Here is a 576,716-nt window from a genome sequence, read left to right as displayed (position 1 = left end):
ATCGCCCCTTCAATTTATCCCATTTTTTGGTTGAATTCCACAGAGAATCTGGGGCCCCTAGTACCGAGTCTAACTTGATTTATTCTTAATATTACAGCAAAATTCTATACTTCACTCCATTTTGTAAATTACATTGACATAAGAAACACAACAGACAGGATACACAAATAGTTATCTTTATAAAGATTTCTACAAAGACATGAGGGGTATTATGAGATATGCAGTGATTGACAAAAACCTGACTAGACAAGACACAGGATAAATCAAAAGAAGCAATATAAAATATGCTTCTGACTCTCAGGGGTTAATGGATCATATTTCTGGTGCTACCTTGTTTGCTGTAACTACATTTTCACTCTGGATTACAAATAATCCCATAATTTATCTTGTTCTGGACAGCTAAAATATTTATTTCTTTTTGACCTCCCAGTAGGTGCATTCAAGGGAAAACAAATGGATTCTACTTGGGGCATGCACATTTTTTGTGCCTGTATCCCAGAAACCTGAAACCAATCCAGCTCTCTTGTGATTGAAGAAAGCTGAGTTGGCTTGGTTAAATCTGTTGTCAATATGCCCGGTTTATATAGTGAAATAGGTTCTTTGAGCAAGAGAAAGATTTACTGTAGGCAAGATATGGACTTCAGATACATAAGGATAGATCATGGGGGGGATGGAGGGAAGGAAATGAATGATCTTTAAAAAAAAAAAAAAAAAAAAGTACTGACTACTTTACTAGGAAGTTCTTGCCCTATGAATAATCAAGTTCCTGAGTCAACAGACTTTTCCTACTTAAACTATCACCCACATCAGAATCCAATTATAGCAAAGCCTACAGAAAACAGGTTTGGCACACTTTAATATTTTGGTATTAATCTAATTTAGCACTGGTTTCAATTACAATGAGGCACGTTTTATCAAGAGAAAAATGTTGTTTGTTAGAGTTTTAATCACATTTTTTCATATTATCTCTGATCTAGTTTTTGGGCACTTTTGCCATGCACACTGCTGTACATTTAGAGGTTTTCTCCATTTTACTATGAGAAATCAAATCCAGCTTCTCTGAGGAAAATGAGTGAACACAATACATCTAAAAACTGGGCTGGAGTTTCTGTAGCAATGATTCTACAGTGATGCAATTCAAATTGACATCAAAGAACAAATGTATCAGGGTCATTCAAACAACTGGACTATTTGCTGTAAAAAGAATGCAGGCGTGTATCTGGAATAAAAAGTGCTTATCCTAAGTAAAATGAGCATTTTCTTTAGTATTAAATGCACAACGTCACTTATATATCAGCCTTTTCTCCCATCAATATGCGTATAACTGCCATTGAAATTGGTTGAAGTAATACAAAAACAGAGACTAGATCTCTTATTTAGTTTTCATACGTACTGCAGAGTTATCTCATTTTCCATTTTAATAACATACAGAAGAGAGGTGGAAATAATTTTCTCATTTTTCCTGCTGAATTTGGCTGAAGCCTGCAGCTTTCTTTCTTATATTCATTGAGGAGAATGTCATCTGCACAATCCTAAATACTTACAGGTATTTACAAGCCTTTGCTAAGAAACCACTCCCAGTTAGAAATGTGCATCTTATATCTAAAGACCCTAATCTCCATGAACTGGAAAAATTTGCTTCAATGTGCATTCCTAAAATGTAAATATAACTCCATATGCTGAGAATCTTGAGGGTTTGCTGGATTAAAGTAGGATCATGAAATTATAGTAGTGATTAGAATCATATTGCTGAAGAGAGATAGCAGGAGTGTTGGAAATATTAAAAAGCAGGCTGCCAAATATTAGGAAGCTGTTTGCAATGATCCACAGCTGCATCAGTAAAATTACAAACTGCATACACTCCAGGCAGGTCCAAGAAGTGACAGGATTTGAACTAAGATTTTAAAATTCCAAAGAACTCGGAGTTTGGAATTTTAAAGACACAGCCCATTTCTTGGTAAGGCAAAGGAGTAACAATGTCTGTAGGAAAATGTTATATATTGTGGAATAGCACAAACACATTCAAGGGGAAAATGGGAAGTTAGCATTTTCTCAAATCATATGAAGTTTGAATTCTGATATATAAGTGATATTGCTCTGGGAGACTCAAATTCTTGATACTGCTAGATACAGATCAAAATGTTCTATGCAAAACACAAATGTGCAGCCTGATCACACCTCCAATCTTTACTACTCACAGAAACATTTCACTTTTAGTTGAGACAGCCTTTGGGCCTCACAATAAAGCCTGCATCTGCCACTCTCCTCTCACATGGGAGAACTAGAAAAATGCAAAGGAAGATAAATATATAATGCAAGCTGAGATTTATTTTTAAGAGTGTGTTTCAAGCCATTTCCTTGTCAAAATAACCTTTTATGTTTTTTTGACTAAGGGTTAAAGAGAAAAAGCAACAGGAATTCACTTTTGCAGACACTAGGCCAGGTCTAAATGTCTCTGTGCCACTCTGTACCCCTATGTTTGCCTCTTTTAGAGGATTATGGTCAAACTTGTACAAATATGCCTTGTGAGCTATCATTTGAAAACTCGTGATTTGCTGATCATTATTGTCTTGGTAGAATATGTGTGGCAACATTGTATGAAGAGTTATAAGATTCCACGGTGTGATAGTGCTGTGACATGTTTCAACATGTTCTGGAGGTCAGTCACAGACCAGTTCCCCAGAGATAAAAGGCTAGCCAAAGCCTCAGCCAGGTGTCAACAAGATCATATGCACTATCACCTGATTAAGTGGCCATTCTTCTGCAGGAGAGATGGTACGGGCAAAGAATCTACATTTTAACAAAGAAGCAGTTTGAAGTTCCTGTCCATGTCTCCTGAACCTCAGCTGGAGAGGATTCTTGTGCAAGAGAAATTACTATAAGAAAAGAAAGCAAATGCCCCAAATCATCTCTCCCTTTCCAATGGCGTCAACAACTCTTGAAGAACAAAGGAACAGCATTGGACTGGGGAGAGTTCCTGACTGAAAGATTTATCCAGTAAGATTGTTGGAACTTGTGGTGAGAGAGACCTTTACTTTGAATTCACTTAGCTTCTTAAATTAGGTATTAGTTGCGCTTTACCTTTTATTTCTTTTTAACCAATTCTGACTGTTATGCCTCATTCTTTGTAATCACTTAAAATCTTTCTGTAATTAATAAATTTGTTTTATTGTTTTATCTAAAACACCATGACCCTGGCCTGATAATTATGCAGCTCCCCCCACAGACGCACTTAGTGTAAAAACAACCACCCTTGGACGTTGTCAACATTCAGGAATAGCTCCAATTCTACAGTCACTGCAGCTGCACTGGGGCCGACCCCAACACTCATTTGTTCAATCCATGCAAACTCTAGCATGAAGTTTATACTTAGGGGTCAGCTCCAGCATGGCTACTCCAGTGCTGGTAACTGAGTGCTGAATCAGGGCTATTACCAAGTATAGACATGGGCTGGTTATCTGTGCTATGTCTGGACCTGATTCTGCTGTCATTGACGTCAGAGGGGCATTAACCCTACTTTGGGCAAGGGCCATTAAGGGCTGGATTCTGCAAGATGTGGGGTACTCTTGATTTCCATTGAAATCAGGAGGAACGCAGCCCCTTGAAGGATCAGCCTGTAAGAGCATAGTTCTACATGTACAAAAGGAAAGAGACTACAAAGCTTCTATTTTGTTCCTGTTTGTTGCTTTTGCGTCCCAGCTCATGCAAATGTAATTCAAACGCTTCTATCCTTATTAGTTTATGTTCCATATGACTTCCTTTTCACAGCTGATTTCATGGGTAGCTGATTTCATATGGTCTACATAGAGATTCTGCAGCGGTAGAACTGTTCCACTTCGGGCTGTCATTTTTTAACCAAAATAATTATACCAGCACAACCCCTGCAGTGGCCACAGCTATCCCAGTACAAAGGTGCTTTATAGCAGTATAGCTTATTCCTCTTCCTATACAGGAAAACACCTCCAGGACAAAGCATGCCAGTATAACTAGTCCACCCCAGTAGGGTTGTCCTGCTTTTACTATACTAGCATTGTTAAAGGGGTACAACTTTTGTGTGTCAACAAGTGCTTAAAGCCCAACCCTCTAACACTGGAACCCAAATATGTTTGCGACATTTCCTTGTACAAACATTTCCTTTTGTTCTGCTGGGGAAATCCTGTTGTGCATTGCGAGGTGAGAGAAATTGATTTTGAAAAGGCTAATCTATTGGAGCCGTCCTGAGCTCAACTATCTGGGGCTCAGTGTTTTTCAAACCACTGCAGCTGCTGCAGAGAGGGTCTATTTACAAATGAAAGGGAAATTCACAGTTCATTCGGATGACTCATTCCAAGTTTACTGGGTGGTTCACACGCCTGCCGGAACAGGAAGGCTCTTATTGTGCTCAATTGTTTTCCTGAATGCCTTTATGAACAACAGCAAAAGGAAATATTACAGTTTGGCATTAGGCCATCAAGCTGCTTGGTACTATATAGTGCTTAGAATGCAAAGCAGAAATCAGCAAAGGCAAACATATCTTTAGTGCTGCAGTTATTTTTGCCTGTGTTTCAGATGAACTGCTGCCTTTCAGAGCACGCTCTGCAGTGAGTTAAGACAACAGTAACTTTTTTTTTTAGTTTAGTCATTTATTTTCAATACCATTTCATGTTCAATAGCCCCATAGGAGGTGCTCTCGACATCACCACCCACAGAGATGCTACAATGAAAAGACTCTCACAACCAACGCCTTCTGGATTTGTTTACTCTGGAGAGTCACACACTCAGGGCTAGTCTACACTTAAAACTTACAGCGGCACTGCTGCATCAGTACAGTTGTGCCACTGTAAGACTGCTTGTGTGTCCACATTATGTCAATGGAAGAGAGCTCTCCTGCCAACATAATAAAACCACCTAAACAAGCGGCGGTAGCTATGGCGGCCGGAGAGCAGCTGCCTCTGACACAGCGCTGTCCATACAAGTGTTTATGCCAGCAAAACTTGTCACTCAGGGGGGTGTTTTTTTCACTCCCCTGAGCGACAAAAGTTTTGCCAGAATAAGTGCTAGTGTAGACAAGGCCTAAAACAACAGAAACAGCCAGGCCACCTAATTTCTTAGGCATCGATGAATCCTATAAACCTACTCCGTCAAATGTGACCCTGGCTCCTGACCTCTATCAGATGAAGTGGGATATGGGCCAAATACTCCTCTCTGTCTGCATCTGTTAAAGATGGATGCGGTGTGAACACACGTGCAGGTAGTTAACTGCACAGTTATTTGGTTCCAGGACATGCTCAGCAGCTAAAGCCAGAGATTGTCTGGGTAACTGCAGGGGTTCAATAGCTTTAAAGCAATGAATGGTGGAACTTGCAAGGGCAGCAAACTGCTTAACTCTAGAGACAACCATGTTGTCTCTCTACAGGCTCCGGAGCAAGGAACTTAGCCAGTGCAGAGGGCCAGTTCGAGGCTCATGCACCACATAAATTCTTCTAAACTCTCAAAATAGGATGTAAATGGGATTGGACTGGTGTCCGGTGTGAAAGACATTGTGACCCCATGCACCGCTATATTTCATTTATGAATGGTTTATGTACGACTGTGTTTTACGCCATGGGGGTGGGCTGCCACAGCTCCTGCAGGAACTAAAAACAATGGAGGGAGAAGGTGGTGATTAAAGTGAGTTGCTAAGACTGGAAACAACGTCAGAAGTGGTTTGCATATATTGGTTCAAACTCAGTTTTCCAGAGACCAAAAGACAAGGAGAGAACTTGGGATATAAAGGCTGAATAGAACTAACACAGGGTCTTCCTTTTGAGTCAGCAAATGGATAGGACCTTTGGTCCTGAGGACCCCCTCCCCCGGCCCTTGCTGAAGAGTTGGAAAGGACGTCAGCCTATGACTCATGAGGTTCCCCAAAGTGGAAGATTTCTGAAATGGTTTAGTGTGTAGGAATTTGCATTGTTTTTTGTGTTTTCGCTGCGATGTTCTTCTCCTAAGAATAAATACACTCTGCTGAGAAAGAGCTGCATAGTAACGTGTAACTGCTATCACACACACTGGTCATAGCCCACAGTGAGAAATCTGAGCCATCAGGCCGAGTGGCTTGCTGGGGATATCACAGTGTATAGCAAGGGGCTGTGTCACCTTAAAATTCCGAGTCAGAAGTGAGTGGGACATGGGTCCCTGCTCAGAGACAAGTGACAGCTGGAGGCCTCAAACCTGACTGGACACTCCTGGAATGTACTCTGGAGATGGAATGCAGGTGCAGTTACCTTGAAAACAATACACATGACACTTGTGCTGGCCCTCTGCATGAGGATGAATTTCACCTTTATTAGACAAATTACACTGGCAAAGTCTGGGAAACCTGTAAGTTGCACAAGCCTAAATATCTGTGGTTCAAGAAATGTACCAAGCTCCACTACAAAACCTCTAGCGCTTGCAAGACAACCAATCCAAAGGACTGTGGAGTGGTCCTTTAAAAATTAAAAACTACAAAAATTAAAATAGAAAAAATACAGTGGATGCAACATTAAGGTTGCACAACCATATGCTCAAAAGTCAGGAATTTCCAAACGTTTTTTGTTATTTCCAAAATACTTTTCTGGAGACACAGGAGAACTGGATTCTAGTCCCAGCTCTGCCACTGGTGTACTGGGTGATTTAGGGCAAGTGACTTTACCACTCTGTGCCTCAATTTCCCCATATATAAAATGGGAATAATGATACTGGCCTCCTTTGCAAAGCACTGAGATCTACTGATGAAGAGCATTAGATATGGGCTAGGTATTATAATTATTGTCATCCAACCGTGCTAAATCTATAACTATGTCATAGGGATAATTTCGAATCTAGTTCTCCTTTCCTGTACTGTTTATGATCCTAATCCTACAAAGGGATCTGAATGGATGAACTCTTATGCCTGTTTGGTTCCCTTTGACGGCTCAGGGCCATAAAGGGATTTGTACAGGCACATTCATATGCCTGCATGGGCTTCTTTGTAGGATTGATGTCTATATTATTGATACATACTACACTATAAAATAGATACATAGCCCAGTGAACAAGCTTACACTGTAAGCTCTGTGGGGCATGGACCTTGCCACCCATATCTCAAAAGTGCCACACACAACTAAGGTGCTGTAGAAATAAATAATAATGATAATTAATAACAGATTCTATGGATGCATTATACAATTGCAGATGTAAGAGCCAGTCAAATCTTTATATTACCACAAATACCATCCTGTATTTTATGCCACTTTTTAGAGAAAGGGTAATTGTACCCCTGTGGCTGTAAAGCCAGTTTGCCTTAGTTCTCATGTAAAAGCCTTAGAGAGACAAAATAAGAAAGAAAAAGGCCCCTATCCTGCCGTGTGGTGCATGCAGAAGGACCCGTGTCTGTGCCACCTTCAAGTCTTTGCAGGCATAGGGATCCGCCCATATGCACCACAGTGTAGGGCTGAGGTCTAAACTTTTAAAATGTCTAAAAATGATGTAAAGCGTTTTTTTTATACATCAGGGTGTCATTAGCTTAAGCTATGGTATCTTGTGAATGTGCAGGGATACAAACACATGATCTATCAGTTTGAAAGGTTGGATGTTCTCCCATCCCACCTATGGGACAGAGCCTCTGATAGGTCACAAGATTTTTTTTTTTTAAATCTTATTTTACATTTTCTATAGCACCCATCACCACATTCTCCAGGTATTGGGCTCTAAAATTATCACTTCCCCAGGTCAGAATATTACCAGTCTAAGATTCTAGATGAGAGTAATTTAAAATCCCTTCTGATCTATATTTGATGGAAATAATAAAACTCTTTATGACAGGGTTTTGGGGCTTTTTTTTTTTTTTCTTTTTTCAGTTGTGGCTCTTCCACATTTTTTGTCAGGTTTGGAATGTCAGAAATAGTCCCAGCTGTGGTGGATTAATAGCAATGAGAAGATCATATAGACATATTGCACCATTTATCACGTTTGCATTAAAACATTTATTGCCTGAATACCATCATCATATATGTGGTGGATCTGAACAAATAATTTCTTTGACAAATTTCATCTTTGTTCCTGTTTGGAAATTGTCCACAAACAGATCACAAAATTCTATAATATATTTAATAATCAAAATTATTCAAAATATTGTGTATGAACAATACTTGGTCTGCAAATCCTCTGTGAGCTGTTTATTGCAAATATTTGCAAACTGTGTTGGTGAGTTACAAAATCCACCTGTTCAAAACAACATCCTAAGATTTATAGCGTTAACCAACATAATGCAAATTTAAATGGTATATTCATTTAATATTCTAAATCACCATTTCTCTTTTTGTATCTGAGCTAGTAAAGTTTGAAAGTTTAAAGAAAGTGAACACAAAGGGGCATGAACATAGATGAATTGAAATTTGGTTGTTAATTTGAATGGATATTCTTAGAAAATTGTTTCCACTAGGTGCTCAGCTTTGCTTAGGATAATTCCACAGATGGAAAAGTTATTTTAGGCCATTTTTAGGGATTCCAAAATATATTATTTATGATTTTCCTCCCCCTCGGAAGCCTCTGCTGTTGGGGTTTGAAAATCTGCACCAGGAAACAATTTTATAACTCTTTAAAAGATTCCTAAAACAGCTTTCTGTGGCACTCGGTGTGGTATAAAGAGTTTATTGGCACTTTTTTGGGATAACTCCTACTTGGTTTTACCACTTATGAGTAGTATGGTCATCCCAAATCCATAACAATAAATCTCTAGAATTCACCATATCAGACACACATGATAGAGAGAGAGAGAGCACACATGAAAGAGCAGTGATGTCTAGAGGTTTTATCAGCATGACTGAGATGGTTGCATCACTTGTAAGTGATGGAATCATGAACAAATTACACAGGTCATACCAGTTTATAGTGTATATGTATGCGTATTATGAAGATATGAGAAGGAAAGAAGGCCCTGACCAAAAGTGTATGATTTTATACTGGATTATTATTTACAGAAACAGTGAAATAAAATAAGAAACAGACAAAGGGCCTGATCCTGAAAGGTGCTGAGCAGCTTCACTTTCCATCAAAATCAACAGGTGTGGTGGGTGCTTAGTGCCACTGAAGACCGGCACCAAAACAGACACCCAAAAGTCTTTACCTTAAACTGAGGATACAGATCAGTGCTCAAGTCCAATTCAATTCAAGTCAGCTCTTAGCTACCAAGATAAGGAGCATCTTGGAGATACTGTAGACTGACAGAAGTTTCTCTGGGTGTATCATGCCATTTGTGGACTCTATCCTGAAATCTTTCTTTCCAGAACAGTTCCATTGGTCCAAAGGCTTTGATTCTCCAATTCCTTGTGCAGCATACAGCAGGTTACCAGACAGAGATCAGTGGTGCTAGTCCTGGTTTCTATTGGTGTAACTGAGAACAGAATCTGGCCAAAAATTCAATAAGAGGTAGAGCTGAGTTATGAAAACAAGGTTTAAAAGATCATTAAATAATTGTCCCCCTCATTTCCTGGGGGGAAAAGCACTAAATGTTAAATTGCAGCTAATAATTCATCTAATAATAAAAAGCTTTACAAATATGTCCACAAGTACACAGAATGTAATGGAGAAACTTGGTTCACTAGACTTGGTAGTGGGGAATTGGAGATGGGAGGTAAGGAAATGGCAGATTTCTTAAACAGTTGCTTTGCTTCTGTCATTACAGGAAGGGAAGGGTTGCCTAAGTCAGGGATATTTCATGGTATGTGGAGTTTGATAGTCAGTTGGTAATACATTTACCATCCGTCTAATTTTCCCAGAGAAGTCCTGACCTGAGCTGACACTGTGCTGAATCCCCAGGGGATGGCTAATGATCCTGAATTGTTAACTAAAATGGGTAGGCCATGCAGTTTGTCCACAGTTGGACCTGCATACAATTGTGTTCTGTGATAGGTTCACTGTGGCAAAACTAGAAAATCCCTCATTGCCAAATGCCCACAAAATGAAGGAATTAAAAAGTAAAGGCCGCTCTGGGCATCATTATTTAAAGACTGGAGACATCGAAGTGCAGGCAAAGGTCTAGACCCAGGAAACCTCCATGAGTTTAAAAGAAATGAAGACCAATAGGATCAAAATCAGTTATTAACTGTAGGCATTCTCTAATGAAATATAAGATTCCTGAACATTGTGCCCTGGCAAATCAAACACAATTATTTTTAAAAGGGAGAGAAAAGGCAGTGTTTTATACTAAACAACCACAGCCCACTTAGATTAACAGCAGTCGGGGATGAATGTGGAATTTAGCAAGGCAGCAGTTAAAATAAGCCAGCATGCAATTTGATTCAAGCCAGCCCATGTCAATTTATTTGGACCAAAATCTTGCTTAAGGTGCAGCTCTGCTCTGAAAAATGATTCTGTAACATGGCCTCATTGCATAATGCTTTGGCATCATGTAATAATTTGTTTGCTTCTGTGGCAGCAGCTCCATGCTTAAGAAACAGCCCAAGCAGTGAGAGACTGAAGTAGAGAAATTCAAGCCAAGACAGAGCTTTTACTGTTTCAGCAAAGCATCCAAAAGGAACTACAGAATCGATGGCAAAAGTCATTTTCCTCCCGGTCTGACTGGCTATGCATTCAGCTACACAGAACCACCTATACTACCTGCAACAGCCCTGGAGTCTGGTGAAACTCAATAATGTTACACATGTGGTTCCATATTTATTCTCTCTTATTGATTTGCATATCAAATGCCCTAAGCCTCCTATGCTAGCCCTGGAAACTCAATCTGGGATCTGGGAATCAAGTTGGAATCTTTACTTCTCGTGCATCACAACCAGTATTACAGGTTTTGTAGAGCAAATCACAACAGCAATTATAGCTGTGCATGTTTAAGGTATGGGCTCAGTGACATCTGTGCAATTCAGGGCTGTGCATGTGACTGACTGAATTTAGCAAACAATTCTATTGAAGATTCACAAAACAGAATAGATACAACTTCCTTTCTCTACACCAGGCTCTAAAGGCTTAAACAGGATTAATGACGAGTGAAAACCTCTTTGTCACTAATATCAAGAAGTAGATGCATACGAAAAACAGACCCACTGGGTGGAGGGCATCTTTTATCTTAACTATGTTTCAGAATAGAACCATAACTTCAACCAACTGGCTGAAATTCCTCAGTTAGTGATGGCTATGGAGACAAGTACTACAGATGTTCTAGGCAGAGAGAACTGAGGTTTTCAAAGCTGACAATGCGAATTAAACCCGACATTCCCATTCAAGCTAATGGAAGTTGTGGGGATAAATCCACCTATTCATCTTGGAAAATACCAACTATTACCTCAAAATTACCTGAAAGGTGACCTTGAAGTTTACTATCTAAACTCACCTTTCAAAAGGAAACATTAGCTTCTCACAAAAGAAACTTATTTCAAAAACTGGAACAATAAATAGTAAACTTTTAAAAGAAAGAGCCAAACCTTTACCCCAAAAACTCAATTATAATTTGTGGTGGTGGTTTGTGTGGTGTGCTGTTGGTGGCATGTTTGGTTTGGTTGGTTGGTTGAAGATCTGCAAAGATTTGCTTAACTTTTTTTACTTCAATTTTGTGTGCCTCCAGACTTTCTGGTTCTGGCTGAAAGCAATCAAGATACTTCAAGAGAGGCTTTTTTCCCTTGCATTTCTCTTCAGTCCAGAAGCAGCAATTTCCAGAACCAACAAGAATTAAAAACATTAAAAATATCAGAATTTTTGGGTGCTTATCCAACCAAACCTCTCATACCAGGCTCATTGCTAATTATATGGACAGAAAAATAACCAGTGATTTCTGTTAGGAGGTTTCTTGTTTATAACGTATAAATTATTTAAAGAGAATAACAAGTGGTATATTTTAAAAGTTTACACAATACAGCAAGACATAAATAATAATGTAGCTGTATCTTAAAGAATTTGGCACTCCTAAGGTCACTCATCGTGACTTTTATATGGAAAGTCCCAGTTGATGCAAACAAATGTCTGGCAACAATGCTTACAACTAGAGCTGAGAGGAAAATTGTTCTCCTGTCCCACAAATTTTTCAAGATTAAAAAAAAAAATTTCTGTTGCACTTTGAGATGAAACAGACATTTTGAAGCATTCCCCCACCCCCAAAACAACAACAACAAGGCGACAGAGAGGGGCCTCCAAATAGCCTGATATTAGGGAACTCAACTGGAATGTGTAAGACTCAGGTTTGAATCGCCACTCTGGTTGATTTGGAGCAAGGACTTGAACACAAGTCTCCCTATCCCAGGTGTATGCCCTGATCCCCAAGCTGTTCTGGTGTCTGTCTCCCTCTGTAACCAGATATTCCATCTTGTACCTCAGAAACTCCCACTTGAAAGCTTTGTTGAACCTGGTACATTCCTGCAAAAAGTTTTGGTTTTGACAAACTGGCATATTCCAAGAACGAAAAAAACCAAAACATTCTGTCAAGAAATTCCTGTCCAGCTCTAATTAAAATGAAATCTTTCATTAAAGAAAACAGTTTAATATCAGTGACTTTTCTAAGCTTTCGTGAATGGGATGAAATGTTATATTTTCTCTCTCAAATCATTATTATATAATGGTCTTTTCAAGTAGAGCTGTAGCAGTTTCCTGGATTTCCTCAGCCTCTTTGGGATGCTTGTGAATTCCCAGGGCAGATAGTAAGCTAAGAAAGGAAATAAAAAATAGTAAATACCACTTGAGTGGTGTAAGCCCTTTTCTCCTCTTATTTTTGGCTCACAGTGCGAAGTAGAAGATTATCATCAGCTTTTGCACTAACTTCAAAACAGCTCCAGCTGGGAACTGGACATCCATGTCTCCATTTTGCACCCTGTTATACTCTTATGACGACTCAGTATTCACTAAACTAGATGCATTTTGTTAGACTAAATGGTTGGAGATATTAAATGGATCTGAACTAAGTTTATTCTACAGAAGTACTTGGAGAAGTCAGTCTAGTAAATGGATGTAGTAAAGGGGTGCTGGAGTGAAATCACTCTTTAGTGTCTTATTACCTGCTATAACTATAGAGAATAGAAGGTAAATCCATTATAGCATTTGTATGGGCAGTAATTGCATATTTAATATCTGCCATTTATTTTTATTCATGGATGTTTTATAAAAATTATTAATCGAAAAATACTTGGAAAAGGAAAATAAGATACATATAAAAAGGAATATAGATATGTTAGAAGAATGATTTGACATCAGAACATCAAACCCCTGATTCTGACCACAGTTATGTTAGGTTTCACATCCACACAATATACTGAAGACAGTAGAGTTCCTCCTGATTTATACTGCATGTTTGGATATTATTGTCCTGGAGTGAGTAGAATATATGACAATCCTGATTATTATTTATTATCAGCCCAGTTCTCCTCCCTTTATACACACTGAGTTGTACATTATTCCACAAATGGTCCTATTACTTATAAGGTGGGATAGTACTTAATGTGAACAGTGTGAATCAGTCCCTGCTTGCACAGGGCAAACAGATGATCCCAGGTTTATATCATGCTTCTAAGAGAATATTTGTTATGAAGAAATTCTGACTAATCTATTGCCACCAGAGAAATGACGACTTTAAGATGACCCATTAACAGTACTAAAAGCTTATAAAGGGATTTGATAAAGTGTAAGGATTCAAATTGCTCACAGCAGTTTACTGAGGGGTTCAAAAGTCAGGAGTCGCATCCAAAAATAATTAAGAAAATAAGTGTATACAGGAAATTCTGAACTTTTCACTTAAAGTCAGAGTAATACACTTACTGAATTAGTTGCCAAATACGACCATGGAAACAAGTACTGTAGTATAAGTGGGTTGAAGAGACATCTTGGCACTTTTATGGAGAGAGAAGGGATTAAAGGATACTGTGACAGAGCAGAGAACTGGGGGCTAAGATAAACTTGAAGGGGGACAGGCCTTTTAGGTCAAGTGGCTTTTTCCTTTCCAGCAGTTCCTTTTATGTCCTTATTCCCCCAGACACCATGTCAGCTTGAATAAACAATGACTAGAGCTTAGATGAGGAACGGACCTCTTCTGTACTATAAAGGGGTGGAAGAGACGCTATCTTTTCCTTCATTCCACAATGAAAGTAACTGCTAATAAACAGGAACAGCCATATTTTTTTATATAATACTGTACATTTGCCCTGCTCCAATTGATTTCAGGTATGAGTGTATCTCATATCAGCTCCTTCCTGTAACCTTATCTTCTTCAGTCCCATTTACTGCCATCATTCAGCTATCAGGGTGACACAAATAATCAAATAAAAATAATCAAAGACAAAGTACAACATTACAAACCACAACAGCGGTCCTAAATTATACTTCACCAGTGACACCAGTGTTAAAGATGACTTTTTAAATATATATATACACGCCCTCAACACTCTCCCAGTATTATCATGGGTTTATCATGTATCCACACTGAAAGAATGTGGAGTTATCAAATTTTCCTTCAAGTTGAAAAAAGACTTCACTTCAGAGAATCATGCCTTATCCTATCATTGCAAAACTGTTTTCTGTCAAATCGGTTGCAGAAGATGTCAATGGATCTTAATTAGCAGCTATAGCTCTCTATCCAATAGATGTTTAAAGGAAGTACATTTGACAAGTATTAATGTAAGTTTGTTACAGAAATTCATTACATTTGCTAAGGAAAGTGTACTTCGGGAACACACACTTTCACTCTGCAATACGTTACACACTTTCCTTTGCTCCTGTGCATGGGTTGGCATGGATTGGAACAGTCTATGCAGCTACCTCCTGAACTGGCACTGGACTGCCCTAACCTCAGGATATCTACATTTTCCATTACAGGGACTCGCTGCGTTGTTGCATTATGTACATTGTTGTTGCTGAAGCGTTCTAATCTCTTGATCTGATACAATCCAAAAGATCTGGAAGCGCTAAGAAGGGAATGTGCCCCACAGACAGGTTTATCAAGACCCAAGAAAGGGTATAATTAGGTTGCCCCAGAAGTCACACTTACCATACTGGATATGAGTACATTGATAGAAGTATCTTGATCTGATCTCTTCTCACAAAGATTGAACAGAACCAAACCTTATTGAAGACTCAGATCAATTTGGTGCATCTCCACCCTATCTGGATGACCAGATGTCTTTATTTTATAGGGACAGTCCCGATATTCAGTGCTTTTTCATATATAGGTGTATATTACCCCTAACCCTGTCTTGATTTTTCACACTTGCTGTCTGGTCACCCTAACCCCACCCAATCTGTTCCCAAAGGGCCTTCTCATGTTTGCTGATATCCTGCAAAGTCCTGACATTCTTTCTTGGGTTGACTGTTGTCTCACTTCTTGCATGCTTGGGGTCTTCCCTCAGAGTCAAAGGCACTTAATACATTTTGCATCTATCTAATACTAGGGACGTCCAGGAGTACACAAGCTACGAAGTTGGTAGCCAATCCAGGAAGATGTGCCAAATCTCTTAAATAATGCAGAAGAACAGAGGCAGGTGGTCCAGATCAGGGTCACAACCAAAGTGGGAAACAGCGGGGTTTGTATTCAGGTTAGGAAGTCTGGCTGAGGAAAAGGAATAATTATTTGGATTTTGGGGAATTATGGAGAGCAAATCTCTGAACCTTTTGAGCATCACCCACCACTATAACTTTGCTCTTATGCTTAAAAATAAAAAAAATAATAAAAAAATTAGTAAACAAGTCTCTTGTGCTTCTTGCAGAAATCAGAGTTGGATAAGTTCAGCTTTAGAATTTGTCACTAATGAACATTTATTGGACACTCTTTTGAGAGTTGATTCTGGAAGATAAGAGTTTCCCTAACCCCTTCAGCTTTCAGTTGCCCCTTACAACTGATACCATAAACTTGGTATATTACTTCATCCATAAAAAACAGATATTCAATTTTTTTCCATCTATTACCTTCTTAAAAATATAGTTGAGTCACACACCCTTTCACCACATCTGAAATTGTCCCTGATTTCAACCGAATTACACTTGCTTCCTACAGATCTGACCTCCAATTTCTTATGGTGTCACACACACCACATTGATACACTATACCAAACCTCTCTAAAACTTTTAGTATACTGTGCATTATATATGTCTTATCAAGAAAGTTTATTACATTTTTCAAATACGAAGATGTATAAAATAACCACCCTCCAACCTAACAGAATACAGAAGGGATGATGAAAAGCCAATTATCTCAAGATGTAGGCTATATACCAAGAGTACTGTGGTCCTGATTCTGCAAACACACAGATGTAACTTTGTCTTCAGCAAGACTACTCATATCAGCACTTACACATGTGTGTTTTCAATATTAGTGCCTATGCTGGTAACTTAGTTATTCTTTCAAGTATAATTTCCTCTGACTCCTTCCACACAGTATTTCTATGTTCAGATAATTTGTATCATCAAAAGATTTGAAGCCCATTAGTCAACAAAGAGAGTCATTTGGATTTAGAGCTCTAACTGGTTGTGTTATTTGTCTGTTCATCCAATTACACACAAAGGCTAATCAAGTTTTTTATGCTTCCCTTTGCAGCAGATAAATGAGATGTTGCTACTGGCAATCTTGCTGAATAGTAAAAAATGGTAGGACAGTAATGTTGATGGATCTGAGTTGACGCAATTGATATAAAACTAAGAACAATTGCTGGAGGTTTCCTGACAACTTGCCATGACAGGGAAACTTCAGAAAGACCTCCAGCTTCCTGGTTCAATGGTTCCTTTCAGTTCAATGAAAAAAAAAAAAACTAGAAGGATTCTATAAAGACCAAGTGTTAATTACTTCAGGCAGGTGAGGGAATCCACTGGGACCACATCCAGAAATTCTGTTCTTACAAGGTACATCTCTAAATATTTGAAGGTAGGTTGGGTTTAGCTATGACAGTCAAGGACAGGGACCAGGATGGCTATGGTCTCATTCCTCAGTTAATCCACACACCCATTGTGAGACTTTGGGCAAGTCATTTGGCCCTGTAACACCCCATCAACCCACCTGTAAATTGTGGGTGTAAAATAGGACCTCACTGATAACTAGTTGCACTTTCTTATTTATATTTTTTTTCTTGAAGATTTCAGACCACTGTTCTCTCAGCACCTGATTGTGTATGAATACATTTCAAAAACAGTCATGATTCTGCAGTGGCTAGCTAAACACTATGCTGGGTTTGCTATTTATTTATTTATTTACTCCTTCTAGGGCTGCTTCTACAAGGTTACTCCTTCAAGAGCTGCTGATGGATGCTGCCCCTGTTATGACTCCTGTCATCCCTGCTGCATCTGAGTGAGAGAGCAGGCAGAAAAAAACCCTGAATGTGAATGAGAAGAAAGATTATGGATACTGTGTAGTGATGGGTGACTAGGCTGATATGTGGAAGGTTTTCATATTCAGAGGTCTAAATGAACAGATGTTATTTGGCCCTCCACAACTGAATATCATCCAGCTTCCACGTACCAGAGAGAACCTCCCACAATCCAGAAATCTCATTCAATATTGCAGTGCACTCTGGAGCATCTCTCAGTCCAGCATTAACAGTAGTGGGACCTGGAGTGCTACGTGGAGGCCATCCACTCCTTATATTTGCTTATCTTTTTTGCCATCTCTTTCATCTGAAGATAGGGAAAACATGCCAATTGGGGTGGGCCAGTTGACTACCCCTGAGGAGCCTAAGAGAAAGGATCAGCCAACTACTGCCCCAAAGACATCAGTCATGAGGAGGGGCTGAAGGCTTCCAAGATTTCCCCTAGAAGATGCTCCCCAAGTAGATGTGGGAAGATGGGAAACCTGGACCTTTTGAAGGGTTGGGATCCAAAGGGTGAGATGTGGGAACATATGCAGGGATGTGAACACTCCACACCTCTTCTTCACTCCCTTCCACGAAGGCTTAAGGGAGCAGAGTGACCATAAGGATAGAGGTACGTGATGTGGCTCTTCAGCTCCCAGGAAAAGAGAGATCCAGGAAGAGATGACATTCACTCTCCCTTTCTCTAGAGGAGGCTAAGCAGAGAGTTTTTTAATTCCACCTCCCTCCGTCTTACCTTCCCTAGCCTTCAGGGCTTGGGAGCAAAATAAAAATCCTCACCCATCCAGGTCCAGAGAGCATGAAAGGAGTGGGATTTGCATTCTCTTTCCCATAATGTTAGGAGGTAAATGGGATCAGGCACTGGAAAAGAAACTAATCCTCTCATCCAGCTGAACTTAATCTGCACAGGTCCTGTTACCCGCTCCTGAAGGCAACAGATATTGGGCTTTAAGGACTGATAACACACATAATAAACCACATATAGACTAAATTATAAATGGACCAGATTTGCCTTGCTGAATACAATCGATATTCATGTCATTAAGTCAATTTACGTTTTGGATCACTCATTCCTAATAGTGTTGCATATAGTCCAGCAGAGACCTTTAAAGGAGTGGCTCTGTAAATCACCACAAGGAGTGAAATTAATGTTAAAATAGATTAACCAATGTCCTGGAAGAAAGAATTAGCTTCATAAGATCTCCCATCATATAGGTAGAAGTGACTATTACATAGGTGGGAAAAGTTTTTTAAACATTCAAGGAACATCCCTTCTAGTCACTTTTACATTTTACTATTTTTTCCCCCCCTTTCTATTTCTCTCTCTTTAAATTCACCCTTTTTTGTCTTCCTTCTTGTTTTTCAGTTCTCCAGTCATACCTTAAGAGGTTTATGTTCCTATCATTAGGCTGTCACACCAAACTGGCTTTTCAAAAGGAACTGCCTTTAGACAATTCAGTGCAGAGGAACTCCCTAGATGACATGAGCAACAAGAGAGGTTCAACTTAAGTCAGTGCTGAAAATATATTTCAAGTATGAGCTCTGTCTTATTACTCCAATGACATATTATACTACTGATGGAACTAATCATTCATACAAATCACAGTGACATCAAGAGGAAGGGATCTCTGCGCAGACTGTCTATGAGCCTTGCCACTGATTATCCTTTGAATGGTACACTTATGTTTCATACTAGTGCCTTCCCTCTGCTAACAGGCATTTCCAGGCTCCAAGCCACTGCATCAACCTACTTCTGTTCACATGCAAGGGATCTCTCTCAACTTTAACTATATCACACAAAAGCAGTGACTCACAGTATGAAGTGCAGAACCAATGGGTAATGATCTCTCCCTTTTGTCTCCCTAATGCACCTTTTGATTTCTCCCCACTTGGATGGTGAATCTATACTCTTTTGCCCCCATGAATCAAAAATATTTACACAGAGGTAGTTGTTTTAGCCATAATGGGCAAACCCTGTTGAATATCTTCCAGTTATGAAATCTTTGAACACACACACACACACACACACACACACACACACACACACACACAAAATTATACTTCCCACACTTGAAATGAGTTCTTAATTTGTTTTGTTTAGACAACCATAAAGTCCCACAATCCCCAGGTCCTGTCTTTCTTCACTATACAGCTTTTTACTTTTTATATGCACAAGAATAATCAGTACAATCAAGAAGAATGAGGCATGGAAGACCAATGTGGCATTGCTGGCCCAGAGGAGAGAGTTCCTGTAAAAGGCAATGGTATTTGTTTATACCATGATGCAGGATTTCCAGCTAAACCCAAGCCTTAATGAAGTTTTGCAGAGGAAACAAGGTAGTCTCTGCAGCCCAGATGTAGACTAGTGCTGAGGGATTTTCAAAGGGAAAGTCTTGGGTGTACAACAGGAAAGCCTTGCTCTCTCTTTTAGCTGCCAAGCAAAATAAAAGGATTTTCAGAGCTGAGGATGGGTGGTACTAGATATTCTTAAAAATGTGTATGTCTTAAGACTCTCTCTCTAGCTGTGAGCCCAGCCATCAGGATTCTCAGAAGGCAGTTGTCATATGGGATTGCAGTATCTAGTCAGTTCTCTGTCCACTTGTTAAATACCAGTGGTTCCCACTGCTATCCCAACAGTATGAGCCACATCCTGGGTGATAGGAAGCACTCATGGAGATAAAAGAAACAAGTAAGACAGCACAAAAGGAAGTACTGACTAGGATGTGGGAAAACTTGTCTCTTGGTTTAAATTTGCCTGCTTGGACTGACGGAGACATCTTGCAGGAAAGGAATAAACTCCTGCCAAGTGGCTACTGCAGAATCCTTTCACCCCAAACTGATGCATTCCTCATACAAATTTCTCATTAGGAAATGTCCTATGCCAGCAGCACCTCTTCACTGAACATCACAGACTCTGGAGACTCAGTTACCCACAAGATGGGGAACATAGGTAAGGTTGACTGTGAAATGGCTGGGAAGTGAAGACACTGTCTTGATATTTCAGAGACACAGAGACAGAAACAACAACGGCCATACAACCTTCACAGGATTATACTCAGTATTACCTGGGCCTCCAAAAATCAACTGTATATCACACTCAACCAAAATTGCATTCAAGTTGTTTTCAAGAATGACAGAATGCACCCTGGAAGGATTTAAGCAGAGTGCCAGCTTCAGCAGCAGTGAAAGAAGGCTCTGTCCAATGGCTTAACTTGTGCCTGTTGATCGAGCATATGTCTACACTGCAGAGTGAAGTAGATTTATTTTAAATTGACTTTCACCCGCTGAATTTTAGAAGTTGGAGGAGCGTGATCACACCACGTTCATTGCGTTGAGGAATAGTGTCCCCACTAGCTGTGCTTGGGTCGACAAGCAAAGCAATGCACTGTGGGTAGCTATCCCACAGTGCAACTAGCCGCAGAGGCTTTTGGGAAGGATGTCATCCTCCCATGTTGCAACATATTCCCCCCTCCCTTCTCACCCCCATCCAAAACAAACAGACAATCTCCTTTTCGTGCCATTTTTTCAAACCCTTCAGTCTCTGCCGCGCACATGCCATTGCCTAAGAGAAATGGAGCCTGCTCAACTCTGCACTATTATTGTGAGCATCACAAATGCCTCGACTTATTCTGCAGTATTTTCAGGGGCGAGACAGGAGCCGCAGTACTGAAAATTGCAATGTTACAGAGGCCACCGTGCTACAAGTCATAGAACAAAACAATTCATGTTTGCTGTAGGCTGTCACACACCATCTGCAATCGGTAGAGCGCCACTTCTGGTCCCGGGAAACAATCAGTGACTGGTGGGATGGCATTGTTATGAAGGTTTGGGATGATGAGCACTAGCTGCAGAACTTTTGAATACAAAAGGCCACTTTCTTTGAACTTTGCAGAGAGTTCTCCCTAGCCCTGAAACATATGACCAGCAAAGATAGTGGCCATCGTTCTGTGGAAGTTAGCAACACCAGACTGCTACCAGTCAGCTGGGAATCAATTTGGAGTTGGTAAATCCATCGTGGGAGCAGCTGTGATTCAAATGTGCTGTGCCATTAATAGACTTCTGCTAAGAAGGGTAGTGACTTTGGGAAATGTGGAGGACATAGTGGAAGGCTTTTCCGCAATGGGGATCCTAAACTGCGGCAGGGTGATAGATGGCAAGGACATCCCTATCTTAGTCCCAGACCATCTTGCCATAGAGTACATAAACTGAAAGGGATATTTCTCAGTGGTGTTGCAGGCCCTTTGTGGATCACAGGAGATGCTTCACCGACATCAGTGTGGGATGGTCTGGAAAGGTGCATGACACACGCATCTTTAGAAACTCAGGTCTGTTCAATAAGATGCAGGCAGGCACTTTCTTCCCTGACCATAAAATAAATATTGGCGATGTTGAAATGCCAGTAGTGATCCTGGGTGATCCAGCCTACCCCTTGTTTCCCTGGCTAATGAAGCCCTACACCGGGCACCTGGTCGAGAAGGAGCGTTTTAATAATAGGTTCAGCAAGTGCAGAATGGTGGTGGAATGTGCATTTGGACATTTAAAAGCACGCTGGTGAAATCTGCTCACTAAGTTAGGCCTCTGTGAAAAAACATCTCTGCCTGCTGTGTGCTCCATAATGTCTGTGAGACAAAGGCGGAGAAGTTCCCATTGGGTTGGGCTGGGAATTTTACATATGCAGTTTGTGGGGCCTGGAGTACAGAGCCCATTTTCGCTCTGCACACCAGAAAGAATCTCACATCTCCACTCCCTTAAAAGGGCTGTTGCCTTTCTGCTTGCCTCAACCGGCAAGGAGTGCAGCACTTACTGCACCCTGCTCAGCCTCCTCCTAGAACACTTTGTGGTAGGGGGCTAGGAAACACTGCGTTAGCTCAGAGTTTTGCAATAGCTGCAGAGGGAGTCTCTCTTGCTTTCTGAAGTTCAACCAGATGCCTCAATATGTATGACTGATCCCACATTATACACAGAATCTCTTCTTGTTTTGCATGCTCATACTCCGGTGCTGCCTTCCTGTTGTCCATGTCCATGTTCACTTTGTCAGATAATGAAATTCCCCACGCTCTTAGATCTGTGTCAGCAGCAGCAGAGGCATTCATTATCTCATTAAACATGTCATCCTGAGGGGTTTTTTTCCCGCTTTCTTATCTGTGACAGGCGGTCTGTAGGAGTATGAGATGGTGGTGTGTTGAAGGCCACATTGTCCACTGTGAGGAAAGCAAAGCACAAGGTACCCATTGTTAACTCATGCCATCGATGAAAAGCAATGTTACAATGTAAAAATAAGTCCCCTGAACATTCCCAAGGGAAGGCAACAACCGCATTCCATTGTCTGATTATGGCAGGGGTTGGAGTGCTGTTTCAGCCATGGTAAGCAAGGGGCAAGCGCATCTGTGTTAGTGAAATTCCCAGAGCCCATGCTGCACAGGTCCATGTTCCCTAGAGCAGCAAAGATGTGGGGCTCCCAACTGATCAGACTTTTAACAGGCAGAAGAAAGGGTGAGGGGTGAGTATGGATTAACCACCTCTGGAGTAAAAAAATAGGAACCCATTTGCAGATGACCAAGGGCCACAACAACAACATCCTACTTAGGGATTTGTGGTGTGCTGAACCAAGGAACCATCCCCAGCTGTGCAATAACACACACTTTAAAAAACTTTCTTGGTTGCCTACTGTAAATGTGTGCCATCTTCCCTAGGCAACCTTGAGTGATATTAGCTTGCTGAGGGTCACAGAAGCGGAAAGGGAGGATTTACTGCAAGCATCTGGCTACAGGCCTGGCCCTTACGCTGCTATGCTTTGTTCCATGATGATGCTTGCACAATTAATAACAGAGTGGGGAAAGTGTCCTATCACAGTAAAAGAAATAAGGCTGCCCTCCCAAGAAACACTCTCCAAAGGATTGCAGGATACTTCCATGAAAGCTTCCTGGAGATATGCATGGAGGATTCTCGGAGCATCCCTGTGCACATAAATAATCTTTTCTGGGGTGAACCCAGTGCTTAAACACACCAAGTACAAGGAAGCACAGCCCCACCGCCACACACATCACTTTTTCCCGCTGGTACAAGATTCTGGACAGGGGATATAATCAAAGACATGCAATTTCCAGTACATACTCACCAGATGTGCTTTCCCCGGTGTCCCGGCCAGTCACGGTTTCTTGTGTCTGGGTGGGCTGCTCCTGTGTTGCAAACAGCTCCTGGCTTTCAGAGAGAAGGGATACCACACTCACCTGCCCCATTAACCTCATCATCCTCCTCTTGCTTGTCCATGGACTCATCCTCATTCATCCTGGACTCAGATTCCCCAGAGGTATCAACCCTGCATGGGGGCATAGTGGTGGGGTCTCTGCCGAGAATCGCATGCAGCTCCTCATAAAAGCATCATGTTTTGGGTGAGGAGCCAGAACGGTTGTTAGTTTCCCTAGTTTTCGGATAAGCCTGCCTCAGCTCTTTAATCTTAACGTGGCACTGTTGTGCATCCCTGTTGTGCCCCTTCTCCAACATGCTGCAAGATAGCTTCTTGTAGATATCCAAATTTATTTTGGTGGTTCGGAGATGATCCAGAACAGACTCTTTGCCCCGCAGATCGATGAGATCCAAGACCTCAGGTTGGCTCCAGACTGGAGTGTGTTTGGGGCATGCAGTCACCATGATCAGCTGTGCTGGCAAGCTCTCTCCATACTGACCAAATAGGAAATGGGAATTCAAAATTTCCTAGGGCTTGCAGGGAGGAGCTATTTCCTGTTTACATGACCACAATGCAGCAGAGTGCGAATGTGCAGAGCGGACAGAACAGAGCATTATGGGATACCTCCCAGAGGCTAATGACGTCGATTTATGTTGCAGTCTGCCTACACTCACTCTCATTCAACCCACTGAAGTTGACTTGAGCGCTAAGCTACTTGCGGAAGTGGTTTTATTAAGTTGAATTTTACTGTGGTTTAGGTCGGGGGAACTGACGTACCAGTGGAGACGCACACTTTAGGGGGTCGATGTAAGCACTGTGACACTGACACAACTAAGTCAAGACGCACATAGCTGAATGCCTGGGGGTTCTGAGTGCTGTTGGAAATCCTCGTCAAGCAGCCCACCTCTTAGCTACATCCCTATCCCAGAACCCACTTGCAGTCTTCCAGCGTGCTCAGAGGACTTAACTGCAACTAACTGCCTGATCCAAACTGCCCCCGAGGGCCAATCCTGTTCAGCCAGAGCATGACAAAAACCCCACGCACTCATGAAAGTTTTGAAAATTCTGGCATAAATCCAAGTTGGCACAATCCAAGTTGTGATTGATTTTTTGGATCTGCAGGAAACTGTGAGGTTTCTGTCTTAGGGAAATATAGAGTTAATTTATTATTTAATCCATTCACTTAGTGCTGGATTTTGACCCCCTTGCTCCAGTTGAGTTGTCCCTTACTTCATGGGAAATCCCATTGAAGCCAGTGGGAGAATTATTTGCAGAGTAAGGTATTACTGCTATGGTAGCAGAATCATGCAATTAATCATTCTTGCTCTAGCTAGCACAGATGCATCTAAAAAGACTTGATACAAAAGTATCTACTGAACTACATCTAAAAACAAAACAGACACATTCTACTTACAGACATTACAAGATTTTAAATTATGCACGTAAGCAACAGTCTCAGCTCAGAGTGAGACAGTGCTGGAGTGACTGATTCAGATCTTGACTTTGACGCCCAGAAAGGCATTGTTTCTTGAAAAGTAACAAATATTCTTTATCCTAAGAAGAGGCAAGATCTAATGTAGCCTGACCACTGTCCACAGAACCAGACACAACAAAGCTCCAGTCCTAGTTTTAACATTGTCCCCTTAACCTTGGCCTTGATACTTGTACAGGCGTAAATACCTGCCCTTTCCTGGTTACTATGCGGCGAGTCCGCCGTCCAATCTAGTATTCAGTAGCTAAGATAATCTAAAATCAAGATCTAACCTATAAGTAATATTTATTATTCAATTAATTTTAAAATTAAATTAAATTACATGAAAGGACAGTTAAACATAGTCAACAGGTCAATAGTATGAAAACTAAAGCCCATTGATAAAATTTAAAATATGGAGAATAAATATATCTATATCTAAAATATATCTAAAATCCACAGGATACACGAAATGAATGTTCGGGTTCACTGTTTATCGCTAAAAAGAGCCAACATATTCGTCGTAGCATACATAGCAAGTCTGCACACACTTTCTTTAAAACTTTTAAATTTATCAATACCTAAAATTTTAAAAATTTAATCATTTCTTTCACTCCATTTACCTCTCGCCCCAACCACAAATCCAAAGAAGTGGATGATCTTCCCACCAGTGAGCTGCAGCACCTCCTTCTCCAACTCAGAGTAGTATGCCTCCTTCTCAATGTGGGCTGCCTCCACACTGTCAGCGTTGTCTTCCCATCTAACTGTGACATCCACAACGGCTACCACTCCTTCCTTTTCAATAACGAGGTCGGGTTTTCTCAACTTCCCTTCTTTATTATGAAGGTAAGGTTCAATCCAAATTTTACATCCTTTATTTCCTACTTTATCAATTAGTGCTTTAACTATCCTATTATGTCTTTTAATTCTTGCTTCTTTCATTTTTATGCACAGACCAGAGATATGAGGAATTGTCTCTTTGACCTTACCACCTTACCTTACTTAATTAAAGTAACCAAACACTGTCCAAACCCCCTCTACCAGCATGGAGGATATATTTCCAGAGCTTAGTGCAGGGCCCCCACATGGGGGGAAAAAAGGGTACACTTTACCAGGGCCCGGAGGCCCAGCCCAGGCTGCAACCCCCATTACCGTGAGGAAAAAATTGAGGCTAAATTGTAGATCATGCCCGAGGCTATTTATAGAAACAAAAATAGCAGGGGGGGGAGCCTTTTTCAGAAATGTAGAATATGTAACAATTTCAGAATTCAAACCGTTTTCATGGCTCAGGAGATTGTATATATGGGATGAGGGATTGTGGTATGTGTGTGGGACGGGCCCATGTTACAAGTTAGCACTGGGCCCGAAATAATTATGCTTGGGCCATGGCTGGGCAGAGAATTTTGAAATCCGTTTGCTTTCCAAATCAGGATGAAACATGAAGATTTCAAAATCCTTCACAAAAGAAAATGTTAAAAAAAGAGCTCTGGCTCAATCGAAACATTCCATTTTGACTTATTTTATATATTGTATAATATAATACAAAATAAAGATCTGAAGGGAAAAGCTGTTTGAAAAGAAAAATGGACACATTTAGCTCCAAAAGTGCCAAAATAGATATGGTCCAAACACTTTTTCCCTTTTTTCCTCTGAAATGAAATTTTGGCAAAACTGACATGTTTTCGCAAAGCATTTCAATTTTGATGGAGCTGTGTTTTCACACAAAAAACTATTCTGTCAAAGTTCTTCCAATCAGCCTAATATTTTTTTTTATTGCTAACATGCCATCTCAGGATTCAACCCGTGGCCAGTAACACATAGGGAATCACTTCATTTCAGTGCCATCAGCCCTGACTAGAACCCAGCCCCTTTAGAAATTCCCCGATCGATAGGATCAGTCAGTTCTGAACAGCAGGGAGGGGGAGAACCAGAAGTGAGTAAGTTGTGCTTGCAGCCCATGAGTTACTCTCACAGAAGTGACTCTACACATGCACGTTTGTGTGTTTGTACTAGAGACAGCTTCTAGTGCAGACTTTCCACATGCTAACATATTAACTGCCCTATAATAAAGTTACATAAAAAGAAAAGTAATCAGGCATATGTCTTAACTCTGTAATTAGTGTTTTATATGGCCTAAACCTGATATCAGTGGTGTGTGGGGGGATGGTTCCCACTGACTTCAATAGGAGCTGGCTGGGGCCTATAATGAAATCTTGCCTTGTCAAACTTGCAGGAAAAAATAACTCTAGATAACGTGGCAATAGGCATCTGACAAATGCATGCAATAAATAAGTAATTAAAAAACACTTATCATGAATGACTAGCACTCACATATAATAGCATTTTAGCTCCGGTGTAGAAAAAAACTACTGATACTGTACAAACAGAAGCAGTTGTTCCACTGACCAGAGGGAGAGGACAGTACTATAAGACTGGTTTTCAATCTCCATATTTGGAATTACATTTAGAAGACGACTAGCAATGAATTCAGAAAATCCAGGTTACCATACCCTCTGCTTTCTTGTAATTTTGGGCCTGACTGAGTATATTCCTATGGAAGACATGGAAAAACTCCTCTTAATTTGAATGGGATCAGGCCCTTTATTTATGTGCATGTATAATTCTTCCAGAAGACAGTCAAGCATTTGCAGTATAGTTTTGAACTCAGGGAGGAGTTACCTGATAAATCAAACATTTCCTTTAGATGGTGTCCTATTTTCCCCCTACAGGAAGCACTGGTCTATATAAGTCACTCAAGAAGCTAACATCAAAGTACTTTTTATCACTTAGTTAGGGTAATAGACTGCACTTGAACTCTACTCAGTAAAGTGAAACTTCTTAAGCTAAGAGTTGAAGCTAAATTTGTTATTTCTGGCAAACTGCCCAAGAGGAAATGGATCTAGGGCAGAAGTTTGTTAAATAGCAATGAGATATGGATACTTTTTATAATAGGTGACAAAGCAGGGTGAACAGATGAAGTTTCTGAAACTACTGGTTATCCTAAGGAAATACTTTTGCTTGCTCTAGTAATTATTAACTCTGCCTTTTATAATATTTAGTAATTGGCAGATAATGGAAAACAAAAGACATGAAAAGTCAATATGAAGGGTTTTTGAGCAATGATTCAGTACTTGAGGCTGACTCTACTAGCTGATAGAAGGAAGAGGACATTATTCTTCAGAGAAAGCATCACAGATAGAGTTTTTTAATGTCAAATATTACTTTACAGCCACATTGCTACTGATCAAGGTCAAAGATGGTACCTGGTTAAGAACATGCAGGACTATTTGTCAGTTGATGATGTTAACAACAGGATATTTAGGTCTGTCAGTGATGCCAGCAGGGAAAGGAGGTGTAAAGGTAGGGAAAGAAGTTGGGGAAGTAGGGAAAGGACCCCTGTTTGAACACATGCACAGGGGCAGTCATGATCCCAGTCCTGAGTGCAAAGATTGGCGAAAGCTGGCATTGCTCTCAATACTAGACAAGCCAAGGAGATAGAGTCATGGCCCCACCTCCTTCTGAAGAAGTTGCTGCAGTGAGAGAGTACATGACACCTCCAAGATGAAGGAGTAAGATGTGAATTCTCAGTGTGCTACCTCATAACTCCAAGATGCATTCTGCTTACCCATGTGCTGCCAAGGAAAAATACCTAGGATAGAGACTCATCTGTATAATGTCTCTCTGAAGACTCTATTTCCACCAAAGCTGAGCCCATAAAGACATCAAAGAGATCAAAGAGCCCCTAGTTTAAGGAGCATCTGCTGAAAATCTACCAAAAGTGTATCCAATACACTGAACATCTCTACTACACTTCTGTCCACTGGAAGGATTTTTAAAAAGAAATTACTGCAACTAATCATTCAGTTGTGAAATTAACATGAAAAAAAATCATACAAATGATGTTTACTCAGTGATCTCTCAGAAGTTCAATTAACAGGTCAATGTTCTGACACTTCCTAACTATAAAAAGCAGTGCTAAAATAAAGCTGCAGTTTGAAATCTTACATATTTTGGACTATTGAGAGTTAACAAATGGCAGCAAAATTCTTCATGAAAATTGTTTCCCACCATGTGACAAACTCTGCAGCTCGGATCTAACTAAACTGACCTGCAAAAAGACACGAGCATTCAAAATTAACACGAGACAAGGCAGTAGGGACTACGTTTTCAAAACAGTGCCCAAGAAATTGATCTCTCCAAGCATTTATTTAAAAGTTGTTCCCACTTTGCTATTCCGGTAGTTTAGAGAACTAGTTGAGTGTATAGATTAATGTACATATTTGGTGCTGTTTCATATATTGTGTGGAATTTATAGTGTGAAGAAAAGGACTATATGTATATAGTCTCAATACCTTTTTGCTAAGGTGTTTTGTGTAGAAACAGCACACTGTCCCATTAAGAAATAAGGACACCACTCAGATCCCAAGTTAGGAAGAAGGAACTGAGAGATGAGTTAATATAACACTTGTTATATTCAGTTCAAGTGAAAGCAGCTCCACTGAACTCAAGGGAGTTCATCCCATTTATCCAATGACTATATTTGGTCCACAGAATCTATGGATTAGAGGAAAATTGTTTCTGCACCACATTCTACCAGAGGCCCCAAGGAGAGAGATAGAGCTTGAAGACTCAATCTATTTTAGCAGATTTTCCTTAGCTCTTGCCTGGCTTTTAGAGAGATTGTCTCCCAAGAAGGAAAGGTTATTCTGAAAGCATTTACCAATAAATAAAGTAAACAGGCAATAGAACAGATTTAATTAGGTAGTGACTAGTTGCTTAAGGATTTATATATACAAAAAAGAAAAAAGAAAAAAAGTAAAAGCATCCTAAAGAGAAGGCAGGAAAGTGCAGCCTGGCTTCCTACACAAGAAATACAGAATAAATCTTCTGTTGTTAATATAGTGCCCTCTGCATTCTCCCACCTATAGCCATTATGATCAATTCTACAGCAACTCTGAATGTAAACCTGGAGGGACTGTGCTGGTAGAAACTGTCTGAATGTGCCTCCAAAACTGAGATGTGCCTGTAATTAAGTAATATTTTTACCATTTATTTAAAACTGTTTTTAGCTGAGCGTGCTGTTACTCTTCCAGCTGCAAACCAGCACACCACTCTCCTCTTAAGCTCAGGGGGAAAAATCCCCCAGAGACAGTGAATGAGTCAGTGAAAATTGTTTTGGGTCCCATGGCAGAGGAAGTACTCTGCATTCAAAAATAGATACATTTCTTACAGGGGGAGAAAACAGCCCAACTCCTTCCTCTCCCATAGTTAACATAAAATGTCAGGCTCCTTTCACCCTTAGTTCCTTAGTGATTAATAGGGATATGATGATTCCATATTTTTAGTGAATATCTTATACCAAACAGTGACCATCCGTGTTCTACAGCAGACACACACAGATATGGCTGATTAGCACCGTGCAGGGGGTTCAGGCATGGGCAATGGGGCTGAGGAAGGGAAAGAGACTTTGTACTGGAGTTGAGTTGCCATAGTTTAATGGAGAAGCAGGTGGACTCAGGCACTAAGGACGTAATGAAGAAAGGCTGTCAGGTCAATAGAATGAGCGAGGGGACTCAGGCACTGGGGACAGAGTGGGATGTTGTTAGGCATAGTAGAGAAAAGGGAACCTTAACCCCCTGACATATCAGAAGAAAGCTACAATGCACCCATTCCCATCTTACAGGCGGTACTCCTCATCTGTGCGGATGTGTGTGGCAGATCAGGGACCTAGGACACTCCCATGAAGCTATCTTTTTCCAGTTTCCTCATTAGCATTTTACTGAATGATTCCTACATCAAACATCAAGACTAAATCTTAGACGAACAGTCGAACTGAGTTCAGAATTGAGAGCTACTGTGACAGGCTTTGCAATGCTCTCACAATTAAGGGAGATTTGGGAAAAGGGGGAAAGAAATATCACAAGAGATGACTATGCTTACTCTCATTATTTGGCATAGACAAACTTGTTTAGGTTAGACTGGCCTCATCTAAGCTTTGACCGTAATATTTACAGGCTAAGAGAACAATTATGTAGCTGAGAACAGCTAAATGGAACAGAACAAAACCCAGAGAGGCAGAAATCACGTAGTTTGCAAAAGTCAAAAACAAACTGACCCATTAGCCCACCCATCTTTCCCACTTCATGTAAATTAACATTGTTGTACTATTTGTTCTACTTTACAGGAGTACAGATGTTCTCTTGAGTTTATAAACATTTAGGCCCTTAAATTCTCCATGTACTGATATATAAAATACAGACTTTATGAAAGGAAATATTCTATGTATCATCTGTTTGCTTACAGAATCTATCTTTTAGAGACCAATGTTCTCTCCTTTGGGGCTGGTTCACAGTCTGCACCTGTGATGCTTTCTTCACTTCGAAGCTCATGGGCTGTACTTATTACATAATTGTTTTCCTTCTTTTAAACACCATTAATCTTCTCTCCGCAAAGATCTTCTTTCCACTCTAGGCCTTACTGTACATTCCTTGCATTTTCACAAAATGATGTCAGTCCGAAGTAGAACAAAGATAAGATCAGCTCAAAATTTCCATTTAAAATTATTCCTTTTCTTCAAAGCTATAAATAAACTAACAATCACCTTGGGATTGAAACGAATACCTGGTCCCTCTGTTTATGACCCTATCATATTCCATCTCTCCGTTTACAGTGAGAGAGAGAGAGAGAGAGAGAGATTTCTGGAAAATAATTGTGTTAACAGAGCCCAAAAGAGTATAATGCAGCAAAAAAAATAAATAAATAAAAAATAAAGAGATAATACAGAGCCTTCCAGCTATAGGTAAATCATGTACACAGCCACATAAATCATGTACACAAACAACTTTGAGATAGAAAACATTATCAATAATGATCCAGTCTTTTAATATATTTCCAAGAAATTACCGTTTTTACATTTCATGCTGTTTCTTGGGTTTCTTGTTTTTTATATTTTAAAATGTTAAGAAAAAACAAAATTAAAACACAGCTTCCATTTCCTTAGCAACCCATCCTTAGACAAGATCTGAGCATTCTGAATTTTTTATTTGTTGATCTCTATTTTGTGAAAAAAACTTCAAATGATAAATCACTTCCAGCCCACGAGATTGCCCATTCTCTTGTTAAAGGGTCTACCCATTCCTCAGGTTTGCAAGACTATACAGAAGACACATCTTGCTATGTTTTTTATTATTATTATTTGATCCAAATACCTATAACAGATGACTTTTAACTGAATAATGATCTCTTGCTTATTTTTGTTATAATATTAAAAATAAATGTAAAGGTTAAAGACTCCAAATAATATGATATGGTCATGTAAACAGAGAGGTGCTGTAACATGTCTGTTTGTCAAACATCACCCCATAAAACTGCCTAGACAGCTCTGTTCTCCTCTATGAGTAAAAATCGGAGCTGTTCAAGCAAAACAATATTTGTTTTATTGACAGATTTTAGTATTATGTTGCCTACCGATAGGTTCCATTTGCAGTTTACATCCCAGAGTAACTGCTTGTTAGAGACATTGTTTATTTGAAAACTACAGTGCTAATAAGAAGCGCTCTTATTATTAAGGTCTGATCTTTATAACTTTGGGGTTTTTTTATCCTAAGGGACTGAACTTCTGAAACCTCAATCCTTGCTCGGTTATTTACTGAAAAGATTCCCAACAAAGCTTATGTTCTTTTTGTTTCATGAATGAGAAATATGTCCAATAATAAACAGCAGCTATATTGCTATCGTAAATAACTAACTACTGTAACTGCCTACGACAGAAAGTTACTTTCAACATTGGATGCCATTTCATGCATAACTAGTTATTCTCTAATTATCCTGCAAAAAATTGTACTTTTTCTATATCTGCATATTTTCTTGTTATAAATTTTGCCATAACTATGGTATCATAGCATTAATATATTAAGCCCAAAGGGAAGGAAGAAACAAATTCTAATGTAACGTGCAGTGGTCCAGAAACGCACCTGTTTCTCTTATCCTCTGAGGATTTCTGACCTTGGACTTCTCAACAAATTCACATTAGCATAACCTAAATGGAATTAGTTACATTTACACATCCCCAAATGTGTAACAGACAGAGCAGTGCTTAAAGTAGATAATAGGAAAGGGATAGATAATAAGACAGAAAATATCATATTGCCTCTTTATAAATCCATGGTACACCCACATCTTGAATACTGCGTGCAGACTTAGTCGCTTCATCTCAAAAAAGATATATCAGAACTGGAAAAGGTATAGAAAAGGGCAGCAAAAACTATCAGGGGCATGGAAAAGCCTCCACATGAGGAGAAATTAATAGACTGGGACTTTTCAGCTTGGAAAAGAGATGACTAAGTGGGGGGATATAATAGAGGTCTATAAAATCAAGACTGGTGTGGAGAAAATAAATAAGGAAGTGTTATTTACTCCTTCTCATAACACAAGAACTAGGGGTCACCAAATGAAATTAATAGGCAGCAGGTTTGAAACGAACAAAAGGAAGTATTTCTTCACACAACGCACAGTCAACCTGTGGAACTCCTTGCCAGAGGATGTTGTGACGGCCAAGACTATAACGGGGTTCATAAGTTATGGAGGATAGGTCCATCAGTGGCTATTAGCCAGATGGGCAGGGATTGCGATTTGCCAGAAGCTGGGTCTGGGCAGCAGGGGATGGATCACTTGATGATAACCTGTTCTATTCATTCCTTCTGAAGCACCTGGCATTGGCCACTGTTGGATGGCAGAATACTGGGCTAGATGGACCATTGGGATGACCCAGTATGGCCGTTCTTATGTTTTTAAAGTGCAGTGGTTGTATTGCAAAGAAATGCGTTAATTATTGGTGTGGTTTAAAGTACTTGTGAATGGTTGTTTTAAGTACAGTGTGGAGAGTCTCCTTGGTCACAAATTAACAGACCAATTTTGCAAACAGTTGAACTCACAAATATAGGTATTGCCAGGCAGAGTTGCATTGGTTCCATTGAGACTGCATGTGAGAGAAACTATGCTTATGATTATTTACATTACAGCTGCACACAGGCTCAAATCCAGGATCAGAGCCCACTAGTCCTAGGCATGTCACAAAAGCATGTAGCAAAAAGATCTTCTGCCCTAAAAAGGTAACAACCTAAAATAAGGACAACATGCAACTTGTGCATGAAATCAAACAAACAGGCAAGGGTGGAAGAGATGAGGATGAGGTACCAATAATATGAGATCAAATTTATATAGACTAGATGTGTGCACAATTTAGCCTGCCCCTGGTATTAATTGTGTTAAGGATTGGACCCAACTTTAGTACAGAGACATACTTGTGAAAAAGTGGAAATAGAAGCAACTGCATTTTGTTACAGTAACGTATATCTATCAGTCATAACTATCGCAGACAACTTAGTTCTTATCTGCCTGTGTATATCCAGGCACACATACAGAGCATACTATGGTAAGGCTTGTTTATATCTTATTCTGAAATATACAAAAGTGAAAAGAACCCTGAAGGCAGCATATACATGAATGAAGCAATACAGTTGCACTGGACATGCTTCATCAGAATCATTTGTACCTGTGGAATGGAGTCCAATATTGCCGTTCTATTTCGGAGCCTCTCAGATTGGAAATTGTCTGGGCAAGTTCATCTTACATCTCCGGATTTTGACATTGTTCATTTCAAATGAGGAATAAGTAACAAAAGCAGATGAACTCTTAGAAAAAACAAAACTACTCTTTTCGTAAAATCCTTATATTAGTAACAGCTGAAAAAAGAGAAATGCACAAAATGGAGGATAATACATTCTCCATTTTTTTCTGAGGCCTCAGCAACTTCACCAATTAATATTTGTATCAAAGCTTCTATCTAGTTAGACAGGTAAACTGAAAGAGCATCAGATGTAAAACTGATTAGAACATCATAAAGAAGATTTCTGTATAATAAATCTGTTCTCCTCTCCCTGGATTTAATGTAACAGTACAGCCCACTGTGCAGCTCCAAACAGCCACCATTTATTAAAATCAAATCAAAACGCCAATGGAGTTTTCCCCCTTCTGACCCAGTATGACCATTCTTATGTTATGTTCCACACAAATGTAGAATTCTCCCCACAATTCCATTCATGTCCATGGCGTAATATAGACCAAGATTCAATCCCGCAACAGTAGCAACTTGTATACGTCTATACATATTACTGCTTGAAAATCTGATATATCATGGTCCTGTAAGGCTAGGAAGAGAAACCGTATACCTCTGGACAGGGGAGAGTCCCAGCTTTTATCCCAGGAAGCTCCGAAGAGAACAGATACATTTTTAGGTATAAAAAGTTACTTAGAACCAATGTAATGGGATTTTATGGCTCCCTGAAATTCTTGTACCATTGCACTTATAATAACTTAGGCACTTGGCTTACTGGAAGAAGAAATGAAAAATAATCCCAGTGAAAATGGTTTACCACTTTCTAAAATAATTTTCTGCAATGTGCTATATATAAAGAATATACTTGTTAACCTGCAAAACTCACGTGTGCTTTACCACTCATATTACATCCCTCCCAGAACTTCTATATTGAACCAAACAGTCTTATTCCATTGATGTGATTTATGAAAATGGAGCAGCTTCAGTTTCTTATAAATTTGTCAAACTTGAATCATTTGGACTGAAATTTCCCATGCCTCAAGCTGAGTATTTTTGAAAAATGTCAGCAAAAACAGTTCAGCCATTTCTCAGAATGAGGTTTGGAAACAGGACATTGTTCTGTCCGTGTTAAAAAAAGTTCTACAACTATTTCATTGAGAAGCTCTAATGCCTTCGGGCTTTGGAGCTGCGACTTGGCAGGGGCATTGCCCTGAAGTCAGAGATATGCCATCCCTGGGAAAATTCACCCCAACTTGGCCACATTAGAAGCCTCTGAAAAGTCTCAATTTGCACTTGCTTAATAGAGACTTGTTAACAGTTTGGCAGCTTAATTCTTTGACAAGTGCATCTGCACCATGCTCCACCTCCTCACAGCTCCTGTGTGCCATCCAGACTGCACATGCCATCCTCAGAGTATGAGTGAGCATGCTGCCTCCTGGTGCTGCAGGAACAGGACTTGCCCTCTAATTGCTCCTCCTGGTTGCCACTGCCAGGGGCCCCTGTAGCACTGAACACAGGAACTGACAGCAGGAAGCAGGTGCCCAGGCAGAGGAGGAGGAGGAAATAGACAAACAGAAATGCAGAGGGATGAGAAGCCAGGCTGTAGGATGGCAAGACACAGACTGAGACAAAGAGCTGGGGAGAGACTGGGACAAGTACAGGCTGGAGGGGCCAGGAAAAGGAGTGAAGCAAGGGGTGGGGGGCTAGGGGCTGAAGAGTCTGTAATCACTAGAGAACACTCCCCTCAGACTCTGGAATCCAGCATTGCTGAGTCCCACCTTTCCTCTGCTGTAATTTAAGAGTGAAACCGACTGGCGAAATGTGTGCTTCATCTCCCTTTAGTGACTGGTCCACATAGAGCATGACAACCGTCTACTGCTATCAGTTACTCTGTTAGTTCAGATGGCAGATGTCTGTACTGTGCAGCTAAAGGATCTCACCCCACTGAAGAGCAAACCGTGTGTGCGTGACAGAGAGAAAGAGATGTTCAGAAAAGCCTACCGAGGGGAACCAAAACTAAGATAATAAATTCCCAACGATAAAAACACCACCACAAGAAAATGTGCAAATCTGGCATTCTTCCAGTCCTGGTGTTGCCTCTGTGCCAGGCACGTGTCCCTAGGGAAAGGCTGCTCTAATTTATACTGGGTGAAATGCCACACAGGGCCAAAAGTATAGCAGAGGGTCAGCATGGTAGAGTGGCAACATGCTTCACGCCCCTCCTCTCTTCCAGCCATTCAGCCTTCCCTTACTAGACTAGAATGCTAGAGTGACTCTCCAGGGGTGTGTTACATTAGCATCAGAGTCAGTTTATGCCAGGAGGGAGACAGAAATCAGCTGAACACACCAGACAATCCGGCCCATATGTCTGGTCTTCTACGACAGATGGCTGCTATTAAGTGGGGTCTCTTTGGCATCTTTACTGTAAATTGTGTATCAAGGCACCTATATTAAACATACTGTCATATGAAGTATGGTGCTTCAGAGGGTTAGCACGGAATGACCCCTAACCAGTTGAGAGAAGAAAATACCTCACCCCAAGCACTCACTGGGCTACTCCATTTCCACCTTGAGCTGTACAAGAATTAGGGCCAAAGGGCTGAGAAATTCTCAGAACTCCTCTCTTGAATTCTTAGGTAATTCAACATAAATGTTCATGAGGAGATGGAAATCGGGATTATATATATATGCCATGATGTTTATTTCCCCCCTTTGCAGTGAGCTGTATGTTATTGCTATTGAAAAGCCTCCATAGTCTGCATAGTCCTGAACTGGGTTTGTGTCTCGTCTCCTAGATCATTTACAAAATAACAGAACACACTGCTGCTTTACTGTGTGCTCTTACAAGCACAACGCTATTTATTTGTTAGCACTTAGTGGGAGTGCGGGATGGCTTTGTGCAGAACTATCTGTTCCAGCAGGTTTATATTTGAAGGTGACAGGAATGGAGCAGCTCAGCGTGTTCCCTGCTATCGAGGTGTGAGTCTCAGACTGAGAAGTACACTGTGCTGAGGCACATTTGTACCCATTTGTGTTCCCGTATAAGAGCTTTTAAGAGATTCTCTTACACCACTGGTTCTTAAACTGGGCATCGCAAGCCCTCAGGGGGGTCACAATGTGTTTATGTGGAGGTCGTGAGCTGTGAGCCCCAACCCCGGCCAGGAACAGGATTGTGAGCCTCCCTGCTTCCTCCTAGCAGCGGAACACGGAGGGGGATGAGAGAGGGGGCAAGTGGTGACACACAGATACCCACACCAACGTTCCTCCCCATTCCCTCTAGGGGACTGTGGGGCGGGAAGGAGTCTCCCTGCATCCAAGTCACTTTCCCCACGTGGGCTGTGCTGTGAGGCGAGTATCAGGAGCTGCTGCTCGCTGCCCTCTCCTTACACAGCCCACATGAGGAAAGTGACCTGAATGCAGGGAGCCAGGTAGGCTCAGGGTGTGTGTGTGTGTGTGTGTGTGTACGTGCAGGGGTTAGGGAAAAAGAGGGCACAGGGATCTGCGTGAAGGAGTGGGGAGCCCACGGGGGCCAGGGGCAGGCACCCTCAGGGGTGAGGGGGGTCACACTCAGAAGCTTGCTGTGTGAAAGGGGTCACCAATACAAAAAGTTAGAGAACCACTATCTTACACTACCCCTCACTCTAGGTTGTTAATAAGGGAACTAGGTGGGTTTGGGGATTTTTTGGAGGCAAAGGGTTATCAAATGTAATGACTGTAGTTTAGGTCATAAGCTATCTGGGAGAGAAAGCCGAGGTGGCTTCATGCACAAAATGACAATAAGAGAAAAAAATCATTGATGCCACAATAGCTGGGAACAGAGGAACTGAGACCTTGTGACATATTCAGAAATGCATAACGAGGGGAGCTAAAACTAGGATCATGTAGTCCCAGCAGTGAAACCACCACCCACATGCACCAGACAAAAACGTATGTCAGCCAGCTTTACTGGGGTCAAAATGTGACCTTTCTTATCCAGGACACAATGGACTGAAAAATGTGGTACCTCTCCAGGGGCCGCAACTGTGACCACACTGCTCTTCACTTTCACACCTCTCACAGTCATTACTCTTCAAGACGGAAGGCAGTGCGTCATCGCTGTCCTATGGCTGCAGTGCATCATGGGAGATGGAATGCAGTCTGGGGAGCCCAGCCCACAGAGAATGAGAGCAAGAGACAACTGACTGACAACTTCCATGAGGCAGGGATTTCAGAATTTAAATATCATTGGATTAGTTTCACCAGAAGTTCTAAATTTTCCATAGAACATTTCTCTGAAAAAGTGTTCATTTTAGAAAAAAATTTTCCATGGAAAAAAAATTCAATTTTCTGACCAGCTCTAGCATTAATCAAGGTTCCTCTGGCTATGTTCCAATAAGAGGGTGGCACTGGCATATGTGAGGTGTAGGGTGGGATGAATATCCACAGGAGTCTGTTTGGCAAACACACACTATGGGCCAAACTGTGCTTTTCATTTTACCTTTGCTGTTTCCCAGCATTGTGACACATGCACAGATGGGCAACTCCTGTCCTTACCTCTGTGACCACGGGGAGCCAGATGGTAGCAGAGCAGGTTTTGCTGTCCAAGAGAAGAGGGAGGCAGGACGTGCAAGGGAGAATCGGGGAGTTTGCAAACCCAATGAAGCATGGAACTGGACCTCCATGCAAGTTCCTTGTGAGGCCACATGCAGGGAAATTTGGGGCTGGGTAGGAGTGGCTGGGGAAGGTGCAGAGGGTCCACCACTTCATGGATTCCCCGGTTCCCTGTTTATACAGATGGGGTCCAGGGGGGATGTGGAGGCTACTCTACTTCTAGTTGCCAGACTGTGGAACATTTCCACAACTGCTCCCTGGTTTTGCTTTATTCCGTGCTTTCCTCCTTCAAATCTACGCAGAGCCCATAAAACTTGGGTTACCAGGGGCAGGATTTGGCCATTGTTCAGTCTGTTGTTTCTGTAACTTTGTTGCATTGCCACCATGTATTTGAAAATAAATAAAAACACAACCATAGCAGAACTCTTAAACAGTCCATGCCTGGATAGAAGCCCGTGTTCATTTATTTAAACTGAGAGTGACTTCTGACTTATGAAGTAGGTCATGTATCTGAGTAACAGCAGTGGAAATTTGTCTTTGAATGCTTCCTCTATCACTCATCAAGGGTCTGGAGTATATTCACATCTCTCCATAAGAGCCCTGAAGAAGCTGTATTGAAAAGCCTTGTTCCCATTAGTTAATCTGTGAAACTGTCTGAGAGACTGACATATGGGAATACAAACATATGCATCATGTAGGTTGATCTTTGCTACCCAGCATCCTAGCTGCAAAATATGGATCACAGACAGCAGCGTTGGATGTGAAAGTCTTGATATTTTTTCACTGTTTAACTTCCCTCAATCTAAACTGGGGTTGCAGTGTCCTAATTTTTTTTGTGTTTGTATGTGGAGGTGTGGGGAATGAAGAGAATTATGACATAGGAAGACGAAGTGCCAAATATTTAAGGGATGCCCTTAATTTTGGATGCCTGGCCTGATTTTTTTGAGCAGCTGAGAACCCACAATTCCAATAGAAGTGAACAGGTGCTGCCAGGGCATAGGAACAGGCTTCTGCAGTCAACTACCCCATCTATGTAAACACTTAGAAGTTACAGTTTGTAGCAATATCATCCGCAATATAAATCTGGTGACTAAATAGCCTGCTGTGCCTACAGCTTCCCACACACCTTTTCACAGGCATTAAAAACAGTCTCCCTGAGAGTGAGGAAGGAATTCTTATGTAGTAATATGTCTGGAAGACCAAGAATGCAATCACTGTAGCTGCTCCTCCCCTCCTCCTCCCACAAAAAAAAAAGAAAAGAAAGGCACCTTTTTCCCTCCTGGAGAGATTATGGCTAATCAAAAAATGATTTATGTAATTAACTGAAGTAAATGTAAGATAATTGGCAGCTCTAAAGTTTCTGAGTGGATCAAATAAGAAATGGGCCTGAGCTACAAAATTCAGAACCAGGTCAAAATTTCTCTGACGTATCAGGAAGATTCAGAAGGGCACCTAAATCTTAGTTTTTCAGATAACTGATCTGTATACCAGGGAAAGATACTCAAAAGATATCTAATAAGACTTTGCAAGGACCTGAGGAAGAGACAGAGTAATACCTGGTCAGGTACAGTCTCCTGCAAAGAACTCCCTTACTGAGCGCATCAAGAACAAATGACAGGAACATTCAAAAGGCAGCCTTTAAATTCAGTAGCTGCTGGCATGCAATGGAGCTTGGTTTGAGCCCTACTCTACTATCACTGCTTTCCAAGGTCATACAACCTGAGGAGTTAATGGAGATCCACCAGCGACATGCTAAGGAACTAAGACCCAGGAGAGGGAATTCTGCACAGATGGTATGTGTAGAGAATAACGCTTTTTAAATGTATCTGGACAATTGTTCTAGCTTTTCCAGGAGTAAACGGGGTCACTTTGGATGGAGCTTTATACAGTTTTTTTCTTTCTGGTCCATCACAGACCAGTTGTTAAATCAGGTGCAACAAGTTGATATATTTAGTTTAAATGCTCCAAAATCTACAAGAGCTAGTTTGCTGCTGCCAACGGATGACAAGAAAAGTCTGCTTGGAACTTGAGATTAGGGTATCTGCAATTTAGCACTATGGAAGAAAGTTTCTGCAAAGCAGCTAGGAAACCCTCTCAGTCTAAAAATCTCGCCATGATGGTAGGTGAAAGGATGGGAGATATTTTTTCTGGATTAACAGCCTCAGACTAGGAAATCTGAGAAAATATGCTTTTCTCATCATTAGCCAGGCCAATCTGACCTACTGCAGCAGCACATTGCAGACTAGATTAGGAATCCCTACTATGCCAGATCATTGCTACGGGACTTGCAACTTACTATTGGTTTTGATTGACTGCTAATGCTTAGGGCTCTTGTTTTTTCACCTTAGTTTAACCATGTTATATGTCACTACCATGTTGGAGTAACGTCTACCATATATCTAATGACGGTATAAATGGGTTCCTTGGATGCACGTCTCCGTGGCTAACTCTGGGAATTAGCTCTCGTCCTGTTTGGCACCCCCTTCTGTCAATTGCTCATGCGGTGTGTCCCCCCCCTTTCTCTCTATGCCTTAACGCAGTCCTCCACCCAGGTCATGACAAAGTCCTCCTCTTTTGAGGTAACAAAGTCCCACCAGACAAGCACTTCAGCTGCTGTCTCAGAGTCTTTTGTTCCAAGTCTCTAGGACTTGTGCCACTTTACTGGGGGTCGTAGGGGAACCTGGGCCTGCCCGCAACTCTGGGTACAAGCCCAGGGACCCAATGACTAGCATTCCAGATCTGCTCACTCTCAGACTCTGTTGCTCTTTCCCTGGGCTCCTTCCTACCCCACCTCTCCATCTCCATGCCTCTGTCTCCTCTGCTCTCTGTGGCTACTTCACCCTTCTTGGCCTCTTGCTGAACTCCTCAGTCCAAGGCAGGGCCCCAGGGCTTACTCCCCCTGGATCTCCTCCTTGTCCCTGGCCAATTCCCTTTCCCTCTAAAGAATGACTGCAGACCTCTTTCCTACAGCGTCTTCCTGGCTTATAACGCTAGCCCAGCTCCTTACCCAACTGGACTTGTCTGCCCTTAGGCCTCATCAATCCCTGGTTCCCCTTCAGGTGCAACATGTAAGGTGAATTGGCCCCTTCTGGTCCACAGTAACCTGCTCAGAGGCTTCTGTGGAGTGGACATCCCATCACACACAGGTCTGATGATCAGGCACTGTCTAGTGTACAGAAAACAAGTCCTACATGACCCAGAGTAAACACAGATGACTCCAAGAGAGGTTTCTGTCCAGAGCTCTGCAAGACTTCAGCTTGCGGGCCCATAGCAGTATGTGAAAGTCATACAATAAAGCAGCTGTTTATAACTGTGCAAAAGGGTGATGTGGTCTATTGCGCCATCACCAACCCTCCAGACTGAGGTAACATGCACTGAACCTCCCACTGGTCTAGTCCCCTCCTCCACAACACTGCATGGTTTGATGCAGTGGAACTTCAGTCACAGTCTACAACTAAACCAGTGGTCAGAGAAAGAGGGATGAAAAGGAACCAGGATAACTGGGGCCTTAGCTTGCAATGTCACTGTACGTAGATGACATGCATGTCATCAGGATGGATGCTCCAACGGTTAGTGTGCTAGCCTAGGATTCGGGGGAGGCAGATTCAATTTCTTGCTCCTACACAGACTTCCTACAGGACACTGAACAACTCACTTAGGCTCACCGTTGTAAAGGTATTTAGGCACTGCTCCATTCAGTACTGCAAGGTTACGGCCACACTGGCGGCGGCAAATTCGCCACCGTCAGATCGATTTCTCTGGATCAACTGAGTGGTCAGTGCAGACCCGCTCAGTTGATCCAGAAATCGACATACTAAGACCAGCTACACAAGTAGCATAGCGCTGCATCGAAGGGAATGCTGTTCCCGTCGGCACAGTGCAGTGAAGACGGAGCGCAGAAAAGCTCAGTAGTTGCTGGGAGTTACACAAGTTTTTTGTGTACTTTGTGTAATTTCTGTTAACTGCCACTGAATCTCACAGGTAAGTGTAGACAGGATCCTAGACTTAAGTGGCATAGGAACCTAAGTCTCATTTTTAAATACGAGAGGCATTTGGGAGCCTACACCTCACCGAAGGGCAATGCGACTTAGGCCTTGCACTGCTGAATGGAGCAACATCTAAATACTTTTTAAAATCTGGGCCTTAGCCTCTCCATGCCTTAATTCCTTATCTGTAAAACTGGAATAATAGCACTTCCCTACATCACAGCGTTTTCATGAGGATAAATACCTTAAAGGTTGTGAGACGCTCAGAAACTATAGCAATGAGGTCCATATAAGTACTGTACTTTTGATAGATAGATCTTAAATACAAGGACAGGACAAGCATAGAGGTGTTGGTAGGTTTGGCATTTGCTGGGTATTTTGTTCAGCTTCTCCATAGTGGATGCTGTACATTAATTTATAAACCTGATTATGTCTCTTAAGATACACTATGAGCAAGGAGAGCAGTACCACAGTTAAAATTCCCTATGAATTTTCTAATTCTTGTGACAATGCCGTACCAAGCTAACTGTTCCGTTGCATCCAATGCACTGCCTAATTCCTGTGCATTTATCTAAGCAGTCTTGTGTTCTGCCCAGCTATGAATAACATTCTGTTCATGCCGTATGCCTGTCTGACTCACAGGCTTGCTGTCCCACTTTTCTGATGATCAGTGCCATACATATGATTAGATTTCTATGCAAGGTGACCCTGGTTCTGACTGTTACCATTCTTTGCTCTGTAAACAGATGTATGTTATGAAGGCTCTGGGATGTCCACATGCAACTTGCTGCCCAGTGTGAGGACATCACAAATTCTGTGGCTGCATGGTTAAATACATGGTTTTTCCCTTCTGCTAGTGCATTGCTGGCTATTTATTCCATGCTGGGTAGCACCACTCTTTCAAAGTCACAGTCCTTATTGTGTGCGACACGCTAAATTCATTGTATCAGGTTTTATACCACTATTATTTCTGTTGCACAGAGATCTGCAAGGCCTATTCAGTTGTTAGAAATGTAGGACAACAGCTCAAAACAGGCAATACCTCAGTTAGGAGGCATACACTCTGAGGCACTATCTGACACCAGTCGATACCAGTTCTTATTTACTAATATGCAGCATGCACCGTTTTAGGCTGTCCTCTGTGTTGACGTTTTGGCCCCAGCAATGACAGCTGATCCCAGGGATGTGTTACTCCCTTATCTCTTCTGCCCAACCTGTGCTGCTCGACTTTGGTACTGTTACTTTCTTCACCGGGGCAGTGAGAAGGGGCTCCTGAGTCAGACTCAGCATAGCAAGGAGTTAAACTTCACCTGACAGAGAGCAGAACCTTTTATGACCTGCCATTCCCATTCTGGATGTGGTCCTTTATTCCAACTGTCTCACACCCTAGCCTAGCGCCATTTTTTTTTAAAAAGCCCAGGCAACAGCAATCTCGGCTGTATGAGGCGTAAGTAGTTCTGCAGAGCTCCGCCTGTGTCCTTTCACACCCACCTCCCCTGACTCCATCTGCACTGACATCCATAACCGATCATTTAAAAGTCTGCCAATTTTGCAAGTTTTCGATCTGACAATGCAAGGGTCCTTCATGCATCCATGCTGCCTCCTCCTTGCAGACCTGCAGGCACCCACAGGAAAATATAACCCCAAAGCTCTTGGCCCTGCAAGCCATTACAATCTCTTACACAGAGAGGGCTTGCAACTGAGCACATTTTAAAAACAGTAAACAAACATTGAAATGTTCTCTTCTGATCAGAACAACATTGCTCTCAAGTGAATTAATTTCCAGGGTTAATTGTATGGTTTGTATGTAAAGACCACATGACTGGGACTGCAAGAGAGAAGTCACTTGCTGAAAGCTTGCATTTGCCCTTTATCACACTGTTTTGCTTAGTAGTCTATAAATAGATTGTGTGCAGTGTTTTTCCTTTTAGCCTCATAACTATTAACTGGTTTCTGATTGGCTTTTGGGAATCTGAAGAAAATCTCCAGAGAATGTTGTAAGCGTATTTGATAGAAGCTCAGAAGTGGATTAATTTCAAAACTGGGCTCAGTTGGCACATTTTAAAAATATATATTAATCAGAGCTGTTTGTAATAGCTTCATCTCCTCCGCATTAGAAATCAGGAGTCTGAATAGCTTGGTTTCTGCAATCTGAGGTTAGTTACAGTTAGGCTGGGGATCTATTTTTAGCAACAAACTGTTTCCCCAGACAGATTCAGCTGCTCATTAACAGTGGAAGTCATCTCTCAAAAAATGTATTGTAAGACTCCCTGGGAGCTCTGACAAGACCTATCGGTTAAAACACAAAACTGTGTTCTACAGAGAAAGAAATATTTTACTATTCATCTTGTCATTTCTTGGAGATGATGGCTATCATAAATGCACCACAAATAAGCTGTTTCTTTTCCCTTAACTATCTTAGTTATCACCACAAACTATCCCCTTAAAGAGACAGGAGAGTCTATTAATCTGTTTCATAAATTGACAGAATAAATGAGAGGCAGAAATCAATGGATTTGCTGAGTTGAATGACCGTAAAATAGAAGGTCTATGGAATTTTTTAAAGGGAGTGTTTTAACACTCTTTGTCTATCTTCTCAGTAAAGAAGCTGAGAAAATCCTCAGCAAAGACCCCTCCTTTTGATGATGTATGTTACTAGAGTGCTGGTGTCCAAACTGGTGTCATCAGTTGGGTGATCTTTCAAACAGGGGTTTAATATACTTGGCCTGCCATGTCATCTGCTGGTTCAAGTCCCTGATGTTCCAATTCAGCTGTCTAGCTTATGAGAATCCTTATCAACACTTCTCTTTGACTCTTTTCCATGGTAACCTGCCAAGCTGCTTTTCCTCTATATGTACTCAAAGTAACTTCATGTAACTTTCGTGAGAAACAAGACATTATGTATATATAAGAAGGTGGATAAACAATGTGGGAAGTGGATGCTGTTATGGTCAAGGCACAAGACTGTAGACAAGGAGACATGAACTCTCTGTGCTACCATAGACTTCCTGGGTGACCTTGTGCAAGTCTTTTGTCCTCTGTGCCCGTGTTTTCTCACTTCTAAAATGGGAATCCTACTACTTGCCTCTCACAGGAGTCTTCTGGTGCGTAAGATGCTCCTATAATTTTTTTAACCCTTCGTTTTCATAAAATTGAAGTTCATGATAAAGGGACTATTTTCCACTGCCAAAAGGGCCTTGACCCAGCAGACCTGGTGCAGTTACAGATGCAGAAAGGGTGGAGATTTCAGGACCCTGCACTGGGGGGGATTTTGCCTGCACAAAAATGCCGTTCCTATCCCTCATTCTCTTCCCAAAAAGCAAGTCAGAGAGAAGCTGTGGGCAAGGATGGTTGCAGTTCCTGTGTTTTGACAGCACTGCCAGGAGGAGAGCAGAGGTAGCCCAAAAAAGTCTGCCCGGATAGCAGGAAGGAGATCAGTGGCAAAAGCAGCTTCACTGGCTACCATCTTCCCTTTCCTCAGCTTCCACTTGCTTCTGCCCCCCATTATCAGACCCGCTGTTCCTGACAGTGTAGCCTTCCATTTATATTAGGTAACCACAGTGCTTCCCATTCCCTCCTCACCTTTTCCCTACTTAGCAGATACCTCGGAATGGGAACACAGGGGTTCCTTCCTCCAATCCATCCCTGATTTTCTGCAGACTGTTGATATTGTTTGCTGCAGCAGCTGCCTGTTATCCAGAGGCAGGTGTTGCTGTTCCTACTTCCCAGCTGATGAACAGAACTAGGTAAGCTGCAAAAGGGAAGGGGGGAAAAAAAGGGATTTATTAGTTTGCTTTGGCTTTTTTGGGGTGGGGGGAGAGGTGACTACAAATCCAAATGATAGTTCTAAAGAAAAGAGGGTGTGTGTATTTTTTAACTCCGTTTTAACCCACCGTAACATTTTAAATATTGCTGAGAAATTGTCCTTATAGATCAAAGCAGAGGAGCATGGCAAGGCTGGCACTGCTGCATGTGCGCTATGGATTAACAGATTTCAGTATCCAGAGATTTTAGTTCAACCCCTTTCAGAAGCATCAAAATCACTGGCCAAACAATAGGTACTTCCTTGCAAAGGAAGCTGTTCATTTAGTGTTATTATTTCTATTTATAAATACTTATGTGGCACTCATATATTAGTGTCATCTCAGTGCATAGGTCCCAATTGCATAATAAGATTTACACAAAACACAGGACAAAAATATTAAATTTACAAACCCCTAAGCATTAAGAAGAGAAGAGACTGGTTAAGGTAATTTACCCAAATACTCTATTACCTTTATAGGTCTTAAATTGGGCAATCACATTAACACATGAAAATTCAGCTTACACACTCCAACTACAACTTTAGCTCTGACGCACAAGTCAGGCTTATGAACTCTTTCCATGCATGCTGTACTGAACTATTACATGTGTATCCTTATCTATGGGAAGTATATCTATGGGAAGCCAATATGGCACAAGAAACATTCTGCACCAGGAGCATAGGAAGCCTTTACGTTCTAGCTGCACAGGGTTTTCTAGGATTCCAAGCTAACCTCTTAAACTGCACATGTATCTTAGGAGGTGCACTGGAGAAGAGCTCATTAGGAAGCCCACATTAGCAGGGCTGCTGCACTGTAACGCACCTTCTAATTGTAAGGAGCTGGTGATTCTCTCCTGTGGTCCTAAAAGGATCCACAGCAGCAGGAGAGGAGCTTCACTTCCTAGAAGTGCTCAAGAGGCAACACCCACTACTGCAAATCTTGTATGACGGCAAGAGTGTAACTCCTCCACAATGCACCTTGTAAGATGTGCCACTGGGAAAGTAACTACTCCACTGTGTTGCTGACCTCTGTGGTAGCAGGTAACCTCCTTCCACAGGACTTTGTGCTCTACTGGCTAAAAACCTTCTCCTTTCTTTCAAAAGAGCTAACATCCAAAATTATAAAACACTAGTGAGATTTGATAATTTTTTTTTGTAATTTTTCAGCTATTGTGATGTAAACAGAAACACGAATGATACATAATGCTAATAAATTTGTTCATTTACAATGTTTTCAAAGAACCCAATGTATTAGAGTGTTTGATCTATATCTGCCAAAAGTTTCAAGCATTAAAACCTTCTGAAAGTTAAAGTGTTAGCTGCTCTCAATTTTTTTTTAAGTTACTTTTAGCCTCTTTGAATTCCCAGACTACTGAATGATTTTGAACCTTTACCCTGAGATGAAGCAGTGTAATTTGGGTTATGCTCAACAGCTGCTTTCCTGTCTAACAAAAAGAATTAAATCCCACTTTAATAGAAAATAGGAATGCAACCTTAAATGCTCATTATGATATTGCCACAAACACCTCCGGTGTGTATAAGAAAATGGCACACACAATTTCATTACATTACATATACGCGCACCTCTGTTTGACTTAGTATTTCTCCACTTGACAATGTTTCCTATTACTTGATATAAAGGAGCCTTCAGAACTCCCCTTCACTGAAATCACACTGGTTGGCTCTAAATTCTTAAACCACTGTCTGTGATTCTGACTCCTTGATGCTGAGCGATTTAAAAACTAGCACTCTGAGCCACTGAACTGGCATAAGCAAAAAGTCTCAAGACTGATGGCTCAGAGTTAAAGGGAGATCATTTCATTTCAAACTTCTGTAGACTTGCATGACAGCAGAAATCCTTCCTTGGCATTTGCCTTGCTTTTGTTGATTTTTGTCTCAACAGTAATGTTGTTTTAACATGGATTTGGGTGTTTAGTTTCATTACAACGATATCTATAGCATTGCACCACAAACGGCACAACATTCCTTGAATATTTTATAGAACGTATCAGCTCAATTTGGAACAAAAGCAGTTGTTTTGGATGCATCACTGCAGACTATTGTCTGATCCAAGTTGTCTGCTTCTTAGTGCCATTCCTAAACCAAGTTGGCTAGATTTTTCCCCGCCCTCCTCTTCTACCAGGGTTGGCATCAGAAAGCTCCATACTCATCTGACACAAATTTGAAAATTATACCCTGTGGGCCAAATTCTGCCCCGTTACAGCGGCATATGCATCCCCCAGCCAGGAGCAACTAAATGTGTGTGTGTATTCTTATATTTATTATTAATAAAAAAAGTCTCCTGCATATACAGTGTCTTTCAGACCAAAGGATCCCAAAACATAATAGAAACTTAATCTGATACACTAACTATATATAGGGATGACTTCACCCACCACTGAATCTGACTGTGTTGAGTTACTACAACTCTGGGTGTTGCCAGAGTACTTGTGAATGCTAATTAGGGATGCAAATATGTGCAGATTGTCTGTGTACAACTCCATGCAGCTCTGAAATTCTATGCCTCACAGTTTTCAAAACTCCAGTCTGGGTATTCAATATGGGGTAGAGGGTCACAACTCTCACTCTGCGATGTAGGAGAGTGATGTCCCCCATGCACGCCTCCCCTGCTCCAGTTGTGACACTGGCTGAACTGGGTAGAGGAAGGGCTACCCTTCAGATACTGCTCACTGCAAGCAAGTGGGCAGGGTGGAGTGAGAGGACAAGGGAGGAATGGCAGTAGTCTTAGCTCCACCCTCCTTATTCACGGGTCCGAGGAGCTGCATGGGCACACAGAGGGGAGAATAAATTGTTCCACAGAGAAAGGTGAAACAACTTACACTGTCCCCAAGCAACATGGAAGCAGGGGAGGAATGATGACTCTGAGCCAGAGTGAGGCTATGTTCGCATTGATGGCAGCAAAGTCGCCACCGTCACATCGATCTTTCTGGATCGACCGAGCGGTCAGTAAAGACCCGCTCAATCAATCTGGAAGTCAACGCACTAAAGCCACCCCTTCAAGTGGCGTAGTGCTGCGTCGACAGGAATGCATTTCCCATCGGTGCAGCGCAGTGAAGACGCCGCACACAACAGAAGTTAAGAAGTCGACAGGAGTTACGCAAGCTACTCTGCGTAGCTTGCATAACTCCCATCGACTGCCGCTGAATTCTCAGGTACATGTAGACCTGGCCTCAGTCTTCTGGTGTCTTCCTGTGTCTTCAGTGCATAGTTAACTCAAGTCATTCACACCTGATTTAATTCTTCTTGAGTTAGCCTAGCTCAAGGGAAAGCGGCCGCACTGCGGAACAATGCTCAGCTGCACAGAGTGACTGGAGTACTACTCAGAGTGGTCACGTTAGCAGCTAACAAACTGTACTCACTGGTGGGCCAGCAAATTTGAATTAAAAAAAAACCCTGTTACTAACCTTTCCAAAACTGGTGTTCTTCGAGATGTGTTGCTCATGTCCATTCTTACGTACATGTGCGCGTCGCATCATGTGCACCATCACCGGGAGCTTTTTCCTAGTGGTATGTGCCGGGTTGACACCCTCATGGAGTGCACACTTACAAAGGAAAGGACATGAGCATGTACTTGAAGAAGCACCGTCCCCCTCTTGAATTTAAAGGGATTTGTGGGTGGATGTGACTCAAGTTACAGACAATTCTCAAGTTATAACTCGAAATTAACTCTGCAGTGAAGACAAGCAACATACAATCAAAGTGCCTTTTCTAGCCTACTGTAAAATAAAACAAAAAACTATCCAATTGTGGAAGATAGACAAAAATACTCCTCATCTCCTTCCTGAAGTTTGGCTTTGACAACACAAAAGTTTGGCTTAAGCCTTCTTCTGAGGCTTGGTTGCTACTGAGGTTCTTCCCTCTATGCTGTCCAGCTCACTCCACAAAACTCCTTTCTCCATCACTTCCATTTCCCCCATATCCCATTGAGGTAACAAGTGAGAGCCCCGGAGTCAGCACAACCCATTTACTCCTTTCCACGAAGAGCCAACACCTGCTGACTGGATGAGGGGTTTCAAGCAAACATTTCTAGACTGTTGCACAGCAGAGTAATTGGGGGGAGGGAGTTGTTTTGCTTTTTGAAGATGACAAACTATTAATACACTGCACTGATAAAAACAGAGGGAAGGTCTTACAACCCACCAAAAGATTTAATATCTAAGTGATTTAACAAAGCATGGATTTTGGCTGTTTTGTATTTCATTTAACTTCACAGCCCTAGGATTCTAAAAGTTTCAATGGAAAATAGAAGAAAAAAATCCTTTGAACCTTTGGAAAAAGTCACAGTTTATCTCTAGGAAAGCATGAAGCCACAAATCTGAAAATATGCTAAAATTGACAAGTACCCACCACATTTTATTGAAGCCTTCCCCCTGCTCACCCCCCTGGACTTTTTCTTCCAATTCCCAGGCCAGACTTGAGCTTGGAAGTCACTAAATGAATTCCACAAGTACTGCAGTTTGTACTTTCACAGACTGCTTAAAAGCTGAAGTATCAGATTTCACAGCACCATGAAGAGGCTGGAACAACTTCAAAGCACTTCTGAAACATCTATTACTTTATTACAGAGACAATAGTCTCCATAGTTCAGGTTGAAACAATCCTATTTGCAGGCTGATTTAGACGTATACAGCCTTAACTTCATAAAAATGAAACCAATCCATCTGAAACAGGCAAGAGCTTACGCCAAGGTAGAATTTATCTGGAAAGTTTAAAACAAGTGTTTGGAGATATCAATATTTTAAAAAAGATGTGATCTTTGGCATGTCATAACTCAAAAATGGCTTCGACTAGGAATTCCAAGTTTGATTTAACATGTTGGTCCTGGCAAGGAGTGGGTGCCTTGGACTAGTTTGGGGAGAGGTTTTTTAGTTATTAGAAGTGGTTTCCCATTACATTATCAACTCCATATAGCTTTTAACTCTGCCTTGTCACCAATACCTAATGCAGAATTTATTATTTATGAATTTATTATTTATGATTTAATAAAATCTGCATAATTTGATTTAACAGATTTTTTTTAAAAGATGAAATTTCCCCATCATACCTGCCACTGATGTTATGCAAATGGTCAATCATAATCTGTATACCCTATATTCAACATTGGCATTATCAATTTCTATACATATGATAATATAAAGCATGCTGGACTCTATGTGTTGTACTTTTCCTTGACTGCTTCACAAGTCCTACAGGCTAAAATCACAGCAGCAAATCTTGAGAACCTGATCTCCTTTACGGGCAAGGGCAACATAAAAACTACATTTATTAGGAACAGCAAACAGAAAAGAGGAATTGGCATCAACACCAAATGTAAGTAAATTAAGATCAGCAAAACTGACTAAGCAAATATTAAACTGAGAAAGCATCAGGTCAGCTCTAATTTACAACTGAACTCTAATACAGCTTTTACTGTTTTAAATATAAGTGAGTGATAAAAGTATTTCCCATGTTTTTATGTACTATAAGTATTGCCTGACAAGCTCAGACACAGCAATATACAGGCTAGTGAGAATAGAACTATTGAAAAAATATTCAAGGTTTGTTATACAGGAACTATAGCAAGAAAGAAAAAGAACAGGCTGCACTACTGCTTGGAAAAACAGCGCTGCAAGACAGATTCTGACATAAGATAAGAATGCATCCAGTTTCATTTTAAGTAGAATCAACATGGATTTGGGAGATCCTGGACGCAAGAGTGTATGTGAAAGAAATGGGAAAGATACACCGAGTGAAAGAAAATGATGGAGTCACTAACACAGAGTCAGGCTATTACACTCTTAGGGCCTATTCTCCATAGGAGTTATTCATGTAGGAAGGGAAAACTCAGTTCCAACTTCATCAGGGTATGGGGAGTGAAGCATGACTCTTTTTGACCCAGAACTGAGCGTGAAATCCTGGCCGCGCTGAAGTAAATGGCAAAACTCCCACTGATTTCAGCAAGGCTAGGATATCACACGGAGCATTTAAGTCCCATATCCTGTGGATCCAGTCCCTTGCATCTACTCCATTGCCCACTCACAGTGACTCCTTCTGGTCCCAGGAGGAAGCCACTGTGAACAGTGTCAATCAACCACTGCTTCTCTCAGAGTCACTCTCTAGAAGAGGGCTCCACACAATGAAGCAATTGATTGTATTAATGTATGCTGGTTTTCTCTATGGATTCGAGAGGGGGAAGCGAGGTGAGTGCTACAGAGGAGTAATGATCCATTCTCGTGGGCACAGCCAAGGTCCATTCACAGATGGGAGCAGGGGACCCACAGTTCTTTAGCTGCTCTTGAAGTTTAGAATGTACCTACATTTTTAAAAGGCTCGCTCCCAAGGCTGGTAGACCCCACATTAACCTACTTACCACCTTTCCTCCTCCCCTAACAGCATCTTCATGTAATAGTTTGTATATGTCATTTTTCTTTCTAATACTTTAAATGATTTAATGTTCCTTAAAAATAAACCCCAATATAATCACAATGCCAACAGGCAGCTGAAATCTCACTATATATACACTACAGCAACCAACGTGCATGATGGAGGGATAGTCTTCTGCCAGGAAATAGATTTCCATCTCAAGCCTTTATGGAGGTTTTGTTTTAAATAGCAATGAGGGGGAAATATTTTACAGATTATGAGAATTACTTTGAGATAATCCTTTAAAAATAATCTAGAAATGGTGGGAGTGTGATAAATCACTGGTAGATAGCAGGGATTAGCAAACTAGAAATGTGGAAGTTCAGCTGTAGATCAGCGCTTGCCCAAAGTTTGAATTTGCAAAACTGAAAATCAGCCTTCTATTGCTCCAGGAATGGGATCTCGTCTGTCTTCTTGAGCAGCCTCGTCTCCCTGGAGCCAGTCCTATCCTATCAGAGACAGATTTAAAGGCTGAGCCAAATTTCCAATGATCATGCTTGGCTTGGCAAACTTAAGTATGGTTAGCTTGGCAGGTTGGTATTTCAATACATACCATTGATTTAATCCTAGTACATTCCAAATTCTTTTGATGAAGGACAGAATGTGTCATTGAGGGAAAAGCCAAAGCTGATATGTCACTCAGAGTGGCACATAAAGCTAGGCACTGAAGGACTTGCTGTGCCAGAGTGTCAAAATTGGACTGCCACGCTGCTACAGATCCTAAAGGAGAAACAGGTAGCACTTAGAGAGAATGCAACAGTTCGAGTAGGAAATATTATACCAGGCACGAAGTGTAATAATTGGCCTAGAAGCTATCATGCTAGGGAATAGAAGCTTAAATGATCATATCTCAAGGATAGTCAACAGGACCTCCACCATTTCATAAAGTTATTGGCTCAGTCCTGACTCTATACAAATCATTTTTTTTTTTAAATCTCTTCATAACTTAAAAGATACCAGTTCATACCAAGCAATAAACTGTACCTCTTTGGTGGGGGGAACCATTTGATTATCAGCACCATCTTCTTTAAAAGAAAAAATGCAGCATTATAATATGCAATCTATAATCAAAAATAAATTACAAAACAATTCACCATACTTCACTCAAACAGCACTATTTTTCAAAGGATGGTTGCATATGTAGACAGTATTATTATAGTAATTTACTGAGCACCCAGAAGTGTGCTAAATATCTCATAAGAACAGGAAAGCATATCACCAATTTCAAACCTGGGTACCTAAAGATGGGCTGATTTGCAGAGATGCTGTCCAACTAAAGGTCCCAGTGAAATTGCATTACTCAGCACCTTTGAAAATCTTACTTCTAAAAGTGTGCAACAAATAACCAAGTTACTTTGTATCCTATTGTAAGTAATTCACAACCCTAAAAAAACCCCAAATGCTTCTGTTTGTGTTCATGTGCTCATGAAGTGATACTCTATAGATATTGGCAATGTTCAAACAGGAAGAGAAAGGGATGTGAAGCCATGCTCTAATTTTTTCATCATGCATCATTGAGAAGTGTGGATGTGAAATATCTATAAATTTATTTCCCTCCAGTCCACATATTAGCTGCTAAAGAGCAAAACATGTATAGGCTCATGCTGGAAGAGAACTAGAAGAAGGGCAGAATTTAGAACCCACATGCAGAGATCTATCAGAATTAGGGTGACCAGATTTGTCCCCCGTCCCCGTCAAAGTACTGTCACGGCATTATTTGTCCTGATTTTTCACAGAGCTGAAGGAGCCCAAGACCAAGCTGCGTCAGAGTGGCCACTCAGATGGGCTCAAGCTCCTTCAGCCCAGCTTGGACTCCTTCAAGGAGCCCTACAGTACAAAGTAGGCCTATGTGCATGTTCCATTTTCAATTTAAAAAAAAAAATCTTATATACGCATCTCTCCCTCCCCATCGCACCCCACTCTGGGGAAAAAAAAAGTGTCCCAATTTCTCACACTTGGTATCTGGTCATCAGAATGTCCTAATATAAGGTTATTGAAACCTGATGCATTTCAGTGTAAACTTCATTATAATCCTTTTCATTATGCTTGGTATTATGAATATGTGATAAGAATTAAAAATAAATGCCTACAGTTAATGTAAACACTTGGTTTATTAATGTAGTATTTCTGTGCAAATCTTGTGTCATAAATGTACTTGAAATACAGTATTAAGGATTTTTTTCACAGAAATACTTCAAACATGATACAACGAGGTAGGCAGATTTATCTGTACATTTGTCTTCTTCAGAATTAGATATCCATCATTTCAGACAGAAGTGCAAGGGAATTATCTACTTGGCAGCTTTCTCTGGGAAGGAAGGCAGATTCTGATCTCACTTGTACTGGCGTAAATCCAGAATAACTATTTCAGCGGAGTTTGTTCCAAATTTACACTGGTGTATCAAAGATATGAATCTACCTAATCTTCACATAAATAGTTTCATTACACAAAAAGCTGTTCTGGGTGAAACTGTTTAACACTTTAACCTCCAAGCATCCCTGTCAGAGGGTCGCTGGCCCATTTAAGGGTGTCTAGACCCAGGTGACCCTCGATAAACTAATTTAAGGAGGTCATCAGGGCTCAGCTGATGCTCATAGAGAGAGAGCTCTCCTAAGAGAGAAAAATCCCAGAGATCATAGTCCCCAAGAAAGAGGGTTGTGCAACCCCTGAGCCCAAAGAAAGAGCCTTTATTTCAAGTTTATTTTGGGATTTAATAGTAGAACTTCAGCAGGGGAATTCCATCAGAAACCCTGGTGTTCTTAAGGAGAGGTGTTCAGACTCTGGCCATGTGGCGGTAAGAGGGAACTGTGGGGATGTCGACCCGGGCAGCCTCATAAGTCCTCGGATGCAACCACATGGACCACACATGGGTCGACGGAGACTACTACAAAGAGTTCTAGCTCCGGCGCATAGCACGCCTGTGCACCCACATACAGAATCCACAAAGGCACCAGCATTTGAAAAAACAGCTAACTTTCCTGAGGTATCATCACAGTAGAGGCAGTCCTTCAGGAAGTATTTGAACAAGGAAAGCATTCCAGCAGAGCAGCTTGGCTAGGGTGTTCCATGTGCATGAATATTTTATTACGCACACCCAACATTGAATTATACAAACTTCTTATCATCAGGACTTGGCCCTCCTTACTTATTCGGTTATCATCTTTTCTCCTACCCTTCATCTCTTTGACTGTTTTTTCCCCCTTTTTAAAGCTCTTGAAAACACCTAGTACATTATGAATAGAAATAAATGAAATGAAAACAAATGAAATAAAAAATAACAGGTACCTATCTACCCGTGGATAAACTACATCACAATTGGCTTAATCTCGTCTTTCAAAACAGGTCAATTTCTTTACATAAATTGAACTGTACTAGAAAACTGAGCAGATGTGTCCTAGAAACAAAATCAATTTCCTAGAAGTTACAGTTTGTCATATTTGTAGGGAGACTGTATCCTTACAGCTTCCTTTCTAGCTTTTTTCTTCATCGTTTCAGCAATGCAACTGATCAAAGTCAACTGACTGTTCACTGGACACTAATTCACCGATGCTTTTGACACAGCACACTCACTATTTATTATTTGACATGATAGATTACAGCAGCAAAGCTACAGACTTATACAGCCACAAAATTATTTGAAAAATATCTGCACAATGGGTTCCAAGATGCCTAAATGTCAAGTTGTCCACTGTTTACAACAAAGCTGTTTGGTACATTGGTAGTTCACATGGATCTATACTGGTGTTTATATGTAAACTTTTCATGGCTCTTTGTACAAGGCACGGGCACATTTCAGTATGTGCACCAAGATTACTATATACGACCACAGAAATGGTCACTGGGAGTAGTTCAAAATGTTTTACAAGAATGCTTTGATGATATCAAGAGCGGTGCTACTGGCCAGTAGCACAACTATAATTATGTTAGCTGGATCTGAAACTAAGGATTGAATTGCCAGAATTCCTCTCTCATCTTACTCCCAAATCCAGAACTTTCCCAAAAGTACATTGGCCTTGATAAAGTTCAGTTCCAACGCAAATGAGAGCATGCAGCTGGAAATGCTTTTACTTGTTTTTCTGTTTGTTTGTTTTGTTTTAAATTAAGGTCACATCATTCCAATTATAAAGGTAGGATTTGCTGTGCAGGTGCAGACTAATGTTGGGCTTTTGCAGCAGAAACGGAACAAAAATGAAGAAATCATTGTGAACATTTACAAAAGTGCAATTATATTTGAAAAACTATGCATTCTTGCTTCCTTATCAGGTTCATGGCTGGCTACATTAAGGCCTGATTCTGCCCCATTAAAAGCAATGGGAATGTTGTCATTTACTGGAATGGGCACAGGATCTGGCCCTAAATGCTGTATAGCTTGGGGTTCTCAAACTGGGGATCGTGACTCCATTATTATGGGGGGGGGGGTCGTGAGCTGTCAGCCCCCAAGCATGCCGGTGAGGGTGGCATGACATGGGGGAGGGTCATCACTTTGGGTTGTGGGTGTCATCACAGCCTGAAATGTTTGCAAAGGGGGTCCCAGCAAAAACAGTTTGAGAACCCCTGCTTGTACAAGCTCAGTGTCTGACTACCTCATAACAACGTATGGCCAACCCTTAGTGGGTTGCTCCCTTATTTGCAGCTTCTTCACTCAGTAGTTCAATTACTTAATGGCTTGAGTGATCATTACATCAGCCTTCCATTTTTTAAACTGACTAGAAAATCTTTTCTAAAACCCCTCTTCTAGCCTTCAAACAACCCCCCAACCTCTCCAAGCTCATTATCAGAAGCAAGCTTCCCAGATACCAGGACCCACCAACTCAAAGCAGCACCAGCCCCCACCAGAACAAGATACAAAACCTGCAGACATATATCCAGTGCTATAATGATCAACACCCCCCCCCAACACATCTTTCAAGATTCATGGGTCCTACACACGCATATGACAACATGTGGTGTACCTCATCCAGTGCATTAAATGCTCCACTAGCAACCATGTGGGTGAAACCAAACAATCACTATGCTCTCCAATGAACTTACACAGGAAAATGATAAAAAACAAAAACACCACATCACCAGGAGGTGAACACTTTCCACAAAGCGATCACTCTATATCTGACCGATCAGTCCTCAACCTCAATGGAATCCTGCACAACACTTTCAAAATACGAGCCTAGAGGCTTAAGTTCATAACTGTGCCAGACACAAAAATCATGAACTGAACAGAGACACTGGATTTGTGGCTTATTACAACAATCTATAACCCACTAACAACCCTCCCCAGTTGCTTTCTCCTCCTTCCTTTCTTCCCTGTGATTGGAGGGGTGTTAATGGGCCCCTTCAGCTTAAATGGCCTCTTTAAATACATGTTAACTAACATTAAACAATCTTGTATTTAGCTGTGACACGCTGAGACCTTGTCACACCACAGGTTACTTCAATATAACTTACAATCGCTCTGAGGTGTGAATAATCCACACCCCTGAGCGAGGTAAATTATACCAACCTAAGCGCCGATATAGACCGCACTATGTCAGCAGGAGAGCTTCTCCACTGACATAGCTACCGCCTCTCGCAAAGGCAGGAGTTATTAAGCTGATGGGAAACCTCGCGCCCATAGGCTTAGAGCGACTCCACCACAAGCATTGCAGTTGCACCACCGTAAGTGCTGCAATGTAGATGTAGCCTAAGTAAGTTTCCCAGACCTGAACAACAGATGTTGGTCCAATAAAAGGTATTACTTCACCCACCTTGTGTCTCTGACTCTAAAATGGCAGACTGATTTCAGTTCTGATTATTTTATTTAAAACCTTAAGGGGTGTTAAGACCTCATGCACCTGCTCCTTTAGCCCATCGTGTTTCTGGGTTTGCATATAACCCATCATTTAAGGCTCCCATCATTGCATCTGAAGTTGGCAGATGACTGCAGTTATTGTGTGAAGGACTTTTTGACATGGAATTCGCTCTCACTTGTAGTCAGCCTCATTCTGAGTATCCCCATTTAAAAAAAGACTAAACATCTTAAAGCTTATGTTTCTGCTGTTAAAAATATTTTCAAAATGATATCTATGACCCCTCCCTTTCAATTCCTTTTTTAAATTAGACCCACTCACTAGTATTTTAAGACAATGTGACATATGTTACTGTATTTGGATTCTTTCTGTTGTACATTGTCCAGAACGCTTTGGCGGTGGCAGAGTTGAAAGAATGAATTATTGAAATTCTGATCATATGAAAATATTGAATTTTGCTGCACCAAAATCAGAGTTCATATTTTTAACTCTCCTGACATTTCATTTTTCTGCACAAGATTCAAGTGTTAATGGATGTTAAGATCTTTTTCTCAAAGCATGGCCTTAAAGATTTTCAACAATTTTGTTCTAGAGCATTTGCCAGTGTAATACATAAGGATGCATAGAGTGATATGACTAAGGAGACATAATATAGTTGAGGAAGCCGATAGTCCCACACTAGCACTTTATTCCCATCATATCTATCAGATAGGTATAGTAAGTGTTATATCACAATGCTATATTCAGATTTATAGATAATGGAAAGACCGTCAGAAGCTTTCTCCCTATTCTCCTTAGATGTAATGAGAAAGGAACCGAAGGGTGTAAATTATCTACTACATTAAGCCAATTCCTGCTCCCTGGGTAAATTCTGGCTTTGAGAAAGACCTGTGAGGAAATACTGCAAGCCTTTCGATGACTACCAAAGATGATAAAGGAAAGGTTAGTGCAGGTAAGGCTTTTAATTGAATTTTTAATGGAGACTCAATTCTCGTATCCTTCTTATTATAGTACAGCCATTGAAACAATTTTTTTTAGAAAACATCACTATTTGATTGAAGTTATGCACTGTATTTGGGAACTGATCATGGATTTTTTTTTAATTTTAACTCAACTACATATTCACTGCATTTTTCAAACGGAGCATCTCATCACCCTAATCAACAATCATTCTAGATTGGGCTGTAATAATTGCTTTCCTGACACCCATTAGCAATGTCTACCCAAAAGTCATATATGAATGTAGTAAAAAGTCAACCTAATCAACTATCTATTACAACGTGAGTAGCCATCGATCCTTCATTGACAATAAGAGTTTTTCTAAAAGATTATCCACCCGAACAAGAAGAAACATATTAAGTGGCTAAAAAGCCAAAAACAAATGCTGAAATAGGCAGATCATGGCACTTCTTAAAAGATTTTAGTCTATTCACCATAAGCTTATATTAATGTTAAATGTGAGAAACATCTTGCTTAAATACACTTAAGACAATGGATTACCACCACAGCTGTTATGATGTTATTTACTTAACAAGGATTTGTGACTATTTTACAGATTGATGGGGGTTTTATCAAGAAACAATTACAGGGCACTATAAGCTAGCAAGATGTTTAACAAAACAGAATCTGAGAGAATCCCTACTCCACAGAATTTACAACAAAGGGCTCAGTTCAGGTCCCTCCCACTGAAGACTGTGGGAAACTCCCTTTGCTTTTAGTCATGCAGCTTTTTTTCCAAAGGTCCTTATGCTACAAAGCCCCCAAACATCTTCCACTCTTGTTAAAGTCAATGAGAGAGTTCTGAGGTGCGTCACAGAATGGGATCATAACATACAAGACAAAACATGGGAAAAAACAGTCCCAATAGAGGAAGACGTGGCGAGATGACTGATAAGGCATCGAACGTAAGGTTCCATGGAGGGAGTGGATTTGTAAAGTGGGAGGGTGCTAGATTAGTTTAAGTGGAACTTGCCTCTGTTTTGGCTGCATACGTCAAGACATGAAGACTAAGAACAATGCCACCTTTTCAAGGAAGTTTCGAAGACTGAAAGTTTGAAGCTCTTTAGCCGACAGAACACTCAGCTCACATATTCCCCTAGCTTAGGTAATTGCTAAAAGGGAGGAAAAGAAAAATAGAAGACATCATTCAGGAAAGCACTTAAGAATGTGCTTAAATCTATATATGTTCAGAACAGGCCTTTAAGCACTTGCTCAAAATCTCTTGACTTTGTTTCCCTTACAAGGATAAAAAAAATGGTGCTGTAGAGATGGCCTGTAGAGCCAGATTGAATTGTTACCGTCCTGCTGGCAGTCTCACTTCTGCTATGAAGAAACAGAAGAGGTGAGAAGGGAGATACCAACAATTTTGGATTAATATTGGATTAATTAATCCCCAAGGGCAGAGGATTGAATTTTCAGGTAACTGAGGCTGCTGGCCCAGGACAAAACCACATTAAAAGGGGCAGAAATCATGGGAAACTAGAACAGCACTGTTAAAGAAACTTGTTTTATATCTTTTTTGTTTATAGGTTTTTCTACATCACTTATTACTGCTGTATCTGAGCCCCTCACACAACTAAATTAATTTATCCTCATAACGCCAATCCTCATGGGGTGGAAAAGTATTATCTTTTCAGTTAGAGAACGAGGCAGAGAGAGTCAGTGAACAGACCAAGATCACAAAGAAGTTTATGGCCAAGTCAGAAGTAAAACACAGAGTTATCGAGTCCCAATCTGGGGCCTTAATGTAAAATGCATTGCATGCAGGTAGCTGTTAAAAGGCATTGGATCAGGGTCTATGTCACTTCTGAGGTACTTTTCTCCTTAATACTGATCTCCTACCACAGATTACAGCCATTTGGTTTGTCTACAGGGACTGGAAAGTTGGTGGTATGAGCTACCAGACCACACCATTCTGCGTTGCTCTTTGGAGAACTGCTGATGGGTTCAACAAGGCAGCAGCCTAAGCTAGGCTCCTCTGATATACACGGAGGAACTGAGGAGAAATGAAATTTCATCTTACCTGTTCCTGCAGGACCCCGCTATGTGGGTGGCAGAAAGGCTGCTGATAGGGGTAGACAGCTGTATTACTGAGAGAAGACAGTATAAGGCATAGTGAAACGGCAGACCGGATGAGGACACTAGCACTCTCTGAGGGAGCTAGAATGAATGCAGGTTGTCCACCGGCACAGATAGGCTGGCAGTCTGAGCTAGACAGTTCTGCTGTGCAGCTGAGGGAAGCCAGAAGATGATGTAGTAAAGGACAGGCTGGGCTGAGCTGCACTGATCCACCCACTCTGAGGGAGCTGGAAGGAACACAAATTCAGCAGTCTTCGGGCTGGCCTAAAAGGAAAACAACAGATTCGTTACTGAAAATCTAACACACCTGATACCCCCCAAAGTTTCTGAGAAGAAATTCTCATACTCTGCAGTGCTGTGTTACGGAGAACAGTCAGCCTAACATCAGAATTCAAAGAGGGAAAGAAGGAAATTCTAACTGTCTTGCACTGGAGTGAGGTTCCATGTCAAACACTCACATACACCAGTGGATGCCCGGGTATAAGAAACTGAGGTGGCAAAGGAACAAGCTGACAATATAATTACTGCCAGGAGAATCTTTTGATTTTAAGGAATTTAATATAATATTAAATACGAAGCGAGAAACCGAGCTAGAAATGCTGAAAATCTGCAATCCATTTTAAATATATTCAATATAATCTCCCCTGCTAACCCCAGGAAACATTCACTCACACGTATATTCAAAGGGCTTAATATTTAAACCCAACACTACTGTACGTGCACATGCATAATGACTAGAAAATATTGGCTCATGATGGGATTAAGGCAATGTAAGGCTCTATGCACACCACACCTGGACCACACCATCACCTTGCCCTGTGCCTTGGGAGCACAACCCCTCACCTTTAGACGGCTCTGCTCACTTGCACAGGAGCTGTCTGTTGCACAGGGGGCGCCCATCACCACTCCTTTGGGAAAGCTGTGCCGCCTCCTTCCTTCAATGGACAAGGGTCTGCCCTATATACAGGAGGGAGGGCTCAAAGGAAACTCTGCTGTGTGGGAATCTCTGCTTGACAGCAGCCCAGAAAAGCTAGAATGGCAGCAGGAGCCCACACCCAAGCATCCTGTACTGGGGCAATAGTAGCAGGATCTCCCTCAGAACACAGATTTCAAAGTTAACAATCCATTTAAGATGGATGAAGCAACTCATACCTCTCAGGGTCATTGCTTCATGTTGCCTGCAGACTCAGGCAGGCATCACTGTGTTGATCACACTCTGGACCTGTTTTCAAGGTTTTTTCCATAACCGTGAGAGCTAGATACTTGCCTTGGGTTTTGGGCTTTTTTAAATGAAAGCTGAAATCCTAACCTGACCACGGAACTCCGAGAGCTGGGGCCTGAGGCACAGGTTTATAGGTATATCCTTTAATCTGGCCCTGTATGGATTTCAAAATGAAGAATCAGGCACAATGAGACATTTTGTTGGCCATCTCCACCTTCTTCTTTCCCAAGATTCCCAGAATGAGAAATCAAAATGTTAAACTGAAATGATCAAAATTCAGTCACATATGATAAAATGGTATATTGATGTTAGCTTATACACACTGTGCCTTTTTCCTTCAGTTTTTACTGTTCAAAACAAAATGACAGGTGGACAAAGAGGAGAGCAGTTTTGCTTAGGAAACGCCACCAGCACAAGATAAAACTGGGGGAATAAGATGTTACCAATATTTCACCTTTTATATTATTGCATTATATAACATTAACCGTAAATCATTCTGGATTTTATTGATATTGGATCCGTAGTGTAAATAATTTTTTTTTTTTTAAATAAGTCCTGAAAAGAATGTAGAAGTAGAACCACTGATTCCTGGATAAACACTGATGTTAGGAAGGCCCCAAAGAGGAACTTTCACATCCAGCTTTAGTGTATCATGTGATGTACTATATACATTCATCTGTCATCACTGTTTCCTTATCAAATATGCTTCAAATACAACGCCTGTCTTCACATACCTACAGTGAAGTCAAAACACAGAATTTGTGACATCAGTATATTGCAATAGATTGTGAGGTCACAAAATTATAGCTTCCACTCATTGCAAACTCAAGCAGAATCTGGGTTGTAAGGGAACTTCATAGTCAAAGATAAATATATGCAAAAATAGCAAGTATTTGTCGTTTTTAATATAAAGGTTTACTACTTTAAGTTTTTTGCTTGGAAAAGAGTCAACTCTCCCCATACATCATAAATCAGTTACAAGTCAATTCTATATAAATAAAACTAGATTTAAAAAATATATGCAGCATTGTGCAAGAAACCAGTTGAAAATACATCATTTTCCACAGGTCATGACACTGGGTAACTCCTGTTCCTTCATTTTTGATGCAACACCTTTTATCTACCTACAAATAATTTAGTTTCTTTTAGATGACTTGTTCCAGCCGTCTAATCCTAGAGGGCCAAAAGCGTTTTGCTTTTTATTTCAGATAATATAACATTAGAGATGACAGGTGCTGGAGTATTCATGGTGCAAGAAGCATTTTCAGGCAGCAAACTCTTTATGGTGTTTGTGCAGTATTATGGGAATCTTCCCAAGCAGTAATACCCAGAGGTCATGGAAAAGTCCAATTGTTTGTGTGCTTCAAATACCACTTTTAAAACAAACAGTATAACATCAGTTCAAACAAAGAGTTGAGAATGGGACAGGCTTACTTATAGAAAGACATTCCCTAGTCAGAACCTTGAAGCAAAATGTAATATTTATTTTTATTTTTTTTGTGTGGTCAAGCTAGGTTACTTCAATCTCTCTAAAAAAACCACACATTTGATTGGTTATGGTTATTGGATTGGTATTCTTTTGGAGCCTGAACAGTCTGATTCTGCTCCCATTGAAACCCAAGGGAGAGTTTTGTCATTTACTTCAGTAATTGCCGAATCAAGTCCATGTTTAGGAAGTAGCTAGCTGTGACGTTTTTCTTTCTGAATACATTGCAATAGCATGTAAGAAGATCATTTTTGGGCTCTCATACTTTTAACATGCTGAGAATGTGGCTGTATTTATCTTTGTGCACACATTTTTTGAATGGATGGACAGGGTGAAGCAAATATAAAACTGGAAGAGCTATTTAAATTAAAATTCAGACCAGCCTGCTAAATCAATAGGGAGTTTAAATTGTATGAGACCACCTCATACCTTAAAGAGGTGGAAAGACGAGAGAAAATCCAGTAAGATAAAGTTCACATAAACAGAATTAAAGAGAAGTAATTTTCCAAAGATCTCATTTGGGCAGGATTCTAACTTCTGAAGAGTAAGTTTGAGGAACTTCACTAAAGAAAATGAGAGAACAGCTGCAATGAACACCAATAATAAGGCCAATATCAGTGGTACAAGGATTATAAATCTCAGAATAGAACATCAAGAAAGAAGTGCAAGACTGAAGAATGAGCCCAAAAGGAGAGAAGCAAATTCCATAGAAAAAAGTGGTGGCCAGTCATCTGAAACATGAAACTAATAAACCAGGAGTAGGAGAGGTTGGCTTCCTCTACCTTGGGGACAAGTTTCAGACTAGGAAGGGACTAAAACAGGATTCTCTCTGGGAGGTTAACCCCAAACAACAACACTTTATAAAAAATTGTAGAGAAGCAGTAGCTACTTTGTAGACATCCACTATGGAATGAAAAACAAACAGCCATGAAGCCAGCCATAGTGGCAGCCTTGCCTTGTTCAATCAAGCCTTGACATAAGCTTCTAGTTTCAGGCCTGCCTACTAACAACAATGCAAAATGAAACCAGACATCCACTTAAGCCAAGGTCCTCTTAGCAGCAGCGTTGTCAAATGAATTGGTTTCAACAGAAACAAAAAAAGGAATTGACTTTTAAGGCATTTAGTCCACTCAAAGTAGAACCTCAAAGAATATTTTAACATCCATGTTAAGGAGAAGGGCATCCCTGGGATGGGCGTGAAGGTATGGGAAGAATGTCAGCAAGTTGACAGGCTAATTAAAGGTGGAATTCGAGTACCACTCTGGAGAGGAATCATGGAGATAGAGATGCTGCACATTTATCTTTGTAAAACCTGATGTAAAACCTTTGTAAAACCTGATCACTAAAGTTTGAAGTTCATTCACTCTGAACTGAAGTCACTGCCAAGAGGAAAACGGCTTTTCGTGTAAGACAATTAAGCTGACAAGAACCAGTTGGTTCAAATGAGCATTCGTCATTTTTGTTGCCACATTAATCTCATGACACAACAGATTTTTTAAAATACGAGTGGACCTGGTTAAAGTGTGAAGTACTGCATGAACCTGATAACACAGGGATCCTGGTTTATTCTCCATTAGCTCATGACAGGCCAAACCTAACTGCTAAATGTATCTAGGTGGAGTTAGCCTAAGTTAGGTAAGTGAAGGAGGAGATATGCAGCTATTGTACACAGGCACAGTGTAGACTTTTTCCACGTGAAATTGTCTTTCTGGCAGATGGCTTATAAAATGGCACGGGGACAAGAGGCAGCTGCTCAGAGATCCTATCCTAGAAACTGGGTTCAAGTGCTGAGCTAAGGTTAGATTTTCAGCCTGATATCAGCAGCTTTGCTCAACAGAACTCGGCTGAGAACCATGCTTGTCTGGATCAATACTGGGCAGTTCGGATTACTGAACATTTGTCAATCCTGAGCTTTGCCAGGACCTTTGCTACCAGAAGGGCTAGTAGAAAGGCATACAGAAGTTTCCCTCACTAGCTGGAGAAGGCAGTCCTGGCTACCACAACACCCTCTAGGTAGCTTTCTTTTTAAGTGAGATGGGAGCAGTGTCTCATACTGGAGGAAAATCTAGTCCCTCATTTTCTGATCCAGAAACTTCTTACAAAGATTGGTCACAAATCAATTGTCTGCAACTGTGTTCCTCCTACCAGGCACATTCCTTGCTAGATGGTCCAGGGAGTGGGTTCATGATCACCAAAAATCAAAATAATCTGTTACCTAACAGCAACTTGAGAGTCTCTGCATTACTTGCTTCCATGATCTTAGTCCACAAGACTGCCTCAAATGCAAACATTTCATGCAAACTAGAAATACAACATAGAAATGAGTTTCAAAACAGACAAAAAACAAGACAGGCACTAAAGCCTTGCAGAGACGCACTGAAAGCAAAGATCGAAGATTTAGAACTGCTGAAACATACCTGGACTGAAAGACAGGACTGGAACCAGGAAAGGATACTTAACGAGTATTGCTGCGATGTGAAGAAGAGCTGGAACAACAGCCTACTGTAGCACTCATTCCTGCAGGAACCTCCTTTGATGACCATAGTAATGAAGGAACCAACAAACACTTGGGAAAAGTAGCAAGCATTTATATGAAAATGATGTGTCCAGTAGGGGACTTGGTCTGTGCTTTATCTCACTACTATTATCCTCAGGAATCAAAAAGCCTTGACAGCTAAGGAAGCTTCACCAGTCTCTAGCTAAGGAGATAAGACCAAGGAGTGAATATTCTGTATATATTGTGGTGTCAGAGAACACAGTGCCCCCCTTGTTGCATTACATAAAATCACTGGCTTCAATACCATTTCTCTGTAGGAAGTGTTTAATACACCTGTGGCACTTTACAGTAAATTGCTAATGCCTAAATAAATTGAATGTAAATATTTTATTAGGTTTCTCTGATTTTAAATCAGTTCATTGAAAAAACTAAACGTCAAAAAGTAAATGCATTAAAAATTGTTCATACCTAGGTGTCCGTTAATCGTGTTACTTCTACACTGAATAACTAAAATATAGCATACATTTAAAGGTACTAACAGTAACTTTAAAGCATACACTGCTAATTATAAAACCATCTTCTAAAGGATGTCAATCAGGAGAAAGACTGAACTGTCTTCAGGTAAAACCGAGCTGAAAGCAAGACTGATATTCTACTATTTAAATACGTCACAGACAGAAGGCAGCATTAGATGCTGTCTGTAACATGGACATATCTTCCTTCCTGTTCTTGAGTGTGCCTTTATTGGAAAATGTTTAACATTTGAGACATGAACACTATTTGAGACATCTGACATTTAAAATGCTAGCAAATCAGGTTAATGTCAAAGACTAAAAGGATCGGGATTTGTTTACAGTTCCATGGTATATGAGCCAGCTTAGTGGCAAATTGAGCTTGACTACAGCAATCCTTAGAACACAAGGTGTAAATGCTGCTAATACCACTGGAGACTGCTTCAATCTTTCTCTATCTTTCTCTAACATTCTCTAATGGTAGCGTAAAACTATTGCTAAATCCACATATGAACTGACTTCTCAATTGGAATGGTCTCAGTCAGATAAAACTTTAGATATAGGTAGCTTTCCTTTGAAAAAGACTGAAGGCAAAACTAAACTAAAATGAATTTATTTTCCCTAGCTGAGTAAAATTGATCCCATTTGTTCAGTTTAGTAACTTAGAAATGAGAAAAATCTGTTTTGCAATGGACAGAACAGAATATATAATCAAACAAAATAATACCATTTCCTAAAAAAGTTTATAAGCTTTAATATAACAGGGTTTGCTTCATGTTGTCTGAATTTTCTTTTTAAGTAAGTTGTGGAATTTACACAGAACAAGGAGAAAAAGATTAAGAGGCTTATATTTGTTATGAATGCATTTTGCTTCATGAGACTTCAATAAATATATGCTGAAATAGGCATTTTACTAAGAAAAATAAGCACGGACATAAAAACAGGGCTAACTGTTAATTTACTGTATGTAAGGAATGGAAAGACTGCTCTCACACAACACACTCCCTTCTACCCAATATGTTGGCAAATACTGATTTTCAAATTAAATCGATTAAATAAAAAGTCAATACTCTTATGGCAGCTTTATTCATCGATATATGTTGAAAAATACTTCTCCCATATGTATTCGAAAGGGTATTCAATACTATAGTTCATTTTAAGAAACACTTAATTGTAGCTTACCGTAACAACTTATTTATTTTAATTACTGCCTGAGCATGCAAATTATTTGAAATAATGCAGAGTAAACTGGCCACAAAATACTATAGCATCAAGGTTAATTTAATAGCAGCACTGGCTAATATTCAGCCACTGAACGAAGCACAGTGAATACTCATGTTAATTTATTAAACACACACAAAGCTGCGTGCAAGATAGTTACTTTAAAACACATGCAAGGTTTTTATTGCAATTTAAACCTGTAAAGAAAAGCTGAAGGATTTCAAGGTGCAACACAAATGAAGAAAGGTAACAGGTTTGTAAGTGTTGGTCTGATATTTATGTGGCTTATTATGAAGCCATTAATGTATTTTTAGTAAAAACCAGGTCAATGCTTTTCAAGAATAATGGTCCAAATACAATGGTCTAGATTGCCCCTGTCCTATAGAAACCACCACAGAAGAGGGTTCATGCCTTTTTCCAGCACCAACTTCTTTGGAGAAAGGCTTTCTGTGGGCAAAGGCAAGATTTCAGAGATGGCATCCTCTTCTAACCCTGCCTATATTGAAGAACGATGAGGAAAGGAACCCATTCTTTGTGGGCTCAAGACCCATTCTGCAGGGATAGCGACTGCTTCAATGGCCTGCCTCTCCTCCATTATGCAGATCATGCTGTAACTGCACTGACAGTGGCCTAGAGCTGCTTAACAGAAGCAGCAGAAAGGACATAGGAGGAACCAATGCAGCTTCAAGTTATATTAGCTCTTGACCATATTTTCACATGGAAATCCAGGAACAAAGCCTGACCTCTGTTGCTCTACCCCACCACAAAATAGTGAACCCTACAGGTACTATTCATGGAAATTCATGGGACCAGAGGACATAGGACAGTGTCACAGAAGCAGCACACAGTGATCTCCAGCAAATTGTCTAGACTCTAGGCCATTCTTTTTAAACTCAACACAGAAGACCTGACAGTGCTCCCAATGAAGTCTGTGTGAATTTTTTCACTGATTTCAATGGAACGAGCACTTGAGAATTTCCTAGAAACATGAAAAGAGTATTAGTGAAGTAATGCAGAGATGTGTGCTTCCTATTAAGATACTATATTACCTAATTATACATGAAATTTTAATTCTGAAGTAGCAAGCACTACGGTAACCTGCCGCCATTTGTGGTAACACAAAAAGAACATGTCAATAGAATGTCTGTGAATAGATGTATATACAGTTGAGACAATTTACCAGGAAAAAAATAAGCAGATAAAACAGTATCTAGTTTATTACGTATAGAAAGATTTCCAGAATTTACAAACACCCACATTTTTCATTCCAGGAAGAGTTTTGATTTGAAGACTTCACCCATGTATCTTTTTTCTATATACAATGGAAGACTTTGATTTCTTTTTTCTGATTTTCTGTAAGTTTCTGTGCAATAGATGATTTCAAGTTGACACTTGTAAATACCATGTACAGTAAGTTTGTCTTCATTTTAGTTAATACAGCCTATTTTACAAGAGGAGTACAAAATTATTTTTTCTTTTGGAAAGAATTTAGCTCAATAACAGGGTTATCTTACAACTGATAGTATCAGTAAATATGACTGTACAATCAAGACCCAGGGGCCAATGATTCATATTATATTATTTTCTGAATTACAATCTTAAAACAAGAATAGTACCCTACTCTATTCTTATTAGCCTTGTTTTAAGCAGGTTCCCCACTCTGTTTACAACAGAATATAGTATACCCCAGTTCCACATCAAAAAAGATGTGCTGTAGGAAAAGTTACATTTTAATTAAAAAAGTACATGTATAAATCAAAACCTATGTTAAATATTTAATACTCTTCAACCAACATTAACAGTTTTGTATGTAATAATTTACAATGATGATTTGTCATACAGGTTTTCAGCAGCAAATGAAATGTAATGTATCATGTAAATGTGCTAGTACAATACCCATTCTCACCATGACATAGTGGTGGGCACATCAGTTCATCGTGTCCAGCTAAGTCCTTATGGTAGAGGATGAAGTAAGAGAGACTCATTATCCAGGTGTCACAGTGCTTTTGCTTGGCACAACATAGAATGTGCAGTTCAGTCAACTAACTCCTGAGGTTTGTGTAAAGTAAACAAACTGAACTGGATGCATCATACCCATCTATAGACGAAGAGGAGGAGGAGGATGTGAGGTCCTAGTTGTGATTCATGTAACATTTATAGTCTGGATACCCATGAGTTAAAAGAAGGATTTGCTGAGGTTGTATAGGTCATCATTCTGAAATTGAAAGAGAAAAAAAGTAACCATCATAGGCTTGTAAACACACTGCTCATAATTACTGCTTTGAACAAAAAAATGACGTGCAATTCAAACTTCAATCTTTAGCACCTTTTCTTTAGAAAAGGACTAGCATACATAGTTATTTAAACTGTATTCTAACAAGTAAGACTCACTAAAGCGTCAAAGATGTTGAAACAATCAGAAATATATTTTAAAAACGTATTTGAGAGATTCACCTGTGGAAAAAGAAAACAATTAAGAGTGTTTATACTGATTAGATTTCTTGACACTAATTTCTATACCAAAAAAGAAAGCCCAGATCATTAACTTTCTGGGGTGTTTTGTATTCTCTACAAGGAAGTTTTTGGCTATATTTTTGGCCCCACTTTCCTGCCTATCTAGGTGCACAATTTCTTGTGTGAGAAGGTGCCAGGCATCACTCAACATGAACACCACTAACCATTAATGAGTAATGAAAAACTATAAAAATATAAAAGTTGGCCATTCCTATGGAGCCAGAAGTCAGGAAATTCTGGTGACATCTTTTAAAAAGTATAGCTCATATCACTGACCAAAAGACTGATGCCTCGTCAGTGTGGTGCATTGCTCCATACCAGTAGGGTATAAATTCTAGTCTAACCCAGTACTTCACGCACCAACGGCCCATGTGGACCCTGGTGGCATGCACTAGAAGTTCCCTAGGGCATTGGGACTACTAGACTTGAATTTACATCCAACTGATGTGGACTAATGCAGCATACAGACAATCTAACTCCTCACCAGATGTTACAACCATAATTCTGCTTCTGAACCCACCCTTAGTAGGGAAGTTATGACATCATTAAAACTAGGACACAACTGGAGATTTGTAGTGGCAGTGCCCGGTGGGGATGCACATGTGCTGTCCTGTCTCATGCCGCCTCAGGCACATAGCACCTTGCAACCAACCCCCACTTGGTTCCTTCTCTACCGTAGAGTATCTACGTGATAACTCCTAAGTAGAAGGGAAGAGGGAGGGTAGTAGAGCAGCCACAGGTACAAAAATCTCAAAGAACCCCAGTTACTGCACAGGGTGAATAGTCTTTTCTTCTTTGTGGAGTGTCCCTGTGGGTGCTCCACTTTAGGTGAGTGTACAGCAGTACCCTACAGTGGAAGGAAGGGGCTTCGGCGTTGTCGTCCACAATGACTATAAAAGATGGTACATTCGAATAGAGCATCTGATCATGAATACTGCTCTAGTGCATAATGTTGTGTGAATGTATGGACTGACGCCCAGGTTGCTGCTTTGCAGATGTCCATAATGGGGACATTATTAAAGAAGGCTATCGAAGCAGATAGAGCTCTGGTGGAGTGTGTGCTTCTCATTTATTCCCATGGGGTTTCTGGAAGAATGATGGGAGATGAATGGGCTGATTCAGATGGAATGAGAAGGCAACCTTAGGTAAGACTTGGGATATAGTCTTAAACTAACTTTATTTTTAAAGAATGTTGTGTATGGAGGGTGTGCCATAAGGGTTCTTAGTTCCCCCACCTGTCTGGCAGATGCGATAGCAACAAGGAAGGCCACCTTCATTGAAAGGTGGAGTAGTGAACATGTTGCTAATACTTCAAATGGTGGTCTGGTAAGGCCCTGTAACACTGGATTAAGGTCCCATGATGGAGTAAGGATTTGTATTTCAGGGTAGATGTTACGAAGGCCCTTAGGAAAATGCTTGGAGATTGGGTGAGCGAAAAAAATCGATAACTTATCCACCTTATGGTGGAATCCTGTGATAGCTGAGAGATGCATTCTGATCAAGCTCATGGAGAGACTCAATATTCTAAGTTCCAATATATAATCCAATACCAGAAATAGGGGAGAAGAGACTGCTTGATTTGTTGATTTTGGCACCATATAGTGAATCGCCTCCATTTGTGTTGGTATGTATGTCAAGTAGTCAGTTTAAGACTATTTTACAGATCGTTCCTTACTTCCTCCAAGCAGGACATTTCGGCTTCTTGGAGCCATGGAATAGCCACGCCTTGAGGTGGAGTGTTGTCAGGCTCGGGTGGTGAATCTGGCCTGCATTTTGTGAGAGGAGATGAGGCTGAAGAGGAAGAGTACGTGGTGGGCATGCAGCCATCTTTAGGAGGTAAGGTAACTACATTTGCCGGGGCCACATAGGGGCTATCAAGATGACTTTGGAATTGTCTGTTCTTATCTTGTGTAATACCCAAAATAGAAGAGGGGTTGGAGGGAAAGGGTACCATATTTGATGAGAAGAGCATTGCTTAGGGAACAGGGACCCACATCTGCTCCGGAGCAAACTGGACATATGGCATTTTAGGTGATCACAAAGAGGTCTATAGTCGGGAACCTCCACTGTTTGAATATATTCCATAGTACACAGGGAGCAATTTCCCACTCATGGTCCTGGGAGAATTTTCTGCTTCATGCATCTGAGATGGTGTTCTGGCATCCTGATAGATAGGAGACAGATGTTGAGGTTGTGACTGATGCAGCATATCCAAAGTAGCATGACTTCCATGCATAGGGAATGTGAACGTCCCCCTCCTTATCAGTTTATAAACATGCAAGTGACATTGTCTGTGAGGATCTTTATGGTTGTGTTCTTGATCATTAGGTAGGAAATGGTAGTACGCATTGCGAACCACCCATAGCTCCAGGAGGTTTATATGTACCAGGGATGCTGACTTGAATCAATGACCTTGGACAATCTGAGTGTGCAGGCATGCCCCCCAACCTAGAAGGGAAGCATCCATAGTAAATATCATCGTTGGGGGGTTCTGTACAAAGGGGACTCCTGCACAAACATTGTTTGATAGTGTCCACCACTGTAGGGAGTCTTACTTTGCTTGGCAGCATAAGGCATTTGTTTATGCCATGTCTGTGCGGAATGTAGACTGTCTGAAACCAGACTTGCAGGCATCGCATGTGCAGTCTTGTGTATTTGATGATGAACATTCTTGCGGACATGTGGCCCAATAGTTGTAAGCAAGTCCAGGGTGATGTCTGTGGACTTTCTAACATTATGGAGATAAGACTGAGTAAAGTCATGAACCGTTGTCAGGGAAGAGAGGCTTGTAGCCTCTGGAGAATTGAGTAGGCACCGATGAACTCCAATTTCTGCACAGGTATATATGTTGATTTTTGTGCATTTATTTGTAGGCCTAGGCTTGTGGGAAGAGCGACTGTGTTTTGTGTAGCTTCTAGTGCCCCTTGTTGTGTCGATGCTTTTGGTAGAAAACTGTCCAACCAGGGGAATATTATGATCCCTTGTCAGTGGAGGGATCCCCTGCAACCATCATGAGGACCTTCGAAAATACCTGGGGGGCAGTGGATAGTCCAAAGGAAAGTACTTTGTACTGAAAGTGGTCTGCTCCCAGAACAAATCTGAGGACCCTCTTTTGTGAAGTATGCATTGTTATATGAAAATGTGGGCCCTGGACTCAAGACAAAGGTGGTAGAGAAGGAGCTGAAGGGGGCTTGTTCACACAGCACTATGTAATCACCTGAAGCAATGCAAGACGGGGACGGTGCATGTGCTACCCAACCAGGCACTGCTACTACTAATCTCCGATTACAAGCACAGGGATGCACAATCAGCTAAAAGTGGAGCCCCCACAGGGACACTCCTCAAAGAAGAACCCGTATATATTTTTCATAACATATATATTAACTATGCTCCTAAAAGGTAGAATAACAGTGTATTTTCCTGTAGCGAATAAAGACTTCCCATAGGGCCACTGAAGTAAAAACAGAAAAGGCATCCTTGTCCTATATTCTTTAATTTCCCAAGAAACAGAATTTACTTTGTGTGGTCTATCCTGGTAAATGACGTGTGGTATGCTAGGAAAACTCCCGAGAGAATTATCTCACAGATCTCTTATTTACTTTCAACTGTCTCCTGAACTCCTATTCCAATCTTCTGGAATGTTCTTACCAGAATATCTATATTCAGCTTAACATAGCTTCACAGCTTTCAACTATCTTGGATCTAAAAGTAAGACAGTAATCCCACACTTTAATAAAGGACGAGTGACAAAGAAAGAAATCACCTAATTTAAACTGAGAAGCAGTGAAATGCACATTGTTTGTTTTTCATTTCATATCTGGCTCTTATCCAGCATAGTTGAATGAACAACTTAGTGAAAGAACAAACTACCCAGTAGTATGGTCACATGCTCCAACCTGCACAGTGGAAGAAACTGGGAGGGAAATGTAGTTTCTCTACTTATGTCAAGCTTATTGTTTTGAGATTTTTTCAATAAATAAAAACAATTTTCAGTATCAAATCCATATATCATATTTATTACCTAATTTTTCTGTAATCTACCTCAACTCCCAAATCTGTGATGCATTACTTATACAAATCCCCTCACTTCCCCAACACAACCAGTACTGTCAAGATTCTTTTGTAAAGAGACCTAGTATAACCTGTGGGTGTTAATCTCCCGACTTCTGTACACAGAAATACAAGAGAAAAAGCATTTAATAGAGATAGGGAAATATCTAGTAAAATCATTTGGAAACTTCAACAGCCCTGAAGAAAACAGTAATTATGAAAGACTAGGTGTGTCAGTTAACAAAATCTTTGGAAAAGTGAAATGGGGTGAAGACTGGAGTAGATTGTATATCTAGGAATTTCAGTGACTCAGGATGACCGTCCAAAAATATATGGAGCAGTAACTGTAATACGCTTTCATTGAATGTAAACGGTCTCTTGGCAGTTCCTTAGAAAAGCACCATGAAAAGGATACTTATAGTACATGGGTCAGTTTTAGACCCATTACCACACCTTCAATGTCTGCTGGGTTACTGTAGGGCACAGTACACTTGTAAGGATGTCCTGACAAAAAATTAACTTGCAACACTACTGTGAAGCCATATAAGCAACTTCAGTTTGCCAGTAAAATGGTTTGGAGCAGAACCACCACCATTTAACTGGAGAATCCTTCAATATCTCAGAACTCCATCCATTTGAATTAAGCTTTTGATTGTATCATTGTTTTTGAAACAGGAATGAAGAGATGCTCTATACCAGGGGTGTCAAACTCTATGATGGTGACAGGCCAAATTCACATACACTGACTTTCACAGGGGCCATGCAATTCCCTCTGCCAAAAAATTGGGGTCATCTTCCCCTTTTCGGCGGCGCAGCATCACCCCTTTTCGGCAGCGGGATTTCACGGGGGACCCTGTTGCCGGCTGACTGCACTGCCGCATTAAGAAATTTTTAGGAGCGATACCCACCGCCAAAGAATTCAAAGCATCTTCCGCTTTTCAGCAGCGGGGTTCTGCGGAGGAAGGTATTGCCGCTTTAAGTCTCTCTTAAAGTGGCAATGCCCTCCGCCGACAAATCTCTTAAAGTGGCAATGCCATACGCAGAGAAATGTGTCAGAACGCGGGCCGGCTCAAACAGGTTTGCAGGCCAGATGCGGCCCGCAGGCCTTATGTTTGACACCCCTGCTCCAAACCATATCCTTTGAAACATTTTTACTTAGATCTATAAAAAGAGCTATCCCCTTTAAGTGAAGTCATTCTACTTATGAACAATTTCGATTGTTCAGTTAGATCTAAAATTAGGCAAACAGTCCATATTATTTTGGCCTAAATCTTCAAAGTTTCTCTTAAACAAAAGCAAAACTGTATGAGTGACTAGGATTCTAAAGTAAGCATCTGAAACCTGTTACACATATCCTACATTACAAAAACATAACACACACAAGTGACAAAAACATTTAGAAATATCTGATTCTCTGATAAGGAAAGTTTTAGCTTAGACTGCTGATTTTAAAATGACCTATTTATCAACTCCTTACCCTTCTCTCCCAAAAAATGTTTAATGGAAAGACTGACAGCCCATACTATAACTACACAACTGTGGTGCACAGTCTCATTGATTGAACGCACACAAACACAAAGATAACGTTCATACTGACAGCAGATCTGCGTCCTCAAGGTCACTGTAATATCGCCATAACTAGGGCCTTAGATCTGTGGAATCTTTATGTGCGTACATAAATTAGAACTTACGGATCCACAGGGTATGAAAGTGCTTCAACACTAGGCTTTAAAACTTTAGAGTATTTCTTGACTTCTGTGACAAAACAACAGAATTTACTGTGGGAATAATTCCTATCTTGTGGGGATGACCTTGTCTGAATTAAATGGACAATACTGGGTCTCATCAGAAAGAGCTCCCAACATCAACACCTCGCCTGGTGAAGGCAGTAGCTATTGAGAAGACCACTTTGATAGACAGAAAATATAACACTTCTCATAGGTGTTCAATCAAGTTAGTGCCATAAGAACCTGAATGGAGGTTGAGAATTGTGCACTACAACCTTGAATGGTGGAATCAAGATAGTCCTCTTAGGGAACCACTTACCCTTGGGATACGCAGAAAATCTCCCTTTACTTAATGTGGAGAACAGACCTTTTTTCTTGGACACTTACCTATCCTATTTAAAAGGTCCTCCTAGAGGAACTCCAGGCTGCCTCTCACCGACTAACACCACAGTTAACCCATGGACTTTTCATCAGTAAGTAAGTTCATTTTATAGACTTCTTTGAAGGGGCTATTACTGTTGATAACATCAGTGTTAATTTTTGTTTAAGTGACCACTTTCAAAACACAAGACAGTTAGGATGAGCCTCTCTGGTCTGGATGGCGGACTGGCCCTTGTGATAGCAGATCTCTGAGTCAGAGGCATCAGGAGATACTATACTAGGCTGATTTAAATAAAAAAAAAAAAAAAAAAAAAAAAAAAAGGATTCCTTGTGTTCCTCAGTTGAGAGAGCAAAAAAGAAAGCCATGGGACCCCCAGCTCGGCCAATGGACATAACATGGTGAAATATGGAAGGGATTAAAATGAATTAATGGATCTCTCACATGAGCTCCGATCAGTGAAACTCACCTGTGCACGAAACCAGCATTCCCAATAGGTTTTAATAGGGACTGAACTTTTGTTTTTTACGGCACAACTTGTTGTTCCTTTATGGGTGCTTTCATTTTTGTTTAACATGCCTCCAAGGTAAGACTTTGTACTTCATAGTACCCTAATATATCCAAAGATGCTTCTGAAACTGTATCAAGCTGTATCTGATATCTCTACATACAGAGACCTGATTAGCAGAACTGTCCAGGAAGTGATGAGAGATAATTGCCTCCTTCTTAATTCATTATAAACTACCATGATCCTGGAAAAGATCTTGAGCACTTCATCGGATCAAACACTAACGAGTAGAGTGGAAAAAGCTGGCATCTATAGGACTATTGTCTGTAAAATCATACAATGAGAATACAAAGACAAGTCTCCTTCAGATCCATGGAAAACAGGAAACCTCTTTAAATAGCTGTCAAATGGACTTGAGAATGTTCATCTTGAACTTTGGCTCCTGTAGGCACTTATTCACATGTTCAGATGGAGTCTTGTTCTCTGTCCCCAATTCTCCCAGACTAGAAATATACTAGGATGAGAAACTGCCCTTGAGTTCCCTCTGTCAGGGAATGGGTTGTATTAATCCAATTGGTAGTAAATTATGGATGACTGCCTTCATGTCCTGCCATTTCCATAATTTGCTTGAGACAAAAAACAAAAACAAAACAAAAAAAACCTGTGATTCTTTCACAGCTCAACTCCCCCTCCCTCCCCGCCCCGGACAATGTTTAAGAACTTAATTTTGACCATTGGGGAGTACCTATTTGTTCCCAAATTCAAAGAGCCTGGCACCAATCAGGGGAGTCTACTCAAGACACTTGCTCTGAAAAGATCTATTAATATCCTTAGATCTTTTCACCCCAAACTTGTTCCAGCCACCAATGCAAAATGGTATTTTCTCCTGTTGTACTTCAGGGACTACTTCAATTTGCCATATAATCTATATTCCTTTGCATTGCACTTGGCAGGGACCAGGATTATAACTTGACTTTTCTGATGACTCCATGACTACCTTGTTCCTCGACTTCCATAAAATTTTCCACTAATTTAATAAGAGAGCAAGGAGCAGATTTGTACAGGAATCCATTCTCAATGACCAAAGACTCACGCCTTCAAGAAATTGAGTTGTATCTGGTATATCTGGCATATGGTATATCTAGATGTGATCACAGAGCAAGTGGCTGTCAAAAAAAAAAAACACTTTCCAGAGAGAAGCTCTTATGCACTGAAATTTTTAGTTTTGAAAGGAACTACAAATGCAATAGTATCCACCAATGTTATCACTGCTCATGCAAGGTACATGGAGGTTGCAGAACTCCTTACAGTGTCAGACAACCCCTCATAATTCCTTCTGAGCAAGACGACCACTTTTTCAGGTAAAAAGAGCCTTCAGCTGGAAATTCTGAGTCTTTAATCACCAGGAAAGATGCTTGTTCACTTTCAGTAGTGTCACCAGGCTGGATTTAGACTGCTACACACAGAGAAACTGTATGGGTTTAAAATGAAGACAAGAGGACTGGAAAGAAGTAAATGATGGGACAAGAGGCCACTTGACATCTGCTTGTTGTTCTGCATCTTGGGCTACTCTCATCCTTCCACATGCAGTTTTGAGGAGGCAAGTATGACGTAAAAGGTGGTGGGGTATAATGATCCACAGTGAAAACGGAGCATTACAGCATGGTTGGAATAGCACAGCAACTTTCAGCAGCAGCTAGGTACAATAGCCCAGACAGAGGACCATGGTGACACAGCATGGAACATTAACCTGGTATTTTCCTAGTCTATTAGATTTTTTGATGATATCTCCCCACAGAGCATGAGGAGGAGAACTATAATTTTATTTTAGCCAAAGTATCTAATTTCTATCTTTTGTGGGTTTTTTATTATGGGTTTTTCTTATTTGTTATTTTTATTGGGTTATGGGTTATGTTATTCTCACTCTGATTCAGACAGCTACTTTCCTCCCCTAAGAAGGAAGAAGTTATTCACCTTGTGCAGTAACAATGGTTCTTCAAGATGTGTCCCCCTATGTGTGCTCCACTGTAGGTAACTCCTGAGCAGCACGCCCCTGGGAGGGCTAGGACTTGGGAGTCGGGTTAGTCACAGATGATATGCTGTGGAGCCAAAGATGGCATCAGAGGCAAAGTCCCTGATGATCACATAATGTTATGCAAAGGTGTGGACTGACGCTCACGTCACAGCTCTGCAGATCTCTGAGATGGGGACATTCTTAAAGAAGGCAACAGATAATGAGAATGATCTCTTGGAATGTGTACGGATTGAGTCCGGAGAGATCATGTTGCAAATTTGGTGCCTGATGCAATTCGAGACTTATTTGGAAAGAGTCTTTGGGCTGATATCGCTGAGCCCTTAGATCTTTCAGCCACAGAGAGGAATAGTCTAGGTTACTCCTGAAGGCCTTTGTCCTATCAAGATAGAATGGAACGGCTCTCCTAACATCTAGGATATGCAGTATGGCCTCCCTATTGACTCAGTAAGACTTGGTGTACACAAGGTTGGAAAGTGAATAGACTGATTCATGTGAAATGAGGTCGTCACTTTAGGTATGAACACTGGATTCAGCCTAAGTGTAACCTTGTAGGGGAGAATACTGTGTAGGGGGGATGCTCCATCACAGTTGGTATTTCCCCTATTCTTCTAGTGAAGGTAACTGCGATCAGAAAAACCATTTTCATTGATAAGTATATGCTAGTGAACAGGTGGCTATGGGTTCGAAGGGGGGAGGGGTGGTCTAGTCGGCCCTTTCAATACTAGATACTACACGAGGCAGTAGGAAGTCAAAGTTGAAGGAAGAGGTTTGTTATTCCCTTAAGAACCCTCTTAGCAGTCGGGTCTGATAGTACTGAGTACCCTTCTATGGGTTGGTGAAATGCTGCAATAGCTGCTAGGGGACCCTGAGAAAAAGCTCAGGCATAACCCCAATTTTTTAAGGATCTGGGCATATTCCAGAAGATGTGGAACAGTTGCTGACACTGGAGAGATTTGGTGGGACAGGCACCAAATCTGAAACCTGGACCATTTCTACAGGTAAGTGCATTGTGTGGAGGACTTTCTACTGTGGAACAGAACCTCTGGCATATCTTTTGAGCATGAGCTCTTTAGGTGCTGGAACCATGTAGAAGCCATGATTTGAGGTGGAGCATCCCCCAGCTGGGATGTGTGGTACGCCCTTTATCCTGAAAGAGAAGGTGCAGAGTAGCCAGAAGAGAGATCAGTGGGGCACATTGTGAGTTGCATCAGGTAAGGTTACCAGGTCTGTCTCGGCCACGTGGGAGCAATCAGAATCACCTGAGTTTCGTCTATCTTCAGCAGGAGAGAAAACAGAGAGAAGGCATAAAGAAGGTGCTTGTTCCACGGGAGGAAGTGGGCATCACCCAGAGAGTGCTGTCCAATCCCTGCCCGGAACAGTGTCGCAGACACCTCTTGTTCTAGTGAGTGGCAAACAGATCTGTGGACAGTGTTCCCCACCGTGTGACTAAGTTGTGAAGTACTGATGGGTGCCTCTCCCACTCGTGGCCGTGCAAGAATGTGCAACTGAGCTAGTCTGCTATCGCATTTTGCATGCCCGGAAGGTAAACAATGGACAAAGGCAACATTGTGAGAGATGCACCAGTGCCACAGTTTCATTGCCTCTGTGCAAAGAGAGGGCAATCTGTTTCCCCCGACATTGGTCAATGTAATACATGCGGGCTATTTTGTACATTAGGATCTTTATATGTGATCCTGTTATCAGTGGGAGAATGTGGGGTGCAGGCGTTCCTGACCACTCAACTCAAGGAGACTAATATGCAAGGATCTCTCTGCAGGTGACCACTGTGAGGCTGTTTAAATGCATGTCCCACCCTATAAGTGATGCGTCAGTGGTAAGGAGCAACAAAGCTGGTGCCTGAAGAAAGTGGATTCCTTTGCCTGCATTGGCTGGGTTCTTCTACCACACTCCAGGGAGATCCTGATCCTGGTGGGTAGTGACGGGTTTGTCCAGACTGTTCCTATTCGGTCTGTAAACCGAGCCGAACCACAGCAATAGGCATCGCATGTGCAGACTGGTGTGCAGAATCACCATCGTGCTGGCTGCCATATGCCCCAGGAGCTGGAGGCAGATTCTGGCTGGTACTTGAGGACTGCATTGAGCCATGTCTATAAGCGATACCAGGGATAGAAATCTGTGTTGCAGCAGGAAGGCTTTGGCCTATAGCGTGTCTAAATCGACCCCTATGAATTTTAGGCATTACACTGGTGTGAGGATACACTTCTGAGAACTGATCTGTAAGCCCAGTTCTGTGAACTAGCATATCGTGTCCTCAGGGGCTCAACAATCCTCCTGAAATGACTAGGCACTGAGGAAACAATCGTCCAGGTAAGGTTAGATCATTATCCTCTGTGATCACAGATGGGCATCCACCACTAAGAGAACTTTGGACAACACTCTTGGGGCGGATAAAAATCCAAAGGGGAGGACTCTGTATTGGTAATGGTCACGCCCCAGGGCAACCTGAGGAAATGTCTGTGAGCCAGTAGTATTGAAATGTGAAAAGTACGCATCTTGTAGGTCAGGGGCCGAAAATCAGTCTCTCTGTTCCAGTGATGGAATGATTATCAATAAGGTGACCATCTTGAACTTCTGAGCTTTGACAAACTTGTTGAGAGTTCTGAGGTCCATGATGGGTCTCCAACCTCCCTTCATTTTGGGTATTAGGAAATAGCGAAAGTAGAACCTTTGCCTCAGAGATGTTGAGGTACTGGTTATATGGCTCCTAACTGCAGGAGGCAGTCTATTTCCTGCTCTAGTGGACTTTCATGAGAAGGGTCCCTGAAGAGGGATGAGGAAGGCTGTTGTAAAGGAGGTAGGGAGGTGAAATAGATGGAATAGCAGGATAGGACTCTATCTCTAGAACCCATCTGTCCCGAAGTTACGTGCTCCCAGGCACTGCAGAATGCTGCCAAACAGGTGCACAGTCACAGATAGTAATGGGGAGTGGTCTCACAGCTCCTCAACCTCCTTGTCAACAATGGTGCTTCAGGGTGGGTGGTTGGTCGAGGACTGGCAGCCCAAAGGCTTTTGCTTTGAGAACTTTCCCTTTTTCCTCTGTGATTCATAGTTCCATTCTGATGGAAATGGGATGAATGAGATCGCTGTTGGTAGTGAGGGCTACAGCATGCTCTTTTGCCCTAGTGTGTAGAGTCCCAGTGACCTGGGAATAGCCTTGGAGTCCTTCAAGGAGTGGAGAGGGGCATTGGTCTTCTCGCCAAAGAGCTTCAAACCCTCAAAGGGGAAATCCTCCACCGTGGTCTGCACCTCCTTTGGGAAGTCTGAGAGGTGGAGCCATGATGCCCACCTCATTACCACAGCCACAGAGATGGTCCTGGCAGCTGTATCAGCGGCATCAAGGGCCGATTGTAAAGACGTTTTTGCCACCAGTTGCCCATCCTGGATGATAGCCTTGAAGGAATCCCGGGAATTCTCTGACAACTTATCAACAAAATCATGTAAATTTATTGTAATTCGTGTAATTTTACTTTGCCATGAATGCTTGGTAGTTGGCAATTTGATACTGTAAGGTCGCCAAGGAATATGCCCTCCTACCAAAGAGATCCAAGTGCTTCCAGTCTCTGTCACAAGGTGTTGTCCTAGAGTGGTGCTGTGAGCCACGAAAGTTCACAGCGTCCACCATGATGGAATTGGTTGGTGGGTGGGTGAACAGGAACTTGGACTCCTTCGCAGGGATATAATATATTTTGTCTGCCTGCTTGCACATCGGGGCCACCGAAGCCAGGGTTTGCCACACTGTCTTATCTGGGTCTAGGATGGCCTCATTGATTAAGAAGGCCATTTTGGAAGTAGATGAAGCATAGAGGATGTCGATAAGTGTGGTGCATACCTTTAACCACCTCCAATGGTATGTGGAGGATGCCCACCACTCTCTTCGCCAGCTCTTGGAACAAGTGGAAATTGTCCGCCATGGAAGGTGGTGATGGCATGACCTCTTCATCTGGTGAAAGAGAGGATATGGCTTTGAGTGTGACCTCTTCCTTTGTGTCCACCTCTTGCTCCTCCACTTCTTGGGGTCTGTAAGGGGCGGAAGAATATTGTAACGCGAGGATAGCATGAGTGGCAAGACTAGGCCTGAGTTAGCATAAATAACAAGAGCTAGGCCCAAAATGACTTAGACATAAACACAGGAGGAAAGCAGAAGTAGGCTGACTGCAGAACCAATTTAAACCAGCTAAGGGCTAGCTATAGCAATAAACAACTAACATCAACTTATTATAGATTGGCCCCTAGCTAACTGCCAATAAACTAATAGAAAACAAGTATTAAGGCCCAATCCCTAAGTGGATTGAGATACATGTCACCTATTGTTAGGTGAAGCTTATTGCAGGGGTTAAGGGAAAAGGGGTATATTAGAGACCCCCGGGCACTGCCCTGTTGAGGCTCTCCGTGGATCCGTCGAGGCACTAGCGGATGCCCCGGGCAAGTCGGTTCCCTGGTTGCAACTCGCTTCATAGGGTGAAGATTTTGGCCTCCTCACCCTCTTGCTGGTAAGCTCCTGTTTCCCAACTGTTAACAGCTTGCAGTAGTCTAAGAATTGTAACTCTCATAGTTTAAAGTGCTGATTAAATAAACTGCTTGTGCAGGCACTTCCTCGTCCAGCTGCTCTTTCCTCACCACCAAGATCTAAAAATACGAACCCTCTGTCTCGGCGGAGCACAGGGTCCCGAGGCCCGCGATGCTGTAGCTGAGGGGGCAGGCGATGTTCAATTCCCCCAAGGCAGGCTGTCAGTGTGCCCCCCAAAGGTCCCAGTATGGCCACTGTGGTGGCATAGGGCCTGGTGGCGGTGCCACCACAGTGGCCATACTGGACTGTGCCATCTGGTGGTACATTTCTGGACCCTGTTGATATTGGGTCCCCCTTATGGAGCTTGGGAGGAGTACAGAGAAACCCCGTCTGGCTCACCATCTGATTCCTTACTTGACATCGGAGGAGCATGGCATGATTATGGGGAAATACCCCTTGGTTGGCCATGGCTTGGTTCCCAGGGGCAGAGAGTCAGGAGTTTCCAACATAGCCCTGTTATCAGCCTGATGGAATTCTGCCAGTACCAAGTGTCCTGGCATCGGTGGTAGTGGAGATGGGGACCTTGCCCGTACCAATCTCTCAGGTGCTGGATGGGCTGATGCTGCTGGCGGTATTGACGACAGCTCGTGTACTGGGAGCATCTTAGAGCATTTGCCCTTGTCTCTGTACTGAAGATTCAGTGCCCATGCCCAAACGGTCTGTGGGCCTATCAACAGTACCTGATATTGACGGTTGCTGTGAGGCTTGGGTGCCAGATAATCTCAGCACCAGTCGTACCAAGGATACTGAGCAAGATGATGATTGCTTTCAGCTGTACCTGGGCTTGCTGAAGGGACTTCCTGCTTTCTTTTTCTATTTGTGAAAGGAGTCCCTGGATCGTTTCTTGGACCCACTATCCTTTGAAGTCAAAGGCTGAAGGGAAGACTCACGCCCGCCGGAGGCCTTTGGCCACAGAGCCACCTCTATAACGATGATTTTCTGGTGGAGCTTTCTGTCCTTGCATGATCTGCTGGCAAAGGAACAACTTGCTGCATGTGGTCCTCACTGAGGCAGCGAATGCAGTGGGAGTGCTTGTCCGCGACTGGGATCACCTTGCTCTAAGCACAACACTTCTTGAAGCCCGGAGAGTGGGACATACCCTTGTCCAGATGGGTCCCTGTCCACCTGGGGCCAACACAAGGACAAAGTCTTTTCTTCTTTTTTTTTTTGGTAAGGCCAAATAAAAGTTCAAGAAGGCTAAAGGGTTTCTAAAAACTAAAGATTAACAACTGAAAAAGAGAGTTAATGATCCTCTAACGGACAGCTAAAGGCTTCAGGATCTCTAGCCAGGAACAGTTGAGAAGGAACTGAGGACAGTTAGCCCGCATGTGCTGGCTAGCCTCATGGCATGACACAAGGAAAGACAGCACACGTGTGGGCCCAATGGACTCTGTTATCGAAGTTCTCCAATCAGCAGTGCAGGGATGCAGACAGACTGAGTGGAGCACCCTTAGGGACACTACTTGAATAATTTTTTTATTATTTCCTTTCCCGATGGTGTTTGGCCCTGTGGTCCTGATTAAAAGGGTGAAGTGAAACTGAGCTCGGTGATCACTCTAACAATATTTCAGGCGATTGTGACCCTCCCAGAAGTTGTGCTGTCTGTCTACTCTGAGGCTTGCTTCAAGGTCTCTAGCACTGTGAATCACAAGAAGATAGTGAGGGAGACACCTGTCACTAGAGTCAGCTTTACTAGACTTGCTTGCCTCTTTTTTCCTACGGGTGAGAGGCAGAGGTGACCCTGCCTAGACTGGAACATGAGGGAGAAACTGCATTCTGTGCACAGAGAAAGCAAAGTTCCCCTACAGGGCACTTGGGGTGGGGGTGTTGTATAAATATCAGATGCAGATCTTTCCTTGTGCCTTTGGCTTTCCAACCTAGCTTTCTGCATGAAATCTGCAGGGGCACCAGCCACTTCAGAACCTCAGGTGCAGAAGCAGAGTCATGGAGAAAGAGTCCCCAAAAGGTAAGAACAGCCCGGGGACCGAAATGATATTAAGACAGCCAAATTATTAAGCCAAACTGTTACCCAGGAATTTGAATTAAAATTTTGGAATTTTCCTCAGGAAATCTCCGTAACAATGGATCCCCATCTGTGAAAGAGGAAAATACACCCAAAATAGAATATAGCTAGGGGCAGTTTATTACAAAATGATTTAATAGATTATCCCAGCAGGCTGAACGTTAAGAGGGTTTTATTTGTACATTAATTTACTGTATTCTGAATTTCAATCTCAGTGTTAATATACAAATTTAAAAGCAATATACCATCTCTCCTTGAACAGGCTGTTTATTATTCCCTAGTTTTTACCTTTGTCAAATAAATACCCAATCTTTCCTTAATTTTGGCCATTTGGGGATCAAAATTAAATTTTGACTTCATTGTTTTGTCAGGTAAATTAAACTGCAAAATAGGTTTCAGAATAAACCTCTCAAATTAAGGGAGTACCAGAGCACTAGGAATATCTGATACCACCAACACTCCATACTGAGATTTAACACAATACTTCAGGTGTGAATGCAGAAAACAAAAGGGGAGAGGGCATTTTTCATTAAAGTAATGACCTTTAAATATGTATGGCACAATTAAATATGAAACTATCATTTTATACATATATTTTACAGGAGGTTCCTGAATCACACCATAAATTAAATAGTGCCCAATTATACTATATATCCTGACAAAGATAAACCTGTTCCACTAATTTGAAAGTATTAGACTGTGCAACCCTGATTCACACTGGCGAATGTTACATGACATGTAGCATGCTATTCAATGGCAAAAGCGGTCATGTCTACTTCAAAATTATTCAATGGCAAATGCAGAAATTACTTTTTTTATCATGGTGTTTTTTGCATTATGTTCTAATTTTAGGTACTGTACTTGCTGTCCAGAGTTTATACTGTATGTTTTATTTGAGCTTTTCTCAACAGTGAAACAGCAAGGATAATACACTATAATTCAAGTACCACATTTTCAACACCTGGTTTACAGACTCAAAACAGCCTAAGCAAATGTAACACGTTAATTTGTAACCCACTGGTAGTATATTGAAAAATATATATGTTTAATATTTTCTAAAATGTTACTAAATTAAAAAGGACTAAAAATGTTTCTTTTAAATAAGTATTTAAGTTTTTCTCTTAAACAGTAAGAGTATTTTATTTGTCCGCGCCCCCATGTGCTATTACAAAAATGTTTCAAGGGAGAATGCGCCTTATATAGATTTAAGTCATCATCTGGGGATCCTATTGTTTCTTATCAACAAACATCAGTGTTTCCCTTAACATATAAAACAGCACACACAAGACAAGTGTTTTAATTGATAGTGTTAGGACTAGAGTGAGCTGAGGTAAGGATCATTAACATTACTGACATCACTGTTGGCAGCTTAGCAAAAGGGAAAACCTGTGTTTAATCTATTTCCTACTCACCACAGGCTGCAGCTCTGTCCCCAATAATATGGTTTGTGGTTAACTTTATGGAAGAAGTTGGTAATGGAAGAAAAATGTACTGAAACAAAACCAGCATCTTTATAAGTTACTACATGGTATGTTTGACAAGTAGGCTCTTCTCATCTGTAAAAAGATACAGATAACACTAATGTATGATCCAGTTGGCAGAACGTTTTTTTCACAAGGTTATTAGGCCAGACTGGATACAAAACAACTCAACTGTAGTTCCCACTACTACTGAAGTCTATTTTATTAGCAACATGTAATTTACATCTCCTGGAGAAAGCAACCTTCAAAGCAGAAACTGAAGAGTTTCCCAAGCTCACATATTTCCTTTTAGGAGTTTAAAAAAAAAAAAAAAGGGGGGGGGGAGGGGGAGAAGGGAGGCTGGCTCTGGAGGGGAGAGCATGCGTTTAGGACTTCAGCTATCTTAAAAGACCAAATAGTCTAGACAAGTGGTTCTTAACCTTTCCAAACTACTGTACCCCTGAAGCCTGAGTCCCACCCCCACGGGGCGGAGGCATGTAAACTTAGTTTCATGGCGCCCCTGTGGCTCCAGGCAATTACCTTTCTTGCCACCCCCAATACCAGCTCTGCACTTGCGACCCCTCTAAAACTCCAGGTTAAGAAACACTAGTCTAGACAAAGAAAGATTTTTTCCCCCTAAAGTCAACTGAAACCTCATGCATACAAGGGAAGTGTGCTTAAAATTTATTCAATTTATCATCCTCATTCTTTCCTCCCCAAGCAATTCTCTTTGAAAGAAACTCAAGACTAAACTATTTCCAAGCTATGAAAATGAAAAATAGGGCTATGTTAAAACAAAAGTAGTATTCCAGCCTCCCACTTAAATTTCTTATTGTGATTTGTTAGGTTTCAACACTGTGTTTGGTGCTGTACAAGGCATAAGTAAAACAGTTCCATGCAAATCACAGAATTATTCTGTTTAAAAGAAATGAAATTATGGACTTTTCTCCACAGTAATTTGGCTCTGCTGAATCTGTTCTCAGTTAGCAAATAGATGCAACTAGTTCACTACTGCTTAACATGCCAGGCAAGTAGGGCAAAACATATCTCCGGTAATACCGGATCTACTTGGTACACTGTGACATTACATTGTCATTTCAACTACACAGCAATACAATACAAAAGCACAGACAGAAATGGAGGAACAGCTATGAGGTGATTAAGATAGGGATTTCTCTCTCCCTCCTCTCCACAAAGGCAGCTACAAGGAAATGGTTAATAAGCTGCCAACATCATTTTTTTTGCTTTGTTTTTGAGAGAGGGAGGGGGAGCGGATCACCACACATGGAAAAATTCCTGGATAAAACCAGAAAACTGTCTATTATGGGATAGTGATAGAATACTGAATACTGTAACAATTGACTGGGCTACCATTCCAACCTCCTGTATTTTAAACAGGAAAAAACACCACAAACTTTGGATGAGCTTTGGTCTAAGCAAAATAGTGCCTGTTTAATGCACATCCTGCATTTTTCAGACTGCTCTCATAGTTTTTCGCTGCCCCGTAATTCAGAATCCTGCTTTGCAGGACATGGACCTTCATCTTTGCTGAACATGGGGTGGTCTGCTCTGCAACTGCTAAGTTCTTGGTCAGGCAGCCATCCTGGAGGTTTTGGAAAGGGAAAACACTCAAAATCCCTATTCAATACAGACAGTGTTTTTAACTGGGAATTGTGTGAAGAACTTCATTTTATTCCAAGCCCCACGTTTTCCTTTGCCCTCTCCCTACAACAGTTATGCAGAAATTAAGTTCTTTCCAGCTTCAAGCCTCTATTCATATTTTTACATACTTTATTCCAAGTTCCCCACAGACCAGGACCCTATTATAACAACAGATGCAAAACCTGCAATCTATCTCCACTGGTACAAGGGTCACTACCACTCAGAACACACCCTTCAAGATCCATGCCAGTCACAACATGTGATGTACCTCATCCAGTGCACTAAATGCCCCAACAATAACAACGTGGGTGAAACCAGGCAATCACTGTGCTCCTGAATGAACTCAGAGAAAAAGAAGAGACAAGAACACTACAAACAATCACTCCCTATCTGACTTCTCAGCCTTCATCCTGAAAGGGAATCTGCACAACACCTTCAAGAGACAAGCCTGAGAGCTTACATTCATAGCTTTGCTAGTCAATAAAAATCATGGTCTGAGGCTGTGTCTTCACCACAGTTTATATCAGGAGAATTTATGTCACTCAGGGTGAATAAATCACCCTCCTGAGCGATGTAAATTACATCGACGTAAGTGCCAGTACGGACAGTGCTATTGTCGGTCAGAGAGCTCTCTCCCCCATCAGCATAGAGCGTCTGCGCTGCAGTGATGAACATGTAGACATGCCCTTAATAAAGACACTGGATTTACAGTTTATTACAACAGTTTGTAACCCACCCTTTCTGCGGAGGTGTTAACAGGCCACTTCACCTTGAATAGTCTCTTACAGTATGTGTGAGCTACTTACTCTAGTCTAAACAATCTGTTCCACTTGGTATTTGATCTTTCCCATACCTGAAGAGCTCTGTCTAGCTCGAAAGCTTGTCTCTTTCACGAGCACAAGCTGGCCTAATAAAACATATTACATCACCAACCCTGTATCTAATATCCTGGGACCAACATAGCCACACCACCACTGCAAAGGAACAATTGTAAGAATTAATCAGTTTTAATTCAGCCTTAGACCCTGTCTACTCAGTGAAAAACCAGCACAAAACCCAAATCAATCAGTTCAGTCAGCAAGAGAAGGTGCTTGGACATGCAAGCAATAGGAAACTGAGGGGTGACAGCCAACAAACACTGAGTATAGGAGGAACTCTCATAATTATAGCCCATGAACCTATAAGAACTATAAAACAGGCCAATTTTCTGAAGACAAGACAGACAAGAGTAAGACAAGTAATAAAGAGAAGAAAAGTAATAAACATTACCATAAAGTCAGTGAATTCAGACGGACTATATTTGGTTCATCCAATTCACCTTTAAACCTTTAATAATGCTGCTCTAACACTCTTGGCACCTTAAACTTCTTCTGATGTTCCTTACATAAGAATAGTACTGGTACCCATCCTCTTTTTCCCTCCCCAAAATCTCAACTTGCTGCACAAAGTATCAGTTACCAGATGTGTATCATCATCTTAATAGCTTCAATATTCATTACACAAAGTGTTTGCTGCTGTTTTGAAACAGAAGCTGATGAAGTCAGGCAAAGCAGTAACTAATTATTGTAGGAAGTTGCACTGTCTGCTGAATCTGAAGGAACTAAGAGACACTGGACACTCTCAGTTCCCACAGAAGATCAAGATAACTCCCAAACTGATGGAAGTTAAGGATGCTGAGCGCCTCCCAGGATTGGGCCCACAATCAAAAGAATCTGAGAAGTAGAAAACCCGACAGTAACAACTCCTTTTTACTCTTCCTTTTAAACTGAATGCTGAATTTGAACTTAGAAGAACAAACACAGAATCAGTGTTCATTTTCATCATCCTGTTCAATATAAACTACTCACCCCAATCGCCTTATTATTATTATTTTTAAACCATATACATTGAGTGGGATTTTCAAAAGCACTTAGCAATGTCCTAACTGTTCCCAATAAAATCAACGTTAAAATTGCCATTAACTTTAATGAGAGCACAGTTAGCCAAGCACTGAGCTTTTCTGAAATATCCTAGCCTTTATTTTTATGCCAAAGGCTTGTAAAAAAATCTTAGTCAAAATTACATATTATAAAAATATTTGTTTTGGGAACTACTATAAATCTGACCTTACTGTACATCTACAAACTTAGGGAACAGAAAAGTGTATTTTTAAAAAAATACATTATCAACCCAAACATATTTTGCATCCAGATTTTGAAGGGGGGGCGGGGGGGGGACCCACAAGGATGCCAAAAATCTTTTCTTAAAGACTCTTAGTTGGTGGCTTTTAAAAAAACTACACAATCTAATGGTTAAAATACTGCAGTTATGTTTGAAATAGTCTATCAAAACAAGTGCCGTTTACAGCTGAGAGTTTAAGATTACTAATAATTGGAAGTCCCACGCAAACTAACATCCTCATTATGCAATTCATTTCTCAAAAGGAATTTCTTACAAAAGGATATTGCATTATTTCTTTTAACGTAGTTAGGTGTTGAACAATCCCACAAACACTAGTAACAACTAGAACTGCTGTCTCTCCAGGGGAAAAAGTAGGTAACCTACCTGTCTCTCGGTATATTAACAGCCTCAAAATTATAGCCAGTTTGAATACATACACAATTAAACCAGACTGAACTTACAAGGATGCGCTGAGGCTTCACATATATTGGTATGTCCACCACAGCAAAAGATAGAAGTTTTTCTAGCATCCAACGTCACTATCACAGAGCTCAATTTTCAAGGCGGTCACTTGTGCCATCTTTCTGCAACCCTGCTAACAACTCTCATGTTGTTTTCAAAGTGAAGGCATTCTCTTCACTGGTTTAAACAAAAAAGTGTGGGATCTATATACAAAAACTGTTCTCTCATCACCAAAGCTTTTCGTATGAAGCACCTCTAGGGCCAGAGTAAGGGAGACAGGCAAAATTCGAGATACCAAAGACAACTTTTATTAAAGAAATATTATTGTTTCCTAATATAAAATGAATGCTAGACAGCTTAAGAGAAATGTTAAACACAAAAAGTGCAGGTACACTTAGCAAGACTTATTTGTCCAAGGATAAGTGAACTCACAGGCAGTACAGCGAGACGAACTACAAAAGCCTTGCGGTGGCCTTTTTTTTATGTATAGCAGTTCATGTGTCTCCACCATGAAGATCAGCCTTGCAAAATTCTGCTTAGCTGGGGCCATTTCTTTTTATGGACATGTATGAGGAGTGCAGAACCTGACTGTGGTGGGAGGAGACTTTGGGTATGTCTACACAGACAAGAAAAACAGACAGCTCGCCCACTGCCAGCTGACTCAGGCTAGCAGGGCTTGGGCTGCAGGGCTGTTTCCATGATTGTGTAGACTTCTGGGCTCGAGCCTGGGCTCTAGGACCCTGTGAGGCGGCAGGCTCCAGCCCACGTCCGGAAGTCTACATAGCAGTGAAAGAGCCCTGCAGCCTGAGTTGGTTGTGGGTTTCTCTTTGATGCGTAGACATATCCTTGGTAAAAGAAAGGAGATATACAACAGCCTCTGAAGTGGGTAACCCGGCCAGCTGACCACAGCACCATTCTTCCTGCTCACCCTGAAGTTTTGCCTGTCCAAATGAAGTGGTTAGCCTACACAGCATCATTTGCAGTGCTGAAGGAACAAGCGCTTTTCTGACTGTAGAAGGAACGCTTTCGCTGGTGTCTAGCAAAGGGACACGAAGGAACAATAAGGATAACGAACGAGGAACTGGGAGGCAGGAACAGAAGAATGAAGAGACACATCCAAGAAAGCAGAAAAATAGCACAGAATAGATTAGAACAAACCAGAAAAAACATAAAAGTTGCCAAACAAAGGGGATGGGGGAGGGCGGCGAGGGAAGAAGCAGCAGACAAAATATCCATTCAGCCAATTACCACATTATGCTGCGTATCTAGTAAACCCGCACCTTACATTTCTGGTGCCTTACAGCAAGTGACACTGCCCAGCAGGGGGGAAAAAAAGTGTAATTCAAGCAAGCACTGAATTGAACAGGAGAGGGAGAGGTCCTGCATGAAACAACTACAATATAAAGAGAGATGAGGTACTAGTTCTCACTAACCTATAAGAAAATAAAGCAGTCATTTAACCACAAACAAGTGTTTTACTAGAATTCCACAGTCCTCCTAACAGTAACTGCATTAAAGAGATGTGTTTGGCTGATTATTTTCTTGTCATCAAGATATTTTAAGTTACAGATTAGACACAAATAATGTATTTGGAGCAGGTAAAATAAATCTTTGCCACTTAAACCCATAAAATTGTTTTTATAAGAATATTCTTGCAGTACTCCTTACATGTATTTCCAGTAATTTGCACTCAGTTTGGCCTTTCCTGGAGACCTAGTAGCACTTAGTGCTGGTATTTCTCATGTAGTCAATCATAAATGTAGTCAAGATCCACATACATTTTGCACAATTTGTACAATAAGAAATTGCTATTTTGCACATGGAAGAATATTGAAACAGTTTTTTCCACTGGTGGCCATGCATGTATTTCCCATTTCTGAATGCCCAACTTGACACCTGGGACCTGATTCTCAAAAGTGCTGGACACTCACAACTGCAAAGGAAGTCAATGGAAGTTATGGAAATGTTGATAAGGCAGTGTAGTTTGGAGGAATAAGCACAGTATTCAAAGTCAGGAGGTCCTGAAATCTAATCTTGGATCTTTTACTGATTTCCTGTTAGTCTTAGACATGTCACTTAGCCTTTCTGTCTCAGGCTCCCCATCTGTAAAATAGTTATACTACTTTACACATCTATCTTCTAAGGGTGTAGTGAGGCCAACATCTGAACAGGGCTTTGAACATATGAAGTATTATAAAAAGCTAGGTGTCTCAAGTTAGGGCACAATCATCATAATACCTCTAATTAGCAGAGACTTTTTCAAGTTTTGACCTTAATTTCCCTATGCCTCAGTTAAGAGGATAATACTCTGCTATCTTACAGGGATGTTTGAAGATAAATTCATTAATATTTGTGAGGATCAGATACTACAGTGATGAGTGCCATGGAAATGTCTATGTGGCAATTAATCCCATATTCAGTGCAGGCTTTGGATGGTGTGCATAAATAAGTCAGGCATAAAATGAACATTGTGGATAAAAGAGAAATATTTAATAACTACTTCATTCTCTGAACACCATCCGTCCTGCACACTGGACAAAGCAGAGGTTCTGTGGAAAAATTATGTGACCATGCAGTTAGAGACTATCACAATGTATATGCACAAAGGGGCAGAATTAAGGTTGTTCAGACAACCTTAAATTTGATTTTCCTAACTTTTGATGCTTAACTTTGCAACCTAAATAATGCTCTTGTAACAGCATTTTTTAAAATGTTTTAAAAAAAAGGCAGCATAGAGACACACACACCCTTCCAAAACCTACTTTTTCTTTATGAAGCATATAGGGGTAAGGAAGAAGGTAACCATAGCACAAATTCCTGAAAAAAATAATTTTTACAGGGCTCTTCAAAGCCTCTTTTTCATAATAGAGGGGAAACACTTTGGTCAATACTTAAAATAGGATTTCTAGTTAAAAAAAAAAAAGTTCAACAAGTTGACATCATCAGTAAACTGAATCTTTATGCTAAATGCAAGACCTTGGAAGGGCAGATGTATGGTCCCTCCCCTAGATTTAACTATCAAGATATTCTGGGTTTCAATTGGGATTAACCTAAAAAGCAGCACTGAGCAATTTAATCAGATCTTAGTGCAAGGGCTGAACTAGCTGGTGAATTTGTTAGAAGTGCAATACTTATTTGTAGCTAGATTATGTTTTCAAAACAATTTTTGTCATTCCAGTTATGTTCTGAAGACAGTACAGGAAAAGAAGAGCTAGACAGTGATGGGGAAGTTTGCACTAGGTGGACACAGGAAGTACCTAGCAGGATCTAGGGTGCTGATTTGGATACAGCTGTGAATAAAACTAAGACTAATAATTATGAAAGACAGATTAAATAAACACAGCCCTGTTTCAGCTTCTTTACAGTTTCATTCAGTGAAAATCTGAAATTACTGCTAGTGCTATAATTTAAAAGAACTAAGATTTTAAGAGGAAAATTGTTGAACAGCTATATTAATAAACTTTAACAAATCGGATGCTGTGACATTTAACATTTTACTTGCATAACTATACCTAAAATAAACTAAAACTCATTTTTAAAATCCACAGTTTGAGTGAGACATTTTAATTCACTCATTAAGAGATTTTGTAATTTTTAATTTATGGTAAAATAGATACAAAACAGAAATGGCTTACAACAACTTCCCTACACGTGTAACTAAATAATCAATACCATGTTGTAGTAGCCAATTATGTAAGACACTGATCTTTTCAGTCACACTTCATATTAAGGGTATATTAATAGTTTAGAGGCTTAATAAATGGGTTAGCAGGGGTTATCAGCATGTTACAGACATGCTTATAAATGATTATAAGCACTTCAGTAGAAAGTGTTATAGATGACTAAATCATGAATATAAGCAACCCAATTTCTTGTCAGATTCTATATCAATTACAATTGCTAACCATTTATTAATACCTATTAAACATTTATTAACATTTTATAATCTATTTATAAAAGCACCCCTACTATTAAGTGTAGCCATACTTTTTAATCTCATAACATAAAAAGGTACTAGTTTCAAGTTATGAGGACACTGAGTAGATGTGCATGTGTCAGCCGGTCTTCTGAAGCAAGACCTGAGATTTTTAACTATCCTGGACGGTTTACGCAATCCCAGGTCTTGTCTACACAGACACTTAGTGCATAACAAGCAAGGGTGTAAAGCTAGAGCATATTAGCTTGCCATATTACCCCTGCTACTGAGCTAGCAACTAGAAGTTCTATAGTGCGCTCTGACATACTACTGTTTCAAATGGTAGCAGGGTCTGAAAAGCAAGTCAGTGCGCGGTAAGCTAGTGCATTGCAGATGTATACAGGGACGCTTAGTGCACAGAAAGCCAGGGTATATAAAAGACCACAGTGATTACAGGTATCATTGATGCCATACGTAAGCCTCTGCAAAAAGCAATTCATTTAAATTAATCATTATCCTTGATATATCAACTTAATTAAAAATTATTCAAAATAAACACTGTAGCAGAAACAAAGATAACCCTTCTGCAATGTTTACATTTTTAAATATTTGCTCGACTAGCATAAGAATATCAACTGTTTCCCAAAGCAAGGTGACAAAATAATTTGATAAAACTACTACTAACTCCTATCAGTATTAAAAAGTAAATACTATTTACAGTTATCAGTATGTACTTATAAAGAACAAGGAGGGAGACGTATGCAATTCAGGTCACAAAAAAAAGGCCACAAAAGTAGCTTATTAGTTTACTAGATAACAGATTCTGCAACTCAGATTCATATTTATGGACTTAAGTGCTACTCAACACAGGAGAATTAGTTACATGGCAGCAGAAGCCAAACCAGGTCAAGACTTCAATTTAGTCAGATTATTTAAATTCTTTTTAATACTTTTTTACATAAGAATTTTACCTAGGTGCAAAAGGAGAACAGTAGGGACCTGCAAATCATACTGAGAATATGACAAGAAAGCTCAAGTATAGTCTGAAAACTGGTGAGACTCCAGATTGAGCCAACCCTCTGAAAACATATGACATTCAAAGAAACCCCATCAATCTGGACATTTTATCTATAGTAGTGCACAAAGAGTGAGGGGAATACGTTTCATTTTAACACACACACAAACATACATTTGCCAAAAAGAGTTGCATCGACAGGTTGTTTACATTTAATATAGCGTGGCCAATGCTGGCCACAGTGAAATGAATGTCTGAACTTTCATTAACTTCAGGAGGAGGATTTAGTTCACAGAGTAAAAGTCAGTGAAGTTGCAGATTGGTTTCTAAATGGGAGCACTACAAATTATTCACTGAAAAATGCACTTCCTCACTCCCTCCAAGAAGACAGCTTGTGCGTTTTTGAGGAGGGTGGGGGGAGAAGCAGAGGGGAGGAGAAATCAGCCTTGACCTTCCATCTAGGTATTTATACCAGGGGATGAGCATGGAATTTGACCTTGAGAGAGCAAAAGATTTCTTAAGCCCTATTGTAATAATTAGTTTCATTCTGTTCTCGTCACTCACTGTAGTGCCCTGGTCAGAGATACAGCAAGAAACTACCAACTCATCTCTACAGTTTTGTTGGTCATCCTTGGTTTCCCTACCAACTATAGATGTGTACTCCACTACGAGTGAAAGACTGGCTCCAGTGACGTTTGCGAGACCATAATTTCACCCAATATATCTAAATAGAAATTACATGTATGTTGCATTTTACACCTTCAAAACACTGTGCAGACGTTAGCTATTAATCCTAACTACAATCCCATGAGGTACATAGGCATTATCACCAGGTTACTTTAGGGAAAACTGTGGCAGAAATGTGCAGTAACCTGCCCAAAACCACACATCATGTCAGTGGCAAGACTGTGACTAGAATTTAGGATTTTGTGATTCCCAACTCCACACTAACTCTCCAGCCGATGGGCCCCCACTTTGAGTTAAAATTTTTGGTTGCACCACCTCCCAAGTTATGAGGGGCACTCATGGCTTCCAAGGACTCTTATTAAAAGACGAGACTACGTAAACTTTAAGCAGGCCTCCTGAAAGCCACACTGAATGTGAATAGACACAATTTAGAGTACTCCAGACACAGGTACCAATGAAAGCAACATACTCTAATACAGGCAGATTAAATGCATAGACATGAGTTCAAGTTAGTAATCACACTTCATGTGTATTCTAAGAACGATGATGCCTACCATAAACCTTTGCCTTTGTTAATCTAAATGGATTATTTCTTGTGTATTATGTGGATTGGAATGTTGACTACATTAAAAATTAAACTGTCCTCAGTTAATTTAATTTTGAAATGATCTGTTGGACTGAATAACACCTATAATAGGAGCATCAATCAGGCAGGGCCTGAGAGTACTTTAGAGGAGGCATGCACAGCCTCTGAAGGGAGGGTTCATTTTGCATTACTTTGCAGTGATCTCTGTGGCTGAGCTAAGTAGAGGCATAATGGGTTCTGACGTGAGTCCATGCAGCCCTCAATAGACAAAGATCACAGCAGTGTGTGTGAACCCTTGAAGAGGAAGTGAGTGTGTGGGAAGGGGAGGCAATATTAAGTCCTCTGAGTATCAGAGGCGATAGAAGGAATTGGGTTGTTTCTGGTATGGTTTCTGTTTCTGTAGGAGTGAGGCTAGCACCCAAATTGACAGAGTAGGTATGTTAAAGAGCTCCCTCCCTGAGCCCCACCATGCGGGGCTGCTCACCCCACCCCATCCCTCCAAACGTTCCTTCATGCTATATGGGGTCTCAACCCACACCCAAATGTTCCGACGGGTACACCCCATAGCTCGAAAATCTCTGTACTACATAAAAAGCATTTCTACCATTACAGGATTTTTCTCATGTACTCCTGATGGGAGGTCGCATACTAGTAAGCCAGTTTGAATGCCAATGCTACGGACTATACAGTACAATTAGTTCTTTGAAAAGGTTTTCAGTCTGGCAGTCTCCTCTATCCTTTTAAAATAATGATTAATGCAAATATGTGTAGTCTTTTGTATATTCCATCTCATAGAAGGTCAATGTAACTCATGTTAATTACAATCTAAGGTAACTTTTTACACAAGTGCGTTCAGCACACTCTTGATTCGTTATTCTTAATGCATTTCCTGGCATCCCCAAATCCCATCTAACTCCTTCCAGTCCTAAGAACTCAAAAGTGAGAATGATCTTCACTACTTTGTGCTGAGATAATGAATTCCTCTACAGATTGCTCCAATGACTTCCTCTCACAAGCTATGTTAAATTCAAGTTTCTCATCCTCACACTCAAGGCTCTTCAGAAAAAAAGGTGTAGGCAAAGCTTGTAGTCTTGCTTATCATATTCCCTGCTCTATTCTATCTAGGAGATGCTCATTCATCTCCATGTTTCTTTCTCTGTGCCCTTCTTCTATGATGCACCATATGCTTGGGGCATCCTCTCTACTCTTATATGTCATCTCCTCATTCAAATTCTTCTTCCAAACTCACTTTTTCTGAAAGACCCATAAATGTGAACTTATCTCAAAATTCCTCAATGAGTACATCTAGATGATTAAAAGATCCTAGGGTAAACAAAGCAAGCTGTATTAATACGTTATAGCTGTTTGAACAGCTATAGCTAAGGGAACATCTCAACCAGCTAACATTTTACTATACAGCTTGCCCTGTCTTTTAATGTTTTGAAACATATTTTAAACAAAATAAAAACAAAACCTTTTATCTTAGTATGGACATACCCTACATTAACACCATTCTCTGAATCTATTAGTCTTGTGAATGTCTACATTTCAATTATAAATTCTTTTGGGCATGGGCCATGGTTTCCTTGATGTCCAGGATAAGGAACAGTTGGATTTTAACAAGCCAAAAATACTCTTTTGTTCTATAACAGCTACATATGTGTAAATAGTGGATGCGGGAATAAAAAGGATAAAGATTAGAAACAGATAATGGTTTTTAAGAAAACTTTTCTCAAGTCTGTTAGAAAATCTTTTTACCTTGTGCTTCAAGACACCCATGCATTGTCTAATAAAAAAACTCCTGTTTTAGATTTCCTTTTTATCTACAATTTAAAACAAGTATTAACATTTGTAATATATTTGAAGACTCAAAATTCCTGTTGGCTAATATACCCAAGACAGTTGTTTTCAGAACACATCACTTTTTTTTCTTCCAATATTTATCCAATGGATTACCCAACTGGCAGCTGACAGTGTATTAGTCAACAGGAAAGGATGGCTGTTGGCACAAAAGCAGAGCTGCAGTAGGCCAGCACTTTTTTATATCTTTTCTTAAAAAATAAGAGTTTATGCAGAGAAGGAGCACGGACAAGGGGGAGAGAAGGGGGAGACAAGGGGGACACATTGCTGAATTCAGTAAATTTTAAAGACTTTTCATATAAATGATTAAAGCAATTTTTCTTAATATCATTACTATGCAGCTACTATTACTACTGTAATACTTCTCTATGAAGAGCATATTAAACTCTTAAATACAGGGTAACCTTCTATGGCCTGTGTTATGGTGGAGGTCCCACTAGATGGTCACAATGGCCCATTCCAGACTTAAAAAAAAAAAAAAAAAAACAAACTATTACTCTGTAATATACTTCAAAAGAATGCAAGGAGCAAATAGTTCATTGTACGTTTGAGATAGGAGGAGAGGCTGGGGGCGGGAGGGAATTATGGGACAGACCAATATCTTCAACAAAACACACAAACCATGCAGTCACCAGTGGCAATAGCCAGTTAAAAAGTTTTTTTTTTTTTTTTAATGTGAACAACATTAGTAAGATCAGCATCTCTCTCAATCCTATTTATTAGGAAGCTAGTTACAAAGCTCAGTTTTACCCTCAATAAAATTTTACTGAAAGGCATATCCCTTAAATATCTGACACTTGATTACATAAGGACCCCTTCTGTCATTACCACCCTAGACCTATTATTTCATTGTGATAGAAAAGTGACAAGAACAAAAATGTATTACTTTAGAAAGGGAATAATGAGGAGATCAACCACCATGAATGGGTATGTAACTCAAGTAGTGGGCATTTTACACAAAGTAAAATACCATATTAAAAGGCATTTTAAAATGAATTAATTTCAAACTGTGTTGTATCTTCAAAAAAATGCATACTCTACTAGGCACTACTTCTAGACTACATAGTAAGATTCTTCACAAACAAAGTCGGAGACCACTTGTGTCATCCCAACAAAAATCCTACACGATGTCTCAACACCAAAGTCAAGTTTACTGGTTACCCCATAACCAATGACATGAAGTGAAGTGTACTACTACACTGCTGAAAGGCAAAACAATATTATTTAAATAGCACCTGCAACTTTCAAAATTCATGTTCCAATTCATGTACCAATTTATGTTCTTTAAGGCCACCAAATTAACCTTACATTATTTATTAACAGCCAACAGTTTTAAATGAATTTGCTGCTTTCTCAGATGTTTTTTCCTTTTTTAATCTTCTGGTGCAAGGAACCATGTTGTCTTTTTTCAATACATTGAATACTTTTGGTTGGTTTTGCACTTCACGGAGCAGTCCCTGATGTTCACCTGAGCGCAAGTACTACAAATGTCCCCCCCCAAAGCCGTTATGGGATATATGATGGAGGATGGCAGAAGGTACACTGCACCTCCCCTCCATCTGTACGCTCATGCAAGGGCTCCAAGTGGTCTCTCATAACAATACTACTGTTAAGGAAAATCAGCACTTACCTTACAAACCCTCATTTTCTCAGTTTTTGTAACACCACCCTCTGGGCCACCAAAAAATAATATGCCGAATCCAAGTGTGTCTCACTCCATCTTATTTATGGGGTGTAGGTTTTACAAAAATAGGTGTGTGGGCATTTTTAAGTTATAAAGCAATGGAGGGGGGAATTGAACAAATAGTTAAATGTGATTGTTTTAATGTGTGATAATTCATATATAGGTGGGGAAGGGAAAGACCTTGAGATTGAACTATCATAATGAAAATATACATACCCTCTAGAAAGTTTGGAATTTTTGCCAGGAAGAATGATAAGCAACAAGAATCTGCTATTTATCTATACAGTATAAACTGTGTAAAGCAGGCGGCTATAACAAATTAAAATAAACATACTTTAGAAGTATACATGTACCTTCAGATGAGCTAATTATGGGAGTCAAAGTATGCTGCAGTTGTTGAAAGAAGGGGTCAGCTGTATTACTACCCACAACAAGATCGTTTATTCTTTAGTTCAGTTAAATAACCATACTACTTTCAGAAACAAAAATCCCAGGTAAACTACTTATTAGAGTACATTTTTCAAAAATATGAATAATCTGGTGATATTAATTTATTAGGGTTACCATCCTGTGCTCTATAATTCGGGTTCGAAAACTGCGACAAGCGTTCTAGCATATTAGCCAACTTTTAAAAAAAATTATTCCTAGTTTAATCTTTACTCATCATTTTACCAGTTAGTAAGAATGGTGGTTGTTCCTTGAAAAACATGATTAATATCAAACACCATGATGAGCAAAAATTGTAAACTCTACAGATGACTCCACTGTGACAAGAGTTAGAACTTTCAGAACTAACGATGAGGATTATAACAAATTCTACTGCATATGCACAAGGGACCATTTTCAGTGGTTTAGACCTCTAACACAACTGGGCAGATTTCCACTGGGACAGTGTAAAGCAGTGGTTCTCAACTTTTCCTGACTGCTGTAGCACTTACAGGAGTCAGACGTCCAACCCCTGGCGCCCGGGGCTAAAGCGTGTAACTTAGTTTTGTGGATCCCCATAAGGCGTGGGGCAAAAGGCAACTGCAACCTCCTAACGCATGCCCTGAACTTGCAACTCCCCTAAATTCATCCTGTGACCACCCCCGGGGATGGTGACCCTCAGGTTGAGAAACACTGATATAGATGAGTTGATATACTCCCCTGGAAAACCCCTGCATATCCCCACGGGCATGTGTACCGCTGGTTAAGAAGCACTGGCGTAAAGCCTCTCTCAAATTTTAGGACTATCTTCCTGCCAAAATTCATGTTCTTATTAAAAAACCCCAAGATACTAGAAATGTTCAAAATATTGTTTGGGTAAAAAAAAAAAAGTACATTAGTTAAAACTACCCATTTTCCCCATTGACCATATTCTTGAAATTGGCTGGATTCTTCTGGATCAAACTTTCCAATTAACTTCAACATCAGGTAGACGACAAATCACAGAAAATTTCACTCTGACAGGTTAAAATCAGTCAAACAGAGTCCCAAAGGAAGGTAAGGAGGATGAAAGTTAATTAACTCCATAACATACAAAACCCTTCTACTTCCATCTTCTCATTCAATACTACACTGGCTTGTTGCTGTGATTTCAAAGACTGAAATCCTCACAAGCACATCTTTATTATTTTCCCTTTATTTAGAAAGCCAAAATGCAGCCATAAACAGTATATTTATAAAAATCCAAACACTATAATAAGTCAACAAGTACCCCATTACATTAGAGGCCACAGAAGGGCACAAGATTAAAAATTAATATAAAACAGCTGCACTTTCTTTTCCAACTGTTTACATTTCTAAGGCATTCACTCTTTAACATATTCCCTATGCAGATCAAAATACACTATGCCTGAATAAGAGCTAAACAATGACACTAGTTTTAAAACACGGCACAGTTTATGGTAACAAACTAATGCATACAATCTCTCAACACTGGCATATATCAAGGATAAAACAATAATTAAAACGACTGCAGAAAATCAAAAAACCATAAAGTTAAAAAGAAATAATTCATGTCATTGGAATGTCCCACAAACACACATTCTCCTATTTAAGTAATAACTAAAAAAGTAACCCGAGTAACCTGGGTTTTACAATTGCAAATGACCAAAGAACATGACACATTCCTATTCTGCTGATATAGGTAAGCCTAAAGGTCAGAGTTATTTTATTATTTCCTTCAAGTGGCACAAAAGCAAGACTTATCCAGGTCAGTATTAACTATAGGGATGTTTAATAGACACACATTTATTTGCAATTAGACAGAAAACAAACCAGAGCCATAAGCTCCCAAAGTTCAGGCTGACACCTGTCCTTAAAATATGTGAGTTTATGTTAATTTTTGGCTTTTTTTTTTTTTTTTTTTTTTTTTTTTTTTAAAACAAGTACAACTGTATCACTTATAAAAAAGAATAAACCCATAACTTTCAATTCCATCTTTATCTTTATATTAGACAAAATACTTTCACACTCCCGATATTTTTAACACATTTCTTTTTTCAAAAAACCCAAGCACATAAGATCAACTGTAAAGCATACATTACAATGGTGTCCAAGAGATGCTGGTTGTGGTCCAAGGTAAATATGCACTATGGCCCCAATCCCACAAATTATTCAATATTGGTGGACCTCTCCTATACATGCAGAGCCCCACAAAGAAAAATTCAGAATCGGGGCTTGAGAGAACTTTTTAAACCCCTAAGCCATGCATATGATTTTAGAAACAACGAATTCCCATATTTTATAGCCAATAAAACAGACTTTGGTCATGAACATGATCATACTAAACTTCTGGGAATAGAAACCCTAGAAAGCATGGTTTCAGTCACTGCAATATTTTTCCAAATTTTAATATTTTGAGCAGTATCGACTACACAGGATGCAAACCTAACTGTGTGTATAGAGGGTGGATATTTACATCTGTATCTATTTAAGGGTATATATCTGTATCTATATTTAAGGGTGGATTTTTTAAAAGCACTGATTGCTGGGCTAACTCTGCTCCCATACCACCCTAAAGTATATGAGATTATATGTAAACCACAAAATTACTGTTAGGTTATTTTGTTACAGGAGAAAGTGTTGCTAATGAAAGTAGTGTTAGTACTACATTTGTAACAAAATACTTTCTTAGCACATTTCTCTTGATCCCAAATTATTTTTGGGTATTTTTCATTTATTTTTAGTTTGTACCAAACTGAAGCTTGTACAGAAGCTTAATGAGGGGAAAAATGTAATGAGAATTTTAGCCATTTCATTTTAACCTTTACTTGGGAACGAAGTGATTTCTTTGTATTTATAAGAGTACCTGTTGCACAACATTAAAAAGCATCAAGGCGTATTTTATCAAGCAATATTTATCCTCTTAGTCATTTTCAAATATCTTTTATAGTTGGTGGCTGTTATGCCTGTTATGAATAGTGAATAATTTTAAGAAATATTTTTGCTATATAGAAGGAGTGGAGTTGGGGGAACGATTGAAGGCCAATTAGGAAATAAACTACTTTCTGATTCATGTACAAGGTATGTTTAAAATAAAATGTGCTGAAATCTTAAAATTCTAGTTCTATTTTCTCACAGATAGCGCTCAAATGCAATACAAACAAAAGCAAAAAGTATGACAAATATCCAAGAATCATTCGAGGTCAATAAAACTGTACTATGAAAGCATTTTATTATAAAAGCAAACCTAATACTGCTAGCATTTAGTGATACCATATCTCAAAATTCTACACATGCTCAGTTCCAACACTGTTTACAGAAGTCTCCTTCCTTGAGTACAATGAACTGCAAAGAAAATGGTGATTTGAAATGCTGTTAACAGGGCTAATACATTTATGAGTACTTTTGCTTTAGAACTCTATCCCCAACAATCCTCCACTGAATAAAGTATTAGTACTCATATGTATAACAAAGCCTAACATGATAGGCAAAATAAAAATTAATGCAAGTATCTAGACATGTGAAACTTATTTTTTTTTTAAAGCAACTATGTTTATCCTTCCTCTCTTGTACCTCTAACACCTTTTGCACCCAATAAGGAAGCCATAAACATCACATCAGCCATTTATAACTCAGTATAACATTTGTGTATCAGGAGAGAACTCGTTACTTGCTTTGACTCTGAAAAGAATGTATCTGTTCTTTGGATAGAGTTACACTGCAGAGGCCCAGCCAGAACCTCCTCAAGTTCTGTGGATTTGGCCCCTTGCCAACTTGGTAAACTGACTCATACACTCCCAACTCCATAACATACAGCTCTGTGTGTGACAACTACTTTATATTTAAACTGCTGTGTTGGGTGGTGAAAGTCAGAAATATTGAAATGGATTACTGTACAAATCATTTTTAATTATACTTTAGAACTTGAGACATTGTTTATACTGAACAGCAACAATAGCACATATTTCTTTAATACCTACAAAACATAAAAGCTGCTATAAAATGGAATACTTGCAGCAAAGGCAAGTTTTTCTGAGATTTTGAAAGATTTCTCATGTTATCTTTTAACTTGAATACTTTCAGAAAAGAGCTTTGTAATATATCTAAGAAAATTATATACATTTATGAACATTTAGATGTAAGCACTTGCAAACTACTAGGTTTTATACACCATCTGGTAAGTAAAAAGCATGCAATGGAATATGGTCTTGATTTTTTTCAGTATAATCAAGAGGCTATATTGGCCCCACCTCTATCCCCAATACCAAAAAGCAGTTCTACTTCAGACAAACATGAAAAATAAGGGCAAATTGGAATCACGAAGTGTCATTTAATAACAGATATGGTATCGATCAGTCAGATTCTGACTTGATGTCAGTGGCTCTGCAACACAGGCACAGGTACCATATTCTATTTAAGATTAAATGACTAAGGAACATATACAAAGCTGTTCGAAAGAAAAAACCACCATGTGTGTGAATTTGACATGATTAACAGAAAATCAATTAAAAAAAAAAAAGATATTCGATACCTAAAATTACATTGTACAACAGACATTACAGATTAAAAAGATTCAGACTATTCTTTAAACTGCTCTAAATCATTATTCTTGCAGCATGTTACAAAAAATAAATTAATGAGGAGAAAGCTACATTCTGTGCCTGTATTGTATTTTGATGGAGAATACAAGCAATTATTTTAAAACAAGGCGTTACAAGAAGAGTGACTATAGCATTTCTTCCTTTCTGGGTTTTGTTTTGTTCCTGTTTTTTGTAGGGGGGGAAAAGATATTGTTGATATGGACCACAAGATAAGCACTAAGCCTGAAGTTACAATATAAAGTTTAAAAAACAAAAAAAAACAAAAAAGTGCACACACCCTCCTATAATTTTAGGAGTTTGTTAACAATGGCATCCTGAAACACCTGCACCTCCTGTATTATTTAATTTGGTACATACTGACATTGAATGAAAATCACATGTACAGAGACCAATTAAGCTAGATACGTCTTTCAAAGACATGTAAGAGATCAATTACTAAATGAATGGAAAAATAAGAACAGAACAACTTTTTTTTCCAATGTAGTGCACACATAACCAATCAGAACTATTTTCTATCACTACAGGAGAAACATCGTGTTATAAGCTTTTTGTTTGGCTAAACATTTACACTAACAGGAATATCATAAAAAGCAAGTATATAAAAGTGCCACATCATACTAAAACATGACATTTTACAGTTTTTAGTGACTACAAAAATACTGGAACATCTGCATGAACTAGACAGTGATTTAACAGTCATGCTAAGAATGAAATAAAATGATTTAATGTTACTAAGAAGTAATTAATCAAAATAACACTACTCGTATCTGATGAAAACTTGATACTCATTTCTCAATTTTCTAAATGTTAAAAAATACTGTGTAAGGAAGACTGCTTCTAAACATAACACCATGCAGAGAACGTCATTAAATAAGAATTACCATTCAAGTTTTATATGATTTACAAATTTAAATTAAAACTTTCACTGTATGTTGATTTTACACAGTTCATAAGTGAGTTTTAAAATATTAATTAACACTACGTTCTTTCTAATTACAACACAGAGGTGCTTATCAGGATTGGGGCCCCAACTGCACTGGTTACTGTAAATACACAGGTTAAGTGTCAATAAAAAAAGATAATTAAACATGACATCCTACTTACATTTCACTCACAAATAGCTATAGCCATTTAAGAAAAATATATTCAACATAGATTTAATAAATAAAGCCTGCATGCGTAACTTGTTTTCAATACTCCTATCCATCTGGAATGTCTTTACGTCAGAGACAGAAGCCTTCAACAAGCTTCTGTAAGAGCACAAGTACAGCTGGTTCAGATTTTATTCACCACATGTATTTGCACTAAACAAAGAATTAATCACTAAAACAAAAGAAACCAACAGAATTTCTGAAAATGTACCAGATTAATAAAATTTTCATTGGACAGTGTTTTAAACCAAGTGTTAGCAGCAAGACTACTACTGACTTCAACAAGCGAAGGACTAAAATTGCTGTTAAATATGAATGCTGCTGCATAACAACCAACTTTAGAAATAAATCAGGTACTTACTGTCCAATATCTCAATCATTTAAACTGCTTTTAAGAAGTCAAAACCAAGCAACAATGTACAAAGTTCTTTTATAGTTCTAAAAAGACCAGTACTCAACATGCATATACAGAGGAAAATCTTTTAAAGTCATCACAGTGCAACATAATACTGTTATGCTACACTCACCATAGTTATAGGAGTCCATTTCAGCAGAATTTCAAGAGTTGCTGAGGTTTCCCTCACTGCTTCAATGAAAACCTAGACATCTAGGTTTCACTGGCTGTTTATGTGAAACTAAAGTTAGAAGCCAAACTGAGCATCAAGAAAAACCAAGGCAAATGTGTAAGTATGTATGAATATACTTAGAGACCCCAATCTTGTATTAAATGAGGAAAGATTTCCACTGAAGGAAATGGGAGTTCTGCCTGAGTAACGACAACAGGAATGGGCTTATAATTTTATGTTGCAAAGAAAATTTTCTGAAAATAAAATAGCTGACGCATGTTTATTAATAATAAGAAATAATGCTATGAAAACATGAAAATGTTTCTGCATTTGCCTGAAAATTTTCTCTTCTAGTAAAAGATCCACATAATCTTTACAACTGGACTTTTCACTGTTCCCAACTTGAGGGGCAGACCACATGTTGGTCAGTGGCAAGGAGGGCATCATCCAGTCCCTGAAGACCCAGCCAGTTTGCTTCTATAAATAATGTAGTTCTATGGCAGCAGCTAACTTTGAAACTAATGACTTCAGTCCTCTTATAATACAGTATGGTACTATAGAACATCTACTGCAGTCAGGGAGGATTAACCATATACACCAAACAAGTTTCTGATCCCTGTGACAGCTGGAAGCGGAGACTGAAGAGATTTCCACATCTAGTTTGTATAATTGTGGTAAACAAGTATGAACAGAAGACCAAGGCTTTCATATTTCTTCATTTGAAACAAAGGACTCTTCTGGCCATTTAGTTGCCATTACACTTAAGGAACAAGCTTTAGGGTGAAAATCATGGCTACCACTGACTTCAGCAAGCCCAAGATTTCATCCCTAAAACGCAAAGGAGTAGCAAATCTCCACTGTACTTTGTACCTCCACATATGTAGATAAATCTTTGAAGTAGTCCAGGCTATTGTAGCTAGATAGGAGAGGGTGAAGGGATCACGACTGTCTGCAAGCCTTTGAACAGCCTATGCAGATTTTAAATGCTCTTCCAACACATAGTGCCTGTCACAGATTTCGTTACGGGTGCTTGGGATATCACTTTTGATCTGTAGATCATAGTATTCAACTTGGAAATAAAGATCAAGTTTGTTCACAGTATTACATTACCCTTATGAAAAGTACAACTTATTAGCATCAAGGTTGTCTGAACTCTGAGCATAAAGTAGTGGCAATAAGGAAGGCCTAGACACAGCAGGCAGAACATAGGAAGCCAGGTGGCAATCGAAGTCTACAGCTCTATGTGCACTGACAATGTTTGCTAAAGCAACTCCAGGATGTTCTCAGTTTTGGCCTTGATTGGTATGGTGGTGTTGCTGCATGAAAGCCTTGACCATGTTTTGGAATATGACTTACTGGACAACCTTTGGTTGTTATGAGCTTAGAATATTTTTCCCTCTTTAATTATTTCCTTTAAAATACCATACAGCTAAGCTAACCTTGTTTGGCTCTTGGTTGGGCATGGTAACCTGCATCAGCAGCTGGGAATGGTAGCCCTGTTAGCTTTCTTCAGTTAACTTGGAGCTACATATCTTCTACTGGCTCTCTTATGTCCTTGGGGATGCAGCTGCCTGAGAAACTTTCCCAGACATGCTGTAAAGGGAGCTGCCATGGTCAGTTACTTTTTATTAGGTGTTTCCAGAAACTTATCTTCCAAGCTCCCAAATCCAAAATAATAACCCAGTAAAGCCTAGAATCCAATGGCTAAATAATAGAAACTTTAAAAAAAACAAAAAAAAAAAATCCCTTTTAGGGGTTTCAGTTTCTGCCCTGCAGCAACAAGGGCCTGAAAAAGCTTGTCTGCAACAGAAATAGCAGGCTAGGTCTTCAGGTAAGAAACCTCTTCTTCACTGTCAGAGACTGACAGTTCTAGTTCTGCCTCCTGAGCTGAGAACAGATTGAAGATCCACTGTAAAGTAAAGATCCACTGTAAAGATTTGCAGTAACACAGAAAACAGGTTTTGGGTATACTGAATTGGGTATACTCAATACAAAATTTCAGATTTTAAGATTTACATTGTCAGCAGGAGACTCTAGGCATCATCTTATGTGCCTATATGCCCCTTCTTCCCTAAAATCTCAAATAAAATTAGAATAAAATAGTTATAGAAAGAAAAACAAAGGGCATGTTCGTTATTACATTTTAGATTACCATTTGTTTTTCCACCCCTTTGCTTACTAGACAGTAAACTTCACCCACATATGGAAGGCTATCCCATTGCTATTACATGTTTGTATGCATGGAAAGGGACATGGGAGATCACAAGCAAAGCAGCTACCCAAGGGGGCTTCCACACCTCCTAATCCTACAGAAGGTGCCTCCATGTCAGCTCCATACAAAGCAACAAGAGGAAAGCCATGAACCAGGCAAGGAGCAAGACCAAGTGATCTACTTTTACTCAGACCAAGTTGTACTAATGTGCTACTCAAACAGGAGAGGGGGACTGCTGCCACTAATCCAACCCACAGGCTGGAGTAGCAGCTACTGGGGAACTGCACTGTACTCTCCTGTTCTGAGACCAGATTTGGGAAAGACTTCACTTCCCTAGCCCCCACCCACATAAAGCTGAATTATTTATGCAGGTGAACTGAATTTCACTTAATAAATGGTCTCCTGATCTGCTACAATAGTAATCTATTCCAAAACCAGCCATAAGGGCCTTGTCTAATGAGTCATTAACAAACACAACACTGTCTAGTCCTACTATGAAGAAGCTTAGAAAACACTGCAATAAAAACACTTGTGGCCAATCTACACTAACATTCTTACCATTGCTAGTGCCACAGTAGGAAATTAGATTTAAAAGGAAATTTTAATTTAAAAGATATGGAGGAGAAAAGAAAAAAAAAAAAGAGGGACAAGCTTTCATGCAGATTGCCTTATATTCCATGTTCACCCACGACAACTGTGCTCCATAAGGAAAATGCAAATGGATAGATCCAAGAAGCGTATTAAACACTGAGAATGTAGTCTTCTTTGTGATGGGACCTGGGCCCTAAAGCTACTTGTCAGAGATTAAATTTAGACCAAACCTAACTGTTTCAATTCAGTCATAAATCACCTCTTTTTAAGCATTCCTTCACAACTGATGTTCAATGAAAACACACACAGACACACTAATTTACACTCCTCTCTTGAAAAAAAGCTATGAGAAAAAAAAACAACACACAAATACACCCTGATTTCTACTCTAAATTGCCCATCACCTAGAGGGAGGCTAGATAAAAAACAAATCAAGTTATCAGACAACAGATATGTTCACTGTCAATTAAAAATATTTTCTCTACTTTTCTGAAGTTCCCTTTAAAAAATTTCCTCTTGCCATTTTCAAACTTTTCCCATATTGTCTTATTTTTAGTTTCTTTTTATTCAAGTTCCTGCATTTTCTTTTTTATATCATCATGTGGTTTCTCCAGTCCTGAAATTATGGGGAGCGAGGGAGGAAAAAAGCTCGGGGGGTGGGGGGGGGGGGGGGGGGGGGGGGATATTTGTTTTGGAAGATTTCTACCCAAATTCACTCCAAACTCATTACAAACAAATCAACTAAGAGCACCAGCCATACTACCTACCACAAACCAGCAGTTATAACTCTACAAGCCATGATACTGAAGTTTACAAAATACAAGTCTTAAATTTTAAAAGGATTAAAAAAAAAAAAAAAAAAAAAGATTGTATCTGAATATTTGAAAAATTTGAAAAATGAAAGGCAGCTTGGGTGAAAGTGATCATGAAATGGTCAGAGTCCATGATTCTAAGGAATGGTAGGAGGAAAAACGGCACAATAAAGATAATGGATTTCAAGAAGGCAGACTTTAGCAAACTCAGGGAGCTGGTAGGCAAGATCCCCTGGAAGCAAGTCAAAGAGGAAATATAATTCAAGAGAGTTGGCAGTTTTTCAAAGAGAAATTAAGGGCAGAAGAGCAAACTATCCAATGTGTAGGAAAGATAGGAAGTATGGCAAGAGACCACCATGGCTTAACCAGGAGATCTTCAATGATCTGAAACTCAAAAAAGAGCCCTACAAAAAGTGGAAAGGAAACAATGTCAAATTACAAAGGATGAATATAAACAAACATACACAAGTATGTTGGTACAAAATTAGAAAGGCCAAGGCACAAAATGAGACTAAATTAGCTAGAGACATGAAGAGTAACAAGAAACATTCTATAATTACATTAGAAGCAAGAGGAAGACCAAGGATAAGGTAGGCCCATTACTCAATTGAGGGGTGAGGGTGGGGGAAGACAACAGAAAATGAAGCAATTGGACACACAACTTAATGAATGCCAGAGAAAATAAGATAGGATCAGAGGCCAAAATAGGGAGAGAACAAGTTAAAAATTACTTGGACAACTTAGATGTCCTTCTGATGAAATATATCCTAGAATACTCAAGGAGATGACTCAGGAGATATCCGAGTCATTAGTGATTATCTTTGAGATGGAAGATGGGAAAGATTCCAGAGGACTGGAAAAGGACACATATAATGTCAACCTACAAAAAGGATAACCTGGGGAATTACAGCCCAGTCAGCTTAACTTCAGTACCTGTAAAGAAAATGGAGCAAATAAAAAACAGTTACTAACCTTCTGTAACTGCTGTTCTTCAAGATGTGTTGCTCATGTCCATTCCAAGTAGGTGTGTGTGCACTGCATGCACTGTTGTTGGAAGGTTTTTCCCCTAGTGGTACCCATACAGTCATCTCTGGAGTCCCCTGGAGTCGCACTTTCATGGAGCCATATATAGGGCCCTACTGACCCCCTACTTCTTCAGTTCCTTCTTGCCAGCTAGCGCCGAGAGAGGGGTAAGTGGATGGGTCTTGGAATGGACATGAGCAACACATCTCAAAGAACAGCAGTTTTGGAAGATTAGTAATAGTTCTTTGACTGCTTGCTCATGTCGATTCCAAATAGGTGACTCCCAAGCAGATCCATTGGAGGAGGTGTCAGAGTTCAATGACCTGTGGATTGCAGTACTGCTCTACCAAATGCAGCATCATCTTTGGCTTGCTGTGTAATAGCCTAATGTCCTGCAGTGGTGTGAATACATTATCATGTTGAGACTCTACAAAAGTCTTGGATCAGCATCTGAGCGAGGACTGCTGCCGAGGATGCCTGTGCCCTTGTGGAGTGAGCGGTCAGCACTGAGGCCAGTATTTTTGCCAAGTCATAACATGTCCTGATACACGACATGATCCATGAAGAGATTCTTTGTGATGATACTGGAAGGCTTTTCATCCTGTCTGCTATTACTGTAAAGAGCTGCGTTGTTTTTCTGAAGGGTTTAGTCCTCTCCAGATGAGCTTCAGCTTTTTATATCATGTCCAGAGTATGCAGTCTCTGCTCATGGCGTGTGTCTTTGGGTAGAAAACCGGAAGGAATGAATCCTGGTTTGAGTGGAATTGTGACACCCCCTTTGTAAGGAAAGCCGAGTGAGGGCGCAGCTGAACTTTGTCTTTGAATAAAAACCATAAGGAGGCTCAGACGTGAGGGCTCTCAGTTCGAGACTCTCTTGGCCAAAAGTTATGGCCACTAGAAAGGCTACATTCCAGGAAAGATAGAGAAGTGAGCATTTCGCTAGAGATTCAAATGGAGGACCCATCAGTCTTGACAATAAAAGGTTGAGATCACACTGGGAATCAGCTGCCATGTTTGAGAGTATACCCTTGTCCAGATCTTTAAGAAAACACCCCACCATGAGGTTGGTGAAGTCCGAATGGCCTGCAACCCAGGGATGAAACACTGAGATTGTGGCCAGGTGGACCTTGACTGATGACTCCAACAGTTCCTGCTGTTTGAGATGTAATAGATAGTCCAAGATGAAAGGTACTGATGACAACGTGGGCTGAATACTCTCAGCCTTGACCAGATGAAGAACCTCTTCCACTTAGCTAGGTAAGTGGCTCTGATGGAAGGCTTTCTGTTGCCAAGAAGGACCTCTCTGACTGGTTCTGAGCACACTCATTCCAGAGGATTCACTGTCGGAGCTTCCAGGCCATTAGATGGAGAGACTCTAGATTGGAGTGATGAAGGCAGCCATGATCCTGAGTGATCAAGTCCAGAACCAGAGGCACACTGATAGGAGTTTCCACTTAGGAGGTTGAGGAGCATGGTGCTACCAGAATTACAGAGGACCTTGTAAGTGAGCGGTATAGGCAGAAACATGTAGAACAGAGGGCCTATCCAAGGGATGAGGAATGCATCCAGAACCGATCCCAGGCTGTGATTCTGGAAGGCGCAGAACTGTATATAATTCCCCTTGAGTTTCATTGCAAACAAGTCTATGTGGGGAACTCCCCACGGTTGGAAGATGTTGTTTACATCTGGGCAGAAAGACCACTCGTGGTTGGAGAAATACCTGCTAAGGTGATCCGTCAACTCGTTCTGAGAGCTGCGCAGGTAGGATGCCTTGAGATCAATCAAGTGAGCTATGCAGAAGTCCCACAGTTTGAGGGCTTCCTGGCACTGGAGAGAGCAGCATGCTATATATAAACAGGGTGGAACATAGCTGTTGTATTGTCCATCATGACTGATATATACATTTACTTTCCAGGTGGGCTTTAAAGGTCTGATAGGTCAAGCATACCACCCTCAGTTCTCTTACACTGATGAAGAGTGAGAGTTGTGTGTGGGACCAGAGGCCTGGATCCTGAGCCCCCAGGCTCATCTCTGAGGTGTTGGTGACCAGAAACAGTGAAAGGTAAAAGTGTGGAGAAGAGGACTCCAGTGTAGACCAACTGCGGACTCAGCCACCAGTGGAGGGTTTCTAACACAGAGGGAGGAAGCAAGACTACCTTGTATGTAGTCTTGGGACTGATGAGACGCTGAAGCTAGCCAAGCCTGGAGTGGTCTAAGATGTAGTCTGAACGCTGAATGACGTGCATGCTGCTAATGCCCCAACAGTTTCGGGACATGGTGTGGGGTACCGTTTTAACTCTATGACGGAGCACATAGTACAGAATCGAGATTCTGAAAGAAAAGCCCTAGCCTTGTTTGAATCTAGCACTGCCCCTATGAACTCTATCCTCTGAATGGGAGTCCAGGTCTACTTCTGCACATTGACCAGGAGACCTAACTTGGCAAAGGTTGACCTTAGCAATTGTACATCTGCTTCCACCTGCTCCTTGGTTTGACCTTTGACCAATCAGTCATCAAGGTACGGATAGACTTGCACCTTCCGCTTCCTCAGGAATGCAGTGATGACCGCCATACACTTGGTAAACAATCGAGGGGCTGCAGAAAGGCTGAACGGAAGTACTGTGAACTGTTAGTGGGTCTGACTGACTACAAACCGGAGAAATCTTTTGTTACCTGGAATGATCAAGACATGAAAGTACGAGTCCTTCAAGTTGAAGGCGGCATACCAATCCCCCGGATCCAAAGAGGGAATAATCAAGGCCAAAGAGACCATGCAGAACTTCAACTTCTTCATGAATCTGTTGAGGTTTTGCAGGTCCAGAATGGGTCTGAGATGGCCTGTGGCTTTTGGGATTAGGAAGTAGTAGGAGTAGAACTCTTTGCCCCTTAGCTCCTCCACCACTCCTATCTTTAGGAGGGCCTGCACCTCTTGGATTAGAAGTTGCTCATAAGACGGGTTCTGCACCATTCTCCTCAAGAGCTCCTGATGAGCCCTGCTGTCATCCGCAATTGGTGTCGCTGAAGATCCCGCTACTGCTTCATGCGGGGATGCAGACGACGCTTTGATCGGGGCAGCCTCTTGACCTTTTGCTCCCAGAGGGTCCCGCAGCGCCGGTTCCTTGAACTCAATGCCGGGGTCAACATCGAACTTGGTGCCAGTTCCAGTACCATGTGGAAGCACATCACTCGACTGAGGCATATGATGTCTGCTCCCGAAGGCAAGCGATAGCGACCCCTGAGCCTGGTGGAATGCCCAAGAGGCCAAAAAGGCCGCTGAACTCACATTTTCCACTGTAGCATCCAAGGCACGGGGAATGGCTGACCAACCTCAAGCCTATGGTGCTGCCTCTCGCTGCTGCGTTCTTCTAGAGAAGTAGGTCTCCACTTCAGAGTCAAAACCGGACAACTCGCTTTGGGGGGACCAGGACGGTACGGTTCCCAATGGTGCCAGAGAGACGGTGACCATGGCATCACAGCCAGCTTTCCCCTGGATGGCACCAGGGAATCATGATCATTCTTATTTAAAAACAACACAATGCTTGCGATTCCTGCTGTACTGAGCATGTATACCACTTCAGGAGACAAAGTGATGAAAAAGAAGTCAATAAGGATTGCCAATGATTTTCATATACGGAACACAATTATATAATGAAGTAATTGAGAATTTAGTCACTCCCCAGCAGTTCTGAAAAGAGAAGCATGAGTAAGGTGATATGAACCTCAGCTATGGTAATCTACTCCCGCCTGTTTTGCTAAGGACACACTGGGCGCAATCCTACCCCACTCAATTTAATGGGAGTTTTGTCACTGACTTTAATGGGGACAGAATTTCACCCACAATGTGCAGGTCTATAGGCAATGTCATCTCTTCATGCAAAAGTGGGCATGGAGGGGTGCAAGTGGCAAGCTGGCTTAGAAATATACTGGTGGTAGCAGAGAGCTCAAAGCTTAGTTCCCTGAGATGCTGAGGCTCCAGCAGAATTCTGTGCTCCAGAAGAAAGAAAGGGGAGGAAGGAAGGAACATCCTGAACACTCCAACTCTTCTTGTGGTGTTGTAAGTCTCCTCTAGTCCTAAAGGATTCTGAATTGGATACCAACTGAAAGGAGATTCCACCAAGCAGTACAAATGGGCTGAGCTTGCAATGGCTGACTGAAGCAGTATGTGGAGCATTTTGGTTCTGCTTTTCTTATTTCTGGCTTCCATAGCATCACTAATAATAAACTGCCAGATGGCAAATGAAAGGAAGAGTGTGCTGTGTGACCTTCATTTGCTGCGACAGAATGAACTTGGAGAGAGGGAGGAAGGGGGAGAGAGAGAGAGAGAGAGACATACACACACACACACAAAGATGCCAAAATATCTGACGCTTCCAGAGTCACTGAAGATAGAAGAAAACTATACATCAATATGGCCTGGTGGATTCATTTAAGTGTCTTTTATCCCACTATAAGACAAAGTGTATAACCTAAACTAGTAAGTCAGGTTAGTTTTAAATTTAATTTTCACAATGTCCTCGTAAAGACCAGGTTCCTTCTAAATACTTCTGTCCCTCTCCTAGTCTCTGCAGACACCCATGGAATTCCTTAAAAAAAAAAAAAAAGGGTAAAGAACTTCAGTTATTACTTGCACTTCCTCAATGAGAAGAAACACCCATTGTTTGGATAAGCATTTCAGTTGTCATTTCAGTTGATAAGAAAATTGCTATTTAAAAAATAAAGCATTCAGCTTTAACAGGGGGACAATGCTATCATTTTCCACCCCCACAAAAAAGAAGTTATGCAGAAAATTAATTAAAACACACAAAATGCAAACAACTTTAAATGCACGCAATGGAAAAAGAACTGGAAGTCGGGATGGTGGGGGGGATCAAACTACAGATTCCTAGTGGTTCCCAGAACATCTTGATCCCCCTAACTTTAATCAGGACACTGCTGAAGCACACCCACATTTGCAGAGTGGAGCTGTCTACTAAGCGTGACTTTCAGAATTTGGCCACAGTTTCTTCTACATTCAAAATGTAGTCCTTGTTCTTCCATTTCCATACCACTTGATGTAAATGCTCACGGCAAATTACCCATCAGATGAGGGTCAGTATTCCACAGAATGTAATCTTGGTACAAAAACAGGTTCAAAATGTATCTACCACCAACTGACATCTGATCTATTGCTATCTTGCCACGTGGAAAGAAACATGCTTGAGGGATGCAGAGGTTTGTAAATGGTGGACTGGAACAGCTGAATCAGCTGAGATTTTCTATGGTCACTCTAAAATCTGAGTTGGAATTGGGGATTAGTAGATACGGGAACTCTCATTTTTAACCTCATCTCCTAGGTGTCCACATCTGGAGATGTGGAAGACTGTCTATTCCATTAGAATTGTGCTGTTTTGAATCTGAAAAGGATTTTACAGGCAAGATGTCGGACTTCGAGGATTCTCCCAAATGTGAGGTCTGCTCTACACTAGAGAAGTTACACCAGTACAGTATTGTCTGAGTATGTTGGTTAAGCTAAAAACAAAACAAAAAAAACAAAACAAAGTCAGTCCTAGTGTGGATGCAGTTACAACTGTGTGAAGATGCCTTATACCAGTGTAGCTTATTTTGCTTCCTGGACCAGGATAAGATCAAGTCTAAACAGGAAATTTTGCCACTATAGCAGCTTCTATTAGGTGTGATTTTTTTATTACATTCCTAAACCAACAAAAGCCCTAGTGTAGATGCAGTTATACTAGCAAAAAAGTGCTTTTGCCAATTCAGCAGTCACCTTACCGAGTCTGGCTGCTGCCTCAGCTTCCCCGAAGTTTTAGGGGCCAATCACTTGCTTGTGTTCCCCATGTGCGAGGAGCTCTGGCCCTTCTCCTCAGCACAGAAAGAACTCACTGCCACACCCAGAGTCTTTTTCCATCTTTTTTCTAAACATAAAACTCAGGCTAACATAAAACACAAGAACTGGGCTACAGCTCCCAGATCCTTTTCCTCTTGCCTCTGGCAGTCCCTCCTGTTTCTAGGCCTACTGCAGAAACTGATCTTCCTCCTGCAGTTCCTCCAGCTGAGCTCTCAGTCCTCTATTGAGGACACCTGACCCCTTCCCAGCTGTGTCTGATAAACTGAACAGGGCTGGCTGACCCAGCCCCTAGCCTTTAAAGGGGCACACCACCATTTCAGCACCCAGTATAGCTTACTTTGTTTAAGGAACTAGTATAAAATATACTGGCAAAAGCACTCTTGCTAATATAAGCTGCATCTACTTTACCAATAAACCTTTCCTAGTGTAGACAGGACTTAAGCTATACTGGTATAAACACTTTTTTTTTTTAAACCAGTATAACTGCTTCACACTTGGGAGGTGATGAGGGCATGGCAAACTGCTGCATTAACCACACCAGTATAGTTAAAGTGGCAAAGTAATGTACACAAGCCCTTCGTAAAGTTAGGAGTTAAGAACTCTGGTGAGTGAGCTCAGGGGGAAATCAGTGTGGGGGAAATCAGCTCTTCAGAGGTACCGTCAAACTGAAGAAACACAGTACAAACTGAGTTTTGGCTGTAGCCATCTCTCTACAAGCAACTCAAGGTCACTTCTGGCGAAAGGTAAATTCTTCTGGAAACAGGGAGCTTGATGCAGGGGTGTCTCTGGCATTGGCAAGAAGAGGCACTCAGATCAGAAGAAAGTAATAGATAAATGGTAGAAAATAATATACCTGAACTCAAGGAAAGCATGGGATAAGATGTTTGTTCCTTTAAAAAGTGAGACTTAAATGTTCAGCAAGATCCTGACCCAGGAAAACAAACCCATTCAGAACAACACTTAAAATATGTGCTTAACTGTGGGAATTACTCAGTGATGTTCTACAGCCTACGTTAATCATAAAACCAACCTAGACTATCATAATCCGTCTGGCCTTAAAATCTATGACATGCCATCCTGAAATGAGATAAACATGCTAAGAATGTTTTCTTGAACCAGGATCAGAGACAGCAGTCAGTCATACAAAATTAGGCTAAACGGTAAAAGTTTCTAAATATATTTAGAAACCATATAGACTGTATTTGTAGAGTTAAAATAAGAGATATATAGACCTGGAAATAGAGTCCAGAGAGTGAACTCTACTACTACTGTGCTTGTAAAAGCTTAGAAAAAAAGACTTTAAATAGATCTTAATGATGAACCACCAAAAAGGAAAATCTGATGGCAAAGCTATCAAAAGCAAAAAATGAGTTTAAACACAAAAGCTATTAGTGAATTAGTGTTTTAACAGTTACTGCTAAACAATAAGTATACAGCACTACTACTAATAATCTTTTGCTCTTGATTTCTTAAACCTAAATGCAAATGCTAAGATATGACCTGAATCAGTAAAAGGCAATTAACATCATAAGATCTACTTGCTAGTAGACTAAAAAGCTGATGCACTACTGTAGCAAGCACAGAAGTGAACAAACTTACATCAAAACAAAGCAGATGTCTTGTCAATGTTCAATAGAACAGTTCTGAAAATATGAAATATCCAAGGCTATGAGATAAATTTAACACTGAATCAGATCATTTTGTTACATTAATGATATAGTTGCAATTAAATTTAACTGGGAATTAATCTTAATTCAAACAGAATGCTTCTAGTAATGGCTTATTGAAAATAAATGGTGGAAAACAGTAAGTTTAAGGGGCCAGATTCTTGGCTGGTGAAAGTTGTCCTAGATCCACTGACTTCAGTTGGACTATGATAAGTCGTACAAGTTCAACATCTGGCCCAAGATGAGCAATTTTTATTTTATAGCATTAAAGGCCTATATAGAGAGGAAATGGTTTATGGCTCTCTCCAAAGAAATGTTTTCACAGAAAGGGTAAGCTTTAAGGACCACTGGTATTTTTGATTTTGTAACTGCAGTACAGTTTTCTTCTTTAACCATTCTTTGCACAATAATACCTCTCATTATTCTACTTCCTAAAATATTATCTCTAAGTAGCTCAATTTTTTAAAACGCTATTTCTAAATGTTGTTTAACTGAATGTTAATGTTTAATCTAAACCATTAAAACCATTTGCATCCACTGAGAGACCACAAATTCCTCTCTGCTAGGATTCCTCTTAGCTTGTCTTCTGTCCTCTCCTCTCCTGACAAACCACTCTCACAGTAATTTCTAACAACCTCGGCCTGGCCAAGTCACAGGATCTTTTTTCTATTCTCATCCTTCAGTTTGCCAGCAGCCCTTAATAAATCTGATCACTCCTCCTGTACACCCATCCTCCCTTGGCTTTCACAGCCTGTCCCATCTTTGTTCCTCTATTTTCCTTTCCAACCATTTTTGGCATTTCTCATAGTAGCGCCTCCCGATTCCCATCGCCTTTTTCTCCTGGGTTTCCAAAGAGCTATATCCTTGACCAGCACCTGTTTGCTTTCTTACCGTATCCCTAGATAGCTGAATCCATGTGAACTAGCTGCAGTTCTCTCTCTGCAATGACTCCCAAATCTACTTCTCCCCACCTGACCTGCCCCCACCAAAACCATCTTGTACAGGTGGATCAGACATATCCGAGATGGGCTATAGCCATCTCAACCTAAAAGAGCCAAGAAAGTGTCGTATTTTTCCTCTTAAACCTTATCCTCCTCCTCTGGAAGTGACCCAGTAACCCAGAAAGACATTTACTCCTGTTTATGAGCATCCACACAGGCTCACAGGAACTACATCTGTATAGTTATAGGAGTATAATTATCCTGGTAAATGTTTCCATGTAGACAAGCCCTTAGTTCTGAAGAGGTTTTCTAATAAATAGATTAACTGAAATCCATTTTACTGCTGTACCCCACCTTGCAGGGCCCTTAAACGCATGAAATTTCTGAACATCGCCAACCAATCACGTGAGATTGGGTGGTCTGATGTTTTTTGTTGTGTCCTTAATACAAGAACTCTATCTAAGACCCTGCTTGTGTGAAACTGGCTTTGAAGGCACAATAATATGTCTCTTGTGAGTTTCAACCCTTGAGGCTAAAGGCACCAAACAACTATTCATTCTTCCATCTTGAAACACGTTCCTTGTTCAAATAACTGAAAAACTACATGCCCTAGCTACTTGTCTGCACACCTTCTGAAAAGCTTTTCCCTTGTAACAACTTGCTAGGTGATCAAGTTTCATGCTGAAAAATATTTAAGGTGTTTTGGGGTTCTTGGGGGTTTTTTTTTGTTTGTTTTTTTTGTTTTTGTTTTTTTAAAAGGACTGTTAAATTGCTTGAACCTATAATCAAAATGAAATGTTTTAAGAATAACTCTAACAGCAATGTTAACCCATTTAAGATTTATATATTTAATCATCCACGTCTGTAAGTCACAACTTAGTACAGAATATGCTGATTAGAAGAGGATGTGGTCAACTTTTGTTCGTTAATGGCGAGGTCTGGGGGAGCAGCTGTAAGAGGAAAAGAGAAAAAAGAGTTGAGTGTGTTTTCATCTCTTCCTTGTCTTTTTCCTCCTCAGTTTTCAGTTCATATACAATTAATAAAGTATTATTAATAATAATTAATTGTCCATTACTAATCTACAAACCTAAACAATGAAAAGTTAAAAAATACTATTTTTTCATAAATATTGACAAATGTTCGAACAAACACACTTTAAAATGTTGCTCATTAAAGTTTTCAACCAGCTGTTTGTTAAAGTAAGTTTCTCTGTATAGCCTTGTTCAATTTGCTTTTCTGCTAAGTTTGAATATTGTTGTGAACTAAGGGGGAAAACAAACAACTGCATTAAAAAGAAAATAAGCCTACTCAAAATAACCTTTGCAGTTATGGAGCAAGACTGCTTAAGACACTTGACTACTGGAGATGGTAAAATGTGCTTGATGTTTTTGAGGTTCTTGAACTGTAATAACAGAAGTAATAAATTTCTCTAGTCAGAAGTGGGGGGAGGTAATTTTTTTCCCCCTACAACATATGCTTTTAAAAGTTAGAAAGTGTCCTTCCCTATATTTTAAAAATTGTATTGCTTTGATGTATACATGTGCTAGCAATTATATACACACATCCTCTGCACTATCATTTCTAACAAGAAAAGCAGATATTCATCAGCCCACAATTTAGTTAATAGTTGTAGAATTATAACTCAGCCTTGTTAATTATCCACATCACTGAAACAATAAATGGAGCATTCGATAAAATATGTAATAAAGCATAGCAGAAAACAAGAAAGGAAAGAATTCAAACTCTGCCCACACTTCATTAGGGGGAAAAGTGAACAAGTCAGAGAGAAAAAGTTTTATTTTATATATAAAAGATAAAATTCTCAATTTCAACAAAGCAGTTCCTAATCAAAATGAAAATCAAGATATAGAGAATGAAAATGCAAGTCAGTTGTGCCTTCACCAGATAGTTCCATTTCAGAGTCTGTGGCTATGTCTTCACAACAAAAAAAGTGTATATTTTTACATCAAGTTAGCTATCTCTATATAAAATCTTAGTGGAGACGAGGTTCAGGCAGCAAACCCATACCTCCTCCCCACAAAGAACCCCACCGAACTGTACGATTTGTTTTCTCCTAATGACAAGCTGAAGAACACTTCTATCCTATTCAACTATAAAAACAACTGGGCCAATCACTCTTGGCTACTTCCATAAATTCTGACCAGACTATGAAAGGAAACCCTCAAAGTTAAATTCCAAAACCAAAAACAAGAAAAAGATTAAACAATCAATTTAAGGTAACCTAAGATAGGTTGTTCAAGACTGGTAGCTAAAATAGAAAAAAAGTTCAGATAAGAAAATACTTCATTTTTCCATAAAATGCCACCCTATCAGTCCAAAGGACATTGCTGTGAAGTAGCGAACAAATAATCCATGCTTTAAAGACTAGATAAATACATACATAGAAAGGGTAGAATTAAGATTATCAAATCATTCAAACCTTGTTTTCATTTTCTTTTTTTTCAAAACCCTATAGTATATTCTAGAGACCATGCATCCTGTAAAATCTTAATGCCAAAGCCTGCACTGGAAGATAAAATCATTCATCTCTATGGTGATAGGTAGAGGCATGAATGGACTAGGAGAATGGCCTCTATTTCAGGGGATGGTTTAGGTCTCCCAGGTGATTTGTCAGTTGCTTCTACTGGAGCAGTGAGAGTTGAATGAAAACAGCTGCACCGAAGTATTTCTGCGTACCTGAAAAGGTAACCTTCAGGACCCACTAACTGGCATTACCGTGCCTAGACATGACTGACATTTCTTGGCCTTCCTCCGAATATGCTGCTCTGCACATGGACCTTCTCACCTTCAGGCATCCACTTAAAACCTGAAATGGCTCCCTGTGGCTTATTTTTTGTTGTCTTGGGATGAGAGGAACTAAAAATAAGTGACATTTATTCTCTCATTGGGCTGGTTTTGATCCCTTTTGCAAGGGCAGTAGACCAGAGACTCCATGAACCCATTCCTAATCAATGGGCTTCCCTTAGAGCAGGTTCTGGTTTGAGTCATTTAAGTAAATAGAACTGGTAAGTCTCTTCTCCACAGACTAGCCTCTTTTAAAGGAAAGGCAACCATCCAGGCTTTAAAAGATTGGTCTTTTGTGTATCGTTTTAGCCATAAGAATCTCCTCACTGACACAGCTGAGGCCATGGCTCTGGACGTCATTTGTATTATTCTGAATGTAGCGTCAGAGATGAACAAAAGAGTATGCCCCAGAAAAGAGAGCACTGCAGATGGGTCGCAGCCCTCATCCTTGGCCTCTGAAGATCATTTCTATTTCTGTAGACATCTACTCATAGCACAAGAGATATGAGTGGCATAAACTGAAGCTTGAACCAACAGGATCAAGCACTCAAATCTCTTCAGGAATGCCTCAAGTTTTCTATTGAGAAGGCTTTTTGGTCCCCCCGTCTACCAGGATGGTTGTCCTTTCTGCAATTCCTGAGATGGCACGATGCACCCTTGAATGCTTCATGAATATCTGTAAGCTCAATAGATTGTGAAGGAATGTGGGAAGGGAATCTCTTAAAGAAATAAAAATCTATGATTTGGTGAAAAAGGGCCAGGAGAGACAGTTATAACAAATCTAGTCTGACCTTCTATGTAACAGTGCATACTGTGCTCTGCGTGACAAAGCCATGGTCTTTTTTTTGTTTGTTTGTTTTTAAACAGAATTATTTTTAATCGATTATAAAAATGTTAGCATAGCAAACGGTTAGAAAAACATATTTAAACATGAAAAATTGAAATGTAAACAGGACACCTTAATTTTATTAATGGTGACTAAAAATCATGTTTTCTATCAAAATCAGGTTTTTAAAATTTAATTGAATCAGCTTTTTCTTTTTAAGAATAAAAATATTGAAAAATAAATTTGAAATTGAAATGGACAACCTATGTTAAGGCCTAATCATACCATATTTTGTTAAAACCATTAACTAACACATATTCAAGCGGTATGTGTTTGCCAAAGTTGTAAAGAAAGTCAGACCACTAAACTGATGGAAATGACTAGTTAAACATCTGAACCCAGAGTTTTTTAAAGTCCTAAATCAGCTTTAGGCCACTTCTTCTGCAGGCGCAGAGGGTATTTTCTTCATTTCACTTTATTCAGCAAGTGCAGTTCAATGACCAGTTCATTCAATATTTGAAAAACCGACTGAGAGCTGAAAAAGCAGGAAAGCTTGTTTTCAGCTTCCAAGCTATGAATAAAAATTGAGAGCGAGGGAATGAGATCTACTAGTACTAAAATCTTAAAGGACATGATAACCAGAAACCATCAATTGAATTCCCTAATTACAGACAGTACTTCCTTTAAGGAATCAGTTTTAAATGCAAATATATGTTTTGATAAACTTACTAATTTTAAATGTATCCAGTACATATGAGACATAAGGTGGGTGAGATAATATCTTTTATTGGACCAAATTCATTTGGTGAGAAAGACAAGTTTCCAAGTCACAAAGAGCTTCCGCTTCCATTAATAATTAATTGTAATAAGCAATAATAATTATTATCTGTAACCCACTAACCTCCTCTTTTTGTCCTATGACTGCAGAGATGTTAACAGGATACTCTGTAGTGAAAGGTGCATTATAGCATGCGCTAACAACTTATGCTAAACAATCTGTTCCATCTTGCATTTTGCTGTGACACTAGGAGTACCTTTCCCAGACCTAAGGAAGAGCTCTTTGTGGCTTGAGAGCTCATCTCTCTGACCAACAGAAGTTGGTCCATTAAAAAGATATAACCTCACCCACCTCGTCTCTAATATTTCCTGGAACCAACAGGTACAACTACCCTGTATCCAATACATTTAACTTTGTTTACTAGTTAACAAAGGCTATTTTAAAATGCTGTTTTAATGTATTTTAATAGAGTTCAAATTTCCATCCAAATGCAACTTGATGCTAATCAAAAATAAAAAGTGCACCATTCTCCATTTCTAGCATAATAAAAAAAGTAAAAGTCACAAATCTATACAATCGCTTAAATGCATATTTATATATATTTATAATGCTTCTGGTTAGCAAGAAATACCATAATTAGTATGGAGATAATGCTTAGTCACAAATCAGTATGTTTAATGATTACCAATCAATGAGAAGCAATCGCTCATAAGGAAAAATGACAAATATAAATGCAAAACACAATTAAAATTCATTATTTAAATCAAGATTCCCTGGCTGCTGATTTAAAGTCATGATTAAAAAAAAATCAGTGATCAATTCATCCTGATTCTATAAAGGTACAAAAAATATCATCATTCCCTAGACATTGCTTAACTTGAGAATTATTACTGATGAATATTTCATTTGCATGAATAATGCAGTTATTGCATTCCTTTGAAACAAATAAAACCTAGATAAGTATTAGGTGGAATGCTTACCCACAACCATTAAGATCTCCCCTATCAGATTTCACTTCTAAAAGAGCAGAGGCAGGGGGAGAGAGAGTGTACATGCAAAATCTTTTTCGAAGTGACACCAACTGTCATTAAGGGCAGAATCCAACTTCCACTGACTTCAGCGGAAAGATTCCAAGAGACTTCAAAGTAAGTAAGATCAGGTCCTAGCAGAACTACAAAATATCAAGAACTTTTTTACTGAAGAAAAAAACCACACACACACACACAGGGCAGAGAACTGTTTCATTCACTGAATAACCAAGGTCACAGAGGTTAAGTTTGCTTTGAAACAGAACATGGATCTTAACAAAAGGCTCAATAGCATGCAGGACCCCTTTTTATTATTGACTAAAAAAGGACTCTCCAAAAATGCATGCCATAGATGCTAAAATTGCTAATCCGGAAAGCTGTTTCTAGACATGTCTCTTACAGAGATCTAGACACAAAAATAAATCTGTCAGAGACTTCATAGAATTTAAAAACAAAGTGTAAGTTAATAAAAGTATTTCTGATGACACAGCCTGGTGTCTCTCTCAATTCCTTTCCCCATTCTTTTGGAAGAATGAATTGTTAGAGCTTTTAATTCCTGCCTCATTTTTGATCCATTTTTTCTCCCATGCTGCAAGAAGCAGTTGAGTTAAACAGAGAAGCTCTCTTGTTGAGTATGTGTGATCAGGCTTTTAACACATCAAGCAGAAGTCTGAAGTTAAGACACAGAAACATTGAATTCAAAGAGAAGAATGGAAGCTAAGAAACCTTTGGTGATGCTGATGGTTGATTTCAGAATTCCTATTGATTTAGAAACATCCACCCACATAGCAATTTAAAAACACACACGCACACGCAAATAAAACATCATTCAAAATGGGTTGCAATTCTAAGAGCTCCCAGATTGCATCTTTCCAGATTCTAACACATGCTCAGATCCAAGTCATCAGGAATAAATTTCTACAGCTGAACCCCAAATATTTCTATTGGTTGCAAAGACAGACTCTCTACAACATTTCTACATGAATGGAAACATATCTTATTTGCAAAGTCATGAAACAGGTCAGTTTCTGAATGCACAATTTATGTACCTAATTTTCAAATAAGGGAAATTTTAAGAGGCAAGGTGGGTGAAGTAATATATTTTACTGGACCAACTTCTGTTGGTGAGAGAGACAAAAGTTGGTCAAATAAAAAGATACTACCTCACTCACCTTGCATCTCTAGTATCCTGGGACTGACACAGTTACAACTACACTACAAATTTTAAAAGGCAGCTGACAGAATACATGCAGGCAAATCTATTATGCACCAGCAAGACAATTAAATTAATTAACCAATCTTACAATTCAGATATTAAAATATTAGGTTTTTAGTCAGTCTCATATTATGATTAACAACGCAATATATACAAACACACAAACTTTTCACTGTCTTCCCACCCCAAAGTGAATTACTGTGAAGAAAACAGCACTTTCCAATTACTCAAGTTTAAATCTCTAATGACAGTTTTCAGAGAATATGACCTAGATATATCAAGCATGATCAGAGAGAATACATATCAAGTCATCTTTTAGTTAAGAGTGCCAGGCGTATTCAAAACTCCTTCATCTATTCACACCTCTGTTTTTGTTAAGTTCCCATCATATAAATAGATCATAAAAGGTTTAATACAAGACTCTCCTCTTCACCATTGCTAATTTTGTAATAATCAAACTACTGTAGTTGTTTATCATCGTAACCATTAATTTACCAAAACAAGAAACAACAAAAAACAGAATTAGCACTATTCAGTTTAGTGAAGATGTACATTCCCCGACTATATTTCAGAGACCAAGTTCCAGTTTTCAGCATTCCGACAATCTGGAATTGTAGCCATAGTTATTTGTATTTCAACTCTTGGCATAAAATGTAAGTAGATTTATTGTAATAGCAAGTCACAATAATTTTGCAATTTGAGATTTTCTTTTTATGAGATACCCTTTAAACTATTTGATTTAAAGGGTATTTAATTATAAATGCAGGATATGAATAATTAAATGAGCATGCATCAAGATTTTTCATTTAGAAGGTTTGTTATAGTAGTCCCAGTACCACAGTGTAAAGAAGATTAAAAAAAAAAAAAAAAGAAAAGAAAAACGGGAAGAAAAAAGTGCAATTTAAAAATCTGTATGAATATTCTCTTTTTACTATGAGGATGTTTACATGAAAACAAGATCCTTATTGCTTAAGGATTCATTCTTTCATGCTTATTCTGTACTTTATTAACAAACTGGGTTCTGTGCTATAATCACAGCATTCAATGCAATGACAAAAAGCAAGGGGAAAAATCCTGCTCACCTCACTCATACAAGTAGCCCTGTTAAGGACAATAGGATGCATAATAGCGTGAACAGGATTTTGTGAGGAGTAGGCAGTAGGAACTCTAAGTAAGAGAGCCCATTTTCAAAAAGAAGTTATCCTAAATAATGAAGAGGAAAGAAAAATAAATAAATGAATATACAAAAAGGATAATGATTTCTACTGTGAACATTTTTCAAAATTATCCAAGGCACCTAAAAACCTTACCAACTGCTAGTTTTTTCCATTTTGAGTCCCACTTTTCTTGACTTTGAAATTCAGATACAAAGATCTGCTCTGGGATGAAATTTGGCACACAAAATCTAAGTCCAAAAGCTAATTACCTTTAAAAAAATTATTTTCACCTGAATGTCATGAAAAACGGAAATTTGAATTTAAGATTTTTAAAAAATAGTTTCTACAAACAATTAGTACTGAATTCATTCATTTTGTCTATTTTGAAAAGTACGGAATAAATCTCTTCCTTTCCAACACACACACACTTTATTCAAAAGGCTATTCAATTAGCCTCAGTAGCTTTATTCAAATTTTGCACAATTATAAACTGTATGTTCCTAATTGAAATTTTCAAGTTCAGCTGTTCAACATGCTGCATCCTTTAAATTAAACAAGTAACAGAATATACTGAAGATCTTGGTCAGATGACATTCCAACTCCACAGGTGTTGGACACATATGTTCTTTAGAGCTCTATCTCTCAGCTGTTAAGTGTTTAATACCAATCCAGAATACATATGTTCTTTTTACAGTAACCAGCTAAAAATGGAGTGTCATCCTTAACTTTGGTTTTTTCGTTTGCTCTTCTAATTTAAACCTGATCCCAAATGAGATTTTAATATTGACTGAATACCAAATGTGTGTGTCACTGGATGCTTATTGTATTGCCAGCTTGGTCTCTGATTATATAGCCCCAATTTATAGGGCTCTATAAACCGGAGAGAAAAATCTTGAAAGCAATTTTCCTGAAACTACCATGTAAGTGAGAAGTCCAAGATAACAGTTGCAAGTATTGACGGTAATTAATTAATTAGGAATATCTCTGAAGTTTGAATTATGAAAAATATTGAAATGATTAGTGTACTTTGCACTAACAAACTGCAAGCACATACTGACACATAGATTAGGGTTTAGTAGATTAGTTGAGGGGAAAAACAATATGTACTTACAGTAGGAAATACCTTATTTAGACTAGAATAATACTGCCTGCATATCTTGCTGAAATTAAAGTTACTGCTGCCCCACAGCTAGCGATTTCTGAACCTTTGTCTTTGGAACGTCTTCAGTTTTTAATTGCGTGTAGATGAATGCAGTAAGTTTTTTAAATGATTCCTCCTTAAGTCCACAAAGTTTTTTAAACTATGAATTAACAAATTTAGAAAAAACTATAAAGCTATTTTAATTGCATGTTAGAGAAAAAGATGCATTTGAAAATGTTCTTAGTATATTACACAATAATTGCAAGATAGCTTCATACTTCAAATGTTTTGTGACTCTGTACTCAGAACTTCAACTATCAATTGCTCATTTTACTGTTGCCACCTGTGAGAGGCTCCTCAACACAACACCAGAAGCACAGGAAGAAGAAATAGTTCCCTTGCTAATTCTGCACAGAGGAATCTCAGTAGAAGTCAAGTGAAACTTACAAGAATGTTGTCAGTTTTACTATGCTAGTGCTCTTTGCAGCTACCAGAAGAGGCAGGACATAGAGAAGAGGAAACCTAAGAGGGGTACATACACAAATAGATTACTGCTCCTTACCAAGAGCAGAGAGAGAAAACTCTCCTTTCTCATTACCCAGGAAGAGAAAAGACTAGGGGAGAAAATGCAGTTGTCTGGCAGGGGTCTCAAAAAATTGCATGTCATCTCACCAGGTTGCTGGTGAGTGGAACCAGAGAGCTACTGGCTCCTTTTCTGGAAATAATTGAGGCAAAAAAAGTAGCCAAAAAAAACCACCAGAAGTTCTCAGGAAGGATTACAACAGCTGGAACCAAAGTAAAAGAGTAGCATTTAACTGCTGATCTTTTAACAGGCTGGGAGAGGAACAAGAAGCAGAGGATCCTAGTGTTGAGGGACAGCTAAGAGTTTGAGTCCCCCTGTAAACCCAGGAAAGCAGTGGGATTTGGGACAGCAGCAGCAAAGATGTACAGGAGCAAGAATATGAAGGGAGGTGGGGGATTGGAAGGGAGAGAGAAAGAAACAGAATAGATTTGGAAATAAATGATTTCTTTAGGGGAAAATCTATTAAGGTGGGCAGAACTGATTTTTGAGGGAAATGCAAAATGGAAGATGTTTCAGTATAATAAATGTGTGTAACATACATGGCTTGGGGGCGGAGAGACAGGAGCTGTGTCACAAGTTTTTTCACCTGTTAATGAGAAGCTAGAAAACACTCAGAATCCTGATCTGACAGCCTGGGGACAACAAAATATTTCAGTCTGGATAAATAAAAGCTGTCCAACTAGTTTAAGCCTTTTGAGGGTGAAAGCTGTGCGGTGGGAAAAAAATAGCATGTGATCATGTGTATAGCTCCTTGTCAATTTTGGGTTTAAAGATTTATCATAATGCATATGCACAAGGGAGCCAAATTAAGGTTGCACAAGCCTGTCTCTATCCTCCTCTGCTCCTATTATCTCTATCCCCTGCCCTGACCCCAGTCCCTTTCCTCCTCTGATTCAAGCCACACCCAGCTCACATCTCCTGCAGTCTAGCTCCCATCTCTCCTCACCCATCTGCTCCTCTCTCTGCATTCTGCTTAGGTTGCTTCCTCCTTCTCATTCACAGTGCCTGGGGGCACTAGCAAAAAGCGCAATGAAAGCATAGGGGAGAGAACCAGAGCAGCCCCAGCAGCCAGGAGGAGGAATTTCAGGGAAAGTCCTGCTCAGTCCCAGGATGGAGCATGCTCCCTTGGTTCTGTGGAAATGGTGCATGCACAACCAGGTCAGCCCACAGAATCTGTTTGGGAATGGAGTACGCTCTGTGCAAATGGCATCTGCAGAGAAGTTATTTAGCTGTCAGCCTCTAACAATTTTACTACGTGTATGCAAACAGGTTTTCAGAGGCCTATAATATAACCAATACTGAGCAGATTTTTTTCAGGAAAGTCAAAAGGCACACCCCTTGACACTACAGCATTACCCTTGCCAAATTTTAAGTCCTGCTCATGAAAATGTGAGATCTTCTCAATGCAATGGCTGTTAGAATTATTTTAACATGGGCACACCACCATTTTTCCTAGATCTCATCCTCAGAAATGGCTGAACCATTTTAGCTGAAATTCCACCCTCCCCTGTCCCATATGCCCCCAAAAAACACATTCAGCCTGAGGCAAACACCTGTATGGAAAACTTCAGCCAGGACGGTTTAAGTTTGGCAAAGTTATAAGCAACTGAACGTAAGACTTTACAATGGAAAGGAATAGGCAACTTTAACTATAGCACATGGCTGCCCACTCCACCTACAATTAAGAATCTACTACTTTTTTCCCCTGGGAAATGTTATACCTGTCTAACTCAGATCCAGTTTTGGGAAACAATGGAACCTAATTTCAGACCGCAAGTCCTTTACAAGATATTACTTTAAAGACAATCTACATACCTTTTGCACATCCAACATCCTATGCCCAGATCCTACACTGAACTCCAGTCATAGGAAGGCACTAGTTACTACCACATCACCACATCTTATAACTGCATTGCTGAGTCATAGGTTGTTTTGTTTTGTTTTTAATCAATCATACACACAACAAAAGAGCCTTTTTTGCAAGAACCACAATAGCAGTACTTAGAGCCATCTATAAATGGGAGAAACTGTGAGTGCTCCCACACTCCCTCTCTCACTCTTGTACTTGTTTATCTATGTCCGAGCCTGCATTCTCCCACATTTGCTTCAACAAGTTTTAATATGGGATGTAAAGAAGAGACGCTATTATACCTGATGGTTTTAGTACTCCTAGCACTGCAGTGGTTGGGGAAAATCCCATATGTGGGGAACAAACGTGGGCAGAAAAAGGAATAGATTGTCCTACGCAGATAGGAACTCAGGATAATGCCAGACATCAGCAAGATCACTTAAACTGACTCTTGCAGGTAATATCCCGGACAGGAAAAGGGTATGGCAACATAGGACTGTTCATAGCTCATACACAAGACACTGTGACAGCAGTTGTCAGAGTATTATCCACAAAAATCATTACCTCCAAGAAGTTAACCTTCTGAAACTGACATTATTTATATCTCTTTGTTCATCTTACCTCTCATTTTAAATTTAGGACTAGTCTAGCATATCCTGATAAGATAAGACTACCTTACTATTACATTGTTCAAATAAGTGATAATTGCGAATACTGAAGTAGCAGATATGGAAAAAGGTATTTTGGTTTTGTTCCACATATCTGCAATTCCCATTCCTACATTAGGCTCACCAGTTCGGGTAAAAGGAAAATCCTACATTTGATTGTTAAATCTTTAACCACATGCAACTTCCAGTGCTGTTAGTACTTGCACCAAGCAATAAAAGTATTCATTGAATAAGTGTGTTACTACTGTTGGTATGAATTTGTCCAACTATGTTGTAAATGTTCACCATGATAAATAACCATTCACTATACAGTGATTGCTGTAAGTCAAATATTTGAGAAACTGTAGAAATCAGGAAGAGTGTTAAAATTTAAATTGTAGTTATCTATTGATAATAAAAAGTTTGGAGCAAAACTCTGAATTGTACAAGAAATCAGTATTAAATGGAAATACATATTTAGTGCAGAAAATGTTTGATTAAACACTGAAAAAATCTCAGGCAATGTTTTCTTTTTTTTTTTTTACTGTATTCAGTTTCTGTGTAGCATATCAATGACACAGACTGCAAAAATACTCTGTCCTAGCCACACCTTGTAATGCCAATCTTAATATAATAGGCTGAAGGCCTCACAAGTTTTCCCCTAATTATTTTTAATACATTCATTTTTTAACATAGTAAGGATAATGAGACAGTGTCCACTCTATACCATTTACTTCTTCTGCAGTTTGCAGCTACTAATAAAGTTGTCCTTAGCTGAATTATATTTAGTATTTATATCAAACTAAACACAAGTTTACACACACACACACACACACACACACACACCTACTATAGTCACTTTAAAGCATTTTGAAAATATTACCTAATTAATCCTCACAGCAGCCCTGTGAGATAGGTATACTCATTTTACACATGTGAAAAATGCATTAGAAAGATTAATTAGCTTGCCCAGGGGTACAGGAGTCATCACTGGCAGAACTAAATTTAGAATGAATCCAATCCCCACATCTATCCCATGCTCAACATAGACCACACCTCTTTCTTTTACACACTTCCCCTCCCCAACACTTACTGGGTCTTTTAAGCTTTAGAAATATGTATTTTAAATAAGTGAGATAACAGAGTATCACTAAAAAGCACTTCAGTCTCAGCAAGAATATTCAAGCAGATTTCAGGGCATGAACAACCTTACCATAACTCAAATCATGAGATCCAGTTGCTTGGACAAGCTTACAGTGTGTGACATCTGAAAAGCATCCATGCTTCAAGGATGCTGTATCAAATGCTAATTTTGCTTCTGAAGCAATAGCACATTTTAAATCAAAATGAATCAGAAAAATCTAGTTAAGTCTTAACTCAGAAGTGTTAATGTGGCTGCAACATTCTCCAAAGCACTTCCCACTTAGAAAAGAATATTTTAAATTATAAAACATAGCATATTACCAAAATTTGCGAACAAGATGCTAGGTACTTGAGATATTACACAACCAACACAAAAATCATCACACCAATCTAATTACAGAGAGTTCCTCTATAAGAAATAAGCTTCAAACAATCACAGTTCCAGATTTTATCCAACCTACTTTTGTAATCAGTTAGTGACCATGCTTAAGTCTATTTTTGTGGGGTCTATTTCCCCCTCACAGAACCTTAGCTGCAGTTTTAAATATTGCATCATTATCAAAAGGTTAACTCAGCTGAGTGAACCTGAATCTTCTCTTCTCCTCCACCCCCCAAATAAACACTCCACACATTTAAAGGGTTATATCTGAAAGAGGAGGATTGAACCTGCAAAGAAAGAAGAAAACAACGTGCCAATAAAACAAGAGAACAGTAGATACCCCACCTTATACTATCCCTTTAGTATATAGTTCAGTGGTCTGAACGGTCTCCAACTAGGTGCCTGACTTTTGCTGATTCTTTGGGCTCAGTTTTAAGCGGGCGTTTCTACTCGTTTAAAACACATTTTCCCCTCCCCGTGGCCGGGCGCTTATACACTCACCTTCTCTCTGCTCTTGCCCAGCTATTAGATGTCCTCCCGATTCTGGAAGCTGATGCTGGCATATGCACTCAAATCGTCGCTGGAGTGGCTACTTCCACAAGGCTGATTCGGGGCTTTGGGCGGCGGCTGCCTCCCCCCCAGCACAGAGGTGCCCTCCTGGGGATGCTGGCGACGATGATTAAAATCCTTCACTAAGTCCAGGTCGATGTAGTTGAGCCCGTTCTCAAAGCCGCCCCCAGTCCCAGTTTGGTGGGGCTGCTGCTCCCTCCTGGCGGCGCCGGCAGCCGCCCCCGGCTCCCCCGCGGCAGGCCGGAGCCAGACGTTCTCGAAGGAGGCCGAGCTGTGGCGCTTCACCTCCTCGGCGCCTCCCGCTCCGCAGAGCAGGGGCGCGTTGAGGCCGCCGCTGGCCGCCGCGCCGCGGGCGGCGCTGGGGGTGGAAGAGAAGGTCTCGGAGCTGTGTCGCCGGCGGCCCCCCTGCGGGTCGGCCCGGATCACTTTGGCGCTCTGGTTGCGGCCGGGGCTGAGGCTGACGCGGGTGAAGGCGCTGCTCACTCCCGGGCCCCCCATCAGGGAGGAGCGCGGTGGCGCCGCGGCCACCTCGGCCAGCGGCTGCGCCGGGGCGGGGGCAGGCGCGGCGGGGGGGTTCTCGGGGCCTGGGCGGCCCGTCCGCATGTCGGCGTAGTTAAGCAGGAGGGCTGGGGACGGGGAGTCGGCGCAGCCCGGGCAGGACACCCTGGCACCACCTCCCTGCTCAATAGTCACATAGTCCCGGCTGCTAAGGGCCGCAGCTGCTGCCCGCACGGCCGCGAAGCCGGCTCGGCAGGCAGCCCGCGGTGGCCCTAGCTCCATGTTCATGTACTCGGAGCCTTCGTCCCCGCGGGGCCGGGCGCCCGACGGGAAGGCCGGTTTGTCACTGGCCACGAACTCAATGTTCACGTACTCGCCGGGGCTCTTGGGCTCCGGTGGCAGCAGCAGCGGGGGCTGTTCCCGCGCCCGCGGCAGAGTGCTGGCCTTGGGGCAGTCCAGAGACAAGCAGGTGGGTCTGGTCAGGCGGCTCCTGCTGCTCTGCGCGGCCGCCAAGCGGAGAGGCTGTTGCTGTTGCTGCTGCCGCTGCGCTTGATGGGGGCCGCCGCCCTCATGGCCCCCGCCACCCCCGAGGCTGTCACTGCTGGTGGAGGAGGACGAATCCTCGCCCGAGTAGAGCAGGCGGCCGGAGCTGAGAGAGATGCGCAGCTGGGGGCCGTTCACCTCGGCTGCCGCCGCAGCCCTGCGCTGCAGGTGTTTGAAGGAGCGCGGCAGGGAAAAGTAGGAGTAGATCGGCTTGTGGGGGGGCTGGGCCGGGCCCTGTGCCGAGGCCTCCTCCGAGCCCGGTGGCCCTGAGCTGGTGAAATAGCAGTCCGGTGGGGTGCTGGTGGCTGAGCCGCTAGCCGGGGACATGTTGATGTAGTCACTGCCGCCGCAGGGGACCTTCCCTTCTACTGAGAGCTTTGGGTGGTGGCCAGCCCCATTCGTCCAGATCTTGCCATAGCCAGCAGGGCCACTCTCAGGCGAACAGCTACCACTAGGGGACATCATCATGTAGCCATTGGAGTCCACCATGGCTTGGGCGTGGCGTCCTCCCCTGCCAGGGTTGATGATCTGCTGTGGGGCTGACACACTCTTGGGGCTCATGGGCATATAATCGCCGCCTTTGGGAGCGCCACCGCTGCTGGGCACAGGGGCCACCCCAGGCGACATCGGCATGTAGCCATCATCGGTGTGTGGGGTGGTGTTGGTCCGGTGGTGGCTGCCCTCCAGGCGGTGCATCTCCAAACACTCCTCAGGATAGGAATGAGTGGGCACAAAGGCCGAGTGCCGGTAGGAGGGCAGCCGGCTGCCACCACAAGCATAAGAAGGCAGCATTTCCGTATACTCCTCAATGGAGGCCACTGAAGACTGTGAGGGTGTCTTCTGGTGAGAGATGGTGGGTGAGGTGCCTGCAGAGTGAGTCCGCTTCCTGAAGCCCTTCTCGAGGTCAGTTACCTCCTCTCCACCACTCCGGGAGCAACATGGGGTGCCAGGATAGCGGCACTGCTGCTGTGCATGGCAACTCCGAGGGATGAAGTGGCCATTGGGAGCCGCCAAACTGCAGCAGGATGAGGCAGGCTTGCCCCCCATACAGATGTAATTGTTGAGCTCCTCATCGCCCCGAGCTGGGGGGGTGTGACCCAGGGAGTCCGGGGTCACACTGCGAAAGGAGCTGCGGAAATCACAGGGACTGGAGCCATACTCGTCAGAGGAGATGAAGCCGCCGTCACTGGGGGAGCCTGAGACGGAAGCACTGGACCTGCGTGGGAAGAGGCAGTCAGAGGTGGAGCCATGGCCACTGGTGCTGCTGGATGACAGGCTGACTGGGCTGGTGGCTGAAGGGGAGCAGCGTGAAGAAGGCATCGGGATGGAGCGACTATGGTTGAGTGGAGGGTGAAGCCTGGAGCTGCCGCGGTGCCGGTGTGAGTGAGTCCGGTTGGCACTGGGACTTACTGGGCTGCCATCCACTGAGGCTGGCCTGGACATAGTTCCTTCTCCATCACTAGAGGCTCGGACTCTAAAAGAGCTGGGTTTGCCCCCCGTCCCTCCACCACAACCACCACCAGCAGGGGAAGTAGCAGTGACACTCTCAGTCCTGGACCTGCGACTGAGCCCCACCTGGCTGGGTGGGGGGTTGTTGACATGGTGTCTGCTGCGAAGGGGCACAGAGATGGGATTGGAGCAGTTGGAGGAGGACTGGCTCTTGCTGCGGGGCCGGAATTCCTCACTCATGGCCCGCATGGCCTCCAGGATAGTCTCATGCATGTTCTGGGCCACCACCGAATCATCCACCTGCATCCAGAACTCACCAGGCCCAGTCACTGCTGAGCGCCCCACCTCGATGAAGAAGAAGTTCTCTGAGTGACCACAGCGACGGATGTTGAGCAACTGGAGTACCACAGCAGCTGCATCTGAATTCAGCTTCACAAAGCTGATGGTTTTGTTGGTCAGGCACAGGCGGTAGATGCCAATCAGATTCTTGGTCTGGCCCAGACCTTTAGGTTTCAGGATCACTTGCCAAACCTCCTTGAAAGCTGGGCCAGGGACCACCTCGCCGTAGCTATCATCACCTGCCTCCCCCAGACCTGCACTGCCACCCCCAAAGGAGACGTCACTGTGATGGTGGTGACGGTGATGATGGAGGTGGTGGTGGCCCTTGGCCCTATTGTGCAGCTGCAACAAGGCTTGGTACCAGCTCTCCTGCTCCGGTTCACTGTCAGCTGCAATGGCAAAGTGTTCATCCTTGGTATAGAGGGCCACCAGGTGCTTGTTCTTGGAGTCCGCCCGTTTGTTGATGTTGAAGCAGCTCTCCAGTGGGATGGATCGCTTAGGGGCTCCTGACTTATGTCTCCATTTCTTCTCATTCTCATAGTACTCCAGCCGGGCGGGTCCCGATTCGCTGGCTGCCCTCAGCACGAAGAAGCGTTTGTGCATGCTCTTGGGTTTGCGCAAGTAACCCACCTTCCTGACATCTGAGAAGAAGCCCTCGTTATTATCCGTGGGGCTAGCCATGGTGGAAGGAGAGGTGATGGTGCTTTTACTGCAGCTATCAGCCCACAGGCCCACAAAACTGCCAAGAAAGGCAGAAAAAAACCTCTTAAAATACAATTCATGCAACAACAATCATAATTTTAAAAAAGCAAACTAGCTAGGAATCGTCTCTCCAAAACGGGATGTGGGGGGGGGGGGGGATACTGGTAGGGGGAGAGCAGCTGTTCAGTGGCAGGGGCAGCTTCCAGCACCCCAGCAGCGTTTGTATTGCTGTTTATGCCCAAATCAAATATGCCCTACGGAGGGTAAATATATCCTTAAAAAGTCGTGTCTCAGTCAGTCCAGACGAAAGTCTAGTTGTCCCAGCAGCCGCCGCCGGGGAAGAGGAGAAACGCATCTTTCAGTCGTATGGATCGGATTCCTCTGTAGAGGAGCAGGAAGGGGATCCCCTTGCTTCGCTCCCAAACAAACACTCCTTCCCCCCTTCGCCTCAGTCAGCAGCAATCTCTGTAGTAGATTAAAGATTCGCGTGGGGTAGCGGTTTGTTTTGCAAAGTCCGGGGCTTGCACCCCAAAACACACTCTTCCCCCCCAAAAAACACAGCCCAACCCAAAAATCAGCGCTGAGGCTGCTGCTTCTGCTTGTGCGTGAGCAGGAGGCTGGCGACCCCATTCAGTCCCATCTCGTTAGGCAGAGAAAGTGCCATTTCAACACAAAATGCAACCAGGCAGCAGCAGGAGGGGACGCAGCCCAAGTAGGGAAGGAACATCCTCTCTTCCTCCTCCTCCTCCTCATTCCAGTCGGGAAAGGCGCCGACCCGAGGCCAGCAGCAAAGCCCCCGCCCGTGCCCCAGGCTGAAGGCGGGTCTGGGGCTGCCTTGGCTGATTTCTCCTCCTCCGGCTGCTTCTCAGAGTTTCGGAGCGCTCCAAACCCAAACAAGCGGCGGACGGTGTCTGTGTTTATGAGTCCGGCCCCCTCCAGCCGCCGCCGAGACTCAGTCTCACTCCAAGGAGAGAAACACGTGACGGCGCCAGTGCGTGGTGGACCATCCCAGCAGCGGCCGAGGGAGGCTCCAACCTAGCCTGGTGCCGCGGCATTCCAATCCGCCCCCTCCCCGCCCGCCGCTCCTTTCATTCAGCGCCGCCGCGGCTGCAATTACCTTCAGGCTCTGATCCGCTCGGCGCCCTGGGGGGCCGCCTTCCTATTGGCAGCGCGGCCTGTCCCTCAACCCCTCCACGGGGGGAGGTGCCCAGGCTAGGTTGAGGAGCGGAGCGTAGTAAAAAGGCGTAGACGCCATTCACTGGCGTGTTATTTATAAACTAGGCGCTTGTGAGAGCGAATCTCTGCAGTGTGGCAACTTTGCTGCGTTGTGACCACGAGGCTCCCCCTCCCTCCTTCTCCCCCCACCTTCCACATTCAAGCTGCGTTTAAGCACCAGTGCCTCCTGATCTGCAATATAGGCATAGGGGTGCTTAAAATAATCTCTCCCTCTTCATCCCAGCTCTCCAACACATGAATGCAGCTGAGGCTTCCCTTCCAAAGAGGGTAAAGATCGAAAGCAGTGAATGCAACCACTGAATTTTAAACAGAAACGTCCCCCTTTCCCCAGCCCCCTCCCACTCAAACAAACAAAATCCATCTGCAAACCGTTCATGAATGTCTATAGAATTGGATATTTCTGTAACATAATACAGAGTGACGCGCCTGTGCCGAAGATTGTCATCCTCTGGGCTACTCAGAACGTTGAATTGAGACTATCCCCGTGAGCAAAATTTTAAAATAAATAATACAACTTCATGTTGCATAATATCTTCCATATAAATTGGATCCCAAAATTCTGTACAAATTTAAAAAATATAAACCCAAAGACAAAAGTGTATGAGAAATTGAGAGGCATGTTTGGGGCTAGCCCTTGAAAATAGAATATGCATATAGGATGCATAGTTTTGAGACAGATTTTGACCGAAACATTGACAATTGAATATTTTTGTTTCGGTGGGGAGGGCATATTTGTAGTTCAAACGCAGCAGTGGCTGATTTTGTAATCTTTGTTTCCTATTAGTATGGAGCCAAAAAATCCCATTTTTTATCTATTGTCCACGCAGATGTGCCCTGAATAAAGACTTTTATTGATTGGTGGAGATTTATTATTGCTGGAAATGCAAATCTGTGCTATCATTATGTTTTACAGCAGAATTGTGGAGTAGATTCCCTGTAGAATTTCTCTAATGTAGTGTCAAGCAGTTAACTATATTTCCTGAAATCATTAAATGCTAAATTAAACTGAATATTCAACATGATTTGCAGTTTTCAGATCTGAAATGTGCTGTATGCGTAACTTTTATTTCACTGTAAGGGAAAGACAACACTGGAAGTGTTGCAATCCCATTCTCAAAAAAATTACTCAATACTGCCATCTCCAGGACAGTAATTAAAACATCTTTGGACATTTCTTTTTTCTACTCCAAAAATAGAATGCATATTTATAAGTTCCAGATTGATTTTTTAAAAATCGTCTAAGTTTATTGGAACATGAATAAATCTGCATATTCTATCTGGTATAACAGTTCTTTAAAATGCACGTTGCTGGCAATATATTTAGTTAACTGATATACTTTTAATTTGATAAGTTATTCTCCATCAGATGCTACTCCCAGCCCTCCTGTAGTCTTTCAGTTCCAACTCTCTGTCCCTTCTCCTGTTGAAGAAACTTACAAAAGTCTAGCCCTAAATGGCACCACTGAAAAAAATAGATCAGGAACACCAGTTTCTGGGCATTTTTTTCATATATCCTAATGGCTTGTTCCAACCCCCATTGAAGTCATATATGAACATGGTTACCAATCAATTGCCCCCCCCATCCCCCACTCATAGCAAGTCTGATGACAAGGGCTATACAAACCATGAGTTTTCGCACGTGTATAATATTTAATCATGAAAAGTCTGATGAAGAGAAGTGCATAACAAACATGGTTTTAAAACTGGAAGCCATAATACGTTTGCCACTGACATCCCACTTTTGTGGCACAGACTCCAGCTGCATTCTGTGACATTTTCATTCTTGGATGAAGACCTTAAATGTATTTTGGGAAGCATGTTTAAATTGTTTTCCTATTATCTTCTAAAAATTAGATTTTTAAATATTTTTGACAGAATAGGTAAATTTCCATGTTAAGTATATTTTTATACTAAATACATTTTAGTCTCAGATTCATTAACATGATGTGGTGGTATGCACAGAACCAGCCCCATTCATATGGACACCTTCTCTGGTGTCCTCCTGTTCTTTACTAACTCTCCTCAGTATAAGGTTGTCCTAGGAAACCTTTTACCAACATGCCTTTTTGGAGCTGGCCTTTTACAGTTGGTAGAGCTAAGCAGTGATTATTTTTTGATCTGGTTGCTGCATCTTCCTCTTTTCCAACTTGTAAGTATTCTTAGCTCCATTATGCTTCCCCCTAATATTCCCTTTCCTACTCCTGAGAATGGCTCAGGCTCACAATTATACGTTTGTAAAACAATTTCACCATAAAACCACTACATGCTATATATTATTTGATGGCATATGTACCCATTATTATAGTCACTATTTCAAAGTTGATTTGATTACATCTTTTATTTGTTCTAAGTTGACTGATGGTATTGAGTAATCCATGTCTTACAGCATGGAGAAGGGGCTGGGCAAGTTTCATCTAAAATCAGAATGGTTGCATTCCCAGATTAGCTTTATTTCTGCATGATGAATTAGTAATTACATCTTTAAGCAGACAGGTTGTTTTATTTTCTTATCAGAGGAATGCTAGAAATGTAACGATTATAGCACAAATACAAAACACAGAAAATTGTGCTGGATTCTACATTCCTTGTACACCCACAACTTCAACTAACATCTTTGAGGCAGAAAAATATTGTATATGAGGAACATGTATAGAATGATTAATGAGAATCTTCAGACCTATTACATTCAAAACAGTAAGCTTTAATGCTTTATCCAGTTGTTAGCAGTTATAATTCACAGAATCATAAATTAGAATTGTGAGAGTCCTATTAAATTATCTTGTCCATGCCCCTGCTTATTCAGATGGTTTCTGCAGTATATTCTCTTGTGTTTTGTCCAGTTAATTTGTAAAGCAATTTTTTGGTGTATGCACGATGCAAAAGATAAATTATGTAGGAGTAATCAGTTAATCCCTCTCCTTTTCAAAACTGTGTGCTTACTAACATTGCATATGTATAGTGATTTTTGTATTTTTTCCACCTCACTCTCTAAAGATAGAAAGAGATGGAGCCCCTTTCTCACGTCTTCCTATTGAGGAAGAAGAAATTTCCAGTGTTGCACAATTAATCTAACAGCAAACTAAAGAATATGATGGGATAATTCCCAAATTAGACTATTCAACCTGGAATCTATTATCTTTAGATTTCTCTGTAATAAGTTTAAAAAAAAAAGGCCTCCACACTTCATAGAAGCTTTTTCATTTTTAATTCTTCGTGGATGTTACTGGGTTGCCTTCGCTGGCCCGGTTGCTGGGGTCCTCCCTCGGGCTCGGGCTCCGGGGGAGGCCACAGCGCCTTCCTACACAGGGGAGACAGTCTCCTTCGGCAAGCCAGCAGTCAATTGCTGTAACCCTTAGGCAGGGTGAGCAAGCAGTTCAGCACTCTGGCCCTCAGGCAGGGCAGCGAGCACGTCAGCAGTGGGTTCGCTCTCTGGAGCAGAAGGGAGCAGAAGGCTCTCTTCAGGCTGGCTAGGAAAAGGGGGAGGGAAGAGGAACACAGGCCCACCCATCTCCACTGCATCCCAGCCCAGGGCCCTAGCAGTGGCAAAAACAGTTGCCACTGTGTCAGCGGGGCTCCACCACAACACACCAACTAGGCCTCAGACTCAGCCACAAGCTATGGCGGTCCCTGGGCTACTTCCTCCCTGCTGGCCCCAGTACCTGTCTCCTCAGTATCACGGGCATATTCCATCTGGGGTTGGTCCGTCAGTCCCTCCTCATCCACAGGCAGCAATACAGGGAGCTCCTCTTCGAGGGTCAACTCCTCTAGGTCATTTGGCACAGGGACGGGCTCAGCTTCCAGCAGCTCCTCCAGGTCCTGTCCTGTCCTACCTCATGGGACTCGGCGGCCAGCAGCTCCTCCAGGTCCTGTCCGGCCTCAGGGAGGTATCCTCCACTCAGGTTGCTCCAGGGCCCCTGCCCAGTCCCAGGGCTCCAGTGACTCAGTCCAGTCCCAGGGTCTGGGTACCTTAGCCCAGTCTCTCTGGCCAGGTTGCCTGGTCCAGCTCCGAGAAGGCCCTACCCAGTCTCCAGGCCCGGGGTCAGTCAGCAGCTCTGCTCCAGCCTAAGCCTCTGCCAGCAGGACAGCACATCTGTCTCCAGCAGCAATCTCTGCCTGACTGAAATCCTCCCCTTCCTGTGGAGGCTCCGCCCCACTGCCACTGACTGGGCTGGCTGGGCGGTCCTATTACAGCCCGGTTCCCTTGTTGCCGGGCAGACCTAGATGCTGGGCCTGATTGGGTCCATTCAGGCTGCTCACGCCCTCCCTTGGGCTCTTTCTTCGGGATAGGCCACAGCGCCTTCCTACAGTGGGTTTTTTTTCCCTCCATGGACAATATTGCCAGGAGCACTAGTTTCCAAAGTGATATTGATGGTGCAGTTTTTATCCAGTTTTATCCAGTTTTTAGAAAGAGTGACATTCTCAATCAGTTCTTGATTGAGGAAGGGAATCTCATATGTACAAAGATGTTTTATAATAAAAGTATGGTAAAATCGATAGGGACATGAAAATCAAAGCGGCTCAGATGGTCTTGCCCCAGGGTGGTTGCATACAGGAAAGATATCTTGCCATGGAATAGGCATCCATAAAAACCTGAAAGGTATTAATGCCAGGAAGAAAGAGTAGCTAGGAGTAATGGGATGAAATAAAATAAAGGATAATTTAATATGAATATCGGGGGATAATTTCGTAACAATAAGATGTATTAGTTTGTGCAATAAATATGCTTCCATCACTTCTTCTGGAAGACACAGCAGTTGAAACAATTAAACCTAGACTGGACAAAGTATAAGAAAAATCCTGCACTGGGAGGGGGATGAGTAGGATGATTTGGACAGGCCATTTCCATATCAAATTTTTATGATCTGAATTCTGATTATCTATAGACCTATTTTCGTTTCCACTGATATAGTTGTAAGACACCATTTTCAATTTCAGAATGGCTTTAGTATCATAAACAGTTCCAAAATAAATCTTCAAAGTCCAAGTATTTCCAGGTCTATATAATCATCTTTCCCCACTCTTCAACAAGCCATTCCCAGGCCTTCCTACCTGGAGTATTCCTTGCCTTGCCAGGCCATTTTCCATCCAATCTTACTAACATCTTTTCTCCCCAAGTGACTCAGGGTCCCCTACACTGCCTTCAAATTCTCTATAGCAACGGTTCCGAACCTGGGATGCAGGACCCCCTTGAGCCCCACGCTGGCTGGAATGGAGGAGCAGCCCCGAGCTCCGCACCGGCAGGAGTGGAAGAGCAGCCCCTCCGAGTCTCAAACTGTCCAGGCGCCCGGCCAGAGCGGAGAAGCAGACCCCACAAGCCCTATGTCGGCCAGAGTGGAGGAGTAGCACCTCCAGCCCCAAGTCAGCTGGGCGCCTGGCCGGAGCAGAGCAGCCTTGCGCTGGTGGGGGCCTGGAGCAGCCACGGCCAGCCTGTCGGTGCCCACCGCCTCCATTACTCTCAGTACATGGGGAAGAGGAGGGGCCACACGGGGTGTGCAGTGGCAGCTATGCCAGGGAAGGCTTAGCTTCTTACTCAGGTAAGAGTAATTTATTATTATTATTTATGTAATGTAATGGTGGTATTATTATCATTATATGTGTTTATAGGGGTTATATGTGTTGATGGCCGGGTCAGAGGGAGGAGGAGGGTGGGGGGTGGGGGGGTGTTTTTTACCTAGTGTTAATTAGTGGGGCTTTCACTCAAAAAGGTTGGGAACCACTGCTATACAGCTCTTCTCATCCCTACTTCCAGGCCTTCCTACCTTGAATCTTTCCACAGACCTCTTCTGTATCTACCTGTCAGACATCTCATATCCAGGCCTGTAAGGTTGCTAAGCAACAACCTTACCTGCTGCACCACAACATTGCAAGGTCAGATGAGGGAACTGCAGCTAACACCCCAGCACCAGAGGCGAAACCTACTGACTGAGCTGGGCCCAGTGACTAGCAGCTGACTGTAGACTGGACACCACTGGGCATTAAGCTTCCTGTTCCTATGCCACCCCTTATCTGAGAAACTAATTGCTAGTTCTACTGATGACCAGACTCCTTGAGACCAAGTTCCTGTGCTCCTGTTACCTGCTTCCTTGCCCTAATTCCAGTGACTAATTCTGGTTTAACCCTTCGGGTGACTCTAACTCTAATTCTGGATTAATCCTTGGTGTGGCTACTGACTCCAACACTGGCACTGACCCTTGGTGTGGCTCCTAACTCTGACTCTAGATTGACCTTTTGTGTGGCCTTGAACTCTGACTTTGATCCTCGATGTGACTTCTGACTGTGACCTTGACATTTCCCCCTGGCTCTGACCACTAGGTCAGACTGCCCTATTGGGGGCCCTGAGGCCTGATTGGGTCCTATGACCCACTGGTCAAATGACCTTCATTTTCTCCTATCTTCCACAGAGAAGAATTGTCTGTGTCACAGATGGGTCTGAGACCTTCCTCTCTTTAAAGGGACAGTCACCTTAGCATTGCATAATTCTGCTTTTTATTTTTCTATATTGTTTCTGTTTTCTATTATTTTATTTTTATATATGTTATCATTGTATCTGTCTTCCTTTTTACCTAGTGTTCATCACCACCTTATATGAATGCCACCCTTTGATGCTATCTGGTTATCGAGGCTTAGTGAAGCACCATTGAGGACCCTGAGGCTCTGCACCCCCTTTGACAAGGGGGGTGGTACATCTTCTTGGACAGTATATTGGTCAATAATTTCTTTCTTCCAAGCAACATCACTTCCATCTTGCTTGGGTTCAGCATGAGCCAACTGCTGTTCATTCAAGAGCGGATTTCTTGTAGGCATTCTGACATCTTAGCAGTGCCAGTGATGTATCATTTGTGAATGAGATATATAACAGAGTATTATCTTCCAACTGGTGTCTCATTATCTCTCCCAGTGGTCTCTCGTGAATATTGAAGAGGAAGAATGGTATGGATCCCTGTGGAAACTCACAGGCCTTTGGAGAGGAGGAGCAGTTATCCATCACCACTCTGAGTTTTGCTGGAGAGGAATGATTAGAGCCATTGTAGTGCAGTGCTATTCCTCCTATGTCATTTAGGTGGGTTAGTAGTAACTGGAGGCCTACTGTACTAAAAAGAGTTCCAGAGGGGTAGCCGTGTTAGTCTGTATACAGCAAAAACAACGAGAGTTCCGTGGCACTTTAAAGACTAACAAATTTAATTGTAGCAGGCATAAGCTTTCGTGAGGCTCAGCTCACTTCGTCAGATGCAGAGGTAGAAATGAGAAACATAGGATCATCATATACATATACAAATGCATAGAGAACAATGGGGGAGGTGGATCCTATGTTTCTCATTTCTACCTCTGCATCTGACCAAGTGAGCTGAGCCTCATGAAAGCTTATGCCTGCTACAATTAAATTTGTTAGTCTTTAAAGTGCCAGAGAACTCTCGTTGTTTGTACTAAAAAGAGATTCAGCATATAAGCACGGAGAACTTCTCTGTGTCCATGGCTATAAGGAAGCTGTCTTTCAGTGCCACTAGGGTTTGTGCTGTGTATCTCAACCCTGATTGTGATGACTCCAGTGTGATAGCTGATGAAGCATGTTGTTGGAGCTTGGTGGTTACTACTTTCTCAATTATTATGCCTAGGAGTGGGAAGTTGGAGATGGGATGGTATTTAGAGAGGGCATCAGGGCTGAGTGATGGCTCCTTGAGGACAGGGTGGATTAAGAATTTTGACAGGTGTGCTTCTCTGAAGCAGGTATTGACTATTTCCATTATTAGTGGGTGTGGCTGTACTTCAGTGAGTCTCATCAGCCAGGAACATTGATCCATTTCACAGGCTTTGGCTCTAATATACTGCAGGGCTTCTTGACCTTCAGCATGTGTGTTGAGGCCAAAATCAATCATGGGTGGCAGGATGGATAGTAGTACAATCTGGCCAAGAATGGAATTTTATTTCCAAGTTAGTTTAATATGTATTTGATTGATCTTATTAATAAAGTATGCTGACAACTTTTCACAACGGTCAGTGCTTGGGTCCAACACCTAGGCTATGCAGCCTTGGTTGATTAGTCAGTTTACTAGGTGGGATAGCTCTGCCAGTTGTGTTCTTGCTGCCTTGAATGTAGAGTAGAAGGCTTTTGGCCTCCTTTTACAGTGGTGGCCTAGCTCTGTAAGGATTGTTTCTACTGTTTTCTAAACCTGGTGGGTATATTTTGGGGCTTGAGCATCTGGGGGGAAGATTGGGGGGGAATATAAATGGCCAGGTTTGGGGATCAGATTTCAGGAGCAAGGGGGAATAGGGGCAGGTTTGGAGGAGCTGAGAGGCAGAACTGAAGGTAGGTTTCGGGGAAGGGGGATTGACTGGAGGGATCAGACTGGGGGAGTCATTTGCACCCACAATTATTTGTATCAGCTAACTTATGCCCACACTCGATTAAGTTGGTTTAAGGTTCCTTTTAAAAATTCAGAGAGATATGTAGTTAAATGAAATTCCTATTTACTGGATATTAGATGGGGATTAGAAAACTAAGTGTGTTGTATTCTTTTTAATTACATCATGCCAAACACCTCAGCCTCCCTTCACTGAAAAGGACAATCTATTAGCCGTTAGGTTCTAGTCAATATGGATCATAATAAACATGCCAACTTAATACTGAAAATGTAGCAACTTTAAAAGAGTTAATTACAATGTTAAATCATGTGTGACATCCTATTAATTTTTTGAAATCACGCTAATCATCTAGGTTTGCTTCTTTTGTATCTGCATTTGGAACCAACTTTTTGTTTACTTCATATATTGTTTTTATGTATTCTGCTTATTGATTTTACCTCTGATAATTAGAATCCAACCCTCAGAAGATTTTGACAAACTAAAGAAATGTTAAGATTGCAAAATGCAAACTCAACGATATTGCAATAATCCTCTAGACACCCTGTAGCATGGAATGCAAGCAGAATCAAATCCAGTCTCTATAAGCACAGTCTCCAGTGGTAAGAGCATAACTAATGATGAAAGATGACAACATCTCCCTCAGTCTTTTAGCAGTTACTGCATGGTCATACATCTAACACAACAGAACAGAAATGAAAAACACTGTTTCCTAGATTCAAGAGAACTCATATATACATTTATTATACAGTAATATTAATCCTATACAGTTAAAACAGAAAACATGGACAAAGCTTCCAAGAAATTTTTTTAAATTGTCAATGCAGTAAAGAATCTAATAAATGCCTTCTAAAAAGAGCCACTGAAAGGGAAATACTTCAAACCACTAGTTAAGTAATCCATTTAGAGTCCTATACCTCTCCTAAACCCTACTCTCTGAACAGTTTCTGAGATGAGGCACAGTCCTAGAAAATATCCTTGTGAATAGGCTGTAGCTTAAGTGTGATCCAGGCAGTATTAGTATAGCAATTTCACTTCTTTAGAAAAACACTATTCCTGCCAACAAAACCTCTCTCTTTGTATAGTGAAGTTCAGTCCAAGAAAATAAAACTTTGCTGCTTTCCAACATTAAACTAACTTTCTGGGATATTCTTAAAATCCATTTGCAGTCATCTTGATTGGACAAAGTAGCTATTAGAATACATCCATTATCTCTTTCCACATCTAGGTTCCTGGTAAGTATTTTGAACTATATCTCCATATAAGTGGGCTCTACTTCTAGGATCAAGGAGTTCAGCAATAAATTTTTCAACTAAAGTGATGTTCTAAGAAACTTTTTTCCCTTGGGTATTCTAAGTGCACAGTTATTCCTGTTCTCTAGTTGATTCTCAAATAGCAGATTGTTATCTAGGGGTTGTTTCAGTGAAAATACTTTTCAAAGTTGTATAAGAAGGATGTGATATAACCATGCTTTATCTCACTTACTATTATGTTTAGCCCTCATTTTAGTTCTGTCCATCTTCCCATAAAGGTAACTTAGATACTTTTGCTAAGGATTTCCATTTGTCTTCCAGCATTGAGAGAAGTTATTGGAATATGCCTGGTTTTGAGGGTCGCTCTTCTGTAAATTCATATGGAGGAATTCACATAAATTCACAGGAGGAATGGTAGTGAGAGCAACTGGTATTGTTGAGCTTAAAATTTAACTTCCCTTTTAGCCCCATGCTTCACAACTTTCTTAAACGCTTTTTGGGCTCAAATTCCATGACTGATCTCAGGCAAATTATTTTGAGAATGTATAAGCAAAATGTGTTCAGCTGTGTTTGAGTTCCACATGTGTGGAAAAAATAAATGTACACCCTTTTTCATTGATACATTTGCACAAACTTTTCCCTTCCTTGACTGTTTTGAAGCATCATACTCATAGTCTAGTAGCTTTCCTCCACTCTCTGGTCTTCTGTAAAGTGTTTTAGAATGAAAGGTGCCATATACATTAAAATTTTACTATGGTAGGTGATACTTAAACGGGACATGTCAAACTGGGACAGTCACTTTACTAGGCCACATCCCTGGAAACTGATTTAGCTAAATAATAGTGAATGACAAGGACTGCAGCTTAATTGGGACAATGTTAGCAAACATTTTCTTTTGATACGGTCAGTTTTAATTAATGCCAAGTAGTTTTCAAAGTGTCTACTAAACCTGGATGCCTCAAATTTTGTATATACAACTTGAGAAACATAGGTGTCTAAAACTGACCTACCAAAATTAGGAATTTTGACCAAAGTGGTGTTCAACCAGTTGTTAAATTGGTGTGAAATTCTAAACTTTGTTTTTTTCAGTGTTTGAACTATGGAAGTGCCAAATAAACATTAAGGGTTACATTTTCCAGTTTGCCCAGGAGGCCTCAATCAATGGAGGCTGAGTTCTGTTGGCCTTGGTAAAGGGCAGTTGGGTTCAGAAGATATTCAGTAAAAAACTCCAGATTATGTAATCTATAAAGTCTAACGGCAATTTTTATTCATTAAAACACTAGCACTAATGCAAAAATCTAGTTTAGGAATCCAAGACTCAAAAGTCAAGAAATTCAGAAATAATGTTGAAAGCCCAGCCCTAGTATGGTCTCTTTTAATATCATTGACATTTATTTGTGTAGTGTCAGCAGTGTGCTAGATGTTTTACAAACGAGATAGAAAATCAGATGTTTGCCTCTAGAAGCCCAAAATCTCATTATGCCTTATAAATAAGACTTCTGTTTTTCAGAGTATATTAATTTCATTTTTCTGAGTTTATTTTTAGCAGTTTTTTATTTTTGTGTAGATATAAAAAAATTGGAGGTTTTGGGGGATTTCTCCTCATATATACTGTAATAAGTAAACTCTTTGTTACGTTCTCTATTGCATTTTAACGTACTACTGTTTCAAACAGCAGTATGTTAAAGCACAATAAGGAAGCTTTAGTGCAAACCAGCAGGCTCTTTGTGGACCAATTAAAGCCCAACAAATTAGTGCACTTTAGAAATCACACCCCCATAGTTTGCATTACTGTTCCATGTAGACAACTAGATTGCAAGTAACCATTTCCAGGGTTTATTGGATAAACATTGATTTATTTTTTTCTTTTGTATTGGGGGTATTTTATCAGTATTTATCAGTTAAAATCTAAAATCAGAAGCCCTACTTATAAATCGTTAGTTAGCTAACAATTCATTACGGTATTCTGGAATTTCTTTAAATCTTACTACAGTAAGTTTCCATAATGTACAGAGTCTTCAGACTTGTGTTGATCTTTAAGTCTCCAGATGACCTATGAAACAAGCCAATCTTGAAGATTATTCAGTAATATTAATGTTATGGAAATCTAAATTTGAATGTCCCAGAGTTTCAAACACTACTAATTTTGAGGTAGTTTCAGACTACTTTCCATCTGAGATTGACGAAACTCTGAATTTTATGATTTGTAGGATGAAGGAATGGGACAATCGCATGAAAAATAAGGGACATTTTAGGAAAACACCATTTTGCTTAGCATATCATGGATTCTTCTCAAGTGTACATTTCTACTGCCCTCAAATATACAAAACAATTATCATAAGCTTCAATTAATGTTAAAACAGTATTTAATATCAGTTTTAATGCATTTCAATACATCTCAAATTAAGGGACAGGTGATCCCCTATTTGTGAGTAATGCCATCAACCTAATCTTATGCCAATAAAATCTTTATATCACACAATGCCATCAAGTATTTTGTGTCTACCATGTATGTTAAAGAAAAACTATTTCAGAAATATTATGTTTTCTAAAAAATTCACTGATACTCACTTTTATTTTGCTTATAGGAAGGAAACATGGAAATGGAACATGGTCTGCATTTCTCCCCGATTGTTTCAAGAAGAAAAAGTAAAAGGTGAGTTACTGTGAGCACTCCAACCTGAAGTGAAAACTCTATTTGCTAAAAATAATAGACAAATCTGATTAGTTAATTCTGTTTACCAATTGAAGTACATAGACAGGTTTTAATGCAGCTAGGAAAGTGCTAAAAAAAAGGGGGGGGGGGGCTTTTAAAAAAGTAGAAATTTCCTTTTTTGTGAGAAAGACAAACACTCTTTGTTATATGTTATTTACTGCTTATAATATTAACTGCTTATCACAGTAATATTTGGGCACTCTACATAATCTTTTCATGTATAAGGAATGCTCCCAATAGGATATAACTCTCCCTCTTTTCTCCTCCTTACTTCAAGCGGAGCAGCTCCACCTAGCCTCTAAATCAATTTCTCTCCAAGTTCCAGACACTTTGAGTTTATCTCCAGTAGAAGCTATTTGAATAATTGTGTATTTATTGGTAGTTCAGTCGTTGCAAGCATGAATTTACTATTGATGTTACACAATAAAATAGAATTTGGTTTGATCCAATGCATTTTGAAATCTAGAAATTGCGATGCAGTGATTGTGTCATTAAATGCAGCAGCTATATCCAAAAGGCCTGGTAATACGTCATTTGCAATTTCTATGCTCAGTCTGCACAGAGATGACATATTAAGGATCAAATTACTTTTTGATTTGAATACTTTTTACAAAAAATAAAATCTGAACATCAGTCTAAGAAAATTCTGATTTATGCAGATGAGTGCAATTGCTTCTCTTCCTTTCTCTCTCATAGGATTAAATGATAAACATGACTATAGCTGCAAGAGTAATGTATCTGCTTACTCTATTACTTTTAAAAATTGCACCAGATATATATGAACAAATTAATTCTGAATTTCATCTAGGAATACTACCTTCTCCCCCACTTTTTTAAAATCCTTTTTTAGAGAGAATTGAATACTCCTTCAAGGTGCTAGACTGACAGCCCTGTAATCTGAAGCCCTCAATTTGTCAATAATGTCAACAGGGTCCCACGTATTCCACAATTCCATGGTTATGGAGTTTGTCATTGAATTCATCCCTTCCTGCAGAGCTATGCTCAAGAATCTCAGCTTTCAGTTAAAAAAAAGTTTCTAGCCCTCATCATCATAGAGGTCACCTTCAAAACATGATTTGAATGTAAACCAATGCAGTAATGTCTTTCGGAGTCTGCAGACAGTCTGAAATAATATATCTGAGGAGTATGACCCGCCCCATTCATCTCAATAGGTTGCCAAGACTGGAACCTAAAGTCTAAATGTCAATATTAGTAACTATTTCACTGCTGATCATTTTAGCAGAAATATCCAGCTAATGTTTTTAAACCATAGTCTAAAGCCACCGGTGGAGAATTTTTAACAAAATAAACATTCAGGGGACTCACACTGAGTGTAGCATTCTTTTTCATATTTAAAAAAATGCAGGTTGTAATTAGGCTACAGCAGCTTAATTTAAATTATCCAGCATCTTAAATTATCTGCCATCTCAGAGTGCTGCAGAATCCAGGGAACTTGCTGTAGAATTTAGGTTGACCTTGCCATGCATGAGGCTGACAGTCGCAGCCATCGCGTGTGCAGGGGCTGACAGCTTGCGACCCCTTCCCTCCTCCCCACCCCCCAAATAACCTCACAATCCCTTGAGGGGTCCCAACCCCCAATTTGACAACCCCATCACTACATGTCCCTTCAGTCCTTGTTATCTGCTGAAATTGTCAGTTGTGATGTAGACACCCTAGGAACTAGAATGCAACCACCAGGTTATTTCACAAGTTTTCTCCAAATGGGAATTGCATTGTTGCAATCTACACTAGTGTAGTTGAACTGGTGAATGTTGCAATGTCCACACTAGCCATCCTGTTGCAGATTTACATAATGCAGTCTGTACCAACACCATAGCAATTCAGTCTGGATACCTAACCCGCAATTTCCAGCACAGTTCCCCATCCAAACCTATGTCCTGTTTTCTACTAATAAAATGTAAATTCTTATATTTTATATCTATAATTTTCATATGAATATTCTGCACTCATATAAAAGTTAAACAAATTATACTTGTAACATTTAAGATGTTATAATTTAGAGATGAAACCTATCCGGTTGGAGGTGCAAAGCCTTGACCAAAGCAGTCAGTGGAGGCAGCTCAAGGTAATTATGGGACTGTGTTAGATGCCTGTTACACTGATGCACCTGACATGCTAATATTTTCTGTCCACACTGGCATGGCAAGAGTGCAAAGAGACCCAGTACAGGATGAAATTATTTGTATACCTTTACAAATAAAGTGTGCATAGCATAGGCTTGATAATATTTATGTAAATAGCAATTCATATTATGAGCTACCTAGTCTTAATATAAAGAAATTATTCTCTAGCTTTTATTGATTCCATATAGTACATTATTTTTATATTTAATTTTAATATCACACTATGACTTATAAAAGCATTTTACCTAGACAATGAAGACATGGACCATATCCCAAGGAATTTACAGTCTAGTTAGATACTATATGACATGACAAAGAGAGAGATGAAATAATGCAAAAAGGAGGACATTTTTGCAAATAAGGTTTTGTAAATGTACTGTGTTTGGTTTTACACAGTACATATGTCCATGGGAGTATCAGTCATTGTTGGAGATATTGTAGAAAGAAGTGGGATATAAGGAGGAATGTTAAGGAGATGGTGTTGTGTGCAAGATCATGGACAAATGTTCAATGTACAAAACCTGTAAGTTTTCATAAAATAAATGACAAAGAGCTGACTTCTGAATGGCATCCCTGGAAACAAATCCTACATTTCAAGCACTTAAATTGTCTTGAATACATCTGAGAGAAATTATTAATGTCGGATATTAAAGTACATTCCATACAAAAAGCTATATTAAGGCTACAAAGTTTAATCACTCAAAAGGCAAGAAATGCCAAAGGTAAGATTGCTTGCACAACCTCAATTCTGCCAGCCTGGAGACTGTCACCATTATTTATTGATATCATACTCTGGCCTTTTCCCAAGAAACTTTCTCTTGAGCCAGTGGCCCTCACAAATTGCCACTGACATCCAACCACTCATCTCTGAGATAAGTAATCAAGAAATTAGCTAAATGTCATCACTGAAGGCACCTATCCACTGTCAGTATTTTGGACCTTTCACAGTTAAGTTTCATACCTGGTCCTGGAATAGAGACTGTGCTGATGACACTGACAGCTGACTTCCTACTGTTGACAGAAGCAAGAGGATGTTAATATCATGTGCTTGGATCAACCATGGTGTAATACTGTCCTTTTTTAGACATTAGTGGGAGACAATGGGAAAATGCTAAAACACCTGCAATTTTTTCTTTCAGGACATGAAAGAATGGTGATGAGTAACTCTTCTTTCACCCCCTACGATGCTCACCTATGACCACAGGACTCAGTTCTCCCTCACCCTTTTTAGCAACTACATGCTGTTAGAGTAGGATGAAGCAGGAGATACTCTTAAGAACTAGCTATCACCACACCACCCTCTATTGAGGAAGTCTGCCCACCCCAGATCTTCAAGTCAGTTTGCAGCTTTTGGGTTTTTCCCTGTTTCTTATTACTTCTGGAGTCTAACATAGCTAGAACTGTGAAAAATGACTCTTAACTAAGCTTAGGTAGAAGAAGACCGTCCGTTCCAGTGGAATGATAATTTGACCAGAGTGATCCATGCCTTTGTGACCTTTCTGTAACTCAATTCACCTAGGCATGATCAAAATAGATCTTTTAAAACATTTTGATTAGTTCAGAAGGCAGCATCCTATCTTCTCAACACCAGCTGCCAAGAGCATATCACTCTAGTGCTCTGTGTAGTACACTGGCTACCAATATGATAGTGGCTTACTTCAAAATCTCAGTTCTAATCTTCAAGGTCCTCCATGGAATTGTTCCAGTGTAGCTAAAAGAGACCCTTTCTGTCTGTGATGACAATCTCCCTTGGCAGCTATGTTCCTCAGGAATGATGAAGCTGTCAACCCCCAGAATGAAGCTCATGGCAAGCAGGTGGTATCAAGGTCAAGGCTTTGGGACTCATTACCAGAGGAGATTAGATGACTACAAGTTTTATTGCCTTCAGAGCTAGGTGTAAAAATAATTTTTTCAACTGAGCTTTTCTACAGTTACATAAATAACAGTGGAGAAGAAGGAAGAGGATATGGAAGAGGTAAGTCAATAATGAAAAGCAATATGACTGGTGAGAAGAGAGAGAAGAAGGAAATAAAGATTTAACAAACAAAACAAACCCACATACACACTCGTATAGCCCTGACTTCCTTGGGAAAAGAAGGGAGAAAACCAGATCATTGGGCTTTTGTGGTTTGTATTTTTAATTCTCTGGGATGTATTGAAACACTGATAATGGGTATAACTATAAATACCCAGTTGGTTTGGTAGGTTGGTATATAGCCTCTCTTTATGGACCTGATCTAACTCCCATTAAAATCATGGGAGAGATTTCCATTTATTTCAGTGGAAGGTGGATCAGGCTCTATATGATCACAAAATACTATTTCTGTAAGTACCTCTATCTCATGTACTCAATGAATGAGGCAGGGGCCATAACGATCCCTGACATGTTCTTTTCCAGATTCTGTTCTCACTTACAACAGTGTAAAATCAGAGTATCTCCAGTGACATCAGCAGAGTCACTCTGAATTTACATTGGTGCAACTTGGAGCAAAATGTGTCCCTCAGTTCCTGGGTTGGTGGTGCACAGTAAATAAGATAGGACTGGCTACCAGTCACTCATAACCATACAGTTTGCAGTTTAAACAATATGCAGTAAATAAATCAAAAGCATACTCATTGAACAAAGATTATAACAATACATTTTAAAAATATATCATTTAATTTCCATAAAGTAAATATTTTAACATTTGATAAACTTACTGAAATTGTGTTGTGTGAAGCCATCCTCTTCACTTCTGTTTTAATATTGGGATTTAATGGAAATAATTATATGTGATCACCTAATTAAAGACTGCATAGTAATACATAAGGACAAAGAGGGAGATTTACAGCTGTGTATGTAACCATAACTTTGGCATTTCCTGACTTTTGAGTGATTAACTTGCAACATTAATGATCTCTTTACAGAGGCCCAATCTTTCAAACACTTAGACACATGTTTAGTTTTACTCCCTTGAGTAGTCTCAGTCTTTGTTCCTGATTTTTTAAAATGTCTCTCTCTCACTATGATTGTTCTCAAGTGTTAATTTGTACACATATAACTACACTGGGAATGTCACTTCGTTGAATATGCAAACAATTAAGACCTTAAAGAAGTCTCTCAGTTGCAGAGGTCGCCTCACTGGTCTATTATCAAAACTTGCATAATTAAGTAGATGACACAGCCATTAACTTGCACATGGGGTTGTATATGTCAAAGCAGACCAGTTTAATCGAAAGGTGAATTCAATAATGTTATGCTGAATTGCAGTCTATAAAGCCTATGATTAAGGGTCAGCACATCTGACTTCTGATTTGATGTCAGCAACTGACCTTTCTTTGACCTTCTCCCTGGCAGACTTTCTAACTGAATAGTGCTAAGGATATTATATACTGTCATCTTGCTGACTCTCACTATGTGGTGACAAATTTAATGTAGCTTCACCTTTTGCTAACACAAATTCAGGATCTGTAATTGTGCCTGGAGACATTTTATTTGAATTTTCTGAATTAGGAATCTAGTCCGATTCAGTTAAAAATATATACAAATGGGAGGAAAGTACAACCATTTTCTTTCCTTTTCAAAATAATCAAACTGCTCACTCCGTAAACCAGCCTGATCTACCCGTGGAATTGAGTGGTTTTCGTAACAAAATTGTTTACTAAATGTATTAGCCCTCAGTGTAGCAATGTGAAACTGAAGGAGCAGAACCTTTTGCTTATATAGGAAATAATTGCCTTATTGCTTGAAGTTTCCTACTTCAGTGACTTTTATTGTCCCTTAGTTTATTAATTTCCTTACATTTGGCAGGTCATTGTCCTATTTCTATTGTTGATAGGTGAAGAGGCTTCTTTATGCTCTTGAGTGGGCAGTCCAAATCTGCCACACACACACAAACACAAAGAGAGAGAGAGAGACAGAACAAAGTCTTAGATACTGTATCTTTCTTTGTGGGGAAAAAAGGGAAATCTGCCAAACTGGCTTTCCATTTGCAACAGAAAAAAGCTAATCCCCTCACTAGAAACAGTTACTGATCTTAAGTAGTTGTCTAAACTTCACACCAACTGAAGTTATATGGATACAAATCTGATTTTTTTTTTACAACAGCATACACTAAAATCAAAAAGTTTAATTAAAAATAATTCAGGTTGATAATTATACCAATGTACCAACTTATATCATTTACAAGCACTTGAAAGGAAAGAAATAGTTCAAACCATAATAAATAATATTTACCTCTTATATAATGCTTTTAATCAGTAGACCTGATAGTGTTTTACAAAGGTCAGTAACATTTTCCCCATTTTATAGATGATGAAGGGAAACTAAGGCAAAGAGAGAAAGTTACTTTTCTAAGGTCACCCTGCAGACCCAGAGTAGAGCTGGAACTAGAACGCGCATGTCCTGAGTCCTACTCCAGTGCTCTAGCAACTAGGTGACACACATTTTTCTTATCACAACTAAATACATGCATATTATGTCACAACAAGCAACCTTGGTTTATTATTTTTTAAAGATACATTTATTGTCTACAATTTGGTATCTAGATATTTTAGGGATAGTGATAAGTGGGAATTATGATCAGTTATCACTTATCAATCAACACTGGGATATTTTGTCAAAACACTCAATTGTTTCCTGAGAATAATGTATTACAAGTAGTTTTACAGGAGAAATGCACAATATTGTCAATTGGTAAAGTTATTTATGTATGGGGTTTTCATTTTAGGTTATCAATATTTATTTAATTTAAATTTATATAAGCCTGAATAGACAACCATTCTATGTTTGGGATGCCCATTAAATATATGAAAATATACAATACAATAGAAAATGACTACTCATTCCATTTGAGGACTTAAATATCCATCAGCAAATATAATTATAATAATAAAACCCAAACTCTTCCTATCTTCATCCCATCACATTTCAAAAGCCTGGGGAAAATAGGGCTTATTAATGGAAGCTGGTTGCTCTTGCTTCTCCATAATCCACACACAAGTAGTGAACACACAGACTGTGGAGCCCATTTTAGACACTAGGCTAATTATAATGAATCCCATATATAGTGAAGTACAATAGTATAAAAGTCTTGGGTTTTTTCAATGCTTTGCAATGTACATATTATAATACTGTTTTGCAATAAACTTCAACGTATAAACTAGAAGGTTGCACACTTTCTTGCTTCTGTAGGCCCAGCACATTGCACACACCAGGGTCTCCTTGCATTCCTCCATTCCCCCAACTCTATTCAGTGATTCCCCCCATGCTCTCCCTCATGCAGGGGCTCTGTGTGACCTCCATCATCAGGCCTCCATCCCTCTCCCCCCAATGCCAGAGCATCCATTCTCCCACCCATGCAAGGGTCTTTGTGTATCCATTCATTATCTTCCCCCTTCCTTCCTCCCCACCACCCCCGGCCACCAGGGTACCCATTCTCTTCCCCTACCCAAATCAAGGGGTCTGTGTACCACCCATTCCTCTACCTCCCACCATTCTTATTTTTTTTTATTTCTGTCTGGGAGAGAAGTCATTTAAGGTGTCAACATTTTTAAACTGTATTGGGAGGATAAGCAGGGCGGAGATGGGGTTATTGTTATGCAGGAAGGTGTTAATGGCTCCCTTCAGCCCATTCTTTGATCTATAAACAATGACAGAGATGGTTGAAGCTTCTAGTTCTGCTCAGGAGGGCTAGTGGCTCCATGTGTCCCCAATTACCTTTTATTTTTTTCTGAATTTTCTCCAAAATCATAAGGTTCTTTATGCCCACTGATGCCTATAACATTCCATGAAATTCTGGAGTGGATCAGCTGTGGCATTCAAAAGTTACCATGTTACAGAGAAATGCAATTGAGTTGAGGGTAAGGTCTCGCTTCACTCAGACAATGAACTTGTTCCATAGGAAAAATACTTCATTACAATAGGGCTTCTTTGTCTGCAGATGTTTCTGCTGTAAACAATATTTTAGTGAGAAAAAAGAGTTGCACACACACACACACACACACGTATTACCCACCTCAGAAAGTTTTCAGGTATTTAAGTAGAGCTTGTGATGGAGTACACAAATATCACACCACCAGAAAAGTGGTTAAATCAAGCTTCTGGTCCTAGCTCCGCTCTGCTATACCTGTACCCAATGCCAGGCTTGGACAGGAAGGAGAGATCCTTGCTCATTTCAGAGCTGACTGGCAAAGAGGTAGTAGGTAGTGCTGTCTCTCTACATAAAGAAAGTGTTCCAACAAGCTTGACAGCTGCTGAGGGAGGATAACTGTGTCCCTGGCTGAGAGAGATGGTTGAGGAGACTGGGGAGCACCTGACAGTGAATGAACAACACTATTTGATCTTAAGGCCATTGTGGGGCTAGGCCCCTCCAATCTTACTTCTGCACCTGCCCAGACAGACCAGAGGTTGAGGCAGAATGCTGCAAAAGACCCACAAGAGGATGCTCTTCCAGGTGAGCCACTACAGATTGTTTGGATTATTGGGACTATGCCCCAAATTCAAGAGACATAGATAGGAAGTATCTTAGGGCAGTGGACTTACACTGTCTGCTGAGGGGATCTTGCTTCTATAAATAGGAAAAAAAAGTCTTCCAGGACAGTCAAAGTCACCCCAACCCATCTGTCTGTCTCATCCAACCTCCTTTGTCTTGTCTTTTAGACTATATATTCTCTGGAGCTGGCTCTGTTATTTTCTATAGGTTTGTGCAGTGCCCTGTAAAATGAGCCTTGACCTGGTTGACTTCTAAGTGCAATAGTAATGTAAATGGTACAAAATAATAATAAATACTAAGAAAATTATAAACCCATATGGGACTAGCATTGATGGCCATATCACCTTTTTCCCTTGTGCCTTCATCCAAAAAGTGAGATTCTTGGGTAACATGTTAAATAAATGATATTAAATCTAACATTTATAACAATGCCAAAAATGTCATGTGTTGCTAATGTTATAGCAATCATTTTCACTAATCCAGTGCAATATTAATTAATACCTGATTTGTCCTTTATAGAAAGAAACATATAACTCCCCTCCCCCCAAATAGAGGCATGGTAATAAAACAAAAAAACTTAAATTACAGCATCATTTAGGATTATCACAAAGAACTCAAAGAAGAGTCAAATCTGCTCTGTATCCAATGAGCATTAAAAAAAATCACTTTCACTATTTAAACAATACAGGTGGGATTTCCAAAAGTGTGTGTTCTGTTGAGGGGATCTGGCTACAGAACAATCTTCCCACAGAAATCAGGAGAATTCAATCAGAGACTCTAGGAAACACTGTGTGCACCACCTCTTAGAAAAAGACTTTCAACCAAAAGAATGATACCCATCTTGACACCTGCTACTCAGTTAGCTCCCAGCCAAACAAAACCAAAATAATTCACAACCTTCCCTAAAACAGATGAACTCCCCCGCCCTCAAAAAATCGTAACAACCCACAACCAAATATACTCTTCAACCAGCGTTTTGACCCCAAAAAGGAAGAAGCACCAGAGACTCCACCAGGAGCAGTAGGCACTTTGCTATTTCTATCTGTTTCAGGTGGAAGATGCTCAGATGCTCCAGTAAAGGACAGCAAAATAAACGTTTAACCAATACCACCTAGACCAGCCAGGAAAGCCTCCAGATCTAAAGAAAAGCCCCAATAAAGGGAAGCAACTTTGCTGGCATGGTAGAGACAGGGAAGTATGTTGTTATCTACATCTGTTGAACTGGAAGTCTGTGGGAGAATAAGAAATTGAACCTATGTCTTCCAACTCGTACACTAGTTCCCTAATCACTCGACCATCTTTCTTCTATACTAATTGCCTACTCCTGCCAGGACCATACTCTGCTCTGCAAACTACCAGTCCACATCTCAAAATGCCACCATATACAGAAATACAAAATAGTATAATAATTTTACAAAGAGAAGTTTAACTAAAAACATCCCTCATATTACACATTTACGATCTAATTTTGCAAATGCTTATGCGCCTACCTTTCTGTCCATGAGTAATCCCACTGGGATTATGTGTGCTTGATTAGGCTTTTAGGATAAAATTAACCCCTGTGCAGAGAGCCAGCATAAAGTATCTGCATTACTTAAATTCTACTTAATCTTAACTGGACTTACATTAGATTTATACTGCATAAACCTTGTGCTGGCATTCTGGAAAGGGGTGATTTGAATCTCTATTTCATAGCTATTTTTGCTGGATCCTATATGACACTACCACTTTCCAACTGCCTATCCAGTTCAGCTACCTCACTTGTTAGCAACAGGTGGCTACCTCATAGCCTCAGTTGTTTGTATGAAAAGTATTTTTCATGTAAGAAACAGGGAGGGTAAAGATGGTTGAATTTTTTGCTATTAAAGTGTGGTATTCAATATCCATATAATTAGTGCAAGCCTTCCATAAGCATTTGTTACAACTGGGTATGCACTAAACACGTTTCACATGTTCTTTGTATACAGCTCTGGCTGGCACATGCAGCAGTCTAATTTTGGTTATGTGAAAGTTTCGTATTTTTCCCCATTATGAGTCCCCACAGTGTAAGTTAATATTGGACCCAGCTGTCCCTTACAATTACATTTTAATGATTTAAGATGGTTGTTTACATTTTGGCTACTTGTTTAATAATGAAGACATTTAGATTGTCACAACTAGGCTTTGAAGTTATCAATTTATTGAGATGATCAGGGAACTTCACACCTTTGATGGTGCTATTGTTTGGCTGCAAACTCAAAAAGACATCAGCGCATTGATTTATATAATGAAGGTTATCTTAATAGGGATATATCTTAGCTAATTCAGTTGTGAATGGGATTACCTTTCAAAAATTAAACAAGACTTGTTTATTTGTTGTTTATTACTTTAAATTTATTGACACTTTGAAAACACACATGGTGATGCGCTTCTCATTTCTTGCTTTTTTCTTTCTTTCACTTGGTATGCTGATATTTTGGTTTTAGTCTCTTTTATTCTCTTTTCCTCCTGCAAATGAACCTGGAGATTGCAAAATCACATACTATTCATTTAGGGGGATATTTTCCCTTGATACACACATGTAACTTTCAGAACTACTGATGGATGTTAAGCACACATCTCACGTAGATTATATACTTATTTATTTGTATTACTGAAGGGCCTAGGAGCCCTAGTCATTGACCAAGACTCCATTGTGCTAGATGCTGTACAGACACAGAAGAAAAAGACAGTTCCTGCCCCCAGGAGTTTATAAAGTTAGTAGACAAAGTAAGAGACAACAGATGGATATAGAGAGATGGGGGAATACAAGTGAACAATGAGACAATGTTGGTCAGCATGCTGGGTGGTGGTTTCTACACACCAGCAGCCTAAACTTTGTCAAGTTTTTTGTAGGCATCTCAGGAAAGGACAGTGTTGAGAAGGGATTTGAAAGTGCATAATGAGATAGCTTTGTGGATGTTTACGGGGAGCTCCTCCCAAGAATGTAGGGAAGCATGGGAGAAAGGTGCTTGTTTGAAAATATAACAAGTGGCAATGAAACTGCCATCATGGCCTGGTTGGAGATGAGCATCACCCACTCAATAGCAAATGAGAGGTAACTGGGAGAGTGGAGATTGACTATGAAGGGCCTTGAAAATGAACACAAACAGCTTATGTTTGGTGCAATAAAAAAGGGGGAGTCAGTGGAGGGACTTAAAGAGGGGGTGAAATGGTCAAAGCCACAAGCTAGGAAAATGATCTCTGCAGCAGCATTCTGAATGCAGATCAGTGGGGCAAAATTGCATTTGTCGAGGCCAGAAAGAAAGATGTTGCAGTTATCAAGATATGAGATGATGAGAGCTTGGATAAGAGTTTTAGCTATGTAGATGGATAAGAAAGGCTGTATCTTAAAGATATTATGCTAAAATATATTATGCTAAAAGAATCAGCAAAAGAATCAGCAAAATTAGGCAACGTGGATGTGAAGACCTAGAGGGAGATCTGAGTCAAAGATGATGCCCAGGTTACAGTCTGAGTGACAGGCAAGATGGTGATATTGTCCACAGTGATTGGGAAAGAAGGTAGTGGAGAAGACGTGGGAAGAAGGCTTAAATAGAAATACTAATCTATGTTCAGCTTGAATTGAAGACTAATTATCCACAAGGAGATGTCAAAGAGACTGGCCAAAATTTTTAGATTGGACAGAAGGCAAAAGGTCTGGAGTAGGTATATCTGTGGATCCTCTGCACAGAGAAGGTAGTTGAATTTTTATTTGCTGGCCTAGTATTTTGCTAGATATTTCAGCTCTCTTTAGCCACCAGTGTGGCATCAAAACTTGCTTGCAGTTTTCATACAAAAATATTATTTTGATGTACTTGCCTGGTGACCAAGGTGTGTGTGGATACTTCACACTTTAGAAGCATGCAACATTTTTTTGTTGTTGTTTCCATAGCACTACTTGCTTACTGCTCCTCCCAACCCCTTTTGGGGTGGCTGGTGTCCCAGATGACAATAACAAGAAGTAATCAGAAAAGTATAAAATGGGGAGATACTACTTGTAAACTGTCCCCCTCATATACACCTGTGCAAGCTAGAGTCAGGCAGTAGCCAGATCTTTGAATGCAATGGGAATTCCTATCGACTTCAAAGGAGTAGGTGCAGTGTTGGGTGTCTCACATAATCTCTAATTTGAGAAATGATTGCTTTCAATTTGTGGAAAATTCTCATGAACTAATTTCCTTTTAGGTTTTTGACTGGCTCTTTCCCCTTATCATTGGCATTATCTTCAAGCAAGCTGCCTTTAGAGTAATTAGATCTCAAAGAAAAGTCCCTGGGGTGCCTATGCTGTAACCCTTGGGCCAAATCCAGTGTGAATTCATCTGAAGAATAGGCCAGTGTTCATTAATCAGGGGAAAGCTTTGCTGAAGTCTCTACAAGTGGCTGCACAGAATACTTAGTCTCCTTGTTGTAACCAATCTAGATACTTTATTATGCCAAAAGCCAAAAACCTGCCAAAGACCATTATTTTACAAAAGGAAAGCTGTTTATGGGAACCAAAGAAAGTAACTGATTAATTAAAATAATACAAATGCATTTTCAAAGCTCATTGAACACAAATCAAAATGAAAACAAATTCCAAAATAAATAAATCTGAAAGTTGCAGCAAGATCCTGTATACTATTTGACACTTGAATCTGAGAACTGCAAATATGTCCATATATATAGTTCAGACTGAAAGAGAATTATGGGCTGCATCACCCCCTCCTATTGTAAAGGGGAAGGACTTCTCTATAGTAATCCCTCAAGGAGCTTTCCCTTATTATTTTGGGAAAAGAGAGGGCCTGTCCCATTGGAAGCCGCTTGACAACCTGCTTCCATAGCTGAAATATCTCCAGAGATCTGCACAGATACTGGAGATTTGCACAAGGCCAACATGATCCACGCAGAATCCCTGATGCTGTTTCTGTGCCCTCAGTAACACTCCCTCTGTTTCAGTGTCACCACTCTACCATGGGCTTCCCTTTGTCCCAACTGCTCCAATGACACCCCTTAAAGAGGGATTCCCACTATGGAGGGGGCTGAATGGAACAGGTAATTCAGCTCAGTGCTGTATTATCTTTTATAAGAAAGCTCCATGTGACCCTGAGCAACACTTCCACCTAGTTCTGGACTGCTCAATCATTCCCTCTCCATAGCCACATCCCGTCCTATAAATCTCAGTCCCATAAAAGGCTCTTCATGAGGTCCTAGGAATCAGGGACTGTGTTGCAAAACAGACTTATCCACTCTTCTGTGCAGGATGAGTGGGTTCCACATGGGGAGAGACTCCGCCACCTGAAGATCTGGAGAGGAACAATCTGGCCTTATATTTGTACATCTTTTTAGAAGACTGTACTGTTGTTAAGCTATAAATGGACAGTATTGGTAGAAGTCTTGATTTTATTTGCTAACAGTATGAAGCAGTAAACCTTAAAAGTCTGCTTAATATTCATTTTTTTAAAAAATAAATAACCAAACATTCTTTTTAAAAAATGGTGTAAATTTGTTGACACCTCCTCAAGTCTCCTAATGTTTCTTGTCCTAGACTTTGTCTGCCTTTTAGGGTATATCTGCACTATATGCACTTTTTGACTCTGATGTTACAAGTTGCTCCATTCAGGCAGGTCATTGCACCTGCACATAACCCAAGTGAAATCAGTGGCACTTTGTGTCGGTGCAGGGATCTACCCCCATAGAGCAATTTGCAAGATTGGCACCAGAGTTTGTAAACTCCTTGGAGAAATGGCAGTGTCTATTAATATTATGCAATGCCAAGAACATTACTGGCTCTTAACAAATAATATCATCCACTCATTTTGCAGAATGAAATTAATAAACTGTTCTAAAATTACAAGGGAACATTTCTTAAACTCCACTTAGATGCCTCTCAGAACTGCAGCTCTTCAGCTTTGGCATGGATTTTGGCTAACCCACTAATATATATATATCATATGAAGAATGAAACTTTTCATAACAGTTGTATAGAACCCTATTATGAAAAAATAAATGTGCAAGAAGTAACTAGGAAATACTTTATTCTTTTAGACAAAGGCAAAGAAGAAAACAGGGTTACTTACCAGTAACTGTTGTTCTTCGAGATGTGTTGCTCATATCCATTCCAATTAGGTGTGTGCGCGCCCCGTGCACAGATTCCCGGAACCTTTTTCCTTAGCACACCCGCAGGGCCGGGTACGGCGCCCCCTGGAGTGCCGCGCTCATGTCGCGGTATATAGGGCACCGCCGGCCCCGCGGGTCCCCAGTCCCTTCTTTCTGCCAACTCCGACAGTGGGGACGGGGGGTGGGTTTGGAATGGATATGAGCAACAAATCTCGAAGAACAACAGTTACTGGTAAGTAACCCTGTTTTCTCTCTTCGAGTGATTGCTCATATGCATTCCAATTAGGTGACTAATTTAGCAATACTGTAGGCGGCGGGTAGGAGTCACTGGCGAGCAGCTCTATTCAGCACAGCCCTGCCCACTGCTGCATCATCCCTCGCCTGTTCGACAATGGCATAATGTGTCGTAAAGGTATGTACCGACGACCAGGTCGCCGCTCTGCATATGTCTTGCAGAGGTACACTCTCTAGAAAGGCCGCGGAGGATGCTTGAGCTCTGGTCGAATGTGCCATCACCGGGCCGGGGAGGGGCATCCCTGCCCTGTCGTAGCAAGTCTTAATACAGGCTACAATCCATGAAGAAATTCTTTGGGTGGATACGGGAGAGCCTTTCATACGGTCTGCTACCGCTACAAATAGTTGTGTAGATTTTCGGAAGGGCCTGGTTCTCTCTAAGTAGTGTGCTAGGGCCCGTCTGACATCTAGGGAATGCCACCTGCGCTCATTAGCCGACCCATGGGGCTTCGGGAAGAACACAGGGAGGAAGATTTCCTGATTACAATGGAATTGTGATACCATCTTGGGCAGGAAAGCTGGGTGAGGTCGTAATCTGACCTTGTCTTTAAAGAAGACCGTGTAAGGGGGCTCCGATGTCAATGCCCTCAATTCAGAAACCCTCCTGGCTGAAGTAATGGCCACCAGGAAGGATACCTTCCAGGAAAGGACCAATAGAGAGCATGTAGCCATAGGCTCAAAGGGGGGACCTGTTAGCATGGAGAGTACTAGGTTTAAATCCCAAGGAGGAGTAGGATCTCTCACTTGTGGGAATACTCTTTCGATACCCTTAAGGAATCTGACTGACATGGGGTGGGAAAAAAGAGAGCGCCCCTCCCATGGCTGATGGAAAGCCGAGATGGCTGCCAGATGTACCTTGAGGGAGGCCAGGGCTAGGCCCTGGGTTTTAAGGTGTAAAAGGTACTCTAAGACCATCTGTATGGGCGAACTACCTGGGAAGAATCCTTTGTCTCTCGCCCAACCAGTAAATCGCCTCCACTTAGCCTTGTATGTAATTTGCGTGGAGGGTTTTCTACTACCTAGTAAAATGTGCTGAACCTGTAGGGAGCATGCTCTCTCTCCCTCTGTCAGCCAGAGAGCCTCCAGGCTGTCAGGTGGAGGGGGTCCAGGTCCGGGTGCAACAAGCGCCCTTGGTCCTGGGAGAGCAGGTCGCACCTCTTGGGAAGTGGGATCGGAGGAGCAATAGAGAGGTCGATCAGAGTACTGTACCAGTACTGCCTTGGCCACGCTGGGGCAATGAGAATGACGTTCGCTTTGTCCCTCTTGATTTTGAGCAGGACTTGAGGGAGAAGCGGAATGGGGGGAAATGCATACATCAGACCCCCTACCCATTGAATCAGAAAGGCGTCTGATAAGGAACCCTGCTCTCGCCCCCGGAGAGAGCAGAACCTCGGGCATTTCCTGTTCGCGGATGAAGCGAACAGGTCCAGTTGGGGAGTACCCCACTGCTGGAAGATTGAAGTCACTACGTCTTGATGCAGTGACCATTCGTGTCGGGGTAAGAACGATCTGCTGAGGCGATCCGCCTCGTCGTTCCTGCTCCCCGGGAGGTGAGAGGCGACTAGATGAAAGTCGTGCCTCACTGCAAAGTCCCATAGGCGTACAGCCTCTTGGCATAAGGTCAAGGAACGTGCCCCTCCCTGCCTGTTCATGTAGAACATGGCTGCGGTGTTGTCTGTGAGGACTTGCACTACTTTGCCCTTGAGGAACTGGAGGAAGGTCCTGCAAGCCAGCCGGACCGCTCTTAGCTCTCGGACATTGATATGTAGAGCTCTCTCCGCTGGAGACCACAATCCCTGGGTACCTAGGTCTTTGCTGATGTGGGCTCCCCATCCCAAATCCGAAGCGTCCGTGATAAGGACCACTGACGGGGTCAGGTCTGTGAACGGGACTCCCTTGAGCACCTCCCTCGGAGACCTCCACCACTCCAGGGAGGACAGCACCTGTGGGGGAACCGTGACCACCTTGGTCAGTACATGCCTGGAAGGAGTATAGACTGAAGCCAGCCAAGCTTGCATGGGTCTTAGTTTAAGACGAGCTAGCTTAACCACATAAGTGGAAGCTGCCATATGGCCCAACAGCTGGAGGCAATGTCTGGCCGTTGTCGTGGGAGACCTATAGAGGTCTGCAATGATGGAACCCATAGCTTGGAAACGGGGCTGTGGGAGGAAGGCTCTTGCACATCGAGCGTCTAAGGTGGCTCCAATAAATTCTATGCGCTGCACCGGGGTGAGAGTGGACTTCTGCTCATTAATGAGCAATCCAAGTCTGGTGCACGTGGCGCAAGTTAGTTCAAGGCTGTTCTGGACGTGTGTCCTGGACCTGCCCTTGATGAGCCAGTCGTCCAGGTAGGGAAAAATTTGTACCCCTTTACGACGGAGGTGTGCAGCCACCGCCGCCATGCATTTGGTAAAGACCCTGGGAGCCGAGGATAGGCCGAATGGGAGAGCCGTAAATTGATAATGATCTCCCTTAATACAAAACCTTAGGAATTTCCTATGACCTGAGAAGATAGATATATGAAAGTATGCATCCTTTAGATCTAGGGCTGCATACCAGTCCCCGGGATCTAAGGCGGGAATTATGGACGCCAGTGAGAGCATACGGAATTTAATTCGCCTTATAAACTTATTCAGGCGACGGAGGTCCAGTATAGGTCTCAGCCCACCCTTGGCCTTTGGAATTAAGAAATATCTGGAGTAAAAACCTTTTCCTTTTTCACCCGGGGGCACAACCTCTACCGCGCCTAAGCGCAATAGGGAGTGAGCCTCCTGCACTAGCCGCTCCTCATGACCCGGAACCCCTATGGGGGACAGGGCCGGAGGAGTGTTAGGGGGAAAGGCCGTGAGCTGGAGAGCATAGCCATTAAGAATCACTCCTAGGACCCATCGGTCAGTCGTGATTGCTTCCCAGGCCGGATAATATGGTCGAAGCCGATTGTCAAAGGGCCGGTCCCCCTCCCCGATAGAAGGAAGAGTGCCAGCCTCAAAATCGCTGTCAAAAGCGTTTATTACCGTTTCCAGATCCGGTTTTTCCACCCTGCTGCGCCCGCACCGAAGAGCCCCGCCGGTCCCGGCGATTGGGGCCTCTGAAACGCTCCCGGCCCCTCCTTGGCTGGGAAGGCCTGGGCGGTGGTCTGGGTGGGGGGGTGGGCGACGTTGCGGTTGGCCCCGAAACTGCCTGCCCGTTGACTGGGGGGTATAAAGCCCCAGCAATCTAAGGGTTGCCCTGGAATCCTTTAGGGCATGTAATTTATCGTCAGTCCTCTCCGAAAAGAGGCCTGATCCTTCAAAAGGCAGGTCCTGTATAGTTTGCTGGACCTCATTAGAGAGACCCGAAGCCTGCAACCAGGAGCAGCGGCGCATAACTACTGCCGAAGCCATAGCTCTGCCCGCAGTGTCCGCGGCATCACTGGCCGACTGTAAGGCCGCTCTGGCCACAACCTCTCCCTCCTGAGCCACCGTGGCAAGGTCTGTAGCCTGGTCTGGGGGAAGCGCCGCTACTAAGCGGTGCAGGGAGGCCCACAAATTCTGGTTATACTTTCCCAGAAGCGCCTGGTGGTTAGCCACCCTTAGCTGTAAAGCAGCGGTGGAGTAAACCCTACGTCCAAAGAGGTCTAATTTCTTCCCTTCTTTGTCCTTGGGAGTACTTCCCTGCCCCCCCTGCCGGTCCCTTTGGTTGGCCGCATCGACCACAAGAGTACCTGGAGCAGGGTGGGTATAAAGGAACTCAAAATGTTCCTTGGGGACGTAATATTTTCTCTCCGTACCCTTGGATGTAGGGGGAGCGGAGGAAGGCGTCTGCCAGACAGATCTCACTATTTTCATGAGACTCTCATGAATTGGCAGTGCCACCTAGAAGGACCCGATGACCCTGAAGGCCCAAAGAGGGGGTCATCCTCCTCTGACATCTCCTTAAGGGCTAGGCCTAGATTATTGGCCACTCTCTTAAGGAGGTCTTGATGCGCCCTAAAATCAAAAAGGGGTGCTTTGTGATCCCTTGAGGTCCCTTCATCTGGGGACGAAGAAGAGGACAAGGGGGTAGGCCCTGTAGATGGGCCCTCCTCCTCGGGGTCAGACTCCGCTTCTGAAGGGACATGCGGAGCTGGTTGAGACGGAGGTGGCTGAACCGCCCCAGAGTGTAGCGATTCTCCCCCGTGAACAGGGCGGGGGCCCCATGGACCCCAATATGGCCCTTGCCAAGGTCCTTGGGCCCAGCCTGGCATGGGATACTGCAGGGCCTCCCCTTGCATGTCCCTGTGGCCTGAGCCCGCTGAATGCCTCTTACGGGCCTTAGGCGGGGAACGGCTTTGAGAGGAAGACGAGGTGGAAATATGTCTACGCCTATGACGGCGTCTAGAGGAGGACCAGCTAGAAGAGCTGGATCTCCTACGTCTATGAGATGACCTCTTGTAGTGCCGCTTGCCACCTCTGGAGCGGGAGCGACGATGCCTGCGGCCAGACACCCGGGAAGGTGATCGGGAGCGCGGCTTTCCCGTCAACGCTGCACCGGCAGGTACCGTGCCCGGAGCTAACGTGTGGAAGGCGGGAATCATCGGCGCCGAGGGACACGATGTCGGTATCAGCGGTGCCGAGGGTAGCGGTGCCGGTATCTGCAGTACCGAAGGAAGCGGTGCCGGCATCGGCGGTGCCGCAGGGAGCGGTGCCTGCATCAGTGGCGCCGAAGGAAGCGGTGCCGGTATCGGCGGTGCTGAGTGAAGCGGTGCCGGCATCGGCGGTGCCGAGGGGAGCGGTGCCGGTATCGGCGGTGCCGAGGGGAGCGGTGCCGGTATCGGCGGTGCCGAGGGGAGCGGTGCCGGAATGGTCTGCGCTGCGGAAAGCGGTGCCGGCATCATCTGCTCTGCTAGGGTCGGTGCCGGTGCCATCAGCGGCACCGCTGCCTCAGGTGCCGCTGCCCCCGATGTCGGCATGGCCTTCGGTGCCTGACGAGCGGCGTTACCCGCCTGAGAGTCAGCACGGTGCCGGGGTACCTCCCGCACCGGGGTGCCCGAGCCCGAGCTGTGGTCGGTGCCGGAACCGGCGCTAGAGCTGCTGCGTCGGTTCTTGGGGCCTCTTGACCGCCCACGGTGCCGCGGTGCCGAGGCGCTCGACGACCGAGAGTCGGAGCTCGGAGGGGAGCGACTCTCCACCCTCTTTGACCGTCTGGGTGAGGATCGGGAGCGGTGTTTCCTCCACCCACCGGGGCCACCCAGCGCGGGTTTGCCCCGAGACGCAAGTCCCTGGTCCCTCGGCCGAGGGGGGGACGGAGGTGTAGGCAAGGCCATGAGGGCCCTTGCCGCATCAAACGCCTCCGGCGTCGACGGCCCTTGTAGGGGCGCACCCCCACTCATCCGAGTCGGGGGAGGCTCCCTACGAGGAGACACCGGTGCCGGAGGAGCCTCCACGGCACGTGGCTGGGGTGTCTCCTTAGGAGGAGGCAGGGAGGAGTCCGTCAACGGGATCTCTGGCCGCTTTGACTTCTTTTTAGCCGGCACCGAGATCTTCAGCGGTGCCGGTGGTGCGCTCTGCACCGAAGAGACGCTCGGTGCGGGGGACCGCGATGGCTCGGAGGCCGGGCGCAGAGCGGACTCCATCAGTAGAGCCTTCAGCCTCGCGTCCCGTTCTTTCTGGGTGCGAGGTTTGAACGATTTACAGATTCTGCACTTATCTTTCCGGTGCTGCTCCCCGAGGCAACGGAGGCAGCGGTCGTGAGGGTCGCTCACGGGAAACTGCTTAGAGCACAGAGTGCAGCTTTTGAAACCTGTGGAGCCAGGCATGACCCCACAGGGGCCCTGAAAGGGCAGATGACTACTATAGATGTTTCTTTTTGAATAACAAAAAGTACTAATTCGACTAGATTGGTAGGTAAGCTAAGGACTGCGACTTGCACTAGCAAGGGGCAGAAGTTCCAGCAACCGTCAGAGGCGGAAAGAAGGAACTGGGGACCCGCGGGGCCGGCGGTGCCCTATATACCGCGACATGAGCGCGGCACTCCAGGGGGCGCCGTACCCGGCCCTGCGGGTGTGCTAAGGAAAAAGGTTCCGGGAATCTGTGCACGGGGCGCGCACACACCTAATTGGAATGCATAGGAAAGTCCATCCCAGGAAAGCCCCAGACTGTGAAAGCCAAAGGCATAAGCAAGCACCAGAGCCCTGCAGAAACCTGAGAGAGGTCAGAATCATAAGGGTTACATGCACCGAGGAGACCAGATACCCTGAAGACATGTGGACTATGGCTTCAGGAGACAGGGTAGGAAGTGACTTAGGAGGACACTAGCTGTTGCACAGTGAGGCATCAATGTGTTGTAGTTGGATCCCCGCTGACGCAGTGGCGGAACTGTCCGCAACTGTAAGACCCCTGGACTGGGACCTGGTGGAGTAGGGAGCGTCCTGGGTCCCACTACACTGGCTGCCATGCACCCCTACGTGGCAGCCTACCCCATTCGGCCACACAGCCCTGAAGATAAGGGCTGCCATATTGACTTTGACCAGTAGCCTCCACTGCCTGGGGGCTGAAGGTAGCCCAGCAGACCCAATGATAGGGCTACTGCATCCTTGGGGGTGGGCTATGTTTGCCCCATGACAAGGGGAAAAGGTAAGCCATGTTTATCCTTAAATCTAAAACTAAATATGATGTGTAAAAGCAGCACAAGAAACTATATTTAAAACAGGGCATGGCTTATATACATACTACACACAAATGTTTTTATACAAAGCAAAAATACTTAAAAGAAAATTTATTTTCCAAAAATTATCACCAGTCCTTATCTAATCCTTAGTATCTCTATAGATCCTTTGAGGAATTTCCAGTTCCCACCCCTTTATTCTCTCAGGCAGTCTCTGGGTGGAGAGGTTTCAAGATTCCAATTTTATTAGACTATTCAAGATGTCCCAGTTTAACCCTAATTTTCCTTCCATCACCCGTGAGTCAGAGCAACCAGACAGGAGCCTCTCAGCCTGTCTTGGAACTCCAGATTGAAATTTGGGCACAGCCCCTCAATTCCTGCAACAACCCCTAGGCTTAGAATAGCCTCCTTATCTTAGTATACCAGGCATCCATCCTTCACTTCAACTTAGTTTTCCCACAATAATTCTTTTCATAATTTGCTGCCCCCCTTCTTCCCACCTCGTCTGTGTGTGCATTATCTGCTTTTTGTCAAGCTATTCCTGCAGGCAGAGAAGGGAGTTTTGTTTGTTATCCTTTTTATTAAATTGTGAGGCACTCAGATACTAACATCATGGTGATCATTCAAGTACCTAGATAGACTTAAATTCCTCTTGAAAACTGACTTCCCTCTCCATCACACCAATTTATAAAACAAATTTCTAAAGCATTCAGAGCTGAGGTTTTGGTTCTGTCCCACCTCTAGTAAGAACTTGTTGCTCATTTCAAGGGAACTGCATGTTATTCAGGCTGAACACCCTCAAGCAGAACTGGCCCGCCTTTTCAAAGGTAGACGCCCGTCTGAGTCAAGATCAACCCCCCCTCAGCAAAGTTTTGTAATCCAAAAATTTCTATTAACCAGTCAGCAAAAATAAATTTCTGGGCCTCCCTTCTTTACGCTCTGAAGGACCAAAGGATTTCTTACCTGTTACTTCTCTTTATCTATGTCATCTAATTGTGGTATTTTAGTCTTCTCAGCTGAAGCTTACCTTTTCAGACTTCTGCTAAATGGAAAGGCTATTTCAATTCTTTAATTATCAACTAACTAACAATATTCATATTTTGTAGAAGTTTTTATTATTTTAACATGCCAAAGCATGTGTGGGAAAATAATTTATCATCAAATTTGAAGGTTAGGACCATGAACATTAGAATAATATATAAAACAACATGACTCTCCTATTTACTCAGTGACAATGTTAAGCAATCAGAGTAAAGATAGGATTGTCAAAAGCACCAAAGTCCCATTTTCAAAAGTGACATCAGGTATGTCTACACTGGCAAAGGATGAGTTACAGCTGGCAAGAAATCTTAGAGACAACAATAACAGGTTCTCCAAATATGTCAGACAAAAAAGAAAGATCAGGGACGGTGTGGGTCCACTGCTCAATGGAGAAGGTGAACCGTTAATAGAACATAGGCAGGCAGAGCTGCTTAGTCTACTTTGCTTCAGTATTCTCACAAAAAACAACACGTGACCGGATGACTAGTGAAGTTATGATAGACAATAAAGGGGAAGGGATGCAGATTGGGATAAGTAAAGAACACCTCTGATTTTTTGGCCAACTTGAATGAAATTCAAATCAGCAGGGCCTGATGTTGTTCACCCTAGGGTACTGAAGGAATTAGCTGATGAAATCTCAGGGCCACTAGCAATAATATTTACAAACTCATGGATGACAGGAGAGATCCTGGAAGACTGGAGAAGACCTAACATAGTACCCAGCTTGAAAAAGAGGAAAAAGGAGGAGCTGGGGAACTATAGATCATTCTGGCTGACTTCAATACCTGGGAAGCTATGTATAAAATGTATAAAAATTCAATTTGTGAATACTTGGCAGATGAAAGAATAATCACTAGCAGCCAGCATGGATTCACTAACAAATCATGCCAAACTAGCTTGATTTCCTTCTTTGACAGGGTAACTAGTTTGGTGGATGGGGGAGTGCGGTGCACATAATATACCTGTGTAGGGGCCAGGAGGTGTGGCCTCCCTCGGAGATTGATGGTGAGGGAGGGCCAAACCCCGTCTTGGGGGCGGAACCCAGAAGTCCACCCCCACCAAACTGGAAGCGGAGAGGCAGGACAGGAAGAGAAAGTATAAAGGGCGGGCCTTCCAGCTTACTTAGGAGAAGGCAGTCGAGGGAGAAGGACATCTCTCTCTTGGTGATGGGGCCTGGGCCTGATGAGCCATCTCTCTCTTGGCTGGGGCCCTGAGGACCTGCCAGAGCTACCTGGGCCCTGTGAGCCAGAGAAGACCCCTGGGCCTTGCAACCTGGAGGAGCTGCCCGAACTCCCTATCCCCTGAAAACCCGAGGAGGTACCTGGGCCTTGCAACCTGGAAGAGCTGCCTCTGCAGATGGCCCCGAGGAGCTGCCGGACCTGCTGCCGATCATCGAGGTCGAAGGGTTCTGAACCTCTCCCTGCAGAGTATCCTGAGGGTGACTCGGGGGACAAGGTACTCCAGGGAAAGGGGGAAAGGAAGGAGCCTAGGGAAGCCAAACACCCATCCGGCTGTGTTATGGCCTATAGTTGAGTCAGTGCGTTTTGGCTGGATCCCCGCTGACTCAGTAACAGGACAGCCTGTCACTGCTAGGACCCTGGGCTAGGACACTGGAGTCCGGTGGGCCTGCGTCTCCTTCCTACTCTGACCTTGGGGTGATTGCCCCACCTAGTGCTAGAGACTCGTGGCTCTGCCTGCTTGCCTGTCTGAGGGATGTGGCTATAAACTGTTTGTGTGACCTGCCAAGGGCTATAGACTACTGGCTTTATCTGTCTGCCCTGCCTAAGGGCCAGGCTTTAGATTATTTGTTTGCCCTTCCTAGGGCTACCGCCTATTTATCCCGTTGGGCTCTGACCCGCTGGAGAGCCTGGGCTGTGAACTGTTGACTCACCCTGCTGAGGGTTAGAGGTGGCTCCCCTTTGCCAGCCCAGCCCTGCCTAAGGGCCTGGGTCAGGAACTGTTTGCTCGTCCTGCCGAGGGCTTGGAACTGCCCTCCTTTGTCTGCCTGCCCTGCTTAAGGGCCTGGGCTTTGAACTGTGTGCTCACCCGGTTGAGGGTGAGAGACTGCTCCACTTTGCCTCCCTGCCCTGCCTGAGCGCCTGGGGCTTTGAACTGTGCGCTCACCCTGCAGAGGGCTAGAAGCCTCCTATCTGGCCTGCCCAGCCCCAACTGTGGGTCTGGGCCCCAATTTACTGGATTGCCCCGCCTGAGGGTTGGTGGGGGTCCCAGGATGGTGGGATTGCCCAGCGGGGCCGAAGAGGCCCAGAACTGCTAACTTCCCCCCTTTTAGCTAGAACTCCCCACAGGGCATAGAGGCTGAGGGGTGGCCTCCCTCTGAGGCTGACAGCAAGGGAGAGCCACCATCCCCATCCATGCTGGGGAACACTTACAACCTGAAATTCTACAGTCTCCACATAACATTCTGATCAATAAGCTGTAGAAATGCGGCCTCAGCGGAGGTACCATTAAGTGGATACATATTTGGTTAAACAACTGCAGACAAAGAGTAACTATTAATGGGATGATGTCAGATTGGAGGGAGGTTTCGAGTGGGGTTCCACAGGGATCTGTTCTGGGCCCAGTGTTTAACATCTTTATTAATTACCTGGATATAGGAGTAAAGAGCATACTGATCAAATTTGCAGATGAGACAAAGCCACAGGGAGTTACCAACACTCTGGAGGATAGAGTTAAAATTCAGAGGGAGCTTGATAAATTGGAAAACTGGGCTATAGTCAACAAACTGAATTTCATTAAAACAAATGTAAGGAGCTATACCTAAGGAGGAAAAACCAAATGCACAAATACAGAATGGGGGATAACTGGCTTGGCAGCAACATTGCTGAGAAGGATCTGATTTGTGGTGGATGACAACCTCAAAATGAGTCAGCAATGTGATGCTGTTGCAAAAAAAGCAAATGCAATTTTAGGTGGCATTAACAGAGGCATAGCATGCATATCCCAGGAGGTAATAGTGCTGCTCTACTTGGCGCTGGTTAAGCCTCAGCTGGAGAACTGTCCAGTTTTGGTCACCAATGTATAGAAAGGATGTGGAGAAACTGGAAAAGATTCAGGGAAAAGTGACAAAGATGATCAAAGGGACAGAATGAAAGCCATATGAGCAAAGGCTCAAGGAACTGAGTACATTTAGTTGGGAAAAGAGAAGATTAAGGGGGGACATGATAGAGGTCTTCAAATATTTGAAAGGCTGCCATAAAAAAGATAGAGTAACTTTTCTCCATCTTGCCACAAAGGGCAGGACAAGAGGCTATAGGTTCAAACTACAGCATAGCAGATTTAGATTTAATCTCAGGAAAATCTTCCTAACTGTAAGAACAGTAGCACAATGAAACAGATTGTCTATGGAGGTTATGGAAGCTTGTTCACTGGAGGTTTTCAAAAGGAGGCTGGATAGCCATGTGTCTTTTATGGTTTAGACACAACAAATCCTGCATCTTGGCAGGGGGTTAGATTAGATGACCCTTGCAGTCCCTTCTAACCCTATGATTCTACTTAGATTCCTAAAACATGTTGACTTTTTAACCCTAAAACAAAAGATGAAGAGGCAGTAAAAATCAACCAAATTGTACTAAAGGTCTGACACACATGGGTGCGAGTAAGAAACTGATCTATTTCATGGCCCCAGTCATGTGATATGGGTCACAGTTATAACATTTAAATGTACAGATTAACGGGTGGATTCAAATTGATGAGCAGAGTTAGAGCTGTGTAATGGCCATAAAATCTCTGTGGATGTAGTCCAACATATTGAGTTAAGAATGTTCATCCTTCAGGTAATATTGCATGGTCTGATTGTAATTCATACAATGCATATATAGAATATATTTGTAGGTATGGCTTGATGTAAATAATTTGAACATGGATGAGGCCTTATTTCTTGAAAGACAGGATTAGGGAGGTAAATGGATCAGAAGGCTGGAAAGAGTACGTCTATGCTAGTGAAGATAAGAGGGAATTATTTACAATGGACAAGGGAACCATGAAAAAGTAAAAAAAACATAAAAATGAGATAAAAAGTAAGTCATGCATAGATAGAGCATGCTGTACCAGGACTAGTTTGTACAGAGTAACTAAGCCAATCCCAAAATGTTTAGTGTAATGTAACGAGTAAATGTATACAAAGGAAGAGGTTAGCTGTGTAACTTTGGATGTGTGGTACACCCTTTACCCACTCCTTACAGTTGAATCTGATCAACTCAGCATAAAAGAACTTGAGTGACAAGACTGGAGTCAAACTGAGTTCTTGGGGAACCAAGTGGAAGAGGTCTCAGGGCAACCCAACAATGTTAAAAATGCTTACCTCCATAAAGACAGTTTGATGTTCATTCATTTACTATCTCCTTCCATAGCTGGTCCATATTCTTTGCCTATGTATCTTAAAAAGACTACGACTAATTTATGGAGAGAGAAACCAGTATTCTTCCTAATATTGATACTACTTAATAATTTTGAAGTGCCATTTGAAGGCTTAACAGTGGTTAGAGCTCTTGAAAAAATCATACTTTCAATGTTCCCACATTGGACCAATCTTTATGCAAAAAAGACCCCTTTCTTCTTTTGGGCTTTTCTTCACTAATAATTTAGGTTGTATTCTAATAGGACACTGAGGAGTTGCGGCACCATGTTAAGCAATTTTAGTAATCCATGTAGATAGGGACTATAATTTAACATTAATTTCTGTGGCTACCTTGATTTACACACATGCCACTTGCACTATAATCTTTGGGAGCTGTATCTGTGGGAGTGGAACTGAGTCTCTAGTTTTCAGGATTGTGTAGCACAACTTGAGGCAACTTCATTAGGTGTTATAGGGTTACCATGGCTACCTGATAGGATGTTAAACAGAATGATCCCTGTCTACACTAAGTACTAAATTGTATTTAATACCATGTTAGTTACTGCAACTCCTTGAAATCATGATCTAACTTGCTATTGTAGGCAAGGCCACTAAGATTAAAAAAACTGACACTGGTACTATAATCAGGATTTATGAGTGACTTAGGTTTACTGAGACTAAATGTAGTTCAGTACATTCTATATACATATACGACGTATCAGCTAAAGAATGTTCATTTCACACCTTGACAACACAATTCTTTTCCAAAAAACTAAAATTCAAATTTCATATAACAAAAGAGAAATTTTTCAGGTAGGAAACTGTTGACGTGAAAAACAACTATTTTTATGCATGACTTTTGTTAAGTGCTACAATAAAATATCAAAACATGCATATTATCTGAAATATTACAAGTGTTAAACACACAGGAAAGTGCAGCTTGTTGTCCTCTTTTGATTGTCTTGAATACCTGGTATGCTGATAGTAGAACTTCATTTATCATGACTCGTAATTCCAATTTTTTTATTCCTTCATACAGCAGACTTATACCAACACACCCATAGTACAAAAATGACCTGCAGCATTACCCTGGGCAAACTATGCCTTCTCACTTAGAATTTTTGATTAACCTATAAAACAGGGTTTAAAACTCAAAAGAAAAATGTTGCTTCCTTAGCATACAAAAAACACAAATAAAAAAATTGAAACATAAAGCAAAACAACTGTAGGATCTGTCTTGAACTGACCAAAAGGAAAGACAGTCACAACAGAGACTGAAGTCTGGTCACACTTAAAAATTAGATCTATCTATGCTGCTTAGGGTTATGAAAACTTTTGTGCCCTGAGTGCTATGGTAGGTCAACCTAACCCCTGGTATACATGCAGCTAGGTCAACAGAATTCTTTCCTGGACTTTGCTACTGCTTCTCACAGAGATGTATTAACTACATGAAGGGAAAACTCCTTCTGTCGATATAGGAAGTGTCTACATTACAGCGCTACAGTGCCGTAGATGCAGCCATTGCATCACTTGTAGTGTAGACAGAACTGACACTCTGGCCTGGATTCTTTTCTGCCTTACATACTGTATAGTCACTTGTGCCTGTGCTATGTGGGATGCTATCATTCTGATCTGGCAGCATTTTAAATTTACTTTATACAAAGTTCAAGGCTTACATATAGAGAATCAAGACTAATGTGTAGTGAAAGATGTATGCACAAGTGAGTCAGTAAAAGGTGAAATGGTATCCTTATTTCTTGTATTTTAGTTATATTGTGGTTTTTGTTAATAAAAGTATTCCAGAAAAGAAAGCTACAAATGCAAAATATTTTAGTTGTCATACTAAAGTTCACTGATATTTTTATCTATAATAATGCCATTTTTTTAATAATTATGACATGTCCACTGCACCTTTTCACCTGCACTTGCACAACAACGAGAGTTCTGTGGCACTTTAAAGACTAACAAATTTAATATTTGCAGGCATAAGCTTTCGAGAGACTTCAGCTCTCTTCTTCAGATGCAGTAATACAGAAAATAGGTAACACAGAGGCATCTTATAGATATCCAGGTGCACTGAGAACAGTGGGGGTGGTGGAGTCCGGTACTTAAGACCTAATGACGACCATTGAGTAGGAGGTGAGAATGGGTGAGCAAAGTAATTTACCTTCGGAAATCTGAGATTGTCGACAAACAACACCGCTTATCCCATAACCTCAGCCTTGCTGAACGCAACACCATCCACAGCCTCAAAAACAACTCTGACATCGTAATCAAAGAGGCAGACAAAGGAAGTGCCGTTGTCATCATGAATAGATTGGATTATGAACAGGAGGCTGCCAAACAACTCTCAAACACCACATTCTACAAGCCACTACTGTCCGATCCCATTGAAGAATACCAAAAGAAACTAAAACATCTACTTAATAAACTCCCTAAAGAAACACAGGAACAAATCTACACAGACACATACCCCGAGCCCCGACCAAGGTTATTCTATCTGCTACCCAAGATCCACAAACCTGGGAATCCTGGATGCCCTATCATCTCAGGCATTGGAACTCTCACCACAGGTCTATCAGGCTACATGGACTCTCTCCTCAGGCCCTATGCCACCAGCACTCCTAGCTATCTTTGTGATACCACTGACTTCCTGAGAGAACTACAACCCATCAGTGATCTCCCAGAAAATACAATCATAGCCACTATGGATGTAAAAGCTCTCTACATTAACATTCCACATAAAGATGGACTTCAAGCCATCAAAAACACTCTCCCAGATGATCATATGTCACACCTCACAGCTGAACCTTGTGACTTTGTCTTGACCCACAACTACTTCAGATTTGGAACCAATCTGAACCTCCAAATCAGTGGCACAGCTATGGGCACCCGCATGGCCCCACAGTATGCCAACATTTTTATAGCTGACCTCAAACAACGCTTCCTCAAAACTCGTCCCCTAACACCTCTTCTTTACCTACGCTACATTGATGACATTTTCATCATCTGGATCCACAGGAAAGAGTCCCTCGAAGATTTTCACTGGGATTTTAATAATTTCCATCCCACTATCAACCTCAGCCTGGACCAATCCACACAAGAAATCCACTTCCTGGACACTACAATAAAAATAAAGGATGGGCACATTAATACCACCCTATAACGAAAACCAACTGACCGCAATGCATATCTTCATGCCTCCAGCTTCCAGCCTGGACACATTACACGATCCATTGTCTACAGCCAAGCCTTAAGATACAACCGGATTTGCTCTGATCCCTTAGACAGAGACAAACACCTACAAGATCTCTATGAAACATTCCTAAAACTACAATACCCACCTGGAGAAGTAAAGAAACAAACTGACAGAGCCAGACGGGTACCTAGAAGTCACCTATTACAGGACAGACCCAACAAAGAAAACAGAACCCCACTGACCACCCCCTACAGTCCCCAGCTAAAATCTCTCCAACACATCATTAAAGATCTACAACCTATCCTAGCAGATGATCCATCTCTTGCTCAGGCAGTGGGCGGCAGACCCATCCTGGCTTACAGACAGCCCCCCAACCTGAAGCAAATTTCTCACCAGCAACCATACACCCTACAAAAAATCCTACCCAGTAACCTCTCCCTGCAACAAACTCGCTTGCCAGCTCTGCCCACACATCATCTCTAATGACATCACTGGTCCTAACCACATCAATCACACCATAAGGGGCTCATTCACCTGCATATCCACTAATGTTATATATGCCATCATGTGCCAGCAATGTTCCTCTGTCATGTACATTGGTCAAACTGGACTATCACTATGCACAAGGATAAATGGACACAAATCAGACATAAAAAATAACATCCATAAACCAGTGGGAGAACACTTTAATTCCCCAGGACATTCCGTCTCTGAGCTGAAAATTGCTGTACTTCTCCAAAAACAGACTTCAAAGAGAAACTGCTGAGTTAGAAATGATCTGCAAACTTGACACATTCAAACTGGGTTTAAACAGAGACTTGGAGAGGCTGTCTCACTACCGAAGGTAAATTACTTTGCTCACCCATTCTTACCTCCTACTCAATGGTCGTCATTAGGTCTTAAGTACCGGACTCCACCTCCCCCATTGTTCTCAATGCACCTGGATATCTATAAGATGCCTCTGTGTTACCTATTTTCTGTATTACTGCATCTGAAGAAGAGAGCTGAAGTCTCTCGATAGCTTATGCCTGCAAATATTAAATTTGTTAGTCTTTTTAAAGTGCCACAGAACTCTCGTTGTTTTTGCTATATACAGACTAACACGGCTACCCCTCTGGAACTATTGCACTTGCACAGTCTTCCTTCCCACTATCACCTTCTTTCATCCACAATAACATCAGATCTGATTAAATATTTAACTATACACAACAGAACTATCCTAAAAGAAAGTTATTTAGGCTGTGAAGTCAAGCACTCATATAAGGTAATGCCAGATTTGTGGTTGCCCCTGCAACCTACATTCTGCCACCTAGTGCATCCACCTGTGTACTGAGCAATTTGATTCTATTCCCATTCAGATCAGTGGAAAAAGTCCTCAATGAAGAAAAAGAGTAAGTGATCATGAAATTAAAGACTATGCATATGCACAAGGGGCCCAAATTAATTTTACAGGAGCAACTGTAAATCTGGAATCTCAACTTTTGAGTGCTTAACTTTGCAGCCTAAATAACTTTAACATTAGGCTGTAACTTCCTATCCTACTCTTTTTAAACATATGCTGTTATGGGCAAATCCCATCATGAATTATCCGTATTTGAACCCTGAGCCTTTAGTATTGACATTTACTGTTTGAACTACAGGACTAACTACATTAGTTAAAGGAGGAAGAAGATAGCTGTTATCCCAAGGGAAGAATGGCCCTTGGCACCATATGCCAGTTCCAGGGTTGTTCATAAGGAGCCCAACCAGTTCTCTCTCTTTCCTTTACTGAGAGGAGAGTGAGGATTCCTGCCCCATGTGGTGCCCTCAAGGGTGGGGATGGGCAGTGGAGGCTATGTTACTGGTCCAAGAATTGCAATTAGATACAAATATTATTAACTAAACTTGATTACAACCCAATTTCCTTAAATATAGTTTAGGCATAGATTTTAATTTTAACTGTGAACAGTTTGTATCTCATTCCATTATTAAGATAATAAAGAACAAAAATGGATACAGATGCTACATCTGTAAAGAACCTAGTTTTTAATTTTTTTAATTCAAACTAACAGATTTGTAAATTTACTTCTGTACTCAGTAAGTGGTGTAAGTGTGGGAAGGACATGCTGTATTTTACATACAAAACAACCCTGTTTTAAGTGCAAAATGGAATTCCACCTAACTATGGTGTGGCCACCAGCACGTCCATAACTGGGATATGTAGCTCTTGAATTCAAATGATAGGGCCAGATGCTACTACCTCTGCTCACACAAACAGTTCTACTGACTTCATTGGTTTATTGGCATCAGAAAGGAGACTCATGATTAAGGGCAGAAGGATGGCGCTGATGCAGGATGCACAAGGATTGCAATCATACACATTGCTATGCAGGTTGTGACCTGGTCTACACTTAAGTTATATCGGCACAGTGATGGCAGTCAAGGTTGTGAAAAATAAAACACCCATGACCAACATAACTATGCCAACAAAACCCTCAGATAAACACAGCTATGTTGAAGGAAGAGTGGTTCTGTCAAAGTAGCTAACCTCATTCAGAAAGGTGCTGTGCCTACACAAACTGAAACTTCTGTCAGCATAGGCTGCATCTACACGGGGAGGTATTCATAACCTCATTGTTCATGTGCTTCTACTCTCTTGCCTATGTGTGGAGCAGCAGGGTACGATTGCCTGCATACTTATCTTTAGTATTAACGTAAACCTTAGATCTGGATTTAACTCAGCATTTTGTTCACAAATATTTAGCATAAATATAGACTATTATTCTAACGTGTCCCAGTAGTGCCGCCATAATAGCACTATGTAAAATGCAGTGAAGGAAGTGTGTGCATTTCCTTAACCTGTTTGTCAGGAGTTTTTAACTTGGCTGTTAAATTGCACATTTGTTAGTGCAAACATTATCCGCCTAAATGCAACAATTTTTTTATAATATGGGTCATAGCTGGACTATTCTGGAGCTGAACAAAAGAAATGTTTAATATTTTCACAAACAGCAAAAATGGATGCGAGTTAGAAACCGAACTGCTTAAAGTGAAATGTCTTTGTGCATTTTACAAGCAGCCCTCATTCTTTAGCCCTTAGTCATGAATCTCCTTTCTGATGCCAGCAGAACCAATGAAGTCATTAGACAGCCTGCCTTCCCCCCCCCAACCCCTCTTTTGATATGTGGTTTATATTGCAGGGGAGAGAAGTATGATCACTTCGGAAGAGATGAAGCAACACGCACCTTCCTCCTGCACCCCAGGAAGCCTGTCTGACTCCCAGATTTTCTGCAGGAGCAGTGTGGCTCTGCAGTACCTCAATCAAGGCTAGTGCCTCAATGCACAACTGAGCCATGAACTGGCAATTCAAATCCTGCCCTGTCTTTTACATCTGCAAATGGACCCAACCGAGCACAAATGATGCAGTTCTGCTCAAAAGGGGAGTAGGAGTTGGAGGCCTTGTACATCGTACAAAACATGGAGCTGTTCAACCCTTTAGGAATAGGGGGCAGTGGAGAAGGAACCACTATGGAAGTTTCAACAGCAGCTAGAAACCATCTTAGCATTCATGTGCAGCCTGCATGAGAGGAATCCAGTCTCACCCTGCTGCTCAGAAGTTCCCCTGTGCATAGTCCAACCACTGGGCTGTAGGCTGAGCTCTAAGATACACCCCTTAAAGCATAGGATATTTGAGAAGATACTTTATAGAATAGAAAGACAAATATTTTAAGATGAATGTAGTGAACTAATTTATCCATAGTCCACCAAGAGAAGATCATGTGAACTGAATGCTGTTAAAGGTTTTAGCTTTATATGTACAGCAGATGAATAAATAATGATTCATAATATCAAGCCAGGGCTATGCCTTAAAACTCAGTCTTTCAATATTTTCAAAAGATAATTTGGCCAAATGGGGTGATACAAATAATGGTGCAAGTTACACATCAATAAATTAGTGTCATTGAAAGATAGTATAACTTACATAGTGAGGGTTAGATCATCCCTTCCTGTTGTAAAACCTATGAGATGAAAACGCCACAAGACTCTTCTTTCAGTGATTCCTTTACATTGTTTAGGAGGGATAGCTGGCTGGGTTTGCCCCTTGTGGAATAGGATGCTGGGCCTACCTAGAAGCCCTGAAGATTTGAGGATGCAAAAGCCATGCCTCCTCAACATCTGTCCCCTAGTGTCCCCCAGCTGGTGATGCACTAGCCAGTCTGTGCTTGGTCATAGCTGTCCTTGGACTCCCCTTAAAGGAGGATCCATCCTGCAAAAAAATCTCCATGGAAAAGAGAATACAATCCCAGGTTGTATTTTTTTCTGGGTCAACACCGCAGAGTTAGAAGTGGAGCGATGTGCATCCCCATTCTGCCTACAACCTCCCACTCAAACTTCATAGATGCTTGATCTCTGGAGCACCTTCAGAAAGCAGGACAGTGCTAGAAAGGCAGCTGACTTCCCCCCACCTTTATACCCACTAGTGGAAGGGAAATCTATACACAAAGATTCACTGCTGTGAATGGATCTAGGGAGGTACGATCCTCTGAAAGGGAGGAGGGGTATAGCAGGAAAAGTATACTCAGAGGAAGGTGAAAAATAAGATACCGCCTGCTTTATTTTACACCTACTTACACCATTTTATTACTTCCATCTTACACCCTTGCTCTTCTACCTGCTAACTTACAGTCACACTCATTTACACTGACTTACCTGTATAAGACTTACACCATTAACATCTTTTCTTAATTCAGACCACTGTTTCAAGGATATGTTTTAAAGGTGAAATTGGCCAACTAGATTCAGTTTTTCAACGAATGGTAATAAGGTGTGTTTTTTAAAAAACACCCAAAATAGTGAGGGTAATTAACCCTTGGAATGATTTACCAAGAGTTGAGATGGATTCGCTAACACTGACAATTTTTAATCAAGATTTCATGTTTCTAAAAGATATGCTCTAGGAATTATTTTGGGGAAGTTCTAGGCCTATGTTATACAGGGGATCAGACTCGATCACAAAGGTCCCTTCTCACCTTGGAATCTATGAACTAGGTTCATTTTGCTACACACAAATATTCCTGTTCTTGGGAGGGATATATTCCTTACCTTTAAAAATAAGGACCTTTATGCCCCACTTTATTGATCTGATTCTGCAGTCTTTATACATATAAACCCCCCAATGATACAAGGTAATGAATACATGTGATCTAGAACCAGGGTATGAGGGGATGATATAAGGTGAAAGAAGTCCTACATCAAGGAGTAAGGAAGGATTGAGTAAAGACTGCAGAAATAGGGATTTGTGGGGGAGAGTCATCCAAGATATTTATTTGGGCTGATGCATCCTTCAGGGCAGGGAAAGCTGGAAATGCCGCACCTTCCTTAAAGCCACATGGGAGTTCTGAGAATGCTGCAAATCATCCTTTCACCACCACCATGCTGCCAGCGTCTGGTGGCCTGTGACTGAGTGCTTTGGACCACTGTAAATCCAATTAACTCCCTCTTCTCCCTTCCAAACCCTTTCCTGGAAAGGGCCAAATTGAGGGAAGGAGTGGCTAATTGCTACATCCGCCTGGACTGGGGGAGCTAATTATCCCACTAAATGCAAGAATAGAAAAGTAGCACAGAAGAAAGTGCAAGTGAGGAGGGGGAATCTCTCTGTAGAGAGATCTCTTCCCTTTCTTATGATTGTAGAACACTGTAAATAAGAATTACCGTAGGGGACTGTAGGAGGGTGATGACATAAAACACAAAGCACGCAGCAGTAGTTACAAACTAGAGGTGTCAATGCCATTTATATGAGAAGACAGGAGTGAAAGGTCATACCCTGTCACAAGGCCAATGGAGCAAAAAGCAATATCACTTGGCTGTTGGTCTAGCCAATTCTATTATATTATAATTTTAATTTCATATGGATTTGAATTAAAATAATTTTAATACAAAGAAGATTCTCTGGATGCTATATAAGAGCAATACAGTCACCACAAACATTTCAATGCTATAATATCAAGGAAAATATGTGGTCGGTAACACTGAGCATATCTTAACTTACTTCATGAAAGTTTGTCGCTTGTGAATAGAAGGATTTTATTCATAAGAACACTCTATGCATTTAATGGTCTTACAGCTAAGAAATTTCCACTCAACTTCAATGATGTTTAGTAGCGATGTGGCCAATCCATAAGAAATGTGAATGCCTGCACATGCATTATACATTTTAAAATTACTTTCAGGCAGTAGCAGATGACATTACATTATTAATATTGTTCCAAAACCAACAATGAAACCTGCATTTACACTGTGCTTTGATTTGGCCAGTGATTTCAAGTGACAGTTAGCCAGTGCACTCCTTTGATAATGTATGGTTTGGTTTTTTGTTTTTGTTTTTTTTGTTTTTAGCTGAATTCATGTTGCAAATGAACTGACATCGTATGACATGAACATTCACTTTCTAATGTCACTCCACAGAGTCTGTCAACTCACCTGCCATTTCCCCTAACTCACCTTCCTTAGACCCACATTCATTCATGCCTTTCCTTACATTTGCTCTTTTGCTCACTTCTTCACTCTCCTGCCTCAGCTTATTCTTTTTGAGGGTGGTAGCAGAAGGCTGTTAGTTGGATTTTTTTCAGGGTCACTCCAAGATAGCAGATTCTTATTCTTCACCAGTCCTCACACAGGATTTTCTTCTTTTCATTTCTACAGACCATGTGAGGGGATCAAGAGCCACAGGGATATTTATCTTCTATCTCTATAGGCCAAGAAAAGGACAGCCACATTTTTTTCTCCTTTTTTCTCCACTAAAGAGAGAAGTGGTGGTGGTGACTTTATGTAGGACCAGCTACAGGTGGGTATATGACTTCAGCTAGGGGAAAGAGCTGTTGTATGAGTTATATCGATGAGAGGCAGAGCCAACTAACAAATAAAGTGCTTCTTGTCTGGTTGTCAGATTAGAAGGTTGCAAGGCTCCAGAATACAGAGCCCTGAATTTGATTCATTTACTAGTCTGAGAATGCAAATAACTGAATAGTTTTTAAGTGGTATCAAATATTTTCTCATTTTGCAATCTGCATATAAGGTTTAAGGTCTGTGTGTGTATATGGCTATAATATACAAATCTGTATCACTTGCTATGACCTTATATTTTTCTCACTAGGGGGTTGTCTACACAGTTTTTGTACCACTCTGTCAGGTTCTAAGCCAAAATGGTTACAGTGGCATAAAAACTATGTATAAACAAACCCTAGATCCAGATTGATTCTTTTAACTATCTCTAGACACACGCTTTGTTAATCATCTGACAATCACGAAGTTTGTATCTTGCGTATCAAATTTTGGGTTAATACACCTCATTTGTATATTATTTTATTCTATAATGTCTTCATTTGCTGGTAGCCTTAGAAAGTATGTCCAAGGTCACTTTGCTACAACGTCTTCAATTTACTTCTATCACTTTTAGGCTAGTCCTAACTAGTTTTTTCAGAGTTAATATAGTTTAGTAAGTTAATATGTGGCATTTGGACTTCATTAATATCAGGTCTGCATCACTAGTTAACCAATATCCTTCATACCTGGATTAAATCCTCATCTGTATATTAATTAACAAATTCTTCTCTTCCCAATTATTTCAGATATCTAGCAAAGTCAGAGTTAAAAATTTAAGAAAAACATGTATATCCTGAGGTTTCATATGACTCCAATCTCAGTTGTCTCAATAATCTATCTAAAACTGGTGCTACTAAAACTAGGAATTATCTGAACCTCACTTTGTCATTCTGGATGCACATATGACTAAAACATAAGACTAAGATGTACGTTTATTGTGATAGATGCATAATACATATACATGAATTATGTAGTTAGCAATATAAAGGCAGGTCATTCTAAATGTATGCTTAAGTGATCATGCTATGTACACATGTATAAAAATGATAATTTTATTGTATGTATGTCTTCCTTCTCATTCTCTTTCAGAATACTGAATTTTTTTCCTATCGTTAGCTATATAAGTAGCTATCTTTTTATAAGGTACTCAGTTGGAAAAGGAGACAGTTCTGTTAGAACTTGAATAACATTTTAATGAAATGTTCTGTGCCAGATCCTTGCTGGTATAAAGTGTCATAGCTGTCAACTGACATCAACAGATCTGTGATGATTTACACATGTTGAGAATCTGGGCTGTGTCCATATGTGAAAATGCAAATGTATTTTCCTCTCTGGTTTTGTCCATCCCATTATCATTCGGTATTAGTAAAAATTCTTACCTAAAAATGATGATAAGGATGACTGGATGCCATCACATATTGAGCTTTAGTACATATGTATAGGGCTGGTTAAAATTTTTCTATCAAAACTTTTTTAAATGGAAACTGGATTTTTGAGCAAATGAACATTTTTGTGAAAGTTGTCTGCTTTCCTTGAAAACTCTAATTTTTTTTTTTATCAAAAAACAGAAAGTCAAAACAATTTTTAGCCAAAACTTTTCGCTCCCCAGTTTTTGGCTGAAAATTTCAATTCTCTGCTATTTTCATCTTTTCTGAGACAAATCAACATTTCCACAAAAACACCCTGCTGCCATCTTCTCATTAGCTCTCTCTATGTGAGCACAAAATAATCAAATCACCTTCCACAAAAGCAAGCATGATTTGAGGAGGCAGGTTGTGTTTGAAAAGATAAGAGATTGTAAATAGGATAAAATAACAATGGTGAAGTCTATGTTGACTGCTGCATATTTTTAAAAATTAACTTCTCTGCATGCCAAGGAAGAACCCAATTCTTACTCCTTAATAGGAAGCTGAATCTTGCATTTGGACATGGTCCTTAGGCTTAAGAATACTCATCTATTTATTATATGGCCCCATTGTCAAACTATCTCAACACCTCACAATCGCTAATGTATCCTTCCAACATCCCTGTGAAGTAGGAAAGTACTAATATTCCTAGTATACAATGAGGAATTGAAGAACAGAGAGATTATGACTAGCTTAATATTACACAAGAAGTCTGTGGTAGAACTAGGAATTAAACCCAGATCTCCTGGGTCCTAGTCCAAAATCTTAACCACCCTTTCTCCTTAAGTACAACTTGAGCATCCAGCAATGGGGTCTGGAATGGACCCTCAGTCTGCAGCAAAGCATTGTATCATTAGGAATGAGTTACTTGCGGTCCTTTTAAATAAAACTTGCATTTGAAGTATGGCGGCAAGGAAGTAGATGATGTTATTATAGAAATGGATAGCAATTATTAAAAATCAGGCTGCATATTAGAAATTTTATCTAGCTATCCATACATTTATCTCTTTCTCATCACTGCAGTTTCTGAGAATGGATAGGATTAGCATTAATTGAGATGACAAATATAAATGTGCCAAAATTCAAGAGTTTAAGATAATGAGCTTAAGTGAAGCTGAAGCTGCCCTGCTCTTTTGGCATTTGTTTGCTTTTAGAAGAGGAAAATATGCCAAATGTGCTTGTTTTGGCAAATTCAATGCCTTTTACTCAATCTCTGCCCCATTTCTAGGAATTCAGCCCCTTTTGTTCCTGCTAGTCTTCTGAGCTATGGGATGTTTTTGGAAGGGCAGAATACAATTTTCATATAATTTCTTTGACATACTTTTATAATTTGCCAAAATTTCCTACGGAAATCCAATTTAAGTGCCACACAAATTATGGAAAAACAGGATTGTTTGCATGCAATTTTGTCTTGATTTTATGATTTTTACTCAGATATTTGAACCATCAGATTGAAGGGATTATCAACATTTCAACACATCACTGCTAAGAGACCTGGCATTCCCTAGTAGCCCCCACAACTCCTATCTAATAACGAAAGATATAAAACAAAATTGTACTGATAGAAAAAAAATACATATTCTGTAACTGCAGAATGTAGAAACACTTTTGCTTCAGGCTCCCCCAAATGAGAAAAAATAATCTCCACAATCTGCATTATGGGGTAATAGTTTTCCTGAAACAAGAACATGGAAGTTATAAAGGAAGAACTTTTGCATGGAGTTTGCAATGTGTGTCAATACCAACAACTGTGCCAGGCATTTTAGGATGGGGTTTATAACTCATGTGGCTGTGTGTGTGCGCAACCTACATTTTTCCCCAGAACGCACATGAAATCACAAGCATTGCTGCAGCAACAATTCAGGCCCATTTTAAGTTCATCTCACAGTGCAGTGCCTCATATATGGCAATTATCCATAAACCCCTGCTAAGAGCAATAGTACTAGCATCTTCAGTCATTTTCTTTACTTAGTTTAACTGTAGACATAGTTCTAGTAACTGCCCTGAAAATTTCCTGAGTAAGAACTGAGCTACCAGTGGCTACTGGACGGCAACATTCCTGCCTAAACTTGCCTTATCGTGGTGAAGTACCTTACTGCAACTCAGAACAGAATCAATTCTATTCCACCATGTCTCATTGGAAGGGTATGGGCTGTACTGCTCTGATGAGGCTAAGTAGATATGAGAGAAACAGCGTATGAGGAAGAATGAATGACTTGGCATGCCTATATTGTAACTGCAGCCTTGTACTTTTGAGGCTCACAACTATCCTAGCACTAAAAAGCATGTTATTTGAACTTGCCTTCAACACCAACCTCACCCTGAACTAACTTCACAGGTGGTTCGCTGCTCTTCCATCCGCTGGGCAGCTAAACCACTTGGAACAGACGGGATAGGGTGAAGTCATCTGTTGTTGCTCCCCACCTGATATCTGCTAATGCCTCCTCATGGTGGCAGGTGCAGCTCATCATATGGCAATATCTGAGGTAGAAGGGACCCCTCCCCTCACAGGGATCTAGGGCCTGAGGCTGAGCAGCGCTAAGGGATTAACCCTAGCAACACATAAGCTGGGGAGGAGGCTCGAACTGACGTTGAATGTGTGAGAAGTGGTAAATAAACAAACCCTGAGAAGGGAACGCCTCCTTCGCGTCCCAGAATCACCCCACGGGTGGCTGCACGACTTACACAGCAAATCTGTCCACACGAGTTACTGCCCCTTGCGTCTCCACTACGGGCCTTTGGGCGCAACGCGGCGCAGCCAGCCCCTCCCCCTCATGCGCACCCTCGCGTAGTGACCACAACCACCCCCCGGCGTTCCCCTACCGCGTCCCACTCCAACACCCCCTCTCCCCGTCAGCAGACAGGGACTGACAAGAGGGGAAGGGGCGAATCCTACCCGACGCACACCGCGGCGCCGGTGACAGATGGAGGGGGCTGGGCCTATTGCCACGCATGCGTGTTTGGGATCGGGCGTGAGGATTGGGTGGGCGAACCCCGCTGCCTGCGGTTAAGCCGCATCAGGGTCACGTGCTGAGTCTGTTGGGGCCACTGTGCGCCGTTGGGCCGCGGCGGACAACGTGAGTGTGGGGGAGAGGGGCTCGGGCGGTTCCCGGATGTAGCCGTCGAGTCCCGACTCCCGCGCGCGGAGCCCCTCCCGCCCCTTTCCTTGGGACTCTTAGTAGTCGAGGCCCGCTGTTTCCTGCCCGCCTGGTGGGCAGTGTGCCCCGCCCTGCCCCGCCCCGCCCCGCGGTTACTCGGGGGCGTTGCTGGGGGCCTGCCTGGTTTACAGCAGTGTCCGGGCCTCGGGCCCGGCCTCTCATCTATTGTTGGCCCAGAATACATAAACCTCAGCCGGCGGCGGCGGCCGGGCAGGTGTCTGTCGTGCTTCCGGGCGCTGCCGGTGCCCCCGAGGGGCCAGGCTAGGCTCTGCGCTCAGTGGGTAGAGCAGGTTCGGTAGGGCCGCACTGCCGAGCCCCAGGTAACCGGGGGCTGCCAGCAGCCAGCCGAGCCTGCTCCCTCTGCACTCGGGGGCCAGCACGCCTGCAGCTTTCAGCTCCGAATCTGCGAGCTGCCACAGTGCCAGAAAATAGAGGGGAAGAGCTGTGAGCAGTCCCCACCCAAGGGAAGGTTTCTCCTCGAGTTATAAGCACTTGAAAACAGGCTTCTAATGAAAGCTCTTCCTAAATCCAATCCTGCTCCAAGCGTAATGATGACAGCATAGCGCTGATGTTTTAGTAAGGTTGTGATGGCATCAGAGGGTCCGAAATCACATGTAGCTTGGTGCCCTGGAATTATGCGTGCATGCGCGCGCACACACACACGCAAGTCACGCATGGAAATCCGGGCAGTTTGCATAGCCAAGATAATACTTTTAATTTACATAGTATTTTGCTATTTCCATCCTTTTGGTGATAAGTATTTTCCCAACATTACTAATAGGGAAACTGAGGAAGAGAGATTGTAATTTGTACAAGGTGTTTAGCAAGTCCGTGGCAGATGTGAAACAAGAAAGCAGGAAACATACATGTGAGCCTTCAAATATTAAATAATTTACCAACATTTGGTACAAAAATTGACCCTTGAGTTTTAGGTCCCCTTCATTCTGGTTGTGTGATGATCTTCATCATGCTTGTGTAGCTACAAATTTCTGCTCCTAGTGGGTGTACCACCTTAGTGAAATACAAGGATGCTTACAAATTATTTAAACAGTTTATGTGGAAGATTTTTTTTTCATACTGCATTTTTGTACCACAAGTTATGACATGTATCATTCTTAAAAGTGAATTAATATTTTTAACAGCCATATTTTTTCTGTTTCATGCAAATAGATGATTAATGTAGTTCCCATGTTTTAAAATGTTTTTAATATTTGAGTCAAGCTTGTCTTCCCCAGTTGTACATAAATGTTGAGTCACTTATACTGAAACAACTGGATATATAGGGTTATACTATTTTAATTGTCTTGGTATTAGTAGCAAAGTGGTACAAATTTTGTGTGAAAACAAGCCGCAAGAGGCCTGACCAAATCTGGATGCAGCCCTAAAAGGTGGTGTCTGAGGGCTTATCAACACACAAAAGTAATTTAACTATCTTCCATGGTGAAAAGTTCCACTTATTTGCAAACTAGGGTGGGTGGGCGTGTTAGTCTGTATACAGCAAAAACGAGAGTCCTGTAGCACTTTAAAGACTAACAAATTTAATTTCTGCAGGCATAAACTTTTGTAGGCTGTAACCCACTTTGCAGCCCACTTAAGCTTATGCCTGCAGAAATTAAATTTGTTAGTCTTTAAAGTGCTACAGGACTCTCGTTGGTTTTTAAAAAAAATTTAACTATACAATCCTCGTAGAGTAGATGCAGTTATACTGATATTCTGTTTCTTGTATGCAAATAAGAAATATTGGTTTAAGCACATTTGTCCTAATATAACTATGCCCACTCTAGTGGGACGGTAGCACTTTAACTGTACTAGTACATTTGTAGACATGCTCTAAACCTTTGAAAAGTGTCCATTAATCATTGTTACAGGTTTTCTCTTTCTCAGTGGACCACCTTTTGGGAGGTGGATACTGAAACTATTTATCAAACTCTGTTGTGCTGCCTTGTCTTCAGAAAACTTTGGGAAAACTGGGCTTAATATTCTCATTGCGGGATTAAGTTTTGTGTCTGTCTATATGTATGTAAAGTGATAACTTTCACACATGGCATCCAATCAATTCCAAAATGTCAGGGAATGTTCAGGGCATCGATGGCCAGAACGCAACTGATTTGAGGGGCAGTCAGAAACCGAAAATGAGGGAAACATAGTGCTTCTGATTAGCACAGTCACAGCTTCAGGCACTCCTTCAGTTGTCTATAGATGAAACAACTGTTTGATGGAACCCATTAATACCTCGAGCATAACAATACCCCATTTCATCTCTGCTCATTCTTCTAATACAATATAACATGTTGACAACCCAAATTATTTATCTCCAAACAAAAAGAATAATAAGGTTGGGGGGAGGGGGCGTGCACACAAGTGCTGGCATAGGGAAGGAGTCTGAGAGGCATACAGAGTTCCTAATATGAGGGGAAGGGGGTAATGGGGAGCAGATAGAAACCCGTAGTATGGGGAGAGGGACAGAAGGGGATAATAGGGATACACACAGAGATCCTGGTATGAGGGGAGGGAAGAATGGAAGCACACAGAACCTGTGACTTGGGGGGGAAGGGGAATTAAGGACCCTGGAATAGGGGAGTGGGAAATGGAGGGCACACAATGCCATTACTGTGGGGGAAAGATGGGACTGGGAACATAGCTGGTGGGCGTGGGAGGGGATAAAATAGTATGGAAACGGGGGGAACGGGACACACAACCCACAATAGCTGGGGAGATTAGAGGATCCTGGAGCATATAGAGATCCAGGCCTGAGGGTGATGCGAGGGAAAGTTGTAGGCACTATCTGAAAAAAAGGGGGTGTGGGAGAGTGGCACAAATGGAGCTTGTGGGGTGAAAGATGGAATGCAAGGAGCCCCTGGTGTGTGAAATAAGCTCAGCCTACACACTTGAGCCCTAATATAGTTAACGTGGCAAAACTGGTTGGTATGAAAACAGTTGGGTTGGTATAAAAGTGCTGCTTCTGTATAACTTGTGCAGTTTTCTGACTGGCATAAGCTAAACTTCAGGGCCTACTTGAATTTTGTATGATTTTGAATGATTGTCAAATAATTGTGGCTGAGTTGCAGGCAAGACAAGGAAAATTGTGGAAAAGTAATAAAGTATCATTATTAATTGCGGTAATTTGGAAAAGCCAGAGCAGACCTATTTGTTTAAAAAATTTTGCAGGAACAATATAAACACTCAAGTATTATGTTATGCCTGCTAATTTTTTTGATAACCAGACTTTTTGCTGCAACTATATTATGATCATTAATGACTGGGGCTGAGACACGGAGCCCCGCTTCTGCTCAAATAAATTGGGTTCTACTGTACTAATGGGGAAAAATGTGTGTTGTAAACCCCAAAATGTATGCAAAATAGTGGACTGTGCAAAGTAATTAAAATAAAAATTTTGCAGGATGTGCAATTTCCTAAATATTGCGGGATTTGCAATTTCCACGATATTGTGAATTAAGTAGGGCCATAGCTATACTGATATAAGCACAGTTATAATGTTATAACTGCATCTACTGTAGGGGCTATGCTACAGACCTGTATCGATATAACTGTGTTGCTTAAGGATGTGAAAAATCCACACCCCATAGCGACATTGTTATACCAACCTAATTCCCCATTTAGACAGTGCTATGTTGGTGGGAGAGCTTCCTTTGCCAACATAACTACAACCTTTTGCGGTGCTGGATTAATAACGCCAACGAGAGAGAGCTCTCTCATTGGCATAGGGCATCTTCATTAAAGCAGTATAATGGTGCATCTGTGCCCATGCAGCATTTTAAGTGTAGACGGACCCTGCGGCTTTTACCGCCATAACTATGTTGGTAAAAAAATCACACCCATAACCAACATGTCTATGCAGGTAAACTTTTTAAGTGTAGACTTGGTCCCAGGGTATTCTACACTAGAAATTATACAGCAGCAAAGCTGCAATGTAGACACTACAGCAGTGGAAGGGATTCTCCTGTTGTTGTAGTAAATCCACCTCCCCGAGCGAGGACAGTAGCTAGATTGACAGAAGTACTCCATGACTTAGGTCAGTTTAACTATGTCTTTCAGGGCTGTGAATTTTTCGCACCCCTGAGGGGCACAGTTGGGTTGTCCTAAGTTTCTAATGTAGACCAGCCCCACGTGTCCATGGAGAGCCAAAGAAGGGGTATCTAGAGAGCAAGTGATTCTGGCAGTCTGACCAAAAAGTGGTCATAGAGAGGAGATACTACTTTCAAGATATGTAAGCTATTCACTTTTCTTGTTTTTCGGTGTAACCAAAGCTGAAAATCTAACTTACATTGTTGTTTGTAGTGTCGTTGTAGATGTTGGTCCCAGGATGTTAGAGAGACAAGTTGGGTGAAATGATAGCTTTTATTGGACCAACTTCTGTTGGTGAAAGAGACAAGTTTATGAGCTATGCAGAGCTCTGTTTCTGGTCCTTCATCAAGAGAAAAGCTCTGTATAGTTCAAAAGCTTCTCTCTTTCAACAACAGCAGTTGATCCAATAGAAGATATTGCCTCACCCACCTTGTCTATCTAATATCTAACTTAGTTTATGTGAAGCATAAATTTAGATGTTAAGCAAACTATTCCTTGTGTTTTAGTTTTTTTCTCTGTTCTTAATAAATCTTGTTTTTGTTGAGATTGCTGTTGTCTGGGCAGTTTCACACAGATGTCTCCAAAGTAAAGAGAACCAAAGAGTTTCTGCAGCTTGCACCTGCCTCTCAGTCTTGGTCAAAGGGGATAGACAAGGGTTTCTGCCCACAGTGAGTTGTACTGCCCTCAGACTATGGCAGACAGGCACAGGGGGGAAGTTGAAAGACCAAGCAAAAGGTGAGAGTTGGTGTTGGTCATGCTGTATAACAAGATGAAAATTATGACTTAGGTGGTCAAAATAAATTAAGGGTATTTGCACTGATGTTTGTATAGCTGCTGTGATCTTTGTAAATGGATACATGGGTTTGGAAAAGAAAAATATGCTATCACAAATCTTGACTAGGATATGAGTAAGAAGTTTTACCGTATATCATTCCTTTTCAAGCTATTAGAAGGGGTGTGTGTGTGTGTGTGTGTGTGTGTGTGTGTGAGAGAGAGAGAGAGAGAGAGAGAGAGAGTGAGAGAGAGAGAGAGAGAGAGAGAGAGAGCATGTTGGCCATTGCCTGCTCCTCATAAAATAGAGCAGTGTGTGCCAGAGGAGACTGCTAGTTGAATATGGGGCCTTTCCTTTTGCAGTCATTAGTTTGCTGGCCCAGATTGTTAATGAATTAATGTCACTACTGTATAACAACTGGTCACTGGCTTGTGAGTTGGTATTGTCAATCAGGTTCTTGGTAGAGAGGTGTCCACATCGCATGCTGTTTTCACAGGGCCTAATCCTATATTCCATGCTCTGAAAACTCCTGTTGAAGGCAAAGCGAGTTTTGATTGAGTATGCTCATATGGCTTAACCATATTTAGCATCCTTGTTGGCAGTATCTGAGAATTGAAGGACTGAATGCATATGGAAACTAAATTGTCCTCTCTCCTGTAGAACTAATCCCTCTAGGGCCTTGTCTACACTATGGAATTAAGTCAACCTATGTTAGGTTAACGTACAGCCACTGCAGTACTGCAGTTTTTCATGTCCACACTACCCTCCTTCTGCTGGTGGTGTGTCCCCTCACCAGGAGAGCTTGCACTGACTTAATTGGGCTGTCAGGCCCCCCCCCCACTGCCCCAAGTATCAGCCCGGTGTGGGGCTCACAGCTGGACTCCCTCCTCCTTGCTGCCCGGCCCTGACAGCTGGAGCTGTCAACCCATACAGGGCTCCTAGCTGTAGCCCCCACTCCCACTGTCAGCTCTGCATGGGACTCACAGCTGGGCTCCCCCACCCCAGGGCTGTCAGCCCGAGCTGTTAGCCTGGCACAGGGCTCACAGCTGGAACCCCTTCTGCCTGGTGCTGACACTCCTGGGCAAGGGGGGTCCAACTGTGAGCCCCACATGGGGTTGACAGCTTGGGCTGTCAGCTCTGGGGCAGAGGGCTCCAGCGATGAGCCCCATGTGGGGCTGACTGCCAACAGGTAATGTAAGTAATGCAATATCTACACTGACACTGCATCGCCCTAACTACAGGTATGTCTTCACCGACGGCAGCAAATTCTATCTGGATCGAATGAGCAGTCAATGAAGACCCTCTCAATCGATCCAGAAGTCGACGCAATAAAACCACCCCCTCAAATGGTGCAGTGCAGTGAAGACGCTGATTAGAAAAGGAGTTATGAAGTTGAGAGAAGTTACACAAGCTACTCTGCATAGCTTGCATAACTCCCGTCGACTGCTGCCGAATTTCCAGGCAAGTGTAGACCTGGCCAACATTGACCTATGTTGTCATAGCTACATCGACCTAAACACTACACCTCTCGCTGAGTTGGAGTTATTAAATTAATGTAATGGGCAACTTACATCGGTTTGAACTACATGTAGTGTAGGAGCTTATAGAGCTAGGTCAACTTAAATTGCCTTACGTCGACCTAACTGAATTGTAGACCAGTATTGGATTGAATCATGTTGACATAGTCAATATGTTGGCTCTGTGCATGCTGTGTACTTGTTCTGTGGATTAATGAGACATCACTTGCTAAGGCTGTTTGTCAGGTAACTTTCATTACCACTGAATACATTTTAAATCATTGTGTCAGATATAAATCCAGTAATTTTTCAATACAGGAAATCAAAGGGATAAGGGATAAAAATGTGCATTTTAGTGGTGTAAAAATCAGTTAGACTTCAGTAGTTTCAGTTAATAATGATTGAAAATTTATCTCAGGTCTTTGCCATGATTTCTTAAAATATTTTTTAAATTAAATCCTTATTTGCAACGGATACTTTATTTTTGAAGTACAGGTTTATGTATAGATTCTGATTAAATTCCCAGTTATAACAGAAATGTGGTTTTCAAGTTGTTCCTTTTAAAAAAAAATACTTGCCTACAGAGTTTGACAGGGCTTCTATTGCCATTGCTAGCTGGTAAGTTATTGGTACTGATACTGATTTTGCTATATTATGTATAGGATAGACTGGATTAAGTCTTGGAATGTTTTTCTTTTAGACTAATTAGTTGGTGGCAACAGATAGGGGGTAGTTCTGTATGAGTGCTCAACATCTCTGTTATTCAGACCAAAGTGGTTGTCAACCAAAAATTGAAGTACACAGTATTATCGAGGTAATGTCTAAACACTTTTGTCTTAATTTTGCCTCATAAATAGGCTTGGTGTAGAATTAGATTTTTATTTTTTTAAATAATTTGGTAGATAATATTGATTGATTTTAAGCATTTTTTAGTTTTAAATTTTAATAGTTGCACAAAATTATGGGTATTAAGCTTTTTGTGCTATTAGCATTTTAAGTTTTCACAGTTGTGGGATATTATCAGATAATAGAGGGTCAGACAATAATTATTTAATGACTACACATGAAATTAAAAAAATTAAAGTTTTATAACCATTAAAATACAAGTTGTCAACATCACGTCAAAATAACAAAAAAAAACAAAAAACAAACAAAAAAAATCCTTAAATCAAAGTCTAATAATGCTCAAGCAGCACTTTTCTTACTTTGTATATCTGTAAATTTTGATTTTGATTATTCTTGATGGAAATCTTTACTGATAAAAATCTATTCTTCCAAGCCTATTCATAAGTCATTTGCTCTAGACCCTAATCATTTGTTGTTGTTGCTCTTCTATGAAGCCCAGCTAATCTTTTTGGAAACAAGATGTCCATAACTGAACACACTGTTCCTCACTTGATTACACCAGAGCCATAACTCTTAGCATTGCTGCTTTTCGTTAAATAAGGAATTTTTCATCTCCATATTTCAGACCACTGTTTTCTGTTTTAAAGAGGTACTAAATTTCATAGGTCTTATAAAATTAAAGAATTTTAAACATTTAATTTTTCAAAATGTTTGCTATTTTAAAATATTTATTAAGCTAGGACAGTGAAATTGGACTGGTATGTTTCAAATACTTTTCAGAAGAAAGTTTAAAATAAACTACTGTGAAAATGTTCTAAAAATATAATTACAAAATTTCTATTACATTTTATACAGATATATTTTTCAGAATTATCACTGTTTTTAATGAAACCTAAATTTAGGGCCTAACCTATTTGAAAAGAGTCTTTATTATTTATACTAATATTTGTATTCATTTTGTGTTGTCATTCCTGCCTGTCTTGTTTCTTGTGAACAAGATAGAAGCAGCTGTATTATAAGAGTGAGTTGATTTTTTTAGAAATATATTCATTAAATATCCTTTCATAACAGCCTTTCATATTAAATTAAAAAACTTTGTTTCTTCAGTTAACAAAACTGGGTATTGCTTTACAAATGAAAAATTATTAAACCCTTTAAAGCAGGGGTTCTCAAACTGAGAGGGGGGAGGGTTGGGACCCCTCAAGGGGTCACAAGGTTATTATGGGGGGGCGGTTGTGAGCTATCTGCCCCCGTGCATGCCAGCCAGCCAGCCAGAGCCCTTCAGAGGTAGGTGGCCAGAGATCAGCGCCTACTAGCTGGGTGCTCTGAAAACAGTGCCATCCCCAGCAGCAGTGCAGAAGTAATGGTGGCATGACATTGGGGGGGAGGAGGAGACATCACAGCCTGAAATATTTTCAGAGGGGGTCCTAGCAAAAAAAGTTTGAGAACCCCTGCTTTAAAGAGCCATTTGATTAACCGGAAGTCACTCTGTGTAAATTAATTGCAGCTATAATGATGTCACAACATTGTCTTTTGTTATTTATCAGGAAATTGACTATACGTTTCAAAGCTTATAGTAACTTGCAGCTAGAGGCTTGACCTTCTGTTTCCATTGTAATGATGCATATACACTGAATATATATAGGGGGTTCATTCTATTTCAAATTTTGTAAATGCTTTTCATGCTGGTTCAGTTTTCTCCACTTGCATTCTTATTTCTAATTCACTAGTAGATGATTTTCCAGAGATTGAAGATGATGCTAAAGGAAGTGGCCTAATTGATTGCTTTGACCTGGTCTACAGTTAACATTTGGATCAGTGTGCGAAAAATCCACATACCTATGTAGCTATGCCGCCCTGACCCCAGTATAGACACAGTTAGGTCGATAGAAGAATACTTCCGTTCACCTAGCTACTATTATTTATGAAGATGGTGTTCCTATCACGACAGGAAAAACTCTTTCCATTGATGTAGGCTGCATCTGTGTTATGAGATTATGCCACCTACTTTAATTCTTTACAAACGAATTGTTTGTCATTCAAATTGTTTGTCCATTGATGTTACTACAAATGGATGCTGCAGGAGTTCTAACTGGGAATTCTCATTACAGATCAACTTTCTTGGCTGTAGGTTGCTCTTACTGCTGTACCATGTAGCTTTTTGAGAGAAGATTGATGAACAGCTCTTCCGAGGTTCAAGTTTGCCCACTCCTGTAACTACTGAAGCAGTTTCAAAGCCTCAAATGTGGCTGCACTGAGACTGTCTCCTACATCTAACCTGGTGGATGATAAAGGGAAAGGATGCTCCACCAATGTCTTATTTCTCTACTTACTTGCAGAATGTAGATGCCAGGCTAGAGTTGTGTTTTTGCCTCCTTAAAAAGTATCTTTCACTTAAGCAGGGTCCTAGTCCTTGTTGTTAGACATTTGTAGGTCAGTCTTTTCTCCAGAAACTGGGGTCTTAATGTGGAATGTCATCCACTCTACTGCTGTAGGTAAAGTCAATAACATAGCAGTAACAGAATTAATTCTTAGTTGTTATCTACAAAAATATTTTAAGGAATGTTACCGACAGGCAATTTAATAATGGTAATCAGTTAATCACAGTATAATATCCTGTGGCTGCCAAACAACTTTTCTGAAGCAAAAGGGGTCCTATTGTTCAAATTAAAACTAAATCCTTAAATGCTTTTCACTGGATTAGTGCAAAACAAACAAACAAAAACAAATTCTTAGAATGTTTAGTTCATACATTTATCTTGAGTAGGTGACAAAAAATGCAGACACGTGGCAGCCTATGCTAAAGACAAAGGTCCAGTTAAAGCCTATTCTGAAAATTTGTACATTTTGGAGGCTGTGGCATGTTTTGGAAATCGTTGGAGAAAAACAGAATAAGTCCTTCATTGTTTCAAGTCTCATTAGCCTTTTAATAAACACAGTAGAGGCTGGAGGAAGAATGTTTCAAACAGTTGAAAGCACTATGTGTGTTAAATTAATTACATTCCAAAAGCACCAGAAAGCTCTCTAGAATCTGTTTGCTATCTTTTTTCTGTGTTTCACTTGTAGGAGCCAAATATAAAGCTACTTGGCTGACATGTTTTTGGGGATACCTTACCATTATTATTATTTATTCATATTATAGTAGCGTTTAGAGGTGTCAGTGATATTGGGACCCTGTTGTGGTGCTCATTGTACAAACTCAGAGAAAAGGATGGTTCCTGCCTCAAATTGCTTACAAGCTGATCTGTAGCTTAAATGGGAATCAAAGAAACAAATAAGATAAAAGAAACCTCCTTAAATTAAAGTGAGATGCTTTGCACTCTGTGGTAAGCTGGACCTAAATTCTGTGCCAAGAATCTTGGATTCCATAGCATTTTGGTGTAGTAGACTGGAAATTAAGTGGCAACTGCCTTTACTTGTAAAATGGGTTTTTGATCTGCCAGTGATTTTTGTAGTGATAGTGCATTGCTGCATCATAAAAGTGGTCAGGAGGAAAGCTGAAGGTTTTGACGGGGTAGGTGCAACAGTGAAATAATTAAAAATGCCGACATTGAATTTGTCATCCTTTGTTTCAGAGTTAACTCATTGAGATGGATAGGGAAGTTTACACCTCTCAGAAGCCTGACAGGCCTTCCTTGTTCTTAGGTTTCGTCCACACTAGCAACTTATGTAGGTATAACTATGTTGCTCAGGGGCATGGGAAATCCACACCCCTGTGTGATGGAGTTATACTGATCTAACTCCCGGTGTAATGTATACAACACTATGTTGACAGGAGGGCTTCTTCTGTAGATATAGCCTACCACCTCTTGGGGAGGTGGAGTACCTACATTGACAGGAGGAGCTCTCCTGTTGGTGTAGGTAGCATCTTCACTGAAGCGCTATAGCTGATGCAGCTGCACTGCATCTGAAGCCAAAGCAGAGGCAGGGCTCAGGTTACAGCCCCCCATCCCTGGGTCTGAAGCCCTCCGGCTTTGGCCGCCACCCCCCCCGCCCCAGGACAGTGGGGCTCAGGCTCAGGTTCAGGCTTTGGTCCTCCCGTCCTGGGGTCATGTAGTAATTTTTGTTCTCCGGAGTGGGTCGTGGTGTAATGAAGTTTGTGAACCACTTCTCTAGTACCTTACAGCACAGATTATTTAGGAAGCTGTCTTGTCTATCCCACTTCTGACCCGTTATTTTCAAAGCTTAATTGTTTCTTATAGCTATTTTCTAAAACACTCTAATTTGTTGTTAATGGTGGCATTTTGCTTTAAAGACAAAAAGCCAACATTTCTGAATCAAGGACCTTACAGTGATGATAATAGTAAGGACCTTAGATTGATATCATTATCAGAAATGATGAAAGCCAGAGGAAACAGGGATGAATAAAGTAGGCAAAATGGAATGCTGTGGTAAAGAGGAAAATTTGAGAATTCAGGTAATTTAATCAGTTGCTGTTCCATATTCCTTTCTTTGTTCTGTTAAGAACAGGCAAGAATGATGAAACTGAGATTAAGGATGTAAAGCCAGATGAAAGAAGTTTGTTTTGAAAGAGGAGGGAAGAGTCTTTGACACAAAGGAAGGTGTCTGTCTGTTCCAGGCATAAAGGGCTGATGTAAAAAAGATATAGAATTAGAAATGAGAGGAAGATACAAAGGGAACATTAGTTGAAAGGAGTAAACAGAGCATAAGAGATGTGGAGGAAAAAGAAATAACCATCTTATTGCAATACAATGTTCCCAAGTATTGCCCCAATTAATGAAAGCCCCCTAGGCACATGCTTAAGTGCTGTACTAAATAGAGATGCTTTTCTGAATTGGGGCCTAAATGAGCTGCTGTTTTGTAGGTGCTGAAGTGTAGGGAATGATTATTCTGCTTCCTTTTCTCTGCAGTAGCAGGAAGAGTCTTTATGTTCTCATCCAGAGATACTGCTGTGAAAGTGAGCACTCTTCTGTCTTGTGTATTTTCACGGGGGAAAGAAAAATTCCTCAGAAACTAAGGCACTGTGACAGGGTAGCTGATTCCTGTGAGTAGACCAAGCCCAGTTCTCTGTGTCAGAGCAGGTGAGTCCAGTTGAGCCAGTTAAAGGGGGCAGGGCTGCTACACCTGTGGCTACAGAGGCCTGTGGAGTGCAGGAAGAGGAGTGAGTGGGGCACGGTATGCCTTGGGAGAGGAACTGCAGAGGAGTGGAGCTAAATCCGGTGTTGGGTCTCTGCAGCAAGAGGCTAGGTGCTCCGGGGGTAGTCCTGGGGCTGATGCTCCAGAAAGGAAATGAGAGATGGCTGTGACTGGGAAGCTGCAAGAAGCAGAATTACAAGAGACCCTTGGGAGGGCAGGCTGTGAAACCCTAGGACAAAGGATCAGATGAGGAACTGTTTTTGTGTTATGTGCTTGTGTTTGGACAAATGAAGGAAACTGGGCATGGCAATAAGTGCTCATTAAGCTGTGGAGAAGCCTGCAGTGTCACATATGATTAGGCATGGAAGAACTTGATTTTTATTTTATTTTTTTCTAATTTTGGCAATTTTTATTTTTATAGTTGTAGGAAGTTGAAGGGGATGTATGGTTGGGGGATATGGTTGGGGCAGTGCTATCAGCAGGGCTGCAGGGGGCTCCCTGCACAGCTGAGGAGCCCAAGATATAGGGCGTGAGATATAGGGGAGGCTGCAGTTGCCCTGGCCTAGCGGAGCTGAGACTCCCCAGCCAGTACTGCAAGGAAGTGGATTATTCCCTGGCATAAGGGGAGGCCACTCCACTGCTGAATGGTTCCTGGCTCGGGATGGGTCCCACAGTCCTGGCTGGTGAGTGTGGCAAGGTGTGGGGAAGCATGAAATTCTGTTCAGGCTTAGTTGAATTATGAATTTTTGAAAATTGCTCTTTTCTTTCTGTTGCTTATATTATCAGCAAAATTTTAGCAGCATGCAAAAAAATAACAGCATTCTAAAGAGCTGGGCCCATTCTGCCACCAAAAAATCAACACCACCAGCACACACTGCATTGGGACTCCCACTGTCAGGTACACCCCTTAGACCCAGCAAATGCCCAGTGGCTCACCCTCCCCCACCCTTTGGGAACACCATGTGGGGTAGGGGCTTCCCACATCTCTAGATGTGAGACAGGAGAGAGCTGAGCTGGGCTGGTCTCTCCTCAAACAGCCTCCAAATCCAGCACATAGTTCCAACAGCCTATTCACCCTCTGAGGCTACGGCTACACTGATGGTGGCAACTTTGCCGCCATCAGATCGATTTCTCTGGATTGACTGAGCGGTCAGTGAAGACCCACTCAGTCGATCCAGAAATCGACGTACTAAAACCACTTTGAAAAGTGGCGTAGCGCTGTGTCAATGGGAACGCGGTTCCCGTCAGCGCAGTGCAGTGAAGATGGCACGCAGAAGAGGAGCAGAGAAGTCAACGGGAGTTATGCAAGTTTTTTGCATAGCTTGCGTAACTCCCGTCGACTGCCGCCTAATCCCGGAGGTAAGTGTAGACAGGGTCTGAGATAATAGCCTTCTCCTGTTGCAAGCTAATTAGCTATTCCTATAAAAAAAGCGGTAGAAGTCTGTGCTGCAGTGCTAATGCATCAGGATTCAAACCCTACCACTGATGCATGGCAGAGGTGGTGATTGTTACAATTACACATAATATTATTTGTTTTTACCTTTTCCCTTTTTTTAACACTATCACCTCAGGAAATTATCTACAAAAATACTACATTAAAATAATATTAAGATTGAAAATGCCAGAGTTTAGATTGACCATGCAATCTTAATTTGGTTTTCTTGAGCATACGTGTTATGGTATAATTTTAATTACCTGATCACATTCTATATCGACATGACCTCTGTCTCATTCAGTGTGCAGGGTGGCCGGTGTTCAGGGTTCAGACTTCTGTGTGAATGAGGCTGTTGTCTGTAGGACTCCTCCATTACTTGTTGCAGAAGTTGAAATGTGCGTAGAGAAAGGGTGTTTTCATGGTTAAGGCAGGTGAATGGCACACAGAGCTGTGTTCTGTTTCTACTTCTATCACAGATTTTGTGGTGCTAGGCATGTCATTTTAACCAAAATTTTGGCAGGTGGTCTCTGATTGTGTGTTCTTCATCTTCTGCTCAGCATCTTTGGTAAGAAGGCATTATGGTCTTGAGTTTATGAATCAAGAGGTCCCAAGTTTCCTATCCTGGCATGGCAACTATAGTGAATAAGTGGCATCAGGCAAATTATTTGCCTCAGTCTCCCTGTCTATAGAAACAGGAGAATAATAAACTCATCTCACAGAGGACATAAATTCATTAATATTTATGAAACACTGTGATAGAGCACTGTAGAAGAGACCAAGAAGAAATTAATAATTCTTTATTCAGTGTAGGGTTTGGATGATGTGCAGTAAATAAAGCAGATGCCAAAGACTGAATGATGAGGATAAAAAATAATTTGAGCATCTGCATTATTCCCTGAGTGCTGTTCATCATGTGCTCTGAATGAATCAGGGGTTTTGTGGAAAAAAAAATTGTATGTGGTCATATAACTAAAGAAGGTATAATGCATACACCAAAGTGGACCAAATTAAGGTTGCATCGGCAACCTTCAGCATTTCTAAACTTTCAGGAGGTTGAGTTTGCAATGTAAATAAGTCTTATAACAGTTTTTGTAATTATATTTTCCTACTGAAAAGTTCAGTTTATTTTACATATACAAAACCGAATACATGAAAGGAAAATGAATAGCACCGAGTTCTGAACAAACTCCATTGTCAACAATATGCTGGTAGTCAGAAATTATTATTCACAAAGCAAGCATAGACACTTTGGAATGGGGAACCACATGATTGTAAGATGCATGAATTGTACATTTACATGGAACATCTTGGGCATAAGACCATTATGTCACACTTATATGTCCAGTAGACTCATTGGTCCTATTGCTGGGATTCACACTGAATTACAGTAGTGCCTAGAGAACCAATCTGAATGGGGTCCCTTTCATTATGGTTGAGATATGCTTTAATTTTCCAGATAATGGAATTCAGTAGAACTGTTTATATACTAACACTCTCATGTCTAAGTGTATGCAGGATTGAGGTCACAATCTAGAAATCTAGAGCAAATGTGTTCGTAATCATGCATCATCCTTTCTTATCACATTTAAGAAAAATAAGCCTGTGAATGGTGTCTAGTTCATAAATATATAGATATTCTTGGATTATTTTAAAAAAATATTCATGAATGGTAACACGTGGTTGTTTGAAAGGATAAGGAGGGAGCAGGAATGTTGGTTAGAAAATGTTACCCGTTGTTGGTATTATGCTAGTGCATAATACAGTCATGATTAGGTCTCCATTGTGTTACTGTATGAACAAAATAAGAGGATCTGTGCTCTAAACAACTTGCAATTAAATCTGTAGACATTCACATCCAAATTGAGCTTCTCAGACCAAAAAATCCACTAGTGAAAATAGTTCCTAACAAACTAGCCACAAGCATTGTTGCTGTTAAATTTTACAGTTCACTAAGAATATAAAATAAACGTTCACATACTCGAGTAGCTGTCATATTTGTACTAATTCAAATGCGCACCTTCTAAATAAAGATCTGTTTTGGAAAAAAGGCTGCTTGTTTGCTTTATACAAGCAAAATACTGTGTTCAAATATAGACAGGAAATATGTTATCATGTAATAAACAGATTGTGAATTTTAATTAAACATTAGGTTTTATTTTCAGTAAGCTGAAATTAAACTATATAAACTCGTGGTTTTGCCTGGAGTTTATATACATGCACCCAGTGGTATTGGAACAGTTTTTATAGGGGGGTGCTGAAAGCCATTGAACAAAACTGTAAACCCTATATGTGATGGAAACCACTTCAAGCCAGGAGGTGCTTCCGCACCCCTAAACCCTCTAGTTCTAGCACCCTTGAATGCACCCTGCATCCCACTGAATATGTATGTTACCTTTATAGTCCTGTTTGCCTCAAAACCATTTATAGAAGTGATTCTAATTCTTTTTTTTTTTCATTGCAATTTCTGGATTAGTAGCTACCTCTAGCTACTTCACATATTTACCCCTTCATGTAACAATAACTGAGGGTCACGCAATGAAATTAATAGGCAGCAGGTTTAAAAAAGCAAAAGGAAGTACTTCTTCACACAATGCACAGTCAACCGGTGGAACTCATTGCCAGGGGGTGTTAGAATCATAGGGTTAGAAGGGACCACAAAGATCGTCTAGTCTAATTCCCTGTCAAGATACAGGACTTATGTCTAAATCATCCAGGACAAATAGCTAACCAGCTTTTTTTGAAAACTTCCAGTGAAGGAATTTCCACAGCCTCTCTAGGCAATCTGTTCCATTGTCCTACTGTTCTTACAGTTAGGAAGTTTTTTCTGAGATTTAATCTAAATCTGCTATGCTGTAGTTTGAACCTGTTGCCTCTTGTCTTGCTCTCTGTGGCAAGAGAGAACAACTTTTCTCCATCTTTTTTATGGCTGCCTTTCAAATATTTGAAGACCACTGTCATGTCCTCCCCAATCTTCTCTTTTCCCAAATAAACATAACCAGTTTCTTCAGCCTTTGCTCATCTGGCTTTCATTTCATCCCTTTGATAATCTGTGTCGCTCACCTCTGAATCCCTTCCAGCTGAAGCCTAATGAGCAGTAGAGCGGCTTTATCATCTGTGATTTGCATGCTGTGCCCCTGTTAATGCAACCTAAAATTACATTTGCTTTTTTTGCAACAGCACTGCATTGCTGGCTCGTTGAGGTTGTAATCCACCACAGCTCCCAGGTACTTTGCAACAGTGCTGCTGCCAAGCCAGTTATCCCCTGTTTTGTATTTGTGCATTTGTTTTTTCTTTCCTAGGTGTAGCACCTTACATTTGTCTTTGTTGAATTTCATTTTGTTGTCTATAGTCCAGTTCTCCAATTTATCAAGATCCCTCTAAATTTTAGCTCTATCCTCCAAAGCATTGGCAACCCCCCAGCTTGTGTCATCTGCAAATTTGATCAGTATACTCTTTTTCCTACATCCAAGTCATTAATAAAGATGTTAAACAACACCAGGCCAAGAACAGATCCCTGTGGAAATCCCCTTGAAACCTCCCTCCAATCTGACATCATTCTATCAATAGCTTTTTTGTTTGTGATTGTTTAACCATTTATGCCTTCAGTTAATATAAACAAACCCCTCTTGTGAAGACCAAAAGTATAACTGGGTTCAAAAAAGGATTAGTTAAATTAATGAAGGATAGATCCATTAATGCCTATTAGCCAAGATGGTCAGGGACATAATCCCATGCTCTGCGTGTCCCTAAATCTCTGACTACCAGAAACTGGGACTGGATGACAGGAGATGGATCACTGGATAGTTGCCCAGTACTGTTCATTCCTTTTGAAGCATTTGTCATAGGATATAGGGCTAGATGGACCATTGGTCTTTCCCAGGATGGCCATTCTCCTGTTCATAGAATTTCTAAGAGCAGTGTTCAAGTTGCTATTCTCATGGGAGGTCAGGTCAAATCTTTTTTCAGACCTACTTTTAAGCTAGAAAAAACTTGAAAGTACCACTTAGGCATTTTACTTTTTCCTTGAATACTTGATGGCCTGTAACTGCTGTGCCCAAGTGTATGCAGGTTCTGAGCTGGTGTTCTAATGCCATTTACTTGTATCACTTTAAGTCTCTTCTGAACACTCAGGCTGCTATTTGCAAATTATGTCTTTTTTTTACTGTTGGGGCTTGTTTATATGTGAACACTGGAAAGTTAAGGTAAATCAGCTAAAGGTGTGACGTCAATGTGCATAAATTCAAGTCTGTTTATTCCTTTCTTCCCATACTTTCATTAGTTTGCTGTAAAAAAGCATATCTGCACTGTGCGTGATACAGCAGCATAGCTGCAGTTACGCCATCGTAATGCCCATAGTGTAGACACTTTCTGCATCGACAGAAGGGGGTTTTCTGTTGATGTAGGTAAGGTCTTTACCCGAGCTGCAGTAGCTAGGTCAGTGGAAAAATTCTTCCATCAACCTAGATGCTTCTAAACCAGGAATTAGGTCAGATTAATTTTTCACTTTTTTTACAGAGGAAAGAAAAACCAGTTCTTTTTCTCTGTTTTTCAGCTTGTTTATATTATGCATTTGACAATACTTGAAGTATAGTCAGTTTCAGTGTTTTGTTGTGGTGCAAGCCCATTTCCAGACTCTGCAAAAGAGCATATTTGACAGCTTTGATGTTGCAACTGTTAACAAAACCAAAGAGGTAGCAAGTAGGATTGTGCACAGAGATAAAGGGGAAGTAGAAATAAGCTTGAGCATATTCCAGGGATAATGCTTGAGCCTGCCCAAAGAGCCTTCTAACATCAACAAGTGAGCAGAAAAATACTCTGACTTTTAAAAAAGATTTAAAATCTATCCAGTTGACAGTATCTCTTATGACAAAGAGACATTTCTGTAAATATATAGTTTTGATTATATTCCTACTATTTAGTCTGAGGCTGGTTCATGACAGGGATGAACTACTCTAGCTCAAATATACATATGGCTCTTTGGGGCACAGGTGGGAAGACAATCCTCTTTCTATGATGTTGGCAGTTGGTCTGGTGCCCTCTAGAACATTATATTTCAGTTTCTTCTGACCTTCACCTGCTTAGGTAGGTTCCACTTCTCTATTGCCGCTATGAACTTCAGCTCTGATTTGTACTGTGCTTCTGTAGCCTTTAATTTTCTTTTTCCTTTTGTTCCCTGGTGGCTTTGAGTGGCTTCTTGCCACTGGTTTTCTTTATCGGTTTTAGCTGTGTCATTGAAATTGTCTTTGAGCTCACCTGCTTCAGAAGGGTGTAACCAACTGTGGTTACCACAGTTTTTGCAAAATTAGACTTATCTAAAAAGGAAAGAAATCCAGTAGTATTAGTGGCTATATGTTGAAATTCAACTCAGGAATTTTGAAAACTTTCTATTAAGATTGCTACATCTTGAGAATCCTGGGAGAAATTACTGTAAACTCTGCTCTGTAATAAATTATGAGTAGTGTGTATTGTTGGTAATCGAGTGTATTAACTGTATGAGTATATTGGTTTAGCTTAATGTGTAACTGTAAGGAAACAAGCAGGAAGAAAAGAAGAATGGTTCAAGATAAGCCACTTCTCAGCTAACACTTAAAGGTTATTAAAACACTATGCAAAACTGTTAACTTTTAAGATTCTAAGTCCTCATTCCAGCAAATTTACAAAATTGTTTTTGTTGATCAAGGCCAGGGTTTGGCAACCTGAAGATCAAAAGTATTTTAAAAAGGGACTTTTCCTCAAAGGGGGTTGGCTGTTCATCAGGAACTAGGCTGACACACAGAGCATCCCTTGGGGTTGTCTGAAGAAGTCAGGTCTGCCTAGGTTACCGTTAGGGGGTAGATGATAGTAAGACTTTAGTTAAGACTGTTGTAAACTGTGTTGTTGTTTTGAAAGCCTTTTCTGTCTTATTCTTTGTTCCTACTGTTAAAATAAACAGTATTTTTGGCTTAAAAAGGCTGTTTGGTCATATAGTCACAGGTTCCCAAAGAGAAGAATCACAGGTGCTGAGCCCAATTGGACTTGCTGGATAAGCATAATTGATACATAGGGTACTGCAGCTCAGAGCCTGGTCTAAAAGTAGAATTGCAGAATTCCACCTCAGGAAAGGTAAAGGCACAAGACATAACACTAGAGACAGCAGGAAGATGCATGTGTTATGGTGACATTATTGATTTAGGCCTTTGTGGACTTTTTGCCCCCATAAGTATTGATACCTCATTGTGGTGAATGACTTTATCAAGTGAATAATGCAGACCATTCAAATTTATCAGGTAGTTAATTGAAATCTTGTTCATAGGCTATATTTGAAGAAATTAGGTTAAATCAAATTATTGATGATTGCATCTAATACAGGCTACAGGCAGGCTTAGTCAACATCTCCAATAACTCTCTTAAAGGAGCCATTGTGACTCCTCAAGTAACTATTCAATCCCTATCATTTCTCTGCAGCTAATTTGTATGCAATAATTCTAGTAATTGTAATGTTTCAATGGTATGAAGGAGACTGAACCTGTGTCAAAAGTTCTCACTGGTTAGCTTGCATGGCTCAGTTACCACTGTTTAAAGATTTTATTTATTTATTTTTTGGCTGCATACTAGCTAGAGCATCAGTGCTTGGCAGACTCTCCATAGTACTGCTACCTTAGTTCCACTGCACACTGAGGCAGTACTGGCAGGCGAATTTAAGCAGGAGTATAGGGGAGCCCTTAAAGTACATGGACATTGGACTCAGGGACTGGGTTCTCCCCATATCTCTTTCATGTAGTGCCACTAAAACAGCCTTCTAAACCAGTGTCAATTACAGAATAAGGGCTGGGTTTGCCAGTACACTTTGGCTTTTTTTTTTTTTTTTGCACTTTTGGTGGTGAAAAGCAGCTTTAAACCCAGTGTAACAGTCTGGTGGAATCTAGCTGCTCTGGTGTACTGCTTGTAAAAGTTAAACTTTTTTTTTTTTAATTAAGGTTCAAACTTACATATCTTCAGATCATTAGAAATAGTGCATGGTTGCTTTCTCTTTGGGTTTCTTGTATTGTGTTCATGTATGACATTTTAATAATTTAAAACAATTCAGTAAATACCAGACAAAAATCTATGCTAAAGAGAGAGTACGTATTAGTAACTAATGGGTTTAAAAAAAATAAAGTTGTATTTATATCCAGGTCCAAGTGTTATAAACCCAGGAAATTCAAAATTGAGATTGCACTTAAGAGAAATCCAAACATATTAAGGTAATAAATGGATAACTAAGAAACCGCAACAGCTTTAACTCTTCCATTTAGTGATGCCGGGAGGGAAAATACATCTAATATGTCTTGTAAAATGTCTAATCTGGAACCACAAACATTTAAATGTCTTAATGATAATGCTATGATTATTGCATGAGGTCACTACATCATGAATCCAAATATATAGGGATCAGAGGGAGTCGTAAACTCTCAAATGACCTCAGATAACTTCTTTGAAAATAAAAATATCACATTTTAAACAGGGCTTATCTCTGGCCATTCCAAGTGTATTAGTTAGTGCTGTGTCCCATGAGGAAGCTGAAATTCCCCCCATCGCAGTGGTTTTAAGGCTCCTGATTTTAATAGTACAAAGCTGTGAAATACAGACTTATGCTAAACCAAAGTAAGCCACTGCTACTTTTATATCATATATAAATATTCATTTTTCTAAAATAATGGATTTTTATCTGGAAAACTTTTTGAATATTGTTATGTTGAGGTAAGAACTTTGGAAAACATGGAAATGATTCATGGTGTTTTGAAAGATAAGAATGGCTTTGATTAATTTGATCTTTGTTCCTGGTTCTGTACGATTAATACATATATTGTGTGAAATTATGTGCTACACCTCTTAGAGGTACAGCACAGAACACACATCCCAGGAGGTGGGGGGAAAGGATGGCTTTAAACCATTCTTATGCCCTTTTGATTCTGGAATGCTCCAGGGGCTGGAACAACCCTTAGTGTAATTTAGACAGCCCTGAGGAGCTGTCTGAATTATAGCAGTCTGCCCTTGCCTGCCTAAAGGCAGCTTTGTTTTCCAGGATATCTGCCGCTTACCCCTCAACACTCCTTTCTCACCTCAGGTATACCAGGGCTTACAAAGATCCTCAAAGGACAGCCTTATTGTCTTCCTCAGTTTCCATGTTAGAAGAATTTTTCTCCCACTTTGCCCCCTGCTACACCCAGGGCTTTTAGAGTCTCTTTACATCTCTGGGATCATTTTACCTGGCATAAATGGGGCAGAGAGGGAGTAAGAATCTCTCTCATTGAGTATACGTATGTGGAATTTTTATTTCTAGTTGTTTGTACTATTTTCTTTTATGCTAATTTATCCTATATCTTTTTAAAAGAAGGATGGTATTAAGGAAAATGTAAAGTATGTATTCTCACCACTCAAAAAGATTATTCCAAGAAGTACATAAATAGTCACAGTCTTTAAAGTAAGTTCTTATGTGGGACACTTATCTATATGAGTAGTTTTTTTTTTTTACATTACAACCTGATGTAGTCATTAGATTATCATTCTTAGTGTCTCTTGATTATCTGTAAAATTTAGGAAGAAAAAGGAGTGGGGGATTTCAGATAGAATGAGAGTCAAATACTGTGACTGCCTGTGGGACCATGGAAAGCTAAAAAATGGAATGCCAGAAAGTTGAGAGCCCACAGAGTGGAACTTTCCAACTCCCTTCATGACAGTTTGTGGTCACAAGCTAGTTGTGAGTGGATCAAGGTGGTAGTGGAAACATGGCTAGCATATTCATGAATAGCTTAGATCAACTACACAGCCCTACACAGGGATGTGAGATGCAAATTTCAGCTGTTCTCACAGTCTCCTCTCTCTCCTTCATGCCTTTATAAATTTGCTGTGCAAAGTCCTTTAACTCAGGCCTTATAAAGGGATGCAGAACACCATCCTGTATTTATGGTAAACTTATGTGCTTGAACTTTGTTCATGTAAATTGTATTTTTGTCTTCAACTGTGTTGGCTGCAGCTGCTATACTTGATAATTTTCTGCAGAACTTGTGAAATATTCCATATAGCAGAGGTATCCAAACCATGGCTCGCGAGCCACAAGCGGCTCTTTGACAGTTAAAGTGGGGCTCTGAGCCCTCTGCTTCCCCCCATTCTCTGCTTACCAGACTGGGGTGGAGAGCTCTGAACTTCCACCCTGTGGCAGGGTGATGGGGCTAAAGGATTCTGCCCACCCGGGAAGGGTATCTCAGCGGGGTCAATAAGTTTGGCCACCCCTGCCATATAGTTTTAGAAAACACCCAATGAGTTTGAAAATGTCCCTTTTGTCTTTGATTAGTTATTGATAAAGTAATTCTATGTCAGTTAATATAGATTTATTTTTCTTTCAGAATTTCCTAAACTTGTGTGTTGCTGGATTCCTACAATAGACTGGAAATTAGAACACTCCTATAATTTCTCTGAATAAGAAGTGATTATGCAGCGAAGACAGAGAGGAGTAAATGTAGGACTATTCTTGCTACTTTCTCAAGTATTTCAAGTTGGGCTTGCAAACATTCCACCTGTAACACTTGCGACCCTCGCACTGAACATTTTTCTTTTTTTGAAACCTCTGAAACCACTGCTGAAAGTGTGCATTAGTGTAGATCAAAGTTATTACCAGAAAGACTGGCAGCGTTTGGTGCTTGCTCCAGTTCACCATGCAGATGATTGGCATTTATATTTTAACATGGTCTCCTTGCTTTGGAAGGGGATAAAGTTGGAACATAAGCTTGGAAGCATATTGTTTGGCTATATAATTGCAGTATTTTCGGTGCTGATTGGCATTGTGTATATGGTGTTGGAATTTGCGCTTGCAGGACTTCTGAATGACCCTTCATACAAAATGAATTGTGCTGTAGGCTTTTCAGGTAAGGCATGCAGTAAGTACACGTTAATTTATTGAAGTGCATATTTATAGATGCTGTATAGTAATATTTTATAATATAGAAAATGCAGATATTTTCTCTGAGGAACAGATTAGAAAAGGTAATATCTGTTTATACTTCTTTGAGTGCTTGTTCAACTATATGTATTCCATTCTTGATGCACGTGTACCACATGCACTTGAGTTCAGATCTTTTGGGCGGAGGCATGAGGACTCTCAATACAGAGGTACAGCCTCAATGGATACAGCTGGCCAAAAGAATCTGAACTTAAATGCATGTAGTGCATGCATATGAAGAGTGAACTATATATAGGCAATATGTTTAGAAGAATCACAGTTACTGTAAAGTGAGTAACTTTTTTTTTTCTGTTATATTTAAGTTCACAGTTTCTGCACAATCAAAGTCAGCAGCAAATACTATAAAATGTTTTTGTTAAGAATACTATACTCTTAAGATTCCCACTCTTGGGTCTTGTGTTTTCAGCACAGGGCAGAAAGAGAACTCCACTAGCTTTTAGATTATTGGACCTCAAAGGTACTGGCTGTGGAGGAAAAACTCCACTCTTTTTATTCAAAAAGCCAGTGTCTCAGCTCTCTCTAGAACCCTTCTTTCTTGTTTTCTGTTCAGAGCTTCACTTTCTATCCTCCGATGCTGCTCTGATTTTTCTATCAGCCCTGGCTACTTGACATTCTGTAATATCTTTGGTTATTCTTATCCCTAATCAGACCCAATGATTTATTTTGGCTTTTGGCCAGTTTCATTTCTCAGTGCACTGAGTATATATGTCCCCAAGTTCAGGGATTCCTCAAAACATCTAAGTTGTTATCAACCATTTTTGTTTATTTTGCAGTTGAGTTTTTCACATTATTTGAACTCAATTATTTATTTCTTAGTGTAATTTTTTTTGTTTTTAGGAGTATTATTTGCTTTGAAAGTTCTTAACAATCATCATCACCCAGGAGGGACCAGCAACATCATGGGAATTCGTGTATCCAGCAAATATGCTTGTTGGCTGGAGCTTGTGGCCATTCATTTATGTTCCCCAGGGTAAGTTCATTAAATCATTCTCAGTTCACATAAAAAATTTAGATCTGTTTAGGATGTGACCTGTCCATGCCTAGGGTGGCTCACCTGAAAATGCTAAGGTCAGGGCAGGCTCTAAAAAGGAGAGCAGATTCTCCCAGACTAGTGTCTAACATTGCAGTTAGATTCCCTGGCCAGTCACAATCAGTGCGCCTGATTTCCCACACTGGTTATCAAGAAGCTACAAGAAGAAATACACATTTATTGCATTTCAGTCTGTGGCTCCCAATCAGCAACTGGGTCCAGTAAAGAGGTAAGTTATTTAAACTCTGTTCCCTTTACCAAAATGTTCTCCTGATCTCCAAAGGGTCAGACACATTGCCAAATCAATATAAGTTTGGATCTTACCCAAAATATCACACTGCCAACCAATCTGTTAGTAACTAAAACTAAAGGTTTATTATAAAAGGAAAGAAACAAATGAAAAGATAAATGTTAAAAGGTCAAAGCAATCAGATATGCACAAATGACGTTGAAGTCCGTATATATCAGATTCTCAGCAGAATTATGGAGTTTGCAGACTTGTACAGTTCTTCTGGTGTACATCCAGTACCTGGATGGGTCTCAGTCCTTTGTTTCACAGATTCAGTTATAGATGAGTTGATCCAGAGGTAGGATAGAAGCAGGAATGAAGACCAGATGGGGATGGTGCAGCTCCCTTTTATGTCTTGTTGTCATGTGGCTTGTCCTTGTGTCACAGCACATGGCATGGAAAAACCTCAGAGTCCTCAGGCATGTTCTTACATGCCCTGGTGACGCATAAGGTAGCCTCTTTAAAGTGCATGTTTGGAATTGGGGTACAGATGGTTTTGGGGCATCTGTTGGAGATGGAATTGAAAGTCTCATGCAGTGTATGCAATATGGAGATGGAAAAGAATGCACCGGTCTTTCTCATTAATTTCTTATTTCCATGCTCTTAAGGCATTGGATGGATGGGATGTCTCCCGGCACAATTTTACTGTCACTGAATGTAGTTATTGTGTGCTAATTAAATTGTAAAGCTACCATACCACTTCTTTGAGTGACATTATTGCAAAAGCCTTCCTACTTCTTTCACAAGTCAATGTCTAGATTGTTCAGCCATCTAACGGCTGCATCATTGATGATAGCAAAGCATTGCAGTTCACCTTTCTATACCAACATCCGTAAGGCTGATGTCATCGGCATACATGTACTTGTTGGCCTTAGTTGTTGGTATGTTGTAAGTATATATGTTGAAAAGGAGAGGAACCTGTCAGAACAGATACTTGCAGGAGTCTGTTATAGAGATACCTAAGCTGGCTGATTTTTGTCTCCAGCTTGTGGGATGAAACTCCAATTAGTTATTTCCATTATGAACCGGACCAGGGGCTAACAGGGAATAGTCAGCAACATCTGTCTCCTTTGTGTCACATAAAAGCTTATGGAGACCCTGGTTCTGATGCCCATCAGCAAGGTTACTGAACTAAAACTTCCCTTTGTTTAGGCTGTGTTCAGACAATTCAAGTTTAAGTTATTCACCTAACACAAGACGTTGAAGATGGCTTTAAGAAGGGTAAGAAAGTTGGTACTGCTCTTGTGGATCTGTCAGCTGCATATGATACTGGCTGGCACCAAGATGTAGCAGACTCTAAGACCATGGTGCAGTCTGCCCATTATCATCATGGAAACGATAATGAATCGGAGAACCTTTCCTGATTAATTAGAAATCACATTCAAATTAATGAATATAAATCATTTTTCCGTTTGTCAAAAATTGTGTCTGTCAGTTTACCTTCATGCCATACCCAAGGAATCTGCAAGCTTTTTGTTTAATTACAAATCAATAGAACATAACAAAACCCCTTTCATATTAACAACTGTTCTCTGTTTCATTTTATAAAATATCAGTCGAAAGCCCGACAAATATCTCTTACACTGTCTCCTGAAGCTTTTCCATCTTGGAATATGAAGAAATTCCAAGGGAGGAAAGTTCAAGAAATATGGATATCTGATAACATTGGCACTGGCTGTGAAAATTAAAAACCAGAACTCAACAGCAAGCGCAGCTAAGCAGCTTTTGACCCCTATTATGAGACATAGAAAGTGGGGTGACCTCTCAGGTCCTGCAAGGTCACATAGAGATTTTAAATTATAACTAACATCTCGAGTTGCATTCAAATGAACAGATAACTAGTGCAGATCTCAGAACACTGGTGTTATGGGGTCACAGTGGCCTTCCCCTCTCAAGACATTTTGTAGCTGAAGTTTGAGTCTTTGTTAGAGTATGTTACAGTCGTCTAGTCTTGAAGCTACAAAGTTTTAGATCACTGGGGCAATGTCCATCTCAGAGAGACATGGACTCAAACTAGGCTACTCTAGTTGAAAAAGGGACTGTATGCCACAGCATCACCTGAGAATCTAGGAGGAGTGATGGATCCAGAAATAACACTCAAATTGCAGAATATTGGGAAGGATGGACAACAATCCTTCCCAACAATATTGGGCAGGATGGACACACTTTGAGAGGCAGAAGGGGAGTGCAGTTTTTATCATCATTACTTTTTTCTCTTCTTCAAATTGAAACCTATCCTACTCGTTCACCTCTACTCTTCCATTTCATTGTGTTACTGGAAAGCTGCAGACACTGGGTTTAATTTAAAAAAAAAGGAGATGAAGGCCTAACATGGGATGGAAAGTTTCTTTAAACGTTTGCCTTTTGGAAATGTGCAGACAGCAGTGAGCACACCTACTGAAGAGTTATTCTATCCTCTTCAAAAACCCTTATCGTCAATTATATCCAAGATTATTTATCAACAAAACCGCATGGATACTTAACCTATGCTTATCGCCAGTACCATAAGAGATAATGGTACTATCTCTGAAATAAACCCAAACTTTTGTCAGACTGGTAGAGGAAAAAAGTATATATTAGGGGATGAGTGCTCTACTGTTTCACACTGCTTCTCAGTTAAGATATAAGTAACAGAGGTCTGAGAAAGATGAAAAAGGAAAGATGGATGACCCCAAAAATACTTGGAGAGGGGGAGAGGAGGAATGAGGAAGAGAGTGGCAACCTTGCTTTTCAGCAGCCAGGAAGTTGTTGAGGACAGTGTGAAAGGATTCACCGCTGATTCCTTGTGGCCGAGAGCAGCTGCTCCCTCTTTGCTGGAGGTCTGCTGACAGCTGCTCTGCCTCTTCAGTGTCCTGCCTCTTCCTGTGACTTGGCCCTTTGGCCAGGTCAATTTAAGTCTCTCCACTTCTGGGGCAGTCCATGAACAAAAAGCAAGAGGGAATTAATGCAAATAAACGTACGTAATAAGAAATAGAGGGGAATGAATCCCCCTCAGGGTGCATCAGAATTTGGTCCTTCCTTCCCTCAGGGAGGGGCTGTCAGGCAGTGCTTGTCTGGGAAGCTCTTGCCTTCAGTTATCCCTTTGCTCAGGAGCTGATGGCTGAAGGTCTGTCCTCTTCCCTGGACTGCCAACAAGAGAACTCCTCTGCTCTCCTTTTAAATTCCTCCTCTAGCCTGTGCATACCTTGCAGATGTGGCAGGTTGGAGCTGCCTGAGCCCAGAGCAGCTCCTTAACTCCTTGTTGTCCAGTGTGTGGTTTGTATATCCCATCACAGCAGGTGTAGACTCTTTCCAACCTTCACTCCTTTCAGGATGGCATGGGTAGAGAAATGCTCCCCCTTTCAATAGTTAGTTCAGGGAGAGAGGCACAGAAAGAAAGTGGAACCCTGCATCTTTTTGAGGACTAGAAGAGGAAGAGGCAATCTAAGGTTATATCTATAGATACAGTGCTGAAGCGGTGCAGCTGTGCCACTGCAGTGCGTCCGGTGAACACACTATGCTGATGGGAGGAAGAAAAGTCCGCATAAAAAAACCACCTCTGTGAGTAGCATAAGCTATATTGGTGGGAAAAATTCTCCCACCGACATAGCGCTGTGCACATGATCACTTATGTAGGTGTAACTTATGTTGCTCAAGGGAATGGAATATTCACATCCCTGAGCGGCATACGTTTTGTCGACATGAGCAGTAGTGTAGATATAGCCTAAATTTAATCACCAGTCTACATGCAAGGCTGTTATTAAAGATGGATAATCCTCGTTGGTGTCCAGCACTTCTGAGGGAAGCATTCTGTAGGTCTGTTGCAAGGGCTGGACCGGGCTTCTCTCCAGGCTTCTGCCCTTGTTATCTGTCAGCCACTGTATTTTAGGTGTCTGTGCCATCCTGTTGACTTCAGTGAGGTTGTACACTGACTCATGACATGGATCCCCACTCTCAGCTTTGAGCTTCCAGTTTTGAGGCTTCTGTCACTTTCCTGAAATATGTCAATGTTTCTTAGAAGGGTTGGTGTAAGCACTGTTGAAATTGTTTTTTACTGAAAGGAGGGAATTTTTGAGCTGAGCCCTTCTTAGGGTTAGTTTTTTGGTTGCCGCCCCCCCCCCCCCAGATAAAAATAGACACACGCAAAAGTATGCTTGATCGCTTACTCATAAATCTAACAGAGACCTTAACACAAGTAATTACATTACCTACACCTGTAAATTTCAAATAAAAGATACTTAGCAATGGCATGTCCAAGTTTTCCTCAGCAGCAGGCTGCTGCTACCTTGCAGCCAGGCTGCACTGTTAGGGCAGGGCCAATACCAGCCCTCTGCCCCTCTTCCCTGGGGTTTTCAGGGTGTGGGAAGGCACATGTGACAGTCTCTGGGGATGGAGCCAATGCTGGGCACAGAGGCTGTTGGGAATGGAAATTGGCGCGGCTGCAGTGGATTTTGACGGTGACCCACAGGCTGAGTGGCCTACTGAAGTGAGTGGAGGTAGAGGTGGTGCTCCCCACCTGCTCCCAGGGGGTTCTGGCTCGGAGCCCCGCTGCGTGGGATTGGCCCAAGCTGCCTTGTGTCGCTGCTTGCCCCCCAAACATTCCTCCATGCACCCATAGGGGGGTGCACCCCACAGTTTGAAAACCTCTGTTTTAGAAACATACAGTATGCTGCGTGAATGTCTAGTTTATTTGGAGCCCCTCAACCTGCTAACGTTCAGTTATACAAGGAAATACATTTCCTAAGAGTCTGGAGAAGTGATGTTAACCAGTGAGAACCTGTTTCCTGGCTTCTGTTTTTTGCCAGACTTGGCTGGTAAGATTTAATTCAAAATTCCAGATTTATTAAAAAATAACCTGAAATGGGAAAGGTTGTTAATAATAATTAAAAAAGTAAAGAAAAGAAACAATAGTGTGTTTCTATGCAGTGCTGCCATCTGTAGTTGATTCCTACTTGTGTGATGATTTAATTTTGTCTAATTTGCATTCAAATAGTTTGTTCAGCACTCTTAAATTAGCTACATGGCCTACTTGTTAAGCATGTTTTAATTTAGCAAAGAAGAACAAAAACTGTCTTGTATATTTGGCTGTACCTGCTATGGTTTATATTATGCAAACTTAAAACTGTCTGTTCTGTGAAACAATAATTGTTTTATCAATTATTCTATGCTAACCAGCTGCAAAAAAGCTGTAGATTATCATGCTACCATAATCAAAAGAGGATTTCTCATTACCAATTTAACTGAAACATAACAATCAGGTTTCAGTTTCTGTCTGTCTTTTTGTTTTTTTTAACTGAAGTAGGTAAATATACATTCAGTGTAAATATCTTAAGACAAACATTTTGTAAAATATTCTTTGTAAGACCTTTTATATAAGAGACATTTTTTTAGATGTGTAATTAAAACTTTTTATCTAGGATGATCTTCCTGTAAGTAGGAGATAGAAAACAGGAACATTTTAACAAGCTGTTATGCTGGATAAAATAGGAATGAACAGCTGAACCTAAAATAAAAGTGCAAATATAAAGGTAACACTAAAGCAAACAGTGAATTATTTTATTAATAATATGTAGTTCTGCAAAAGTTTCTGTTTCTTGTTCTCTCTGAAATTTTTATTCTGTGCCCAGTTCTTTAATTCCAGTGCAGTAGATAATAAAGTGTGTTGATAGATTTAACTTTGACAAAAATCAATGCCCATTATCTGTAGAATTTGAGTATCATCCTATACAATGAAGTTCACTGGAGTTTTGCCATTCACTTCAAGAGTAGATGGATTAGGGTCTATACAAGCTGGTAGGCAAGAAATATACTTTATTTTAAAATTAATATTTGTTAAGTCTACTACTAAAGTAACTGAAAATTGAAATTTATTATAGGTTTAAATACAAAGGAAATGTTTGTAAAATGTCCAGAAGGCAGGCAATGAGGAAATGTAGATTCTGAAACAGAATAATTTATTCTAAAAAAGATTTAGGAAGTTGATGACCTACACTTCTGGTAACTTTAAATGATAAAATAATAGTAATGTTACAGCAACAAATCCTAATTATATGATATAGTTCTGAAAATATACAGCATGTTGTATTTTATGATTGAATACGTGTTTAGATATTAACTATTGTCACTTTAGAAAAAAATATGAAAAGTTATGAAAGGTTTTTCATGTGCAGTGATTACATTATGTCTTTTCGGATATGTGCTAAAATTATTTGGGTGCCAAAATAGAGCTTTAAACCTATAAAACAAAGCAATTTACACGGAAGTGCTGACCCAACTGCTGTGAATGCCACTGTAGTTGATCAGTACATGCAGGTGAATGAATGACAGACTATGCACCCCACCTCCTGCTCTCTCATTCCAAGCATTTAACTGGGTCCAGAGCAGTGTTTAGACTCCCAACACACAACCAGTAAGTTGGAGTCGTCCCACTTTGCCCCACCCCTATGACTAAGCTAGCTTCTTAATTCTTCCTATCTCCTCTGCAAAGGGATTGCGGGGGTAGAGATTCCCAAGGGAGGAGCTCAGTCTACCAAGACTTTAGGTCTTCTCTAACACAGTTAGAGTTGGGCATTGTTACAGTTATTAACATTTTTTCTAATGTTTGATCTACACTAGACCACTATGTTGATGGGAGGGCTTCTCCTGTCAACATAGCTAACGCTACTTAGGAAGATGGGGTACCTACGCCAACAGGAGAAGCCCTCTCATCGCTATAGGTAGCATCTTCACTGAAGCGCTACATGGTGCAGCTGCATCCATGCATCTAAAGTATGGGAAAGGTCAGATGAGGTAAACACAGCAGTGAGCATGCGTGGAATGTTTGGAATGTTGACGTGTTCAAGAGATGAGGTAATGTTGTCCAGAAGATGAAGTAATGTTGGTATGCGCCAGGAATGTTTGGTACTGAGCACATGCGAGCGTGTATAGTAAAGATCTAATGAGTTAATGCATCTAGAAACGGTTCTGAAAGGATAGTATAAAAGTCAGCGTGTCAGAGGGTACTTAGGAGCAGAGCAGCTGAAGGACTAGGAGCTGAGGAGAGCGGAGCAGATCAGAGGAGACCTGCAGAAGCAAATGAGAAGGCAGCAGCAGCAACGCGCAACAGCACCAGGAGAAGTCCTGTGTCAAGACAGAGTAAGCTTTAAATATTATAAGTATAGTATAGTATAGCATAGTACAGTGTTAGTGAGTACGTGTATATGTCTGGATTGATAAAGATGTATGTATGTGTGTTATAGTGAAAGAAATGCCTAAGATTTAAAGTGTTTAGAACTTGCTGTCAGCAGCTTGTGACAGACGTGTCCTCCAAATATTTTCTTAGCAACTCTGGAAACCCATACTTTAGGGAAGACAGATTAAGGAGGCAGTAGGTGGGCTATTCTGGGAGTGCCCCAAAACCTGTTTTTCAGGGAAACAGCAAATTGCAGGATCAGGGCCGTGGTTTGTATTTTACTGTATTATTTCTCCAATAAAACATTTTGAAGTATCTAATAGTCTTTATTATGTGAATTTTACATTTTTTTCATATTGCCCAAAAGTAATCTGTTTTGCACAACAAAATCTGGCATAGTTTATTATGAATATCTTATTTTATCACCTGTGACAGATGTAATGCTACTGTGAAAATTGGTAGATAAGGTGTAACTTTAAAATTACCTGTTTCTGTTGGGAGAAGACTTTGACATTGCATATTTGCTTTTGGTTCATTAAGCAGCCAAAGAAACTTAGATCTGATCTTTTATCTCTCTCTCTAGTGAAAATTTACAAGTTCATGTATACGTATGCCAAAGAAACCTATACGTTGTCTTAACATGTCTACATGTGATGTAAATACAGTATTTGTCAATATACTGTAGTATAGAGAAATAAATAAATGTAATTTTTTTAAAAAGGATCCAAATGCTTTATTTCAGAAAAAGCACAAGCTGGGAATGTTTTCCCTGCCACTGCATTCACAAAAATCATCTAACTCCTTGAATAACAGAAATTCTAATGGAGAGGATTATCCATTAACTCTCCAAGTGTGCAGGTGAAACTTAATGAATAAAATATGCATATTTATCTAATATATTAAATATTTTTAAATTATTTGGTCTAATATAAAGTTAGAAAAATCCAAAATTTTACCTGAATAACTAATACATTTTCCTTTTCAGTTGATTCTGTTAATATGAATGCCAGACATGGAATAACAAACCCCTCACATAGATGATAATGCTTTTAGCAGGTCTTCTGCTAATCATGACTTACTGAAATATATGCTGACATGTTGAGGGCTTTGTGAAAGTCTTTGTGTAATATAAAACAGTCCTAAACCTGCAATGATTTTTGCTGAGAAAAGGAATGTCAGTATATCGTTTAGAAGAAGATTCTTAGAATTATGTTTAGGTTTTTTTTCTTTATCTTTGGAGAAACTGTAATATGACAATGTTGCAGATAAGGGATCTGTGCTAATAGTTGCATCAAGTCATAGTAAAAAAGGATGAGATAAATATTGATAGTACATTAGTAAGATCATTTGCATCTGAAAGCACCACTAACTTGGATGGTAGCTTCTCTTTTAAGCATTTAATTGAATAGTTCTGCTAACAGGGTTGTGGACTTTTAGACTTAATAAACTGCTAAAGTAAAACTTCAGTTTAATTGATTTTCAGGTTTATTTTTAGGAGACATTGCAGAAACTGAGAAAATGCTTTGACTTTCAGTAGTTTTTACCTACGTCATCTCAAGCTGGGGTCTCTGTTCCAGGAAGCTCTCACAAGCATCTTGAAAGTTCATACCTATTATTGTAATTACCTGCTAGTGTAAATGAAAGTAGGAGGGAAAAGAAACCTGCCTTTTAATTCAGATCCTTCCAAAAACTGTATTTCTATCTGGACCCTATAAAATGATTCTAGGAATTATGGAATGTGACAAGGGCATTTGTAGTTGAAATTCATATTTATATCTCTCTTTACCTTTTTAAAGAACCCTGATTCAAAACAAATATCAGAGAAACTGCTGGCTCAGTCACTGAAGCAGAACTAAGTTGCAGTGTAAGCAATACAAATAACACAAATTCAGTCTTTCAGAGAGAAATTTAAAGTAAAAGTATGATCTTACATCAGAATTTAAGACACTAACTAGTTGCTGGTCATCTGAAGATGTGTCCAAATAAAGAAACACTGATGATAAATTTCAAATACTTTAATTTTTTTCGTTTGATAGATTTTGAATGAAAAATTAAGAATGGCTATAAATAGTTTTGGGGTTTTTTTAAATTATTACTTTAGTAGATTCTCTTGTAAAAGCATAGACGCCAGGCTGAAGAGGGGCTTCATCCTATCACTTTTGAGAAATGGTGAACTAAATCTATAGTTCTTGATAATGTGATCTTGACCTTCAGTTTATGCATGATTTGAGATCTCTTTGGGGAGAAAAATGACAGCTTTCTCTATGGAATTGCACAATTCCTAAAACAAGTATTCCAATTTTAATTATTATTACTTGTTCTTGTTATAAATTTGTTTTATTTGGACTCTCACAAACAATCCAATATAAAATAGTTATCTCAAATTGTACATATGCTCATCTGTATAAATACATTAGCTGCTGTGTTAACCAAATGTGGCTTAGCAATTTTATTAGCTAGAAGTAGGCATTCAATTAGCAAATGGAACCTTTATTAGTTTAGCTTTAGGAGAGATGTACACGTTTTCCCTTAAGAGGAAGGGTCATGATTCCCTTTTTCTTTTCATTTTTCTTCACTATAAAGGTTTAAACATAGTGAAGTCTGTGGGTGAAATCTTAGCCCTATTGAAATCAGTGAGGATTTTGTTGTTGACTTCAGGAGGGCCAAGATTGCATTCTCTCCCTTTGTTATTCATCACCCTTTGGCGGCTGTGTGTCATCTCTCCCCCCCCCCCCCCTTTTTTTTTTAAGACAGGAATGGACTCACCGAATATGATCAAATCTTTCCTGCAGATGTCATCAGTGTTTTTAATATAAAATGGTGTTGGGGACATGGAGGATATATTTTATTAGCATGTGTTCATAACTCTCAAAACTAGAACTTGTTAGTGGCAGAATTGCTCACCTTGGCTTTTTATAGCATTTGGAAACATTCTTTGATAGAAGTCTAGGTGAATGAATCATGGAATGAACATTTTGGCATTGTGGGCCCTCACTGTTCACAGTCTTTACAACGGTGCATTCTCCTTCATATATTAACTGGAAGTAGACCAACACTAAATCAGGGTTTAGTATCTACGTTTCAGGAAGAATTCTTCAAAATAGTAGCTCACAAAGCTGAAAAATATTATATAAAAGTTTATAATAAGCATTACTTAACTCAAACCACTTGCAGTACAGCCTTGACAGGAATGTAGGGATTTTCCTGAAGAAAAGAAATTCCTTGTTCAAATTAAATAACAAATCAGTAATTGCTAGAAAAATCATGGGCAAAGAATTATAGAAATATAGAGTTAGATGGGAACTTGAGAGGTTCTTTTAGTAAATCCCCCCACGCTAAGGCAGGACCAAGTAAATCTAGACCATCCCTGGCAGGTGTTTGTCCAACCTGTTCATAAACACCTCCAGTGATGGGGATTCCACAACATCCCTTGGTAACCTATTCAAGTACTTATCTTTATAGTTAGAAACCTTAATATCTAAGGTTTCGTTGGCTCATTTACAAATTGTGATCCACTATATTAATCCTGAGATCTTTTTCTGCAGTACTACTCATTACTTAGTACTATTACATAATGGAATTTTTCCAGTGGGGGTTAGACTGGAGGGTCTTAAAAAGAAAATTAAAGTGTAAGACCACTTTTTCCCCGTATGTGGTTTTAAAGAAGCCTATCTAATAGGAAATGGCAGGATTTTAACTGGTTTATCAAATCTTACGATTTTGTAAAAGATCCTATGTATTCTTTCCATCAACTGACAGAGCTAAACTGATAGAATACCTGTTCTAAGCTAATGTGTGGGAACAGTAGCTTGATATTTCGGGAGAAAAGTCTTCTTTCTTCACTGTTACAAAATGGAAGAAGAGGTTTTCATGATCAGATGGACGCAGAATTTTACAACCTTGCACCTCTAGCCAGAGTTTATAGACAGTTCATGGGAAAGAGAACCTCATTATCCAAACCTCATCACCCAAATTAAAGTTATTAAAAATATTAATTATATAAAGCTCTTGTTTAGAAACAAAGTCAGATTTGTTTACTTACCAAAGCTATTGTATCCTGAATTATTTTATAAACACACTATGGTATTTTACCTCTTACAATGACCTGATTAACAATGGATTTTTATTCCAGTTTTATGATTTTGTAGCTTCACTGATTCCGTAGAGTTTCACTGATGTAAAACTGGAGCAGCCTAGTGCTGAATTGGGAATTCAAAAGCAGAAAGAGAACTAATTTTAGATGGTGCTTTTGTACAACAGAAATGAACTAAGGCTGAATGAAATCTAAATGATTTGTCCAACTCCTCTTCTTTTCTTTGAGGCATATTAATTCTTGTACATCAACCATTTTTAGCTCTTCATTTGGTCAGAGATGTTTTTTTAAAACGTATTGTGGTTGTTACACATTTCAGCATTTAAAGAAGGTGGAAAATGTTGTTTTTTCGGATGTATTAAACTCAGTATAAAAGACATCATGTGGAACAAAGACTGCAAACTGTGACCAATTGACATACATTAGAATAATGGGAATACAGAACGTATCTAATTGGCAGTCATACTAACTCTCACAAATAATTTCTGTTCCTCCTAGGACTTCTTTTGCTGGGCATCTGGCAGGTATTCTTGTTGGATTGATGTACACTCTGGGGCCTCTGAAGATGATCATAAAAGCAACTGCAGGTACCTAGTGAACACTCTTGGCATGACAAGAAGTTAATAGTCTAGCTATTATAATCCAACTATGATTTGTATCTTTATAACTGAATTGATCTTTAAATTTAAGATTTGAGTTGTTGGAAATAAGTCGATGATGCTTTTTCATTAAATGGAGCTAACAACAGGATAAGATATTTTTCAAATATTTACTTTCTAAGACAATAAATTATAAAAATTCAAGGGTAAAATTAAAATGCCATTTAAAAACATTTAAACCCAGAGAAATGTTATGATGTTATATTATGCTAAGTATGTGCATTTCTCTCTTTTTATTACCTGTATTCATTATATTGGAAATACCCAAATTTTGAAAGTGAGCTTTTGGTATTTAGACAGTGGTCTAAAGAATTCCCAATAATGCTGATTTTGGTATTATGTTGGTACAGGTTTACACATGGTGTTGGTTATATGGGAAAAAGATGCAAATAGTGCACATCTCTGTATTTAGAAGTACAGACCATGGACTCAGTCCTATAACTCATTATGTGAATAGTCTCACTGACTTCACTGTTTCAGCCAGTTAAAAATCCAAGAATCACATCATTAAAAGTTTGCAGGACTAGGGCTGATGACAGTGTGTGTTTTATATGTTCATACAAAAATGTAAATAGCTGAAAAGTAGTGCTTTGGATTTTCTATAATAGCTGATATTCTCAACGTAACAAAAGATTTTCACAATAAATATTTGTATACACTAAAAGTAATAAAAAATGAATATTTTAGCTTATTTACTATGATAAGCTTGACTAATGTGATATTTTTATTCATAATATCTTGTTAAATCTGAATGTAGCTACTATATAATGAGAACTACAATATCAGTTCAGAGATCTGTGGTCTTTCTACTTTTAACCAAAGCTGTTGCATTACATTATTTGTTTTAGCTCTATTTTTAAATTCTAAAATCAATCCTTAACAAATAATCCAGTAGGTTATTAGCCTGAAGATTTATCCTACTTGCTGCCAATGCTTGAAGCCTCCATAAGTTCTAGATATATAGATATATAGGAGTTTAAAGTGGTAAAACTGAGAGAGATTTTACAATCCACTTGGTTGATTAGAGACAGTTCACACATTTCTTAAGTGTTAATCTTTCACCCATCTGTAGCAATGCTCTCTGGGAGGTGAACCAGTGTAGTTCAGTGGGTGAGGCAGGATTCAGAGACAGTTCTTTGCTGTGGAAAGTTATCACCTGGGCACTGCTGTGCAGCCAGAATTTGGGGGTAGGTCAAGAGATTTTTTCCTAAGTAGATCCACCAGTCTTTTCTTCCTCCTCTTATGTAGCAGGGCAGAAACAGAACAGTGGCTACTGTAGCCCAAAGTTTTCTGTGGAGTGGCCTGATGCTGAACAATTCCTTTCTCAGATCCAGAGTAACTCCCCACTGCACGGTTTAGCTCCATAAATTTCTCAACCCCTAGTTCTACAGAATGTTTAAAAGCATTAAAATTATAAACATTAAGTACTTTCATTATTGCTGGACAAAGTTTTATAGAAAACCCACTGTTCCTGAGCTGCATCATACAGGACCAAGATTCTGTAGATGGTACTACTGTAAACTCAGTTTTTAATTTTTTTAAAACAATAAAATTATTTATGTAATCCAGTGAATATTAAGTGTATCATATTTCTTCCTGGTAGGTGGCTTTTCTTACTTTAATGATTCTGTAAGACAGAGAGACTATTACTCAGGTGAGCACTTTCACTTAATTGTCTAAAAAAGTCTTTCACTTTTCCTTTCAACTTTGTATTTTTTTTTTTAAATAATAAAAATAAAGGTACCATTTAATGAACTGTAGAATATTTGGTTAAGTGGGGGAAAATATATATATGTACACAAGAATGTATCTTGGCCTCAAAGTGTACAAATAAAATAACCAATTTTAATTAAAAATAGCAACATTGAACACTCTTCTTATCAAATTATATGAAATTCAAAACATTCAGGATGGAAGACTATATGTTGCTGATACTGTACCATATTTTTCCTTACTATTTAGATGACTGTATAGGTAATTCAACAGCAGTTTCTCTACAAAGAGGCTGAAAACCTCAGTAGAGGAATTGGTTAGATTGCAGTCTTTTGTTCCATGTCGCATTATGTGAATACCAGAAGTGTGAGAAGTACATAGACATTGGTAGATGTGTTGAGACAAGTGCTTATAGGCGGTGGTTTCTGCTTCACATAGCCAATACCTCACAAGGTATGCATACTGTATATAAGGATAATATTAGTCATGATGAAAACGTACATAAGATGACAACCCTTAGTGGAATTAACTCTGTAACTCTTCCATTTCCTGCGTGTTGAGCATGCACTGGTATAGCAAAAGAAATGGTCTGTGCAACCTGAACCTAGTTAGTATACTTCACCTATTCTGTTCAGATTGAGTATTAATTACAAATCACCATTTTAGTGGTTTGGAATGATACTTGACACTGTCTCTATCACTTCCTATCATCCTGGCACTGCTGCTAAGAGTGTTTCTCCTCTTTCTCTGCTCTTATGTAGTAGTAATAGCAGTAGCATTAACAATACAGCCCTTACATTCTCTGTTCTTTCCTCTGGGATGGCTCCTATTGGAAAAAGAAAAAGCGGTCAGATCAGCAATAGCAGCAGGGGCATTAGCACTTACTGCAACTCTTGTCATGCAATCATTTTGTGATGCCAATGGACAATGACCGTTATTTTAACGCTACAATACAGCAGATCAGGTAGCTAACTAGGGAAACAATTTTTAACAGCTGAGATAATTTTGAGATACTTCTTTTCTGGACTATTTCTTCCATGTATTTATCGAAGGGCCCAAAGAAAGTTTCTCAGGGGAATTGCTGGGGATGTCATTTACTAGGCTACTAATATCTAGATCATCAGGAAATTTTTCATTCATGCCTTTCCTATTTTTGAAAACTTAGCAGCTTAATTATTACTTTCTTCCTTCCTACTAAGGCTCTTTTAATTCTCCAGCCAATGCCTGTCCCAGAACACCTACACATTATCTCTGCTTCACATGACCCTCCTCAACAAAGATGTTTTCCTAAATACAGTGGACAATCTACAGGGAAACCTGGATATGTGGCTAGATGGGAAGTCTAATTAGCTGCTTTATCACTGACAATGAGACCAATAAGGTAAAAGCAATTCATATTGGATGCTATTGCATTATCCCTGAGTCTGTGTAGAGGGTGGCAGGCTATCCATTACTTTGTTCAAATCCTCAATCCTTATGAGGGACTACTGCTGCAGCACACAGCTTCTATCGCTTAGTAAGTCTGCGGTGGGGTGGTGGGACTACTGGTAGTTGAGAAAAATTAAGACATTCTGCAGAATAGCCTTATTGCCAATATAACTTTACAAGACAAGAGCATCCATTGGAACCCCATGATACATGTTGTATTACTTGATAGAGAAAAAGTGATCTCTGTCAGAGGACTGTGAAGTTAGGACATAGAGGAACTGTAGGCCAACACCAGTGTGTCTGGATGGAGGCACTAGTTGGAGAATTAGAACCCTTTGAACACAGCACGTGTGACTTCATTTGTAGTGCAGTACATTGACCCATGTCCTCCTTCAGTGTGTATAATTGTAGGTCTCCATAGCCTACTTTGGAGCTGCAGACAAAGGAGGAACTAGGACACATTCTATCATCATCCCCAAAGTGAGCCCAGCCAAAGACTTGCTTGAGGCTATCCAAGTGTTGCACTTTCCTCCTCTCCCCATTCCCCGCTGACTTCTCCGGAAAGAGCTGTCACTTACAATAAGTAAAAGTCTGTGTCCATTTTCTTTGCCTCTCTGCTTGCTCTTCCAGTGCTGATACTTTCCACAATCTTTTGTCCGCCATGATTTTTATTTTGTCCTTGATTCCATTAATATTTTTTCTGAGTATTTCTAATATTGTGAATGTTTTCCATATCCAAATATCTGTTTGGTAATCCCTGGCACTTGTGGCAATTAAAAATCGCATAGGATTTTTTGCAAGAGTAACAGGTCTAGTTTCCTGACCAAATTTTTCCTGCTGAATGGTAATGGGAGCCATTTAAAGACATATTTTCTTTGTTATTTCAGTTAAGAGAACACCATAAATTTAAAAACTCTTGAATCTATGCATTTTTGTCTATGGTTGTTAGAAGTAATACCTAAGATTACCTCAGAGGATCCACATGATACCTCACAAGTTAAGAATAGTTTATGGCACAAAGACTGCAAATTTATTAAATAAATAACAAGAATATTTAAAAAATGGAGGGAAATGAACAAAGCCTTTGCAGCAAAGGGTAGCTCTAGCCACTCAGCATGAGCATGAGTCACCCCTTTTCATGGTTGGCAGCCTGCAAAGTAAAAATGGCTAACCTGGCAGAGATACTGTCTGACCCATCCGGGCCTAGACACTTAGCTTGTACCAAGCCATGCTCTACCGCTGTAGAGATGATTCAAGCCAACACAGGACAGACTCCATGCAGCCTTTTCTATGAGTGTCAATCCCAGCTACGTACGAACCACAATTCTGGGAGTTTTATACATCTCCCCCTTCTTGCCATCCTGGCTCAAAGAGCAGGACATCTGTGCTCCTTGCAAAGAATACATCTGCCAACAAATTTGCAACATAAAGTTGTAAAACGTGGAAACCTCAACGCAATTCTGGATCACTCAATATAATAACTTACATTTAGCAATTAGGTACCAGTACAGTCTCCCAAGGATAGGGACCAACTCCTTGTCCTAAGCTCTGCCCCCCAGCATATGAGTGTTTGTGAGGACAAACCTTGCTTTAGCAGAAGGAGCATTGTATGTCCCTTTGGTTCCTGCACTGAAACTCTGTAATACAAATAATAATAATTAACTGCCATGTTCTCATGTTTTTCATCTTTTGTTTTTAGTGCTGCTATAGCTGTATTGATACCAGGATATTAGAAAGACAGGGTGGGAGAGGTGATATCTTTTACTGCTGGTGAGAGAAACTTTTACTTCTGCTGGTGAGAGAGACAAGTGTTCGCACTACACAGCACTTTGCCAGATCTGTGTAGCACGAAAGCTTGTCTCTTTCACCAACAGAAGTTGGTCCACCCACTTTGTCTCTCACATTTTCATCTTGCAGTCTGTACTCATTTACCAACCATATGTCAAAAAATCCACATGAACCCCAATGTAAAGGCTAATTTTGTTTTGTGTTTTAAATTAATTAATATAACTGTTAGTTATACTAAGTCCGAAGATAAAGGGAAATGGTATGCTCCGCATATGCATGAATATTCTAAATCTTATTTTTCAAATTGAGAGGAAATCCAATGTATTTTTGATTGGATGGGAGAAACTGGGCTTTAATGCTTCTGAGTTAACTTGTATCCTTTGAAATCAGATATATGGTAGGATAGAATAGTAGAGAAAATGTAAACCAATACTTGGTGTTCTGGAAAGGCAAAATGTGAAAGATTTTAAGATGTTTTTTTTCTGACAGTCCACTTTTTGCATCTCCATACATTACCTTACTGTAATTCTCAACCATTTTTCATACTGGGGAGCATCAAGGCAAATACCCGGCTTGAGGATTTCTGGAGCCACCAAAATTATAAGTCTGTTTTACTCTCATGCCTGTCTACTCACCCTCCAAATTCCTTTCCTCTTTTTCTGCTTTCATGTGGTTAGTTGGGCAGTGAACTGTTGATCTTATGTCTTGAGCTAAGCTCTGAGTAGTCCGGTGAGGATTGGTGATTGATGGTAAAAACAGACAAGTGGTGGCTGGGATGTTAAAGAAGATCTGGATCCTGGCAATGGGTATAATGCTAATTTTCACTCATACGCTGTACAAGTAGCGCAGTACTATCAATACGCATGTACAGCTGCAGTTAGATATTAAATTCTGGATTGTCCTGCAAATTGTAAGGTTTTCTGGCAGGAATAGCTTGAGCCATGGATTTTCCAGATCTAAAAGACAACTCTGAAAAGTGCTGATGGTTGCAGACAATGTGGTCGGGTACAGTGCAGAGAGGTGAAATGAAGTACAAGTCAAAAGATGCATGAAAAGTAACTGAAAATTCAGTTTAGTTCTGGTTTTTAACTTAATCATATTAATATGGTCTCTATTCTTGGAATTTAAATGTGAAAAGGAGCTCATTAAAACTCAGCCTTTAAATTTTAGTGTATGTCTTTCATTAATATGGAGCATTTTATTACATTTATAGATCATAAAATAATTTTTAGAAATCAAATACATTTTTCTTTAAATATTAATTATCTGAGGCCTTGCCTGCCACCATAGCTATTGTTTATAACATACAGAAGTGGGAAATAGTCTTTTCACTGCATATAGGCTTGTAGCAGATTCTTTGTAAATCATGGCTTTTTCCTCTTAAAACTTGTTTTCTAATTCAAAACGAAAACCTGCTTGAGGCGATGATAGTTAGTAAAATCAAATATATTATTCAATGCCAGCGTTTTATTAATGCTTTTTTGTTTTTGTTCTATAGGGTATTCTAGACACCCAAGTTATCCATACAACACACCAGGGAACTATGATATGTACACTGCTGGGCTTAATGAAGAGGAGCAGTTTGAAAGGGCACTGAGAAACAGTCTTAATGACAGAGGTAGGATTTCTAGACACTGGATATTTTAAGCTACCATTTATCTTAACAGAGAGTGAATCATTCAGAGTTCATAGTTTTCAAAGTATAGGAAGTAAACAATCCTTTTACCTTGGAGGTAATCTGAATAGGTTGATGTGGATAACATTCTTCTTTTTCCTCATCTTCAGAGACGGGAATGTTAGACTCAAGAAAGCATTCAGTTTAATCAAATTCAATCTTATACTGAATAGCCACAGTTATAACAAAAATGTTGAAGAGCATAACATGGAATCCTTAATCTCAATTTAAAAAATCAATTTTTAAACTTTCAAGTTTGCATCTTTGTGTAATGGAGCTATCTGAGAAATGTCTTGCGAAATAAAAGTACAGTTACTGTGATAAATCACTATTACTTTCATTTTCACAATTTACACGGTCCTTTTCTTGTCATGGAGAGAAAACATAGTAAAGGTTCCTGGACCAGTAGGTATTTCAGGTCCCTTCAGCTATAGAATTACAACAAAAGAACTATAATTCAGAAGTCCTTTTCACCTAGATAAGACACTATTCACTCTGACCTTTCCAAAACAACAAACAAAATAAAATCTACCAGAATCACCACGGCCCATGGTTTAAAAAATAACAAAACTTATTTCTCAAGTAAGAAGCAATGCCTGGCCCAAATTAATTAACATGACTGTTGAGCAGCTATTATTAGTTGATTCATCACTGTAAAATCAGCAACATTAGTATGGTAAACTTTAATTTGGTATGTTTCAGAGTTGACAGTGGTCTTTGCAGATAATGTTGGCAATGCTGCTACATGATCAGAGATGAACTGCAAATCTAGAAATTACCTTAAGTAATCGTGGTAGGCTTTATGATATTCAGCCAAGATTTTTAGCTTGACATCCAAAAAAACAATGCAGGAAACAGTGATGGAAAATTCATCAGCATATTTAGTTTAATTGAATTCAGGCATAGAACTCTGAGATGTTCACCCAGGATTTCATAACTTAATTGTCAAATCATAACACAAAAGGATTTCTTGATGAGATTAAGAAAAAGGCAAAGTACGTATTTGGTATGAGTTGACCTTAATCATTAGAGTGCATGCAGTAGCAGCAAATCATATCCACCTGTCCCCTGTTCTCCCCAAACACACACACACAGCATTTTGTTTCATAAATACATACATTCATAAATACATGATGCTATAAATTGAGGAGAAATTGAACTTAAAATATATTATAGTATATTGTTCTTCCTTGCTGCATATAATCTGTTCAGTTAAACATCCCTTCTGGCATATTATCAAATTTTTGTTCCTGTGTAGGTACTTATATTCTGTGATCAAGTCACCCTGTAACCTGTCTTTTGTTAAGCTAAAGAGATTGAACTTCTGGAGTCTGTTGCTATGAGGCATTTTTTCAGATCTTTTAATCATTCTCATGGCTCTTCTCTGAACCCTTTCTAATCTGTCAGCATCCTTGAATCGTGGACACCAGGAGTGGACACAGTATTCCAGAAGCAGTCAAATCAGTGCCAAATACAGAGGTAATATAACCTCTCTTCTACTCGGTATTCCCCCTGAAATTCATCCAAGGATCGTATTAGCCCTTTTGGCCACAGCATCATACTGGAAGCTCATGTTCAGCTGAATATTCACTATGTTTGCCAAGTCTTTTCTTAGAGTCGCTGCTTCCCAGGATTAAGTCCCCCATTCTGTAAATATGGCCTACATTCATTGTTCCTAGATGCATGACCTTATACTTGGCCATATTAAAAAATATATTATTGGCTTATGTCCAGTTTATCAAGCGATTCAGATCACTCTGTATCAGTTATCTGTCCTCTTCTTGATTTACTACTCCTGCAATTTTTGTGTCACCTACAAACTTTTGTCAGTGATGGTTTTGTTTTCTGTAAAGTCATAGATAAAAGTGTTGGATACCATAGGGCTGAGATCTAATCCCTGAAGGACGCCACTAGAAACACAGCCACTTGATGATTCCCCATTAAAATGACATTTTGAGACTTATCAGTTAGCCAATCTTTAATCCATATAGCATGTGCCATGCTAATTTTGTATTGTTCTGGTTTCTTAATCAAAATGTCATGCAGTACCAAATTTAATGCTTTACAGAAGTCTAAATATCAACACAATTATCTTTATCTACCCAATTTGTAGTCTTACCCAAAAAAAATATAGGATTAGTTTGACAAGGTGTATTTTCCCTAAACCCATGCTGACTGGCATTAATAATATTCTTCTCCTTTAATTTTTTATTAATCAAGTCTCATATCAGCCATTCCATTGTTTTCCCCAGAGTTCATGTCAAGCTGACAGCCCTATAATTAGCTGGGTTGTCCCTTTTACCCCCTATAAATATAGGAAAAGCACAGCTTTCTTCCAGTCTGTGGAACGTCCCCAGTGTTCCAAGATTTATTGAAAAGTTCCCCAGTGTGACTTTTTTCTCAGTTCTGGGACTATGGCATTTTGGACATCTAGTAAAATATTCTTAAAAGGTTTCCAGTTACCATTCATTATTTTCTGTTTAAATTCTTTCTCTCAATAATTGTTTTCAGCTTTATAAAATTGGCCCTTTTAGAGCACCAAGTATACTTTCTAGAGCCAGATTATTATTGTAAGTACTATATTTGATCCAGTGTCTGGAAAAATGTTTATAATCGGAACAGTTCTGGTCCAAGCAGTTTTTACTTGCGGATGACATTGAGGGCCTCGAATTGCAAGTATTCTGGATGCATTTCTGTTAATTTATCCTGTCTTGTCAGCAGCTTCGGGCTTTTATGTGTATGCTACACAGGCCTTGGAGGAACTGAACCCAAAGTAAAAGACTTGAGAGGAAAAGGATTGGATAAATGTCCTATCCATCTTTGAACCTCTTGGTGATGTTAGGTCAGTGCCTTCTTTCTGCCTACTAATGAATAATTAACCCTTTATGGTCTGACACAATCTCCAGCTGGATTATTCATAAAGTTTTGCCCTTCTAATCTTATGCCTGCAAAACTAAGTTTATATTTTTACTCAGTCCAGAAACATTTGACATGTGTTGCAACTTGTGATTGTGCTTTGATTCGCCTAGTATGATAGTCATAAATTCAGATTTTGTGTGACTCTTCAGTGAATTTATCTTTTTACAGACATTTACCTACACCACTGATTACTTGTTTTAATGATTTGATTGAAATTATCAGACAAATTTGTCTGAAAAAATAACCACATCGGTTGATAACTTTTCTTTCTGTGTCATGAAGTGTGAAGACATTCATAGTTCATCTTCCAGAAGCAGAATTTGAGGACCATCATAATCTGATATCTAATTTGGGGATTTTTCATGAGCTACAGATAGAAGTAGTTACTTAATGTGTGGTGGGGAGAAATGTTATTTTTCCTATAAGCTCTTTTTTTTCTTTCCTTCCATGAGCAAGGATCACTTTTCTAGTGAACTGCTGTACCACACTGTTTCCCCCAGCCATGACATCTCATCAGTTCTTTCCTTCGGTACATATCTCCTCCTCACATGGAATTATCCTTTTTTTCCTGACTCTGGAGCCTTTATTCAAGGCGCTTTTCATTGCAATTTGGGGATCCTACCATGAGTTCAAATGACAGGGTTGCCTTTCCAGTAGGGAACTAAGTGTGACCTGCCACCCTGCCATTTTCCTGCTCCAGAGGAAAGTAATGGCTCTTTGCTATACACTGCTTCTCAGTGGTTTGAACATCTTTTCTTGAAGAGCAATTGTAGCTTTTTCCTACCCACCAGAAGTTTAGTAAGAAGCACCCAGCTAGTCTGCTGTACCTTTCCAAGATGGTTAAGAAAACCACAGTGGATAATGTTGGTACAAGGGGTGTGAAATGTACAGTCTGTGATTTTATTTTATTTTTTAAACACAATCCCTTTCAGTTGTTGGCTTCCTTTTGTCTTCCAGTATCTACTTACATCTCAAGGTTAGATTGCAGGAAGCTCCTCTACTTCTCATTCAGCTCTCCAATTTACAGAAGCAGCTCTGTGATACAAAACAGGATTCCATTACCCACTCCTTCCCTACTCCAGCCAGCTTCACTGGTAGCCTTTACCTTCCCCTTTATGTTCAGCTAAAACATGAGGTAAATTTTTCACCTCAAATAGCAGTTTTGAGTTGACATACATTTTAATCCCTCCTTGAGCCCATTCTCCAAGGCATATCTTCTTCCAAAGCAGATCCTCTTTATCTTCCATGTTCTCAACTAGGTGGAAGAGGCAGAGTTTTTCAGGAATCTTCCTTGGATGCCTCTTTGGTCCCACCTGTATCTCTGCAAACTACAGAAGACCAATCTTTCCTTTTTATTGGCATGCTTCTTTACCACAAGAGAATTCTCTAAAAAAACAAAGAAAAACACCACCTATCTCCCTCGCCACTGAATCCTTTGCTCCTTGGTGTCAGATTTGAAGTGCTGTTTTCAATCTAATTCCTGCTTCACCAGGGGCAGCTACTTTCCAAAGTACAACCAAATGTCCTTCCTTCTTTGCCCGCACTTCAGAAGTCTCTGAATTTGAAGACAATGACTTTTTCTTATGCCCAAGTGAGAACATTAATGACCAGAATGATTTCAAGAGAAGTAAAGATAAGATCAGAGTTTTCTTCTTGTCAAACTAGTAACCTCTCAAAATGAAATGTAAAAAGGAAATATCAACCCTGAACCCATGGAGAAGATTGTGGACTCTGAATGGAAACACCTATGGTAAAAATCTGGCCCCATTGAAGTCAATGGGAGTTCTGCAGTTGCTTTCATTGAGGCCAGGATTTTACTCCTGAAGTGTGAAAGCTCAATTTTAGAGCTAGTCTACACCTAAAACTTACAGCGGCACAGCTGTATTGATACAGCTGTGCCGCTGTAAGAGCGCTTGTGTAGCTGCATTGTTAACTGACATAATAAAACCACTTAAATGAGCAGCGATAGCTATGTTGGCAGAGAGCATCTCCCACCGACATAGTGCTGTTCACACAAGCGCTTATGTGGGCAACATTTATGTTGCTCAGGGGGTGTTTTTTTCACCTGAGCAACAAATGTTTAGCCAGAATACGTACTAGTGTAGACAAGGCCTTAGGAATATAGGCATTGCCATACTGGAGTATACCTGTGGTCCATCTAGAACCAATATCCTGTCTATGACAGTTGCCAACTCCAGATTCTTCAAAAGAGGGTGGAAGAAATCTCTCCCTGGACAGATATTTTATGTTAATCTCCCACCCCACGTTAGGTTTTATCTTAATCCCTAATAGTTAGATTGTTTTAAAAACTGAAGCATGAGGTTTATTGGCATAAAACTACTAAAACTCTGGTTATATTTTTATTTATATAAATTGTCCAATTCCTTTTTGAATCTTGCTCAGTCTTTGGACTCTTCAAACCTTTTATCCTCTCTCAGGAAAAAGAATAGGGATGGTCTTGTGGTTGAGACTCTAGACTGGTATCAGCAAACCTAGTTTCAATTCTCAGCTTTTTTACAGACTTTCTGTGTTACCTTAGGCAAGTCATTCAAGCTCTCTGTGTCTTAATTGCCCATATGTAAAATGGGGATAATAATACTCTGTCTTGTCTGTATAGATAGTAAATCTAACTCAGGCTCCATTTGATGTCATCAAAGTCTTTGGAGTATTTTGGAAAAATATTTGAGTGTTCCAAATTTATCAAAACAATTCTGTCTTATTCCTCAAGACTAAATCATAACACATATTCCCAAGAAGGCAAAGTTGACTACTATACACAAATGCCCATGTGCTGTATTATAAATTACACATAAAGGACCAGAGTCTCCGTATATTAAGTAACATCTTACTCTGCAAGTAGCTCTATTAAAATCAGAGGCTATTCCCAAAGGAAGGTATTATTTAATATGAGTAAATGTGGCAGTATCTGGTCATAAATCTTTAATTTAAAAAAGAGGGGTCTATAATTACGCTTGACAGAATTCAATTCTTTTTGCAATTTCAACATCAATTTTTATTTTTTATATCTGATTTTGACTATTGTTACAGTGCAGGAAATTAAGGGAGGGAAAGGGTAGATGTTAGGATTAAGGCAGTGCTGACAGTGGGGATGCAGGGAGCTCCCTGTGCAGCTGAGGGGCCCAAGACACCCCCTTGCAAGGTGTAGGGGAAGCTGTAGTCTTGGCCAGGTGCCATAGAAACCCCTGGCCAGGACTCCAAGGGGAGGACAAGCCCCTGGCTGCAGGGAAGGACACCCCATTGCCTGGAGACAGCCCCCAGTCTCCTGGCTGGTGAGTAAGAGATGAGGGCTGGGCTGTGACAGCAGACTTGTGGAGGGCTCCTTGTAAGCGCAGAGGACTGGTAACATTGACATCAATGCAGGCCCAAGTTGTGGGGAAGGCTGCTGTCCTGGCAGGACAAAGCAGAGGAGGCCACCTCACTGCTGAATGGCTCCTGGCTGGGGATGGAGCTATTCAGCAGTGGAGTGATCTCCCTCTGCATCCAGGGGTTCGTTGTTTTCTTTGCAGTCCTGACCAGGGGTCTCTCCTTTGTCCGCCAAGACCACTGTTTTTTCCACACCTTGTGCTTGCAGGGATCAAGTGTCATAGCAGTGGAGTGAGCCCTCTGCAACTCTGTTTTCAGAACCCTGCTCTCTCACTCCCATGGACAGCAGGGCTACAGAGGGCTCCCTGTGCTGCTTCTGGGCCAGGGACACCCAGTCCCTGTAGACGCAAGGTGTGGGAGGAGGCTAAACACGCTTACTGTTAGCATCCAATTTTTTTGATGGCAATTTCAGTGTGTCAGTTGAAATTCACGTTTACCAATATATATACATTTAAATGGAATCCTGCCGAAAGTGTATATATAAAATGTTGTAGCCATGTTGGTCCCAGGATATTAGAGAGGTGAGGTGGGTGAGTTAATATCTTTTATTGGCCAGGTCAGGACCTGAAGAAGAGCTCTGTGTAAGCTCGAAAGACCCACAGAAGTTGGTCCAGTAAAAGATACCACCGCATAAACCTTTATATGTTACTATTGTTTGTTTTTTGATCTGATATTTTATTACAGCACTGATACTCAGCTAATCAATATAATCTAATGACCAGAAAATCACAAAATCAGCTACTGCGCACGTGTTTCTGGAGTTTAAAATAAGTTAAAGTAAGTAATACACAGCACTAAATTGTGGCATTAAACATTATTTGTATTTTTGGGGTGTTTGACAATGGTGGTGGGTATTCTGTGTTTCGTTGTAAAGGCGTGTCTAAAGTAAATATTAAAATTCACTTTGACTATTTTAGTTTTAAATCTGTTGAAATAAGCTGTGTAACTAATAATGGCATATATGCTCTCACATCAGTTTTATTTTGTTGTCTTATTAGTAAGATGAAACTAAAACTGCTGTTTCTATTAAATGAAAAACAAATTGCTGTTCTTAAAATAGTCTTGTTTCTCCACATGATATCTCTAAGGATTCAAAATTATAAATAATTTTATTGCTATTGGACCATTATTATAAATAGAAAGCTGTAGACAGCTAACAGATGAATGGTGTTTTAGGAGATCTGGAGTTTAATTTGTATGTTCTCATACTGTGGTGGTCTTATAAATCATGTGTAAAAATGAAACTGGCAAATATGAGATCTTTATAAATTATTATAAATATCTCTGGACACATTAATTTTCATCTCACTATAGAAGAGATGTATGGTCTGAGATATCATTTTATTAAAACATTTGTTTGTATTTGTACGATTACAAAGTTCAATCCATAATAACCAAGACAAAACTAAGGTAATACAAATAAATAATAATTTAATATGTACTTCAGAAAGGAGTTAATATATTGGTGTAGAACACCTTCAACCAGCTTTAAATAACCTGCATCATTGCAAGCTAACAGCCTCTCTCCCCACCACCACCACCATTTTGTTATACTATGTCATGTTTTGACCAAGATAAATTTTCAGCTCTAAGAGGTAATTTATTCCTATTTGGAGAATGCCCTTTGGTGAGACATGAGAGAGAATTCAGATAGTATCTGAGGCATGAGGGTGTCTGTCTGGTAGATAGCTTTGGCACAGAAAGGCACATTTTTAACTTTAATTTGAGACAGCAACATTTATCAGACTATGGCAGTGTCCGTTTTTCAGTTGTGAATCATTATAGATGTTGTGCAAAACAGGGAAACACATAGTACTTCTCTGTATTGCCTCCAATACAGTTCTATCCTGCAGAAGTTATTTGGGTATTGTTTTGTCTTTGTGTGATTTTTGCAATATTATTTTCATTGTCCAGCCAGGCTGGAAGAAAGACAGGTGGCAATGGATGTGGTGTAATTAGGCTACAACTTTATATCTTAAAATGTTAACTGAAATATCTGGGCATACCCATCAATAAATTATACAGTGCAGGTCATGATCATTTCCACCTATTTGGGGGGCTTCTGTCAGCCCTCCCCCTTCCTGACCTTGTCCCATCCATCCTGTTGCTGGGACCCCGTCACTCTCCCCCCATATGAGTGTTAAGAGATCTCGAAAAGAAGGGGGTTGGCTCCCCACTGAACCCCCCTCCACCCTATGAGGGATGCTTTCCTTTGAATCTTTTTCCAGTCCATTTTATCTGATAACCGTATCCCTTCCATAACCATTACCTGTGCTGGACATCTGCCACATGGGGGTGTCAGTAATTTAACGTGGCTGCCTCCTCCCCACTCTCTCCTATTCAGGTAAAAGAGGGCTTCTCTGGGACTGCATAGGGTTTTAATACACACCTCCTTTCCAGTCAGTTGGAAGGGCAGGGCGTCTCCCCACCCCCACTTGGGTGCCCTACTCCCTGCTCCAACCAAATACATTTTCCTTTTCCTCTAACTCTGCTACCAGCTGCAGAGAGAGCCTTTAAAAGGACAACCACCCCTTTTCTTCCAGCCACCTGGACAAAGACCCACTGCACACAGTTGCAGTAAACAGATTTTCTTCATTTTTATTATTTAATCTACTGTTAAATTTGAAGAGCTCAGAACTTTAGTTTTCTTAAAATGTAAGCATTCCTGTTACCTGCCTATGTAAGTGCAGTGATTTCTATTCCAAAAAACAGTAATATGCGGCTGCGTGCTCTGTATGTCTCCTTACACCCTGATACTAGACATTGAGTACATTTATAGTGCTAATGAGCAATTAGAATGTTCTTCTCTGTCAATTAACTTGAAGAATAATGAACCTGAACGAGCACTGCCCTTTCCAAAGGATGTGTGTTTCCTAAAAGCATGTTGTTTACAATTACATGGATGGTGAAACAGCCACTTACATGAGTGAAAATTAAATAATATAATTTAAAACAGATGGATAGATAGATGTAAAGACAGGTACCACTTAATCTAAATGTAGAGTTTCCTTAATTTCTTCCCTTATATCTCTTTTTGCCGCTGCAATTGTGACACCTCAGTTTCTGCTACTATTATAGTTGCTCTGTGGTTTGGTTGAAAGGTGGTGTTGCAGTTAATGTCCTATCAAATGGAGAAATAAGTTTATCAGAATTTTAGGTCCTGGAATACAGAATAAAGATCTAGAATTTTGGTCCCTTTTTATAGCTCTCTGTTGGTATCCCACCAACCTATACAAGGAGTTCAGTTACATAGTATTTTCGAGGTCTAAAGTATTAGGAATTTCTAAAGCAAAAATAAGTGGTGTTTAATGCTACAAAAGGAATGTTAGGTTCAGTTATCTGAGATTTTAAAAGGGTATCCTCTTTTTGTATGCATCTGTTTTAATTTGCATTATCAAACTGACGTGCAATGCTTAGGCATATTCCATAATAGAAGCCACTGTGTAGATTGGTCATATTAGTAATTTTAGAATGGCCATAGTCTCAATAAATTTAAAGTTAAAATGGTATCAGTAGTATATATTTTTTAAAGATTATCAGATTATTATACATGTTGTTTTCAGTGATTTATTCTTACATTTTATTTCCATTTATGATTATCTTTTTTGTAACTTTATATTGGTCATAAAAGTAAATCATAGATTTCTTTAAACACAATATAGAAAAGGATTGGTATGTAATAAGTCCTCATAAACAGAAGTCTGAATCTTCTGTAACATTTTAAAATAACAATTTGTGATGACAGCAACATCCTCTATTTTGAAATTTTATATTGTGAAATTAAAATATTATGGCTATTCATTTCTGTCTTGTGCTGATTTTGTGGCCAGCTCATTGTACAATTTTTCTGCAGCCTCATCTCCCTAGAGAATGTTTGTGACCTGAACGTCTCCATTCCTGTTTTTCTCAATGTTTCACTAAAAACAAAAATTCCTTGCATTTTCAGATGTTCAAACAAAAAGTCCAGTGGTTTTCAACCTGTGGTCTGCAAATCTCTGGAGGTCCGCAGACTATTTCTAAGATTTCTGAACGGGTCTGCACCTCCCTTTGAAATTTTTTAGGAGTCTGTAAATGAAAAAAGGTTGAAAACCACTGTCCTACACTGATGTTGCTTTTTGTCTGACTAACAATAACTAGGCTTTTTAACAACCTGGTCTTCTAGTGTGGTGAACAAATATCAACCGATATCAATCAGTCGATCTTTGGTGCTGAGAAAGAAGCACAAAAGATAGGACCTTTCGTTGAAAGAGCTGAGACTTGGCTCTGCTAGGGAAGGCAAAGGCAAAAGGAAGTATCAGATCCATCCTGGGCTTGTGAAATTTGAACAAATATATAAAGAAAATGGTTTTGCATGGTCACTCTAGCCTCCAGAATCCAGGGGACTGATACTGTCCTCAACTTGACAGACACATATTTCCATGTGGCAATCCAGGAAAGCCACAGGAGATTCCTAAGATTTCTGGTCAACAACATCCATTATCAGTTTATGGTCGTGCCCTTTGACCTGTCTGTCTGACCCTTGAGTATTTATAAAATGTATGGTGGTTGCGGCTGCATTCCTAAAGAAGGTATGAGTGCACGTATTTTCTTATATGGATAGCTGGCTGGTATGAGGTTGATCCAAGCTTTAAGTAGAACTCAGTCTATGCAGGATCTGATCCCTTTTCAGTATTCTTGGTCTGTTTATGAATGAGGAAAAGTCAGTCTTCTCTCCAGTTCAGATAATAGAATTTATAGGGGTAGTCCTGGATTCTACAGTAGCCAGAGTGGTCCTGCCTCAAGTCAGATTCCAGACAACGCTAAATACTTTTATAGATCTCAAAACCCATCTGCTCACAACAATAAGAAACTTGCCTCAGACTATTGAGACAACTTGGACTCCTGCACTTATGTGGTTCAGCATGCCAGACGTCATCTTAGGAAGTTGGAGAGCTGGTTAAAGTCAGTATGCTTTGGCTCATCACCCACTGGGCATGCTGATTAGAGCTCCTGCAATAGTAATAGCTCCATTGGATCCAGACAATATATGTATGGGAGGTCCCATTACCCCTCCTTTACCCACACTGACTCTAGTTATGGGTGCTTCTTCTCTAATTTGGGGAGCTGACCTAGGAAACCTACAAACTCAAGATCAGTTGTCTCAACAAGATTTGGATCTTCACATAAACATATGAGGAGTTGCAGGCTATTCATCTGGTCCTTCACCTCAAAGGAGAGACTCTACAAGTCCTCTCAGACAATTATGTGGAAATGTTCTATGTGAACAGGCAGGGAGGGGCCAGATCAGATCATCTCTGTCAAGCGGCAATACGTCTTTAGGAGTTTTATATCTTCAATGGAATACAGCTCAGTCTTCCACTTTCCTGATATTCAGAACAGCTGGGGAGTCCATCATATAGAAGATACGTTTTAATGAGACTGTGCTGCGAAAAGCTGCACTCACCAATCAAGACTGTGACCAGCAGTGTGAGCAGAATCCTCAAAGCTATCACACATTAGGAAAAGTGTCTTTCAGCTCTTCATCATGAATGAATTGGAGAACTTGGAGTGGAGAGTGCTTCCCGTGTTGCAAAATGTGACTGATGTTGTCCAATTTGACATAGAGGTCTTTATCATTGACATACGAACATTCCCCATGGGTCAGTGTCCAGTGAAGGTTCATACAATTGTTCAAGAGTATTTTCCTGTCTGCCAGGAGCTTACTAAGGTTATACAAAAATCCCCAGGTCTTTTTGTGGTGCTTCATTTCTCCAAATCTTTCTTCAATGGATACTCAAGCACTGTCCGAGAGTGAGGAAATGAATCCACATATATAATGCCTGAAACATTTTACTTCAAACATTCTATTTTCCCTTTAGTTACTAACAACGAAAACAGCACCCCAAGTCCAGTGCTCCCCAAGTCCAAGTGCCCCCCAAGTCGTCTGCCCCTAAATCTAGCCTTGGTTACAACTACTTACTTTGCCCTCTCTCCCCTCAGTACATGGTCAGTGCTGTGTTATTTAGTATGCTGCTGGTTTGACTGCTCACCCATTTTGGGATCAGGAAGGAATTGTCCCACTGGACACAGTTGGCAAGAGATGTGGTGGTTTTTTCACCTTCCTTGCAGCATCATGGAGGCACAATTAGCTTACAGCAGTATGACTTTAAAAGTTTAATGTTAGGAAAGTAAGATTGTTTAGCTTGTCACAAGTTTTGCCTGGTGTCCAGTGCAGATAAGGATAAAAGGGACTGGCTCCTAGAGGTAAATGAGATCTGGGATTGTGCTGATGGTTGTTTTGTCTATGTAAAAAGGAGAGACCTGAAATCTTTGTGGGCTGAGGTCCTCCCTTGGGACCCTCCCCTCCCCACTACAACCTACAGCAGAGATGGAGGGGATTCTGACGTGAGCTGAGTCCTAGGGTTGCACCTAGGCAGGTCTATCTCAAATTATTGATTGTACGGTGCGAGTCCTGAACACCATACCAGACCCAATTAAATATTTGTTATTTGGTAATGGGACAAGGTAAATAGAGCTACTTCCCACTGTTGAATAAATAAAGATGTGCCTTGCTGCTTAAAATCCTGTGGACCTGTCAGATTTATCTTGGATTAATAAAGATCACAACTGATACCATGCACTTTCTTTAGGCCAGCGTCTTAATTAAAATAGTTGCAGTGGCAGCTGTAGACCTTTCACTGTAGATTTTTTGTGCTATATTTGTTGCTGAAGTGAACAAGTTAGTTGACTCAGTAAAAAAAAAGTTGAAAAAAGTTGGAAACCCTTTTTCCTAATGTTCAGTACAATACATATTCTATAACAAAGATCAAACAACTTCTTATACTGTGCAGAGGGAATTTGTTCTGACCATAAAAATTTTAATTGAGGATATAGTGGAGCTAGTCTTGATGATGTAATTTCATTTTGGGATCCTACTAAATTTTTTTCTTGTGTATGGTCAAGTGTAAGTTCATGTGGGGACAAACAACCTAGGACTCAGTCAACACCTTCTTAACTCGATGTGAGACCAAGAAATAGTTAAGATATAGTCCTTTTTGAAACCACAACAGTTATATTTCCTGAATAACAATCTGAGCAAGCAGGCATAGTGGGACCAAAAACTGCAGAGAAATCTGGTAGAGTGAAGAACAGTGATTGTGTTTTACTAAACAGATGAACTGGTTTCTCAATGACTTATACCCAGTGCAAACCTAGGTAGCCTGCTTCATTAAAATATGCTGTTATGTAGTTATATAACTCACCGGGAAGGGGACAATCTGAGATGTTAGTCTACCAAAGATCTTAGTTAATATTGAACAAAGTGAGAAAAAAAAATCAAATAGTTCTTCTTTGAGTAGTGTCCTTGTGGGTGCTCCACTCCAGGTGTTGGTGTGTCCTTGCGTCCTCGATCGGAGATTTCACCAGCAGTGCCTGTCTGGGTCACACATATGCCATTCCTGTCTCATGGTGCCATTGGCGCCTTTTTCGGCAAGCGCAACATGGACCCCTCAGTTCCTTCTCAACCATCAGCGATCCAAGACAGAGCTCCCAGCAGTTCTTTATAGCCCGCTAGAAATCTTCAATAAGTCTTTTCTTTTTTCTTTTTGCAAAGTTATTCAGTTTATCCGTAGTTTAGTGTACTTTACCTTAATCCTTCCCCATTGAAGGAAAAAAAATTTCCCTCAGACTTACCCTTTAATTATAGATAGCATTATGCCAGGTTCCCCCGGCTTCAAACGCTGCACCTCATGCAGGGATGCTATGCCCACTTCAGATGGACACTCCGAGTCTGTCAGATGCCTGGGTGAAGGACATGTTGCCCAGCAATGTGTCCATTGCTCAAACCTAAAAGCCAGAGCCCGGCGTGACAGGAACCTCCGCCTGAAACTAATTCTCATGGAGTGGTTGCTAAGACCTTCCTCAGACCTTGGGCAAAATAATGTCTCCCCACAGGAAAACATCAGAAAAAGGCATTCTACTCCACCCACAACGGAGCATGCCAAAAAAAGGAGGTCACCTGAAAAGGACAAAGATTTCAGTACCAAAGAGGCAGTAGGTTCCTCTGGTACTATGACCTCATTGACAAGGAGAGACTCTCATCACTCCTCTAAGGAGCTGAGAGATAAAAACAAACAGCCCTGTGCCAAGATGGCACCGTCTGAAGCAACGGTTCGCACAATGGCTGGAACCGCCTCGACAGCAGCACCGCCTCGGTCCTCGGCACCAAGAAGCAGCACGGTACTGTCTAAGGAAACCGGTCGCACAGGGGCACCAACTCACTTCTTGGCGCTGATAAGTTCTACAGCACCGATACATTCCGATCACTCTACATCAGCACCAAAATACCCCATGGCACCAATGGCACCTATACAGCCTGGGCAACAGACGGCCCCAAGGGTACGGACGGCACCAACAATGCCGATGAGCACATCCGTACCAGGAAACGATACGGAGTTCACCTCAGCACAGTCACTTACAATGGAGCCTACCTCTCCCGCTCTGAGAAAACATGCTCAGAAGACCAAACACCATGATAATGAGGAGGAATTTCTAACATCTTCCCCATCATCACTTTCTACAGCACCAACACATCTCCAGTGCACTTTACCCATAAGCAGCCCATGTCTCCCATCCTCCTTTCCAGTGATGAAGAGGATGTGGGCGAACAGCCCACCTTCTCTCCCTAGCTATCATCACCCAGAGCCCACCCATCCAGACATCGGGCACATCATAGACAACCATCATATCCATGATTTCCGCCTCCTTGATTTGACCCACAATACTGTATGCATTGGCCTGCCTGGGACACCTGGTCTACTTACTCTCCCCCCACATAGTAGACCCTCAACTTCATATAGCTACAGAGACAGATCATCTATTAGACCTACTCAGACAAGACCCAAACTAACTAGCCCTGCCGATGAACAGGATGTAAGAGTAGAGCAAGAAATGCCGCATACCACACATCGCCTTGCTTTCAAATTACAACCACGAAAATTATTCAAAACTATCCGAATTTATTGATTTTCTCCCAGATGACAAAACCCAGCAATTTCATTCCTTGATCAAAGGAGGGCAACTGGTCACAAGAACAGCACTGCAGGCTTCCCTTGACATGGCTGACACTGCGGCTAGAACTGTAGTAACTGCAGTCATCATTCATAGGGCATCATGGCTTCACTCTGCAGCCCTGCCTAAACAACTGCAAGCAACCATCGACGATCTTCCTTGTGATAAAGTGAAGTTCTTTGCAGAGAAAATGAATGAAGTTGTGCACACCATGAAGGACTCCAGAGCTACGCTACACACCCTCGGAATGTATACACCTGCAACAAGAAGACGGACCATTCAGGTATCAACGCTATAACTTCAGATACCAACATCAGTCGCAGAACAGATGATATGAACAGTCATGCTCCCGTCAAAGGCCAAAGCAACGTCGACAAAATAACCAGCAGCCGTCAACATCTCAGGCTGCCCCTCCAAAGCAGCAGTTTTGAGGTCTTGGTTGAGGATCTGTATGACCTCCTGCACCTTCTACAGCCAGACTTCATCTTGTTCAACCATTGCCTACACCCTTTTTACCAACGCTGGGCGAACATAACGTCAGACAAATGGGTACTAGAAATTATCCGATCTGGATATACTACCCCCTTTATCTCCATATCCACAACCCTACCTCCTTCCCTGTCCATCTTCAGGGACCCTCTCATGAACAACTATTACAACAGGAGGTTGATCATTTACTCCAGACAGAGCATGTTCTCTCCCAACACAGAGGAAAGGGTTTTTATTCCCATTATTTCCTCACCCAAAAGAAAACTGGAAGTTGGAGACCCATTTTAGACCTAAGAAAATTGAACAAGTTCATAAAGATACAAAAATTCAGGATGGTTACTCTGGCTACTATATTGCCAGTCTTTGCACTTCCTATCGCTTTAGCCTTTGCACTGCTCCAAGATTTTTTTCCAAGGTCCTTGCTGTACTACAAGCTTACCTTCGCAGACTGGGTGTCACCATGTTTCCCTATCCTGAGGATTGTTTAATAAGCTCTTACATGGAAGCTGTACACGCAGTTCACACTACAAAGTCAGTATTTCACACACTAGGCTTTATGATAAATGACACAAAATCCACCCTGAAACCTGCGCAGCAACTAGAATTTATAGGGGCGCACCTGAATTCCATTACCGCCAGGGCGTTCCTACCAAACAACAGATTTCAGATTATTGTAAATCTGGAATCTATAATACAAAGCAGCCCAATGCTGGATGTTTGTACATGCCTTCAAACGTTGGGTCATATAGCAGCTACTACCTTTGTAGTGCAAAATGCACGACTGGACATGAGGCCACTTCAAATGTGGCTCGCGACAGTGTACAAACCACACAGACGACTCTTTATACAAAACAGTATAAATTCCAAAAAACATGAAACAATCATTGAAATGGTGGACACAGCCCAGTAACCTTCTAACAGGAACTCCATTCATAACAGAAACACCCTCAATCATGATCACAACAGGTGCATCACTAATTGGATGGGGAGCGCACCTACAACACCATACCATTCAAAGCAAATGGTCACCACAGGAAATGAAATTACACATAAATCTACTGGAGTTACGAGCTGTCTGCAATGCATGTATACATTTCCTACCTTTAATAGCAGGGAAAACGATAAAGATAATGACAGACAATATCACCTGTATGTTCTACATCAGTCACCAAGGACGTGCAAGGTCTGGCTCTCTATGCTCAGAGGCAATGAGACTGTGGAATTGGTGCATATCCCACAATATCCACATCTCAGCAGCATATCTACCCAGTACCCAAAATACCACTACAGACAACCTAAGCAGAAAGTTCGGCAACAATCATGAGTGGGAATTACACAACACAGTCCTGCAAAGCATTTTTCGTCAGTAGGATTACCCCTCAATCGATCTATTTGCAACAACGAAGAATCGCAAATGCCGTTACTTCTGCTCGAGAGCAGGTCTAGGTGCACACTCACTGGGGGATGCATTCCTCATCAACTGGAACACTGGTCTCCTGTACACATTCCCGCTTATCCCCATGATAGCAAAAACCATACAGAAAATATGCAGGGACAATGTGAGTGTAATAATGATAGCTCCAGCATGGCTCCGGCAATCATGGTTCACTTAACTCACACAGATGTCGATCCATGCACCAATCCTTCTCCCACTATTAGACAATCTCCTTTCCCAGAACAATGGAACCATACGTCATCTGCACCTGGAGAATTTACACCTCACAGCATGGTTTCTAACTTGGTTCTGACAAGCTGAATTACAGTGTTTGGAACAAGTAAGGAATGTTTTACTGAACAGTAGAAAACCTGCCACAAGAAAAACTTACCTTCAGAAATGGCGTATATTCTCCTTATGGTGTCAACGAAAGCAGGTCAGCACACTCACAGCATCAATCCCCACTATACTAGACTATCTGGATTAGCAGTTTAGCTCAATCAAAGTACATCTGGCAGCTATCACTACTTCCACGATCTCATTGACGATACCACGATTTCACGCATCCAATCATCAAACGCTTCATGACTGGTATACAAAATGTGTACCCAGACATACATCCTCCCATAATACCGTGGGACCTCAATTTGGCCCTCCAGGTGATTATCAAGCCACCGTTGGAGCCTTTAGCGACTTGTTCACTACTATACATGTCCATGAAGCTAGGATTTCTAGTCACTATCACATCAGTACACTGTGTGAGTGGACTCGGAGCACTTATTGCCCACCCACCATATACGATATTTCACAAAGAAAAGGTGACGCTATGACCTCATCCAAAGTTCCTCCCCAAGTTTACATCAGCATTCCACCTTAACCAATACATCCATTTACTTACCTTTTATCCGAAAGCACACTCCAGGATGTGACCTTCCACATGCTGGACATCAGACAAGCCATCGCGTTTTACCTAGAAAGAATGAAAAGCCATACCCACCCAAAGGTAATGCCATACCCACCCAAAGACTTTCCAATTGGATTTCTGCATACGCGACCCGGACAGGCCTTGCTGGTGAAATCTCCAATTTAAGGACATGAGGACGCACTAACACCTGGAGGGGAGCACCCACAGAGACACACATCTCAAAGAACCTCCGTTATTGCACAAGGTGAGTAACCTTCTCTTCTTACAGTTTCGCAACTGTCTGAGAATTAAAATCTGATAACAGAATAGCTAAACAAATGGATAGATTGTTTTTCCTTGGAGAAGTAAAATTGTGTTGGTTACTTTTCAGGAAGGTGCCATGTGCATGGTAGGGTAACTTGGGCATGTGTCTACTTTAGACATTTTTACTACTCAGTAAAACCAAAAGGGGCATTCTACTCTCTATTGTATCCTTTCACCTGACACTTCCATTGTATGTTGAGAAGTATTCCAAATTCCTTGATTCTAACCACCTAGACTAGATTAAAGTAAATAGTAGCTCAGAGGAAATGCCTTCGGACCCTGCCAGGGGCTTAAAATCTATATCAGCAATTGATTTCTGTTGTTGTTACTGAGAGTCTTATTGACTTGACAGAGCAGGTAGATGAGCTCAGAACAAAAACCCTCCTATACTGTTACGAGCAGTCTGTATCAAAGGAGTTATGTCCTGTTTGATCTTTTCAGAACTGTAGGTTATTAAAAGAATTGCTGGAAAACTCCTACCAAATGTTCTTTGTGGTTTGGAATCCTTCCAACAGGACTGAGGTTTGTCCTTTCTGCAAGTTTTCTCTAAGGGAGAATATGCTCTCACAATTGGGCTTCTCAGAACAACAACCAAAATTTATATAAATAGTGACTTTTCACAATTTTTGAAGCTTTAATTTGGCTCTTCAGTGCTTTTTGTGTCCTTTAGAGCATTAGAGGTTTTCTCTTTGAAAGTTAACATTGTAACAATTTCTGCTACAAAGGTTGCAGAACTGACTTAATTGTAGTTCCTTTTTAGTATTCCAGAAGGGTAAGAAAATACTTAATTAAGAGTCCAGTTTTTCTCTCAAGATGGACTGAGTTAGGAGAATTTAGATCTTCAGTAGAAACTACTATTTCTGTATTTCTGTGTGCAGGCCAAGAAGTGTAAGGTAGTTGTTAGCCAACTATCCAGGACTCTAAAGATTGCAAGCTGGCTGTAGGATATCTGTCAATACCACCTTTCGGTATTTAGTTTTTGTTCATGCTATTGGACAAGGGTTAATTATAGAGATGTTTTAGTTCGACTGTTTAGAAAATGTTTTATCACAATAATACAGAAGCTTTCAAACTGAAGTCTATAATTATATAAATCATTGTTGCCAAAAGAATGTCCACTGAAATAAATTTGTTATAGCTAAAACAAAACCTTTTAATTGAAGTTAAAAATAAATAAATAAATAAAAACAAACGAAACCACACACCCAAAAACCCTAGAACTATTCACAGCCCTAAAAAACTGGCATGAAAATTACTACCTGAGGCACAAATATCTTTAACATGCTTATCACAATGAGAATGTTAACGAAAAACTGTTAACTTTTTAAGGAAAGGAAAAAACACATCAGGCAAGAAGAATTTTGCAAAGTTTCTTATCATATTCAGTGACTTTCACAATTTCAGTGGCATGACTTTCTTTAAAACTTCAGCAAACATACTGCTGGAATATTATTTTTTGTATTAGTTTAAATGATTCTAATAAATTATAGTGTTTGATCTTTATATACGTTGTCATAATGTTACATTTAAACAGGTTTATTTTTTAAACCTGTATTTAATGTAAATAAAAAAAATCTGATTTAAAAAAAAAATTAAAATGGATTTTTTTATTTAAAATCAAATTTTGTCCACACTGACAGTGCCTAGCACAGTGGGACCTCTGGGCCCTGCCACAATACAAATACAAATAATAATTCCAACTTTTAATATTTGGCATGCTCAGTAATTTGTACAACAAATATTAAGGATAAATTTGTGCCAAGAAGTAAATTTTAAAGATAAAGTAAGTTATCTAATAGATATATAGGATACATATGATAGTATTAATCATTAATAGTGATTAAATCACTATGGAGATGTTGGCATTAGAGATAAAATTGTAATGATGATGTTTTAAGACTGCTCTAAAATGCAGCTAACAACAGTCAGGACTTTCAATTTGTACTTTTGCAATTAAATCTATTTTTCTTGTTTACAAAGATTCTATTTAAATAATCAAAACAATTTGTTAGCTGCAGATGGGTATTTAATAACTAGAGGCTTGCATGCTTTGTTGCTTCTATAGACCAAGATCACTGCATGCATCAGATGGTTCTTGCATGCCTCCACCCCCCTTCATTGCTTATGTAGGCTGACTTCTGTGTGGTGTTCAAAATTTTAAGTGCAAATACCTTTCAGGTTTTTTAAAAAAAAACATAAACAGAGAGAGTCTGTGGATTCTATGGATAGACTGTAATACCTAGCAACATTGCAGGATATTGTTTCTAAATCTAATGTTGATTAATTTGTCTAAGCCACTCATCTTCTTTTCTTTGTTTATCGCTTTCATATTTTTTATATTTTGTATCTTTTGATAATTGAACCCAGGGTCTAACATAATCCCCCCTCAAATGCTTGGACCCTAGAAAGGTCTACATATGTGTAACCTGCTGAGAGTTCATGTTGGCTGACATCAACAACAACATTTTGGTAATGTAAGACCTGCCTGTGACTTCACTGCTTATTCTTATCTGTCTCCAACCAGCCACATAGAATGCTGCCATGACCTGCTGTCTCTGATTATTATGAACCACCAGGTCTTCTCTCTGACTTCATATCTCTTCTATGGCTTGGTGTCCAACTCCATTCTTCCTTGAACCTGAGGTACTGGTGTTTCCCAAACCTGGCAGTCTAGGAACTCCTTAGCGTCTCAATAGTATTTCTATTTGCACCTTCAGTTCAGTCCAAGAATCTTTTCCTCTAGTACAGCCATCAACTTGTACTACCTGCACATGAAATCCCGTCTGTCTTCAGGCAGGAAAGAAAACATGGCAGATCCATTGTACATCACCACCACTATTGAATCACTGGCCATCTTGATATCACATGTATTGCTGAGCCTGGAAGGAAAGCCTCTCACACTCCCTCCGAAACTCCTGATAGCTGCCTCTGTTTGTGGTTCTCGAGTTCTCCTAGCAAGTGACTTTTTATATCAAGTCTTCCCTGCTTAGCTGAGTCCCTCACCACCAGGGAGCGATTAACCACTTAGAGACTTCAAATAACAAGGTTGATCAAAGAGCCAAGGGCTAGAGCCTCATAGTCTTCAGAAGGGCACCCTGCTTATTTAGAGGCCTACAGCCCAGCTGTGCAGCCCATATACAGAGAAATAAACAAACAGTCAGACAACCCACAGAGAGACCAAATGCACTACTTACCAAGTCCTCCTACCTCCAAGCACAGAGTCTGCAGCTACTCCTTCTGAGATTCCCGTTAGGAGTCTCTGTTCACCAAGAAGATCCACACAACATTAGAAAATCTCCCCTTTGAGAGCAACAACCTTTTCGGCAAGGAAATGATGAGTCACTCTACTCTCTTAAGGATTCTTGCACAGCTCTCCACTTCTTGGGATGTATACCCCGACACACTGGAGAAAATATTGAAAGCCGCCTCCTCATATATCATCAAAAAGCCTGTGAGCCCCCTATGAATAATCAGTGGGCACAACACAGCAGGCACAATGCACCACCACCATCCTTTCTTTAGTCTGAGCCTCCTGCCAAGAAGGCCTTTTGATGGGACGTTTAAGAGCCATCAACCACTCTCTGCACTATCAGTTACCCCCACCCCTCTGGTGGCTGCCTGGCCTGTTTCCTCCCATTGTGGCAGCATATCACATTGGGCAAATGGGTCCTAGACATTATCTTGACTGTCTATACCATAGAATTCCTTTCTACTCCTTTTCAAAATCCCTTTCCTCATCCCTCTTCAGGGACCCCTCAGACAGGTGGTAGAGCACCTAAATCAGCTAGAGATAATAGAGCCTGCAGCTACTTAACATGGAATGGGGTTTTTACTCAAGATATTTCTTTGTCCCCAAAAAGAAATGGGGGGCTGGAGACCCAGCCTGAAGCTCAGACAGCTTAACATCTTCATACATCAGTCAAGATTCAGGATGATCACCTTGGCCTCAATAATCCTCTCCCTACACAGGGTTGTAGCCTTCGCTTTGAGGGATGCCTACTTTAATATAGACATTCATTTAGCGCATAAGAGATTCCTGCTCTTTAAGAGCATTTTCAGTATAAAATTCTCACCTTCAGCCTCTTGATGGCAATGAATCTTCACAAAGATTATTGCTGTAGTAGTGGCGTATCTGCATCACCAAGGAAACCTGGTATTTCCTTACCTCAGTGATTGGCTGTTCAGGGGATGATCATATCAGAAGGTTCAGATGGTGGTCCTCTCCATACTTGACGTTTTTCACTCTTTGGGTATTCAGATAAATCTAGAAAAGTCCACTTTAAGTATCCCTGTGCCCCCCATTCCCTCCCCCCCAAATTATACAGTTTATCAAATTGAATCAACTCAGTTTTGGCCAAAGCATGCTTACCGCTAGACAGCTTCCTCACACAGAGACTCATTGCTCAACTTCACCCCTGATGACAGTGCAGTTCTGCCTGGTCCTATTAGGCTTTGTGAGGCTCCATCTCCTGTATTTCCAGGCACGGTTACAGATGGTCTACGCCGCAACCAGACATCTTAGGCAAATGAGTTTCACTTCTTCTGAGCATCCTCATGTCCCTCACCTGGTGGGAAATCAAAGAGATTGTCTGAGTAGGAGTTCCCTTCATTCCCTCTCCATCATAAACCCACCACATAAAGACGTTCATTATGAAACTTCCCTACTGGGCTTGAGAACTCACTTGGATGACCAGAGAGCTCAGGGCTCCTGGACTCTGAAGGGATCCAAACTGCACATCACCTTCTCAAGCTTCAGGAAGTGCATTAAACTTGAAGGAAGTTCTTACCCTTCATCTATTCTTCACATGTCCAAGTATGTGAACCAACATGACTACAGTATTTTATATAACAAACTGGGAGAAGCAAAGTCTGCCCCATTCTGCATTGAAGCAATCAAGCTCTGGAATTGGTGCATCTGGCATCAGATCACTATTTCAGCAATGTATCTACTGAGAATAACAAATACCTTATCTGACAGCCTAAACAGACATTTCCACCAGGATGTGAGTGGGAGCTTCAGTCATCAATGATGCAGAACATTTTCCAGCAGTGGGGTTTCCCACCCTGGACCTCTTTACAACCCAAGCAAACAAGAACTGCACAGCCTACTGCTCCCAAGCTGCCTGGGGGCACAACTCCAGTGGGCATTTCTTCCTGGTGCAGCGGTCTGATCCACTAATATGCATTCCTTTCTATTACCCCATTGTCCTCAGGAAGGTCAAGCAGGACAAGGCAGCAGTAATCCTGTAGCAAATTGGTGACAGAGACAATTCCATGCAGACATCCACAACTGTTCCCAAACTGACTGTCTCAGAACGGTGACAGAACCAGCCATCCCAATCCATCTGGCTCCATCCATCTGACTTTTGGATGGGCAACATACTTGGAGAGATCTTGCTCTGAACAGGTCCAGTCCTTCCTTAACAACAGCACAAAGTCTTTTACAAGAAAGTTCTATGATACCAAATGGAAGCATTTCTCCATCTGGTGTCAACTGTGTAACTAACCTCCAGAAGATCTTATCTTGGACTATCTTCTCTCCTTAAAGATGTTTTCCTGTCAGTGAGTTCACTGCACATGCATCTGGCAGCTATCAATGTCTTCCATTCTTTAGTGAGGAACTCCTCCTATCTCATAGCTGTGAAGTTCCTAAAAGGCATCATCAAAACTTTTACACCAGTACTACAACCCACACCTGCCTGGGTCCTAAACTTGGTACCTTTGGTACATATGAACCCACAATTCGACCCTTTGGCTTCCTCTTTCTCTTGCACCTCTCTATGAAGGTGGCCTTCCTAATGGCAATCACCTCTGCTAGGAGAGTGGGTGAGCTCAGCACCCTCCTGGCAGACTCTCCCCACGTGGTGTTCCACAGGGAGAAAGTGTCCTTGAAACTGCATCCCACATTCATCCCAAAGGTCTCCTATGAGTTTCACTGGAGTTAGACTGTTCACTTGCCCATCTTCTGCTCAAAACCTCACAATAACAGGGATGATAGGAAGCCACACTTCTTAGTTTTATGCAGGGCTTTAGCCATATACTGGCAAGGGACAAAGCCCTTTAGGAAGTCCCTTAGATTATTTGTTTCCATCATCAAGAGAATGAAAAGAGAAGCAATCTCATTGCAAAGTTTCTTGGAATGCAAAAAGGGATGTGTTCTCCTCTGCTGTGAACTTATGGAAACCTCTTCCCCTGAGTGTAAGGGAATACTCAAACAGAGTACCAGCTGTCTCGGTGGCTTCCCTGCAGGAAATTCCCCTCTCAGATATCTGTAGAGCAGTGATTTGAGGCTCCATCAGGGCTGGCCCTAGACCAAAAGGTGCCCCAAGTGAGGAGTGTTGTTGGTGCCCTTCCCCCCATTTGTTAAACTTTTGAGTACCTTATTTTTTATTGCATTTGTAGCCCATTTCACAACTTTGCATGCATGATTTCTCCCTGTCACATAAGACATACATTTGCACCCTAGGATCTGTAAATCTGTATTTATTTATGCCATATACAAGAAAATAAAAATTGTTTCCTCTAAACTTTTGAACTGTGTACCAACACTGAGTGGACCAGTATTAAATAGTGTTACAGTAGGTGACAGCCTTAGAACGTCCTTTAGTTCAAAAGATTGCTTTTCTCGCCTTTGCCGTCGCAAATTGAAGCACAGTACCAGAGAAATCCAAAGACTGACCAGTAGCATTTTCAAGCAGTAAAATAGCGAGCGGTGTCAGTCTCTCGTCGGCCATCATCAAACAAAGATATGTTTTATTGAGACTGAGACTGGAAAAGCTATGCTCACCACTTGCGACTATGACAGGCAGTGTGAGCAGAATCCTAAAAGCTATCCACACATTAGGAAAAGTGTCTTTCAGCTCTGCATCATGAATGAATTGGAGAAATTGGAATAGAGAGTGCTTCCCATGTGGCACAATGTGATGGACGTTGTCCAATTTGACATAGAGGTCTTTATCATTGATGTCTGAACATTCCGCATGTGTCAGCATCCATTGAAGGTCCATACAATTGTTCAGCAGTGTTTTCCTGTCCGCCAGCAGCTTACTAAGGTCATACAAAAACCCCGAGATCTTTTCAGGGTGCTTAATTTGTCCGAACCTTTTTTTAATGGACACTCGAGCAGTATCAACAAGTGAGCAAAAAAAACTCCCTCTTGAATTTTTCTTCTGAGCTTCCATTTTGTTGCTAATAAAAAAAACCCGCACCTACCACCTCCTAAACCCAGCACCCCAGGTGGTCACCTGAGTTGCCTGCCCCTAAATCTAGCCCTGGGCTCCATTCATACCTTACTAGGCATCATGCCCTTGTTCAGGCTTTATCCATGGGTGCTTTCTTTGGTTTGGAAATCCTGTGATCTATGGTGCAGCATTCTTCCTCGCACTTTCCTCCATGAGCCAAGAGTATTGCTTGGGAGTCACCCCCAGTGAATAGCCTTAGGGATCAGCGCTCTAAGAGTATGTCTACACTGCAATGTAAGCCCAGAGTTAGTGGGCCTCGAGTTCAGCTGACCATTATTAAAGAATTCTGGGCTTGAGTGTCTACATTGTATTTTAACCATAGGTTATGAATTTTCTGACCCATGCGCAAACCTAGGGCTCTGACATGCAGACTGCAGTGTGCAGACCCGAGTCAAAGTAACCATATCCCACCTTTCCAACTTCCCTGGAATGTGGACACTCTAGCCCTAGGATCATGGTGCAGTGTGGAAAAACTTTAGTACTTACCCTGCACATTACCAGGAAGCAGTTTGCTTTGCAAAAGGCTTGTTTGGTTTGCTCTCCATTGTAAACCCAGCAAGCTCCCTGATAGTGTGTTTGAAGATCAGAACAGAATGTTTTAATGCTGACCTGAGATGATGCTGTTTGCAAAGGGGGTGTGGCTTCCATTTTCAGTAGAGTGGATTGCAGATTATTGAGATTGAGAGGACCAAGGGAATAGTCCCATGGAGTTGTGAGATACTTCCGTACGACTCTAGGGACCTGAATCAGGCGGGGCTGCATCTATGCTGGATCCCAGTTTGACTTGAGCTCAGACCCTGGATCCAAGACCTGGATTAACACACTTGCAGTGTAGACACAAGGGGGAGGAGGGGTCAGTTTTGAGCTAAGTCAAGGATGGGCTTATGTTGCAATGCAGACATACTCGAAGAAGAAATGGAGTTTATAACTTTATAGTAACTGGAATTCTTCAAGATTTTCCACAACCTGCCCTCCTTCCCCTCTGCTCATATCCTTGCTTGATTCACGGAAGAGTAAAAACTGGAGAGGTGGTCCAACTGCAATGCCCCTTGTGCTCTCACCTCAGGGCATGAGGAGGCGTACGGCATGGGTGTGGATCAACAGACACTGCTATTAAAAACATTTCGGTCTTGGGTGCATGGAGAACGTGCACACCCACAGTGAATACCCATAGGGACTACACATCTCAAAGAACTCCAGTTATTTTAAGGTAAGTAATTTCAGTTTCCTCACTTGGCCATGATAGTAATGTGCTCTGATTTTAAACTTGTTTTACTTTTGACCTTTTTTAGTTATTTTTCCTGAAGACAGTTTGATTCTCATTGGTTGGTATAATTTGATACGTTTTGATAACCAGGCATTTAGATCTGTACACATTTATATAAGCAACTATATAGCTTACCATAAATTTATTCAGATTTTTAATTATTACAGGTTTGTAATGTTAAAAATGGCAATCAACATATTTCTTATTTACTAGATGATTGACTTGTAATTGTGATAGGCGTTAAGTTGCATTTGAATGAAAACTGAAATTCAGTTACAAATACATAAACAGCATTCTAAAATTTGTTTATTGTTCATTCTGCAAAGCAAGTCAAATCTTTTTTCATCAGTATTTATCATAAAACAAAATATATTAATCTGGGGAAACAGTTATTCTACAACAAATACAATAGCTCAGAATTGTAAGAAAAATGGATTTGTTTTGTGCTCGTTAAATGGAAGTTCTCATAACTAAATACAAAGCACATGGGTAATAGAACAAATCGTGGAAGATACAGAATCAGTTGTCTAGGCAATTATATATTCTAGTAGCCCACAAAAATACATAACTTTCCAGATTTGCAGCAGTCATGAGGATAGCTATTGATTGATAGAAGGAACTTTTAATCTATTCTAATATTTATAGGAGATGATTGTTCATCATAATTTCATTCTGCATAACGCCTTAGTAAATTGCCAATTTCCAAAGGTATATAGCACTCATTTTGTCTGCTTGCATGATCTATCTGTATGAACTAGTTTAAACTAGGTATTTCTTTCTTTTCTTTAAATGTTGCATGGAATTCCTAAATCTTGTTGAGAAAATGCAGAAAATAATGTCTATGACCCTAGCCTCTTCTAAAGAGTGTTATGCTTTTTTGGAATCGGAAGCTGACTGCTCTGGTTTGGACTTCATCCCAGAGTTCTGCTGTTAGTTCTGTGTACTTTGGCAGATGCAGGGGAAGACATCAGCTACATTAGACAGCTTCCTCTGCACCTTCTGCCCTAATTACAACATCCACTGCAAGGCAGGATGTTTGAGGAGCTGCACAAGACCCTTCTACCAATTCTTCTGGCAGATCTCTATGTCTTACTGTTCTTTTGGGAAACCATATTTCATTTATTTCCTCAAATTGGAGGGTCCTAAGAATGATGGCAAGAGCCTATTCCATTCAATTCCATTACTGTACTGCCTCCCAAAACCCTTCAATATCCCTTCTCAGGGATTCCTCTCATGGGAACATACAGAAAAAACAGGTCCCCTCTATCAAATTGGGAGCAATAGTAAGCCTTCAGTACTATTGAGAGAAGAGTTTCTGTTCTATTTTTCTGTTACTTTCTGTACATTTTGTTATCTCATCGTTCAACTCTTCCCCACCCATTTTGGGTGTGTTTTCCACCTGTTGCACCCTGTCTGATGCCTAGGCTGTGTCTTCACTACCAAAAAAAAAATGTATATTGAGGTACCTGTAGCTATCTCTATGTAAAACTCTAGTAGAGACAAGACACTCAAAACACTTTTTCCTCAATGTAGCTAGAGAAGATAAACCTTGTAACTCCAACCTGGGGTTTACCTTGACAAGCCACATTGACATAAAAATCTACAGTGCCTTGTCTCCGTTAGGATTTTACATATATATATAGCTTGGACTCTTTCCCCTCAAGGAATTCAGCTCTCCTCCAGAAACTGTTCTCTCTTCCAGAAAAGTCTACTTTCACATTAACTCATATATTTATTACATTCCTAAGGGTGTTCTAGATTTCTTGTCTGCAGTGCTCTACTATTGCTATTGCCATGTCAATTTAACAAAGCAATATTCAGTCCCGGCTGTCCATACCTCATGGTGTCTTGAGTTCCAAGTTATGATGGTTAATTCCCCAAATCTTTCAGGAGGCACCACCACCTCCTTTTCCTGCATCTGTAATTGATATGAATGCATTTTGCCTTAGATGGTGCTCTTATTTAGATGAGTTACAGTGTAGGGTCTATAGAAGTCCGAAGAGACCAACTTCACATAAATGTACTGTAATGTACAGTGACCCAGCTTTCATTCAAATCTTACTGCTTTTGGATAAAGAAGAGCAGGTCATTATAGCTCTTAACAATATTGCTGTAAGGTATTATGTCAGCTCTGAGAGAAATGCTTGGTCTGTTCTTCTGTGCTATGATGTTTTCAGCTGGTATATTTGATATCAACCTACACTCTCAGCTCTGAATGTATTGGGGACGGACATTGGTCTAGTGGCTTGCTTGAGCTACAGGCCATGAATAGCGCAAAGGGTCTCTAAATTACTCTCTAGTTAATACAATTTTCTAGATGTAGTAGAAACCCTGCATAGATCTTTTCCTAAAAGAGACAGTATCGATTTAAATTGAGATGTTTCCTCCTGGGTTTTGACCTATCATCTTTAAGGGCACAAACATTGCAAGAACAGGGATCCACACAACCAGAATTCTCAAATAACGTTCTAGATGAACTGTTTTCTTCATTTTTATGTAAGTAAAACTCCAAAAACCTAGCTTTTCGCAAAACCCTAATTTGTAAGGGGTTGTAGGGGGAGAAATATTCATCTTCATGTACCCCCTTTCCCCCAAATTAATAGTCATTCAGATATTTACTTACTACCTTCAGAGAAAATGTTTTGCATGTTCCTGATTTTATCTGTCGTCTTCTTTTTAAAATCTGTTCTTGTTGAGTATTTCTCACTTGTTCGCATAAGAATCTAGCTGTATCTGAACTCATTACATGTTACTTTTTCTACCTGCTTCCTTAGGTTATGATTGATTTCCTGCCAACTTGAATTGTCAGCTATCAGCCATTCCAAAGTATGGTCCACTGTCTAGCTAGGCTTTCTTTTCTCCTTTGTACCAGCCCCTATCATCTTCCAATCTTTAGAGTATGTCTGTAGCCATTGTTGTCAGGAAGAAGAATTTGTGAGTGTGTGGATGTATGCAAGTGTGGCCACAGCATGAAAAAGCTGTTTCACATTGCTGAATTGCAGAAGTTTCATGTAGAATGTTGGAAATGATAGCATAGATTGCTAGAGGCGATACTATGTGGGCTAGGTAGAAGCAACGTCAGGTAGGCAAGGTAATATGATTTTAAGGGCCAGATCATTTGGTCTGGCTGAGATTAACAGCACACGGATGGAGGTGAGAAGAAAAAGATAGTTTTATGCCACCTTTGGGACTTTCCAATTCTTGGGCCATTTGGCTCCCAGTGCATCTTAGGTGCAACTCACAGAAGCCCTAGGGCTGCACTATCTGGCTATTGTTCCACGTGATATTCTGTTGAACATGGGTCACTAGTGTACAGCAGTGCCTCCTACCCCCTCAGACGTGTCCCCAATGTTGGGGAGTTCAGAAAAGGGAAAATATAGAGCCTGTATGTCCCCTGGGCATTCTCCCCACACTGGAGGAATCTTCAGGTAGCTAGTTAAACTGGCCTCGTGACTTCTCTGCACTTGCCTGAATGGCAAGAAGGGGCTGGAGATCTTAATTTGTATACTTTGTTTTCAACGTTCCTATTTGTACTTTGTGTGCCAGAAATGGATAGATTTTCATGAGAAAGTTATGTTTTCAGATGTTTATAATCTGAGAGAATCCCTTATGGTTATTATAATAAAACTACTTAAATATTGGTATTTTATGTTTGAAAAGCAAGCCAAACCAAGGATATGTTACTGAGACTGCTGTGTAATGCATTATGTATAATCTGTACCATGCCCAGGAGCAATTTGTGAACTTTGAAACACATGAAATAATGCCCTGACATTAGAGCATAATTAACAGGATCAAATTATATTGTTATGGAAGAAATACAATGTATGTCATCTAAGGTAAACGAAAGCCAAGTATGAGTTAAAAGTTTTGATGACAGTTTATCAAATATTTCTCTTAAGAAAGCATTCTCTTTGTAGATCATTTTCTGCAGGTTTCTTGTCTTGTTAAGGATATTTGTATGAAAACAGGATATTTGTCTCTTATGGGTTGCCTGCTCCTGCTGCTTATTCCTTGCCTAAAGTCATAACCTTATGTTCCTTATGTCAAGCACATTCCAAAGCAATCAACTGAAATGTCATAATCCTGGTTGAAACTCCATAAATGGTAGCTGAAAATAGTTGTTATGCCACAAATGTTGAATTAGGTCTTTAGGCAAGGAATTAAACAGCAGGAAAAGAGGAACTCTTTAAGACTCAAATCTCTTCAAGCCGAACCCAAATTCCTTTTTCAGCAATATGCCAGGGCTCTCTTGGACATGCTGTTGTCTCCCTGTCACATATTGCTATACCATATCCACAGCAAGGACTTTCTGTAGGCTGTCCTTACTCTTCAGAATTCATGGAAAGAGTTCTGAAGCTAAGACTAATGGTGAAATCCTGGCCCTGTTGAAGACAGGGTCAAAACTCTCATTGATTTCAGTAGGGCCAGGAATTCAGCCAGGCTTCTCAACAGGAAACAAGATTCTTCTCAGATTTCTTCTTGGAATCAGTTCTTCTGTCTTCCTCTTTGGATGCTTTTCTTTCCCACCCAAATACTTTAATGAAATATAAAATTGCTGTTGTTGGTGCTGTTAATTTTTGCAGTTGCTTCCTGTCCAGCATTCTCCTTTTCTTTCCAGGCAGGCTATGGAGCTGTATTTTTAAAACTATTTTGTTGTGTTGTAGAAGGGACAGCAATGTAAAATGCAAATGAGTGAAAAAAGACACTGGTGAAAAGTTATGAAGTGAACACAACAAAAAGATAGACTAAGACTGACACTGAGAGATGTAGTTATTCTGAATCATGCATTGTGTTAAATAAGGAACCGACCCTTCTCCCTCATGCAATCTGCCTCCCCACAAAAACATGTTAACCTTTCCGACTTATAGTATGTCACTACTAGAACCCTATGACAAAGTATTCTGGATATAATTTCTTCTTTTCTTTTTTTTAAGTATGTGTTTCTTTAGATTTTTCAGTTGTATTATTTGCAGTTGATACTCTGTTACTCTGAGCCTTGCTATTTTGTTCATGCTTGTAATATGCAGCAGTGATGTGCAATAATTGCAGGTTTAAGATTTTTAACAGAATGGCTCATCATTGCCTATATCCCACCTGCAATAGATGGATGTTAAGTGGCTTCCGGCTTTACTAAATCCTTTGAAACATGATGTTCCTGTAAAGTCCTTAAGTGTAGTGCACAAGAGTTCCAAGGACAGCACTTTATGCTGAAGATATTTATTTTGTTAAACTGGAAAAGACGTTGGATGTACATACATTTTTCATTGAATAGCCGGATTTAAAAATACAAAATAAAACAGGGCTCCTAAATTTTAATCCAGTGGATTGGGTCTGTTAACTCACTACTCTACATTAGCGTTAGAATATCGGTTATGATGCTGATCTTTCCAGAAACATTGGGTTACAAAGTACAGTGCACAATGGCAAGTTTAAATTCTGAATTCAGGACTGGATTAGTATGTGTGTATGTGTATACGTAATGTATTCCAGTGGGTTTTAACTTTACACTGCTTCACATGAAACCTGATGTGACACAGAAACTACTAGATGCTTGTGAATAATCCCTGGGTTTCAAACCAGCCAGACAATAAACAACGCTATAATATTCAGTGCAGCAGCTTCTGCAGAGCCCATCTGTTTCAAAATAACCCGAATTCTGCTTACTATGCGGAATGCTTTGTTGACTAGGGTTTGTCCTAGTTTCCTTGAATGTGTTGACTGTGTGATTTTGGTGCCATCTGCTGGATAAATATGAAGTATGCTATCAAGATAATATTTCAAATCAAACAGCATCAGCACTTCGTTTACTTCAGCAATCACCCACTCTACTCTTAGAGGTGATGGAAAGATCCCAAATCTAATTATTTTCTAAACACCCCACTTATTTGCATATGGAACATCACACAATGAAAAGTGTTCTTCCCCAAATTATAATAGTTCTGATGTGATGTACTGGTTTGGAGACAGTGGGCTGACTGCTACCCTTATATATTTCCCCTACAATCCTACTGAGATCAGTGGGATTGCATGGGGTTTAAGTGATATTATCTATTACCAAGTCCAGAATATAGCTTCATCACTCTCCAGGAAGCCAGCTTTACATAAAGATAATCAGCTTTATCAAAGGCCATTCAGAGTGCTTGGAAGAAACTATAGTTTTTATTAGCTTTTAGGTTTTGCATTACAGTATGATTAACCATTTTCTGATAGATCCTCCAAAATACAGTTTCACATGATTGTGGAACTCTTTGCAAAAGATGAAGATAGATAGGTCAAACTGCTCTTGGCCCATTGGTAGCGGATCTTTTGTAGTTATGTCTGACTGGAATTTGATGTTCATGAACAAGGCATTTCTGGAGTTAGGTGTTGTGGTTGGATCAGGGTAACTGTTGTGAGCCAAATTTCTGATTTTAGATGCCCACAGTAGATGCTCCTGTTAGTTGTCTTAGGGTGCCTACATTTAGCTCCTGTGGTAAGAGCTGCCTTTTGTTCTTAGTGTTGATACTCAGTATCTGATGAAAACAGCAGGATTTTTAATAACTTCAAACTTTATGTTGCCATGGTTACCTAGGTCCATATATTTTTTTATACAAACTAGAAAGCTGTATATAATAGAATAATGAAAGTGTATTTAAAATCAATGCATGGGGCTTCTGTTGTCATATCTCTTATTCCAGGTTTTTCGTTTAATTGTCCTTTGTTGACAAGGTAATAGTGATTTGAATGCAGAGAGAAAGTAAACAATGAAGAAATATCTATTCCTTCATTGATAGTAATTGCTCTTTGTAGGCAAATGATAGTGCCAAACTGTGAAATCTTTCCTTAACTTTAAATGATCTGTTTCAAATAATGTGAACAGTTCAGTGTGATTGAACGGCTTTCCATTACTGAACTCTGAGTGCTTCATAAGTGATCATTTGTGCCTTTTGCATTCATATTTGAGACACATTTCATACTTTTTTTTTTTTTAAAGGATTTGTTATGCTATCGTAGATGTTGTTTTGGGCAATATCAAGTACTACAGTGAACAGTTTTAGAAAGTGCCCAAAACATAAATGAGAGCAATTAACAGTTTCAGATAGACAAACAAACAAACCTTTCTACATGAATTACAAAGAAGAAAACCTGTAACTAGAAAGCAATTTGATTTTTGTGAGCAGGAAAGAAGGTAAGAATTATGAATCTTTTGCACTTACTGCTGTAATGGAGTGTCCCAAATGCTGTCTTTCTTTTTATGCCTCTGATGTAAGATTACTCTATGGCAGGAGGTTTATTCCTCTTTTGGAAGAAAGAAGTGTTTAGACTGTTAGTGTGTCTTGTGCCATGATTGTTAAGGCAAAATACTCTATTATATAGTGCTTAAGAATGTCAGTTTAAGAGCCTGATCTTGAGAGGCGCTGAGCATGAGCAATCACACTGAAGCCTTTTGGAATTGTGGTTGCTGGGTACTTCTGAGGATCTGGCCTTAAGGCCATTGCACCTTGTGGACTGAGTACAGTCTTTTTAATAAGTTGCTTTCAGTGGTTTTTTTTAATTATCGAGAATAACAGAGGTAATAGGAGTTGAATATCAAATAACAGCTTTTACCTTCTTAGCATCGTAGAAATCAATAGTGGGTTTTATGTTCTCAGCAGAGCGAGTTAAGTATTCAACCACTGATGGTTAATTTCTCTTGCATACAGGCTATGTATTTTTCTCTCTCCCATTGGGTTTAAGTGATCACATCAGATAATGACAGCTGTGTTGAAAATGCCAGTAACTTGCTTCCAAAACTCAGAACTTGAATGGAAAAATCTGTTTAGGTCAAATTGAAAGTATTATTATTATAATGAAATAAGCTGACAACTTCTGTAACTTCCTGAGTTTTTTGTTCATTTTTTTGTTTTAACAACTTCCTTTAGTTTCAAAATTTGTATTTCTGCATACAAGTTTAGTTTTCTGCATTATATCCTCTTCTCTGATTTAAGTAACTGAATAACAGTGAGTATTATTTTTTGTTACTAATAAAAAGGTCATCACAGTTCAGCCATCAGGTTTTTTAACATGCCTTCTTCCAAAATCCCTGCTATTACTGCCATGCAAATTATTTCTTCTCTAAATCTTCCCCTGGATGATAGTAATTATTTTGTATTGAGAAATGATTTTGTAACATAAAATATTTTAAGTTGACCAATATTGTCTTCAGATATGTTAATTAACCACTTTTTGATGTCTGACATGCCAGGTAGCCATTGCATGTATCCTCAACATATATATTACATAATTTCTATGTAATATAATGTAATTGTAGTTTCAGAATTCTGTGCTTCATTACAGTAGCTGGACTGGAGGAAAGGTAGCTAAGGATTGAAAAGCAGGTTCACTTAACATGGTGATAAAAATGCTAAAAGCTGCCCACAGCTTTATCTATACATTAGGCTCCCACTTGTACTAATTAGTACAATAATTAGGCTCCCACTTGTACTAATGTTCAGTTGAACCACTGGTAGCTCTGATGGAATTTTTTTCTTATCAAGGTCTCTAGTTATAGGCAAGGCTTAAGTGGCTAAGGCATTTCTAAAAGTATTTAGGCATTGCTGCACTCAGTGTTGCCTAACTGATTTAAAAGTCTAAATATCATTTTTCAGAAGGGATTTAGACCCTTGAATCCAAATCCCATGAACAGTCTGAGATTTAGGCTTCTAATTTCCCAAATCACTTTTGCAAGTGAGTTTTAGACTGCTAAATCAGTTAGGTGTTGCAACCTTGAGACCAGAAATGCCCAAATACCTTCAAAAATCTGGGCCTAAGAATTTAGTGAAGAGCGATGGCGAGAAGTTCTCATTTGCATGTCTGTACCCGGAATACTATTCCAGTCTGCAGCCTAGAGCTGCTTATTGCTGTTAGATAATATCTCATTCATTTTAAATTTAATCTAAATAAAAAAAATTCACCAACTCTTTTTATTTTTGGTGATGGTGTGGGAGCTGGACTTGTATTTAAGGGGTTGTGAATACTGTGCCCAGTTTTTGTTTAACTTTGTATGTAGTTGTCTTATCTTCTAGATACTGAAACTGGACACGGGCACTTTATAAACAGGATCAGGAAGACCCTGTTTTTTAGTTGACTGTCACTGTAATAGATAAGAAGGTCACTGCAAACTTAATTTTCAGAAAGTAGCCATAATCTAGAAAAGTATGTCAGAACGTTAGTTACAGCTACAATACGATTTAGGTCCCAATTCTGTAATTGGCTGTGTGTGGCCATGCAAAGCTCCAATAACTTCAGTAGATCTCTGTGTGGCCTCGGGTATGCCCATGAACAGTTTTTTACAATCAGGGCCTTAATTATGTTGCCTCTACATACATCAAAATATACAGTGGTTTCTAATATTTTATTTATGCTTTGACTATTTTTGATATATTAAACATATTTGTGCCCATCAAATCTCTGGACATCTGAACAAAATATTAATTAAAAATCCATACAAATTGGACCAGTATCTAAAACCAAAAAATTCTCTGAAATGTCCCCATTGCTCACTCTTTCACCATACCTTCCCATCCATTCAGCCTAGAAAAAATCCAAGGTACTGTATGCTGTAAAGTATCTCTACATCTTCAGTTTAACAATTTTTTACAAGTTTAAAAAAAAAAGTTTACTCTGATCTGTCAAGTTTGTGAGACACTCCTCCATTAACGAATATTGATTTAAAAGCTTTAGGGATCACACTCTGGGTCTTTTCTTTCAATCCCTTTGCCAGGCATATTTAGATGGATATCTATTGCTGTTAAGATGTATTAACTGCCATCATTCAGCTTCCTGCTTAGTACGTGTATAACAAATCTGCCTGCCATTGTGTGTCCACATCTGGGACAATTGTTTTTTTTCCTCTTCAAATGAACCCTAGCCAGTTTGTATAATGCATAAACATTCTTAGTACACCAGTCAGTGGCCTACTTTCAACTCAACAATTTGTAATGCTTTTTAGCTGCCTGAAATCAAAGGTTCGTGCTCGCAAAATTCCCAGCCTCCTTAGGTGAATAATTATTTTTCTCTAATAATGTCTATAAATGGCCACTTCCACTTTTGTATGTTTACAAGATGGCTGCAATGTTACTTACTGCACCAATGTTTTAGGGGTTCCTGGCCAGGCACTGAAACCTGTTGGTCTCCTTGTCCAATTAAGATGGGCCTTCCGTTTGGAGTCAGGTGGTGGAAAGGGTTAGGCCAGACCCAGAATGGAAAGGGTTTTTTAGGTCCTAACATCAAAACCGGTATGTTGTCATCAGTCTTAACTTCAATCAATCAGTCTCATTTTGACCGATGGTAAGGGGGGGGTACAATTTATGAGGTATCCTGTGGTCTTTGGGGAGTGGAGATGGCTTTTTCATATAAACAGGAAGGATGCTTTGTTTCTAAAAGAAAGTATTTAAAAGGAAATGGCAATATTTCATCACATACAGAAACACTTAGCCCTTAATTAGAGCATCATGTTCTGAAACGGTGGGTGTGCTTACAGGAATAACTGTAACTTAAAGAGTAACTGACAAGTTGCAATGTTTGTGTTTAATGTTTCTTAAATATGACTTAAAGTTTTGCATCTATCTGCAACTTTGTGTTTCTGAATCTGAAGAGGTAGTGTAATGCAGGGGCATGTTGAGATTAAAGTATTACAGTGCACATTATATTGACTTGCTGCATGTTAATGCGAATTAAAACATTCTTCAACTATTTCTGCTTTTTTGTGAATATCCCATGTTGTTATAGCTAACCACTGGTGCCTGAGCAGCTAGTTAATCTTGGCAGCAGTTCATAAGAGTTTGAGCTATTGGCAAGGACAAAAAAAAATCCTAAATCTTCCAGTCTTTGTATAGAATTGTAAACTTGTCCATAATTAAGGTCCTGTCTGTACTATAAATTAGATCATAACTGAGTCAGAGGTCAGTAACTAGGTCTCCCTTACTTACTGCATTGTATACAGGCCATCAGTGTATTATACAAACTGGCCCCTGGTATTTAAGGTTGCTAAGCACCCTCAGCTGTCATTGAAGTCATTTCTGAAAATGAGATCACTGTATGTATAGTACAGTACTTGTTTTTTATTTTTCATATTCACTATTACTATTAAAAACCTGATCCTGGGATGAAAAGTTAATAAATATTAACATTATAAATATATATACAGTCTGACTCAACGATTCCCTAATCTTTTGAGAGAACTTTCTTATCCTTAATACCAATACTAATCCTTAATACTAATCCTTAATGTACCTGTATGATTCAGAAGGCAATCTCTACTTTTTTTCCCCCAAGGGACCCTTAGCGTATAGGAGGTTGAGGTCATACATAGTCACAGTCTTTTTTAATCTTTTCTTGCTTTCATTATTTTGGAACTTGGAATGTGAATTCTGAGACTTCTTTAGTTGGTGGTAAGGGGTGGATGGGTGGGTTCTTTCTTTCTAACAGTGCCAGGAGAGAGAACCATCTTTAGCCTGTTCTGTCTATGTGTGTACTGTTTCTGCTCAGATTAATTTAATCACTGTACTTCTGTATAGCTGAACTGTCACGTGTAGTTTATTTCTGAATTTGCTTGCTGCCAGCTAAAGATGGAGTTACATGTGCATCTGGTATGGGTCACCACATCTTGCACTGTAGTACTAGCTGAGAGTTTAAAAAGCTTGCTTTGCCAAAAGTAACTGGTGAGGACTTTTAAATAATTTAACAGTCTGGATGTTACTGTATAAAACGATGCTGAGAAATGTGAAATCCTGGGGTAATACTTGCTGAGCTTTATAAAGAACAATTGCCGTATTAAAAATATAAATTTTTAATGAACGGTAATGTAGTGTGATTGCTCCAAAAGTAGCAGAAATCTTTTTTCATCTGCTTTGTCAGTGTGAATTTTGAAAGTCTACCTAGTCACATAAAGGAACAATAATTATTTCGTGTTCATTAAAATGTATTTGTACAGACAATTAAGAAATCAAGTAATAAAGAAATACCAAGACCAAGGGGACCAACTAATCTGCTTACTGAGCATCAGATCTAAAAGATACGTTACTGTTGAACCAAAATTTTCTCATTTATAGCATTTGAGGATAAAACTGTACAGAAATACTTCAGAGATATCCATGGTAGGGTATTCCAGGAAGATTAATGACCTTCTGTTACGATGGTAATCTGAGTACGGTATACTCATAATGATTATTGTTAACACAGACAGGGTCCTATGTAACTCAGTTGAGTAGTATTGATTTAGTCCAGTAGAGGGCAGCATTGCACACTAAGTAATCAGTTCATTACAGTATGGTGGTATTCGTTATGACAGCCGCTGCACTTGTTTAGTTATTTGGGTTCTATTTTTCCTTTTTCTTATTATTTTCCTTTTTTCTATGATGCTGTTATTTTTTCCACTGCAGTTTATGGTTCAGATTGCTATCCTTCACTGGTCAATGTGTTAATCAAAGAATGAGTTATGTAAAATGATTTCAGCCATACGTTATAAGTTATTTGATTGCCTGTATTAAAACCTCCTTGTTATATATCAAAACCAATAACATTATTTTAAAATGGTTTTGTAATAATAAACAAAAAATGTATGCAAAGCTCACAGCCTTATTACCCTACACAGTTTTATCACTGTTTAAATCGCAGAATGTGCATGATTCTCTTCTCACCAGAGGATAAAAATGGTTTACATTTGCTTCTCATTTTGTCTTACAGGTTTTAGTGCAGGAAGTCATAGCAGTGAGAGGCGACCCTATGGTTTCTGGTTGCCATCTGAACAGTTATCGGAAGAGGAAATGAGAAGACAAAGACTTAATAGATTTGAGAGATGGTGAAATTGCCAAGTGTCTAATGAAAATATGTAAAGTGCTCTTCAGAGTTGCCAAAATGTATGCAGATCTGTTCATTTATACAGTTTCTACTTTGTTTTAGAACTATTTACCACTGGCTACATAATTTAACTACAGCAAAACATGCCAAGAATTTTGCAACAGAAGACTGAAGATTTAGGCTTAAAATAAGTGCTAAAGGGTGTGGCCCAAGAGCCAAAATGTGATCCATGGCTGCCCTCCATTTTGCTGTACCTTAAATATGAAAGAAAACTGGTAGACAAATTATTGTAATAGGCCACAACTCACTACTGACATTCCTTTACAAAGGCTTTGTGAATGCATTGGCCTTTTGTTTGCTGATGAAATTGTTTGTTGATTATGTTCTTTTTATCTGTCAAGGACAAAAAGGAAAATACAGATACTATGTTTGTGTGTATCCTTGATTATAAAACTATGTACATCAGTCATGCAAAATTCTTCTGTTTTCCTGTGTTATCTGTAATCTTTTTGGATTGGTGAGTGAACTGTTAATTTTAAAATGTTATCACAGTGACTGAGCAGATTTGAGCATGGGCTAGTGCCGTTTCAACATGGTTTTGCAAGCTATACACAAATGAAGTACATCCCTATTAATCCTGACAAGTTGCCAATACAGCCTTTAATGTTGAAGAATGTGGTCACCCCGTCTCAAATCATCCCATTCTGCCTAGGGTATATATATATAAAACTAATTTATAACATTTCACACTATCTTGAGACTCCCTGTGGCCAATATGGCCATCATAATATTGCAGCCTTAACTCTGAAAGTTCTTCCTTTTGTGGAGTTATTGTACTTTCATGTATATTTTGTTTCTTGGTGTGAGGGGAAATTATGTTTAAACAAACAAAACTCAAATATTTTCCAGGTAAGGGACGTGAGTTAGCATCCAAAGAAGTTACTGTGTGTTGTTGACTTACCTATTTTCTTTTAAAGAATGCTTTGTATTCAGTAGGCTCTGGTAACTCTATCATGCAAATTTTTTCTCAGACAACTTTAAAATCAGACTGTTTCTCTTGATGGACTATACAGGTCCATTTGGAGCTCGATTATAGCTCCTAAGAAAGTGAGCTGGTTAGGGAGAAGAAAGAAGTATACTGCTTAAATATTGGTGGCTGAAGCATTCTGCTTCCTTGTCACTGTGGAAAGCACACTGGGCAGCATGACTTGATGCATCTTGGAAAATACGTAGCTAGCATTACCCTAGAGCAGTGGATCAGGAGAATACATGGGCTCACTGCCACCTGGCTGAGACCTGCCGCCTCTGGGGCTACTGGAGCCTGCTGATAGCATTAGCTGCCCCTCCCTCAGCAGAGTTAATCATATAATGGTTGTCCTACCTGGGGCCTACTCGGGACAAAAGTTTCATTGTGCTGTGTTCCCACACTAGCACACCTGTGCCAGGTCATTCATAACTTGACCTTTGCTGTGTACTATGGATAGCTGTCTTTCAGTTAATTTTGCAAGTACATAAACGAAGAAAAATGTCTTTGTTGACACACAGTAGCCAATATGTTAATTATAATCAGCTTTTAATTTGTTGTCAATTAGCATTCTGAAAAATTGTATTTTAAAAACAAAAATAAGTTTGAGCAATTAAATGCCCAAACAGGGAAGCCTCTTCTGCTTTGTTCTTTTCAGTCCTTAGTAGGTGTTACAATATGAATCACAATTCATAGCTGTCCTGTGATGTGGAACTATTAGCATCTCTTGAGTGTTGGTTGGGCTTGGCGTTGGATTGAAAAGTTCTTGTATAGATTATTTTCAGGAAGCTGTCAGGATCAGTGATCTGTGCTTTATGAAATCTTGAAATCTCTACCTCTCCATGGATATGTTTTTACAGTTGTATGTATTTTAATAAATAAAATAGCTGAAAGTTAAATTACTGGATGCACTGTTTTCATCTGGTTTTTATCAATGGACAAAATCTTTTGTTTGCACAGGCTGCTTCCTATCATCTGCTTCTTTGTTGCTTTCACAGTGCTTCTTGTCTATTTCATGCCATGGAGAAGCATGAAATGGGCATGCCAAATGTTTGGCTTTTTCAAGTGCTGAGAGCTAGAAATCTTAACTATAATGCAATTTTGCATGGTGTTTGTTTTAAAAAATATATATATAAAAAAATAAAGTGCATATGTGTATGGTCACTTGCAGATGCGCCGTTCATACCCATTAAGCACAGTGCTTTCTGGAGGATCCTTGATCATCTTCAGGATTGCACAGTCAGTATAAAGACTTTTTCTTGTTCGCTATCTGTGCTTTGTATATGGTATACATACTAGCCACAAACTAGAATGGCCAATATTCATGTATATTTAAATAGGTTGATTTTTCTAATAATTTTCTGTCTTCTTCATTGAATCGTATAACAAAGTAAGCAAAATTGCACATTTGAATGTTTTTGGTTGTGCATATTTTTTATCCTTAATTTGAGCAAGAAATAGCATTATTCCCTCAAAAACTGATCTCGTTGCTGCTGTGTGCAATTTCCAGTTTAGTTGGTTATGTTCATGAGGCTCCATAATTTCAGTTATTTAAAGCTGTCAGACAGGCATAGTCAGAAAACATATTGTAAAAGAATGACGGCCTTGTAGCATTTTTAGTAAAATGAAAAGTATTTAAACAAAGCCAAAAAATCACATTTTATGGCATTTATTTACTCGTGGTAATGTTAGGTTAGAAATCTCAGCACAAGGTGACTTAGTACTAGAGGTGTCATGGGCTCCCTTAAAACAAAGCTCCACATGATTACAGAAATCTCATGAGCTGGGTACTTTTTTTTTACTGCCTTCATAAGCACCATTCTTATGAAATATTCATAGATAATAACATTGTCAGCCATAACTATGGATTGCTAAATATATATATAGCCTTCTTCAGATTTTCTTACTATGAAATTGAAATACCTTTTTTTTTTTTTTTTTAAACATTTCAGCCTGTCTGTCCATTTCTTCTCCATTTTATCTTAATTTCTAATAAAAGATCAGCACAGAAGATATCATATTTGTCCATTCAGTCAAAGCTCATTATAAGGTAATATAGATGAGACAAATTACCTGCATCAAGGCCTGTATCTGCTCAAATTGAAGTCGTGGAAGTTTGCCATTGAGTCCTTACACTGTCATAGAATAGTAATTTTTGATACAGGTCATGGATTAAGTATGCAAAGAAATGCTGTTTCAGTGATAGGGTTCTACCCTGCACTTTCCCACAATTAAAAATAAATTCTTTAAAAAAAAAAAAAAAAAAAAGAAAAATCCTTTTAGCTTGGAGAGCCCTGATTGCAAGTGTGATGTCATAGATGAATATCTAAGGCTGCCTGTGTTCGTCAGTACTTATGCAGGGTAGTAAGAATTTGAAATCCAGCGCTTCCTGCATAAACATGTCTATCGCACTGAAAAATTCTCTAAAATCATTCTGTGATTGAGTAATTCTGTGTAAACTGAATATTTTTTGAAAGTTTTTGTATAAAATTTTGAATCTGAAGATGAATTCATTTTTATCAGGAGCTGTGATTTCTCCTGACTTTAGTGTCTCAGTTCATTCTTCTTGATCAGGTATTCATGTAACAAGGCTGACTATTGACTCTAAAGGCTGAATGGATTTGGAAATTTCTCACCAATTTCTCACAAATTCTGAACCAATTTCTCACACTAATAAAGATGGTTCTTCCTGACCAGGGATAAGGCACAGTATAGGTAAGCTTCTCCAACTACTGCCTGTTCTGTTTTGTCTTTGCTATGATTCTGCAGACTACAATAAATTCATTCTTTTCTCCTGCAGACGTCTGATAATATAACGTCTTCTAAAGAAAAAACTAGTAAAAATACGTTTTTGAGAGAACTACGCTGATGGATGTTACATGGTGCATCTTCCATTGAGACTGAGTACCAGGTTCTGATCTAAGTGATACAGCTGAAAATCCAGAAGTCATCGGTCGTGGTCAAAAAGTATGCTTGTGTAAATAAGATCAGAATTTGATTGTCTAAACTTCCATGACACTACATGGCACCAGGGTATCAGAGAATTTGGGGAGTTTCAAAGCATTATGATTGAGGGTAGTTGCTCCATAGTTAAAATTGAAGCCGTTTTCCCATTTTGTAAGGGCATTTTGATATTGGCATTCCAATTGGCATTGATATTCCTCAAAAAGAAGCTGTTCTGCTTGAAATCTCATATACCTCATCTCAGGGCAGAGTTTTGTTTTTTCCAGGAAGTTTGGTGAAAATCAGAAAAGGAGTTTTAATGTTGTAATATTTTGAAAATTTACCTGAAGTTATTTTATTTATCTAAGGCTTGGTCTACACTGCCGGCAAATTTCAACCGCAGTGGACAGAAGATACACACACTACATAGAGTAGCTTGCATATCTCCCGTCGACTTCCTAACTTCTATCTACTGCAGCGTCCCCGCTACACTGTGCCAACAGGAAATCCCATCAACGCAGTGTTACTCTTTCTGTGGGGGTGGATTAACGGTGTTGACTTTCAGATCGATTGAGCAGGTCTCCGCTGCTGCTCAGTCAATCCTGCTGAATCTATCTGGCGGTGCTGACAGTGCCACCATCAATATAGACAGACCCTGAGTTATTCATCCAAAAATGGCTCTAGGAAATGGGTGAATGCAGAGGGGATGTTGTTTGTTGTGAGAGGTTTTTGATAGCCTTTATTATCATTTGTTATTTGGGGAAGAAGAGGGAAAATGTCCAAATATACCTAATAAAAACAGCTTTTAATACCCCACACTAACGTGGGCAGGGCTTAAGTATTGGCGCATCAAAGTGCAGAGTTCTAAAAAAGAGTCAGTGGAATGCTGAAGGTGTTGTGCCTGTAGAGAAAAGGGGATCTTGCTTGGCTTCATCATGCCACATTGCGGTCAGAAAATAAAGAGGAACTGAAGAACAGTTTGCTGCTTAAAATAAGACTTTGCAAGTTTAAGGGATATTTGTTCCCAGGTTGAAGCAAATTAAGGTTATCTGTTGCCTGCTTTGGGGGTGTTTTTGACAGGCTGAGCAAGGTCCTAGTTTTGACTCCCTGACTTATGAGTCAAGAAAGAGGAACTTGTGAGAGGCAAAGCCTCCCTGTTGACAAAACTTCCTTTTTCACCATTTAAGGAGCTTAGTCACAGGTGGTTGAGCAAAGCAAAATTGCCAACTTGTGCATGTCATGGTCATTGCGAACAAATGAAAACAAAATGCCTTGACTACCTTAACATATATTTATTGTACCATTGGGGATATCTGCACAATATAGGTAACAATTTTTCATTTATATATAGCTACTTATATTTGTGGTACTAGTATATATTGTTGTCTTAAAAAGTACTAAATTTATTGCTTATGAAAATTAGGGGCTAGTTATCCCGGACATAAGAATTATGGACAGGTGCTGCACAAGTTTATCTACATAGCAGTGCATCTCAATTCTTACTTCTACTGATATGGTACAATAAGCATGCCATATATTGGGGAATAAAGTGCTTAATGAGGCTTCTTTTTTGGTAATTTTTCTTCTCCCTCTGTAAATCGATTATTCTTACTTTTATATCATTCAGCTAGTACCCTTGTACAATCGGCTCTTTTTCTCCACAGACCATGTCAACTACAGATATTTGACCTTTTCCCTATGTAAGAATTGTTGCCATTATCCTCTTTTAATTAATTTGATTAATTCGCAGTCTGTAGCAAACAAAGTATGTTTGTTACCTTCATCATGGTAGTAAAAATGCTGACTATTTATAACTTTTAAATTTGGTGCAATATTTTATTGGTTTGCCATACTTTGGGGAAAAAATTATTTCAGTAACAAACATTCAGTAGAGACAGTACCATATAGTGCTTTGCTTGGGGTCTGATAATTTATTTTTAAATTTATTTTAAAACATTTTCTTGAAAGCTGCAGGTTAAGTACAAGGTGCGAAGCATTCATGGATGCAATGTGTATGAAAACAGCAGGGTAAGTCTAAGTGAAACCTTAATGAAGTGCTTGAAAAATAGTTTAAGCTCAAACTTTGATCTTAACACTACAGGAGCGCGATGAAGAATGTGATCTTACTCCAGGATTGATAAGTACTGGTATCAGACAAATTTTGGGTCTGGCACAAGAAAAAGCTGTGTGTGAACTGCCCTGAAATAAGCAGTTCATTAACACATATTAATTCCTGAGCTCTGCACATTCCAATGGAAATCCAGTGATGTTGGATAGAATGGTTCTGTGGTGGTGTTACAAGCTGCTAATTGTGTACAACAACTTGTCATGCACACACAGGGTGACATAGTAGACTAGTAGTGTCCAGAACTTTTGCATGAAGTGTCAGAGCAAACTGAAGTCAGCGGCCTTTGGATAAGGCCTTAAATGCAGCCAATTGAGAGTTTGCAGCAGGTTCAGCGAAAGATTTTGTTGTGCTTTTGCTCTTCACAACTCCTATGGTGCTGATGCCTTCCCTTTTCATATCATTCCAAATGTTATTTATGGCTTATGCAGACTCCTGCAATAGAAACAAAACCCAGTTTAATCTAAAATGGGAAAAAATCATGATTTGACATGCACAGTTCAAAATTATGCTTCTTCTGTGTATATACTGTCAGACGAAAAGCACAGACAAGAGAAACGTGAGTCTTTGTTAAAATAAAAAAGAAAACAAGTTCATAAAAATTACAAAACTTTTATTTTAAAAATTGTGGTAATTGGTGAGCCTATAGAAAGGGGGAATACTACTCAATTTAAAGAGAAAATAACATGTTATAAATGGAAAAAACTGTTCCCCCTGGAACATGACATCATTTTCTCTGTTAAACACCATTTTAAGAGTGCCATGAAATGATGTTGTGCATTTAAGATGGATAGTATTTCAGTGACAATCTAAGTATCTACTGTGGAAGTTGCTATGGTAACAATTCATTTATCATGACAGTGGAGTAAATTGGCTTATAAAACCGGAATAAATTGTCAATGCATGAATAACTGTTGCCTTAGGGCTGCACGGATGTATTCACCATTGTTGATTTAAACATTCTTCTTTTGGTTCTGTGTAAAAACAAATATTTAATTTGTTGTTTTTCATTTGATTGCTGGTCATGCTCTTCTAGAGTGTTTAAATGTACAGTGACTACTTCAGCTTGAAAATAACTTGGAACAACTGTAAGAATGTCTTCATAGAAACTTTTTTGTGGGTAATCTTGTAATAATTACTATAATTGAGTTATTTTTTGAGGAGTTGGGCAAATTGGAGAAAGCTCACTTGCCACACAAGTTCATTCATTCTTTTTTTTAAAGTATGTCAGGCTCATGTGCATAAGAAAAGCGTGGAATCTACAGAAAACAAATTTAATATTTTCAAGGTTAGCATATTCTTGTTGACTGATCATGCTCCCATCAGATAAAAGCTTGATCCAAAACCCATTAAAATCCATGGGAGATTATCAATTGATTTCACTGGGTTTTGGATCAGACCACCTAAATGAGGTGCTGAAGAGTACACAGTAAGTTTTAATGGAACATCTGCAATTAAAAACCAGGTCTTCTGACTCTTAATTTGGTACTCTAATCCCCAGAAAACCCCAGATTGTGTAGCTTGAAAGCTTGTCTCTTTTGCCAATGGAAGTTGGTCCAATAAAAGTTGTTACCTTACCCACTTTGTGTCTATAGTATCCAGGGACCAACACAGCTTCAACATTGCTCTGATAGTATAGTACAGACGTGAGAGTTCTTCTTTGAATAGTGTCCCTGTGGGTGCTCCACTGTAGTTGTGTCACCGCCAATGCACCTCTAATCAGAGATTTTAGGTAACAGAGCCTTTCAGTCCGCACATGTGCTCTAACTCCTTCATGCTCTGCCTTGAGGCTACCTAGCGCTGTGTGGGCAAACTGCGCTTAGATCCTTCTCAGCCGCTCTTGGCCTGAGACAGAGTAAGTAGCAGTCCGGTTTACTTATCTCTTTATAGTTGATAGTGTTTAGTATATAGCTTCTTGCAGAGTTTCTGTTTCCTTCTGTATTCCTTTTTTAGACCTTCTATTATTCTTTAAAAAAAATTTTTTTTTCTTTTGCTCTGTTTTCTCACCTTTTGTTGTGAGATTGCCCCTGTAAGGGGCACGCCCAACTCCCCAAGCTTCAAAAGATGCCGTGCTGTAGAGAGGCAATTCCTGTTACTGACACACACCCACTGTGTCCGAATGCTCGCGTTCTGCAGAAGTTTACCTTCTGCCAACAATAGAGGGCTAAATCCCAAAAGATCTGAGAGCTAAAGTTGAAACCCCTCCTCATGGAGGGTGCTTTTAAATGGGCATGCAACCCTGGCCTCGAATCCTCTCCAGGGTGAAGGTTGTCCCTGGAGCCCTCAACTTCTAGAGAGGGAGAGTCACAGAGAAAGTTGTCTGACTTCCCCTGCAAAACCCCTAAAAAGAGGCCTGCAAGCCCCCAAACCAAGCTCCTGAGCAGCTGGTGGAGATCCCCTGCATATTCGGTCACCTCAGCACCAGCAGCGCTGGCGACTCTGAAACACAGCACCCAGAAAACACAGGAGTCCTTGGGTACGGGCTCTGCTATAATGCCTAAAGACCTGAGAGTCACAGGCTCTGAAGCGGCCGCATCGCCTGCCAAAGATAGGAGTAGAGACCACACCATTTCTACAAAATCGGCATCGACAAAAAAATCCTTGGCACCGATGGCTTCAAAACAGCCCTCGTCAGACTATACCTCCCATAAAAGCCCTTCGGTACTAATCCGTCAGCAGCAACCCCCAATGGTACCAATCACAATGATGCTGCATGAATTCCATTTCTCGAGAGACCTCATGAACATGGAAAAGCCGGAGTCCCTATTATTCGGTACTGGAGTTCCGGTACTGAGTACGTCTCAGTCCCCAGAATCACTAATGGCACTGGGCCGTTCACCTCCAACTTCCCAATCAACCAGCCTACTCCAGTGGGGAGCCAGAAAATGACCAAGATGCCAGTTGCTCTCTGGCCTCACACCATGACCCATTGTTACAGCAACTGGGACTTTCCCAGTTACACCCATGCTCCAATCCCCAGCCATTGACGACTCGTCGCACTTACCTGCAAAAGTGAAAGCGATTACAAATTTGATGTAATTCCAAACAAGTTGTGCTGACATCTTCCTCCCTCCCTTTGGTCCTGGTGTGATGGGGTGAGCTTACCCTGCACTGAAAGAGTTAAACCCACACTACGGGTGGCAGAAGTCCCACCCCCTAGGCTGGGGGTGACATCCCCCTACTCCCCTTGGGGTGACAGCTAACTCCTACCTGAGCCTCAGACTGTAGAGGTGCGCAAACCCCTGCCATCGCCAGACTGCATGCAGCCATGCACCCCTGGGCAGTGATATTGACTCTGGCAGCTAGGCCACACAGCCTTGACCCGAGGGTGACTATTGACTTTCGCCATTAGGCTGCGCCGCCCCGGCCCCAAGGGCGGTCACCCCAACTCAGACCCTTGAGACATACAGCTGGGAAGGGGCCAGTCTGGTAGACTGTGCCCACGGGGATGCCCCACAACCCTTTCACCCCCCCCCAAACTTCCCTACCAAGGGGGACAGGGTGGGCTTACCCCACGACACTCGACTATATACTAGATCTCAAAAACAGACTGGTCTCTTAGCTCACTCAAAGTACATCATCTTCACTGTATCTTCACTAGCTTTTATCTTCCCTATATTTTCAGCGAGGAAGAAACATGGTATCAACAAGACAATTATATGAGTAGTCATTAGATTGAAGAAGTTCTCTTCAGAGATACGGTATATACACCACAAATAAGAGTCAACCAGGAGGGGAGATTTTTTTATTTTTTAGGACTGCAAAACCTATACAGCTATGGTCTGTTCAGTGAGCTGGATTCTATCTTGACTTTTGCATCATCAACAGAAAAGGGCACTAAATTTCACTGACAGGATCTTTATTACTGGTTATTCAAGAGACTACTGGAAACTGATGTTCAGGTCTGAGGTCGAGCGTAGTTTTGATGGTTAGAAAAATGGTTTTAGCTTGTAAACAACAGATTTGTGAAACAGCAGCATTTAATAGCAATTGAAGTCTGTAAAGCCACCTGTACAGACAAGTTTTGTTTGCTTTTCAAAATGTAACAAAGCTCTGTCTTTGCAACATTTTGTGACGTATACCATGCTCCCCATCAAGGCTACCATGGGCTATCAAGGCTATGCAATACCTTAGTTGACAAACTAACGTTTGACCTGCCTTTCATTTGCATGGGAGTCTTGTCACATGTCACAAAAAGCTGAATTCATGTCTCATTTTAGGTCAGCAAATTCCTTTCAGTTATATTCTGTTACTCAGGATGTTTGGAACCAATAAAAGGGATGTCAAGTTAAAATTCACGTGTTTTTAGTAAATACATCTCCTTAGTTCTGTCAATAAGATTAGAGAATTAAATCTGAAGGGATTTTGAAACTGATTTATTTTTCTTTATTCTGTTTACTTTTGGCTGGACTCAGCTTTGACAGAGAAAATAGTTGTCCATTTCACTTTGTGGCCTTAACATCAGTGTCTATTAAATAAAATATTTCAAAGGTACAATAGTAGCTTCCATTTTATAAGCAACCCAAGTCAGTATCTGCACAAGTGCACTGCACCCAACAGTTCTTGGACTGTAGGACGCTAAACAGTTTGGAACATCTGGCCATATGAATAGTAGCTGAATGAGTGTACTCAGTTCATTTCTCCCTGGACAAGAAAAATATCTCAGATCTACATAGGAATTTGAGTATCTCAGATTTTTTTCTAATCTCCGAATTAGCCCAAATGTGTCAAGTAACATTTAAGCAGACAGTTCTCTGTTGAATGTGTGCCTGAAGATGCCGATGTATGTTTTCTGTTCTAGCTAACACATGGATCGGGTTCCTGTTAATGAGTCAAATTCAGTGCTGATGTAAATAGTGAAATTTCACTTATATAAATGGAAGAAATTCATTTGAAGCCACTTTGGGATTTAGCTCAATAAATTCAGCGTACAAGAGTCCTGACATAGCACAGTGGTGATTGCCTCAAAGTAAACATTGTGATGTAGATTTCCTCAGTTCCCTGCAGAATTTTATTACACTTTCCCTGTGGGGAATTTTAACCATCTCCACTTACTGAAAACAAACCTCTCTTCCACAATGCAAAATTGCAGAAGATTTTGAAGTACCCATGTCAACTGTGTAATACATGAATGATTTTAGTAAGCAACTTATAAGAGATAAAGATCCATTGCACAGTATTGCAACTTCGTTTTAAAGAGTCTCACAAACTATGTCCTGTCCAGTAAATAATGTATTCAAAATCAAAAGCATTGCTCTGGGAACCATATCAGTAGTAAGCTATCCCAATCTTTTTGTTGGGGTACTGGGAGGAGGTTTTCATCTCTTTTATTACTGACCCACAGGACATGAACTTCTGATATACATTGCATATGAAAAATATTCTAAAGACCACTGAAATTGCTGACAAGCATACAGAACAACTGTTCCTTGGTCAGCTGTCTTAAAGTGGAAAGTCTGCATGTTAATACATATCTTAATACATTTTTCTGTCATTATCAATTAGTTAGAAAACCCTGTCAGTTCCTAAAGTTTGAGTTCCCATTTTACTATTGCTGGAATGAAATGAACTTTAGAGTGCCTAAATGAAGAAACATGAAGGGAGATTTATGTTATTAGCACTTTACTGAAGTGCACAACTTTTTTCTTTGGGGAATATAAAGCATCATTTTGTGGCTAAAAATGTGCAGTTTCCACCTAGGTATTTTTAGAGGTAAGAGCTACATTCTGTTCTTAGCTGTATCTGAGAAGTCCTGTTTATTTAGGATACTCAAACCAAAATGATAAATAAGCTCATATTTTGTGTTTTTCATTTTTCCTTCTGCTTCATACAACAATGTATTGCAACTTTGACCTCTAATTAGGTTTTGAGGTTCCATGAAAAGTGGAAGGCTTCTATAGACTATAAATTTGAGATCTGAGTAAGGATTTGCTAGAACAGCTGTTTGAACTGTAGAAGTAGAGTTTTCTCTGGTTAGCGTAGAGTTAGTTGGCCAGATTCCCAGGTGGTATAAATGAATGTAACTCCATTGATGCTTTTTTTCACTAGTTTTTGAAATTGTAGAAACAGCAGTGGGATCCAGTTATAAGACAGAGCTGGGCAACTCCTGTTTTGATCATTGTATCCAAGTAATCATTACATCTAGATCTAAGATTTATCAAATCAGATGCACACAAACAAAATTCCATTTTTCAAGGACAGAGTGAGTTCTAGGCATTTTTAATATCAAGGCAGATCAGTTCTATCCTTGTCTGCCCTCCTTCTCCCTCCAGGTCTTCAACTCCTGCCTACCATCAATAATCTCCCATAAAACTTTCTCACCTGAACTGTACTGTTTTTAGTTTTGTGCATTTTTCTTCTTATTTAGACTGTAAACTCTCCAGGACATAGAAAGTGTCTGAACAAAGATCCTGATTCTGCAACTCTTGCCTTCAGGAGTATTTTCATTGAAGTCATCATGACTAGTTGTTTTAGGACTGCTTCCGTAAGACTGGCAGATCAGGCCTTATGCTTATAAAGTGTTGTGTCCTTTCACAACTATAGAAATGGTTAGGCCAAATCCTGAAAGGTTCTGAATTCTCACTGACCATCTGCAACTGCCCACTGTACTGAATTGGATTTGTTGTTGTTCCACTCAAGATTTAACCCATTAATAATTGGCCTGCCTACAAAATGTAACAATCTTCATCTGCAGCCAACTGGAACTCAGAAAGGGGTGCAGTTCTTTCCTGTTAGACACAGGTTTGGGCTGGAACACCAGATCCAAACTTTGTGAGTGTTGGGGAAGGTCAAATCTAAATTTGGATCCAAGCACCATGACCCATCTGTTTCTTTGCTCAGGTGCTGGTTAGGGTTTGCCTGACCCTTTCCATAAGGAAATGGGGTAGCACATAAGACCTGGGACTGACCATTTACATAGATTAAGTTTCACTCATAGTTCAGGGGTTAAATGGTGCACAATGCCTGGTGCCAGGAATGAATTTTACCCTTTACCTCAGGTAGCACAATGCTTTATACCTGGAGGGAGATCTTATGAAAAACTCAAAGGAGATTCAAATATTTGATCTCTTGATATGGTTGTCAGATAGGGCAGGATAATTTGCATAAGCACATTTAAACACTCCTCTTAAACATGACAAGAAATTGAACTGCTACTTGCATGAATATACTGGAGGGCTCCTAAATTATTCTGAATGTTTAATACATATTCCAAGTTTCATATTTAATACATTAATTAAACATAGTTTAGTTTACATTAGTTAAACATAGTTTCATGCTTAATACGTATTCCAAGTTTATACGCTTCCCGATCACGCAATGCCCAGTTTAAGCAGTATGTGTTCAGGGTATGTTTTCTGCCTCTGTGTGTCTTCATCAAAACCAAACCCTGAGATGCTCAGCACCTTGCAGAATCAAGCCCTCAGCGCTTATTCACTCAAACTCCCTGTGATTAGGTACTTGTGACTGTGTCTGTGTAAGGTAGGAATGGGTTAAATTCCTTCACTGGACAAAATGGTGGAAACTGTCTCTCAAGAATGGCCGGAGAGTCCAGCTCTGGGAAAAAGAGTGGTCAGCTGTGGATTGTTAGGCTATTGGGAGGTGGAATTGACAGCTGTGCCTGCTAGGCAAGGAATGTCATAAAAGGGAAGCAAATGCAAGTTAGAGGGTGGGGGATGAGAGAAGCAGTCCTCTTCATAACCCAGAAAACTCCTAACCCAGATGCTGTCTGGAAATGAGGAGAGATAAACTGCCATCCAGACATGGTAACCACACTCAGTACTGCTCTGGGTTTGCCATGTCTGAAGGGTTATGCACTTGGATGAGGCAAACGGAAGTTGCACTGCAATTGTTTTCTGTGGCCAGAAGAAACTGCTCTTGACTACCTTCCCCCCCTTTGACTGAGATTGGGACATTTTTTTCCTCCCTTTTGTAAGGCCATAAGCTCAACTCCCAGGGTGGCTGGTTACACTCAGATAGGCTTTAAAGGGATACGGCTATGTGTAATTAGTCTGTTTGAAAATCCTCTGAAATGGGCAGTCAGTTCTAACGAATCAAATTCTGTTTCTTGGTGCTGTGAACTTTAGCACAAGAGCAGATTCTAACCTCATTTAAGTGGTATATAGAGTAGAACTGGCCAGAGAAAGACAGTTCTGCTGCACAGAGTATTTTGAAATTTGGTTTCATCCAGTTAGGAACAATAACCCAAAATTCTCCATGAAAGGGAATGAAGCCCAGGCTCCAGTGCAAGTCTCTTGATATTGTACCCTGGGGCCATGAACCCTGGTAACTAGGGTTGTCAAGGAGACAGATGGATGAGTTGGCAGGAAACTAGGCAGGTAGGGCTCTATCGGAACATTGTTGATGTTGAATAATTTCCCAGAAATGGCAAATTCTGACAAAACCAGCTCTAGTGTAGAACCTCTGTGGGCCCCCTTGCTGGAATGAATTTAGCCTCTATTGTGAACATGCTTTTCAGTAGTTTTAGTGCTATTCAAAGAGGCATTTACTATAATGGAATTTCCATTCTTTTACAGCCAGGTTAAATGACTTATAGATTTTCAACTTGTTGAAAACGTGGCTAGTGTTTTAGCGTGCCATCTTCTAAATCATTTTCAGTAATATGAAGTCACCTTTAGAGCCCTGTTACTGTGGTGGAAGATTTCACTTTTCTTTTTTATTAAAATTGACAATTGTTTTGTTGTCTTCAGCTATATAGATTATGGCTTTACATTTTCATTTCAATGTGCTGAGAAATTAATTGCAAAGAAAATATAAATGGCATTTTAAGCCTTCATTATCTGGGTTAATTTATTTTCTTGCATAACAATCAACCATTAGCATATTTTGGCAAGGTTTTACTTTTCATTGCTTCTGAAATTTCATTAGCAAATTAGTTTTGCAGTCTGGGTTATTTCTGTAACTAATAAAATGGCCACTGATCTCGTTTGTTTTTACTAGCATAAGTTTGCAACAAAATCACATTCGTCAACACCCCCTCCTCCCCCACACACACACACCAAAAAAATATCAATCTCTTAAGACAGGTTCAAACAATTCAAACAAATACATAAGAAATTGTGTGGACACATCTATGTTTCTACATCTCATAGACACACACACTCTCATTTTCTAAGTACCACTCCAAAAAGAACCAACAGAAAATTCACTATTGTGAGCAGTCACTTTCAGGTCTCCAGTAAACTTGATTTTACCTTCAGTGTAAGACCAAGCTGTCCTTGTCACCTATATGCTGTGGTGGTGAGCACAATAGAATAGAATAGAACTTAATTTTGCTGGTCCTTTGGTTGGTCACTTACGCTAAGTTTCACTATTCATATGCTTGCGTATGTGTGCGCATATATATATATATATATATATATATATATATATATATATACACATATACACACACCATTTATATCGGTACTGTACATGCAGCAAACTTTTAAACAGATGGAACAGAACTGCACACACTTCAAATGAAATTGGAGAGTAAGCACCATTTAAATCTTTAGCACAATTTGCTTCTTACCCTAGCATGTCCCCTCAGTGTAACTCTTCAGATTTATTTTCTTTTTTAGCCATACTTCATGCAGACCTGACATCTGCTGATTTTTTTGCGCTGTTCCTGCCCTTCTTTAAGGGTTTCTGACAATGGAGCGAATGCAAACTGCAATTCTGGCTTGACAGCTGTTAACCAGAAGCTGTATTCATTAGCAAAAAATTGACATGTTCCCTGCTGACCCTGGCATTCAATGAATGGTACTGATCTGAAGTCTTCAAGGCAACTTCCAGGTGACATAAGGGACTGTCCACCTCCCTGATCTCCAGACCCGGTGTACTGGAAAAAACAATGGCAGAATTAGATAATTGCATGTGAAAAACAGGCAAGAGATGTGCAAACCATTTTGGTTATTGCTTTTATTTGGTTCTGGGACTTCTTGCACCAAGATGTGTGAATCTGCAGAGGCATAATACTTGGAGAACTCAAGTTACAGTAAACTTCCTTTCCTGGGAGGAAGAATCAGATCCAGTCATTCTGTGGGACTGGCTTGTTTCAAAAGTCCAGACTAGCCTTGCTGGTCAACATACGGATGTGTCAGATTGGGGGAAGCTGGAGTTTAGATAGGATCAGGCTTATTTTACAATAGTATTATCTAAACTTGCTCAAGTCAGAGTTACATGACATGATTTAAAAGCGCAAGCCTTGTCTGCCCCAGGTTTCTTGGACCAGTAATTCTCCCGGGGTATTTCCCCTCACTATAGGACAAATGGAAGCTACACTGTAGAAAAAGATTCCACTGGCCCAAACCCTGCCTCCTTGCCCTCGTAGTTCAAAACTGGTCAATACACAAGGTGTCAAATAGATGAGGATCAGCAAGTGTCCAAAGGCTATAAAGAGAAGGGGGGGAAATTGCTCTAATGATGATTTACACTATGGGCCTGGGACATTAGGACGGATAAAGCTCTGTTATGCTCCAGTGTAAAATGGAGTAACTCTGTTGAAGAAAGTGACTTTATCCACCTTTTTACATTCCTGTAACCGAAAGAAGAATCAGGTCCATTGTCTCTTATTTGTCTTTAAAATGCTATGCACGTTTATGATTTTGCATAAATAATAAACTAAAGTCAGCAAAAATTACTGTTGCCAGAAACACAGTGATTACAGCTATAATACAAATATTGCAGATATGTAACCTTTACAGATTTTTTCAACTGTTCCCATTGCTTTTCCTTCCAGAAAATGAGGGTTCCAAGTGAAAAATGCAGGTTAAGTGCAAACAGGTGCTGCTTTCTATTTCACTCAGGAAAATACTTGAAATCATAAGTAAGATTTTTATAATTTTTCATTGAAAATTTTTGGCGAGCTCTATTATCAAATGTATGTACTTACACACACATGCGCACGCACACACACGTCACACAACCCAAGAGGCTATCATTCCCAATCTTGAGGATTGCTAAGGAAAATTGGAAAACAGTCACTTATATAGGAAGTAAAAACTAATATTCCCTTGAAAAGCTTGGAAAAAATCACCTCAAATTTCATTACAAGGATTTTCTCAAATTTTATGTACCCTGGGGAAGTTTTACAAATAAATGTCATTCCTACTATCCCCTCTTTAAACAAACACTTTCACATAATAATAGAGTCCTAGAGATGAAATTATGACAATCTCCATACCACAATGTATTTTCCATAAATGAAGTAAAATGAGCCCTCACAATCTGATAGTACAGATAAAACAATTTATCTACCCCTTATTCATTAAAGAAAAACAAATAAAATCTGTGTTTTTTATGAACTGCCTGTAATTTAAAGCAAAGACTTGTAATGTATAAAGTTCAATATTTCGTAGTGGTTGCTACCACATGGAGCCATTCTCTACTTAATTTGTTTTCCTGGAGTGCATTTTTTGTGGCATATGGGTTAAGTGTTTTCCAGGATTTTTTTTATCTAAAATTAAAACCTTACACCTGTAGCACAGAAAAGGTTTATAATAGAAAGTTGCATATAATCAAGTAGCTGCAGTCTTACCATTAAAAAAGAATAGCCTATCCAAAGACTTCTCCAGTTCAGTGGACATGGGGGAATGGACTGGTCTTGGCTATGAACTGCTACAGGTTGGGCTGAGGCCTCACATACAGCACATCTGCTAATGTAGGGTTGTATTTCATCTTCCGAGAGAGGCATCATTGGTAAAGGAGCAGTACTTGACAGCCAGTAGGACTTATCATTTCGACTGGCATAGTAACAAACTTGGTTGATGTTGCAGTAGGCAAATGGCATGGTGTTGAATACAGGAAGACAGGATCCTGCCAGACCTAAAACAATTATATATCCTGAAAATCCAGCGCCTGGACATAGTCACCCAACAAACAGGACATCCATTTCAAAGTAGTGGAAACACCATGAAAAGTTAGTACAAGGCTGTTGGACCCTACAACTCTCCCACAGGCAATGAATCCTGCAATGCTTTGCAAATTTTCCCTATTTTTTTAATGAAGAGCACTGTAAATTCCACCCTCCTGACCAACCTCTGTACTAAAGTCATTGTCATAATATAAAGTTTCTCTCTAGACAGTTTAAAAGTAATATTCTAGTCCACTTTGCAAGCCTGGACGACTTTAAAATGTCCCAGTTTACTAAATCCTCATTGAATTATCAGCTAGTTTTCTAAGGTGGTGTTCAATAGAGTGGCTATGCAAGTAAGTTTCTTCTTGGTGATCAGCTTGCTCCTTCTGCCAGTACATTTAGTGGAGTTTCAATGAAACATGATGAAATTTGGCAACATGGCAAACAATTGGGATAACAAATACTTTGGACTGTGACATCACTAAAAAAAATTAGGCAAGAGGCATCTGGTCAGGAAGGAAACTGGCTATTCTCTCACAAATCATTATGAGCATTGGAAAAATAAATGACAACTTCTTATCAAACAGTTAATTTGTAAAGTCTGACAGGCCATTGCTACTGACTCAGAAAGATTAAACCTTAAAAACAAATCTACTACCTCCAAGCAAAGACTTCATAAGGATTTACAATTGTAGTAGAAGGATCATAAGATGTCAAAGATCCCAGTCCTGCAAGATTCTGAGCATCACAATCAAGCAGATTTCAGTGGGAATTAAAAAATACTCAGCATTTGGGATGGGTTCTTCTGCTAAGACTGGATCCCAAAAGTGTTGTACCTGTAATGGTCTGTTATACAAAGAAGAACTGTAAAAAAGACTACAGGTACATATTCTAAATGTGAATCTTGCACACAATAAGCTGAGGTATTATTTATTATAACACCTAAGGTGTGCTATATGCTTCATGGACAAACAAAAGACATGATCACTGCCCCAAAGAGCTACCACTCTTTATTCCCTGATCCTGCAATAGCATTTGCTAATGTGGGTAGGTATGAGGGTCTGGGCTAGCAGATCCCATTGCAGGATTGGAGCCTAAATCTGAAAGATCTGAAAAGGTCTGAAAAGAAGACATGTCAGAGGTAGGGAGCAGGAGTTCTGAATAAAAGATACTGGAATTTTATTTTAATTGGCTTTTAAAAATTGTTTTGTCATTTATCGTGTGTAAAAATGAAACTATTTAAAAACAAAAAAGATGCAGTAAAATAAGAGGTTTATCTTGGCTGTTAAACAAAAGTCATTGTTTAAAAAAATGTATGCAAAGTTTATTAAATTTCTAGCCTTTTCTCCAAAAACAGAAGAGGACTCCTCTTCTGCCTCTTACATTATACATAAGATGATGATCTGTGAATTGTCCTCAGTAGCTGCAGATGCTCAGAACTTCTAAAATTAGGCCACTTATCTGGTGCCTATTTTAGTGAATTCTGTTTGAAATGTTGGTACAAGTGGCCCAAGGCACATAAAAAAACCTTTTCAGAGCCAGCATTAGAATTCAGGAGAATTTTGGCTCCATCAGGTGCTCAGAAGATTAGACACTCTTAAAAAGGATGTGATTTCTCTGACATACAAAGCAAATGTGATGCTAGGTTGTACCTATGTTTAGAACTTTAATCAAAAGTAAGTATGAAGAAAAAATATTTTAGGCTGCCTATGGGGGAAAAAGCCATTTTAAGCTATATTATAACATGTAATTTATCAAGTAACAGGATGTCTAGAATAGTGACATTTTCTATAGTGGCTTAAGAAACTGAATCCAATATCAAAAGAAACACGCAAACATTAGGATCAGTATTTTGAGTATCATACACTCACTTCCTATATAAACAGAGTCAATTATTCCATAATGTTTAAAACAATATGCTGCATTACACCCATTTGTTGTGTATGAGCAGTACACATCTGGCACAAAACATTTTGGATGCTATATAATGAACAAGGAATGTACATCATCTTCTGCAGTACTTACCAAGATCCTGATTATGAGCTTTCTCCTGTCCTTCCAGATACAGCAGACTATATCCAGTCCACAATCTTGGCATTCCCTCAGGACAGAATGGCTCTTTATCTGACTGACTGTGAAGAACGAGCAGGAACCCACTGGCAGCTATGGTTTCAGACCCTGGTGGTCCTGGGATCCCAGTTTGGCCAGGTGGACCTTAGGGAGAAGAGGTAAAACAAAGATGATTTCTTGAACATTTAAATGTTTCAGCCAAGAGAGGTGTTGCTTTTTTTTTCAGCATGAATGTTAATGCTCAGGCAAAGGTTCCAGACTAATGCAATTCAAACAGAACTAGTGTTCTTACCCAGGAATTGTCAAGGGCAGCACAAGCACAAGATGGTTCATGCTCTCCTGATACTGCATCTCAACTCTGATTTGGAGTGTAGGGAACTCACATGCCCACTGAATCCTTTGAACTGAGACTATCAGCAGTGCCAATTGTGCCTTTGATTTTTTTAGCATGGATACATGTCCACTAAGAAATGAACTGAGGTCAGCTAGTAATTTCACTATGAGAGCTTTCCGGTTTCGAACAAGTGTGAAAAGGTGTATCAGTAAGACCAATTTATTAACAGAAGTCATAGCTGAGATGTAGTTTTAATTACCTGCAGAAAACTTACACCATTTAGGCCCCAACTCAGGAAACCACCCCTATTCAGATATGGTGTTTCAGCACATGCTTATCTTTAAAATCAATGGGGCTTAAGCACAGGCTTAATGTAATGGATGTAACTACATGCTTGCTTTCCTGAATTGGAGCCATATTTTGTATTAGTCTATCATCAGTGTCAACATGACAAACTTTTGCTTGCAGCAGAAACTGATCATTCTTACCTTGTGGCCCCATGTATCCTCGTTCTCCCATGACACCTTGGTCACCTGGGGGTCCTGGTGGACCAGGTAAGCCATCTTTACCTGGCACGCCAAACAACCCTTCTTCACCTTTATTTCCTGGACAAAAATGAAGGATGTGTTTTCTCTTCATGTGGCTACATATAAAGGTAAATACAGTCCAGACACGTAGTGTGCAAGGAGCCATTTAACAGTACTCTGCACACAAGGGCCTGCTTTACAATGCTGTATCTAGTTCTGCCCCCAGATATTCTTGAAATACTCAAAAATGACACCTACAGAGGACAGAAGTATTACAGAACTTGGTACTGAGAGAGGTGTAAGAGTTGTGCTCTTTTCCTCTGTAGGGTAAGATGCAGTGGTGTGATGATACCACTATCACCGACTGGACTTCATATCCCTATTCCAGAATGTGTCTGCCTCTGGTTTTCAAACTTTACAATCGTGTTGAGCTCTGCGAAAAACTTTGGTAATAAAAACTGAAACCAGGTGAATTTTGTGCCAAGATATCTATCTACTTGACTAATTATTTGAAACAGTCCCTCAGAACAACTCGCTGCTTTCCTGACGTGAAGTAGCTATTAGATTCTGCACCTTCGCCATAACTGGGTGGCAGGTTGTGCAAGGCAGAATCAGGTAAGAGGTACCACTTTTATCAAAAGTATCTTTAGTTCTTACATCACTAGTTCCACAATAGGTCTTGGTCTTCCAGGCCCCCATTCAACAAAGCATTTAAGAGTGTATTTGAGTCTCTTTAGGTCAAGCTGTAGGTAAGTATGTGCTTGAATGCTTTGCTGAACAGGGGTAATCTGCTGAATTGGGTTTAATTGTTTGTTCAGGGAAGAAGGCCACCTAAGCCTGTGATGTCCCTCAAAGAATACATCATCTCTTTTTCTCAGATGTGCAACAAATGACATATTAATGGGAATGCACTATTGATTAATAGATGATGCCAACGTGTGGACATGTGAATGCTAGATACTTGATAGCAAAGTCAGCATACAGTATTGGATATGTCTATTAGATATTTTTAAGCAGATTTTCTCAGTTGGATACAGTTCCATGTGTCAGAGGTGGTGGTGTCTGGCAGCCTCTTTCAGACAGAGAGAGAATTTCAAGCTGAACGTGTTTCCTTGGATATAGGGTCAATTCTCATTAGTAGGGGTTGTATGCTTAATTCTTTGCACACTTGCACTAACTGCTTAGCCTTCACACAATCATTTTTAATACTGAGAGACAACCTTTAAAAGCTGCCTACATTTTATTTTTTAGTATGTTCATTGAGAGAGTCTAAAACAGTCACAACAGAGTGTAGCAGCTTTTAAATGTCTGTTGCCTAATTGTTTTGCCAAAGTTCATGTACAGGGAAGTTTTTGTAATAAAGATTTTCACTCAGTAAAACTTCCAGTTTTCTTATCTGCCTGCCTAACTTTCCCAGCAGGAATAAGATTGGTTCTTGTTGCGTCAGTAAAAGCAAAAGCATCATTGAGTGAGTCTCCTGCCACACCAGCATCAGTATGTATCCCCGTACCACCTAGTTGTACAGAAACTGCTTAAAGGTTTATATAATGAAAACACTGTGCCCTGAGCCTAAAGGTGCCTCTTAGCTGACTAATGAATTAGTTCACTGTAGTAAACTAAGCAGTGCAGTAAAAAGTCTTTTACTCAATTACATTAGATCAAAGACCAACCTGAGTATCCTTCCTCTGAAGACATACCAGCGTGACAAACCTGAATTCCCTAAGTGATAATTGCCTGAGAGTGTAGGATATGTCCCATTATCTAGAGCTAATTAAGACCCAACTTTCACATTTCTATCAAGTCATCCACTTTTTATTGGAATCATTTTACTTGTCGTAATCTTCTAAAATCACTGAATTTCAGTCTCTTACATACTCCCTGTTAAACTCTTTCTCTGGCTACTTTTCTTCTATTCCTGTATAACCATTGCATCTACATTGCCAAGTTCTAGCAGACCCAAAACACTTGTATGCATCCAACTCATTGTAGGGTCCTTTCAGGGCTTTTAGTAGCATGAGCCTGTTTGTTGTTGTTGTTGTTGTTGTTAAATTTCAAAGCGCACATTTAATTTTTCCAAGTACATTTTTCCTGAGCCCAGTAACTTGGTAGCATTTTTGTAAATACTACATAGTGTGTTTGGCTTTCTTTCTTTGTTTTTTTCTTTGTAAACAGGAGGAACACTATTGATCAGATTGGCATCCACATTGCATGATGCCCTGCACTTTTGGTTCTGGATTCAAACAATGCAATGCACTTGGGCAACCAAATTTCTCAGTCCCTCTGCGTGCCCGTCTGCATTAATTATCTCAGTATTAAACAATATGTTTCTGGAAGCCATTGCTATGGTGCGCTGCTTTATTTATTTTTTAATGCAAGATATGAATAATGGCAATAGGTTGTAAGGTCTGATTCCTTAATTTAGAGATAAAAGAGGGAGCACACACAAGACAGAACACAGTAACAAAATTCTCTTCTCTGAGAAGCACACTCTTATGAGCTAGTTCATCATTATTTTCAGCTTAGAACCCAATCATTGCTGGTATCAATGGGAAGAAGTTCCAGGAGTATGCACAGTATAGCATTTCGCCACAGAGTAGGATGTCTAAGATCAAGATCAGCAATGTTTCCATATTTTTTATTCTATTTGTCTCTCTCTCCCAGTCTTATTTCCAAACCTCCAAAAATACAAAAAGCTTATCATGAACACAGATGTTTGTTATTTGTTATGGACTCCATTCTGCAACCCTCTCAAAGGTTGCTTTTAGTGAATCTATTTGCAGCATATCTTTATCATGACATTGTGAAATGAGATCTTATAGTAAGAAATATTGAATTTCAATAACAAATCATAAAACCTAACTCTGTAGAGGTTTTTGTTGCTTTCATTTTACTGATCATGTATGATATCTATTTGTTAAAATTCCAAATAAATCTTTTCACTGTCCTTTTGATGAACCTAGCCAATGTGCTATATTAACATATGCAAGAAAAGAAGAGGGAAAAAGGCATAAAACACTTTGCCCTACCTTCTTTTCCCACCCCTGTGCACTCCACATAGCTTTGCATGAAGGGTTTAGAAAATACACTTCTCAAAACCTTATGTTTGTTTGTCTTAAATTACCAAGTATTTAAATCACAGGCCTTACCTGGGGGCCCAGGGTAACCTATTGGCCCTGGAAATCCTATGGACCCTTCCACCCCTCTTTGTCCTATTACTCCACGAGGCCCTGGTGTCTTGGGACATGAGGAGTCATCTGTTTTTCCTGGTTCACCAGGGTTACCTGGAATTATTCAATAAAATTAAAATAACACAAATTGGAACAAAAATCTGTGAGAGATCAAAATTACCCTGTTAATTTGCTTGTGATATTTGAGTGCATTTCTGGTGCAGTGTTCCAAAATTTTTAACCAATGAGACACACTGGTTTAACTTTACTTGTAGACTGTGTTTAGACTAGGATTTGAAAGCATATTGTTAGCATGTACTAACTAACACGTTTTGAAAGTCTAGTGTAAACAAGGTGCCCTGCCCTTCCTGTGTACTAAACTGGTTGAGTTGAAGCCTGGGGGGAACACAGGCTTTAACTCAATCAATTTAGCACATGTTAAAGTATATACTGCCTTGTCTACGCTATAAAGGCAGCTGAGGAAGTCTCCATATGCAGCCTGGGTGTAAGGGTGTAGAGATTCCATCCCACATTATTCACTCACTTTAAATGAAAGCCACCAGAGAATGGCTACAGTTTACATAATATTTGTTGCTTTGTGTTGTTCATTGTTTGCATTCTGTAATAAATACATCTGTGTAGAAGACTGATTTGTTGGATTGGTTCAAAGTCAATGGAGCTCGATGTCTGCTTGCACTGATCTGATAGCATGATTGGGGCCTTGGTTAGTTGGCTTCATCTAGAAAGAGCCTGCTGTGACAGCAGGTAAAATGAAATACAATAAACCTGACAAATCATGTAAGAGAAAACACTTGTATTTTACATGATTGCTTATAGAATTCTTTGTACACATTTGAGACTTTATTGTGGGATTCCTCACCAGAGTATAAGATTGCTCTGCCTGTAAACGCAACCCAGCTATGTTAAATTATCCAGTGAGTGTGGAGTGTACAGAAAGAAACCCAGATGTGCAGAACAATATTTGGTCAATAAGGCATTCTCCAACTTACCTCTGCAACCTGAAGCATTCGCAAAATGGAAAGCAGATCATGCCAGCCATTGTCAAGCAGGATGGAAACAGGTTTCAAGCATGGAAATTAAAACAGGGAATGGAATGAGAACTGTAATCATTTGTATGAAGTGACATTATTCATTCTGATATAAATAATAATGATAAAATACAGAAGTACATGTCTTCAAATTCTGTCTGCAAACAGTGTTCACAAGAATAAAAAAGAATCCAAAATCAATGTGATTTTGTAATACATGGTATTGTTAAATAGTGAGCGGCTTTGTATGATATGCAAACTCTTCTAGCACAAAGTGCCAAATCCTGAAGTCCTTTCTAAGGGCTAAATCCTTTCACTGGGAAACACACATGGAGAGGACTTTTCATGTGAGAACTTCCCCATGGCTACATGAAAGCAGAGATACCACCTCTGTCAACAGGGAAGCCAGAAAAGCAGGGTTGGGCTGCCCCCTCTCACAGATCCCCTGGATGAAATTCATCCCCTCTTTCTAAACCTAAACTGAGTGAATGGTTTGCAGGGAATTCCATGACTGGAATCTCTCAGTTTTCTCCTGTCCCTTTGGCTGCTTCCTGTAACAGAGGGTGATCTGAGCCTCAGCTTTTACTATACACTTAGTCAATCTTTCCTGAATCAAACTCTTACTTACTTGGTGTATGGAATAACAGCTGGGTTAAAAGTAAGTAAGTCCTAAGTAAGGACCTCAGGATTTGGCTCACAATACTGTTAATCATCCCTTATTCCCAGAGAGGTAGAAATTAGTACAGCACTCAGTAAAGAAAGCATCAAATACGATTAAATGAATTGACTGTATTCTAAACTACTTTTCCGATTTGCATAATTATAAAGCATCTTTTCTTTATCTCTATAAGTTTTTAAATTGGCAAATAAAATATATATTACATTTGCCAGTCTCAAGAAACTACTTTATTGATTTAGAATATATTAATTCTTCCCAGACTCTTATTTTGATGCAATAGGCAAAGGTAAGACTTAACTCTCGTTGTTTTTACTGTGTACTGGAATTCAAGATATTGTGCTATGCAATATTCTGGATATTAAGATATTGTGTTTAATGAATGTTACTTGAGAAAGATAATATAGGACAGGAAAAGTGGAGGTTGAAATATGCAGTATGAACGTTGCCTCTTTTGCAGCAAATAGCATCTGTTCACATGTGGTACATCTTTGCAAGAACCACAAACTGGCATGCTCCTGCTCCCTGTTCTTGCCAACTATTACAAGTATCAGAGCAAAAAACAAGGTTACTTACCAGAAACTGATGTTCTTCGAGATGTGTTGCTCATGTCCATTCCATTATAGGTGTGTTGATGCCTCCGTGCACGGTTACCCAGAACCCTTTTCCCCTTAGCAGATCCCATAGGGCTGGCTCCAGCGCCCCCTGGAGCCCCACACACATGCCGCAGTATATGAGGCGCTGCCAGCCCTATGCCCCCTCAGTCCCTTCTTTCTGCCAACTCCGGCAGCGGGTACGGGGGGTGGGTTGTGGAATGGACATGAGCAACACATCTTGAAGAACATCAGTTACTGGTAAGTAACCTTGTTTTATTCTTCAAGTGCTTGCTCATATCCATTCCACTATAGGTGACTAACAAGCAATAGCTTGGAGGTGGGTAGGAGTTACTGGTGAGCTGCCCTCAGCACTGCTCTGCCGAATCCCGCATCCCCTCTCGCCTGCTGAATGATGGCATAGTGGGACGTGAAGGTATGCACCGACGACCAGCTGGCTGCTTTGCAGATGTCCTGCAGGGGCACTCTCTCCAGGAAGGCTGTAAATGAGGCTAGAGCTCTGGTTGAGTGCGCTGTGATGGTTCCCGGAAGCGGCACCCTTGCCTGCTCGTAGCAGAACTTGATGCATGATGTAATCCATGAGGAAATGAGCTGGGTGGAGACAGGTGAGCCTTTCATCCGGTCGGCCACTGCAATGAAGAGCTGCATCGATTTCCGGAACGGCTTTGTGCGCTCAATGTAGAAGGCCAGGGCTCATCTCACGTCCAGCGAATGCCATCTCCTCTCCTCCTCCGAACCGTGAGGTTTGGGAAGAGACATGGGGAGAAAAATATCTTGATTACAATGAAATTGGGAAACCACCTTGGGTAGGAAGGCCAGATGCAGCCTCAGCTGAGCCTTGTCCTTATAGAATACTGTATAAGGGGGCTCCGAGGTCAAGGCCCTAATCTCGGAGACCCCCCTGGCTGAGGTAATGGCCACCAGGAGGGCTACCTTCCATGAAAGCATGAGCAGAGGGCATGAAGCCATGGGTTCAAAGGGGGGCCCCATGAGTCTCAAGAGGACCAGGTTGAGATCCCACAGAGGCACCAGGTCACGGACCTGCAGATAAAGCCTCTCCACCCCCTTGAGGAACCTGACCGACATGGGATGGGAGAACAGCAATCTCCCCTCTAGCGGCTGATAGAAAGCTGAAATGGCCGCCAGGTGAAACTTCAACAAGGCCAGCACCAGACCCTGGAACTTTAGCTAGAGCAGGTACTCCAGGATCGCCTGTATAGGTGAGAGGCTGGGCAGAATACCCCGGGACTCCGCCCAACAGGTAAACCGCCTCCACTTAGTCCGATACACGACCGGTGTAGAAGGCTTCCTGCTGCCAAGCAGGACTTGCTGGATCTGCACCAAGCAGGCTCTCTCTCCCTCTGCCAGCCACATTGCCTCCAGGCCATGAGGTGCAGGGAGTCCAGGTCCGGGTGCAACAGGCGACCGTGGTCGTGGGATAGAAGGTCGTGTCGCCTCGGGAGCTCCAGGGATGGGGCAATCAAAAGGTCCAGCAGCATGCTGAACCAGTGCTGTCTCGGCCAGGCCGGAGCAATGAGTATAATGTTCACCCTGTACCTCTTTATTTTCAGCAGGATCTTGGGTAGGAGTGGAATGGGCAGAAATGCATACATGAGGGTCCCTGTCCAGTCCATGAGGAATGAGTTGGAAATTGACCCAGTCTCACGACCCAGGAGCAAGCAGAACCTCGGACACTTCGTGTTCCAGGACGACGCAAATAGGTCCAGTTGGGGAACGCCCCACTTCTGGAAGATCATAGCCACCACCTCTGGGTGCAACGACCAGTCGTGGCAGAGTAAAACAACCTGCTGAGGCGATCCGCCTCATCGTTCCTCACTCCCGAGAGGTGAGGGGCAGTCAAGTGGAAATCGTGCCTCACAGCAAAGTCCCACAGATGGATAGCTTCCTCGCAGAGAGCCAAGGAGCGTGCTCCCCCCTGCCTGTGTATGTAAAACATGGCTGCAGTGTTGTCCATCAGCACCTGCACCACTCTGCCTGTCAAGAATCAGAGGAACACCTTGCACACTAGGTGAATGGACCTCAGCTCCTTCACGTTGATGTGCAGGTGCCTCTACTCCCCTGACCAGAGCCCCTGAGTGCCTACGTTGGCACTGATGTGGGCTCCCCATCCTACATCCGACACGTCAGAAATTAGGGTGACCAACGGGACCAGTTTCTTGAACAGAACGCCCTTCATCACTGCCCTGGGAGTCCACCACCAGTTTAGGGAGGCTAAGACGGGCGGGGGAACTGTGACCACCTGATCCAATAGGTGTCTGCTCGGAACATACCGAGGCCAACCATGCCTGAAGCGGTCTGAGTCTCAGGCGAGCTAGTCTCACTACCTACGTGCAGGCCGCCATGTGGCCTAACAACTGTAGGTGGTGCCTGGCTGTTGTCGTGGGGCATCGGTGCAGCTGAGAGATGATAGAGACCATCGCCTTGAAATGTGGCTGAGGCAGGAAGTCTCTGGCCTGGGAAGTGTCCAGGGTGGCCCCAATGAATTCTATGCGTTGGACTGGGATTAGTGTGGACTTCTGTTCGTTTATGAGTAGTCCCAGCCTGCTGCACGTGGAGCAAGTGAGGGTCACGCTTTCCTGCACTTGGGACCTGGACCTGCCCCTGATTAGCCAATCATCCAGGTAAGGAAAAATTTGCACACCCTTTCGTTTCAAGTGGACAGCCACTACTACCATGCACTTGGAGGCCTGGGCTGCTGCTGTGTCTGGGGCCATGACTGACACCTGGAAAACTGGGGTGTGTAAAGGCCCAGGGAGCAAAGCGTGGCCCTGGAATCCTTCAAACCGTGCAGCTTCACATCAGTCTGGTCGGAGAATAGGGCTGACCCATCAAAGGGGAGGTCCTGAATAGACTTCTGCACCTCCTGGGACAGGCCCGAGGACTGCAGCCATGGGCACCTTCTCATACAGATGGCGGAGATTATGGCCCTGCCCGCCGAGTCAGCAGCGTCACAGGATGTCTGGAGCGCTGCCCTAGCTACCGCAGTTCCTTCCTCCACAATAGTGCTAAAGTCTGCAGCCTGGTCCTGGGGTAGGGCCTCAGCGAACCACCTGAGGGAGTCCTACAGGTTGAAATTATATCTGCCCAGGAGGGCCTGATGGTTGGCAACCCTGAACTGCAGGTTTGCTGTGGAATAAATCTTTCTCCCAAACAAATCCAGCTTCTTATTGTCCCTGTTCTTGGGAGTGGACCCTGGCTGTCCTTGCCTGTCTCACTGGTTAGCCGCATCGACTACCAGGGTTCCCGGGGCGGGGTGAGTGAACAAATACTCAAACCCCTTGGCCGGGACGTAATATTTTTTCTCGGCCATCTTTGACATAGGGGCGATCGAGGAAGGGGTTTGCCACAGGGCCTTTACAATCTTAAGGACCCTTTCATGGACTGGGAGGGCCACTCTCGCTGGGGCAGCCACTGCCAGCACATTAAAGAGGCCATCTTCGGCCTCTTTTAACTCCTTCACCTCCAGCCCCAAGTTGGAGGCCACCCTCTTGAGCAGCTCCTGGTGCGCCCTGAAATCCTCCAGTGGCGCCGCGTGGTCCCGGGAGACTGTCTTGTCAGGTGAGGAGGAAGAGGACTGCCGAGGTGCGCCTTGTGGACGTGCCCCCTCCTGGCGAAGGGTTGCACCCGCTGAGGATCCCTCCATGGGGTCTGACTCCTCATCCATGGGAGGAGACTGCACCCCCAATGACATAATGGACTGGGGCCCCGGCCCCACCTGGATACCCCATGAGACCCAATAAGGCCATTGTTGCGGCCATTGTCCCTGGGGCCAACCCAGGGCTGACTGCGCCACAGGCTGTGATGCTTTGTGGGGGCATCGGCTCGCCCAACAACTGTCTCCCCGGGAGGCCCCGAGTCATCCTCATAGTCAGAGGACCTGGACTTGCGGTGCTGTGTACGTCCTCAGTCCTGGGCACCCTTCCGTACCGGGGACCGCCCTCTTGACACCTCTGACCTGGAGGACGATGAGGACTGCCTCCGTCACCATGAGCGGTGCCAACAAACGGGGGTGTGCTCCGAAGAGCTAAAGGTACCAGAGCGTTGTCTTGGTACCAATGATTTCCGCCGCTGTTTGCCTTACGGCCCTGCAGACACCTTCAGTGACCGAGGTCGGCATCTCTCCGAACTCCTCAGTGTCAAGCCGGACTCTGGCGACCTGGTTCTGCATTGCGGACTATGCGGTGCCGAGTCTTCCTCCAGCAATCAGGTTCTGCGCCGTCTCGGTGCGGGCAAACTCCTCCGGGCCAGGTCCTCCGATGGCGACCAGGTTCTGCACCCTCTAGGTACGGGCGAACTCCTCGGTGCTGGGGATCTGGAACAGGAACTGTCTGAGCGCTGCCTGGCAGGCCTCAACTGGTGCCGCTTCCTGGCAAGCACTGCCTCCAGTGCCAGGGATCGATGTTGGCGCCGAGAGGAAGACTCCACATCCTGTGCCGGAGCAGGTCGGCTCGATGACACCGACATGGAGCGACTACTGGGGGAGTGGCTCTGCTCTCCCCGCAGAGACCATCCAATGGGATATCTTCCTCTCCATACCGGGGATCTCCACCGTCATTCAGAGGGACCCAACATGGGTTTCCCCCGAGATACTGTCCCCTTCTCCCTCGGTGGAGGGGGCGGGGCCGGAGGTGGCATAGGCAAGGCCAACAAGGCTCTTGCCGCCTGAAAAGCCTCCGGTGTCGACGGCGTTGGCAGGGGCACTCTCCCACTCCCAGGAGTCGGGGGAGGCTCCCTGACCGGAGATGCAGGCACCAGAGAAGTCTTGACGGGCTGGGTCCGGTGCATCTCCATACTCGACCCTGCCCATACCGACAGCGCAGGGGAGTATCCGCGCTCCACACGCTGCTTCTTCCTCTTTGGTGCTGGCGATGTTGCGCAGTGCTGAGTCGAGGGCGGCGCCAACTGTGCACTCTGTACCAAGGTCACGCTCGGTACCAAGGTGGAGCGGGTCGGCTCAGCCCATCAATAGGGCTTTCAATCAGATTTCTCGGTCCTTTAGAGTCCTCGGTTTGAAAGCCCTGCAGATCTTGCACTTCTCTTTTCTGTGGGCTTCCCCCAAGCACTTAAGGCAGCGGTCGTGGGGGTCGCTGAGCAGGAAGGCCTTCCCACAGGAGGCACATAGCTTGAATCCCAGAGACCGGGGCATGGCCCGGCAGCTCGAACTCCCCGCAGGGACTTGCCTTATCTCTAACTATTCTTAACAACACTTAACTAACTAAAACTAACTTAGAATATCAAACAAGTCCAAACAAGGGGAATAGTACTTGCTGAGAGGAAGGCTAGTTCCAGCAACCGTCACAGGCAGAAAGAAGGAACTGAGGGGGCGTAGGGCCAGCAGCACCTCATATACTGTGGCATGTGCACGAGACTCCAGGGGGCGCCGGAGCCAGCCCTATGGGATCTGCTAAGGGGAAAAAAGTTCCGGGTAACCGTGCACGGAGGTGTGCACACACCTATAGTGGAATGGACATGAACAAGCACTCGAAGAAGAATGATCATTTTTAAAATTGTTTCAGTGACTCAAAAATGTTCTATACAACTGAGGGCTGCAACTACCTTTTTCAGACAACCTTGCACAAGTCAGGAAAATTTACCAGACCAGGCACAAATTTCATCAATGAAGATTGATTATAATAATAATAAAAGAATTATATCCAGCTTACTCAAAAATATTTTCTCATCCCAAGTGAGTGGAGAGCTAGAATTTTGTCAGGTTGCTATAAACTCTTTTCATATATCTGAATGTTACTAAAAAGTATTCTGTACAGATATTAAGATCAAAGCTTATCAAGGCTGAGTGGCCAAGCACATGCAGTGCTGCATGTCAAAGAACAATGTGTTGATCAAAAGTACCTTCGGGACCTTGAGGGCCAGGTTGTCCTTGAAAACCCCAATCCCCACTTGCCCCGACAGAGCCAAGGGGACCTTGGGGGCCAGGGTTTCCCATCAGACCTAAAAAGAAAACAAGTGAGAGATGAGTTTCTGTCACTGATACTTGCACCGAGCAGCTAAATCTGGTGACCCCCTGTGAAGCTGAAAGCACAGAAAGAACGGTTACTTACCTCATAACTGTTGTTCTTTGAGATGTGTTATGTCCATTCTCAGTTTAGGGGTGTGTGTGCGCCACATACACTGGTGCTGGAAATTTTCACCCTATTGGTACCCATAGGGCCGGCTCTAGAGCCCCCTGCAGTGGCTCATATAGGCGCTGCCAACCCACTCCCTCTCCGTTCCTTCTTACCAGAACTCATAGACTCTAAGGTCAGAAGGGACCAATATAATCATCTAGTCTGACCTCCTGCATGATGCAGGCCACAGAAGCTCACTCGCCCACTCCTGCAATAAACCTCTAATCTATGACTGAGTTATTGAAGACCTCAAGTCATGATTTAAACACTTCAAGGTACAGAGAATCCACCAGCAAGTGAGCTGTGCCCCATGCTACAGAGGATGGCGAAAAACCCCCAGAGCCTTTGCCAATCTGCCCTGGGGGAAAATTCCTTCCCGACCCCAAATATGGCGATCAGTTAAACCCTGAGCAAGACTCACCAGCCAGACACCCAAGAAATAATTCTCTGTAATAACCACTCCATCTAACATCCCTTCACAGGCCACAGGCATATCTACCACCAGTAGGCAAAGATCAGTCAAATGCCAAACTAGGCTGTCCTATCAGACCATACCCTCCATAAATTTATCAAGCTCAGTTTTGAAGCCAGGTTTTTTGCCCCCACTGCTTCCCTGGGAAGACAATTCCGAACTCCGACTGGGGGAGGGATCTCATGTTGGTGGGAAGCCTCTCCAAGCCCTTGAGAAATCTGGCCATCATTTCATGTGAGAAGATTGTTCTATCATCTACAGGAGGGTGAAAAGCTGATATGGCTGCTACATGGACCTTAATGGACGAGAAGGCCAATCTCTCCTGCTTTAAGTGGGCAGGTAGTCCAAAATCGTTGGGATTGAGGCCTTCTTTGGGGAAACACCTCGTTCAGCCACCCAGCAGGTAAAACATTTCCATTTGGCCCAGTAAGCAGATCTGGTGGAAGACTTTCTACTCTCTAATAGGATCCGTTGGACTTGGTCTGAGCAGGCTTGCTCCTCTCAGCTCAGCCATGGAGCATCCATGTCATCAGATGTAGGGAGGCGAGATCCGGATGGAGTAGGAAACCTTGATGGGACAAAGAGGTCTGATTGTGACGGAAGCACCCATTGCTTGGGCCCTGCCAGTTAAAGTAGCATCCCAAACCAATGCTGTCGGTGCCATGCTGGGGCCACTAAGATGACCAGTGCTTTGTCCCTCTTCACTTTTAGAAGAACTTTGTGGATTAAAGGTATTGGTGGGAAGGCATACATGAGATTCCCTGACCAGGAGAGGAGAAAGGTATCGGTTAGTGAGCCTTCGCTGAACCCTTGGTGGAAACAGAACTGATTGCATATCCTGTTGTCCCTGGTGGCAAAAAGGTCCATTCAGGGATTGCCCCACCTTTGGAAGATGCGAGCGGCCACCTTTGGATGGAGGGACCACTTGTGGTAAGAGCAAAAAGACCTGCTGAGGCAGTCCGCTGAAGTGTTGCTAATCCCCGGGAGATGCACCACCTCCAGGTGAACTCTGTGATTGATACAAATGTCTCATAAATGTATGGCCTCCTGGCACAGGGCCGGGGACTGGGCCCCACCCTGTCTGTTGATATAGTACATGGAGGCTGTATTGTCCGTGAGTACTTGCACTACCTTGCTGGAGAGATGCGGCAGGAAAACTGCACAGGCTAGGTGAACTGCCCTGAGTTCCCTGACATTGATGTGCAACGCCAGTTCCCTTGTAGTCCATGTGCCCTGGGTTCTTAGGGTGCCCAGGTGAGCCCCCCATCCTAAGTCCGAGGCATCCAAGATCAGTGATACCGACAGCTGGGGTGTCTCGAAGGGCATTCCTGAAAGCACTTGATGTGGTCTTGTCCACCACACGAGGGAGGTAAATATTTGTGGAGGGACCGTGGTATCCTGTCCAGGTGATGTATGGCTGGTGAGTATACCGATGCCAGCCACATCTAGAGGGACCTGAGGTGCAGTCTGGCATGCCGAATCATGTACGTGCAGGCTGCCATGTGGCCTAGCAGGCTGAGGCATACCCTCGCTGTGGTGAGAGGGTGGGCTGAAATGTGGGTTATAATCTCTGACATCGCCAGGAACCTTCCCTCCGAAATGAATGATCTGGCCCTAGTAGAATACAGAACAGCCCCAATAAACTCTATCCTTTGGATTGGGACTAACGTTGATTTGTGCTTGTTTATTACGCGGCCCAGCGCTTGAGAAGTGTTCTGAATAGTCACGATGCTGGCCTGGACTTGAGACCTTGACCTACTCTTGATGAGCCAATCATCCAGGTAAGGAAAAACCTGCACCCTTCTTCACCAGAGGTAGGCTGCCACCACAGACATGCATTTGGTGAATACCCTTGGTGCAGTTGAGAGGCCAAATGGAAGCACCATGAATTGATAATGGTGATCTCCTACAACAAACCGCAGGAAACTTCTGTTACCCAGGAAGATTGAGATGTGAAAATAGACATCCTTTAAATCAAGGGCAGTGTACCAGTTGCCAGGATCCAGTGAAGGAATAATGGTGGCTAGGGAAATCATACAAAACTTTAGCCATTGGAGGTACTTGTTTTGGCGTCTTAGGTCTAGGATCGACCTCAGTCCTCCCTATGCTTTTGGAATCAGGAAGGAATGGGAGTAAAAACCTCATCCTCTTAGGTCTTGGGGAACCTCTTCCACTGCACCCAGGTGCAAGAGTGCTTGCATCTCTGGAATGTAGAGTTGCTCATGAGACGGGTCCCTGAAGAGGGATGGGGAAGGAGGGTGGGAAGGCGGGAGTAAGGCAAACTGGAGGGTGTAACCGGTAGCTACTGTGCTGAGTACCCAGCGGTCCGATATTATGGTAGCCGAGACTAGGAGAAAAGGGGCTAAATGAGAAGAGAACAGTAGGGAGGTTGGATCCAAAGTTAAAACTGGTAGGTCGCCCTCGGGCGCACCTTCAAAAGGTCTGCTTTCCGCCTTGATTATGGCAGCTGGAGCCTTGTTGTGGGGCAGCAGATGATAAAACGGCCCTGGTGCCTCTTATATCCCTTATTCTTTCTCCTGTAGGAGTCACCACGGGAATGGCCTCCAAACCGCTGCTGTTGCTGAGGCTTGAAATGCCTCCTGGATGATGACGCAGTATATAGGCCAAGGGACCGCAGGGTTGCCCTTGAGTCCTTCATGCCATGCAGCCTACAGTCTGTCTGTTCAGCGAAGAGGGCCGTGCCATTGTAGGGGAGGTCCTGGATTGATTGCTGGACCTCTGACGGAAGGCCCGAGGACTGCTGCCATTAAGCCCTTCTCATCGACACCGCCGATGCCATGATCCTGGCTATAGAGTCCGCTGCATCGGAGGCTGCTTGCAGAGAACACCCTGGCTACCGTCCCTCCCATTCTCCAAGATGGCTTCGAACTCTTGCCTGGAGGGGGTGCGACAAGGAGTCTGCGAACTTTTCAAGCGACTGCCAGATATTTAAAACGGTACCTGCCCAGCAGGACCTGTTGGCTTGCTACTCATAGCTGTAGGCTAGCAGTGAAATTATTTTGCGCCCAGATAAGTCCAGCCTTTTTGCCTCTTTATTTCTAGGTGTGGAGCTCACTTTACTCGGTCTGTCCCTCTCATTGACAGCAGTGACTACCAGAGATCCCGGGGAGGGGTGGGTGTATAGGTATTTGAACCCCTTTGCCAGTATGTACTACTTCCTTTCCACCCTCTTTGAAGCGCGGGGCAAGTAGGACAGGGTTTGCCATAGCACTTTGGCAAGTTTTATCACCCCCTCATTAACAGGGAGGGCTATTCTACTGGGGGCTGCTAATGCCAGGATCCCAAACAGCTCGTCCACAGGCTCATCTAGTTCCTCTATTTTGAGACCCAGATTGGATGCCACCCTTTTTAAAAGGTCTTGATGGGACTGAAGTCATCCAGCAGAACTGCTGATGAAGGTCCCGCTACTGCCTTGTCTGGTGATGACGAGGAAGAGGCTGGTAGCTATAGTGGGGTAAAGTCCACTGCTCTGGCTGGGATGGTCCCTTCCGGACTCGAGCTGGGTGACCCCTCCGGGTCCGATTCTGCATCCAGGTATGGTGCTGAGTCTGGGGAATAGAGGATCTCGGTACCACAGTCCCTCCTCCAGAACCAGCCTGCAGGATCCCAGAGAGAAACCCCCACCACTGGAGCCGCTGTCTGAAGGCCAAGGCGGTGCCGACTCCAAGTATCTCTCAGTGCCGTATGGAGAGTGGCGGCATTCCAGCACCAGCGAACGGTACGGAGATCCTACGCATTGGGTGTGATGGGACCGGCACTTGTTCTTGGATTTCTTGTAAGGACTAGGAGAGCGGGGTCGAGGTCCCAGGGAAGCGCACCGGCAGTCCGGTGACCTGAGATGCTCCGAGGCCCGATGTTGTTCTGCCGTTCCATGCCAGTCATTTGGGGACTGTTTGCCGGCTTGCCCTTTGATAGGCTACCCACCAGTATCGGTGCCAAGTCCTGGTGCGGTGGCCTGCCGTCCCTTGGCGTCGGCGGCACAGGTATTGCCAGGAGGTCTTTCATTGCTTGAAAGGCCTCCAGGGTCGATGGCACCACCAAGTGGTGAAGCCCTTTACCACTACCTGGAGTTGGTGGGGGGCCTGGTGCCGTGGGGATTGGTGGCCCGATGAGGATCTTACTTGGTCCTCCATATTTTTCTTCATCTTATCCGCTGGCGAGCACCCTCTTCTTTTTTGGTACTGGGGATGGTGATCAGTGCCGAGAAGACAACGAAGGTGCTGGAGGGGCACTGCATACAGAGGCTACAGTGCTCGGTGCTGAGTCTGATCTGCCTGGCTCTGACATAGGTCTGAGTGCCAACTCCATAAGCCTTTAAGCCAAACGTTGAGGTCCTTTTTAGTCCGTGGGCAAAAACTTTTGCAGCTTTTGCACTTCTCACAGATGTGAGCTTCCCCTAGACACTTCAGGAAACTTTGATGCGGGTCGCTCCTTGGCATAGACATCTTACATGAAGCACAGGGCTTAAATCCTGGGAACAGGGCGTACCCCGACCCTGGGACTCAAACAACTACAATGCTATGACTAACTACTGTGAAAAATTAACCATTTAGACAAGAACAATAATGAAAACCACTAGATTCGAGAAGACTGGCGAGAACAAGAGACATTCCAGCACTGTCTTTGGCGATAAGGAACTGAGAAGGAGGTGAAGCCAGCAGTGCCTATATGCAGACACATATGCACGTCACTGTAGGGGATGCTAGAGTCAGCCCTATGGGTACCACAAGGGGAAGAATTTCTGGCACCCATGCATGTGGCGCACACACACACACACACACACCTAAACTGGACATTTAGAGGAATGCGTGAAGGCAGGTATTCACTCAATCAAAACCACACACTTTTTAAATCATACCTTTCGGGCCTCCCCTGCCTCGATTTCCTGGAAAGCCTTTGGCTCCTTGTTGCCCTGGCTGGCCAGGAATACTGGGTGCACCTGGATCACCAAATTCACCCAGATCGCCTTTGACAAAGATAGTCTTTCCAGGAGGGCCAGGGTTGCCAAGCGGGCCTAAAACAAAATAACTGATATTAATAATGCACTCGCAAAGGGTAATCTTTCAGAAGTGCTTAAGTCCCACTGAATTTCAATGGGAAGTAGGATCATAAGTCAGTGAGGTGTTTTAGAAAATGTTGCCCTAAGTCCTGCTCCAAGGTAATACAAGGGAGGAAATCCCCATGGGACTGCCCCCCGAAACTACTGGGCTCCTCTGCAGTCAGTAAGAGGCAAGCCATCATCAGCATATGCACAATGAGCCCAGCCATTTAATGGCATCATCATCAGCCAGGTGGAGAGCCAGTCACCCGTTGTTGAAATAAGTCAGTGGGCACTCGACAATGATATATGGCATAGTCTGGAGATGACCACAGCTGCATTGGGGTCATTAGGAAAACTCCACTGAAAGAGATTGGCCACACAGTTGCCCTGTCCTGTTCAAAAGCAGTTCAGAGATGACTACAGGTGCCCTGGCAGATCAAAACCTGGTGGACAGATGTTTGGGTTCGTGAAGAGACAGTGATTAACCACCTTTGTTATTGACCACTCGTTGCGCCAACAGATTCCACCGTCATGTCCTGTGGTGGCATAACTTACCATAAAGGGTGTCTAGAAGACAGATAAGCTGGTGGGTGGTCAAAGAGGTGTAAGAAGAATGACGGAGTCTATTCTCATGGATCTTAGCCAACAGCGTGACAGAGACCTGGTGCGTGCCATCTGCATTGAGACCCCACATGTCCATGCTGGCTCTGTGCTCCTGACTGCCCTCCCCTCCCCAACTCCCAACAGCCTGATACTTCTCTACCCCCTACTCTCCCACCCCCACTGCTCTTAGAAAAGCAATTTTACCTCTGTTCTTTTTGTAAATGGCTTTTCTATACACGCGTCATCATTTTAAGGACTAATATCACAGGCCCTTCCAGCAAGTGCTCTGCAGCCTACTGGAGAGCTGTGAATCAACTTTTTTCAAGGATGAAAAGTTCTTCTCTCTTATTGGAACTTAAAACTGTCACTTGTCCAGAACCAAATATTGCCTGTCCTATGCCTCCTGCTTGTGTCATTTAAGAGAAAAATCCCACAATTAGGGGAAAAGAAGGAACAATGCTTTTAAAAAAGGCCAACTGTCAGAAGCTGCTCAGAACTGTACAATGCTGGAAGTAATCCCGGCAGAGATTCATAAGCAGAAGGAGTGAAATTGAAGTGGACAGAAGTTCATGATGGTTCCAGTTTATCATATGGTCTTCAATTTTATCAAAATTACACCTATCAAAAGACAGGAGGTATTCAGTCCCAGAGTTTTAAGGGGAGCTATCCTGTGATCCTATAGAGATAGAGGGGAGGAGCACTAAAATAGTGGAAAGAAAAGATTCCCAATTTTCCAACAGAAAATGCAACTCTTGTTTGCGGGGCTGAGATGCTGGACCTTAAAATCATGACACTTTTAAGAATGGAAAAGCTATTTTAGCGGTCTTTTTATAACACCATCTTTTAGCCCTGTAGAGTTGCATTCACAGTGAATGTGTTTACAAGTATATGTTGGGGAATACTAAAATAGTCCCAATAAAATTTTAAACACACTCTAATATGCTTGCAAAATAGTTCCCACCCCCGTAGTATATATATATCACAGAGTACGTGATGGTGTGGTTTAAAGATTGTATTAGAACTCATATGGAAGCCTACATAATGCATCCTGATAAAACCTTTATACCATACCACATAATCATCACGATGATAGATATCTCTAGTAAAATGGGGATAATAATACTTATCTCCTCTGTAAAGTGCTTTGAGCTCTATGGATGAAATGCACTTTACAAAGGAGATAACTATTGTTATACCCATTTTACAGATGGGAAACTGAGGCATGGGGGGTGGCATGACTTGCCCAAGGTGTTACCCAGCAGACCAGAGATAAGATTAGAGTGCAGATTTCCTGAGTCCCTGTCCAGCATCCTATCCACTGTGCCCCTCTCTGTGTATTCACAGAACAGCCATATTTATTACTCTTTGCTCCTACCCAAATCACATGCATATATATGATTAGAATACAGTATTCATTGTTTTGGTTAATTGATCATGTTTGATTTTCTTGTACCTCTGATGCCATGTGAGCCAGGTGGCCCCTGATCACCTGGAGGACCAGGAGCTGCAGTTTCAGGAGATCTTCCCACAGGTCCTGCAGGCCCGGGAGCTCCTTTTCTACCTAAAGTAGCAGATCATATGCTAAAAGTTTTGAGTTTTCAGTATTTTATCATTTGGATTACAGAAATAAAATACTAATTTAAGGGAGATAAGGAGAAAAAATCATGCAGAACATGATGTTAACACCATAGCTGTGTGCTGGATGTTCCTATAAACAGACTGTGAGAGGCATTTGGCACAGAAAATATTATCTTTTTAAAAAAAAGATTAATTCCTTTCCATAATATCCACTTCCACAAATCTCATGCAACCCATGGTTTCAGTGATGTAACAGAATGATGCATTCTGGGAAATCGGTAGCAAGTCAGGAAATACTAGCATACTTCTTGGATGAGAAAAACAATTTTCTTAAAGATTTCCCAGATGCGTGTGCTGCATGGGCCTGCTAACCAAGTGGCAGAGAACTAGTTTAGTTTTCATTTCAGCTTTGCAGTTCATTGTTGAGGAAAAAATATTTCTTACCTGGGTGTCCTGGCAAGCCTATGTCTCCAGGAGGTCCTGGAAGAGAAATTCCTGGCTGACCAGGTTCGCCTCTGTCTCCTTTTGATCCAGGTGCTCCTCTGTATCCTGGAGGTCCTATTTCACTTTGACCTCCAGAGGAAAACAATTACAGTAGATGAAGTCTACAGTGAATGCAAATACAGAGGTACAGAATAGAAATAACAGTGCCAGATGATGATACTACTTTCAAGGTTAGCCCAGCTCTAGTTTTCTGGTTCTCACATGTAAGCGGGATAGTGTTTTGTTGAATCTGGCCCCTCATTCATCTTTTCAAAGGTATTAAGCTCCTTGATTCAAGGCTCTTTTTCAGAGCTTATTTTATGTGGCATACTCTGTGTCCTTCATTTGAAATTCTTAGTTTTATTCTTTTCCTTTCCATTTCTTAATTTTCATTTTTTTTTATTCTCATGATCTCGTAGACTGGTGCGTAGCATTGATTTTAACAGTGGTGAAGTAGGGTGTTTTGAAAGCTTCCAATAGATCCACCAGGAGTGAAGTCCTGGCTGCAGTGAAGTCAACTGCAAAACTCCCATTGGCTTCAGTGGGGCCGAGATTTTTCCCTCTGTCTCCTTTTAATGTATTTGCTATCTTGTTTTTCTTGTACATATAAAAGTTTGAGAGTTGGCTTCACTTGGAATCATCTGCACTGAACATTTTTATTGTACAAATATTCTCAAAGCATTCCAGCAATTCCATCAGACTATTAGACTTGTGGAGGATTTTAAGTCTTTCCGCACAAATAAGGTAACAAGGTGTCCCAATTCTATAGGAACAATCCCAATATTTAGGGCTTTTTCTTATATAGGTGCCTATTACCCCCTTCCCCCGTCCTGATTTTTCACACTTGCTATCTGGTCACCCATCCCACAAATGATTGCTGGTGTCTCTCTTTAGACCATTAACTTTTGGCACTCTTTTAAAGTTTAGTTTGATCCTTAATGATCTCTTCGGGACAGGCTAAATATCAAAATATCAGGGATCATTTCATATTGATTTTCAGTCTTTTAAAAAAAATTCTGTACGTTTTCATTTTTTACCTGGAACACCTGGTGAGCCCTTTTGACCTTGCAGTCCATTCAAGCCATCTAATCCAGGCAACCCTGATAAACCTTACAAGTATTGTAGACATTATTAGAAGCATGACTCAAAAAACCTGAAAATGTTCATTTAACAAAAGTATAAAAATGTATAAAAATTGACAATACATTTCTGGTTCAATACAGTGTTTGCTGAAAGCATTTTCACAACTGAAGAATGGACTACATGGTCACCAGATGAAGCCTGTTTTGAAAAGGGAGCATCATTTCTAGATTGCTGGATAGTGAAGGAAACATGAAAGCTGCAGAGGTAATTTCCTTTCATGTATTAGCAATCAGAAAATTCACCTTCAATCCTTAGTGTGGTTTTATTTTGAAAAGTTACTACAAAAATGGCACTTCCTTATGCATTGCATCTGCTCTGTGTGCATTGATAACCATCATGTACCAACTTGAGTGATAAAAATGAGATTTTACTGCTTTTTAGTCCTGTTAACCCTGAAAAACCAACACAGCTAAAATAGAGTGAGCTGTGGATTCTTCTATTTTGTGCAGGATTATTTACTCCTGACCTATGGGCCAGACTTTTGTAAGACCTATGGCTTATTTACGAGTTGAACTCCCAAAGTGTTGTGGGAGTCTTATTAAGAAGGGAGAGAGAGCTTGCCTAAGAATTGCCAGAAAAAGATTTGACAATTTTTGCAAGAATTGTTGAACAATAAGTATTATTTTAGATGTACTAATAATTGTAACAGCTGGTTAGCATAGGAGGATTTATAGAGATAAACCCCAGATGTTAATATACTGGAAATTTGGGGGGTAAAAATTATGTCTGTGAAAAACAGAAAATAAGTGAAAATGAAACTGTAGGCAGCTCTACTACAATTGTACCATGCTGTAAACTAAGTTCAGAACCAGACAAATAGTGCAAGCTAACTGTCTTGTCTACAGACTGCAGGAAGGGGTTCTCACAGATTGTACTGATGTATATCTCTTGCTGTTATGTGCTGTCTAACTAATTTTCTTAACTCAAATCAAACTGATTTATCCTGAGGTCTCTTAAATTACTGAATAAATCTGAATTTACTAACACCCTTATTGGTAACAAATTAGTAACATTACAAAATTATGTAAGCCAGACCTGTGCAAATCCTTTAAAGACAATGGGGTTGCACATATGTAACTGAGGACTTAAATTAGCATACAGACTTATTGTGCCTGGTGGTGATACACTACGTGGAAAGATCACAGACTGAGTTTCAGGATAGGCAGTTAGAAAGAACATTTTTTATTTTAAACTGAGGACATTTGATAAGAAGATAATTGAAACACAACAAACAAAGAACACTATGATGCCATTTTTACAATCTCTTTTCAGAGAAGAAATACTCTAATTTCTTTTCCCTTTTTTATTGGAGGGTAAAACCATGATAATTTTTAGTAAAGTTTTATTTATAGATTTTAAAACTTATTGACAAAATGCCTCAATTCAGCATAGAAATTACAATCAGTAAAATTAACTATAAATCACACCTTGCTGGCATTTACATCGAATTTTTTGCTTAGCAAACCATCTTGCTGAATTAAATGGCACATAACTTTTGTAGTAACACAGGTCAATTAGCTAACTGGCTTTAATATAATCTCTAGGTATTGTTTTAGCAGAGCTGAAATTGAGAACTTTCTGGATTGTGCCTTACTGTCTAAATATCAAACAATAAAGAGCTGCAAGGGAAAGTACTTCATTTTAAGATGGGGTAGAAGTTAATCCACACTACAGTGAAGGTACAGAGCTTGGTATGAAAAAGGCTATAATTTCTGAAGTATGCTTCAGTCATAGTAATAGCTCAGTCCTTCCCTTCTGAGGTTAGAGGGGAGCCAAACAGCTTTGTTTTAGGGGTCTTTTCTAGCAGAATGGTAGTATATTTAGTGTCCTGTAAAAAAACCAACATTCTCCTCATAACCTAAACATCTTCTGGAAATAGTCTAGCTAATTTCATTCCAGTTCCATTAGATACTTGTTTAAGGGGTACAAATTCTATCTCACATGCCTGTCTGATAGAGCTCTTCTTCAAGTTGATGCAGCCGTTTATTCCACGTAGCCCTGGTCTACACTGGCGACGGAGGTCGACGTAATGTCACTTATGTCGATCTCCCAATGCCTGTCTACACACTGGCACGGTACTTCCGTCGACGTAAAGCGCAGCAAAAGTTGACGTAATAAAACCACCTCCGCAAGTGGCGTAGCGCGTAATTCAAATTTCATGGGGCAATTTTGCTTCAGTGTAGACAGAGCATAACGTAATTTGACGTTAATGGCCTCTAGGAGGTATCCCATAATGCCCCATTGCGACCGCTCTGGACACTCGCGCTCTGCTGTTACATGGTCCCTCCCCTTGAATCTTCATTTCATGTGCAGCCACCATGAAGAGAGCTTTGTAGCTGAACTCCTCATGGCTACTGCAAGACCCAATGCGCTACAACATGGAGTTAACCAGAGATCTTAAACCTCATCGGTCTGTGGGGCAAGGAGTCCATTATGCCTCAGCTCAGAGCCAGCAAAAGGAATTTGGACATTTACAGGAAGATATCACAGGGCATGTTGGAGAATGTCCCTGTTGTGCCGTGCAGCAGTGCCATGTGATGATCAAGGAGCTACAGCAAGCATATCAAAAAGCCAGGGAAGCTAACAGCCATTCTGGCTCCTCGCTCAAAACATGCCGCTTCTACGAGGAGCTGCTTGCAATTCTCGGCGGAGACCCCACCACGGTGCTGCCATGCAGCATCAATACCTCCGTTGCATCCCAGTCCAGGGATGATAAGGACTCCATGGACGAGGAGGAGGATGAGGAGAGCAGGGTGCAGAAGAGTGGGGTGTCCCTTCTCCCAGACAGTCAGGACCTATTCCTGACCCCAGAGCAGTCCAGCAGTACACAGGACAGCAATAATGAACCCTGGGGAAGGCACATCTGGTGAGTTTTATTTTTCTTCTTAGCAATTATGTCCTTTTAAATGGGGGGGGGGAAGGGATTTCAGGGGTTTAGCATACTGTACTGGGGGGTTACTCGCGGAACAAATTTTTATGTGCAGAGGTATGCACCGAAAGTCATCCGTTAATATCTCAAGGAAACTTTCATGTAGGTAATCTGTTATCCTTTGCACAAGATTTTGGGGGAAGGCAGCCTTTTTCCTTCCTCCCCTGTAGGATACTTTGCCACGCCACGCTGCAATCAAGTAAGCCGGAATCATGGTGGAACACAGCACAGCGGCATAAGGGCCAGGCCAGTGCCCCGCTCTGTGCAGCAAATCTTCCCTTTCCTTGTGCGTTACCCTCAGGAGACTGATATCGCTCATGGTCAGCTAGGGAAGACGGCGCATGTTTAAAATACCTGAGCTACACAGCTGATACCCTGTACCTCTCTATTCCCCTTTGTATTGTCCTTCCAAGTCACTTTAATTATTTGGCTTTGTTTTATGAAGAGACTATTAACCCGCCCGTGCTGTCCTCAGATCCACTGTGGCCACCTCGTGACAAAACGGCCATCTTAATTAAACGGTTGCGCCTGATCACCCTTCTCAAACAGGACATTTGAAATGAGCTTTTTAGAGATCATTAATCCTCTTTATAGCATAGTAAATTGCTCCTGGCTTACCATCTCTGTAACAGCACAGCGAGCCAACCCTTCTGAGGTGTTCGGAATAGAATGTGGGTCTGGCTTAGGATTGTGCACACTAAGGGGAGTATTTTATACATTGTTGCAGTTGCTTCTTTTTCTTGGGTCTGCTAACAATGGCAATGTTGTGTATTTCTTTTTGTTCTGTACACACCTCAGCCTTGGTCCCGCCCCTCGAACTGCTTCAGAAAAACTATCGCAGATCAGAAAGAGGAAAAAAAATTGTGGGATGACATGTTTGGCGAGCTCATGAATGCCTTCGCGGCCGCAGGGACAGCTCCAAGCGTGGCCTGATTTCCGTAAAATGAATGAGTGAAGTAGCAGCATAAAACTAATAAAATGCCTCCTCATAAAGAACAGGACATTTCTGCAACTAACAAGTTTTCACTATCAGGTGTATAAAAGCTCTTCAAATGGAGGGCAATTTGGAAATCCTTGTCATTGCAGCATGACTCCCAGTGCTGCAGCAAACAGGTATTGTGCAATACAATAAACTGTTTTCCTGCAGATTACACAGCAACAAGGAATTTATCATTGTATTATACCAGCACTTTCTACCTTCCTACAGATAATCAGAAAAAGCTTCCATGTAAACCTCATTTTTCAGTGGTTTATAAGCCAACTGCCCAAGTTTGCTGTAGGCTGAAACTGAAAAAATGAATATGTACAAAAATTAATTTTTCTCTTTCAGAACCATTTATTATGGACTCAAGTGTGGCTCTGCCCTGAGCCCCGTGTGTGAGGCAATACGTTGTTCTGCTACCACAGGAGCAATTTGGGAACCAGACTGTGACCGCCCAGTAAAAACAAATGGATGAATTATATAACCATAAATGAAGCTATTTTAGTATAATGTTGATATAACATACCCTAAATTTTAATTAGCTATATGTGGCAGGCAGCTGACTCCCCCCTAGCGGGTCTCACACTTTGGTTGCTTGTAGTGGGGCCAGGGCGTCTCTAGTCACCCCATCTTCCCCGAGGAGGGGGTAGGGACCCGGGCCCACCCGCTCCTCCGGGTCCCAGCCCAGGGGCCCTATGAGAAGCAGCTAGGTGCTGCTGGCACCGTGTTCCCAACTGCACTTCTCTTCCCCTGGGCTAATTTTCCCCCTCCTTCTGGCTTCTTGAGCCTGGTACCTTTCTCCAGCCTGTTACTCCACAGAATCTCTGCACTCTGGTCTGTTCCTCCTTGCAACTCAGCACTCCTACTCCTCCCAGCTCGTGCCCTGTCTGTTTGGGGCGGAGGTTATTTTATGGAGCACCTGGCTCGTCCCTAATTGGCTCAGCTGCTCCTAATTGCCCCCTAACGAGACTCAGCTAATCTGCAGGGAACAGAGCTCTGAGCATTCTGAGGCTTACGTATCTGCCGTAAATCACTTTCCTACAGCTTTCTGCCCTCGCTATATCACATATAATACACAAAATTTACATTGTATCCTTTAAGAGGGAACTGAAGTTTAGATGCACAATTTGTTCCATCTAAATACAGTGATTGCCATGAAAGGCATAATTTATCATTGATTGGAAGTATTTCTAAATGTAATCTGCCAATAGATCAACTTTCTTGCAAACAGTACTTATTTTGTTATCACATTTTGACAAAATGAACCAATCATATGAGAATTTGTATATTTGAATGGGCCACCCTTAATAATAACATTTTCCACTACAGTGTGCTCTGCTATTCATATTCTTGTTTGTTGTACGTAGAGTAACAGTGGCACTACATGGCCAGAGAGTAAATACTGTGTAATTGAAGTGTTAGTAAAATATCTATCTTCAGAGAATTTTACTTTTCTTGTGTCAAATTCTGCCCTCAGAATTACACTGGCTGAAGCAGAATTTAACATTTGTGTCTCTGCTTCCTTATTTACTTTAGATTGAGCCTGATTTTTTGGTTAACATTTGTAATTTAAGGGTGGAGCTTTTCAAAGGTGCTCAAAGTTGTCCTAACTCTTCTAGCTATTCAACTCAAAGGGAGTTTTACTATTGACTTCAATTGGAGCAGACGTAGGCCAATGCTAAGCACTTTTGAAAATCCTTCTCTATTTTCAGTTACATTTGTTATTGCACAAAACTCCCAGTAATTCCTGACCCCATGACTTGAACTGTAATGTGTCACTAAAGCCTTGTCTACACTAGAGAGTGTTGTGGATGCAAGTTACAGTGATGATCAAAAAGTGCTATAATTACACTTGTGCCTGTTCACACAACTTGTGTCGCCAAAGTGCATCTACAGTTGGTGCTCTAGCATCGATAGTGAAAGCAGTGCACTGTGGGCAGCTATCCCTCCGTGCAACTCACCACTTTGTGCCACTAGGAGTTGTGGGAAGGCGGAGAGGATCACAACATGTCCCATGATGCAGTGATTTCCCTCCCATCATTCCATGGGTTTCCGACTGTGTTTCATGGCATTTTTCAATGGCCCCAGTTTCCTGTGTGCCCGCCAGCTATATCTGAAAAGAGGGATCCTGCACTGCTCTCCACTGTTGTTGTCAGTCTTCTGAACACATCACGCCAGCTCATGCAGTATAGTATGATCTCCCAAAAGGAACAGGATTTCAAGGCACCTGACCTGCTGGGTGCCATGTAAACAAACAACTCCGGATTACTGTTTGCATTCACGGAGCATCTGCATATGGTGCACTGCCACTTTTGGGTGCGTAAAACAAACAGTGAGTGGTGGGATTGCATCATTATGCAGGTCTGGGATGATGAGCAGTGGCTGCAGAACTTTCAAATGAGCAAAGCCACCTTCATGGAACTCTGTGAGGAGTTCACCCCTGTCCTATGGCACAAGGACACCGGAATGAGAGCTGCCTTCCTGGTGGAGAAGCGCGTGGTGATCGCCATGTGGAAGCTGGCAACTCCAGGCTGCTAATGGTCAGTCGCTAATCAGTTTGGAGTCGGGAAGTCCACCATGGGTGCTGTGTTATCGCAAATGTGCAGGGCCATTATTCTGCTACAAAGAGCTGTGAGTCTTGGAAATATGTATGAAATTGTGTTTGGCTTCACAGCGATGGGATTCCCTAACTATGGTGGGGCAACAGATGGCACGCATATCCCAATTTTTGCCCCGGATCATCTTGCAGCAGCGTACATTAATAGAAAGGGGTTCTTCTTTATGGTACTGCAGGCGTTTCACTGACATCAACGTGGGTTGCTCAGGGAAGTTGCAGGATGCACGATCTTCAGGAGCACTGGCCTGTACAGAAAGCTGCAAGCAGGGACTTTCTTTCCAGACGAAAAGATTCCAATGGGAATGTACGTTTGGCCGATTAAAAGCTCGCTGTTGATGGCAAGTTAGATCTAAATGAGGAAAATATTCCCATGGTTATAGCTTCCTGCTGTGTGTTCCATATCTGTGAAGCTAAGGGTTAAAAGTTTCCTGCTGGGAGGAGTGCAGCGGCAGATCGACTTGTGGCTGACTATGAAAAACCACATGTCAGAGCTATTAGAGGGGCACAAGAGCGGTTATTTGAATCAAGGAGGCCTTGACAAGCCATTTTGACAAAGAGCACCAATAAGGTGTCTTTGTAAATAGCAGTGGGCCATCCTGTGACTGCTAGCCAGCTTGCACTGTTTCAATATAAGCTGCAACCACTGTGTGCAAGAGACAAAGATTACTTATCCTTCACAGAGTATATCTTTATTAAATAACAATTATTCACAACACACACAAAAAGCTGGGCTGGAGGAGAGAAAGCAGTGAGAGGCAGTGTGAACTATGACAGCTGGGTGTAAGTCCAGCTATCATTCTGGAAGCTGTTTGAAGGAATGGAATGAATAGGGTACCAAGAAGGGCTAGGAGTTTGGTGGGAATGTGTGGGTGGAGCAAGGGGAGGGCATGGAAAGCAGTTCTGGATTGGCTGCAAAGGGAGGCGAGCATGCATGAATTCAGTCTGCAGCGTTATGAATGACGTTAGCAGCTCTGTTTGTTCCTCCATGACTTTTATCATGCACACATGACCTGCTTTTATTCGCTCCTGGTTTTACCTCTTCTCCTGCCTATAAATTTTTTGTTTTTTGGTCACATTGTGTCTCCAGGTCCCTTTTTCTTTTTTTTTTTCCGCCCCAGAGGACTAGCTCAAACCCTCTGGGGTCGAGAAGTCCTAGCTCCCCATGTAACCAAATGGCCTAGTCCCCGGCTCCGCGTTGTCCTTCAACTTGACCTCCTCGTCCATGACTTCTTCGTCGGGGTTAAGTCCGGTGTCTCCGGGCACATGGAGGTATCCATGGGTCACTTAGTGGTGGAGGTGGGGTTGCTGCCGAGGATGGCTTTCAGCTCCTTATAGATGCGGCAGGTCTTTGGCCAGAGTGATGGCTTGACTCCCTAGCCTTTTGGTACCCCAGCGTGTCTTGTTCATAGTCCTCCTTCACCATGCCACGAGAAATCTGACCATAGTATCAAAGTTCCTTTGGCTGGAGCAGAGCTGGGACTGCATTTGGTGCGTGCAGCCAACCTGGGAAGCTGCGATGTGAGTTCTCCATGCCAACCAAGCAGGAAGTGGAATTTCAAAAATTCCTGGGACTTTAGAGGAGGAGGGACAGATGGCTATAGGGCAGCGGAGTTCAAACTGATGGCCAGAGTGGTCAGGATGGACATTGTGGGACACCTCCTGGAGGCCACTTACCATGACATAACCAAGCACAGTGTTTACACTGACGCTTTGTCGCTAAAAGTTTGGCACAAAAAGCCCTATGCCTTTCATCAAGGTGGTTTTATTCTGTCGCAAAATCAAGCGAGTTAGGTTGCCCTGGGGGGCAGGAGGGGGGGAGATTGTAATGTGTACACCACTTCTGTTTTGGCACAAAAAGCTGACTTTCGTCGACAAAAGTCTGTGGTGTAGACTAGTCCTAAAACTGCACTGTTTATAACACTTACCTTTCCTGCCTGGGGGACCAGGTAATCCTGGCAATCCTGCAGCTCCTAAAAGCCCGGTATTACCTTGTTCACCTGGAACTCCTGGCAATCCCGGAACATTCATAGCACCTGAAGGTGGAAAATATTTTTAATATGCAAACCTTTTTATTCCTATCCTCTTAGCTGTTATTTCTCCCATACTATTTAGTGCACTATGGTTATTTACCAGCCCCTGGAACCAAAAATTCTATCTAAAAGGTTTCAGCTTTCCCTCAATCTCCTTTATGGCCCTTCTTGGAAGAATCTCTGTTACTTTGCTCCAATGGTTTCTAATACAAGCCTTCATGCTGCCTCTGATGCCGACCCACTCTCCATTGCCGGCTTCATTAGCTGCACGGTTTTGAATTACACTGCAGACTGCCTCAGTTTTTGTCCATGCTGAAGTAATTCTCATCCATTTCTGGTGAGTTTTTTTTTTTAACTTGACCTTACCTGGAAAGCCTGGTGTTCCTGGGGATCCAGGCAGCCCCTTGGGTCCTTGTCTTCCAGGTTCCCCTTGGAAACCTGGTAAACCCTGCTCACCTAGGAATCCACAGGTTCCTTAAAGAAAGATAAACATAACAGTTTCAGGTTTAAAGACATCCATGCCTCACCATGTAGTATGTTTAAAAAATGCCAAGTGCCATATGCTCCCTCATGTCGTACCCCTGAATAAAGGAAGAGCTTTACACAAATAGGTCAGCATTTCAGAAACACAGACGTGTTTATTAGTGCTGTTTCCCTCTGGTTTCTCTGATGTATCAACTGTGCATTTATTTAAAGTAGAGACAAAGCATGGAATTACTGATCTTCCTTTTACTCTCAATATGATTGGGAAGAAGTTGACAGATCTTCATTGTTCCTTCTCCTTCCATGTGACTGAAGCAGAAGAAGGGCCTGTTCCCAGAGACAGCTAGAGGCAGAACTTTCTGGTAGTTTGCAGAGTGCTCATCAATGAGGCATCTGGACAATAGCAGACCCTACCTCCTGTGTTCTTTACTGGACTATATTATACATAAAATATATATGTAATATAAGGCCCTGGGCTTCAAAAGGCCCAAAGTAATTGTGTGTTAATCATTAGTATTAGGCTGGAAATGCAGAAAGCAGCAAAAAATGAAAAATATCTTATAGCAACTTTCAAATTTATTTAAGCACTAATTTGTTTCCTAATAACCCAAATGTACCTGGTGATCCACGATCTCCTGGAGGACCTTTTTGACCAGGCAGACCATTGCCTGAGTCACCTCTGTTACCTATTAAAGTAAAAAATACAAATAACTTGTGTTAGACACCAGTGTCCTTTTCATCTGCAAAACCAAAGATAGATTATTTTGCAGACCCAGTAACTTACAAATATTAATAGCTAAAAGTACAGAAACAATTCTCAATTAACCCTCCCCCCCCCCCAATTTTTATCATTTTATTATATTGGACCAAAAGAAAACAAAAACTAGAGAATAGTCCTTGATAAATTTATACTATGAAACAGAATGTGGGACCAAGGGAAAATCTTCTTTGTAAGTGATTATGTTAAGTTTTTATATTAAATATGGATAGTATATGTCAGGGGTGGCCAAACATTCTGCCCAGCGGGGAGGGGTATCTCAGAGGGGTCACTATCCTTTAGCCCCACCACCCTGTCGCAGGGCGGAAGGTCTGAGCTCCCCGCCTCAGTCTGGTAGGAGGAGAATGGGGGGCTGAGGCATATGGGGCTCTGCGGAGCTGCACTTTAACTGTAAAAGAGTTGCATGTGGCTCACGAGCCACAGTTTGGCCACCTTGATATATGTGTATTTTTTATACTGCAGTGTCACCTAAGCATCCAATTGGGAATGGGCCCCTCTTGCGCTAAGTCCTGTGCAGACAAAGTAACAGATGTTAAATATGTTAAATATGCCGTCAGCATACTAAAAATAAGTATATCAATCAACATTTTGGGAGCTTCAGTCTTCTGTCTACATAAGTACTTGTATATCCCCCATCATCTTCATAACTGAGTGCCTATTGAAGGTTTAATCTTTCAGTTGCTTTCGTAGGCTTGATTTAGCCTTCATGATTGATTTATTTGTGAAATCTCTAGCATAGGAAGATGCACACAAAAGTCCTAAAGCTGTGGACCAAGGTAAATAGTGTATTATAAAACATTTAGCAAATGGTAACAGAATTAATAGAAAAGTACATAGAGGAGAAACATTGAAATGACTTTCTGGCAATCAGGAAGCTTTGGACTGTAGAGGTGCCTCATTTCTGCTGTAGGAGAGAAATGTGAATGGACACAGACACAGCATAAATATAATATCCCTTACTATTTCTAGTTAATTAAATAATGTTGGCCTTGAACATTTAAGGGCAATTTTTGAGGAGCAAATTGCATTAGCTACTGAATATTACAGCATTCTATAGTTTGTGACAGGTCAATGTAAAAGCCTAGATAGGTGGAGATATTATATCCCCATTTCCCTAATACATCATTTCATTCTCAGACTGTCTGACCAAAAGCCATATCCTGAGGCATCAATTCAGTTTACATTCAGTATGACTCCCATTAAGTTCAATGGGAATTTGCCTGAGTAAAAACTCAGTAAGGATCTCAGTAACCACTGCCCCAGATTTAAAAAGTGTTACATGAATACCAAGTATTACAATAAATCACTGACAGTTCCTACAGAAATAACTTTGAAAAGGCAAGGAAAATCAGCACAGTTTAAATCTATTTACTCAGAAAAGGCTTCTTAAGAGCAATTTTTCGGTTTTTGAGTCAGCACAGATGCTGTGTCTGGCCTTCTCTATTTTTCCTTCCTTTAAAACAGACTCTCTTTCTGTTGTTGCTATTCCTCAAACTCCTCCCACATTAAATTCATGGTTCCACAGCCTTTTACCCCAGAATATTATGCAGTTATCTAACACTTTCCACTTGTTCCTGCTGGCCTCTAGATTCTCTCTCTGAGATTGCTGTGAAACACACAGAAAAGCCTCTTGAATTCAGGTGTTATCAGTGATTCTGTCATAGCAATCCTCCCTGACTAGAGGAGATCCTGTTTAATGACTGCCACATACTTGAGCCAACTTTAACATTTTTTCAGTTACATGTGTTTAACCCCCTTTAACTCTTTTCTGATAAAGGAATTCTCTTTGTCTCAAATATTTGTTCATAAATTCTTTTATATTTTTTGCCAAAATACATTCCCTGGCTGGGAAGATACTGAATTGCTAGAGACATGGAGAAGATAATCTGGAGGAGGAATTTCCCTTGCTCTGTACTTTTCTCCAAATAAATCACTGGTCTTCAGATTCTTTTACTCTTATTTTTATATGAACTAGTTTTAAGAAGAAAATTTTATTCTAGGGAAGCTTGGAGCAATAGAACAATATGGCTGATACCTGTTGCTCTTCATAAACTGCCTTTAAATATTCCAGGTCAAATTTTCAACGTGGTCTCAGTCCATCCTCTAAATAGGAATGTCAAAAATTGCACATGAAAACTTGTGGGTGTCCAAAGTTGTGTGTGTGTGTAAACTGTCTACCAAATTTGTGTACACAAATCAGATTTACAGCTGTCTCAAACACTCAAAAATCATACGCCAGATCCCGCAGAAGCCTGGGATTTAAAAATAATTATAAATTATGTTGGTTTTTTTTACCATTTTCTGATGTCACCTTTTTAGGGAATCTTCCATGTCAACTGGTGTGAGATCATCTTATGTTCAAAATTCAGCCAGAAATATACATGCAAAAAGCAAGCTGCCTTGTTTACTGATCACCCTCTTCGATCCCCAGGGGTGTGGAGAGCTCCCATTTTCTCTCTCTCTATTCTCTTCTCTAGATAGACAAGGCAGGCAGTTGCTAATTCTCCCCACAGTCTCCTGTTCCCACCTATTCTCTAAATTTATCATTTCCGTATTTCCCTCCCTTTCTCCTCAGTCTCCTCCTCATCACATTTTCCCACTCTGTCATGCCACATTTCCATGCATCCCCTTTGAGATAAACTTCATGAGTTTGGAGGCAGAAATCCAAATACAACGAGAACCCTTTAAAAAAAAAAAAAAACTCACACAGTTGTGAGACTTGCAATAAAATTGTGAGTTGACAACACTGGCCAAAAAACATGCACACATCTAGAGGCCACTTTTGAAAATGTGTCCCTTGGTTGTCTATAAAATAGTTTCAAGTTCATCTTTTCATGCAAGTACTTTTTTTCTTCTGTCTTCTGTTCCATTAATGGGTGATGTTCCCCTTTCTCCTTAAGTCACAAACTTACTGTACCTGAAAACTAATACAAGTTTAACCACAAAAACCATCTAGATAACCATTCTCTGATCTGTCATTTGATCCCATGGTATTTTATAAGTGCATTTTTTTCAGCTGAAGTTATGATCTTGTGAAATTTAACTAAGAGAGTCAACTTCAAAGTCACTAAGAACCTTTTCTTTTTAAAAGTGATAAATCACCAACTGTCTTACTAAAGTTAAATGTAAACTTTTTATTTAGGCATAAAACAGTCTTGCATTTAATGATTTTCACAGGTGAATTATCTCTTCCTCTATTTCTTTCTCCTCGAGGGTGCATTAAACGTATCATTATACAGCAACATAAAAAAATGCTGTTTATTTTATATAGCTTGTATGTTTCAGCTCATTACCTTTAGGTCCTTTTGCACCATCAAGTCCGGTACTTCCAGGAATTCCTGGTAAACCTCGCTCACCCTGATACATTATTAAAAAAAATATGCTGTGTTTCAAATATAATATAAATAACAGGCACAATCTGTAAAAGCATTTGACTCTGTTCCACTGATAAACAGATTGAAACTAAATTTTAATATTATTGTGTCTTCACTGTATGATTTTCTATTGAGTAATCCACTAGTCTGTGTGAAATAATGGACAAATGCTGATATTTGATACATGCAGGAAACACCAATTATCTTGAATTAGATCTGTGTTTATATTCCTAAGGCTAAAATTTTGCTCAAATACCTTAAATTTCCTGTAGGTGATCCTATTAATGCAATTGTAGTTTAATTCAAAAACAGTACTTCAGTAATGTATTTTACACAAGAACACAAATTAATAAAAAACATTTTATCTCCCCTGTAGGAAGGTGCTGTGGAGAAGGATGTGCCTTCCGTGAGGCTACAGTCTGGGCCAATTAGCTGGGAAGAGCTACCTGAGACCGCTGACTGGGAGAAACCACCTGAGGCCAGCCCTGCCCTAGATGAGCTGCCTGTTGCTGGGGACCCACCGGAGCTGCCTGAGCCTGGTGTGCTGGAGGACCCACCGGGACCCTGTGACCTAGAGAAGCTGCCATCTGCTGATGACCCCAAGGAGTTCCCAGACTTATTGCTGCCTGATGATGAGGGACTCGTGGGACTCCCTCTAGCTGTCTATCCTAGCGAATCAGAGGAAGACCCCTGGCTCCAGGTACCTGGGTTCAGGGTGGGAGGAAGTAGCCCAGGGGCAGCCGACTATAGTTTGGATGAGCTTGTGGTAGCACCAGTGTCAGCGTGTTGCGGCTGGAGCCCCGCTGACCCAATGGTAGAGCCTCTTTGTCACTGATAGGGCCCTGGGCTGGGATGCAGTGGAATCGGGTGGGCCTGCATCCTCCTCCCCCCTTCCCTAGCCACCCTGGAGGTGCTTGTATCTTCTGAACCTGCTGCCACAGAGGATACTGAGCCATTGAACTAGAGACTACTTTGCCTGCCCCCGCCCTGCCTGAGTGCCAGGGTCTACAGACTGCTTTAATAGCTTCGCCCTGCCTGAGGGCCGGGGGCTATAGACTCATTGCCAGTCCTGCCCTCTTGAGGGCCGGGGGCGACAGACTCCTTACCAGTCCCACCCCACCTGGGGGCCGGAGGCTAAAGACCCGCAACCTGCTAGCTTCTTGTTTTGCCTTAGGACAAGGTGCTGTGGCCTTCCTCAGAGCCTGGGCCTGAGGAAGGGTCACGATGCCTCTGCTTGTCCAAGTCACCAGCCTACATCCCCATTTGTTGAACCCCAAAAAATTAGTATTGACCCTCTAATATTTAAAAAGGTAATCTCTTAATTTTTCACCATAAACAAGATGCTGTAGTCAGCAATACATAGATTTAGACTGTCCTTCAGAAATAATCTGGTAAAATACAGATCAAACACTGAAGGTTATGTATATGTCCCTCAAATATCAAGGCCTAAAGTCAACCCCGATTTACACATTGTGCAATCCCATTGACTCATTGCATGGGATGCAAGATGAATTTGCCTCTAATTTAATCTATATCATGCATATGTGTACATTTCCCTTTAGAAACAGTATTTCTCAGCATTCTGTCCAGTGTAAGTTGTCTCTATGGGTGGCAAAGACCAGAGGAGGCTCTTGGACCATGCATGCAAACAAGCAGGCTGTTCTCTGGCCTGAGAAAGAGTGTTGCTCTTGGAAGCAGCTCTGTAAATTTCAGCCTTGTTCAGTTGTTATCTCACTATGGGTAGAGTAGGTGACTCCCACCCTGATTGTGTCCCCTTGGGAATAATGTCAGAGGCTAGACTACTCATGCTCCTATCTTCTTAGTTAGTGAAAACATAGAATCATAGAAGATTAGAGTTGGAAGGGACCTCAGCAGGTTATCTAGTCCAACCCCCTGCTCAAAGCAGGACTAACTTCAGCTAAATCATCCCAGACAGGGCTTTGTCAAGCCAAAGCTTAAAAACTTCTAAAGATGGAGATTCCACCACCTCCCTAGGTAACCCATTCCAGTGCTTCACCACCTTCCTAGTGAAAAACGTTTCCCTAATATCCAGCCTAGACCTCCCCCCATTGCTCCTTGTTCTGTCATCTACCACCATTGAGAACTGCCTAGCTCCATCCTCCCTGGAACCCCTTTCAGGTAGTTAAAGGCTGCTATCAAATCCCCACTCATTCTTCTCTTCTGCAGACTACACAAGCCTAGTTCCCTCAGCCTCTCCTCATACGTCTTGTGCTCCAGCCCCCTAATCATTTTTGTTGCCGTCTGCTGGACACTCTCCAAGTTGTCCACATCCTTTTTGTAGTGGGGGGCCAAAACTGGACACAATACTCCAAATGCGGCCTCACCGATGCTGAATAGAGGGGAATAATCACTTCCCGCAATCTGCTGGCAATGCTCCTATTAATGCAGCCCAATATGCCATTAGCCTTCTTGGCAACCAAGGCACACTGCTGACTCATATCCAGCTTCTTATCCACTGTAAACCCCAGGTCCTTTTCTGCAGAACTGCTGCCTAGCTCGTCGGTCCCCAGTCTGTAGCTGTGCATGGTGAGGGTTCCCAACTACAGAAAGTGGAACCAAACAACTCTATGCTGCAAAGGCCCCCATCCAGCCCAGTATAAAATAAGTGAAAAGAAAGGCAACAAACAAATTTCCCAGTTGTTGACTTTGCATAGTAGGCTGATGCTGTCTTCTCAATAAGATCAGTCATATTGGGTCAGACCAATAATCCATCTAGATCAGTATCCTGTCTTCTGACACTGGCCAGTCCCAGACACTTCAGAGGAAATGAACAGAACAGGGCAATTCATTGAGTGATCCATCCCTTGTCATCCAGTCCCAGATTCTGCCAGTCAGAGGTTTAGGTGTGATCTGGCATATGAGCTTTATAAGCATGCTCCTGTGGCTTGTGTACCACCACCAGCCAAGTTTCTTGGAGTCTGAGCTCTCAAGAAGTATAAAAATGAAGTACAGTACAGTGTATCCATGATCTTGCACTGTTGCTCCTAGCTTACCTGGTCACCCTGTTGGCCTTGAAAACCAGTAATTCCTTTTAAACCTGCTGATCCTGGAGAGCCTGGCAGCCCTGGAAACCCAATCTGTCCACTCTCACCAGGGTCACCCTTTTGAGTTCCTGAGAGTCCATCTTTGCCTGGAAATCCTGGGATCCCTCTGACTCCAGGAGTGCCTTTTTCACCTGAAATTATTCCATAACAAAAGATTATTGTAAATTTATCCTGGCCCCTGGGTGATAAATTTTAGTGCCACATTTTTGTGGGTAGACTTGTGCGCTCACAATTCATTAGTGCATAATCAATTGTAGACAGAGACTGTGGTATTTATACAACTAACTAAACAATATGTCAGCATAATCAGGTAATTGAATGTTCAGATGCTTATATTTGTGTTCAGTTATGCCTGCAATTTTACACCTACAATAATTGTGGCACTGTGACAAATTGTAGCCATTTTAAGAAATCAGTAAAGGTGATACCTACACACATTTTATGAGCTCACCTGTTTCCCCTGGAAACCCAGCATCGCCAGGAAGACCTTGTTCCCCCTTTTGTCCTTTTTCCAGCCATAAAGTAATGAAACCACTGTCTCCTTGAGCACCTCTTTCACCTTTGAAAAAGAACATGTTGAATATATTCAAATGCTAGCTGACCACAGTGTATCATAAAATGTCATTAAAATACATTTAAGTACTTGAACTCTCTCCTAAAGTCTTACCAGAATGCCTTTTTCTCTTCTCTTTAGAATGTAATGTAAGCCTCATTTATCTGAACAAGTTTATCATTGAAGTTATTTTGTGTTTCCCCTTTTTTATTAATCAGTAACTTTCCTTTGTGTGACCTGGCAATTGCTTCCTGTCTGGGTGAAGTAGTTTGCCTGAGGGTTATTGCACTTGCCATTGTAGAGATCTTGGGGCTTTCACTGACTGTATTTGGCTAGTTGATCTTTATTCCTCATTTAATGTTGGGAGATAATATTGCAAATAAACTTTATATATACTGTACATTGAACAATGAGGAAAAACATGACAGAACCCTAAAGAATGCCCTGTTTCAAATTGTTGATGAGATACTGTTGCCCATTACCTGTGGTGAGAGCGAGCTGCATGAGATGCAGCCGTGAGTGTAAGGGCACATAAAAACACACAGGTACATGAAAAAGCCAGAATCATTAAACAGACCATCTGATTTTTTTCTCATGTGTATACCCGATTTACACGGGTGTAATGCCACTGATCCCATTTGAAAATGGAGGTGAATTGATAAGAGGCCTTTTATAACAAACAGGAAATTAAAACAATTTTATAAACACAAATGAAAAAACAATTGAAAAGCAGAGATAATATGGTTTCTCCATACCTTTTTGCCCTCCATCCCCACATTCACCAGTAGGTCCACCTGGACCCATTTCTCCTTGTTCACCTTTTCCACCTGGGATTCCTGTCTGTCCTTGTTTTCCTGGGAGTCCTGGGAAACCTTGGATGCCTTGGATCCCTTTGCTTCCTGATAATAATATTAAGATACTGATGTGCTTAACTAATAGTCTACTATGGTGCTGCCTTTAGATTCTGAGAAAGAGCAGAAGGGAGACCGTTTAGAGAGAGTTTTGGAAAGTTAGTAATATATGAGAACCAACAGCAAGCAAATGTATTTGGCTAATACTAAGGTAAAGCTTGGTAACTCTAGAACATGCAGTAGCAACATTCACTGTTTAGGTATTTAGTGATACTCATCACTGTGGTATCTCAGCTACAAAAGGTTACACACAGAATTGCACTCAGGCGTAATGGAAGGTAGCCACCACAGGGAGCCATTTGAGGCTCCTTGATACTCACCCACCCGGTCCTGGCAAAAGTTAGCCTTCCACTGCTCTAACTTTCACTCAGACTTTACTCATCAGTGGAAGATCAAGCGTAGTGGGGCTCTGCCTACCCCTGCCCTTTTTGGGGACTTTCTGATATACTCCTTCCCTCTTCTTCCTCCAGCACTAGGGATGTGGCTGTCTCCACCTGATTTCCACTGTCAGAGTCCTCCTCTGTAAGGTAAATTCTCTGCTGGCTAACTCCAGCCATTTTAAATCCCCTTTGTGACATTATGGGATATGAAGTGGTCTAACGGACTGGAGCAGCCAGCCCACAGAGAACAGTTAACCTCCTATATTTTCATTCTCTTATAACTTGCTAGAAAATTAAACCCCCAAAGGAGGAGAAACACTTATTTGATGCTTAGTTTCAAGCCAAATGATTTTTTTTTTCAGTTTGAGGAAAGTAATTCAGCTTTTTAAACACATTTACGCATTTTTAAAGCACTTTGTTACTGCCTCAGTAAATGCCTCTTACTTTCAAATCTAAACTGTTGCTAAAGTTTTACTAAACAATTCCCCAAATGCTGGTAGCATTAGAGAGGATTCACAGTTGGGAGAAGCTCTTTCCCCAATCACACATACGCATACATCTTAGGCGCACATGAGTATTCTCTCAAACAATATCACACTGAAGTCAGGACACAATAATGACAAGTTGCAAACAGGAAGGAGGACATAGTTAATAGAAATCTGCCTGTAACTTTCAAAAAAAGAACCAGTTCCAAAGATTCTTTGGAACTCTTTACACTTGCTTGACTTTTGCTCAAAGAGACATAAGAAAGGGTGATAGTCTCATTGTTTTTCACTGTGCTAGAACCATGTGCTAGAAGCTGGAAGGGAGAGAGGGGTGCAAAGTATTCTCACTGACACCACTGGAGAAGGAGCAGCTCTTTAAAAGACTTGCGTGTAAAAGGGTGATAGATCACATTAGGCTTCATATACCTCGTTGTCCTGGGAGTCCAGGTAATCCATCGTTCCCAGGAAGCCCCGGATATCCTTGAGGGCCTTGAGAACCAGAGATCCCTGGTGCACCAGGAGCTCCTGGTAGGCCCTTCATTCCAACTGCCTCTGGTGGGCCCATGACTCCTTTCTGACCTTTAAAACCCAGTAAGCCTGAGAAAACAGTTTATTTTACTCACTTTATACCCAGAAGTACAAAAGAAGATTCAGCAATACAGATGGTCATAAAAAGGATGGGGGAAGGGGTCTTATAGAAAATTACTGATTTTTGGTTGAAACTTGAATACTGCAAACTCTAGGCTGAAAATTTAAATATTTTGATTTGTAAATACTGCCACGTTGCCTTCTGGGAGTGGAGAGACAGTACATCATGGGAATCGCTGGCCCTGTTGGGATATTTTGGTTTTCAGGTGAAATATTTAGATTTTTGGGTGTTTGGTATTTTTGACGAAAATTCAATTTTACATAAAAAAACAGTTTCAACAGAAATTTTTCCATCAGTCTTGCGTAGTAACACTTTTACTTAACCCTGGACTGTAACTACATGCTAAATAAACAGCACACTTAAGTTACTGAAGATCACAAAGTAGGAAATACTTAACTCTTCCATAGTATTAAAAAACACAATGAATGTATATTTACAAGGCCAGTTAAGCAATGTATTATACTATTGAAGACAGTATCAAAAAAGGACCTTGATCTTTTCACTCCACTGACAGCCTGAGATGGGATCAGGCTGACCAAAAGGAAGGTATAGAACGCACTGTCCAAGTGCCAGCTGGCCAAAAGATCCTCACTGGACTGTCTCTGACTGATATGTCAGTCAGGTGGTCAATACATAGGAGGGAATTAAATGTAGCACAAGAGTTCAGAATAAAAGTACAAGTGAAAAATTTAAGATCTCTGCTCAGACCAGCTCCATCATGAATCCCAAACTCCCCTGGGCATACATTAGCAGAATGCAATTGTGTAATTGTATAGAAGATATAGAATTCACGATTCTCTCTTTTTCTGAGCCCTATAACTTTGTCTTCCACTACCAAGGGAACCATTGCTGTATGCTTCACAAATATGGACCAAATGACATACACCGTTAAAAATGTGACTGAACTATAGTGAGGGGTATCAGCTGGGAGCACAATGAGGGAAGGGTGGCTGAGAGAGACCCAGAGCTTACGTTTTTTGTTTTTGTTTTTTTCATATCATTATGACTAATTAGAAGGTTCCCAGTAGTTAATTTTACCATGGTGGCACATGAATTGCTCCTCAATACAAGATGGGATGCCATGGTTAGTTTATTTGCACATCATCATGTAATACTCAAAGAGATAGCCGGAGGACACCACTGTAGAACATTTTCCTCAGGCCAGCAGGGAAATGAGCAAGTTGTGGAAAAGAAGCTGCTGAGAGTCAGGGGAGACACTTTCAGTTTACTGAACCTTAAGATAGTGAATAATTTTCACGAGCCACATAATTCAGTCATTCTTAACTGATGTTTTTCTTAAGTCAAAATGGCAGCTTCTGAAAAGTTTTCGCTCTGATACCTCTGAAATCAATGGGAGCTTTGCTATTGGCCTTCCCTGGGAACAGGGGGAGGCTCAAAGTGATTATCTGCAGCTGGAAAATCAATGGGACCCAAAATAATAAGGGATTATTTGATGTGTAGATGTTCACTCTGAAAAGATGCACAAAGTTCAGAGCTGTGGTGTAATATTATGAGTGCTGTTTACCTGGAGGGCCTCGTCGTCCAAGAACTCCTGGCAGTCCTGGTGGCCCTGGTAAGCTTTTATCACCTGGCTCACCGGGTGAGCCTGGACAGCCTGGCGCTCCTATTTCACCTTTTCTGCCGCTCGGACCTTTGGCACCTAGAAATCCTGGTGTACCAGGCTGTCCTAGAAAGAGGCAATATTTCTCCTGACAAACTTCCCATCCACTCGCCCGGCCCCCTCCCCATAGAGTTCAGGGATTTCATTTTTAAGGCAACCTATTCAATTATTGTTTTATTTTACCTACCCATGTGGATGGTTCTTTTCTATAGGTTTTCAAAAAAGTTTGATGCCTTCCTGCATTTCGGAGTTGGCCGTTACCAAGAATGGCTGCATCCTGCTTTCAGGGGCAAATACTGACTTCCACCTCTGTGGGTAAGGAGGGCCTCCTAGCAGCAGGCTCATCTACTCGGCCTTCCAGTGTGGACCGAGGGGCAGTGAATTGCAGTCTACACTAATTTGCTGAGCTGTAAGTACCTGCTAGCATGAACTAAAAGGTACCTGCTTTGTGTTAGCATAGTGGTGTTCTGGTCTCACCTGTTGCGTGACCTTGGGCAAGTCAGTTCACCTCTGTGTCTGTCTCTGTTTCTCCTTCCACCCTTTGCCTTGTCTGTAGACTGTAAGCAATTTGAGGCAGTGACTGTCTCTTCCTATGTGTACATACAGTGCTTGGCACACTAGAGCCCTAATCTCAGCCAGGGCCTTTAGGTGCTATTGTGATACAAATAAGGCTAAGGTTTAGTCATGGGTATTTTTAATAAAAGTCATGGACAGGTCACAGGCAATAAACAAAAATTTACAGCCTGTGACCTGGCCACGACTTTTCCTAAAAATACCCCAACTAAATCTTAACTGCTCCCAGGGCGCTGCCACTCTTGGGGTTCCCGGGGATGCTGCTGCTCTGGGGAGCTCAGGGATGCCACTGATTTGGGGGGCCCCGGGGTGCTGATGCGCTTGGGAGCTCCAGGGGCCAACTGCACCAGCTTCTGCTGAAGGGGCTGTTGCGGCGGGCCACAGAACTGCTCCAGCTACTCGGGCAGCCCTGAGATTTGCTGCACCAGCCACTGTTGCTGTGGAAGTCACGCAGGTCGCAGAAAGTCACGGAATCCATGACTGCAGTGACTTCTGTGACAGACTCACAACCTTAGACACAAAGAATAAAAGGAAACTCCACTGTCACGCCATGGCTTCCCCCTTCCAACCCTGTAGATCTCTCCAGTGCCCAACTAATCCTTAAGTGTAAATCCCATTAGAATCTTCCAGTCAGTTCCTTTAGGGCAAAGTCCAGTTACCATCAATGGATATTGATCAATGGATGCAGACAAAATTTTTGGCCAACTTGGAGAGTTCAAAGGGGGATAAGGTACCTGCATTTGGAATTGTTTGGGAAGAGGCTTGTGCATGCTTGTGCTACAGAGGGCCAATTGGCTGGCGCACTCTCACACAGGAAATGAGAGAGCCAGTAAAGGGATGCTGTGTGTCATGATGTCTTCAAAGAAGAATTAGTGCAGGTAAGTAATTTTATCTTCTTGTCTGCATACAACAGCTACTTCAGAAATGCCCATAACTTTCAAGGACTTTGTAAAGGTCTTACCACATTTTTAATGTTTATAAACACAAGTGGCTGAGCTGCCGAATTAAGTATTCCCTATTCTATCAAATGTTCTTTTTAGGCTGTACTAGTGCTTGTGTCCTAGACAATAGATTGAAATAATATTATGTGAAAAAAGCATAATATTTTTCTTCTACTCCAGGGACCTAATTCTGCTTTCATTTACACTGGTGTAAAAATCAGGAGTAACTTCACATCAGTCATTGTGGAGCCACAGAAGAGTCAGCACCAGGTCCCATGTCTCTGTCTTTATCCTTTAAACACAATAGAAATATGACTCATACCTTGTAGCCCAGGAGTGCCTGGATCACCTCGTATTCCTTGTGAACCGGGTAATCCTGGCAACCCTCTGTTGCCCGGAATTCCTGGAAGACCATAACTGGTATCACCTGGAACACCTTTTTGACCTGCCAGTCCAGGAGTGCCAGGAAAACCTGGTGCACCATCAAGAGTAGAACCTCTTTCACCTTCATCACCTGGATCACCAGCATGGCCCCGAAAGCCTATTGAATTTAAAAATCACACAAAGTAGGCTACAGTATAGATAGTACGTTTTTAAAAGAGCAGGACACCATAATGCAAATTTAAGAGAATGAAAATATTCCATTTATATGTAAAATAATATTTACATACTTCTCACTGGAAACTCCAGGTTTCTCACTGGATAATGATGAAATCAATAAGCCATTGTGGAAATGATACGCTGCAGGGTGATATGTGTTTGGGGCATTATATATTTGTCTTGTGTACTCCCCATCTTTGTTTAGTCCAATCCCTTTGGTGAGTAAATATGTTTTCAATGTCCTTGCCTTCAAGGTTCACATATAACAGACATGATCCTGCTACAGGTTCTGAATTGGTCGAGTCTCAGCAGCACCTTCTGTTGTTGTGGCAACAGAGCATACTAGAAGGGATTCATCTATACATCAGCCTAACTGGAAAAGTAACTTCCATCCCAACCTCAACAACCTTACAATTGAACTTTAGACACACATCCCGCTTCTCAGGGAAAGAGGCTGAGATGGTTAAAGCTAGCATGGCAGTTTACCCTATCTGATACAAGTATACATGCACAAATATTACAGTATGTGCAGCTCCATGTTTCATGTAAAAAAACACTGTCCCTCTTTCACTTACCTTCTGGCCCCATAACTCCTGATGTCCCTGGTTTGCCTCGTTGGCCCTTTTGCCCATCAAAGCCATGTGGCCCAGGAGGACCAGGGGGTCCTCTTAATCCCTTTGGTCCTGAGAACACAGTAAAAATACAGATTTCACAGGATCCGCTTGTAACCTATCAAACCTCTCTGTGAACTAAAATGAGACGTAAGTAAATAGTAGTGCATCTTTATTGCATCCTGCCTTGTGTACAACGTAAGAATGGCCATACTGGGTCAGACCAATAGTCTATCCAGCCCACTATCCTGTCTTCTGACAGTGGCCAATGCCAGGTGCTTCAGAGGGAATGAACAGAACAGGTAATCATCAAGTGATCCATCCCATCGCCCATTCCCAGCATCTGGCAAACAGCAATCCCTGCCCATCTGGCTAATAGCCATTGATGGCCCTATCCTCCATGAACTTGTCTAGATCTTTTTTTGAAATATAAAAAATAGATAGTGTTTACATGCAAATCTTCCTTTTTATCTGTTTTGAAGATCAAGTACTTTCATATCTTCCTGAACATTTTGGGAAGGGCCACTGAAGTTGGCACTGGAAGGTATGACTGATAGCTGCCAACTTGGACCCCAGGGCTGTGCACTAGTCTGTACATCTCCAGAATGGGGTTAATCTAGGCCCCAGGACATTAAAACAAATGCAGCAGAATAAATTATACAGCTAGCAATCACATGAACCTACTGAACACCAGGTCCTAATTCAATGTCTATGTGCATATAGTAAGATAGGATGTAAACTTTGAATCCCAAGATTTATAGGTGAAAGTTGTATTTTTTATTTATGCTGGGATGGCACAGATGAGCAGAATGTATTGGTCCCTGTTCTTTCGCTTCAGGGTGTATGAGGTCCCCGTCTAGCTAAAATTTACAATATTTTTATCCGGCTGCTGTATAAAGGTCACCTAAAAGTGGATTCAGTGAAAATCCAATGTGTTCATTTGCTTTTGGTAAGATCTTTCTCTATTTTCTTGGAATTTTCCTACCCTTTTGAAGCTGACCACCAGCAACAATTAATAGGCAGTTGGTCAACCCCAGATTTAACACTATGCATTTAAAATGGAATTAGACAAGGGACAAATTTGGACCTGTCTTTCTATAAAAATAGAGCTCTTCATATTCAGTTGTGGCTTTGCCAGGAGCCCCAAGCCAGGGTCATTACCCAGGCCAATTGTTCTGCCCTTGTAGCAGACTATGACTCTGAAAGTCAGAATCTGCCTTCTGGGGGCTCTCTTTGGTTTGAGGGGGGAGTGCCCTGTGCCAGGTCTATACCCAGTATGTTTACTTTCCCTGTCATGTGGACGTAGATTCTCCTGTTAATGGATGGAGCCAAGGCTTTTCCCACCCTGTCCCAGCCACCTGCATTGACATGGGATGTTGCAACCCACAGAGGTTGCTGTCCTCATGCGGCCACTCATGATCATAGTAGCCATTGCAAGGGGGCTGCTTCCATCCACTCATGCTCTTTGGTGACCACATAAGCTGAGCCATAGCCTAGACCTTAATTACCTGTGGTTGTAATTAGTTTACAGTCTATTCCTGTGTATTTATGACCTTCCATTTTATAGACCTTTGTGCTCCAGTTCAATAACTAGAATATTCACCATGTGGCTTACTGTTACCAAGTTGGCTAGTTTTTAGTAGCCACTCACCATCATTTAAACACTGATAACATTCTATAAAATTCTATAAAAATCAGAACATTCCCCATTTTCCCCTCTGAGTAAACAGACCTTGAGCACCTCGAAAACCTACAGGGCCTGGACTCCCAGGAGATGGTGGAACATAGCAGATGGTGTCACCTGAAACAAGAGGAAAAATACATTATGCAAGTATTGTACATGAATAAACCAAGTATGATGATCTAGGTTTTTGAACATGTCAATGTTATCATTAACCAAATGTACAAACTGTAAGGATTATAGAACATTATGCAACTAGTTATTTCCATATTCTTTAAGGCAAAGGGTTATTTTAATTCTAATGTTCTTGTTACCTATTTGATGTCAGGTTATACTCATAATTTGATCAACTGTAATGTTGGTGTCGGGAACATATTCTGCAGAGATTAATTAATACATTTATTATTTTCTGTGGTGTTGGCAGTAAAAATATTGCCTTTAACATATTCTGTTGAAGTGGTGGTGGAGGTGGAGAGAACTTTAAAATGGCATACTAATCTCTTCTTAATTATGTAAATTTCTGCTTTGCCTACAGCTAAGTCAATTCCACAATATCCACTAAGAGTTACATTGCATCAAAGCATTTTGTTCTTGATGAAAGCTGCCTTAACACTGAAATGACAGGCTACACTGATCTGCTACCTGAGAGATTCAGGGTTAAGATTAGTTTCTAATGCCCAGAACATGTTTTGACCCTATGCATATCAGACAAGCAAGCTATTCCAGGATTAATAGCATCAGCAGCTAGATGTAGTGGTGATAATTTAAAAATGAATTAAAATTTTCCTTATACTCTTCAGAGAAACAATTCAGTATGACTGCACAGCATGCAGTATGAAAACAAAAAGAGCACTTCATAAATAATCTTTACCCTGTCTGGTTTGTTACAGGAAATGGAAGTCAGTGTGGCACTTGTTCAAAGTAGAATTTATCTATCACTGAGCTACTGTATTTGCAAAGAGGACTCCAAGAGAGTCCAAGAACTGGAAAATTCACCATGGTTTGGTGCTTGTGTAAGTCAAACATGGAAAAAGGTTTGTTATACATAATGTTTGAATCAGTAAAGGTATTTAATTGACTGTCAAGGCCTCTAGCACAAGGTAAGTGATCTTTAGAAGTAACAGAGAAAGAAGTTTGGGAAGATAAGAGGAGAATGCAAAGGATCATCAGGGAAGGAGTCAGCAAGATGAAAACCTGAAATTCAACTATAATTTATTTATCATAGGACAGGGTAATGACTTCAATATTAAATTTAAGTATGTGCTTGCTTTTTTTAAAAAGTCTACATGGAATTATAAAACATAGATCCAATTTTTCTCATTTTATTCAAATGAGGATTCCTATTAAAATCTAGAAAAAGTTAACCAGATTTAACCAAATAATTTTTAGATAGAATTAGCTTTCCATGTGTAGCAATTTGTATTAAAAAGCAAGATTTAATCACAAGATTAACAGGAATACACCAAAAGTAAAAGAATTTAATATATAAATCAGAAAATTTAGATTCACATAGCTAACCTGAACAGCACAGTTTTAGATTAAATATTATACTGTATATACTGAAAAATGTATCATCTGGAAATCATATTTACATCTTTACTAATCTGAGTTTTACTACTTTGATCTATTATTTCTTTTTCATGTGTTATTCCACTTTCTCTGTCTGTCTGTGACATCTTCCCATAGGTTATTCTAACACAACTTCATGAATCAGCAATGGCTCTATATTATATGACACTATCATTTTTTTCCTGTTCCTTCATCCAGCCCTGCAAGTCCTTACTCACATGGATACTCCTCACTCCATTGGGTAGTCCCACCAACGTTACACAAGTAACGTTTGTAGATTCAGGACCTTAGTGAATCAACATTTATAGGTATTTCATGTGTCTTGTGTCTCACCTGTGTCTGCTCCTGAATGCAGATATCCCAGTTGAGAAGCAGACTGCTTGAATCCTACCAAGCACATATTAAATGAGAGAGTTTTTTAATGTTAAGATTCAAAATTACCTTTTTGACCCTTTGGACCAGGTGGCCCACTTATACCAGTACTTCCTGGGTCTCCAGGGAGACCTCTAATTCCCTGTGGGCCAGGAAATGCCGAACCTGATGGTCCCATAGGCCCTCTTGAACCAGGAAGTCCTGGTGTCCCAAGAAATCCTTTATCACCTGGCAATGCTGATCCACCATCACCCTATTTTTAAAAAAAAGAATACGTATAAGCTCCACAAGAATAGCCCATTTTCTTTCTTTCATTAACTGTAAGTACAGTATTAGAGCAATATTTGAAAAATCTTTGGTTGCACAACAAAATGACTAAATGGGTGATATCTGTGATTTCTTTAAATTAATTTTGTGGTAGGCTTACAAACTGCAATATAGGCTCAGTAACTTTATGGTACTGTACAAGTTAGTTGGCCTCGAAATAAAGAACCAATTTCTTCTCTGGGTGAGATCCAAACCCTCCTTTGCCCTCCCCGTTCATTGTACAAAGCCTGAGTAAATGGGCTTTTTGCAGGGAATAGGTGAGGATAGCTGTGGAGGCTAGAATCCTCATTGGGAAAGATCACAGGACTGCTTGGCTCAACACATGCATGAATATTGGAGATAGTTGTTGGCTTGGAAAACTGTGAGCAAACCTTTCACCAAGAAATGAGTTTCACTTTCAGTTACACTGGAGTTAATAGTGTTTACTAGCAGTAAGGGAGAGTGGAATCTGGTCTATGATCATTTACAATTAAGTTGTTGATAAACATTGCAAACTGAAGGCCTGATCAAAGCTAAATATTTCTCTACCTCATGTACAACTTAAAGGAAAATCCTTAAATTCCGTGCTCTGAACAAGGTTGTGGTTATACGAACATCTGGTAGATAGATGCACATGGAAGTTGTGCCTCAGCAGCTCAATGGAATGTACACCAGTTTGCTGCTTGGCTAATGAAATAATGGCCTTACCTAACCTAAGTCTCTGAACTCCTAGTCTGGCCCTTTTTTCCTTTAAGGTGAATATGAAAGGAAAGCCACAATCTGAATGCTTCAGGCTTCTCTTCCACTTACACAAATTAAAATAAAATTAGGAGTGGAGAATGGCCAGAAAATAGAATATGTCAGAACCACACATTTCTGCAGGATTGGATGGTTAAGGTTAGGCTTCAAAGGAAAATGGTGCTGAACACCAACACGTACAAGTGTAAAATAGGAGTGGCAGACAAGTGAAATACTGGAAATAAAGATTTTTTAAATGACAATCATTTTGAGATATTTGTTTTACTTTACAGAAGGTTGTGAATCACATATTATAATATGAACTGTTTTATGCCAAGTTCCCAATCAGTAAATGTTAAGAGAAGTTGCTTGATTGTGTTAGCCATGGTATTACATTAATGGGAGGCTAGTGCATGCAACTTGATTGATAATTATTTGTATTGTATAAACTATCTTGATGAAGATACTTAAAGAATCAGAGGGAGGTGGCCTAGCAGATGAGGTCAGGAAGGGAGTTCTATACACAGAAGGCTGTGTGCAAGGCGCAAACATGCGTGTAGGATAAGGATACAAAGGGAAGATCTAGATGAATAGACGGGCAGAGCAAAGAAATCATGGGAGGAGACTAAAAGGAGACCAAAGCAGAAAGTTAAGGAGAAGTTACATTGTCAAACCTTGTATTTGACTTGAAAAAGGAGTGAGTGGAATGATTTTAGGAGGGCCTGAAAGCAGTCAGAGCATTGAATGAGGTAGCTGATTTTCACAGCAGAGTTTTTGATAGAAAAGAGACTAATCAACAGAGTCCAAGACCATGGACAGGAAGAAAAGGGTGGAGAAGATGATCTTGGGATTTTACCAAGAGGCGTTCATTGCTGAGGGGAGTATCAGTGGAGTGGCTGGAGCAGAAGCCAAATTTTAGGGCATAAAGGAGGGAATTAATGAAGAGATGTTGAAGACAATGAGATCAAAGTAGAGATTGTGTATTCTCAGTCCCATCACGCAGATACAGTATATTCAGAAAATACACCTAAGATCTCTAAAATAAAGAGGTGAGATTTTTTAATTGGTCAGCAGTGGTGATTCTTCTCCAGATTAGTAGGAAAACACAAAACAGTTTAATTGGTAAATAATTTGGGAATTTACTGAATTTTCAGTAAAATGTGAAATTCAAAACAACAAACAAAACAGTTCCTAACAAAGTTAAACATACTTGAATTCCCCTCTCTCCAGGCAATCCTGGATCACCGTCTCTGCCAGCAATACCTTTTTGGCCTAGAAGTCCCGGAATCCCAGGAGCACCTCTTTCTCCTTTTATTCCTTAAAACAATTAAAAAGAAGCTAAGAGTAATATCCACAGCGGTTGTTTGTCTATTTCTTCCTGCTCAGATGAATGATAGGTAATCATTATTGATATTTGGACAAAACATTTGAGACTCCACAAGAATTTTCTTCAGCTCATAAAGTGGGATTTCTTTAATGCAGGGTTTAAGTTTCTTCCTCTGTTCTTCTCTTCTAATTTGGAACAATGTATCTAGGATTGTGGTGGGTTTTCAATCAGTTGAAGTCTTTAAATCAAGACTGGATCTCTTTCTCAAAGATACATTCTAGTTAAAACAGACATTACTGGCTTGATACAGAGATTACTGGATGAAGTTCTTTGGCCTGTGATATGCAGGAGATTAGACTAAATCAGTGTTTCTTAACCTTTTTGATACCAGGGACCAGCTTGCTGCCTTCCTAAACTGTGTCAGGGAGATCTCAGGGAGACTGGTGCCGGTCCATAAACCAGTCGTTCAGAAACACTGGAGTAGATGATTGTAATTATCATCATGAGTTTGGGGTGGCCACATTATGCAACCCAAATGAGTGCCAGTAAAATCTACACGCTACATGACACTACCATGCATTCTGTCTGTGCGTATGTTCAGATATCCAACAAATGCTTTAGAGAATGTTTTTAAATTTGTTGGAACTGTGACTTCCAATCTTCTACCTTTAAAGCAAGATCTATTATTTGGCATGAATCTATCTGTACAACGGTCAGAAGAAGAGACAAATTAAAACTAATGAAGCCTTGACAAATGATCTAAAATAACCCTGTGTACATAAAAACGTCATGTCTTTAAAATCAGATATTGCAGTACATCGCAAGAGCTAGAAGCAATTTGGGAATCTCTCTTTTCCAATGAGGTAAGATTCATGTTTTGAGTTATGCATACTTACATGATATTGAACTTTAAACCACACAGTAATGCAGAGGTATACAATGTATCTCACAGCAGTGTAATTTCCAGGATATTTGGGCACAAGAAATAAATGTTCTTATGATATTTTTTACTGTTTTAAGTGATTTATGCTCAAAGATTTAGGATGTTAATATAGTTGATAAATCCTTGGGGAGATGCATTTATGGACAACAGTGCAGGTGAGACAACTAAATGTAATTATCACATGGCTTTGCAGTTTATCATATGGATATCTTGAGGACATATGGGAGACGTGTGTGTCTGTCACTCTCTCTCTATATATACTGTGAAATACTTACCCTATTGAAATCAGTGGGAGTTTTGCTACCCACTTCAGTGGAGCCAGGATTTCACCCATAGTGTTATGCTGCAGCATGGTAAATAATGTGGAGTGATTTAATGTATAGTTAGTTGTAAGAGCTCTATATTTTTTTTCCTGAACATTTGTGAAAATGCAGTATTTGCAAAAATTAAACTTCACAAAAAATATTCACTCCAAAACATTAACGCCACTATCTCAGGAAATCTTTTGCAAATAAACAATGAATAATTTGCACAGCTCCATTTTCTGTGCATGTGTGTGAGTACACAAACACTGTACAGCATGCACACATGTGCACAGAGATAATGAATTATGTGTGGAAAATACTTTATTCATCATATTTCTTGTTCATAGAGTAATTCAGCATTTTTTTTCAAAATTAAAGTTGTGTGATTGATCCCTGAGTGGTTACATGTAACTCTGACAAATAGAAGGATGATTTTCAAAGGCCACAGAGATGTTGAATTTCTCTGGGCGGGAATGTGCTTAATTTAGGGAGAAGTAGCAATGACAGGCAGGCTAAGGGAATTTCAGGAAACAATTTAAATCCAATTATCTTTCTTTATATGCACACAATAACTGCATTTTGCTCAGTCCTAACTGTGCAGTTCTCTACGTGCCTGAATAATAATATTCACATGATATTAATAGTCACTTGGTGTAGCAGCAATGGCAAGCTTCCTCTACAGAGTGAAAAGACCCACAAAAATGAACCAATCTGTATAGAACTTGGAGGAAGAAGTACAGGTTGCAGGAGGAAAAATTTTGGAGGAGACTCCAGGAACTCAATCTGTGTGCGCTTGGCTTCAATGCTAGCACCTCTGTAAATAGCTGCTTGAATAAAGAGTCTGTGTAGTTCTACAAGCATGGAGTGGTCTCCTGTTATTATCCAGCATGCAGTACATGAAACACAAAGGATAATAAGATGAAAGTTTACCTTTGAGTCTCACTCTGACCATGTTACCCTTTTCTCCTTTTTCACCAGTTATTCCAGAAGAGCCAGGTTTGCCCTTATGATTTAAAAATACTTTTATGAATTTTAGCCATTTAAACTCAATTAATGAATCACAATAAATAATGTATCTTTGGTGTTGTACCCCTACAATTATTTCCAAATATACAGCAATCAATGCAACACACTGAGCAAAACAACTCTGTACCTCAATGGGAGCCCCTTAAAGAAAGAGGTGTAGAAATGGGCCCTGATTCTTCATTGCGTTATATCAGTTTTAATAACTCTGTTGATGTGCAGGCAGATACAATTATGCAAAATCATTGTAATGGAGCAAAGAATTGGGCCCCCTGTCTTTATTCAACCAGGGCATGTACATTTAAGTCTTAAGACTAAAGCAAGTTGTGTTCACAAGCTATTCCCATTACAGTACCGCACTGACAGGACTTTAATGTCTGTTGGATCAGGCCCATACTATGTGAGAACATATGAATGGGTAAATAAAAACTTTGTGCCAGCTGAAGTTGATTTGCTTTGTTATGACCAGCGTTTGATGGGATGCTGTCAAGTTAAAATCTCACTTATCTGAAAATGTTGTACCTACAGAATTATTACTTTGTTACAAGTAAAATAATCAGACTTCTGTAACTGAAAGGGATTATAGGAAACAAAGTATTTTCTGGAGCTGGGCAAGAAATAGTGTTCCCATCCTGGGAAAAATTCTGAGAATGTTCCCATCCCAGATTGGAACAAAAAAGTTGAAAACTTTAATTTTCATAAACCAACAATCTGAAAACACAATATCAGTTGCAGTTAACTAAAATGTTTTGTTTTGATCATTTTGAAATCTTGTTTGGATTTTGACCTTATTTAATTTTTTAATTAGCTTAAATTTCAAAGCAAAAAGTCATCTCAAATAAAAAAATTTGTAAAGAAAAAATTAAATCTTTCCTAAAAGAAAAGAAATCTATGATTATCCTGAAATGTCTATTTGGTGCACATGTCTCGAATGTGCATACCTAGAGCTCCTCAGATATTTGATAAATGCAGATGAACAACTGCTTGTATTGCCAACCCAAAACATTAAAGAATCATCAGATTGGCTTAAATATGAGATTTTAAAAATTAATACATTTATGGGCGGGTTTCTTTGCCTTCTGGAGTCTGAGCTTTAAGGAACGGTCAAGTCATAGCTTCAAAACTTTTCTTTGCAGCTGTAATAAGGGCTAAAAATGTACTTAAAAAAAAAAGGAAAGATGAGATTCTTGGATCATCAGTTGACTCCAGGAGTTGAGATTTTAAGAAAAATAAAAACAAATAGTGTGAGACTAGTAATAAAATTGAAGAAGTTGTCAACACTAAGTTCTGCAGCCATTTCTTTAAATTCCACATATGAATCACAGTAACGTTTTCTGAGAAATAATATTTTGGAAACCCCATATGTCATTTCTCTACTGTTTTATGTCCAAATATGCACAACAAAGTGATATATCTTATGATGAGTCAGCCACAGTAAGACCACATATACATACATATTTTTGTTTATACTTATTAATGGTAACCGTATCACATAATAACAAAATACAGAAATTTAGATGTGGTAGTCTCTTGGGTATAGTGTCCACATATTGGACCAAAACTTGTCTAGAGTGGGATAAAAATCAGAATGTGTAACAGATCATCTTCTTGAAACTTACACAGAAGGCAGTTAGGTTAAGTCTGCTTTTGTGCTGTGGCCAGCTGTGGGGTGTAAATTACACTCTCTGAAGCACATTACAGAAAATAAGTCTCTGTCTCTGTCTCAAATTAATAGATATACTGTGGATTAGGTAACAAATATCCTCATATAAATTATCAACCCACTGAATATCTAGGTCTTCAGCTTGGATTTCCTTTCCTTTTGTTAGTCCTGCTGGCAGCCATTCTCAATCAAACACCACACAAATAAGATAGGGTGGACACATGCATTTGATCTAAAGGTGTTTTGTAATGATGAATTAATTCCCTTGCTATTTTCTTTATAAAAGTGGTTTATGATAAATCACATGTCAGATTTGACAATATCAGAACAAAGCTATACTTGAGTATATAAACTGTTGTGGGCAGATATCAAATGATTCCAGTACTCAAATCTTTTTATTACAAGTAACTCATTCTTCTTCTATTTTGTATTAATTATTTTCTTTAGGTGAAATTGTTATATTGTAATGAATCCACATAGGGAAGCGAAAATACTTTAATTTGTTGGATCTAATCATTTTCAGGCACTTTTTCCATATGGATATTATTGGCTTGATTTTGTAGTTTGCTTCCATTTTATTTTCATTGCTAACATGCATTTCATAAAGAGATATTAACTTCTGTTTAAGGGCTGAATCCTGATAGAGCAAACTGCCGCTAATAGTGACAGAAAATTTGGGGTCCACAGAAGTCTAGTGATATGTACAAAAATTTAAAAAGGCAGGGCTATCTTACAGTGTCTATAGGGATCATTAGGTCCTATATTAAATTCAGTTTGGCTCATTAAACAAATGAGCTCAGTGAATTCTGCATTAGGCATTTCAAATATTAAAAAAAAAAAAAGAAATGGAATACTTTGAAATAACAATTAAATCAGAGTAAAAATCCCAACTTCATGATACCATACCAATCAACAGAGGAAGAGCAAGTTCCTAAAATAAATTCTTGCTATGTTTTATGAAGGAAAGCATTAGTTTGTATTAAAAGCATTTGTCATGCAGAGGGATTTTTTGGGAAGCGTTTTTATTATTTTGGACTGATGATCTTGAATATAACTATAAAAAAATCTGTGGCTGTGTGTAGACTTAAGTTTATTTTTAACCCTGCTGACATCATGTGACATCCATTTGATACTTCTTGCCTTTTAAACGTTATGCAGGGAGTCTTTCCTCATAATTTAATGAAGTAAACTCCAATAATCTTCAATGGCAAAACGTGTGCATGTCTAAAATATTTCCAAGACAAATGGCAGTTTCTCTACACCAGAAGTACAAGAGATAGTAAGGCAACCCAAACAAAACCTTTCCGATCAATTAACATAAAACCCACCTTTTCTCTTCTAGCCTAGTCCTCCACAGGACAGAACAACAACAAAAAATTAACTCCACAAAGAAAACTGAGAAATGAAAAATTAAAAATCCCACACCCAAAAGGGGACGGTCCCTGCACCGTTGGCTTTACATATTCTGCTGCTCTAGGCAAAATAAAAATGTGCGACCTCCTCTCCCTCCAGCGGGAAAATTTGAGTATTTGAATGCAGGGTCTGGAGTGGTGAAACTGACAAGAAAGCCAGGGGCAGCTGGAGCCTGACTTTGGGAGGGGTCAGGGCAGCTGCTGCCCACTGCCAGCAGGAACACAGGCAGTTGCTGTCCGCTTCCCGGGATGTGGGTGGGCTACCGCCAGGCTCCTGGCTGCGTGCTGGGATAGGGTGGGAGGCGGGCGGCTGCAGCCCATCTCCCAGCTGGAAGTGGGGACCAGGCAGGCAGCTGCCACCAGGCTCCCAGCAGTCGCCCTTTACGTTTTGCTGCTCTAGGCAATTGTCTATTTCACCTACGGTTAAGGCCGGGCCTAGGGTCCCTGCAACAAATAAGCTGGGTGGGAAGTAGCCTTCAAAAAGCCTTTACCATAATGCTGAAAAAAACTGACAGGTGCCCAATCAATACTGCGTGCAATGCAAGAGTACCAGCACCTAGCGTCTTCTTCCCCCTCCGCCTCTAAATGGACACTTCCTTCCTGGAAAAGTGAGTTTGCTGATTTTACTATTAATTGAAACTTGTAGGAATTACTCACTGGGAGTCCTGATGATCCTATTGTGCCAAATAAACCTGGATCACCCTTTTCTCCATAGTTTCCAGGTAATCCCATCTGTCCTCTCCTTCCTTGACGACCAGGTGGCCCTTGTATACCAGGTGGGCCAGCAGGACCAAGGTCACATGAACAGCGGCCATGATTCCCTACACAAATATAGGAAAACAACTTTGAACTGGTTGTGATATGTAATATGAAAAGAAATATCATTCATTGTGTTTTTTGTAGGTAGGTGGGAAGATAAGTGGCTAGATGCCTGTTATATTCCACCATGGCCTTAGGAAAAGAAAGTCATGTGATTCCCTATACAATATATGGAATCTTTATACATTGTGGAATAAATTCCCTACTGGAGTAATTCCACTGATTTCAATGGCATTAAACTGGCTGAAAATTTGGAGCTGTATTTTCATGACATGGCCTGAACCTCCTAGCCCTCCATTTAGGGAGTGGCCATTGACTTCTGCTTGCAGGTTCAGACCTTTAATGGTGAAACAAAAGGATGGAGGTCATCTAAGGTCTCCTCTGCATTAAAATCTGTTATTGATGTATACTCACCTTTTTCTCCCTTTTCACCTCTTCTTCCTAGGGGTCCCATTTGGCCTTTTATTCCTGGTTGTCCAGGGAGCCCACTGTCATTACAAACTATACCTTAAGGAGAAAAAGGGCACATAATTTGGACTTAATATTTGTACACGTTAGGTGACATATTCTCTCTTTCTCATTCATTGGGATCCTCAATAAATGGCTAGAGATCTTATGAAGTGGTTTACAAGCCATTGCTTATGGCTTTGTTCTTAGAGTAAGACTAGAGGATGGAAGAGATGAAAGTAAGGTTACAGACAATACTCCTGGCAACTTCTACTTTTTGAGACTGCTTTTTTCTATATTAGAATATTGGGGTTCATATTTCTTTTAATGGATGTTGATCTGGGGCAATTTTGCCTGTTTTGGTCATAACTTCTGAATTTAGCTTGGGATTTTCAAAGCAATATAGGCAATTTAGACAGAAATAGTCCATGCATTTTAATTGATGTGGTTCTCTGTCGGTTAAGGCTTAATTTGAGAGCAAGGGCCTGATTCTGATCACAATTACACTAGTGTAAATCAAGAGTACCTCCACTGAAGCAGAAGAAGTTAAACTTGAATACTTAGCCTACAAATAATTAATCAACCATCAGTGGAGCTATGCCCATTTACACCAGCTGAGTATCTGTCCTGAAGAAAATATACATTTCAAACCATTAATGAAAAACAGTGTGTCTCTGTTTACTGTGTGCCATGCACAGTGTGTGGGCATTTTGCACCAGTAAGTGAGTGCAAATCACTTCTGTTCAGATATGGTAACTTTTTACATCCGCTTTGCACTGGTAAGATGGCTGCACAAGGTGCAGGGCAATCGAAAATCAGGCACAGCATATTTTTAAAAAAGCAAGGATACCTACAACTGTCCTTTCTCCACTGGAATCTTCCAACAACTCTACTGTTCTCTATCATTCATCATAGCTCAGAAAAGAGAACTAGGCCAAAGGCTTTTTACAGTGACTACACTAGCCTCTTGCTAAATCTTGACACCTCAATGATTGCTGGTGAACATTTAGATTTAGTTTAGTTTATAGAGACATAGGAGACATTGGTTTTATGCTAATGATTCCTATGAAAAAACTAACAGTAAAAACATTTTCCCTGCATCTCACATAAGAATGACAACAGTTGGAGTCCTATCTATAAAATTAATTAATCTAATTGAGTGGGAAAGACCTCCCACTCAAAAGCTACCAAAAAAAAGACTAGGACCCTTTTCTCTCATACAGAATCAACAACATTATAAATGGAGTAACAGAAATAAAGTATTGTATTTACTGTATATCAAATGCAACACCATAGAGCAGGCCTATAAGAAAATACCATTTCTAGTAGCATGTTTTCACTGATCCCATAAATCTCTGAATTATTTATAACGATCCTCACACAAGACACTTCTTATGTTTATCTTACCAGGTGGTCCAGGCAAACCCTGTCTTCCTGGTGCTCCTGGTAATCCCGATGCTCCTGGAGACCCTGGTCTTCCTGGAGTTGATTCAGCTGTTCCAGGGAGACCAGGGTCCCCTCGAGAACCTTTAGGACCTTGTTTCCCACATGCTCCTGGCAGACCAGGGAGGCCTATCAGGAAAATAGGTAAGTATAAACTATACAGTTTCATTATGAATACTTGAGAGATATGAAGAAGAAATTATGGAAAGCCTCCAAATGGGGGGGTTGAATAGCCAGGCTCTCTGACGTTTATCTTGTATTTCCTTATAAGTAAATGGGTTTCTGAGGCTGCTGAGGAGACAGGGGTCTTTGGTTCCTCAGGATCCATGGGAAAAGGAAGCTCCAGACTTGTGGAGAAACAATTCCTTCTCCATGCTGCTCCCTCAGGGCCTACTCTTCTCACTTGCTGCCATGGGCTAGCCACCCTCACGTGAAGGGACAGCAAGGAGCAGGTTTCTTTTAGCAGAATTAACTCCCAGTGGTTTGGAAAATTACATTTTGACTAGTCGCAATGGAGAGGATGCTATGTAAAGTGAATGCTATGTCTACCCCTACCTGGAATGCCACCCCATTCCAAAGCCATGGAGACCTAACCATCTTGCTCTAAGGAGCTTTTGTAGGCTCACAGGAAGAGGAGGAACACAACACATTAGTACTGCTCCCCTCTCCTCTCCTCTTCATTAAGGTCTTTTCTGACTCATTTTATGATGGAGTGAATATAAGTCCATTATATATAATATAGCATGTGTGTATGTCACTCTCACACACACATACACACGAGTGAGTAATAATAACAAAAATTAAAAAGGAGTTAAATTTGAAAGTGTGTCAGTGAAGTTCAGCTAAATACAAAACCCAACGTTACCCTTTCTTTACAAAACATCTTCACCTTTTAAAATATTCAAACATTAGAAAGCCTGAAATGAACAGTTAAAGGATCCAGTTAATACCCCTCTGCCATGTAATCCTTCCTCACTCAGCATCACTCTACCTGATTTACATGACTTCCCCACATTTAATATTGCAAAGATTAAAATAACATGACTGCCCTGGTTCTGTGCTCACAGTTTCTACTGGTAGGTAGCTCAAGGAGAGTATATAGCTCAAAGTTTATGGCTTGCAAGTCTATGATCTCTTACTTGCACCATCTTCCCCAGGTCTTCCTGATGGTCCTGGAGGACCAGTTAGTCCAATCAACCCCTCATCTCCAGGAGGACCTGGTGATCCAGGATCCCCTCGAGGACCTAAATGGGATTAAAGGAAATGGCAATTTAAAACTTCGTGCCATTGACAGTTTGTAATCCTGGTTTAAAATGCAGCTGAAATTATGATTTGGGAACCATTCATAATTAAAATACATCCTAACCTCTTCTTTACTACACTGGTTTAAATGTAAATTAATTTAATTATAAAGGAGGGGAATTTGGTTGCTTTTATCACTGGCACACTTCCCTTTTATGACATGCATTGTTTTAAATCTGGTGCCATTTACCACAAGTGATATCTGTTTACTATGTACTGGAAGAGGGCAACAAAAGTGCTTGTCCAAAATAAACAAGAGCATTTATAAATACCTTGGTGAATGATCTAAGAACATAACAGAAGTAAGTATTATTATTTATAATCATAGCTATACACCAATAAAAGAACATTTATATTTGATCATATGCAGTTGAAGAAAACTGAGTTAAGATGGAATAGTAAAACACTAGTATAAATTCTGCTCTCGGTTAACACCCAAAAAACCTTATTGAGCCCCATTTCAACAAAGCAATTAAACACATGCTTAACCTTAAATCCCATTTCAGAACATGGTTAAGTACTTTGTGGCTTGATCACAAAGGCCATTGAAATCAACTAAAAAGCTCCGATTTACTTTGGATCAGGCTCTTGTTAAATAGATGTGTTCTGTTGAACTGGGGCCTGAGTGGGGACACTGATGCATCAATGGGTGCAGAATTTGTCCCTCTGTATATTCTGGGATTGTCTAAACTGCAAGAAACAAACAAAAAAACAAAAACCTCACACAACAACTACGACAGCGAGTCTCAGAGCCCAGATCTACAGACTTGGTCTCACACTGTAGCGCAAAGAACAGCAGTATGTACATTCCTGTTCAGACTGGAGATCAGGCTCTGAAACCCCCTCCCTCCCCAGGTTTCAGAGCCCAAACTCCAGCTTACATGGAAACATCTGCACTGCTATTTTCAGTGCTGTAATGCGAGCCCTAAGAGCCCAAGTCTGCAGACCCAGGCTCTGCTGCGGCTGGTCTTTTTTGTAGTGTATATGTACCCAATGTGTGGAGAAATTAATTCTTTGTTAAAATGCTTTTCTGTAAGTTTCTATAGCATTAATGTTGCAAATATGAGATGATTTTAACTGCTAATGATAATGCTATAAAAGCAAATTATTCTGTTATTAATTTGGCAGCACGTAAAACCACAGTTTGGTTTTTATATTAATCTGATATAGCTTTTAAAACTGGTGGAACCCAGGAATGAAATTCTGGCCTCATCAAACTCAATGGGAGTTTTGCAATCAACTTCAACAGGGCGAAGATTTCAGACCAGGTGTGCAACCCCCGACTTCAGCTGAAGCCAAAAATTCACATGTTGTGGCAATTCTGGATATAAGGTTTCTGAAATGCAGTGGGAGGAGTGCTCTGCTCATTTGCATGCCAGTCCTCAGGATGGCCCTCCTCTTCCCAGCTATTTTCTAAATATGCTTAGATCGAAGAACTGGGAATCAACTGATAGATCTGGGTGTCCTTGTGTGTGCTCTGAGGTCTTGCAAACATGTATTTCATCTGAAGTACATGCTGAAGGCCAAATCCTGTTCTCATACATCCTATGCAATTCCACTGACATCAACAAAATGCAGGCAATGGCAGAATGTGGCCTGTAGAGATCCAGTGTTATGAGGTGCTTGGTGTGCTCAGCTCCCATCAATTGTTCTCAGAACCTCAGACCATTGGACCCTGTATATATTACATAATATGAGTAATTAAAACCAAGAGAAACCTTTCATAGCAACAGGTGGTGTTCCAAAAACTCCAGGCAGGCCTGGTTGCCCTCGTTCTCCATGATCCCCCTGTAAGAAGTCATTAGGTTTATTGATAGATAGTAGTGTGCAGTGTGTCACTACATAATTTAAGATGGTATCATGATGCATACACACAAGGGGGCACGGCAACCTTAATTCTGGCATTTCTTAATTTTTGAGTGCTTGACTCTGATACCTTCATAGTTTTAATTAAGTTTTCTTTGTTTTTAATACAATACTATAAAAACTACTCAATATCTTTGAAGAAATCAGTGGCTAACTGGGATAAACCTTTCAAATGAGCTTGTCTGCTTGGATTTTCAGAACTTTGACTGTCATATCTGGTTACAATAGTATATTATGTTAAGCGCAAGTGATATTGAGTCAATTACAGGAAATTCAATAGCACAAGGCTTATTACAAATATATTTAATTAAAATTATTTTGATTTAGCAATTAAAATGTAATGATTTGATTTTAAAATTGCATACAATAATGGGGAAATGGTTTTTCATAATGACAGGAAGCATTAAGATGGAAAGAGTTTTTCCATAGATGGATAGACAATGACATGCCAAGAGTTCCCGAAGTTCTTAGCTGACCAAAATACACAGACTTCTGTACTTTTACCTTTATGCCTGCATAACCAGCCTGACCAGGAACACCAGGAACTCCACTTTTCCCCTGGAACCAATTATATAAATGTCTGTGTATTAATTCAATAGGACTACGTGTCATATCATTAAATGTTTGTTAGAAATTACTTAAAGTGTTATACTACACAATACTGTCATCTGTCAATAATAATTATGCATTGTTTCACAGCACTTTATAGTATTTTGTTGGACAGATGATACTTTTTAAGGGCCCTCATGTTAAAAGGAAGGATCTTTTAACTGTCACTGCGTTATTTGGACAGTGCCTGGGGACCCCCTGTGGCAGGACTAGCGCACAAACTTGTTAATAGCATGTGTCCTTGCCATAAAAAGACTACTATTACCTAATCCAGCTGGGACTAGCTGGTTGGTTGCTGAGTGACCCACCCTTAACAACAGCCAGTAGGTGAGAAGCAGCCTCACTTCAGCTCCAACAGCAGCCACAGCACCCCCTTTCTTATTAAGATCAATTAATATACCTACCCGATAAATGACAATGACTCTTTGGGTTGATAATGGGTTTAATTCATTAGCTGTGTAAAGGCAGATCCATGCAAGCAAAACAGATACCGAGGCATGCAATTCAGGAGTGAGTAATCTGCACAGTAGTACAATTCATGACTAGTGTAACTGTGTCCCTAACTAGATTTGGAGAATGCAGGCAGGAAAAGGGGAAAGATTTATGCAAATGTAGGTGTGTCAACTCTGTTTTAAAACTGGTGTGGTGCATAGATTCAGAACCCAGATTTGGAGCAGACTACATTGGAAAACTGCTGTCTCATCAGCCAGAAGACCGTATCATGTAAATAGAAAAATGTACCTAAAAGTGAATGGCAACATGCCTGATCTGCCATGCCTGTGTCGTTTTTATTTTTATATCTCCTTACCTTTATTCCTGGAAAACCTACAGGTCCACAAGATCCAGGGCTACCCTAATAAAAGCAAGTAGAACAAAAACCAAAACAATAGAAGCCAGTCTGACATTATTGCTTGTATCTATTTCCAAATTAGTTAATGTAAATGTTCTTTCTTGCACAAGTTTGTGTGAAAGAACTATTTATTTGCTATAATATTCCCCAGTATCTAGTTTCTGCAACATCTTTTCAAATATTTTTACTAAAAATCGGTATGACCTTGAACAATGGATCAAAGTCAAATTAAACTGGGTTCAATTCTAATTTCTAATATATTGTATCATGAAGAGCCTTGGAAAAGTCTGATATGAGAAATACTATACAAATTAAGGGTATAATCCTGAAAACACTTCTTGGGAAAGTGCTTACTACTGTGAGGCAGTCCCACTGAGTTCATCAAAACTACTCACAGCAGCCTGCACTTTGTCCTGTAGTAAATATTTATAGGATCAGATCCTAATTGTTTTTTCGTTGCAAGGACATAAAATTCTATTTGGATTTATGTTCAAATGAATACCCTGTTTTAGGAATCGAAGTACTCTATGTACAAAGCAACAAAGATTAATTTAAAGCATCCTAAAATCCTGTTTTGAATTATCCTAACATATTTAAACTAACTACCTAGTATTTTATAAACTAATTATGATGAGTACTTGAAATGGTTCATTCTGAAGTTTTCTTACTTGCATTCCAGAGACTCCGGGAATACCTTTTTCACCTCTCTCTCCCTTTCCAGGTATACCCTATTATCATTCAAAACATTATGTTTAAACAGATTACCCAGAGAAGACAGCCACAGAGAGTTTGCAATGTGCACATGAGCAGAAAAAGTAGAAACAAACGTATCAGGGTCATGGACTTTATCTTCAGCCACTGGTTAGGGTCAAGATATCTTAGGCTGACTTCACATTCCATAAACCCCAGTGTCCATTGGCTTTAGTTACCCAAAAGTAGATACACCTGTTGTGTATCCTTTAACTCTTCTCTTAGCTTAGTATGCCCCCAAAGAAGATCTTTCTAGCTAAGAGTAACCTTTGGGATTTTTAAAGCACCAGCCCATTTACCAGTTATAAATAAACAGGAACAAGATTTATTTATAAAATTATTTGCAAGGCGGGACAACCCACAAAAAACAAGGTTTTAAAATAATTCATAAAGAGAAAATGCCATTCTTACCCCACATACCAAAGCCCCAAATTTTGCATCCCAAGCCTACACAGAGTAGTCCCACTGACTTTCATTTCTATGTGGCAGGAAGTGGCCGAATGAAAAGGTGCTGGGCTCAAAGTTCAGAAATTCAATACTCTGGATCATAATTTACTTCTCTGTCTACAATGCTAAGCCACTTCTCAACAAACATTAACTGTGCCCACTCTCCCCTCTCTTTCCTCCCCCCTTCAAAAAAGCTTCTGGCCCTAATAATTGTCTTTGCTTCTATGAGATCCTATAGATTTTCCTTCAGAAAATACATGTTAATTCTACAGAGTCTTCTCTCTGGCTCTTCCTGTGGCAGAACAACTGCTAAAGAAACTATGCACAGAGAGAGGAGGATGGGCTAGCAGGACCTGTGGAATCATGGGAGCCAGGTAGTATAGCTGGGAAGGCTTAGGCTTCCTAAACAGCCAGGTGTGGCCCCGCCCCCTCCTGCTGTGTCGCCGGTGCTGTGGCAGCTTCCCGCCCTCCAACTCTTCTGAATGCAGTGGGGCTGAAGGGGGGTGAGCCAGCCATTGGTCTGGGCCACCCACTTGGACAGACCAGCTGGTGTTCCAGGGCAGCTGGGGCCACCTGGCGGAGAATCAGGGTGGCTGGGGCCACCGGCAGGCACAGCTGGGGATGCCCAGCCAATGCTCCAGGGAAGCTGGGGCTGCGTATGGCTCAGGCTGCTGGGGCCATGCATGGCTTGGGTCACCCAGCAGGGAATTGGGGCAGCTGGAGCTGCCAGGTGCTGGGACTGCTTGGCGCCAGTGCTCTGGGGTGGCTGGGGCTGCTGGCGGCTGTGGCAGCCGCAATAGGGGTTCCCAGCTGGTGCTCTGGGGCAGCCGGGGCCACGTGCAGCTCGGGCCACCCGGCTGGGGCTGGAGCTGCTGGCCAGGATTTGGGGCGCCTAAGGCCACCTGGCACTGGGGCCACCCTGTTGGGACTTGGGGTGGCCCGGGCCTGGTTCTGGAGTGGGGCGGGGCTCCTCCAGCTGCAGTAGGGTTGCAGCTCTGGGCAGCAGCAAGGGAGAGGATAAGAGGGGCGTGGCCTCAGGCAGAAGGAGAGGAACCATAGGCTAGCCTCCCCTAATGGGCAGGTCACCCGGCGCCCATGTGTAGAATTGGGAGGTTTCCTCTCCTGTGCACTTCATACCTCTAAAATCCCACTCCATCTACAAGGGATGAATCTGGAGTTTGCTGTTCTTTCTGCTTCCCTGCTTTCTAACTGAAAAAAGATTGATGTGTCTCTGTTGAGGCAACATTTGATAGTAAGCTGTAAAAGGGATTTTGAATGGATAGATTTTGCAACATTTATGCTTTCACATTGGTTTGTGTGATAATTAAATTCCACAGTATAAATGCTATGTTATTTCTTAAGTTATTCGCTCCTGAAAAAGGTGATTTAGTAACACTAAAGGGAACTCTGTCAGCATCTTTTAGGAAATCAGAAAATGATCGAAACCTAGAAATGTAGTGCTGAAATGGACCTCGGGAGGTCATTTAGTCCATCTTCCTACCCGGAGGCAGGTCCAACTAACCTTAGACCACCCCAACAGGCATTTGTCTAACCTATTCTTTTAAACCTCTAATGATGGAGATTCTGCAACCTCCCTTGGTAACCTATTGCAGTACTTAAATATCCTTATTGCTAGTAGGAAATGGAACAATGCATAACAAAATACATTACTTACTTTAGGTCCATGTGATCCTTTGGGTCCTACCAACCCAGGCATTCCTTTTACACCCTAAATATAAATATATAGAATTTTTTCAAATTAGTATGCAGAACATATTTAACTCTTGTGTAACTCTGAAGTTTTGTTTTGCTCTGAAATGTGTTTGTAAATATGGCACCTTGTTACTCATTAGGAATGTAACCTGTGTTTGTGTCTAGTCAAAAAAACTTCTAATTACAAAGCCAATTTTTGCCCTCAGTCAGCATTGCACAGCTATAAATGAGGAAAAATTTACTGGAGGTGATGCAAAGTAAGAAAGATCCCAGCTTGACTCTCATTTCCCAGGTTGAGTCTGCAGACCTTATGGTCCCTTACAGTATGTGCTAATGGTCCCTTATAATACGTGCTGCAGACTTGAGTGGTCCTTTATAATATGTGCTAACTACTTATGCTAAACAATCTGTTCCACCTTGCACTTTGCTGTGATGCTAGGGCCTGGTCTATACTGCTGGTGGCCATCGATGGGAGATGTGCAAGATATAAGCTTGCATATCTCCTGTTCACTTACTAACTTTCACTTACCACAGCATTTCCATTGCTCTGCAACAATGGGAAATGGCCTCCAATCGACGCAGCATTGTGCTTTTCACGGGGGTGGATTTACAGCATTGACCAGAGAGCACTTCCGGGATCGATTGAACGGGTCTCCTCTGTCCACTCAATCAATCCTGCGGAATCGATCCTGCAGTGCCGGCACAGCCCCGGCAGTGCAAATAGACCTTAGGAGTTCCTTTCCCAAACCCGAAGAAAAGCTCTGTGTGGCTTGAAAGCTTCTCTCTCTTACCAACAGAAGATGGTCCAGTAAAAAATATTACCTCACTCACCTTCTCTCTGCAGAGCTGGCAGTTAGTAAAAATCATCTTTTCATTTGTATGTAATGTTAATTAGATCTGAGAATCACTGAGATTCCAATATAAGACTCCACAATACAATTTCTATAATTACTTTTTAGAGCAGCGGTGCATTTTAAATGCTTTAGGATTTACAGCAAAGGACAGTCCATGACTCTGCAAAGTAAATTGCTAGGATTATTTTATCCATTTTGACTACCTCGGGTGTTATAGCTGTAGCCAAAGCACACCTGTTATAGAAGAATTACTCTAAATGCAACGATTTCATATTCAAAAATACACATGGGGACTACTTTTATTTTTCGTAAGTAATATAACAGGCTAACTGCCTGATATTATAACCTGTCTTCAGCACAGCCTGAAACTGGCTGAGGAAATCTAATACATCTCTTCAAAAAGATAACAAGCTAAATACAAAGGTCTAAGGAAATGACTGAAATTGTGAGATGGGTTAGAAAAAGGATTCAGAGCCAGAGATGATAAGTCTTGTCAGAGATGCCTCGGGCTCTTAGTGAGTTTTTGCTAATGGGTATAAATTCAGCCCAGCTCTCAGGCAGTTTGTCATTGGTGCAGAATGGGAAGAAGGACAAAAGGGAATGGTATTTCCTTTTACCTTCCTGCTATAGCACAGAGGCCCCTCATGGATGGAAGAGGTAGGCTGCAGCAGGAGTACGAAGGCTGGCCTGGCCTCTGTCTGCCATTACACTGTTGGATAATAGCATTTCCATTGATGACAGTGGTACATTACTCAATAAAATAAATGTCCTTAATATAAAATCTGTGCAAAAATGCATCATGGGATGGCACTTCCAGTAAACTGAGTACAGTAATGTTTAAAAACAGATTTTAATTTGCAAACCTTTTCTCCTTTCACCAGGACTGAACCAGGAGGTGCAACAAACAATGGCTGCCCTGGAGATCCAGGAGGTCCAACATCACCCTGTGAAAGCCAGAGAAACAGTAGAAATGGACATCTGGTTCAACACATTGACTCAGCAAGGCTCCAGAACATTTAATTCTCCTAGTTACAACACTAACATCTCTACTCTCACTGAACAAATGCTTCTGCTGATTTCTGGGAACAAACTGCTCTGCAGAGACCTGTCAACCCGCCTGCACTCTTTCAATCAAAGAAACATAATGCCCCCTCTATCCATTACAGGAGTATATACTGTACCACATTATACCATGGTACTTGGAGCGCCAATGAAGTCAGTGGGACTTGCAGCAGTTGTCGCAGCCTGCCTACACGGATCACTGTGAAGGATCATAGCAGGGCCATGAAGACTCTCTCGTAAGTGAAACTATATGGAACAATTGTAACTAACCATCAACGGTCTGCTACGTAAAACTATATGGACTATGTATTTTCTCAAGGCATATATTTAATTCTACATCCAGACCACCTTTAATACCATTAATTGTTTGCTTACTGGCTCCCCTTTTTGTCCATCCACTCCAATACCGGGATTACCCTAATAAAAAAATTAAAATTATGGATGGTGAGTAAAAATAATCACAAAAATGCTTGCATAATAATTTCACAATTAAAGTTTTTGAAACTTTGCTAACAGAAATAGTCAACTTTAAAAAGCAACATAAATATATATTTCACAGAAACTGAAACTGTACCCACCCCATGGAAAGCAGACACTCACCTGTTCACCTTGCAAACCAGGAAAGCCTGGAGATCCCTTTGAAAAAGAGAGTCAGACAACTTAATATTCTGACTTGCACTGAGAATGATCCAAAGCTGAAACTCCCCAAAGGGAGCACCTGGAGGCAAAAATTCTCCCAGAGCTCACCTGGGGGGCACAGGCTGTGCCCCTATTGCCTCACCTCCCTGTTGGATGGTGCAACCCCTCATTGACAGCTAGCTCCACCTGTCTGCCCTTAGCGGTGCGGAGCAGTGGCTCCATATCTTCCCTGCTTCCTTCAGGGCCTTGGTTGCAGAGGAGGAGCGGGGAGAAAGCATTACCAGCACTTCTCTGTGCCTATGGATTGGAATTCTGCCTAGACCTTACATGTATGCACAACCATGTGTACCCTCATTCCCCCGACTGCAGACTTGGGTAACGGCCAGGCAGAATCAGGCCCTTTAATTAACTAACTTATAGCAAATGCCTAGGCTTGAATTTATGTTAAGGGGCTGAACTATTTAGATGAATGGACAAGTGTTTACATAAAATCTCAAAATGTGGTATTATAGAACAGTGCTAGTCTTACGTGCAAGCCCGGTTGGCCCAGCAATCCATGTGGGCCCCTTGGCCCCCGTGCCCCTCTAGGTCCCTGAAAAAGAGGGCAGAAGATGTACCTGTTTGTGAAAACACTAGCATCTTAGTTTTTTCCTCACTTAAGAGTCGCTCTAAATTCTCATTAAGCTCCTACTCAGAAGGACTCAGTCTACAGCCCATTGGCACTATTCCAGTCACATACAACTTGCAGACTGGTGCTTTATTCCCATTTGACTGTAGAGCAATTCCTAGGTCATGCAGTACAGACAATAACTAGTATATAGCTATGTATACTAGTATATAATATATTACATATGTTATATATACGATATAATAGAGCTAGGATACAGATATACTAGCATATACTATTGTTTGCAGTGGTGGTGCAGCCGTGTTGGTCCCAGGATAGTAGCGAGAGAAAGTAGGTGAGGTAATATCTTTTATTGGACCAACTTCTGTTGGTGAGAGAGACAAGCTTTCAAGCTACCCAGCTCTTCTTCTGGGAACGGAACACCTAGCATCACCACCAAATACAAGGTGGAACAGATTCACAAAATAATCACTCCATATCTAAACTCTCAGTCCTCATCCTCAAAGGAAACCTGCATAACATTTTCAAAAGATGAGTCTGGGAGTTTAAACTCATTACTTTGCTAGACATTAAAAATCATGGTCTTAAAGATACTGGATTTATGGTTTATTACAACAATCTGTAACCCACTAATCCCCCTTTTTTGTACTAAGACTGTAGAAGTGTTATCGGGCCAATTCACCTTTAATGATCGCTTAGAAAATGTGTTCACTACTTATGCTAAACAATCTGTTCCACCTTGTATTTAGCTGTGACACTCTGACTACCTTTCCCAGACCTGAGGAAGAACTCTTTGTAGCTTGAAAGCTTGCGTCTCTGTCACCCACAGAAGTTGATCCAATAAAAGATATTACCTCACCCACTTTGTCTCTCTAGTACATACTAGACCGTATAGAAATAATAGCACATTGAAAATAATTAAGCTCAGGTTACTAAAGCACTGAAGATGCTATAGCCCTTTGGTGAGTATTGGTCTTTGGGATATAAAAAGGAGGGTCCCTGAGCTATAGGAGGGACAACTGCTCAAGAAAAAAACAGAAAAGATTTAATTTAGGATTTTATTTTTATGGCCAAATTCCAGGGTGTGCTACGCAGCTTGGGAAGACCCACCAGCCCCACACAGTGAGGCTCTGACATCTATGGCTTGCTTGTCACAGAGATTTCCTGTGGATTGTAAATGTGACATGGGCATCAGGTGGTCAGTGCCCTGCAGATCCATTGGACTGAAACCACATGCAATGTGGGAAGCACGAGCAATGTCTGCTTCTGTTCCTCACGGCCAGTGTTGGCGAATGTGACAGGGCTAGGCTGGCCTGCTCACCTAGTCTTGTGACTTTTGTTTTCTACGCTACCTCTTGCATCTAGCATTGTGTGCTCCAACAGCAGCCTAGCACTCTCCAGTGATATTCAGTTTGAGCCTCCCTCATTATATACTTGCATCTCCTTCAGCTATCTTTAATCTCTCATGTATGGGTGGTAATAGTGAAGGCAAGTCTGGCTAAAAGCTGTTGGACTGTTTTCTCTCCTATTGTCATTCATTATTACCTTTTCAGTGAGATCATTCATAAGTAAGGATTACTCACACTCTTTATACTTGGCAATAATGTATGACATTATGTTGTTCAAAACAAACAACCGCTATGTGAACTGCAGGAAGATACTTACGGGTATTCCAGAGGGCCCTGGTTCACCTCTTGTTCCCTGGAATTACAAGCATTTTGCTGAATAAAGGACCACACTTCCACTTTATCACAATATTATGAGCCAATTCGTGATTTTTCAGCATACAGAAAAAATCATTTAAATGACAACAAGCTTTGGATTTAAAGAAGAACTTGATATCCCACCATTTAAATATATAATGTAATTACTGACATACATTTAAATATTTTCCAGAGAATTTTCCTAGTAAATTTTACAATGTTATCTTCTTACTACTTCTTTTTACTATTTTAAAGGAAGACAGGCTTCCTAAAGCTCAAATTTTCTTTTTGATTTTAAAGTTAACATACAATGATGAATTGATGATAATCTAATAATTTCCAGGGCAACAGACTGTAGTGTCATAAGTACAGGATCAACCAATAAGGAAAGAAGAACTGTAAGTGAGAAAGCCTTTATGAAAACACAAAAATGTCCAATAATAAAGAAAACACAGAAAAACAGTAATTGACTTCAGATACAGGTGCACCAATGGGTCTTTAAGATAAGGAACAGTTCGTAGGAGAGCAGTTGAAGTAATGTATTTGATAATACTTTTGTTGATTTTATTTTATTTTAAACCATAAAAATACTCCCAAACTGCAAGCATGAAAAATGCATTAGTGAAAAACTGGGAGCTCCAGACATTTTCCTCAACAGTTTCACTGTACTGTATTCAAGTTAGCAAAATCCACTACATTTAAACACAAAGTTAATTATAGTTTTTGCTATCAGTCTAATTTCAGATGAACTGAAGATTAAATGCAAAAGATCACGAGCCACAGCCTGCATTCTGGTGGACTGTTGCACAAGAAAATGGCAGAAAGAAGGAAACTTTCTTCCTACCTGCAAGCATCAGGGCAACATCCCTTCATAGTACAAAGGAGTGAGTCCGTAGTGAAGCAGGGTGGCTTCCCTCTAATGCTGACAGAGAGGAGCCACTCCAGGCCCCTGGTGGGCAGAGCAGGAAGTATAAAAGGCAGAGCCTCCAGTTCAATTGAGGGAGAGCCAACGAAGGAATCAGATGCTGCTGCTGCCGCCGCTGCCTGCTCCTGGACCAAGGACTGGGCTGCATCCACCCCTGCCTCTGAAGGAGTATGCTGAGGAGCTGCCCCCAGGGAAATACCCCAAGGAGCTGCTAGAACTGCTGGCTACTTAGTACCTTGAGGCGCCTGAGGACCTCTGAGCAACGCCCTACGAACAGGTAGGGGTAGGAAGTAGCCCAGACTACGATCAGCATGTTTCAGCAGAATCCCTGCTACTGGCAAGGCCCTGGGTTAAGATCTGGTGGAGCAGGGTCCTTCTACCTCCCTCCCCCTGCTGCCAACCCCACCCCTGGGGTGGCAGCCTCCCCACTTTAGGCTGGATGGCCTGCATGTGTTTGCGGTCTGCCTCAGCCAGGGAGCAGGCCCCTAGACTGCCTTTGTCTGCCCTACCCAGAGGGCCAGAGCCCCATGACTGCTTGAGATTGCTTGGCCCACCCAGAGGGCTGGCTACAGACTGTTATTGGCGCTAATCCTGTGTTGATCAGCTCTCAGGTGCTTGGTGGCATAGTGAGGCAGAGTCGCCTCCCTCTGACGCTAACCGGGAAGAACCACTCCAAGCCACTACAGAGTCCACCGACAGAGGTGCATGATGACTACCATGGCAGGACACTATGTGTCTGCTCTGCTCCACTGAACTCAGTGGGAATTTTGTCCTGGTTGTAGGGTGGTGTAGAGTTAGTTTCTATATCGTGCGATATAAAGGTTTAGATCTTCATCTGTATAACTCTGCACAGCTCCAGTGAAGTCAATGGAACTCTATTAATTTACACCAGTTAAGGTTATGCTCATAGGTTGGCTTTTTCTTTTAAAGCATCATTAAAATATTGCATTATCATGATGTGACCAATCCCAGTATCTTACTGGTTTGCTGTTCCCCTTTCCCTGAATCTCCATCTCTCTCTCGATCTACTCTGTCTTTTGGGTCCCAATCCTCTAAAGGCATGTGCTAACTTTGCTACCAAGAACAGTCCCATTTATTTCAGTTCCATGCGACTACTCATGGTAGTAAAATTAATATGTGCATAAGTGTTTGGAGGACCAGAGCCAAAGAGTAATCTCTTTTGGAGCAGAGTCCATGCCTTTTTTTATGTTTGAAAAGCACCAAGCACATTGTGGGCACTACTGTAAACAAATTACTGAGAGAAGCAGCTACAAAGCTTCCATCCATGTGTTATATCAGTTCACTGTGCCAATTGTGTTACCCATCAGCCCCAAAATTCAACCAGTGTTGGCTTTAAGTCAAGATTTGGCCCTATCTACATACAACACCAACGTTGAGATTTTATTTCCATAACTGTCCATGACAATTTGAAGTTATGATTCCCACAGCAGCCATGATTCAGCCTTTTTGTACATTTGTAGAATTTTCCATTACTGTATACAATGTTAACTTTAATGCCTGTCTATATGTCCCTGGAGAGTTCGGGGTTGAGTGGGGCAATTTATAGCTGTTGTGGGAATTTTCGGCCTTTAGGACAATTAACATCTCAATCTGTGTCCTGCAGTTAACATATTTGCATTTTATTTCCTTTTTAAAAAGAGATTTTATAAAAATTAGCTTTATTAAACAATTTGAAGTTATTCGAATATCTTTGCTATATAGGTCTTTCTACATTTTATGATTATTTCCACAATAATCTACTTACTGGAGCACCTCTAATGAAATCTGAAATATACGCGGAGTTTCCTTTTTCTCCTTTTTGTCCAAGAACACCCTGAAAAATCAGTCAGTAATTAAAAATCAGATTATGTTCTGCAATAACATTGTCACATTCTGATCCATCCTCTGACACTCTAAGTTACTGTACAGTTTCAGTGATAATTTCCTAGTTCTGATGGCATTAACGCGCTCTGTCTCCCAGTCACATTTCATTTGAAAGGGTACAGTGGCTACTGGCACGTATGTTCTTTACCATCATTAAAGTTCATACCAGGACTTGTAAGAAGCAAGTGGTATTCTGTATATGGTAGGAAATCTGGAAGTACTAACACCTGACATGCAAGGTGCTGAGCACCCTCCATTTCACTGAAGTTAACAGGACTGGAAGGCGCTCAGCACCTCAAACAAGTTCCAGTGCAGGAGCAGACTAAGTCAGGACATGAGCCCAGGTATCCAGAGCCATAAACGTAGCACCATAGTCTAATGCCCCTTTATTTTTAAATGATATCCTGTTACCCTGGAGAGAAAGTTTAAATAGATAATAACAAAGCTCATAACTTACAAATGAGCCTCTTGGTCCAATACACCCCGTCTCTCCTGGAAATCCCGGATCTCCTCTTGAACCACTGCAGCCATCCAAGCCAGACTTACCCCTGGATCCTTCAATTCCAGGTAATCCCTAGTGAAGGTTCAATTACATATGAAGATGTGGCATAGTTATTAAAGTTCAGGTTTTGCCTAAACACAGCAGTGAGCCTGGTAACCCAGAGACAGAGGATCACCCACATAGGGTCTCACTTCTATACTCCTTACACTGCAAAAACTTCCCACTGAGATATATGAGAATTTTCATTACACCTAGCAACAGGAACAAAACTGGGCCTGTAATCTGAAAGTAGGGGTTTTGGTCTGATGCCTCTTACATACTGTTCTTTGATGTACAGTAGTTATGACAGATAAAGCAGAGGATTAGGCTGGGATGCTGCTCTCACTGGAATCAATAACAAAAGGTTTTCTTCAATGGAAGCAAAATCAAGCTCCCAGAGTGTAAATTCCTTCTTGAAACATTAAAAAGCTATCATATTTGGGGAAACAAGCAAAGGTTTTATTCCTTGTGAACGACACACACTAACATTATCTCAGACTCGCCATGTTCTTTTTCAGTGCTAGGGTGCAATTCAAGAAAATAGGGCACAACTTGAGTCAGACATACTATGAACTCAGGAAAATCCACACACGAATTCTGGGATAGAAGAATTGATTCTTCAACCCCCCAGAAACTGACCAGTGCGCAGCCTGGCCTCTGTTACTATTCTAGGAGATGGGAAGAATAGTGGGTACTTGGGCTGGTTGGGAATTTTCCATCAAAATGATTTTCCAGCTGAAAATGTCCTTTGTGCAAAAATTAAAATTTCCACATGAAAATCTCAGTTTTGCCAAGAAAAAGTTAGGTTTTTCATTGTGAAAATAGAAATGACTGCTCCTCGGCTGCCTACCTAGAAGTTTCTTGTCTGGCAGAAGAACCTTCCACATGGGCAGACAGCAAGCTAAAAAATTCAATTTAGTGCTTCTGTAACAATTTTTTTTTTAATAACCTTCCGGTGAAAAATTTTGCATCTTTGACTTTTCATCCTGAACATTTTTTCATGGAAAGGGATTTCTCTTTTCCAGACAAATTTAGCAGACACAACCCTCTGGTTCTCTCTATGCTAGATTTTAGCCTTATGGACCCATGTATTTTACAGCTCCTCTAGTAACAATCCTGACTATGTGGACAGCTAACATAGAGCACAACTGATCAGAGATCCCCTCCACAAGCTCTCTGCTTCCTGGGCTTCCTGAGCATCCCAAGTACACTATTTCTACTTAAGGCGGCTAATTAGTTTGTTTGCACCGTCTTTTGGAAAATATGTTAAGTATGAAGTATTATCAATACTTGATGTAATAATGGTTTACCTTATTATTTACACATGTACAAAATATGTAGTTCTCCAGGTGATACAGTAACAAAGGGTATGAAACTAACCATATCTGATTATTAAGGTAATCTGTTAAAATAGTTGCCTATGGGTTTAAATGAATTATAATTTTTATAACACAATATTGGCAGTCTACTTACAGGCACACCATCCAAACCAGGAAATCCTGGGACTCCTGTTGGGCCCTAAAAAAACAATCATTTTTACAATTTTGTTCTTTGAGAACTCTTAAAAACAGAGAACAACATGAGGATGCAGTACTGTAAAATTAGGTCAGAAACGATCAGGAAATAAGTCACATTTGAATCATGAATTTAACACACCTCACTGCAGGATAAATGGCTGATATAACATGTTTGCAGTATTGCAGCAGTGTTGGTTCCAGGATATTAGAGAAACAAAGTGGGTAATGATTGGACCAACTTTGGCTGGTGAGAGAGACAAGCTTTCGAGCTACACAGAGCTCTTCCTCAAGTCTGGGGAAGGTACTCCCAGTGTCACCGCTAAATGCAAGGTGGAAAAGATTGTTTAGCATGAGCAGTTAACACATACTGTAAGAGACCATTCAAGGTCAAGTGGCCAGTCACGGTAAAGCACTATGTATTTAGCTGTGACACTTGGAGTACCTTTCCCAGACCTGAAGAAGAGCTCTGTGTAGCTTGAAAGCTTGCATCTCTCACCGATAGAAGTCGATCCAATAAATGATATTACTTTACCCACCTTTTGTCTCTGATAATAAAGTGGACAGACTCAGCCTGAGATTATCTAGCTAGTGTATCTTGAACAATGATCAGTGATAGTATGAATGCCATAAACGGTATTGGGGAACAATATTAAATCCTTAGGGCCAATTTCTTCCATTAAAGCATATGGCATTAACAAACATGAGTTTAACCATAATGTATAAAATAATAGTATGTGCCATACATATTACAAGCTATCTTCTGCTCCCATTGATATCATTGGCACAACTTCTATTGACTCCAAAGGGAGCAGGATTGGGCCCTAGAGTTCAATGGAGTTGTACACAAGAAGCTAAATTCTGATCTCACTAACACTGGTGTTACTCCATTGACTGGCATCCTTTCGTCTGTGAGAGATGATGGAAATTGCAGCCTACGATGTAGATGATTTGCAATATCTCATGTGACTAAAGAGTCCAATATGAGGTTTGCATAATCTTTCCAGTTGTTGTAAATATGTGTGTCTTGGCGGGGAGCTGCTTGCATCTCTTTTCCCTTCAAGCTGTAGGAGCCAGCTCCTGTCACGGACTTTGATGCCCTGATGGAGACAATGGCACCACTTGTTACAATCACTTGCCAAAGTATCCCATTGGTCAGAATCAATTCCAAATTCCTTCATATCTCGCTTGCATGTGTCTTTATAGCGAAATTCAGGACTTCCTGTAGTTCTTGTTCCCTCTGATAACGCCCCATATAGTATGTCCTTAGTTACGCATCCATCTTCTCAGGTGGCCCAGCCAGGGCAGTCGTGTTTTCTTGAGCAGGGCTGTCACACTTAGTACATTTGCCCTTTGAAGAACCTCTGCGTTGGTAACTTTATCTTGTCATTTGATGTGCAGTATACAGCATAAGTGGAAATCATTTAAACTTTTTTTCCTGATAAGCACAAGTTTTCCATGTTTCCCCACCATACACGAGAGTGCTGAGGATGCAAACTTAATAAACTAACATTTTGGTCTTGATGTAAGCTTTGAGTTTTTCCATGCCCCTTTAGATAGTCTACTAAAGGTGGCAACAGCCTTTCCAATGTGAACATTTAATTTTTAATCCAGTGAGAGGTCGGTTGTCACTGCAGAACCTAAATAGCTAAACTTTAGGACTACTTCTAGCTGACTTGCATTTACGGTGATTAAAGGATCTTGTGGAATCCCCTGTCCTAATATAACTGTTTTCTTAACGCTAATGGTGAGACCAAAGACCTGACAAGCACATGAAAGGCGGCCCAGGAGTTCGTGTAGTAGATCTTCATCGTGGGCTGTGAGGGCATCATCAGTGAATATAAGTTCCCTGATTAACACTGTTTTGACTTTAGTCTTTGCCTTGAGTTGTGAGATTGAAGAGTTTCCCGTCTGATCTTGTATGGAGATACACGCCAACTTTACATCTTTAAACACACAGTTCAGGAGTACCGAGAAAAAGATTCCAAAGAGCGTAGGGGCAAGAACATATCCTTGCTTCACTCTGCTTTTCATCACAAAGCTGTTCGAAGCAGACCCGTCAAATTGGACATCTGCTTTCATGTTGTCATGAAATAAACATATAAAACTTAACAAGGTTGATGGACACCTTATCTTTTCTAATATTGCAAATAGACCTGCTTCTGCTCACTATATCAAATGCCTTGGTTAGGACCACAAAGGCAATATACAATGATCAGTTTTGCTCTCTGAACTTTTCTTGAAGTTGATGCAGAGAAAGTATGTCTGTAGTTGATCTTCTGGCCCTGAATCTGCACTATGATTCAAGGTAGACATGATTCGCCAGTTGTTGTGGGTGCACTAAGATGACTTTTGTTAAGCTTTTCCTGCTACACTTAATAGCGAGATGCCCCTGTAGTTGTTATAGTCACTCTTTTCTCCTTTGTTTTTACACAGAGTAATGATGTTTGCATCACACATTTCTTGTGGCACCTCACCCTCTTTCCAGCATTTAAGTAGCAACTGAAAGAGATATGGCAGTAGGCTTTCTTTCCCACATTTAAGAATTTCTCAGATGCCATCTTTTCCAGGAGCCTTGCCACTTGATAGCAAATCATTGGCATTGCTTAGCTCTTCTACTGTGGGCTCTACATCTAGCTCTGGCATGACCTGCAGAGTTGGTATTTGATCCAGTGATTCACTGGTGATGTTCCTTTCTTGTGTATATAGTTCTGAATAATGTTAAACCCAATGAGACAGCTGCTTACATTTATCTGTAATAATTTCACCACTCTGTAATTTAAGAAGAGCAACTTTATTGACTGTGGGGTCTACAGCTTTTTCAGGCCATCGTACGTGACTTTGAGATTTCCTGTATCTGAAGCTGTCTGTATCTCTTCACAGAGCTTGGTCCAGTAATGATTTGCACAGAGTCTACTTGCTCACTGTACCTTGACTTTTGGATGTTGAAGTCTCACTTTGGTGCTCTCTGTTGGCTTCTTATTGTGTTCCAGATAGCTGTGTTCTTAATGTTAATAAAAGGTAATAGTTCCATTTAATTTTCTTCAAACCAATCCTTTTTTGATGATCTCTATCCCCCAAATGTAGCTAAAGCTGTTTCATGGATTGTACTTAAATCTTCCAAAAATTCCTTTGCCTTCTCTGGTAGTGACTTTCCATGCACGTGAAGTTCAAAAGCCTTCACAAACTCCTGGCATTTCCTCTGGTTTTATATGTTAGTAATGCTGATTTTGGGCTTGCTCCCAAGTTTTGCTCTATAGTTTCTTAGCTGTAATCCTCACTTTGCTAATGATCAAAGAGTGGTCAGTGTCACAATCAGCTCTGTGAAACATGCAAGTATTCTGCACTGAGGGTAGATCTTTCCTCCTGATGATGACAAAGTCTAATGGGTGCCAGTGGCCTGATCATGGATGTTGCCATGACACTTTGGGCGATCTTTTCCTGCAAAATATGAATTGATAATATACATTTGGTTTTGGGCATAGAATTCAAGAAATTGTTGGCCATTCTCATTCATCTTGTTCATGTCAAAATGTCCTACGCAATCTGGGCATGAGTTATCTACACCAACTCTTGCACTGAAGTCACCGAGGAGGGAAAGTTGCTCAGCTGATGGTATTCTTTTGATGACTTGATACAAAGAGTCGTAAAATGTATCCTTCTCCTCGGGGCTAGATTTGAATGTTGGTGCATAAACACTAATGAAGTTCACAAAACTGATAATCATCTGAAATTCAAGCGAGATTATACAATCTGACTTCAAGTAGGTGTTTCTAGGAGCTTTACCCACTTATTTCTCACAGCAAAACCAACACCATGCAGACAACTTTTTTTGTTGCTTTTACCCTGAGAAAAGAAGGTATAGAAACAGCATCTGCAAGTCTTTTTCCTGAAATGCTCCAATGTCAGCATTGAATTTGTACAGCTCATGGTCTATCAAAGCTGACTTCCATGTGCTGCTTGTGTATTGTTAGGTTATCATCGTCTGTCAATCCTGGGCACATGGAAAGTTGGAAAGTTCTTAGTTTCTTCTTTTTTCCAGATGCAAGATTTCTGTCTGCCTTTCAACTTTTGGTCTAGCCCCATGCACTTCCTGGGGCAGACAGTCCGTGACGGGTCAGCACCTGACTGTCTGGGGGCTGCCCGACTTTGTGGTGGACGGTGGCTGACCAGTGGAATGCAATGATTCCTCTCACCATCAAAGATCACCTGTGGCACCTTCCTCTATGCCAATCAAGTGAGAGATTATAGCTCTTAACTGCCACCTTTTGCGTTGTGTCCATGCTGCCAGCACGGATGGAGTGTCCTTTCCATGTAATATGGATGCAATGGCCTGGCCATTTAATTGGTACTGCTTTGCCCACTGTTAATCTTCTGGAGTCAATGGAATTAGACCAGTGAAAGCCAGGATAAAGGTCCAAGGACTGCAGAGCTGTGTAAAACTGAAGGCTGAATGATAACAAAAGCCATCTATGATCTATCTATAATACCATCTATGATCCCATCACTCACCGTAACCGAAGGTGGTAAAGTTAAAGTTATACCTATTATGCAGTATTATTTTAGCATTCTGTTCTTCCATCACACATGTGCATGTAATCTCCTTGATGCTAATGAAAGTGCTGTGGGACATATCAAATGGAGACATAGTATCCTGAATTTTAACTTTTTTTCTGCCAACTTTGATTTAGTAATGTGGGGCCAAATTCCGCAGTTTTTTCTCAGGCAGCTGTACAACTGAAATCAGTGGAAGTTTTGCATGAATAAGAACAGGAGTTGCCCATATAACGTTAACATTCAGTAAAGGTTTTTATTGCGCTTGTTTTGTTTCATTTTGTGATATATACCATTTATATACTAAAAAAGACCTTCACATGGTATTCCTACCTTATCACCTTTCTCTCCAGTTGGCCCAGGCAGCCCATTCTCACCTCTCTGTCCTTTTTCTCCTTGCAAGCCAGTTGACCCTGTAAATCCCAAACGTCCAATTGGACCTTGAGCCCCTAGGTGACCAGGCTGACCCTGAAAGAAACAGAAGAAATGCTTTAGAGGTAGTGCAGTAAACAAATATACTTAACCTTCCTTTGGCTGCTGGCGATGGTGTGGAGAAGACTGTGAGTTAAACAAGTTTGAAATATGTATAAATTGGAAGTTTAGTAATATATTACACGATCATTATTTTATATAATGACTTTGAAAATTATTTTGGTAGTGACTTTTATGCTGTTGTGGTTACTCTCTATTGATAGTGCAGTAGAATACTGCATTTTTGGAATGTCTGTGCTTTGAATAAAACGTAAAAGGTGCTAAAGTCCCATAGGATTTAGGCTCCTACATCAGTTGGCCACTTTAGAAAATTGTACTTGTCAATCTGAATAACTTTATAATGACTAATTTAAAAAAAAAAAATCCAGGTTCCAATAGAGCACCATTTAAATAGAATGATTGAGATTTTTAAAAAAGTATCGTTTAAAAAAACATATCTGTTCATCTCACCTGTTGATGTTTCAGTGAAGGAGAAACAAACTATTTGGGGAATCAGTAAAATGGCAATATACAAAGTGCTGCCAAGTGCACAAAGTAAACAAACAAACAAAAACAAAATTAAGAACGTGTTTTTTCACTAAGTTCTTTTACCCATGAAGTCAGTCTAGGTGTTACTAGCAAGAACAACATTATTAGAGGAAAAAGTAATTATCTAACTGACAGTCTCCCTTTAAGTTAAGGTTCTCTTTGCTCTTCTGAAGTTGGTTTAGACATTAGTGTCACAGTAGTAACTTAATAATTAAGACTCAAAGAGTTTCAGTTTTCAGTCATTCTTTGTACTCCCTTCTTACAGTTCTCTTTTTATGAGATGCCAGATGCTTAGCCAGGATCAGGAGAGCAGACAATAAATCAGAGAAGCTGTACTAAATTGCTGAACTTTGAAAAATTACTTGATTTTCTGTTTGTTCATGTTATTTTAACCTTTTTGGCCTACTCATAATTCAGACAGCTTGCTGTAAAATGTGCAATCTTGCCTTGTGCATTAGCTCTCTATGATAATTTCCAGGAAAAATACATTCATAATTGTTTCTTGCTGGAATCTTCATCAGGTCTCCAATGCCTTCTTTGAGATGCCTGGCATCAATTAGAACTTTTGCTGGCTTTGCCAATGCACATTCTATCTTCTGTAAGTTTTAGAACCCAATAAGTGCCACATTTTAGGTCTCTCAGAAGACTAATCAGAGAGTCATGATTTTAGCGTAATCAAAGAGACTGTGAAATTTAGACTGAATTGGGAGTGTTCTCTCTTTCTTTCAAGTCATATTTGCACTTTTATCAATTTTTCTATCTTGTATATCTTCCATCATTTTCTCCCAGAGTTGAATGTATCAGTCAACAATTGCTAAACTTCTCTAAAATTAATATGATGGTTATTAGATAACTTCTTTGTAAATAATGCTGTAACTCATGCCTGTGCCAGCAGTATGATAAAGATCATCTGTATATATTGCTAGCTAATATATATATTCCAAAAGGGAAAATGTGCAAGGATGGTGTCTATTCTCTTCCCTAGACAAAGGGTCAGCAACATTTTTAGCTGTGGGGTTTTCTTTTCTCTAAGTAGCCTAACGAACATTAATTCATAGATTCAAAAGGTTGAATACAGCAAACTTCCTGTTAAACTTATAATAGGAAGGATTTTTCTTCTTTCCTTGCCCCCTCCCCCAATCCAATTCCTACACTTCCTACAGTGTACCTCAGTGCTTCTTTTCTTCAATATTTTGCACTGTCACTATTTCATTATATTTGTTTTTCTCTGAAACACAGTCTCCTCTTTTTGAAGATTTTTTCTCTCTTTCCTGATTTAGCCTATCTACTATCTAACATAACCCAAGGACAAAATTAAGCCCAGTGCTTCTAAGGAAAAGCATACGGCTCAAAACTGAGCACCTGAGGGCAGCAAAGAATTTTGGAATGCAATCTTGTCACAGACACAACAGCTAGTACATTTCTTTCTAGGAATGGTTGGAAGATTAGCAGAATGTCTGAAATTAACAAGGGATATAGCCAGATATCTGTTGGCTTCAGTGGTAAAATTCCTTCTAGAAGTGGCAGAACATGTAAATTGTAGCCAGTCTAGACATTTTAACATGAATTGATTCTGTGTGAACACAATCTTTTCCTTGAATTATAATTGGGGGTGTGTGGTCACTAAGTCCCTTTTCTTTACATTTGTTCTTTTAATTTTTCTGGTAAAATGTGAAAATTGAGAGGACCATGATTTAAGCCTCCTCATCTTTTAGAGATGATGCAGGACATTTGCATGTGAGTCCATGAATAAAACAGTAATTATTTTGCATGTTGTTACTGACTTTGACATGAGGTTCTTGACGTTTATTAATTAAACCACATCATACCTTTCTGAGCTGGAGAAAGGATATGAGATAGGGACCATTTCAACCATTGCCATTGGTAAGGCCACATTTAGAGTATTGTGTCCAGTTTTGGGCCCCCCACTACAAAAAGGATGTAGACAAGCTGGAGAGAGTACAGCGGAGGGCAACAAAAATGATTAGGGGGTTGGAGCACAGGACTTATGAGGAGAGGCTAAGGAAATTGGGCTTGTTTAGTCTGCAAAAGAGAAGAATGAGGGGGGATTTGATAGCAGCCTTTAACTACCTGAAAGGGGGTTCCAAGGAGGATGGAGCTAGGCTCAGTGGTGGCAGATGACAGAACAAGGAGCAACGGTCTCAAGTTGCAGTGGGGGAGGTCTAGGTTGGACATTAGGAAAAAGTTTTTCACTAGGAGGGTGGTGAAGCACTGGAATGGGTTACCTAGGGAGGTGGTGGATTCTCCATCCTTAAAGGTTTTTAAGCTGAGGCTTGACAAAGCCCTGGCTGGGATGATATAGCTGAGGTTAGTCCTGCTTTGAGCAGGGGGTTGGACTAGATGACCTCCTGAGGTCCCTTCCAACTCTATGATTCTATGAACCCCCCACTCATGTGATGCTCAGCAAAAGCTCAAGTATTATTGGGCTTGGTCCTGCTCTTTGAATGTTAGATTTACAAGCATGGCTAAGGCTATTCCTATCTTCAGTCTGTATCCAAGCTGTAACAAGCAACCAGACATTCAAGTGCACATTTGGCAGTGGAGAGGTGTGGGAGAGATGCTCACTTCCCCTGTTTGTAATAAACTTTGCATCAATCAGCAGCCAGTAGATTGGTGTAATTAACACCTCAAACTCTCATCATGTGAATTACAGCATCCCCACTAAAGAAAAGAAATGAGAAGTCCAATCTAAAACTCCATCTTCAGTATAGCTTATTGTGGCTAACTTCTGTAGACATCGCTGGAAACCACATGATCTGATGTGAGATGTATGTTGGAATGCAGAGTACCTATGATGACTCAGTTATCGTCATCTTCATAGAGTTGGCTTCGCAACGGTGAATCCCAGCCTGTAGTAGGTTAGAGTAATAGTGGCTGAGGGGAGTAGGGCCTCCAAAGATATGGCCCTGGTCTCTACATATCTCTGGAGAGTCCATAGTTTAGAAGGCCACAATCCTAGACAGATCTGTAGGATGATTTTTCATCCTTCTCACTGGCACTTCCAGTAAAACCCAGTGGGTGGATATTTATGGCATTTACTGCAACTTGCTTTTTCCTACATAAAAGATCTAATTCTTATATTCATCTTTTGTTTGTGCTGTGAAGATTATTTAGTTCATCTATGTGAAGTGCTGTGGAGATATAAAGTGCTAAGTACTGTGCCTTGTATAAAAGCCGAATAGACTTTGAGGGTAGAATAGCTCCCTGTGATTGAACTAAATGGTCCTTCTTTAATTCAATCTATTGTTAAAAAGAAACTAGCCATGATTATGGAAATCTAGCAGTGCACTTGACTGCACTAATTTTCTCTCCAAATTACCAAACATCTGTCAATAAGACAAGTCTCCAGTTTTTCTTCTAAATTACCACTGTAGTTTGTTTTCTTGGCCATCTCCCTACTACTAAATCTGAAGGATTAAGTAACACTGTCGTTAAATTAAAGTAACATAGAAGAACTCCTGCTTTTCGGTACTTACTGTTTTCTTGAGAACTATGATCTCTAATTTATAACATAGCTGTCTGTCATCCAAATAAATACTCATATTCTAATCATATTAAAAACTGTTAGTATCTTCCAGTGCTGTGCGTTGGAGCTGCAAAGTTGAGATGAGACATCAGTGAGAACAATGCAATAGCGAAGATCTCCCTCCCCCAGAATGCACAGAATTCCTACTGACTTCAGTGGGGTTCCTCACTTTGGCCCTGCTCCCATTGATTTCAGTGGTGCACAATCAGGCACTTTGCAGGATGCAGGATGAACCTTGTAAGTACCCTACAGAACCAACTGAGCCAAGCTGCAAGGGTAGGGCTGAAGGGTGCCCTGAGAGCAGTGTAGTTATTCAGATCCATGTGGCCCTTGTGAGACCTCTGAAATCCACGCGGATCTTGTGGGACCTGTGAGTTTGGGGCAGAACCAACACCCATATGCTCCATAGAGGGGAGCCCCACCCTGCTGACAGAATGATTTGAGGACACGTAAGAGGAACCCCAGGCAATTTCCCTCATCTTCCACCTGGACATAACCTGTGGGAAAATCTGCAGGAGGGGTTAACTGTCCCTCAGCAAATTAAATCCTGGATTTTTTCCCCTTTATCTAATTTGTACACAAATATAATAACTAAATGCATTTATTCCTCCTCTTTTTTGAAATCCCAGGAAAGAAAATATTTATTTCTGCAACATTTGACAGATTAGCATTTGCTATGGGCTTTCTGTAGCTGTAAAAGGACACTTGCATTTGAATATATACCACCAAATTCTTGGGATAACTGCTACTGACCACACTGTTTTGCCATGTGATTCTGATTAAACAGGTATCTTGTCTGTCCTGTTTGGAATATTTTAATCAATGCCAGAGCTAATGCCTTAAAGGGTTTTTCTGCAAGGCCCTTATTTGGTTAAAAATGTATATTTCCTCTTGCCATATTTTTTATAGAGCTATTAGTCTGGTATTTAACTAAAATCGCAATGCTTTATTTAACTTTCGTTAGAAAATAAACAGGGTTTGTGCTGTGCAAAAATAAAGGGTGTTAGGCTTGCAACAGGGAACGGTGTGTGGGAGAAGTTCCGTTCTGTGCACAGGATAGCGCAAAGGATGCTGGGATGGCGTTCATACACTCTGCATACCACTGAAGTGTATCCTGAGGTAGGTTCCAGTTCCCTGATATACACCAGATTTGGGTGTAGGGGGAGGCAGGTGATGAGGTAAGCACAAAGCTAAATGATCTACACCTATGTGGATCCATCAACTTTTGTTCCATTGAGAGCATATGAAGGTGGCTGCAGCTCTGGGGCTGTTAACTGCCATGGAGCTGTTCAGTTACTTTACCATGTGCTGGTAGGCAGATTCCATCCCCCTCAACACCTTGCCTCATAGGCCCACGGAACTCCCCAATGCACTGCCCTGTTACTTAGGTTTTCTGCTCTTCTTGGGATTTACCCCCAACATGAAATTTTACAACTGTATCCATAGTTCAGTTCTCACACAACTTAAGTGAAGCACTGTGTGTCACTGATCTCAGGAGTTTTCCATATTAAAAACTATTATTATTACAGCTGATAATACTGGGGAAAGTGATTTACAAATATTTTACAAATAGTAAGATAAAGATCCAGTTCTATTTGAACTCTTATATCTGTGGACCTTCAAAACTGGCCGCAATGAGTGAGGGGAATACATGTATTTGTTATCAAACATGAGTTCAACCCACTAGTTTCTTGGGTGTCTAATTTGAATCCACAAATGCAGATCTCAAATACTTCATCTATAATCCCCAGACGGCCATTTGTTTATAATATTTGTCCAGTATTTTTGAATACCAAATATATGGGAATGGGTCCACCAAAAAGTGGGAATGTATTGTGAATGCTTCACAATACCAAAAAGAGCCAAAATTCACCAAATTTTGTATCTGGAGAATCCTACTCAACCAGCTTGATTTATAAATTGGGTCTAATAGATCCAGAAGAGAGAACAGGTTCAACAGAATGGGGTTGTTTGAAATAAGCACACCACAAAGATAGATTCTACCAATGTGACGCTAGCATGAAGTACAGTTCAGATGACTTTCTAGCTCTGCTGTGCTATCTAGTGGCATGTTATGTCATAACCTAAGGTAGGGTAGAACAGCTAGAAAAGCCTGTATAGTTTGCCTTTCACTTCATGTGACAGAATATGCTGCACCTACTTCTCACATTTCTGAATTACCAATTACTATTCTGTAGGATTCTCTCCCACAAGGTATTACAAATAATTTTTTTAAAAGGCATCAGTTTTACTCATCTGAAAACAGGTCATTTGTTTCAGCTGCTAAAATAAAAAAATAACATCGGACAGGCTGAGTTTTACTTGCTACCATCTTTAATCTAGGCATTTGACATGATCTGTTAACAGAATCAGGTCAGGTCAGATCATGAATAAGATGCCTGCTTTTTAAATCTACTTAACACCATAATCAACACAAAAGATGTGAATGGCACAAAACCCTGGGGTCAAGGCAAGACAGGTTTTTAATTATTTACTGTTAATTGAAAATGTTGTAAGCACTTAAATTCTGGCAAAGCACCTGGGATTCTTGGAAGCCTCTGAGGTCAATCTGATTACAAAGCATTGCAGGAGCATTTCTGGAGTCAGCAGGGGGATATCACTGGAAGAGGTGGTCATGTGGTGGTGACAGGGTATTAGAGAAAGGGGTTCGTGGCCTGCTGGGGCCTAGCCAAGAATCAGAGGATTATTAAGGAGGCTATTGAATGGAAACGCTGGGAACAGAAAAAGGTCTGCAGAAATCCCAAAACAGAAACTTGACCAGCTGGAGGTTGTTCAGCATTAATGACCTTCCTCAAAATGTTTTGAAACTTTGAACAAATTGGAGCATAAGCTAAAACGGTCTTTAAACATTTTCATTGCCATATATACTCCTCGCATCAGCATAGGTCTCGCTGACCTTCATAGTATCGCCACAGTTATTAGCATGTTTGTATGGATAAACTATCCTTAATCTCTTCAGTATTCTACATTATCCATGTGCTTATTTCTTTCAGTATCAGCCATGCATGAATTATCACTTTGAGCTCTTTTTGAACAATTTAACCATTGTATTAATTACAAGAAGAGCCCCACTAACCACTAGCATGAGTACCCCTGTTGCAAGGTGCTGAAGCACTTCCTTGTCTCTGTAGAACAAGAGCTGGCCCACCTCAGGTATGTGGGAGTGTGCCAGACCACAGCTGGATGGAGTATGAGGCAGAAGAGAGAGGCAATGGAGGAACTGAGTTGATGTAATTATGCTGAGAAGCCAGAAGAGTACATACATTTAGAATACTTCCCACCCTTTAATTTACCTTTGTTCCACTGTCTCTACATTTCAATTGCATTACCCTAGACTCCCTCACACACAGTAAGGGAGTCTTACAGCATGTCTACACACAGAATTGCTCCAGTTCAACTCAAGTTGTGATTTTTATACCCATTTAGTTAAACTGGTACAAAAAGCTGTGTGGAGATACTAAGGCCTTGTCTAAACTAAGGGTATGTCTACACTGCAAAGTGAAGTCGACTTACTTAAAGTCGACTTTCACCCACCAATTTTTAGAAGTCGCTGGATCGTGTCCACACTCCCCACGCTTGTGTCAGCAGTCAAAGCAGTGCACTGTGGGTTGCTATCCCCCAGTGCAACTAGGCACAGTGGCTGTTGGGACGAGTTTCATCATCCCATGATGCAACATTCCTTCCCCCTCCCTTTTTCCCCCAAACAAACAGGAAACCGATTTTCACACCGTTTGTTTATGTCGCGCGCTCGTCATTGCTGTGGAGACATGGAGCCAGCTCAACTCTGCACTATTATTGTGAGCATCACAAATACATCGTGGCTTATCATTGAGTATTTTCAAAGTAGAGCGAGAACCCGAAGCACAGGCAACTGCAATGCCACTGAGGCTGCCCTGCTACAAGCCATAGAGCGAAACAATTCTCTATGGCTGCAGGCCGTAATGCATCATCTGCAGTCTGTGGAGCACCGGTTCTGGTCCCGGGAAACAAGCACAGACTGGTGGAACCGCATCGTTATGCAGCTGTGGGATGACCAATGGCTGCAAAACTTTCGTATGCGAAAGGCCACTTTCCTTGAACTTTGCTCAGAGCCGGCCCCGTCCCTGAAGCGTGTGAATACTCACTTGAGACAAGCTCTGACGGTGGAGAAGAGAGTGGCCATCACTCTGTGGAAGCTGGCAACCCCTGACTGTTACCGCTTGGTTGGGAATCAGTTCAGAGTCAGTAAATCTACAGGGGGAGCTGCCATGATTCAAATGTGCAGGGCCATCAATAGACTTCTGCTACGAAGGCTAATGACTTTGGGAAACGTGCAGGACACAGTGAATGGGTTTGCTGCGGTGGGGTTCCCAAACTGCAGGGGGCCATTGATGGCACACACATCCCTATCTTAGTGCCTGCCCGCCTAGCAACAGAGTACATAAACCACAAGGGGTACTTTTCCATGGCCCTTCAGGCCCTTGTGGATCACAGGGGTCATTTTACTGACATCTACATGGGGTGGTCTGGAAAGGTGCATAATGCGTGTATTTCGGAATTCAGGGCTGTTCTCTAACATGCAGGTGGGCACTTTCTTCCCAGACCAAAAAATTCACAGCGGGGGTGTGGAAATGCCAATAGTGATCCTGGGGGATCCTGCTTACCCCTTGATCCCTTGGCTAATGAAGCCAAACACTGGGCACCTTGAAAGTGACAAGGAGTGTTTTAATAACAGGCTAAGCACTTGCAGAATGGTTGTGGAATGTGTGTTTGGGCGTTTAAAGGCCAGATGGAGAAGTCTCCTTACTAGGGTTGACATGAATGAAAAGAACATACCACCAGTTATATCTGCATGCTGTGTTCTTCATAATGTGTGTGAAGCAAAGAGGGAAAGGTTCCCCCAGGGTTGGGCTGTGGAGGCAGAAAGACTGGCCACCAATTATAAGCAGCCCGATGCCAGCAATATGCTGAGCGCTAACCACGGATCGCTTTGCATTAAGGAAGCATTGAAAACCAGGTTCTGCAATGAGATGCAGTACTGATTTCTGTCCCTGTAGGTTATGTGCCTTTGCTTAACATCCCCCCTACCATTGATATCAGTACCCTCCAAATCCCTTCTAAAAAAGATATGATTTAATAAAGAAACATGTATTGAAATGAATCAAACTTTTATTTATGAATATTCAAGTCAGTGGGGGTTGGGGGCTAGTGTTCATTCACAGTCTCAAGGGGTAGCGTGGTTGCTTGCAGGCCAGCTGTCAGCGTGGCTGCTGCTGCTTTCTGCTCGCCTCCACCAGGGTGGAGTGCACCACGTACTGCAGCCTGGCCATTCTCCTCTGAGACCATTTGGGGGAGAGGGAGGGCAGCAAAGCCATAGGCGGAGGAGCGTTCTGAAGGGGCTGCAGCAGGACTCTGTCCAGTCACTGCTCCTCCTGAAGCTCCAAAAGCCACCGGAGCATGTCTGCCTGGTCGCGCATGATCCACAGCATCTCCTGTGTGGTACTGCGATCATGCTCCTGCATCGCTCTTCAACTTTCCCTGTCCATCTCCATATTCTGGGAAAAGGTCAGCACCAAGCTCAGAGCTCTGTCTCTGCAGCCGCGGAGGTGTTCATGAGCTTGCCAAACATGTCTCTTGATTTTATTTTTCCTTTTTCTAATCTGCGATAGTCTTTCTGCAGCATTTCCCTTTTAAAAGGACATAACTGCTAAGAAGAAAAATAAAACTCACCAGATGTGCCTTCCCCAGGATCATTATTGCTGTCCTGTGTACTGCTGGACTGCTCTGGAGTCAGGAATAGGTCCTGACTGTCTGGCAGAAGGGACGCCCCGCTCTCCTGCACCCTGCTCTCCTCATCTTCCTCTTGTCCATGGAGTCCTCATCATTCTCTCTGGACTGGGATGCAGCGGAGGTATCAATGCTGCGTGGCAGCACTGTGGTGGGGTCCCCACCGAGAATTGCATGCACTCCTCGTAGAAGCAGCATGTTTTGGGCGAGGAGCCAGAATGGCTGTTAGCTTCCCTGGCTTTTTGATATGCCTGCCGTAGCTCCTTGATCTTCACACAAAACTACTGCGCGTCCCGTTTGTCCCCCAACATGCCCTTGATATCTTCCCGTAAATGTCAAAATTTCTTTTGCTGGCTCTGAGCTGAGCCATAACGGACTCCTCACCCCACAGACCAATGAGATCGAAGACCTCTGATCGACTCCATGCTGGAGCACATTTGGGCCTTGCAGTAGCCATGATGAGTTCAGCTCCCTTCACACTGGCTGCACAGGAAACGAAAATTCAAATTTTTCTGGGGCATCAGGGGAGGGGCTATTTCTGGTTAGCGTGACCATGTAACAGCAGAGCGTGAGTGTCCAGAGCGATCACAGCAGGGCATTGTGGGATACCTCTCAAAGGCCATTAATGTCGAATTACGTTACGCTCTGCCTACACTGATGCAAAATCGATCCAATAAAATCGAATTATGCGTTACGCCACTTGCGGAGGTGGTTTTATTACATCGACTTTTGCCACACTTTAAGTCGACAGAACTACTGTGCCAGTGTAGACACAGGCATTGGGAGATCGACGTAAGTGACGTTATGTCAACCTCCATCGCCAGTGTAGACCAGGCCTAACAAAGTAATTACAGCAGTGGCTGATGTTCACACTGCTCTCCTTGGGTTGGTGGTGCACATCCTCACCAGAAGCACTTCCACCAACCTAAGGAGCAATATGTGGAGCCGAGAGCCCTGTCTCTCAGCTCCCTGCCGGGAACTCATAGGCTCTCGGGTTCCCTATGGGCTGCCCTCCACTCCCTGACCCCAGCTGGGAGCCCGGGGCAGCCGTGCAGGGACTTCTCCCTTCCCCGCTCTCAGCTAGAAGAGGCAGCCATGTCAATTTCATGGCTCAGCCTGCTGTTCTGCCACAATGGCAATATCTGGGGTTCCCCCACACCTGCCTGAGAGAGAAAAAGCATGAGTAGCTGAAGATTTTTCACTGCTGTTGACGACAGGGCCAGAAATGCTGGCATTTCCCAGAGAGACGGCATGAAGAGCTGCATCTGGCCATGCCTGTTCCAGAAATGCCAGCCTGAACAAAGGAGTTTTCCTTACTACAGCAAACAGACTTCCCAAATGTAAGGCCATCTATGCCTTACCCCTGAACACATAGGAAGAAAGTACTGGGAGTGGAAAAGGGACTTGTCCACAGCTCCCACACCCCTCCTGCTTACCATACAGATCGTTGAGGAATGGGGAAAGAGGTCAAAGGGACACTATTGATAGGACAAAGAATCTGGCAGATATCAATCTTTCAGCAAAAGATTTGCAGGAGAGCTGTCACCCAGTACAGGATATTAAATCTACAACATCCTACTAAAACTTCTGTTGGGATGGGAGTATCAGGAAGTCATTTACAATTACAGGGTCTTTCCAAAATGACTCTTTAGGATGACGGAAAAGAGGTCATCTATGACTCCCAGCTCTCCTTTTGATAATTATAGTATTTGGATTATACCAAAATATTGTAAGTGGTCTGGGTGTGAAAATTTAAGCTGAAAGTCACTTGTCAAAGACTTAAAGTTTGGCATATTTTCTAAAATAATTTCTTTACAAATAGGGCTTCTGGGTTTTGGTGTTAAGTTTTCTAGTTTTGAGTTTATTTTATGCAAACTATGACCCATTTTCAGATTGTATGTTTCATTTTATATATTAAAAAAAATCTAATTTCCAAAGCATTTTAGTCCAAATTTTCCTCCCAGCTAAAATTTTCAAATCTGAAAATGTTCTCCCATTTAATACGTCTACTGCAGTAGACAGCTTCTCAACAACAAACTCGGGGACATACTCCAACAGAAAAGCTGAAAATTCAAAATAGCTAAAATTCTTTTTTAGTGAGCAAAAAAATAACTATGAACAATAGCTTTGAGGTAGTTTTGCCAATTAAAACCTATGAGCTAGATTATGGAACCCTTAGATTATGCTGCACTTACTTAACACAAATAGTGCTGTGTGTAATGTTAATCACATGCAAAAATCTTTGCATGGTTGTCAGGGCCATTGACTTTAATGAGCCTACTCATGTGAATAAGTACTGACCCACATGATGAAGGGTTGCACAATCTAGCTCCAAAGTAGGAAATTAATTATAAAGGTCACTGTTTAATTAACAGCAAAGGATGCAGCAGGCAGGCAGAACTATAGGAGACAACTTTATAAAATATGCTGGGAGGCCTTGCTGAAGCTCTGCACTTTTGGTCTGTCTACTCTGGCCCTGGCTGAGTCCCTGGTCGTTCTTCAGCAGAGGTCCCTCCTGAAACCCGACTCTCTTTCTCCAGTTCTACTCATCATGTTACAGTCACCACTTACTGCTTTATCATTTAGTTATTGATTTTGTTCGTTTTTCAATTTATAAAAAGTGCCCCTCACTTGGTCTCTGCAGAATAATGTCACTATGAAAAAAAATAGCAGGATTTTCATATTTAGGGTGTGATCCATCAAACACATCTAATCACTAACTCCACTCCTGAGTGTATTCCCATTGACAAAGGGACTACTGATCCGATTAAAATTCCTCACATAAGCATTTGCAGGATTGGGCCTGAATGCATGCATAATGAAACATAAATTGGACACGTGCAATTGTTTGCATGCAAATACTTGATTTGCATGTGCATGATCATGTGCATGCAACTGAATTACATTCATACTTTGAATCTTCGCTTGCATAAACCGGCAATATGTGACTATATTCTTAAATTTGGAAAAGCAACTATATATTAGACAAAAGCTACTTTAAGATGGAGTTCAGGGAACGCTGATTATCTACTTGCACTGGTGACTCTTCCTTTCTTGTGTTTATTTGCACCACATGCACCATGGCAGACAGTACTTGCAGAGGGAGTAAATGGCACTGTCAGAGAAAATCTGGAGAAAATCTGGCCATCTGGAGAAAAGAGACCTTCTAAACTCAGGCAGAAGTTTAATACAAAGCTGGTGTGAAGGAAGAGTAATTCCTACAGACTAGTAGACCAGTACAACCACTGAGCAGATCTTGAAGTTTACCTGTGATTTGGCCGAGTCTCTTGATGTAAGAATTGGTAGTTCTACTCAACACACTGATCCATACCACAATTCATGGCTTTAAGAGAAGTGAGGGATTACAGTCTGGACCCTATATGTAGGTCTCATGTTTCTCAGGGTGCAGGAGGCTATACTGGTGTTTTCACATGCTCTGCTGAAAGACTGTATGACAACCAGGCTGCCAAGACTATTTGTCCATCTGCTTCTGTTTTATCTGAACTTTTTAATCTTTATATAATTGCTCCTACTTTTCTTCCAGCTGGCAAAGTTTCTGTTAATTCAAACATGCCCTTCACTATTTCTATTCTTAATTATCATGGTATTGCTTGGCTCATCCTTCCTTTATCCATCTCCCACTTCTCAAGATATCCTTGTCCAGAGGAGAAGATTTCCTATTCTGTCATTTTATAGGGGGGAGGGGGGAGTTTCTTTTTACATTCACAAATGGGTGTAAAGGACCCAATTCCCTTTGATTTCCAGTGAGAGTTGGATGCCTATCTCCTTTAGAACTCCCTGAAAACACCAGCCGTAATTAATAATATGTGCATTGTATAAAAAATGCAATATAAATACCCAGTAAATGTCATGTCAAATACATTAAGGTCAAGATTTTGAATTCAATGGGAACTTCTAGGTGCTCAGCACTTCTGAAAATCAGGTCATTTATTACAATAACCTAAACATGGAGGAGCCTAACTTCAGACTCCTATTCTTTTCTAAATGTTTACCTTAGTTTTTTCTTTAGGATAAGGGCTACAGTTATATCAAACAGTGCACTTCAATTTTAACTTTACAAAGTTAAATATATTTCATCCATCACTATTAATTGCAATTAAATCATGTTGATCTACACCTGTGTTCAGCAAGAAAAGCCAAAGCAAATTAGAACATGTTTTAAGGAAGCATAGAAAATACCTGTAATTCCAAAATGACATCACTATGAGCAGCTGCACTTCATTGTACTGATCGTTCCCCATGAATAACCTATAGCAAACTATACCATGTGTTTAACAGAGAACAAGTTATATAAACACAGGCTTTATCTCACATGTGAACTTTGATAATTTGTTTCCTCTAAATTCAAGCCTATTTATGATTTGAAAAAAACCATCATCAACTAGTCTGTTACCTTCCCATCCAGGGTTCGAAGCCCAAACTGGCTTGTAGAAAAGGTGGAAAACAGGATGTTTGGGTAGAGGGGCCACATTAACTCCATGGCATGCTCTGCAGTGAGCTCAGCAAGTATCCAAGTAGATGGGAGATGCTGATGATCCAGGTATCAATAATTTCTGTTGCACATCTGCAACCCCTTCATACTGGGAGTTTGCATGTTGTTGGGGTTGTCAGGGGAGTAAGCCCATGGCACCACAAATCAAAGAATTCCTATAGCCTCGGAAGAACCCAACCAGAGTGGCCAATATCAATCTAGGGATTCACAGCCTTTAAAGACTGCACCATAGGGGTGCACAGCACATTTCATTAGGGTGTGCACCCAGGGACTTTTGATTAGGGTGTGCATCCAGGGACTTTTCATGGTCTTTATCAGGGGTGAGAAACTCAATTTCACCGGCGGGCCACATTTGAATTATCTGCTGGTGGAATTCTCGCCGCATCATAGTCTCCACCAAGAAATATCTTGAGCAGTGGTATTTCGGCAGCAGATTGCGGCATGTTCTTTTTCGGCGGAAGCTCACTCTGTCTTGCTGTCTGCCAAAAAAGCGCGCGCCCTACTCTCTTTCAGCGGCAGCTCTACCCTCCAGCGAGATGGCGCCACAGGACACATCACTAAGGTTCGCAACCCAGAACTTTGACACCCCTACATTAGGGTGTGCCTGGGCACACCCCGCACACCTCGTGCACATGCCTATGGACTGCATTCTCCCCATTCCCTATCCTCAAGGGGAGAATTTAAAGGACACTACACAAAATGAACCATACAGAATTTTCTGCGCCATCTGTTTTTCTCCCATAGGTTTTAACAAAGATAAGGTATGGCACTTAATTGTTGTACCTTATTTAGATAGCAATAGGTAACCACTCGAAAGTAGTAGAAAAGACTGAAGTATAAAGTTGTAACCAGATTATTGAACTGTGAAATCATTAAATATATCAACATACAATAACCAGAAGAGGGTTGTGCCAAGACAAGGGGGTCAAAGTGAAACTTGGAACTTTTTTAGTAAATAATCAGACAATAATTTCCTCCAAAGATTTTTTGCCTTCTTTCAGGACAGATCCCTTACTTAGGGATATAAATGAGTACTGAGCATTTGCAAGCCAAGAGAATTGAAAAGTGTAGTTAATCCTTTGAAATTCCACTTTGAAGCTGGAACCTAATTTGGGATTGGTCATATCACCTTTATAGATTAGAAAAAAAACGAACTCAAGTGAGAATTGTCAGCAGGTCGATGTTGCAAAAACCAGTTCAGGCCAAGGACCTGTTTCAGTGCTTGGATGCTTCATTTACCATCTAATTTAGCTGGGTTAAAGAACTATTTCTCTCTGTAGTAAAGTAGGATTATTTATAACAGTCGAAAGTAGGTAGTTGAATTTGGTACCTCCTGAATTTTAGTTTTGGTTCAGTCTAGTTTTAAGAAATACAAACTAACTCAAAACTCATATTTTAGTTTTAGACAATGTATACTATACATGTAGCAAAGCATCTCAGTGTAAAGTCACTAAGTCAAACCCATCACTAGTGTAAATAGATACAACTTTATTGGCTAAAACAGAGTCGTGCCTGCTTACATCATTGATGAGTTTGACCCACTGTTTTGTCAATGTATACGATGGGTGTTACAGAGCAAAATAGAAATAGAAAAAAACCTGGCGTCTTTATGGGCTGAGTGATACCCAAGCTCCTGTGAAAAGTTGATATTTAAAACTGGTTAACTCAAGACTCTTTGAAATTGAAAAGTACCATTACATTTACCAGATAGTCTGTCTGAGGTGCAAAATATTGAAGATGGGAAAAAATTGTGATAAATAATTGAGGTCTACTGTGTTGTCCCTAACTAAACTGGAATATACAGAAGAAATATTTGATAAGATGTTCATTTCTGGCATGTACATTTTCTTTCGTTTTGGAGAAGGTTAGATACTGTACCACACCCAGGGATTTCAACACTTATCTTTTGTTTTTGCATCCCAGAAAAAGGACTGAGGAAGAACAGACCATATCTCCAGCAAATTCAGAGTGAAATGTAAATAAAGCTTGATGTTTTGACTTCTGGACAGCAAACTTCCAAAATAAGGTACTTTTTTTTTTTTGGTTACTTTACAATCAGCAGTCTGGTACCCAGCTGGTATGACTAGCATGTACTGGTGACTGTTCTAGTATGAATTATTCTGATGGATTTGGGGACAAGGTAGTCTTAGTCCACTACTACGTGATATTTATAGTGAAAGGGTGGATGTACCCTTTCAATAACTTTTGAATACATAATTATTTAGTCATTACATGGTAGCTCCTTAGTACTATATATGTTGTTTTCAATTTTTATTTCCTTTCTAGTTTAGAAGTGTCTCAGCCTGAATGTTGTAGATGTTAGAACAGAATGAGATAAAGTCTTTCTGGGAAAGAAACAGAAATGGATTAAAATTTCCATTAAATGTTGTATTTTCTCTTAAAAATATGGAAAGATGTAGGATTGACAATCCTGGAGACTGAAGTCTTGTGTTTACCTGCCAAATAGGTATAAGCATGGAAAGTGTCAGGGAACGTTTCCTTGTACCATCCTGCCAATGAGCCTTAATCCTGACCTGGAGGCGACTGTCCATCTCAATGATAGGGGAGTTCAGAATCCATGCTCACTCAATCCATGCTCACTCTGCTGAAGCTGTCAGCAAGGCTGATCATTAGTATCAGTGGTGGGTTTTATGAGGAAAAAATAAGTATTTAAATACTTATGTACAAAATATTAGGTGGGATCCTCAAATTGTGTAAAATAGCCTAAAAAGCTAAGCCAATTTAGATCAGCTGAGAATCTGGCCCCTAGAGTTCAATTGTACCTGTCCTTAAGCTGGTGTATGAGGGGACAGGGAGTGGGTGTCCTTGTTTTAATGGGAGTTAGCCTGAGCCCTTGACAGGCATAGGGAGAGACAGGGAAAGGGCGGGGCCCTGGCCTGAACCACTTCCACACTGGCTAGCAGAATTTGCTGGGAGTAGAAAGGAGCAAGAGCTTAAAGAGTAGTAATGTTAGTGCCATAGCATGCATTCTCCAAGAGACTCTAGCAGGGATTCCTCCCGGCATTTCCTAGTACAGTTTAGCATGGTACAGTTTGCATACTTTCAGTGTGTGTATTGGCTTAAATTATACAATTTGAATATAATATTGACTTGACATAGAAGTACTGTAAAGATATAGCTAAAGTCACACTGAAGTATATTAAGCACACTATACTACACAATAACACATATATAAAGATTGGCATGTTAGAAATGTTTATTTTAAAACACTGGGCCAATTTCTGTACTCATGCACAAAGAGGAGAAAGTGAAATCACAAAGGAGCACGTCTCAAGAGTAAAGTGCTTTGAAGATGTGCTCAAATTCACAGCAGTGGAGAAAACCAGAGGAGGTGGTGCACATCTATCAGCTATCTGTGTCCTAAGTGGGGAAAAAGGTATAAAAAGGAAAAAGAGCATGTTCCATGCAAATAAGGGCAGCTGTTTGTTTACTGGCCTCCCACTCCAACAGATAAACGGGTAGTGCATAACTCTGGAATAAGACAGCATTCCACATGTCAGCCACCTACATATTCACCCCAGCCCTGCCATCCAGCAAAGATAGAAGGCATGAAACAGAACCTGCACTGACGTGCTATTTAAGATTTACAAGGTGACTAACTATGAAGGAGACAGCAGGGAACTACTGGGGCCGCACAGTGCAATGCTCCACCTGCATGTGTGGGAAGGTTTTCTATGTTGTTTAGTTCTTTGCATCATCTGAACCAGCAGGTGTGCATAGGACTGAGCAACGTGCCTTCCCATCTCCAGCAGATACTGATATTTCAGGGGTCTGGCAGAGCAATGGCAGAACATGGGCACATTACTGAGTCCATATTACTGCAAACCACTACACCCCAATATCATTTATATGCAGTTTTGTTAACAACTAACGAGAACGTGTCCCACTGAGATTAGAATAAAACTTCATTTATTAATAAGGACTCCCTTCCTTTAGATGTATTTCTTTAAATTGGAACTGCCATCAATTTATAACATTGTCAAAACACATCGCCAAACTCATCCATTGTATTCTCACCCACAACAACTTCACATTTAACAACAAACACTTTGTCCAAACCATGGGAACAGTAGGATGGTGCCCCAATATGCAATCCTTTTCATGGGCTACCTCAAAGAAGAATTTCTGGAAAAATGCACCACAAACCAATGATATACATTGATGATATTTTCATCCTCTGGACAGACAATCTATACTCCCTCATAGATTTCCACCACTTCAACCACCACCCATCCAACTCTCTCTAGGACACTTCCACACTAGCATCAACTTCCTGGACACCACAATTATCTTAAACAATGCAGACAGCTATATACAAGATACCCACAAATCATCAAACTTACCTCCACAGCAGCCACTGCAGACATCTGTTATCTACAGCTAGGCATTCAGATACCACAGAATTTGCTCCAAAGAGAAAGTCTGGGATACACACCTAAGCATACTTGAAATCATCTTCACTAAATAAGGACACTCCACCAGAAAAGTAGATCACAACATGCATTGGGCCACTCAAATACCCCAAGAGAATCTATTTCAATACAGGAAAAGAAACCTTTAAAACTACTGACTGCACACCTCTATCCGTCACCTACAAACGCCACACTGGAACCTGTACAGGGTATCATCGAACAATTACAACCCATACTTGATGGGGATCACATCCTGAAAGAAATCTTTCCTGAGCCCCCTCTTGTGGCCTTCAAACAAGCTCCCAACTTTGCTAAGCTCATCATCAGAAACAAGCTCCCCACCAACTAGGACACATCAACTCAAAGCAGCACCAGAGCCTGCCTGAGCAACAGATACAAAACCTGTAGACATATTTCCACCACCACGATGATCAATAGCCCCTACAATGCACCTTTCAAGATTCCTGGGTCCTACAAATATTTATCACATCACATGGTGTACCTCATTTAGTGCACTAAATGCCCCAATAACAAATATCCGGGTGAAACGAGACAATCACTATGCTCTCAAAAGAATTCACACAGAAAAATGATAAAAGACAAATACCACAAACACTTTTCACCAAGTGATCACTCCATATATGATCTTTCAACACTTCTCCTCAAACAAAACCTGCACAACACCTTCAAAAAGCAAGCCTGGGAATTTACATTCATAACTTTCCTAGACACCACAAACCATGGATTTAACAGAAACACTGGTTTTATGGCTCTTTACAACAATTTGTAACACACCACACTGCCTGTTACCCTTATTTGCCCACTTCAAACCCTTTATGTATAACAATCTAACCCCTATTGCCAACTTCATTTCAAGTGACAAACTCAAATGCATATTACCCCTGTAATAGTATAGTATTAGCATATTATTAACAAGCTGTCCCAACTTATATTTAGTTCAGACACTCCACTTCCTGCCCCAGACCTGAAGACGAACTCTGTGTAGCTTGAAAGCCTTTATCTTCCACCAACAGAAGTTCATCCAATAAAAGAGGCTACTTCAACTACTTTGTCTTTATCAATTTATAAATCAGTAGAAGCTGGCCCACATACTTATAAACAAATAGCAACTTGTGTAGATTGGCAAAAACTGGTAGTATTTTCAATATTCACACCTGGTGAGTGCTATATAACATCTCTGTCTGGGGAGATACTTAAATTACCGGTCCTGATCATATTTGCTAAAAAACACGCACCTACTATATTTTACATTTTAAACCCAATACTATGAAACAACTCAGATTTTCTTATACCTAGTGTACTTAGCTAGTGAACTGAAAATCATGAAAAGGTGATAAAAGGTTAGAAGAAGCACAACAAACTTCAGATCAATATGAAGATAAAACCATCCAGGTTCCTGCAAAAATAGAATTATAAAATAGGAAAAACATACTCTTCTTTAACTAGCCATTCAGAGGACATCTGAAAAGATAGACAGATTCCAAATACAGTGCCTTAAAAATGAATTTTTTCTAGTTGTCCTGCTGATCCTGAAAACTCTCCAATCTCTTTAAAATGAAAGTTACATTATTACAACCCTACCTCCCCTGAGGGCTAATTTGCCTAGAAATGACCTATGGTCTTGAATTTCTTTGCTAGTACTTCAAAGCAGTGTGCAGCCTTTTACCTATGTTGGCAGATAGGGACTTTCTTATTTGAGCCCCCAGTGCATATATGGCACACAGCAGCTCTAGTGATTTTAAATGAGAGATGTGCACAAAACATTTGCAATAACAATTACTGTTCTATTAAATCACTTACTCTTGATCCTTTTTCAGGAAAGCAGTGGCAAACCGAACAATCTTGACCTTCACATGGACCTGTATACGTGTATGTGCCCTAAAAATTAAGAGGCAATTAGTTTATTTATATATGGTACACTTGTTATCCAATATCATGCACTTTAATGAAACAAAGAACATCAATGAACAGCACAAGACTTCATAAAAGTAGAGATGTAAACCATAATATAAAGAAGAAACTATTATTTAATTACATTAACCAATGTTAATAATTGTAGATTCCTGGATTCTCTACAAACTTTCTTTTCCAAGAAAGCTAGCATTAACTCTTAAATAATTGAGGGAGGCAATGGAACTCTCTCATCAGTCCAAATATCTTATAATTATATGATTTTGACACCCAATCTCTTTAGATGTAATTCAGTTACACGGATGTTATGTCAACAGTGATTTCCCTATGCAAAAGAAACAAAGTTTAGGAGCAACCTTGAAAACATGGTATAAAATGACATATTAAAGAGACAATATTTTTGATCTTGGGGAAGACCACTTCTTTAGATTCTTCGGTGATGATGATGACTGGGACCTATCACAATAAAGAACTGGAAAAGATCAATGTTTTCATAGCAGAATAGATATAGGAGACGCAGCAAGGCCTAGTGGATATGGCACTGTATTGGAAATCAAGAGCCCTGGATTCTAGTTCCAGCTCTGTCACTAACCTGCTGAGTGACCTCCAGCAAGTGACTTCACCTTTCTGTAATTCTGTTTCCTCTCCCACTTTGTCTATTTAAACTGTAAGCTCTTTGGGCCAGGGACCATCTCTTACTATGTGTTTATACAATGCCTCGGGGAAGGGGGCCCTGTTCTCAATCAAAGCTTCTAGGCACTACTGTAATTCAAATAAATAATAATATTAAAAAAGCTATAACTTCCTAGATTTCAAGCCTTTCCCTTCATTAAGTAAGGGACTAACTAGAGTGAGCGGTTCAGTACAACTACTGTACTGTACAACAGATTAATCTTTCCTAACAGTGGCAGTTTTCCCCAGCTTCTGTTTGAAGCTGGAGATACATTCTTGGAATGGTTTGGCAGAGTGAAACTCTTCTGGGGTGTAAAGGCCATTCTCAGGCTACGGCTACACTGACAGCAGCAAAGTTGCCGCCGTCAGATCGATTTCTCTGGATCAACTGAGCAGTCAGTGAAGACCCGCTCAGTCGATCCAGAAATCGACGTACTAAGACCACCTTCACAAGTGGCGTAGCGCTGTGTCAACAGGAACGCGGTTCCCATCGGCGCAGTGCAGTGAAGACGGCGCACAGAAGAGGAGCAGAGAAGTTGACGGGAGTTACGCAAGTTTTTTGCGTAGCTTGCGTAACTCCTGTCAACTGCTGCTGAATCTCGGAGGTAAGTGTAGACAGGGTCTCAGACAGCCAGTCAGAGGGTTTGCAGGGACCTATGCAAAGCCAGATGTGTAGAGTGCCAGACAGATCCACACATCATGCATATTGGATTAATGTATATGGATTTTTATAACTGTCCAGATTAGGGCCATATCAGAAGATGCAACATTTAGAAGTTTACTTTTCTTGAGGGGTGAGGCACAGTCAAACCTTTGGTGCCAGTTCACTTACCAGAATATGATAAAGTCACAAATCTGATACAAATGCATTTAGATTGGCTTAGAATGTGCTTATCTGTAGCACTTGATTCTTGTGCAAAATTAACAAACCAAACATATGGAAACCCTCCCAAACTCCTGGGGCACCTCATGTACCAGAAACACACTGGCCAATTAGAGAGCATTTAGAAAAGCAGCAAAATGAGCAGGGAAGCAGTAATAGTAACCTGCAAGGAATTATTAAAAGAGCTAAACACGTAAAGCTAAAGGGGAATGAAGGTGCAGAACAGAAGTTTTTAAGCATTTTAAAGAAGTAAACCCCAAGGAAGGAAAGTAATCATACTGAGAGCAGTATCAGGTAACTTGGTGTAATTGGATAAAATTAAGGAATACAAAATCTAGACTGAATATCAGGAAGAATTTTGCTACAGTAAGGACTTAGACGTAGGCCAGTCAAAATTAAAACTTACGCCCAGATCCAGAAAGGTATTTAGGCATGTGCCCCATAATAGGAATTAAGCAGCAATACCTTTGAGGATCTTGGACTTAAGCACTTAAAAAAAAAAAAAGGTGTCCACAGAGCAATCCTGCATTACACAGAATTGGAGACAGACTATAACATAACAGATTTCTTACTTTCTAACTAATGATACTGTCAGTAACAAGGAGGTGAAAGATTTTTTCCATGAAGTTGATATAAACATGAAAACAAATACAAAGTTTAGTAGGAGCCTAACATATCAGGAAGCATAAATTCAATTGATTTACAATGTAGTAAGTAAAACAAACATTTTCTTTTTAGTTTATGTCCCGTCATGGTAATTTTTATTTAATTTTGTGGCAACGCTGCCAGCAAATGAGCAGTATTAAACAACTAATGACAATGCCTATATAAAATGCAGATTAAGAATAAGATATGCAAAACTACTTAGGTGACATGAACTATTAATTTCCATTAATTTTAATTGGAAAGGAGTGTCCAAATGCCATAGGAGGCTTTGAAAAAATAGGCCTAATGTTAAAAAAGTTGATAAATTGTAATTTAGGTAAATGAATTTTAAAAATGACAGCATGAAGTATATTGATTCAGTGCCTGATCCTGTTTCCATAGAAACCAGTGGAAGTTTTTGCCACTGGCATCACTAAAAAATACAATGATAGGGCTCCATATTTCAGTTTTTCAAGAAGCAAATTAATCAAACTTTAGATGGTGAGAGGAGTCAGTTTGTTTTATCTAAAATATTTTCAAAATGTCTGGTGATACTGAACTTCATAACAAAAAGGTATTACAGACATTCTCAGACTACTTCTCTATCATGTACTAAATTTCCCATGGGAATACAAATCTGTTCCAATTAGTCCCTTTCCTTGTTATTAAAAACTTGACTCTCCTGGAATATCAAATGACTGCAAGTTTCCACTAACAAGTAAAGCTGTTTTTCTTTATCATACTAGGAAAAGTATTTATCTAATAACTAGTTCAGAGTTTAACCTTGTACCAAAGATGTTAATACATCAGCCGTCAAAACACAGATTAACAGAATAGCTGTTTTATCAGCCTTATTAGAAATTAGCATTTTACTGCCTCTTAGTAAAACTGTCTTAACATTACTTCTCTAACCTTAATTTATATCGCACACAGATGTAGTGTACTACTTTGTGTTCATTGTCTGATGAGATATTATTCTTATCTTAATACTTTGGATTTATCCCACCTTTTAAATTGTTGTCATGGTCATGACAACAAACCAAATGTGGTACAGCAATTATGCCGATGGCTCTGATTTGTATAGTCTCTATTCCATATTGGTAAACCATTGGGCAAAGTATCACCTGATTAATTTACTGGATGGATGTTGGGGAAAAAAAAATCTCTCTTAACAGCCTCATATCTGATTATGGTTTTCATATGAAAGAGCCTTTGTGAATAAAGACTATTTGGTGCCATTCTTTTTAACCTTAAACAAGAAGATGTATAGATAGAATTGTGGAAAGTCTGAATATTAACTTTTCAAGGATAGAAAACAGTTGTACCTGCAAAACTGCTCAAACATTCCCTGTACTGGCAAAAACCCTAAACAGATTTATGCACACAAATAACCATTTGTACATTTGAATATCAAGTGCAGCCGGCCAATCTGTGCATATAAAAATGATAACCTTATATAAACATCTATTCTGCAAGTGCACTCATTGCACCCATCTCCATTCAAATGAACCAGATTTTCAAAGTTCAAGCATTCCCCTATTTTTAGGAAGATCCTTTCTAAAGGAGACAGTCAGTCTTTCTTTTGAAACCTTAGTAACTGTTAGGGCATGAGTACCATATAGCTAAAGTTTAGGTTCCTATTTATTCAAACTTCACTGCATGAGATTTAGTATTCTAATATAGTTAATAACTATCAGATTCTTGGGTGCGATGCAGACATTTTGTGTTGTAAATTCTTCACTGACACCTCAGGGTGTTTAGCTTATTCACTATACTGATAAAACTGAGAGCCCACCATCCAACAGCTAGAACTCAGGTGATGCATCTTTATCTTTTCCATTCTACACATGCTCAAGTACATGTTCACCAAGACAGGCTCAGACTCTATTACTTTCCTGGGCAGAAAAGCCATGGACCAAAACAGGAACTTTTATCTGTAGTTTGTAACACCCTTGTCTTCATTAGATGGAAGGTTTCCTTAAATAATTACTTTTTTTGGTTTTAGTACCCAAAAATGTACCAGTTATTTCAAAATATAGTGGACATGTTCCTTGCACCAGGAAACACATTTAATGACCCCAGATTTGGTTCCTGGCAGATTCTCTGATGCCAAGTCCTTCAGCACTAAAAGCATAAGCTTCTATCACTTGAGCTAAAGAAATTACTCTTCTAGCTGGTAGAAATAGTAAGCTTTTAACCTTTTATGTAAACCAGCCTCTAGAAAGGAAAAAAGGTAGATGCTGTGCTACAGTGGATTACACACAGTCTGTATTTATCAGGACATGAAAAGAAAAGTGAGAGGAAGGACAAGAGTAACAATAAGGCATGTACATGCCTTGATGGTTTGGGTCGTGCTCTTTTTTGGAGGGATTACATATCCCTCTCCTTTCATGGCTTCAGGGCAAAAGTGAGTTTTTAGTTGGTATTCAAATGAGGCAAAATACATGGATTGGCAAACAAATTCAGATAGGGCATTCCAAATGTAAGGGCAGTATGGAAGACAACATATAATGTACATCTGGGATAGAAAGAGATGAAGTGGGTATTGAGGCTGGTATCTGTGGAAGTATGGAAGGGGAGGTGGGAATGGTAAAGGAATCCAGATTAAAGATGTGGGCCAGAAGTGTACGAGGTAGGGCCTTGAAAGTCAGAATAAGTATTCTGAATTTGATGCACATAGCAATGGGGACCACTGAAGTGACTAGAAAGGCAGGTGACATGCTCAAAATAAAAGGCAGGAAGGCTGATTTTGGTGGTAGGGTTTGGATGGATGGAGCTGGGGAGGGCCACCCAGGTCAGTATCAAGGAGGCCTGAGAGCAAAAGATTGCAATAGTTATGGCATGGACAAGCAACTTGGCCACAAGGACAGAAAGGAAAGGAAGTTTAGAAATGTTATGGAAGAAAAAATAATAGGATTTGGCAAAAGCTTTGATGTGGGGAGAGAAACAGCACTGTACTCCTGAATAGTTATAGTCACCTTGGTACAGAATGCTAGCTGGTTGAAGTGTGTAGCGTTGACTGATTGTCTAAAATTAGCCTCCAAATCACTTACCCCATAAATTTGTTGCACTGAAAAAACAATCATTAACCACCTGATAGAAAGAAAGAAAGCCAAATTAATTTAAAACCGTCAGTATCAAACCCACTGCAAAATACAATTACTAAAAAGTGGCAAATGTTTAAATATTCAGACTGGTTTGAAATGATTATCAGCTGAAATGGAATATATATATAATGGGTTACATGCCATCAAAGAATTGCCAATGCACTATGCGTAATTCCATCAGTTTTAAGGCTCAACAGTGAGCCTGGCTATCTGGGGGAGATAAAGAGTTTAAACCCCCACATCTCCAAAGTTACAGTGTGAGGAGAGCCCAACTCCCCACTGCTACTGCGCCCTCTTCCATCATGCTCAGGCGAGCAAGAAGAGGGGGGAGTAGGGAGAGCCTTGCATCCACCCCCACAATGCATCATCTAGCACAATGGAGACTGTGTAGTGGAGTAAGTAAACTGCACCAACAAGAAGTTTGGTGCAGATTACTTTCCCTCAGAACAAGAAAGCAGTAATGGTCAGATTGGTACTCTCTAATAATCTGGTTCCTGCCCTTCTCCTGAGGTAGCACAGCTGTATCCTGGGCCTTGCCAGAGCTGAATTATAAAGTTACCGCCAAGCCCTTAATGATTTGAACTAGCAAAAAATAAAAAATAAAGTAAAATTAGGGGGGGAAGTTCTTGGCTAACAGCTACAGTTAACAATATGACCCTGATCCTGCGAACCTTGATTCATGGGAGTAACTATGCACAAGTAGTCTTGCTGAGTTCAATTGGACTGTGTGCAAAGTTATTCACATGCATAAAAGTGTTTGCAGGATCAAGGTCCAGATCAACAAGCCCAAACTAAATAAATTTACCAGTCCAACTCATAAAATATTTTCTGAATTGTATAGTTAGTAGTATTAATATATACACACACAAATATATATTCCATAAATCAAAATGGAAATAATCTACTATAATCATGTTTAATGTATTTTAGCCTTTTGTCTTGCTGCATGCAGTCTTTTCACTGTTTAAACGTCTTCGTTTTGATTCTTTCCCCCCTTCCCCCCACCCAATTGTATGTAACCAAAAAGTTTTTGGAAAGACTTAAGGTAAAAGTAACCACAGGAACAGACCAGCTATAGCCCCATTGGCTGCATTAGCAACAAGTCAGTGGTTAAATAACATAAAATTATCAGGTAAGAATTAAATCACGGAGATAACCATTGCAAATATTTTGCATAAAGCCCAGCAGGGCTGCACCAACACTACATACAAGCTAGGGGCATTTATCCCTTCCTTATCACTCAAAACACGATCCTGTTCCCACATGCTGCTATTTGGCTATGAGACCTGAAGGATAAAGCTCTGAGGAGCAAGGAAACCCATCTCTCCCCACTGGTCCAACAGAAGGTATTACATAAGAACGGCCATAATGGGTCAGAGCCATGGTCCAGCTAGCCCAGTGCCGTCTTCCCACAGTGGCCAATGCCAGGTGCTTCAGAGGGAATGAAGGAAGCAGGTAATCACCAAGTGATAGCGCCCCTGTAGCCCATGCCCAGCTCATTCCCTCACCCCCTGCTCTCTCGCATTAAACATGTGCCATTTCCCGGCAAAGGGGACGGGAGGGAGGCTGATGGTAAGAAGACACACGGGGCTGGAGCCCTGCCCTCAGCGAACCCCAGCCCAGCAGTGGACGGCAGCTGTGGCGCCCCCGGAGCGATACCCACCAGGTAGACGCCTTTACCAGGGCCCCTGCGCTGGGCATGGCGCGCGGGCGGGTTCCCCGGGCAGGGCTGCCGCGGACTGGCTCGCGACCTGCGTTGCAGCGGGAAGCGCCTCAGAGATGCTCGGCGCCCGCTGTCCCAGCTTCGCGCCCGCCCCACCGCCTGCCCTTGGCTGGTTGACGCCCAGCCCAGCTTCCTTCGGCGGCGCCTGGCCTGGGCAGCCCCCGCCCCCTTCGCCTGGGGCGCGGGCGGGCGGAGTGAGACGACAGCTGCGGGGGCTGCTGGCGGCGGGGTGGCCGCAGCGCTCAGGGTCCCGGGAGGGCAGGGCGCGCGCAGGTGCTGAAATGACCCGCGGGGGCTGCCTCGGATGGAGGCTGCTGCTCTTCGTCCTGCTCGCTACCGGCAGCCGGCGCTGGCCCGACAGCTCTCCCGCCGGCGCTGCTGCCGCCACGGTAAGGGTCGGGGCGCGCGTAACCCGCGGAGCAGAGGTCGGGAGGGGCGAGCCGCGAGCCGGGCACGCGGTAGGAGGCACGGGGGGGGGAGAATTGGTTGGAGGCAGGCACAGGCGCATGCAGGGGTGGACTGGTGGGGGTGGTGCCAGAGAGCAAACTCTCCCCCTCTTCCCCTCCCTCCCCACAAACCAGTGACTGAACCCCCCTGTGACCGTGTTGCAATTATGGGCTGGGGGGGGGGGAGGATTATTGCAAATGCTGAAGTGACAGAGGAGCAGGTCATTTCGCTCTATAGCTCATGTTTGCAAGCGAAAAAGCAGCCTTTGGTTGTAGGGATTTGTCTTTAAGCAGGATTCAAAGTGATTGAAAACAAGCGGGGTGGTCTATCATATAATCTAGGGTCAGCCACTTTGGTAAACCATGCTTCAAGAGCGTCACGTGGCTCAGCAGCCCCGCCCCCCGTTGGATTTTTTTTTCCCTTTGCGGATCTGCCAGCCTTTGCCATCTCCCCACCCCTCTTCCCAAGCACTGCCCTTAAAGCTTTTTTGCCAAAAAAAAAAAAAAAATTAAAGTTACTGTTACATGCAATGGAAAGGAAGTAGTGTTGCACACCTGTGCCACTGAAGGCAGTGGAAGCATTGTAACTTTTGGTTTTTTATTTGAGAACTAACCAATATAGACAAGGTAATGATGAATTTGTAATTTAGAGCCTAATTCTGTAAAGCACTTCAGCATCTGGTTTGCTTTAAACGTGCTTAAATGCCCTTCCTGGATAGAGAGAAATCAGGGCCTTTCCTGACTCAGGCCCTTATGAAATGAAAACACAGGTGAAGTATAGTAGGCTTCTTTTATTTTGGTGTGTGTATGGCTGAGAATGGTGAGATGTCAGTGTTGATTTATGGTGAGTAAGGAATGCAGACTCTCAGTAGTAATTATTCAAACAAAATGTTCTGTATGCTAAAGTATAATGATTTTACAGTTAAGAATTGGCATTTTATTAAAATAAAATATTGCCTTATAACATTTATACCTCAAATACCCACATGAACATGAAAAGTCATTACATAAAATGTGCAAGGACAGCCATAGAATAATACATATATTAATATGTAAAACAGCCTGATATCTAAGCACCTAAATGTATCTTATTGTAAGTTGTTTCAGATGAATAACACTAAATATTAAAAAAAAAACAAAAAAAAACCCAAAGAAGTGACTCAGAATAGATTTGATCGCATTAATAATTAACTTATTTTCCAAGGTTTTCAAATAATGCGATTTGTACCTATTGAGAGACTCAGCATTGCTATTTCTGCAGTATTTGAGTAATCAACTTTCTCCACCAGAAAGACGAAATGAGAGCCTTAATTCTGCTTCCAGAATTAAGAATCAATGTTGTTGCGGTACAGGACTATTCAATTAATAATAGTAATAACGGTAATTCTTCTTCCTTTTGTGGTATATTCATAACTGTATATCTATCTGTCTACATGCGTGCGCACATATGCACAGAAAGAACAATATGCCATCTAGAGCACCCTGAATTTGAACTTTTTACAATATACAGTATGCCTATTTGATTAATATTTTAACATTGATACCCATCTGCAGTACCCTACACTGCAATTTAGTACACAAATTTCCTTTGGGAGCAAGCTAGCTGGCTAGAGAGACTTCCCAGCAACTCCATCCCCTCTGGCTGGCCATGCCCTCTCCTTCCATTCCACTATCTTTTCTGACACTGGTGTAAGAGATAACTACTGTGCGGCTGGATGTTAGTAACCTTCTGTGTGGCTCCCCAACAACATTTTACTGAAACCGGGGGGCAAAAGAAACATATGTGCTGTGGGAAAAACATGATCAAACTGCGAAAAGCCCAGATGCACTATGAGATGGGATGCATTCCTAGATATCCACTGCAATCATAGATAATCACATGATCAAAATTGTATTATTTATATTTTTGTTTAATAAATATTGTATTGCTTTGGTCTGCTACAGCCTGTTGATGGTGTTTGTTAGGTTTTCTAAAAATATATTTTGATTTTATTTTTTATAATACATTAGAAAAATCACTTTATATGGTAGCTCTTATAGTTGGACCCATTTATATCTCCTCAAAGTTGTTGTTATTAGTATTTATTTTGCTGATGCCTTTTTCCAAGGAAATTTATGATTTAGGGTTACATTTGTTAAAATATGCATTATATATAAACAAGGACGATTCAATTGTAATGTTTCAGAATCGCAAGTTACAGTTCAATAATAATTGTGCAGTATTAATAGCCAAGTATACCAAATCAAATGATAAATGCAAATGAAGTCAATACATGAAGTGCAAAAATAAAATTCAGTCCCAATGTTTAGAACTAAAGTTGTCTTGTTTGTTTGTTCGTAGTATTATTATACCTTAAATATTTTACATTTTGTACTCTGGTTATTTGTTACAGCTGTACTCTGCGGGATATTTAAGTAATATTTTAATTCCCCCACCATGTTGACCTTGTGTCCTTCACATTTCTACAAATGTTCCAGTGCCCTTGGCTGTATGTCAAATTGGAAACTGATGAAGCTAGCAGTTTATGTTGAATTTCCATATTCAATTTCTCTCACTATAGTAATCCGTTTATTTTACACTTAAAAGATAGTTACAAGTATCTTTTAGTACTTCAGTGGATAAGTATTAATGCTTTACAGTTGTAGTGGAATACAAAATATTCTGCAGTCTATTATATAAATAAAAATATGTTGATTTTTCATTGATAAGATAGATTTAAAAGGTTTCTGGTATAAAGATTCCTGGCACAAGATTGTTTAGTTATTGCTTCTATCTTAAAATGTTCTGACTATTTTATTGTTAATCCATTCTGGATAAAGTATTTAAAATTGAATAAATTACTCACAGGTGACCTTTTTCTACGTATTTAATGATGTTTTCTTCTCTGGCACAAGGAACGTGCAGACAAAGTTTTAACCATTTAATCAAGATCTAAGTATTTGTTTTTAAGGTAATCAAACATATTTAATAGTTGGGTTAGTGAAGATCCAGCATTTTAGTTAAATTTGCCTTTTCAATAAATTACACATTTTTCTGCAAACTTGTTTCAAACCCTAGATGAGTCTATTCAGAACTCTACTATATTCAGTATTTCTTTGGCAGTTCAGTTGATTTCAGATATGTTGTTTGCTTGAGAGAAATATGTAACAGATTTATTCTTGGTTTCCTACCTAAAGTCACCTCAATTGCATGGCAGTATTTTCTAAAAAATTTCCAGTTCTATATAGATATTTCCTGCTGCTATCAACAGTTTGGATGAAAAGTGAGACTCCCTAAACTGAGATTATCAAAAAAACTAATTTTTATTTTAGTTGCTAATATCAATTGGCATTAGCTTGTTTATCAGTGAACCATCTCATCTTAATTGGACTGTCATTCTGACAAATCCTCGTTTATATTTTTTTAAATAGTTTACATTTTAAGGGTAAAGTAAATATTTAACTAGTGAACAATGTCCAACTACTTGTAAACATTTTGTTCTTACATACATAAATTGCAAAATGTTTACGTATAAAGGTTTTGCAAGTTTCTTTCTCTTAGGCTATGTCTACACTGATGGTGGCAAATTCGCCACTGTCAGATTGATTTTTTTTTTTCCGGTTTGATTGAGCGGCAGTGAAGACATGCTCAATTGATCCAGTAGTTGATTGAATAAAATCACCTCCTCAACAAGCGTAGCGCTGCGTTGATGGGTACGCATTTCCCGTCGGCGCAGCGCAGTGGTGACGGCATGCTAAACAGAAGTTACAAAGTCAGCGAGAGCCAGGGATGTTGTGGAATTGGTTCTATTGCATAGAACCATGAGGTAAAATGTGAGGAACTCACACAGAGAGTAAACCTTCGTGCTACAGAGCACAATTCTTCAGGGGCAAAGTGAACTGGGAGAAGGGTGAGACCAGAAGAACTAAAATTGTGTGGGTTCACTCATGCATGTCCTTCCATTTAGGGTTATGCATAGTAATTACAGCGGCTACTGCAATCTAGATGGAGGATTCCCTCCCTCATGAGAGACTGCCACCCTTTCATGTTCCCCCCACCAGCCCTAACCCCTTCCTTTGACTCTCCCAGTCTCTTATGCTCTCCCCAATTCTCTCCCTAGGTTCCTGCCCTGCCGCTCTACTCCTACCTCCTTCTGCTCCCTTTTCCCCCTGCCTTAGTCTAGCAACTTTAGTCAGAAAAAGGTCAGTTATATTATTATTGACAACAAAATACTAAAAGGCTGCTCACCTCAGCAGGGCCAGAACCTCAAAACAACAAATGAATTTTTAAGCCAACCCATTTTAAAGATACCATGAGCCAAAAAGGCATTAAACATTTTTTTCCAAAAAAGTAAACTAGCCCTACATTTTCAAAACACCCTAATTTTAAATTCTGTGTTGGATTTTAACCACTCCCCAGAAAAGCTATACTCAGATGAAATGCAGCAAGCAAAATATCAGGGAAAGTTGCGAGTATTGAAAATCAGGCTTATAATAGGGAGCTAGCTTCCACCTTAACTATGGAGCAACTACAGCCACTTTATTACACAAGACCAAATTATGGCTGCCCAGTACATGGGCACAGGAAGGTAACTGGAGATACAGAGCTCTTCATTCTCTGGTGTTGCTGCCAGGAGTCAACCATAATGTAGAAGCCTAACTAAATACAACCATTGACACTGGTGCTACTGGTGGCAGTGAACAGTCCAGAAACAGCACAATGGGGCAGAATGAGGGCATGTCATTGTCCCAACTCCTGCACATTGGAAAATGTCTGGGGGACTGTGCCCGGGGAGCACAGGCTATGCCTCTGTAATAGGTATGGTAAGGGCAACTGATGGGTGCACTTCCTGCAGCACGCCCACAGACATCATGCCTGTTCCTGGCCTCTGCCTGTTTCGCACTTCCAGATATACTGGTCAGATGGAATACCTCCATCCTGCTACAGAGCCAGATACCCATAGTATCAGAGTTGCCTCTTAATGTCATAGATCTGCATAGAGCTGGTTGGGATTTTTTTCCTCCCCACAGAAAATTTTGGGTTTTCACTGACCAACCAAAAATTGAAAAGTTTTGAATTTTAAAACCAGTTTTCACAAACATTTCAGGTTTGTTTGTTCTTGTTCTTTTCCTTTGTTGTTGTTTGTTTTTATGTTTGTTTTACAAAACCCCAAATATTTTTGTTGATAGCAATATTTTTTGCAAAAAAATTAATTTTTTTTAATGAAATCATGTTTTTTCAATGAAAAAACTTTTACCTGAACATTTCTTTTTAAAGAGATTTGTCTGGACCCTGTTGTAACTGTACAAAAAAGTCATAAAAAGATGGTCTCCCATTAATAGCCTGCTATGTTCTGTGATCCTATGAGAGTTCATACTTAGAAGAAGAACATGAAGATGGTTCACAGGCTCCATCTGGTACAGAGTGAGGCAGCCCACCTTCTCCATGCCTTAGCCCTCTGTGAGTACATCAGGCCCATGAGTACATCAGGCCCATATTCAAGTCTCACCTTGTTACCGTCCGATGTCAGTTCAAGACTTTGCTCCTAATTTTCAAAGCAATTAATGGATCAGCTCCCTGCTACATTAAAAATGAAATTTTGACCTGTGAACCACTGTGCTCCTTTGGGACAATGCAGAACATAATCGCTACGACACAGCACATGAGAGTAGGTTGAGGGTATCTGGCTATGGAACAAACTTCCAGAAGAGATCAGGTGAATCCAGAGTCTGATCATCTTTAGGAAATGTTGTAAAACCTCCTCTTCGAAAAAGCCTTTCCCCCATAAGAATTAAACTCACAACACTGAAACCCCTTTTACTCACTAAACCCCTATCACCCAAAGGGAAAAGAGGAAATTAGTACGATCTAAAAAATCAAAACCAAAAATCAACCAAAAGCAGTGTTTTCCCCTGTGTTTCCCAAAACAGACATGCTAGAGACTCCATGAAGTCCATTAGGGATTTCACTATAGCTACCAATTTTGCATGGAAGATGGTCAGATACTTTGGTGATGGGTAGCAGGATAAAATCCTAAGATAGAAAGCTTCAGAATCTGGTGGAAACTGAGTGATGAATTACTGTGGAGACTATAGTAATAAATTATAAAGTCCTGAAGAATAAAACAGGTGGATTTGCAGGAGAGAATAAAGATGGTATAAACTAATCTATAAGATGCAATTTAGCAACTTGAATTGTAGATCTACTTGATTGCAGACCTAGTGGAGGGTTTGAATAGCATTAGCAAAGAGAAGTTGATGTTATAGGATAAATTCATTGAAAAGACAAACACTTTTCATTTTCTGAATGTTTTGAATAAATGACATTCTTATGCCCTATTAATCTGCTTTCATACGTTGTCAAATAGTTCTAGACGTGAATGCCTGATTTATTTTTTTAAGTAGTTAATACAATAGTGTTATCTGCAGATATATAAATCAATTTTTAGAAAACTGAATTTATCTTTCTAGGCTCTTGTACTATGTTCATCATTGTGGTACCTAAGCACCAGATATTTAAAGATATTTAGGAGTCTAAAGATGCAGATAGGCACCTACTGGGATTTTCCAGAGTGCTGACATGCCTAACATCTGTAAGTAGGTTGCAAAATTACATGCATCCACCATGTTGTTTCATTCCGTTTGTGTCTTACTGTATTACTAGGGTGACCACGTGGTTCAATTTTATAGGGACAGTCCCAATATTTGGGGCTTTTTCTTATATAGGCACCCATTACCCCCCACCACCACCCCCGCCCTGTCCCGATTTTTCTCACTTGCTATCTGGTCACCCTATGTGTAACCAAAAACGTATATAAGTGTTTTTTCCCTTGTGTTGAAGAGGTTTGAGGGTCAAATTCTGCTCTCATTTATACTGAGTGAAACCCAGCAGATGAGCTCAGAGTTTGTCCTGGGGTACACCAAAGTCAGATATGAGTAGCAATCTGTACATTCAGTTTATGTACAGTATCTTTGATACCAAATTATTGCCTTAAGCATATTTTGTACTGTGAAATGAAATTATGTAAATGACTTACAAATACATTTATTCAATACATTTGTCCTTCAGAGATCAGTTTGTGTATAAAATCTTTCTTGAAGGATTTATTCTTCTCTGCAAGTAAAAACTGAAACTTCCGTTGCTTAAGATTAAGTTTGGCTGGCATAGATAACCAAGTTTCCCTATTAATTCACTCACCAAATCTCAACTTCCAGATACATTCAGGATGATGGTACTTTATCTGCTCAGATAATACTTGAAAGTTAGAAGGCTTGTTTATAGTACTGTGAGTCCTGCACTTAAAGTAATGATTAGTGGACTTGCCTCTTAATTGTTTCATAGTTAATATGTACTCTAACATTGCACAAGAATCTAAGCAACTCATGATCTTTGCTATATCAAAATGATGATAGTAAATAAACTAACTAACTAAAATGTATTACTTGCATTTTCAGTAGGGGAACCTATTATGGACCAATGTCCCATAGTGCTAGGCACTGTGCAACATAGAACAAAAAAATAGATAGTAAGCTCCTTGTGGCAGGAACTAAGCAAAGTATGAGTAGTTTACTTTTGCACATATTTGCATGCTAGATGTCTACAACTTCATATTAAAGCCCTACACACTTTCATATAAGAATTACATTGAATAAAATCACCCCCTCATTGCATGTGTGTGCTATCTGCATTGTGGGTTACTGTGTGGGAGGATAGCAGCCTTCTCTCTTCCCTGGAGCAGATAAGCAGGGAGAGGCATGCAGTGGAGAGAGCCTTTACTCTGCCCCTGAAGGTGCTAGCTGAGCAGGTGCAGATGGGAAGATAATGTGCACCAGGTGAATGGCTGATGCAGAAACCTTCTCCCTGGAGCCAAGGGGTAACCAGGGACTGAACTGTCATGCTTTCCATTTAGACTGTGACTAGCCTGCTTAAGGCAAGCTAGTGGCTTCAGTTGCTAAAGACAAACTAGTAACACTTCACACTATGTATTCATGACATAATACAAAATTAATCCATTCATGGCAGATGGCAACAAGAGTTTTTGTCAACAAAATGCTCAATATTATTAGTTTCAAGGCACACCCGTCCTTCAGTCTAAAAGAAAAATCTCATTTTAGAAGAAAGGGAGAGCGCATGTGAATTTTGCAAAAGACGGCTGTTGAACCTTTAGCTAATCTTTAATTAAAGATAAATAAAAACAACTAAATATATTTCCACTTCGATCCTGCACAAGGAGCTGATTGAAAAGAAATGAAAACTGGTTCTAGTTCTTTAGTTTACAGTCCTAGGATCAGCCTGGAACAGATCTTTTTAGTATCGTGTTCCTGGTCAGTGATGTGTCTGTTCTGTGGCTCTGAGCTAAATTAGTGTATCAGGCTCATACTTCACACTTTAGTTCATGTTTTATTTCGTCAGAATTGAAAAATAAATGTTTATGAGCTTGTCTTTTCTTTTTGATGAACTGTCTTTTTTCTAAATATACCTTAATAAAGTTGATAGTCTAAAATATGTCTTGAAATATGAAACAGGAAAGTTTTATCAGAAGGAAAAGAAATGAACACAACTATGTTGTAGCTGGTTCATAAGCATACTTATGTCTGCTAGAAATGTGATGCAGAATGGTTCTCTTTGACAATGAGCCAAGATGTTGGAGGGCCAAAATGTTGTTAAAGTTATAACACTTGCCCTCTAGGCATGCTTTTGAGAGCGCTCAGATACTGTGAATTGTGTGCCCTGACTTGCTTAGTTGCCTCATTTGACACTGAGGCTGCTGTATATTTGAAAACGTGTAACACAGTTAATCAACCAAGCTATAAAAATGAACTCCTGGTTAAGTGTGCTCTTGGGTTGGTTAGTTCTTATATAATCCTATTCCTGAGGTAAACAGGAATTTTGTCTGCGTAAGAAATGCAGAATCGGCCTCTAGATGTGGTTCTCTTCCAGGGGCTGGCTTGTATTGGTCTTGATTAGTCTCTATAGCTGTCACCAATCCACCACAAACCACACAGAAAGCAACAGGTAACAATGCTAAGTGCAGCAAAAGCTGATTATATTCTTGTGTATGATGCAGTTCTGAAGGGTGAAATTACTCTTATTGGCCCAGATCCTGTAAATCAATATGATTACACTGAAGTCAACATATTGAAACAGTAGAGTTATGCTGATTTACATCAGCTGACATCTCGCCTGTTGTGTCTTGGTCAAGAGAAATTAAGTATCCTGACTGGAAATCAGGAATTCAGAATTGTTACAACTAATTCCCAGCTCAGAACCTATTATATTAAATTAACAGGCATATAATTTAAAAATCCTCTCTGTGATGCATTTTATAATTGCAATAAGATACTGCAGTGAATGAATTACAGTGCCTTGATAAAATTCATAACAGCTGAATTGATAGCACTTGATGTATAGTCTTGTTCTTACAAATACATAAGGTATATATTAAAACAAAACTGTTTAATCCAAGTTATATTTTACTGATTAAATACCATTACAATTATTAAACTTGTGGAACAAACATTGGAACATGTTCTCCACTGCTTTGCACTTTAAGTAGTCACAAACATACTCAGATTTTATTGTGAAAGGACTACAGTAGCAACTTAAACCTAGAGATGTCTTATCATAACATGGCTTTGACACAAAATACTCTGCTGTTAAGGATATCTGGTTACCTGTTTTACTGGCACTGTTTCACTCTACTATCCCCATCTAACAAAGTAATAATAGTAAGCTCGGTGTGTTGGCATAGATTACATGATTCGAGAAATCAGGTGCAAAACAAAACAACTGTTTTCTTAACTGTTTTAAAACCACAACCGTTCTTAAATACACTGAAAAGATTTTGCCTGATCATGTATATTATGTTTATACATTTTTCAGCTTTATATTTGTAGTTCCCTTTGTCTTTTTTTTTAACCTACCAATTCTCTGACAGGGTCAGAGAGAGGCTAACTTCCTAGCTAATTTGCCATTCTTTCCCTCTGTTCAAATGAAAATTTACCAGCTGTGGCCATATGCTCCACTTTTACACAGATCAACATAGAGAAACCTGACTTTAAAAAATCTGCTCCAAATCCCAGTAGTAGGTTGCAATATATCATCCCCTGACATCTGCATGCAAAACAGATTGTCACAAAATCAACTGATCTGTGGCAAACATTTTTAAAAGCTATCACCAATTTTGGGAGCCCAACTTGAGACTCATCCCAGAAGCACCAAATATTCGTGGGCATTTAAAAAGCAATTTAGCCTGCACATCTCTGAAGCTTCCAGAACCATTAGTAATAACAGAAATCAAGGTATGTACTGTGGGCTTGTTCTCAGAAAGTTAGTATTGCTTTAGTCAGTGCTAAGTTGTGCTGGAAATTGCATCAGAACTTTGCAATGGTGCATTATGCATATGGTAGTCATTCCCTGACTCTCTCTACTTTCACCTTTCTCCCTACATTGTATTACCACCCATTACGTTTTGTGGAGGGGCAAGTTTTTAATTGTTCAATGGTATGGCATGCAATTGCATAGCCTCTCTTTTTTTTCCTTATGTGTGTGGGGCCTTTAGGGACCTATGTTAATAATAATCTTATTTACATAGAGTCTAAAAGCGTGCTAGGAATTGTATAGACATGCAGAAAGATAGGTCCTTGAACCAGATGACCTACAATATAAATGAATACCCCCTGCACCCACCAGACAGTGGATGGGGAGGGAGGAGATAGGGGATGCAACATACAAGCAAAATGTTTGAGGTGATGTTAGGTATGGTGTCTATTAGTAAGATTTTGCATCTCACCAGTTGGATGATATAGTTCCTGATTATTAGGTTGCTCTTTTAAAATGATTCCCTGTTTGGAAAGGAGAGAGGAGGTGAAGGTTGGCAGCAGAACAAGCTAATCAGAACCTCTTCAGAGACTCTCCACAAAACCAAATTCTCTGAGACTGTTTTGTCTAATCTTTCGTTTCTTATCTTTTTTGTGGGGAGGAAGGGGGCTTATTTGAACAACTTCCAACATAGTTCTAATTGAAGACTACATTTGTTTAGCCTAATGGGACTTTCTGCTTTGAGTGATTTCAAGCACAAAAGCCTTGGAGAAGGAATTCCAGAGGATACTTGGTTACTGAACAGCCTTGGAAATTCTACCAGCCTGACCATTTAAACACTTCAGGCCAGATTCTGATACCCTTAATTACAATGAAGTACCTTGACCTACCTGAAGTAAGATGTTAATTGCTGCAAGTACAGGTCTAAGAATCTTGCACATTTTGTCTTAGCACACACAAAGAAAAAGAACAGTATCAGTATTATTTTATTTCTTGAAAGGTAATAAGTGCCTGTTGTGTAAAGAGCAAAAGGTACAACAAAACAATATGAAGAAACCACCTGGGTGCAGTCAGGTCCCAAAAAAACAGTATTTGCCAGTTATATGCAGACATGCTAGGCCTAGCTATATAAACTGCTGCTCTGAGTGGTTTCAGCCAGCTTCTACAATTTAGGATAGTGGGCACCACTATGCAGCTCACAAATGATTTAAACCACCTTATTCTCATACACTACTTGATAAATTGTAGGATTCTAGGTAAATTATCCCCAAATAAATCATAAACTGATCATGATAGGGCTACAAATCTGCATTTGGGCCAAGTACCCTTCACTTCCACCTACCCCTCCATCTGTGCAGACGTTTTGGTGGAAAAAGGGGAAAATCAAATGTTCTTGATTACACTGCCCCATATCCTGCTCAGGCAGTTCTATGAATTACCCCCATGGGAGTTGTCTGAGCAAGAACTGCCATATAGGACCTTCAGATGGGAAAAGTAGTATGAGAGCAGACTAAAGGGGCGATTTTTACAACAGCGCCCAATCAATCTTCCCACAGGCAGGCTCCTCATGCTCATCAGAAAGGCTACACAATGAGTTTAATTAAAATTTTGTCCACCAAACACTGAAGCCATTCTGACAGAGTGTCATCAACTGATGCATGAATTCACCCTCTGTTTCTGGAGTAGACATGAGAGCAAGAAACGGCACAACCACTTAGGGTCTGTCTTTATTATATGTTTGTGCAGCTCCAAGCACAATGGGGACTTGATCCATAACTGGCATCCCTTGGCACTACTGCAATGTGAATAATCAGTAATACCACTAATAAAATTCCAGGACACTCTGCCCATTCTGTCTTGCCTCAATTTTTAAAAAAACCAACTCTATAAAATCATATTAAATGCAGCAGGGTGGGCATGAGTAGGATCAGCAATATGTGAACCTCCAAGTTTAATACCAGGAAATCTACTATGGATGTCGTTAAGAAGAATAGAAACTGATATATATTACACTTAACTTCACACATATTACCTCCTTTTGATTTGTTAGTGCCCGTGTCAGGCTTAAGAGGAAAATAAAAAATACGTCTGTGGGATTTGTAACAAAAATTTCCCCCTGCTGTATGCTTCTGTTCATTTTCCCCCATACTAGTAAAGCTATCAGAGACCCTTGCCTCAAAGTCTTTGCAAAGAATACACAGTTGTATAATACAAAGAAAATGGGGTTTACTTGCCTGTTGGAGAGATCCGTTGTCCCAACTGTTATGTATTTTGTGTCTTGCCTAATTGTCTAGGTTGCTGTAATAACAGAGCTTAGCTTGTTGCCACAGCAATAGAGTTAGTCTATTAAGGGATAGTTCAGCCAGTCCTAGTTTTAGTGTTAGTTTAATAAAGATGCTCCCTGTGTTGCATCTCTCTGTGATCCTGTGCTGATTTCACTCTCTGAATACAAGCAATTAAAAGGAATTCAACATAACACCAACCTGCTTCCTTTTTTCTGGAATGGTGCAATTTATAAAGTCCCCTTAATTTCCAGCATGCTATGTCCCAGGATAGGAATGCTTTCATGGCTGCTCAGGGGATTACATTTCCCAGTGCTTTATTCTTCTGATTCTGAAAAAGAGGTTTGCTGTAACTCTCAAAATTGCCCACTTGAGCCCATACCATAGGGAGTAGCTGGAGGTTCTAGCATGGAACTCCAGCCTGAGGTCCTTAGATCAGTCGCAACATGAGTTTCCTTAGAAGTTGCCACACTGCTTTACTCAAAACCTCCCTCCCCCTCTGTGATTGCTCCCTATATGCCACAGTAATGATTCAGGAACCTGCTATGGTAGTACTGGCCCAGTAGAGTTTTGCTCCTAAACCTTAAAGGGCCAGTATACTATTTTTTCATTGTATGATGAATTACGATGAATGGAAATTAATGTGGCCAAACCATTAAAAGTTGAGAAGTAAACTTTAGATTTTAGTAATAAAATAACACAAAAGAGACAATGATATTTTTGGAGTATTTTTATACACTGCCGTTGGCTTAATTTTGTGCCTCTTAGATATTTTGTTGCAGGCACGCATCATAATATGTAAAACATGTTTAGGAAATTCCAAAATGGGATTCTGCTTTTTAAATCAAGATAGTGTAAACTCTGGTGTACAAAGTGTTCATTAAATGGGATTTTGTCTTCAATCAATGTACCTGGCAAACAACTTTTTGAAGGAGTACATGTTATTCAAGCAAAGATTAAGAAAGCATTATCTTGCCCTAGGTAGAGTAGATGTGTGATTTATCTAACAGATATTTCATTTCATACTATGTTATATATCAGGGTTCAAGCTGAACACTGTAGAACCTAGGGAAATTAAAGACATGCAAATTATTATGGTTAACTGACCGCAGGCCAAAGCTGGACACCAGCCTTAGCAGGTGTATAGTGTGCTGTGAATTGCCCTGCTGCTACATCCCTTTGAGTGGTATAGCTCAGTACCTCTAGTGCATGCAGCCAGCTCCATGAGCTGGTTCATAGAGAAGAACTAGGTGTGTAGAGCCAGGGGCTGGCTTGCTTCTCTGCTCACTTCGGGGCCTCATATGCCCCTGGGGGAATAATCCCTGAGCTCTTCCAAGTGCAGCAACAGCAATTCTATCATGTCCTTATGAGGATTGTATAAGTTGGGAAGAAGGCTCCTTGCACCCTCCTCTGACTCCACTGCACACATATGTAAAATCCAAGCAAAATCTGAAAGAAAAAGAGAGGTGTTCTCCAACCACATGATTAAATAGCCCAGGCCTGATTCTGCTCCTGTTCCGGTGTACATCAGTAGTAATGGAGTTGCACAGGTGTAAATCTAGTTTGTTTGAGCAGAATCAGGCCCTATATATGTAAATACCTATATAAAAGAATATCAACAGGGGGACCCACCTCAAATATGGTTTCACCTTGGGAATTGACCTTGGAGTTCATTAGGGAGAAAGCAATAGGTTTAAACACCATATGTTGTTTGAGACAGGCAGTGTTTGTTCCTACTTCCTCTAGTGTCCTCTTATGTAATAAGTGTCTCCATAAAGCACAAGTATTAATGACTGGGAAGAGAAAAATTAAATACACCTATTCACTAAAATTATTTAAATTAATTTTTGCTATAGTAATGTATAGCAAACAGATTTGCTATGGTATTACTACATACACCAGTGAAACCTGCTGTATGTAATGATATCCTGTTTTACTTGAGGTTGGAAGATTATCAGAAAAACATAATGTAAAATATGCATACATGCTGAAGGAACACTTTTCAGTTTTCAGGCATCCCTTAGGCTAAGATTTAAATATTTCCAACACTTTAGATCATCTAGAAATCTAGAATGTAATAAAGTTTAGTCATCAGCTAACCATGTGGAATAGATTTGTTAAAGCAATAATTATATAATAATATACAGGAAAAATAATTATAGTAATTACTTCTGTATTCCAGGATCAGGGCTATAAAAATTGCAACAGCCATGGAAGTAGTGCTGAAAAATCTTAAGCAAATAGAATTTTGTATCACTAGAGAGTTTCATGTGTTTATAGTTAATTCTTTTTAAAATTCCAGTAAGTACTGTGGAACACAAACCACAGAGTTCATGAAAACATCAAATTAATAAATAATGTCAAATAAGCCAAAAACTATCCATTTAGTCACAAGATCCAAGAATGTGATTGAGGATTATGGTAATAGTATGGACATTGAAAGCATGTATAGGAAAATAACTAGTCTCAACTAGTGTTGAGAGAAGAAAAAACAAGACAGACACCATTTTGTCTGCCTGCCCTCCATCCCTGTCAGGATATGCCAACTGGCATTGATTACACTGGGAGTTGTCTTATCTTGTAAGAGGAGAATTAGTGATGATAGTAAGAAGTCAGGGTTTCAGTTTTGACAGTCACCGTTCTACAGCTCTTAAGAGGATAAATTTTGAATTAATTCCGGATGGAGATTGGAGCAGTGTTTGGAACCAGGTATGTATGAAATGATGTAAAAAGACATTTAATGAAAGTGATGTACTGTGCAGGCATCATTTACAGTAGTTTTACAAAACAAAGGTCCTGATCCTGCAGCATGTAGTATGCAGGGGCAGCAATTCCCTCACATACCTTACATTGCAGGATTGAGACCAAATTGCTATTGTTTTTATATATTCATTCTAGGCCATAACTTGCCTCTTTTTACAATATTTATGTAAGAGATGGAAATCTGCTGAAGCCTATGTTGCCTTCTATTTTATTTCATTTTAGTGAATCTACAGTTTGCATCTTTTCTTATAATAGTTAATAGTTCTAATAAAGACAATTGGCCAAAGGATTGCAAGATGGTTGCTACATAGTGAATTTTACTTTAGAAAATGAAATGTACATTCCTAAAGAGGTTTATTGAGAGTCTAATATAAAAAGATCTTTTATTATACTCAGTGACTTGACATCAGTAGAAAAAAGTATGTAAATCTAACCTAACTGCTCATCTGCAAAAACTTCTGCCATATCTCTGTACCAGTCATTCATCATTGGTGTCAATTTACAAAAGCTACTTTGCAACAGACATAAGAATAATTACATTCTAAAATGTTAAGTCTTCAATAACTGACGGTGTAGAATTAACAAATTCTATGTCGAAATTTTAAAATACCACCCTTTTTCTAAATTATCACTTAGCTTATTCCAATACTTACTATTTCTGGGACAAAACCAGAGAATATATAAAAAAACTCCCTTCCCAACCATGTCTCTAGCATTCATCAGAGTCACTTAACATATATGTTTTGAGTCAGAATGTGACTTTCAAAAAGGAGCAATTTGTAGCTACCAGAACTGTCTGTTGGACAGCCCAGTCCCTGGCCAGCCCAGAACTGGAGAACCATAAAGGTGACCAACACTAATCCATGTTGCCATCCATCTTGTGCTAAACAAAACACAGCCAGAGTACCTGAGTATCTGGGCCCTACTTTCCAGTTTTGGTTTGGATGCAGCCATAATCTCATAAGAATTTGTGAGTTTTCAGCTCAAAATGATGGGAGACTCATGAGATCAGCTGCTCTCATAACATTTCCTGCCTTTGGACCAAAGTCTTGCTAGAACAGTGCAGAGGATTTCAGCACCATCAGATCCAACCATAACCCTAACTAGGTCTTAAAGCCGAATCCATGGCTGAATCCAATTTGGAACTGAAAACCACTACCTTGACCCAATTTAGACAGACTTAACAAACTGAATACTGATACAAACTATATGTTGGGGGATCACTTCACCCATGACTGAAATGCCATCAGCTATTTCATGTGGTGGTTTTAAGCAGCACATGGCATCCTGCATTTTAAATAGGAAGAGTGTAACTACTCAGTTGTTATTTAGCCAGGAATTGCTAATCCTGGCAGGAATTGCTATTCCTGTGAAGTATGTTTTGAGATTTTAGGTGACCACAGATTTTAGGCGGCAGGACTCCTATTTTGCATCTGATCCTAAAAACAGCACATCTAGCAACATAAAGCCCTTAACACCAAACTTTGGGGCTTTCATTCAGTACTTATTCAGAGGGAAGAATGACACCTACCTGCAAAATATGCTGTAAAATTTGTAAATAACAGATTCAACCACACCACTTCCTGAGGCAGGTAGCTTTTCTTTCAAAGTCTTGTAGCAGACTGACTCTCCTTATGTGAGATCTGTAGAGATCACAGACTGATATGGTTTGATCAAAAGCCAGTTTATAGGTATATTTTTAATGGAAAAACAAAATGACTTTCCAAAAATCACTTTTCAAAGGATTTTAGATATTCAACCAGCAGGCAAAATGCCATGAATTTTGATTGCATACATTCATGTTAATGGGAGTCTCCTCAGGTAGGAATGTTAGTTTGCCTGCATTGCAATGCACAAGTGACTGCATAATGTTTTAAGGTTTCGGGGACTGACATATTTTCCTTCATCTCATCATATCATATTTCTGCAGTATGTTTGCTATATTTATTGACGGCTTAATAATTTGATTTTGTTATACTGGTCCAACAATTACTAAAAAAAATTTAAAGCTTTTACTGGTCTTTGATAACTTGAGGGAATGTATGTTTGATGCTCACAACGCATGAAAAACCTTCTAATATACAGATTGTAATTATGAGACTGGTATTTTGCTTTGATAGGTTCCATAATTCAAAAAAATTTCTGATCCTCCAATGCCTTGTGCCTTGTTCAATCATTTAGAACTGTACAGAGAAGGGGTAATATACCACTAAGGCCATATCTAAACTAGTAGCTCTTTGCCAGTAGAGCTATACAAGTGTATTTTAGTAGCAAAGTACACCTAGATTGGACACAGTTTATACCAGCAAAACTGCACTTTTCCAGTCCCACTTAGCAAAACAAGCTATCTCGCCAAAAGAACGGATTTGCTGGTATAACTACATCTATCCTAGGGGCTTTTGCTAGCACAGCTGTGTTAGTCAGGGGTCACACCTAGTCACACCTGTAGTTTGTAAAGACATGACCTAAATCAAAATTCTCTACTTACTTACTCTAGTGGGGATGCAATCCTGTTTATTTTCATGGAATGTACAAAGTCCTGCTTCTCCAAACTCAGGAGGAACCAAAAACAAGGAATAGCTTCTTTGACTACAGTTTCACCTGGGCCCCATAAGTAAATATTTGGGATGGGCTACCCAGTGCCACTGCTCCGTGTGCTACCACAGGTACACTATTTAATGTTTAGGTACTAGCTCAGTGAAAGTTAATACATGTCTACATGAGCTGGGGATCATACACTTAGCTCCACGTGTAGTTTTTTCCCCTCTCCCTCATCTTGTCTTTTTCACACACCTGTTTAGATTTATACCTAGTGGAACCCTCCAGCCACATGGTGCTAGCTTCTTGGCAAACTCCTTTATGCCTTGTTTTAGATGTGGCCCCTAAACTGTCTCTTAGAGCTATTTTAAGTGAAGAGCACATTCACACATCAGTTTCAGCAAGGTTTAACCCGGTTCAAAACACTATATGAGTGCAAAGTCCTGTTGTTACTGCTATTATTATGCATGATAGAGTTAAATTACACATATGAACAGTGTAGTCTGTTCTCTTTTCCTTGTTCTTCAGTCATTGCTCCATTGTAGAAGGCATGCTACAATAATGCATAATGTAATTGTTTTTTTAAATATTTTAAAAAAACATTAAGAGACACAAAACATCTTTGATCTCAGAAAGGAGTTCCTGCTTTAAACTACTGGGGAGAGTGGGGTGTTCTTTGCAAACTCTCACTTCAGACCTGACAAACTCACTACACCAAATATGTCTTACAGGATATTGATCCATAAAGAGTACTGTGTAAGGTATCTACAGAAAGCTCATAACTTGTCAAGACTTACGTTTTAAGGTCTCTCTAGATGGTTGAGTTGTTCAGTACGTGGGATCCTTTACAACAGCACTAGTTGGCATTCTTGTTGGAAGTCTTTGAACAGAGAGGAAAGGACTGAATCACTGTGGAAACTGAATTATCCCTTTACCCCAAGAAGTGATTCTTCCAGGTTATGACTGAGCCACTTTGTTGGATTGTTGTGAATAAATTTCCCCACATTTCACTAGCCAGATAAATGACTTCAACCTCAGATTGCCAGATGAGTACAAAATTCACTTAAAATTGAAAAATGACTCAAACATATTTGAAGACTGGTACACTAAAAACCTGTATTTATCCCTGCCAAATACAGTAACTCACCTATGTGTATATCTTAAAAGAGAGTTGTATATCAAAAGGATACTAAATATGGAGAATGATTCTCATTGGAGTAGTAAGTATAAGTTTTTGCTGTGTAAGAAAAGCACATAATTTGAAAGATTAGGAAACATTAATAATTTTAATAGAGGTAAAATATGGCTCTTCTGGGTTGAGTGTCTCAAATACGCTTATTGAGAGCCAAAATAGTTTATATGTAGTATAAATATCTATATATATGTAGTAATCTAAATTTATTTTTATGTAGTAGTCTTCTAGATTTATTTTTCTGCAAAGTGAGAAATACACTAGCTAAATTACTGTTATGGGTAAATATGCCTGTGTTCTTGCCCCTGGGACTTTATAAGGATTCTCCTTCTGTTCAAAATTATTGTCATCTTTGCAACTACTATGGGTGATGCACTGTTTTATATAGTATTATTTTTGGCCAAATCTAAGTTTTTACGCTTATGGCTTCACTTTGTCGAGTTGCCCAATCAGAATGGGTCTTGTATGCACAATTTACTAATAGTTTTCCTGTGTATGCCTATAGTATAGTAGATCAATTCACTTGCCATCTATGCATAGTTCCAAAGTGCTGTGTGTCTCAATTTAAAGTTCCTTTGACTATGAGTTGTGTGTTTAAATCTTTGTTTAGGAAACTGAACACTGACTTAAATGCCTAATTGCACCTATATTGCACAATAAGTGTGTGTTGCTTAGAATAGCCAGACCATTTGTAACTTACAGACACAACTTGTGTAAAATGAAAAATATTTCAAAGATTTATTTGTGACTTGAGAATTTTAAACTAGCAATTTATTCCTTTCGAGACATAATGAGCTTTACCCTCTAAGCTTCATTCTTGAGTCTGTAGTTCAGTCAGTGATTCATGTGCATGGGCATTTGTAGCCCATAGAGACTAGACTAGACTAGCTGTCTGGTGTAAGTACCTTCTTATCCTGAGTGATTATGAATGTACAGTTTATCACTTCCAAAAAATGAAAAGTGTATCAGAAAATATTTGTTTCTCATCAGTAGACATTCTTGAACAGGACACAGCCAACTTAAACATACTTCTGTCTGAAAATCTTAACTTCTTGTTTTTAAAAATAACATCTACGATTACTAGAGCTGAAAGACATGGAGAAAATCCTATTTTTTCTCATAATTTACTTTGTGTATTTGTAGGTACTTTGTGTAAAGAATCACAGGGTCAGCTGAGTTCAGTTTGTTCCACCTCCCATGTATTGCTCAGATGGCACAAAGGAGCCAAAAACCTCCTAGATTCTTCTCTCTCCTCCCTGTTCAGGATTCCTTTGGCAAGAGGGAATTCTGAACTGAGATAAAACCAGTGTAGGGGGCATATTTGGGCATTGTTGTGAACTTGACAGAAGCCTTACTGTACGCCAGCAATTACCAGCTGGCAGACATACACTAGGAGGACATAGCTAGATGGTGCAGAGTAAGCCACAGAATTGGGGAACAAAAACCACTTACTTCACTATTCCCCTTCTGAGATACACCCAATGTTCACTGGATGCAGATGAGAATCTAGGTCATCGGGTTCCACAGTCCACTGTTTGCAGTGCTGTGTACTGGTTACTTTTCTGTCTCCTAGCTGCCTGATTCAGAGCTGACAGCAGGGCCCCCACATGGGGTCGGGGAAGGTACACTTTACTGAGGTCTGGAGGCCCTGGGGGGCCCGGCCCAGGCTGCAACCCCCATTACCATGAAGAAAAGTTTTTCATGGCTCGTGAGATTGTATGTATGGGATGAGGGATTGTGGTGTGTGTATGGGAGGAGGCCCGTGTTACAAGTTTGTACTGGGCCTGGAAAAAATGATGCTTGGGTCCTGGGTGACAGTATGCTTCCTGTATGTTTTCAGGCAGAGCACCTGTTGAAGTCATCTTTATAAAGCATTTTAGAATCTTTCAGGATGGAAGACACTGTTATTAAATAGGGATCAACAAAAATTGATTGCCTAACAGCTGTTGTCTTCTAATAAAATTACTCTGCTCTCAATTTATTCTGAGTTATTACTTTTTATGCTGATATTTGTGCTTGACAGCTTAAGGGTTTTGCTTGTTCTAATAAATAACATTTGCTGAACTTTACTTGTCCTCTCTCAAATGGATAAACATCACAGATAAGAAATTAGGATAATGTTATATTCCTGACTCTGGACCACTGGTGCTAAGGCATCTTGAGAGGTATTGGAACTTGATCCTTTGCAATGCACATTATTCCTATAATTATTTCTTGTGATTTACTCATTCTGATTCAAAACTAACTAATGAAATAATAAGTGCTTTAGTAATGTGACTTCTGGAGTAACCTTTGCCAATGTTTTTTCTACAAGTTCTGATATGATTTTATTTTACTTAACTTAGGACTGTCTGCTGTGCTGAAATTGCAAAGAGAGAGCCTTTTTTAAACATTCCAAATAATTAAGCTGATTATATTTTAACTCCTTAAAAGGCTAGCTGGAAAAATAAGCAGTTCTCACACATAGATTTGTCTACTGAGCTTGAGTAGATTCTTAAATTCTTTAAGAATTTTTTATCTACTTTTATCTGCCACCTGGTTCTCTTTATTTTTTTATTTTGCAACCCACACCTAACCAGACTTAATCTGGACAACATCTGCTGCATTCCATTTTAGGTCAGAAGATGCTTTGCGCAGAGTGAAATTTAAGACAAAAACAGAGTTTAAATAATATGGAATTTTACAGCAAGTTATGCCATGTAAACACAGTTCTGGGCAGTGGATGATGTGGAATTGAACTACTTTCAGGTAGGGCCTGAGGGTGAGGAGGGATTGTGTATCACGAATCTTATATCCCCACCTTCTACCCACCCCAGTCCATTGGGATTCTGTGTCCAGGAATGCAGAGAGGGAACAACCCTTCACTCGTCCACGCATGGTGTGGAACTTTTTTTGTAACAGGCTCCTTTTGCCCTCTGTTCCTTATTGAGATCTGCACAAGGGCCAGGGATAATATAGTTCACAATGCACTGTACTCAACTGAGATTATCTGTAGTCTTCCAGAAGACAGGTCTCCTAACCTTAGTTTCATAGTACACCAAGCTGCTCAGCAGAAAGCTTCCTCTGTCTGCAGGTAATGCTGATTAACCAGGTAATGATAGCTAGTTAGTTCTCTCCATCTGCATCTTATATGTGATTAATTAGGCAGTTTAACGTTTGATCTGTGATTAAACACTGAATAGCTCAGCCAAAGGCTCTGGAGAAGGAGGGAAATAGTAGGGAGGGTCTGAGTCTAAATGACACTGATGTATTGTTAAAAACAATACTTGAGTTCCTCCTGGAAGGATTGTTTCTACTCTTCATTGTTGATTTTATTATTACTATCTATATTTCTTCTTGCTTCTGTCATTTAAAATGCTATCTTGTGTAACAGCCATGCTTGTATTGGCTTCTGATATACAAATTTGGGCTATTGCGTAGATGTCAAGGGAATTTTTTGATCATTCTGAAAAAGTGCCTGTTAACTTGTGCAACCAGTACAATATGTGCCTTACACAGAGTCATTTGGCTTCCATTTGTAAGTACCAAAAAAAAAAAAAAAGATTTTGATGCTGTTCAAATTAGTTTTGAATGAGGATACCTAAAATACTGAGAATAAATGCAATTTGACTAGCATTTCCACTAGTTGTTATGGAGTTAGAATCTCAATCAAAGATGTTATCTTTAAATGCAGTTAAAGATTACTCACAAGATAGCATATGTTTATGGCATAGGGCACTTAGTGTCTAACTCTATTCTCTTACTTGCAGAGGGAAAATTGGCTGCCCATCATGGGTCAAATGGCATTAGTTACCCTTTACTTGTTATCTTTAGTTATAATTCATTGGCCTGCTCTTGCTCCCACTACAGTCAATGTATGTATGTTTTGCTACTAATTTCAGTGACAGGGATTATAAAAGTGCCTTTAACACAAAACATCTGTAAAACTTCAGGGTTTGCATCTCCTGTTCCTGGCACCACTGTTAATCAGGACGGACTCTTCAGAAGTTAATGCTGCTATATTAGTGTAATACTAGTGTGGGAGGAAAATAATTGTTGAACTGATACTTATTGCCATTGTGGCCTTGGGAAAGTGTTGTGCTCTTAGTCCCAATTTTCCCAACTATAAAAATAGGGATAGCATCCATTACCTGCCTCATGGATCTGTTGTGAGGGATAACTAGCTAATGTTCGAGTGCTAAGGATGACTATTGTACATAGCATCATGTGTAGGTATTGATATATTACCTGGAAATTGTTTTACTTCATTAAAAATCACATAGATCAAATATTTTCAAGGCAATTGTCCATCAGACAGCACAATGAAATAATTAATTCCCTTTATTGTAAAGTTCCCATCTTTTCTTTTCAGAACTGTGTCTGCAAAGGTAAAAGCCACTGCTATTGTGATGGAATGAAAGGTAATAAGGTAAGAGATTAAATATGTTTCCCTCTCCTCTCCTTTCCAAGATAAACCATTAGTGCAAATTAATAAAATATTAATGATAGAGAGAATGAATTTATTGGGTGGTGGTACAAACAGATATTTCTGGTAAAAGATTCTCTGGACAACCCTAGAATCCCATGCACTGCTACGGAATGGGGACCAAGCAGCAGTTCTGTGGCTAAGCAGCAGTTCTGCAGAAAAAGGCTTGGGGATTTCAGTGGACAAGAAGCTGGATATGAGTCAACAGTGTGCCCCTATTGCCAAGAAGGCTAACAGTATATTGGGCTGCATTAGTAGGAGCATTGCCAGCAGATCAGGGGAAGTGATTATTCCCCTCTATTCGGCACTGGTAAGGCCACATCTGGAGTATTGTGTCCAGTTTTGGGCACCCCCACTACAGGAAGGATGTGGACAAATTGGAGAGAGTCGAGTGGAGGGCAATGAAAATTATTAGGGGGCTGGAGCACATGACTTATGAGGAGAGGCTGAGGGAACTGGGTTTGTTTAGTCTGCAGAAGAGAAGAGTGAGGGGGGATTTGATAGAAGCTTTCAACTACCTGAAGAGGGCTCCAGGGAGGATGGAGCTAGGCTGTTCAGTGGTGGCAGATGACAGAACAAGGAGCAGTGGTCTCATGTTTCAGTGAGGGAGGTCTAGGTTGGATATTAGGAAAAACATTTTCACTAGGAGGGTGCAAAGCACTGGAATAGATTACTTAGGGAGGTGGTGGAATCTCCATCTTTAGAGGTTTTTAAGGCCCTGCTTGACAAAACCCTGGCTGGGATGATTTACTAGGGGTTAGTCCTACTTTGAGCAGGGGGTTGGACTAAATGACCTCCTGAGGTCCCTTCCAACCCTAATATTCTATGATTCTATTATTCTAAGTTGGATTCACTACCTCACCTTCACCTCTCAGAATAACTGTACACAGAACTCTGTAGGAAGAATGTAAAAGTTTTAAAATAATTTCTATTTATTTAGTTGTTCAGATTTCTACAGTACTAAACAAAAGAGCACTTCTCCCAAACTCTAGGTGTTGTTGACAAACTGTTCAGATTAAACAGACTCCAGCAAGTAACTTTGTTTGCAATTTTATAGCTGTGTTGATCCCAGGATACATGTGGCATTTTGGGGATCACCCAGACCAGTAAGGGGTTCTGTCACCACCTGCCTTATAACTTTTGGGTGCCTTAATGCTATGCTGCTATGACTCAAAGCTCAAGCATCAGTAGCCAGCTTGCAAGCATGAATGTCTCAATGATGTCTTCCAGCAGCCTAGTTCTCCTTGGAGGGGGACCTCAACAATTTCTCCAGTCAAGACTCTTCCCATCTCCTTGAGTTCTTAACTACCAGACACTTGGACTTTTTCCACTTTGCCACCCCTGAAAGAGTAAAACCTGCCCCCAGTTGTCAGTTCACTTGGGCAGACACACTCCACATAGTTTGCACAACAGAGACCTGCTTGGGGTAAAACTAAACGAAAGGATTTAATAGAAAAATCAGAAATTCAAAGATGAAATAGTAAGGAAAAGCAAACACATACAAGTTACACAGAAAATAAAGATGCAATCTGAGGCTTTACACCTCTGTATTACACTAACTTTTATAATACCAGTTAGCTATTGCCTCTGAACAATTTCCAAGCATGCCTTCTGTCCTAGAGGGGATTCAGTGTTTCACAGACAGCAGCCTGCTTAGATGCTGGCCCTCAGTTTCTGGATAGCCTTCCCTCCAAACTTTATCACATTTTAACAGGGTTTTCAGGATATTTCCCCCCCTTTTCTCTCAGACGGGTTACATGGTTACACAGAGTGTGTGTGGGTGAGTGATGGGACTCCCTACTGCCTTAGTTTTCCAAGACTGGGGTTTTCTATTCACTTTGTGTCTTGTCATTAACTTTGATGTTCAACTGTTGTCTTTCTCTAGGTTGTACAATGGTAGGTGCTTGGAGTTATAGTAGTTTTCATGTAAAAAACTAGCCTGGGAAGCTTCTCTGCCTGATAGCTTCCCCACACTGCCACAAGGCTATGCTGCAGTTACAATTACAATGTTCTACACATATATGCATGCATAACCATAACCTATGTATCTCTCTTCATGGCCATCAAGATCAGAACATTACCAGCTCTCATAAAAGACCTTTTTTGACACATTTATATACAGTAACACTGTATACAAACCACTTGATTCAACTGCTTATTCTTTGGGGTTCAGCCTCCCTTTTCTCCTTTTCGGTGTTCTAGACCCTGATTATCACAATATGAGATAGACAAGGTAGGTGAGGTAATATCTTTTTATTAGAGCAACTGCTGTTGATGGAAGGTACAAGTTTCGAGCGACATAAGGGTGGCTACTAGTGCATTCCTGGAATACTGAACAGCGTGAGCCAGCCCCTGTCTGCGTGACATGGCCCCACCGTGTGACCTCGCATGCACCGTCTGCCAGCATATCCAGCGAAGCGTGTTCTTCAAAATGACATCTCTGTCAGATACCAGACAAAACCATGTCCGGTTTTGTTCCCATATTGTATGGGACAAACCATTGAAAAAATGGATCCTCCAGTTTGAAACTGGTATGAGCAGCTTCCCTAAGATACACAGAGCTCTTCTTCAGGTCTGGGTTTCTTCCTGTTGTGTAGTTTCCATTTTAAATGTTTAAATGTTCCATTTTAAATGTTTAAATGTTTCATTTCCATTAGTTGTTTGTGGTTGTGTTGGAGCTATGTTGGTCCCAGGATATGAGAGAACACTGTGGGTGAGGTAATATCTTTTATTGGACCAACTTCTGTTGGTAGAAGGTACAGCTATTGAGCTATGCAGAACTCTTTAAGTACCCACCGATAAAACTACCCTGACAGCAACATAAATAGAACAAAGATCCTCATTTAGTCCAGCCCTTCTGGGGTTAGGAAGTCCAACAGGACCTTTTCTGGGCATTGTTTAGCTCCAGCTCGGGGTTGATGCCTTGATACCAGTGGCTGGCAGGTGAATGTGGGCCCACCCACTATACCAGCTTCTGGCCCAGGGATCCTATAGCCCAGCAGTCCAGGTCGGCTCAGTCCCCATCCCTATTCCTATTTCCCCGGGCTCCTTACCCAGCCTCTCTCTCTTCCCTTGACTGTTTCTAGATTTACCACAGGAGCCTGCTGTACTCCCTGGGGCTACTTTACCCTCTTCTAGCCTCTTGCTAGACCAGGGGGTTCTCAAACTGAGGGTTGTGACACCTCGGGGATCACAAGGTTATTATGAGGGGGTTGTGAGCTGTCAGCCCTAACTCATGCCAGGGCTCCAACTGTCAGCCCTGCGCATGGCTGGCAGCCAGAGCCCTTCAGAGCTGAGTGGCCAGAGAGCAGTGGCTACTGGTCGGGTGCCCAGCTCTGAAAGCAGCACCATTGCCAGCAGCAGCACAGATGTAAGGATGGCACAGCATGGCATGGTGGGGAGGGAAGGGGAATCGTCACAACCTGAAATATTTTCAAAGGGGGTCCTAGGAAAAAAATTTGAGAACCCCTGTGCTAGACTCTTTACTCCAGGGCAGGATTTCAGGGCTTACTCTCTCCCTAGACTTCCTTCTTGTCTCCGACAACCTCCCTTATTCCAGGAAGTTGAATGAAGCCTCCTTCCCCTACAGCCCCCATTCTTCTTTCAGCTTCTTGACTTTATAGTGCTGTCCCAGCCCTTCCCCAGCTGGGCTTCACTCTGTCTTAATTAACCCTGGCCATCCCTTTCAGAGGGAGGCCAGGTAATCTAATTTGCTTCTCAGGGCTTCATTAATCCTATCAGGGTTGGTATGGGATTCAAATCGCATCACACACCACCAATAAAATCATCTCCAGAGTTCCCCGTCTCCACTCCCCAGTCTTATCTAGCTCTCAGCAGCTCCAGGAAGAAAGATAGGCCTTACAGCATGCACTGGATATTAACTCCATACAGTTTGCACAACTTACTGGGGGGGTAAAAATAAACCATTTATTTAATTGAAAAATCATAGATTCCATGCTTGAATAATAAGAGCATAGCAGTAGAAATGTACAACTGAGAACCTGACAAGAATGGTGATAGTGATTGTGAAATGCTCAAGGAGATTAGAGAGGCTACAAAAACCAGAAAACCCATTAATAATGGGGGATTTCCACTATCCCCTTTTTGGCTGGGTACGTGTCACTTCAGGATGGGATGCAGAGTTAAAATTTCTAGACACCATTGATGACTGCTTCTTGGAGCAGCTAATCCTGGAAACCACAAGGAGAGATGCTGTTTGTGATTTAGTCATAAGTGATGCACAGGATCTGTTCCAAGAGGTGAATATCACTGAACCATTCATAATAGCAACCATAATGTAATTAAATTTAACATCCTTGCAGTGGGGGAAATACCAAAGAGATCCACCACAGTAGCATTGCACTCTAAAAAGGGGATCTATATAAAAAGGAGGCTACTTAAACGGTAATTTAAAGGAACAGTCTTGAGTGAAATGCCTGCAAGCTGCATGGAAACTATTTTAAAAACACTGTAACAGTGGCTCAAGCTATATGTATAGCCCAAATTTAAAAAAAACAGTAAGAGGATGAAAAAACCCCCACTGTAGCTAACCAGAGTAAAAGAGTCAATGAGAGGCAAAAAGACATCTTAAAAGTTGGAAGTCAAATCCTACTGAGGAAAATAGAAAGGAACAAATTCTTGCAAATCAAGTAGAAAAGTATAATTTTGTAGACCAACAAAAAAATTGAAAAGCAATTAGCAAAAGACAAAAACTAACAGCAAAAGGTTTTGTTAAATACATCAGAAGCAGGAAACTTGCCAAACGATCAGTGGAGCTACTGAACAATTGAGATGCTAAAAGAGCACTGAAGGAAGATAAGGCCATTGAGGAGAAGCTAAATGAACTCTTTTCATTAGTCTTCACTGCAGAGGAGATGAGGGAGATTCCCACATCTGAGCCATTATTTTTAGGTAACAAATCTGAGGAACTGTCCCAGACTGAGATTTCAGTAGAGGTGGTTTTGGAACAAATTGATAGATTAAACAATATTTAGTCACCAGGATTAGATGGTATCCACCTAAGAGTTCTGAAGGATCTCAAATATGAAATTGCTGAACTTGGTCCTTCACAAAAGGCTCTTAAGCAAAGTAGGCAGTCATGGAATAAGAGGGAAGGTCATTTCATGGATCAGTAACCTCTTAAAAGATAGGAAACAAAGGATAGGAAAAATTGTCAGTTTTCACAGTGGGGAGAGATCTCCCAAGATCTGTACTGGAAACAGTGCTGTACCAGTGATGGGAAAAGGGGTAAGCTGTGAGGTGGCAAAATTACTCGATAGTTATGTCCAAAGCTGACTTCAGAAAGTTACAAAGCAATCTCACAAAACTTGGTGACTGGGCAACAAAATGGCCAATGAAATTCAGTATTGATATATACAAAGTAATGCACATTGGAAAACATAGTCCCAACTATACATACAAAATGATAGGGTCGAAATTAGCTGTTGCCTCTAAAGAAAGAGATCGTGGAGACGTTGTGGTAGTTTTGAAACATCTGCTCAGTGTACAGCAGCAGTTAAAAAAATTACAAAATGTTAGGAACCATTAGGAAAGAGAGAGATAATAAGACAGAAAAAATATATATAAATCCATGGTACTCCCACACCTGGAATACTGCATGTAGCTCTTATGACCACAGAGTATTGTAGTCAAAAAAGATATATTAGAATTGGAAAAGCTGCATAGAAGGGCAGTATAGTGTTTCTATATAAGGAGAGATTAAAAAGATTGGGATGGTTCGTCTCAGATGACTAAGGGAGAATAAGATAGAGAGCTATAAAATCATGAATGGTGTTGAGAAAGTGAATAAGGAAGTATTATTTACCCCCTTCACATAACACAAGATCCAAACATCACCAATGAAATTAATAGGCAATATGATTAAAACAAACATAGAGAAATACTTCTTCACACAACACTCAGTTAACTTGTGGAACTTGTTTCCAGGGTATGTTGTGAGGGCCAAAAATATAAGTGGGTTCAAAAAAGAATTAGATAAGTTCATGGAGGATAGGTCCATCAATGGCTATTAGCCAAGATGGTCAGGGATGCAAGCCCATGCTTTGGATGTCCTTAAACCTCTGAATGCTAGAAGCTGGGATTTGATGACAGGGGATGGATCTATCAATAATTGCCTTGTTCTGTTCATTCCCTCTGAAGCAGCTGGCAATGACCACTGTCAGAAGACAGGACACTGGGCTAAATGAACCATTTGTCTGATCCAGTATGGCTGTTTTTAGGGCATTGTGGTTCCAGCAGAGACTCAGACTAGCCACCTGAGCTCAAGCCCATCCAACCCCTTAGACTTGAATTCATATGGCTAGGACCAATCTCTTCTAGAGCTACAGTGTCCATGCTGCTATTTTTAGTGCACTAGCTAGAGCCAAGCTAGTATGAGTCTGTCTCCGTAGGCTGTGTGACTCACTCCTAGCTTTAATATAGACATATCCTTAGATAGATCTGAGTTATATGAATGCCAAGAGTTAAGTTGTATCTCTTTTTGCTTGTAAAAGAAAAGCAACCTAATCACAAATGAGTTCCAGAGGGGTCGTCATGTCAGTCTACTAACTAAAATGTTAGTCTTTAAGGTGCCACAGGACTCTCGTTGTTTTGCTAATCACAAATGAGTGCAGCATTGTAAGGAAATCCTGGGTAGAGTTTAGACTGCTTCTACATACTGTGGTGATTGGCATAGTGAAATGACATATATAGGCCCAGCTGGGTAACATTTCAGAGCATGAATAACTTTACATACCTGCAAAAACAACAAGAGTCCTGTAGCACTTTAAAGACTAACAAATTAAATTTCTGTAGACATAAGCTTTCGTGGGCTGCAACCCACTTCGTCAGATACATTCCTGAGTAGTCCCATTGGTCCATAAGGTACTCAGGTGCATAACTGTTTGGAGAAACAGGACTGTAAAAAATCAGTCAAATCAGACTCCTATAATGGCCTTTAATGTATGTCATTTTACAGTACAATGTCTACAGCAAGCTGGTTTTAATGAAAAATCTCCTAAAATAGCTAGTGAGAAGTTCTTTACTTATAAATATATTTTTTCAGGCTGTGCTGTCCAAGCCCCACCCCCTCAAAAAATAAAACAAAATAAAAAAATCAACCAAGATTCAGGTACTGTTTTCTCTCACTAAAATCCTGAAATGAACATTTTTCATGTTTTTAATTGGTCTGACATAACTTTGACTTTATCAAGATAAATAAGGGCCATTTTGAGAAAAGTGAGAATAAATAACACAAACCACCCATTAAAAGAAAAAAAGTAATAATAATTAATTAGTAATTAATGCTAATTATTAATAATTAATGCTAACTTCTCTGAATTAATTGTCTGTTGATTCAGCTGCACACTAAGTAGCTAATTATTAAGTGATTTGCATTGATCACATTTCTGAATATCCTCACTCGTGAGCAACGAAGGGTCAGCATAATCCAATAATTCAACATGCTTCAAAAATGGTAGAATGTTAAAAGAACCTTCCAAGATCACAGCTGATCTATGTCAGCTCCCCAATGCAAGATAAAGATAAATTCAGGATAAAGCCAATCACACTACATAAAAATAAGCAATGTTCTCAACAGATAAGGCTACTACTCATTATGTTAAGAACCAGGCTGTTGACGGTCTTGCCTAATGGTCAGCACAAGAGGCTTGCCTAGTGGTTGGAGTAGAGGTGACCAGGTGTATTGGCCAGAGCCAGTTCAGAAGCTGAGTTATCAAGTCTAGGGAGGGAGCCGGAGCCAGAGCCAAGAACTAGGAATCAGGAGCCAAGGTTCAAGGCAGAGGGCAGGGAACACTATTGAGTAGCCAGATACTATCCTAATACCCTGCTTCAAAGTATAAGGATGTGTCTGCTGGAGTCTTTAGCCAGTCAGGGGGGCAGGTTCATTAGGTGAATCAACTGAGGGCAATAAGCTGTGTCTGAGGTCAGCTGTGCATCCCTGACACAATAGCCAGGACCAGGCCTATAACTTGCTTCTGCAGCAAGATCTTCAAGCATAACGAAAAAAGATAAGATCCTTAAAATTCTCCATATGCGTTAGTATTATACACCATCCAGTGGCCGATCTTGGTAGTGCATGATGATCTCTTTTCTCCTATCTTCCTTGAAATTTGTTGAATGTGACTCTTGTTGTTTGCAGTGTTGTAGCCATATTGAACCCAGAATATTAGAGACACAAGGTGGGTGATGCAATATCTTTTATTGGACCAATTTCAATTGGAGAAAGAGACAAGCTTTTCATCTTATGCAGATCTGAAAAAGAGGTCTGTATAAGCTTGAAAACTTGTCTCTATCATCAACAGAAGTTGGTCCAGTAAAAGATACCATGTCACCCACCTTGTCTCATGAATGCAACCAGACTACTCATTATGATTTAAAAAAACTACAGGTATTTTATAACACATTCTATATCTCTTGGATTTGGCTCAGCTATTCAGGAGTTATTCCAGATGATAATTGGCCTTCTTTGTTTGTTTGTTTGTTTTAATTTTGATGCATTTCAGAGGCCACTTAAAAATCTATATTTGTTTTTAAAGGAGTGGGTAGGTTAAGAGATATCCACTTGTCCATGGCCAAAACATTTACTTCATTTCCCTCATTTTGTACTCTTCCTATATGTAAATCTAATAACACGATGACCAGGACTTGTCAAGGCTGGAGGTAGGCGATGCTTTAAAACAAAATGATCTAACCCAATGGTCCCATGAGTCTATAATGTGTACAGAAAACTCCTGGCTGAACACAGAGCTCCAAAGAGTTCCAGCACTCTATTGCAGCAGCCGTTTTGAATCTTTGTGCTAGTTCTACACCAGCTCAAGAGATGGCCCTTTCCACAGGGCAATGGAGAATTAGGCCACATAGTTTTAAAATATTTGACATGGTCAGCTGTAGATGACAGAGGACATTCACTGAGCCCAACCTCCAGCCCAAGCTACAATGTCTACACAGCTACTTTCAGTGCTGTAGCATGAGTCCCATGAGCCCGAGTCTGTCAGGCTGGGCTCGGAGACTCGTTGCTGCTCACTGTGTAGATGTATCCAAAGAGACCAAGTGTTTCAGATCAAGAATTTATTAAATAGTTCTACTCGGCCAAAATAAATCCTCCAAGCCTCCTTTAAAAACCACTGATTTTAACTCTGTATCTGGTTCTGAAGGTATCAGCCACTGCAGACAACCTGCTCTCATGAAAAGTGGTATTGAAAAGGAACTGGCTGGGAGTATTTTTACATGCATATCTAAGTTTCTTTGACTTTCTTTTACCTACGGTCTGGCAGTCTCGTATTGTATGACAGTGAATGGCCTCTGTCATCTACAGCTGACCATGTCAAATATTTTAAAACTATGTGGCCTAATTCTCCATTGCCCTGTGGAAAGGGCCATCTCTTGAGCTGGTGTAAAACTAGCACAAAGGCTCAAAACTGCTGCTGCAATAGAATGCTGGAACTCTTTGGAGCTCTGTGTTCAGCCAATAGTTTTCTGTAAACATTATAGACTCATGGGACCATTGGGTTAGAGGGAACTGCAAGAGTCATCTGGTCTAAGCCCCTGCCAAGATGCAGAATTTGTTGTGATTAAAACCACCCAAGACAGATGGCTATCCAGCCTCCTTTTGAAAACCTCCAATGAACAAGCTTCCACAACCTCCCTAGGCAGTCTCTGTTCCATTGTCCTTCTGGTTTTACAGTTAGGAAGTTTTTCCTGAGATTTAATCTAAATCTGTTATGCTGTAGTTTGAACCCATTGCCTCTTGTCCTGCCCTCCATCTTTTTTATGGCAGCCTTTCAAGTATTTGAAGACCACTATCATGCCCCCCCTCAATCTCCTCTTTTCCCAACTAAACATACCCAGTTCCTTCAGCCTTTGTTCATATGGCTTGCATTCCATCCCTTTGGTCATCTTTGTTGCTTGCCTCTGGATCCTTTCCAGTTTCTCTACGTCCTTTCTATACATTGGTGACCAAAAGTGAACACAGTACTCCAGAGTAGAGCAGTACTATCACCTCCTGTGATTTGCATGCTATGCCTGTTAGGGTCTGCTTCACAACCCCAGCATATTCAACAGAGAAAGGGAGTGTAATTTAGTCCCTGTTATTCTGCTCATGTGTGTTTTAGTTTCCTGTGTTTCCTGTTCATGGATTAGTTGTGTGAACATGGCCTTAGGCTAATCTGAAAGTTTTTCAGTCAAAAGTTGCATTTAAACCAGCTATATAGCTTAATCTATGTGACTTGGAACAATAAAAAGTCACTTCTTAATGCAAACAGCTACTTTACCTAAACAGCTACATTATATTTCACTGTAACTTTTTCTTTACATGGGTTGCATATGGGGATGGAGTGGTGTGGAATGGTTTGCCAGCCCAATTACACAGCAGCAGCCATCACTTCTGCTAGCTGGGACTTTGGAGTTTTTCAGTAGGATCAGAATTCTGGGGCTAGTGGAGGCTAAGTAAATGATAGAGGTGTTAGCAAGAAAGTTGTGTCAGCTGCATTATTAAAACCACATCTTCTGCCAGCTAATCTATGTGCTTTACAATAAGATGAAACACAGTGGTACAGATTCTGTTACCCATGCTTATATTAAATAGCACCTGTAGTCCCATTGACTTCAGTGGGACTACTCATAGAGCATAATTTTGCACAGAGATGGGCAAATAAAAGCTAAGAGGTACCCCAAATAATTAGTATCGCTAAATAAATTATACAGGGATGGTTCTAAGGGCTTCTTTGTTATGATTTTTACAGGGTGAAAAAGGATTTCCTGGGGCTCAAGGTCGACCTGGTGAGATGGGTTTCCCTGGGCCTGAAGGACCTCCAGGGTCAGAGGGACCCAAGGTAGGTTGCTGATCTGTGTGTACGTGTGTATACAAAAGTTGTTTCACAGTTCACAATTTTGCTCAGGAATGTTGTAAGATGTACTCAATCAGGATTTAAAGAGTTGCTACTTGGCTAAGTACTGAAAGTAATTGAGATGAACACAGGGATAATCTGCTGCCTGATGGCTAGCACTAGAGCCTATGGGCCATATTTTAGAGGTGAGGAATGAGAGTAAATTAGCTATATAATTATGTCTTATTCTGTTCTCCCTCCCCTTGCTTGTTACATTGACCTCCACTCCTTCGAAGACTTAATTTACTTAGCCTCACTTAGGGCTAGCATTCACTAGAAAATTAGATCAACCCAGCTACATTGCTCAGGGGTGTCAAGGGTGTGACATAGTTAAGCCAACCTAAGTCTTCATGTAGATAGTACTAAGTCAATAGAATAATTCTTCTAGCTACCGCCTCTTGGGGACGTGGATTACCTACTCTAACAGGAGGACCCCTCCCATCAGCAATGGTAGTGTCTACACAGAAGTGCTACAGCGGCTCAGCTGCAGCATTTTAAGAATAGATAAGCCCATAGACTCACCCACTGACTGCACCAATGTGTCCTTTACACGAGTGGTGTATGCACCTCCCTTCGGGAAATTTAGCCCCCCTTCTGCCCAAGGCCCCAACCTCCATTCTGCCCCTTCTGCCTCCACTCCACCCTTCCCCTCTGCTCTCGCAGGCCAGTGCCCGGCCCTGCCCCAAACCCCAGCTGGTGCCCAGCCCTGCCCCATCCTGAACTCTGACCGGCAGTGTGGTGTGGGGATTTGGGGGAAGCGGCGGAGCAGGGACAGGAGGGAGTGGGACCACCATGGCCCTGGCAGCGGGGAAGCAGCAACTGCGCCAGGGGGGTGTTAGCTTCCCCTGGCCTATTACACCCACCACCCGTGGTCATTTACATGTCCCCACTGCATATATCACCTCTGAATTTGGTGTGCTGAGGACACGTCTCCACTGCAAAAAAAAACAAAAACCCCACAGCAGCATGTCTCAGAGCCTGGTCAACTGATTCCGATTCATGGGGCTCACCTCTGGGCATAGCAGTGTAGATATTCCTGCTTAGGCTGGAGCCCAGGCCTTGAAACCCTGCAACAGAGGAGAGTCTCAGAGCCCAGACTCCAGCCCGAGTGGGAATGCCTATGCTGCTATTTTTAGACCCATGGTATGAGCCCTCAGACCCCAACTCTGTTGACCTGGATTTTGAGACTTGCTGCCACTGGGGTCTTTTTGCAGTGTAGACATATCCTAGGTGTAACAGAGGGATAAGGCTGGGCAAAAAATTTCCATCAAAACCTTTTTGATGGATTTTTTTTTTGGGGTGGGGGGGGGGAGCAATAAGTGTCTACTTTCTATAGAAATCTTTAACTTTTCTGCTGAGATCTTTGGTATTTGAGTTTTTGGCAGAAAACTCAAAAATATCTGGAAAATTTCAAGGGCAATGAAAGAGATTTTTTTGTTTTTTATCAAAACTTTACGAGGGGAATTTTCTTTTTTTTTTTTTTGGATCGGTTACATTGAGGCAGCTTGAGTAACATTTATGCCAATGGGCAAGAAGAGAGGGATGTAGCAAAACAACTAACAGGAATCTGCCATAATGTCTGTGTTGAAGTAGATCAGCTCCTACTGGGACTTGCACCTTTTTCCAGCTCCTCATTGTATCAGTTCAGTTTACACAACATTAAGAGATTTAAAGAGATATAGAAGAAGCCCTGACTGTATGGGAAGCTATAACAGCATGATGGCTGTCATAGGTCCAGTCAAGCTCCCTCTGTTGGACACTCACCAGGCAGTTGAGAGGGGATCCTGCTGCAGGATCCTGTGGGTGTTTAAGCTTCTAGAGTCTGAACAGAGCCCACTGTTCCTATCTTGAGGCTCTGGACGCACTCTTGGGGTACAGATCATTTTGTCTAGCACACCATCCTGAGAGATGCAGCCTACTGCTAAGCCCCTGGAATCAGTGCTAACCACTCAGACTCCCTCATAACTTAAAAACACCCTTTGCCACAGCTCCAGCCCTGAGGAGTTCTGAGCCCACAGTTTACAGCTTCAGGGGATACCTGGTAGGTGTTACACATACAACACACAGAAACTTGGCACAGGATTCTAACACCATTGCACTTTACTTAACTGCATGAGAAATACACAGTTCTATACAAAAACAATAAACCCAACAATAAATCCTCAGTTTCCTCAGCACTCCAGTACATTCCTCAGTGGTCTTAGTGATCTAGGGCATCCGGGATCTTTCTGCCACAGTGCATGGTTTGTGTTCTGAAACGTGGAACCTTCTCTCCCCAACTAGGCTTCTCTGACCTTGGCTGGTCCATCCCCTTCCTCTCTCCTGCTCAAAGCTTCCTTTGTGGCCCTGTGAGTCTCTAGTTTTATATGTCCCACCACCACTACGTGAAACAGACAAGCTGGAGGAAGTGGCTTTTTCCAGCCCCAGCAACCTCCTTACCATATTTATTGATGGGTCACAGTGCAGTCATTAAAGTTAAGTACTCTCCATTGTCCTTAGTTTGGTGTGTACCTGCTACAGATCCTGTCAGTCCATGGTGGACACACATAGGCATCGAGGCATTGATTCCATGATACAATAATTTTCATAATAACAACTTCACAGTAATAACCAGAATTTATTAATTGTATGGACACATTCCCCAAATAATTACAACAGCATCTAACTTTCATCCCCTTACACATCACTTCCGAATTTTGCCCTCCCTATTTACAGTTGGCATTATTGCAGCCAGTCATTTAACCAGATTGTTTTTCTATGTAATATTTTAATTTTATTTTCAATGCCATAGAGCAATGTGAGTGTAAAGAACATCCATAGAGAACAAACACAATAACAGTGAGCCACAGATTGTGATGTGGAGTAGTTTCTTAACCATTTGCTAAAACCAAACTGGTGCTGGAACAAATAATAAAACAAAATAAGGGGGGGCAGGAGAAGAAGAAAGCCTCTTAAATGAACTTTTCTCATTGATTCATAGGAACTATCAAGCTGCGTAGGGATTTGCACTGTGTCTTGGAACAGCAGAAAGAATAAATATTTACAGTTATTTAATTAATTTATTACAAATTCATTTTATTCAACTGTGTCTCACACAAAGAGTTCTGTTGTCAACAGTAAATCACCTCCTCAAACAACAAAGTACTTTGTGTGTAAATAAATCCTGCTTGTATCAGCATTTTGTTTGGATTCTGTTTCAATATTTGGTGTAAATCCATGATGTGTTTACAGTGATGTTGCAGAGATGATACATATATTAGCTATTTTGTTCAACTGGTCAAAAAATGTTAAGTGGAACATTTCCCCTTTGATAAAAGTACATGTGACTCAAAAGTATAAATGTTAACTCCAGTAGAAATGTATGTGAAGAAGGATGGTCCTATCCAATATGGACCTCTCCACTATTATGCAATTCTTTGCTACTTCCTTGGCGGACTGTTGTAATACATTCTGCTTACTTATACTCTAAGGCCTCAAAATCATGTATAATATATGTACTCCAGTATTCTAGACTCTGCAGTCTTTCCGTTCCCTTTTGGGTGCAATTGAAGATGCTGGTTATTGTCTATAAAGTCTTGAATGACTTGAGACTTAACTCTATCAGTGACCGCCTCCCCAGATATCACTGTTGGTTTTTGGTGGATTTTTTTGTGCTTGTAATGAGATAAATACTTTCTGAATAACTAGAGGATAGCAGAGGCTGGGATTTGTGCCGATTTTTGTTCGTGCATGGATGTGAACAATATAAATAAACAAAATAAATGAGTTATATGTTCTGATCTTGGCATTAAAATATCGCACAAAGATTTAATGCATGTTGTTTTCTGTTTGGTGTTTAGGGTTCTCCAGGGCTTATAGGTTTAGTCGGACCCAAAGGTGAAAGGGTAAGTATGTATTTAAGCAAACTTGTAATGTATTATGTATCATGTTTATTATTAAAGTAATATAATAACTGCCTTTTCTATAAAATCAAATAAAAACACCACTTTATGTTACTTTATCTTTGAAAGATGTGACACAAAACTCAATTTTTTTTTTTTTTTTTAGAACTGTAGATGCTGTTTTTTAATTTGCTGTGTTGCATATTTGAGATTCATGCATGTGTTTATGAAGTATTGGCCTGTATTATGTAGGAGTCAGACTAAAAGATCATAATGTTCTCTTCTGACCTTAAAATCTATTAATTTATTTGTAACAGTTTACAGTTATTCATGGTGTGCCAATGGAATAGTTAAGTAAAGCGTAGTAATCAAATGAAAATCTCCTGATAGATTATCTTCTGTTAATGCTTATTGTTCCTACAAATGGAGTAAAAAATATGTTGAATGTTTTTCCTGTTAATTTGTTTTACTCTTTCTCTGTTTCTTTTTTGTATTGTTAGGGAATGCCAGGATTACCTGGTTTTTCAGGTCTCCCAGGTCTTCCAGTAAGTAAAATAAAAGTAGATAAACCAAGTCCTTGACGTATATAGCATTTCAGTATTCTTGGACCCAATGTCACTGTTAGCATTGTTTCTATCAATTAACCTAGAGGGAGGGAACAATCTTGGTATCAGCAATTCTTATTCAACATAATGGTTTAAGAACAAATTGTAATCTGGTCAGCCTTGTGTAATGCTATATCCATGTAAACTATGTCAGTATTGTTACAGGAGAATATAAATGTTCAATAACAAGACTGTGTCAATTTTGAACTTATGTTTAGGGTGAACCAGGAAACATCGGTCCTCCTGGACTTCCAGGTGTTCCAGGATGCAATGGCACAAAGGTAGGGATCAAGTAGAACATGATGGCAATGGGGATTGCCAGGAGCTGTGCTTGATAATCAGGGAATGCTGTCCAAAAGTATTCTCAAACATTTTTTCAAATGCATGGCAAACTTCTTTTGTTGCTACCTCATTGATTGATTAAAAAGAAATTATGTTCACAAGAATAGTCATGGAAAGCAAAAGTGTTGCAAGTACTTGTGTGACTATGTATAATCTTTTCTTTGTTTTCCATGTTGTTTTTCCCTAACTTGAAGATGCAGGATGATGGGAAGTGGAATAATCATAAGTAATTCCACTCAGCAGTTTGAAATTCGATGTTATCTATTATGCCTTTGGCATCTGTTTGTAGTATGGGTATGAGTCCTGAACTGCAGCCTAAGAACAAGTAAAGCCTGCAATTAATCACTTATTTTAAGTTTTCACTTTATTTGACCCTGAATGGCTTTCAGCTAGCCTTATGGCAAAGGAAACTGGATATACTATAGTACGTGAGGAGCGCAGGAAAGGATTTGTTAATCATGGATAAGTAAAGAAAATGCATCAGTGGCTTTTGTAACAACATTACAATGTTTATTACTCTCAGGGTGATCAAGGATTTCCAGGACCTACAGGGCAAGGAGGTGCTCCAGGCATACCAGTAAGTGTCTGACATTAGCGGTGTGCATTTTTACCAAATAAAGCCCTTCACCCTAAAGTGTAAAACTCTTTACGATGTTAATTAATTAATTAAGCCCACAATATATCTGTGAGGTGGGAAAATATTAGTGTTCCCACTCCACTGACTGGAAAACTGAGGGAAAAGATTAAGAGCAAAAGTGACCTGATTTTGGGGGCCCAATTTGAAACATGTTGACTCTGAGCTTCACAAGTGATGGACACATACATTTCTTTCTGGCTGGTTGGAGTTGTGGGTCCTCCGTATTTTCTGCAAATCAGGCGTTGGGTATCTCAGGATGGGCATCCAAAAACAGGAGGCACCCAACAATAGCGGAGACTCTCTTTAAAAATGTAGGCCTAAGTGACTTACCCAAAGTAAGTCAATAACAGAGCCAGAAACAGAACCTAGGAGTCTTAGTTTAACCACTAGAGTTTGATTTGCTCCGCAGAAATTATATCAAATGTAAACTATAAACAAGGAATAAAGATGGAGCACTGTCATTGGCACAAAATCTGATCTCCTCTAAAAATGTATTTTTCCACCTATTAAGTCCTCCCTTCCTCCCCCCCCCCCAAAAAAAAAGTCAGGCCTCACAAATCAAATTTACAATAATTTTGAAATTCCAGCTGCTAAGAATTCCACTTTCCAACAACAAGCCCATTCTTTTGAGATTGCAGACTGGTGCGCAAGGCATGAAATTCATCATTGTTCCTCAAAACCACCCAAGGCTGCTCACCCACATATTCATGAAAAAAAAGTCATTTTCTTAAGTTCGCCTCTACTAAACATCGTGCTGTGCCCTTTTCACCTGTTACCAGTTACCTTTTTAATAATATGGTTTTTATTATTTTTACTCTCCCTAGGGTACTGATGGTCTCAAAGGAGAAAAGGTAAGTTATTTACAGTATGTTATATTGAATAGTCATTAATGAGGAAAACTTTGAATTTGTACAACGTGATGGTAAAACAGAAGAGCAATGCAGCTAACACCAGAACCTGGTATAAGATTGCCCCATACATCCTTTGTTGCAATTCAATATTTCTTATTTTCTGTTATTACTATTACTGGGTGTTGTAAGTGTATTGTTTACAAACACACAAGATCCAGGTCCCTCTCCCAAAGAGCTTAAGTGCCATGCAGACACTGGATAGGAGTTCAAATGCAAAGGAGTGCAGAAATGATCAGGAAGATCATTGTTGGAAGGCTTCAGAAGAGTGTTTTTGAAGAGGAAGACAGCTCTAACCCCAGGAGATGGAAAAAAGGAGACATGAAGATGAATTACTGTGAAAAGTCGAAGCGCTGAGTCTAGTTGGTATGGGCTCTGTTTCATTTAAACACAACTTTGTGTTGCCCACCCCAGCAGTTGCTACAGGAAGAATTCTTCCTTGAGGCAAAATTACTCCCAGAATGGCCCGGCATGTAGACTGCAGAATGCCTTTACTGCTTTATGAAATGCACTGCTCCCTTCTGTGCACAGGGATCATAGCCATGGCCTTTTTTCTGCCCCCACTCCTTGAAGGTGTCTTGCAGCCCAAGTTGCCTGGAGATAGCAATCTGTACACTCCACAGAGTTCAGGGATTGGAAATGTGCCTAACTGCTCCACAGATTATCAAATGGAGCTCCTTGATCCCTCCACCCTTTATGGACACTAGTGAAGCAACTGAACATAAAATGCATCTGAATATTTTGGGATTGATTCTTCATTACATTGTACTGATTTCACGTCAGTGTAACTCTGACTTCAGTGCAGTTACAGTGGCTGAAAACCAGAGTAACGCAGCAGTGACTCAGACCCCTTTCCTTTAGGAAGGTCTTACAGTTTCTCTAAAATACAGCAGCGTTGGTACAAACACTTTGGAGATGACCATGATAATGTGGTATGAATTGCCTTCAGCCTGCTGGCAGCACTCTTGCCCTGGTGGGAACAAAGACACAAATAAATAAACAATAAAGCAAAGATGATATCTGATGTAAATGATATAAAGAAATAAAACCAGAGCTTTTTGTCTCACTTGAATGTTTCACTATAGGAACTGTTCCTATGTAGAGCATACTTCACCTTAAATTACATAATGCAATTCCTTTTGGGCCAGATTCTGATTTTAGTTACCCCAGTGTAAATCGACAGTAACTCCAGTGAAGTCAGGTGTAACTCATAATGGACAATAGCCAGCATTAGGACATTTCTGATGTTGGATTTCTCTACTGCATATCTTACTGTGAGCTTTACTGTCTTGAGTTATACAAATGAGTTTCATAATATAACAGTTGATCAGGCTTTTTTTCATTTTTTATTGTCAAGGGATACCCTGCAAGTGGATATGACCCAGGATATAATGGAAAAGGTGACCCTGGATTACCAGGAATACCTGGACAGCAGGTAATTCATGAGACCATAAGAATGGCCATACTGGGTCAGACCAATGGTCCATCTAGCCCAGTATCCTGTCTTCCGACAGTGGCCAGTGCCAGGTGATTCAGAGAGAATGCACAGAACAGGTAATCATCAAGTGATCCATCCCCTGTCACCCATTCCCAGCTTATGGCAAACAGAGGCTAGGGACACTTCAGAGCATGCCCGTCCTGGCTAATAGCCATTGATGGACCAATCCTCCATGAACTTACCTAGCTCTCTTCTGAAAACTGTTATAGTCTTGGCCTTCACAACATCCTCTGGCAAAAAGTTCCATAGGTTGACCGTGCATTGTGTGAAGAAATACTTCCTTTTCTTAGTTTTAAACCTGCTGCCTATTAATTTAATTTGGTGACCATTAGTTCTTGTTTTATGAGAGAGTAAATAACACTTCCTTATTTACTCTCTCCACGCCAGTCAAGATTTCATAGACTTCGATCATATCCGCCCTTAGTCATCCCTTTTCCAAACTGAAAAGTCCTAGTCTTATTAATCTCTCCTCCTATGGGAGCTGTTCCATACCCCTAATCATTTTTGCTGTCCTTTTCTGTACCTTTTCCAATTCCAATATATCTTTTTTTTGAGATGGGGTGACCAGGTCTGCATGCAATATTCAAGATGTGGGCGTACTGTGTTAAAATGGGGAAAACAGTCTCTGTCCCCAAAGGGGCGAGGAAATGGCCAAAGCCCTGGCCCTGAGGCAGGGCAGGCAGAAGGGAAGCAGTCTCTAGCCCTCAGCAGGGCGAGTAGCTAGTTCCACACCCGGCCCTATGGCAGGGCATGGCAGGCAGAGGAGAACAGGCTCTGGCCCTCAGCGTGCGATCACCCCTAGGTCAGGATAGGAAGGGGGACGCAGGCCCACCTGTGTCCATTGCGTCCCAGCCCAGGGCCCTGTCAGTGACGGGGTGTCCCGTCACTGGGTCATCAGGGCTCCAGCTGAGACACGCTGCCTCAGAGCGAGCGCAAGCTCAGCCGGACTGTAGTCGGCTCCCCTGGGCTACTTCCTCCCACCCTCTCCCTAGAGTACCTGGTCTCCTGAGCCGTACCCTGGCTCCTCAGGGTACTCTGCCCGAGGGAAGCTCCAGAAGCCCTCAGCCTCGTTGCTTGACAGCAATTCCAGGAACTGTTCGGAGTCATTTGCGGAGGGCAGCTCTTCTAGGTCACAGGGTCTGTGGGTCCCATCCGGCTCACAGGGGGTTGGCAGCTCGGGTAGCTTCTCCAGGTCCTCAGGGCCCCAGGCAATAGGCAGTTCTGGCAGCCTCTCCTCTGGGTCGCAAGATCCGGGGGGTCTCCTCTGGGTAGCCAGGTTCAGGCAGCTCCTCCAGGTCCTCAGGGCCCCACACTGTGGGTAGCTCCAGCAGCCTCTCCTCCGTGGAGCGGTTGGGTGCAGCCCTAGCCACAGACAACAAGGGAGAGGCATCCTTCTCCCTCGGCTGCTGGGCTCTGACTGGGCGGGCAGGCCTGGCTTTTATACTCCTCGTGCTGCCTACCTGCTTCTGGTCAGGTGGTGTATTCCCGGGTTCCAACCCCCACAGTGGGTTTGGCTCTCCCTCGCTGTCAATCTCCGAGGGAGGCCACACCTCCTGGCTATAAGAGGCAATATGATATTTTCTGTCTTATTATCTTTCCCTTTCCTAATGATTCCCAACAGCTTTTTTGACTGCCACTGCACATTGAATGGATGTTTTCAGAGAACTATCCACAATAACTCCAAGATCTCTTTCTTGGGTGATAACAGCTAATTTAGACCCCATCATTTTATATGTGTAGTTGGGATTATGTTTTCCAATATGCATTACTTTGCATTTATCAACATTGAATTTCCTCTGCCATTTTGTTGCCCAAACCCCCAATTTTGTAACTCTTTGCAGTCTACTTTGGACTTAACTATCTTGAGTAGATTTGTATCATCTGCAAATTTTGCCACCTCACTGTTTACCCCCTTTTTCCAGATCATTTATGAATATGTTGAACAGTAGTGGTCCTAGTAGAGATCCCTAGAGGACATCACTATTTACCTCTCTCCAGTCTGAAAACTGACTATTTATTCCTACCCTTTGTTTCCTATCTTTTAACCACTTACTGATCCAGGAGACGACCTTCCCTCTTATCCCATGACAGCTTACTTTGCTTAAGAGCCTTTGGTGAGGGACCTTGTCAAAGGCTTTCTGAAAATCTAAGTACACTGCATCTACTGTGTCACCCTTGTTGACACATGCTTGTTGACACCCTCAAAGAATTCTAGTAGATTGGTGAGGTATGATTTCCTTTTACATAAACCTTGTTGACTTTTCCCCAACAAATCATGTTCATCTATGTCTGATAATACAGTTCTTTACTATAGTTTCAACCAGTTTGCTGGTAGTGAAGTTAGGCTTACAGGCCTGTAATTGCTGGTATCACCTCTGGAGCCTTTTTTAAAAATTGGCATCACATTAGCTATCCTCCAGTCATCTGGTACAGAAGCTGATTTAAATGATAGGTTACATGCCACAGTTAGTAGTTCTGCAATTTTACATTTGAATTCCTTCAGAACTCTTGGGGGATACCACCTGGTCCTGGTGACTTATTACTGTTTAATTTATCAATTTGTTCCAAAATCTCCTCTAATGACACCTCAATCTGGGACAGTTCCTCAGATTTGTCACCTAAAAAGAATGGCTTAGGTTTGGGAGTCTCCCTCACATCCTCAGCTGTAAAGACCAATGCAGAGAATTCATTTAATTTCTCCACAATGGCCTTATCTTCTTTGAGTGCTCCTTGAGCATGTTGATTGTCCAGTGGCCCCACTGGTTGTTTAGCAGGCTTCCTGCTTCTGATGTACTTACTTACATTTTTTGCTGTTAGTTTTTGAGTCTTTGGCTAGCTGTTCTTCAAATTCTTTTTTGGCCATCCTAATTAAATTTTTACACTTCACTTGCCAGAGTTTATGCGCCTTTCTATTTTCCTCAATAGGATTTAACTCCCACTTTTTAAAGGATGCCTTTTTGCCTCTTACTGCTTCTTTTCCTTTGTTGTTTAGCCACTTTTTTGGTCCTCTTTACTATGTTTTTTAATTTGGGATGCATAATTTAAGGTATACAAAGAATTTACACTGTGCTATTTATTGAGATATATATATATATATATATATATATATATATATATATATATATATATATAAATCCAGTAATGTGTTATAGTTCTTAATTCTTGAATCAGAAAATAACTTCAGTTCTCAATGTGATATTGAGTGTACATTATAAAGGTGAGCGAGATAAAGTTATTCTTTCCATCCCTTTCAAAAATCAAATTTCCCCAAGCCCCAGTAGGGGTTAGTTTTGCTTACTAGAACTGGTGGTGTTTGCTGTATTTGTTAAGTATAGGGAAAAGGGGCTGAACCATTTGCAGATGACAGAGAATTAATTAGGATAATTGAAGCTGGAGAAGACTGTAGGGTACTTAAAAATGATCTAATAAAGGTTGGTGCATTATGGCAGATAAAATTCATTGTTGATTGAATGGATGGAATAATTTGATCTACTACTATACATTGCTGGTTTCTAAATTAACTAACCACTGAGGGAAAATATCTGGAAATTGTTGTGTACAGCTCGATAAAGATCTTTATTCAGTCTGCAGTGGAGGTCAAGAAGCAAACAACGTGTTTATGATGCTTAAATAATGGATTTGAAAATATTATCAAGCTTTTCTGTGACTCAAAGATATGCTCTATTCTGGAATATTTTATTCAGTACTGGTCACCCAGCCTCAGAAGGGATCTATTAGAAATAGAGAGATGGGCAACAAAAATGTTTAGAGACATTTTCCGTATGAAGAGAGACTGAAAAGATTCAGACTGTTTAGAGAGAAGAGTAAATAAAGACATGATAATGGTATACAAAAGTGTACATTCTCATGTAACAAGGCACAAGTCAACCAGTAACCAATGGAGTTGGAAAGAAATGTTCCCTCTGGGTAGTTATTCCATAACTGTCCACAGAGGATATGTCTAAACTGCAGTGTAAGCCTGGCGTTCAAACTCAGGCTAAAGCCTAATCCTCCTACCATCTACGTACAAATCGCACTAACCCAGGGCTCAGATCCAGGGTCCCAGGACCCCACGGGGGATGGAGGGTCTGAACTTCAGTCAAGCTGGGACCCAGGATTCAAGCCCTATTGCTTTGTAGTGTAGACGCAGCTCCACCAGACTTGTGCTCTAGGAGTCCATCAAAAGTATCCCATAATCCCATGGGCCAACTTTCTTTGTCATTGGACAGTCAAGTTTGGTGGACTGCTCCACTAACAGAGGGCTAGAGCGCAGCTAGAGTGCACTAGGAAATCCAGGATATGGGTGGTTGGACTAGGGGTAGACGCTGGAGCCAAAGGTTAACAACCCCAGGATCTGCTAACTTGAGTTCTACTAACCCTGGGCTGACATTGCAGCGTAGTCATACCCTAAAGGATTGACTGCACCTTCCTTTGGTTATGGCTATTTTCACAGACAGGATCCTGGATGAACAGGCAGACTACTGGTCTGATCCAGGATGGCAGTTCTTTTGTTCACCAGTGGACCTCCCCAGTTTATTGATGATTTGATCCAGTAATATTTGTGAAAGAGCCATTATGATTTCAAAGGAAAAGCTGTAACTTTTCCATTGAGCTTTTTTATTCCATTGTAATTAAACCTTTCTATAATAAAAAGGTGATTTTTATCATTAATATAAAGACGTTAAAAACAAAAGCCTAGATTAAATAACATTGAATTGAGACATGAAAAATAGGAAATTCAGAGATAACATTGCTTCTATGTCTGTAACTCACTTCCTAGGACCCCGATATTTCAGCACATGCACAGTGGATCATTTCAATTCTTGCATTTTTTTTAAAACATCAGGAAATGTATTCTGATTTCTTGTTTAATATAAAGGGTGAACCAGGTCCTCGAGGATTCCAAGGGCCAGTTGGACCACAAGGACCTCTGGGATTTTCAGTGAGTATAAAATCAAAATAATTTTTATGATTTGGGGCTGGGAGTTTTCAAGGAGCCTAAGGGAGTAAGGGACCCATGTCCCAGGAATATGTACCACTGACTCCTATAGATATTTTGAAAATTCCGTGAGTATGTGAAATCTGTAAACTCATGTGGATGACTGATTATTTTCCATTTGTTTTTATTTTCTTTTACGTTTGCAAATTATAGATTTTTAGGAGTGGCCTCAATTTGTGTGGACATAATTTTGCATCTTCAAATAATTGCACATATTTTTTTTAAATTCACATTAAATTCCAGTTACATACGTAATGTTTGCACTGGCAAATCAGGTGTTTACACATACTACTACTATTTGTATCCACTATGAATGGAAGGCACAATACATAAACCATGACAAGACCTGGCTGAAAATCTGCCTCTAGTCGCCTGACCCAAAAGCCTGTTGAAGTCAGCGGAAATACTCCCATTGACCTCAGTGGGCTTTGAATAAGGCCCTAAGTCAGGGCTGAGGATTTTACTTTTCTTTTTTTTCATTTTGTTTTCTGTAGGGTGTTGCCGGGAGAATGGGACTTCCAGGACCTAAGGTAGCTGGAGATTTGCAATAAAAATTAAAACTCTTAAATCTCACGTAGTATCATTTATCATTCATTATTTATGGGTGTTTTTAAAACAAGAAAAAATAACATTTAAAATCTCTTTTGTAGGGTCTCATGGGGATTAAAATCATAGGAAGCAAAGGAATACAGGTAATATAATTATAACTAGGTAGTTTTGCTTCTGATTTCTTCTTACTATGATGAAATGTTTTGAAAAGAAAGTACTGTGAAGCAAAAATAATTTGCTCTAGATATGTGAAAGGAGAGTCTGTGCAGACTACTTTCACTAGAGTATGGGGACAAGGCGATGTCAGGGGATACACTGTCTTCACATAATAGTTGATAATATAAACATTTGTGAGGGAGTGAAAGATAGAAGCAGGCTAAGAGTTTAAGAGGAAGCTTAACTTCTTCGAGCCAGCCACCAGTAGTTACTAATAGGAAGCAGTAATGTGGTTTACATGACATTAGCATACAGTGTTTGGAAATCCTGATCCTCAGATAGCCAAGGAGTTAAATAATAAACAAACTAATAGTACCTGACAGAGACTTTACTCTTAGATGCTCTGACCCTACATTTTTTCAGTGTTCACCTTTGAATGCTATCTGAAACTCCAAGGTTATCTTCTAAGAAAACTTCCAGTGTTATACCATAAAAACGGGATGTTTTGTCACTTATGCTGTTATGTCACCCCCATGATCAAATGTGCCTCAAATGCAAATTCCAAGTGGCCATAAGCAAATGCATTGTCTCTTAGACCCCAGTCCTGCAAGTGGATCTTTACATCCGTGCAGAGTCCCAGTGACGTCATCGGAGCGTCCTGTGAATGCAATTTGTCTATGTAGATCTGATTACAGGATTGGGGTGTTACACAACCCTGTCTAACACTGAAATTAATGTTAGTTATGTCATCACCTAGCTGGTAAACATATTCATTGAAATTTTCTTGGCTAAATTCCAGTAAATGGAACTGATGACCTCAAGTGACCTTGAGTCTTCTGATTTCTAGCTGGTTAACCTCACAGAAGAGATGAATATGTTTGTTGTAAATTGTTACTGATAACACACAAAATAACACTTGAATGGCTGAAAGCTACTTAAAATGACTGATGATGTTTTGGTGACATCTGATAGAAAGATCAAATTTAGGATTTTTTTTCTGTACTCAGCAGCATTCAGTGAAAGAGTGCACTAAAATTCGAACATGTTAGGTGAAACATGAAAGCTGATTTGTGTCAGGCAGCCCTCTGTTACAGCCATCTATCTGTATTATATTAGGTTGCAATTTTGAAAAGAATTTAGCAAAGGTACTATGTACTTTATTAACAGGTTAACTTAATCAGAGTGGGAGAAGAACTCCAACTGCCATGAGGAGAGATTCTTTAAAAAGTGGTTAGGGAGAAAGTGATGTTATATCAATTTTGTAAAAACTGCACTGGAAACTACATTTATATCTGTGAGCTTTTTCTAGGTACTGTGGTGTAAATAAACGTACACATCTCTGCTCTTCTGCATGTAGAAAAAAATTGGCTGATAGGAATAATTTATTAAAAGTCTTCAACTTTCTGTATCTGTTTTTAAGTGGAAGGGTGGGTGAATAAATAACTATTGTCAGGCAAATGGATTAATTTGGCAATATTAGATTTCATGGATTTTGAAAGCAGGGTATTAACTTTATTTGAAACATCTTTCTTTTTATTTTCAGGGTGATCCTGGATTAACAGGACCCCCTGGGCCTCCAGGAACAGTTATTGTGACATTAAGTGGACCAGATAATATGACGGTAGTAAAATAAGCATTTATAACCAAGTAGAAATAAACCAACTTGTGTGTTTTACCTTGGGCCACATTTGCTTTGGGTCACATACACAGTTGCTTTGCTTTGGGTCACAAGACAGAAGTTTCTCAGTATTTATACTGTTGGTATTTTATATTTATTCTATTTTCTCTTTCAGAGTCCGACCCCCTCTTAAACACACCTTTTATGTCATACAGAATAATGCAGGGCTGCTTAGAATAACTGCCTGTTTCCATCCACATCCTTATATTCCATACACCCCCACATATTAAAAATGAAATTTGACTCAACTTTCTGACACACGTGTGCCAAACCAATAGAACATTGAGAGGTTGTACATCGAATGAGACTGTCTTGGCAAATGAAAGGACAGTCTTGTGACTCAGTCATTGATCTGGGATTCAGGAGATCTAGGTTCAGTTCCCAGTTCTGTCACAGATTTTGTGCACAACCTTGGGCAAGTCACTGAACTGAATTCGGGATTAGGTGCCTAATTTGCTTCAGGGATTAGGTGCCTAAATCCGTTGAAAATCTGGCCCTTAATGCCTCATGTCCACATCTGGAAAATGGGGATAATAATATTTCCTTTCTCACACCCTTTGTCTGTCTTCTCTATTTAGAGAGTAAACTCTTCTTTTTATATGTCTGTACAGCAGTCTCAGATGAGGCATCTGCAATGATAAACAAAATGCACATGTGCAAGCCTCCTGATGCGGGGGAGGTAAAGGGGACAATTGCCCAAAGGCCCAGCAATTTAAAAGGGCCTGGGCCTCTTCTGCCCGCAGCCTCGCCCACACTCCAGCCCTGCCACTCACTGTTCGTCGCATTGCTCTTTCCAACCCCTCTCCCCACCGTCACTCGCCACTTGCATCTTTCCTCTCCTCCCCCACTGTTCATCACATCCTTCTCCCCGTGCTCAGCCCCCCCCCGTCCCCGTTGCTCACCACCTGGGGAAATGGGGGAGTGTGGAAGAGAGGAGGGGGACCGAGGAGGGGGAAGGGAGGAATGCAGCAGCAAGTGGGCTGAATGGGAGAGAGAGCAGCACCTGGGGTGGAGCGAGGATGGACTGTGGGCAGGGCCACAGGCAGAAGGGGCGGGACAGGACTGTTCTGCCATAGGGCCCAGAATTGCTGTCGGTGAACCTGCACATGTGCACAGTACCAGTGGGATGTCAATGATCTTTAGTAAAAAAAACTTGTGGAAACAAAAAATGGGGTATGTGCAAAGTAAAACACTTTCAACTTGGCCAAACCAAATGGATTTTCATGAAAGGCATATCTGTGCTGGCCTATAGGCCATATCCCTGACAAATTTCAAGTTTCTATCCTACCCTAAATCACTGGGGCCCAGATCCTCAACTGTGCTTATTTAGGCACTGGAATCCCATTGAAATCAGAAGGTGTTAGATTTAGGTTAGGTGTTAGATACCTTTTGAAATTTTGAGCAAAAACAAAAAAAAATTTGCATTTGGTTAAGAACAAACCTGAAAATTTCAGCCCAAGAGGCAAACATTTGAGAAAATGACTGGTCCCTTGATTTGAAAATGGCAAATCACCTCAGTCAGTGGTGCTGACCAAAAACAAAAAAAAAATTGCCAACTTTTCTAGCTGTTTAACCAGGCAACTAATGTTATCTCTGCCTTACCCAGATCAAGCTTTTAATTTATTTAATTATGAAAACTTGTTTATAATTTTGCATTTCCCTATGTATAAAACACCTAGAGTTTTTTGGAGGCACTAAAAAGTCTGAAAGACTAAAAAAAGATTTTATTTTGTTGTGACAGGACTTGAAAGGAGAGAAAGGTGAGAAAGGATCACGGGGTCCCCCAGGACCAGATGGGTCATTGGTAAGTGATCAGAGTAAATCTCAGAATCCAAAATCTTCATACAGCATCACATTCACATGAAAAGTGCGGCTGTTTGGAGTTAACATTTACACTACTTGGTCTAGTCATTAATTAAGCTTTATTAACAGGAGCTGTAATCAGACTTCATTGTAAAAGGTAATAAAATAATACAAAATGGATTAAGTTGCAAAAATGTGAATCTGAAAATACATCTGGTTTTGTTATAGGGTTTGCCTGGAGATTTTCGAGGTGAAAAAGGTGACCCAGGAGAGCCTGGCCCACAGGTACATGTGACAAATTAAACTCCTTAAAGTGCCATTCTTCTCTGAAAAGCCTTTCTACATTATTGTGGAATTCCAGCATTGTCTTTCAATGACTTCCAGAGCAAATTTACTAGGCGTGTCTAGTGAACTCAACCTAGAGTCTGAAAGTCAAATAGGTGTTCTTTCTGGCTCATGCACCCAGAGCTGTCCTTAAAGCTCAGTTGAGGGCGCATGTCTGAATATCAGAGGGCAAAGGTTCTGTGTTCTGAACTTGGCTAACAGTTCCATTATGATTCATGAGCCAGAAAGGAATTCAGCTCATGCTCCAGTAGATGCACTGGCTGTACTGTGCTAGCAGGAGTAAAGATATTTTAAGTAGACATATTTTGGTCAATTAAGGCAGAAGACATGATTCTGAATACACTCCACTCAACTGGAGAAAGGAGCCATCTTTAGTTACTTTTCTCACCAGATCAGTACTTCATATAGTTTCAAAGGACTGATTCCAGTGTTTGAAATATTGTATGTAAATAATAAGACTGATGGAGATGAAGATATAATGAGGTTAATTTTATCTCTGCACATTTTGAAAAGAGTTTAATAAACAGGTTTGAATGCTAGTTTTGATGATCTTTGTAGGAAGCATATCGATTTGGGAAAAAACAGCTGAAATCTTTGAATATACTGCCTACCAGCCTTTGAGACTGCTAATTCTGTACCATGTACTTACAGTATGATCCTGCAGCCCTTACTCACATCACAGTCTCATGGATTTCAATAGCTTTGTTCAGATGACTAAGGGCTGCAAGACTGGGCCTGTTGTGCTTAGGTTGAATTTCTGATGTTTATGGGGTTCTCTGAGACCCTCTGATGAAAGGTGCTGTTCACAGTAATTTGCAATACTATTTTTATAAAAATTATGAAAATCTCTTTTCTGTTTGATTTAGTTCAAAATAGTAAATGGGCATGTTGCCCAACATGTCAGAGCTTCTCCTCATTCCTCCTCAGCCTGCTTCTTCCTTTGACTGTCTCTTCTTCACAAGTGCATTTCTGGTGGGCATATTCTTGGCCAAAGCAGTGAGGATTGCACCAGGAGCTTCCCAGAGCTAAAAGTGTGAGCTGTTACACATTGAGCTAAAAAGCCAAGCCTCTGTAGTTGGGAGCTGTGACAACTCCCTCCGTCTGTGAATTGTCACTTCAGGGGCCATGTAACACGCACTCGCCAGAGGGTACGTGCTGCCCTCTTAGACTTGCAGCCTCAGCCTTGACTTCTTGCTCTCCTTCCCTTCCCACCTGTTTTCTTGTGTTAAAGTCTGTCATTTTTTCAGTATTCCTCTCCTCTCTGTTGCAGGTGCTTAAACATTTGTTCGTGCCTTCGTCATCTTTTGCCATGTAACCTTTTCTCCTCTTCAGTCTATCCAATGGATGCTGCTACATTGAACTAGCTCCCTTGTTGCTCTGACTTTATCACTTTCCACCCACCTTGTATCCTTTCATTGACTCCTGTCTTGCATGAAAATCAAGTTCCTCATCCTCACCTTCAAAGTGCTATAAAATCTCTCATTTGCCTACATCTTTCCTCCTCTTTCCTCCTAGTCCCCTTCCGTGCACACACTCTCCTTCCCAGACTTCTCTTCTTTATTGCTGTTAATGTTTTTAGACATTTATGCTGCAGTAGCACCTAGAGACCAACCAATCCAAGGCTTCATTGTGCCAAACGTTGAACAAACTCATAGAAAATTACCATCTCTGCCCCAAAGAGCTCAGTCGTCTTCTTCATCTTCTTCCACTCTTACTTTTACACTTTCTTTCCTGCTTCCACTATGTTTGGAGCAGTCTCCCAATTCTTTTTCACCAAATGGCTTCTCTGACTCTTCTCCTTCAAATCATTCCTTAACCCCATTTCCTCCAGGGATCTTTTCTACCCTATCTCCTCAGCTGTCGACTATATCAGAGCTGTTGTCTTGTTTATTGTCTTGTTTTTATTTGCCTCACTTCAAAGGAAATCCTGGGATGCTGTGTTGATGAAAGAGTCTGCACTTACCAATCCTTTGTAGAACTGGGGTCTTAGACTATTAGCTCTTCAGCCAGAGGAATGTCTTACTCTGTGCTTTGTAAAGCTCTGTGTATGTTGGCAGAGATATAAGTGATTGGCAATAATAATGTACATTGTAAAATAACTTAAATTCCTCTCGTAGAGCCATAAGGATAGAAAGCACAGACATGAGTGCAGAATTTGGCCACTTGTTCTCCAGAATGCAGCAACATTCATTCCCTTTTGGGATTGTGCACATTTTTTTTGTAGGGTAAACGTGGAAAAGATGGTGTCCCCGGTACTCCTGGCTTTCTGGTAATGAAGACACCTTTTTAATTGTTTTGTCATAATAATAAGAGCTGTGTAAGTAGTGATAGGATTGTCTCTTTGTGTTACAGCTCTTCTCTACTTCAATTTACACTTGAAATGTATATCTGAATACATTTTGAAACTGTATTCTGTACACCAAGCTTTGGGCCATAGATCCAGGCACAGAGGGGATGCGCCACATGCAGTCCTCCCTGCTTCCATGTAGACAGAGAGACCCAGCTGCTTCTGTAGCACTCTTTCCCCTGCAGATCCTGCACAGACCAGCATTGTTTGTGATGGGACCATCTCAGGGGAGGAGTTGCTGGCTGGGAGCTTCCCATTGTCCTCCATCCAGCTCTGCTAAAATGAGTTAGAAAAGAAAATACAGCTGACAATGTGCTATCTTATCTACTTCAATGCCCTTGGGAGTCATGGAGGCAACTGTAATCAGAAATGCCCCAGTAGCAAAGCTTCAAATGTGCTACAGCGCACAGTGGGGGAGGTACTGAGGTTGCTCTAGCCAGTATGGGGTAGAGAGCCTCCATGCAGATGTCCTGTGATCTGCCAGTTTTGAAGGTTGGGCTTATCGTGTTTTCCACAGGCATGTAAACCCCGCCCTCAACAGCTTGATGTGGAGAGATCTCCATACAGGAATTCTCACTGGGATTTCCTCTCCCTGAGCCCTTGATGCTCTTTTTTTTCCATCAGCAAGAATGACCTAGGCTTTTAATTTTTCATCTTATGTATGAAACAGGTATATGACTAACCCCTAATAATAATTCTGTGCTCTCATCTACAGGGAGAGAAGGGTGAATGCGGCTACCCAGGATTGCCTGGCATTGCAGGTAGTAAAGTAAGTGTGTAATATCCTTTTTGTTTTGGGGGTTGGGTTTTTTGTTTGTTTATTGGATTTTGACTCATATATCACGAGACGTATGGTGTTCATTCAGTGACATGGCAAAAAATGACAGTAAGTTAAATTATTGAATAAACACCATAAAGAGCAGTCCTTAGTCTACAGCTCTACTTAATATACAATTCAGCTAAGAGATTTGTCAGATTAACATAGAGCAGTAGCCTCAAAACTCTATGAAGGCTTCTGAGCATGTTGTTTTTCATGTATGTAACTGATGGCCCATTTCTGTTTTCTCATGCAGGGGAGGAAAGGAGACATTGGCCCACCAGGATTTCCTGGCCCAGTAAGTGCAAATTGTGCTTAGATTAACATAATAGTGTCATTTTTTTTAAATGTTGAAATAAAAGGCAGTTTTGACTGAAGGCTGCCATAATGAAATCCCTATGGTGCCATGACTAAAGCACGTCTGTGTCAAAACAGGGAAGTACACGGGGCTTTCCCCATGTGCAGAGCTCATTGCAGGATTGGTCCCTGAGGAGCAGGCCCCTCATTCATTTCAATAGAAAAGTTAATTGTCATAAAACAGTCATGAAAGTTCACAGTAGTTAATTTTCAAAGTGATACCATAATCATTTCTAGAATAATTGCTGCTAGTTTTTAAATACCAAAAAGCTTTAGTTGCCATGTAAACTAGAAGCAAACTCATCTCATTGTATGCATGCATGCAGTTTCTGACTTTCATAGAAGCCCATGCACGTCTGAAGACAGCCTTTGACCCAAATTGCTTTACATGCAGTAATTTTTTAAAACGTTGAGCTATTTGTATCATCTAAGCCTTAGCCAGAGCATTGTACAAAATAAATTAATAAATGAAAAATATTGCGAGTTTCAATCTCAGTCACAGACTACTCTGTAATTTCAGGGCTAACATTCATGTTATTTCGTGTGATTTATACGTGCCTCACTATACTGCTTGTGGTTAGGCAATGGTGATCACTATTATCTGGCCACTGTCGAATGAATTAAATACATACAATGGGTTGAAAAGTGTCTGCTGTTCAAGTTGGTTTATTCACTTGGAAAATAATCCACAAAAAAGCAAAAACCTATTTTTGTCTCTAAGTTCCAGTTTCGCTCATGCACATGTTTCATTCAAACTCAGTAGCACTGTATATTAGCATTTAGGGGAACATCCATCCTTTACGCACATGTAATACACTGGCTTAAAGTTTGTGAATGTCTCCAACTTGCAGCTTTCCTCAATGCCTCTACTGACAGGTGACAGAGTTTTCCTTCAGTGCAAGTAGCGCTGAAAGTCCTAGCACTGTCTGTATGTGCGTGGTCATAGCTCATTACATATTATACAGATCCTAACTTCAAATATGGTGATTTGTGAACAATGATGTTGGAATTAGCAATAAGCAAACACAAGGTCTCAAGATGTCATAAGGCCAAAAGAATGGGCTAGGTCCCAATATTTCTCCTAACAGAACAGCCAGTCTAGTGTGGGTTTAGTTGCTATTTAGCATCACCCAGCCTCTCCAGACCCTGTGTTTCGCAAATAAACTGAAGAATCCTGACAAATAGGAACCTCCCTCTGCCTACATGACCTGGGGTTTGAGAATTAATGGATGAATCAGGTGTATGTGAAAGCAAATTACTCATGTTAAGCACTCGCTATGGGAGACTGCCTTTCTCTTCATTGTTACAGTTCTTTCTCTCTCTTGCTGCCTCTCTTTTAAGACAAAGCATTATGGTGAAGCGGCTTGTGAAAAAGGAGATGAAGGATATCCAGGACCCGCAGGACTAAAAGGCCAACCTGGCATACCTGGTGAGAGAGCTCTGGAAACTATAAACATAATAGAAAAATAAATTGATGCTAAGAGCTTGATCGTGTACAGCACAGGGAGGGAGAGTTGTCCCAAGGAACCTGAGCCTGCACTCGTGAGAGTGCCCCTGCACAGCCACCAGATTACTCCCATCAAGTAGTAGAAGTGGAGACCTAAGAGGCACATGGCTAAGTGCCAGATTTGTATTCTGAGCATCTCAGTGAAGGCCAGACTTTCTATTCAGAATAAGGGAGCAGGTACACAAAGAGCCTGACACACACACTTTTGCTCCACTCAGAAGACTGAGCACAGTGTTCATCCTTACTCGTGTGCCCCTGCTCCTGTTTGTTATTTACTACTTAACCTGTGTGGCATATGCATTCTTACTATAAAAATAACAAACTAGCAACAAGGGAAGAGCCAGAGGTCTGGGAAAGAAGAGATAACACTCTTCTTACTACATTCTTTGTCCAGGTGGTGAGGGGAGGAATGAAAGGGAGAACATAGCCCACTCATATTACGCCTTTGTTGCCATGGTACCTATCGGGTAGGTCTGCCCAGCTCCAGCCACTGCTAGAAAGTTGCCCTGATTTGCTCCCTCTGTCCCTAACTTCAGGGCTAGAAAGTTGCTGTGGTTTGCACATGATTATTGCTTGTGTAGTATATGGCCTTTTTAGCCCAAGTTAGGGGTCCCGCAGAGGACAATTTGTGTCCAAAGCCTGGGCCCAACTCCCAGCCTTCCAGGAATGTGGCCCCGCACTGACATCCTTTGTCCCCGCGGCCACAGAGGGAACCCAACACCTTGCAGAGTGGCTCAGTGCCGCCTGTTGTAATGGTCTGATCCCACTACTGTTGTGCACATAAAACTCTCATTGGATTTCAGTGGACGTTCTGAGTGTGCAACAACTGCAGGACTGGACAAATGACAAATCCCTATTAGGCAAAATAAGATTAAAACTCAGATTCCAAAATATGTGTAACATTTGGTTTTTAAGTCAAAATTGCTGTTCAGGCTTATTATACGATCAAGCATATAGTTATAAACACCACCACAGGTATTTGAATAGTGAAAGTCCAAAATATACAATGGTTTAATTCAGAATTTTAATATATTGCTTTTGCAGGGCCAAGAGGTCCCCCAGGTGTGACAGGTAGACAAGGTATGTGTCATGAACCAACAGCACAATAAAAATCCGAATGCAGTATTCATTTTGCATATTTTATTTAGTTAGCATTGTGAAAACAGTGATCATTTCTCATGAGTGAAAATGGATGTCTCAAGTGGTATGTCTATATAGGTGTGCATACCCGAGTACTGGATCCAGGTGCATGCAGATGCAATCCAGGGAAATCCACCCTGAGAATGCATATTTGTTGTGCTGGTCACACGTAGAAAACCACATCTACACTGGTGCTCTAGGCATACGAGTTTAGTGCTACCATTTCAGGGGTCATATCCCAGTGTCCTTGTGGTCAGATGGAGCCACTCTGTAAACTGATTTGTGGTGCTGCTGGAGGTACTTTGATAATCTTTAGTAAATCTTTAATCTTAAATGAAAGTACATGCTAAAATTTTATATGCCACAAGTGGCTTTTTATTTACTTTAGTTTTATCTGATTTGCACTTGCTGGGACTGTCAATGTTTGTGCTTGTTGCAGTTCACACTGGTATGTAATCTATTTTAACAGTTTTTGTGGAATGTGTTTACAGTGGGGGGCACAGGGGTTGTGCCAGGGACATTTGAAGTAATTGTGATTGTTCAGATTTTCAGTGTGTAGGTACTTGTCCCAGTTCACACCTGTATGGAACCCCTCTAAATAGGTTTCCTGAAATGTGTTTGTGATTTGGGATGGAGTTGGTGCTGGGGACAGTTGCAGTCATTGTGTGATTGTTTGATTGGATTTTCACTGTGTATGTGCTTGTGACTTTCCTGAAGTGTAATAAAGAAATTACAAAATTCCTCATTTTTCCTTTTGATTGATAATCTAGTAAATATTTTGTAAAACGTTCCCCCCCACTGTTCAAGTTCCAGACCTTCCTGTATTGCTCTTTTAAGTGCTTCATTCTTTTTTGGCACTGAACAGCAGAACACTCAATGCCATTCTCCAACAGCATTCTAGAAACATGAGTATATATGTGGATGTCCCTGCTGCATCAAGTAAAACTGCTGCCAGCTGTACTCCTGACATATATTTATTAAAATTCTAGTGCCCTTCTAGGGCCAGCAGGAGCTAAAAGTGGCACCATACCAGCCTGGGCTAAGGTTTAAACTGATGAAAGGTGAGGGTGAGGGACCACTCAGCTCCCTTCCTGCCCCAGCTAGCCATTGAGTGGCCTGAGACTCTGAAGGGGAGAGGCACCCCTCCTCCCCTCCGCATATGTTCTCCTCTCCTGTTCAATGGGGCTGTCCCAATCACCACTGATCCCATCAATTTTCCCAGCTGTTGAGGCATGTGGGTGGTATTTTCCACTGTACTAAGCTTTGGAGACTGCATCATGCTACTTCCAGGGCATACTGGGGGAGTGAGAACTTTATAGCTAAAAAGGCAGAAAGTTATGGGTGCAGGGAATCGTGGGCATGGGGGTGGAGAAATATTCAGACTTGAGACCTGGTTACTGCACCTTCACCAGATCAACCCTGCCAAGTTGGATGGTTACAGCTCACTCAAACACAAACCCACACCCTCAGATGACCTAACTAGCTTGGGATCTATCCACCCCAAGATGCAAGTTTCAGGGGTTGTAGTGTGGACAGTAGGGGGAGTTTGGGCACATCTGTGCTCATGGACACATGGAAAGTCAGCAGTGTACACATACCTTAAATGGCCAAAACTCAACATACATCTGAATGATAGAAACAAAAGTTCTAAGATGCTACACCTTCTTGTGTAAAAAAAACTCTTACTAGCTCTGTAAGGTCATATAGGGTCCTTGAAATTAAATAAATAACAGCTTTTATCTTTTGTTAGGTGTATCAACACCTGGCGTAAGAGGTCCACAAGGGTATCTAGGACTGAAAGGAATGAAGGGAGAGAGAGGACAACCCGGCATGAATGCTGTAGGATCTCCAGGACTTCCTGGATTTCCAGGCAGACCTGGCTCTGTAGGATCACCAGGTCTTCCAGGACAACCAGGTACAGCATAGAGGCTTTGTAATTGTGTATATAATGGACCAGATTATGGTCTCAATTACACTGGTGCAAATCTGGGGTAATTACAGCATCTGTGGAATTGGCTAGTATCACTGAGATCAGAATCTGGCCAGTGTCTTTAAATGCATGACTTCTTGAGAATACTGTGAATGGTCTTGTTGAATGGATTCTCAAAGACCAAAAGTTATGTGCATTATGAACAGAAACAATGTGTGTAACAAAGTGCTATCTTCCATCACTGCCCTGAGATTTCTGTTTAAAAAAAAAAAAAAAAGTAAGGAATTTCCAGCATTATAGGGAGTTGGACTTCCTGTACAAGGGTGATAGTACACATCTTCTACACAATGAGGGGGGAAAAGAGTAGGCATGAAGAACACCCTGGTGCCAGATGTTAAAGGAAAGCCTATTTATGAGGTTGACATTTCCAAAATTACAGTAAATCTGGAATAGTAAATTCAACAGGACTCAATTCATAGAAATCAATGGCAATGCTCTAACTGACTTTAGTGGGCTCTGAAGCAGTAATTCTGTTTGAAAATATGCCCCTTGCAAATGCGCTAAGTGGTAAGTGAGGAATGGGGTGATCAACTCAGGTAAATGAAAGTTATAAAATTCGAGGAAGATGTAAACTCAGTGGGATTCGAATGGGGTATGCCAGATACAACCACTGTTTTAGCAGTGCATGGTAAAGCAAGTAGCAATTCATGGTAAAGCCGAATAAAGAGTACTTTGTATTATAACAGTAGGGCTTTGCAATTTGTATTAGTCCAAGTGTTACTGGTGATACATTGTGCTATTTCTAAAGGCTTTTCTGTCGTTGTGAGGTAGCTGAGAATGCCGAAAGAAGCACTGCTGAAGAGACATGAGCAACACTAATTTGGGGTTCAGAGTTTCCCCTTTCCTTCCTGGATCTTTAATTTATTTATTTTTAATCCAAAAAATCTTTGTCTGGAGTCACAGAACTGTGTTCTTTAAAGTTCAGCCTCCCCATTAGCACAGATATATCCAGCAGTCTAAATGAGATTTACCCCGGCTTTATCATATTTTTTCCTCTGGTACTTCCAGCTACAAGGCCTTGTCGATCTTTCTCCAAGATTTTGGATGTGTTTAGCCTATGATTGTTCTCCCTTTGGGGTATGAATACTCTTTTCAACCTACCATGGTATTATCTATCTCCCTTTTTCTCTGCAAAAACTAAAACTCTTTGAACGGTCTGCTAAGTTAATGTTGTCATACTCATCCTATCAACAGGTAAAGTAACATTTGAAACAGGCCCCCCAGGAGTTCCAGGAAACCCAGGTTGTGTGGGAGCTCCAGGACTTCAAGGAGATAGTGGAATAAAAGGTCAGCTATCATGCACGCAAGTGTGTGTGTGTATGTGTTCCTAGAATTAATTTACTATTGATTCAAATGAAGCAACAAGATGCCAGAAATTTCATTTAACTTTTCTATTGAACAACAAATTGTTCCATGATCAAGAAACTTGCTGTAATGTACAGTAAACAACAACTCAGATGAAAAATCAGATTCAGTTGAGATTCAGTACAGGGGAACGTGATCATTCTACTTTTTGTCAGACTAAATCATTAGAACCGATTCTGTTGTCACATACCTCATTTTCACATGAGTATAACTCTATTGAGTGCAGTAGGATTACTACAATACACATATGTGTGAGATCAGAATTGGGCCATGTTGTGACTGACAGGCACTGGTAATTTCTTTTCAACTAAAAACTGGGATATGTAGGTAGATTAAAAATCATGATACTGATCCTAGCTACTCCTTGGGAATTATCAATCAGAAATTAATTAATTAATTATTTTTTGTATTAGCATAATTTTTCCATGTCTTCCTTGTGGAAACAGTAAGAGGGACAAGTCCCCCATTCTCTCCCACCCAAGATACTGGAGCAAAATAACCACTCCAGTGGGACAAAGGGCATTTCCACTCAGGACAGTCTGGGAAAGGGAGAGTCACAAACTCCCACAAACCTCACCTCTTCCTGCCTACAGTGCCATTTGGGAGAGGAGGCTGGAAATGAGGTCCCCATGCCTGAGCCCCTCTGTGTCCCCCTGCAAATCGCACCCCAGAGCTCCTGCAGCTCTTGTATTTCCGAACATGTGAATGATGACAACTCTCTAGGGACAACCAGCCTATTGTGGAGCACCATGCATAGGAGCTAAAAGCCTGTGCATGCCTTCTTACTGCTTTACGGGATTTGGCTTATTGCTAAACTGACAGTATGTTTCTTAGCAGAGTACTAAAATGGTGAACAAAACCCAAGTTATTGAAACTGGATGATCCTGTCTTTCAATTGATGTGCTGTGGGTTCTGGCTTCCTCTGCTGGCAAGAGAAAAACCAGTCTGTATTTAAAAGGATCTGTAAATCTTTAGTGATGATTAATCATTAAAATGAAGTCCATGTTTCCAATCTTTTCATACCTCTTTGACCAAGGAGATATGTTAGGCAGTTGTGTCTCGCCAGCCTCTCTCTCCAAATAATATGCATGCCTGCTATGAGCTATTCATTGTACATGGAGGTAATTTGCCAGTGTGACAATTAATGAAGGTATAATTTTGTTCCAGGTGAAGAAGCAAGTCCTTGTAACCAATGCAGTTATATACCAGGAGCACCTGGACTTCCTGGTGCTTCCGGACCAGATGGTCAAGTAGGAGTTACTGGTAAAGTAACTTGGCATTACTAAATTGTTATGGGGAAATGCCAGTAACTTTACATATCATCTTCAGATGTACAAATCCAACAGCGTTCACTCAAGTACAACAAGATACTTTTTTTAATCAATACTCAAAACTGTCTGAAACTGGAGGTTTGGGGTCAGGCACTGTATATCCAAGGGGGAGGGCTTTGATTTTGTGCAACACTGGTTCACCTTCTATGGGAAGAGGGGGCTGTACAATTTAGATTGGTTCCCCTTCTACAGAGGTGAAGGCTATCCTTGGGGACAGGTTGGCTATAATAGTCGGAAGGAGTTCAACTGAAAGCAAATGGAGAAGGTAAAAAGAAGATAGATATGAGCACTCAGCACAAAACTGAGATACTGAGAACAAAATGAATCAAAAAACCACTAGACATGAAAACAAGACTTCTTCAATTGCCTATACACCAATGCTAGGAGCCTGGTAACAAACAAGAGGAATTGGAATTGCTCATTTATGAGCATAAATTCGATCTAGGTGCTATTACTGAAACCTGGTGGGATGATTCACATGATTTGATTGTTAACATGAGTGGTTATAACCTATGTAGGAAAAATTGAGCGAGCAAAAGGGGAGGGGACGTGTCACTCTATGCCATTACCTCTTTCCAAGTCACTGTTAACTCAGAAGAAAATGAACTTGAATGCTTATAAATCAATGTCCTAATGGATAAAGATGGGGTATTAGCTGGTGTCTGCTACATACCACCAAATCACACTAGAGAACAAGATGACTGCCTCCTTATGCACCCATCTAAAATGTTTAGGAAAAAAACCTGTGAGATCATGGGGCAGTTCAATTTGAGAATGTTTACCATTTTTTACCTCTTATTTGGCACTGTTGTGACCACTGTTGGAATACTGAATTCATTTCTGATGCTGACAATTCAAGAATAATGTAGATAAATTGGAGAAGGTTCAGAAAAGAGTCACGAGAATGATTAAAGGATTAGTGATGGACTCAAAGAGCTCAAGTTATTTAACTTAACAAAGAGAAGGTTAAGGGGTGACTTGATTACAGTCTATAAGTACCTATTTGGGGAACAAATATTTAAAGGTGGGCTTTCCAATCTAGCAGAAAAAGGTATAACATGTTCCAATGGCTGGAAGCTAGATGAACTCAGTCTTGAACAGAGGTGTACATTTTTAACAGTGAGAGTAATTAACCATTGGAGCAAATGTACCAAGCATCATGGTGAATTCTCCGTCACTGACTATTTTAAAATCAAAATTAGATGTTTTTCTAAAAGATCTACTCTAGGAATTATTTTGGGGAAGTTTTATGGCCTGTGCTGTACAGGAGTTCAGACTAGATGATCACAATTGTCCCTTCTAGCCTTAGAATCTATGAATATCCTACATATTGGAGTTGAATATGGAGTCTTTCATTCTTAGAATAACCTGCTGACTGAGAGGGGGCAAATTCCACTCCTGTTCATCTCACAGAGGGTGAACTCCCTGCCCACCACCACGTTCTCCAGTGGAACACTTAGGAGGAAACTACCCTAGGAAGACGAATATGGCCTCTTGAAAGAGGTCCGTTCCTTAAAGACACTGGGAAGTACATGGAATTAATTCTGTATCTGGGAGTGAGAAACTCTAGGAAGTTGTCAATACATGTAAATGTTTTCCTGGTAGGGAAAACATTTACCTAGGAAACCTTTATTAGGGAGAGTGTATTGTAATCTTTCTATGAAATTAATAATGGGGAGGAAGAAATTCCAGAATAAAAAGTATATTGGAGGGATTTCTTTATACACCCCACAGCCAGCCTTTTATCCAGTTACCTTCCAAGGCCGTTTATTGATGTGCATTGTATCTGAAAGGCAGTAATTCTGTGTATTGTATGTTATTACCAGAGCCTGTCAAATCTGTTTTTAATTCCTTTACTTTTCCCAAATGACGATGATCCTGTCACAGGTGGGCAAGGAATAGATGGTCCCAAAGGATCTCGAGGTTCTCCCGGGGCACAAGGGCCTTCAGGTCCTCAAGTAAGATTTAAATTAAATGGATTTTTCAGTTGCAATATTGAATTTTTGTGAGCTGAGAATCCTGGTGTCTAGCTGTATTGCCATATGCATGATAGGCTATTACTGTTTTAGCTAATGGGCTTGATGGTTCCTAGAAGGTGGAGTCCTCAGAGCCTAGAATTAGGGCTAATTTCAGTTTTCATTAAAAAATGGGGAGCGGGGAGACTATGGAAAAAATGTGCTTTAGTCTTTTCCTTTGTAAAGATATCCTTCACAAAGTGAACCAGTTTAAACTAATCACTACAGTGGGAAGTGTGACATGCATTTTTCCTGAATATCACAAGGGAATAAACATCACTGTGAATACGACAGTGCCTGGGCTAGCTACTGAGCTTCATGAAATACATGCTCACTGATCCTTTTGATTTTTAGAAGTACTCCAGATCAGTGCGTGTTTATGGGGGCAGTGCTGTCCACATTGTCACTCATGGTGTTCTGTCTGTTATATGTTCTTCTCCCAGCTGGCCACCTGTAGCTAGGCTGATCCATCTCCTCAGAAGCCATTGTAGCCTTTGGTAATGGGTATCTCAGTAATGTGAGAGGCAGCCTGAATTTTAAAGGAACTAAGAGCAAGAGGTCTCCTGTGTTCAAATTTAGGTTCTGACACTGACTTCCTCTATGACCTTCATCAAATCTCTTTACCTTAATGTCTCCAACTGTGAAATAAAGATGGTAATGACAGTGATACCTATCTCACAGTCAAAGGGGGTTGTGGAGACTAGTTAGTTAGTTAGTGTGTGTGTGTTAAAATTCACTATATGCCTCCCAAACCACAGATTTATTCAGATAATTGCCCTTTATAGACCTGCTCTGAATGTTGGTGACTATCCCTGGACCCCAGTGCAAGCCATGGGACTTCATTTCCCCTGTAGAGCCCTGAAAATGTTTGACAGCCTCACCCCAAAATGCTGTGGCCAGCTCTGATTCTTAGGAACTCTGGGATGCATTGGTTCTTCATGCAGGCACAAGCAGTGCTTCCTTGAGCCCCAGGGATAGGGTGCAAAGACTAGCTCCATTGGCTGGGGTAGGAGACAAAAATTCCCTCAAAGTATCTTTGAGGGATCTGTCTTGTTTCTGCTTCAACTTGCACCAGCAGTCATGGCTCCCTATTAGTAGTTATTATTATTATATGTATTATTGTAGTGCCCAAGAGCCTCAGTCATGGACCCGGACTCCCTGTGCTGGGCTCAGTATAATGTAGAACAAAATGATCAACTCTGCCCCAAAGAGCTCACAGGGTCAGTTCACCAGCCCAGGATCACCAGAGTACAGTATGCACCAGTCCCCAAACATCCTACAATGGGGGACCAGTAATGAGTGACCTAGAGCCATCTGTGTCAGCTTTAGCATCCCAGGGATTCCCATATGTAACAGGAAATCCCCACCCAGTTTAGTGGTTTAAGTCATCTTTTTGTCACCCACTTTGCTCCACCAAAGCAGTGCAAAGGGGAAGGAGTAGGGCCAAGGATCTGACCCCCTTGCTTAATTTGTCAGCATCAGGCCCAAGAAGCAAATTGAACAAATAATTAATGCTTATTTGACTAGTAATGTAATTCACTAGTGTTATTAGTGAAGACAAAGTTAAATTAAAATACTGGGACCCTCTAAAGAATTACTTAAGAAAGGAAGTTAGTAATTTAGTGTTGATATTAAAAAAACTACATGAATCTAACAAGGAAATTCTTAACTGCTGTGTCCTAGGGACTTCCAGGTTTTCCAGGACATCAAGGACTGAAAGGGCCAAAAGGTGAACCAGGATATGTGTATTCAGAAAGGCAAAAAGGAGACAGAGGAGATCCAGGGATCAGAGGAAATCCAGGGAGGACCGGTTCAGATGGATTGCACAAAAAACATGGTTTAAAAGGCTCAAAAGGTTCTAAAGGCGAACAGGTTGGTATACATTATTTTCAATTATTTTAGAATGAATAGAAAGTGAAGTAAATAATTATACATTGCTCAACCTTATCTGTTATGTATGAATTAAAGCACTGTAACATCCATAAAGATAGCTGAGGAAACTTAAACATGCTCTAACTCAACCACAAAATATACTTTTTGCAGGAATTACTGGTAATATTCTATGGTGTGTGTTGTGCAAGAGTTTAGACTAATAATCATAACAGTCCCATTTTGCCTTAAAATGTATACATCATAAAAGATATCCAGGCATGGACACTGATTGTTCTGTAGCTAACTTAAAGGTTAAGGGAATCAAATTTTTTCAGAACTTTTTATTCTGCAAAAAAGTTGATATTTCAACTTTTCATCCCAATTTGGACAAAAATGTTTAAAATACCAGAATTTCTCATAGGACAGAAATTTTTATTTTTGTCTAATATTTTATATACATGATTATTTCTTAAAATGGTGGCAAAGCGGTAGAGCTTTGATTACACTCACTCATTTGCAATTTTGTATGGAAAACTGTGAGCAGTTTCCATTATACCTAGGCAAATTTAGTCAAATGGAAGCTCTTATCAAATAATTTTTATAGTCTTTATTACATATACATAAATTAGAGCATGAAGGGTCCTATTCATTAGTTTTAGCTGCTGGAATGTCTGTAAGAATTTGGATAGGAAGAAATAGGCTCTCTAGAAGGATCAGAAGGCAGTATCCTAGAATGGGCAAATAGCTACTGTATTCCTGCAGTAGTACTGCATTTGCTTTTGGAATCTCACAGAAGCACAGGATTAGGTAAAGACACCATAAACAGACAATTTTTGATCTCACACTGTGTAAGTCAGGAGTACTTTGCTTCAGTCGATGGAGTTACTCTGTTGTTAAAACAGTGTGTGATCATTATTAGTCCAGTGTATCAAAACCTGTTGCTGCTGGAACTAATGTGGAAAAACAAGCAATTCATGCTATGCAAACATGTCTAATTATTAATAGGGACTGAATGGTTCGAAAGGGAATAGAGGGTCACCAGGAGTGTCTGGTAACCCAGGTCCTCCTGGAGAAATGGGGCTCACCGGACCACCAGGATATGGACCACGAGGAATTAGAGGTCCCAAAGGCGCTAAGGGAATATCTGGTTTGCCTGGATTGCCTGGAGCAACTGGTTTGTAACTTCATATCTCATCACTATCTTCCTTTTTTAAAGTGTGTTTCACTTTGATTTAAACACACTGATGAACTGACCTGTGGGGTGACAAGTGATATGTGATTTGGAAGAATGCAAAGAATAGAAAGATAGTCAAGGTTTGTGAGATAAGCTAAAAGACTCTAAATTCACAGAATCCAAACAGAAAAAAGACTTAGTAGTCATTGGTACTAGTTGATGTCCATGAGACAATTTTACTGTGTTTTATGCATCTGACCTCCGGCATAGGTTTTCCATCCCAAAGATGAAATTATTTGTGTGTGTCAATTTGGTTATTGAGCCTGGGGATATTTGGGAATCCTTATAGTGTACAGACTGTCACATTGTAAGTCCTACCTAGTCTAAATGGGTCTCTTTTGGATTTGCATTGGCTTTTTCAAAGTTTAACATCCATGTTGATGATAACTCTTAATCACTGACCTGAGATCTCCAAGACAAACCTGGGATTATTTCTGATGGTTTCAGAATCAGTGTATCCAGAGAGACGCATGTTGGATCTTTTTGGAATAGATCTGGAGAGTAAGCATCTGTAAATTGTCCTATTGCCGGTGTGTTTCCTTTGCTGTGTCCCCATGGTACACAATTCCATACTCTCTAATATTTAAAGAAGTGTTTGGGAGATTTTTTGGTGGCAATTAAATGCTATCTCTGATTGTTATGTAGTCCATTTCTATGGGCTCGTTGGAGCTTCTAAGACATGGAAACTGTGCAGTATTTTCAACTGAATAGTTTTCCATTAATATTGTTTTAAAAAGCACAAGATCACACACTATATTTCCACAAACCTCTTTAACCTTTGGTTATATATACTCTCTGAAGGTCCAGAAGGAGAACCTAGTGCCGTAAATCCAGTACCTGGATCACCAGGACCTCGGGGGCCAGAGGGTTTACCAGGACCCCCAGGAGCAATGGGTGAGAACCTCTTCTAGGTTAAATGCAATAAACTGAGCAATAAGAGAGATTCTGCATTAAATCCTCATCCCTGTTCTGGCTTTTTTATGCTGGGTAAAAGAGTCAGATGAGTGTATAGGGACCCTAAAAGTTCTGGTTCCAGCTGGGCGGATTCCTCTAGCACAGACACTGTACAGACAGCCATAAGACTGCCTTCTGAGGATCCCCTTGCAATCCCTGGTGTAGCTGGCATAGGTGGGGGCAGGAAGGACATAGTGCCATGGAAATTCTGAATGATGTTGCCATCCATAGGGCAGCCTGAGGAGCTTACTATAAGTTAGACAGGTTTCCAACACTGTCTGAATTACACTGACGCTGCTGCATCCCCCAGAGCAGGCAATAATTGAGAGGGCACAGAGGTGGCTTAAAGCCCTCCATGCCCTGGACTGGGAATTCTGTGCTGCACCTCAAGAAGCATAGCACAGAACTTCACCCACTGCTTCTGAGTTTGCTGAAAAGAGCAGATTTGTAACAGAGGTTCTAGCTTCTTTTTGTTTTAAGTGTTTGTTATGTAACATAGTTCTATGTTGTTGCTGGGTTTTTTGGTCCACTGATTTCAAAGACTGTGGGGCCAGATTCTTGTCCATCTTAAAGCTTAAGCCCCAAAGGGGCCTTAAATCATTCCCTAAACAGCATAGGGGAATCCTCAGCTGGCATAGAGCTAGGTTGTCTCCCTCTCTTATTCCCCCCCCCCCGCACACAATGCATGTTCATGTGTGGTCAATTTAGCTGTTCACAACACCCAATAACATGCAAGTTGAAGATTTGTATACGCACATAGCTATACACATGCATTCCAGACCTGTGCATATACATAAGGCATTGCATATGCCTGACTTGCAAACTCATGCCCCCCTGATTCACCTTTAGCATTTTATCTAGAAAAAACTCACCTGGAATAAAGTGTTATAGTATGGAATAGAAATGGTGTCTGAGTTCTAATAAACGAATTGATTACGACATCATTATGGGGAATGATAAAGTAGAAAACACCAAATAGCTAAGTTTAGAAGATCTGTGGCAAAATATCTAAGAGTTTGTTTTCTTCTGGTAGGGAATGTTGGATCTAGAGGACAACATGGTGATTCGGGATTACCTGGGCCTGATGGTGCGCCGGGATTTCCAGGAACTGGATTTCCTGGAGATCCTGGTCCAAAAGGTAAAATGCTCCTTTTCAATTTTTTATAATTCTCTATTAGTTGTTTCAAGAATAAAAACAATCGAGAGACTGAGAGATAGAAAAACTATTTTAATACACACAGGTCAGATAAATAACTTTTGAAAGGGCTTATATTACAGTACTCATACAATTGTCTACATTAAAGCATGTAAATTGCAAATATAAAATAATATTTTTATCTATTTTCAAAAAGCCAAGCATCAGAACTGACAAAATGGAGTATGTTTTGAAAGACATACACAAGGATTTGGCTGGACAATTTGTCTTACTATAACATTTTGAGAATGCATATCGAGACATACAATAATATATTTAATGTACCTCAAGCAGAACTTCCTATAAGGAGAGGGAGAAGACTCTTCAAGGTCCACTAAAACACTTGCCACACAGATCTAATTTCTCTGTACAGCACTTAGATACTATGGAGAAGGCTGATATTATTTTATCTCTGAAGTACGTACATACAACAGTGTTAGGGGCTTTAGAAGTGCCAATGTTTTAGTTATAATGTACATAGTTGTGTTCATGCTGTACCTGCTGTCTTGCTAAAGGGAATAGAAGATGTTTTTAGTCCCATGAATTCAGTCCTTCTCCATGCAAATATAAGTCCCACTTCTAAAATTTCTCCAGATACCAATTCCAGAAATATCAGAAGGCTGGCCCTTTCTGTTACCCCCTCAGAGCTGAAGAAAACCCATCCAAAGCATTCATACTGAAATTATAACTGTGCCACTTTCTGTAGTGAGTGACCAAGAAATTGGCCATAGAAATGTCCTATTTAAAATTAGATGAGAGCAAATAGAAATCAGTGAATGAATCTAGCCCTTTTCTACCTGGCATCAGATCAATTGTAAAGGCAACTAAAAGAGAACTGACTAAATGAGCCCCAAAACTAGGCAGTGTAACAATCAACATTTGAATGAATGCCAAGGTGAACAAGTCATAGTGTGTGCTAATTCAAAAATGTCAGAGCCTCATGAACAAGAAAGTAAACATCTCTCTGCTCATTCAGCAGAATACATAGATGACTATGGGGTTTTCACCAGCCATTTGGTTTGCTTTGCAGGAGATAAAGGTCTTCTAGGGTCAAAAGGATCACCAAGTTTGCCAGAAAAGGCAGGAGAACCAGGCTCGCCTGGACAGCCTGGATACCCAGGAGAAAAGGTTTGATTAGAAACACAGCCCAAGCTTAATCAGGGCTGCTTGTCAGCAAGCACATTTCCAAACAAATTAAGCAAATGAGAGGCGTAAGGAGCACAGGCTGTGGTTCCTAATTGCTAATGCACAAACTGTGAAAACTAGCTATGTTGAGAGGGGTCTCAAACCATAAAAATTAAATCCAGATTTCAAGCACCCAAATTTCAGGTTTGTACTAGAGGCTGTTTTGAGGGGACCAACAGGATTTTCCATCACCTGCACCCAATCATCAAGACCACAATTCCTGAAAGCATCACTGTTCAGGAACAGCAATTAAACACAGGCTTACATCCCACTCAAGCAAATGGGTCTTAACCACATGCTTAATGTTAAGCATATGCTTAAGTGCTCTCCTGAATTAGGATTTAACCAAAAAAAAAGGACAGAAGCCATAGGCATTACCAAAAATGCCGGTAAATGAGAGCTCAGCTACTGACACCATTTGTGAGTTTAGGGCTCTGCTGGTTACTGTGTAGTCAAGACCCAGAAGTTTGGTGGTTTTTATATACAGAATAAAAGACATTTCATTGCTTCAGAATGGCATTCTTTCTTTTCTGCTTGGCCCTATTTTACTGTCTACGCTGATTATTCATTTGTTTGCTTAAAAAGTCACCTAAACAGAATGTAAAAGATGAAAAAGGTAACAAAGGCAATATAAGGGCCAGGTCTGGGACAAGTCAGCAAGATTCCATCAGCTACAGTACTGTAGGGCTTACTATAGGGCTTCCTTCAGTTTATGGCAGCTTGTGGAAAGGCCTTCATGGTCTAAATATACAATCAATAATTGCATATAAACTAAATTCCTGTGGACATGATTTAGCTCTCGGGCAGGGACTGCTTTTTTCTTCTGTGTTTGTACAGCACCTAGCACAGTGGGGTCCTGGGCTTGTAGGCTCGGTGGTGGTAATAATAATAATAATTAATTGTTGAATTTACCTGCTAGTAATTAAAAGCCAGTCCAAAGCAGTTTGTCAGCCTGTCAAGAAGATTAGGTCAGACTTTCCTGTCAGAAATTTTTCTTCCATAGAATTTTCCTTTTGAGAAAAACAGCTTGATCTAACATATGTCTAGGTATTTCTCAGGCATGGTATCTGAGTGCTGACTCATGTATTGAACTTTGTTCTCTTTCTCTGTTAGTGGCAGGGCTAGTACTAAATCAGATTGCCTGATTTGCTGGCCCATTTTTTAATATATATTTAGCCTAAAATATGAATGCTGGGTAACGTGAAGTAAGCGTAGTACTCAAATTAATTTAAAGCAGCTTACAGATATTTGCACTGTCTGAAGTGTTTTGCATGTGTGCAGCAGGATCGCTGAGAGCTGCAGAGGCAGAGAGCAGGCAAGGGACTCCCTTACATTGCTCAGCAATGATTCTTCCATCTGCATAGGGAAGCCCTGTCCAATGCTCATACAGAAGAATAATAGTAAAACATATAGGGTCTCAAGAAGAAGTAGTATTTGGTGGGGAGGGGAGAAAATAATTTTTTCAGATTTACAAAATTTAATATACAGTCTGCATTTACATTTTTCTCTATTTTAGGGAGACCCTGGATTAATTATTCCTGGGAAACAGGGTGAATTAGGTTCCCCAGGAGAAGAAGGCTTTCCAGGGGCAAAAGGTGACAGAGGAGTTCCAGGACTTCCAGGTCTACCCGGATTCCCAGGACGTGATGGTGACGATGGGCCAAAAGGTACTTTCATGAACAAAAAAGAGCCTAGAACTCTTTATCTTATATATTACATCCATCTTGTTGAGCAAGACCCTAAGGGAAGGGGGGAAAGGACAAATTTATTGTCCACCGACAAAACTCAAGTCATAATTAAATTTGTTTTCTCTCTTTTAGGAGAACCTGGCCCACCTGGAGCTCCCGGAGAAAAGGGACTTCCAGGAAAGCTTGGTAATTCTCTTATTGGTCTACCCGGTTTTCCAGGTGCACCTGGAGTAGCAGGCCAGCAAGGTAGGAATACGTAGAATAGCTGCTAGATCTGCCTGATATACAGTTGACTGAATGGGCGTTGATTTTATTTTTACACTACAGTTGCCTAAATGATGATGAAAAGGCCTTCCGGATATTTGATGTAATACTATGCAGAAAATATTAGACCAGTTAAAGGCCCCGATCCTGCAATATGATCACCATAGGCAGACCTTTACAGCTGCATGGAGTCTGATTGAACTCCACAAGAGGGCATCAGATGCCAGTGTTAGGGCCTAACATATTAGTGACATAAGGCCATATGCTCCCTGCTGCTTTACACAACACAGAGAGGAGCACACTGGCCCAGATTGCAAAGAAGAAGGTTGGGGGAGGGAAAAGGAAGGGGAAAGGAACATCACACGATCCCCATCCCCGGCACATGTAATGGAGCTCAAGTTTGTGAGGCAGAATGGTATATGGCTAGGGGGAGGAGTCACAGAAACTCTGGGCGACATGTTCCTATTGAAGTTAATTGGGAATTACAGTGCTTTAAGCAATAGAATTTACTGCTGCTGGGGCAAATCCCCTTCCAAGGTTCTCTGTGCCATAGAGAAAGGTTTGTGTATGGCTGATGCTAGAAGTAAATTGAGGCAATATCATTGTGCAGGATGGGAGCCAAAAAGGTCCCACTTTATGGAAACCAGATCCATGTAGATCCATGAGTTTGTCACCTGTGGCTCCTGGAATCTACATTTATTGCAGAATACCTCCCTTCCTAAAGAGGACAGTGTGACAAAGCAACAGTGCAGATATGTTCTCCTCTTCTGTAGCTTTTAAAGGTGACCTCAGAAAACTTTTAACTTATGTATTTTTTTCTTTTTTGCTTCATGATAACATATAAAAAGTTGAAAGGATTTTTTTGCTTTAATGGGTTCTGCTTGTTTTTTGTTTGTATCTTAGAAATATCAGGAATGTCAACTCTGGCCTCCTTTTGTTTTGATGGAGGACCTCTTGGAGATCTATAGATGTATATTCCTTATAGGCCCCATCCTATAAGGCTAAAGATTCATAGATTTCAAGCAGTTTCATATATGTGACTGGTGTGGTTTTCTTCATAGAAGATTACATATATTTACTGTATGCCATGTATTTGTTTTCTTAGGAGAAAGAGGTGCACGAGGGTCAAAAGGAGACCCCAGTATTCCAGGGTTGGCTATCCCAGGGTTCCCTGGAGAATTCGGGCTACCTGGATTACCAGGTCGCCAAGGAGACGCAGGATTGCCTGGTCTCAAGGGCCAGTCTGGCAGACCAGGAATACCAGGTGCACCAGGTAAGGATTTGCCAGATATATCTTTATACCTCCCTTTGTTATAATTTTTCTATCATTTTCTTCCACACAGAAACAGAAGAATTGTTCCTCTCAATACAGACATAGCTCCTCTTACAGCTATGCTTCTAGGTGGCATTGTGATTTATACAGAAAATAAATGGTAGTGTTTTCTGCCCAAACTGATCAGCAGTCCTTGAAACAAAATGTCTGATGGCTTCAGTACTGTGCTTCTTGGCCCAAAAGAGGTTCCAGGACTCCTCCTGCTCATTGTGTTCCTCCATTTTTCCAGGAAGCAATCCAAAACTTCCCACGCAGGCTGTAAATTCAGTGACTGCTAATTATTGAAATACTGATGCTATCAAATCTAAATTTCTGCTGGCCCATCCCCCTGAACAAGAAACAGTTTCTGTTTTACAGAAGTTCTCCCTGTCCGTTTAGCTTTTCACCTAATATATATGTCCTTTTTTTGGACTTCTGCTATGGTAGAGGCCCTCTTTGCCTTATAAAACATACCCCTACGAACACCATCTTCCTTATTTTATCTTACTTGCAGTACAGTGAAAGGAGATCCATTATTCGTCTGTTTACTTTAACATGTTCAAATACTGAATGTGATGCATGGATTTATAAAGTTATAACTGAAATCAGAATCTGTCTCTCTCCATGGGTTAGCCAGAGCTTCCCCAGTTTCATGTTCATCCCCCATAGTTGTTAAGGAATATGTTCTTAATGGTTTTAAGATATGTGAGGTGAAAGGGTGAAGTCAAATGTGCACTGCTCCTTATTTACAGCTAAAGACTAAATCCTTCATTTTTCAGTGCACAATATATTATGCATATCTTTTGTAAAGTACAACCCATAAAATTGATTATAGAAATACAGTGTGTCTATAGATAATCTCATTAGATATAGTCTATTAAAATACAAGGGTCAGATGTAGCAATCCTTACTCACATGAGTAGCATTTGGAGATATTATAAGTGTAGGAATCGCTCACATTACTAGGGGTTGCAAGATTGAGTCCTAAAGAATATTAAGTAAATGAGAAAATTATTAAAAAATAAGAGAAAGTAATTATGTAATTCGCATTTATATACCACATATCACTACAAGTAATTAGCCACGAACACATACACACATTTACACATATTTCTTTTTCAAAATGAATGTTCTTTTGGGAATGCTTATGTTTACTAATCAAACTCTTCAGAAATATGCTTCATATTTCTCTATTTCCACAGGCCAAAGAGGAGAACGAGGTATAATGGGCAATTTAGGAATTCCTGGACCTCCTGGTGTCTTTGGAAAGCCAGGCATCTCAGGAAACAAAGGTTAGTGGCTATAATGTCTACCTTCTCTATTATTTAAGAACATAGGAATTGCCATAGTAGATCAGACTTGTGTTCCATTTAATCCAGGATCTTGTCACCCACACTGACTTGAATCATATGCTTCAGAAGAAGATGCAAGAAACTTTAGACTAGGCAAATGTGAAATAATCTGTCCCCCAGGAAAGTCTGATCCTTATCCCTAATAGTTAGAGATTAATTTAAGACTTGAAACATGAGGTATTTTTATCCCTTCCAATATGCTTTTTTCTTATAATTAACAATTATAACTCTGAATATCCTTGTTATATAGATAAATATCCAATCTTTTTGCATCTTGCTAAATTCTTGACTGTAATGAAACCTTTTAATTGTATTGAATGCCCTCTTGTTTTTGTGTTATGAGATGAGAAGAACAGAAGTTCCTCATCTACCTTCTCTAGATCATCCACTATTTTATATTCTGTTATTAAGTCCCTTTTATTCATCTCCTTCCTAAAATAAACAATCCCAATCTTTTCAATCTCTCTTCATCTGACAGTTTTTTAATTTACACAATTTGTGGATTATTTCAGGTGTGGGTATGCTAATTTCCCCTCAGCAGTCTCATTAAACACTTCACCATGAATTCATTCTTTGGTTAAATAACAATATTAAAAACATCTTTTGAATATCCAAGCACTTGCATACAGGCAACACCCATTAAAGTCAATGAGAATTTCACATGAGCAGCTGATGGAATGATCAGACCTCTGGCATCCTGTATTTCCTTGTAATTGTGGGAATGGAACAAACCAAGTTGTCATTGTCTTCTCAGTTGAGGGTGAAAAAAGAAGTCCTGTTGAAGACTACTGCTTTTAAGAAGCTGGTTCTATCATTGTTTTAGCATAGGCACATACAATCACCCTTGAAAACAGTAGTTTATTTTTGTTCCTTTTCCATTTGCTATCTGCTAGTCAGGCTTCCTCAGCATATTTTTTGTAGGTTCTCCTGGTCTTCCGGGATTGAAGGGAAGAAAAGGGTCTTTAGGAGCAAAAGGTGAACCAGGTGATAAAGGATTTCCTGGACCGTCTGAGACCACAATGAATACTGGGGATAAAGGAGAACCAGGATCAAAAGGTGCACCATTTCTTTTTCTATTTAATTTGAAAACAATTAGAGATAAATCATCCAAGTTACAATTCAAACTATATAAAGAAGCTAACTAGAATTCCTAGATTATTTTGTACCATTTTTAAACATCTGATTGCTGAGCAGCACAGAGGGAGGCTTTTTTTTTGTTTGGTTGGATTTTTTTACAGCAAATATTAAAAATATACATTCTCACTTTTAAATAGTGGTCAGAGGCGAGTGGGCTGCTATCCTGGGGTAGGTGGCAGCTGGGATAGAGGGACCAGGGCTCTCCCTACTCCACCAGGTCCCAGCCCAGGGCCCTGCTAACAGCGAACGTATCCACCACAAAGTCAGCAGGGATCTGCCTGAAATACGCTGACCTGTTACCCCGGTGCTACAATCAGACCAATGTCTAGTTCCCCTGGGCTACATCCTACTCTGTCCTCCTGTATTGTGGTCTATAGGTCCTCCAGATCTCTGGGGTCACCTGCCAGCGAAGCTCCCAATGGCTCCATCCCCACTTGGGTCTCTGCAGGCAGCTGAGTATCCCCCTGGGACTCGGCCTGGCCGGTCTCTATGTTCTGGGCCTCCCGCAGCCTCTGGGAGGGGGCCTTCCTCCTTGGCGGTCATTGCTCCCTTTTTACATCCTGTCTCCAGGCTGAGTATGCACTGCAGAGGTTGAGGAGCGTGGCCTCCTCCGACCACAATGTGCAATTAACCCCTGCTGGGCCAGTGTGTGGTTGATACACCCTATCACAATTACTTATTGCAATCCATATTCCTAAAAAAGTAATATCAGCATGATGTGATATCAGTTGTGATATGATGTCATGAATAGTGTATGAAGTTTAGGCATGCACTTTTGGTAGGCATGCATTTGCACACATTTTAATAACGTATGCACACTAAGACTTGTGTATGCACACCAGTTGAGTGTTTATGAGCAAACAAATTGAATGTGCTCACAAATACCTGATTTGCAGAGGTACGCTAGTATTTTCTCTCATAGGCTAGGCACCAGGCACATACCTACACACAAGTTACACACACTTAACTTTTACAATCAGGCTTGTTGTGTTACAGGTTTTCAGATACTTTTTTTTTTCTCCCATATGAGAAATACTGGAAACTTTAACAGATGGTCCTTGTATATTGTAATGTGTTTGCTTGTAAGAGGATAACTCCAAATTATTCACTTCATGCTTCATCTTTCTTTCCCACTGTTTTTAAGAAATGATTTAATGATACTGTGAGATACTGGATGTAATTTTATTCCATACAATTGCTGCTATAGGATTTCCTGGAAGAATAGGTCTAAAAGGAGAAAGAGGAGATAAAGGTGTACAAGGAAAAGCAGGTCGTGCTGGGACATCAGGAGGATCAGATCTGCCAGGTATGCAGCATCTGCTCTGAAAATTAAAAGCTTAAATTTCTATAGCAACATGTTTTATCATACTACGTAGACTGTAGAGATGGTGGTAACCACACAGAAGAATGCAAAACCATATTATTATTATTTATTTTATTTTATTATAACCTTAAACCTTTGCTTATCTCACCTAACTCTATTAATCTACCTCTGATGTGATTATTCCAAGCATTCTGATATTATGAGCAGCTTCAAAGATCTGCTATTTTTAAAAGAACCTACTCCCAAAATGTTTCCTCCTTTCCTCCTAGGTGTGGAATTCCACCAAATTGTATGGGTTTGATATGACAAGCAATATTAAGTCCTGAACCAATGACGAGTTTAAGATCCAAAAATCTCATGAGCCAGTAAAGCTAGAAATGAGTGCTGTGTACTATTAGAGAGAAGTTTGGAATCCACTGTTTTCCCAATGATATAAAGCATTTGTAAGAAACGTCTAAAAGTATTGTGGCATTAAAATGGATAGAAAATCTGTTTTAGATACTTTAGAAGTTTCTTATTTTAATTACAATTCTTCTCTTCCTCTAAAAGTTCGTATGGTTGGATGATGGTACAGTGGCTGCCTGCCTTTAAGGCCAGATTGATATAAAAATAACATTAATAAACAAATGTAAAACCTATCTAAAACACTTTCCAAATAGTTTGTCACAGCAAAACTGAATACATGAAGGTGTAATGAAAAAGGTTTATTGAACCTGGATTGAGATGATGTAGTTATTAACTCAGTTGTGGCTTTGCCATTTATGAGTAGTGCAGTCTTCTCACACTCATTCAGATAAAACTTTGATACCACACTTCATCACCATAAGTTCTTTGTATCTGGCTCTGAGGTAATTTCTTTTTAGAAATCATCATATAATGTTTGATTAAATAAGTAAAAATAAGTCTGGATTTGTGCTCACAAAAATAGCCCGCACCAGGAGAGAAAAAATCCACATCAGATATCATCATTGACACACAAGGTGAATAACAGGAAGAGGCCACAACCAGCAACAGGGAAAAGCAGTAACCAGCAAGAAAGAATGCTGGTGCTCCAGCTCTGTGCCTCTTTTTAATGTCTCGTGGAGCAGAACCAAACCTCATCTGTCCCTATATACAATGTATCCAAACTGCCAATGTATGCATTGCTCCTATCAGAGACTTTAGGTGTTTGGACAGCAATTCTAAATTCTATTAAATCAAAAAATCACCAAACTAAAATGTACATACATTGACACAAGATTAGGTAAAAGAAAACTGCATGAAGAAACTTCCAAACCACAAACCACACAAAAAAACTTCAAATCCTCTCTAATCTTACTGAAAAGCACTTGGTGGACAGATAACATAGGCCAGGGGTGTCAAACTCATTTGCTATGGCAGGCCAGATTTGAATTAAATGTACTTCAAGTGGGCCATACATACCATAAATCGAAATACTAGGCACAACCATTTTTATGTAGTAGTATATTTTATTTGCTAGATATCAGCGATATAGAAACTGCCCTAAATTCACTTCTACAACTACTACTATTTTATGATTAAAAGAATCTATCAATGATTAAGAATGATAGTACTTTATTTACTGCTACTGCTGCTTCCTGTTGCCTGACACCTCATACTTTGGACCACTGCATCAAAGTCTGGAGCAAGGGACTGGGCTGTGGCAAGCTTGAGTATTGCATTCAAGTGTGTGTCAGTAAGTTGAGAACAAAATCTTTACTTGTTGATGTTCATTACAGAAAAGAGCTGTTCACAGACATATGTTGTCCCAAACATGGACAGAATTTTTGAAGCAAAACACTTCAGCCTGGGATAATTTGGTCCTACATACTGATAATATGTTCCAACATCAACACTGAAAAACGTATCTCTCAAAACAGAATCACACTGCAGTTTGATTATTTCCATCTGAAGCTCCTCTGAGACCTCGTGCACATTGACAGAAAATGGGTTACAGAAAATTGCAAAGTCTTTCTCAAGATATTTGAAGTCAGAAAACCTTGCTTGGAATTCATTTCTTAAATTGGAAATTTTGCTGCTGTACTTTTTTGTGAGAGCATCACAATGAAACTCAGCTGTGTTGCATCGAGATTTTAAAGTTGGAATGTGTGCAGGATTATTATCTGAAGTTGCTTTTCCCAAAGATGAAGCTTAATCTCGAAAGCACTAATGCTGTCAAAAACATCTGTCACCAATTTATTGCGCCCCTGCATCTTTGTGTTGAGACAGTTCAGGTGTTACGTGATGTCCACCATAAAAGCAAGATCTTGAAGCCATTCATTATCCTGCAGTTCAGGCATAACCTTTCCTTTCTGATTCAAAAACAATTGTATTTCACCACACAATTCGTAAAAGCATTTCAGTACAGTCCCCCAACTTAGCCAATGAACATCAGTGTGATATGATAACCCATGGGGTTTCTCAGTTACTTCCAGAAGTCAGTTGAACTGCCTGTGGCTTGTATAAAATTAACCGTTTTTATAACCACATCCAAAACATTATCCAGTTTCAGTGTTTTACTACAGTGTTTCTTTGTGTAAAATGCAATGTAAATTACAAAACTGATATTGCGGATTGGCAGCAAGCAATTTTTCCTTTAACTTTGCAGCAACTCCAGCTTTTCTACCCACCATTTGTGGTGCTCCATCTGTAGCCAGACCCACAGCTTGCATCTAGTCTACACCTAATTTGTCCAAAGTTTCCACCAAATTATTGAAGATAGCATCACCTGTTGTTGTGTCTTTCATCGGAACCAATTCTACAAACTCTTCTGTTATGCGCATGCTTTTATCAACACCACGAATGAAAATTGCAAGCTGTGCCACATCAGTAACATCCATACTGTCATCAACTGCAATCCAAAATGCAATAAAGGACTTGACTCTGTCCTTTAATTGTTAAGGCTCTCTGACAAATCACTGATTCTCTCAGCGACTGTGTTTCTCGAGAGATTTATATTTGTAAGGCTTGCTGTTTATCCGGACATATTAATTCTGCAGTCATTAACATACATTTCTTTATAATTTCCCCATCTGAAAAAGGTTTTGATGACCGTGCTAGTTCATGCTCAATCATGTAGCTTGCCTTAAATGCAGCTTTGCTTACTTGATGGGCATTTGTTAATAGCGATTGCTGCTTTTTCAAGAACTTTTCCAATTCAGAAACTTTGTCCTCACTCAACTTCCCAATATATTTATCCTACTTCTCAGCATGCTTGGTATCATAGTGCCTCCGAACATTGTACTCTTTGGCAACAGCTACATGTTGCATACAAATCAAACATGTTGGCTTTCCATTCACTTCGGCAAAGAAATACAAATTTCTCCACTTCTCTTGAACCACATGACATTTTTTATCTATTTTTCTTTTCTTCGATAACATAATTACAAGGCCCCAGACAAGGCTATGTATGTATGTACAATACCATATGCAAGGCTGTGTAAAGACACAAGGTTGTGTATATATGTACAAGGCCCAGCTTACACAAGGTTGTGTATGCGAGATTTCACCATAACAATCTGGCATACACAGCGCTCTGCGATGCCACGAGGTATTGTTTGTCCCAATTACTTAGCTGTAAAACTCTCCTACAATGTGTGGAACTATCACAGTTTGATGATATTTTACTTTGCAGAGCTACAGTGGTATTTTGAAAACTTGTTCTATAGGAGAATTGAGTAACCCCAAAATGGTGCAGTGGAAGAGATGTGTCTTTACTAGGCACCTGAGAGAGAAGGAGCATATGTTTTTCAGACTGAACAAATCTAATATAACAATTGGCTTCTGTCTTTCCTAAACTATTTGCTAATGTATTTTTGGGACAGTTCTTCTGGAAAGATGCATGGGTGGCAATAGCAACTGAAGTAGGGAAAATGGTAAACTGTGAGCAGCTGTAGGAAGGTTTTTCTGCAGCTGAAAGTAGAGTGTATTTTGAAGTGAGTGGGCTGTGAAGAAGTAGTTCTGCCCCCTGCAATGTCCCAAGACCACACTGTCCCTCTCCTGCCTTTTGGAGCGCAGTCTCACACAGACAGCACTCTGCATGATGCCCCACAACCACACTGGCTCCTCTCCTGCCTTTTGGAGTGCTGCCTCGTGCACACGGTGTTCCACGTGCTGCCACCAGAGTATACAGATCTCATGGCAGCGCACAATGCCGTGAGATTTTGTGGCAGCGCACGATGTTGTCAGAGTGTACAACAGATCTCACGGCAGCGCGTGGAGGGAGACTACATGGGCTGGACCAAAAAGGTTGGTGGACCGTATCGGCCCGCAGGCCGGATGTTTGACACCCCTGACATAGGCCTTTGCAATGTGTTCGGAAAGAAATCCAAAGCAAAACAAAATCTTGATCTTTATCTGTAAAGTCCCCAATAGACTAGGCTTGGGATATCACAGCTATGGAACTGCCATCCACAAGAACTAAGAATGACTGCAAACCTTACAGTTTTCAAATTGAAATACAAGACCCAACTCTTTGCCATGGCTTTCCAAAAATAGTAGTAATAATGAAAAATCTGTACATGTGCTGGGCAGAGGACGAAACTGTGTTTAGACTGCCAGCTGATTGATACACTTCTGATATGCCATGGCAATGAGCGTGGGAATGGATACTGTGTGGTCATGATAAAAGTACCAAGTAGCCTAAATTTGAGGCCCACATGTTGAGACAATGTTGATATCTTGTCATCTTACAGGTCCCAAAGGATTTGTAGGTCAGCTGGGAATTCCTGGAAGATCAGGATTACCAGGACCTCCAGGAGACAGAGGGGATATGGGAGTGCCAGGTGATTCTTTATAAAACCTTGTTACAAATTCATATACTACAGAGGCACGTAGACACATCTGTAGCGTTATGGTGGGCACTGTCATGCAATGCCTACTGAGACAAGTAATCTTTACTCTCTCAAGAACCCACTGATTTTATTGGAGCAACATGAATCCGTAAGAATTTAGCCCTATATCTGTAAATACCAAACATGGTTATACTAAATTTAGTGCTACATATGTACTCAGCATGAAATCTTGTAATAATTTTACTGAATAATATTAATTTACCTGTTTTAACTGAATCAATAATTAGAACCTGCTCTGATGAATCTGTGATTAACGTTGTTATGGGTTTGAAGATACTATTAGTATTTTGGGATAACATGTCAACATATTAAAGTGAGATTGATCAACACAAGATTCAGATCCAGCTAAATAATGTTACTTTGCAAATTTTTTGTGCCTTCATTTAGTGTTTTCATCAGTTCCTAAAGATGTGTCAAGCCTCTATTAGATATTGTTACAGCAACAGAAATACAATCTGACTCAGATGAGGCTCCTGTTATTCCTTTTTTTCAATTGACTCATCTTTTCTGAGGTGAGAAGAAAAGCATGATGTCTCTGCATGTGTGTAGATTACCAAAAGTGCCATACAGTACCTGTACAGTATTTCTGGAAAATGCAGAGTTAGAATTGGGCTGATATGCAGCAGTGTGCTGGTAGTGTTAACTGGACACATGCCATCCGTGTGTTCATGGTGGGTCTTTCTGAGGGAACTCCTGCTTGGTGTGAAAGCAGTAATGTTTCCCTCAAGTGTGTTTAAAGACCGATAAAGTGAGGGAGAGAAGTTTGAGAGTCCACTGTGAGTGCTGATAAGGAAGAGCTCAGATTTAGCTGCAGAGTGCTGGAGTTTGGGCTGCTGTGGACGAGTCTGGCTAAAGAATTCACCCTCAAGATCCCAGGGGAGTGTTGGGAGTAATATACGCACACAAGTAATAATAATAAATTCTATGCGAAATTATCAAATTGAGAAATAAGCTCTCAGAAATCAGGACATTCCAAAAAGTGAGGCTGAAAACTCAAATTTAACTTATGCCTTTAAAATATGGCCTCTTCATATCGTTATATATTATTTGTCAACTTACACAGTATGTGATAGAATACCAATTTATATAGGATTACAGAAGAAATTTTGTTTTACACTGTGGGCTAAATTTATTACTCTTCACTATTTTTTTTAAGTGGACCTCATCTTCACCTCAAATGGTGTGCCTGCAATTAACTGGAGATATAAATTATATAAAAATCTAGCAATGTGACTACCTGATTGTCCCTATATATTATTGCTGTGCCTAATTGCTATAATTTCCGCAAATGATGGTGGGCACAGAATAGCACTTAGAAAATTAAAGGCCATTAAAAATATCAGCCATCACACCAGGCTTGCAAACCATGACTGACAAAATTCACAGGAAAATGCTGGAGGGATGCCATGATTTAGAATGTCCTCCTTCTGGAATTATCCCAAATTGAAAGGCTTCAGGTCTGATGCTGGAAAATTGATCCAAGAGTTATTTCAGGGATACTTGCCCCAAAACTTCTATTTTTAAAGTATTAGGAAAATGTGTTCATTTTGTGAAGTTAAACAAAGACAGAACCTGTCAAAATTGCTTGGGATTGCAGCTAATAAATATAATGTACCTTATATAACTCATAACTTACACTATCTCAACTCTGCTGTTTTCCCTTACTACCTTTAATTGCAACCATTTCTTTTAATATATATGTAAGAAGATAAATTGTACTGTCAATTATTTTGTTTTTCTTTAATGAAGAGTTGGTAACTAAAAATGTAGGCCATAAAGCATAGAAAGCATATAGTATGATATGTAACTGTGATGCTTTTGAGAGTGATACCTATATTTGCATCACTCCAGGTTCTAAGGGGAAGAGAGGATCTCCAGGTTTACCAGGACCGTCAGGTGTACGAGGTTCTCCTGGCCTTCTTGGTTTTCCAGGTGATAAAGGAGAACCAGCTAGTTCAGCATCTGGGCCTCCAGGAAAACCAGGACCAAAGGTAAAGCATGAACATCATGATAAGCTGTGGTATTGACACAACTGGCAGCACCTTTGAATGAGGATGAAATAATGTGAAGTATAAGTGAAGGCGGAGAATTTTTATGGAGCAAACTAACCCAACCAGCACTTTAGGGAAACAATCTGCTGTTGATGAGAAATATTGAAACCCTATCATGTCAACATTTTATGAGGAATCAAGGATTTGTTTGTTTTGTTTTCTCAGTTTCTCTTGTGTCCAGGAATTTCATATTTATAAAGATGGAACCTCTTTGAATAATTTTCATATTTTTATTTATGAAGACTGATCCTTTTGAGAATAAGAACTGGTGCTTAAAAAAACTTACTGAGTGTTACTGAATTGTTCAGAAGAAATCCATTTATCACATGTAAAGAAAATAAGACCGTTTTAAAGTTGTGCTATCAGTTTTTGACAGAGTAATAATATCATGATGCAAAATGAGTTGTTACTTTTTTAAACAGTTCAACTTTCTGTAGAAAAGTTAGGCCTTGTGACTGTAATTCAGTGTCACATATTCAGGTCTCTGAGTAGCTAAAACCCACTTTTTGAAGCTCAAATGAACTCTAATCTGTTATACTTGCTGCATGAGATAATTTGAAATGTGTGGATCAGATTTTATGTTGTATTACACCTTAGGCCATCCATCTAAACTGTGTGTCTAAATTCTTATCCCATGCCTCTGATATCTAGGCACTATTATTTATCACCTTGATTGGACCTATGTGTAGGAACATATTAATTATATTGGGTCAGGCCAATTATCCATCTACTTCAGAACTTGGTTTTTGACAGTGGCCTAAACCAGGTGATTCAGGAGACAGTGGAATTTTTTTTAAAATAGCAAATCTGGACATTTGTGTACAACAAATTAATTCCCAGCCCCCCAGAGGATGACCACTTTATATCCAGGAGCTTTTAAACCAGCTTGTGTAAATGCAGCTAAAGTGTATGCAGTTTGGTGATACGGAGTGTGGGGAAGCCTGAAGGCCAAAGATTCAGAGAACTGCTAACTGCTTTGTGCGATATTTAAAATACATGTATTTTAGAAATTAAAATCTCTCTTTGAAATGTTAAGTGGTGCACTGTAAGATACTAGGAGCAGATATTTCACATACCTACTTTGATATTATTTTCTGTCTGCAGATCATCTCACAACAAATAGCCATGATTATATTCACATCAGCTTTAATATATGTGATTTTTAAATGCTTTTAATTCAATATACATTTTAAAGTAATGAAACTCTTATCCAAAATGTATTTGGCTGCTGCTTCTCAGGGTGATCCAGGTCCCCCAGGAGAAATGGGAAGAAAAGGAGAAAGAGGATCACCAGGCCAGCCAGGACTTGTAGGAGAACCTGGACTACCTGGAAACAGGGGGGATTGTGGAAAACCAGGAACTCCAGGTGAGTGTTGGTTTTGGGAAATGGTGAGATTTTACATGTTTTTAGCAGAAGGGAATCTCCAAATCCTCCAACAGAAATAACTGGGCCAGATCCTCAGCTGATGTGAGTTTGCAAAGCACCATTGAAATTAAGGGAGCCATGCTAGTGTACATCAGCTGAGGATCTGGCCGAAGTAAAATTAATAGCAGACCCAGCAAACCATTAATTCTGGATCCGGTATTGACCTGTATTCAGAGTGATGCAGCTTTTTCTTCTTTTTCTTCCAAACTATTTCCCCCCATTTACAGGGCCTTCTGGATATGCTGGAGATACTGGTGCTAAAGGGTACAAAGGGGTGCCAGGACAGAGAGGCACTCGAGGTCGTCCAGGTTGGACTTTTATCCTCTCTGTCATTTTTTTCTCAACTTTCTGCATTCTTGTTTCTTTCCTCTGTTGGCATGAGATAGTTGAGATTTTTAATTTCTTCTGATTTGTTTGGCAAATTACTTTCTATATATTTGAAGTTGGTTTCTCCATGCATCTGGGTGTGAGGCTATCCTTGCCTCCTCCAGTTCCAGCTAAGGTTCTTTAACATTTCCATTATAAAGCTACAGATACAGCTTAATCCAAGAAGAGAGGGTTTTTAAAAAAAAAAAAATCAGGGCACTAGAAATAGCAGGGAGATGTAATAGCCTCATAACTGGTGAGAAAGGCCTGCTCTTCCTCATGAAAGATCTTTGAGATACCCACAGTGGATGAGAAAAGCAAAGACCTAACCAGAAGTGGAAAAGATGCAATCAGAGAAGTGAGAGAAAAAGGCAGAGCGTGACAATCCATTGTTAGAGTAACAAAGATCAGAACACTTTAAAATATACATGTAGAGAGATGTGTATGTATCTATGATACATTTTACTGAAATGAAAACAATGGGCAAAATAATCATTATAAACAAAATTAGTATGGAGTATTGTCATGGCCAGGTTCTGGTCTCATTTACACCAAGGTAAATCTGGAATAGTTCTGTTGGTTTCAATAAAGTTACTCTAGATTTATACCAGTATAACAGAGTATAGTTCTCCTTCAATAAACCTCAAATCTGTCATAGGATCTAGGATGGGTCCCATTAATGTGGATCCCATTGAAGGACCTGGTCCTACAATTTCTCTGAAAGACAAAAAAGTAGCCTGTAGGCATGGTGAGGGTCTAATCCTGAATCCATTGATGTCCATGGGAGTTTTGCCAGTGAGTTCAATGAGATCAGGATGATGCACTTTACCACCATTTACACTCTAGTACAGCTGTGATTTTTTTTAAAGTACCACTGTTAATAACATTTTAGTAAATAAGCATAATTTCCTAATGATTTTGCATTTCAAACAGATAAGTGAAAATGAAAATGACAGTCTGGTCCATTATAATTCTCAGGTGCAATAGGAGCCCCTGGAGCCAATGGACCTGTTGGTGAAAGGGGGAATCAAGGACAGGATGGTATTCCTGGCTGCCCAGGAGAAAAGGGAGAACGAGGTACTGCAGTATAATATTTTCATGTTATTTTAAACTCATTTCCTTTCCCGTTAACAACCCTTGTCAATCCTGTGGGCTAAAAGAGGAATATCTGAAGTACAAAATTTATGTTTGTAACTAAAAGGTTTCTTTCACACTTCACAAACTTTCTGTATGAATTTTACATAGGACATCAAAATGCAATACATACACATGGCTCCTGCATGACATTTCTGGTTTATCATCATCATTACATAGTCCATTTTAATGCCCACTTCTACAAAGGTAAAGGTATTGCTGCTAATATCTTAGGTGGCCTCAAAAAGACTCTAAGAGGTAAAGAGATTCTACACTTTTATGATGAAGCAACAGCCTCAACTGCTAGATGGAATAAGAACTTAGAGGCCAACCCTGGGTCTACTCATCTGAATAAACTTACTCCCCTGCTTACACCTTTGTGGGATCCAAACTCTCAAATCCTTCAGTTAGATGCCCCAGCAGCCACTGAAAATTACAGTTCTTCCTCATTTTCAGAAGAAAAGTGTTCTCACATTTTTAGCCTCAAGCTTCTTTTTTGTGTGTCAGTATAAAAGTAGATATTCAATATTTTCCTTCATATCAGGTTCTTAATAACTACTGTCATATTATTTTCACTTTTTATGTACTTAAGTTTCTTTTCTCATTTTTCTTAGCTGCTAATTTAAAACAAATGCAAAGGCTTTTCCTGCTTTTTTTCTTTTTCTTCAGTTTGGTTTTGTGTGTGTGTGTGTGTGTGTGTGTGTGTCTGTGTCTGTGTCTGTGTCTGTGTCTGAAAATATTTTAGCGTTGTAAGATACATCTCACATATGACTGTAAAATGTGCCTCCAAGATCAACAGAGCTGGTACCGCATTTGTATTTCCAAGTAGTAGTGTAACACGAATCCAAATTAATGAAGATTTTTTCAAGCAGCTAAAATGTGTGGTTTGATCTAGTATATGTTTCCAAATGTATAGAATGTTAGACAAATATAACATGTATCTTCCCTCTGTGCATAAGGGCTGCTGAGTCTCACATGAAATATTATTTTGCAGGTGCATCAGGATGGCAGATTCCAGGTTCACAAGGTATTTCTGGTCCTAAAGGTGAGTTTTCTTTTCAGATACCATGACTTTGGTTTTTAAACATTTTTTTTAAAGGCCAAATTCTTCACTTGGATGCTTAAATTGGCACTTAGGCTCTTAAAAAAGAGGGAGAGTGATTTTGTGGTTAAAACCAGTGATCTGGCCCTGTATGTTAGGTTCTTCTTCGAGTGCTTGATCATGTCCATTCCATTATAGGTGTGTGCACGCCTCCATGCACGGCTACCGGAACTTTTTTCCCCTTAGCAGATCCCGTAGGGCCGGTTCCAGCGCCCCTGGTGTCCCGCACACATGCCGCAGTATATGAGGCGCTGCTGCCCTATGCTCCCTCAGTCCCTTCTTTCCGCCCGTGACGGTTACTGGAACTGCCTGCGCTTACACTGCAAGCGCTTATTTCCCTGTGTTTTAAACTTTAAACACGGATTTTTTTTTGTGTTAATTAGTTAGTTAGCTTAATAACTGTTGTAGTGGTAGTTAGAGAGTTTGAGATAGTCTGGGTCAGACTTTATTGGGAGCAGGTATGCTCTGGTGTCATGGCTTCAAGCCATGCGCTTTTGGCGGGAAGGCTTTCCTGCTAACTGACCCGCACTGCCTGAAGCTTTGGGGGAGAAGCCCTTCGTGAGAAGAGAGAGGATTTCAGACCTTCAGGAAATCCACCTGAAAGCCTGGCTCATGGAGCCCCCGAGCCAACTCCGAGCCAACCCGCTTCGCTGCGGAACCCAGCGTGCCGTTGGTGCAGAGGGCACCGTCGGCACCGACCCGACTCGACACCGCGAAGACGGAGCATGAATACTCCCCCACACCGTCGGAGCAGACGAGGTGGAGCGCCAATTCGCACCAAGGTCGGATCACAGAGACCCTCTGCTGGAGCCAGCATCTCTAACCAGAGAGCCTCCCCTGACTCGGGAGTGGGGGAGCCCCTCGGCACCTACCAGCACCATTGGCCGAAGGGCGGCAAGAGCCTTGTTGGCCTTGCATACACCACCATCACCCATGCCTCCACGAGAGAGAAGGGGCTGGCGTTACAGGGAAGCCCACATTGGGACCCCACAGAATGGCTCAGGAGATCCCCGGTATGGGGAGGAAGATCTCCTGCAGACTGGTTTCCTAGGGTAGAGCAGGAACACTCCCCTAGAAGTCATCCCAGGTTGCGGTCGCTGAACTCACCTGCATCGAGGTGGAGAGTGAAGTCACCCGCCCGACACCGGTCTCAACCCCCCAGCACTGGGTGAAGTCCATCCCACCGCTGCGGCAACGAAGAGTCGCCCGCAAGGACATGGCGCTGATCCCGGTCACCTGAGACAGTCTTGGTACCGAGAAATTCGCCCTGCGGTGCAGCACCCGATAGCAGGAGACAGGCTCGGCACTGAGGAGTTCGACACCCCCCCCCCCCCCCCGCGCCGAGGCAACGCTGAACCCTGGATGCCGGGGACGGACTCGGCACAGTGGAGTTTGCCCCCCGCACTGAGGCCCCTTCTGCTAATGAACACAAGGGCAGCACCCTAGCCTATACCCTCCTTCAGGCTTGAGTGAGCCAGAAGGCCTTCGGACCACTGGGTCCTTGAGATAGTTCGGTGAGCTAGGGGCCCCGGTCGTCTCCTCCCCCCAACCCCTCAACGCCTCTCCCTTCCTCCCTCTCAATGGCAATTCCACATCCAAGAGGTTGAGGCCACCTCAGCCAGGAGCAGCGGGAGAGGTCCCACAGGCAATGGTGGAAGAGGTCCTACTCGAGGTACTTCCTCGTCCCCCCCCCAAAAAAAAGGGGGTGGGGATTTGAGAACGTTGGCAGACCTATGTCTCACAAATACTTAACAAGGGCTCAAGTCTCGCATGGTCCCTCCAGCTCCAGTAGTCGAAACAGGAGCTTGGTATGCCGCCCTGGATGTCAAGGTCGCACATCCTCAAAGGTTCCTTCACTTCGTAGGGGTTGACTCCCTTTAATGCTTTACGGCTTACCCCGTGGTCTATTACTTGGCCGACAGTGTTTACTGAAGGCCTGGCAGTGATAGCTGCGCGCTCGAGGGTGCAAGATCTGCCCAGGCAGGCCCAGGTCCCAAGCCCAGAGCAATGTGAGCCGATCAGGCCCCTCTTGTGGCTGGTGAGTCCTGCTGGTAAACACACAAAGTTCACGTTAACTCACGTGCAGCCTACGGAAGGCATCGGCGTGACCGGTTGCTTCCCGGACCAGACCTTCTTGCCCCAGCCATGCTGTGGGACAGAGTCCCTCAGGATGGGCCACATGCACAAATGCCCTATGACAACAGCCAAATGTTGCCGACAGCTGTTAGGTCATAGGGTGGCCTGCACCTATGGGGTGAAGATAGCTAGCCTGACGCTTAGGCCGCTTCAGGGATACAGTCTGAGCAGGCAGCTCCTGCACTGGGAAGCTATGATCCCCTTTCCTCCCCTCCCCCCCTAAAAAAAAAAAAACAAAAAAAACCTAACAGCAGCAAGCCTAGTCTCCCAAAACTGATGAACCACTCCTCGGGATGTGGGAAGGGGCGTTCTGTTCGTGGAACACGCTCCTTCAGTTACCCTGATAGCAGCCGCCTTGAACAGAGGGTAAAGTGCCATATCAGCACTCACCTTGGCTCACAAAACATCTAGCCAAGGGAGGAGAGGCACACTGATGGGAATACCCATAAAATGCTCTCAGAGCTTGTGGAATGTCCTTCCACTTTATCGAGGGCAGGGAGTTACAGGTGCTGACAGACAGTATAGCGACCATGTACTACATCGACAGGCGGCGGGAGCCCATTCGTCAGCCTTATGAAGGGAACCTATCAGTCCTTAGGACCTGGCGGTGGTCACCTCCCGGGGGTGAGGAATGGTGAGGTGGACCGCGTAAAGGGGTCACTTTTTCTCACCACAAGGGGTTGCGGTGCCCACTAAGGGTGTCTACGACCCTCTGGAGGGGTTTTTTTCCCAAAGGGAATCCGTCTGTATCGGACTGCAGCATGAGGTGTCCGCAGTGCTGCTCTCTCCATGGTCAAGGTGCGGGGGCGCTCGCCAATGCCATTCGTCTGTAGCGGTCAGAGACCTTCATATTCACTTTCCCGCCTTTCCCCTCCTGCATACAGTCCTGCTCAAAATGAGGAGGAACTAAACAGATGCCATCTTGATTGTTCTGGCTTGGCCATACCAGCACGGGTTCAGCATGCTGCTGCATTTCTTGATCATCCACCTCAGGAGCCTCCGAGCCAGTGTGATCCCAGCTTCAAGGATCACAGTCACCTGTGGTGCCCAGACCTGGACCCTGAACACCTCAGGGAGTGATAGATCGGTGGCCGAGAGGCGATGAGTGAGCCACTCAGAACAAGCCCAGTGAGTACCAATGAGTAGCAGGAAGCTCCACGCAGGTCGTGTACCGGGTTAAGTGGAAGTGCCTCTTGCCTGCCGGGAGCAGTCCCGAGATACTCTGCCCAGCCTCTCGCCAGTGCAGGCAATCCAGGAAATACTTGCCGCAGCTATAGCTCCAGGGACTGACTGTGGCCTCCCTGAAGCCCCACCTAGCAGCCATATCAGCCTTCCATCAGCCACTGGAAGGGGGATTGCGGTCCTCCCGTCAGATGGTGGTTCAGTCCCTTACGGGGTGGGAAGCTCTATCCGTAGGTCCGCGACCCAGTGCCTCCCTGGGATCTTGACCTGGTCCTTCCAGGCCCACAAGCATCCCCACCCCCCAAAACCCACGGCGTCATGCCCTCTACTCTGGTCTTCCGGGAAGGTGGCCTTCCTGGGAGTATTTACTTCGGCAAGGAAGGTCTCCAGGATCAGAGCTCTGACTTCGGAGTTCCTCCCTCATACTGTAGTCTATAAGATAAGGTTCAGTTGAGACCACACCAGGCCTTCCGGCGCAAGGTGGTTGCCCAGTCTCATTGGACCAATCACAAATCCTCTCCAGGTTTTCCCGAACCACATGGTCCGGAGGAGAGGAGAAGGCAACACTCACTAAAACGTGAGTGGGGCCCTGGCTTCTACATCAGATGTACGAGGCTGTTCTGGAGAGTGACGCAGCTCTTCCTCACAGCATCCGATCGGATGAAAGGTTCACCAGTCTACACCCGGCGCAGTTTCCTTGGGAATAATTTCCTGCATCATGTTCAGCCATGAGCAGGTGAAGGTGCTGCTTCCGGATGCCACAGCTCACCCAACAGAGCTCAAGCTCCATCTACAGCCTTCCTAGCGGAAGTGCTTAGGGCAGGGCATCTGCAAAGTAGCTGCCAGGCTGGCGGTACATACCTTCACGTCCCACCATGCCTCTGTCCAAGGCACGGGAAGGAGTGGGCTTCAGCAGAGCTGGGCTGCAGGCAGCTCACCGCTAACTCCGGCCCACCTCCAGGGTACTGCTTGTTAATCACCTGTAGTGGAATGGACATGAGCAAGCACTCGAAGAAGAAAACAAGGTTACTTACCAGTAACTGATGTTCTTCAAGATGTGTTGCTCATGTCCATTCCACAACCCACCTCCCGTCCCCGCTACCGGAGTTGGTGGAAAGAAGGGACTGAGGGGGCGTAGGGCCGGCAGCAACTCATATACCGCGGTATGTGTGCGGGACTCCAGGAGGCACCAGAGCTGGCCCTATGGAATCTGCTGAGGGGAAAAAAGTTCTTGTAGCCGTGCATGGAGGCGTACACACACCTATAATGGAATGGACCTGAGCAACACATCTCGAAGAACTTCAGTTACTGGTAAGTAACCTTGTTTTTCAAGATCTCTTACTTTATTATTTCTATATAATAAAAAAAAATCAAGGACATATTTTCTGCTTGTATAAAGGTGTGCTTAAGCACAGGAGTCTCTAGTTTGTTTTTTATAACAATTTGATTATCAGGATATGATCTAACACAGGTAGGTGTTGCTAATGCACTAGCCATTGTGTGCCAGGATAAAAGAAAGCCACATCTATTTCCTTTCATCTAAATTCCCTTTCACTCTTATTCAGCTCTCTTTTTTTGTACTTACATGACTGGAGATTCATGAGGTGGAAATGATTTCCTAAGAAGGAAAATAACAGTTTCCAATCTCTGTCTTTTTGCATTGTGTTTCTAATACTGAGTGGGATCCAGTAATGTCCCTCAGTAATGAAAAGCTTTCCCTTCACATGTAAGCCAAGGAGTTCAAGGATAGGACTAAGAACAAAATGAGTCAGTTCTGGATCCTGTTATATTTAGCTGTGACTTGGTTTAATAGAATTTGGCAGTTCCAGCTCCAAAACTATAGCATTTTTGATCATGGCAACAAACAATCCCTTGTTCTTTCTCCCTCAGATGTTTCCACTCATTTGTCAACATCACTCCTTTGCACAGCCACGCTCTCCAATGTAGTCTCAAAGGAACAGCAGTGTGTTCCCCACCACACAGAGAGTGCTGCCTACCCTGAGTCACATTACCTTACAGCAGCAACTTGGCTCTTGTAACAAACAGGCACTTGGCACCGACTCCACTTCCAACCCTGACAACAATCCCATCTTCAACATACAATAAATATACGCATTCTTGGTTGTTGGGATTCTAAAAGTAATGGCTGCCCCATTGAAAATTATCTCAGAACTTATGCAACTTTTTATGTTTCACAGGAATCAAAGGTGACCTGGGGATTCCTGGTAGTCCAGGACCAGAAGGTATTAAAGGTCTAATGGGGGATCCAGGACCAATTGGACCTCCTGGATTGAATGGAAAGGCAGGATTCCCAGGTGCACCAGGCATAATGATTCCCGGACAGAAAGGAAATAGAGGTCTTGCTGGCGTGGATGGAAGACAAGGTGTGTTGCTCTTATTTCTTATTGATATGAAAAAAAGCTTTAGCATCTGGTGGAGATGGTTTGGCAAATCTAGAATCACAGGTGAAAGGGGCTTATGTGTGCCTGTACTTTATGATTAAACAGATAATTGCTTTATCAATTGGTGTATCTTTACCATTGGAAAAACTATGTACATCTACACAGTGAAACATAAAATTAAAATAACATAATGGATCTCAATCCATGAACCACATCATCTGCTAAAATCCCCATCTGCCCCCCATCCCTACATAAACCCTTTCACCCATTTCCCCTTGGATCCTGCACCAGGCCTGAGCTAGTGGGCTTGCACAGGTATCACCGAGGGCCTACTTAAAGGCAGTGAGATAACACTGGTGTGACTGAAGGCCTAAACTGGTCTGAAGATGGGTGCTGGATGGAAATAACTCCACTCTCATCCCAGGTTTCAGATGGAGTGTGCCAGGGCTGACAGTTGGAAAAAATTCATGTTTATGCTGCTTGCTCTGGAATTATTGCAGGACAAAAAACACGGAGCCCCGTGATTCCACTTCCGCAGAGTCACTGTTCATGGCAGAACTGTACTGTAAATAATTCTGGCATGAAACATGACTACTGATTGCCTTTACTGATTCAGCTTTTTTTTTTTTTTAAATGTAGGTATTCCTGGTAGTCCAGGACCTTCTGGTACACCCGTCTACAGCTTAAAAGGAAACAAAGGTGTTAGAGGTGCAGATGGCACACCAGGACTACCAGGACTGGTAGGCAGTATTGGTCCACAAGGTTCAACAGTAAGTGAAATGAATACTCCTCCTTTCTCACACACTTTTTATTTTCACAGTTATGGTGAAAATTACATCCAGGCAAAAAAGTTGTGATATAAGAAAGAAATTAAGGTGGGTACTGGTTGTGCATAATCTTCAGAGGGCAGAGGAACACGTTTGAACATGAATTTATAGTAGTTTCCTTTCTTTTGCTGTTTTATCATTCATGAGTGCAACTCTTAATGGATGAATTTCCATTTACTTGTTTTCTTAAAAATGGGCAGAATATTTATTTTTAGTGTGTTTACAAACATGTAGGGCCAGATGTTGTTGTGTCTGATTACAGTATGTTTGTAAACACATTTTGCAATGGTTCAGATATTTTACCTTCCAACATTCTTTCTTGATTTTTGACAGCTGTAGAAATTCAGGAACACTTTTGTGTCATTCTATTTTCCTGGAAAATAGCATAGTCAGTAACATTGAATTCTAACTAAAAACCCAGACAGCATAACTTGCAGTGTGTAAATCTTGCTATAATTCTTCTTTGTTCTTGTTGTGTGACCTGCAGGGAGTTGAAGGCATCCCAGGCAATGCAGGCCCTAGAGGTGAACCTGGCTTTCCAGGACTTCCAGGTGTAACAGGTATTCACCTATTTATTAAACAAACTTTTTGTGGACAAAGTGCAGCCATTTGCAGATTGCATTACAGCACAGTACCAGTTGTATAACTGGAGACATGGAACTTTCTTAGTAAAATGTGGTTGTAGGAGGGCCAGGGATGGAATGGCAACAGAGAAGATTCACCAGAAACAAGATGATTTGTGATCAATCTTGATCATCATCCTGTCTGGGTTGAGTTTTATTGCAGGGATTCTAGTTTAGCCCAACCTGACACCAACTCCACAAAAAACATCTGCCTTCCCTGCATGCAATTTTTCAATCAATAAACTTAACAATATAAAACAAGGTGGCTCCCTATGGTTTGCGAGACTTTCTGGCTCTGGCTTCTGGTCAGAACTTCCAGCTGTACCCTATTCCTGTTCACTATGATCCCCCACTATGCACAAGGCCGGCATAAGGATTTGGGGGAAAGTTTGCCAAATGATTCTTTGGGATATATTCCAACCAAAGATTGATTTTACATACAAATTTTGTGGGGGTTGGAGGTAGGGATATATTTTTAGATTTGTCATAACTCCAGTTCTTTGGGACAGGGACTTTTATGTTTGAACAGCATCTAGCACCATGGGACACCGATCCTGATTGGGCCTTCTGGGTGCTATTTTATTACAACATAATGCATTGTACTGCCAACACAGCCATGGGTGAATGACCAGGATTCCATCCTGTATTTGGCATCTGCAAAACAGTCATTCACTAAATTTCAAACATTTACAATTTGGCAACCCTAGGCAGTCACTGTCACTGAAGGTAGAATTTGAAAGCAGAGGGGTTGCACAAATGTCACTGGGGGCATCATTTGGCCTACAGACCAAATTATGATGATGCATAAGATGGAAAGAACCCATCTTGAGTGTAAGAGCATATGCTGAGTTTGTGGGATTGGCAGTTAAAAATAAAAATCTATATTCTTGCAAATTGACTATATTTTATATGTAAATAATTGAGCATCAATAAATATGGAACCCTACAGTGCCATTTTTACTAAATAGTCGCTGTATCTTTTTGTTAAGACTCTGTGAGATCATGTACCTGGAGGATTCTTAAATGATTCTATGAAACCACTGACAGTTCTTTTGGCATCTACAGTCAGGCATGTGTCTAATCTTCCTTTTTAGGAGAAAAGGGTAATCGAGGACCCCCTGGGCCAACTGGTGCAGCAGGACCAATCGGACCAAAGGGCCCCCCGGGTAACCATTATTTCAGTCTCTCTCATTCTAGCCCCCAAAAACTTTTTTGGGGGGACTGGGGGGGAAGGAGGGTTAATATAAAGCATCCAGCTCTTTGTTATATTTTCCCTGTTAGGTCAGCCTGGAGCACCTAGGAAAGCAACATGTATCCCAGGAAACCAAGGACCTGCTGGATCACCTGGAAGCCCAGGACTACCAGGAGATCCAGGACCTCAAGGGCCACCAGGACTACATGGTATATGTTTTGCCATCAAACATGTTTGCTTAGACCAATTGATGAGACGACTTGTTGGTTTGGCTGGCACCCTGAATTTCTGCTTAGACACATTTATCTCTCTGAAGATAGCTTTCCTTTTCAATTGTATTTTAGTGTCATTTTGACAGCCTCCTATTTATAACTTTACCCCTAGTTCACTGGCTGGGTGAACAGTTCCTTCAACATAGAGCTATGCGAAAAATAATTCATGAACATTTTTGTCATGCTGTTCACAATTTCCTTTTGAGCAGATTCATGACCATGACATTTGTGAAAGGTGGTTCGTCTTGACAAAAAATACCCATTTAATACAGTGGACAAGACATGTAACAAAATGTGTATCTCCTTCAGGGGTTGACCTCACAGCATTTTTGTCTGTGATTGGCATAGGGGGGTGTGGTTTTATTGTTTTTGTTTTTTGTCTACTTCACATCAGCTCAGAAATTGCTCTTTGAAGAATCCTTGCACCCATCAGGATGAGTATGCTCATCCCATAGGTTCTTAAAGGAGCCAAGTAAACTCAGCCACCATCCCATTCCTTCTCTAATCCTGTTCCCTTTTTTTTATTCTCTCGCTCTCCCAAAGCACCACCTCTGATTCTTACCATCCCAGCCAATACATTCCAAAGGAGACCGTCGTCCCACAGAGTGGAGAGCTTTATGCTTCCTTCCCATCTTAGCTTAGCTGATGGTCTCTATCTTACCACTGACACACATTACCAGCATCATGCTGGTTCCTGCTCACCAGTGTCCTCAACTGATACTGAACACCATTTCCCAACTGCTTTCAGACTGAAGGAGGTGGTGAGACCAACCAGCAGGGAAGTGGAGTGCATCAAGCATGCGGGAGAAATGGGTGTTCCTAGCAGAAGCGTATAAGGCCAGTTAGAACTACTGAGAATCCCGAACCAGCATCTCTTGGCAACCAGAATCAATTTCTGTTTTCTGCTAGGTTGCTCCCATGAAGTCTGGCCAATCCTTAAGGTGTAGGCCACCCAAGAATTAGCCAGCTCCCAAAGGGTTAACAAAAGGCATAAAATAAAGGAATATTTTTGTCTCTTACAAGAAAATTTATCTTGTATTCGAATCTACCTTATTTATGGATCTATGAGCAATAACTCATATCACTTTGGATTGCTGTTGTAATTTTGGAAAATTTTCAATAAAACAACAAATGCTGAAAAAGGTATATAAATATTAGCTTTAGTTTTGTAACAGTCCCTTGTGAAAATTAAAACTTTCCACAGTGTAACCACTGTTTTTATATCATCTTCCTAATTTATTTGATGGGAAATCTGGTGACAGAAATATTCTAGAATCCTGACTTTAAAGCATTTGATTCCATAGAAAATTATATCACAGTATTTGCTATTATGAAGGTGTTGTTTGGTTGGCTGTTTGTTTTTTGTCATTGTTAATTGTGTATATGTAGAATAATTACTGTTATATTAACACACATTCTTGTGTATACAACATAGGACCTCAAGGTGTAAAAGGTCTACCAGGTCATTGTGGAAATCCAGGTATACCTGGACCACTTGGTCCAAAAGGAGACAAAGGATTTCAAGGACAAAGAGGTACAGTAAAGGAGACATAGCTCTTTGTGTCCCATCAGACTGACGCTGCAGATAAATTGGACTCCAATTTCTGGGGATCCTTCCATTTGGATGGAAATCACATTGACACCCTCAATCAGGCCCAGATTCAGCAAAGCACTTACTCACATGCTTAACTCTAAACACGTGAGCAGTCTCACAGAAATCATCTCTTTTCAGATCTCATTTGAAAACATACCTTTCTTCCCTTGGTTATACTGCTTAACTTCTCTCTCCCTCTGTGATTGGCCATGTTTGTTTATTTATTTAGAAATCCATGTCCATCACCAAGCACCAGTGCACCTTACTTTTTATATAAACACTCAATTATAAAACAGCAAATTAGAACTGCTTGTTTTAATTCATTCACCATAAAATGTTTTTATATTTCCTACTCTCCTGTAAAATAAGCTGTGTTTTTAATGTACCCTCTATTATTTAGCACTGTGCATTTTGGAATACAGCTTGAAGGAAGAATGCTGTATAGAATCAAATTGCATTGTGTTTTATAAATAATATTGTTTTATTTGTTCCACACAAAAGCTTTTTCCATAGTTTTTACATTCAACAGGATTTAAAACATGTATATCTGTTTTATACAATACTTGTATAATGTATGTGAAATTAGCAAATTTCTCAAGTTAGGTCAGAATTTCAAAATGTAGCTTTTGGAGAATATATGTAGGACTATAGCTTGCCATAGCAGAGACAATGTGTGCCAGTGGATCAGACATTCACATGGGAGAGAGGAGCTCCAGATTCTCTGCCTGACTCTACCACTAGCCTGCTGTGTTACCTTCCACAGGTCATTTCACCTCTGTTTGCCTGCCCAGATTTTGTCTGTCTTGTCTATTTAGAGTGTAAGCTCTTTGGGACAGGGATTGTTTGTCTGTCGGGAATTTTAGACACTACTGTAATACAGATAATAACAATTTTCAAGTTTGTACATACGAACTAATTAACATTTTGTTTCCGATGGTTTCAGTCACTTCAGAAAGTAATCAGAAATGTGCAGTTTAAAGAGTAATATGATAAAAGATGGATGTTACGGTGGTTTTTTGTTTTTTACAGGATCTCCTGGGCTAATTGGCTTTCCAGGTGTACAGGGTCTGCCTGGTCCCCCGGGTATTTCCAGACCTGCTCCAACAAGAAGAGGCTTCATCCTTACCCGGCATAGCCAGTCAACAAAGATTCCTTCATGTCCGTCTGGGACAGCTCAGCTGTACAGTGGTTATTCTCTTCTCTTCGTACAAGGAAATGAGCAATCACATGGACAAGACCTTGGTACCATCTTAGAAAGAATTTTCAAACCATTTTCTGTAAAACCCATGACCACCTTATTGAATAGGGCAACATCCCTAAATTACTGATGGGAAAAGCAAACGTGCAGTAAATATCTCATCATTTACCTGAAATGAAAATATCAGTCAGAGCTACTAATCTCCACTGTACACTAGGGGCTAGATAGTGCTTGTACAACCAGCCCTGTACAAGGGGAAGCAAATAGCTGTACCATCCCAAGAGAGACCTGGGAAAGGAATCATGGCTCAGATAGGCGCAATTTCTTCCCAGAATCCCCATGCTCAATGTTGGCTCCCTTCGGCAATTTAGTATCAGGGACTAAATGAAGAATATTATTGCAGAATTAACCAAAAGAAATAATTCCTTGCTTTCAACAGATTTTGTTCCTAGCACCCACACTATTTTAATGTAGCCTCTTTGTATTTAATTTAATCATTTGAATCCATTACTTATGGTACCACTGTACAGAGAAGTAGCTTCTTTTCTTTACATGCTCTATCTGTATTTATTCTTAGTGCAGTAGATTGGTCACATCACGTGGCTGTTCCATTTGTTGTGCTAAATATCTCTCGTGGCTTACACAAGACTGCCATCCTATGTCTTTCAGGGACAGCTGGTAGCTGCCTGCAGCGATTTACCACCATGCCATTTTTATTCTGTAACCCCAATGATGTTTGCAATTTTGCTTCTCGCAATGACTATTCATACTGGCTGTCAACTGCAGCACCAATGCCAGCAGACATGGCACCAATCTCTGGCAGAGCCTTAGAGCCCTATATTAGCAGGTATGAGTTTAATAACTTCAACCCTTCTTCCAACTGTGGACTTACACAGATACAATAATTTATTCTGAACAGCAAAATGCAGAGTACAACCTGCCTGTCTTAGCCAATACAAGCTCTGAATTCAGCCACCTGGATTTTTTATCTTGTTTGAATGTGTGATTGATATGTGGTACCTAAGTCCCAAATGGGTGAATAATTTAGATCTAACCCAAGTGAGCAAATATCAAGGAGACCCCAAACCAAAACTGAGACATTCATTTAAAGAGATAAGATGAGTGAGGTAGCATCTTTGATTGGACCAACTTCTGTTGGTGAAAGAGAGAAAATTTCAAGCTACACAGAGCTCTTCATCAGATCTGGGAAAGGTAGTCAGGGTATCACAGCTAAATACAAAATGGAACAGATTGTTTAGCTTCTAACAGATTGTAATAAACCATGGCTCATTACAACAAGCTGTAACCCACTCATCCCCTTTTTTTGTCCCATGACTGGAGGAGTGTTAACAGGCCACTTCAACTTGAATGGTCCCTTAGACTATGTGTTAACTACTTATGCTGGACAACATGTTCCACCTTATATTTATCTGTGACGCTCTGACACCCAGACCTAAAGAAGAGCTCTGTGTAGCTTGAAAGCTTGTCTCTTACACTTACAGAAGTTGGTCCAATAAAAGATATTACTTCACCCACCTTGTCTCTCTAATATCTGGGGACAAACATGGCTACAACAACACAGCAAATGTTCATTAAAAGTCAGGTATCAGAGGGTATGTCTTCACTGCAAATTTACCACTGTCAGATCGATTTATCCGGATCAGTTGAGTGGAAGTGAAGAGCTGTTCAATTGATCCAGAAGTCTATTCAATAAAAGCACCTCCAAAAAAAAAAAAGTGTAGCGCTGCATCAACGGGTACACATTTCCCCTTGGCGCAGCATAGTGGAGATGGCGTGCAGAAGAGAATTTAGGAAGTCGACATAAGTTACACAAGCTACATAGAAAGACAACCCAAAGTCTCACTGACCCTGATGGTATTAAGAAGCAATAGTTACCCAGTGATCAGCTGCTCCATGTTCAAGTGTATTTGGAGAGGGAAACAGACTTCATTTCAACATCAGGAATGTGTCTTTTACTTAGAGTTGAATTTACTTTAATAAACATATACTGGAATAAACCACAGTTACTGTAATCAGTGCAAGAAAATTACACACTGAGACTGAGAACTCTCTCATGCACAATATCCCAAGGCAATTATGCAGTGTTGCTCATTTTACATCCTTACATGTTTACAGACCCATCTTCAAGACTCTATCACCACAGTGTGTGGCAACCTCCTGCACATCTAGGGCCAGATTCTCCTATGCGCGGCAGCCACTTTGCACCATGCCACCAATGTAATCTTCCCCTAAAGCCACCGTCACTGGACCAGGGAGAATCACACTATCTTTCTGAGGTGTATAGCTGACAGAGGATCTTCCTGTCCTTTCTGGGAGAGAAGCAGAGTTTCAGATAAATGTGGCTGGAAGAAAGGGGGCATGGCTGTGATGCTCCTGTACTATGTTAGTCCTCAGCTGCATTTTTGGTCCCAGGTGGCCTTTTGCACCCTAGCCTACATTAGAGAAGCCCTCAGGCAGCTTTAAAAGCCCTGCACAGAGCACACAGTAGCACCAGAGGCTGCAAAAGCAAGCTTTAGATCAGCTTCGCACACACACACACCCCCCTTTGCGTGCATGCTGTGCAGTTCAGTCATACCCCAAGATTTGGTCTATATTCCTTCATTTAAGGGTTGAAACAGATTTTTCTAATCTTGGCAAGTAAAGCTGCAGAGTACACATCTTATTCCAGTACCCCATAATATATAAACCCACAAGCAGTGAGCATCTAAAAAAAGCAACTTTTAACATTCATTTCAGTAATGGCAGCTTTAGGATGATCAAATTTCTGTACATGTAAACTGATGAAAATTGAAAGATCATGTATTTTGGATCATCTAGTACCTGACAGCTGGTTACCAGTTTACCTATTTCCCCATTAAGTTCCATGGAGGCAATATTATGAATGCAAGTTTCAAAATTCAGACTAACTCCTGTAATTGGATGGGAAATTGTATCCGTTATAAATGTATGGGTTTTTTCACCCAATACTTATTTGTTTCATATTACAGATGTACTGTTTGTGAAGGACCTGCAGTGGTAATAGCAGTTCACAGTCAAACAACAACAGTTCCTTTATGTCCTCAAGGCTGGATCTCTCTCTGGAAGGGGTTTTCCTTTGTTATGGTAAGGGGGAAAATAGATAAAAAATACTAGCTAGTGCTACTGCAACTTAGAGAGCTAATGCATTCTTGTGCCTCTGCCTATTTCTGTCATCTCAGCAGTGCTGGCATTTGCCCATGGTTTGATTTGGTTTGGTTTTTAAAGCCATGATGTTCTTTTTTTTACTAAAAACAGGCAAGACTTTTATTAATCCTTTTGATTTTCATGCTAATGGCAGAAGTTCCAGAACAACCACCTCCACAAAGGGTCTCAGATTTGCTTACAGGAAGGGTCTCATATCTGTCTCAGCAATAGGTAGTAGTAAAGGGAAAGTGATGAAAGGATAGCTTTGGGATTCTGGTTACTATGCACAGATGAAAAGGGGGCATGGCTGTGATGCTTCTGTACTATGTTAGTCCTCAGCTGCATTTTTGGTCCCAGGTGGCCTTTTGCACCCTAGCCTACATTAGAGAAGCCCTCAGGCAGCTTTAAAACTTGAAAGCTTTAAAGCTTTTTCCATATACTTATCCTAGACCCTGATGAAAGTAAGTGTCATCAATGGGAGCAGCTGAATTGGTCCTGAAAACAGTTGCAGAGCAAGTGTAGCCTAGAGCAAGCCATATTCAACACCATTTTAGAAACCAGAGTGATAGCCTTAACAACACAAGGCAATGTGAATGTAAATCAAACTTAAGGGCCAAATTCCACTGAAAATCCATAATCTGATTAAAAATCGTGTGCTGACAGCAGAGCAGGACAGCAACAATGTAGATCCCATGAAGGGAGAGAGCACATCCCGTTTGTGAAATCTGGAGAAGCTCCTCTGTAATTCACCATGGAGCAGGGTGGGGAAGGGGGTAGGTATGTATCCTGTGTGTCCGCATAGAGGGCTGGGGGATTATCATACCACCTTTGTGGCTCCTCTTTATACCCTACATTAGCAACTGTGGATGACTGACAGACTAAAAATTCCATCCTCCTGCCCCCACAACCTTTTCACATGGAGCAACACCCTTTTAAATTGGGAGTGGGGTTTGCTGCTTTATCCAGGATTTGCCCCTAAGTGATGTAAAGCTACTTAGAGAAGAAAGAAAAGAAAGAGAGCTTGTTTCTAAGGTGTGGTTACTACTGTGTGCTGATTTTAAACATGCAGATTTTCACCAGCTACAAAAGACGTTTCCATCCAAAGTGTTCTTCTGTAAGGGGCCATTTTGTGGGCATTTCTGCAAGCATGTTTCCCACTACAGAGAAGAAAAGTTCCTTCTCCACTTTCTGTGAAGAGAGAAGCAATCAGTGCAAGGAAAAACAAAGCATAGATGATAAAAACTGGAGAAACAGCTCATTTGAAATCAGGTTACTATGGTCTTTAACTAAGCAGGTGCCAAACCTCTTCCAGGGAATTCCTATCTTCGTCCTGAGCCTGGTTCTCATGCCTTCTCACAGGACAGGAAAAAACCCTTTGAAGGGATTAAAGAAATACCACAATGTCCTTTGAATTGTCCTAAAGCTTCTGTACTAGACTTCATTACAAGGTAGTAAATTGTATTAATGTCAAAATAATACCAGCCAAAAAATACCAACAATCCATCACTCAGAAAAACTAATCTGTCCTAATCATTGCTTTAGCTCTGTTGCACAACACGTTGCTAGCATGGTATTTCAGACAGTGCTTTTTAGAAAGATATTTCTTGAATGTGGTTCAGTAACAGGTGACTGGGAGATTTGCATTAAAGATGGTTTTGTGGTTACAGTATACAAGTGCCGGCTCAGAAGCCTCTGGCCAAGCATTGGCATCGCCTGGCTCCTGCTTGGAAGAATTCCATGCTATTCCATTCATAGAATGTCATGGTAGAGGAACATGCAACTACTACACAAACTCCTACAGCTTCTGGTTGGCTTCACTAAATCCAAGAAGAATGTTTAGGTAACCTTTGCTTTCCCAGTGACCCAGCTATGATCCATTTCCCTTGCCCACACCAGCCATGCTGCTGTAGATCCAGTGGTAGCATAGGAACCATTAAGGTAGCTGTACAGTATCTGAACATCCCCCCTAGTCATTCTCCTGAGGGTGACTAAATTGGCATCAATCATTTTGCAGTGCTGGAACAGCACAAAGGGGCCTGATGGAGGATCAAAGTCTTAATATCTTTAATTCACACTCTTCCCAAAACAAGTTTTTTAAATGCACAGAGAGATATTCACCATTATTAGAAGCAGGTGCAATTCCATTATCTTTCATACTTTCCCCTGCTTCTGCCAATGGTGAATTTTCTAAAGAAAAGAGATCATCTCTAACAGCAAACAAATGCAAGTAAGACAAAGCACACTGGAAATTCTCAGCCCTGATTCTATACTAATTTCCTCCCTGAGCAATCCCAGCAATTTCAGTGGGATTCCAAGGTGTACATTAGCACAGAATTTGGCCCCTTTGTGCTGAATTTTGATATGGGAGGAAAATGAGTAAATATTTTCTGAGTTCATTTAACCCAGAAAGCTTTTTATATTTCTTCCTGGAACCATAAACAGCATTGATTATTTCAGGAATGTATCCCTTATAACTCCTCCATCTTTTCTTGGTCAGTACTGTATGACTTGTGGATCATATTGTATGCATTCAGGGCCAACCATAGGCATATGCATAGTGTGTTGCTGTACATAACCCTGTGCTCTTGTGGGCTGCACTGTCAGCATATGCTCACTGTACACTTAAAAAACACACTTCGTTCTTCAAGACAACTAACAGTCATGCCCCAGTCTTGTCGGTTGCAGTGTTGACACACCATTCACCTCTAATTTAAGGAGGAGATGAGAACAGATTTTTAAAAATAGGGGAATCTAAAGCCTTGACCCAAAACCCATTGAAGTCAATGAAAAGACTTGGTTTTAGGGTCTAATCCAAACAGTCTAGATCACAGTGATGAGACTGGTACTTTCCCCCACCTATTCTGGCTCAAAATCAGTGGCTAGTGTCAGGGGCCCCTGTGACACATGCTCTGCTGAGGGTGGCTAAATTAGATGAGAGCTGGGATGGTGGGGTGGGGACAAGAGTGCAAAAATAAAAAACTCCCACCACCTAACTCCTATTTTAAAAAGAAAAGTAAACATCTTGTTCTCTTTCTTTTAGGAAGCCTTTACCACAGACGTTGAAAGCAGGGGAACTGGAAAACATCATCAGCCGCTGTCAGGTCTGCATGAAGAGACCAGTCTAAGAGACAGAAAGTCTTGATGGAGCATAAACTCTGCTTTTATTGCAAAGAACTGTCTAACTCTGCACAACGTGCATTTATTAAAGCCAAACTGTTTCTGGACAGTGAGCTCTAAAATGCCAATGCAGCACTATGGTGAGATAGTGCAGCACTTTGATTTTCTTTTTTTTTTTTTTAACCAAATGGCAAAGCACTTTCTTGGAGAAGGCTGTTGTAATGTCTGTATTATAGATCTTCACCTTCTGAACTGTGACAAGATGGGTGAGGTAATATATCTTTTATTGGACCAACTTCTGTGGTGACCTGACAAAGAGCTCTGTGTAAGCTCAAAAGCTGCTCTCTCACCACCGTCTCTAAAATCCTGGGACCAACATGGCTACAACAACCCTGCATACAATTTCTGAACTGTCATTTCTAAGCCACCTGTTCATGGTCAAACTATTATAGTCCCATCTTCTTCTAACTGCAGGACAATTTACATGCTGTAATTACACCAGCTTACATCAGATTTTCAGTGTTCAAAGTAGATATCATTGACGATGAAACTCTGGAGCTACAAGAAATTAGATTTAATGGGAAATTTTCTCAGTGCACTTTTAAATATACATTTCTATCTAGATAGATAAATTCCATTTAGAGCTTTTTTTTTTTTTTTTGGTTAATAATCCATTTCTCCCACTCATCCCAACCATCACCAATCACCCTTCCTCTGGTTAGGAAATAGAAATGCAGTTATAGAGGGAAAAACTAGCAATAATGCTTCTTGACTAGTCAGAAAAGGGAACCTACTTTCTGTACTGGGTGACTAGTCAGCCTCTGAGAACAGTGATGACTTGTGTTAGCTGTTCTCTTGCATGATCTTGGTTAAGGGCCTGATCCAGAGACCATGGAGATCAGTGGAAAGACTCCTATTGACTTCAGTGGGCCTTGAATCAGACCCTTAGTGTCAAATCCTGCAAAATAGTTAAATTCTTTAGAAATTTACAGTACTCACCCTAATTTTTACTAGATGCCTTTGTTTCCACAGAAGTAAAATTAACTAGCATGACATAATTGCATCTGGGACTGGGATTTAGGTGGACCCTGGAGTAAATCTGTGACTTAAGGGTTCCCGTGGCATTACAGAGTGAACACAACCCTTCAGTTATAAATCTATTTTAAGAAATGCACTGCAAAAAGAAACCTAAAATCTACACATTTTATAGTGTATTAGAAACATTAAAAATTTGTCACAAACATCTGTGGAAATAAAACCATTCCATTTTAAACTATTCCAAATCATAAAATTCCATCCAGTTAGGTGAAAGCATCTAAAACAGAACACTTGTCAGTGATATTCATATGGTATTATCTGGGCACTGATTTACACCAGTGAATTCAACTGTAAATTGACTTAAATACTTGATAAGCACTTTTATTTAGTCATCTAATTTATATAAATTGTAGCTCTGAATATTTTTGTATTTATGATATTGCACTTGCAGGCCTATTTAACATTTTAATGTTGACATTTGAAATGTTAATAAATTTTAATGATGGCATACAACTATCAGAATTCCAGTTCAATTATTTAGTCTTATAGACCAGTGTTTCTCAACCTTTTAAGTAGCAAGTATCCCCTAACTTCTGAAAATTTTAATAAGTTCCCCAACACTCAATTTTCCATTCTGAGAAATACAATCTTTTCCCCCTTTACTGCTGGACAACTGTATTTCTCATAAAGCAGGGGAGTTCTGAGTTCTACAATGCTGTGTGGCTGTGGCAGATCAGAAAACCTCCTGCTGTTTCTCCCCTCCTTCCTCCATATAGGAGCAAAGGTCAATGCCAGCCAATCACTAGGGCCTGATGGTAGGGTCACATGGTGTTCTCCTCACACAGAGGGGAACTTGTGAAGTCTGAGCAGGCACTAGCAGCCCAGAGTGGATAGCAGGGCTCCCCATGGCCATCCTTAGGGAGGTGCGGGTCTGGGGCAAATCACACTGTGTGGGCCCCTCTTAACATGTTTATACTGGTAAAATCTGGGGCTGTCATAGTTGTCAATTTCACAGCACAACTAGAGCAGTGAAATTGACAAGTAAGCCTGCCTGTAGAGCCTGGCTCCAGGACTGGGCAAGCCACTGGGCTCTCTGCCTGGCTTTCTGGGCACCGGGCTTTGAGCCGGGGAGGGGAGCTGCCACCTAGGCAAGTTGCATGCGGCTGCCATCTGGCTGCCAGCCCAGGAGGTGGGCGACTGCCACCCAATCCAAGCTGTGGTGGAGGAGGCTTCCGCACAGGCTGGGACCCAGGGATGTGGGCAGCTGCTGCCTGTCTTCAAGCCAGGATGCAGGAGGCTGTCTCTCGGCTCAGAGCTGGGGTGCGGGTGGCAGCCACAAAGCTGTGAGACCACCTCGCAGGGCGCAGGAGCCTGCTGCCGGGCTCCCACCTGGAACCGGGCGGGACGCGAGTGGCTGCCACCCGGCTTCCCAAAAAGCCAGTGGTTGCCGCCCAAGCCAGTGGCTGCTGCCCGGCATCCCAAGAAGCTGGTGGCTGTTGCCCGGCATCCCAAGAAGCTGGTGGCTGCCACTCGGCATCCCTGCTAGGAGGTGGGAATGGGGAGGAAGCCTGCAGCTGCTGCCCACCTCCCCTAGAAGCTGGTGGTTCCTGCCCGCCCCCTTCACTGGATTTTTTGCTGCATACCCCCTGCCTGTGTCCCGCGTATCCCTGTACCACAGGTTGGGAAACTATGTTATAGATAAAGCCTAATTCATTTGACAAGTTTCAGATATACATTGTTTTAAATGTAGGGTCTAGAAATCAATTGAAGTAACAAAGATTTCTCATTGAGACCTATTTTTCGCAAGTAAAATATTTTATATTTATTTCTGTTCAAATATTTCCAGTTTGTCCATTTTAATATTGGAATTTTCACTGTTAATGTAACTAGAAACAATTTTCCCCATATGTAACATGCCAGGATCACCGGATGCAGCTAATTTAAACACAACATTTATATTAAGTTAATATTTAAGATTATTTATTCCTTTAATAGAGTACAGTACCTCTGTTTGCAAAATACAATTCAGAATATTACAGTTTTCATTAAATACTCTCGGCAGACACATGCTGATAAGAGGCACCGTAAAGTGTAAAAGTCTTTCCTTCAAATTGGCTTATGTCTTAAAATGTGAGTCCTAAATTCTGCTGTAAATACAGGACAATAGCCACCATTTCTTTTGAAAATTGCTCATTATTAGGGTGAGAGAAAATCTGATGAATAGTCCATTTTTTCTGAGTCTCTCTCTGAGAACATATCTGTAAAATCCAGAAGTTAAGTCCATCAAAGTAAAGTACCACTGGAGATGCTCAGTAGAGCATGATTTACAGTGTAACGTATATATATTACCTGGGTTATTATAAAGTTTTAAACTTAGCAGTAAGAGATGGCAAACGTAGTCTAACAGGTAGAGCACGTGATGAAGACGGGTGGTCAGGGTTTTGTTCCTGGTTCTGGACTCTGCCACTCACTTGCTGTATGGCCTTGGTCAAGTCACAATGGCCAAAATATTTGGGTGCCCACCTTGAGACTGCTCTAGCTGCAGTCAGTGGGAGCTGCAAGTGTTCAGCACCTCTGAAAATCAAACCCATCATGTTTCACATTGGGCACCCACAATCAAAGGCCATTTTTGAAAATGTTGACTTTAAAAAAAATCTTTCTGCCTCAGTTTCTCCATATGCAAATCAAGATCATTTCACTTTCCTATCACGCTGGGTTGTGAGGATTAGTTAGCTACTGTCTGTAAAGTGCTTTGAGAGAAAGGGGGAAAAGGTGCTAAAGAAGTGCAAAGTGTTAATATTTTGTATTAAAATAATGCAAGTGGGACTACGGGTGATCAGAAATAAGGAGCAACTAATAAAAAAGGCTAGAGCATTTCACTAAACACAGCCAAATAAATAACAGATTACACTGGGAAAGTTCATTAAAGTGGATTCTTTCCCTCCATTCTCATGATCCTTGCCAATGTATATGCATACAATAAAAATATCCAAACATTTAATAACATCTCTTCTGATTAAAAACCAGAAATGGTTTTTATATCATTCTCCCAATTTTTGAGCAGAACCCTAACTTTTAAAAATCCAGCAATGGTTGTAGCTATTAGTGCGGGGTACAGGTTAATAGTTTCTGTAGATCAGTGTTTTACTTGTGAGACAAAATCATGATAGTGTAACAACGCAAAGTTTGCAGCTGCATGCTGTGGTGGGTCCTCACGTACTGGTGTAATAGTGTACTGCAGAAACATGAAGACCCAACATCAGCAAGTCAAGAGGCTGCATCACAACAACTTTCAGGTTGGACAACATAAAGCAATGACATTAAGGGCATTCACTCAGCATGAGCACCTAACCTTACACCTTCAGTGCTACTGACCAGCGCTCACTGTACACGGCTATGAGCCTGTGCCAGCAATTACAATAGCACGCATAACAAAGGCGCACAGCGCTCACGGCCTGTGTGACCACATTAAAGATGGCCTCTCCATGGCTCTCTGTCACGTGAAGCGCCAGAGAGAGTCGCTTCCGCCCTTCTTAGATCACGTGACATTACACAGTTCCTTGCTCAGTAGCGGCTACGGTGGCTTGATGGGGGCAATTAGATCCGTTTTTCCGTCTAACTGGGCTGGCGGGCTGCACTGCGCGTCTGTATCCCGGACAGAGACCCCCTGGCCCTGAACGTCCGGAGTGGGAGAAGGACGGGCCGGCCAGATCGTGGGGGCCAGGCCAGCCAGGCGGCTTCCCGCCGGCCTCTGGGTGAGTCGGTAACGCCGGGGCCTGCTGCGCCCGCCCCCCGCAGCCAGAGCTGCTCCCCAGCAATACACCCCTCTGTGCCCCCAGCTACAGCTTCCCTGCTCTGCCCCCCAGTTACAGCCCCCCAACCATACACCCTCTGCCCCGCCCCCCCCAGCAATATACCACTTGCTTTGCCCCCTAGCTACAGCTCCCCACAGCAATACCTCCCTGCTCTGCCTCCCCCGCTACAGCCCCCTGCAGCAATACACCCCCTACAACACCCCTTTGTTCTACCCCCAGCTACAACCCCCACAGCAATACACCCCCTGCTCTGCCCCCCACCGCAATACCTCCCTGCTCTACCTCCCCAGCTACAACCCCCACAGCAGTACACCCCCTGCTCTGCCCCGACTCTAGCGCACCGCAGGAATACACCCCCTGCTCTGGCTCCCACAGCTACAGGCCCCCCAGACATACCTTCACTGGCTCTAGTTCCTCCCAACTGCAGCTCCACAGCAATATACTCCTGCTGTAGACCCCCACCTTGTTGTGCCCCCCATCAACAGCCCCACAGAAATACACCCCTATGCCCAGATATGCCCCCCAGCCATACCCTCACCTGCTTTAGCCCCTCCCATCTACATCCTCCCAGCCTTAGCCCCCCTTGTGCCCATCCCCCATTTGTTGCTCCATCACCTATTATAACCCCCCCAGCTGTGTCCACCCTGTCTCCCATCTTCCCTGTGCCTACTCTCATTCACTGCCTGTCCAGCTATGTCCCCCATCCATCTTCTCTGCTATTCTCAATTTTTGTGTGCCTGTCCACTATCTTTTATACTCCTGGCTGGCCCATTTTCTGAGTGTTTCAGTCTTCTCTGCCTCCACTATGTTATTTAAAAGATATTAGCTTAATAGCAGGGCGCTGCTTTCAGTTGCCACCTCAGGGCTGGATGTAAAAAAAGACAACAGCCACTTACTTAACATTTTGAAAGACCCTAAACATTAAGGGTATATCTACATTGTGGGGCATCCAGTATCAACAAAATTATTATAAATGTTTTCTTAACTGGTTGTGACACTTGAGTGGCTAGGATTATGCAGTACTCTAACCTACTGGGCCTGCTTTTTCCCTCTCATTTATGCCTGTGGAAATCAGGACACATTCCGCAGAACACACAGTGCTGTGATACCAGTGTTAGCTCACACTCAGGCCCAGGGAGTTTCCATTTTACTCTGTTTTAACTTTAGTAGGTGTCAGGTCACTGTTGTCAGCAGCCTTATTTGCCTCTCAGTGACAACGTGGATATTTCAAAGTCACAGTTTATCAAACTACAGCCTGTTTTCTAATTTATGCTAATTTTACAGTAAAGAAAGATGTTTGCTTGTAAAGCTGCCTCTTTGCCCTAGCTGCGATCTTTGCTAGGCATTGCAGCTTCAAAGGTACTGGTCGCAGAGTGGCATTTGCTCTCTTGCATTCGTTAAACATTATAGGAACCCAAAGCCTCAATTACATTTTTTTCATTCCTTTCATGCACGTGATGTGAAGAGGTGATGTGCATGAATAGGTCTGAGACATGTATCATGATGAATGCATTTCAGTATTTATCTCTTGTGTGTAGATGACACGGAGCACTGCATCCTCCTCCAATCACTCCGACAGCGCTTTATTACGTCACAGCTTCTAATTCTGAATGCTTCAGTGACGTGCTCTGACAGTTAAACAATCCTCTGTGTCCCATAATACATCCTCTTAACTTTGCTTCTAAAGCCCAAAACTGTCATGTCATTTATGACCATCTTTTTCTCTCCCTCATCTCTCTGTGTCTGATGATTGCCATATCATGGTGTTAGAATTCATCCTTTGTTTAACTTTGTCTACACGGATCCATATGCACACCTTAATCATAAACTGCCTTTACAATTACAATTCCTTTCAGGAGACTCAGAAGAGGATATGCACACTACTTTCTGGCTCCAAGAAGCCAACATTACAATGCATCCCTCTCTTTGATTTACTTGATTCATCTTCGTCTCCAAATCCCATTCAAAATAGCCCTCCTGGGTTCCCATTTACACTTCTGTGTGCAGTCTCTGATTGACATCCTCTATCCTTTCTCCATGATTCTGCATAATTAATCATGTTTTTATTTGTGATGACTTATTTCTCTCAAACTTTCATTCCTCCTCCACCTTTATAAGCACTGCATTCTGTAAATGTCACCTTAAAACTCCCTTTCTTCCCTGATTTGTTGTTAATGCCGTCTGTAAAATATTTTGTCTAATAAGAATAATACACAAAAATGTTGACTTTGAATACTGTTCAACCACTCAGTTTTTTCCAGTTAATCATGACTGTTCTGCTTTTCATTTACCATGAAAAGAGCTAGGAATTTTATTTTTCTATATTGTGCTTTCAGTTTGAGATCTTTTGATGGTAATGACCTTTTAGTTTTTATTTTAAGATCTAATATGGCTTACAGAATTGGTTTAAATAATGTCGCTCTTTTATACAGGGAAAACAGAAGCACAGATAGGTCAAAGGACAAGCTCAAGGTCACACAGTAAGCCAGTAGTGGAATTGGCATCTTCCAACTTAAACCTGAATCCTGCAAACTGCTCTGTACAGGTGCACTGCCATTGGGGTTACTAAGGCTATGTCTCCCCTGCAGTTGGAAGCAAGCCTCCTAGACAGACCTGTGTTAGTCATGCTAGCATGCTAAAAAATAACTGCATGGACATGGTGGCACTGATGGAAGCAGAGTCTATCCACCCAAGCTCAGACCCAGAGGGCACGCAGCTGTTTTTAGAACACTAGCACAAGCCCTTCTAGCACAAGTTTGTCTGCCCAGGCTGAAAGGCTCACTCTTAGCTACAAGTGTAGACAGAGCCTAAGCCTTTGCACAGGTGCAGGAATCTGCTTACATGGAGCAGACTCTCCCTTCCCCCCATACGCATACTTCTCCAGTTTAATTAGTAAGTTTAATTACTGTGAGGATTCAGCAGCTGAAATTTCACTATTTTTTCCCTTCTGCCATTCAGAAAATCCATGAATTTTCCAGAAATGACATGTGAGTTCTAAGAAGCATGTGAGCGTACTGACCTGTTGTATTGGTAGATGCTTGGCAATTACTGCCAGTCTGGCATTATGAAACTGATGTTTAGATTATAAATATTTATTAAATTGACTCTTCTAATGCCCTTCTTTATTTTTCTTACAGCTGGAAAAGCAGTTGTCATGCTGTCTTATGTACAAAACCAGATCCAAACTGTACTGGTTTGTAAAGTAAACAGTGCTTCAGTGTAGTGATATTTGATTACAAAATTATAGCTGTGCAAATATTTCAAAATGAGCAAAAGAACAAGCAGTGAATCGCCTCTAGGGAGGTTAGTGAAGTCTTATAGAACTCATCTGGTACATGTAACACTTGATAGATCGTGGCCATTTAACAAGGCTGTTGCCATAGGATGCACTTTATATTTTTAAGTTCTTGTTAAAATTAAATACTTTAATTTGCCTAGGGACTCTCACCTCAAAGGATCTTGAAATGCTTTACTGACCATAGGCCCTACTTGAACTGTACGTGACCTTTTGAGATGTGGAAATATGGACTTTGGCCACAGTACATCAGACTATCTTATTGTAGCAGGAAGGGTAGATCTGCTTTGTGAGACCAAAAGGGCGGGGTGGAGGGAGAGGCTAACGTCTATGCATTTAAGTGTGACAGAGCTACTTGAGCAACTGGTGAGCTCCTGTAAATGAGCTGTGGACACACTTCTCTTCCTGACTTTTGGTTCCTATCAGTTCCTTCTATTGGAGCTGTTCAACCTGCAGGAATTAATGCAGAGAGCCTAACGCTGCATGGTGCTCAGCCTGAATGAAGGAAAAGGAATGTCAATTTTTTTTTTAACGCTTCCATAAAACGGAGTTTTTCCTTCCCTGATTGCTAGTGTGAGGTTTTAAACATAAACATATAAGACATAAGCAAAAGAATGGCCATACCGGGTGAGACCAGTGGTCCAGCTAGCTCACTATCCTGTCTTCTGACAGTGACCAGTGCCAGGTGTGTCAAAAAGAATGCACAGAACAGGGGAATTATCAAGTGATCCATTCTCTGTTGTCCAGTCCCAGCATCTGGCAGTGAGAGGGTAGGGACACTGAGAGCATGGGATTGCATCCCTGACCATCTTGGCTAATAGCCATTGATGGACCTATCCTCCATGAATTTATCTAATTCTTTTTTGAATCCAGTTATAATTTTGGCCTTCACAACATCCCCTGGCAATGAGTTCCATAGGTGTGAAGAAGTACTTCCTTTTGTTTGTTTTAAACCTGCTCCCAATTAATTTCATTGGGTGACCACTGATTCCTGTGTTGTGTGTTTTCAGGTTGGTGGGATTCCTTCTTCTAATTGCCAGGGGTATAGTGTGTTGGGAAAGTCCCATCACAACCCTGAGGATCCCTTGTATGGATACCCAGGTGGATCTTATATCTGGCACACTTACATTTGTTTCCACTTCATCCTTTAATCTGGTCTCCTGTGTAATCAAACTAACTGTAGTCAAACTAACTATCTCTTTGAGTCACCCAAAATACAAAACTTTGAGATTAATTTTGGTGGTGGGGTACAAATGAGATGTGGAAAGGCATCTCTCTATATAATATCAGTAAATATATTTCACTATAATTACAGATCAGCAACTGGCTGACTTCTCTACATGAGGTTTAATATGCAAGTTAACCAAAGGTGCCCAAATGACTTCCAGATCTTAGAAAATACTTTCCTTTGAGAGATTGTCTGTGTTTGAATTCCAGTGTTTGATAGCTTTATGGAAATGCTCAGATATCCTTTTTCTTTCAGAAAGTTGTTAAATTGAGAAAGTGATAAGTGAGTAGTCTCATTTGATCCACTAGGATCTATACTATCCATATTGTAGAAACCACCATTACCATTATTACAGTCTCATCACAGAGGCCAGAGAGCATGGTCAAGAAGACTGAATTCCTTTCTTACCCCTAGAGGGGGCCGGTCCAGCTGAGGGTGGAGATATTCTGGTGTGGCAGTGTGGTGCGGGTAGGATTTCCACTTTCAGGAGCACTCAGGTTGTGTATTGTAGATATATTTTTAGTCTGTCCAGCTCAGCAGATACACATTCGTGAAAAGTCTGTAAGTTTACAAAATAGCTTGTCTTTTTAAGCTAGAAGTACAGAATAAATCATGGGAATGTTGTAGGAATGCTGAGTTTTTAAACTGATTTGACAGCTTATTGGTGAGAAACTTCCTTCTGGGGGAAACTGGGTTCTGTGTGAGTGAATCCTCCCTGTGCCAGCTCAGGGCCATGTTGTGAGGCTGCTGTGCAACCCTGTCCCTTTTTCTTCATCCCCCACCCAGTCTGCAGTCACCATTCCATCCTATAGGCTGAAATAGCTGCCACGACCTCTGTGTTCCCATTCCTGGGATACTGGTGTTACTAGATTTGCATAAACACATTTGTGCCCCTGACTTCTTTATCCCATGTGGATTTCTGTCCTAGCTTATAGGGCTAGCACAGAGACCTTATCAATGTTGTATAAGGAATTGCAGGCAGTCCTGCGTCACCATTCAGACAGCGGACCACCTGCATAGCCCCAGTGTGGGATGTGTGTGGTGCATAGGCTATTGCTGTGATCCTTCACAGCTGGGAATTTTGCTCTTTGAATTTACATTGGAGTTATATAGTGTGTGTGTATGTATACACACTTAATATTGTGTGTGTTCAGTCAAGGGATCTGATACTTTCCCAATTATTGGAGAAATGTATCCACTTAATTCTACTGTGCATCAAGAAAGAAACACAGCTAATGTTTAGTTTTGCTGTCAGTTAATAATTCATGGCTTTGGTTTTCTTTCATCAGAATGAGTGGGGCAGTGTTCCCATCTCCAGCTGCTGAGATGGCAGAAATTAATCGAATTCAGTATGAAATTGAGTACACTGAAGGAATCAGCCAGAGGATGAGGGTACCAGAAAAATTAAAGGTAGCTCCACCAAATGCCAACCTTGAGCAGGGCATCCAAGAAGGACTTCCAAATGCCAGTGTAACTATGCAGGTTCCAGAGAGGATTGTAGTAGCAGGTATGTAGTGTAAAAGGAGCAGCTAAAGCATTATGCTGATTTGCCCTTTGTCCAACATAACTTGTTTTGGGGGATTAAAAAACAATTTTGTGATGTTTTGGAAAAGTTTGTTATGCAAAAACAAAGACTTGTGAAATGTATTCCAAGCCTCCAAATGGGAGCTGCTGATCAATTATGACCTCTAAAGTTTCTTAAAATACGAAAAATGCTTTATTGACCAGAGTCATTAGGGTCATTTGTAAGAAGGAATGCTGACATGCACTGTTTCATAGTTTTTATGTGTTATGTCTGAATGTATATTGACTATAAGCTGAAATAATTACATGCACCAATCTCTTACTGCATCTTTCATTCCTGAATTATGAGTACTACAAATAGACTCCAACAAAATTTACTTTGGACTCATAGACTTTAAGGCCAGAGGGACTATCATGATGATCTAGTTTGACCTCCTGCACATTGCAGGCCACGGAACCTCACCCACCAACACCTACAGACTGACTTCTAACTCTTAACATAATAGGAATAAGTAACAGTAGCTGCAATATATTCTGGGATACTCTGTCTGTCATTCAAAATTATTCTGATTAATATGAGCATTGGCATCATATTGATGATCGCTCTGCTACAGAGTTCTCTATGGATAATAGACTTATGATATTTAAAGATCTGCATGCGGTGATACTATGATTATAAAGCTTAAGAATATCTGCAGTTCTTAAATTTTTTCAAAGCTTGTGCTTGTTGTTTGTATGCATTTGTCCCACAATTTGAAATACTCAGACCTTTGAACTCCTATTCATCTCTATATGTGAACACATAGAGCTTTGGTAAGACCTAATCCTGCAGGTTAGAGAGTGTCCGCAGCTCATAGTGAAGTCAGGTGTTCAGCACCTTCCAGGATCATGAATTATGTGTCCAGAGAATACTGCACAGGTAAGAGTGAACAAAAGCTCTATGTGTCAAAGGGCTCCAGTCATGGCTTGTAATAGGCAAAAGACCACGTGAGAGATAGGTGGGTTTAATCATATTCTCTAAGGCTAGCCATCATATACATAACACCTATCTTAAGCCCTGAAAAAATGTTTTTCTCATTAAAGTTGTGTATAAAATGTCCTTCCTGCATTTGTGTGTTTATAATTTAAGGCAGCAAAAGAAAACCTTTGAGATGTTTGGGGGTTTGTTTAAAACTGTCCAAAAATTGAGTTGTATGAACAGGTTGTTTGAATGGTGAGATTGTGGTCAAGACACTCGACAATTACCATCACCTAGCAGATTTAAAGGTGACTGTGAAGTTATGTACCTCAGGTGTTGTGGAAAGTGTGGCCACATACTCTCTCATTATAGTCCTCAGGAATTCACAGGAATATACCTCAGTGGGGTTTTGGTGTGGGGAGGATCTGCTGTGGATGTGAAGGGGTTTGCCCAGCTCACAAGTTTAAAGGGTGAATAAATGGGTGTGAGTGTGGAAGATCCCATTGATCTCACTCAGTGTGTTAGAGAGAGGAATCGAAGGGTGTGTCTCTTGATTCTGGTAGGCTACAGAGGCAAATAACAGCTAGGCCTCAAAGAAACAGGCTGTGGTAAGGATATTTTGGAGCATAGAAATATAGTTAAGGAAATATTATCACTTTAAAAAAAAAAACCCTCAATATATCCTTAGCTGTGGGACTAGTAGCAGCTGTTTCATAAGTGTTTGGTTTTCTGAGTTGATTATATTTTTGATGTTATGTTTCCTTGGTTCTTATGGCATACATTTTCTTGCAAACATTGGATCTGTTTAGGGAAGAGTGAGGGATGTCTTTGTCGTCTTGAACTTTTTCACTAACTTTTCACCCATTAAAGTATTTACTTTATATTGATTAAAGTAATTTCAACTATGTTCTTGCAGGTAATAGTGAAGACGTTTCGTTTTCCAGACCATCAGATCTGGACCTTATACAGTCTACTCCATTCAAACCTCTGTCATTGAAAACTCCTCCCCGGGTTATCTCACTTAGCGAGCGACCACTAGATTTTCTGGATCTAGAAAGACCCCCACCGCAGACACCTCAGAGTGAAGAGGCTAGTATTTTATTTTTAACTTTTTCCTAGTTGTGAAAGAAGAAAAATGGGATGGTGAATGATCCCTACATTGTGATCCAGATCAATTTATTACCGTAAAACGGATAGATATAAAAATTTTACAAAGCACTGTGTGCGCTTACTAGTAGTAAGTTATAACCATCTAATCATTTGTCAGGGGTGATCAAAATGGCAAACAACATAAGGTTATTTAAATCATCACCTTGAATACTTTAATTCCAGTCACTTCATCTCAAACAGAACATGGCAAAAATAGAAAGAGTTTAGCAAAGGAGAATGAAACTAATTAGAGACTTGCAAAACTTCAATATGAGTGATAAAAAGGAATTGGGACTCTGGCTTAGATCAGATAAATAAGAGATGACATGCTGAAGGTATAAAATAATGCAGTTTAGAGGAGGTAAATGCCTTTCTTTATAATACTAGCACAAGGGGACAACAAATAAAACTAAAAGACAACTAATTGAAAACTGATAAAAGGGAATTCTTTTTTTACACAGTATATAATTAACCAATGAAACTCATTCCCATAGGATATTATTGAGAGCAAGAGAATAGCAGGATTAAAAAGGATCAGAGATCTGCATGAAAAACAGCATCCATTGTTGACATAATCAATATTAAGCAAAATACTGTTGTTAAAGCCCTAAAAATGTATTTCAGGGAACAATACAGCACTGGCATAAGGATGGATAAGATGACCTGATATGTTCTATCTCTAGTTTTCTAAGCAGCCAAACATTTATACAACTGCATATGTAAAACACAAAATTACTGTTTATCTCTTCAGACTTAGAAAGGACCATAGAAGCCCATTAACAGTAATTGTATGGATGGCTAATAGAAGCAGTAATGGGCATAACAGATTGCTTCCTCGTTCATCTAAAATTCCAATACCTCCCACAACACACCTTTCAAGATCTATGGGTCCTACAAGTGCTATCACAACATGTGGTGAACATCATCTAATGAACTAAATGCCCCAATAACAATTATGTGGGTGCAACCAGAAAATCACTACACTCTCAAATGAAGTCTCACAGAGAAACGATATAAGACAAAAAGACCATATCACCCATGAGTGAACACTTTTCACAAAAGGATAACTCTATATCTGACCTCTCAGTCCTCGTCCGCAAAGGAAACCACCACACCACCAGCCCGAGAGCTTAAATTCATAACTTTGCTAGACACTAAAAATCATGGTCTTAATAAAGACACTGGATTGATGGCTTATTACAACAATCTGTAACCCACTAACCCCTCTTTCTTGTCTTATGACTGCAGGGGTGTTAACCAGCCACTTCATCTTGAATGGTTCCTTAGAACAGTGTTTCTCAACCTTTTTGATGCCAGGGACTGGCTTGCTGCCTTTCTAAACTGTGTCAGGGAGATCTCAGACTGGCATTGGGCTACAGACCAGTTGTTGAGAGAGTCTGCCTTAAAATGTGTTAAATACTTATGCTAAACAATCTATTCCACTTTGCACTTATCTATGACGCTGAGTACCTTTCCCAGACCTGAAGAAGAGCTGTGTGTAGCTTGAAAGTTTTTCAAGGTGGGTGTGGTAATATCTTTTATTGGACCAACTTCTGTTGGTGAAAGAGACAAGCTTTTGAGATTACAGACATCTTTTTTTCAGGTCTAAGAAACTTACTTGAAAGCTTGTCTCTCTCACCAACAGAAGTTGGTCCAATAGAAGATATTATCTCACCCACTTTGTCTATCTAAAATTCCATTTATTCAAGTGTTTTGAACAGCACCAAGCCACTTGGGATAAATAGGGCAGTTGTACTGTATTAGAAACTCAATTCTAAATAGGGGCAGATTCTGCCACCAGGTGCACTTGTGTACTCACTTTGATGTAAACGAGAGCTATGCATGTGTCTCTGAGGGCAGATTCGGTCAACAGCCTTCAGCACAGTATTTGTGGGACACTCCTGAAAAACACTCTCTCGTCCCCTCTTTCTCTCCCTTTTCCACTTCTTTTTGTTTTTGTAGGTTCGGTCAGTGGGAAGATTGAAGAGAGAACGTTCTATGAGTGAAAATGCTGTTCGTCAAAATGGTCAATTGGTCAGAAACGATTCCATGTGAGTAGAGATCTGGGATGCAGTGACTTAACAAAAATCTAATCAAGTTGCTTTTCTTTCTTTCCTCCCCTCTGCTTTTCCTGTCTGTTTGGTACACTCATTTCAAAAACTGAATCCCTGGTAAGTGACACAAATTTGAACACTATAGGCCTGCAGTATGTTTCCTGAATAATGAACTTCTTAACCCTGATTTTTTGTGCAGTTGGCTGACTTCATTTACAATATAATCTCCCTGCTCTCTTTGGAGTTTGGGATCTTTTTCAGTTGTAGTTTTGCTGTTTTTTCCATGAGCTGCAGATCACTAATTTAGCTCAGCTGCTTTTCCATGTAACTTCTAGTTATCTGCCTGTAACTTGAAAGACATTATCAGATCATCATTTTGTGTCCAATACTTTCTACCAATTTTCAAGTTATTCTTCCAAAAACTTGAGTTCTACTTTGTGTGACAAAGATGTCCCCACCTTTTTGTGTGATCCATTGCATAATAGCAAAGAAATTGGTGTACCCTCATAATTACTTAAGTAATTTTCTCAGTCATAAAAATGTATTTTAAATCTATTAATATAGCTTCATGTTGAGAGGCCAGAGGGTGGTAGATACCCCTTTTTCTTGGGTGTGGATAAATAGAGAAGTGATGTAATCCTATGCATCTCATCCCCTTTTGATGAAATGTAATAGAATATTTAAATAGTTAAATTTTGAGTATACTTCAGTTTTTTATATTACGTTCAGGAAACATCATTTTGAAGCCCACTCTGTCTCTTTTGTATCATTAATGTGGAGTGTTTGAGTTTTGAAACTCCTTTTCTTTATAACTTAGGAGTAAGATTTTTCACCGTCATACAAAAACACAAGAGGCTGTCTATTTTTTTAATCTTTACTATTGTGCCTTGTATTCCTTGTGCTACTGGCTGAAAATGCTGCTCCTGTGTTCTGATTAGAATGAGGAATGTTTTTGCTTGATCTAAACAAATGTGATTTGGATAATAAGCCTATATATTGTATGAAATATGTGCTAGCTCTCCATTATATTCATCTGTAAGAATCACAGTTTCCATGGTATGCTGAATTATTGACAGAGGCTTATTTGAGTCATTGTAGGCTTTTATTCTTGCGCTTGGCTGGGTCCGATTCACTTTCCTCCACAAACAGGAGAAGAGCCCACGCTTTGCAGCTTAAATTTAAGTTACATCAAACCCTTTAATTAAAAAGACATTCCTGTCAAAGCATTTTGCCTCTTAGAGGATGTTTAGCCCTTGCTGCTCTTGCCCTGTTGGTCTAAATTTACATGCTGGCTTGACTAACAGTCAAGTATCGTTCTGTGCTGTCCACGCTGGTGTCTCAGTAAAGGCCCCATCTAATGTGCAGATTAATCTGCAGAATCCATTGCAAGTACAGTTTGTATAACTAGTGCACAACCATTTAGAAATTTCTTTAGACTAGAGCATAGTGACGGAAGCACAGCCTGGATCACTGTGTTTTTAAATCTTATTCCCCATCCACTCTGGCCAGACAAACCGTTTATACCAGTGGTTCCCAGCCCGTGGGCCAAAAGTGGCCTGCAGAGTCTTTTAGAATGGCCCACGGCTCCCCTCCCACGGGCTGCAGAAGGGAGCTGCTGCCTGAGTACCCAGGCAGAGTGCATTGCTGGTGCTGGCTCCTTGCTGCAGCCAAGGGGATGGGAGATCAGCGCTCCCCTCCTGCTAGCTGTAGCAGGGAGCACAGCAAAGTGCCCCGCCTGGGTCCCTAGGTGCTAGGGTCCATGCTGGAGCCAGAGGAAGGAGAGCACTATCTCCCATCCCACTGGCTGCAGAAAGGAGCCACTGCCTAGGGACCCAGGTGAAGCACACAGTTTCCCTGCTACAGCCAGGGGGACAAGAGATCCTCTGAACTCCTTCCCTCTGGCTGCAGTGGGGGAGGGGAGGCTGCTGGAGACTGATGGTCCTTCAGGGTTATAAAAATTGTATTTGTCGCCCTCGAGCCAAAAAGGTTGGGAACCACTGGTTTATACCATGCTTAAACTAGTCCTGGTAACATGTTATAACAACTAGCATAGTGAAGGTATAGGACAGTTCTCATGCACTTCTAGGGATTACTTTTAAAATGAGGAAGGGAAGAGTTAAAGATTTTTCTATTCCACTTTTTAAAGCTTTCTGGCAGCATCTTGCACCTCAAATAGCCAGATTGACTGAGATTTTCAAAGAAATTTTAAGAGGAATTAAGCACTCATATCCCACTGAAAGTCCATGGGAATTGAGTGCCTACCTTTCTTAGGCTTCTTTGCAAATTGCAGCTTGGGCTTTTAGCTTTTCCTCCAAAATATCACATAAATCTATGGCAGTTGGCTTTGTGGAGTCATTATGTACTCAGACCATACAGTGATGTACTCAGACCATACATAGCAATATATTGTCTTTAAAGTACTTTAAGTACCCGACTCTAACAGCTACAGAATTTTGGAATAAAGTCAATCTGGCTGTTGCAGATGGGCTGTGTGACATTCCAGTATGTGTGCTGTGAGAGTGACAGAAATTAAAACATTCTTGGAAGAGCCTGCCCAGATTTGAGGAAAGGAGTTGGCACTGCTCCTGATTTTGTGGGTTGTTTTTTTTTTTTTGGATGAACCACAGACACATGTTGCTGAATGTGCTATTATCGTCGTCCTTGTTACCGTATTGCATGCAATGGCCATCATGAAAATTTATAATGGGATGGGGACTGAACAAGTGACAGAAATACTTAGATTCTCAAATGCTCGTAAGGACCAGTTGACATGGTAATGACTAGGCACCTGTTGGTACAATAACTAACTGTGGGGCAGCAATGATGGTTCTCTAAATTATATTCCATTTATTTATAAGGATGCTTATTTAAGAGACTCACAATTATTATTCAAGGTGGCACAGATCAAATACTGTCCCAAGAAATAAAATGCCACGGTTCCAGTCACCCCTCTCAACTAAGAACTACACGTAAGCCTAAGAGTTAATTACAGTACATGAAAATCAAGAATATTTTTAATTATGTAGCTCTCTGCAATGCTAGTCTTATAATCAGAGTGTCTGTAATTCAATGCATAATACTTTAAATAGTTCTTACTATGCTGAGTGGCTGGCTTCTCCTTGTAATTTTGCAGGATTTCTCAAACTTTACATATCATTCCTCCTGTAAAGTACAGGGGGAAAGAAATCCTTGGGCTTACATTAGTAGAAACTCTTAATTAAAGTGGAGGCAGAAGTTAAGAGGGGAGGGTCCCCACTCAGAACATATTTGCAAAGCAAAAAACCAGAAGAGTATGTTCAACAGATGGACCGATTAACTGGTTCCGTTTTCTTCATTTCTTGGCCATTTTTGCTTAGTTGGGGAAACAGAGCTTTTTTGTTGATTATTACCAAATAATACTGAATCCAGGGATTGATTACTTTTGATTCTGAAACAAGTGATCCAGTAAGAATACGTGGCAGAGGAGATTGTTTAATTTTTTCTGATCTTTCTCCTTTTCCCTGGAAGAGGCTGGCATCTTTTCAGGTAGACTAACCTCACAGTTTGAGAAATACTGTTCTTCTGGCAATTTGCAGGGGAAAGAGGTGATGGTGTGCACATCTTTTAGAAATGAGAACATGCAATTAACTCCTAATCTTAATTAATCTGTGTTAAAGCTGTTTAGTCACCTTGATTAGCTAAATATTTACTGGAAATTTGTGCCTTTAGAAGCATAAAGCAGATCAAAGTCTGAAATTATAAGTAAGGCATCTCTATGTCTTCAACAGTTTTCTAACTGGCCTTCCTGTAAACATTGTTAAACCACAAACCTTAAATATTTTACAGTGCTACTGAACGCTACTTCAGTTATTATTTCAATCATTTCCCAGTTGGTTCATTTTCATCCCAAATGCACATCCTTCATTTACATTTTTAAGCATTCTGTAGTTACAAACGTGCTAGAACACTTCATGAAAATGTCTTTTGTGAAATCTGCATCAAAATGGTATTAGGTCCCAAGAATATTTAATTACAAAACCAGAAAAGACAAAAGAAGGCCAGGGAAAGCAGAGAAAGCTTTTGTAGATAGTTCAGTAGTTACAATAACTAATGACAAATGTGAGATACTGAAATGTAGGAGGATTTTGTATGTAATTCCCTTGGCAGAGCTGTCCATCAGATGTTTAGTCCATATGCCACTTCTCCATACTCTCTGCTAGTCCTTGTGCATAGAGTACTTTAGGTAAACTACACTGGAATAAAAGACCTGAGGCACAGCCACAGACCCGCAGGAGCAGCTGACTCGGGCTCACAGGGCTCAGGCTGCAGGGCTAAAAATTGCCGTGTAGACATTCTGGTACGGGCTGGAGCCCACATTCTGGGACTTTCCCCCATTGCGGAGTCATTTAATCCACTGTGATCTTGTGGAAGTCACTTAAGTCTGGTCCTCAGTTTTCCTCCGTGAAACAGAGTGATAATATTTACCCATCTTGTAAAGCCCTTTGACATTCTCAGAGACCATTCAGAATAATCTGATGGTATACAAATTTAAGGAGCTAGTCGTTGTGAGACCTTCAATTTATTCAGTGCAGCTGTAAATGCAAAATGTCTACCAGGAGTACAATATACTGTTTCTGTTCAGTGGTTCCCCTGAAATCTTTACAGATGTTTTTGTATATAGACAACATTACTGTGTTATTTAGTATTATAGACAGGGGGAAGGAGGGGTGGGACTGCAGCATTTTGTAGTTTGCAGTATGTCCAAACTCCATATTTGTTGCCTTTTCCAAGTTATCATCTTTATGTCTTTTCCAAGTTATGTCTTTATCTTTGGAGTGAGGGTCAGAAATCCAACCTTTGCCTTCCTGTTGACCCTCAAGCTGGTTGTGCCACTGCTATGAGTGGACTGACAGCCAGCATGATACTGGCCCTTCTTTTCAATATGGTTGTTTTTTGTACAACCCAGTGTTTTAATCTCAGCACCAGCTGAACACTCCTTCCACATAATGCAAGAAAAATTAGACAATGAAAATCTGACACTGCCAAAGAGGGATCAACCATCAAATATGCTAATTTCCATCATTAACACTTTACTTAAATGACAGTTTCTTGGGAACACAGGCAAAAGAGCAGAAAGATTGGAACTCAAACTCAGAATATTGTAGGAGTAAAGCAGGAATGACAGACGAAGAACAAAGGGACATCCATTGTTGGTCATGAGCAATTGTCTTGGATTAAAAACCATCCCAGAGTTTTAAAGAGTACAGTGAATCAGACTCTTTCAAACATAATTACTAAATTATCAATTTAACAAGAATGAGTTCAGGCTAAACAAGCATGTCATTATTAATTAAAATTTGTGTTTATTTTCTTTAAAATAAATATCCTGGTGTAAAGGCCTATTTGGCTAATGTCAGGTTAATAAGAAGAATACATGCACAACTCAAAGATTTTTTTATCAGAATTCAGTAGTGTGCAGCAGAGATGTTTGTAAAATAAATCATGTACAAAAAACCCCTGTAATGCTTAAATTTTAAACTCCATTCACTTTTCTTTGATAGAATGGTCAGAATTTCAGTTAATACACTGTCATCTTTGGTAGAATAATTTCGTGGTTTTATTCTGACATCTCACAGTTAAACCTTGATTCTTTTAACAGTCAAATATAAGCAAATCAAAATAGTATCGTAATCTCACTCTTTCATTGTTAAAGTGAGAGACTTTTTTTTTTCTTCAACAGCTATGAATTTACACCAAGTTGACATAGTTGCATTAATACATAAATCTCAATACTTTCAAAAGAGATTATGGGTGGGATTTTCAAAGACATCAAATGCTGGCCTAACTGTGTTCTCACAGATGTCAGTGAGTACTGAGGATTTCTGAAAAAAAAATCTTACATATCCGTACCAAAATCACAGCCTTGTGTAATGTAATTTGTATTTGGTTCCTAAGATCATTAACAAATGTAATTGAGAATCCATTTACTACTCTTTTTTGACAGTGTTTACCTGGTATTGGTGGGCAAAGGGTAAGATCAAATGGAATCAACTTAAACTTTGGAACTAGGGCTTGCTGAAGAAGTCCTTTATTTAAAATCTGACAGCAGTGTTTTTCTCTTCATTTGCTATGCTTGTACGAACAGTGTGACACCATCCCTACAGCAGGCTCGTGTCTGTCCTCCTCATATATTACCTGAAGATGGATCTAATATTTATTCTGCTCGTGGCATTTTGTCGCTTATCCAGTCTTCCACTCGTAGGGCTTACCACCAGGTCTTGGATGTGCTGGATGAAAATCGCAGGTGATTGGCCATCAGTGATTCTGCCAGCTTACTGCTTTTTTTTCTTTGCTCCTTTTTAGTGGAGTGTGGTTTCAGTTTACTGAATAATATGGGATGATATTACTTGCTTTGCTTTCTTTTGCTTTCATTGTTCATAAATAACTATATTGTCCAAAATTCACATTTCATAAGGCTGCATTATCTAGTACCTTACTTCAGTCAAATATAGCATATAAAGAGTGTTTTTGGTTTCTATTTCCCTTCCCGTAAAAATCAAAATAGGAAAAGCTAATCCAGTGATTGGAAGTCTTGGCTTATGTGCTGTTCGCAAATCGTTAATTTGTTAGATGTTTTCTGTAGTTTTTGGCTGTCCAAATGATGTTGGATCACAAGTCTGCAGGCTTCTTATAACATCCTTGACCTTTCTATTGCCAAGTGTTGGAGCAAATCAATAAGATTGGGTTGATGTTGTCATGATTCAGAGGAACTAATATGAAGGAGCAGGTTGTAAACTTTCCTAAGATAATTTACATCCAATATTTTTCCAAACAATATTTTTGGAAAAAACGTTAGGAGATCTTTAACCTGAGACCATCAATATTCCAGATAATACATAAAAAGTTAATTATGTAGCCGCTGACTGTAATTTTATCTACATATTGTGCTCGAATGATAGGTGTTAACTGTATTGCTGTTGAAATACTTTCTGGATGGTATTCTGAGAACTACTTGTTCAGTACTTCCATTCTTTGGTGCCCATCTTATTGAGAAGTATATTACACTTTTACAGTTTTAAGGACAAGCTTGTTTATAAAGAGCTAGTTATTTGGCCAAAATTAGTCCATTTGTGCCACTTACTGTACACTAAATTTGATCCTTTACCCTTAATTTGTTAGTACTGTAAGGCTGATGCATCTAACAAACTAACATCACTTATAAAGACTAATGATGGTGATATTAATTTATCAAACTTAATCTGTTACTTTAATGGGCTGTATTAGAGAGGTACACATAACTTGCTTCCAGTTGCTGAGGACCTGACCCAAAAGCAATTTGGAGTAATTATTGAAGAATTCTTGGAATAATATTTTAGGCCTTGTCTGCACTAGGGAATTCTTTAAAATTCTGCCTCTCGCCCTCTTGGTTTTAGCATCCTAGTGGATTATTTCTATGTTTCCTGGTGTAGACAAGGCTTAAGTTTAAGCTGTTTCTTTCCCATTCATTTTGGTAAGGGAATATGACTGTCAAGCCAATCTTATTGTGTGTGGTTAGTGTTCAAACTGATCCCTCCTATAGCTCACTAGTATTGTCAACATGGTCATATAGAATTATCTATCTCAAGATAATGTAATTGTGCAGAACTCCAGACTTGTTGGTCTTATGCTTAAAGACTGGGATTTTCAAAGAGGCCTAAGGGAGTTAACTAGATGCCCAATTCCCATTTGAATTTCAATGAGTTTTAGGTGCCAAACTCAATGAAATTCATTGGGAATTGAGCATCTAGTTAACTCCCTTAGGTTCCTTTGAAAACCCCACCCATCCTTTTTATCAAAATTTTGACCCTTGTCAGACAGTTTGGTGAATAGTAATAACTTAAAATTTTCATGTCCATATCAATAAAAGGTTAAACATAACTGCAGTTTTAGTTTTGCAAAGTTGCCTCTTCCCAGTAAGGATTACCTGTTCATGCTTATGAAAAAAATAACATTTAATAACGTATAGCATGTAAAAGACTTGTTTAAAAATATGTGGTGAAATCCTAGTCCTATTGAGGTTAATGAGAAGTTTTCAGTGGGACAGGATTTCACCCATATTCTCTTGGATTTATGGAAAAAATAGAATCTACAAATATTGTGTGTGTTTTTCTCATAATTAACTGACAAGCTTCCAAGTCTCTGAAAGTTTCAGAGAACAGCCTTACTGTTTCTGGATTTTATTTTGATTGACATATTTCTTTATTGAAATTCCTAAAGAAAATTGCAAACTATTATTATCCACCTACAGTTTTTGGGAGGGTTCAAATATAAAATGATTGAGGTGTAAGGGCTTTTCTTTTGAGTAAACATATTTTCAGACATTTAGGTCTTCCAGACCATTTCTGTGACTAAAGTGGGAATGTGAAATTTGGATAATCCACGTGCATGGTTGCAATATATATATATTTTTAAATGTTTCAAACTGTTTTTCCTTGCTCTATGTAGCATAGTGTTCCCTATGTATTTCAAGGCATATATATTCTTATTTTAATATTAACGATATACTTTTGTCATTTGGTGTCACTGCAAGAGATCTTTTAAAATGAATAAGTTTTGATTGTTCTATTTATTGGAAATACTCTTTGGTTTGGTTTTGGCTTGCTTTTCTGTTTCAAAATATTGCCAGTTGATGTCCCAGTCTAATAAAATTACTAATGGTAGCTTTATGCTGTTGTAGATAAGGAATTATTCTTAAAGTTTTAGCAGTTTTATTAACCTATTAGACTATTTAAATTGAAAATATAATTTAATTCTCACTAATTATACTGTCTGTCTACTCCTGCATTTTATTCAGCTTGGACAATGAAAATAGGTCAGTTTCATATTCTTTTATGGCGAGTCTTCACTTTCAGGTTCTCCTGCAGTAACCTCAGTTTTGTGTTTCCAGAGCTATAGGGGAGTGTTTAAATTTTCAGTGCAACTAGATTTTTTAATTAAATTTTGAGAAATCTTTTTTTATTTTTGGTATATCTTAAGCTTGGGACCTAAAACTTATGTCCCTTTTAGGATGACATGTTTAAAACAACACTCCTTAAAATGTTGGTAGCAACTCCATAGCTAAATTGGAGCTGAGATTTGCACTTGCATCACAATTAAAAATCACTCCTTCCCACTCTTAATAATTTTAATTTAATTTAATTTTGTCTTTACATTTGGCCCCATAACTTTTCAGAGGGAAATTGAATTTTCTATATAATTTTTAAAGGTAAAATATTTACTGACATTTTGCAGAGGAGACATTTTAAAAATGCTCCTTCTTTGAAATTCTACTCTGTTTTCCACACACTTCTTTGGGATCCTTTAGAGTCTAGGTAAACAACCACTGTCCCGCACAGATGCCAAACGTAACATGCCCACTCAACATCTCAGACACAGGCCACTTTTGAAATTTTTAAATCGAACAAACTGCTCACCTTATGTGGCATAACTGTTTTTAGCAAAGCTAAGATAAGCTGATTGAACTGTTCGGATATAGGATCTGAGATGAGCCCATAAAGGGGAAGGTAAATGGGACTCTGGGGAGCTTGATGAGTTGAGCAGGGATTTGTGAATTTGGCAGTGTTTGGGAAATCTGGGGTTGACAGGAAGAGGTTTTTTTGGTGGTGCGAAGGTATATTTAGATTGGGAAGTTGGAGTTCCATGACTATGCAGGGGGATGAGGGCCTGGGAGTGGTAGAAACTTAAAGTATATCTACACTGCAGTGTAAACCCAGAGTTCTAACTCAGACTCAAGCCTACCCTCCTTTCCATCTACATACAAATTACACTAATCCAGGGCTTGGACCCAGGGTCCCAGCACCTCATGGGGGTCGAGGGTTCAAGCCTGAGTCAAGCCGGGACCCAGGGTTCAAACCCTATTGTTTTGCAGTGTAGATTCAGCCCCATTGGACTCGTGCTCTGGGAGTCCACCAAAAGTATCCCACAGGCCTACTTTCTTTGTCCTCTGGGCAGTCAAGTTTTATCGCACTGCACCATAAACAAAGGGCTAGGGCAGCCATACTTTGAGAGAGCACTAGGAAGTCTGGGATATGGGTGGATGGATTTGGGTGTGCATAGTGCAGCTTAGATGCCGGAGCCCCAGGCTGGGACCCGAGGTTCAACAATTCCTAGCCTGTGGTTACAAATGAGTGTAGCTGCTCAAGCCCTAGGTTAACAAACCCCAAGGTCTGCTAACTCTTTCTACTAAACCTGGGCTGACGTTGCCATGTAGACATACCCCTGATGTCTCTGTCAAGGCATTAGTACATTAAGGGCACTCCAGGTGGCACTGAAAGGAGCCAAGAGAGAGCAGCTTTACTCCTGATGCCTGTAGTCAGTTAACAGCTCCTCTCTGGTGTACTGTATGCAATTAGCCAGAGCAGAGCTTGTCACCCAGCCAACCTCCAGTTCCCCTGTGGCCCTGCAGCATTCCCTCCCCCCTTGCTCCGACCAGAATTTCCAGATTAGATTTAAGGTAATCTGACCTGGAAACCAGCACTGGTGGGTCAGCATAGGGAATCTGACACTGCTGCTACTTTTTTGTGACTAAAGAGAGAACGTGGTTTTTTTTTTTCCTTTCTCTCTCGCTCTGAAAGCCAAGATATTCACCTTGTCTGAATGAACATCAGTCTTATGTTCTTTTTTCTTCTACATCCATGAGTTTGCTACTGAATTATTGTTGTGGGATCCCCCAAAATGTTCTCTGTTCTGTTCCAAACAAAGGAAGATGAGCAAACTGCTACACTGCTGTCTGTTTTCTCCTCCCCTATTGTGCTGACATCTTGTGGCATGGTTCCCTCCGTGTTCCATTGCATTTGCAGTGGAACATTGTGATATGCTATGTACAGATGGCCTCAGGAATGTGGTTAATTTTGATCATTTATTAGTAATATACTTAATGTGGTGACCAAAATGATAACAGCCAGGAAATTCAAAGTTTTAACTAATTTGACAAAAGTTACTCCGGTCATTAAGGAAGCCAATGTAGAAAGCTAATAACTAGACTAACCAGCCTATTGTACTTAGGGTGACCAGATAGCAAATCTAAAAAATCAGGATGGGGATATGGAGTAATAGGTGTTTATATAAGACAAAGCCCTGAATATCGGGACTGTCCCTATAAAATCAGGACATATGGTCAACCTAATTGTACTCATGCATCATACTGTAAAAAATAAACTAATTGCCAGTTTTAAATAAAGTGCAAAGTGACCTAAAAGTTAGTTGTATTGATTTTAGTGGCTGCTGCACGCTAGAATAGGATTATGTATTTGAAGTGAAGCAATCAGCGAAGGTGTGGCAGGACAAAGTACTGATTGTTTTTCTACCAAACCAGTTTGCACTGGAATTTAATTCACTTGCGGCTTTATATTTAATTTGAGCTGAATGACAGAATTAAGGCCCATATTTTAAAGGCATTTAGGCATTGCTCCGTTGAGCATTAAAGGCCGAAGTCTCATTTTCAAAAATGACTTCGGCACTTAAACTCTTAAATCTCATTGAAGATCAATGGAACTTAAGATCCTAATTCAGTTAAGTGTTGCAATATCAAACAGAGCAACATGTAAATATCTTTAAAAATCTGAGCCTTAGAGACTTGTCCACAAATTAAATCAGATGCTTAATTTGGATTAAAATTCATAATGTTCTAGCTCCCAGTCTTTAGCCCCCAAATATCTGTTTCCTATAAAATATAGTTACCTCTAGAAGGGTAGTGTGTTTTGAGATTAGTTATATAACAAGGTTTTGCAGATGCTACAGAACTAAATTACCATAAAATATCATGGAGGCCAAGAATTTAGAAAGATTTTGAAATTTTTTGTATTTGGGATATTGAGAACAGCCAAAATTATATTAGGTGGGATAAGATATGAATAAGGGATATCAAATCTCATGATTCAGAGTGTAAACTAACCACTAACTGCCTGGAGTGGAAAGAAACTTCCCCTCTGGGCAGTCTATTCCACAGTTGCCCATTACAGGATTTCTTGCAGTTTTTTTTGGAAGTATTTAGTTCTGGCCTCTGTCAGACACAGGATACTGAACTCGATGGACCACTTGTCTGATCAGGAATGGCAGTTCCTATGATTGTATGAACTTTATTTTAAAAACTCCGTTCTGAAGAGGAAATATTAGCACCATAAAACTGGAGCAAATTATAGTTACCAAATATAACAGACCTCATTCTTTTGGGCAAAAATGTTGTCCTGGTTGTGGGTTTTGCTTTAAAAAAAAAATAACTTTCTGCACTGATTTCACGGTCTGCTGGCTAGTATTTGGAGTATGCAGTACAAACTGGTTTTTTGTTTTTCTTTTTTTAATGTTATGGGTGAGCTTGTTGCTTATGCAAGTTAAGCACCAATATTACTGATCAGAGCCAGGCCTTATGCAGGTAAGCACAGCACAAGGTTTTCTGCACAGTTCTGCTTGTGCACCTCAGTCTTCATCCTCTTGAAATGAAACTACTAACTGTGATGTTTTTGCGTGTTCTTTTGTGCACACTGCTGCTCACCTCCACTCATTCCCCAGAGAGTATTCTCCTGACCTTCTTAGCACCAGACCTGTCGGCTGTGTATTTTGTCCACACATTTCTGCTCTAAAGATCATTACACCTGGATTCTTTAGTCATTGTAGAGCCAGTGTATACTTGGGACTAGCATGTCGTGCAGATGTCTGCAGCTGCCAGAGGTGAGATAAGAGTGAAAAAGAGATCCCAGGCCCTTAGATAAGTGATTACACATCAGATATTTCAGCATACATACAGATTGTAGAGGTAACTTACAGCCTCATTTTGAGATGTGCTAAATGCCCACAAGTCCAGGATAAGTTAGGAGGTGCTGTGGATGCTCAGCAGTTCTGGAAATCAGGACCTTAGTGCCTGCTCAGAAGCCATGAACATACTGGGCACAATTGTAGCACCCTGTGAGATCTTGGCTGTTCAATTTCTGCTGAGATGGATCCAAAGAGGACAGAAAGGAAAGAGTTAGAAAAGAAATTGGGAGGAAAGACAGTAAGTGAATGTGAGAAGAGGAGAAGCTGAGATTGTTTTTGTTTTTCACGATTATAATTTAAAAAGCCTGTATAAAGAGCTCTTATTCACAAACTTGTATCCCAACAGCATATATTCCAATAACTCAGTCTATACCATCAAGAATAGCTAGATTGTCACAATAGCCGCATTGTTTTATTGTTAGTGCTATATTAAATAAAAAGAACATAACATGGGGTATTTTGAAAATACAGTTTACAACACAATATTAACTAGATATATTATATTGTATCGAAACACCATACATACTTGAAAATATTTTGACATTTCTTTGTCCGTTTTCTTTTGTTCTACCTCTTCTCTGTGTTTATGGTGTTTCCTGCTTCTGTCTTGTGCCTCCGACCTACAATAACCTACTGTAGGCCTGTGTTACGAGGTGGGTCGGCTGCTGCCACTTCCTCTAACCCTCATCATGAAAACACCAGGTAAACGTATTTCTTTTTAGTCAAGGTGCACTATATTAGGCTTTAAAATTTCATGACTTAATTGTTCTTGATTACTGAATCCCAAAATAGTTTTTGGGCCACTTATGCAACTAATATTTGAAGTGTATATAAATAGTTTTCAGTAATATGCCTATGATTGTTTTGCATGGGTTTTCCTACATCCATTATTCTGTTAGATGGATGTTATTCCAATGTTAGTGGGTAAAAATCTGATTTATGATCTGATGGGTAAGACTAAGAGAAATAAACTTTCTTCCTGCATATTATGTAAATGTCACTTCCTTCCACTCTTTACTACCCCTGCCATCTCCCCAAAGTGGACCTCCTGAATATACAAAAGTTATAGAGGTTTTTAAAAGTTGACTAGGATGGTTACTCCTTTTTTCTGTTATCTAAACATTAGCGTTTTAAAATCTGAAAAATCAGTATATAAAAATAACTCTCAACAGATCTCGAAGTCCAGATCCATACAGATCATTCTTCTGGGTTGACTTGGGAATTTATAGCTTTTATAATAGCTATGAGCCCATCTCAGGTGATTTCTGGCTCTGCCAGTTATAGCTGGTTGCAATCTGGATCTAGTATTTAGAGGGTTGCAGGCTGGTCAGGTGATAATGATACACTTATCATAGACTTACCATAACTTCTGCAGTCTGAGGTTGGAGTGCACCTGTCTTATTGGAATGATGTTTTCAATATGCTATCTGAGGAGATTCATAGAACCAGTGAGTTTTCAGCCAGCCCCTGAGGGATAGGAATGTGATGTCAACAGACTGGTCTGTCAGTGATCTGATAGGATTTTTATACTTTTTCTTTTTGTCTTCAGCCATTGATACATTAGCCCCTAAATGCCCCCCACCCTCCAATTTCTGTCTCTCAGGTCAGTATGGCTTAGAAATTACCAGTGATACATTAAGCAAAGGGAGATGGGTGAAGCAATTGTAGTGGAAAGTCGTGATTTATAGCATTTTAGTGTTATGTCACATCTATCTAAGAAGCAAGTTCAAGGACAGGTGTGTTTCCTCTCTGGTTTAGGGGACTGTGCCTATTTCATATTTTTTCCTCCATGTAATCTGCCCAATAAAGATGAAACAGAATTGTACTAATCAAGTCTAGGGGTACTGGTTATCTCTGAGAAAGTATCCTTAGACTCAAATTTGGCAGAACATTTAGAATTGTCTACCAAATTTTATAAAATTTAAACCAGGAGAAAATCTTCAGTGATTTTTTTAACATATTAAAATGTAGATTTAAACATTCCTCTGCTGTGTTTATAATCTGAAGTAAACGTCAACAGTAAACACTGCAGTACAGAGAACCTGAAAGTGAAACACTTAGTTGATTTTCATATTGTCCAAGCTGAGAGAAATGTAAACAGCATAAATAATACAATAAATTGGGTTTTAAAAGTTCCCATTTTAATCATCCTTATAGGTAAATAATGTTTGTTTTATAGTGACTGAGGATGACAGTGGCTTTTTTGATGGAAAGCTGCCTAATCAGGTTGTTCCTTAACAGAGTTCACTGCAATTCCTTGCCTTTCAAAAACTAGCTTTCTTTCACATATCAATTGATAATCCCATCTGATATCTTTCAGCCACAGCATCTCTCAGGGTTCACCTTATCAAAACTTCAGATCTATTTTTTTTTTAAAAACCCACCAAAATATTGACAAACTACAGGGTAATAGACATGTAACTAGAAGAAATTATGAATTCTAGTTACGTTGGGTATTCAGCTAATGGCACTCTACAGAAACTTATTTCACTATAAGTGGCCCAAGAGACTGTTAAATGCAAAAGAACTTTCCTTATTTAAAGGGAAATTGCTAATTAAAAGAATCCCACTTACATCTGATTTTTCTAGCATCTACTATTACAAGTAAAACCTACAGTTAATACAACCAACGAACTACGTACAAAACTTAATTTTCTAGTTTCATTTCTTTTCTGCATTTACTAGCACTCTCTATCTTAAGTTTCACTGTTTTCCCAGTATAGGCAGTCAATTTCCAGGCTGTTTGGAGGGGGTCTTTCACACATCATAATATCACCACAGGAAAGAGTAAAAATAAATAAAATAGGAAAATGTGACTTTAAAACAAACAAACAACAAAAAAATTGTCAAACACAGAAGAAGGTAAAGTACCAGAAACTACTTTTATTTGCTGCAAGTGAATCTGATAAAGAGGTAGGGTAGCCTTTGATGGTCAAAGCACATTCATTTACCAGGTTCCTCGAACTGTCAGGACCATGCCAGCCTCTAATAAATGTGCTTTGATCAGGATTAATTAATTTGGACAGAAACCCTTCTTGATTAATGTAGAGTTAATTAGCTAAATCTACTCTGGAATTAAATTAGTGCACTCTTTGTCCTCTTTTAAAACATAAAATAACCACATTGGGCAGACTGCAGGAGGTAGACTGGAAACTAACTTATTTTCTAATGGTATGTCTACACTGCACGCCACTGACTGGCAGCAATATGTTGGGTACATGTAGCTACATGCTGCAGTGAAAAGCAAGCTCCATTCACACTATGGTGTGTAGCTACATGCATCAGTGAAAGGCTCTGTCAAGGGAGAGGCAGCAAGGAAAGGTTCTGGCAGTGGGGAGCTTGAGTATATAGAGCCGGGTAAGGTGCACATCCACAGGGTTCAGCTATGTCTTTACTCGTTTAATCAGTGCCTCATAATCTATCCTGTTCTTTATACTTGTGCTGGGGGGGAGGGGAGGGGAGGGCATGCAGTGTTTGTACTCTAAATGCTGCAGTAAGGAATCTGCAGTGTAGATGTACCCTCAGGGTTTATGAAGCTCAAGTAGGCAGTGATTCAGGACTCATTGGCAAGGGATTTAATAGCTTCCCAGTCTCTGCCTGGGAGATAAGAGTATCAAGAGCTCCATAAGAATGGCCATACAGGGTCAGACCAAAGGTTCATCTAGCCCAGTATCCTGTCTTCCAACAGTGACCAATGCTAGGTGCTTCAAAGGGAATGAACAGAACAGATAATCATCAAATGATCCAGCCCATCGCCCATTCCCAGCTTCTGCCAAACAAAGGCTAGGGACACTTCAGAGCATGGTTTTGCATCCCTGCCCATCCTAGCTAATAGTCATTGATGGACCTATCTTCCAGCTTCAACAGGTGTCAGTTTGGGGGAGATTATTGTTCGCTCCCTGTGTTAAGATACCCTCATCTTCCAGCTCTTCAGAATTATATAAAAAATATTTATTTCTGAACTCTTCTCTGACAGGCTCTGTGTTTGAATTATGACCTCAGGGAAGTGGCTTTTTTTTGTTTGGAAAGTTTCTAAGCTAATACCTTTTCTAAAATTTATTTTTTGTCAAAATAAGCAGTTAATCTGAATATTATATTTATTTGTTGTGCCTTCATGTAGAATTTCAATATCTGACTGCCAAATCAGATGTTAAATGTCTCAATTGAATGTTTTGGCTCAAGCTCTTTTCAGGTTTTGATATCAGATCAAGCCAGGCCTCAACAAAGGTTACTTTCCCCAGCTTGTCGTCTTTGTGGAGAATCTACAAAAACACTTAGTCCTGAGGAGCATTAAAGCTCTGATTCAACCAAACCGCTTAAGCACATGTGAACATTAGTCAATGGGACATGAGCACGTCTAAGTGTTTTCTTGAATTAGGGCCTTAAAGAATCAAATGCTTTTCTTAAAGTTAAAAAGAGCTTTTTTCCTGAAAATTCCTGTTTGTTATAGAGAACATCAAATATTGTACCAATTACTGTTCACTCAACATGTACAGGCATCTAAACTTTTCTTCTCCTTTGATAGATACGGTCTTTCAAACTTGGACACAACACTGGAGGGAACTCCGGATGACATGACAGTTGTGGATGCTGCTTCCTTAAGAAGACAGGTATTTAAAATATGCTTGCTGATGAGATGAAAAAAAAGATTTAGGCCTGAAACTGGGAGAGCAGATTAGATATGTGATTGCACTATAGTTTTGAGGCCGCAAAAGCAGAATATCTCTCAGCCATCACAGCTATGGTAATTGATCATCTCTATCCACTGGTGCAACTGCATTATTCTAGGCATCTCAATATCAGAGGGATTTTGGCAAACACAGAGGGATTCAGAGAAGAGTAACAAGTATGGTGTATAATGGTCTTGAAGGATTGACTAATTGATGAGGAAAGAAGAAAAGAGCCAAATATAGCATGACTATCTAACAGTTAAGAGGAGGAGGGCCCCAGCTTTCTACAAGTTTAATTAATGCAAGTTTATTCCCTAATAAAGGACTGAACAAAATGGGAAAATTTGGTCCTCAGTCAATGAACCTCCTAAATAGTGAGGTTGTGCAATCTAACCTTTTAAGACGAATGCATTGTACATGCTTTGTTATATATTCTTTAGAGAGTCTAGCAGTCTTACACCAGGCACTAAAGCAAGCTTACTTTTTTTTTAGATAATCAAACTTAATCGCCGTCTACAGCTTTTGGAAGAAGAAAATAAAGAGCGTGCTAAAAGAGAAATGATCATGTACTCAATTACTGTAGCTTTCTGGCTACTCAATAGTTGGCTATGGTTTCGGCGCTAGACACAGCTCTCCAAAAGATTTAATAGCTGGAAATATAAAGAATTTGCAAAATCCTTTGTTTGTCTCTGAATTGTATGCTGTTTTATAATCCATGCACTGACAACTTCTGCCACAGAGAAAGGCTGTAAAGTTAGTGTTAAAGGGACATCTTGTTGCTCTGTAATATTTTTTGTATCAGTTTGAACTAACATACTTACAGTATTGTCCCTTTGCATGTCTCGATGTAAATATGGACAGATTCATTTTGGAAAGCAATTTGCTTCTCTGCCATGCAAGGCTAGTGACCTGCAGAAATAATCATTGTCTCTCTTGTGGTGGGAAGAGAATGGATTTGGAAAAGAAAGTCTTTGTAAACAAAATACATAATACAAGTATGAGTTTTTTATTGTTGTTCTATTGTTAGATGCAGTAATTTTATGGTTAAACATTATTGCACTAGTTTTCCGTTAGCCAAACTAGTTACAACGTGCCAGAAAGAAGTAACACCTTATTGAATATATCCCTTGTTTAAAGATATGTACAGATAAAATGAAAGGCATTCTTTGCTAGTATGATTCAACAGATTATCTGGGGGGGTGTGTAATATGTATTTTCATATTTTAGCTTTAATTTTGCAGATGTTTTTCTATAAAAGACATTTTTAAGCGAGTCTGTCTGAGTGATCTAAAGATTATGAAATATAAGGTACCAATGTAGTGTATTTAATAAATCTGTCAAACCAAAGCAGCATTTAATGCAAGTTTAAGTTTTTCATTACCTGACATATCATGGGGCTTCTTACACTTTCATTCAAATGTGCAGGAATCCTGTATTTTTAAACAAAAACTTACTCTTCTTCCTTCAAAATGCTAAATATGCTTCCTATTCACTTCCTCTAGTCAAGCCTCACTTCCAGAATCACTGTCCCACAACTAGGTAGCCATTGCATTACATAAAACTAGAGGTGTTGAGTGACCTCATAAATAACTCATCATCATTATGCAGAAACACAACCTTATGGAATTTGCTGTTCATAATACCGGATTTGGAAACTTACTGAGTTTCAGTATGAGCTTTTATTTCTTAAATTTTAAAACAAATATATTTAAAAGCAGTTAAAGAATTTTCTAAAAGATAGTCAAAGGAAGAAAATCTGTAGAGGTCTGTATCAGAAGTAAAACATCTTCCAGGTCAGTAAGGACTGGTAGGAAGCAGGTTTCCCATTTTGTAGTGAATGTTGTATATTCACCACCACCCCACTCTCGGCATTCCCTCTGGGGTTTTTTCCACACTCTGCCCGACAATTACCTTGTTTGTTTATTTTAAGTTGTTTGAACGGCCTGGCCTCCTGTGGAACCAGTCTTTATCCTTAAAATATATATGAGTAGCTGAGACAGAAGGGGAGGAGACTGCAGCTCTTCATCTGTTTATCTAGTCCAGCGGTGGGTGCCTTAAAAGGACTGAGACTAACATAGCGGGCCCGGTGACCTGACCTGACCTGACCTACGTGCTGCAGTTTGCATGCAGGCAGCAGCTGCAGGAGCGAACGACTGATCTGTGCTGGGAGGAATGAAGTGGTGTCACCGCAGCTCTCCGCTCCTGGGGCGGGGCCGGGCCTGGAGTTAGGGCGAGCAGAGGTGCGGGGACGGCTGTTACCCTGTGGCGCCAACGGCCAGGGCATGGGGAGTCTGGGCCCGCAGCGGAGCAGAGGAGAGACCGGCGTTGGCTGGACCCCTCGCACTCCGGGAGGCGTGGCCTAGCCCTGCCTTGCCCCGGCCCGCCCGTGCACACGCTGTCACCTTACCGAATCCGGTGTCAAACCTAAAGCCGGGCGGGCGCCCCTGTACCAGAGGAGAAGAGTGAAGTAGGCCCGCAGGTCACAGCTCCGGGGGTGGGGCGGACAGGCAGTAGACATGGGGCCAGGCCTGTGGCTGGATGGAGCGGAGCACCGCCTACTGGGAGTTGTAGGTGGTCCGCAGAGCAGCCCTGTCTGCCCAGGGCGGGGGCCCGCGCGCCCGGAACGTTTCTCCTCGGAACTGGAGAGGGCCGGCGCCTGTTTCCCGGGGCCGGTCTCATGTGAGCTCCTTCCTGTTCCCGTCTGTCCGCCCGCCCGCGCCGCGCTGCAGTAGCCATGGCCACCGGGCTGTTACGGCGGGGGCCTCATCGTCTGCTGGCCGCTGCTGGCGGGGCCGGGCGGGGCGCGCTCTGCCTCCAGCAGCAGCAGCGCCGGGACAAAAAGCTCTGGCTCCGCGCCTACCTGGAGCAGCAGCGGCTGCGGGCGCCCGTCACCCGCCGGTAAGAGCCGGGCCCGGCGCTCCCGCGTTGGATCCTCGCTGGTCCCTGCGCCCCGTGCTGGCTGCCCCCCTCTCCCGGCTGCCCCCCGCCCCTTCCCCTGCCTTCTTCCCCGTCACTCGCTTCTCCCTCTTCCCTCCCGGTCTGTGCTGATTGGCCCTTCCCGGTTCTGCCCCCCAAGTCTTGGGCCCCCGAGTCCGGGCGCAGATGGAGGAAGGTCACGGTTAGGTCCGAGCCACGCGGTCCCGGGGCTCTGCCCCTTCCCCCGGCTCTGTGGCTTTATCGCATCGTTCCCTCGGTTAGAACCGCGGGGTCCCCTCCCAGCGCGGGGCGCCCAGGGGCGTGAGCCGGACCAAGGTTGTTATTTATTGTCGCTGTTACAGCGGCGTCGCTGTGCGCTGGGTCCTGCCCCCGGCAGCTCAGTTTCGGTGCAGACCAGCTGCCTGGTCCCCTCGTTCCCCTTCAGACTCCTCCGAAGTCTCCTTTCGCATAAAGCCTACAAAAAGCTTGACCGCACTGAGAGTGGCCGGTGGTGCAGCCGTACAGTGTCTCATTATTTCCTTTTACTCCCCGTCTGTCTGGCTGTATCCATTTGTTGTCACTTGCCATGTATTTAAATTGTAAGCTGCTTGGGGCGGAGATTGTCTTTGTTGTGGGTTTGTACAGGGCCCAGCACAACAGGATCCTGATCCAGGACTCGGGCTTCTAGGGACTGCAGTTACACAAACAGTAAATAACAACAACAATTGGGGGTATGTGCCCAGGTGGGAGGGGGTGCTGGGAGCCCTGCATGGCATCTGTCAAAAGGGTTCACAGAGGTATGTGTCTTTTGAAGAGAGGGAGAAGGGCAGGTTAGGGGACAAGGAGAGGAGGGAGTAAGTATGGTTTAGACTGACCTGGAACTCCAGAGATTGGGGTTCAATTCTGACACGGCCACAGACACCCTATGTGATTTTTGGGCAGGTCTGTCTTTCTGTAACTCAGTGCTTCATCTATAAAATGGGGATAATAGCACTGCTCTACATCCCTGAGGTGTTGTGAGGATAAATATTAATGATTGTGAGGCTGTGAATGATTAATGATGAGAGCCACGTAAGTACCTACGGGCTATATAGCCCCCTAGTTTGGCCTACGGGGGTATGAATAGCAGCACACGAAAGAGCTGCACTATAACTCCCCCGTTTAGTTCGCTACTGCAGCATCCACACAGGGGAGTTATAGTGCAGTACGTGTGTATAGACATGCCCTTAGGTACTTGAATGGCTCTCATCACTGTAGTAACTGAAACTGCAGGGCTGTGTGGAATGCCTTAAGATAGAAATGGGAAGAGAGTGATCTAACTTTAAGGTACAGTGTAGAAGCTGCACAAAAATGAGACCATGACAATATTTGCTGAGTACTTGAATAGCTGGGGAAATTGCATTGTATTTACACTGTACACTTTAACCACTGTATTATTGTTAAATACATTTAGATTCCAAAGCAGCTTCTGACCTGATTTAAATTGAATATTTTACGCTTCTATAACTTCTACGATCAGAGGACCTGCAAATACTTCATATCTAAGGAGTTTAGCTTCCCAGTGCTCCTGTAAGTAGGGAAATCTCTGTTTCGCAGGTGGGGAAACTGACTGAATCTAACAAAGGATGACTTAAAAAAAAATCTGTGCTTAAAACATTTTTCTACTTTTTACCTTTAGAAAATTTTTTTAGCTGTTTTTCCTCGTAGCTGGCAATAGGTCTACTTGGAGATGTCTGAAATATTTTGTTTATTTTTACGTTTCCTTTTAATAAGTGGTTTCGTATCTAAACTGTTTGTCTGGATGGTCTATTCTACTCTTGAATTCGTTCTCTCTTGTATGTTTGTAGTTCAGAGAAGCCTAACTGGGATTACCATGCAGAGATACAGGCTTTTAGCTACCGACTACATGAAACCTTTTCCTTGGAGCTCCTCAAAACTGCATTTGTTAATTCCTGTTATATTAAAAGTGAGGAGGCCAGGCGCCAAGAACTTAGGCTAGACAAAGAAGCGGTTGCCCTCAATCTCCAGGATAATCACAGACTTTCTGAACAAGGGATTTCTTTTTCACGCTCTTACCTTACTCAGTGCTTTGAAGATGCTTATCCAAAGATGCCCTCTGAAGGGATACAAGCCCTTGTTGATTTTCTCACCAGCCAGGAACTTGTGTCTTATGTGGCCAAAAACCTATCCATACAGGACTTGGTGCTTTCTGCAGAGTTTCCCGTCCCACCCAGTGTGCTGCAGCAGACTTTCTTTGCTGTAGTAGGAGCATTGTTTGAAAGCAGTGGACCTCAGAAAACAGGAATATTTATCAGGGTAAGTGCTACCAGTTACAAGTGTTAATTTTTTTTCCTATGGCACCTGTCTAAGTCTGTAAGGCCCCGGTCTCAAATTACAAGACCAAAAATAAAATTAAATAGTATCTTATCCCTGACAGCCTGCAGAAGCCAGACCCCTACAAACTTATTTCCCACAATGAAGTCTAACTCTCAATATGCATGTATGCAAGAGCTGGAGAATTACTTTACTTTAGCATTACTTTACCTAAGCAAACCTCTATTTTTTGAGGAATAGAAACCTATTTACTTACTTTTTACTTTTGACTGATTTGTTAGATATTTTATGACTGAATCAGTAACTGCAGTATAACTTTTTCTAACAGTTATTTGATGGTTAGTACAGTAATCACGATTATGATTTTCTACTATGTAACCCTGTAGTTAGCACTCACATAGCATTCAGAGTACTGTGTAGCTAATTCCCACATCATCCCTGTAATGCAGCCATTTTATATTTAGGGAAATGACAGGGAAGCGAGATTAAGTGACCTTGCCCAAGACAAGCAGCAAATTTACTGGCAGAGTCAAGCCTACAGTTTCAGACTCTAGCCAACTTTATCGCTATGCTTCAGCATTGGTGCTATTTCTCCAGTGATAGCAGTGGTAGAAGCTTCAGTGTACACAGGACTTGCACATGCATTTTTTCCACTGTTGTCTAAACCACTTGCGTCCTGTCCATACTTCTGCTTCCACTCTTGCTATCACCAGTGGTGAATTGGAGCAACAAGGTATGCTAATGTAGTTGCAGCCTAGGAGTTTCAGCGTGTGCTGCCCTTCAGTACAACAGACAGCAGGCTATTTGGAGGGATGTTGGAAGCCCTGCTGTTCTCATAACTATGTTAAGAATGAGTTTTCTGGAGTTATCATTCTTATGCTATTGTTTAGCAAAATATTTGAAAAGAAACAAAAAGTGAAGTGTCTTTAATCTTTTTCCAAAACAGTTTGTAAAGACTATTTTAATGTTAGGTCCTGGCAATTGGAGTGTCTCACATGGTGGGAAGTCTCATTACAGTTCTCAGCCATCCTTAATAAGCCATTAATAGCATTTTCAATATTTGTGATTTTAATCTGGATTTTCTGAAGCCTTTTATTTTCCAGCAGGCCTGATCCCATTTCTCCCTTTAATTAGATCCCTTATATAGCAGTGATATTTAGCTTTGGATGGTTGCTTAATGTAATGTTGAATAAAGGCGTAACCCAGCTAAAAGTAAATTAAAAATCTAAAGTGCCTCACAAGCACAAAGGAGTCAAAGTATAATTTATTTCAGATATGTACATTTAGAAAACTGGCAGAATATCCCTACAGGTTGATTCACAAGTATTCTGTAGGAATTGTAGCTAGGCAGTTATGTGAGTGTGTATTTTGGCACATAGGTTGGCACCAGATCTACTGAGCTGTGTCATCTTCTCACTATAAGAATGCCTGGGGGACTCTGGTAGCATAAACATTCATCAACCTTAATTTAAACGCACACTGCACAGAGCAGAGCTAACAATTTACTGTGAACTCCCCCGCCTTCCTGTTAATTGTACTGTTTTTGTTTAGGACTTCTTAATTCCTCAACTGATTGGAAAAGACCTTTTTGAGATATGGAATGTTATAAACCCAATGGGTTTGCTAGTGGAAGAATTGGCCAAGAGGAATATTTCTGCTCCAGAACCAAGACTTACTAGGGAGTCGGGGGCCAGCACAGTTCTACCAGTGTACTTTGTTGGATTGTACTGGTTAGTAAAACTTTCATCCAAAGTCAAATGGATTCCAGTTTGGAAGGGAGGGAGGAAATGGTCTTTTTTAACAGGTTGCCCTTGTTAAAGATGCCATGTAAAAATAATTTTGGAAGAGAGAAGATGTTTATGCAGTGGGTTTTGTATAAATGTTTGAACATTGACATGTTCATTGCCATACAAATGCATAAAGAGATAGTCCCCACTGTACTCTTATACTCATGTACAATTGCCCAAAAGACCAGCAGAATCTAGATGTTTTCCCTCCAATAAATATAAATATTAAATGCTGGTTAGAGGACTTGTATTTTATATTAATGGTGCATAGTGGTGGTCACAATTTTCTCATGAGGACATGTACTTAACTTTTTTTCCCCCCCGTCAGTGATAAGAAGCTTATAGCTGAAGGTCCTGGTGAAACAGTGTTAGTTGCAGAGGAAGAAGCTGCCCGTGTGGCACTGCGGAAACTGTATGGATACACTGACAACAGGCGACCTTGGGACTACTCTAAACCAAGAGAAGGATGGAGAGCGGAAAAGGCTATTAGCAGCAGTTAGACAACTACGTCTACTTATGCCTATTCACAAAAGCCACATTCTCCATGCTGAGTATAAGTATATTTCAGAGAAGCAAACTTCAGCAATTCAGCTCTTCGATGTAAGGGATATATTTTGAAAATTCCAAACTATCACACAATTCTCCGAACTTGAATATATATCTTTCTTTCTACACAATGTTTCCTATTATAAAGTAACTGAGAAAAATATGACATTTCCTGTCAATAACAAAGCATGTTTTTTTTCGCTGAGTTGCCACTGTTTGGCTAAGAACTTTCCCATATGTCCAAGCAGACAGTTCTTCAGAATGTGTTGTAATCTGACTAACCATTTTTTATTTTTGAGCCAACTCTCTCAGTACATAAAAAACTTTTATAAACAAGTATTTGGACTAGTTTTGAGGATATTATTAACAAATCAGCATTGAATTAAAATGTAACATTGGCATGAGACTTGCATCTGAATTCAGTTGGCCTTGAGTTGTGGTAAAAGCATATGAAATATAACATCCACCTCATCAATAACACCACAAATCCAGAATAAAGGATATGCTCTGACATCAGTTGCATATGCTGATGTTGTTAAGGCCTCACCAAGAGTTTGCTTGCTAATTTAGTAATGGACTGTTTATTTGCCATAAGGTTTGGGGTTTTGTGTTTTTTGTTTTTTTAGAAGATGCTGACAGAGAGTGTATTTAGAAAAAATTGTGTTTGGGTGATGGAGGAAAGAGCCTAAGTTTCTACATGATATAAAAGAAAATCAGCAGACTACCTTCTATTCTTGTTGGCCTTGTGATTGCTAATATTAGGTTGACAAAAGGTCTTGGTGCTTCATATTTCACTAACTTTTTGTTTAGCCCATCCAATAGATTCCACCCCTTCGTTTGAACAGCTGGCACTGAGCAGTTTTCTAGGCCTACAAAACTTGGATTATATGAAATCTATCTTTTTGCTTTTGTTATAACACCACCACTCAACACTCAAAACATTTGTCTCAAAAAGCTGCTTTAATGAGGATGCAACTCTATCATTACATGCTAAATACAGTCTGATGGTTTAACAGTGGGTATTGTTGAAAATAACTTTTTTCTGTTTGACAGTCAAAATATGTTGGGTGTAATTGAATCTCTGCAAATTTGCGTCTGTACATTTCCAATGTGAATAAAAATACTGCATCTGGAATTCCTTTTAGTCTAACTCTTTATCAAATAAGTTAGTGATTACCTGCAGTTTGGAACATGGGTCATCAGGCAGGACTAGATACAACAGGATTGGTTATGTGATATGGAGCTTTTCATCTGTCACTCTAAGACTCCACTCCAGGTAAATCAGTCATTTATGTCCAATATTTGATATAGGCACAAAACTCCTTTTAAAGGACAGGAGCAGGGTAGCGGTGGGCGGGGGGAGTCTGAACATGTGGGAAGCTCAGAGGATAGTCCATTTGGGCTCCCATGCCTGATAGCATGGTGATGGTACTTGAGGGATGCAGAGGGTGGGGGAAAAGCAGCTACAAAATCCCCCAATACCCAATGGTATCCACGAAGCTCCCTAGTTGCATCCTACTGACTAGGGCTGGTTTTTTAGAGATGAAAGTTTGGCCCTTATAATCCTGTAGCTGAGTCAAACAAAGCAACAAGTTTGTCGTTCAAATATGTCCTCAATCAAACATCTTTCTGACATATATCTGCACTTGTGAAATACGTGTGAGTAGATAAGTATAGTCTTTCTACTTGCTTCTAGTCCTGGAATTTACTTATGTGAAAAAATAGCTTATGACTAAAATGCACAGCATCATGGTCAATATAGCATGAAGCGAGATTAATAAGATACAGGCTCAGGAAGTTCTGGTTGCCTACCTTCGGTTTATCTGAAAAATTACAGCTAAAATAAATGTCTGCTCTACACACAGCAGTTTCTCCAGTGCTGCTTGCTACATTCAGAATGGATGATGACTGCATCTGAGGCCTGGTCTACACTGATAATGGAGGTCAATGTAACATCGCTTACGTCGACCCCCTAAAGTTTGTGTCTCCACTGGCACATAAGTTCTGCCGATCTAAAGCGCGGTAAAAGTTGTCCTAATAAAACCACCTTCACGAGTAGTGTAGCCCTGAAGTTGAATTCCATGGGTCGAATTTGCATCAGTGTAGGCAGAGTGCAACATAAATTGATGCCATTGGCCCCCCCCCAGGAAGTATCCCATAATGCTTTGTTGTGACCGCTCTGGACATTCGCGCTCTGCTGTGACCTGGCCACATAAACAGAAAATGGTTCCTCCCCTCAAGCCCTGGGAAATTTTGAATTCCCATTTCTGGTTTGGACAGCGTGGAGAGAGATTTGTAGCTGAACCGCTCATGGTGACTGCACATCCAGAGGTCTTGGATCTCATCGGTCTGTGGGGTGAAGAGTCTAGTCTGGCTCAACTCCGAGCCAGCAAAAGAAATTTAGATATCTACGAGATGATATCTCATGGCATGTTGGAGAAGGGGCACAACAGGGACACGCAGCAGTGCCGTGTTAAGATCAAAGAGCTCACGCAGGCTTATCAGAAAACTAGGGAAGGTAACAGCCATTCTGGCTCCTCGCCCCAAACATGCTGCTTTTATGAGGAGCTGCATGCAATTATCGGCGGTGACCCCACCACTGTGCCACCACGCAGCATCAATACCTCTGAAGAATCCCAGTCCAGGATGAGTGAGGAGGACTCTGTGAATGAGGAGAATGAGGATGAGGAGAGCAGGGTATACATTCTCCCTCAGATCCAGGACCTGTTTGTTACCCCATAGCAGCTCAGCCGCACACAGGACAGCGGGACTGATTGAGGTGCTGGGGAAGGTACATCTGGTGAGTGTGTGTGTGGCAAATATTTTTGTGGTTATGTCCACAGTCCAGCTTCTTAAAAGGAATTTGTATTTTTGATGGGATGGTCTTCCTGGGTGTTGGCAAACTTCAGTGGAGGGTTACTCCTGGAACAGATTATTTATGTGCAGAGGTATGCTCCAAGAATCCTCTGGATATCTCAAGGAAACTTTCATGTAGGTAATCTGTAATCCTTTGCAGAAGGTTTCTGAGGAGGGCAGCCTTATTTCTTCCGCCACGGTAGGATACTTTTCCCCACCACTTTATATTAAATGAGCAGGCATCATTGCAGAACACAGCATAGCAGTATAAGGGCCAGGCCTGTACCCCGAAGCTTGCAGCAAATCTTCCCTTTCCACCTGCGTTACCCTCAGGAGACTGATATCACACACGATCACCTAGGGAAGATGGTGCAAGTTTAAAGTACCCGACCAATACAGTTACTCCATCTTATTCTTCTGCCATGGAAGGTGTCCCTAGGCACCTCCCCAAGACAATCCCTAGTCCTAGCACTGTTGCAATGGGCGTTATGGGTCGCTACACTGTTGCCCTATGTTTTCTGCCACTACACTTCAGCCGCAGTGTCCTCTAATCTGTTTTGCCCATCTCCTCCCAAACTGGTCATTGGGATGTTACAGAGGAGCCTGGTGATCCCTCTCCTTGCTCAAGTGTGGATTGTGGATTTTAGTGCTAATGAAGCCTCTCTATAATAGATGCTTACCATGTTTGGAATGCCACTCTGACCCATCCAATACGTACAGAGTGGAATGCGGGTCTGGCTTTGCCTTGTGAACATGAAGAGGAGTTCTTTTTACATTATAACATTTCTTTTAGTACATTGGGTCAGCTAACAATGGCAACTTTGTGCTTTGCTTTTCCTAGTTGACACTTTGGCCTTCAGCCCCCCTTGCAGAACTCCTGCTGAAAGACTTTCCCAGATTAGGAAGCAGGGGGGAAAAAATGCGGGATGACATGTTCAGCAAACTAATGAATGCCTCTGCGGCTGCTGACACAGAGCTCAGAGCCTGGAGGATGTCCTCGTCTGAAAAACTAGACATGGGCATGGAACACAGAAGATCTACACAGGAGCAGGAATGTGATACACAACAGGAAATGTTGCATATTATGAAGGATCAGTCCAACATGCTGAGGCGTCTGGTAGAGTTCCAGGAAGAGCAGCGGCAGGATAGACTCCTTCTGCAACCCCTCCAGAATGCTCCGCCACCTATCACTTTGGTATCAGCCCCACCCCCAAGCACTCTAGGAGGAGACTGAGCAGAGTGCAGTGCATGCTGAACTCCACACCAGTGGAAGTGAGCAGAAAGACACAATGGCCCCTTTAAGATCTGCATGCAACCACAGTTGCTTGCATAGTGTTACAATGTTAATTTCTCCTCCTTTCCTCCCATTGAAATGGGTCACAAATAAAACTTTGAGGCTTTAAAAAACATCTGTCTTTATTCATTCATAGCTTGGGTGGGAAAAGAAGGGAAGGGGGCCGCTAGTGCAAGTGTGGGGGCTGGGAAAGAATGGCACAGCAGAGACATACATTACTGCAGTTCATTGCAAAACTGGTTTTTCAATGCTTCCCATAGACAAAGTGCTCTGCGGTTTGTCTGCGCTGGAATTTGGCTGCTCAAAATTTGCGGCCAGCATATCAGCCTCTATGGCCCAACCCTGGAGGAACTTTTCACCCTTTGTTTCACACAAATTATGGATCACAGAGCATGCAGATATAACCGATGGGATTTTTTTTTTTCACTGATTTCAAGCCTAGTAAACAGATATTTCCATCTGGCTTTTAAACGGCCAAATGCACATTCCACCCCCATTCTGCACTTGCTGAGCCTGTTATTGAAATGCTCCTCACTGTCCAGGTGCCTGGTGTAGGGCTTCATTAGCGCAGGGAGCAAAGGGTAGGCAGGATCCCCCAGGATCACTATTGGCATTTCCACATCCCCAATATTTATTTTTTGGTCAGGAAAGAAAGTGCCCGCCTGCATCTTATTGAACAGACCTGAGTTCCTAAAAATGCACGTATCATGCACCTTTTCAGACCACCCCACATAGATGTCGGTGAAACATCCCTTGTGATCCACAAGGGCCTGCAACACCATTGAGAAGTATCCCTTCTGGTTTATGTACTCTGGGGCAAGGTGGTCAGGTGCTAAGATAGGGATGTGTATGCCATCGATTGCCCCCACCACAGTTTGGGAACCCCATTGCGGCAAACCTATCCACTATGTCCTGCACGTTTCCCAAAGTCACTACCCTTCTTAGCAGAAACCTATTGATGGCCCTGCACACTTGCATCACAGCAGCTCCAATGATGGATTTACCAACTCCAAATTGATTCCCAACTGACCAGTAGCAGTCTGGGGTTGCCAGCTTCCACAGAACGATGGCCTCTCACTTCTCCACTGTCAGAGCTGGTCTCAAGCAAGTATTCACGTGCTTCAGAGCTGGGGACAGCTCCGTGCAAAGTTCAAAGAAAGTGGCCTTTCGGATACAAAAGTTCTGCAGCCACTGCATCCCACACCTTCATAACAATGTGATCCCACCAATCTGTGCTTGTTTCCCGGGACCAGACCCGACGCTCCACGGACTGAAGATGATGCATGATAGCCTGCAGCAAACAGGAATTGTTTCACTCTATGGCTTGTAGCAGGGTGGCCTCAGTAACATCGCTATTTTCCGTGCTGCAGCTCCTGTCTCACCATTGAAAATACTGCAGAATAAGCCGTGAGGTATTTGTGATGCTCACAATGATAGTGCAGAGCTGAGTGGGCTCCATGCCTCTCCGGCAACGGTGTGCACATGGCATTGAAAAACAGCGCAAAAAAGCGTTTGCAGTTTGTTTGGGACAAGAAGGGAGGGGGAGGGAGCACATTGCATCATGGGAGGACGGCAAGCTTCCCAAAAGCCTCTGTGGCTAGTTGCACTGTGGGATAGCTACCCACGGTGCACTGCTTTGAATGTCAAGCGTGGCGAGTGGGGACACAAGAGCCTGGCGCAAGGAGCATGGTGTGATCATGCTCCTGACTTCTAAAATTCAGCAGGTAAAAGTCGATTTAAAGTAAATCGACTTCAGTCTGCAGTGTAGACATACCTTGAATAGAGGAAAATGTAGTTCATACTTCACAATTGAAAATAGAAGTATTTTTGTTAATGACTTCACCTGTTTAAAAGGACTCTGGCATGCTTTTTACCCCCAAAATTTATTATACCTACTAATATATAGATGTGTTTATAAAAAGAAAGCATTTCTCTAGCAAATTGGCTTAGAAAACAAACTGCATGAGGATCTAAGGAATGAAACAAACAAAATGAACATATTAGATTAAATACTTTGTGATTGGCTTTGTAATGTATCATATGGCTATTACTTCCACATGTGTATGTCTTTTTTCAAACCATCCTTATATGTAACAATGAGAACTCTCCTTCCTTTCTCTCTACATATTAGTAAGCTGGCTTTAGTTGTAAAAAGGGAAGATACTTTTCCTTGTATTCATGTCCTGGCTGGGCATCTAAAATGATTACATTGCTATTGCACGGTACTTTGCCCTCCTTTAATAAATTATGTATAATCTCAAAAGTTGCTAGTCCTGCACCTTAACTTATCCAGTACCACAACCTCTGCTTTGTACATATCCCTATTCTGAAGATGCAACTTGCTCTGATTTTGGCAGCGAAAGACATTGCCTCTACAGCAGTGTTTCTCAATTGGTGTTCCGCGGAACCCTGGGGTTCTGCAGGAACACTGTTAGGGTTCCGCGAGCAGCTGTTCTCTGCACCGCCGAGAGCAGCTGGTCTCCATGCCACCAAAAAAGGGAAGATGTCCTGGATTTTTTGGCGGAGGGTATCAAGTGTAAGTGTAATTTAATTGAGAAACGCTGACCTAGTTGTTTGTATATAATTTGCTTATTTCGACATTTTTTTTGGCCCCATATGTAAAAATACTGTTAAGAGTTTGGGGGGTTCCGCAATTATTTATCGAGTTCAAAAGGGTTCCGTGGCCAAATTTAATTGAGAAACACTGCTCTACAGGGAGCAACAATAAATAAAAGGGTCACTATTGATTTTTTTTTTTAAAAAGACTATAAAATATAGTTGCCTTATACATCTGTTCTTGTTAACCTGAAAGTGAAAGTTACACTGAAATGTTGCCATTTTCTTTCCATTCCTAAAACCAAGGACTTGTGCGCTAGATGCAAAACTTAAACTAAACTGCACTAAACTAAACTTTTGTACAAAAGCCCATGAAGGATACAAAGCATCAAGAAGCCTTGTTCTACATTGGCATTCCTTTTCAGATGACGTTGCAAAAATTCAGAAGAGCCCTTCTTTTACTCATCCTCTGCTCTTACTAACTGCTGCGCTAAGCTTGAAACAAGCTCTAAAATATTTATTTATGTCTCCCAAAGTACGTATAGACTTTGAAGTCTAAAACCAAGATATGCCTTTACTACAAAGACATAACCATTCCATTGCAGATGGCCTTATCTTTCCAAAACGACTCCGTCAATTAGTGATTTTAGTGTGTTTTGGCTGTTTTGTTTTGTTTTTGGTTGAATTGCTACTGACTAAAACAAATCTATGAAATGTTCCAATGTTGATAAATTGATGCCAAAAAAAAAAAAATCCATTCCTATCTGTTGTGATGTGGGTAATATGGTCTGCTATTTTCTTAAAAAGGTATTCAGTGAACTGTCAATCCGGGTGACAGATTCATTGAAGGCTGTTCATTGTTCTTTAGCCACATGGATGTGCTGCAGTGCAGCTGCTCATGATGCGCATAGAGGCAGGGGTAGGAAAGTGGTAGTCTTAAGGGAGAAAGTAAAATTTAGTAATACTCTTTCCTATTTGTATGAACCCAGTATTTTTTATGTCTCTGCCTATGGTTTAGAGATGCCCATTGCCTACTTTTAAAAAGAAACTAAATAGTATTAGTGAGCCTGTTTCACAAAACAGAATTTCTGTCCTCTACAGAGCTATAGTTTAGAAGCTTAAAAAATACTAGCATGATTTGTGTGGCCAACTGTTACAATAGTTGGTGTTTTCTTTAAAGCCCCAGCTCTTGGAGTCAGCTTTGATTCTTTTAAAATGTAAATTTCTAGCTTTTGTGGTTACAGAAAAAACTTGAAAATGTGAACTCTAAAAGTTTTTTAAAAAAAAATTAATTAAAAAAAAAAAATCCTTGTGATTTTTAAGCCAATCATGATTTTTTGAGACCTGATTCATGATTTTTGGACACTTGGAGTTGGTAATATAGAAAGAAGTTCAGCTCAAGTAAGATGAATAAACAAGTAAGATGAAGTCCATGCTTTCTTCCTACCTAACACAGGCAACTGATATTACCCTCAGTTTAGCATTACCATCTCAATCCATTTTATCTGTTCTAAAAAGCAGTTGCATAGGCTGACATACTAAGATCTTGAAATATTCCAACTGTTTTTCCCATTCCATACAATAGACTCAAGAATTTAATGCTAACTCTCACTGTGCTGGTTAGCATATTGTCTGCCTTTTAGCAGACTGAAACACACATGAGCCATAAAAAGCAATTTAGATGTTTATCATCTAATTTAATAGGAGTAATAACATTTTCAGATAGCCCAGCATAATATTCAGTGCTAGAACTGGGGAAAATCTTATATTTGCTTCATAAAAATGTGTGGAAAGACAAAATTTTGTAGTGCAAAATGCCTCAGAGTCTTCAGATTACACCAATTTGCCATCTTTTTGCGAGCTGCATTCTTATTGATACGAAATTACCCATTTTCACCAACAAAAATGGTGATAAAAGGCAACTTAACAAAGGCTTTTCCATATTGCATCAGACCATTGGTTTGATTGGTCTATCAAGTCCTGGTCTCCTGCCTTCTATAGCAGCCAATACCTGAATGTTAAGAAAAAATAGATAAAACCAAACCAAAGCCCATAATACCTCTCCCCAGTTGTTTGAGGCTGTATATTGGTGGGAGTGGAAAGGTGCTTTGTAAACCACAGATGATCAGCTTGCTTCTGTAATTATGAATTTTTATTAGCCTTTTTTAATGTCCCCAACCCCCACTCAAAAACCTGTAAAGTCATTGGAAGAGATGGGAAGGCTTGACTCTTACAATCTGAGGTTTTTCCATTCATCTGATAGACCCTGACCTGCCAGATTGATCCCTCCTGTGCCTCAAAATCAATTTTTTAAATAAAAGGGTCCTCTGTGAGGGGATGCAGGAGTTAACATCAGTTTGGCTGGTGAACAAGCAATTAACTCCAGCTCAGCTGCCCCTTTCCAGTCACAACTTATCAATGAAAGAGCCATGGGAATGGCTGTTTGGGAAACAGAGGAAGGAGGCTGTCTTGGGGAAGGTAGGGCTAACATCCCAAAGTCATAAGAATAGGTGAGAAGCCCCACCTGGGCCATTTTTCTGTTTACCTCTGATGATATGTTATTTTACTTTCTTGATATAATCATTAATCTTTGAGGAAAAGACCTTGGTGCCCGCCACTGATGCATTGTGCTGAGTCATTCCAGAGGCTCCCAACCTTTTCCAGCTAAATTATGTCTCCTGATTTATTATATACATGACATCACAGAACACATGGTCAAAGCTAACAACATCGATACGTTATCACCCTACTGATGTTGCTAATGATATTGTCTAGCTGTTGTGTAACAAGCCATAATGTTGTCAGGGCGAAGAAACACACAGATTCAATCTGTGGTGAAGGAATGGAGTCTCTTTTTAAAAATGCTACTCTCTTCCATGTGTTTATCACCTGACCCTACAAATCCACCTTTGAGTGAAGATTGGTATGCAAAGCACATGGGGCTAACAACTTATGTGCACAGTTTGAAAGTACAGGGTGTGTAAGCTTCCAAAATCTGTGCACTAAGCTGACCCACGGAAAGACAATCAGACTGGTGTATAAAAAAGTTAGGAAGGAACATTGTACTTGCTCTATTATTAAGAGCTTTAGCGCTGCTTGGAGTAGTACACTGCAAACATGCATTCAGAGCCGCCTTCTTCTTATGGTCACAGCACACACACACGCAAGTTAGATAAAAACTGAAATACTCATGCTGGAAGGTGGCAACATAACACTATTGTATTGGTTAGAATTCAGAACACCCAAGAATCCAAATCCAGTGAGGGAAAACCTGGCAAATCCTTAAGGCAACAAGGCACAATGTATCCCAGCTAGCTTTAAGCAGGCTCTTTCCAGACTGATGGTTCTCCCTCTCCCACGCTTTGCTAGTCTTGAGCCCTTAAGGCTACAAGCAAGGTCCAGAACCCTTCCCCAACTTTCTGCTCTTCCAATGTGTCTACACTGCAATTAGCTACCCAGGGCTAGCCCATGCCAGCAAACTCAGGCTCTGGATGTGCGGATGTTTAATTGCTGGGTAGACATGTACATGCGGGTTGCAGCCCGAGTTCTGGGGCCCTCCCACCTTGCAGGGCTTAGAGCTCCAGCCCTAGCCTGAATGTCCACACAGAGATTAAACAGTTCCTTACCCTGAGCTCTGCAAGCCTGAGTCAACTGGTATTGGCCAGGCATGGGTTTTTAAATGCAGTGTTAAATAAATGCTCAGAGCAAGAGCTTGCAATTCCAGCACAGTTCTCGATACATCACACCTCTTCCCCTGATTAGGGATGTATAGGTTACTGCCACTCTAGGACTTCCTTAACGTCCATGTGGCAGGAAAACAGACTGGAGCTAGGTTCATTAATCCTTATTTTCAGGGAAGCTAACCTTCCCATCTCCATCATGTACTTCATTTTATATTTTGAGTTTGCAGAGAAATATTACAAAAATTAAGTCTGATCTGACAAAGTACAGAGTGAACCCTATCCTTCCATTGACTTCACTGAGAAATGGGGGCTCAACATTTTCAGGATTAGGGCCCAGTAGAAAACAAATAAGTACATATTGAGTAAATCTAACCAGAAAGCCAAAAGGGAACAAAAGTAGACAACAAGGGGCCATATAGCTGTCTTCATGTAAATGTTGAAACAGTCTGGCATTATGTGAATAAAGATTATACTGGCCGATTATGAATTAATGTGAAGAGACATCTTATTTTAAAGCTAAAATTATCCCATTTAAAGGATACTGATCATATTAAAAATGTCTGTAACACATCTTCAAATTTCTTCTACTTTGCATTTTTTCCCCTTTTTCGGTGGTATAATATTTTCTGATGAAATAACTAACTGAACCATAATCTAGCAAAGCTGCAGATGAGACTTGAGACTTCCAATTATTTTCAGAATTAATTTTGTTGCCAGTATTACAAAGTCATCGACATGGCTGTTCTCTGGTTCCATCGCTTGTAATCCAGGATCCTTTCAAAAGAACTCAGGCAATGGAGACAAATAATCTGAATGTGACTATTAAAATGTTCTTAAATAAATAGTTCTGTCTGCAACCAGAACAAGTAGTATAAGCCATTCATGCATTGCCTGATCTCAGGTCATGCTCTCACTTGTTCTTATAAACTAAATAGGATTATGATGGGATGAATTTTGGTACCTTTACTAAGTGCTGCTAGAGGGTCTATGGCCAAGTTAGACCTCAACTAATTTCCTACCATGGAATGAAAGTTTGAACTGCTGACTTCTTAAAAACTAGGCTCTTGACTACCTGGGGTTATTAAAGGGTCCTGTGGAACTTTGAGTAGGGCCAAGCTCCAGTTTGAATATTTATATTTTGCCTCCTGTAATTCTCTGTTTAGTTTCAGATGGATCTGGTAATCAACTGATCCTCACTTTCTCTCCTACAGCACTGCTGTCACACAGTTTCTGCATTTCACCACATGGCTACTCTGCTCAATAGACAGTATCTGGCTTTTTGTGGTGTCAGCATTTTTCCTTTGTAATGAAGAAATATCTGTTTTGTGGAGAAATATCTTCAGAAGTGAGTTAGGCTTACTGTATTTATCTGATGTGATTAATATGTAAACAAAAAATATAAAGGATTAAGGCCTATTCCTGCTTTCATGAAATCAGGGGCAAAAATCCCATTTTCTCCAATGTTGCAGGGTCAGGCTCACTGAATGTGTGACTTTAGGGCCTAATACTGCCAGCACTTATTCTTAAGTCTAGTTCTCTTACTGTGAGTATTGCCAGTTAAGTAAATAGAAGGACTAACTATTCATGACAGTAAGGCCTATTGTCCCAGTTCAAAGTACTTAAATATTTGATTAACTTTAGGCATCTGTATAATTCCATCTCTATTCATCAAACTGCTTAAACACATACTGAAAGGAAGGGTTTAAGAGCTTTGATAAATCAAGAGAAATAGGGAGGATCTGCAGAATGGGATTGCAAAAGTTCTCAACATTGGCCTAATTCTGCTTCCACTGAAGCCAATGGTAAAACTTTGGAAAAAGCTTTATATTTGGCATCTGCCTCTTCCCAGCTATCAGCCTCCGTACAAGCAAGTGGTATGTTCTGCTCAGCAATCTGATGGGTTTGAATTGCAAAATTTCTGCCTCTTGTTCTCCTTTCGTGTGTGTGTGTGTGTGTGTGTGTGTGTGTGTTTATCTTCCATGCTTCTGTTCTAATGCACCTATCACCAAAGCAGCTAAGAACCATAAAAGAGATTAAAAGAATCACTTGATAGCTACTTGCAGCCTATTTTCTCCTCATGTTGTGATTGCCTATTTGTAACATTTTCTAACAAGCACATTTGTATTTTCTCCCACACTACCCCTTATGCATGGAAATTGCTCTTCATAAAAATCTGAAGAGCCAATACATTATCCTCCTTTAAATCCTTCCTTAAAAATTCCCTTTGCTATGTGGCCTACAAAAAATACAACAGTGGTTAGGCAGCTGGTGTGCTGTGACAACATTCTATCATGCTGATCAGAATTTCTCATTGTTACCTTGTGTTCCCTGAGGCTGTATTTGCCTGTTGTCTCTCATCTTGTATTTGGGGACTGTAAACTCTTCAGGGCAGGGACTATCTCTGTTGTACTTTTGCATAGTGCCTCATACAACAGCGTTGGGGCCCCGAGGCACTACCACAGAACAAAAAATACTACCATTCCAGTCAATTCTGCAGATGGGAAGTCTTTTACTGAAAACACTCTTTCCTGGACACCAGGAAGTTTCATCCTGGAATCTGCAGTTAATCTTTTACTATGGTTCTGGATTAAATATGGTGACTTCCTTAAAAATGTTCTCCAATTCAAACACATTTTTTGTTATTATAGGATTTTTAATATTGTAATTGACACGATTACATGCTTTACTGAATGAACAAGACTATTCATTTCTTGTAGCTCATTATTGCATATCATTTGCTGCTAATTAGTCTAGCAATTCTGTACCACAGCCATGGGACCACAATCACTTTTGTTAATGACCAGTGTTTGACAGCATAACTTTGTCCCTTTGTTTGTGTCTTTTTTTTTTTTTAAATAAACTAAAAACCCTTACTTCCATCTTGACTCAATGGCTTACCTCACCTCTGTACAATGGCTACTGTCAGCAAGCCAGGCAGTTATCACAATGAAACTTGTCATAGTTTGGCTGCAACAGATAACACCCAAAAAGTACTGAAAGAGTCCAATACACACCACTGTTACTCGTCCTCCAACTAGAATAGCTGGTTTTCTTAAGGAAGAAAAATTACATGGTGCTTTCCTGAAAAAAGCCCCAAGTATTTTCTTGGTCTTTTAGCTAAGATCAAGCACAACATCAGTTTTAGATCTCCTGATAGGGGATATCTTGTACCCTTAGCATTTCCTGCAAAGAAGGAGAGAAGGGGAAATATCTTTTCTGATATAAATCAGCCTAGCACCATCAAAGTAAAAAATGCCCAAAATCAGCACCTAAATAAGTGGCCTAATTTTCAGAGCTGCTGAGAATTAACAGCTCCCACTTATGACCTTGGCAACTGCATGGCCTCCCATGGACTTGCACAGATGTGACTCGTTGGAACTTGGCACTCAATTCTGATGATAAAATCAAAACTGAATAGAATCTGCAGCTCGTTCTCCCAGAGATGTGTTGATCCTGAACAGCTACCAGGAATAAAGAGCAATAAACGCTTATTTGTCACTAAAGTCAGCAGATCTGGCTCTGAATGCCCAAAAGGAACAGAATTGAGGGTGCCATTTTTACATAGTCAACACTGGAAGTAAAACATCATTTTAGGAGAAAAAGGGGATCTGAAATTGGGTATGTAGAAGGGGGAAATAACCCCGGGGCCACTTTTCAGTGAACTGCCTTAACTTCAAACTGGTGATGTAGGTTTTAGGTGCATCTCTCTTGTGCATGCCAAAGATCTACACCTGCAAACTGGTCATGTAAGAACTAAATATTTGCTACCTATTGGTAATAAGGTAGATTTTCTAGAACACTGCCAAAAGATTTCACTAGGGCTGTCACACAATTTTTAAAAAACCATGATTAATTAGTTTTAATCGCACTGTTAAACAATAGAATACTATTTATTTAAATATTTTGGATGTTTTCTACATTTTCAAATATATTGCTTTCAATTACAACACAGAATACAAAGTATACAGTACTCACTTTATGTTGTTTTTTATTTCAAATATCTGCACTGTAAAAAAGATAAATAAAAATTAGTATTTTTCAATTCACCATACAAATATTTTAATGCAATCTCTTTATCGTGAAAGTACAATTTACAAATGTAGATTCTTTGTTACATAACTGCATTCTAAAACAAAGCAATGTAAAACTTTATAGTCTACAAGTCCACTCAGTCCTACTTCTTGTTCAGCCGAAGTAGACGAACAAGTTTGTTTGCATTTACAGGAGATAATGCTGCCTGCTTCTTATTTACAATGTCACCTGAAAGTGAGAACAGGCATTTGTATGACTCTTTTGAAACCAGCGTTTCAAGGTATTTATGTGCCAGATGTGCTAAACATTCGTATGCCCCTTCATGCTTTGGCCACCATTCCAGAGGACATGCAGATTGGTAAGTGCATTCTTTTGCAAGCCAAGATTAGCCTTTTACTGCATTCGAATCTGTCCTAGTCACCATCTACAGGAATTCAGAAGGCCCATTCTATCCAGGCTTCAGTAAGGGAAGAAAGCTTTATTGCTAAGAGATCACCGTCAATCAAAGGTGCAGGCTGGTCATACTGTACGGGAATGCATGTCTAGTGCCCACAACATAGACATTTTGTCAGACTAACTTTGTCATGGTCTTCCCTTCTTTTGGGGCTGTCTGGTTGTGTTTTGGTTCACAACTTCTACACAGAAGTTAGTGGTTAGTAGTAGAGGTAGTATTTAGGACTCTGATATAGACTTCAATGCAACAGTGGTGCCCTCTGATTTCCCTTCCTGAGCTCAATATTAACTAGTCATCACTTTAGACATAAATTGTTAAAAGGAAGAAAGGTCCTTTTACAAGAATTGCCTCTCTGCTAAAGTGACAATGGTGCGTGGATCTACCTCTTTGAAGCCCAAATACGTATTTTTAATAGAAAAGCAGATCTTCATGTAAATTTCTCATTGCCCTGATAATCGGAATGAAATCTTTTTTGGCCAGAAAAGGCAGGGCGGTGGTGGGGTGGGTAAACTCTCATCTGCTTCTCACCTAGCTTTTCTGGGAAAGCTTTTCTCCTGACTTGTCCTGATAGGGTAGGAGTGTCTAGGCTTCTCTCCTGATCTGTCTTGAACTCACTGCCTTTGAAATGCAAATACAAATGAAATGAATGAACAATAGGAAACAGAGGGGGAATAATACTGTGAATGTCACTGAAGGCGCTAGGGGCCCTAACACAATTAGTCAAACAATTCCAGAAGCATTAACCTAATCATTTCAAACATGAACTCAGTCACCTTCAAAAAACATTCCCAGCCCTTCGTTATCCTGGGAAGCACACACTCAGCCCTCTCCAAAATTTCTGTTGAGCAGATTAATTTCACTGGAGTTATTCTTGAGGATAAATTAATGTGGTGTATAGAAAGAGCAGTTTTCTCTTTTCAGCAATCTAAACTTTTAGAAATAGCTTTCCATTTTTCCATGGCCTATAGCAAATGATATTTGACTCCAACATTGTTTTTCTTCACTAGAGACTGAGAGTCCATTACCACTCCTCACTGTCCCCACCTCAGTTACCAGATATTAGTCAGATCAACTCGCAACAATTCCATTATGTTTCCTGTGCCTCCAATGATTGTTGGGGCATTCTGTGTCTCATTAGTTCTTTCAACTTTTCCTGTTACAGTTCTATCGCAAGAAACTTCCTCATACGACCAGCCTCACTGATGAGGCTGCAGTTTGGTCATGATACCTCTCGGGAGAGTCTGAAGGAAACTTGGTAAGAACATTGTAAGTCACAGCAGAAGTTATGTAATGTTCTCGCCGTGATTTGGGGCAACCAGCTGTCCCTTGACAGACACAGGCTCTATGTTAATTTGGTGGTGTTTCTTGGCATTTTGGAGTTTTAGTTCCTATTTGTTTTCACCTTATAGTAGAACCAAGCTTCTTTCATTTTTCTTTATTGAGATATTTTGAAATTTTCAGGTGTGCCTTCCCACTGTGTGTTCTCTTTTTATATGATTGTGCTGTGGTGTTTGATAATTCAGAGCTTGGGAAATTAAAACTTGCAGTCACTGTCCTCCATTTTCATTCTTTGTATCCCTACTAGCTTGTCACTGTGCCTCTCTTCTGTAATGCGCTCCTAGGGAGCCATAAGGAAGAGCCTCCCATGACTTTGAGTCAGGATGCCATTTGACCCTCTTGTTCCCCCAAAGGCCCGCTCTCTCAGCACTCAGTCAAAGTGGTTGAGTTCAGTGATCTGTCTGTTTATCTGCCATCCTGCTCATCAGCCTGTCAAACAAATGTTAAGTCCTGGACATGTTCCACAAACCACAAATGTTGCTGATTTTTCGTGGACTCCTCAACAAACACAAACTCCATCATTGATTCATTTCATTTTAAGCTAATACCTGTTTCCTTTTGTTGTTTCATTAGGAACTTTTTTGTATTTTATGGCAGGAAGTTCCCACAGAAGCCAGCAACAGAGGAACTTGAGACACTTCTAACCCAAGGCAACAAGTCTGAAACTAAGTTCCTCTGTAGGTTCTGAATGGCATAAAGGTAGGATTTGTAGCAGGATAGGAGACTGTTAGACAGGCTCAACCTGCTGTAAGATTTTGAATGCTCTGTATAATTGAAAGGTGTTTCCTTTACAAGTCTGCAGCTTGATTGTTCTGTAAATATACTCCATTAGTCGATACTGCTGAGAACTATAACGTACACCTCAGTATTTCCATCAAGGTATAGACCATAAAATAATGAACTCTCCCTAAAGTTCCCTAGCTGTGGCATGTAAGTAATGGACTGTGTAAGGAAGAGTGAAAACATGGCCTCCTCTTGGGTGGCCCCTCATGGGCTTGGGAAAGCCCCACAAGGGGCTCCCCATCTCAATTTCCCTTTTGGTTCCCCAGTAGCTTCATAGAATCTTGTCCGCTAGTCCAACGAAAGTTTATTAATCAAATATTGTGCAAGTAGTCCATTACCAAAGTGCCAAAACATAGTCCATATCATCCCAGTGTAAATATCCTTAGTCATGTATCCTCTTGGGTGTTAATATAACACATACCCCATTCCAGCATCTTCTGCCACACCCAGACTTTGTCAGTCCTCATCTGTCCTGCCAGGACAGTCCATCCCTTCCACTCCTGCCACCCAGAATGCTCATAGCCTCTTTGCTGGGAGTATCCTCCTTTTGCTGTTCCTGGGTCCAGGTCTTCAGCAGGGACACATCAGGTGAGCCCCTGTGCTGCTTCCCTTTCTTTCAGCCCTCTCTGGCCCTTGGCTTTGGCTCTCCGGCTTAAAGCCAGCAGGCTGTTCCCTCTGTTGCTACCACCACCATCACCACCGTCTTCATTCTTCTCCATTCGTCTGGCCCTGACTCTGTGACTTGGGGATGCCAGCCAGCAAACATTTTTGCAGCCTTCTCCCGGGAACCACTTTCTCTCTATGGCTGCTCTCTTCTCCTGCCCTGCTCCTGTCTCACTCCTGATTGACTCAATCTGCTCTATTCTCTCTCGTTGGATCTCACCAAGCCTCTTTGTAGCTCCCTGGGTGCTGCCTGGCCCTCTTAATTGGCCCAACTGGGAGCACCTGGACTGGAACTAGAGCACTGAGCCCAGTTTCATTGAATGGGCCAACTGCTCTATTACAGGGGTCTTTGGACAAGATACATGCATTTTTGTAAGGTGTAGATAAATATAAGTAGTCTGGTTTAACAAACATACAAACTCATTCCACTGGCCATTCTGGTGTCACATGTCCTTCAGTCAAAATGAATGTCAGGTTATCTGTAATTCTTTTCACCAAATCTGGTGCTATTGCAACCCAACAGTAGCTGGTACTGGTGATTTCCATAGATCAGACTGCTGAAGCAACAAGACAGATTCATTAACACAGGGAAACAAAGGTCTCTCTTTAGTCTCATTGTTTTGCTTTTCCAGCTAGTGCAAGAACAGAAAGAACCAGACTCGCCCAGTATTTGATTTAACTCACCCCTGACATGGCATGGAGTTAATGCCCATCAACAAATCAAAAAGACCAAGGGGCCCAGGCAACAGCCTTGGAAATCCATTGGACTTTACACAGAAAATTTTCCATCCTAAACTCACAGAATGGATTAGTTTAGAAAAATGTTAATCCTGGAAATTAAGTGGTTCTTGTCCAGAGAAACTGGATGAGCTTTTGTCTCATCAGTACTGATAGCTTTAACTTGGAAAAAATGCCCAAAATGGATTTTGACTTTTATAGCTTTATCAATTGCTGCAACAAAATAGACAAAATCCAGGCAGAGTTTTTCCAATACAGACTCAGTAATTAGGGATTGGAAATAGAATAAGGGAGACATGAGGCATGGTAGAAATCCAAGGATTGTGTTATGTGACAAGAGGAGAGCTTGAAATCTTGATACCTTTTCATCTTCACTGGCTAAACCATAAAGGGGGTTGGTGGCAGGTGACTAGTGCCTACTGAGCAATCACAAATACAAACAGTCTAATATTCTAAAACTCTCTAAAAAGTCAAGAAGAAAAACTCTAGCTTTGGGAGTAAAGAGAGACTTGTGAAATGCCCTCCCAAAATGTGACAACCTTCTGCTGAACAAGAAATGGATAATACTACAAGATGGACACACTCAAGAATTCCCCATGGCAATCATGGAACCTCTTCCTTCAGTAAGATACTGGCTGGCAACACTTGTATGCTTTATGTCCATAAAATAATTTAAATTGTAGGTAGGACCTCCTAAAAAGCCTCTCTGATTCATCCCAGTGCCACCAGAAGATGACATTTAGTTAATGTCTATAAACATGTTGAAAACGGAAAGCTTTATATAAATGCTGGTTACTTCTGTGGACCTGTGACAGAATACATCCTACACACTATTGTAGTAATATTTGTACACGGCATACTTCATGAGGTATCATTTGAAAAAGTGCATAACTTGAGTATTCAAAACAAATCACTTTAATATCATGGTAAATTCATTATGAACATGAAATCATGACAGAAGTGTTTCCCAGATAAATCTGGGGAGTGGCTAAACCAGTTTCTCAAAGACAAATAGCAAGCTGATACCCCCCTCCAGGTGTCAACAAAGCTGATGGACCATCTCCTACCAACTGGCCATTCTTTGGCAAGAAAAAGTTGGAAGGGGCAAAAACAGTATGAAGTCTCCTTCCTCCAATAGGCCACCTGTCTCTTGGTTCTCAGCTGGAAATGATTTTCAAAGAAGGACTGAAACTATAAAAAGGAGGGGCAATAGCCTGACACCCCTCTCTCTCTCTTCATCTGAGAAAACAAAAGAAGCAGCCACTGGAGTCTGAAGAGTTTGGTTACTAATGCTGGTGAAAGCATGTGGTGAGAAACCTTGCCTTGCATCTAATATAGTTTGTTAAACTACACACTAGAAAGTGTATCCACACTTGTAACCATTTCTGACTCTTTTATGCCTCATCACTTGTACTCAATATCTATGTCCTTGTAGTTAATAAACTTGTTTAATCTAATGCAATATGTTTAAGTTGAAATTTCTGGGTAACTCCATTTAAGGTGGTAAGCTGCTGTATATTATTTACAAAGGAATAATGGACTTAATATATTTGGACTGTCCAGGAGAGGGGTGGGCAGTACAAGACATACATTTCTGGGAGAAAATCTGGGATGGGAAGTGTGTTGGGGTCACCCTGCAGTATAACCAAGGCTGATGAGAGTGAGAGTGTAACCCAAGTGTGGCTGACAGACTGCAGTTACACACAGACGCTCAGGGTATCACTTGCATGCTAGAAAGCTGTTTGTGAGCAGCCCAGTTGGGAGCTACTACCAGCAAGATATTGTAAGGCACCCAGGGTTTCAGGGCAAGGATGACAAAACGCCTCACTGGGCTGGATTGCACCTTGGTATGTCACAGAACTGTTTTAAAATATTTATTCCAAGTTCAGTAACAGAATCTCCTCTATTCCTTGCTTTCTGGTTTGTTTGTTTTTCTCTCCTGGATCTGTTTAATGGAAAGACAAAGCAAAAGAAGAAAATGTCTTTTCCTGAACAATCAAAATGATAGAGGAATGTGGGTAGGGTAGAGAGAGAGAGAAGGAGCTTCTATGAGGGAGATTTTAATGGGTAGACTTAATTAGTTTGGAAAAGAGAAGACAGGCGATGTGATAGAAGTATATAAAATAATTAACATTATACAGAGGGACAGCTGGGAAATCCCACTTAGCCATTCCAGTAATTAACATACAAGAGGACAGGCTATAAAATTAAATGACAACATATTTGACTCAAATAAAAAGAAACACTTTAACATAACATACATTAATTTGTGGAAGTCACTGCTGTGGGCTATTAAAGCAAAGAACTTTATTTTTTTTAAGAGCATTTATTTAGCAGCTGCAGATTGCCCAGCTAAACTAATATTGACAAGGGCTTCCACCTGGAGAGGCAGCATGAACTAGTGGATAGAGCAGCGAGCTGGGAGTGAGTAGGTGTGTGTTCATTTGCCAATTCTGGCACAGAATTGTGTGACTTCAAGCAGGTCACTTTACATTTCTATGGCCTTGTCTAGAACACAGAGTGAGATGGATTGTGCTGAACTTGAGTCTCTTTCCTCTCACCCTTGTTTGTCTTGATTATTTAGACAAGCTCTTGTTTAATGTGGGACAGGTGGGGTATGTTTCTTGCTATCCATGTGTGATGCCTGGCACAATGGGCCCCCAATCTCACTTACACGCTAGGTGCTATTGAATAATAATAAAGCTTTTGGGCATAAACTG

General features: G+C 40.9%; 6 protein-coding genes across 16 annotated transcripts; 4 read left to right on the top strand and 2 right to left on the bottom strand.

Annotated features, from left to right (window-relative positions):
- Positions 1-70,341: 70,341 nt before the first annotated feature.
- Positions 70,342-141,013, bottom strand: IRS1 (insulin receptor substrate 1). The gene is made up of 2 exons (XM_067561402.1): positions 136,347-141,013; positions 70,342-71,357 (listed from the first exon to the last, which is right to left on the bottom strand). Exon 1 carries the CDS (start codon positions 139,923-139,925, stop codon positions 136,371-136,373), a length of 3,555 nt encoding a protein of 1,184 aa, XP_067417503.1. The 5' UTR covers positions 139,926-141,013; the 3' UTR covers positions 70,342-71,357; positions 136,347-136,370.
- Positions 141,014-194,741: 53,728 nt separating this feature from the next.
- RHBDD1 (rhomboid domain containing 1) lies at positions 194,742-280,827 on the top strand. 3 transcript variants are annotated; one of them, XR_010922242.1, is made up of 8 exons: positions 194,742-195,102; positions 218,302-218,820; positions 219,753-219,885; positions 231,976-232,064; positions 233,740-233,790; positions 238,564-238,683; positions 278,460-278,632; positions 280,769-280,827. XR_010922242.1 is itself a non-coding variant. In XM_067561489.1 (7 exons), exons 2-7 carry the CDS (start codon positions 218,388-218,390, stop codon positions 278,576-278,578), a joined length of 945 nt encoding a protein of 314 aa, XP_067417590.1. In that variant the 5' UTR covers positions 194,742-195,102; positions 218,302-218,387; the 3' UTR covers positions 278,579-280,496. The 3 variants fall into 3 exon arrangements, 2 of the variants coding, with proteins under 2 accessions (XP_067417590.1, XP_067417716.1); XM_067561489.1 differs by lacking the exon at positions 280,769-280,827 and having other exon boundaries at positions 278,460-280,496; XM_067561615.1 differs by lacking the exons at positions 238,564-238,683; positions 278,460-278,632; positions 280,769-280,827 and adding an exon at positions 235,049-235,215.
- Positions 280,828-288,425: 7,598 nt separating this feature from the next.
- Positions 288,426-408,573, bottom strand: COL4A4 (collagen type IV alpha 4 chain). Its single transcript, XM_067561705.1, has 47 exons — positions 408,123-408,573; positions 406,406-406,445; positions 401,042-401,119; positions 380,254-380,388; positions 375,326-375,370; positions 373,769-373,885; positions 373,193-373,261; positions 370,465-370,500; positions 368,701-368,763; positions 368,133-368,168; positions 367,908-367,949; positions 367,334-367,414; positions 365,579-365,632; positions 363,375-363,434; positions 362,665-362,709; positions 361,752-361,805; positions 361,100-361,169; positions 359,219-359,323; positions 358,044-358,208; positions 356,604-356,696; positions 356,028-356,191; positions 352,203-352,275; positions 349,908-350,014; positions 347,723-347,906; positions 345,764-345,832; positions 343,996-344,103; positions 343,143-343,361; positions 341,211-341,372; positions 339,463-339,633; positions 338,016-338,159; positions 337,159-337,266; positions 336,657-336,838; positions 333,562-333,625; positions 330,108-330,176; positions 329,374-329,481; positions 328,903-329,010; positions 320,344-320,415; positions 319,268-319,396; positions 318,699-318,806; positions 316,460-316,615; positions 310,834-310,932; positions 308,510-308,530; positions 302,600-302,734; positions 299,415-299,531; positions 298,548-298,736; positions 296,205-296,491; positions 288,426-294,506 (listed from the first exon to the last, which is right to left on the bottom strand). The coding sequence occupies exons 1-47, from the start codon at positions 408,158-408,160 to the stop codon at positions 294,243-294,245; spliced, it is 5,043 nt and encodes a 1,680-aa protein (XP_067417806.1). The 5' UTR covers positions 408,161-408,573; the 3' UTR covers positions 288,426-294,242.
- Positions 408,574-409,191: 618 nt separating this feature from the next.
- COL4A3 (collagen type IV alpha 3 chain) lies at positions 409,192-515,713 on the top strand. 2 transcript variants are annotated; one of them, XM_067561224.1, is made up of 52 exons: positions 409,192-409,255; positions 432,055-432,111; positions 442,929-443,018; positions 446,912-446,956; positions 447,454-447,498; positions 447,777-447,839; positions 448,424-448,477; positions 449,362-449,388; positions 450,803-450,880; positions 455,823-455,885; positions 456,437-456,472; positions 456,593-456,634; positions 458,191-458,268; positions 460,067-460,129; positions 460,357-460,413; positions 462,698-462,742; positions 463,536-463,589; positions 463,894-463,935; positions 465,336-465,423; positions 466,546-466,581; positions 468,392-468,556; positions 469,826-469,918; positions 471,164-471,259; positions 473,215-473,285; positions 475,026-475,214; positions 476,220-476,388; positions 477,250-477,342; positions 478,436-478,540; positions 479,628-479,725; positions 481,299-481,449; positions 481,603-481,716; positions 482,840-483,007; positions 484,249-484,338; positions 485,320-485,454; positions 486,743-486,841; positions 491,554-491,643; positions 493,564-493,703; positions 495,003-495,129; positions 495,417-495,497; positions 496,534-496,632; positions 497,684-497,734; positions 503,308-503,493; positions 504,151-504,281; positions 504,826-504,898; positions 506,056-506,127; positions 506,243-506,362; positions 507,861-507,959; positions 509,049-509,261; positions 509,887-510,064; positions 512,226-512,340; positions 514,068-514,240; positions 515,441-515,713. In XM_067561224.1, the coding sequence occupies exons 2-52, from the start codon at positions 432,097-432,099 to the stop codon at positions 515,523-515,525; spliced, it is 4,890 nt and encodes a 1,629-aa protein (XP_067417325.1). In that variant the 5' UTR covers positions 409,192-409,255; positions 432,055-432,096; the 3' UTR covers positions 515,526-515,713. The 2 variants fall into 2 exon arrangements, with proteins under 2 accessions (XP_067417325.1, XP_067417398.1); XM_067561297.1 differs by lacking the exon at positions 462,698-462,742.
- A 4,419-nt stretch (positions 515,714-520,132) lies between these two features.
- Positions 520,133-549,363, top strand: MFF (mitochondrial fission factor). Of its 8 annotated transcripts, XM_067560562.1 has the most exons (10): positions 520,133-520,310; positions 523,508-523,673; positions 526,183-526,400; positions 528,292-528,464; positions 530,487-530,575; positions 533,473-533,547; positions 536,703-536,861; positions 543,986-544,048; positions 547,872-547,956; positions 548,509-549,363. In XM_067560562.1, exons 2-10 carry the CDS (start codon positions 523,636-523,638, stop codon positions 548,638-548,640), a joined length of 1,032 nt encoding a protein of 343 aa, XP_067416663.1. In that variant the 5' UTR covers positions 520,133-520,310; positions 523,508-523,635; the 3' UTR covers positions 548,641-549,363. The 8 variants fall into 8 exon arrangements, with proteins under 8 accessions (XP_067416663.1, XP_067416752.1, XP_067416898.1 ...); XM_067560651.1 differs by lacking the exon at positions 523,508-523,673; XM_067560797.1 differs by lacking the exon at positions 533,473-533,547.
- Positions 549,364-550,696: 1,333 nt separating this feature from the next.
- On the top strand, positions 550,697-556,734 carry MRPL44 (mitochondrial ribosomal protein L44). Its single transcript, XM_067560431.1, has 4 exons — positions 550,697-550,914; positions 552,780-553,248; positions 554,818-554,996; positions 555,382-556,734. The coding sequence occupies exons 1-4, from the start codon at positions 550,751-550,753 to the stop codon at positions 555,551-555,553; spliced, it is 984 nt and encodes a 327-aa protein (XP_067416532.1). The 5' UTR covers positions 550,697-550,750; the 3' UTR covers positions 555,554-556,734.
- The last annotated feature ends 19,982 nt before the right edge of the window (positions 556,735-576,716 follow it).

The sequence above is a fragment of the Emydura macquarii genome, unplaced genomic scaffold (assembly GCF_026122565.2).
Source record: "Emydura macquarii macquarii isolate MOO-44397 ecotype Brisbane River unplaced genomic scaffold, CSIRO-AGI_Emac_v2 contig_18, whole genome shotgun sequence".
Taxonomy (NCBI): domain Eukaryota; kingdom Metazoa; phylum Chordata; order Testudines; family Chelidae; genus Emydura; species Emydura macquarii.
The sequence above is the reverse complement of the archived record's forward strand: the minus strand, read 5'-3'. Positions and strand labels throughout refer to the sequence as shown.

What these genes read in the sequence shown, in the direction of transcription:
- IRS1 (XM_067561402.1), bottom strand. Translation starts at nt 139,925, where the DNA reads ATGGCTAGCCCCACGGATAATAACGAGGGCTTCTTCTCAGATGTCAGG.
- RHBDD1 (XM_067561489.1), top strand. Translation starts at nt 218,388, where the DNA reads ATGCAGCGAAGACAGAGAGGAGTAAATGTAGGACTATTCTTGCTACTT. An exon ending in ATTCATTTATGTTCCCCAGG is followed by an intron (nt 219,886 to 231,975) that starts GTAAGTTCATTA and finishes TGTTCCTCCTAG; the next exon opens with GACTTCTTTTGCTGGGCATC. An exon ending in GATCATAAAAGCAACTGCAG is followed by an intron (nt 232,065 to 233,739) that starts GTACCTAGTGAA and finishes TCTTCCTGGTAG; the next exon opens with GTGGCTTTTCTTACTTTAAT.
- COL4A4 (XM_067561705.1), bottom strand. Translation starts at nt 408,160, where the DNA reads ATGCCCAGCGCAGGGGCCCTGGTAAAGGCGTCTACCTG. An exon ending in AGGAGTTATGGGGCCAGAAG is followed by an intron (nt 343,362 to 343,995) that starts GTAAGTGAAAGA and finishes TAAATTCAATAG; the next exon opens with GCTTTCGGGGCCATGCTGGT. An exon ending in TGGGGATGGAGGGCAAAAAG is followed by an intron (nt 337,267 to 338,015) that starts GTATGGAGAAAC and finishes TCTTTTTCAAAG; the next exon opens with GTGAAAGAGGTGCTCAAGGA.
- COL4A3 (XM_067561224.1), top strand. An exon ending in AAGGGCCTTCAGGTCCTCAA is followed by an intron (nt 473,286 to 475,025) that starts GTAAGATTTAAA and finishes GCTGTGTCCTAG; the next exon opens with GGACTTCCAGGTTTTCCAGG. An exon ending in TGGAGATCCTGGTCCAAAAG is followed by an intron (nt 478,541 to 479,627) that starts GTAAAATGCTCC and finishes TTTGCTTTGCAG; the next exon opens with GAGATAAAGGTCTTCTAGGG.
- MFF (XM_067560562.1), top strand. Translation starts at nt 523,636, where the DNA reads ATGAGCAAAAGAACAAGCAGTGAATCGCCTCTAGGGAG. An exon ending in AGACACCTCAGAGTGAAGAG is followed by an intron (nt 528,465 to 530,486) that starts GCTAGTATTTTA and finishes TTGTTTTTGTAG; the next exon opens with GTTCGGTCAGTGGGAAGATT. An exon ending in GTGCTGGATGAAAATCGCAG is followed by an intron (nt 536,862 to 543,985) that starts GTGATTGGCCAT and finishes AACCTACTGTAG; the next exon opens with GCCTGTGTTACGAGGTGGGT.
- MRPL44 (XM_067560431.1), top strand. Translation starts at nt 550,751, where the DNA reads ATGGCCACCGGGCTGTTACGGCGGGGGCCTCATCGTCTGCTGGCCGCT. An exon ending in CGGGCGCCCGTCACCCGCCG is followed by an intron (nt 550,915 to 552,779) that starts GTAAGAGCCGGG and finishes GTATGTTTGTAG; the next exon opens with TTCAGAGAAGCCTAACTGGG. An exon ending in AAACAGGAATATTTATCAGG is followed by an intron (nt 553,249 to 554,817) that starts GTAAGTGCTACC and finishes GTTTTTGTTTAG; the next exon opens with GACTTCTTAATTCCTCAACT.